The following is a 547496-nucleotide window of genomic DNA, read 5'->3' as shown; positions in this document are numbered from 1 at the left end:
GCGGTCCTCTTTTTCTCCAAACTGTAGTAAACAGCTCAGAGATCCAAGTGGGGCTTCTGACAGGGGAGACTGCCGTATTATGGTCTGGGGTCTCTGATGGCTGCCTGACGCCTGGCTCCCTACCACCTCCTCTGAGAAGGGGGTCCTACCCCCTCCATCCCCCGATCTTAGGACAGGGCATGGCTCCCCATGGTTCTCCCTTGAGCAGAGCCAGTTGGGACCCCCGGTGCCCACCCTGACAGTCCTCGGGGCACAAACTGCCCGCTACTCAGGAAACCTTTGGGCTCCTGGCATGGGGAGCAAGGAACCCTGGCTTGGCAGGCCCAGCCCTGGTCTCTGGGTGGAACTTAAGGTGTGGATTTCGATTTATAAAGCTTTTCATGGTTCGGTGCCCAAATATCTCCAGAACCAGCCTGGACAATCAGGTGAACAAGGGGAAACAGCTGGGGACATTTGGGGGGGGCTGAACTGGGCAGGCACTGCTTTCCTGTTGGAGCACCAGCCCCCCCCCCAGGGAAACAGCTTGGCCCACGTTTTGAAAACTTTTCTTCCAGAGTCTCCTTTAAGCTTTTATTGTTCATTTCTTGGTGGGTCTTTTGTTGTCATTCATGACATGTGGGGATATTTTTAGGAGCCACCATGGATGGTTTAATTATCTTTTTGACTTCTCCGTCAGCTGCCTGACTGTGACGCAGAAGAGATGGATGCATTTGATAAATGGGTGAATTAATAACCCCCATTCCACCTTTATTTCTCCGCCCTCTTTTTAAAAAAAAAAACAAAACATCTGGTTAGTGGGATTGTCTAGGGTCTGGTGGTCCTTTCCTGCCCTCTGTGAGCAGGCCGTCCCTGGCTGAGGCCTCTTGCAAACTGTCACAGGCGGGTACACAACACGGGATGCCACTTTAAATGTTGTGCTGTTGTTGATTGCTAAGACTTGTTCACTGGGGTCTTTGCGGGCTTTAGCAGCTTGATTTGTTATTGTGGTTTTTTTGTGTTTTGTTTCACAGTACAGGTATTCCTCGACTTTACAGCTGTTCTTTTACTGACCGTTCAAAGTTACATCATCACTGAAAAAGTGACGTACGACCATTTTTCACACTTACGACGGTTGCAGCATCCCCTGTGGTCACGTGATCAAATTTCAGACGCTTGGCCACTGTCTCATACTTATGACGGTCACAGCATCCCAGGGGGGGGTCACCTGATCCACTTTTGCGACCTTCTGATAAGCAAAGTCAAGGTGAGGGGAGCCAGATTCACTTAACGACCGGGTTACTAAATTAACGGCTGCAGGGATTGGTTTAACGACTGTGGCAAGGAAGGTCGTAAAATGGGGCAAAGCTCACTTAACAAATGTTTCACTTAGCAACAGAAATTTTTGGGCCCGTTGCGGTCGTATGTCCAGGACTGCCTGCCGCATGCAAAAGCCTGTGATATAAATACTGTACATAAATAAATCATTTCGAAGTGCAGAAACACGAGTCCGGGGTGTGTGTGCTGGCATTTTCAAAATGCCCAGGCCGAGGGCCACAAATGCCAGCGCTCGCTGAGCCATTGGGCTGCCAACGTTGCCTGACGGGCGTCCTGCCAAGACCAGGCTGTGCAACATGGAACGTGGCTCTTCAGCTCGGTCAGAACTTGTGGCGGGGCTGCAGTGAAGTTCCCACCCTCAAAAGGGCCCCCCTTCAAGGCACAGGATTCTGGGGGGAGGGTGTGTTTTCCCTCCCAAGAAGGGAAAAAATGCCTCCCACCCCAGCCCCGGTGCCCCCCCCCCCGGTTTCTTCAGGGGGGGCCCTCAGGCCTTTGCCAGTTGCTCAGCTCAGGGCTGGGAAGGCCTGCAGTCACCCCCTCCCCCCAGTTGCCAGTTGTGCAGCAGAGGGGGGCCTGGGTGAAAGAGCCCCAAGGCCCCACCCCAGGGCTGGGTTCACCCCAGCCTTCCTCCAGGGCCCCAAAGAGCTTCTGCAAAGGCTGCAACTTTTGATAGGATCAGGGGGGAAAGCATCAGCTGTATGGACCGCAAGTGTGTCAGTTGCATTTAATTAAAGCCGGGGGGGGGGCTCTTTCTCGGCTGTTCTTGGAACGGAAAATGTTGAAGAAAGATGAAGTTCTGCGAAAAGGGCCAGGATGGCAGCCCCTGATCTGCTCCTTTAAGCAGACCACTCTGTCGTCATCATCATCGCCATCACGCAGGCCCCCACTGGACCCCAACATTTAAACAAAAATCAGTGTAAATAAAATAGTAGCAGCAATTTCCAGATTTCAGCAACCTGCCCCTGCAATGCCCAAAGGAACCACTAGAGAACCCCAGAGCACAGGGAAAGACTGACCCCTGCTGGGCACAAGTGGCCATCCAGAACCGCAGCTGGCTGTTTCTAGCATGAGAGATGGAGGTCCCAGAAAGGACCCCGGAGATTCCTGAGACACCCAAATAGGGGAAAATGGGGGGACTTTCTGGGCCTCAAGAAAGAGAGGCAGGAGAGAGGCCTGCTGGCGAAGGATGGGAAGGAAAGAAAGACGGGACCCTGGGCGGGGAAGGAAGCAGGAAGCTGGGCCAGATCCGAGGAGTGGAGGGCTTCCCCGGCTGCCTTCACACATGACTCTTTTGCAGCCGCAGGCATCTGGAGGGCGGAAGGGTGAGGAAGGCTGTCCCTGGGTTTTGGGGGGGGACTGGAACAGCTGTGACCCCTCCCAGCCCCTCTTTGGCCCAGGGCCGCCCAGGAGAAGCTTCCGGAGCAAGCCCGCCCTCCCCTCCAAGGATGTGGGGCATGGGAAGGATGCTTAACAGGGCAGGGTCTTAGGGGACCTTCCCCACATCTGATTTCTTTGGGACCCTCCACGCAACCCCTCCATCAGGGCAGGCAGACTCACCGCCCCTCCCCCAGCTCTTTCCCAGGCTCCCAATTGAGCTTCCCTCCCTGCTCCTGTCTCCTCCCCACTGCTGACCCCTGGTAGGCATCTCCCAGCTGCTCTCTGACATCTCTGAGACCCACAGGGCAGGTGCCAGGGGGCACCCAGGGCCGGTGCCTTGAGGTCGGGCCAGCCGTGCTGCCAGCAGAGCAGCGTTTGTGGCACGGCTGCTCGTGGCTGACAAAGGCCGGGTTGGCGTAGGTGGGGCCTGGCCCTTCGAGCGGGATGGCCGTGGAGCTCGAGACATCCGTCCTGTCGCTGGGGGGCCAGGCCGAGTCCTCCTGCAGGGCCCGGCGGAGCTGCTTGTAGCGACTGCTGGACTGGTACCCCACGGCCCTCTTGATCCGCTTCCAGAGCGCCCGGTTCTCTATCAGCCATTCCTGCAGGGGGAGGAAGGCAGGGTGCCCTGAAGGCAGCTGAGATGCAAGTCCTGTGAGTGTGCGCACGCACAGACGCACACGCACACACACATACACCCTCACACAGAGATGATTGAAGATTGGGGGGCATCACTGCCTTTTTAAAATTAAAACAAAAGTTTTAAAAGTTTTGAGTAAACCACCCCATTGTTCCCATAACTGGGACCCTTCATTTTATTCATTTATGTTCATTTTCTAAATGGGGGGTCAGTCTCACTGCAGGTGTCCCCCCCCCAGAGCACAGGTTCCAATCTGACCCTGGATGCAAAGGTGGGGGGGAGCCCAGGTGGGAGGGAGGAGGGGTCAGTGAATTCCAAATTGCAGAAACGCCCGTCCGGCCCTTCTACCCTTCCTGCCGTGGGGCACGAGGGGGGGCCACCCAGCCAACAGGCCCGGAAGGGGGCAGCCCTCCTTCCACTTCCAGGCCATGGGGGGGGAGCTTGTTTCCAGCTGCTGAAAGGCAGGAAGGCAGAAACGGAGCCGCCCAAAGGGAGCGAAAAACCCCTCCAGCCTCAGGGCAGATGCCAGCCGTGCCACCCGCTGCCCACAGGTGAGCTGCCACGGGCGGGGAGGGGGCCCTGCAGGCAGCAGGGACTGTGGCTAAGCCCTCGTGTAATCCTGAGGGGGGGAGTTTTCGGCTGGGGGGCAAAGCAGGACCCCACTCACCTCCACGGTGAAGGAGGCGATGAAGGCAACCAGCAGCAGCCCAAGGAGCCAGACCCTCCAGAGGGTGGGGGTGCACACCAGCTGTGGGGGGTGGAGATGGCAGGGAGGGGTGAGAGAGGGGGGCTCTGCATCTTGCTCCTACCCACCACCCACACCTGGGTGCCCCTCCCCTCCCAGCAACGCACCCTTCTGGCCAAAGACTCTCTGCCTCCCCTGGCAAGCAACTGTCCGGCTCTCTGCAAACGCCCCCCCGCCCCACCCCCTTCTTGGGGTCCATCTGTCCCAACCTGGAGCCCCCCCCTCAAGAAGGCTGGACTAATTCCCATCATGCACTGCAAGCGCAACCCTGGATCCTGGATTGCAGGCATGCTTGAGACTCCCAGGTTCTGGGGTGGGAGGGGGGTCCTAGAGGGGATCTTCACCCCCCCCACACTGCTTTGGTCACAGGGAAAGTCCTGCTCCTGGGGGTATAAGCATGGGCAGGACCAGATGCCAAGAGGGCAAGCTTGGCTGCAGGCCAGGGGCCAAGCCTGGGAGACAACAGACAGCAGGCTGCTGAAATTTAGCAGACAGAGAAAGAGAGAGAGAGAGAGAGAGAGAGAGAGAGAGAGAGAGAGAGAGAGAGAGAGAGAGAGAGAGACAGAGAGACAGAGAGACAGAGACAGAGACAGAGACAGAGACAGAGAGAGAGAGACAGAGACAGAGACAGAGACAGAGAGAGAGAGAGACAGACAGAGAGAAAGAGAGACAGAGAGACAGAGAAAGAGAGACAGAGAGACAGAGAAAGAGAGAGAGAGAGACAGAGAGAGAGAAAAAGAGAGACAGAGAGAGAGAGAGAGAGAGAGAGAGAGAGAGACAGAGAGAGAGAGAGACAGAGACAGAGACAGAGACAGAGAGACAGAGAGAGAGAGAGAGAGAGAGAGAGAGAGAGAGAGAGAGACCCACTTTCTTTCTTTGCTGATGAAAGCTGAGCCACACAAGTGACTGACTGCTGCTCTAAGCCTTCACATCAACTCTGCCGCCCCACCTGGAGGCAGCCCGAGAGGATTTGCCCCTCCGCCCACCCCACCTTTCCAGGCTGTTGGCTGAGCCTCCTGCCAAGCTCAGGAGCCCGGAAGGGGCTCACCTGAGGCTCTACCAGCCCCATCTTGGCCAGGCTGAGAAGTGGGTCTCTGGGATGGGCACCCTCCGGACCCCTGTGGCCAGCCCTGCCCCCCCCACCCCTCCGTCCTGCTTACGTCCATCTGGGCATAGAGTCCCTCGAAGTTGGCAAAGAGGAAGAAGAGGCAGACAGCCAGCTGCACCGTCAGGACCGCCATGAAGACGTCTGGAGGAAGAAAAGGGTTGGGGGGGGTGAGGAGAGGGCGGCCCGGGAAGAGGCCAAAGGAGGCGCCAAGGGCTGGTGCCAGCAAGGAAAGGGCCCCAGGGGTGGAGGCTGCAAGCTCCCGGGGTCGCTCCCCGCCTGGCCTCCGGCGGGGACTGGTGGCCGCTCAGCCCCCAGCAAGACCCCTCCCGGCCTCTGCTCGGGGGCTCTCACAGTTTTTGTAGACGGGCTCCCGGAAGGGCTTCCCCTTGGAGAAGACCAGGGCCACCGTCAGGCAGTTGAAGGTGCAAAGGAGCCACACGCTGGTGTTCTCGTAGCTCTGGAAGCCGTGGCTGGGGGGCAGGGGGGCTCCGGGCCCAGGGCCGGGGCCGTGAGTGGCGTTCTCGGGGGAGCAGGCACTGGAAAGAAATGAGGGGGACCTACCTCATCAAATGGCTGTCCAATCTATGAATAGAATAGAATAGAATAGAATAGAATAGAATAGAATAGAATAGAATAGAATAGAATAGAATAGAATAGAATAGAATAGAATAGAATAGAATAGAATAGAATGGAGTGGAGTGGAGTGGAGTGGAGTGGAGTGGAGTGGAGTGGAGTGGAGTGGAGTGGAGTGGAAGGGAATAGGGATAGGGATAGGGATAGGGATAGGGATAGGGATAGGGATAGGGATAGGGATAGGGATAGAACAGAAATAGAGCAGAGCTTGAAGGGACCTTGGAGGTCTTCTAGTCCAGCCCCCTCTTCAAGCAGGAGAACCTATAACCTATCAACAAAAGTCCACTCCCGTACTGTCTCACCATGTTCTTGGTGTTAATTTTAATGCTGCCGTATTTATGCTTTTATGCCTTTGAAAGCTCCTCAGAGTCTCTCCAGATAGTGAGGCGGGGGTGGCACATGAATTAAAATAAATTGGGACCGCAGAGTTCAACAGAAGCAGCCCTTTTAGCCGATGCACCTGGGTCTGTGCCTCGGCCCTCCTGGGCTCCCCACGCTCTATTGGGGGGGTCTCCATGCCATGGGATGGGGGGGGTCTGGCCTACCTGTGGATGTCGCCGGGGGAGTACCACAGCTGCTGCTGCACCATCAGGAAGCCGCAGAGCTGCACGGCCAGGCTGAAGAGCAGGTTCAGCACCACGGAGAGCAGCAGCGGAGGGGCCAGCAGCTGCGTGGGGGGCCGATAGGGCACCAGCCTGGGGTGGGGCCCGTTCAGGCTCACTGCAAGAGGGGGGGGTAGAAAGTGGGGCAGCTGCTACACACACACACACACACACACACACACACACACACACACCCCTGGCCAGAGCAGCTCCAAGGGGGCCAAGCACCACCCCGGGCTTTGGGAAGGCAGGTCCCAGCCTGGAGACTTTGCCCAGCAGGCGTGGAGAGGGGGCTTCAGGGCCCCTGAAGGAACCCCCAATTTTTCACACCTGCAGGGTCCCCCTTGGCAAGGAGGGCATCGTTTCGCACAGGAGAAAAAGGTGGAGCCGCTGCCAGCTTTCCTCTTGGCACACGAGCGCGCTGGCGGGTGGAAGGAAGCAGGATCTGTCCCTAAAGGAGGCTTCCCCCCCCCCCCGCACCAAGCCAGCTTTGCCCGCCCAGAGTGGAGCCTCTGCCAGGCCCAAAGGGGACCAGCCTGTTCCTTGGCAGAGCAGAGGTGACCCGCCCAGGCAGAACCAGGCCTTCTTGCCGTCCCCAGCTCTGTGTAGGGTGTGTGGGGGGAGGGGGGGGGGTCCTTCCTGGGTCTTAGCAAGGCCCTGGCAAGCTTTCCAAACAGGAAGTCCCGCCTCTCCTCCTGGCGTGGTGCTGGGGGGGGACTTACTTGTCATCCCAATGACGGTGGTGATGGCCAGGTCTAGGAAGAGGAACTGGTAATTTGCAAAGGAGTTGAGTTGCTGAAAGCGGGAAGCACAATTGGAGGTCTTGAGCCCCAGAAGGGGTCTCTCCTTCCAGCCCCAGACCTTCTGACTGGAGGGGAGGGAAAGGGGTGGGGGCTTCGGCTTCCCACCATCTCCTTGCAGGGGCTTCCTGGAGCAGAACCCTGGGCTTGGCCAGCCACCCTCCCTTGCTGCAACTGTGGTTTTGCTGCTGGTTGGCAAAAGCTCAGTCTGAACTGCCAGCCCTTAAGCCCCCCACCCCCACCCCGTGGCTGTTGGGACAGAGGTGCAGCGCCCAGGGGGCAAAGGGCCTCCCTTGGCAGGAAAGACAGCCCGTTCAGAAGAGCCCTCTGACCCAGGTCTGGTGGTCCAGAGGGCAGCAACTTCCCAAGGCTGGTCCTTGCCTGGTTCCTGGCGGGACCAACCCCTGCAGTGCCCCCTCCCCAGTTCTGGAAGAGGAGAAGGCAGCCACGGCAACCCACCGTACCCAATAGAGCAAGAGGACGCCAATGTAGCTGGCCAGGCTGAAGAGGGCCATGTACTTGAACATGCAGAAGGAGGTGACCAGGGCAGCCCGGCCGTGCCTGGGGGGGGCAGCAGGAGGAGGAGCGTTAGTGCGGAGAATGGGGGAGGGAGGGGCTCTTTAGAGACCTCAAGACCAGGCCGGTGGGGGGAGGGAGATGGGGGGAGATGGAACTGCTGCAAGGAAATCACGTGGAGCTTTGGGGAGCTTTTCAGCTCCCCCTGGGGGGGGCTTGACCCCCGCTGGAGGAGCAAAGCAGGGCCTTCCTGCCCCGGGCTTCTCCTCCCCGCTCAGGGCTCTTTGCAGGCGCCTGGCTGGAGGCTCCTTTCCCACATGCAACAAGTAGAACCTTCAGCGTCTTCTGCTCCCGTGAGAGAAAGCCCAGCCTGCCCTGGGTGAAGGAGCCGCAGCCCCTCCCCTGAATCGGGGTGTGTGTGTGTGTGTGTGTGTGTGTGTGTGTGTGTGTGTGTTCATAGGCAGCCCAGCTCCGCCAAAGGAGCCCCTCCCAGTATTGAAGCTCCACCTCTCTGCAAAAGCGCCCCCTCCCTGCTCAGATCCTCTGCCCCAAGACTCCTCTCCTTCGAGGGCGTGAGAGTGGGCACCGCCTGGTGCAGAACCTCAACTCAGGGCCCCCCTCGGCACCCCCGCCCACCTCTTCTCGGCGCTCTGCCTGCGGCCCACCTGATCAGCTCCGGCACGCACTGGATGGTGGGCACCTTGGAGGTGAAGGAGGAAGCCACCGAGGCGTCCTGCTGGGAGAGGGAGATCCCTGCGTGGGCTTCCTTCAGCGCCTGGAAGGGAAGGAGAAGCCGCACTCGGCACCAGGCCAGCCGGGAGGATCCAAGAGGCCGTTCCTCACCGGGTGCCGCTCAGGTGAATTAACCCCAAAGGAGACTGGAAAAGCCACAAGTCCTGTAATCTATCAAGAGGTGGGGGAGGGGAGAGCGGGGGGGGGAAGAGCGGGAGGGAGGACAGAGGGGAGATGGGGGAGGGGAAGGAGTACAGGGCCTCCCCAATCAAGGAAAAGATGGAATGGACTGGAGAGCTTTTCCAAAGAGGGGCAGAGGCTCCTGGACGGAACAGCCAAGATTCAAGTGAGAATTAACTGGTGGTTTCACCCAGCGGCCTCTCATTGTTTTGTGAAGATGCCCAGCCTGCTTGCCTTCGCCCCCACCCCGAGCGTGGCCGGGGAGAGCCAGCCCTGTCGGCCCAGTGATCCCCAAAGGGTGCCACCATTCAAGGGGGCGAGTCTGCTCTGCCCCTGCCCGTCGGCCAGGCAGACTCGTGCCGCCCTGCTTGGCAGCGGTGGAAGACTCACCCCACAGTCGTTGGCTCCGTCTCCACACATGCCCACGTAGTAGCTGGAAGACAGGAGAAAGCCCCCCCCCTTCCATCAGTCCCGGCGAGCCCGGCAGCTGCTCCCCTTTCTGCCCAATTCCCTTTCAGGGGCCCCCAGGGCCCCCCACTCACTCCAGCTGCTGGAACTGTTGCACCAGGTGGGCCTTCTGAGCAGGAGACATCCGGGCAAAGACGGTCCCGTTCAGGAGCAGCTGCGGGAGAGAGCCGTGGCTTCACAGGGGGCCACAGGGAGGAGCAAGGGGGCCGGGCAAGCCCTTTCCCCTCCGGGCTGGGGTCTCCGCACTCACCTGCGGGAGGAGCTGCCCAAAGTGCTGGCTGAAGACCTCGTAGGAGCCGCCACTGAGGCAGAAGTGGAAGCCACGGTCCCCGGCGGGCGGAGGGTCCACAACCACCACCTGCAAAGGAGGAAGGGGGAAGCGTGGGGGGAGCATCAGACAAACGGGACCGTTCAGTAAGCAAGGAAGGTGGCCCTGCAGCGCAGGACGGGGGCTGTGGCTACCTCTCCTCAGAGCAGCTGCTTGTTCCCAGAGCCTTCTTCTCTGCAGACGACCGAAAGGCAGGAAGCAGGCTGAGATCTGAGTTTCTGCTTATGCATGTGTCATTTTCCCTCTTGGCCGAAATGTACAAATACCTCTTTGGTTGCAGGGGGTGTCTCCCGCTCCTCCAGCACTGCTCTCTCGATCATAAACCCTGCAGGTTGTTCCCTCTGGGCCCTGTCTTTTGATGCCCAGAGGGTGCATCCCAACCGAGTCTGGAGGGCACGGGGGGGGGGCAACCACTGAGAGGTTTGCCCAGCTGCTCCTGCCCCTCCCTCTCTCCTGCCCCTCCCTCTCACCTCTGGTCTGCTGCTGCCTTCCTGGCTGGGCTCCTCCAGCTCTTGCCAGCTGACGGAGGCCGAGGGCTGGCCCAGCTGGGCACCGGCTTCCACCAGGATCACCCGGCTGCCCTGGGGGATCATGCCCGCGTTTCTGGCCACGGTGATCGCAGTCTGGAGGTTGTCACCTGGGAAGTCAAGAAGCGGCATCGCCAACCGGTCCTGGAGCTTGGGGGGAGGGGGGAGTCCAGGGCCCAACCCCAAGCCTCGTCTTCAGCAGTTGGGCCAGCAACGCTGGGCAGAAGGGCACCCCTTGGGTGCCAGAGGGAGGCCCGCCACCCCTTTCCTCGCACAGAAGGCGATGCCTCTGCCAGCACCAGAGTTTTGCTACCCCAAAGTTCCCATCAGTCATTGCAACATCCCCCATGGGACTCCCTTGGTCCTCAGGCAGTCGCGAAGGAAGGGAAGCATGGGATATGTGGTGGTAAAGAAAGAAAACCCTCTAGGAAGAGATGTGAAGGGGATCCTGGCAGAGGTATCCCTGCTCAGGGGGTCTGGTTTTGAGACTCACTGGAAGCCCCTCCCCCCCAGACGTACCCCAGCATCCCGGAATCACAAACCAGGATCCTGCGAAGGATGCTGGGTGGACGGTCTCCCCGGCAACAGAGCCAGGGGCTGCTCCGGCTTCCGGCTGCCTGGCCCAGAAGGCGGACTCACCCGTGACCATCACGCTCCGGATGCGGGCCTGGCTGAGCTCCTGCAGGGCTGGCCTGCTCTCGCTCTTCAGGCGGTTCTCTATGACCAGCAGGCCCAGGAAGGTCAGGCCGGACTCCACCTCCTCCCTGGACAGAGGAGAGGGAGGGGGGAGGGGTGACAGGAGGGTCCTCCCCCCCCAGAAAGCTCCTGTCCCCCCAAGCAACCGAGCGAGGTGGCCTGAGGTCAGGGTCTCTCCTCAGGGCTGGCCGTCCTCCCCGGCGGAAGATGGGGCAGCCACACTCCGGCAATGCTTGGGAAGCCAGGCAGGGCTGGGCTGCCTCGAGGGCCCGCTCCCCGGCCGCCCCTGTGCCGCCTGCTGGGCCCCCCAGCCCCTTACCTGCTCAGGGAGGCAACCGGCCTTCCCTCCTGCAGAGGCTTGTGGGCCAGTGCAATGACTCGGAAGCCCTGGGAAGTGCAGCCCTGGAGCTGGCGGCCAAAGCTGGGGGGCACTGGGGAAGGGGGAGACAGTCAGGCCCGGGAAGAGCAAGCAAGGACCCCACCCCCATGCAATTGTAAGGAAGACCCCGTGTCCCAGCCAAGACCAGGGGCAGGCCTTGAACCCTCTGCACCGCTCCCTCTGGACCCTCGCACAAACTGGGGGTCCCACCAAGAAAGCCCCTCCCCACCACCGCTCAGACCCTCCAGAGCTCAGAGCCCCCCTCCGCCCCAACTGCTAGCCGGAGCACAGCCTCAGAAGAACAGAGTTGGAAGGGACCTTGGAGGTCTTCTAGTCCAGCCCCTTGCTCAAGCAGGAGATCCTATACTAATTTCAGACAACTGGCAGTCCGGTCTCTCCTTGAAAGCCTCCAGTGATGGAGCACCCACAACTTCTGGTGTCAAGCAGTTCCACCGGTTAATTGTTCTGTCAGGAAGTTTCTCCTTAATTCCAGGTTGCTTCTTTCCTTGGTGAGTTCCCATCCGTTGCTTCTTGTCCTGCCCTCTGGTGCTTTGGAGAACAGATTGACACCCCCTCCCCTGCTTTTCTTTGTGGCAGCCCCTCAGATACTGGAAGACGGCTATTCTGGCTCCCTCTGCAGCCCCCATTGCTGTCCAGCCCAACCGGGCACAGTGGGCAGAAGGTGGGGCAGGGCAATGCCAGCTGAGGACTCACCTGTCTCTGGCTGGCAGAAACTGGCCACCATCTCTGGAGCGCCCTTCATGAAGACCTGGCCGTCCCCGGGGACCTCCTGGGCCACCACGGTCATCCGTTGCAGGGTTGAAGAGAAGGGGAACTGCCGAAGGACCGCCAGGCCCTTCACGGGCACCTAGGAGAAAGGCAGAAGCTGAGCCGGCCGCCCAAACCCAAGAAGGAGAGAGGGAGGCCTTGCCCTGCACGCGCGGCCATTCCTGGCCTGTCCGAATAACGCAGAATGGGATGGTGGGACATTGACAGGTCAGTGGTTATGGCAGGGGTCTTCCAACGTGGCCCTTTGAGGACTTGTGGACTTCAACTCCCAGAATTCCTCAGCCAGGCACGTTGGGGGGGGGCTTTCTTGGTGCGAGGGTCCAGAGGGAGCGGTGCAGAGGGTTCAAGGCCTGCCCCTGGTCTTGGCTGGGACACGGGGTCTTCCTTACAATTGCATGGGGGTGGGGTCCTTGCTTGCTCTTCCCGGGGCCTGACTGTCTCCCCCTCCCCCAGTGCCCCCCAGCTTTGACCGTGAGCTCCAGGCCACATTGGAAGACCCCTGGGTTATGGGGACCCTAACCTTTTTAGTAGACTGGCCAAGAATGGGGTTTACTGGATGGCCCCAAGTCATGTGACCCAGCCCCAAATCAGCTGTTGGCATCCCAGCTCCCCAGTTCTGCTCTCCCTCTGCCCACTGGGTAACAACTCTGCCTGGTCAGAGGTGGGAACCAGACGGAGGCTTTGGCCCCCTCCCCTTGCTCAAAGGAGACCCCATCGGTCTGGCAGGGGATTTGGCCAAAGCTTTGGGTAGATACCCAAGTGGCAGAAGATCCACGCTGGTGTCCCTGAGCACCAAGAGTGGATCCACTGAAGGCCCCAAAATCGCTCGCTCAACCGCTTGGACCGTAAGCGTCAAGCAGACACAGCTGGCACCCATTGCCCACCTTGACAGAGCCAAGAGAAAGCCGTTCAGGACTTCCTGTTCTCAACCACTCCCAGGCGGTGGGCAAGATCAGACCGAATGGCGCCCAGGCTTGGTCCCTGGGTGCCGCCAGAGGCCCCTCGGATCCCTGCTTGCGTGCAGGCCCCCCTCTCTGGGCCGGGACATGGGCAAAATGCCAGGTAGATGCCAGTTTGAACAGATTTATAAGTAAAGGCACCAAGGGAGAGAAGAGATTCTTTTCTCTGCTCAGGGCTGACCAAAGGTGCCGGGCAGTTACCTCCGCAGCTTCAGGTCCTGGTCTGACCATCAGAACACTCGCTGGTCCTCCTTCCCACCCAACGGAGTCCACCAGTTCCTGTGGTTTTAAGCGGAAGGAAAGGTTACATCGGAGCAGGAGGGGTGGGCCTTACGCTCTTCTGAAAGGTGGACGGGGGTTGTGTCGACAAGAGGAGCCACAGAGCTTCAAGAAATAGGCTGTTCCGGTAAGGTCAGACGTGGGGAAAAGAAACCTGTGCCTGTCGGTAGCCATAGGGCAGGGGTGGGCAACTATGGCCCCTTTATGACCGGTGGACTTCAACTCCCAGAATTCCCGAGCCAGCCAAAGGAGGTACATCGCGACATCATCAACATCCAATGAGGCAATGATGTCATTCATGTCATCTGAGTGGTGGCATCCCCACCTAGGTGGCCTCCCTGGGGCTTCAGCCAGATCCCCCCTGTGGGTCTTGAACTAATGGGGAAGCCAACAGCATGGACTCGGGGAAGAGACACGGTGGCTGCACAGGGGTGAAAGGGGTAAATTGGCATTGAGTTTGGCCGGAGGAAAGGGGGCGCCCCAAGGATGTCACCGGGAAGCAGCCCGCAGACCGGGCTCCCCTCTCAGTTCACACACCCAGACTTCCTCCAACAGGACCAATCCCAGATTTAGTCTAATTCCAAAAGAACAACATGGAGCTTCACCCAGTGAGTTGCCTCAAACATCTTGAGGTCCAGCGGATCCCCCTGAATCTTCCCGTCCAGGACCATCAAGGAATGGCAGCAGGCCATGGCTGCGTACGCCGGGCCCCAGGACATCGGCGGGCCAGAAGAGAAGCGATGGACCTCCTGGAAGCTGGGGTGGAGACAATCAGTCACACACTTTTACACAAGCTGCCTTAGATGACCCACAGAGGCAAGAAACTGACCACCATTGAAGGCATGCTTAGTTGCCTTGAGTTTTGAGCCTCTGAGTCTCCCTAGAAATTGTGTTTCAGCTCTTGCTATTTTTCTACAAGACCTGTGCCCCTCCACACACACACACCCCAGTGCTTTGCAAGCATTGTTGTGCCCTCATTCTGAAATGGAAAACCCTGGGTGGCGAGTCTAGCTGCTTGGAGAACCCTCCAGGAGGCAAGGAGATCTTGTGAACATCTGATGGAACACAGCAAAAACCCTCCTGGATTTAGCAAGGTGAAGCGGTTCTGGAACCTACCTGGAGCTCCTGAGGAAGAGGAGCAAGATCCACCTTCTGGGGAGATGAAGACCTTATGATGGGGTTTCACACAAGTGAATTTCTGAGGTGCAAGGTAGATGCCCTCAACTGAACCTTGGCTTCATGGACATCTCGGTCCACGATTTGGGCAGTAACACTGTGGTTGCTTTTCACTGCCTTCTTCTGGGTGATTTTGGACTTTCTAGTCTAGCATCAGCAGATGGCAGCCCCGTCACCCATTCAAGTGCTAACCAGGCCTGAGCCTGCTTAGCTTCCATCTCAGATAAGATTGCTCAGAAGTTGCCCTCTGCAGAGACTCTGGATTTCAGAGAGACGTCAAGTGGGTAGCAGGTTCAGGACATTTATAGTTACCCAGGTTCCAACATTGGCTAGAGTCCCAGGGGTAGGCAACCTTGGCTCTTTTATGACTGGTGGACTTCAACTCCCAGAATTCCTGAGCCAGCATGGGGAAACTATGGCCCCCTCATGACTCGTGGACTTCAACTCTCAGAATTTCTGAACCAGCATGGCTCAGCTTGGAAACCTCTCCCTTTCCCCTCAGCATGGCTGGCTCAGGAATTCTGGGAGTTGAAGTCCATGAGTCATAAAAGAGCCAAGGTTGCCTACCCCTGGACTAGACAAGTTTACTGCTTATGACCATTTGTTTACCAACTTTGTGAACTTATGGCAGCACTGAAAAAGGCCGTTTGCCTATGACTTCGGCTGTAGCATCCCCAGGGTCACATGATCTCAGTTTGAGGATATGGCACTCAGGATGCATTCATGTTGGCTGCAGCATCCCCGGGGTCACGTGACCTCCACTTGTAACCTTCCTGGCGGGTTTCCAACAAACCAAGCCAATGGGGAAATCTTGATTCACTTAACAACCGCTGCAAAAACAGTTTTATAATTGGGCGTGACTCAACTGGGGATAATCTGAACAATGGGAGCCAATATTTCCATTCCTGAGCAATGTGATTGTTCCACTGCATCGCTTAGCAATGGAAATTCTTATGACCCCGTTGTGGTACGTTCCACTTCTCAAATATATCAACCGATTTTTTTAAATAAAAAAAGAAATGCGGGAGAGCAGAAATCCAGAGCTGGGTACCTCTTTCCTTCAGCCAAGACGATGCCCCAGAGGTCCAACCCGTCTTCCGTGAGGGTGCCCGTCTGCCAGGGGGGCCGCCAGGTGCCCGGGTCAAGGCAAGGAGGAAACAGGAAGGCAGAGTCAGGGAACAGGGCAAAGGTGCTTCGTGTGCCCTCCAGCCCTCCTGAGCTTTCCAACCTAATATTTGCACCACGTGGATGGGCGACCTTGCGGGAGGCTCTGGAAGCTGTTAGCGCAACAGGTGCAGAAGAAGCAGGCGCAAAGGCCAGGGGTGGGAGAGCACGGGAAAAGCACTCAGAGTGGCTCCCCCCTACTCAGGTCAAGGGGTAGAAAAGGGAGGGGAGACTTGCAAGGTGACTGGAGACTGCCTCCATAAAGATGGCTCTCCTCTTCCTGTGGAGTTGGTTTCCTGCTCTGCCTCCTTTGAACGGCTGGCAGGTCTTACGGGTTGGCTGTGATGGGAAATGTAGTTTGACAGCCCTGACTGTCCTTTGGAAGGACGGACTCTGAAGCTGAAGCTCAAATACTTTGGCTACCAAATGAGGACATGTGGGAGAAGACCCCGATGTTGGGAAAGACGGAAGGCCAAAGGAGGGCAGAGGTGAGATGGCTAGGTAGGGTCATCGACCCAACAAAGGTGAATTTGGGGAAACTCCAAGAGAGAGTGAAGGAAGGACAGGGGTCCCGGCATGCTGTGATCCATGGGGTCACAAAAAGTCTGGCATGACTTAGTGACTGAACAACCACCTGGAGGACAGCACTGATCGAAGCCTTCCAGATCAAAATCGGCACCCCAAGGGCCCATTGGGACCCCTTGGTAATTATACTGTGCCGCATAACGTGTGCTCTCCCCCAGTTTAACAAACTCCAAACAGTTCTCATGAAATCTTAAAACATAATTCCCTAAAAGTGTCCAATTTAAGTGGTTAGATTATTTTTAAAAAGTCTTGGGCAATTCCTTAAGCAGAAAGCTCTGGTCTTCTTTTTGACTTCAACTCTTCACAGGGTGTGGAGAGAATTGGTGTGTAATCTGGGGGGCCTCCTGGGGCCCTGAGCTGCTCCCCAAAGACAGTAGCCAGCTATGGCCAGGGGGGGGTCTTTGCGCAGACTGCCCTCATGCACCAATTGGGTCTGTTCCTAGCCTGGGGTCTCTGCTCACCAACAATCACACTTCAGTGCAATGCATTCTACATGGGGCTGCCCTTGAAGACTGCTCAGAAGCTGTGGCAAAACATGGCAATTTGTGCAATCTTGAGTGTAATTGCGTAGTTTGGCATGCATCGGCATTAGTGTTCTTGTGGAGCAATTCAAGATGAGGGTTACCATCTACTATATAAAGCACTTCAGGGCAGGGGAGCAGGTGACCTCATGTCACCAGGCTGCCTCAGCCACCAGCTCAGGTTCTGCACATGAGCAGTTTGGTCAGCAAAATGAGTTGACAACACATCTCAGCAGCCTCAAAAGGCATCACCCCTCTCGTCTTTCCTAAATGGTTACTCTCCTTCTCTGAAAGATAGGAAATCAGGAGTGTGTCCAGTCAGTTCAAATGAATATAGGTTTATTGTATACTAAAGTTCTCTACAAGAGTCTGAACTACTAATGGTCAAAGCAAGTGGGCGGCAGAGAAGAGTCCAGAGAATTCAAGGAGGGCTGGACTTAGATCTCCTGTGACCCCGAAGGGACTCAAGAGTGATGACGCGTTTGACACTTCCCTCCCTCGGGCTCAGCCTGGTCATCTCCTCCTTAGACAGGGCCACTGGGTGACAAAGAGTCTTCCCGACCAGTTCGCCATCCTTCCTACCACTAAGCCAAGGATTGAAGAACTTTGACTCACAAGCCTTCAGAATTGTTGATACCCAGCATCCTGTTGTCATCCACTGCATTTGTCTCCCAGCACCGTCAAGCTGAAATTCGTAGCTCCCTTGAGAATGAAAACACTCACCTTGTCGAAGCAGATGAGGTTCAGCTGGCCACATACGTTAATCCTCTGGGGACTGATGCAAAAAATCCCCTTTTTCTTCAGCCTCCTCTGGGTGTAGATGATCCCCGTGGTCAGAGCAGCAGGCAGAGCTGGCGGCACGGCGATGGTGATGACGTCCAGGGCTTTCTTCACCACCTCGCCTGCCTCTTGCTAAGGGACAGGTGGAAGTAAGGAGGGTGGCAGTCAGCAAGGTCAGGCAGAGAAGCCGTGCCTAGATGCCAGTGGAGGTGGGTGCTCAAGCAGCTTTCATCCCCCTGCCAGGGAAATCCTTGACAAGTCATCTTGCAGGGAAGACCAAGGAGGCAACCAGCTGCCTTCCAGATGTTTTGGACTATAACTTTCCTCTGCCCAAGCCAGCCTGGCCAATAACATGCAATTGTGGGAATGGTCGTTTGAAACATCCAAAGGTCACAGGTGAATTGGCCGAGAGAACCAAAAACGGATGGATCCAATCAATGTCTCACACTAGAATCAGGATGGATGGATGGTTGGATGGATGGATGTGTTTGTTTATTTATTATGGGTGCCTTTGGGTCGATTCCTGGTGTCGTGGAAAAACCAGCCCTGCAATTTTCCTGGCAAATTTGAAAGTGGAACACAGCTCTGGGTCACTAATAACAATAATAAAATCAATAAAAAATAATAAAAAATCAAGATGAATCAGGCACCTTACACCCATTCATCTGTACAGTTCCTCAGGCATCAACTTGACTGGAAGGCTTTGATGGCTTTCTAGAAGATTTAAGAGGGCCTAGCAGATCTCAAGGGGAAAATGGCTCCAGTGGGCGGGGGCTACTATGGAAAGGGCCCCCTTCTCAGGTCCCACTAGATGGCAAATTTAAGGGAAGGGGTCTGCAGTGCCTCCTCTTTATCCAATCTGGTGGATAGACCTTAGCCTTTATCTAGATCCTTCTAGACCAGGGGTGCCCAAGCTTGTCCACTTTTAAGACTTGTGGACTTCAACTCCCAGAATTTCCCAGCCAACTTCAACTTCCTGGGAGTTGAAGTCTACAACTCTTAAAATAGCCAAGGTTGGATACCCCTGTTCTAGACTAAAGCTATGATAACTGCAGCACTTATGGATTCTGAACCGTTGCTTGAACCGTGGATTTGTATGTAGAGCCACCAGCAGGATTAACCGAGCAAGGAAGGGGCTTCCACATATGCCCCCTCCAGAAGCCCCGGGGCAGCCTCTGCCATGCCCCCTGTTGCTCACCCCATTGATTACAAAGACACAGACAGCGTAGACCATTCCGATGCCAGCCATCACGACGAGACACAAGAGAAACTGCATGGCATCTCGGTAGAGGCGGAAGTTCATCGGCTTGGGATACAGGATGGACCTCACCAGGTCTCCCTTGGCTGTGTTGAAACCTGAGGTGGTGAAGAAGAGAGAGGAGCAGCTACGGTTAGATACCTCCCAAGGATGGGGGAGGGGTAAGGGAAGACAGGTTGGGCTTACAGGTTTATTGCTCGGTTCCTGCAGAGCCTAGCGGGGAGACAAGGTGGAGGAAGAGGAAGGTAGCAGATCAGAGACCAGACTGAAGGACAGATTTTCCCAGCCTTTTACAGGTGCTGGACATGACTCATAGCTACCTCACGAGTTTGAAACTTCCCAAGCCACTGCAGGGTCACTCTGGACATCTGTGGCTGAAGGCCACTTCAGAAGACACCTGGAGGAGGGTTGGATGTCCAGAGCAAGACCCTGAATGCCCCCCACATCCTGACCGAATGGATGCCAGAATCAGGCCGTTTAATGAAGGGAGTGAAGAGGGGATCCCTTCCAGAAGAGTCCAGGTTTTGGGGGGGAGGGGAGCTTTCTGTCCACCTTCCACTGTCCACCGTACACCTTTCTCAGAATACCCCATGCCTGTTCACCCACCGGTCCGCAGCACGACAGCCCTTGCAGGTCCACCATCGTCTCCCCTCGCCTGGATGACGCCCGTCCCGCAGAACAGGAGGTGCCTCTTGCTGTCCTCGGAGGAGCTGAGATGCCACGGCTGGGCGCTCTTGCAGTCACGGCTCAGGCTGGTCTTGGTGACGGGAAGGCTTTCCCCTGGAGGAGGCAGGAGACGGAGGGTCAGCCCTGCCCCCCCCCACACACACACCCACGACCCCAGGGCAGACAGGCGCGGGAGGAGCCGTCCTCTGTGTGCACGTGTGTGCAGTCATGACATTTTTTTAAATAAAAGTTGGGTTCTCAGGTTGCCCTGCTCTTGACCCACACTCGTGTGTTGAAAGTGGGAAAGCAGAATTATGCAGCAGTGTTTCTGTTGCGACTTTACAGAAACCATGACAGACATGCCTGAGACAGCCAAGCTGAGTGGAGGCAAAAACGGGCCAAATTCACCACCCAGCTGAGGGCCACGTTCTCCTCCTCCAGGAAGCACTTGGGCCTGCTTCCACGTTCAGCCTTTCAGCCCGTAAATCGGTGGACTATTGTCGGGGAGAGTTTGGTGAGTCTTTGGAAGCCAAGGACAGAGAGGCCTTCTCCTCTCCAGGCTCCCCGCCAGCCCGTCAAGGCAGAGGCTGCCCTGGGGAAGACCATGCAAGGCTGCCCTTGCCTGCTCCTGGGCAAACCTGAAGATGATTCCTTGGGATCCTTGGTGCTCTCTGAGCTTGGTGGCTTTCTTGCAGAAATTGCAGTGCACTGATGAGGTTCCCTAGCTGAGTCATGAAACGTCTGCAAGAAAACCACCAAACTCACAATGCAACAAGGATCCTACAGTCCTCCTCCTCCTCCTCCTCCCCACAAACCCCTCTCCCTTCTAGCACTGATGATATTGCCTTGTTGGGTGATGAAACGTCTGCAAGAAAACCACCCAGCTCAGGGAGCAACAAGGACCCCACAGTTCAACCCTGAGCTACAGAGATTCTGTAATGCAAGTTTCCTTCTTTCTATCCAGCAGGTCAGAATTGAGGATCCACTTTTCCTGACCCACATTTTGTTGGTGTTGCTGCTTTTGCTGCTGTGCTTCCTGTCTCCGTACTGTACCAGAATATTTATTTATTTTTTTTACTTTAATTCCATTTATATCCCGCCCTTCTCCGAAGACTCAGGGCGGCTTACAAGCTTAGCAGTAGCCTTCATTCTATGTATATGCCTGCTTATTAGGGCTTTCACACACACACCCAAGCGGCATTATTACAAAGTCAGCTTAATTGCCCCCAACAATCTGGGTCCTCATTTTACCTACCTCGAAAGGATGGAAGGCTGAGTCAACCTTGAGCCTGGTGGGATGCGAACCTGCACTAATTGCAGGCAGCTGGTGTTACTTAAGGAGCCATTAGCCCACTGCTCCACCAAGGCTCATATGTCCACTTTGCCTGATTGCATTTTTATTGTGATTTTGGGGTTATCTACTAAGAATGTTAATAGCATAGGTTCATTCATACGGGTCACCTATAATACATTGTATACTAAAATGACAAAAAGAGTAAAGGACGTGACCATATTCCTGTAGGGGAAGGAGTGGCAGAACCTGGCCGGGGGAAGGGGGTGGAGTTAAAAGAGGGGTCCGCCTAGCATCCCTACGTAGCCACAAGCGGACAAAGTCCAACCTCCCTTGACTGCCATTGACCCTTATCTAACTCCTAGCAGGTGCAAATTGTGAGTTGAGAAGATTTCTAGAACATAGAATAATAGATTTGGAAGGGACCCTGGAGGTCTTCTAGTCCAGCCCCCTCCTCAAGTAGGAGGCCCCATATCATTTCTGTTGGAATAACCATGATCTCTGTTCCTATACATGAAGCTGGCTAGTACTTTTCTGGCTAGTTCTTTTCTACCATGGAAAGTCTTCAGTGAACCATGTGTAAGGAAGTAAGCCATAAACCCAGAAAACAAAGAAACCTAGGAGAGAGGCCATTTGGCTACAGCCAGATAAGGGCATAATCACAGTATTCCTTCACACCATTGGCTATTCCATTTAAGGCAAATTCTGACGCCTCCTGCAAATGATTGGTCATTACTGTATTTGAATCTACCTCTAACACCTATGTCCATTTAGGATAGTTTAGAAGAACACATGTGTAACCATGATTGGTCTATTTGAATAACAATAAAATGTGATTGGTTGCTTTTGCTATAAATAAACAAGGTCCACTGCTCCTCGTGGTTGAGTGTCCAGCATCCAGGGTGCATCCCAGGAGCAGCGGGGCCCTTCCCCCGAGAGATCTCTGTGTCCTTCTTTCATGGGCGCCAACCCTGGGCAGGAGCAGCCTCTGCCCAGCTTCACCAGCAGCTAATTTCTCAACCCGGCTGCAGCAGCAAGCAGCAGGTTCCCAGCACATTTCAGACAAAAGTTTGTCTTGTCTCTTTTGGAAAGCCTCCAGTCATGGAGCACCCAAAAAGTCTGGTTAATTAGGCAGAGGCTTTTAACAATAAACCCCCTCAACTGAACTTTCACTTGTGGACCTGTTCTTGGGGGACGGGGAGAGCCATCCAACTGGCACCGCTCACCCGTCAGCATGCCTTCATCCACAATGCACTGGCCACTGAGCAGGAGGGCATCGCAGGGCAGCAGGCTTTTGCCCTCGTCCAGGATCAGGGTGTCTCCGGGCACCAAATGGCGGGATTCCACCTCCTGGGTGCCTGTCAGAAAAAAAGAGGGTCTTTGGGGGGGGGCCTCTGCAGTCTTGCTGCAACGGCAGGCAGCATTCGTGTTGTGGCCTTTCGGGTCTCCCCCAACTGGGGCTAAGCCCAAGGAAGGCCGTGCTTTGCCTCCTTCGCCGGCTCTACCAGGCCGTCTGTGGTCCCATTCTAGCTGGACAGCTTAGCTCCTGCCTTTGAGGTGCTGCTCCTCACGCAGGAATGGGGCCCCCCGAAGCTGCTGCCTCTTCCGGGTAGGCCACTCGCCCGCAGCTCTGCAGCTGATGAGGGGTCTAGAAAGTTCCGGTTCTTGCCCCATGCCTCCTTGTTACACATTGCATGTTATGTGCTACGAATGTATAACAAATACGATACACAATGTATAGTACGTTAGAATAATGCATGAGCACAGGATACAAGCATATCTAGCCGTTTCATGAACCCACCGGGAAACCCACATCGCTGGAATGTTTGTATCGCTGATGCTGGATGTGTGTTATGAGTGAATTGTTGCTGATGATACCAAGTGGGACCTTAGTGGGTGCAAGGAATGCAATGGACGGCATTTTTTCACGGAGTCACGGAACAGGGAGTGAGAATGTGCAGTCCCTGACGTGACCGGGTCAAGATACACACGAATTCTGAGTAACCAAGCTGGGTATGGAGAGAAGCCTGGAATGAACCCAGAACTCCGAAGTGGGAGACGACACTTGTTGGCGCAGGGCATGCCCTGAGAGTGTATGTGAGTATTGTGTGAATGTGTAGCTGTCAACCGTCCCATTGGCATATGCAGAAGAAGAAACTCCTGGGACATAATTTTACAAGCGTGTAACTTTACTGATAGGCACAGAAGCAGCAAAGACGATTCTAAAGGTTCCCATGGGAAGCGCCGTAAGTGAATTCCCCTTTTACCCATTAGCCCCCCCACACACACACACACACTGTCCATTGTCCACCCATCCAACACATCCTTTGTGTTTTGAGAAACAGTCTGCGCTGTTCAAAAAGTTCTCATCACATAATATTGAAGTGTAGGAACTTTTTCAGGCTGGGCCGGCTGGCTTGGATCCCTCGGCCCCTCCCAACCGCCCCCCCCCGGGAATTCCACACCCCCCCCCTTCTGTTTTGGTTGTCAAGCTGCAAGAAGAATTGCAAAATCTGAGTCAGCCTTGACAGTACCCTAGTTGGACAACAATACTTACAGCAGCTTGAGTAGCCTCGTTGGGCATCGTTATTTGTATAGCCTCGTTGGGTACAGCTGATTATAGTAAGCTAACTTTGAAATTAGACAAGCAATACATATATGCTGTATGTGTATAAATATAAAGGAACTGATTAAGCTTAATTGCACGCTTACCTTGCTCTTTATCTGAACAAGGCAAGAATAAACTCTATTTTGGGAAACTCTACTTTGAGTGGTTTGAACTCAATTTTGTAACACCCTCAGGGCTCTCCCTGGTCCCTGGCTCAGACACAGACAAAGTGGACAACGGAGTCCTCTTGGGCTGCCTTACCTGTCTCTTTGCTGAACACCTTGACCAGGACACTATTATGGGATTCCACCAGCTGGTGCAACTTCACAGATTGCTGCATGGAAGGAAAGGGAGAATCGGATCAGGAAAGAGGGGGACTTGCCAACCGGTGGGCAGGTGGGCAAGGTGCTAGAAAGGTGCCAGCAGCTAACATGGAATGGTCTATTGGAATATCCTGGAGAGATCAGAGAGTAAATGAAAACAATAATGTTTTTATTATTAAGACTTTTTAGATAAACAATGTTTGCATTTTGTTTGATCTGTCTCATTTATCAGAACCATGACACAGAGGAGGAAGAGGTGCAGCCATATAAGAGACACCCCAGCCCACAGAAGGAATGGCATGTGGGAAGCATCTGCGAAGGGATCTTCCTGAGTTCCTGGAAAATAAAGGCAAGGAAAGTGGGGGTAGGGGTAGGGATAAAGGTAGGGGAAAGGGGAGGAGGGAGGAGGGAGGAGGGAGGAGGGAGGAGGGAGGAGGGAGGAGGGAGGAGGGAGGGAGGAGAAGAAGAAGGGAGGAGAGAAGAGGGAGGAGGGAGGAGGGAGGAGGGAGGAGGGAGGAGGGAGGGAGGAGAAGAAGAAGGGAGGAGAGAAGAGGGAGGAGGGAGGAGGGAGGAGGGAGGAGGGAGGAGGGAGGAGGGAGGAGGGAGGAGGGAGGAGGGAGGAGGGAGGAGGGAGGAGGGAGGAGGGAGGAGGGAGGAGGGGGAGAAGGAGGAGGAAGAGGAGGAAGGAGGAGGGGGAGGGGGGAGGGGGAGGGGGAGGGGGAGGGGGAGGAGGAGGAGGAGAAGGAGAAGGAGAAGGAGAAGGAGAAGGAGAAGGAGGAGAAGAGGAAGAAGAAGAAGAAGAAGAAGAAGAAGAAGAAGAAGAAGAAGAAGAAGAAGAAGAAGAAGAAGAAGAAGAAGAAGAAGAAGAAGAAGAAGAAGAAGAAGAAGAAGAAGAAGGAGGAGGAGGCAGCCTTGAATTGGCTTTCAACCTCCAGGTCTGGTGAAGTTCACACCTTGCCTTCTTCAAGGTTCACTCGTGCTGCTTTGTCTCTTAGAATTTCCTGGTAAACCCAGGGTCTCTCCAGGATCTTTGGAGCAATTTTGTTCAACCCAGGTCACCTCCTGTTCGCAGTAGCCCACCAGGAACTGCCCCACAAATGCCGGGGAACCCCTGGAGCAGCTGGCAACATTCATCCCGAACCAGGAAGCACCTGGCTGCTTCCCCCAAGGCTCCAACCCCACCAGATGATCCGTGCATTTCAGCTGTTGTAAGGCCGGGCAAATCCTGGGCAGCGGCAGCATCAGGGCAGGGCTTGCCAGGAAGATGAGACAGAATGAACCAATTAGCTGCCAATCAATGCCTCAGGCGGGTGATGAGAAGACATTTGGGTGACCAGGGAGGGACCGGGAGGTGCTCACCTTTCTGAGGTCATACACAGTGAGTGAAATGGAAAGGAGGGACATGACGATTATGGCCACAGCATACTCAGTGTAATTCTCTGCAAACCACAGGCAGACGCTGAAGGCTTGGAAGATGTAAAATGGATGGAGCACCTGGGGAAGGGAAGAAGGCACCAGGGGGTTAGGCTAGGTCACCACAAAGCAAAAAAGAGGCTGAGGCTCTGGAAAGAGTGCAGAGAAGAGCAACAAAGATGATTAGGGGGCTGGAGGATAAAACATACGAAGAACCGTTGCAGGAATTGGGTCTGTCTAGAGCAGGGGTCAGCAACCTGAAACAGTGAAAGAGCCACTCGGAACCGGTTCCCTCACAAAAAGAAAAACTGGGAGCCGCAAAAAATGTGTGCGCATGCGCGTACATGCAGAACAGGGTTTGACTGAAGAGTGGAGCCAAGGGGAGATATGCACCTACCCTGCATATTTGAATTGATTGGTTGAACTTTTTTAGTCCCACTTTTTTTTTTTGGACTGCACATGGCAGAGGACTGGGAGCCGCAGGAGATGGCTGAAAGAGCCGCATGTGGCTCCGGAGCCGCGGGTTGCAGACCTGTGGTCTAGAGAAAAGAAGGACTGGGGGTGACATGATAGCTTTCTTCTTATATTTGAGGGTCAGCCACAAAGAAGGGGGAGGGTCAATCTATCCTCCAAAGCATGAGAAGGAAAGACAACGGATGGAAACTCATCAAGGAGAGAAGCAACCTGGAACTAAGGAGGAATTTCCTGACAGTGAGGACAATCAACCAGTGGAACAGAAGTTGCCTCCAGACCTTGTGGATGCTCTGACGGAGCACAATGCTTGACCCCGTGCCTGGCCAAAGGGCAGAGCATCATTTCCCAGGAGGGACAGCCTCCTGTTGCCCCTGCAGCTGTGCCAAAGCCACGTGGACCTCCGACAGCCCCGCCAGCATGGCTGAGTAGAGGGGCTGCGTCCCTCACTTCACATCCTCCCTGTGGCTCAAAGGAGAGGAATTAATTTGGAATCTCTTGGGGCCTTTTTGCAAGCAGAATTTTAATTAAGATTAAATGGCTTGACCGCCTTCAGAAAATCTTCATAGGAATTGCCCAGGGCGGCAGAAACAGGAATTGCTACTCCAGAAAAGACAGAATGTTCTGGCTGAATAAATCCTTTGTTGACTGAGCTGCTAATCTGGCTCTCAAAAAGCGGCAGGAAACGTAGCTTTGCCGTGATTATGCCAGGGATCCTCCGCCTGGCTGCTCAGCCGGCTTGGCACCTATGGAGGCTGTCCCCAGAAGGGAACCTTCTCTGGCTGAGCTGAATTGGTAGGAGCCCCCCTTCTCCCCCCCCCCCCGCCATTACCCACCCAACTTCTCTCGTTCTTTCTCTGGCAATGAGCAGAAAGGTGGCTGGGAGGCCTCAGTGCAGAGATCATCTGAGCCGCTTCAGGGAAGGCGCATCAATCCACAGGGCTGAAAATTCTTTGGCCCCGGTGGTGAGGATGACCACCGCCCAGAAGACTGAGGGTCAACCTATTCCCCAAGGCGCCAGAGGGCAGGACAAGAAGCAGCAGATGGAAACTCATCAAGGAGAGAAGCAACCCAGAATTAGGGAGAAACTTCCTGACGGTGAGAACGATAAACCGGGGGAACGGCTTCTCTCCAGACGTTGTGGGTGCCTCCATCACGGGAGGTTTTTAAGAAGAGACCGGACAGCCACCTGTCTGGAATGGTAGAGGATCTCCTGTTTGGGCAAGGGGTTGGACTAGAAAACCTCCAAGGTCCCTTTCAACTCTGTTATTCTGTTATTCTGACTTGTGTGTCCATTTTGAGAAGCGGAGGAGCAACGAGCCGTGAGCTCATAAAGTGAACACGATCAGAAGATGCCCCGGGATGTCAGGAACCTCACAGTCTGGAACAGCTGGGCAGGCTAGATCTGGACATTTTAACAGGTCAGGAGCAAAGCTGGTGAAGACAGCAGTCAAATAAACCCTTAGAAATGGGCCATGCTGCAGAAAAACTGCAGGTTGCCCTCTCTAAAGCCGCAAGAGGAGGAAAAAGCTGCTGGTGTGGAGACTTCAAGAAGGCCTCCCCTTGGCAGTTCTAGCAGGCTCCCAGTACTTCCGGCAGCCAAAGGGCGGCTGGGGACGAGGAAGACAAAGTGTTTGCCTGCTGCCAGGTGGACAGTGAACAAAGCCAGACAGGAGACTGTCTCCAAGGAGGAAGCAGCTGCCATTATTTCCTGCCCTCTGAAGAAGGTCCACCGAGGGCCGGTGTGCAGAACCACCAAGGAATGCCTAGGAGGCGTGGGGATGAAAGGGAAGCCCAAGACACGCTCGCAGAACGTGCCAGAGAAGCTCATCCACAGAAAGGGAAGTACCTCCTTGACCAGCAGCTTCCAGATGGGCGTGACGTCAATGTCGATGGCGTTGGGGCCACAGATTTCTCTCCTGTGGACAGGGAAGGGAGAGATGACCTCAGGGTCCCCCTCCAAGGCCAGCACCGAAGCCCTTTCGGACTTTGCAGAGCCCCGGTGCTTGTTTTGCTCCGGGAAGAGGAGACCTGATTTTCCCCAACAGCTCTTCCCCATGCCTGGAGTTGGGCTCGGGGTGGCCTCTGCTGCCAGGTGTGCCTTTGTCTCCTGAAGCAGAGCCCGTCCTTGGAGGGCCTGGAAGGTATCGCCAGGTCCTCCCCAAATGAGAAGTGCCCCCCACCTCTGGGAGCAAGGAGCTGCCCCATAACTTCCTTGATCTACCTGTGTTTTTATACCCCAGCTCTGATTCAAAATGCTGTCCAAGGGGCTGTCAGCAGGTCCCACCTCAAACCTGGTGCTCTCTGAGCTTGGGTGTTTTCTCGCAGATGTTTCATGACCCAAGTAGGTAATATTTCTGGTGAAGTTTCTAGCACTGATGATGTTACTTAACTTGGGTCATGAAACATCTGCAAGAAAACACCCAAGCTCAGAGAGCACCCAGGACCCCACAATTCAACCCTGAGCTACAGAGATTATCTTCTCTTGGTAACGCCTCAGATTACAACACTTCAGTATGAACCTTCAGATTAAAACGCATCAACACAAATAAATAAGTGGAAGGAGCAACTGCAAACCAGCGGAGGCCTGCCGAAGCTGAGCAAGAGGCTCGACACAGGTAGTAGAGAAGGGCCCCCGTGTCTGGAAAAGGCCTTGGCCTGTGAGGGGCACTTGCCTGGGGGGGTGGGGAGATGCTGAGGGGGCTGGGCAGCCAGGCATGGCCATACCACCTCCACAAGCGAGAAACCCACCAGGACACGTCTATGTGGATTCTCGGTGGAGAAACTTCAGGGGGACTGTACTCCCATAAAGGCAACGGCAGACACCCTCCGCCTTGTGGGTGAAGGTGGCCTGGTGGTCCTCATGTGCAAAGAGATTCTCCACACATCGAGCCACAAAAGACCCGTGAACACAAACACGGCTTTCTGCCCAATCAGGCGTGTGCTGGCCCTGCTGAACGGGAATACCTCAGCTCTTGCTCGGGGCTTGTCAGCCCTGCTCCAAACTTGGCATGGATCTCCAGGCAACTGTGGTGGTCCTCCAGGACTCTGAAAAGGAAGAGGGTCCAGCTGGTGGTACACAAGGGAGGGCGGTGTCCTTCGGCCGCGCCTCCTTCCCCAGCGGTCAAAACCGGACTCACCCGACTTTCCGAAACTCTCGAGCAGAGAAGTCCCAGGCGAAACGGATCTTCTGCACCTGGAGGGACCGCACCTGTGGTGGCAAGCAAGGACAGCAGGCATGGTGAGGGGACGGGGGTCACCGCTGCTGCCAGGCCTGGAAGGGGCACCACGCCACGTGCCGAGCCTTAGGCTTAAGGAAAAGGCGAACCGGCTGGGTGAGGGGACAGCCCCGGAGAGCTTGAGGGAGGGGAAGAAAAACCATTACAGGTATTCCTCACTTAATGACCACTCAGTTACAATGGACCTCCCCCTTAATGACCGTTCAAAGTTACAACAGACTTGTGGGCATCAGAACCTCAAAAAAAAAAAAAGAAATTCTGATGCCCACAAGTCACGTGATCACATTTGGGCAGATGGCAACCAGCTTGCATTTGTGGCTGATTGCAACTTTCGCCGGTCGTATGAATGAAAAATCTGAAGGGTTATTTTTTTTGTGTCAGTTTCCAGCATTTACTTCCAGTTTCGGGGGGGTGGGGGTGTGTGACCCATTGGGGAAGAAGACAGACTCGTTTAATGCAAAGGTGCTTTTTCCAAAAGGCAACTGGATTTTCTTGGGGTTTTTCTCCTTGAAACCGCTTTGCTTCTCATCCAAGAAGCTTCTTTTCAAGGCATCCAGACACAATAAAGTCACCGCGTAACCCTGAGAAGCAAGGCGGGAGTTTTCCAGCTGGCAGTGGGGCCAGGTGGGGACCCCTTCTCCAACCTGGAGCCCCACCGAGGCGTGGAATGCACCTGCATCTCCCTCCCAACCAGCATGGCTGTGTATTATGGGAGCTGGGGCTTCTAGGGAGAGTATCCGGGGAGTCTCTGCTCTGCTGTGCCAGCAAGAGTCGTGTCCTGGTTTCACCTCCCAGCAGCTCACGGGAGAAGCCTGGCAGTGCCCCCCTCCTCGGCTGAGCCCGGTAAGAGGATTAAAGACTTGTCTCTGGCCAGCTCCAGCCTTTTCTGCTGGGCCTGAAGGTCAGGACCCCTAGCCGTTCTCCAAGCCTAGGTGAATGGCTGAGTGGTAAAAGCAGTCCACCCGCCTTGCATCTGCTCTCCCGGCCCTTCGGTCCCTTTTGAAGGCTTCTGGAGCTCCACGAGATGGTGGGATTCCATCTTTACCTTGAAGTCTGGTTTCGCAACGACCCTGTTCAGGAGGGACTCCTCGTCGTCCATGGCAAGAGAGCTGGGTTTCACGTGGGCAGACAGAGGGATCCAGGTCACCTTTCTCTGGGTGCAAATCTGAAATTCATCCTGGGGAAAGAGAGCAGAAGTTGTGGAGGGACTACAACACAGGCCAGAGGAAGAGGAGAAACACAGCCAGGTTCTTTTCTGAAAGCCACCTGCAGTGACCAGCTGCCCAATCCACCCAAAGACGGCCTGGAGTTGGTCCCAGGGTGAGTCTTACAGACCACCAGCTGGCCATCCTCCTGCCCACCAGAGCGACTTCTTCATAGGAGCCCCTTCTGGTTGGCATGAACGTTCATCGAGACCAGGGGTCCCCAAACTTGGCAAATGTAAGAGTTTTTCTGGGAGTTGAAGTCCACAAGTCTTAAAGTTGCCAAGTTTGGGGACCTCTGGTCTAGGTCAATGCTTCCTAGCCTTCTCCATTTTAAGATGCGTGGACTTCAACTCCCAGAATACCCCAACTGGCTGGCAGGGGTATTCTGGGAGTTGAAGTCCACACATCTTAAAATGGAGAAGGTTGGGGAAACAACGTTCTAGGATTTTAACTCAAGACAGCTATGAAACCTTCCCTGTCCAAATCAAATACTAACACACAAATTATCATGGCCCTTGATCCTTCAGCTCTTACAGGTTCCTTCGGTTCTTTGTATCTTCTCCCCCACCGGACCCATTTTTGCTGGAAACCCTTCACGGGGTCTGCCCTGGCCAGCCCACCGTTTTAGAGTCGGGTGAGGAGAGGAGACTGACTCAAGGACCAAGGAGGTTCCAGATCAAAAGCAAGATCTACCCAGTCTCTGAAACCTCAATAATTTCCCAGGAATGTAAAACTGTAATTCCTTCCTCTCTTTTTCCTTCATTCCTCACCCTCTTTGGCAGTTAAGCATGATTAGCACTGACGGCATTACCTCCTTTGCATTATGAAAGGTCTGCAAGAAAACAACCAAGCTCAGAGAGCACCAGGAGCCCTCACCGCACCCACCACCCCCACCCCCACCCCCAAGGTAGAAATATTCTCCTTTGGACACCAAGCTCCCGTGAGGGGGAGGAAAGGAGGGAGGGACCTACTGTGGTTCTGAGCAGCACCACGTCGGCCTCCTCCAAGCTGCAGGGCTGGCCGTTGGCCCAGACGCCCCACTCGGGTTTCCAGTGGAAGAGAAGCAGGAGGCCTCCGCAGGACAGGACGTAGCCAACCAGGCACAGGGCCCTCCGGAAGCCCTGGGTCTTGTAGCCAAATACCTCCTGGAAGGAAAGAGTTTGCCGTGAAGAGAACCTTCCCACTCAGTCTGCGTGAAGGCTCAGTCCTGGTAAAGTCTCTTTCAAAATAATCGACCTGGAGGAGAACAGATGGCAGAACCTGGGCCGGAGTCAACAGAGGTGCTGAAAGAAAAGTCTTCTTCGGCGTCCTGTCCAAGCCGGGAATAAGCAAAATGAAGATTGCTTTAGAAAGGTGGTTGTGGTTTATCGAAGAGCAGAGACAGACAAAAATGTGACTCTGGGAAAGCTGACCCCATGTAGCTGGGAGTGGTGGGTTTTTATACCTTCCTGGGCTTTTGTGTTTGAGGTTGTTTCCTGTTCCTGTGGCATGAACTTTGACCTGAGCGTTTGAGCATGTCCAGCTCTGCTCTTCAATAAATTATAACCTTCTTCCTAAAGCAGTCTCCGTTTGGTTTATTCCCGGCTTGGACTGGACCCCGAAGAAGAGTTTTCTTTCAACAGAGGAATCAACCTAGCATCCCTATGTAGCCAGAAGCAAACAAAGTCCAACTTCCCTTGAATTCCCTTGACTCTTGTCTATCTCTAACCAGTGATGATGATAATAATAATAATAATAATAATAATAATAATAATAATAATAATAATAATAATAATAATAATAATAATAAGTTGGAAGGGACCTTGGAGGTCATCTAGTCCAACCCCCTGCTAAGGCAGGAAACCCTATACCATTTCAGGCAAATGGCTGTCCAGTCTCTTCTTAAAAACCTCCAGTGTTGGAGCATTCACAACTTCTGGAGGCAGGTTGTTCCACTGGTTAATTGTTCTAACTGTCAGGAGGTTTCTCCTTAGTTCTAGGTTGCTTCTCTCCTTGACTAGTTTCCATCCGTTGCTTCTTGTCCGGCCTTCTGGTGCTTTGGAGAAGAGCTTGGCTCCCTCTTCTTTGTGGCAGCCCCTGAGATATTGGAACACTGCTATCATGTCACCCCTAGTCCTTCTGTTCATTAAACTAGACATACCCAATTCCAGCAACCGTTCCCTATATGTTTTAGCCTCCAGCCCCCTAATCATCTTGGTTGCTCTTCTCTGTACCCTTTCTAGAGTCTGGCCATTAGTTGAGAAGATTCCTCTGCGTAGGCTTTTAGCAGTAAATCAGCTTAATTGAACCTTCACGTGTGGACTGGCCTTTCGTGCTTGACACAACCATCCGTATATTCAACAAACAGGTTTCCCAACCGCATAAAATATATCTGGGAAGTCACTGAGTCTTGCATACTGTATTGAATTTTGGACTTTATTCTGAAACAGGAAACTTTCCAAGACACTCTGTAAAAAGATGAAGAATGTTCACATGGATTTCACAGACATCTTGAATGGATGCTGTGGGACCCCGGAGCTCAAAAGAGCAATAAGATCGTGGCACAATGTTTCATCCTCCTAGGATTCCCCCCCCCCAAACTTCAAGGTATCTGTGCTGGAAATGACACATGGTAGATCCCAGATCCAACATTGGCATCCTCGAGTCAGATGGAAACGTGGCTGCTGCACAAGACTCAGAAGTTCCTGTTCCTACCCAAGGGGGAAGGAGGTCTGGCTCTGGAGCTACCAGAGGTATTTCTCAAGCATCACAGCAGCAGGAGGAGGAGGAGGAGGAGGAGGAGAATGGGGGAGGAAGAGAAGGAGGAGGGGGGAAGGGGAAGGGGGGTGGAGGAGGAGGAGGAGGAAAATGGAGGGAGGAGGAGTATGGGGTCCTCGGCCGTGTCTCTGAACTTCGCTGTTTTCTTGCAGATGTTTCATGACTGAACTAAGTAGCATCATCAGTGCTGGAAAGGAGGAGGAGGAGGAGGGCTATTCCTATCAATCAAGGAAGTATTTATGATGCTTCCTCTTGGAGATGGTGATCCAGAGCAGCTTCTGTAGAAACCCATTGGCTCACTTTTCAGCCGCAACGCCTGCCAATTTGCCACACAGGAGACGAACAGGACTACTTCTCTGGAAATCCAGCCAGGCAGCGTCCGCAAAGGCGGGGAGCAAATGGGTTTTTGGGTGGAGAAAGCGAGTTTGGGCTCAGGCTGCTTGTGTGGATGGGTTGCCTTCTCCAGAGGCCTCCCAGGCCAGCTGGCTGAACCCTCCCAGTCCTCTTCAGCCTCTTTCCCCTGACCTGCATCTGGCTGAATTCCTTGGTCAGCCTGCAAGCCGCCGGGGTGACACCTCCAAAATAAGGCAAGCTCTGCTGTGGGCGCAATTACTTTGGGCAGCCGGGCAGCGAGCCAGGCGCTTTGCCATCCAGAGGACTCCCTGCGGTTCCATTTCAGGGCCGTTTGGCGCTGCATGCCGGGGGGGGGGACGGACGCCAGGGTTCTTCCTGGGCTCCATCAAGCCAGCCAATTTCATCCCCTGGGGGGGGGGAAACTTGAGCAAAGCAGCGGGCGAGAGGCCTGCTGCCTTTACAGGCTGTGGGATTCAGAGACCAGTCAATGCAGGGTGTCCCAAATATGTCTGTCTGCCTACGCAGAGTTTATTGTATTTATACAGTTTTAACAAGCAGGAAATACGCACAGCAAAAGCATTGTTTATTGGTGTACTCCCCAGTCAATCTTAGAGAACATCCGAACATCCCATGCCAGGGCAGACTCTTCCTTATCTAGCTGGTTCCTTGCAGTCCTTGGCAGTGCCAATTGGAATGAGCTCATAGACATGTGGATAACAGGATACTAAGGCAGGCAGTTTGCTGCACACGGTCCCTTCGTATCCTTGACCTCCATCTCTACAACAGGCGGTCCTCAACTTAGGACAAGGATTGAGCCTCAAATTTATGTTGCCAAGCGACACAGTTGTCAAGTGAGTTTTGCCCCATTTAATGACTTTCCTTGCTACCGTTGTTAAGTAAATCACTGCAGTTGTTAAGTGAACTTGCCTTCCCCACTGACTTTGCTGGTTGGAAGGTCGCAAAAGGGGATCACGTGACACACACACACACACACACACACACAGGACACAGTGACCGTCCTAACTACGAACCAGTTGCCAAGCATCTGAGTTTTGATCACGTGACCACAGAGATGCTGTGACGGTCGTAAGTGTGAAAAAACGGACACGTCACTTTTTCCAACACGGTTGCAACTTCGGTCACTAAACGAACTGCTGTAAGTCAAGGACCCCGTCGCCTTGTGGTCCCAGCTTCACCCAAGTGGTCTGCTCCAGAAAAGCTGCGGGTCATCGGCCAGCCTCTCCCTCCCAGTCGGTGCCACTGGCCTAGGATTATGGGAACTGAAGTCCAGTATTGCCAAAGGGACGCAGTGCAGCTCTGGGGAGCCAGAGAGAGCTGAGTGCGAGGAATTTGGCACCGAGCGCCACTCGGCCCCGTCCCGGCAGACGGGGAAGGTCCCTCCCAGCCGAGGCAAGGCAGGCAATGACCGGTTCTTCAGGGTGGGGCTTCCTTCCAGGATCTCTCCCCGGTTTTTGAACTCTGGGGTTTAATTGCTTTAATCTACGCTGTGATTGCCACTCCTGTGTTTCCTTTAATAGCCTCCTTTTCATTCTGCTTGGGGTTGTCCTGAGTCTGGCCTATTTTTTGCCAGGCGTCCCTGAAGAACGCCCGACCAAAACACCAGCACAGCCTCGGGTGTGCAGGGCCTGGCACTGTCTCCAGCTGCCAAGTGACCGGGCTGAGGGGGGCAGAAGGTGGCAGAGCCCGCCTGGGGTGCTGCCGGGCAGGAACTGCCGCCTTCTGCCCCCATCGGCTCCTGCAGGCTGGCCTCCCTCGTCTCCAGCCCTGGCTCCTCTGAACTCGTGGGGTCTGGCCCGAGAGAGAGAGAGAGAGGGGGGGGGGACAGCTGTTTCCTGGTTGTTTTGGAGAAACTCTTCTCCCAAGTCTGGGCATGCACGCCCCTCCTAAGACATCCACGGGGAGCAGCTGGATCCGAGGATTCTGGTGCCTGCAGGGGAGGTCCCAGTGGGTCTTGGGACGGTCCCTGCCCCCACCTCTGCCTCAAAGGAAGAAGCCGAAGGCCCTCAGCAGCAAAGCCTCAGCACCCAGGCTCGGCCGAGGAACAGCCCCCCCCCCCCCGAGGAAGAACGGGTTAGCCAGAGCTAAGCCCTGCATGGAAGGAGGATGGTCTAGGGCCTGGGAGGGGCCGAAGAGCAGGAGCTGAGGAGCCCCCCCCCATTCCTATGGCAGCCTGGGACCCCTTGCCCAACCCTTCAGTGGGGCCCTGGGCGACTGACCCCAGGTGGCCTCGACATATGGAGAGGGTTGTACTAGATGACCTACAAGGTCCCTTCCAACTCTGCAATTCTAATTCTAATTCTAATTCTAATTCTACTCTTCTCCTGGACTGTCACTAACCCACCTGCCTGCTACTTTCTCCTGCTCGGCTGCTAGCCAGACAATGTACTGCCAACTCATCATGGCAACTTGCCACAACCAGCTCACCTAACATCAAAGAAATGGTGGGACAGAATCATCAAAGAAAGGATGAGAAAGGAGAGACAAAATGAAACCTGGATGACAAATTAAAATACTGTAATTTTAAAATGATTTTAAATAATTAAATTGAATGGCTGGATTGTCCCGCAGAGAGCTGTCCCCGTTGAGTTGGCCGCAGAGAATGGGCCTTTACATCCAAGGAGGAAAGCGAAGGGAGGGGAGGGCTGTGCCAAAGAGGGAAGGCCAGAAGGGGGCAGGCGACCCTTCCAGGCCGGGCACCCGGCTGGGCACGGAGTCCAAATTTCAGCACTGAGAAAATGACTCTCAAGCCGGGGAGTCCGCAGGAACGGTCAACGCTACATGTGTCAGTCAAACATAGTGGCAGCTGTCTTTTGATCCCACCCTGCAGACACCTTCCCTCCGGGCTTCATACCCGCCCCTCCCCTGGATGCCCGTACAGAGGTTGTAAGCTGCCCACAGTAACTTGGCAGCAAGATTAAGGTTAATTAAATTAGTTTCGATTAACCTTGATGAACCTTATCTATCATATATTAATTAATTTTGATAGTTATTATATGTTAATTTAACATACAATTTGTTCCCTGGCCTTGCTAAGTGCTGAAAATGAAAGTTAAAGGCATAACTTTGAAAACGTGCATCTCCTACGGAGTATAGGTAGAGATGGGGGCCCTTCGCCACCTCCGCCCCTCCAGAAAAGATGCCAGGGAGAGCCGCCTTGTGCCTGCGCTGCCCCCGCGCCCCCCAACTCTGCCCAGCCTCTCCGGGGCCTGAAAGAGCCCCTGGGCCGCTTCCAAAGAGCCGCGGGGCGGGCTGCCTCGCAGGCGGAGCGAAGGCGAGGCGACGAGAGGCTGCAGCCGGGCTTCGGGGCGCCGCTTCCCGCGCGCGGGGCGCCCTCGCTCGGCCCCAGCGGAGGAGACGGAGGCCGGCGGAGGAGCGCAGCCAGGCCCGGGGAAGCGGGGCTGAGCTCGGGGTTTCCAAAGGACGCCAGCCGACCCTTTGCCACCGCTCCCGCAGAGGGGCCCCCGGGCAGACGAGGCCGGAGGAAGCCCCCCGACCACCCCCTGCACAGGCGCTGGGGCCGGGCGGAACCCGCTCTCCCAAGCCCACCCCCCCTGCCCCGCGGAGCTCCGGACCCTCCCGCGGGGCTCCAGTTATAGAAGAGAAACGCTGCTCGCCATGGGGAAGGGGGGGCACTGCGGGGAGATTTTAATCCGGGGGGGCAGAGCAGAGAGGAAGATTGCGGGGGGGGATGGGGAGCAGCGGTTTGGGGCAGAAAGCGCCTCGGAGCGCGGACTGGCGAAGGGGAACCGGCGGGGGGGGAGGGAACTCCCGCAAACCAGCCGCCGAAGACCCGGCAGGGACAGCGGAGCCGGCAGCCTCCCCGCTCTGGGAAGGACGCCGGCGGGCAGCGGCTGGACGGCGCCCCCTTCCCCTTCCCGAGAGCCCCAGCCGGCGGGCAGAGCCGGCGCTTCGGAACAGCAGCCGCGGCCGCGCGGGCTCCGAAGCTTCAGCCCGGATCTGGTTACAGCTCAGTTAGCAAAGTGGGGGAAACGAAACACCCACACACACACACACGCGCACACACACTGTTTATTTGGGGGGGGGGGCTTGCGCCTTCAGCCCACTCTTAGCTCCGGGCCACGTCCTGAGCGCAGGTGGTGAGGAATGCCCAATTGGCGGCGAAACAACTACAATCCTTTGTGCGATAAAACCCGGGAAGAAGACACCTCCCCCACTTTTGCTCCGCTGGTTGGGGGGCCTGTGCGCTTTCCAGCGAGCCCCCCCCCCCAGTAAGAGTCGGCGACTGCCAAGTTCCACCGAGGACGGCTTCGTAGCGCAGAGAGCCGCCGCCGCCGCCGCCGCCGCCGCCGCGCTCTCGGCACAAAAGCCGGTTTCCTTGGAGAGGCTTTCGCTCCCTTCCGCCAGCCCGTCCTGTCTGCCCCGTTGCCGGAGCCTCGGGGCCAGCCCTGCAGGGACGCTTTTCCTCGGAGCTAGAGGCTGCCTCCGCGGCGACGGTGGGGAAGAGCGAGCAATGGGGGGGGGGGCGGACTCACCACTTCATCCTCCTCTCCCTTGTTGAGCAGGGCCCTGTGGCTCCCTCCATGCTTCTCCCCCATGGGCAGCGCTCCAAGCCTGCTAGCGCAACTGCCCTTCCTGGGGCACCAGGGATGGGGCAGCTTATATACGGGGCTGACCTGCAGGGCCACACCTTCCTCCTGCCAGGCTCCTGCTGCTGGAGGACGGCTCCTCCCTGCAGCTCCAGGTGAACAACACCTTTCCTCGCCCTCCTTCCTCCAGCGCTGAAGAGACCAGGGCCACAAGAGTTCCACCTGCCCAGGCAGGCTCCAAGCCAGGCAAAAGGAGGGGGCTTCCTGCAGAGATCAGGAGATGTATTCGCAGGGGGGGGTACTCCTGACAAAGGCAGGTATTGTGTGAGTGCCACCACCTGGTTGTGGGAGAGAGGCCGCCTGAATCCGAGGCCTGGAGGTGCTTCCTCCCCTCTTCGTGCTCCTGGGGGGCCCTCCCCAAATCCCTTGCTCTTCTGCTCCACATCCTGAATGGGCAGAGGAAACCCTGCAGGGGGGACAAGCTAATCCTCAAAGTAGGAACCCTGAGTCCCACGATACAGGACCAAATAAAATTCTTCTGGGCCATTCTTATTTCATTCTTTGACAAAGTGACTAAACCAGCAGACCAGCGAAATGCTGTGGACGTAGTATACTTAGATATCAGTAAGGCATTCGACAAAGTAGACTACTGCTCAGTAAGCTAGAAAAAGGTGGAATAGACAACACCACCACCAGATGGATCTGTAGCTGGCTGGCAAACCGTACTCAGCGAGTAGTCCTCAACGGCACCACGTCCACACGGAGGGAAGTGAGCAGTGGGGCACCACAAGGCTCCGTCTTAGGCCCAGTAAACTCTTCAACATCTTCACCCATGACTTAGAGGGAGGAGTAGAAGGGGGAACTCGTCAAATTTGCAGATGACACGAAACTGGCAGGAACTGTCAACACCCCAGAAGACAAACTCAGGATCCAAAAAGTTCTTGACCAACTTGAACAACGGGCCCTGTCCAACAAAATGTGTTTCAAGGTGGAGAAAAGCAAAGTTTTACATTTAGGCAGGAAAAACCAAAGGCACAGGTACAGATTAGGTGACACCTGGCTCAAAAACAGTAACTGTGAGAGGGACCTCGGAGTCCTAGTGGACGATCCCTTAAACATGAGCCAGCCGTGTGCGGCAGCAGCCAAAAAAGCTAATACAATCCTGGTTTAAATAAACAGAGGCACAGAATCAAGATCACGCGAAGTATTAGTACCACTTTATAAAACCCTAGTAAGAGCCACACCTGGAATACCGCAACCAGTTTTGGTTACCATACTACAAAAAAGATGTTAAGACCTTGGAAAAAGTTCAGAGAAGAGCAACTAAGATGATCCGAGGCCTGGAGACTAAAACATAGGAAGAACGGCTGCGGGACTCGGGTTTGGCTGGTCTAAAGAAAAGAAGAAACAGGGGCGATATGATAGCAGTCATTCCAGTATCTGAGGGGCTGCCACAAAGAAGAGTGTAGCATTATTCTCCAAAGCACCAGAGGGAAGGACAAGAAACAACGGTTGGAAACTGACCAAAGAGAGAAGCAACTTGGAATTAGGAAGAAAGTTCCTAACAGTGAGAACAATTAACCAGTGGAACAGAAGTTGCCTTCAGAAGCTGCGGGTGCTCTATCAGTGGAGGCTTTTAAGAAGAGACTGGACAGTCACTTGTGAGAGATGATATAGGTTCTCCTGCTTGAGCAGGGGGCTGGACGAGAAGACCTCCAAGGTCCCTTTCAAGCTATTCTATTCTATTCTATTCTGTTCTATTCTATTCCATTCCATTCCATATTTTCTATTCTATTCTATTCTATTCTGTTCTATTCTATTCCATTCCATTCCATTCCATTCCATTCCATATTTTCTATTCTATTCTATTCTATTCTGTTCTATTCTATTCCATTCCATTCCATTTTTTCTATTCTATTCTATTCCTTTTCTATATTCTATTCTATTCTATTCGATTCTATTCTATTCTTTTCTCTATTCTATTCTATTGTATTCTATTCTGTTCTGTTCTATTCCATTCCATTCCATTCTATTCCATTCCATATTTTCTATTCTATTCTATTCCATCCCATTCCATATTTTCTATTCTATTCTATTCCATTCCATTCTATTCCATTCCATATTTTCTATTCTATTCTATTCTATTCTATTCTATTCTATTCTATTCTATTCTATTCTATTCTTTCTCTATTCTATTCTATTCCATTCCTTTTCTATATTCTATTCTATTCTATTCTATTCTATTCTATTCTATTCTATTCTATTCTATTCTATTCCATTCCTTTTCTATATTCTATTCTATTCTATTCTATTCTATTCTATTCTTTTTCTCTATTCTATTCTATTCCATTCCATATTTTCTATTCTATTCCATTCCATTCCATTCCATTCCATGTTTTCTATTCTATTCTATTCCATTCCATTCCATATTTTCTATTCTATTCTATTCCATTCCATTCTATTCCATTCCATATTTTCTATTCTATTCTATTCTATTCTATTCCATTCCATTCTATTCCATTCCATATTTTCTATTCTATTCTATTCTATTCTATTCTATTCTATTCTATTCTATTCTATTCATTTTCTATATTCTATTCTATTTCTCTATTCTATTCCTTTTCTATATTCTATTCTATTCTATTCTATTCTATTCCATTCCATATTTTCTATTCTATTCTATTCCATTCCATTCCATATTTTCTATTCTATTCCATTCCATTCCATATTTTCTATTCTATTCTATTCCATTCCATTCCATTCCATATTTTCTATTCTATTCCATTCCATTCCATATTTTCTATTCTATTCCATTCCATTCCATATTTTCTATTCTATTCCATTCCACATTTTCTATTCTATTCCATTCTATTCCATTCCATATTTTCTATTCCATTCCATTCAATTCCATTCCATATTTTCTATTCTATTCCATTCCATTCCATTCCACATTTTCTATTCTATTCCATTCCATTCCATTCCACATTTTCTATTCTATTCCATTCCATTCCATTCCATATTTTCTATTCTATTCCATTCCATTCTTTGTTTTCTGGCTCTTTGGAATTCCCTGGGCCCTTTCTTTTATTTTATTTATTTATTTATTTTATTAGATTTATATACCGCCCTTTCCCGAAGGACTCAGGGCGGTTTACAGGGTATTTAAAACAAGAAATACAAAAGTTAAAAACAATTTTAAAAAATTACATCAATCCCTGAAAAAATAGTAAAACCCCCAATTAAAATTAAAATTAAAATTAAAATTAAAATTAAAATTAAAATTAAAATTAAAATTAAAATTAAAATTAAAATTAAAATTAAAATTAAAATTAAAATTAAAATTAAAATTAAAATTAAAATTAAAATTAAAATTCTCAGCCTGGGCCAGAGAGCTCGAAGAGCCAGGTCTTCAGGTCCCGGCAGAATGAAGGAAGGTCGGGGGCGGTCCTAAGCTCCACGGGCAGCTGGTTCCAGAGGGCAGGCGCACCCACAGAAAAGGCCCTCCCCCTGGGTGTTACCCGCCGGCAATCTTTTACCGGTGGCACTCTGAGCAGACCCTCCCTGTGGGAGCGCACTGGACGAAGGGAACTTGATGCTGGCAGCAGGTGTTCCCTCAAATATCCCGGACCCAAGCCATTCAGGGCTTTATAGGTCATCACCAGCACCTTGAATCTCACCCGGAGGGAGACCGGGAGCCAATGCAGCTCGCGGAGCAGAGGTGTTACGTGGGAGTATCGGGAAACCCCCATCACAACTCGCGCGGCCGCATTCTGCACCAGCTGAAGCCTCCGAGTGGTCCTCAAGGGCAGCCCCATGTAGAGAGCGTTGCAGTAGTCTGAACGGGAGGTCACGAGCGCATGAGTGACTGTGCGTAGGGCATCTTGGTCCAGGTAGGGTCGCAACTGGCGAGAAATTGAAACTGAGAGAAATTCCACCACAAATTTAGCTGGGCTTCTGGGGCACCGCAGGAAGGTCTCCAGAAATCTGGAGTTGCTGCAACCAGAAGCCCCTTTCCCCAAGAACAGGGCAGAAGCAGCCGACGATGCTTTACAATCCTGAAGAGCCCCTCTCAGCTGGTTCAGCTGGGGATGCTCAACCGATCTGGGGTCCCTCTCTCTCTAGTCATAGGCAGGTGGAGGGAAGGGGGGACCCAGCCCTCCCCAACACGGGCTTTCTTTCCATGCCCCCAAGTGAGTCAGGCCACCAGTGACAGCTGCGCTGCCCAAACTGTGTGCTGTTTCTCCCTGGTCTTTTTAATGGAGCCGCTCCTTTTAACATTTAAACATTCATTTTGACAGCCACTCCTAAAACTCTGCAAAAAAAACCCACCCTTCCCTCCTCCTCCTCCACCACCTCCTTAGGAAGAGGGAGCCAGGCAAGGATGGGGCCTCCTGTGCCTGCAACTAGCACTGGAGGCTCTCCTTAAAGGGGGGGGCACTTCATAGACAAAAGAAAGCCGCAGATCCTGGGCTTTCCTGGAGAGCAGGAAACTAGGAAGGACAGCAGATGCTTCCACGGGTGTGTAATCCCAATCCCAGCGATATGCAAAATTACCAATATTGAGGGGGAGGGGATTGTTTACTCTTTGTGGGTACCTTTCTGATCGCTTGGAGTTCAGGTGATGCACCCCACAGAAGAAAGGAAGAAAAAAACCGCATGAGCCACAGAACCGAGATAAAATAAGTACCAGTGTCCCAACCACCCAAAGATCTGCTGGAACAAACTGTCTTCAGGTCCTTTTGCAAGGAGAAGGAAGTCGGGAGAAGGCTCCCTGGGGCATCTGCAGCCCCCAGGAGGCCCTCCCTCCCTCCCTGCAGGGACGCCACACAGCAACTGGATTTCCATGGGGAGAAGCAAGAAACAAGCACAAGGGCTGGCCTACCCAAGTGGTGGGTGCGCCATCAGTGGAGGGTTTTAATTGGACAGTCTGACTTGGTGCAGAGTCTCCTGCTTGAGCAGGGGATTGGACTAGAAGACCTCCAAGGTCCCTTCCAACTCTGCTGTTCTGTTAATTTGGAGTACAAATGCAAGGCCAGGGGCAAAACTGAAGGGGGCAGACCGGAACAAGTGTTCGGACCAAGTATGAACAGGCGGCTCCACTTTTCAGGCCAGATGGAGGCTGTGACACGGGTTCACAACCACACGTACACTAACACACAAGGTGTCTCATAGGCCTCCCTCCGTGGGGCTGGCTGAGAAAGCACCCCCAGCGGCCACCTGCCCTTCGGCTCTGCAGTTGGCGCTCGGACCTCTAGACGGAGGCGGTGGGGGTCTCGGAGACAGCCCAGCCTTTCCAATCTCACATTCTGAGCGGCTGAATTGGGCTCTTTGGGACCAGGGAATGAGTAAAAGCAGCATTCTGGGAGTCCGAGTCCCTGAACAACAGCTGGCAGGAGCTGGGAACTGGAGATGATACGGGCTGGCAGGGGATTCTGGGACTTGGGAGTCCCCGCACATCAGCTAAGGGCTTCCGGGAGTCTGGAGCCCATGGGTGCCAGTTGGGGGATTCTGGAAGTTGGAGTCCATGGAGGGCTGGGAACTGGATATGATACGGGCTGGCAGGGGATTCTAGGAGTTGGAGTCCACCCATGCCAGAGTTGCTGAGCTTGAGCCCGGTCAATCTGCGGTTTCGGGGCTGCCCGGGCTCGGGCCTGGCGGGGGCCCCGAGGAAGGTCCTCCGGGGATCCACCTGCCCCGTCTCCGTCCGGGCAGAGGAGCGCAGCTCCAGCGCCGGGGCCTTCCGGGCAGCCGCCGAGAGCGGCGGGAACCAACCTGGGCAGCCCAGGGACCCGAGGCCGGGCCGGAGTGGCTCGGCGCGACCCTTCTGCGCTTTCGTGAGTCTACAGCACCGCGCGTCCGTCCAATCGCGTTCCAGCCCTGGGCCTGGCGCGCAGGCGCAGCGCTCCGGCGGACGGCCCGGAAGCGGAAGCGGCTGAAGGGCGAGGAGGAGGCGGCGGCGGCGGGGAAGCACCGGCCGGGCCGGGCGGCGCAGGATGTGGCGGGCTCGCTCGGCGGCGGCGGCGGCCTGGTTAGTGCGGGGCGCCTCCCCCCCCAAGACCCGGGCCCGCGATTGCCGGCTCCCGCCGGGGGTGGCGGCGGCGGCGGCGGGGAAGGAGGGCCGAGGCGGGGAAGTTGCGCTTCGGGTGGGGAGCGGGGTCCGCGTCGCTCCGGGAGCCGATCCTCCCGCCTGCAGGAGCCGAGGCCGGGGCTGCCGTGGCCGGCAGGGAGGCGGCCTCCCCGGGCCTGCCCAGCGCCCCGCCCGCCTCTTCCCCGGGGCCCGGCGGAGGCCCGGCGGCGCATGAGCGCCCAGCCCAGACGGACAGGGCGGGGGAAGGCTCCGCGAGCCGGCCGGTCCTCCACCCCCCCGCATCCCGCGGAGGACCGTAGCGATGTCTCCGGGATGCCCGGCTGAACAGAGGCCCCGAAGGTGCTTCCTCCGAAAGGCCTCCCCCGAAACAGGGGAAGCTCCTTGGATGGGAAGCGAAACGTTTTCCAGGGGAGAAGAAAACCAACAACAACGAAGAAAGTCCAGTTTCCTTTTGGGAAAAGCAGCTCTGGGGCCCCGGAGGGCGGGAGGGGCTTCCCCCCCCCCTTGAATACATTTTGCTTCTCATGCAGGCTTCCCCAGGATGGGAAGCGAAACGCTTTCATGGAAAAGCCCAAGAAAATCCAGTTACCTTTTGGAAAAAGCGGCTTCAGGACAAGCGGGACCTGGAGGACGGAGCTATAAACGTCGGTTCGGTCTCCCTTCAAGGGAGATGCTTCTGTTCGCCCCCTTGTCTGTGGAGATGCTCCAGGTCCTGGTTGTCCCAGAGCTGCTTCTTCCAAAAGGGACTTTCTCGGGCTTTCCCTTGAAAAATCTTTCGCTTCTCATCCCGAACTGAAGAAGCTTTTTCCATGAGAAGCAAAATGTTTTCAAGGGGGAAAAAGTCCAGTTGCCTTTTGGAAAAGCGTCTTTGGGACAACCAGGGCCTGGAGGATGGAGAATCTCCATAGACCAGGAGAATAGAAGCCTCTCCCTTTGAAAGGATACCGATCCAGTGGTAAACGCAGAGAGAGAGACGGTGTGATGTTGTGGTTAAGGCACCAGGCTGGAAACCCAAGAGACCCGGGAGTTAAGACTGGAACTCCTAATGTTGGAGCCTCTGGATAGAGACTTAATAGGCAATCTTATGCGAGACAATTCTGTCCGATGAAAGCAAAATAAATAAAACTGACCGAATCCAGAAGAGTGGGTGGCTATGTTAAATTGAATCAATATTACTACTGGTAGCAATAACAACCTGCTACAATCCCAACCACTGCACTGCACGCTAAACGATCGTACCCTTTACCTTTGCTGGCCTCCTTTCTAGCCTACCCCAAGATCTTCACCACAGTTTTGAAGGCCGAAAATAGGGGGTTGCCCAAAGGTTGCCTTGAATGCGTAACTCTACTTTGTATAGGTATCATAATTAGCAACACTGTAAACCTGCACTACGTTTATAAACATGAGAATAAGAAGTTATTTCACTGTCTCTGCGCAGCTATCATACGATGCTGGGCATTTGGGAAATGTAGCGTGCCGTGTTCCTGACTCCCTCGTGTGACTTGTGCAAGCCAGATTCCTTTGAGATTTGTTAGGCTACATCTCCACGGAGAAATTTCAGAGGGCTGCATCCCAAAGGTGCTTTTCAAAAGGCAACTGGACTTCTTTTGAAAAGCACCTTTGGGACAGTCGTGACACGGATGATTGAAAATCTCAACAGGCCCAGAGGGCTCCATGTTGTGGAAGGCCAAAAGGGCCTAAAGGTTGAATCATTACAAAACAAATGTGGTTTTTATTCACCATTTGTTTAGGAGTGGTGCTTTTTGCACTGAAGCCAATGTTCTCCTTGTAGGATGGTTTTATGAGACCTCTAACCATAAATTTTGTGCTCCCAAAAAGGCAGCACAGGTTGCAACACAGATGTGGTGCTTTTCAAAAGAAAGTCTCTCAGTGACTCTTCATATGCTGCCTGCAGCAACTTTTTTGAACCAGCCTCAAAGTGCACCCCCAGATCCTCTCCTCAAGGTGGCCCACTGTGTCTAGGAAAGTAGCAGATGATGTGTGGGGGTAACTGTAGAAACTCAGCGTGAAACCTTGTTGACCTGTGACTTTGAACTGCTTGCGTTCAAGACTCTGAGAAAATAAGAATAATCCAGGATCCGCGTTTCCTCCCCTTTAGCGCTGCCTGTCAGAATTTGGCCAGTGGGACCTACAGAGCGAGTGGGAAGCTACCGCTGCAGAAGCTGCATCTTATTTCGCGAAAAACTCATCATTCCTGCCATCCCACTTCCAAGTTACCAAGGCTTCGGTTAAAGACCGCAGCACAGCAGTACTCCACCCTCAGTCGCCTTCCCTTGCGCAGCTCCAGGCTGCTTGTCAAGTACGGCCTCCAGCCCTCCAGGAACTTCTGGCTCGCTCGGGTGGCCTCCAGGCTGCTGCGGCTGCGCTACATCGTGCTGGGCTCTGCGGTGGGCGGCGGCTACACGGTCCAGAAGGTACCAGCTCTCTGTCCTTGAGGGTGGCTTGTGGTTGGCATGCAGGAGGTCCACGTATCCTGTCAGATAATAGAACGTGGAAGTAGAGCAGGGGTCTTCCAACCTGGCCCTTTGACGACTTGTGGACTTCGTCTACAAGTCGTCCAAGGGCCAGGTTGGAAGACCCCTGAGGTAGAACATCCACAAATGGTTACCTAATTCAGGAGGACATTTGGACCTGTTTGTAAGGTAGGCGTTAGGCTTATCTTTTGCAAACAAAAGGATTCTAAAGAATTAAACCTTTTCTCTTCGGGAATAGAATCTCTTCCCTAACGAGTAACATTGATTCCATACGGATAGTCCTCAACTTTACAGCGCTTCGTTTAGTGACCATTGAAAATTACAGCGGCACTGAAAAAGGTGATTTATGACCGTTTTTCACTCTTAATGACCGTTGCAGCATCCCCACAGTCGCGTGATCAAAATTCAGATGCTTGGCGACTGGTTCATATTTATGACAGTCGCAGCGTCCCTGGGGGGGGTGTCACGCGATCCCCTTTTGCCACTTCTGACCAGCAAAGTCAACAGGGGAAAGCCAGATTCACTTAACAACCGTGCGACTAATTTAACGGCTGCATGGATCACTTAACAACTGCAGCAAGTAAGGTTGTAAAAATGGGGCAAAACTCACGCAACCAGTGTGTCAACAACAGAAGCGTTGGGGTCAGTTGTGGTCGTAAGTTGAGGACTACCTATGTAAATAAATCATTTCCTGGCATTAAAAAAAACCGAAACGGAGTCCTTACCAGTTTACGTCAAACAGTGAAAATCTGCCTCTGTTTGGCAGCTCTTCATTCTGATCTGCCAGCTAAGCCCCACCTTGTTAGTTGAGTCGGTGCCAATTTTTTTTTCTCTCCGGATACCTTCAGTTCATAAGTTTGCAATGTAAAAGAAATTCATCGTGAGTCTTGCTGAACTTGGTTTGTGTTTTGTTTTTTTCACGCCTGTAAGATCCGTGGAAAAAATGAACGCTTTCTAAAGCGAGCACCAGCAAAAGTCTTTCTTCCTTGGTAGCATTTTTAAATAATTGTTCATTTTTTTTCCTGAAATAACATGCAATATTAGATTATCTGCAGGGTCCATTCCAATCCCACGATTCCTTGTTCCCACTTCGGTGTGAGTCTGTGTGAATATTATCATATTCTGCCCCCCTCCTCCTTCCCCCCCCCCCCCAGTCTTCTGTTCTCAGAGCTAAACACATCCAGGTCCTTTAATCTCTGCTCACGGGGCTTAATTGGCAAGCATTGGTTGGGAAATAATTTTTTTATTACCACTGAGTTTGTGGATGGTCACTGAGCGAGGCGGTTGCTAACCCAGGAGTTTGATTTTCTAAATGATGAACTTGGCTGCTGCCTCTGTTATATTTCACCCCGTTAAAGATAAGTTAAGCCTGGCATAGCCTGAGCTCCTTAGAGAAGACCTTTCAGCTATAATAAGCATTTTCCCCCTTCTGAATGGCTGCTGTAATTCGATTTAATGCAGCTTTGAAGTCTGCCAGGTGGAGCCCGGTGGGAGAGTGAAGGATGGGTCCTCGGATGGGGAAGTCAGTGCGAAAGTCCCCAGCCGGCCTTTGGAAGGTTTGGGGGCCACAGACGAAGCTCTTTCTATGGAGGTGGTGGCTTCACACAGGGCAGGTAGTCCTTGCTGAACAACCGGTCGCTTAGCGACCGCTTGAAATTAATGACAGGCCCACCCAAAGCTACGTATGACCTGGTTTCAGAGTTTCCACATCCACACGGACATATCCTCTGGGGGCCCTTGCAGCCTCCCTGCGGTCACCTGACTGCCATTCACAACAGGGTTTTGCTGCTTCCTGGCAGAAAAAACGCCCACAGGAATAATGCATGTAATGCATAATGACCACAGCATTCACTTAACAACCACACTGTTCACTTAATAACCCTTGCAGCAAAAGTCATAAAATGGTGTCCGGTCACAGGAGTGCCTGGACTTAGGGCCATCATCAATTACGATGGAAATTCCGGACTCCTTTATGGTCATAAGTTGAGGGGTACCAGGATAGGGGCCTGATCCTCGACCGAATGTATTAGCCCTTTGTCCAAAACACAGTTTTGCTTGGTTGGTTATAAGCTGCCATCTAGATCCGCCTCTTGGCAAGACGGGCAATATATACGCTTTAAAGAATAATAAAACCTGACTTTTGTCTTCCACCCTATGCCCATTTCTCAGTAAACTGATTGGGCTGTTTTGTGGCCGTGGTCTATGGGGGGGGCGGCTTGATGGACAGCCGGACGTCTGGGACGCTTCCTGCCCGCCAGCTCTGCCTGCCTCTGTCCCTCCTCTAAAGACGCATTCCGATATGAGCTTAAATCCGCAGGTTTATGCGCACGTCGGAACCAGTTGATCAGGGCTGGGTTTTCTGGGGGGCTTTTTTAAGACTTTCTCTTACAAATGCAAAAACTTTATGATCTTTTTCCCGACTTCCTTTAGACCTACAACCAATGGAAGGATTCGCTGCCTGACCTCAGCGAATATAAATGGATTGTCCCTGACTTCCTGTGGGAAATCGATGAGCACATTGACTTTGGTAGGTGCTTCGTGTTCCCTGTCGCCCCTCAGAGACTTCTGACCGAGGGACCCCCTCATCAAATCCACCTTTTGGGGGGGGTGTTCATGGGTGTTATTCTGCTAATCTGAGGTACATAGCATTGCAGTATTTCTGTTGTTAAGCCAGACGTTTGTTAAGTGAGCTTTGCTCCAATTTGCGACCTTTCTTGCCACGGTTGTTAAGCGAATCACTGCACTTGTTAAATTAGTCACAAGGTCGTTAAGTGAATCTGGCTTCCCCCCATTGACTTTGCTTGTCAGAGGGTCACCAAGGGGGATCGCGTGACCTTGGGGCACGGCGACCGTCATAAATGCGAGCCACTTGCCACGCGTCTGAATTTTGATCACGTGATGACCGTGGAGATGCTGCAACAGTTGTAACTGCGAAAAATGGCCATAAGCCACATTTTTCAGTGCCATGGTAACTTTGAATGGTCACTAAATAAATGGTTGTAAGTTGTATTTGTATTATTTATTTATTATTAAATTTGTATACCGCCCATCTCGGTGTTGGGCTGACTCTTAGAGAGAGAGAGACGGAGGGAGAGAGAGAGAGAGAGAGAGAGAGAGAGAGAGAGAGAGAAGAAAGATAGATAAGATAGATAGATAAGATAGATAGATAGACAGACCCTTTATTGTTATTTTTTACTGTGAGCAGAATGGCACACATTAAAAATGAAATTTAGTTGCTCTCAAAGTTTACACGTGCATAACACACATTTAAGCATGCTATATACAACATACGTATAGACCTGCATCCTTACATATAAGTAACATACAAACGTTAATCACTGTCCATCTTGAATACGTAACGGAAGGAATAGGTTGTGTATAACAAAAATGCGATGAGTAAAACATGCCCTTTCCACTTTGGGGCTGGGAAACGGGTTTTGTCAAACTTGCCCTCCCCCACTTCTCATCATAAAAGAGGGGGCTACTCTCAGCCTCTCTCCTAGGAGCAGGATCTCCACAGTTGGCCCCGGAATCGAATCCTTCCAGGGCCTCAGCTGCCCCGTTTTCAAGAACTCCGAATCTGCCTGGTTTCAGCTGGTCTTTGGTTTGGGGTTTGGGGTTTCTTCTCTCCAGCTGGAGACTGGGCAGTCAGATGCCCCCACTCCCCCCCCAGCAGTGATCTTGTGGGAAAGCGCAAGAGTTGTCCTCCCCCCCCCCCCCGTAGAAGTCTTTATTTTTGGCCTTCTGTGAGCTTGGACCGGCTGGTCCTGGGAGCCCCGGAGGGTGGAGATTGCAAACGAGGGGACACGATCCTTCGGCTGAGAGGTGAAGATCCAGCCACATTTTATAGCGCCACTGCCTGACAGGCTGTGCAGAATGCAAGAATTGAACCAAGGCAACACTTTATTTTTTTAATTAAAAATCTGGAGCCGACTCATTTTCCCGTCTTCTTTGTTCCTAGAGAAGCTTAAAAAGGCTCTTCCCGATTCCGAAGACCTGGCCAAGCTCGTGCCGGACTTCCACAAGATCAGCGAGACCTTCAGTTCCTTGTCCGGTTTCTTCACACCCGGTAAGGGAATAGTTTTCTCCAAAAGGGGAGGGAAATGTGAGGAGGTTGATCCGGAGAAGCTGGGAAGGAGTAGTTTTGTTATTTCTTGGCCCTTTGAATCTGAAACTCTCGGGAAGAGGATGAAGGCCTGCGCGAGCATCCTAGGCCTTCTGCTCTCCCTGGCTTTCCCCGGCAACCCACCAGACCTCCGGGGCACACACACACCCCGGGCCTCTTTAGACCTGGGCAGCCTAGGAAGCGGGACCCGCCTGGAAGAGGCCACTTTTCCAGAAAAGGTGAGTCTCCAGGAGGAGGTGACGGGCATCTTTTGGCAATGGCCGTAGCACTTAGAACTATATACCGCTCCATAGTGCTTTACTGCACTCCCTGGGCAGTTTACAACGTTTCGCATCCTGCCCCCGACAGTCTGGGTTTTACCAACCTGGGCGAGCCCCGTCAGGATCGAACCCCAGGCTGTGGTCAGTGAGTCAGCCTGCAACGCTGTGCTGCAACCACTTGGGCCACCGGGGCTCTCTTAGTCACAGGCCCAGATGTCGGAGAGTTGGTGTTTGCTGCGAGGCCGTGGCCTGGCGAGCCTGGTGCTTCTCCTGGGTCCTGGCCGGAGCGTCAGTCCCTGGCCTGGGCTGGTTCTCCTCTTGGGCAGCGAGGACCTTCTCGGGGGGGGGGCTGAATTGAGCCTTGGCCTAGGAACATCTGTCTCCAGATGGGAGCTGGGAAGGGGTGCGTGGAATGGGAGATGGCAGCTGCTGCAGCAGCAACTGGGGTGGGAGGGAGGGAAAGAAAGGCAGCTGCCTCTTCTGGAAACCTCCGGTGCCCTGGCCTTGCCTGGGGGGGAAGGGGGCTATTTAGGGTGGGAGACCAGATGAGTGGTGAGGAAACCTGTTTTTTGAAATCTCAAGTTCTGAAACGAAGTTCAGATATTCAGGACCGGTACATGAGACCCTCCTATGCACTTTTATATTTTGGAAATTGGACCCCCGCCCCGCCCCCCCTTCCCTTCGTGGCAATTCATTTTTGACCCTTCCCCTTGTCGATACCTCTTGGTGTGCCACCTCTGAGAAAGTTGTGTCTGTGTGACCCTGGCTGTCAATCCTCCCCCGTGGCGTTGCCTTTCCTTTGCCATTTGTAATGTTTTATAATTTTCTTCCCCTCCTTATGCTGGTTTCTCGCAGGTTACAATTTGGTTAATGAAGTCATAGGAGCTTCTGATCTACTGTTGTTAGGTGTGTAAAATGCGCTTTACTCGTTTGATACTCCTCCCTTTTTCAAAAACTGTAATGATAAAATGCTTGCAGGAATCGGAGACGATGCCTCGGTTCAGGTGGAATGTTTTTGTTTTTCTAATTCTTAAGACTTGGAAATTCTGGAGCTAGTCTTTCAGCTCAAGTCAGGCGAATGGAATTGTCTTTCCTCCATGGTATAAATTCAGTTTCTCGGTTTTAGAAAACAATTTTTTTAAGAAAAAGTGAAAAATCAATGCATGAAAATTCAGGGCCTTTTGAAAAAAGTTATTTCATTGATTTTAATTTGCCCCAGTAATCACTAAAAATGACTGGTGAAGCAGAAGGGGAAGGTCAATAAATTTTATATTGAAATAATATACAAAACCTGGTGATGAGTCCCAGATGCTCTTTCCATTCAGATAAACAGGAACAAGCAGAGCAGTTTTGGTGAGATGTAAATTGCAAGACTGCAATTGCTAAAAGCATTTATTATATAAAATGCCCTATTAATCACTGAGAATCCGGGCAAATACTATATAATTTAAAATATGTAGGTGTTCACTGTTACTGTCTCTAATACTCATACTTTCCAGATGTGGCTGTAGGCTTACATTACAATATTGCAGCAATTACTGTTTTGTCATTTCGTTATTGGAATATTGGATATCATTATCAAATCATCCAATTTCTAATTAAAGTTAACCATCTTAAAACACAATATAATGTTTAATCACCTTGTTCACTAACGGAGGAGTGAATTAATTTCTGATTATAATAATAATAATAATAATAATAATAATAATAATAATAATAATAATAATAATAATAATAATAATAATAATAATAATAATAATAATTATTATTATTATTATTATTTATTTATTTGATTTATATACCGCCTTTCTCCTGAAGGACTCAGGGCGGTGTACAGGGCAATAAAATAAGAATACATTAGTTAAATAATTTTAAAACCCAAATCCATCAGGCCAGGCCGGCTTGTTCGAATAGATACGTTTTTAGATCACGCCGAAAGGAGCGGAGGTCGGGGGCCATCCGGAGTTCAGCTGGTAAGCGGTTCCAAAGGATTGGTGCACCCACCGAGAATGCTCTCCCCCTGGGGGTCACCAGCCGACATTCTCTGACCGGTGGTACCCTGAGGAGGCCCTCTCTGTGGGAACGTACAGGACGGAGGGACGTTGACGCCGGCAGTAGGTGCTCCCGTAGGTAATCCGGACCCATGCCATGTAGGGCTTTGTATGTCATCACCAGCACCTTGAATTTCACTCGGAAGGCAACTGGAAGCCAGTGCAGCTCACGGAGCAGAGGTGTAATATGGGAGTATCGGGAGACCCCCAAAAGAACTCGTGCAGCTGCACTCTGTACCAGCTGAAGCTTCCGAGTGGTTCTCAAGGGCAGCCCCATGTAAAGAGCATTGCAGTAGTCTAGACGAGAGGTCACAAGTGCATGGGTGACTGTACGCAAGGCATCCAGGTCCAGATAGGGTCGCAACTGGCGCACCAGACGAACCTGGGTGAAGGCCCCTCTAGTCACAGCTCCTATATGATCTTCTAAGGAGAGCTGTGAATCTAAGAGGACACCCAGATTGCGAGCCTTATCTATGGGGGGTAATAACTCGCCCCCAATATTAAGAGATGGAATAATCTGAATTTCCTGACATGCCGGTATGTACAGCCATTCAGTCTTGTCCGGGTTGAGTTGAAGCCTGTTTCTCCCCATCCAGACCCGGACCGCTTCCAGGCAACGGGACATCACGTTGAGGGCATCACTGGTGTGGTTTGGGGTCGAGATGAAAAGCTGGGTGTCATCAGCATACTGATGATATCCCACTCCAAAACCACGGATGATCTCACCTAGCGGCTTCATATAGATGTTAAACAGGAGAGGTGAGAGGACCGACCCCTGAGGAACTCCATAAATGAGAGGTCTCAGGGTCGATCTCTGCCCACCCGCCAACACCCACTGTGAACGTTCCAGAAGGTAGGAGGAGAACCACTGAAGAACAGTGCCTCCCATTCCCAATCTCCTGAGACGCCGCAGTAAGATACCATGGTCGATGGTATCAAAAGCCGCAGAGAGGTCTAATAGGACCAGGACAGAGGAATAACCCCTGTCCCGAGCTCGCCAGAGATCATTCATCAGAGCGACCAATGCCGTCTCCGTGCTGTGTCCGGGCCTGAAACCCGATTGGTACGGGTCTAGATAATCAGTATCTTCAAGGAACAGAGGAAGCTGATGCGCCACTACGCTCTCAACAACCTTCGCAAGAAAGCGAAGGTTGGAGACCGGGCGAAAGTTGTTTAAAACAGCTGGGTCCAGGGAAGGCTTTTTGAGGAGGGGTCTCACCACCGCTTCTTTCAAGGCTGCGGGGAAACTGCCCTCTTTCAATGAAGCAGTTACCACTGCATGGATCCAGCCTCGTGTCCCATCCCGAGCCGCATAAACCAGCCAGGAGGGGCATGGGTCCAATAAGGATGTAGTGGAGCTCAGCTTCCTCATGATCTTGTCTACCTCGTCCAGAGTCACAGGATCGAACTCTTCCCAGATAACATCAACAAGACTGTCCATGTTCTCATCGTCAGATTCTGCCCAGTCGGAATCCAGACTGGTCCGGATCCGAGCGATTTTGTCCAGCAGATGTTGGCTAAATTCCTTGGCACGACCCTGTAAGGGATCCTCCTTCACCTCTAGATTAAGGAGGGAGCGGGTCACCCTAAACAGGGCGGTCGGGCGATTATCTGCGGACGCGATAAGGGTAGCAAAGTAATTAGACCTTGCCCTCCTCAGCGCCGCGAGATAAGATCTCGTAAAGGACCTTAGTCGCGATCGGTCGGATTCAGATCGGCTGGATCTCCAACAGCTCTCTAGGCCCCGTCTCCGACGTTTCATCTCCCGGAGCTCCGTAGAAAACCATGGAGCCCACTGGGATCTGCACCGGGTCAGGGGCCGCATGGGTACAACTCGGTCGAGTGCTTCTGTGGCTGCCTTTTCCCAGGCTTCCACCATGGCATCGGTCGAGCTATGAGCAAAGGAGGCAGGTGGGGGCCCAAGCGCTGTTTGGAACCGCCCAGGGTCCATTAGCCGTCTGGGGCGGTACCATTTCGTTGGTTCAGTAACCCCACAACGGGGTGTGGCAAAGCGGAAGGTCAGCTGCAGGAGATGACGATCTGTCCATGACAGGGGTGTAACAATTGGGGAACCCCCACCCAGATCATCTAACCACTGTCCAGATAGGAAAATCAAATCGAGCATGTGACCTCCTACATGAGTCGGGCCCTGGATTACCTGCGTCAGGTCCATGGCCGTCATGGAAGCCATGAACTCCCGAGCCAACTCAGATGATCCCCCCAGGGATGGTAGGTTGAAGTCACCCAAGATCATAATTTTGGGGAACTCAATCACCAGCCCCGAGAGGATGACAAGAAGCTCGGGCAGGGCTGCCGCTACGCGACTAGGTGAAAGGTACACTAGCAGCAAGCCCAACTGAGCCTTAGGGCCACATCTTTGGAGGAGAGACTCACACCCGGCTATTTGGACAACAGTGGCCTCTCGCGGATATAGGTTCTCCCTCACCGCTACCGCCACTCCCCCGCCTCTTCCCTGAGCCCGAGGCCTGTGTAGCACCCGGAAACCTGGTGGGCAAAGATCCACCAAAGGGACACCACCCTCTGGTCCTAACCAGGTCTCCGTAATGCAAGCCAGATCCGCATGTTCTCTCTCAACCAAATCTCGGATGAGAGGCGCTTTATTGACTATGGATCTGGCGTTAAGATATACAAGCCTGAGCTCAGGTGGTTGTTTATCTTCGCTCCCGGAACCACGGGCCGAAACCAGAGGGTCGGAGCGCATCACCGCTTGAAGATAGCGGGGACTCACTCCCGGATGTTGATGCGGCCCTCTGTTCGTACACCTACTGCCATTCCCTACCGTCGTTGGAATAGGAAATCCCACACTCCGCTTCGGGGCCCTGGGGGTAGCTAGTCCAAGCTCCCTCTCAGCGTGATCAATCTCGGGCCTGGCCTGAGTAGTGGTTGGTGGACACCTCCCAGTATCTGACCGAAACTCTAATCCCTCCCCTCTCCCTAACCCCACAAAAAATTTAGTTAAGAAATAAACCAGGGATCTCTTTTTGGCTTTATATCGGAGGTCCCTGTCCCTGCCCAAAGATCTCTCGGGGTCCCAATGATTGGGTCCGTCTTCAAGAGGAGAAGTAGAGAAAGAGGCGGGTCGCACCCAGGAAGAGGGGGTACCCCTGAGAGCGTATAAGGCTGTGTTAGTATAGCAAAGGCGAGCCATAATTGTTCATAAGGTCCAGCAGTAGGCGATTCCATGTTTGATCAGGAGGATTTAAAGTCAGAAAGTGGGCAGAAATCCAGACCGTCAAACCAGCTCTACTGCCACTCAAGCTGGTTAAATCTTTGGAGCAGGTCAGTCACCGTCCTCTCACGACGGTTATAGGCCTGATCCGGTAAGCGGCTTGGAATATACGCCCAGGGTAAGGCATACCCCCATAGGTCTCTCACCTCTAGGGGGGTAGCCGATGGAAAGTCTAAGCCACTCTCTCACAGTGACTTTATACCCGGGTCTTTCTGAGTCCTTTGGGGGAATGGCAGACAGAGGGATTGAGCAGCTATTGGTCAAAGGCAGAGCAGTCAGTTGAATAATAAAATGGAAAGGTCTTCCGGCTGCACATATTGTTTTCCGTATCAGGAGAGGGCTGGGTGATAAGTGTAACCAAAATCGGCTGGCTGAGCACCAACAGCTTCGAGTCCAGCATGCCCCATCGTGATAAAGGAGCCATAAAATCAGAGCCCCCAGGAGTAGTTGGTAGGACAGTGCTAGTTTAGATAGATTAAGTGGACTAAACAGGTCCACATTCAGCTTGCCAAATTCTGTGACTATGGATTTATTGGGGCAAGTAGGGGAAAAAATTAAAATCCCCGTAGATCTTCCATTTGGTCTTGCTGGCCTCACGGAGCGCGAACGATGGAGAGATGAGCTGTGTCGCCCAACGGTCTGCGGCTCAAACTGCCTGCATTCCATCACTGGGCTGTGGGTCTTCATGTCGGAGTGGCCGGGGTATTTCAGTTCTCCTCCCTGCCAGCCGGTCCAGACGTTGTTCTTATTTTTCGGATATTTCTGTGTTTCAAGTGCTGTTTAAGCTGCAGCTGCGTCGGCTCCGAAAATCAGCTGATCGGCGCTATGTAAATTGCAGCTCTTCCGGGCCTTCCAGGCTCTTCCAGGCTCTTTAGAGGCCGTTCCGAAGGTCGCCGTAAATCTCGGAGCTGATTTTAGATACGGAGGGCTCTGCCGCTGCTGAAAAAGCGACAGCATTAAAGATCTTCTGTCTGCATGTTTTAACCCCAATACAGAAGGTTGAAACCTCTGTAGGGCTCCTAGGATCGCCTAAATAGCTGGAGCTCTTCGCGGAGCTCAGCCAAGTACGTCCGCCATCTTGGTGCTAGGAATAATAATAATAATAATAATAATAATAATAATAATAATAATAATAATAATAATAATAATAATAATAATAATAATAATAATAATAAAGTTGGAAGGGACCTTGGAGGTCATCTAGTCCAACCCCCTGCTCAGGCAGGAAACCCTATACCATTTCGGACAAATGGCTGTCCAGTCTCTTCTTAAAAACTTCCAGTGTTGGAGCATTCATAGCTTCTGGAGGCAGGTTGTTCCACTGGTTAATTGTTCTAACTGTCAGGAAGTTTCTCCTTAGTTCTAGATTGCTTCTCTCCTTGTTTGGTTTCCATCCGTTGCTTCTTGTTCTGCTTTCAGGTGCTTTGGAGAATAGCTTGGCTCCCTCTTCTTTGGGGCAGCCCCTCAGATACTGGAAGACTGCTATCATGTCCCCCCTCACCCTTCTCTTCGTTAAACTACACATACCCAATTCCAGCAACCGTTCCCTGTGTGTTTTAGCCTCCAGTCCCCCAGTCATCTTCGTTGCTCTTCTCTGCACTCTTTCCAGAGTCTCCGCATCTTTTTCACATCGTGGTGACCAAAACTGGATGCAGTATTCCAGGTGTGGCCTTACCAAGGCCTTGTAAAGTGGTATTAATACATCACGTGATCTTGATTCCGTCCCTCTATTAATGCAGCCTAGCACCGTGTGTTGGCTTTTTTGGTGTCTAAACCAAATCCCAGCCATCCACTACCTGATTCTGTCAAACTGTCTTTTCCAGTTGTGCCCAGTTTTACACCCCTTCCTGTCCTAAAAGTGCCCCCCCCCGTCCTGTGACTGAAGCCGAGCAGCATTTTCCTGCCTCTTCTCTTTATGGATTCTTCCCCCGTCTGATGCTGAGGCTTATTTCTGCCCTGGTGAGTAGCCACCGGCACTGCGAATGGCCCTTCAGGATCTGCTGAAGATTAATTTGTGTTTAAAATGCCGTCACCTCAAATCCTCTGCCCGGTTTCATTTCATTTCTCTGCAGCTCGGTACCCTTCCAGTGATAACACTTCGAATTTCTGAAGTCCCAGTGGTAATCCTTCCTATTCCTCATTTTGCTCCCCTTCTGTTTGCTTTTTTGTTCATTTGATTTCATTATGGAAACTGCCCTGCCTAGTTGTTATGCCAACAGCGAGACAGGCTACAGCAGTTAAAACGGAGCACAAAAGACAATTGAAATCCAAATTCAAATACATATAATGTAACCGCCAAAAGCTTGGCGAAGGAGAGGGGCTTCCTCGCGGGAGCCAAGCGCACCCCTTAACGCAGCGCCTGCCCGGAGGCAGCCTGGTGCCCTCTCCCTCCCGAAGGTGATCTGAGTCACTGGCGAGGTGGTGGGGAAGGCAGTTGGGCCCTGAGCCCTGTGGGGTTTCAGCAGGAGAATGGCAGGAGCCTGAATTGCGCCAATCAAGGCGGCCGCAGGGGAAGACTTTGCGACAGGAGCAGAAAGTCTCGGCCGTGGCTCCATCTTGGTTGCCCCATCGTCTTCCTCTGAAGACAGTCAGTCCAGGGCAGGCAGAGCCGTGCCAGGAGGGCACCTTGGCCTAGGCCAGGGGTAGGCAACCTCGGCTCTTTAATGACTCGTGGACTTCAACTCCCAGAATTCCTGAGCCAGCCACGCTGAGGGGAAAGGGAAAGGCTTCCAAGCTGAGCCCTGGCTGGCTGAGGAATTCTGGGAGTTGAAGTCCACGACTCTTAAAGTTGCCAAGTTTGAAGGCCCTTGATCTAGACCAGCGGTAGGCAACCTTGGCTCTTTTATGACTCGTGGACTTCAACTCCCAGAATTCCTGAGCCAGCTGCTCGGTTCTGAGGATCAACCATGCAGGGAGGGCTCCCTCCAATTTGCCTGGGTTATATTTGGGGGTGGGGTCTCCAGTGAATCCCAAGGCCTGGTGTCTTAGCTGGCCTGCAGACCTCTAGCCAAAATCCATCAGGTGCTTTAAGGCAGGAGTCTCCAAACTTGGCAACTTTAAGACTTGTGGACTTCAGCTCCCAGAATTCCTCAGCCAGCCATGCTGACAAGGGAATTCTGGGAGTTGAAGTCCACAAGTCTTAAAATTGCCAAGTTTGGAGATCCGTGCAATAAGGGAACCCAGCATGGCTGGCAGGAGACTTTTTTCTCCAGGCAGAGATTAAGCGGGGGGGGGAGCAGGGAGGAAAGCGGGCAGCCGTCTTTCGATCTGGAGGGGCAGCCTCAGGCCATTTCTCTAAGCGAGCCGTGGGAGACTGTTAGGAAGGGTCTATTTGTGGGCCTGGTGATGTCCAGTTGCCGGACCAAGGCTCTTCTGTCGCTACTTTCAGGAAGCCGTTCCTCCTACATCAACACAGCAAGGGTCCAGGAACCCCCGGGCTAATCCAATTCTGCTCCAATAAAATCAAGTCTCCTTGTTCGAGAACGTGCAAAGGATTTCACCATTTCCACCAATAAATCTGTCCCGAATGACAGACCACCATGTCCGGGGGGGGGGGGGGGAAGCAAAGCAGGGCCCATCAGCCTGGGTCCCCAGGAGACGGCATCTCGTGCGCGTTTGCGTTGCCAGACGGCGCAGGTAACTTGACAGCCCGACTCACGCAGAAGCTCTGTTGCTGCTCACCCACGTGACAAGAATCTCGCCAGACTGTCCACCTGCCCCCTGGGGGACGGTCGGAGGAGGCTTCGGGGGGCCTGGGGGAGGCCGGGCCTCTGCTGCCTTCTGCACTGCAAGGAGTCCAGGCTCGGCCCCCTCTTAGCGCCTCCCGGAGATTCCCCCACATCCGCAAAGACAAGCTGCGGTGCGTGTGCTGCTGCGGCGGTGGCTGGCGAGGTTTCCTCAAGGCCTCCTTTCCATCTGCCCACTGAGCCCAGTGATGCTTATACATTAGATGACAGACATATAATTACACCCAATTGTAGCTGATATTTTGCCCCTCGGATCTGTAGGGCAGCAGTCCCCAATCTTTCCGTCTCTGTGGACCAGTTAAAGTTAAAGAGCAGCTTCTGTTCATTTTGACAGAGGTTATCATTGCATTTATATTTTACTCTCTAAAATTGCATAAGTTCCTTCTTTCGTAAACTGCTCTTTCTAGCCGTCAGAGCCAGAAATCACAAATTCCTGTTCTTCCTTTTTTAGCAAAAAGTCCGTAAGGGGTTCCTAGTCACTAATAAATGTAACAAATTGCTTTTGCTGTCTTCTTGTTCCATCCTCAGTCTTTCCATTTCTGGGCATATAATTGTCTCATAGCAGGAATCGTATATAAAAATAGCCGTGCGTGGCTCTTTTCTGGCTCTCTGTCCGTGAATCCCAACAAGAAAAGCTGTGGATTCAGTTCAGTCTAACTCTTTGAAATTTTCGTATCGGCATATGTGTTTTGATCCAGAATGTTCTGGCTTTTTCACAGGTCTGTCCGGCATGATAAAATTATGTTTCCCACATAAAATTGAAGTATTTTTATGCGCTCTAATAATTTCTCTGAGTTGTATAGAAAGGAACGTTTTAGAATCGTTTAAGTCTTCAATGCACATACTGCAGTGACTCCGTGGGTTACCAGTTTTAAGCATTGCAATAAAATCATGTAATTAAAAGAAAGAAAATTGGAAAGGGGAATCTTGTCTATGGGGATTCTCTAATCACCCAGATCATGATTGGCCCAAAGCTTTTTTTGAAAAGGCAAGTGGACTTTTTTTTTTTTGGGGGGGGGGGGGGTTCCCCTGAAAACGTTTCACTCCTCATCTGGAACTGAAGAAGCTTCTTGGTTAAGAAGCGAAACATTTTCAAAGGGAAGAAACCAAGAAAAGTCCAGTTGCCTTTTTTTTTGGGGGGGGGAAAGGAATTTTGTGGTAAGATCTCACCCTCTCTTTCCATTCAAGCTGCAAGAAACAAAACAATTGCAGGTAAGTAAAACGTGCATTGCTGGCGCATTGGTCATTAAAAGGCCCCACAGATGTTAATGCAACAGGGCCCCTCCTGAGAGTTGTAAATGGGGCGGGGGGGGCGAGGGTATATGCCTATGTAAAAAAAATCCAGTTCTTTTTAGGAGTGAGGTTCAGCTTCTTCTCCAAAATGCTGCTGCCTAGATCAGGGCTTGGTGGACTCTTGGGTTTCATTCCTGCCAACGCCCGTCTGGTCAGCAAGGCCGGAGCGTCATAACTCCTCTTGAAGAAGCTGAGAGGCGGCTGAGCTTTCCTGCTCCTTTGGGCTCCTTCCGGTCCCTTGGAGGCCAGGGGGAAAAGCCAGCTCCCCTTTCCAAGGAAGGCCCGGACGGCCATTTGTCCCAGGAGGCCTCGGTTCCCCTGCTTGAGCCCTGGGCTGGACTAGAAGACCTCCCAGGGCCCCTTCAGCTCTGTTCTGTTCTCTATTCTACTCTGAATTTTATTCTATTCTGAATTGTGTTCTGTTCTGTTCTCTATTCTCTTCTGAATATTCTCTTTTCTGTTCTCTGTTCTATTCTCTGCTATTCTATTCTCTATTCTATTCTACTCTAAATTTTATTCTGTTCTATTCGTATTCTATTCTATTCTTTCTCTATTCTGTTCTATTCTTGCACCATCCCGCGAGGGTTTTGCTCTTGTCCTTAGAATCGGAATCCGAGGGCTGGGAGGGACCTCAGAGGTCTCCTAGTCCAACCCCCAGCCCGAGGCAGGAGTCCTTATGCCACCTGGGACAAAAGGTTGTCCCAGCTTTCCTTGAAAACCTCCAGCAACGGAGCACCCCCCCCCTCTGGGAGGCAGGCTCGTAGCCCATCGGATCATTGCTTCCGTTAACCGATGGGCCAGGGCATCAGTTGTGCCCAGAGTCTCCCCTCTCCCCACACCAATAGCCCAGGGGGGGAGGGGGGATCCATCCACTGGCACGAAGAGACTTTCTGGCCTTTAAAGCCTTTCCAGCCTCAGCCGGCTCTGAAATAAAATGCAGACTCGAGGCGGCCTTGGGGGCTAAGCAAGTCTTCCTGCCTGCGTCTCTCCCCCCTCCGCAAAGCCTTTCCTAGCTCTCTCAGGCGCTTTGCAGAGCTCACCTGCCGAATTGGGCCTTCCCAGCCTCCCTCCGGCTTCCTCGTCTCCTCCCGAGCGTCCCCCCTTTTCTCCCTCTGCCCCAAGAGGAGAGAAATCGGGAAACTGTAGGTGGAATAAATGTCTCTGGAGGTTCTCGGTCATCCTTGCCTGAACGGTGCTTTTTCAAAAGGCAGCTGGACTCATTTTTCCCTCCAAAAAGAAGAAGAAGACTTTTCGCTCCTTATCCAAGAAGCTTCATCAGTTCTGATAGCAGGGATCCTTCCACCCCTCCCGCCATCAGAACTGATGAAGCTTCTTGGGTGAGGAGTGAAAATTCTTCTTCTCTTTCTCCTTCTTCTTCTGCTTCTCCTTCTTCGAAAAAAAACAGTCCAGCTGCCTTTTGAAAAGGCACCTTGCAGACATGTATGTGGAATAAGAAGTATAAGGGAGGTTTGAGGGAGCGGGAGGTTCAAAAATGTGATCTATAAAAATGAATGAGTGAGTGAATGAATGAATCAGTCAATCAATGAAACAATCAAATGTAATTTTCCTCCATGCCATCAAACTGGAATGGCTTAAGGCAGGCCTGCTCCTTCACAACAAAGTCTGTTCCCTACCTTTAAGCTAGCAGTGGAAAAAGATAAACCAGGCTTGGTTAATAAATTTCTAGAATATTAATCAGAGTTTTGCAAGAGCTGCTAATTGTTTTATTATTGCTCTTAAGCAACTGCTCTTTCCACATAGCTGCATGAGAGAAATGGCCATCCACACTGCAACGGCCTTTTGTGCAACAGCTACGAACCTGGTTCAGTTCTGATAAAATCAAAAATTGTGCCCTTCCCGGCTGTTCAAAGGTGCCTTTTTCCCAATTCCCCTTTGGAAGTCCAGCTTCCCCATTCCGTCGTTGTTTCAGGAGCCCTTGAACTTGTTCCCGTTTTATTTTTATTCTATTTTATTTATTACATTTATATGCTTCCCCTCCTGCTCTCAAGCGACTCTTCACGTTGCCCCAGGACTTGGAAACGGTCTCCAAAGGTGTCCAGACTTTTAAGGGTCCACCCAGAGAAACCCAATTGACTGAGGGGGGCCAGTGGCCCCCACAAACCAGCAGTGGCATCTCCGCAGCCTCTGCCAGGCCCAGCCGCCTCCTTGGCACGAGGGTGAGTCCAAGGACAGCAGACACGGCTGTACTGTAGTGCCCTGTTCCTTACCGACTACTTGGAGAAATTTTGCATTAGAGTTTGCCCCCTGGGTGCCCTTTAAAACAGGGCTTTTCAACCTTTTCACCCGTTGCACCACTTTTAGGATATGGCGACATCCGAGGACCATCAGTCGCCTAGCAAGGGGTCAAAAACATGATGACCAAAAAAAAAAAGGAAAAAAGTGATGAAGTACAGGTAGTCCTCGACTTACAACAGTTTGCTTAGTGACTGTTCGAAGTTACAGTGGCACTGGAAAAAGTGCCCCCCGAGCCACAGCCGAGCAAGACACCTGCCTGCCCGCCCAGCGGCGCTCTTCCTCCTGTCCGAGGTTTTCATTGTTGTGACCATTTCTGTTGAGGATAGGCAGCGGGGGTGGGGGTGTTTGGTTTTTATTTCTCCCCCCCCCCCCCGCTGGGTGGTTGCAGCAGGTTTTGGTCACTTCACATGACCCTGGGACACTGTGACCGTCATAAATAGGAATTGGTTGCCAAGGATCTGAATGTAAGTCACAAGACCCTGAAAGATGCTGCAACATTCCAGCTGGATCCTGGCGCTGATCCTGGCGCTTCCGCTGAGCCCCGACAGCCCTGCAGCTCCAGCCGTCTCTCGCTCAGGCTTGTGCGGTGCTTCCACCGGTTCAGCTCATTCCCCTCCCCCGCTGCCACTTTTCTAGGATGGCCGCGTACCACCTGCCAGGTGCCAATGTACCACAGGTGGTACCCGCACCACTGGTTATTATTATTATTATTATTATTTATTGAATTTTTATACCGCCCTTCTCCCGAAGGAGAGAAAAGCCCTGCTTTAAAACAAATAAATAAAGCAAATAACCCATGAGAGAACTTCCAGTGTCCTGTGGACAGACTCATAAAAGAAAACTGCCAGGTTTGCCTTTCTCAAGGGAACTCCCTCCCTGCAGAACATTCCCCCCCCCCCCGTAAGGTTTGGTCAGCCACCACCACCCCAACCACCCCCTTGGTGCTCTGGAGGAGTCTTGTCTGGCAGAGCACTTGGAGAGCAAGATAAGAGGGACGCCAGAGTAGATGGGGCTGAATGCATGGGCTTGGTGGTGGTGACGGTCTTGTAGGCCTTCTGCAGTCCGGTGAGCAGGGCCCATACAGGTTGCTGGCCCCTAAATGAATGAATCGAATCAATCAATCGATGAACGAATGAACGAACAGTGAGCAGATTGTTTCTGAAAGAGTGTGGCTTATCTGGGCTCTGCTGGAATTGGGTGCCACCTGATGGGAACCCTCCTTCCTTCTTTCCCCCTCCCAGGTTCTTCCGGGGATTCGGCCTTCAGAGCCACCGACCACGGAAGCGAAAGCGACAAGCAGCACAAGAAGGTGAGCCGGGAAGGAGCAGAGCAAGCTCCGGGGCAGACAGACTCAGCAGAGGCCCAGTGTGGAAGGCCGGCTTTCTGCCTCCGAGCACAGGCGCTTTCTCAACCCCGCCTTGGGTTGCCAAAATGAGCCCGCCCAAGTCCAGAAAAATATTGCCGATGAGTCACCCCTGGCCAGGAGACAGACGCACCGACCTGCCTATTTTGAGTTTCCAAAATGTTTTGCTTTCAAATGGGTATCCAGACTTCAAAATGTAATGGGGGGGGGAACACAATTCTCTCTTAAGGATGGCTCAGGAAAGGAAAAGAGGCCCAGATTCTCTGGGGATTAATCAGCACTTTGAACTGAGCCCAGAGGATAAGGAAATAAGTGGGGGGGTGGATGAACTTCCATGCAGTTTACATCCAGCGTTTTTACTTAAGATGGCAGCTTAAGGGAAGTGTCAGGACCCACCCCAAACCACGTCTTAGGAAGACAAAACTCTTGGAGCCAAATCTTAGTCCAAAAGGAATCTTTACTATGACATGCTTGGTTGTAGGAATACAAGACAGGACTTAATATTGTTCTACAAACTAAACCCTTATAAAGAGTTCCCGGTTCAACCCCCCCTTAACCCCATTTGGTCAGTCCCCCATCATTTACCTCTACCATCCCTCTCGTGGGAAAAAGGAACTTACGACCTTTTATATTTATTGCTCTCTTCCGTGACACAAGCCAAATGCTCCTACCCTAACCCCCCCCCCTTTTGTTCCCCCAGTTCAAAAGGCTTTCCTTTGAAATGCCTAATACAGGCTCAATACACATCCGTTCCCTCCTCCTCGGGAGATGGCAGGATCCCTGGAATAATGTTTTAAACATGCATTTATGAATATGATATAAATGGATTCTGACAGTAAGCCCAGAAACGTCTGCTGGAAGTCAGAGGGGAGGGGGTTAGCCCCTCACTCGGGGGCTCCAAGACGCGGCAGGTTAACACTTTGCAATCAGTAAAGGAGAATATTCGTAGCTCAGGGTTGAAAGGAGGGGTCTTTGGTGCCCTCTGAGCTGGGCTCTTGTAAACCTTTCACTACCCAACTGAGTAACATCATCAGTGCTAGGAAGCGGAGGGTTGCAAATGAGCACTGATGACGTCACCTAGTTTGGGCCGTGAGACGTCTGCAAGGAAACAGCCCAGCTCAGAGAGCACCACGGGCCCCTCCGCCCTTTGCACGTTGGACATCACGTGCAGGCCAAGGAGGAGTTGTGGCCATCGCGAAGGGTCTGCCAGACACACACACACACACACACACCGCTGAGGCCAGGAGGGCACGCTGCTCTGATGGTGCTTTCAGCAGAGGGAAGCTCCCGTTGCAAAGTGGCTGCCTCGGTTGGTTTTTCTTCGCTCCGGCTTTTGGCAAGGAAGACCCAGGCGAGGCAGTTCCTGCCCTCGTCCTCCGATCCGATGGTTAGGATGCCGCCTGGTGGGGTAACGTGGGAGACAGGATCCTCCCACCCCCCTGCCAGGCGGCAAGAGGGCCTGCTGTAGCCCTGGGCAGAGGCTCCATGCCAGCTTGGCAAGGAAGCTGGTGCCCAACGGTGGTGCTGGAGGGGGCGGGAGGACACCCCCCCTCTCTCCCAGGGTTGTTGGCAGGCGGTGGTGGCCCCAGGATTCTGTGGGGTAAGTTGGGGAGCCCCTCTTGGACACCCCCCCTCCCCAAGCTGTACTGCTGCCCCACCATCTTCCCTTCTGGCTTGGCTGAAAGGAAAACTCATCATCCATAATTCCACCCTCCTCCGGTAGATGCTTCGCCATGTCCCCTGCTTGTCTGCTCCAGCTCTTCCGCAGCCCTTTGCTCCGATAAAGGAGAATCTTTGTCGCCCGGGGCTGAGAGGAGGGGGGCCCGGGGCTCTCTGAGCTGCGCTGGGGGGGCCTCGTTCTTTTCCGGCAGGGCCAGAGCTGATGCTCTCCGGAGGAGACCCTTGAAGGGGGCAGAAAGGCTAAGGCTGGCTTGTGCTGTCAGCCCCCCCCAGAACCAAAGAAGGCCCCAATTCCATTTCTCCCCCCTCCCGGGACACAGACCGTGTTGCACAAGGGAGAAATGGTGTTTCCTCTCCATTCGGGTGGGCTGGCAGGACCCTCGTCTCTCCCTTCGGCTGGCCCCAGGGTTTCCTTCCCACGAAGGGCCTTCCTCCTCCTCCTCCTGCAGGAGGGGCCTGGGAGCCTCGCCCCCCCCCCATCTCAGGTTTTTTCTCTGTGTGTTGCACTGGGGGGGGGCGGCTGGGCCTGAGGTTTCCTACCCGGGTGGCAGCCGAAGAGGGGAGGGGGGGGGTCCTTTGGGCTCCGCAGGGGAGGGGGAGGAGCCAGGAAGGAAGCGCCACGAGGTGGGCCACCTCACTTCTAGGGCTCTGTTCTTGTCATGCTCTGCGCTGTGCTGTGCTCGGGCCCGATTTGAGAGCATTCAGACGCCGGGGGTATGTTTCTGACCCCGGCAGTCCCCCCCCCAGATAAGCAGGGCTGGGAGACCCCGTGGAGCTCCTTGGCTGATAGGATGAAAAACTCCACAGACAGGAACTTGCTGGTTGGGGGGGGAAGAGAGACTCAGCGGAAGGAGACCTGGCTTTAGAGCAGGGTGGCTTCCCTGCAGCGAGACCCCCCCCTCCTCCTCCCCTCCCTCCCTCCCTCCTTGGAGCAGTGAGCCTGGTTGGGATGGCAAAGGGAGGGAGGGCTCTGCCTGACTGTCCTGGTGGTGCCAACTCTGCCTGCCTCCGCCTGCCCTATGCCGGATCCCTTTCTGTTGCTGGCCTGGGGAGGGGGGGAGGCCTTCCTGGCCCTCCCCTAATTAACCCACCTCTCCCACCCGCGGTTTTATCGGCCTTCCACCGGCAAGAGAGGCTCCTGAACGATTTTGGGAGCACCAAGGACGGGTAAAAAGTTCCATTTATCAGCCACCCGCTTCCATCTCCTCTGCCTGACCGGGTGCGTTCACACCGCCCCCGTTGCTGCTCCCGGGAGCCTCGGTTCGAAAGTGGTTTGCCAGCCGTCTGGCTAGAGAAGGGCGCTGAAAGAAGTGAAAGCTGCCCCTGTTTGCAGAGATGGTATCTGTCGGTTGTGCAGGTGTTCCACGTACCTCTGTGGCACGACAGGGAGACGGTCGTGACTGGATATTATTTTCTCCTGTTCAGCGCCAGCTGCGATTGTCCGGACAGTCCCAAGTTACTCCCAAGAGGAGGAATTTCGTACTTGGGCTCCTCTTCGGAGGGTCCCAGTTTTCCTGTTTTGTGCTGGGGGGGGGGGAAACCCTGAAGGCGCCTCGTCCCCTCTTCTCTCTCGACCCTCCCTGAGGACGAGGCGGGTCTTTCTTCCGTCCCTCGACATTCATCTCCTCTTCCATCGGTTCTGTTGGCGTCTGTGTGCGTGTTTGTGTTGTACCTTTTGGTTTGACATTATTGCCCCCCTCACCTCCATTTTTTTTCCTTCTCCCCCTTCTCACCCCCCCATGTGCGGCAGGGACTCCTGGGCGAGCTCATTCTCTTGCAGCAGCAAATCCAGCAGCACGAAGAGGATGTCCGCAGAGCTGCTGACCAATTTGGGCCAGCCGCCGCCTCCTCCTCCTCTTCTTCCTCCTCCCAGCAGAAGCGCAAGGTGATGCCTCTCACAGACCAGGCAGGCCTGGGGAGGGGGGGGCTCCTGCTCTCCTCCCCCCTCCCTCCCTCCTCTTTCTCCCAATCAGACCCTTGGCAGTGATCGAACTGTGGTGGCTGGGCTTTCCGCTCTCCCGGCCTTCCTCTTGCGAAGGCCCCGATCCGTTGGCTCCCGGTTGTTCGTCCCGGGGCTGTCTTTCCAACACGTAGATTCCCGCCTCTTTAATTCTCACAAAAGGGGGTGCTGATTCCCCTGGGAAATTCCCGGTTCCTCCTCGCTTTTTCTGTCCCCTTTCGAGACCGTCGGACGCCGATGGAGACTGAGACAGTCGTGTTGGTGGCTGCCTGGTCTTTGACAGCCGGGCTCGGTAAAGGTCAGCGGTTGGGAAGGCAAAGCCTCTCTTGGAGGCCGTCCCTGGAGGTCAGATTCCGGCCATTTCGAGAAAGGTTCTTCCAGGCCAGGGAATCTCTGAAGAACATCCGGCCAGGATGAGGGAACCCGGGGCGGGGGAGAGTGTCAGGGGGAGCTGAGAGCTGAGGAAAGAGGCCAGACAGCCAGGGAGGTCCCAAGTGAGGCTGTAGCCCAGCGTGTTCTGGTCTCCCATGGACCCCCTGTTGGAGCTCAGCCTGCCCCCCTACCCTCCATGCCCTCAAGGCATGGAGTGAGCAGCCACAGCGTGGAAGGAAGGGCTGCCAGGCCCACCTGGAGGAGACCTGGAGGCATTTTGATGAAAGCTGCTTTTAATGTTTTAACGCTTCCAGTGCTTTTAATGACTGCATAGTCACCAGAGATAAGCTTGATGGGTTTTTGTTTCTTTTTTTTAATTTGCACTTTAGTCCTGGGAGGTGATTATTGCCTTAATCTGCTTTCGGTGAGCCAAGGAACAGGATCTGACGGGATCTTCTATTCCACATACGGGGGGGGGGGGGGGGGTGTCAGCGTTATCTTGGGTTTCTTTTTAGCCCAGAAATCTCCTCTTCCGGTGGAGGAATGGATTAACCCACCGGCAAAACCATCCCGTTCTTTTTCATCCCTCCAACCTGTTCCCTGCTCTCCTGAAGGCTGGGGGGCTGTCGGCTGCTTCGCTCCACTCTGCTTTCTTTCCCTTCCGGAGAAGAAGCAGGAAACGGTACCAGTGCAGAAGCTGTGAATGCTCCATCGTTGGAGGTTATAAGAAGAGATTGGACAATCATTTGTCTGGAATGGCATAGGGCTACCTGCCTGAGCAGGGGGTTGGACTAGAAGACCTCCAAGGTCCCTTCCAACTCTTGTCCTGTTACTGCTGAATTAGACTCCTTCAGCTGGAGGTGACTAATAGCCATAAGATTCAGTCACCTCCATTCAGTGCCTCACACGGTAGTGCAGGGGTCTTCCAACTTGGCCCTTTGATGACTTGTGGACTTCAACTCCCAGAATTCCTCAGCCAGCATGCGCTGGCTGGGGAATTCTGGAAGTTGAAGTCCACAGGAAAGTTGCCACGTTTGGAGACCTCGGCTCTAAACCAATGATTCTCAGCCTTAGCAAATTGAAGATACGTGGGCTTCAGCTCCCAGAAGTCTGCGTAGCTGGCTGGGGAATTCTGGGAGTTGAAGTCCACAAGTCTTAAAAGTTGACAAAGTTGGACACCTCTGCCATAGGCCAAAGTGTTGCTGCTCGACAAAGCTGAACATTTTTAGTCGCAAAAAGAAAAGCCTCTTTTTTCCTGATTTCTCGCACGTTGACCACTTGTTCGCACAGCTGGGCGACTATTCTGGGTGCTTCCCAGGTGCGCTGAAGCAGCTTCCCGTCAAGCTGGAGTATAAGAAGCTCAGAGGAGAACAGACCAGCTTTGTCCTTCCCCCAACTCTCCCTCATGGGTCATCACTCCTTTCTCAGCTGGCAGCCCAGGGCTGCTCTTGGCTCAAGGGATGGCAGTTGAAAGCTGTCCGATGGAGGGGCTCTCCCTGTTGAATGGCTGAGGAATGTCTGTCCTTGATCGAGAACATCATTCTGATGTGGAAAGAAAGAAAGACCAACTTTATGTTCTTCAGTTTGGACAGCTTGTTATTTTGAACATTAGAATAGCTCCTGCTAACACCCGGTGGAGCTCCGTCTACTTCAGGGCTGTTTTATGACTGGTGGACTTCAACTCCCAGAATTCCTGAGCCAGCATGGCTCAGCTTGGAAGCCTTTCCCTTTCCCCTCAGCGTGGTTGGCTCAGGAATTCTGGGAGTTGAAGTCCACCAGTCATAAAAGCCACGTTTGCCTACCCCTGGTCTAGCTGAAACTTTTTGAAGCACAACAAATGGCATGAGGCAAGAGGCATTAATGAATGTAAAGCAAATATTTCCCCTAAATTGTAAAACCAAAGGCTAGTGAGTATCTGTGTGCACATTTTTAAAAACCTTTTATTAACAGCACAGGAGATTTATTTTTTTTGAGCAGAGATGGATGGAATTGGAGAAATCAGCTCTGTTATTAGTGCATACAGAAAAGGTCTCTTCATTTAGAACAGGGGTGTCAAACTCAATTTCACTGAGGGCCACATCAGCATTGTGGTTGCCCTTGAGGGGCCGGGTGGGTGTGGCCTGGGTGGGCGTGGCCTACTTGGTGGGCGTGGCTAAAGTGCGTATAGCCTACTGGGTGGGCATGGCCAGCTCTACATCATTGGCATCAAGGGTGCCTATGGGGGCCTGGGCAGGAGTGGGACAGATCTGGGGGTCTCTGGCAGAAGGAGGGTCTCTGGACCAGGGCCAAGGCAGTGGGGACCGTTCCCTCACTGTTTCCAGGATGGCTTCAGGGGCCACATGAAACCACTTTGCGGGCCGGATCTGGCCCCCGGGCCTTGTGTTTGACATGTCTGATTTAGAAGAACATGGTCCTCAAGCGCACTGCTAATAAATCTATAGCTTCTTCTTTTAGAAATAAGGTATCTTGAGTAAGTGTAGCAGCCATTATAGCAAAATGCGTTTAGGAATGAGTTTGATTTCGGGTCCAAGTTGTCAGATTTGACCAAATTGTTCTTGTAAAATAATGGCTCTTAAAGCTTATGATCTCCTGCATCTGAAATACTTTGGTGTTGTTGTTTTTTAATTTATAATTTCAGCTTGTATGGCCACCCAATCCTACGGGACTCATCAGTCTAACCACGATTAAAACAATAAATGGCTAAATGAATTTTTATCTCACCCTATAGATGTTGGTAACATCCGAAATGCCCACCGTGTGCTTCTGTGTCCCTTTTGCTACTGCAGGTTTCTGATAAAGAAAAGATCGATCAGCTGCAGGAAGAATTACTGCGGACGCAGGTATGGGAACTTGGCGGTTGTGGAGGCCAGATTCTTCATTGGCCAGGTGGGTTGAGAAAAAAGCAAGGCAGGATCTGTGTAGCCCCACTGAACGTTTGATCCCCGGTGAGCGTGCTGCCTACCGGTGAGATTCCTCTTGCCCTGTAGAATCAGATCCAGATGCGAGTCAGGGATTTAGGGTGACCCCAAGCACCTCTTAAAAATACCATTATTGAAGACCTATTTTACCTTTCCTGGGAGGAAAACACAATGTTCTGAAGGAATCTGAGATCTTTTGGACACGAAGCAATAGAAACTAATCCAGGAGAGAAGCAACCTAGAACTAAGGAGGAATTTCCTAACAGTGAGAACAATTAACCAGCGGAACTACCTGCCTCCAGAAGTTGTAGGGGCTCTATCAGTAGAGGCTTTCAAAAAGAGATTGGACTGACATTTGTCTGGAATGGTGCAGGGGTAGGCAACCTTGGCTCTTTTATGACTCGTGGACTTCAACTCCCAGAATTCCTGAGCCAGCCACGCTGAGGGGAAAGGCAGAGGTTTCCAAGCTGAGCCGTGCTGGCTCAGGAATTCTGGGAGTTGAAGTCCACGAGTCATAAAAGAGCCAAGGTTGCCTACCCCTAGTATAGGGTCTCCTCCTTCAGCAGGGGGTTGGACTAGAAGACCTCCAAGGTCCCTTCCAACTCTGTTATTCTATTTTTGTTGCTACATTATTGTTAGTTATTGGGTAAGAGAGAGCTGCAAACTGGGCAGTCTGTTTTATCTCCTGCACTTCTCCTCTCCAGTCTTGACATTAACCACTTCCATCTTTTTTGCAGCTGAAATATCAGCGGATGCTGGAGCGTTTAGAGAAGGAGAACAAAGAGCTGAGGAAGATTGTCTTGCAGAAGGACGAGAAAGGCATTCATCAGAGGAAGGTGAAGGTAAGGGATGCAGGAGGTCTCCCCTGCTGCTGCGTTATTTCCAGGAGCGGTTTTCGCTTCCTGAAAGCCCAGCCTCCCGTGGATGGCAGCGGCAGTGAAGCCCCCTCTCCCCAGGCCCCACCAGCCCGAGTTCCTTGGCTAACGGGGTCCACAACATCCCTGCCTGCCTTCCTGGGCGGGAAACCTTCCCACTCCAGTCCCTCGACTGGCGTTCCGCACCACCGTGGCTCTCCCTCTTTGCCTGTAATTACAGGAAGGGATTAAGAGATTAGACGATGAGAGTGGTAACCTTTCCTTCTTCCCCGTGCTTTGGCTCCGGCCCCACTCACCAAGTTCATCGTTTCCTTCCCTAGAAGTCTTTGATTGACATGTACTCCGAAGTTCTGGATACCCTGTCAGACTACGACGCCAGCTACAACACCCATGATCACTTGCCTCGGGTGAGTTGGCGATGAGCCTCTGCATTCACACGTTTCTCTATTCCTGTCAGAAGCACCTAGGCGTGCAGACATACGTCGTTCAACCCCGGGTGTCTCTCTGGAGATTCTCCACCCATCCAGGTCATGGTTGTCTCAAGGGGGCTTTTTCCAGGAGGGGCCGGGACTTTCTTGGGGTTTCTTTCCCCCTTGAAGACGTTTCACTCCTCAGAACCAAAGAAGCTTCTTGGATGAGAAGCAAAATGTCTTCCAGGAAAAAAAACGCCAAGAAAGTCCTGTCGCCTCTTAGAAAAGCATGGAATTGGAATTGGAATTCGTCACTGAGGATATAAAACAGGAAATATGACACGTGTCACGGTTCGGACAGATGAAACTTTTCAAAGAACTTCAAGGCATTGTTTACCTTAAAGAATCTTTATTTGAGTAGCCTATCGTGGGCACTCACTGAATTCCCCTCCCCTGAGTACATAGTATCAAAGCACAATTGCCTCTTCCAATTAACAGTCATAAATCACGTTCCCCAATTAGCTTGAAGCGCCGGCTGCTCTCCAGCCCGCCAATTCCTTATCATCTCTTATTTCAATGACCTTGGTTCTCACACTAGGTTCAGTGTTCTGTCTGTCTGGACTCTCATTCACATCCCCCCTTCCCCAGCATCCTCTAACTCTAAAAGCGAAAAGAAGAAAATGACTACATTTCCATCTGTTGTCAATGCAAAAACATCCGATGTTAGCAGCGTTGACAACATGTGCAAAAATTATGTAGAAAAAACACGATTAAAACTAAAAAGACGTTTGCCCGGTCCCGTCGCCAGCATGTTCTCTCGCCAGCAGGAGCTCTTCCTCCGGACGTAGTGAAGAGCCTCCTGCACAGCGCAGCCTGGGTGAGACGGTTTGTTCTTCTCCACGTTCTCACAAAGCGTCTTCTGTGGGGAAGCCCCATTTTCTTAAGAGGGACCTTTGATCTTCCTACTGGGGACTGCAGCCTTTTTTAGCGCTTTCCGTACAGGCCAGGGTTGTTCTTGACCAGGCAGTAGACCGTCATGTGGCTCGCATTCTGCATTCAGACTGAAAAAGGGCAGTGGAGCTGTGAGGAAGAGGAAGGCTGCCATAGTGGGAAAGGCCTCAGTTGTTAGGGTAGCAGGCAATAGCCGGCTTGCTTTGGGGGCATCCCAGGAAGACTGTATCCAGATGGAATTGATCTCTCTCGGATCTTCTGTAGAGCAACTTTTGAAAAGCTTGGTTTGGAATTCGGGAAGCCGCCTCGTAGTCAGGAAGCAGAATCCTGGAGCGGTGGGCAGAAACGCCGCCGGCCCGACCTCGGGAGAAAGCCTTCGTCCCTTTGAAGAGACGGCCTTTGCCTTCCAGGTGGTGGTGGTGGGAGACCAGAGCGCCGGCAAAACCAGCGTGCTGGAAATGATCGCTCAAGCCCGGATCTTCCCTCGGGGCTCGGGAGAAATGATGACGCGCTCGCCCGTCAAGGTAGGAGCCCTGGGCCCTCCGGCGGAGACCCGATCCCGGTGGGATCTGCTCTGAGGTTTAACGCGGTCCCTTTTCTCGAATCCACTTGGGGCCTCAGGTGACTCTCAGCGAAGGTCCTCACCACGTGGCCATCTTCAAGGACAGCTCCCGGGAGTTTGACCTGAACAAGGAGGAAGATGTAAGTTCCAAGTTGCAGACCGCTCTCGGAGGGCTTGCTTTTTAAAAAAAAAAATGTACCCCCAGGATGAATTACCTGCCAGTGGTAGCAAGGGATTTCAGTAAGGGTGGGTGGAGAGAGGTCAGCTTATTCAGAGGTGGGCCCGGCTGGATGCTTCCTCGTCCATGTCGCTGAAAGAGGTGGTGGTGCCCCCTCTTCTAGGGGCTTCTGGGAAATTCTGGCTGTGTCTCCCAGTTTCCTCTTCTGGGGAGAAGGTGGCTGGAGAGGGGAGGGGATCACGGGGTTTGGGTTCAGGCCGCAGCCTGGGTGTCGGGCGACAAGGATCAGCTCCGCACAGGAAGAGATTCATTGCTGCGCAGCCTCTGCGCAGGAATCTTCCCGGTGAGCGGATGCCGCTGCTGCTGAGGGACTCTGCCTGTCTGGGGTCATGGTGGGGAAAAGGGGGGCAGGACTGAGCCTTTTCTGTCGTGCCTGACAGAGGACTGCTAGGCCTGTCCGTTTATCTCCCAGATCCACATAAAAACTCCAGGGTGAGCACCCTGGAGGCCTCTCCTCTCTACCCAGGGAGTCCCCGACTTAACAACCTCACTTGGGATCGGAACTTCCACAGCTAAGCAGCAACGGTCGTTCAGTGAATCACGCCCAACTTTATGGCCATTTCTGCCCCCGGGGTCGAGGGAGTCACGCAAGCGAATCCGGCTTCCCCCACTGGCTTTGCTTACGGGGAGGTTGCAAGCGGCAATCCCAGCTGGCGCTGTGGCTTTCAGAAGCCCGGGGCCTGGACTTCGATCGTGTGACCACGGGTGCCAGTCGTAAATCGCCTTTTCCAGCCCCGTCGTAACTTTGAAAGGTCACTAAATGCAGGGTCGTTAATGCAAGGACTGCCTGCAGCCTGACTGCGTTCTTCTCTGTGGCTGTTCCCGAGGATGCCTCTCCCAGGCAGGGCCAGGCTCTGTGCGCCTCGGGCCTCTTCCGGTTTCTCCAGGGGGGGGGCTCAGGGTTTACGCTTCGCCCCCCACCCTGACTCTGCCCCCCCATCTGCTTGTGCCGAGACAGCTGGCAGCCTTGCGACACGAGATCGAGATCCGGATGAAGAAGAGCGTGGGCAGCGGCTGCACCGTCAGCTCGGAGGTGAGCCCCCCCGTGCCCCTCCCCACTTCCCCCATCCGTTCCCCCCTCCCATTTTTCTCTCCCTCAAGTTGCGGTGCTGTTTCCCTTGCAGACCATCTCGCTCAGCGTGAAGGGGCCCGGCCTGCAGAGGATGGTGCTGGTCGATTTGCCCGGCGTCATCAGCGTGAGTCTCCTGTGCTGGGCAGGGAGGGTTGCGGCCGAGGAGGCGGGGCCTCGCTCCACCCGGCTGGGTCTCTCGGCTGCAAAACGGGGGTGCTGCTGTCCGTCTGGGCCCCGGTTAAAGGGGCACACACACCCCTCGGGTTCTTTGCAAAGAAATCAGAGCAATGACACGGCCACAGATTTAACATCCAATCTTGGATCCCAGCTCAGCCACAAAAGTCCAGGGACGATTGTGGGCTGAGCCTTTTCAACCCAATGCCGCCCCCCCCCCCCCCGTTCCTGCTAGACGAAGGGAGTGTTGCCTACACCGGAGGCCCCCAACCTTTGGGGCACCAGGGGTCGGGTCCTTGGAAAGAGGTTTTTCCACGGACCGGAGAGTGCGTGGTTTCGTGTGCTGCCTGCATCCCACGGTTGGGGCTTTCCTTGTTTGTGCAGACATGCCACGGACCGGTACCGGTCCACGGACCGGGGGGTTGGGGATCCCTGGTCTGCACCAAGGACAGGTGGCCTTTTCCAGGTTGGGGCACTGCTGCAGCATTTAAAGTACGTTTTAAGTTTCTAGCGTTAAAGAAATGTGCGTTTTCAGTTAAAAGGGCCCAGATCTGACGCAGAGTCCTGCCTTTTGCTTAGCGCTCGAGGTTCTAGCTAGAAGGTCGCTGAGGACATCCAGGGACAGATCAGGGTTTACAAAAGGCCAGCCCAGGGCTGACCCCACTGAAGGGATGGAAAGTTCCCAGGGGCCTTAAACCTCCCCCAGCCTCTTTGGCCCTGGCAGGGTGAAATTAAAGCCAGATTTTCCCCCATTCAGAGGGAGCAGTTCACTCCTAAATGCAGCTGCCTACAGAATGTTGCATTCTGCATCCAGTTTTGGTCGTCACAATATAAAAAAAAGGATGTTGAGACTCTGGAAAGAGCGCAGAGAAGAGCAGTGAGGAAGATTAGGGGACCAGAGGCTAAAACACATGAAGAACGATTGCTGGAATTGGGTATGTCTAGTTTAATGAAGAGAAGAACTAGGGAGGACACAATACCGTGGCAGTGTCTCAATATTTGGGGACTGCCACAGAGAAGGGGGCGGGAGTCCGCCTACCCTCCAGAGCGCCTGAAGGGCAGGACAAGAAGCAACGGATGGAAACCGATCAAGGAGAGGAGCAACCTGGAACTAAGGAGAAACTTCCTGACAGGGAGAACAATTAACCCGTGGAACTACTTGCCTCCAGAAGTTGTGGGTGCTCCAACACTGGAGGCTTTTAAGATGAGATTAGACAGCTGTTTGTCGAGTGGTACAGGGTCTCCTGCTTGAACGGGGGGCTGGACTAGAAGACCCCCAAGGTCCCTTCCAGCTCTTGTTATTCTGTTAAGCGGCAGATTGAAACCTCAAATACGGAGACCTGAGAGTCAGCCTCTGTTTCCCCAGACGGTGACCTCGGGGATGGCGGCAAACACCAAAGACCTCATCTTCAGCATCAGCAAAGCCTACATGCAGAACCCCAACGCCATCATCCTCTGCATCCAAGGTGAGGAAGCCGGGAGCCTTGCTGGCCGCGCAGGAGGTTTTGCTGGTGGGAGGGGGAACCCCCCCCCGCCTGCCTTTGACCCACTGGGCTCCGAGTGGGAGTGGCAGGGCAGGGCACGCCTGCCTCCGTGCTGTGGGTAGACAGCCGACCTCCTTGACCATCGGATGTTCAACGGCTCCCAGGGTTGAATAAGAACGATGCCCCTCTTTCTTTCTTTCTTTCTTTCTTTCTTTCTTTCTTTCTTTCTTTCTTTCTTTCTTTCTTTCCTTCCTTCCTTCCTTCCTTCCTTCCTTCCTTCCTTCCTTCCTTCCTTCCTTCCTTCCCTCCCTCCAGATGGCTCCGTGGATGCCGAGCGCAGCATCGTCACTGACCTGGTCAGCCAAATGGACCCTCAGGGCAAGAGGACCATCTTTGTCTTAACCAAAGTGGATCTGGCAGAGAAAAACGTGGCCAGTCCCAGCAGGGTGAGGAGGGGAGGGGAAGGTTTTCAGCTCATTCTGCAAGCAGAATTTTTTTAAAAAAGAAAAAAACCCACACTATCTTCCCATATGAAGCTCTTACCTGTTAACCGTTAGGAATAACCAGGGGGTTCTGGTGCGATTTGTCAGGAAGATTCCGTAATTTGGGATCCGTCATTGTGCCTCCTTGTCTATGAGATTTTTCTTCCACGGAAGGCTTGTTCCTCCGCTGAGGTTGGCAATGGTTTTTTACGTCTCCTGGGTCTGTATATAACTCCGAAGCGACAGGAAAGAACTATGCTTCGTGACTGGTGTGCCCGTTGGAAGCTTATGGGGAAATGCCTCTGGAGCAGAGGTCTCCCAACTCGGCCACTTTAAGACTGGTGGACTTCAACTCCCAGAATTCCCCCGCCAGCCATGCATTCTGGGTTGAAGTCCACCAGTCTTAAAGGGTTTGTAGGCCCGTGCGCTAGACAAGAGACCCTGGGCAGGCAAGTGGCTTCCGGGGGGGGGGGGGAAACCCTGGCGCCTTGGACGCAGCCAGGTGGTGCAGAGCCGAGCCTCGGGACCCCCCTCCCCCGCTTGCTGTGCTGGGGGGACGGTCACCGTCACCATTCCCAGCTGCAGGGTGTGACTTGAAGCATCCCGAAATCCCCTCTGCCCCGTGGACTGTAGGAGCCCTCCTGCTCTGTGCCTGGGGGGGGAGTTGAAAGGGGGGTGTGGGGAGGCAAGGCTGTCTTCCCTGAAAAACCAGGGACAGCAAAGCCACCGGTCAGGATGCATTTACAGGCAGTCCTCTTTTTATAGCCTTCTCTTTAATGACCAGTCAAATGGCACGCTGGACCCCTCCAAAAGCCACTTCTGACCCATTTTTTAAATGACGCAAACACACACTCACACGTCACATGGTTGCATTTGGGGCACTTGACAAGTGGCTCCCTTTATGCCTCTTAGCAGCATCCCCCTCAATCACGTGACTGCAGTGTCCTTTGCCGGTTTCTGGCCAAAAAAAACTGCCCATTTGGGAAAAACTCATTCACTAAACGATGCAAAAATGTCCAAACTAACAACGCAAAAAGGTCGTCAAATAGATCACGTCCACTCATGTGATGCCTCCGTTGTAAGTCGAGGTACTTTTGATTCCTGTCCTGGGCGGGGGGACACGATGCCCGCCTCGTGATGGTGGAGGGTTTTGCCAAAAGTCAGGGACCCCCCACCCCATCCCGGTGGGGCTGAGCCGCTGCTTTCCTCTCCTCGCAGATTCAGCAGATCATCGAAGGCAAACTCTTCCCCATGAAGGCTCTGGGCTATTTTGCCGTGGTTACCGGAAAAGGTACGTCAAATGGACATTTGTCCAGCTTGCAGCCCCTTCCTTCCCTCGTGGCCCGGTTTCGAATGCGTTCTTCTTTCTTTCTTTCTCTCTCTAGGAAACAGCAGTGAAGGTATTGAATCTATTAGAGACTACGAAGAGGAATTTTTCCAAAACTCCAAACTATTAAAGTAAGCTAATTCTCGGTTTCTAAAGCATGTCTTTCTGTTCTAAAGCTACTTTTGCTGTTGTTAGCTGCGAAGTCGTGTCCAACCCCTCGCGACCCCATGGACGATGTTCCTCCAGGCCTTCCTGTCCTCTACCATCTTCTGGAGTCCATTTAGGCTCACGCCTCCTGCTTCAGTGACTCCATCCAGCCACCTCCTTCTCTGTCGTCCCCTTCTTCTATTGCCCTCGATCTTTCCCAGCATCAGGCTCTTCTCCAGGGAGTCCTTCCTTCTCATTAGGTGGCCAAAGTATTTGAGTTTTAGCTTCAGGATCTGGCCTTCTAAAGAGCAGTCAGGATTGATCTCCTCTAGGACTGACCGGTTTGATCGCCTTGCGGTCCAAGGGACTCGCAGGAGTCTTCTCCAGCACCATAGTTCAAAAGCTTCAATTCTTACTTACTCAGGCATATTTCAGAATTGTTCAGGCTGTGAAGCGTTTTGGTTGGCCAGGCAACAGCCTTCTGAGCAGGGCCTGGGAAGGCGGCCTTCAGGCCCTCGGCCACAGGACAACCCCGGGCTCTGAGCTCTGGAAGACAGAAGGTCAAAGGAGAAGGGGACGGCAGAGGCGAAGAGGGCTAGATAGCATCTTTGACACAAGAAACACGAATTTGGGCAAACCCCAGGGGACGGGGGAGGATGGGGGGCCTGGTGAATCGTGGTATCACAAAGAGTCTGACGCGACTTAGCTGAACAAGAGCAACAACAAAAGCCTCAGTCTACCCTGCTTCTTCTGCTCTCTTCCAAATAATGATGCCCAGAAACACTCAGTCGCCCTCGGGCTTCTCTGTTTTTTTGCACAGCCTTCTCAGGCTGGGGGGCGGGGGGGGGAGGTGTTTCTTGGTTTTGTTACACATTCAAATCAAAGGAAGGGGGGAATATCAGCTCCACGGATGCCCCAGGAAGAAAGCAAAGTGCCGCAAGGAAACGCTGACTCCTTTCTTGTCGCGGCTCTCTCCAGGACTGAGGCCTTCCTTGAATGAGCTTAAATTTCCAAAGCCGAGAAGTTTGGCCTCTGGGACGCGGAAGGGACCGATGGTTTGGCTAGCCCAGGGGTCTGCAACCTTGACAACTTTAAGACTTGTGGACTTCAGCTCCCAGAATTCCTCAGCCAGCTCCAGGGGTGTGCAACCTTGACAACTTGTAAGACTTGTGGACTTCAGCTCCCAGAATTCCTCAGCCAGCTGGAATTGTAGGAGCTGAAGTCCACAAGTCTTAAAGTTGTCGAGGTTGCACACCCCCTGGGCTAGCCAAATTCTTGCACATCTTGTGTTTGAGTAATCTTGGAGAACTGGGGAAGGGCCAGGCGATTGCCTCAGAAATAGGGGAAAGACTATCAAGGAAGATATATTACTCTATGACCGCTCTGGCATTGAGACTGGGGGAGATTCTGGAGGAAATGATAAAGAAATTGATTTGTGAGCACATTGAATCCATGCAGGAGTTAACCAGAAGCCGGTGTGGATGGGCTAATCTTATCTCCTTTTTGGACTGGCTAATTGCCTTAAGAGATTGTGGAAATGCTGCACACATTATGTACCTTGTGCAGAGCACAGAACAACATATGGCTGTGTATACCGGCATCTCAGACTAACCAATCTTTTCCATCCTTAACTATGGGGGGGTGAGGTGTTACCCCCCCCCCCCCGTTGATAGGGCCCGCAACTTGGGTGTCCTCCTGGATTCACGGCTCAGTTTGGAAGATCATATAGGAGCCGTGGCCAGGGGAGCTTTTGCCCAGGTTCGCCTGGTGCGCCAGTTACGGCCCTATCTGGACCGAGATGCCCTACGCACAGTCACCCATGCGCTCGTGACCTCCCGGCTAGACTACTGCAATGCTCTCTACATGGGGCTGCCCCTGAGGACCACTCGGAGGCTTCAACTGGTGCAGAATGCAGCCGCGCGAGTTGTAATGGGAGTCTCCCGATACTCCCATGTAACACCTCTTCTCCGCGAGCTGCATTGGCTTCCAGTTGCCCTCCGGGTGAGATTCAAGGTGCTGGTGATGACCTATAAAGCCCTAAATGGCATGGGCCCGGATTATCTAAGGGAGCACCTGCTGCCAGCGTCAATTTCCCATCGTCCTGTGCGCTCCCACAGGGAGGGCCTCCTCAGGGTACCACCAGTCAAGGATTGCCGACGGGCGATCCACAGGGGGAGGGCGTTCTCTGTGGGCGCGCCTGCCCTATGGAATCAACTGCCAATGGAACTCCGGACTGCCCCCGACCTTCATTCATTTCGCCAGGACCTAAAAACCTGGCTCTTTGAACTATCTGGTCTGGACTGAGGGGTTTAATGTTTTTAAATTGTGATTTAATTTTTGTGGCTAGACTTAATTTAATTTATTTTAATTTTATATTGGATTGTTTTAAAATTTTGCCTTGTAAACCGCCCTGAGTCCTTTGGGAATAGGGCGGTATATAAACCGAATAAATAAATAAATAAATAAATATTCTGCAACCTCCTGATTAGCAGGCTGGTTAAATGTGGGCCATGTGACAGAAAAATGAACCTCACCTAGTCCTCAGCTTACGGCCATTTGTTTAGTGACTGTTTGAAGTTACGACGATGCAGAAAAAAGGGATTGGTGACCGTTTTTCACACGACCGCTGCAGCATCCCCAGGGTCACGTGATCAAAATTCAAACCCTTGGCCGACTCGTATTTATGACGGTTGCTGTGTCCGTGGGGCACGTGATCCCCTTTGGCGGCCTTCTGACAAGCAAAGACAGTGGGGGAGCCAGGTTCACTTAGCGGCTGTGTTACTAAGTTAACCGCAGTGATTCACTGAGCAACTGGGGCAAGGAAGGTCGTAAAACGGAGCAAAACTCAACCATCTGGGCAACAAAACCCTTTGACTCGGTTGTGGCCGTACGTTGAGGACTCCCCGTATGTTCAGTCGCCATCGGATCCCGTCAGGGACTGACCAAGATGCCCCTTCTGAGCGCCCCGTTCCTCCGTCCCTCAGCCACGACTCGGGGGAAGAGGTGGAAGGAGACAGACGTCGTGGTTGCTGATGCTGTAAAATTGGGGGGAATTAAAAGTGGCCTTAATGGGTTACTAGAGGAGAAGTGGGCAACTAGAGCAGCTTTAGGGCCCGTGGACTTCAACTCCCAGAACCCCTCAGCCAGCCTGGAATTCTGGGAGTTGGAGTCCACAGGCTCTAAAGCCGCTCTAGTTGCCCAGCCGTGAACTGCAGCAATGGGCTTCCAGAGCCCCCCCAGCCCTGCAGAGCCTGTGTCTCTTCTCCCCAGGAACTGCATGCTGAAGCCCCACCAGGTGACCACGCGCAACCTCAGCCTGGCTGTGTCCGACTGCTTCTGGAAGATGGTGCGCGAGTCGGTGGAGCAGCAGGCGGACGCTTTCAAAGGTAGGCGGGCACCTCGGGCAGGGGGCAGTCTGGGGCAGAGGGGAGTCTGGAGCTCTGCACGGAGGGGCCCCCAGGCCAGGCCTGTTGCTCCTGGGTCTTTTGGAGGCAGGAAAGTGGCACTCGCCATCTCGGGGGGCTCTCGGGTAGCGCAGATTCCGCACTCGGGGCTGGGCCGAGCTCCTTTAGGGCTCTCTCGGGGCTGCAGTGGAGCTGGGGACGCGTCTCGGGGGTGGACCCAGAGGGTGAGCAGAGGAGTGAGCGACCCCACCCAGACCAAACGCTCTGGAGACCGAAGGCAGGAGATGCCTTGCAAGCCAGGCCTGCCCTCTTTCTGGGGCGCCCGGAGGTTTGGGGCATTCCCCGGGTAGGGTGAGCAGGATCTGGGGGTCTCGGGGGAGGCAACAACGTTGGCTCTAGGGCAGGGGTAGGCAACTTTGGCTCTTTTATGACTGGTGGACTTCAACTCCCAGAATTCCTGAGCCAGCCAGGCTGAAGGGAAAGGTAGAGGTTTATTTATTTATTTTATTAGACTTATATACCGCCCTTCTCCCATAGGACTCAGGGTTGTTCACAAGGTTTTTTAAAAACAATACAGCAAATTACAAAAATTAAAAACAATTAAAATGATTACATTAACCTTGAAATAAAAACCCCAAATTCTGGGAGTTGAAGTCCACCAGTCATTAAAAGAGCCAAGGCTGCCTACCCCTGTGTCTAGGGCAGACATGTCAAACACGAGGCCCGGGGGCCGGATGCGGCCCGCGAAGTGGTTTCATGTGGCCTGCGAAGCCACCTCGGAAACAGTGAGGGACCGGCCCCCACTGCCTTGGCCCTGGCCCAGAGACCCTCCTTCTGCCAGAGACCCTCAGATCTCTCCCACTCCTGCCCAGGCCCCCATAGGCACCCTTGATGCCAACGATGTAGAGCTGGCCACGCCCACCCAGTAGGCCATACGCACTCTAGCCACGCCCACCCAGTAGGCCACGCCCACCCAGGCGACACCCACCCGGCCCCTTGAGGGCAACCACAATGCTGATGCGGCCCTCAATGAAATTGAGTTTGACACCCCTGGTCTAGGGGGAAGGACCTCGAAGCTTGGGGGAAGGAGGGAGATCTTTTCCCTCAGGTCCTTGGGCCATTCCCGGGCAGGGGGGGGAGGGGGGCAGGAGAAAGGGAGGTCCGCAACCCTTGGATGAAAAACTGACCCTGGCGGTGTTTGGAAAGCAGGCTGGACTCCCCCTCGGCCACCCCAGACCTGGCAGGGCAGCTGCCCGAGGGAGCCTCTCCGGCCACGGGGGTGGGGGGTTGGCTTCGTGGCTCTCTGACCCCCGCGGGGCCAGGAAGGGCTGCTCACCATTAAAAGTGCCTGTCTCTGCTGGCTAATTAACGGTCGTGGCTTTTCAGTTCCAGTTTAACATCACGTTCGATTTTTGCCCCGCACCCTAGAGGCGTTATTTTCCCATTATTATTCTTAGTAGGTGATTTGATTTTAAGGATGCCGGCGAGGGAGGCTTTAATGGGTTGGACGTTCTGATCAGGCTGCCTCAAAGCGCCCCCCGGGGGGTCCGTTGATTGGGTTAGGGTACCCGAAATAAGCAAAATAAACACACGGGCGGCTTTTGAAGAGAGAGACGATCTTTCCGGGCCGCGTCCCGCAGCCGAAGGGCTGGATCGGAGCAGGGCCTGAGCGTTGCGGGGAGAGGTTTTGGGGTGCGGAAAGGGCCCCCTCCGGAAAAGCCAGCACGAATAACCTTTTCCTTCCCAGCAACCCGCTTTAATTTGGAAACGGAGTGGAAGAACAACTACCCCCGCCTGCGAGAGCTGGACCGGGTGAGTTCCTGCCTGCCTCAGAGCCTTTTGAGCGTCCACCGGGCCTCAGGGCCAGCTTCCTTACAGCATCCTTACGTGTGGAGGCCTGTCAGTGGCTTCCCTGTAGAGCAGGGGGTGGCCAACTGTGGCCACTCGAAGACCTGTGGATCTCAACTCCCAGAATCCCTCAGCCAGGTGGGAGTTGAAGTCCACAGGTCTTCGAGTGTCCACGGTTGAGAAATGTTGGGCTAGGGGATTCTGGGACTTGAGGTCCTTGTGCCTTCAAGTGGCCACGGTTGGATACCTCTGCTGTAGAACTTCCACAATTACGGGTAATTCTCGACTTATGTCCAGTTGTTTAATGACGGTTTAAGTTATGATGGACCTCGCCAGAGCTACTTGAGGGATCTGTGCTGAGGAAGGGCTGGGATCCTATTGTGCAGAGCCTCTGGAGCCAGATTCTGGGGTGGGGGGCTGCCTGGCTCCCTCTTTCTCTTGGGGCCCCTCCCTGCAAAGCTAAGACTTACGGATGAGTTCGTTGAATTCACTTGCCAATTAGAGCATGCATGATATAGCACAAATTAATCAAACTTGGGGGGGTCCTTGATGCTCTGCGAGTTTGGTTCTTTTCCTGCAGGCATTTTGTTATCCAACTAGGTAACTTCATCGGAGGATTGGGGTTTGGCTTAGGGGCCTGACACGTCCGCAAGGAAAGGGCCAATCTCAGAGAGCCCCTGGGGCCCCCGGTTTCAACCCTGAGCTACAAAGGTTCTTCTTCATTAATCAAACTTGCACAGAAAGTTGAAAGGCAGATCAGCATCAGCCTCTCCCTCCCCCATAATAGCCCAGAAGGAGGGTCTTGACCCCACCTGCCTCAGGACCACCCGAAGGTGTTGAAGGTTGTACAAGTCGCCCATTGGCCTTTTCCACCACACACACACACCCTGTAGAAGAGGCCCTGCTGAGTGCAGGCATGGAGGCGTCTGCTTTGAAAGGCGCAGGTGCCAGGCAAGGCCAGGTGGAGGGGCAGGGCTGTGGCCTGTGCCCTGCCTAAAGGAGGCACCTGAAGTGGGGAGAGGCCGGCCAGGGACCCATTCGGGGTCCTCAGGGGAGGACCGAAGTCCCCAAGAGAGGCTGGTGTCACCCATCACTCCTTTCCAGAGCATGTCCTCCTTGCCGTGCAATCTCAGTCGGCAGAAATCCACCGGGCCTCTTTCTAACACCTGATTCGTCCCACCTCCCATGCTCAACAGCTCTCCTTCTTTCTCTCTCTTCCTCCCTCTCCCTCTCCCTCTCTCCCTCTCTCTCCTTCTGCAGAACGAGCTGTTTGAAAAAGCCAAGAACGAGATCCTGGACGAAGTCATAAGCTTGAGCCAGGTGACCCCCAAGCACTGGTACCGTCCTTCATTTCTTCCGCTTGTCTTAGGAGCGTGGGGGGGGGGGCGGGGATGCTGAGCTTAGGAAAGGCTGCTTTGAATGCTCCGCCGGGACTGTCGAGTGTGGATGGGCCCCCTCCGGGTTTGTAGGGAGCCCCCTCCTCCCCCCCCGCCGTTCTGCTGAGGCTTTGCGGTTTTTGCAGCTCCCCCTCCCCATGAGAAAACACGTGGTGTGTGGATTGTTCTTGCTCCAAGAGTGATTGAAAACAGCCCCAGGGGTGGTGGGGGGGTGCAACTTGGGCAGCGAAGGAGAAGCAGTTGTGCAAAGTTGTAAATATTCCAAATAGAATCCAGGTTTGTCTGGCCACCCAAAGAATGAGGTCGGTCAGCCTGCCGAGGCTTACGAAGTGCCAGGGCCTCCCACGCCCCCCCCCTTTGGTGCCGTATGTAAGCGAGAGGCTGGATTAAGAACCGTGAGAGGGCTTGGCATGATTCTCCTCGTCTGGGGTCTTGGGAATCCCTGCCCTGGGCTGCTGAGATGTCAGGAGGATATCTGGGTGATTCGGGGGCGGGGGGGGGCTTGCTTTGGCTGTTTGGGCTCTGTGGAAGGGACCTCGGAGGTCTTCTAGTCCAGCCCTCTGCTTGAGCAGCAGACCCTGTGCCATTTCAGACAAACGGCTGTCCAGTTTCTTCTTAAAAGCCTCCAGGGGTGGAGTGCCCACAACTTCTGTTCCCTTGACGAGTTTCCATCTGTTGCTTCTTGTCCTGCCTTCAGGTGTTTTGGAGAATAGGTGGGGACCCCCCCCTCTTTTGGGGGCAGCCCCTCAAATATTGGAAGATGCTATCCCATCTCCCCTGGTCTTTCTTTTCACTGAAATGTTTCCTTTCGCCCCGGAGCGTTTTGTTCCTGCCCTTATCGTTTGAAAACTTCACCAAAGAGCAAAGACGCCCGGCACACTTTTGATTTGCCTCTTGCAAGGTAGATCAAGAGCCCCCCCCCCACCAACAGCAAGCGGAAATTGTGTTTGTGTGCCTGTGTGTATTTGCGGAGCTGTTTTTGAGCAAATGAGTCTGGTTTGGCAAGAAGACTTTTTGGCTCAAGACAAGTGAAACACGTCTGTTTCCAAGCCTTTCCAACTTTTATTCTTTAAACGCTTGGTATCCTTTTAAGTTCTCGTAAATAACTTTGCTAAAGCCAGTTGGAGACCATATGGGCCTGCTTGCCACCCCTCCCACCCGCTTCCCCTTGGCCTGACTGCCGCAGGATCCCAAAGCTTTTCCCTTCTTTGCTTGACTCGCCACCCTTTTCCTTTCGCAGGAAGGAACCATCCGGGCTCGTCAATTATTGCCATTTTTTACCCTTTGCACGATTGACCTGCCGTATTAACCACCATATTAACTTCCTGTCTCATAGCCCTAGAATTCTTCCTCGTTAATTCTGCCTTTTTGCCTTGCTTTGTGTTTTCTTGTGACCAACAAGAAACCTCTCGGACTGGGGTTAGAACTTACTCCAAGTTGAGGTATCCCAGCCTTGTCAGTTTTAAGACTTCTGGACTTCAACTCCCAGAATTCCCCAGCTGGCTGGGGAATTCTGGGAGTTGAAGTCCACAAGTCTTAAAGCGGACAAGATCGGACACCCCGGTTCTAAATCCTCACCCACAGTGAACAAACACCACTGCTGTGTTCGTAGAACGTGTGCGGCATCTACACAAACTGCCTCAGTGCTTCCCGTGACAGCTTAGTTCACGCAGCAAAGAGAAAGGTTGGATTCTCGCAACGTGTGTAGTCACACGCAAAGGCACGCCCGCACGTCCCGGTTTCTTTAATCTGCTTTTCACAGAAAGCGCGTGAAGTTGCAACGACAGCTTTTGTGTTTGTGAGTCACTCATACACCCCTGCCCGTTCCCCCAAAGGGCTTTTGGAGTCCATGTGATAATTGTGCTTACGTTACAGTCATGTTAATTTTGTTCACTCCTGTGGCCGTTTAAATGGAAACGTGTGTTTGTACAAGGGGAGGAGGAGTTTGGTGTATCAGTTGAGATGTACTTTTTCCGAGTTTCACTTGGTAGTTGTGCCAAATGACAGATTCTCGGGAAACGGAGGAAAATTGCCTTTCAGATCTTTTAACATCAGGTTTTCCGTTTTTAAGCCGATTTTGTTATTTCGTCCAAAAGGCGAAAATACAAAATCAGAAAAGGAAAAATGAACAGAGAGAACACAAAGCTAGACAAGAACATTTTAAAAAGTAAATTAAAAAGGAAGACAACATTATTGCAACAATAATACAGGAAGTCGGATTGCCTTTCAGATCTCTTCCCCTCGTGCTTTCTGGAGTAGATATTACGAAGTATTATTGAGACACGTCAGTCTGTCTTTTTGAGCTGCCGTGGAGTTTCTTTCGTAAGCGGAAGATGCAGCTATGCAGGGTGTCCTCCTCTTACAATGCTTCATTTAGCGACTGCTCAGAGTTACAACGGCCCTGAAAAAAAATGGCTTCTGACTATTTTTCCACCCTTATGACCGTTTGCAGCATCCCCGTGGTCACGTGATCGAAATTCAGACGCTTGGCAACCGGCTCGAATTTACGACGGTCACAGTATCCCAGAGGGGGTCACACGATCCCCTTTTGCCAGCTTCTGACAAGCAAAGTCCACAGGGCAGGGGGAGGCCACCTTGGCTCTTTCATGACTGGTGGACTTCGACTCCCAGAATTCCTGAGCCAGGCACGCTGAGGGGAAAGGGAGAGGTTCCCAAGCTGAGCCGGGCTGGCTGAGGAATTCTGGGAGTTGAAGTCCAGCAGTCATAAAAGAGCCCAGGTGGCCTCCCCCTGGCCTAGGCAGCCGAGGGGACGCTTCCTCCCCTGTCCGTGACCCCCGTCTCCTCTCTTCCTGCCCTCCCAGGGAGGAGATCCTGCAGAAGACCTTGTGGGACAGGGTCTCCACCCACGTGATAGAGAACATCTACCTCCCAGCAGCCCAGTCTCTGAACGCCGGGACCTTCAACACCACCGTGGACATCCGGCTCAAGCAGTGGACGGACAAGCAGCTGCCCAACAAGGCCGTGGAGGTGAGTGGCAGCCGGGGAGGACAGAGGAGCCCTCGGCTGCTTCTCTCGGGACAGGTAGACTTCGACTGAAGCCGAGGGGTGACCCAGCCGGAGAAGGCAGATTCTGAAGCTGCCTACTTACCTTTTCCCTTTTCTCCCAGGTCCTTTCTCCCCCTCCCCCTCGCCCTCCCCCCCCCATGGTTCATGGCAGTCTGGCATCAGCAGAGCAGCGGAGGGGCGAAGCAGGAGGGCAGCGCTCTCTCTCTCTCACACACACACACCCCTTCTGCCTCCCTGCCTCGCCTCTTCCTTCCTTTCTGGGAGAGGCAGGGCCAGTCCCGCTCTCCCCTCCAGACCCCCTCCATCCGCCCCAGGTGCTGGGCGGCCTCCCCTGCCAGCCGGGCTCTCTTTGAAGCCCCCTTTCCTTTCATTAAAGGCCATTCAAGTTCACCTGAAATGGGACCACCACCGGATTTGGTGGCTGAAATAGCTTCCGCCAGTGCAGGCTGTCTCTCGGCCCGAATGTGGGCATGGCAGCGGGGGTGAGGGGTCTGCCGCCCCCTCTCCCAGAAGCCCTCTCGGGGGCTCCCACCGCCCGCCCCCCCCCTGCATTTGCCAGAGAGAAGCCCTCAGCCAGGAGATTTGCTTAAGGCTCTTCTTGCAGGTTAGGACAACCTAACTAGAAGAGCCGCAGGGTCCCTCCCAAGATTGTTGTTGTTGTTGTTGTTGTTGTTTGCTGCTGCTGTTATCGGTGCTAATGGAGCCTGCCCATCAGGGTCACAGCTTGTGACAGCCATAAAAGTCAGTCAGGCCACAGACCCAATTTTTTGTGCTGGTCATTAAGCTAACACTGCAGTTGTCAAGCTAATCGTGAACCAAACCATTTGCCAAAACCCAGAAGTAAATGCTGCTTTTTTTTTTCTCCTTTGGGGGGGGGGGACTCCGGCCTGGAGAATCCCTCCTGCAGCTGGGCGGGGGGGGGATAAATCCCAGTGCCCCGTCAAACTCCCACCCAGAGGCTTCGGCTGGGAGGAGGCCTGGTGCTCCATGCCTGGAGAGGCGCCGGGCCCTGCCGTCTGTTGTGTGGGGCTGGCCGGCAGGGCGCAAGAGGGCACGGGGGGGGGCTGCCTGCCATGTGCTGAGGCGCCCCTCCCGCCCCTTGTCAGGTGGCCTGGGAGACGCTGCAGGAGGAGTTTTCCCGCTTCATGACGGAGCAGAAGGGCAAGGAGCACGACGACATCTTTGACAAGCTGAAGCAGGCCGTGAAGGAGGAGAGCATCAAGAGGCACAAGTGGAACGAGCGGGCGGAGGACAGCCTGGTAGGGCCAGCCCACCCCCACCCCCCACTCCCTCCCTTGGGACGGGTGGGGCGGGGGCAGAGGGGCCCTCCTGACCTCGGTGCTCTGCCCGGGCAGAGGGTGATCCAGCACAACGCCCTGGAGGACCGCTCCATTTCGGACAAGCAGCAGTGGGACGCCGCCATTCAGTTCATGGAGGAGACCCTGCAGAGTCGCCTGAAGGACAGTAAGTGCCCCTCCCTCCCTCCCTCCCTCCCTCCCTCCCTCCCTCCCTCCCTTCCTTCCTCCCTCCCTTCCTTCCGGCAACCTCACAGCCGCTGCTCTGAAGGCCCAGCCTCCCCCCCCCAAAAGCGGGGAGGGCTTCCTAGGCCAGAGGCCCGGTGGATGGATCCTTGGCAGCCCCCCCCCCCGGATGTGGTGGCTGGGTGCCTCTTCTCTCCCTGCTTCCGGCGAGGGTCTTGCGGGACTCAGGGGGGCTCTCTCTCGCTTCTGTCTAGCGGAATCGGTCATCGAAGACATGGTGGGGCCGGATTGGAGGAAAAGGTGGCTGTATTGGGTGAAGCGCACCAAAGAGCAGGTAAAGGGTGCGCAGGCGTCACCCCGGGGTCGGCCCTTCCCTCTCCTCTGCCTGGCCGGCTGCACAGCCTCGCGGGAGACCCCCGTGCGAGTCCCGCTTCTCCGCTCTGGACCTCCTCCCGCTTCTTCCCCTGGGCCCTCGGGGAGCCTGCCGGTTCTCGCTCTTTCCCAGGTGGGGGCGGGTCTTCCCCGGCGGTGCCCCCTCTTGACGTTCCTCAGAACTCAGTGTATTTGGGGAGGTCTTTGGGGCCCCTCGGCGGCACTCACGTTCCTCCCTCGGCTCAGAGGCCGTTGCTGCAGGGTGAGCCTTTCCCTCTGCCTTGTACAGGCAGTCCTCTACTTACGACCACAATCGAGTCCAAAATTTCTGCTGCAAAGTGAGACGGGTGGAGTGAGTTTTGCCCCATTTTGTGACCTTTCTTGCCACAATTGTTAAGTGAATCACTGCAGTTGTTAGGTTAGTAACACACTTGTTAAGTGACTTTTCATGTGTGGTCGCAAAGGGGGATCACGTGACCCTGGGACACTGCGACCGTCATAAATACGAAGCAGTTGCCAAGCGTCTGAATTCTGATCACGTGACCCTGGGGAGGCTGCAACGGTCGTTAAGTGTGAAAGACGGGCATAGGTCACGTTTCCCAGTGCCGTTGTAACTTTGATCGGTCACTAAATGGTGTAAGCCGAGGACTACCTGGATTCAGTCTGGGGAATCTTTAATAGGTCAGGTGTGGCCGTGCTTTCTTCCGCTTCCTTCTAGTTCCAAGCAGAGGCACAATGAGCATTATTCATTCAGCCAATTTATATGGCTGCCCAAATCACAGGGAATGGACCAATGTCGGCTTAAAACCAAACCTTAAACCAGCAGGGTAAAAACAACCCCAGTAGAAACACAGCGTGAACTGAGGGCGCGCACACACACACACACACACACACACACACACACAGAGGCCCAAACCCAGGGCGGGGGGGGCATCCCGTAACAGCTGAAATGTTCCCCCACGCCCCTTACGAGGGGCTGACGGGGGGGCCGTTCCGCCTCTCCCACACCAGACGACCCGCAACGAAACCAAGAATGAACTGGAGAAGATGATCAGGTGCAACGAGGAGCACCCGGCTTACCTGGCCAACGACGAGGTCACCACCGTCCGGAAGAACCTGGAGGCCCGGGGGGTGGCGGTGGACCCCTGCTTGGTGAGGCGCCTGGCTTCGGACTCTGTGGGGGGGTGGGGAAGGTAGGGTTTCAGTAAGACCTCCCCCTCCTCTAAATCCACCCACTCTCGTCCCCTGGAGGGTCTCTTCTTGTGCTTGCTGGCGGCCGAGTGTTGGCCAGGGAGGACCCCCCCCCCCAGGATTTGTGGAGGTGTGCTGGGCGGGAGCAGCGGTGACCACAACTCCAGCTGGCTTCCTCCGTCCAGGGTTAGCCGTTCCCAGGATGGCCAGTGGATCAGGCCACGGAGGGAAGTGGGGACTAAAACCAAGCCCCCCGGGAGGGGCTCTGGGTTAGCAGAAGCACTTAGACTTGTGTACACTGCCCCACCGTGCTTCACAGCCCTCTCTCAGCAGTTTACAGAGTCAGCCTCTTGCCCCCCAACAATCTGGGTCCTTGTTTTACCCACCTGGGGAGGACGGAAGGCTGAGTCGACCGTGAGCTGGTGAGACTCGAACTGCTGGCTGCGGGCAGAGTCAGCCTGCAGTGCTGCACCCTGACCCCTTCGCCACCAGGGTTCCATAGTTCAGTCCACTGCTCCATCACTGGAGGCTTTTAAGAAGAGACTGTTGTGATTCAGGGTCAGTCTGTGGGTTCGGCGGTTGGGTCGGACGACTCAGAGGAGGAGGAGGGGGGTGTTGAAGAGCTTGCTGATGATGGCCTTGAGGCTCCGCAGAGCCCTCAGCCAGGCCCCTCCCACCTGGTCACGACGCAGACCCAGCTGTGTGAGCCTGACAGCGTGGATGAAGATGACCCACAGCTGGCCCTGTTCAAGGACGCCCGACGCAGGAGGCAGTCAATCAGGAGTAAACAGAGGAAGGCAATGGGGCTCCTCAGAAGGAGGCAGAGAGAAGCCACACCCTGAACTGTATAAAAGGGGAATGCGTGGGAGGGCTGGTTTGCTGAAGGCAACCGCTTGAATAGCTCCTGTTTCTTGGTTCATGTCTTGTTCTGTTTGTTTTTGTATTCATAAATTTGGCAGGCTTAATTCCAGCCTCTCTTGCCTTCTTGTAAAAGGGGTTGTCCCTGCCTTTTCTGCAGGGCCGGTAGCAGGCTGGTACAGAACAGAGACTGGGCAACGTTATAGGGTCTCCTGTTGGAGCAGGGGGTTGGACTGGAAGACCTCCAAGGTCCCTTCCAGCTCTGGTATTCTGCTGTACTTCATTCTATTTTTTTATTATTATTATTTGCCATTGGAAGCCCTGATTCTTCCTCCCTCTCGTTCTCTGCTCAGTGTCAGCATTTCTCCCTGGGGCTCACGGCCATCAGTGGTCCCCAGGACCACCCCAGCCCTGAAGATATCTCCCCCCCCCAACCACTTTGTCTCCAAGGACATACAATTAAATCCTGGGCCTCCGGGGCAGATGACAGCCGGTGGGCCTCTTATTTCCTCCTGGGCGTGGGGCATTCCACACGGGGGTCAGCAGCTCTCCGCCCACACAGTAGGGAAGGCAGTCTGCCTTTTGCTCACCAGCCTGCTTAGCCTCAGTTTGCTTGCCCGGCCGTTTGAGTGACCAGGCCTGTCCCTCTGCTCCCAGATCAAGGACACCTGGCACCAGGTTTACAGGCAGCACTTCCTGAAGAAAGCCCTGGGCCACTGCAACCTCTGCCGGAGGGGCTTCTACTACTACCAGAGGCACTTTGTGGACTCGGAGGTGAGCAGAGAAGCCACGGGGGGGGGGGATGGGGGGGCTGTCCCGCCCAGCCGGGATCCGCGTGCTCCAAGAGGATGGTGCTCCTGCAGTGTTCCACTAGGTGGCAGCCTTGCAGTGAACATCTGGTTCCAGCTGCTTTGTCTGGGCAACGCACTGGGCTCCCCAGGGACCCTGGTGTAGGATCGCTCCCCCTTCTCTGCCTTCACTTGCGTTCTGGATTCGTGCACTATACGCTCACCTGCTGGGCTGGGCTGGATTTGCACAGCCGCCCCCCCAAAAAAATGCGATGAGCAGATTTTGGGACTCACCGCTGTGTCCTCCTGCTCTTCTAGCTGGAGTGCAACGACGTGGTGCTCTTCTGGCGCATCCAGCGCATGCTGGCCATCACCGCCAACACCCTGAGGCAGCAGCTGGCCAACACCGAAGGTAGGAGCCCTGCTTTGGGTGGGCTTCTGGGGGGGGGGGGCAGAGGCCCGCCCTCCGGGCCACGGGTGGGAGAGAAGGGGCAGGCCCAGCAGCCGCCACGTGATCTCGGAGGCCCCTCCAGGATCTGGGAACCGTGCCCTTCCCGGGAGCTGCTTGGCATCTGTGCCTCCGTTGCTGCCAGGGTGCATGGTCTCCTTTGGCCCTGGATGCCCCGGGAGGTGCCCTCCGTCTCCCCTGGGTTTTGAGCCTCCCTTTCCAGCACTTTTGCCCTCCTGCAGAGACGTCTGGGGAGGTCCTGGGTGATCCAGCTCAGGGTTGTCCCAGAAGGGCTTTTTTCAAAAGGCAGCTGGACTCGTTTTTTCCTTGAAGACGTTTCCCTTCTCCTCCAAGACGCTTCCTCAGTTCTGAAGCGAGAAGCGGAAAGCCTTCAAGGGAAAAGCAAAGAGGTCCAGCTGCCTTTGGCAAAAGCCCCTCCGGGACGCCCCGCAGAGACACTTTGGCTAACCCCGAGGCCCCCTCCGCAGTGAGGCGTCTGGAGAAGAACGTCAAGGAGGTGCTGGAGGACTTCGCCGAAGACTGCGGGAAGAAGATGACGCTGCTGACGGGGAAGCGGGTGCAGCTGGCGGAGGACCTCAGTGAGTATTCCCGGCTGGAGCCACGGGGCCCTTCCTGCGCCGGCGGGACGCTCTGCCACTTGAGAGGTGTTGGGCGCTGCACGGTGAAGAAGCCCAGGAAGCGCCTGGCCAGACCGTCTTGGCTGCCTCGAGGTCTTCATGTCTGAACCTCCCCGGGGTCCCCGCTTGGTCTGCGCCACAGTCCACGAGAGGCGTTGCGCTGTGGGGGCCTCCCCTGGGAGCCTTCCGGACTGTGTGGCTCAGCCGGTAGGAGAGAATCGCTGAAGCTGCGGGGTGCCTGGTGCCCTTGCGGGCGTTTCAGGACCCAACTAGGGAACATCGTCAGTGTTGGGAGGAGGAGGAGGAGGAAGGGCTGTGGGGTCCCTGGTGCCCTCTGGGCCTGGCGGTTTCCTTGCAGGCGTTTCGTGGCCCGACTGGGGAACGTCATCAGGGCTAGAAGTGGGGGGGGGGTTGTTGCTCTCTGTCCGTGGGAAGTGGCTTGCCCTGCTCAGAGTGGGTGAGAGTCTCCTTGGTGGGTCCCTGGATCCCTGCTTCCCCTCCCTCGGAAATATCCAAGCCCAGAACACGCAGCACCGTCTTCACGGCACGGAAAGCCTTCGAACCAGTTTTCAGCAAGGAGGGAGAGTCCTCCCCCTGGTCCTCTCCTGCAGGCAGGAAGAAAGGGGGGTGAAGAGTCCACGGGCTGGGGGTGGGCCTCCTTTGCCCAGCTGTCGGAGGGGCTGCTATGTTTGCCCCCCAAAAGAGAGGCAGATACTGGGGGGGAGCAAGGGGGGCAGCCCTGGGGGCTTCCCTCCCGCTGGCAGCCGCTGAGCAGAGCTCCCGTGGGTGTTTGTGCTGGCTGATCTCCGGCTGAATTCCTGCAGGAGGAGCATTTCCTGGCCCACCAAGGCCCTCCTGCCCGGGCTTGTCCCCCGGAGGGAGGCCGAGGGAGCCGTTGGCAGCGTCAGGCAGCCCAGCCTCTCTCGCCTGGAGGCCTTGCCACAGGGAATTCCCCCGGAGGCCCCTCTGCTCCTAAGAGGCTGCCCTGAAAGGGGGGTGTCATTCCCCCCCCTCGAGAAGGCAGGCCTTTGTGCTGGTCTCTCCCCACCCCTGCCATCCCCCCCACCACCTTTCCTGAGGGTCGTGATTAAGCTCTTGGCAAAGCAGTCTGAACTACTACATGTTTATGCCGTTGGTAAATAAACTCGGCCTTTTGAATTTCGGTGCTACCAATAAGAATAGAACAGACCAGAATAGAATATTCTTTATTTGGCCAAGTGCGATTAGACACACTGGGAGGCTGGCGTCCAGTAGTGGCTGCGTGGCTCAAGGGCTTCGCGTGGCACACAAATGGGCAGGTGGGACGGATGCCGTCCCCCAGAGCAGAGCAAAAGGCCAGATTTGGGCTCCGGATGGTGGCAAAGGGGGGGGGGCAGCTGGGCCCCCTTGGGGTGATGGGATACCAGATCATCCAGTTTGTGCCCCAAATGCCGCCTGCAGCTCCCTCTCCGGGCTGCTCCTGCTCTGGAGTCCCAGGTTCCTCTGGGAGATGATCCCGGGACTGCAACTGGCAGTGAGGTTTCAGTTGCTTCTTTGGCCCACGCGCGCACACACACACACACACACACACACACACACACAAACCACACCCCTCCCTCCTTCCAGGGAAGGTGAGGGGGCTGATCTCCTTTCACCAGGAATTCCCCCCTCCCGCATCTTCCGACTTGTTGAAACTGATCTCTTCCCACCGCAGGGATGAGGGAAGCTCCGGAGGGGGGAGGGAGGGGGAGGAAAGGGGCTGGTTGCAGCCCCCCAGCAGAAGCCCCCACCCCTCCAGAAGCTGCTGGGGAAAGGGGTCTGGTTGACCCTGGAGTCCCCCTCCTTTCCGGCACGGGGGCCAGGGGGAGGCGTGCAGGCAGTCCTCGCCTCACGACCGCAACCGAGCCCAACGTTTCTGTTGCTAGGTGCAAGACAGGTGTTAAGTGAGTCACGCCCCATTTTACTACCTTTCTTGCCACGGTGGTTAAGTGAATCACTGCAGCTGTTAAGTCAGTCACACAGTCGTTAAGTGAATCCGGCTTCCCCCTTGACTTTGCTGGTCGGAAGGTCGCCAAAGGGAATCACGCGTCCCCGGGGTACCGCAACGTCATAGATGTGAGTCGGTTGTCAAGCCTCCGAATGTAGATCACGTGACCACGGGGAGGCCGCAATGGTCATAAAACGTGGGGAAAAAATTCCCGGTCCCGTTGTAACTTTGAACAGTCACGAAGCGAACTGTGGTGAGTCGAGGACTGCCTGTATTTGGAGTGTTCTTGTGAAAAAGCCCCACTCGTGTTTATTCAGGGCATTGCTTGACAAGACTGCCGCCCCTCCCCACCTGTGGGACCCCCCCATGTTTTCTCTCTTCCCCCCCCCCCCCCGCAACCTGGGCAACGGAGGGGCCTTTTGGTCACCATCTGGCCTGGTGATTCCTTCCTTCCTTCGGCCGCTGGCTTCAAGGCCAGGAGGGACCCCCCCTTCCCTTCCCCCCTGCCTCTGGGGGGGCCACGGGTGCTGCCCTTCTGCTCTTTCGGGGCAGGGCCCTTGGCCCCTTCGCTGGCTGGGGAATTCTGGGAGCTGAAGTCTTAAGGTTGCCAAGATTGGAGAGCCCGGCTTCGTGGTAAGCGCCGTGCGACGGCCACTGTTTTTTTAAGGGGCAGCTTTGCGCCCTCCCCCCTGGTTGAGGGCGTAGAGGGGGTGGGCATTGAGGGGGCTTCCTTGGCCATCTCCAGAGCTTCCCCTCCAGGGCCGGGGGTCAGGCCTCTCGGTCCTGGCCGAGGCCCTCTTCCTTCCGATTTTAACCGGGTCCCCGGAAGGCAGCAGCGGGAGCGATGGGCCCACTGACACCGGCCCCTCTCACGGGTGTTGCCGTGCGGGGCGGGGGGGAGCCCAGGCAGCCTTCGCTTCAGCTTGGCAGGCAGGAGCCGCTTTCCCTGCCTGGCAGTGACGGATGCCAGTCAGCGCCAGCGGTGTGGGCTTTCCCTGGGCGCCCCCCCCTCCTGATTCCTGGGGGGGGGTTGACTTCCTGAGCTGCTCACGTCCCACTCAGAGGGCTTCTCTTTGGCTGGTTTTGTCTTGGGGCTTCCTGGGGCCAATGAGCTAATGGGGGAAGAATCCCCCGGCCTCGTCTGCCCGTCTCGGCCTCTCAGGGAAGCCGCGGCAGCCCGGGACGAGCCCCCCTTTCGCCCGGGACGAGCCCCCCTTTCTCCCACCCGGCAGTGGGATGGGGAACAGGGCCGGCCTTTGTGGCTGAGCCGAGGAAGGGCCTCCCAGCCACCCGCCGGCCGCCCCATTTCCGTCTTGACCCGCTTTCTCTGCTGCCCCCAATGGGCGGACCCCCCCTGCCTTGCCATGAAACCCCCCCCCACCCATTCTCTGCCCATCTGGTTTCCAGCCTTGAGGGTGGGGGGGCTTCCCCTCCATCTGTCTTGGCCAGTGATGGATGGGGTTGTGTCTCGGCCTGGGCGACCTGGGTGGCTTCCCTCCCGGTTTGGCCTTTTCCTCTGTTCGCACAAGGGGGACCCGCTCAAAAGTGGGGGACCTTCGTGTCAAGCAGTCTGGCCAAAAGACCCCAGCCATTCAGTGGGGCCTGACCCCCGGCTCAGATCACTTCATTCTAGCAGCTTTTAGCCACAATGGGCCGGAAGAGGGAGGGTCACGGAAGGCCTGCAGCCAGCTCAGAGTCCCGGAGGGGGGAGGGGGAGGCAGGGAAGGTCTCGGCTGGGGGTCTTTGGCGGTTTAGGCCCCACCCCCTCCCCAGCTCCCTTTAACTGGGAGCTCCCTGGGTGCCACAGGAAGAAGAAAGGCCCGTCTCCCTGGAGGCCGTTTTCAGCTCTAACAGAGCAACAGAGTCGGACGGGGCCTTGGAGGTCTTCTAGTCCAACCCCTATGCCATTTCAGACAAGTGGCTGTCCAGTCTCTTCTTAGAAACCTCTGGAGGCAGGTTGTTCCACTGATCCATTCTTCTCCCTGTCAAGAGGCTGCTTCTCTCCTTGATGAGTTCCCTTCTCTTACTTCTTCTTCTGCCTTCCGGTGCTTTGGAGAACAAGTTGACAAACACACACACCCCTCTTTGTGGCAGCCCCTCAGATATCAGATTTTCTGGTTAAAGGGAGAACCTAGTGAAAGAAATGCACACACACACACACACACACACACACACACACTGTGTTGGAAGGGCCGTCGAAGCCCTCAGCCCAAGCGTTCCCCACCCCAGACCTCCCCCAGCCTTTCCTGGAAGTCCAGAGCTCTTCCCTCTCCTGTCGGCTGGGAAGACCATCGGCAGGACCTGCGCGGTGACTTGATCAGATCCTGCAGCTTCGCCGTTGCTCGGCTGTGTGGTAGCTGTGGCATCGCAGGGGGCGGCCCTGGCCTGGGAGGCCCCGTGCTGATCCGGAAGAGAATCCGGAGGGAGTGGTCAGTGGTAGAAGCAGCTCACGAGTGCCACGTTAATGGCAGGAGAAGCGACTTTAACAAACCCAGCCCATCAGTCGCAGCCCGTTCCCAGGTGTGCCCGTCACGTCTTCCCACCACAGCCACGGGTGACCGCACTCTGCCTTGAGAGGCCTCTGTTCAGGGCTTGCGATGCTCCGGACTTTAGAGTGATGCGGCCTTCGGTGCCTTCGCCGTTCCTGGGTTGGTGCAGAAGCCGCAGAGACGACGGTCCGGACGGCCCACCGAGGACCACGGAAAAGGCAGCAACGTGCTCCAGGGCGGCTTCAGGAAGTTTAGTCTTTAGTTATCATTTATCTGCCACCCGTCTAGTCCCGTTGCCGGTGTCAGCCCTCTTCCCCGGGCAGATGTCCCCCCCCAAGAGCAGATACGGGCACACCTGCATCCAGAAACCCCTGTACAGGTGGTCCTCCACTTACCACTCCAACGGAGCCCAAAATTTCTGTTGCTAAGCGAGAAGTTTGTTCGGGGAACCCTGCCCTGTTTTAGGACTTTTCTTGCCACGTTTGTTAAGTGAATCGCTGCAGTTGTTAAATTAGGAACACGCTCGTTAGTCTGGCCTCCCCGTTGGCTGCGCTTGTCCAAAGGTCGCAAAAGGGGATAGCGTGACCCCGGGACGCTGCGACCGTCGTAAATACGAATTCAGTCGGTTAAGCATATGAATGTATTTTGATCACCTGTCTGCAAACTTCCCGAGTGTGGAAAAATGAGCCCGAGTCACTTTTTCAGTGCCATTGTAACTTTGAACGGTCACTAAGCGAGCTGAGTTGTATGTCGAGGACTAGCCGTTCTGGAAGTCTCCTTGCCAGATCCAGGCATCCACAGCTCAGCTGGAACAAGCAGCACAGCCCTTTTTCGGCCATTCGGTTCAGAGTGGCCTCAGTTTCCCCTCTTGGGCACCCCCTGACATTTCCCAGAGGGGCAGATCAGCCGCTTCTCTGGTGCTGCCAACCTCCGGGTGGCATTTGCGGCTCAGCCCTGCTGATAAACCACAGGCTGTGGGGCAGCTGCAGCCCCCACATTTTGCCACCCTTGCCGTGTGGTGAGCTGGCTCTGAATCCTGCCTGGCCTGAATCGAAGAATGGTGGTTTAGGAAGAGGGGCTCCAGGGGCAGGGCCAGCTTCACCGGGGGGGGCATCTAGAGTTGGGGAGCATTTTGAGGCCAAGTTGTACCGGAACTTGCATCCAAGAGTTCTTATTTCCTAAGATGTGGATTGAGGTGGGTCCTGACACCTGGCTCCCTTCTGCCAAGCTGATTCTTCGGGGAAAGGGATGCACAGATGGGAGGGGGCTTCCTGGGGCGCCCCTGGGTCCCTCCGGCAAGAGAGGTTTGGGGCAGCCCAATCAGTTGCAGGAAACGGGGGCATCCCCTTCGTAACCACCCCCACCCCTGGAGAGCAGGAGGGGGCCCGGCCTTGGGCATCGAAATGCCCCCTGGCACTCCCTCCACCAGACTGGGCCCCCAGTCTGCTTTTCTGCACTTTTTGGGGGAAAAATGCAGAGAAGAGCAACTAAGATAATTTAGGGGACTGGAGGCTAAAGCATACGAAGAACGGCTGCAGGAATTGGGCTCGGCTAATCTGGAGGAAAGAAGGACTAAGGGTGACACGATAGCAGTCCTCCAGTATTTGAGGGGCTGCCCCAAAGAAGAGGGGAGGGTCCGCCTGTTCCCCAAAGCCCCTGAAGGTGGGAGAAGAAGCAACGGATGGAAACTGACCAAGGAGAGAAGCGACCTGGAATTGAGAAACTTCCTGACTGAGGTCAATCAACCAGTAGAACAGAAGCTGCCTAAAGAGGTGGTGGGTGCTTCAACCCTGGGGGGTTTTCAAGAAGAGACCGGACAGCCGTCTGTCTGGAATGGCGTACGGTCTCCCGCTTGAGCAGGAGGTTGGGCTAGAAGACCTCCGAGGTCCCTTGCAGCTCTATCCTGATTTTAGGGCTGAGATGCCCACGGCTGCCTTTTGTGAGGCCCGAGTGGTGCCCCCCCCCCGGCTGATCCTGGGCGGTTGTGCTTCAAGGCTCCCTCCCCTCTTGAGCCGAGGCCCCCCCTCCCCGCCTGGGTCTTCCCGTGTTCTCCCTGTGTATTCAGACCCTAATTACGGATCAATTAGTCTGTTTTTGAGCCCCGGATCAGAGGATTAATGCCAGGGAGCCGAGTGGCCCACGGATGTTGTTTCATGTGGGGACAAAGAGGCTGCAAAGATGAAGGGGTCTCTTGAAGCCGCTGAATAGCTGGGGCATTCTTCCTTCTGTGTCCGGCCGAGTTGACGGGATGTTGGGAGAAAGGATTATGAGAATATTCATGACCAGATGAGGGGCTGGGAAGAAGGGGGCCCGGGACGGCTCATCTTTTGAGCAAACACCCGGTCAATGGCAGGAGCAGGGGATTCAGTGCTCCCGGCCCGGCTTCAGCTGCGGAGTCATGCTCCTTGCGGCTGGGACGGGGGCTTTGTGCCTTGGGCTGGGAGGGGGCTGTTTAACAGGTGTTGGGAGACCAAGGGTGTTCCTCTCTCGCCCTCCCCAAGGGGCATTCTCTGGCCGCCTTCCTCGACATCTGGAGCAAGGGGGGTGGGGTGAGTTGCCTTGTGGCAAGATGGGCAGCAAACAGATTTAATAATAATTGTGGTGGGCAGGCTCGAATGACTGGCAAAGCAGGAGAAGGGGCGCAGGGTCGGCACAGAATCCAGACCGGCAGATATCCAGGTGCCCCGGAGGAAATAAGGCCCAGGGGCAGGGGGTGCATCTTGCCAGTTGGGCATCTCCTTGTTTTGCGGTTGGCTGGGGAATTCTGGGAGATAAAGTCAGCCAGTCTTAAAAGTAGTCAGGTTTGGAGGCCCCTTGACCTAGAAAGAACCGAGTTGGGGGAAACAGGTCAGGGAGCACATCTGGATGAGCCACCTTGCCTGCCGTTTGCCTTCTGACCGTGGATGGGGCAGAAGATGAACCGGAGACCACGTGTGGCCTCCCTGGGCTTCCTTCTCCGTGCCTGAAGGCAGGGACTTGATTTTTTCCAGAAAAAGTTCGGGAGATCCAGGAGAAGCTTGAAGTCTTCATTGAAGCCCTTCATCGAGAGGAGAAGTGACGGCTTCGTTGGGTAAGGCTGCTGAGCTTCTTTGATGGACCTTCAGTTGGTCTCCTCAAGAGTTGGGTGTTCTCATCTCCAGCCAGGACCTCCTTGGCTGGTGGTGTGGGTGTGTCTGAAATTGATCACACTCAGGATGGGGGTTAGGGTGCTCCTAGGCTGCGGTCCTGGTGGAGGGATTCCCTCCCGAGTGGATCCTTGGCAAACCAGAGGCCCTCTTACTGAGGCCCATGGCCTGATCCCAAGAGTTCTCTTATTTATTTGCTGGTTTGTTTATTAAATTTGCATACTGCCCAACTCCCAACAGCTGGGGTCAAAATAGCTCTGGGGGATCATCCAGTTGTTCTTGGTGCTTCTTCTTGGAGACCCTGCCTCATTTTGTTTTCATTAAACCAGACATATTCTCAAATTGGGTATGACTGGTTTAATGAAGAGAAGGAGTAGGGGGGACACGATGGCAGTCTTCCAATATTTGAGGGGCTGCCCCAAAGAAGAAGGGGGGGTCAACCTTATTCTCCAAAGCCCCTGAAGGGCAGAACAAGAAGCCACGGATGGAAACTAATCAAGGAGAGAAGCAACCTGGCAGGAATTTCCTGACTGTGAGAACAATCCAGCAGTGGGATGGCTTCCCTTCAGAAGTTGTGGGCGCTGCAACACCGGAGGCTTTTGAGAAGAATCTGGACAGCCTAGAGTCTCCTACCTGACCAGGGGGTTGGACTAGAAGACCTCCAAAGTCCCTTCTAACTTGGTTATTGCCTCAAACCGGACTGTTTTTTCTCCGAACAAGAAGGAAGACATTTCGCTTCTCATCCGAGAAGCTTCATCTTGGATGAGAAGAGGAAGGCCAGACGCCAGGACCAATGAAGCTGCTTCTTCTTCCACAAGGACAAAACAGTCCGGCTGCCTTTTGAAAAAAGCACCCGGGAGATGGCCGTGACCTGCATGGCTGGGAATCTCCGCAGGCACTCGGCTGTTCGATTTATTCTCGGGGCACCCCCAACGTTGGGCCTGCTAGTCCGAGCTGCCACTGGGGCCTCCTGACTCCGGCACAATTTGTTCCAAGGCCTTCCCAGCCCCTGCCTGTAAAATCCTTGGGGGGTGGGGGGGAGGCTCTGCCACGGGGCTGCCCTCCAGGCTCCGCTGCTTCAGGGGAGCTGAGCAGGTGAGGGCGCTGAGTCTGGGCAGAAGCTTTGAGGCTTGAGACAGCCGGGAGCGGAGGACAGCTGCCTGTTTTCTCCACAAATTCATTTGCAGGCTTCTGTCTTTCAGTAAAAAAGGGCCACAGGGAGGCAAAGCCCTGCTGAACTTTTTGGGCTCTGCCAGAACGTCCCAGAAGGAAATGCTGCTCTTGGAAGGAGACGGTCACTTCATCGATGCTCATCGGAAGGAGAAGCAAACCAAGGAGGTCCCAGAAGCCGGGACTTTACGGCATCCTCGAAGTGGCCTCTCGCAGATGCTGTCCCGATTGTGCGATTCTGTTTTTATTTTGGAGATGGGATAAACGGGAGGGAGGAATGTTCTTCTCTCCCTTCCTCTCCATTACGTGTAAGAGCCGAGGAGCTTAAAATAAAAATTTGGCATCTTGTGCAGTCGGTCGAGATGTTCCTGCCCCATCTCCTCTTCCTCCTCCTCCTCTTCCCACCCCCACCCCAGAGTAATGGTCTGGCAAAGTCATTCCAGGCTTGCCTGCAGCCCTTGAGAGGGCCTGAGGAAGGCAGGCAGGCGGGGGCAGCCCTTGAGAGGGTGCCCCCCTCCCCCATGAGCAGAGGGCTCTTCCTGCAAGGCTGGTGGGCAGGACGGCCTCCCTTGGCTTTGCTGATGCCCTTCGGCCACCCACCTTCCCGGTCAGTCGGCCTTTCTGGAAATCTGATCCCGATGGTGTGTGGAAAGAAGAACCCCGGCCAGGCGGCAGCAGGTGAAGGCCATCCGCCCACGGGCTCCTCTTCCCTGACGAAGCTTTTGATCTTTCTCCGGCTTGCAAATTCCTTGGGTTTCCCGGCCTCCTTTTCTCCTCTCCTTGCCTGCCTGGCCGGGGGAGGCTCCTCCTGAAGGCCCTGCAGATCGTTTCAGCTTCTGGGCCGGGCCCAGCCTCGGATCTCCTGGACTGCAGCGCCTCTTCTTCCGGGGGGGGGGGACACACGCACACACACCCCGCCAAGATGGTCGCTGGGCAGGGAGTCGGCCGGGCTGCCTCTGCGGCTCTTTCCCTTCTCCGTTCTTCCAAAATGCAGATGGTGCCTTTTGTGGGCCAGCGTGACCGACGGCTGAGCCTCCGTCCACGAGGCTTCCTTCTTTTCTTTCGGGGGGGGAGGCGGAGTGTGCGCTTCTTGGGGGTGAATAAGCTTGGGGGCTGGTTCAGGCCCTGTAGGGTGCTATTTTTGTTTCTGAGGGGTCTCGGATCAAAAGAGAAGGGGGTGGAGAGGTTGGACTAGAAGACCTCTAAGGTCCCTTCCAGCTCTTGTGATTCTAGGATTCGGTAAGGGTCTCCTGCTGGAGCAGGGGGTTGGGCTAGATGACCTCCAAGGTCCTTTCTAGCTTTGTTACCCTAGGATTCCAGAAAGTCAAGAGTTTCGGCCTTGAAAATATGAACGAGGAGAAATCTGTTAAAAGAACCAAACGGAGAAGAGGCTGAATTGCGCCCAGGAGACGGGTTTGGTTTGGCTGTCCTGTAAGGAGCAGCACCCCTTTTACGGCCTGTGGGGCTTTTTCTGGTTCTCATCACCTGTTTTGAGTGTAAACCTTCACTGCTGATCCTGGTCTTCAGGCAACCTCCCTCCGAAAGCGGTGTGAGGCATGCAGGTGTCACGAGAAGAACAATAAATGCAGGGGGCTGGACTAGAAGACCTCCAACGCCCCGTCTAGTCTAGTCTAGTCTAGTCTATTTTCTATTCTATTTCTATTCTATTTCTGTTCAGTTCTGTTCTGTTCTATATTTTATTCTATTCCATTTCCATTCTATTCACTTTCTATTCTGTCCTGTCCTGTCCCGTTAATTTCTGAGCTTTTCCTAACCGTGTCCCAGGTGTCTCTGGGCGGCAGGGCTGCCTCTCCGGACCCAGAGAGGACTCGGGGGGGGGGGGGGCTGGTCAGCAGGAGAGGTTGGACGGGGCCCTTTTAGCCGATTGAGCGCTGCCCCTCCCCCGCAACTAGAGCTGAATGTGGCCGGGTTTCATCCTGGCTGCCGGTTTAAGGCCCAGCTTGCTCCAACTCCTTCCTGCGTCTCCCCGGAGGGCCCCGATCCCAGACCCCTAATTCTCCTGCCGCCTTTGCTTGCTGGTAAAATTTACTCCCCCTCCGTCCCACAGGGTAATTGCAACATTGATGACCACAGGGAGTCCTCATCTTGCATGCACAATTGGGCCCAAAATGTGTGAGAAATTTGTTAAGCCGGTTTTGCCCCGTTTTACGATTTCTCTTGCCACATTTGCTAAGTGAGTGGCTGCCGTTGTTAAGTTAGTAACACAGTTGTTAAGTGAATCTGGTTTCCCCATCGATCTCAAAAGGGGATCCCGTGACCCCTGGGTGCTGCGACCGTCGTAAATAGGGAGTCGGTTGCCAAATATCTGGATGTAAATCATGTGACCCTGAGGATGCGGCCTTGGTCATAATGTGAAAAATGGTCATAAGTCACTTTTTTCTGCGCCGTTGTAAGTTTGAACGGTCACTAAGAAAACCGTTGTAAATTGAGAACTCGCTGTATACAAAACCTACAGATGATACAAATAAAATACTGTAAAGAACCAGATACTCAGACCTACCTAAAAGATGCGGAGGGATGGAGGAGGATGAGAAGGGGGGGATTAATAGATTAATAACAGACCCCACCTCCCCCCCCCCCCCCCGCTTCTCATCCTATTCCCTCCCTCAACCTCCCCCAGTGGAAACCCCTCGGTGCAAGTTGCTCCCTCCCCCTGGAGAAGCCAGAGTTAGTCAGAACCAGGGCTTTTTCCCTCATAGAACGCTCAGAACGGAGTTCCGGCACCTTTTTTGGATGGAACCTTGTAGGGTAGGCAAGGCGGGTTGTCTGACATGTGTGAGTTCCGGCACCTTTTTCTTTTACAAAAAAAGCCCTGGTCAGAACTAATCCTTCCATTCCCCCACCCCCACCCCGGGACCATCCAGTCAGAACTGAAGAAGTGTCTTGGATGAGAAGCGAAACATTTTCAAGGAAAAACCAAGGAGTCCAGTTGCCTTTTGGGGAAAAAAAACACCTTTGGGACAAACCTGACTTGGATGACCGAGAATCACGGACACCCTTATAACACTGACAACGATGGAGAGCCAAAAAATGTGAATGCAATCCTGGGTTGCATTAACAGAGGGAGAGAATCAAGATCACGTGAAGTGTTGATACCACTTTACAAGGGCTTGGTAAGGCCACACTAGGAATACAGCGTCCAGTTTTGCTCACCACGATGTAAAAAAGATGTCGAGACTCTAGAAAGGGTACAGAGAAGAGCAACAAAGATGATTAGGGACTGGAGGCTAAAACATATAGGGAACGGTTGCTGGAATTGGGTATGTCTATATAAACCTTTATTGTCAAAGTACAACATGTGTACATTGAGATTAGCTGAGCCTCCCCCCGTGCTCTCTCCCCCCAACACACAGTGACAACAAACCCTCCCTCCTACCACACCATGTGAACCAACAACACCACACACCGGCCTCCCAAGTCAATCCTGCATAAGATTATGTCCCATTCAAAAGCCTAACAGCCCACGGATAAAAGCTATTTTTCAGCCTGTTGGTACGGCTGGCTATATTCTTATATCTCCTACCGGATGGTAGGAGAGTAAAGAGATACCGTCCAGGGTGTGAGTCGTCCCTGAGAATCTTCCTCACTCTTCCAAGGCAGCGAGCCCTGGCGATGTCATCCAGTGGTGTCAGGGGACAGCCCACAATGTCTTGTGCTGTGCTCACTACCCTCTGTAATACTTTCCTATCCGCGGCTGTCAGACCAGCATACCAAACCACAATACCGTACGAGAGGACGCTCTCTATAGTAGACCGGTAAAAGAGGGTCATTAGCTGTTGTTTAACGAAGAGAAGGATTAGGGCTAATATGATAGCAATGTTCCAATATCTCAGGGGCTGCCCCAAAGAAGAGGGAGTCAAGCTATTCTCCAAAACACAGGAGAAGGCAGGACAAGAAGCAACGGATGGAAACCGGTCAAGGAGAGGAGCAACCTAGAACTAAGGAGAAACTTCCTGACAGGGAGAGCAATTGATCAGTGGAACTCCTTGCCTCCAGAAGCGGTGAATGCTCCATCACTGGACGTTTTGAAGAAAAGACTGGACAAACATTTGTCTGGAATAGTATAGGGTCTCCTGCTTGAGTAGGGGGCTGGACTAGAAGACCTCCAGGGTCCCTTCCAGCTGTATTACTCCATGTTCTCTGGCTGAGAATCTCCCTAGACTCTCTCATATCACAGAGAAGGATGGCGATCCAGGCTGACGCGAGGAGGGTCTGGCTCTTCTCAATGGGTTTCTTTTCCAGTGTTCGCAGAATGGGCTGCTGCCCCACAGGGCTGGAAGGGGGCAAAGTGAAGAAAATGGGAAGAAATAAGCCTGTCGGAGGAGGAGCTATTCGCTGCTCCCTCATAGGGAGAGGAAGAGGTTTTATTCTAAAAACGCCAGTTTAAACCTCTTCGTTCTGCCTTTCTTTGCAGTGCTAACCCTCCCCCTTCTTTAATTAGCTGCGGTGGATGGATTAGGTTGGGCAAAACATTGAGCCCCGGGGGATTTTGTAGCAGACCCCAAGTGCAAAGAAAATTGATTTTTCTTTCAATTACTCAAGCCCGCATCCTGAGAGAGGGTGGCCGGCTGTGTGTTACTTAAAAGGGAATTAAAATTATCCTCATATATTCCACACTTCCTTTTAATACAGAAACGGCAGTGTGTTCCTGAGTGCTCTGTCGATTAACCCATCCCATAAATTTGCCAAGAGGATATTTAGGCAGGAATTTTCCTTGGAGAGAGAGGGATGGAAATCGGGAAGTTAAAAGGTGCCAGGTCGAAGATGAAGAAAAAGGTCTGAGTGCTCCTTCCGTGGATTTATGCCCACCAAGGAGGAGCTGGTGGGGCACTGCCAACGCGGCAAACCCGAAAGTGGAAGGGATGCCTAAACAAATAAAAATGCAGAGATGTTGTGCTTGTGGTCCTCTTCCATTGAACTCAGGCCCTCCCCTTTGCCTGCCATGGAGAGGGGGGGAAATAAACTCAGCTCTTTTTAGGGCTGGCCAAGGAGGGGGACACCTACAAAGGCCCCTTTTTCTTCCAGGCTTCCAGACCAAGCCTGGCCAGCCCTAGGAGGCCCATGGACCTGCGTGCGGATCTCTGCAGCCGCAGGTTGCTCACAGGGGAGGAACCTGTCCCAAGGGGCACCAGGTCCAGGGCTTGAGCAGAATAGAATGGAACGGAACGGAATAGAATACGGAATGGAATACGGAATGGAATAAGAATGGAATAGGAATGGAATAGGAATAGGAATAGGAATAGGAATAGAATAGAATAGAATAGAATAGAATAGAATAGAATAGAATAGAATAGAATAGAATAGAATAGAATAGAATAGAATAGAATAGAATAGAATTACAGGTAGAACAGAATGGAATAGAATAGAACGGAACGGAACGGAACAATGGAATGGAATGGAATGGAATACAGAATGGAATGAAATGGAATAGAATGGAATGGAATGGAACGGAACGAACAGAACAGAACAGAACAGAACAACAGAACAGAACAATGGAATGGAATAGAATAGAATAGAATAGGAATAGAGCTGGAAGGAGCCTTGGAGGTCTTCTAGTCCAGCCCCCTGCTCTAGCAGGAGAACCTATACCATTTCAGACAAGTGAGTGTCCGGTCTCTTCTTAAAAACCACTGTCTTCTTGGGGGAAGAGCAACAGTGGGTTTGAGAGAGACAGAGACACATGTGTCAACCTCCTCCCCTCCCCCAGCCCCAATTCCTCTCTCTCCCCCGCCAGCATCAGCCATCAACAAGCTAGGAAGGCGTTTTGCATTTGCAAAGGCTCAACTCCATCCTGCTGCACTGGAGGTGGGGTTCTTCCCCCCCCCAGCAGGCCCTCCTTTTTATGCCTATTCCTCCCCCCACACACACATCATGCCCCCTCCTTTTTATGCCTTTTATGCAGCAACAAAGGGCGGGCGGGCCTGCCAGGGCGGAGGCCAGTCCAATCTTGCATTGTAACAGGCGACCCCCAAAGCGACATTTCCCCCCCCCCGCCCCGCCCCTGACTCTCCTTGAATGGGCTCTGAGGTAGGTAAATTAATTCAGGGAGGGGGGAGCCCTTTGTGCCGGGGTTCCTGCCCCATTTGTTGGCAGCCTTGTCCGGGGCCCAGAGACATCTCCGGCCTTTTGTTTCTAATGATTTTTGCATGAGGGAAGTTAATGCCCACCTTGTCTGCGCCCACCGGAGCAGAAAGAGCTCGAGGTGTTGACACCTCCCCCCAGCCCTCCCCCCTCTTGCAAGGAAAGGCCAGGGGAGTGGGGAGCTCGGGCAGCCCCCAGCGGCAGCTCAGGTCGAGACTAGCGCATCCGTGCACTGTCTCTCTCTCTCTCTCTCTCTCTCTCTCTCTGTCGCACACCTACCCCGCAGCAGAGCCCTCGGGCAAGGGGGCCAGTGAGCAAGGAAGGGATGTCTGTGCCCCACACACGGCCCCTTCCAAGGGTGCCCCAGGCTGGCAGCAGTGGAGGGAGCCCAAATCCCAGAGCAGGTGGGACCTGGACCTCCCTGCACTGGGAGCCAGGCCAAAGCCCCCCAAGACAGGCCAGGCCCCGGGGAATTGGGTGGAGGGGGATGGTCCTGCAAGCAAAGCAGGGCATCAGTCCAGCAAATCCCATCAATAAATAAACTTCAAGGTTCTGGTAATGGTCTTTAAGTCCCTACATGGCATGGGTCCGGAGTACCTCGGGGACCACCTTCTGCCGGCGTCAACTTCCCTCCGCCCTGTGCGTTCCCACAGAGAGGGCCTCCTCAGGGTGCCTCCAGTCAGAGAATGTCGGCTGGCGGCCCCCAGGGGGAGGGCCTTCTCTGTGGGCGCTCTGGCTCTATGGAACCAGTTGCCGGTCGAGCTCCGGATGGCACCGGACCTTCGCTCCTTCCGACGCGGTCTGAAGACCCATTTATTTGAACAAGCTGGCCTGGCCTGATGGGGGATGTTAGGGTTTTTAATGGGTTTTTATATTGTTATTGTTTTATCTGGGCGATTATTTAATTCTTTTTTAATTTTTGTATTCTCTATTTGTATGTGCCCTGTTCACCGCCCTGAGTCCCTCGGGAGAAGGGCGGTATACAAATTTAATAATTATAATTATTATTATAACTTAATAAATGATGGCAGCGTCCCCTCATGGCCGGACTCCAGCAGCCCTTACCCTATTATCCATCCATGCACTTGGATTACTTCCACAGGTTCCAGATGGGGCTTCCCTTGAAGACAGTCTGGAAGCTGCCACCAGCGCTGAAGGGCTTAGGGGGAGACCCCCTTGCAAGGATCCTCTTGTCCTGCCCCCCCTCCTTGCTCTGCTTCTGCCCTGGGGGTCGCCAGCTGTGCAGAGGGAGGCCTGGTGGGCAGGAGGAAGCACCCACTGCCTCTTTCCTCAGGCCAAGCCTTGGGGGAACCCCCCCCCCTTCAGATATTTTTGATATCCGCACTTTTTAGGATGGGAGACATTCCTGCCTTTGGGCTGATTTTGTTTGCTCCCTCTGGAGAAGAATCGATCAAAGAAAGGAGGGAGCAATGTGGTGGGGGTGGGTGTCCATCCTCTTCGGGTCCACCGAAACTCCTCAACGTATAACCACTTAGTGACCATTCAAAGTTACGACCTACCTGAAAAGGGCGACTTTTGGAGACAGATCCAAAGTTCCGATGCTGGGATTCTCCCCCACCCCACCGTTCAGTGACTGCACTTTTACAGCCACCCTTACAGCCCTGTGCTCATTTGATCGTGATTTATGATGGTTTTGCCAAAAACATGCACTTACTTCTGATTTTGGGCAAAACCAAAATGCCATAGCAAATGAGTTTGCTTAGCGACCACAACGTTAACTTAAAGACTGCAGTGTTCCCACTTAAAACTGTCTTACGTTTGGGAAAATTTACAGCGGAGCTACCAGCTGGGCTGCAAAACCCTTGATGTTCACTAGATGGCAGCCAAGTGTTTCAGTTCCTGAACCTCTCAGTGCCCCCTAGTGGCTGGGCGGGGCCCTGCAGCCCAGATTCAGTGGCCCTTCCCAAAGCTGTTGGGTAAGTTTAGGCTTGCCTTTGGGGTGCTGAGCTGTGCCCAGAGGGTGCAAGGGGGGCAGGGGGGAACCCGGGAAATGCCCGCGCTGCTTCCTCCCTCCTTCTCCAGCAAGCATGGCTGGCACCCCAAGCAAGCAGGCCAGCCTGGACAGCCAGATGGACCACACTCACTCCAGGCTCTCTGAGGGAAGGCAAGGGAGGGAATAATTCCTCCTGCCTGAGGCCGGCTCTTCCTCCAGGCAAATGTTGGACTAACATCTTGAGTTCAAGGGCCCTATCTAGCCCCACGGCCTCCTTTTGTTCCCCTGAAGTGCAACTGGATGAGGGACTCTGGAATTACGTCTCTGTGTAAACAGCCCAGCCGGCTGCGGAGTTCCCGGTATGCTCTCCCTCTGGAGCGCTCAGCCTGCTGCCCCAAAGCCAAGACCGCCCCAAAGCAGGGCGCTGGAGCCCCTGGGGTGCTGGCATCTCCCCCTCCCGGGTGAGGGGGTCCTCCCCACTGAACGGAGGAGCCCTCATCCAGAGCAATGGGCCGGCCAGCCTCTACGGCAGAGGTCCCCAACCTTGGCCACTTTATGACTTGTGGACTTCAACTCCCAGAATTCCTCAGCCAGCATGCTCTACGGGACTGAAAAGAGGGTGGGTGTCTGGGGAGGTCCGGGCCAGCGGGTGGGACGGGGCCCCTGGCGCTCCAGGCCAGGCACCGAATGGGGCCAGGGAGGGGCTACTGTTGTGGCAGACCCTCTTCAGATGGGCGGGCACTTTGGGAAGTTTGTGGGCAAGGACGGCCCCGGGGATCTCGCAAGGTGGGCGAAGGGAGCAAAGCAGCCTTGTTCAGGTGAAGCCACCTGGAATCTATTCCCAGGGATTCGTATTTCCTGGCTCTGCTTCCGTCCCCGTCCCCCCCCCCCCCCACACACACACACAGAGAGAGAGAGAGAGAGAGAGAGAGAGAGAGAGAGAGAGAGACGTCTTGTACTGTTGGAACAGATCAGCAGTTCTCCGGGCTTGGCAAGTGTCTGTGGTAGGAGCAGCAAACAGGTCTGGGGAGGGGGCTGCACCCCACCAGGCCTTCCCCCCAAAACCCCTTCCCCGCAGCCCTCCGGAACGACGGCGAGGGGTAGCCCCTCTTTCCGGGCTGGGCGGCCGTTGGCTGGTGGAGGCGGGACCGTCTCCGGCTGCAGGAGTCGGACGGCCGCGAAGAGGCAAGCCGGCCAGCTCTCCCACCCTTGACGGCCCAGCGGCTGGAGGCGAGCCGGCCGAGGGCTGCGGCTAGCGGCGGCCAAGGAAGGTGCGGCCTCGTCCTTCGCGGAGCCCCGGCCGGTCCGGTCCGGCTGCGGGGAGCCCGAGCCCCGGCCGCCCGCAGAGGGCGCGCGTGACCCGCCGGAGCCCCCGCCGAGCTGAGCCGGACCGCCGAGCGGCGGCCCTCGTACACGTGCTGTGGGTTATGCCTGCCCCGGTCCCGCGTCCAGACGGCTGGCTGACCTCTCCGCGGGTTAATCCGTCGTCTGGATTCTCATAATCAGAAACATAAACTCTCGCGCTGGCTTTAATGGCTGAATGGTAACAAGAGATTAACGCGAAGCCGGTTCCACGCACGGCGGGAACCCAAAAGGTCCGCTAGTCTGTTCCGCAGCCGCCCCTCTCTTGCAGCGGAGCAGCCCCTCCCCTTTCCGCGCTCAGCGCTCCCAAAGCGGCCATTTCCCGTTTTCGCTCCTCAGGGAAAAAGCCGCCAGCCCCCCAGGCGAGCCCCCCCCCGCCTCTAGAGCGCCGCCCCGCCGGGATTCTCCTGCGGCTCCCACGAGCCCTCCCCGGCGATGCTTCTCCCCCCCCCCCCGCTTCGCTCCTTGGAAGCCCCGAGAAGTGCGCAGCTCGGCCTGGGCGCGACCTTGCGCGGAGTCGGACGGCAGAGAAGCCTGCCCTTCGCTCCCCCGCCCGAAGCTTCCGCCCCACCGCAGCCCAGGCGCCCCCCCCCTCCGCTCCCCAGGTGCACGGCTGGCCCTACCTGGCGGGGGAGGGGGTAGCTAGGGAGAAAAGTGCAGACGGCGGCGCCCCTGGGAAACCACGAGACGTTCCCACGAACAGGGAGAATGCGGGATTTTAAAGGCAGGGGGCTAAAGAATTGCTCACTTCCGAAATGAACAGGTGGATGGAAACGAGTAGAGACGAGCTGGGGGAGGCTTTACTTGCCCCCTCCCAGTCGCATCTGTGGGCCGGGCAGCTCTTCTGCAGGGTCCTGCCCTGCCTGACCAGAGGAGGTTTCTGGGGACGCAGCCACGAGGGACCCTCCCCTGCTCCCCGCCCTCCCCAGGTGGGCTTGCGAGGGATCTCCTTGCAAGACACACGTTGCTGGCCTGCAGAAAAGGCCCCGAACGAACACATCGCTTGTGGTCTTGTTTAGAAGACGCCTCACCCGGCCCTGCACCAGCCTGACCTCCTGGGGGTGGGGGCTATCTGGCTCAGACTTCACAGGATCCTTCACAAAAGGGGCTGGACCCGGGTCAAAACTTTCCTGGGCTTGCTGAGGGCAGAGCAGAACCCCAAAGTGCCATCCTATGCCAGGATGCTGCCCACGTCTCAACAAAACCCAGCTGTTGAAGCCAGAGGTGGGGACACTGCAAAGCTGCTGCCTCCCTGATTCCCTGCCTGCAGAGCGGGGCACCCCTCTTCCGTGGGCAACCCACAGGCGCTGGAAGGTTGGCAGGAACCCAACGGGGGAGGGGGGAAGCGGGAGGGGCTGCTGTGTTCTCTCTCCAAGTGGTCCATTTTCAAAAGCCCCAGAGGTGCCCATCTGGCAAAGTTCCCAGGGGGGCTGGGGGGATCTCCATGGAGAATGGGTGCATGCCAGAGGAGCAGACTGGCCTTCCTACAGGGGAGGTGCAGAGCTGGGGTGGGGGTCCGTGCCCAGCAAGGCAGGGGCTGATTAACCCGACCCAGAGGGAGCCCCTTGGGCTGGTGGGGGTCCCCTTGCTTCTCCTCCTTTAGGCACTGCTTGCATGCCTTTACAGCCTCATTCTGGTTGGTTGGGTGGGGGGGCAGGGGGGGAGACTCTGCTGCCTGCAAGCCCCAATCAATCAAGCAACCCCCTTGGAGTCCCTTCCTCAGAGGCAAAGCCAGCTGGCGGTCACTACTTGGCAGCAGCTGATGTGAGTCACCCGGGAGAGGGGGCAGTGTGAAGTGGTGCCTCTTCTCCCCCAGAGAGAGCACCAGGGGATCCTCCTCTTGATGGGATCCAGGCAGATGGGATGCCAGGGGGGCCAAACCCCTGAGGATAAGTGAACCCCCATGAGAGTGCCTCTCCCCGGGGCAAAAACAGCCTTTCCAGGCTCTCTGGAATCCAGATGTTTAGCTAATGAAGGGGAGGGGTCTCCATCTGCCTCCAGGGGAGGACAGGGCCCTCTTGCCACACTCCCTCCTCCAAACAATGAAGGGCCACAGAGCAAACAACTCCCAGGGCTCTGCAATGTGGCTGGGGAAGCACAGCTGCTTGGGGGGGGGGAGTAAGAGGCAAAGTTGGGGCTCCTTCCCAGTCTGAAAGCTTCTGCTCTGGTTAAGGTTTTTATTTATTTTATAATTAAGAAATACTGCTGCCGGAAGCCTCTCCTTGTCAGAAGGGAGGGGGGGGATCCCAAAATAATATTTGTCTGTGGGTGAGATTCCAGAGCTGCTTGGAGAGTCTGTCCTGGCCAGGGAAGGGCCACCACCACTCCTGCTGCGCAAAGACCCCCAGGCCTTTCGGTCGCTCGTTCCTCCCTTCCTTTCTCCGGCTTTCTGACACCCGAGCGGGGCACTGCCTCTCTTCCTCCGCATAAGATGGGTGGATAAAAGCCAAGTAAAAGCACAGCACAGATGCCGCAAAGGGCCTTTGGGAGATGCTCACTCCTGCAGGAAGAAACGATGGAAACGGGAGGATACAGAGCTGCTAATTCAGTGATTTAGTCCCTCGGACCTTCCCTTCGAATGCTGGGTTCGCTCAGAGGGAAAGCAGCCGTGCTGGTCTTTGGCCACCAGCCGAAGCTTCTGGGGCTCCCCCTTTAGGGTGGGTCTTTAAGGCGCTTCAAGCCTGTCCACGCCAGCCAATCCCATAATCCCCTGGGGTTAGATTCTGGTTCTCCTTTGTCCTTTAAAGAGATTCTCCTGCCTGCACAAACACAGACACAACTAACACAGGACAGTGCGTGTTTTGGGGGGAGGGGCATCGAGACAATGAAAACGGAGGCAACGTTATTATTTTCCTAACAGTGAGGACAATCAAGCAGTGGAACAGAAGTTGCCTCCAGAAGTTGTGGGTGCTACATCGCTGGAGGTTGATAAGAGGACACTGAACAGCCATTTGTCTGGAACGGGGGAGGCCGGTCTCCTGCTTGAGCAGCGGGTTGGACTAGAAGACCTCCAAGGTCCCTTCCCGCTTTATTCTGATTAATGATTTCTGAGGGGTCCTTGCACGGAACCACCCGTGGCGTTTCTGCTGCAAAGGTGCCAGGTGCAAATCTTCCCAGAAGCTTGTCCTGTCCTATGCCACCCTGGGGAGGGTCTTTTGGCCTAGCAGGAGGTGGTCTGGGGGGGGCTTCATGGAAGAGAACTCCCCCTCCCCCATCTGCATATGATGCAAAAGAAAGAAGGGAGGAGAGCCAACTGTTGCCTCTACGGTCTGGCCTTCTGGAGGTCCAGGGCAGGGCCCCCCTTTAGCTCAACAGCAATTCCCCCCCCCCTTAACGCTGGAAGGGAAGGCCGGCTTCAGGGGAGGGTGCGGGAGTGGAGAGTGGCCACTCCTGTTCACTCTGCCCCCCCTTCCTTCCTGGGGAGGCCCATCCTGGCTGCTTGGATGGGGAGGGGCCGGTCAATATTGACTTTCAGAAGGGGCCTGGGCATGGGGAGGGGGCAGCAACAGTACCCTGCTGGGCTTGGTTTGTTGGCAGGGGCTGCTGCACAAGCATTGAAATGGGGGGGGGGGAAGAGTGTGGCTCCGGGCGGTTTCTCTTTGGAAAGCAGAACTGACCCAAGGCAGACTTTCCTGCTGCCTGCAAGGGGGAGGGGGGGCTGGCTGAAATGGCGCACCCTGAAAGTTCAACACACACACACACACCAGCTGCAGGCGCCCTGCCCTGGTCCCTTCCTAAGGAGGAACTGTTGCTGGCTCCCCCAGCTCCAGGGTCGCTTGGCAGCGCGAAGGGCAAGGCTGGCGACCCCAGTAGGGCTGTTGGAGGGGCTCCTGAGTGGCCCCCGGCTTCTCCCGTGCCAAAGGGACAGATCGGTCCTGGGGATCGGACTGAGGGGGATCGAGTCAGACCTCTGCCAAGGAGGACGGCTGGGTGGCCGGACACCCGCGGTGGGCCACGAGTGGGGAGGCTGAGGGGAGCCGGTCAGCTTCCCGGCCAGCCACGCCTTGGCCCTCCCTCGCGGCACACGAGCTCCGTGTGAACCACTCCGCCCCCGCGAGGTGTCCGGCAGCCCGCCGGTTGGTGACCAGCCGCTGCTGGAGCCCGCCGAGCCGGAGGGGCAGGAAAGGGGAGTTTCCCCCCTCCGCCGGGATGCCGCCGGCTAGCTGGCCTCGCCCTCCCTGCCCAAGGCCCCGGCAGGAGAGGGTCCCCCGCGCCCCTCCGAGGATGGCCGTCGCGCACCCGGCGCTGCCGGGGCTCCTCCTGGCCCGGCCCGGGAAAGCCGCCCCCCGACCGGCGCCCCCCTGCCGGTGGAAGCGCCGGGGGAGCCCGGGGAGGGATCCGGGGGGACCCGCGTTGTCAGGGTCCTGGGCCTCCTGGAAGGGGCGGGGGGAGGCCGCGGGACTCGATCCCCCTCAGTCCGATCCCCAGGACCGATCTGTCCCTTTGGCACGGTCTGTGCCCAAGGCCAGCCCAGGGCGCGTGGGAAGAGGGCGAGGGTCCCCGCCGCTCTCCGCTGTGAAGAGAGGCGCTGGGGGCTCTCCCAGTTCCCACAAGGGGGGGCGGGGGGCAGGACTTCCCCCGCCCTCCGCCGCCGGGAGATCAAAGCGGGAAGCGCACCTTCCGGCTGGCTCCTTGCCTTTCCCGCCGAATCCGTCGCTTTTTCCCTTCCTTTCGCTGCTCCGCTTTTTCTTAACTCTTTTGCCAGACTCCGAGGCTTCGGGCTCCTTTGTTCCTATTCAGCCGGAGATCAAACGGGCCAAACATCTGCTGGGTTTCTGTCATTATTTCATTCCTGGCTGGGCCGGAGGGCGGGGAAGTGGGCCCGCTTCCTTCCAGCCGTCCAGGGAAGCCCCCTCCCCCGCTCGCCGTCCCTGCCCAAGGTGGCCTCTGCGGGGTGGAAGGAGGGGGAGAGCGGCCGTCCTCTGGCCAGGGACGCCCAGGGGGGAGGACGGGAGCCGGTTTTTCTGTGCATCACCCATAAAAGCGGAAGGAGCTTCCCTCGCAACTTTGCGGCCGCCATCTTGACTTTTTTGACCACTCCGAGGCTGATCTCCTCCGAGGAAGGACGCAGAGGACAGTGGGGTGGAATCCACAGACCCTCCCTGCATTTTTACTTGAAGTGACTAAAGTTAGGGCTCCCCCTTCTGTGGTGCCTGCCAGATTCGGGGGGGGGGGGGGAAGGGGGGGTTTACTGCCACTGGGCTGGCTCTCCGCAGACAGAAAGAGCCCAGCCTTTCTCAGTTGTGTTGGGGGGGGGGGAGACCCAAGGCTGTCCCTCCTCCTTTGATGTCCCTCCCACCCCTCCATTTACCTCTTTTGGGCACTGGAAATAATCCCTGAATGATCCAGAGGTGCTAATCTCAACATCCCTCACAACCCCCACTTGGCACAGTGCCCTAAAATCTGGATGAAAAATAAAGGAAGGCACACTCCGTCCTTCATTCCTTCCTTTGGGCCTTTCTCCATGGGGGGGGCAAATGAAGCCCCCTGGCTCCTGCCCGGGGTCCCCTCAACCATCCACAGGTCTGCAAAGCATCATCTGGGCTTGTCCAAGGGGACACACACACACACACACACACACACACACACACACACACCGACTGAACGGTGGAACGAAGGAAGCCAGACCCTGGTATTTGGGGGGGGGGGTGTCTCCTCCCCAGTTTGGACCTGATGCATAGGGCAGTCCCAGGGGCGGGTGGGGTGCGTCTTCAGTGGGGCAGTGGGTGCCGTGGCCCAGGAAAATCTATTGGAGACTCAATCAGCAGCCAGGCCTGGGAAGGGGCTGGGGGACCCTCCTCCATCTCTGTCTCTCCCCGGCTTCGGCTGCTGTTCCTTCACCTGCAGGAACCGGAACAGATGTGCAGCCTCCTTGACTGACGGGTCTCTTGACCTGCAAACAAAACTCAAAGAATCAGGTTCTTCTACTGAGCCGGACAAAGGCTCTTTGGACTCCTGGCTGCTGCTTTTGAGCTGACGGAAACCGAATTACAAGCTTCCTGAACTCCAGTTGCAAATGGTTTATTTATGGGCTTGCAGGCTGCTTTTCTGGAAAGAGGGGAGCGTGCCAGGAGTCCAGTTCAGGTAATCCTCAACTTTCTTTAGTGACCATTTGAAGTTATGAGGGGGCTGGAAAAAGTGACCTATGAGCGTTTTTCACACCCGTGGCTGCTGCAGCATCTCTGGGATCACCTGATCAAAATCCAGACCCTGGGCCCCCTGGCCCGTATCGATGAAGGAGACGGGGAGTGAAACATCTGCCAGAAAACCACCAAGCTCAGAAAGCGCCCAGGGCCCCTACTCAGACTCAGGACGGTCGCAGCGTCCCAGGGTGACAGGATCACCTTTGCCAGCTTCCCACAAGCGAAGCCAATGGGGGTGCCAGACTCACTGGAGAACTGTGTCCCTAACTTAACAACCGTAGTGACTCGCTAAACAAGTGTGCCAAGAAAGGTCGTGAAATGGGGCAAGGCTCACTTAACTGCCTCACTTAACAACAGTAAGTTTGGGTTCAATTGTGGTCATAAGTTGAGAACTACCTGTACATGAAGGCCTAAGAGGGAGGATGAGGAACCCCAACTGGCAACCCCTCAATTGCCCACCAAGGTGGTCTCTCTCTCTCTCTCTGGGGCACACCCCCCTTTCCTGGGCTGTTCAGGCCACACCGTCCAGCCTCCCTTCCCCTCTTCAGCAGGGACCGACCAACCAGGAGGACAGGAAGCCAGATCCGGCTGGATACACACACACACACACACACACACACACACACACACAGAGGGAGAAAGAGAGAGACACACACAGAGAGAGAGAGAGAGACAGCAGGGCCAAGAGCCAAGTTGATTTATGTTTTTTTCTGGAGTCCAGAGCCTAGAGGACAGCCGTTTCACATCATCTCACCAGATGTTCCTCACCTCCCTGCAAACCCTGGGAACATCTGGCTGCAAAGTTTTCCTAGCTCGGTTGGGAGGAGGGTTTGAGGTTTCCTGAGATCAGAGCTAGTCTCATTCTTCAGATTTCCAGCTGTTTCCTTGGAGCAAGGTAGAAGCAGGAAAAATGAGACAGAGGCCCAGGGAGGACAGGAAGAAAAGGGGAGGGGGTCTTGGAGGGCTCTTATCTGCCCCTGGGGACTCTCTCTAAGGTTTGGAAGGGATTGTCCCCCAGACTGCATCACTCCAGGGTGTCTCGTTCAAAGCCGTTCAGACGAGAGCCTGGAGCCCGGCTTTTAGCAGCAGGCCCTCCATCCCTGAGGGAGCACTTCTGGGCCACCATGGACCCCAGGAGGGAGAGGAGAGGGGGGCCTGGACTGTTCCTGTCAAGGAAGGCTGCGGGTCTCTGGGGCAGGGGCAATCTGGGCACTGCCCCCTGCTGGGGGCATGCAGCAGAGCCATGCCTGATTTCTCCCCCTGCCCCACAGAGAGACCCACCCCAGCCCTCCTTGCCGATCCGAGGGTTTCCTTTCGGATCTTTTTCGTGGGCGGCTGCAGGCCCGCTTAGGACCTCCTGGGGCATTCTCATGCCTGAGGATCCAGATCAGGGGGTCTCCGGACTTGGCAGCTTTAAGACTTGTGGACTTCAATTCCCAGAATTCCCCAGCCAGTTTTGGTGTGGAGTTGAAGTTGCCAAGTTTGGAGAGCCCTCATCCAGCAAACACCTGCCAGGTGCCTTCACACAAGCTGACCACATTTTGAATCACGGTTAAGACTTTTTTTGTTCCTCACTGTGCTGTGTGAACCCCTCTCCCTCACGCCGTCTGTTGTACAAAGAGAGAGGAAGGCGGTCACTAAGAACCCAGGGTTGGGGCAGGGGAGTGGGCATTGGGGGGGCTCATTCCTGCGTAGCTGGCAGGCTGGGCTGACAACCAAGGCAGGGCAGGTGGCAGAGCGAGGGCCGTGCCCCTTTGGTTGTGCCGGTCCTTCTCCTTCCTCACCAGCCTGCTGAGGCGCCACAACCCCAGGCCCACTCAGGACCAGCCCCCGGATTATGAATCACCCCCAGCCATCTCCTCAGGCTCCCCATCCCTCCCCCTCCTGCTGGGCCCCAGACTCATTTCTCTGAAAAACAGTCCAGCCCCCCTTTTTTATTTAAATTAAATTAAATTAAATAAATAAATAAAGTTTATCATCCTGGGGAATCCGTGGTGGCCCAGAGGGAGTCACTCACGACTCAGCCTTCTCTCCCAAGGAGACCCTCTTCTGCTCTTTGGTGCAAATGGGGTGAGGGTCCTCTCTCTGCACCCCCACCCCCAGGTCCCTAGCCGAGCATAAAGGCTCTTTGCTCCAAACATGTTTTCCATCCTGCTGAAAAGCGGGTCGGGGTGCCTTGTCCGGAGCAGCAGGCAGTGGGGGAGGAGAGGGGGCTGACCAGCCGACCGGCACAAAGCCTTCCAGGCCTCCACGTGCTCCTCCGATGGGCAGCTTCAGCCGAAGGGCAGCCCCTTCCCTTGCTTCGGCTGCCCCAAAGGAGCCGTCAGATTATGATCCCTGACGTCCACCAGGATCCCTTCAGCTCCTGACCAAAAGTCCCCCCTGCCCAGCCCCTCCGGGACCCTCCCTCTTTTTGAGCCTCAGTAGCATCCAGTGCCAAGGAGGGCAGATGGCTGGGGAGTTGCCCTTCCTTCTTCTGCTTGCGCCCACTGCCAGGGCAACGTTTTTACCCGGGCAACCGCTGGACAGGAGCCAGAACTGGACCAGGATGGCTGTCCCTAGTCCTCGACCTCTCGACTGCCACTGGATCTGGGTCCTCCCAGCCTGCTTTGGGCCCAGGCCCCCTCCCTTGGACTAAGCCAATGACCGGTGCCCTCTCTGCTCGCCCTCTTTCCCAAGAAGGGGGGCAGGCATTAGATTCAGCCCTTGAGTTGGTCTAGGGCTTCCCAGCTTCTCTCCTTGGCTGAGAGTTGTTCCCTGCTGCTGGGTGCCCCTTGTCACTTGCAGGGGGGGCAGTGCCCAGTGCCTGAAGGAGGACCCCCCCCCCGGTAGAACAGAACAGAACAGAGCTTTAAACACTTCCAGGGATGGAGCGCCCACGATTTCTGGGGTTGAGCAAAGAGAAGGGGCCAGCCCAGAGCTGCTTGATCACCTCAAAGATCCTCAGAGTCTCAGAAATGAGGGCAGGACTGGCCAGCCCAGGCTGGCGGCAAGACAGGGCGCTCCACCCCTGACCCCCCTTGGCCTCTGGACCCAGAGGGGGCACCTTGGCCCCTCTCCGCCCCACAGCGACCTGAGCTCCAGGCCTGTTGACACAGCCGCTTCCTTTGTCTCAGCAGGCAGGTTGACACAGTTGCACCCTTGGCAAACAGATTCTGGAGGGGGGGGCTTTGCCCACACTGATCTTCAGATTAGCCTGGGGGAGGCAGAATGGGACAAGCCAAGATTACTAAGTGGCAGAAGAAAGGCTGGAGCTGTTTGCCGGCACTCCTGGCCCCCGGAGTAGGTGCCCCCCCAATTCATTCCAAGAGCGGCACCATCAATACCCTGAGCCCTGCAGTCAATGAGTGCCCAGGAGAAGGAGGGGGAGGAGGAGAAGAAGAAAGAAGAGGAAGAGGAAGAAGAGCAATGAGGGCCTTTCAGCAGGGAAGGGAAGGACTTGCCCAACCTGGGTTCTCCCCCCCCCCCCCCGAGGATTCTGGCCCAAGGGAGGGAAAGGCCCATTGAGCGCCAAAGGCTGTTTGACCTTGCAAAGCCTTCAAGGGAGGCCTCTGTGAGGAGAGGGCGGGGAGAGCAGGGAATAAAGACCCCCCCCTCCCGTCCCCTTCCCCAGTGGGTGGTGGGCAGTAAGAACCGCTCCTACTACGGCCCCTCCCAAGGAAGGGCTCCCTTCCCTCCGGGGTCCCCATCGTTCAGTGGGGTCAGCCTGACTTAGAGAACCGGGAGGTCCTGGCTGCTCGCTGGGCTGGGCTGTTTTCCCGCAGGCGTTTCATGACCCAAACTAGGGATGTTCCTGTCAAGGACGCCAAGGAAGTGAATAGACCATTTAGATCTCTTAAGGCAAAACTTGATTGGGCACAGCATAGCGGCACTAAAGAGTTGAAAAGCAGCTCTGGCGGGAAACAGATAATTGAAGGAGCAAAACTCCTCCTCCCCTCTCTGACAGTTCAGGTCACGTCGTCTGATTGATCCTCAGGCAGTTGTTATGAGAAGAGCGTCTCTGTCCGCCCCAACATCCCCCCTGTGACCTCGGTTCCCCCCATAGAATCCCCCTGCCCGTTCCAAAGCCCCCTCCCCCTTCAGGACTGCAGGCAAGCTGGAAGCAGCAGGGCAGTCCTAGCAGAAGCCGACTGACTTGGTGGCTTGACAGTTCCCTAGTTGAAACCTCTGCCAGAAAACAGCCAAGCTCAGAGAGCAGCGAGGACCCTCATTCCTCTCCTCCTCCCCCTCCTCCTCCTCCTCCCCCTCTCCTCCTCCTAACCCCCCCCCCTTCTAGCACTGATGATGTTCCCTAGTTGGGTCATGAAACATCTGCCAAGCTCAGAGAGCAGCGAGGACCCTCATTCCTCTCCTCCTCCTCCTCTCCAAAAACCCCACACTTGAGGTTCCTAGTTGGGTCACGAGATGTCTGCCAGAAAACAGCCAAGCTCAGAGACCCCCAAGGACCCCTCGTGTCCACCCTGAGCTGCAGAGATTCTCCTTTAGGGGTTCAGCCTGCGTCCTGAGGGACCCCCTTGCGGGTGGCCTCTCTCTCATGCTCCAGGCAGTGGAAGTGACCCTGGCCCAGGTTCAGGACTTCTGTGGGAGTGTTTTTAAGCCCGGAAGAGAGGGTGAGGGTCTCCTGGTGGCCTCCCCCTCTTCTTTAAGCTCTTGGCCTGAATTGTAGGCTGCAGGGCCAGAAGCCCCTCCCTCCTGGCTGCCTTTGGATCGCCTGGCTTCCTGGGGGCTCCGGAGAGCCTCCCCTGGCCCTCCTTCTTCCTTCCAGCCTTCCTCGGAACGTCGGCTTCACGTTTCCAGTCGTCAAGCAGAGGAAATAATGGGGAAAACATCCGGATTTGATTATAGCCTGGAAGAGGCCTTGAAGCCCGAAGTTGTGAGGAGTGGTTGACTTGCTCTTAGGACACATCTGGGAGACATATTTCCAGGGGCAAGACAGATGTGCGGCTGTTCCACTCTTGAATTCCTAACCTGCAGTGTGTGGGAGTTTCTTTAGGGCTCCCCCCCCAAAAAAAAAATTCTGCTTGAAAATGCCAGGGAGAACTCAAGGATCCTCTGGTCATCCTCTCCCAAGAGTAGCCACGGGACCCCCCCTCCCCTTCCTTTCCACTCACCGAAGTTTGGAAACTGTTTCCGTGAAGAGGCAGTAGGGAGAGGGGGGTCCCCAATCTGAGGGGACTGAGCAAGGAGGGGCCCCCACCCGCTGCCTTTGGCATCACAGCTGCTCGTGACAGGAGCAAAGGCTCCGGGGGGGGGGGCTCTCTCCTGGCTAGGAACATGGTGGGCCTTCCTGTGAAGAACAGCAGCTGGGGGGATCCAGAGCTCATGAACCCAGGAGGGGCCGGGCAGCGCGATTCAAGGTGGAAGCGTTGAAGAACTGAAGCCTGCTTGCTCAGAGACCCCCGCCCTGGCTCAGAAGTGCCAGCTCCTCTCCTTGTCTGGGGGGGGATTCAACCGCACCGTAAGATGGTTTCCTTCAAACCTATGCAGGAGTCAGTGGAGATGCGCAACCTGGCTGCTAAATTCACACAAGGCTTTTCAAGTAGAAAGAGAGCAAAGGGGCTGGATTCACTGAGCTTGACCAAAGCAAATGACACACACACACCCCAAGCCTCTGGGCTAAAGCTGACTGGGCAAAGAAGGGGGGGCTGGCCTGAGGTGTGTGGGGCTGGATTCCAAGCACCACCCCACTGACTACCCTAGTCCTTTGCAGAACCCGCCCGGCCTGGCAGGGGGGCAGAGAGGAGCAAACTGGGGGACGTAAACAAGGCAGCCATGGGCCAGCTTTAAGACGCGGTGTGTGTGTGTGTGTGTGTGTGTGTGTGTGTGTGTGTGTGAAAGCCTTCATGCTGTGGGGCTGCTGGACATGCAGAAGGCTCCCTTTGAAGCCCAGGGCGGCCAGTAGGTCTGAGGCAATGGTTCCCCCCCTCTTTTTGGCATGAGGAAGTGGTTCCAAATAATCCTGGCATTGTTAGGGGGACAAAATGGCTTTTCATAGCAGCAAACAAGCTGTCCCTTCTTGGCCTTTGATGTTTATTGTCTCGATGGCCTGGAAAATGTGACTGGGGCGTCTCTCCCCACAAAGCGGCAACTTCCTCTGCGGCTGAGTTCATCTGCGGATCCCGAATCCATCCCCCCCTCTCCCCCTCTGGGGTCTTTCCAAGGAGAGGATGCCTGGCCTGACACCACCACCACCACCCCGACCACCCTGGGGGGGGGCATCACAGAGGCCCTAGACGCTGGCCAGAGCCAGGGCGGGGCAGTTCCCGGCCAAGGAGAGCCCAAGGGAGGGGGAGGGGTGACCACCTCCTCAGCCATCCCCAGAGCTGCAGTGAGGAGTCCCAGAGGGGAACCCCCTAGGTTTGCTCCTGAGCTGCATTGAACCCCTCAATTTTTGTGCATCTGGAAGTGGGTGCAGGAGGAGCCCCCTCCCCCCATTTTCTAAGATTTCTGGGCTGGCTTTCAAGAGAAGAAGGGAAGGGGGCTTCCCCCACACCCCAGGCATGAATGGGGGTTGCACCCACCCAGCCTCAGCTCACACACTATCAGAGTTGTTCCGGGAACAAAATCCTTCACCAATTTCCACAGAGCTGCAGGAAACTCGCACCTTTGGAAGGGGAGGCCTATGCGTGAACGGGGGGGGGGGGGGGAGGGTGTTTGGTGGGGTTTTAAAGGAAAGAGTTACTGTTATGGACTCCGGCCTCTCTGGCCTGGGGCTGCTGTCCCTCTGCTGGTATGACCACAATGGATCCCAAAATTGCCACAGCTAAGCATGACACTTAACAAATGTTTTGTACCATTTTTGTCCCATTTTACGACCATCCTTGCCACGGCCGGTAAGTGAATCACTGCAGTTAAGTTGGTAACCCGGTTGTTAAGTGAATCTTTGCTTGTCAGAAGGTCGCCAAAGGGGATCACGAGACCCCTGGGACGCTGCGACTGTTGTAGGTATGAGCCAGTCGCCAAGAGTCTGAATTTTGATCACGTGACCCTGGGGATGCCGCAAAGGTCGTAAGTGTGAAAAAGGGTCATAAGTCACTTTTTTCAACGTAGTCAGAACTTTGAACGGTCACTAAACAAACTAGCTGTATTCACCTCCCACCCGCAGTAGACCCGGAGCCCGCCAGAGGGGCAACTGCTCCCTGATGCCAGCCTGGGCATCTGCCACCAGCCTTGGAGGCCCCAGACCCTAGCCGTGGACCCCGGTGGACCAGCCGGGGGCCCCTGTGGCTGGGGAGGCTGGGATTCCCTGCTGCCCTCCAGACCGATGGCCCCTCCTGTGCCAAGGAAGAAACGGAAGGACTCTTTCCAGCCGCCCCGGGGCTTGTCTGCACAGAGCCCCTCCGGGGTCATGGGGTGTGTGTGTGTGACTTTTACCCCTGGCACTGGCTGTCCTCCAGCCTTGCTCCATCTCGTCTGTCACGATCCTCCGGCCTGTAATCAAGCAAGGGAAGCCACTGGCCATTCGTGCTCCTTTTCCAAACTCTGCTTTTTATCACATTTACCTCCCTGCCCATCTCCCAAATGTGTAAGGGTTAGGGTTAGGTCACCGTGAACTCATAGAGCAAAATGGACATTGCCAACAAATTCGGAGTGCTCGGGTATGGTTAGGAGGGCACTGACTTTTGTAGCCTGCCCTATCTATGTTTCCTGGTAAAATACATGGGAAGATCCCATTGGAGGAACATTCCAGTTGTAAGGCATAACTCAACAGTTGCCAAATGAACGAGACATCTTTTGATATTTGAGCTTAATCCTGGTTAACTTATCACAAAATTTATACTGTGTTATTTATTGGTTGGTTTGTTTATATTGCTGATTCTAAATGTTGCAAAGGAGAAAACATCCAGCCAGGAGAAGGGAAGAATGAAGCCGAGTTCCCCACCGGCCAGGGTAGATGGCTGGCCTTATGGGGGGGGAGTGTTGCTCCCTGGGGGAGCGGTGGGCTAGCATGGCTGAGGGGAGGCCAGGCTGCACTGCCCCCCCAATCATCTCGAAGCAGGGGGAGAGGTGAGCCAGTAACCACTTGCTCAGCTCAGCTCAGCTCACCCTTTTGCTTGGGGTCCTTGCCAGAAGCCCCTTCCTGCAAATTGGACTGGATTGATGGGGGGCAGCCGCTGACCCCCCCACCACCCCTTTGCCAGCCTCCCCCTCCCTTTTTCCAGAGTCAGTGTCCCTGGGCCTAGCACTGCCCCAATTCCGCATTGCTCCGGGGAGGGTCCTGCACAGAAGCGTTTCCTGGCCTGGAGGCTGATGCCTTTTTACCCCTCCTTAACTGTTTCCCCACGGTGGGCTTATTGTAGAGACCCTGAGCCTTTTTTTTCTCTCCCCTGAGAAAGCAGGTCGGGGCCTGCCTGCAAGATGAATTGATGGCTGCTGACAGGGCAGTTTGGGGTTTGCAGAGCTTCGCAGCCTGCGAGGGGCCTGTGAAAAGAAGAAAGGACCCCCCCCCCTTCAGAGGGAAAAAAGCAGCAAGGCAGATGTGACACATGCAGACATGCAGAAAACACACACACACACACACACACAGTCTCTCCCCAATGCTTTTTGCAAATGGGGGGAGTGGAAGGGAGGGAAACGGTTTCACACCCTCCTAAGTTTTGCATTTATGGACAGAGTTGACACTTAACACATTTAGGGGAAGACAGATGCAAAAAAGAATCAGTATTTGCCAATAAAGAAGAATCTTTGTAGCTCAGGGCTGAAATCAAAGGCCTTTGGTGCACTCTGAGCTGGGTGGTTTTCTTGCAGGCATTTGCACCTTCTAGCCCGGATGATGTAACTTAGTTGGGCAATGAAATGTCAGCAAGAAAACCACCCAGCTCAGAGAGCACCAAGGACTCCACGGTCATTGGCCTCCTCCTCCTCTTCCTCCTCCTCCTCCTCCTCTCTGCAACCCCCCCCCCCCCGCCCTTCTAGCAGGGATGATGATGCCTCCTGTGGGTCAGGAAGCATCCAAAGAAAAGAACAAAATTCAGCCAGAAGGCAGCAAAGACGACTCAGACCAGCCTTTCCAAGTATCAGAGGTTAAGCTGCTAAATACAAACTTTGGGAAAAGTGCCCCCCCCCCCGATTCTTGTGACTGGAGAGATGAGAGATGATGGGGGGGGGTCATCTTTGGTTCCAGATTACTGCTCTCTCTTCTCTCCCCCACCCAGGAAGGCCAACCCCCCTCCCTCCCCCACCGCTTCCCTGCCTTCTTCCAGGCTGGCTTCCTTAATGGGGAGGTCTGGGGATGGGGGGGCGAGTGCTTTGGGAGCAGAGGTGACCTGACTGGCCACCATTGGGGGTCTCCCTCCCAAATGCTCTTCCAATCTGTCCCTCCAGTGCCTGGCGAGGCGCCTTCACCTATAGATTGGGGGGGGCTGCTTAGCTTCCCAGAGACCCAGGCCAAGCCTCGCCTGGGATCACCACCTAGGCGGGGGCTGCAGGTGCCCCCTCCCCCCTTTGCTGCCACCCAGGCCAGACCAGCCAAACCACTCGGCAATGAATGCCAGTGGCCAGAGTGCTCGGACACAGCCTAGTCCAGTGTGGCCCTGGCCCTCAGCTGGCCTGTCGCTGCCCTCCTCAAGGCACGGGGAGCGCGCGGGCACAGCCTGGCAGGGGCACCTCGCAGCTCAGCCCATGATTGTGATGGCAGGGAGGGGGGACGGTTCTGGCTCGGGCCACGTGCATCGGGCGAAGGTAGCCGGGCGTCCACAGGCGTTCCTGGGCTCCTCCTGCGGACGGACGAAAGGTCTCTACACTGCAGGGGTGCAGATGCAGCCCTCTGCACCGCCCCTCCCCCATGCCGGGCTCCCGCACACCCAAAGAAGCCGGCAGAGCCAGAAATGCCAGTTTTATTTGCACACCGAAATTGGCTTCGACCTGCCCGGGCATAAATTCTCTAACCGCCCTGTCAGACGGAGAAGAGGGAGCCGTCCCGGGGACGAGGTATTTCGACCTGAGCGCCCGTCCATTGTTCTCTCCCCTCCTATTGTGCTGGAAGCGGCTCCGCGGCCTTTGATGTGGGGCCAGGACCCCACCCCCCCACCCCACCCCCCGCCTGACCTGCCAAGCGCAGGCAAGGGCAGGCAAGGGGAGCCGGCCGGGCACCCGGGGAGAGGCAGCCCCCCTCCCCTTCCGCAAAGGGGCTTTGGAAAACCTGCTGCTGGATCCGGATGAAGAGGGCCAGGAGCAGTGCTGGCTCTCTGCGAGGCTGCTGTGGGGGGGGGAGGCAGGAGAGGGGGTGGGGGAGCTGATCTTCCAGGGGTCAAAGGGCAGAAGCAGTTTTGTTTGCCTCACTCGGTTCCTGAGAGGTCCTGGGAGGTTGCAGGATTTGATGCTGTCCAGAAGTGGAGAAGACTTTTCCCCAAATGCTGGGCCGGCAGGACTTTTGCCCCCCCCCCAAAAAAAGTGTTGGGCTGCAACTCCCAGCAGCTTTTATGGTGATTAGGCTGTTTCTCAGATTCTGATGCCTCCCGGCTGTTTTATCTGGGGATGCATTTAAAAGATCCACAAATCTCCCCAGCTCAGTGGACGCCCGAGGCCGTCTGGGCTGCACAGGAGCAGGCATGGAAATACAGGCGGTCCCCCATTTATGACCACAGCGGAGACAGTTGTTAAGTGAATCCGGCTTCCTCCGTTGACTTTGTCAGGCCGCAAAAGGGGATCACCTGACCCCCTCCGGGACACTGTGTGACCGTCACACCGTCATAAGAATGAGTCAGTTGCCAAGTGTCCGAATTGGGATCCCGTGACCGTGGGGATGCTGCAACAGTCGTAAGTGTGAAAAACGGTCACAAGTCACTTTTTTCAGTGATGTTGTAACTAAATGAACTGTTAGGCTGAGGACTAGCAGTACTCAAAGGAGGTGTGAGAGTCCGTCTAGGGGGGAAGGACCCGGCCACCGCGAGAGAGAGAGAGAGAGAGAGAGAGAGAGAGAGAGAGAGAGAGAGAGAGAGAGAGAGAGAGAGAGAGAGAGAGAGAGAGAGAGAGAGAGAGAGAGAGAGAGAGAGAGAGAGAGAGAGAGAGAGAGAGAGAGAGAGAGAGAGAGAGAGAGAGAGAGAGAGAGGAGCCTTGGCCGGCCAGCCGAGTGCCCCCTCTCCCTAGTAGGAGCAGCCCACCCGAGGGGCTTCTCCTGGCAGGGCCCTGCAGAGGGCCGGCATCAGGGGCCGGCGCGGGGCTGGACCGGATTCAGGCACCGGTATCAGGAGGCTGGGCGGGGGACACGGCCGGCCTGCCAGGAGAAGAGCGCGGCCGGGCACTTTCTCCCTTATCAACAGCCCCGAAGGTAGTGGAACCTGCAGGATCTGGGGAGGGGGGCGATCACAGGCCAAAACATTCGGGGGGGGGGGCTCCCTGGGGGCAGGCCAGTGCGGCCCAGGAGAGCTTTGGAGCTAACCGGACAGCAGCGTCCCATAACACGGGTCTCCTGTAGGGGGCGCCTGTGCAGAGCACATTGTAGGGAAATGCACCACCCAGGAGCCCTGCTGGCCGTTTTCTGGCCTTAGGATAGAATACCTGAAGGTGTTCAGGGCTGGTCTCTCTCCCTCCCTTTCTCTCCATTCCTCCCTCCCTCTGCCTCTCTCCCCCTCCCCACCCTCTCTTTCCCTCCCTCCCTCTCCCTCCTTCTTTCCCCCTTCCCTCTCTCCCTCTCTCCTCCTCTCCCTCCCTTCTTCTCTCCCTCCCTCCCCCTCCCTCCCTCCCTCCCTCCCTCTCTCAGCTGAAGAGGGAGGGAAATGGGAAGGGGACCTCTGCTGCCACAGGACGCCCAGGAAATTCCTGGGAGAATCTGGCAGTCCCGTGTCCAGCAAAGCCTCCCTCATCTGGGTCTTCCTAGGGAAATGAGAGATACTTGGGGGGGGCTGCAGCCTCCGCAGGATTCTTCTTGAAGGGCTTGCTTCTCCATCCCCCCATAGATGGTCAGAAGTGGGGAGGGGGTTGCCAGTCTGAGAGCCGTTCGGGCCCTTCCTGAGGCCAGGGGCCCCGGTGGAGACAGCCTCCCAGGACAGACGGAAGGCCACCTGGGCACCATGTTGCTGGGGGGCCTCGGGCAGAGAAGAGCATGCCCACCCTCTACAGATGCTGGGGGAGTGGCTTCAAAGACCCCCTCCACGGGGGGGGGGAAAGAAGTAAGTCAAGATGGCAGCTCTGGGGCAAGGTGGCCCCTGGCAAAATCCTGGATGGGGCGGCCAAGGCTGCCTCCCTCTTCAAGGAGGGGGGGGGGCGGAGGGGGGTGCACCACAGGGCTTTCCCAGCTCCACCCTGGTCTGCTCCCTGCCTGCCCCCTGTAGGCCACGGCCCCATGTCCGTGCAGGCACCCCCAGCAGTGGGGGAGGGGGGGGAGTCCTGGACACACCTCTGGGCAGCCTCCAAGTAGCCTTTTCTGCCCCTGCCCTAATTAAGAAGGTTTGGGGTTCGAGTCAAGAGCTTCAAGAGGCCATCTTGCACAGCTCCGGTTTCCTGAAGGTGGGGGAGGGGGGGGAGGAGGAGACTGGCTGCTGCTTAAGGCGAATCCACATCTGGCCCTTCCTTCCGCCTGGAACAGCTGGAGCTGCCTGCCTCTGGGCTCCCTTCTGGATTCCTGGGATGGGGAAGGGGGGGGGAATGCAGGGTGTGCAGCTCCTGAGAAAGGGGGCCCTTCCTGAATCATCACCTTCTGCCCCCTCCCCCCCTGGGCTGCCCGGCTGGTGGGGGCCGTGGGCCTCTCCTGGATGCTCCTGCTCTGGCAGAGGCCTTCCTGCCCCCTCCTCTGAAGGGGTTGCCCTGCTGTGGGGGGGAAAGAACACCCCATTGCCCTGCACATGGGCACCCGCCCCTTCTGCTTCCTGGTCTGCCCTTGCCACGTACCCCAAAACAAAGAGTGGGGGGAGGAGGCCCGGGCTTTCTGCTCAGCGGGCGGGGGGAGGTGGATGGGGGCCCCCTTGCAAAGCCCGGCAGACAGAGTCCTTAGCAAACAACCTATCATGCTTTTTGTTAATTGCTGTTTTATCTAACAATTAACTCCACCCAGAATTGTTTTCAATTGAGCAGCCTTAGAAACCCAATAAGATTAAATTAAGCTGAAGGCTGGAGAGGGGGTCTGATGCTCTTTGCATACATACGCCCCTTCCGATCCTACACACACACACACACACACACACACACACACACACACACACCTTCCCCTCCCCCACCTCCACTTCTCTGATAAGGAAGGGCTGGCAGGGGGAATGTTAATGGGTGGGTGGGCAGGAGGCCCAGCAGCGCCTTGAGCTGCACAAACAAAGCATCTGATAAGCAGCCCCCTCTTATCTCCCCTGAGCTGAGCTGGCATGGGGGCCCAGACAGAGCAGCCACCCTGCCCCACCCCCACCCCAGGCCTGGGTTGCATCCCTGTCTTGAGAATAGTCCTCCCCCCTCCAGCTCCTGAGGCCTTCGTGGAGGGAGAGAGGGAAGAGGCTGATCTGGTCCAGGATCAACTCAGATCCCAACTGGGCTTCCCTTCCAGTCGAAACTGAGGCTGCCTCCCGGCTCCCACCAAGCAAGGGCGCCTGCTTTGCAGCGGGATGCAAGTTAGGGGCTGCTTCCAGCCAGCAGCACCGTGTAGCTACTGCGCTAGTCCACAGTCTGGTTCACACGACCTGCTGAACCAGGAAAAGAACCAAGTGGAGCGTGTTGTAGGACCCGCCCTTCCTCCTCTGCCCGCCCTACTCAAGCTTATGGTACGGACACCACCCCTCCCTGCACATTCCCTGTGTCTGAAAGCTCTCCGCACTTCATCCAAGAAGCGAGGCTGAGGCAGACGAGTCCCCCAGACCAGGCACGGTTCTGCCCCAGCCCAGCTTGTCTGTTTGGGAATCAGCCCTGTGGATGCACAGATCAGCCAGTGCCCACTTGACTGGGCTCGGTCACCCCGTCTTCAGGCACCTCTGATGCTCGGCAGCACCGGGATTGCCTGCAGGCCTCAGTCCGCCAGAAGCCAATAGGCCTTCCAGATTTTGGGGGGGGCTTCTGGGTCCGATAGTGCACCCCTGCTACAGATGTAAACCAAGTTAAGGCAAGTAAGAAAATTCACTGGCACGCTTGAGCTCTGGGCCATTCGCCTCCCACCTCCAAGTATGGGGGAGGCGGGGGGGCTCTTGGTTCCTGTCCCTGAGCACCCACCCTGTGAGTCCAGGAGGCTGCACAGGTTGGCAGGGTTAGACCAGGAATGCCCACTGGCCGCTAGAACTGAGAGGGGAGGGTCTGGCTGTGGGCACCTCTCCTCCCCATTCCTCCCCTCACATCTTGCAAAGTCTCCCTCCTGGAGAGTAAAAGGGACTTTCCAGGCAAGGCTGACCGGTTGTGATTCACCCAGCTCCCACACTGCTTTGCAAGTCTCTCCTCCCTTGGCCCACCGGTTGGCAAGGTGCTGGTGGCTGCCTTGCTGTCCTTGCCCTCGGGCGCAGGTGATGGACACATCCCATCTACCCGCGGGAGGGCATCCATTTAGCTGCTGTCTGTGCAGAGGGCGTAACCGCTGCCTTCCAGGGTCCCTCCGAAGAAACCCCTTCCTTCAGCAGAGGCGGCGGCAAGCCAGAGGGTGGAGGAGACGCCACAACAGGGGGCCAGCTGGGCAGAAACAGCCCCCATTCACACCAGAGGGTTGGCGTTCCTGCCCTGCTGGCTCAGCCGATAAGAACTGGGGGGATTAAAGGTCTCCTCAGAGTTCAGATGACTTGAAGGCCTGGGAAGTTGGCCTGTGGGTTTGAGATCCTGCCAGGGGCCCAGCTCTGCAGCAGGATTGGTAGAACCCGCACAAGGGAGGAAGCTGGCAAGGGGACGCCCTGCCCGTCCAGTGCCAGAGACCAGGCAGAGGGGAAGAAGAGCTGGATCCTCGGCTCTCCCCACTCCCTCCCCGCCGCCTCAAGCCGTGCCAGGGCACCCACGGCGAGGGCAGCGGAGCAGCGCTTTCCCACCGTCTGCGGCGCGGCGGAGGGGCTGTGCTGGCCGGGGTCCCGCTGCCCGGCCTGGCTCCTCGCACGCTCAGCAGCAGCAGCAGGAGCAGGAGCGGCCGTTTGGGTCGCAGCCAGGCAGGAGGCAGAGCGAGGCCGGCGAGGGAGGAAAGACGGCTGGGCGGCAGAGCTCGGCCTTCCGCAGCCCCGCCCCCAGGGCCCCTCTGCCACCCCATCCCCCCCTCCATTTTGCTCTTCAAGTGCCCCCCCCCGCGCAACAGCTGGCAGCCTCACAGCCCCCCCCCCCCGGGCTGGCCCTTAACCAACTTCCCGACTGCTGGCCTTTGGGGCCCTCCTATTGGTTTGGGGGCCCAGGACAGCATAGTCCTCTGTGTTTCCCCGACCCCTCCCCAGGTCAGGCCCACCCTGGGAGGAGCTTCCGGTCATCTGCCCCAAGGATAGTGATGGATGGGCGAGAGGAGAGCTTCTGCAATTGCCTGTTGGACTACCATTCCCATCATCCCCAATCAGTGGCACTGGGTGGCCATATTTTCTGCAGAACGTTTGAAGCCTTTTTCTCACCTGCTCAGACAGTGGGGACTGAGGGCCACTGCTTGTGTGTGTGTGTGTGTGTGTGTGTGTGTGCGTGTGTGTGTGTGTGTGTGTGTGTGTGTGAGAGAGAGAGAGAGAGAGAGAGAGAGAGAGAGAGAGAGAGTGCTTGCCCGGGGGTGGGCAAACAGCCCAGTGCCTGCGGAGGCCCCTTCCCACATTCCTCACCATTTGCCTTGTCTGGGCGTGGACTCCTTTGAGGGTAAATTGTTCCCCAGTCACCAAGTTGTTCACCCTTCTGGGAGGCTGTGCTGAGGAGGGGGCAGAAATGGAATGAAGCTCTGAGGGACCCCAGGAGCAGCTTCCTGGCAGCCCTTGCAAGCTGACACCTGCAGCATCGGTGGCCCGCCTGAGATCACCAGGCCCCCCCCCACCACACACACCTGGTCCTCCCTGGCTGGGCCAGGCAGGGCTCAGGGGGAGGGGCTGCAGAAGGCCCTGGTGCAGGGCACATGGTTCTCTCAAGGGCCCTGTGGGCAAAGAGGGTCGTGTGCCCCCCAAGGACTATAGTGGGTGGGCAGGAGGTAGGAAGCTGCCTGGAAAAGGACGGGGTGGGGGGAGGTCTTGAGGGAGGCAGAGGGGAGGTCTCTCCCGGAACAGGAGGGCAGCTCTGACCCCCACAGCACTCATGGGGGAGGGGCCTCTGGAAGACGGAGCCTTTGGCTCTGACGGCCCCCCCTTGGAAAGGTCTGGAGGAGCCCTTCCAGGTTTTCCCAGCCCAGCTGGCCACGGGTATCAGGAAGGGGGGGCTGTGCCCTCCAGGTGGGCAAAGGAGAACCAGCAAGATACCAGGACGTGGCCGTGGTTCCCCCAGTTCTGCCAGCAGCCTGGCTGTTGGCCTACACAGGAACCCCTGCTACCGACCAAACTGGAAGCTGGACGCTTGGGCTGGATTGTTGGCCTCACAAAACTCACCATCTGCTGCTCTTAGGGGGTTGGACAGATGCGCTGCCAGGCCTTGAGCAGAGGTGGTTTGTGGGTGGGTGTGACCCCAGTCTTGCAGTCAGAGGGTGGGGCGGGAGGCAGGAGCTGAGCCGGGTCCCCTGGCAGCGAGAGCGCTGGTTGCAGGAAGGCCCTGGTTTCCCCTTAGGAGACCACCCCTTTCCCCCCCCCCCACAAGGCAAGGCAGCAGCTGAGATTCACAGCAGGGTTGCTGCTGCTTGGGCAATATGGCCCCTCCCCCGACAGCAGTGGCAGAAAGCAGGAAGGCAGGCAGCCTATTCCCCTCGCCTCCCCCCAATGACTGGGGCCTCTCCTCTCAGGAGGCTAATCCTCTCTGCTTCAAAGGGCCACTCCAGACCTCAGGAAGGCAGGCAGAGCAGAGCAGAGCAGAGCAGGGGGTCTCCCTCTCCTGGGAAACCTGCCCAGCCCTCACCCCATCCCAACAGCCTCAGCAGCCCCCGGGCAGGGCAACTGGGACAGAGAACTGCTGACCACAGGGGCCTGCTAAGCAAGTAGGGTGCCCTTGTTGCTCCAAGGAGCTTGGGGGAGGGGGGGCTCAGCCAGGTGACTGATTCAGAAGGATTCCTGACCCGCTGGTCCCATCTAGCTGCAGGTCTAACACGGCTGTCTCCCCCTCCCCCTCCCCTTTCTCCTCAAGTAATAAAGGTGTTTGTGAGCAATCAGTTGCTACTTCCCTCCCCGCAGGTTTGGCCAAGGTAAAGGGCTCCTGACCAACTGCAAAACCCGGTTTGCTTGGCCCTGGGAGGGAGGGAGGGAGGGAGGAAAAGCTCAATCCCGGTCTGTGCTGCTCTGGAGGGGGAGGGGGGCCTAGTCATCTCCCTGGAATATGGAATGTATAGGATACATAATTCCAGAAAAGATGCACAGACTTTGGCCATAATTATTGTGCTTTCACAAGTCAGGGAGTTGTCAGCTCGGCTGTGAGATTTAGGGTGCCTTCTGAGCAGAGGCTGCTAAAGTGGGAGCTCGCTTGGAAAATGTATGTGGGATCCTTGTAGGTATCCCTGAAACGTCTTTGAACTGGATTCCCCCCCCCCCCGGGCATCCATCGGCACACCTCCCAGGAGGAAACCAACAGGGCCGAGGCCCAGTTGCTTTTGCAGAGACCAAGGCTCCCCCCGCTTCGTCTCTCCGGGGAAGTATCTCCGACAGCCTCTAAGCCAGGGGTCCCCAACCTTTTGGGCACCAGGGACCAGTTCTGTGGAGAGACGCTTTTCCACGGACCGGCAGTGTGTGCTTTTGTGTGCTGCCTGCATCCCGTGGATGGGAATTTGCTTATTTGTGCGGACTGGTACCGGTTCACGGACCGGGGGTTGAAGACCCCTGTTCTAAGAGACCGAAGGGGGCAGTGGCGTAGCGTGGGTTGTCAGCACCCAGGGAAAGGCAAGTAATTTGTGCCCCCTAACCCGTGAAAATACTGATGTAATTAAAGTAAAATGCATCTAATGCGCCCCCCCCAGATGTTGCGCCCGGTGCGGCCGGCCCCCCCTGCACCCCCCACGCTACGCCACTGGAAGGGGGGACAGGATAGCAGCCTTTCAGTATCTGAGGGGCTGCCCCAAAGGAAAGGAGGGGGTCCACCTATTCTCCAAAGCAACCAAAGGCAGGACAAGAAGCGACCGATGGAAACCCACCAAGGAGAGAAGCAACCTGGAACTAAGGAGAAACTTCCTGACAGTGAGGACAATTAACCAGTGGAACTCCTTGCCACCAGAAGTTGTGAATGCTCCAACACGGGAGGTTTTTAAGAAGAGACTGGACAGCCACTTGCCTGAAATGATATAGAATCTCCCGCTTGAGCAGAGGGCTGGACTAGAAGACCTCCAAGGGCCCTTCTAGCTCCAGTCTGACAAATCTCCTAACCCTCAGCCTAACCTTGGATGGCATTTTTTGATGGACAATATATCTAACCCCTGGATTGAAAGAGGGACAATTCAATTTACAAAGAAGTTGTCCAAAAGAATGGGGTTTATTTTTTTTAAAAAAACCACACTAGCATAGGAAACAACAGATTTACAGGTTTACAGTCTACTCTATCTGTGCTAGAAATGGCCGCAGAAATAAGTTCAGCCATAACTTTACCTGAGAGAATGAACAACATAACAGCAGTAAAAATATTCTGTGCCAAAGTTGTTCCAGAAAGAAAAATCCAACATATTGTGTGCATTTAGAGCAAACTGAAAGCTTGACAGGGACATTTAGATTTGGCCCTGACTTCCCGTGAAAAGCACAACCGCAGAAGGAAAACCCACAGCAACATTGCCGGTGGTCCCTAAGGCAGGGGGGCTTCTCAGACCCTGAAGAGGCGCTTCCTTCACCTGTCTGCCTCCCCACTTCTGTCTCCCTCCCCTGCAAGCCCACAGCCCCCCCCCCAAGAAACGTCAGGAATGGAGCCTGCCTCGGCCAGGCACTCTCCGGTCTGTGTGCTGAAAGAACACAGAACACATCTGGAAACTCCCTTGGCACACAGCGCCAAACATGTGGGGTTTGTTCCAAGTCTGAGCTCAGAAAGGATTGCACCTCCTCGAGTTCGCCTCCTGCTCAATTCCTCCCTGCTCCCAAGGCAGGAATACTGGAGTTACTCTCCTCGACTGCTTCTGGGGTGGATGGATGCCTCCGCTTTCCCCTCTAACCTACAACGTGGATCCTCCCAACTCCCAAGCCTGGCGGGAGAAGGGCAGGAAAGTGGACAACCGGCCGTCCGGCAAAGGTCCAGCTCCGGGCCTGCCTATCCTTATTTCCGGGGCAGGCGCCGAGGTCCTGGCCGGCCCCACCCTCAGGGCATCCCGCGGGCGCTCCCCGCCGGCCCCTCCGCCTTGGGCACTGGCGGGACGGAGGGGTCCCCTCCCCCGCCCTTTCTCCCACGGCCTGGGCAGGGGCGGTCAGGTGAGGCGGGGGGCCGCGCTGAGCCTCGCCGAGGAGGAGGGGGCCGGGGGCGCTCCGCACTCGAGCAAGGCGGCGCTTGGCAGGCGGCGGGCTGAGGCTAAGCTGGCGGAGCGGCGGTGGGAACGCGAGTGTGAGAAAGTCAGTCAAGCGAAGGAAGGGAGGAGAAAGGCCGCCAGGGCCGCCGGCAAAACGGCCCCCCTCCTCGCCCCCTCGAACTCAGCAGCGCGGGAGCCGGAGCCGGCCGAGGGAGGGAAGGGAGCTGGCCGCTTCCCCGCCGGGCAGCAGCCTCTGTCAGCACAGAATCGGCCACAAAGACGACGGCGGCGGCTGCGAAGGGAGCCGGTGGGCCCGGGCGAGGACCCGGACCGGGCCTGCCGCCCTCGAATCTCGGCTGAGCTGACCAGGAAGGCTCCTCTCCTGCCCAGGCCTCGTAGGCCGGGACAGGTTGCCACGGAGAACCGGGGCTGGCGGCGGGCAGCCCTTCTCCCAAGGCTAGCCCAGGCAGCGCCGCCCCGCCCAGCGCGCCCTGCCCTCTGGCTGCGTCCTGGAGCTCAAATCTAAGCCCCCCCTTTCTGGGCTCCACTCAGCAGGGAGGGGACCACAGACCCGAATTCCTGCGGTCAGCCGCCTTCTCACAGACCTCCAAGCAACCGCAGTTGGGGGTCTCAGGCTCCGCAGCACCTTTGTGCCACACTCTTGACCAGCCCCGAGGCTTTTCACATCTCTCTCCCAGCTGCAGGACTTGCCGCTCTCTCCTTCCCAGGGGTTTGCTTCCCCCCCCCCCCACCAGTAGCCAAAAGGCAGTTTTCCCTCTTCGGGAGAAAGGCCGCCCTCTTCTCCACCCAACCGAACGGGGGGGGGGGCTTCAGCCTGGCTGACCTGTAGCTCCCTTTCAGCCGGCTGGGGGTCTCCAGGGGCGTTTCAACCAGATGCCCCCAGGACTGGCTCCAAAGCAAAGCAAATTCAGTCCCATGCGTGTTTATGGCAAAGGGGGCTCAGACTCCTGCTTGCCCGTTAACTGGGGTGAAAGGCAGAGCAGGAAAGAGCAAGGCCTCCATTCTCCCCCAAATCTCATGAAGGTCAGGCCAATTAACTGGAAGGGGGCTGATGGGATGAGAGCCGGTGAGATTCCAAGGCCGCCTTTGCCCCCCCAACCCCCTCAGAAGGCCAAGCAACCCTGCCAGAGAAGGGGGGGTGGCAGATCCTGCGAGCTCCAGTGGGTCCGCCCTTACAGCTTGGGGGGAGGGGGAAGGAAACCAGGGGGAATTCAGTCTGTGGGAAGGAACCATGGCTGCTGCCTTGACTTCCTCTCCAGAACCTCAACAGGAAGACTGAGCCACCACAGAGCAGCCCCCTCCGCACATTATGACTTTAGCCCCCAGGTGAGCAGGAGGGCTGCATCTCGGAGAGCCAAAACCTTCCAGGAGGCAGATCCCAGATCGAGTGCCCTGTGGCGGCTCCTCATTGGTCCTGCAGGAAGCGGCAATGAGGGGGGTGGATTCGAACAGGATCAGACCCATGGTCCCTGTTTTGAGCACCTTGCAGTCTGTTGCAGATGGGAATCGGGTTGCTGCTGGCACACCAGGCTGGCTGTAGGGCAGTTTCAGGGAGGAGCAGACCCCTCTCAGGAAGTGCAAGGTGCTGATTCAGCCCCACCCCCACCGGCAGCCCCTCCTTTGGACCTGGACTGAGGAGGAGCCACGACTGTGCCACGTGCCACGACTGGAGCCGAGAGTTCTGGAGTTTTTCAAAAGAAGGTTGGACAGCCATTTGTCCAGGATGGTGCAAGGCTCCTTCCTCGGCAGGGGGGGAGGGTGGACTAGAAGACCTCCGAGGACCCTTCCAGGCCTAGAATCCTACGCTTCCATTTTGCTTACCAGGCTTGATTAGGACTGAACTCCCCAGCCCCGAAGCTTTCTGCTTTGCTGGCTGCCCCTCCGCTGGTTTTTGTCCACTGAAATCAACAGCTCAGTAATTACACGTGAAGCTCGGCATATTATTTTAATTAGCTTTGCTGCCTTGAATGAAAAACATTCATCCGTTTGATCGCTTCGAGGGGAGACGTCCCCCTTGTGAAAGGCCTTGTCAACTTAACTTTCTCAAGCCTTCGCGGGCCGCATTCCCACGATGGCGGTTCGGAAGCCACGGCCGAGAGCCCGCTAGGACCGAGCGGCCCAGAAGCCGGAGGCTTGCCATTTCGGGGGGGGGGGGCGTTACTTTGTGCCCTCTCCCCTTCCTGGGGACTCCAGCGCCGCCGCCGAAAGGGGAGGCCGCTGCCCCGCTGCCCTCTCCCGCCCGAGAGGCCGCATTCCTCGCTTCCCTCCCCGGAAGGCGGGGTTTTCCCAGGCTCTGGCGGCGGTTGGGGCGACGTGCCCGGCTTCTCTCCCCGGCTGCCGAGCCCCACAGCTCCCGCCCGGCCGCCTCGCCCTTGGTGGCGGCTGCGGCTGCAGGAGACCTTCCGGCACGCGCTTCAGGGCAGCGCCTGCGGGCAGCCAGGCGGCTGGAGCCGAGGAGGGAGGCCCGAGGCCGGCATCCCCCTGCATTGCAGGAAAGCCCCCTCCCCGCCGCTCTGCCCACGGCCTCCCACGCGTGGCCCCCGGGTCGGGCTGCCGGGGCCGGACAGGGGCTCCCCTGGACGGGAGCCGGGGGGGGCCTGGGGGGGGGCTGGGATCCTCGCGTGCCGGGCGCCGCCGACCGCCGAGGGCAGCGACCTGCGCGCCCTCCTGGGCCGGGCGGGGCGGCAGCGCCGCGAGGGTTAAGGCGGGCGCGTGATTGACAGCGCGGCTCCTGCTGCCCGGGGGCCAGGCGTGCGCCATTGGCCGCCGGTCGCTGCGCCGAGCAGCCAATGAGTGGGCACCGTCCACGAGCGGGGCCGCGTGTCTCCCGCTCCCATTGGCTGAAAGTCACTGTGGGAAAGAAAGTTTGGCGAGTTTCACACGAGCCGTTCGCGTGCAGGGCAGTTTATAAATAGCGGCCGCCAGGCAGGGAGCCGGCCGGGGTTGCGCGGGGCTGGGGGCGGCTGGCTAGCGCGGCAGCTCCGGCCGCAGGGAAGCGCGGAGGGCGCGCGACGTGCTGGGAAGGGCGACCCGGCCACATCCACGCCCCGCCCGCTGGGCTCGCCGCGGAGGACGCCGCGCCGGATCCCGAGTCGCGCCGGCTCTCTCGCGGCCGCGGCGGGGCCACGATGCCCGCCGACCCAATGGAGAAATGCTCCTCGTCTCCCGCGGCGGCCACCCCGGCCAGCGCGCACGCCACCCCGGACAAGCCCCGCACCGCCGCCGAGCAGCGGAAGGTAAAAGGGGGCCGGGCGGAGGGAGAGGGACGGGGGCGCGGGGCGGGGGCGCCTGTGGGCGGCTCGGCCCACCGCTGCGCTCGCCTTCTCCCCGCAGTCGTCCAAGCCCATCATGGAGAAGCGGCGGCGCGCCCGGATCAACGAGAGCCTGGGGCAGCTGAAGACGCTCATCCTGGACGCCCTCAAGAAGGACGTGAGTGGCGGGCAGCCCACGGGGGGGAGGGGGAGGAAGGGGGCACGAAAGGGCTCGGCGAAGCAAAGGAAGCCCCCCCCCCGGCTCTAGACTCCTTTTCCACGGGGGGAGGGCAGCCTGGGGCGCTGCAGTGCGTGATCCGCAGATGGGCGGTTGGGGCTGGGAGGGCGCAGCGAGGGGTTTCCCTGGTCCTCCCCCCACCCCCACCCCCCAACATCCCCCGGGCGGGATTCCTTGTTTTGAGGGTGGGGCGTGTCATTTCTTCCCCCCCCCCCCACGTCTCATGTCCCTCCTGCCTCCTTTTTGTCCCCAGAGCTCCCGACACTCCAAGCTGGAGAAGGCTGACATTCTGGAAATGACGGTGAAGCACTTGCGGAGCCTGCAGCGGGCCCAGATGACCGGTGAGTGGCCGGGCGGGTGCCCCCCCAACCCCCCTCCCAACCCCCCTCCCTGACTCCTTCCAGACTTCCGCCTGTGGTTTTGAATGCCATCCAAGCTGCCTTTTACTGACTTGGCTCAGGCACGCGTTCCCACGGTCTGCCTCTCGCAGTATTTATAGCCGCAGCTCCAAGTCGCTCCAGTTCCGGAAAGGAGGCGGCGGCGGGGAGGGGGGCTTTCGCAGCCCGGGGGAGGGGGGCAGCCTCCTGCCGCTCGTGAGTGTCCGGCTCGCAGAGGCCCAGATGCCCGCAGCCTGGCCGGCTTCAGACCTTCCTCCTTGGTGGGGTGGGAGCAGTTGCCCGTCAGAGGGGCCCAGTGCTTAGCAGCCTGGGGGGCGGGGGGAGGGGTCCGGAACTGCTGCTGCTGCTGCCTACAAGGCCGCCGGCCCCTCCCCTGATTGCAGCCGCTTCTTTTCCTCCCGGCAGCTGCGCTCAACACGGATCCCTCCGTCTTGTGCAAGTACCGAGCAGGTTTCAACGAATGCATGAACGAGGTGACTCGCTTCCTCTCCTCCTGCGAGGGGGTGAAGACGGAGGTCCGCAACCGGCTGCTTGGACACCTGGCCGGCTGCCTGAGTCAGATCAGCGCCTTGAACTACCCGGCCCCGCAGTCTGCAGCGCTGCCCCCGACTCCCGGCGCCCAGCCCGGAGCCTCTTTGGGGCAGCCTCTGGTACAGATGCCCGCCGGCACAGCGCCCCCTTCTGGCAGCGTGGCTTCCTGCAAGCTCAGCAACTCGGCGGGCGAGAGCGGCCAGGCGTTCGGCGGCTTCCAGCTGGTGCCGGCGTCTGACGGGCAGTTTGCCTTCCTCATCCCCAACGCGGCCTTTGCCCCGCACGGCACCGCGGTCGTCCCACTCTGCGCTGGCGGGAGTCTGAGTTCAGGCCCTCCCCCTGCCGGCATCTCGTCAGGATCGGTTGCCCCATCGCTCCCAGCAGACTCGCTCTGGAGACCCTGGTGAGCCGCCTTGGCCCTGGACTCAGTGAGCAGGCCGGTCGGAGGCCACCCAGTGACTGCCCGGTTGGCTTCTTCTCCCCACCCCCACCTGTAAATAGGACCTACGCTCGTCTTGGATTGAGCCTCCGTGTCTTTCCACCTTTTTATTTCTAAGCAATACCAAAGATTGATTTGTTCATATAAAAAAGCCTTCCCTTCCTTTTTTTGGAAGCCTTGATAGAAATAAAGATTTTGACCATCACTCGGGCTGTGTGGGGGGAGGGGGAGGAGAGATGCTGCTGCAGGGGCTACAGGCAGGGTCTGGGTGGGGGAGGGGGCTCATCTGCAGATCCCGGCCTTCCCCTAAACGTTGGCAAGAGCTGCATCTTCCCAGGAGTGCTGGGGGGGCAGGGGAGGTCCAGGCTGCCCCCCCTCCGGGCTTTTTCTCACAGGAACCTCTGACTCCTGCCCAGGCCCAGGAAGAGGGGGCCTGGGGGGCAGCTGAGCTGGGAGGGGGAATCTCCTTTAACTGAGCAGGGCCCCAGGGATCGCCCCGCATGGCATCCTTGGCAAGGCTTTCGTGGCATTCCCACGGCCACTCAGATCTCTCCAGACACTCCGCAGGCTGACTGTCCAGACGAGAGGGACCATCAGCAGCAATTGGGTTAGGAGAAGCAGCAGGTGGAGGGTTCAGGACAGGACATCTGCCCCCCCCTGGAAGAGACACCCCCCCTTTCCACACCTGCCAGGTTGGGAAAGCAGCTCAGGGCTCCCGAGGAAGAAGAGCAGCTTCAAGTGGGCAGCTCTTGATGCACCGGGAAAGTCCAGCAGGGCCTCTTCTCCTGAGGGTGAACTGAGTCTCCACGATTGGACCAAAGCCTCTCTTGAACCATGCTTGCTTTCCTGCCGTGTGAATCCAGCCTACTTGAGAGAAAGGTCAGAGGAAGAGGTTTTCTGGGCAGCTGTTGCATGGCTTCTGCCACGTGAAAAAGGGTGGCCCAAATCCTGTCGCCGGTGGCCCAACTGGGAGCTTCTGACGTTCCTCGGATCGCAAAGCTGCCAGTAGCTGAGCAGTCACTACAGGAAAGAACAGGGTGGGTGGGGTGGGGTGGGGTGTCACTGAGAGGAAGACAGTGCCAAGGTGGGGCTCTTTCAACACTGAGCAAACAGCTTGTAAGTTCCTTGGGAGGGGGAAGGCCCTTGGCAGGAAAGGGCAGAGTTTGGGCTCAGCTGGAAGGTGGAGCAGCTGGCAGCTCTTCCCGGGATGAGGACCCCGGGCCCAGCCTGCTCTCCCTTGGCCTGGCAACCGCACAGACGGACTTCTTGGGCTTCCCTGAGCACAAAAGTTAACCCACATCCAGGCTAAGATTAACTGAGATTACTTGCACACACGCGGCCTGCTGAAGCCTGTGGTCTGAGCAGGGCAGGGGCCAGGCTGGCTGCTGGAGGCCTCCCAGGCGGAGGCAGAGGCCCACCATGTGAGCTACCCGACAGAGCCCTGAGGGTCCCTCCCCTCCTGCAAGGGTTGCTTTCTGCCCGGGGCGAGGGCCGTGCACTACAGCCCCCCCCCCCCGCCGGGCCTGGCGTGGCTTGATCTGGCCTGTTTTCCTGGCCCGGTGCGTCTCTGGGAAGCGGGGAAATCCGGGCCCCGCTCCTTGGCCGGCGCGCTTCCTCCACGCCCGTCCTGGCCCTGCTGTGATGATTTAACACCCGCCCCATCTGGTTGTGATCAGCCCCCGCCTTTCCTCTCTCTGCCTGCTAACTGAGAAAAGATGTGGCTGCGGAAGCGCGGGGGGCAGCCGGCACTCGCCGCTCGCTCGCCGCGTCTCCCCGGGAGCCGCTCCGCCTGGCCCCTGCCCTGCTGGTCACGGCCCATTTGCGGAGGAGATGGGCAGCCCGATAAAGGGCCGGCTCGGCTTTCCGATCCCGGGGCCTCCCCCGCCCTCCAAGGTTTGAAGAGCGGTTTTTCAAATTCCCGCCCTCGCCGGGCCTGCGGAGCCGGCCAGGTGCCTGCCGGCGTTCAGGTGTTGGCAGAGGAATGCTGAGGAGGGGGCGAGCGGAAGGGGCTCCGGCCCTGTCTGCACAAGCCCACGCCTCCCGGGGCCTCCACTGGCGGGGGCTGCTTAGGGGAGCCTTCCCGGCCCGGCCCGCTCGCTTTCCTCTCCCCGGCAGAGCGAGCCTCCCTCCCCGCCCCCACAAACCGCTGCACTCCGTCAATCATTGTCAGAGGAGCGGAGGGGAGCGCTGGAGACTCTCCCCCTTTACCTCGCGGGGATTCGAGCTCGTTCCGCCCGACGCTCCCCAACTCCCCTCCCCGCTTAGCGTTCGTGGGGCCGGGGGCTGCTGGCGGCTCGGGAAAGCAGGTTGCCGCTCTCCTCGTCCCTGGGGGGGGCGCCGATTCCAAAGGGCGGGGGGGGGAATCCAATTCTACAGTCTTGGAATAAGCTGTTCCCGCCCAAAGGGGGGGAACATGAAGAAGGCTCGTTCTTTTCTCCCCCACCCAGCACAGCCTCCCCCACCCCCACTCTGACCTCCGGAAGAATTAGCCCCAATCACCACGATGTAGAAACAGGTCCAGATCCCAGAGGAATCCAGCCCCCCCCCTCCACCCCGCTGCTGCTTGAGCACAAGACCGCTTGGCTGGAAGGAGGGCAGGGCCTTTCCTGCCGTCTGGCATGCCACCCTCTCTTCCCCCCCCCCCCCGCTCTCTGGCACACGCATGCACGTGCACACACGCACCCAGGTGAGGGGCAGAGGGGGCCCTTTGAGGGCAGTTCCCTGGCCACAGTGCCAGCTGGCTCCCTCTGGGCCCTGGCCCTGCCTGCAGTTCCCACGGGCTGGGCAGCCCCTCTGCTCTGGACAGGCCGGACCTTTGCCTCTCCCCCACAGCCGACCTCTTGGCAGGCAACAAGGACGCCGGGTGACCTCCGGAAGAGGCGAGGTCATGAGAAAGGGGCTGTGGGCAGCCTGCCAAGCAAAGGGTGCCTCTCGGAGAGACACACACACACCCATGAATGGGAAGGGCTGTGGAAAGAGGAAGGCAAGAGGAGACCCTCTCTTTCCCAGCCGGCCTCTGGGAGGAAGAAAGGGGGTCTTCCCTGGCAAAGGCCCTTCCCAGCCCCACTTCTGAGGACCCCGGTCAGCCGGTGGGTTCCTCCCTCCGTCTGAACACAGGGAGCCCTCGAGGCACAAGAGTTTACTTAGTGACTGTTCAAAGTTACAACAACAGTGAAAAAGTAACTTATGACCATTTTTCAGACTTACGACCGTTGCAGCATCCCCAGAGTCAGGAGATTTACCTTCGGATCCTTAACTGACTCACATATATGAAGGTCGCATGTCCCGCCAAGGTCACGTGATCCCCTTTTGTGACCTTCTCACAAGCGAAGTCAATGGGGGGGGGGAGTCGGATTCACTTAACAACCGGGTTAGTAATTTAAGAATCCAGTGAATTCACTTAGCAATTCTGGCAAGAAAAGTCATTAAAAGGGGCAAAACTCACTTAACTGTCTTGCTTAGTAACAGAAATTTTGGGCTCAGTTGTGATCATAAGTCGAGGACCAGCTATTAATCCATTTCCCAAGGAAGGACTTTTCCAAGAAGGCTGAAGGCAATCTCAGCTGCCCTCTTTCTTTCTTTCTTTCTTTCTTTCTTTCTTTCTTTCTTTCTTTCTTTCTTTCTTTCTTTCTTTCTTTCTTTCTTTCTTTCTTTCTTTCTTTCTTTCTTTCTTTCCTTCCATGGGGAAGAGTCCTCTCCCACTGCCCAGTTAAAGCCCATTTAACGGGAAGCCTCTCCCTCCCTTGGGAATGCTCCTCTTTTCCTTGTTGGGGCCAGAAACCCCCCCACACACACACACACACTGTCCCCCAGTGCAGGACAAAGCTGGCACCCTCGCCAGGGGCTGCCCCGGGAGCCCCCTCTGTCCTTGCCAGCCTGGCAGGGCGATCCCCCTTTCGCACCTTCCATCAGCCAGCAGGGTTATCTGGTTGGCAATCTGCCAGAGCCCCCCCTTCTCCCCCCACCACATTGGCAGGATGTTTACAGAAGGAGGCTCAGGTTATCTGGAGAGGAGGGGGGAGGGGGAGGAGAGGGGGAGGACAAGGAAGAGGAGGGGGAGGAGGAGGAGAAGGCAGCATTGTGGTTTCTACACAACGGAGGGAATGGAGTCTTGTGTGACCCAAATTTCTCTCACATGCAAAACTCTCCCTGGACCCAAAACTGATCCAGGAAACACAAACAGAAAACCTGGACTCACAAATTCCGACTCACACACACACACACAGCTTGCTGTGATCTCCAAAGCACCCGGAAGGCAGGGAAAGAAGCAGCTGATGAGCAAGGAGAGAAGCAACCCGGAATGAAGGAGAACAACAGAAGTTGCCTTCAGAAGTTGTGGGTGCTGCAACATTGGGGGCTTTTAAGGAGAGAGTGGGCAGCCACTTGTCTGAGATGGTACAGGGTCTCCTGCGTGAGCAGGGGGCTGGACTAGAAGACCTCCGAGGTCCCTTCCAGCTCTGTCATTCTGCTATCAGAAAGGACAAGAGCAGCACCTTAATGGGATGGATGAAATCAGGCAGCCGCTTGGGATCAGCACAACCGCTAGGCTCATTCTTGCAACCCTGTCCCTCCCCTCCCCTCCCCTCCCCTCCCCTCCCGTCTTTCCTTTCCTTTTTTTGCGGCTCAGTACATTCAGCACCTAGCCTCCATCACACACATTCAGACCTCCATCACACAGAGACACACACAAACATACACTGAGGATATGGTGCTGAGTGGGGTCCCCAGGGGCTCCAAGACAAAGGGCATCTGCACCTTTCTAAGGGGGGGGGAGATGATTGGAGGGGGCTGCACTGCTTTCAAGGTGTGTTTTCTCAGCCCCAGACCTGGGAGTGCTGCTGCTACTGCAGCCTTTGATCCCAGGAGGGGCTCAGCCCAGCTCTGGAATCCAAAAAAGCAGAAAGCCACAGCTCCGGGGGAGGGGCTCAGGAGGAGGGAAGGGGGGCTGCCTCCGAAGCCCACCAGCACATGCGGATGCAGGGGGGGTGGGACTCAGGAGGCTGCAGTTTGTTTAGTGTATTTGCACAGGGTTGTGTTAAGTGGAGTTTATTACAGACCCATGAATGGCAACGGATTAAAACAGCTCATGGGGGAAGGGGGGGACAAGAGGAACCCCCCCCTGGAAGCTGCACAATTCGCTGAGGGGTTTGTTTACTACAATCATTTAGGAACTTTGGCTCTGCTCATCTGCAAGGGATGGACTGCAGCCTGTGGACAACAGCAGCCACAGTCTCAGATGGTGCATAATTAAGGCCACCCAACATGGACTTTGCAGGAGACTTCTTAGTATTGTTGGACCTGATAAGTAGCATGGGTTTTCCTGTATTTGCAATGGATTCATTTTTAAATGACGTTAATAGTTTATCCAATCACTGGGGACTGGCACGGAGAAAGCGCTAACCCCAAAGCTGGGTGGGCCCAGCTGGGCAGAGAAGCAGCCATCTCTGGCCCGGGCCAGGCTCCATTTGAGGCACACCAGCCCAGCACCTTTGTCCATGAGAGCATCGCAGCCCGATTACGGACTGAGCAGGCCAGGCAGGAGTCAGTAATCCCTGGAGGCCTGAGGGTGAAGACTGAGGGCCAAGCAGGGGGGCCACTTGCAAACACTGGGGCCCCGCCCTCCAAGCCCACAATGCCTCCCTTCGCAGCCCAAGTGGCCTGGGGTGAGGCTGGGGAGGGGGAGGGCTCAAATGCCCCCAAGGCCCCTTCTGGGCTGCTTGGGGAGGGGCTGGTTTCCTTGGGTAGCAGACTGCAAAACTGGACTCTCCTAGGGGAGACCCTTGTGCAAGGATTGGGCCCTGCTGGGCACAGAGTCCCCTTTCCCCCTCCCTTTCCATAACGGGAAAGCAGTAAATATCTCCTCATCCTCCGCTCCCTGGAGTTTTATCTGCCAGTTGTCAGGTTGTATTTTAGGCTGATAATAGCCGGGAAGACTCCGCCTGCCCTTCTGAACTGCCGCCTGCCAGATCATTTTTCAGGCTGCCTGGTTCAGCCCTCCATGTCGACTGCCCGGCTCCTCCTCCTCCTCCTCCTCCTCCTCCTCCTCCTCCTCCTCCTCCTCCCAGGCACCCAAGGAGAGTCCCTGCCACACCCAAGCCCAGAGAAGGCAGCCAAGGGCAGGAGAGGAACATCCCACACTACCTAAGGAACATTGTCTGGGGGTTTTGCCCATTGCTTGAATGAGCCGAGATGGGCACTCCCAGGGCACCTTCAGATGCCAGGGCACAAGCGGCCGGGCGACTTTCTACAGAGGTGCCTGCAAGGTTTTAGAGAGGTGTGAAACTTTGCCCAGGACAAACGGGGCCCGAGGTGGGGATAAGGCTGAGTTATTGATACCAGGACAGGCAGGCAGACGGGATCCGGCGGGCGACTGACCTCTTCGAGGGGTTCTCAAGAACTCTCAAGCCAGCAATGAGCCAACCAGGTTTAACACTAACCAGGCTTCTCAAGTGCAGGAATGCAGCTGTGTGGTCCAGCTGACCTGATTCAGCACATTGTGGGGATTCAGCGGCTGAAGCTGCGGACAAGACGGACCTTCACGTTCCTTATAACAATAGTTACTCGCCTCAGGAAACCTGAGCTCTCTTCCTTTGTGGGGCAGCTATTGGGTTTTGTTCCAGGTGGGAGAACTGGAGGAGGCCCCCCAGGGCTGACCCCTGACCAAAGAGCCTGCTGCTCTTAATCCTCTTCCTGACTGCATTCACACAACCCTCTTGACCTGCAGCCGGTTTAATTCTCATTCTGGGTTGCATAATGCAGATAAATGGACTCAACAGGCTGGGTTGAACAGAAGGCTAAGCCATAAAAAACCTCTTCTAAGAATTAACCAAGTTTAGCAGGGGGTGGGAATGCCTCTGCCAGCTCTGCAAGGCCAGGCCGAGGGCTGGGTGAGCGCAGCCGACGGTCTCCAGGATCCCAAAGTCTGGGTCACCTCGAGCCTCTGACCTCCTTCCCCAGGGGCAGCAGGTGGCACCTAATTTAGTGGCACCCGGGTGGCACGGTGCTGCTCCTGGGACCGGAGGCTTTTCTTTGCCTGGAGGAGGGGGCACACAGAGGCTGCTCTGGGAGGGGGCACATCACTTATTCTTGGCGGATCAAATGGCCCCTTCTTAACACGGCCCATCTTCTCATTGTCTCCGGCCTCTCTCTCTTCACATCTTCGCCGCGCAAGCCTTGGCCTCCATTGTGGCAGAGCAGCAGGTAGCCCTGGCAGGCAAAATCCCTTCCCGTCCAGCGGCCGGCTCCCTCTGTGCAGCTGCTTGTGGTAGGCTTTCTCTCCGCCTGCGCGTAAAGGTCACTCCCTGCCAGCACGCCATACCTGGCCCTTTGTGGCCGAGGGCCGGCCAGAGTGACCTTTACTTCCAGATTAGCAGTGTGTGCTTTTTGTAGCAAGAGCCCTTTGGCGGTGGAGGCTCAGAAGATGGGGTGGGCAACGCCTTTATTAGCCGGCGGAGGGGAAGCGGACGGAGGGCCAGGCTCTGTGGGGACTGGGGCGAGGGGAGGAGGGCTTCTCCATTCAGAGCAAATAATGCAAGGGGCCTCCTTTGCAGATCTAGCTGCGAGGAGCACAGATTAATTTCCAGGGGATCAGCCACGCTCTGGGGCTACTCGGCCTCCCAAATCCTGATGCCCCTGAAGGACCAAAGAAGGTCACCCCGGGATTTTCTGCACAGGCCAGAGCTTTCCTTCCCTCCCTCCCTCCCTCCCTCCTTCTTTCCTTCTCTCCTTCCTTCCTTTGCCTCCCTCCCTCCCTTCTTCTTAACTCTCCTTCCTTCCTCCCTCCCTCCCTCCCTCCCCCTGATGATGATGCTGGCCATGGCCAAGGGCTCTTGGGGAGGCTGAAGAGAGGGACCAGGGCCTGGTCACTCAGGTGCTTAAGAGGAGGTCCTGGAGGAGGAAGCAAAGGCCCCGGAACTGGCCTTGGTCCTGCAGACCATTTCAGATTTCCTGGCTTGCTGTACCTGCCCCTCAGGTGGTGGCTTTCTGATCCGGCTTCTGGAGGAGGGGAGAGCTTTGAGAGAAATCCATTTGCTGGGCAGTTCACACAACGACCCAACCCAGGTTAACCAAAGAGCACGACTGTGTTCACCCAGCTTTTGCCTTGCAGAAACCACCCCGACTTAACGGGCACGTCACAGCATCTGCTCTGCCAAGGACTGAGGCCCACATCCCACCAGCCCCTTTTGAGCCTAGACTGGCATTCTGGGTGAACTGACTCCAACCCCTCCCCCCCCCGCGTGAACTCCTCTGGGGTGGGGGACAGGATGGGGCATCTCTGTGCACTTTGCCTGGGATATTAGGGCAGAAATTTCTGAAGAAAACCTTGAACAGGCAGTGAATGTACTTAAGGAGGGACCAGCAACCCGGCCAAAGGCCCCTCTGCCCCAGTCTGCCCACCCACCCCCAGGCTGGCCAGAGGTCTCCAGGGGAAGCCCAAGGACTCCTCGGCCCGGGGGAACGGAGGAAGCTCCTCCTGCACCCAGCTGGGAAGAAAAAACAGCCCCCATTCAGAGTCTTCCGGATCAGGAGGGAGGAAGTGATGGCTGACTGGGGGGGGGCTGCTCTCTCTCCGCTAAGCCGGGACCCTCCAGGAGGAAGCAGCGGACAACGGGGGGCGCTTCCTACGGCGCGCTCGGCGCCCCCTCAGCCTTCCACCCCGCGCCTGGCCGGGCGGCCGCCCTGCCCCGAGCCACGCCGGGCCGTCCCTGGCCGCCTGGCCCCGAAAGCCGCGCCGCCCAGCGTGGGGCAGCCCCGAGGCCGCGCGGAGGCGGCAGGTGCCTTTCGGGGCGGCCGGCAGGGAAGCGCCCGCGCTCCGCGGCTCCGCATTTGTCAGCCCATTCTGGCCTTGACAAGCGCCGCCCGGCCAGACGGCCCAGACGCCGCCGCAGAGCCTGATCAGCGCCGCGGCCTTCCCAGCCTCGGGAGAGCGCCAATTATGGGGCAACGGGGAAGCCCCCCCGCCCCCCTCCTTCTGGGGAAGGCGCCTGCGCACGTGGGCCTCGTGCTGGGCGGGGGGGGGGCATTCGGCTTCCCCGGCCACGTGGATCCCGCCTGGGCTGCGCCTTGCAGGGCGACCCGACCCGGCTGCTCTGGGTCCCGAAGAACGAGGGGGCAGGAAAAGGGGAAGGCTCCAGGCTTGCCTGGAGGGCCATCCTGGGTGCACCACGAGCCCCCCCCCCAGTTTCGGCGTTGTGTTTTCCTCCCAGAGTGACCCTCCACAGAAAAGACCTCGAGGAAAGTGGGCTGCGCTTCCCCTCCTTTGAGGGACGCCGGCCCGGCTGCCAGCAGCATCTGCACGGCAAACGCGGTTGCCCTCCCTCTCGGCGGCTGCCTGCCCGTTAGCTGAAGCCACCCAGGGCCGTCCTCGGCCAAGGGAGGGGGCGTGGGGGTCGAGCTGCTGAGTAGGAGGGCTCTGTCTCGCCTAAGACCACCATTCCCACGAACGCTTCTGCCCGAAGCCTTTCTCAGGTCAGGTGGGGAAGGCGCTCCCACGTGTCTGCTCGCTGGGCAGGAAAGGTTGGGAAAGCAGCAAAAAAAAACCCTCTGAGCTAGGCCCCCTTTGCACATGCGCATTGCTCCCCCCTGCTGTCTTTGCCCACGCTGCCCCACCCAGTCCCAGGAGCTCAGGCCCCGCCCCCAAGGCCAGGGGGGAGCTTTGTGGAGGAGTCTGGCCGGGAATGGAGCCAATTAAGGTGGCCTTTCTGTCTTGACCAAAAGCCCCCCTCCTGAGCCCCCCCCCCGCAAGGGTGCCAGGTCAGCCCCCCTCCCCTCCCTGGAGCGGGAGACCCTTTTGAAGGTTCAGATGGGCAGCAGACAAAAGGAGCCACTGCAGCTTCTTCCCTCTCCGCCATTGTTCCCTCCAAGTGTGCTAAAGTGTGGGGGTGCAGAGCTTTTAATTGTTCCCCGGAAGCAGTGGGGCTTCATGGGGGCCTGGCTCATTCCAGGAAAGGCTCCCAGGGATTCCAGAGCCCAGACAGAGGAATGCCCTTCGGACATGGAGCCGTCACTGGTATCACTGCCTAGGGTTGGTGGGGTGGAATTCCCCATGCCCCACCCCCCAGGATATCTAGACATCCCTGTCTGGAGTGCTGGAACCCCAATTCACCTTGAGGCCATGTGGGGTGGGGCAAGGACAGGGGAGGCTTCCCGCCCCCAAAATCCAGCCCTTCTCTCAAAAGACAGTGCCTCCCCCACCCCCCACCCCGCATGGGGAAGTCAGGAGCTGGGAGGAGATTAAGGGAGATTAACATCTCCAGCTTCTTCACCCAGCCTGACTGTGCTCCCTGCCTGCCTGCCTGCCTGGGCAACTGCAGGCATCCTGGAAAAGCCAGGGGGGGGGCTCAGCTGCTCAAGAGGCCCCCTCCCAGATGAGGGCAGGAACCCCTCCCTCGGAGCTTCAGTAGGCAGCTTGCTCCCATGGGCAGCAACCCGGCTCTGCCCCTCCCACAGTCCTCCTGCCCATCACCTGGCCAGGCTGGCGAGAAAGGAAGGTCATTTCTCCTGGGTCAACCCACCCACCCTCTGTGGGGAACCTGGTGGTCACCGCGGAAGGGGGCCAGGCGTGTGGGGGGAGCTGCCTGGGCCTTGGTGCTGCCCAGCTAGAAGAGGAGGGTCCTGGCAAAGGCCCTGCAAACTGGGGCTTCTGGGACAAGCCAGGATGGTCTTGTGGCTGAGACGGTGTCACTGCAAGCGCAGAGGACAGAATCCATCGCCTCCTGCATCTGATGACTGACGCTCACGATACCTTGGTCCTCGCAGCCCGAGGAAGCATTCCTTTCGCTTTCATGCTGAAGCCAAGTGACTTCTCACCCTGGGGCAGGACTGTCCCCACATGGGTCTCTGCCCCGGTGGAATTGCATAGGATGGGCTCACACAACCCTACAGCCCCCCCCCCTGAGAAAGCAAACCAGCTGAGCAGCAGCCAAGGAGAGATCGGTAACTGAAGTGCAGAGGGGTTTCCAGACCCCAGCCCAGATTTCCCCACCTCCAGCCAGCAAAAGAGGCCAATGGCCACTTCTCCTTCCCAGAAGCCCCTCCTGGGACTTCAGTGGGTGAGAGGGAGAAGAGGTGCAGCTGGAAGATCTTCAGAGGCCCCCAAGCCAGCAGATAGCAGCCACATGGTATCACGCTTAACAACACAGATCTGTTTTAAGAATGGCAATCAGGAGTGATTGGACCAAGAACAATAAGAGGAGATTAGACAGCCGTTTGTCTGAAATGGCCTAGGGTCTCCTGGCTGGGCAGGGGGTTAGACTAGAAGACCTCTAAGGTCCCTTCCAACTCTTATTCTGTTGATGGCAGACAGCTGTTGTCAAGCAGCACAACTTTAATGATGACAGAAAATTACTATAGGTCATTGTATGTCCTGAGTTAAGAAACGTAAAGCCTTAAAACAACCACCGTATTTGTCAAAATCCTCCAAGGTAGTCCGAGACTTTTGGTCTGTAATCTATGTGAGCTTGGCCGTCTGTGATGCTGGTCTCCTTTCTTTGTTCAAAACTGGCAACTGTGAGACTCGCAAAGAGGAACTCGGAATGACTTTGTCCTTCTTCTGAGTCTGGATGTCAAAACAGTGCCAGTGGACTAACTGGCTGCCCCAAACCAACGTCTCTCCTCCGCCGTGTCCCAGCTGTTCTTTGGGATCTCCTTCATGTACACCTTAGTTGTGAGAAACTCTTGCTAATCAAAGCCAGGACTGGCGGAGCAGAGCAAAGGGCTCAGAGCATTGCCCCAGTCCCTGGACAAATGGCCGGATGTTTTATCCGTGGATACCCGGCTGGCGGGAGGCCTGCACCGGCCAAGCTTTGGAGGGAAGGGCCCAACTCAGTTCGGGATTCCTGGAGTCAGCGAAGAACTGCTGTGCCTGTGAGGAGGGTGAGGCTGGTGCTTTCCTTTCGTCTAGACGAGGGCTGAGAAAAACGAGGAAGTGGAATAAAAAGGAGGATGAGTGATGCAAACTGTCTTCATGTTTTTGTAAGCAACTCGGGGCGTCTGACAAGGCATCTCAGGGCAGGCTGAGTAGCAAACCAGTTAATAATAGAACAGAACAAAACAGAATAGAGCTGGAAGGCGGCCTGGAGGTCTTCTAGTCCACCCCCCCCTGCTCAAGCAGGAGAACTTATACTGTCTCAGACAGGTGAATGTCCAGTCTCTTCTTAAAAAACTTCCAGCCCACGATTTCTGGTGGCAACTTCTGTTCCACTGGTTGATGGTCCTCCCTGTCAGGAAGTTTCTGCTTAATTCCAGGTTGCTTCTCTCTTTGGTCAGTTTCCAACCGTTGTTTCTCGTCCTGCCCTCTGGTGCTTTGGAGAATAACGTGAAAACCCCCCCCCCTTCTTTGTGGCAGCCCCTCAGAGACTGGAACGCTGCTATTTCTTCTTTTCTTTAGACCAGCCAACATTGCAGCACCCCACAGTCCCGTGGCTGTGACTCAGGCGCTGCTGTCCGGATCGGGTCCCCCGGTCACGTGATCACCATCTGCGACCCCCCTCGCCCCCCTCATATGGAAACCGGCTGGCTGAGCAGCCCCAAGGTCGTCTCGGAAGAAACTGTCCCCCCAAACTGACCAACCTCCGGAAGCGTTCCGGGCTTTTTCCTTTCCGAGTCCTGCTCCGGACCAGGCTTCCGTTGCGCTTCCATTCGAGGCCCCCAAGGGGGTCCCTAAGCGGATTAGGCTCCTTGGCAGCCTCTTTGCCCAACAATGGGAAAGGTCAGAGGCAGCCCAGGGCCCCATACCTGGGCCTTTGTGCCTGGACCTGGACCTCCCTACGGCCAGAATTGGCTGCCAAGGGGCTGCTGGGCCCGGGTGCAGGGCACAAAAGAGGGGTGGCAACGTCTGCATGGCAACAGAGGGAAGGGGGATCTGGCTGATGCTTCCCTGTGGGAAAGAGGCGGGGAGGGTCCTCTGCTCATCCCAAAGATGCTTTTTCACAAGGCCACTGGACTTTCTTGTTCCTCTTTGAAGATGTTTCCCTTCTCATCCAAGAAGCTTTTCAGCTCTGGCTGGATGGTGGGGGAAATGGAAAGATTTATACCCCCTGCAGATAGCTGTTCATTTGCATTCTTTTAGCGAGTTGTTAATGCTACCTGGAGGCTTATCTGTGCCTTCAGGGTCACCTGAGTAGTGCAAATGTGCGTGGAGCCTTCTTGGAACTGACTGTGTTGTAGACTGGAGATAGATGATTTTGTATTCCGCCCCCCCCCCCCCCGTTGAGAGAGGGCTGTTCAGTTTTGACCTAGATGGCCTCTTTGACCCCCCCTTTCAAACCAGCGGTCTGCTCAGTCCCCAGGATGCCCAACTGGCTGGGATCGTGGACCATGGCAGATCAGGCCCTTCCCCAGGTGGAGGCAGGCCCGCACAAGGGTCTTCTTGGAGATGGAGCGTCCCCCCACCCTTTTTCTCTGGAGATTCCATCTGGGAGGGCATCGTCAAAGGGGTTTCCTCTGATGGAGTTTGAAGGGTGCTTTTCAAAAGGCAACCGGAGTTTCTTCTGCCTTTTTTTCCCCTTGAAGACTTTTTCACTTCTCATCCAAGAAGCTGGCTGGATGGTGGAGAATGGAAGGATTATATTCCTTAGCAGTCACCTGGTGGTTAGCACTCCCTCTGAGAGTCGTTGATGCCATTTGGGGGGTTATCTCTACTCTCGGGGTCCCCTGAATCAGAGTGCAAGAGGGCCGTCCAATTTTGACCCAGATGGCCTCTTTGACCCCGCTTTCAAACCCCACCATTCAGCCTGAACCAAAGAAGCTTTTTGGAAGAAAACAAGACAGTCCAGTTGCCCTTTGAAAAGCCCCTTTGGGGCGACCGGGACCTGGGTGGCTGAGATAGACACGTTGGTGTTGCCCAGCACCGTGTTTTTCTGGGCAGGTCAGGATGCGGCCTGGCTTTTCCATCTCTGGATTCTGGACTTCGTCTTCTGGAGCAGGACTTTGTGTGAAGCCCCAGACCTGTTTTCTTGTTTTTTGATTTGGAGCCAAGCTCCCTGGCAGAAATCCAGGATGACAGCCTCCTGTTTTGTGGATTAAGCTTGGACAGGTGAATCTGGGAGATTTAGAATTTTAGAATAGAATAGAGCTGGAAGGGACCTTGGAGGTCGTCTAGCCCAGCCCCTTGCTCAAGCAGGAGAACCTTTACCATTTCAGATAAATGACTGTCTAGTTTCTTCTTACAAACCTCCAGTGACGGAGCGCCCACAATTTCTGGAGGCAACTTCTGTTCCACTGGTTAATTGTCCTCACTATCAGGAAGTTTCTCCTTAATTCCAGGTTGCTTCTCTCTTTGATCAGTTTCCAACTGTTGTTTCTCGTCCTGCCCTCTGGTGCTCTGGAGAATAATGTGACCCCCTCCTCTTCTTTGTGACAGCCCCTCAAATGCTGGAATGCTGCTATCGTGTCTCCCCTATTTCTTCTTTTTCTTCAGACTAGCCAAACCCAAGTTCTGCAGCCGTTCTTCGTACGTTTTAGTCTCCAGGCCTTCGATCACTTTAGTTGCTCTTCTCTGACCTTTTTCCAAGGTCTCAAGTCTTTAATAGCAACCAGAGATGGAGGGGGGGAGGCCTTGAGTCTTTTGCTCTGCACGGGGTGGGAATCCATTTAAGGCACCCATGAGAGATGAGAGGTTCAGGCAGACCCCCAGCCAGATCCTTCATTGATTGATTAATCGCATGTCCATCTCAGCTTCCCTCCAAGGAAACCACCTGAATCCTTCTGCTCCTTCCCATCTCGGCCAGGGTTATTTTTGCAACTGGGGGGGGGGGGAGGTGGGGCTCCGAAGAGGTCTCAGCATGGGAGAAGAGCTGGAGCAGATCATCAGAGGGCTTCAGAGTTCAACGGGAGGGAGCTAAAGACTGGTTTCCCCACCATCGACAAATCATGTAATTCAGCTTCTCCATAACTGCCCTCTTCCTCAACAATCCTTCCCATTTTCAGAACATTTTGCTCCCCTCGGCCACCAGTCCACAAGTCGGAAGGGAGGAGGGGACCAAACCCCCTTTGATCTCAGCAGGTTTCCTTTCTGTCAGAAAAGAGAGAGAGAAAGATCTCTCTGGAGTTTCTGCCTTAGGGGCTCTTTCTTCTCCCCTTCCTCGGGAGGCAGCACCCCCACCCCCCCACCCCGCTTCTCAAGGCAAAGGAGAATATTGGAGAATGAGCTGAAAAAGGATTCCCCTTGTAATTATTTCCGAGACTCTTTTCAGTGCAACCTTCTGTGTAAACATCCAGGCATTCTTGTCCAAAACTCACTCGCAGATTACACTCCAGGGGGGAAGGAGGGGAGGGCGGTTCTTCTCCTGACAACCTGGCTTGAGTCCAGGAGGTGTTGCCTGGAGGAAGAGCCTCCCCACGGCTATTAATCAGGGCCACGTCCTCCAGGGGCCTCCCCATTTAGGGAGAATAGAGCTGGAAGGGACCTTGGAGGTCTTCTAGTCCAGCCCCCTGCTCAAGCAGGAGAACCTGTACCATCTCAGACAAATTGACTGTCCAGTCTCTTCTTTAAAACCTCCAGTGGCAAGCTGTTACACTGGTTAAGTTCCAAGACAGGCAGCCAAGGGGGCAATCAAAACCCGCCTCCTGCGATCTTTGCCCTCTCTTGAGGGGGGGGGTCTTGCCTCTGCAGCCTCCTCTCTGGGCCAGTACTGAGCGTCTCCTTGCCCTGCGGGAGGACAGGGAGGTCAAGCAAGGGCAGAGGCCCAGGAGAAGAGGAGAGCAGGACCATGGACAGTTCCAGGGAGGCCTCCGGGAGGGAGCTTCTTCCGTGTGAGATGACCAAAAGAGGATGGATGAGCTGTGTCCACACAGAACACAAAACCAGAATCAAGTCAGTCGCGGGTTCTTGAACTGGCCAGTGGCCGGGTCTGCACATCAGGCTAAGCCAGAGGTTTGGGACTCCAGGCCCAGGGTGACCCCCTTCCCCGGCTGAGGCCGGCGGCCCTCAGCTCTGCTGGAGAAGCATCAGGAAAGAGCCAGCCGTCTCTGGGGAGGTGGGAAGGTTGGCTCCAGTGGGGGGAGGGTCTCCTGCCCTGTCCCAAACAGGGGAGTCCTGCCCCTCCCCCACAGGCCACAGAGTCCGTGGCTGGAGGGGGACACGGCAGGCTCTCTGCCTCTGCAGCCAGCACAGAGATTTGCTGGAGCCGGGACTGAGCTCTTTCCCAGCGGGAGGGACACCAGGGCTACAGGTACCTTTCAGCCCCCACACGGGGGGGGGAGCCCCCCTGCCCCTCCCCCATCCTGCTGCTTGGAATTTGTCTGGGCATTTTCCCTGCTGATCCAGATGCCTCCCACGGGATGACTCAATTACAACTCTGTGCTCCGGGCCCTTAACCTTTCCTATGGAGCTTGCAAATTGATGTCCCTGCTTGCCCTTTGACCTCCTCCCCTCCCGGATGGTCCCCACACCCAGCCCTGCTCAGAGACCGGAGACTCTGGATGGCTCCGCAGGGATTCAGCATTCCGGCAAATTCCAACCGGTAAAAACATTGACACGGTAATTGTAAATGCAGACTCCAAGGAGAGCTTGTCTCCAGGTTTTTCCATATTTGTCATCTGGAAAGCATTTTGCTCTGAAATGATATTTTGAACCATTTAGAACAATAGTTTCTATCTGCCGCCGGACTACAGAAGATCCCTGGAAGCTGCTTCAACATGGAAACAATCATCCTGGTGAAAAGGGGGCGAGTGCTTTGCCCTCGTTTGAAGCACATCTTCTGGAGGGTCCTGACAGACCAGCTGAAAACGAAGCCTCTCAAGTCCTCTGCGGCAGCTCTCAGCTGGAAGGCAGAGGAGCCCCGGAGAGCAAACCCTGCAGTGGGCAGGCGGTCCTCCAACACCCTGATCCGTGGCAATATACCCAGCTGAAGCCAGAGACTCTGATTGCTCCTCCGCTGCCATCCGTGGCATCATCTTGAACTGCCAGGCGAGTTAACTGTCCGTTCCAAAGGGGTGAGAAGTCGAAGGAATCAAAGGCTGGTCTACCAGGGGGAGCCAGAGAAGAAAGTTTGAATGGGCCCCACATCCTAGGACCGTGGGTGGCCCCACACTGCCAAGAGGCATCCTTGGAAGTCAAGCAGCCACTCAGTGGCCGTCTTGCAGGCAACGCCCAGCTCTGCCATGTGGCACTCCCACCCACAGGTGGCCATTACAGTCCCATAGGGCGTATTGGGACCCAGTTCCAGGGGTTCCCCCATTCATGGACTGGGGATCCTTCCAAGCTCTCCTCTTTTCTCTTGCAGTCCTCCACGGTCTGCAGAAGGTCCCCAGGCCCACTCTGAAACCCCCGTCGCCCAGGCCAGAGGGCTCATAGCCTATCCTGGGCTGCTGAGCACCCTGCAGCTCCATCCTGGCCAACTGCCCCCCCTTCCCTGGAGACCGTTCCCAGAGGCTGCAGAGCAATGCAAAATTCAGGCCGCAGAGTGGCTGCATTCACACAAGATGCTTAACCCAGATATGGGAATTGCCTGTTTTCAGAGCCACAGAGTGCCTTCCTCCAAGCAGGGCTGAGTTTGCACAAAGCATGCTAAGCTGCAATGCACTAGCCAGGGTGAACGTTAGCCAGGAATGGCCGATCTTGTGCCTCAATGGCTGGGTCTTTACCTGGCCTGCTTAAGCCACATGTGAACAGGGCCAAGCCACAGCCATTGCCTGGGGAACAGATTCACGTGAAGCAAGGGGTTTGGGACAAGCCATTCACAAGGGGGGCTGTTTCTCCAGCTTCTCTGGCACCCTAGCCTAAGGTCTGGAAGACCACCCATGACTTCCCAGAGCCCCCCCCCCCCGCCCGTTCACCCAGAAATGGCTTCTTTTAAAGGTGAAAAAATAGCTCTTAAACTCTGGCTGCCAAAAAGAAAATAAAAGCCCCCACTAAAAAGGAAAACATCTTGACAGGCGGCATTTTGCAAAAAGCAGAGCTGAAACATCAGGGAGGATTTCCTGGTCTGTCTCCATGGCAACCTTCTCCCCCCAAGGAGACTGCAAGAGAGAGGTGTGGGTGGTGGCGAGCTGATTCCTCCTCCTCCTCCTCCTCCACTCATGTCAGAATTGCTGAGGACTTGAACCCGTCTGGGAAGGTTCTGGGCAAAGGACAAGATGCCAGCTGCAGCTCTGCCCTGTGAGGTAGGCCACTTCAGGGAGCAGGAAAGAGGTACCCTTTTGGCTGCATTGTTACAAAGTAGGTATAACAGTAGAATCCTAACAAGCTTCTCCCTCCCTCCCTCTCATGCCCAAGGCAACCAAGGCGGGGGGGGGGCCCTCCGGAGTCCCTCCCTCACCCTTTCCGGTCTCTCTGGGCTAAGCCGAGGCTTTCTTAGTGGGCATTTCCTTCAAGGCTCTCTCTGTACTCCTCTGCTGGGAGAGCCAGCCTGGCCCTCCTGGACACACACACACACACACGCACACACACACACACAGACACACCATGATGCCCGCCTCTCCTGCCAGCAGCATCCAGCCTGCCTCATGACGCCCTCATTGAGGAGAAGCCCTAAGGACGCAGGAGAGGTGATGGTGCAGAGCTGCCCGTGGGGGTGGGGAGGTACACAGGCATGGGGGGGGGGAAAGCCCGGGGAAGGCTAAGGCCTCCATCACGCTGTCTTTAAAGACCTGAGTGTGTCTTGCAAAAGGCCAAGACCTTTTCTTAGCATTCCAATATCTGGGTTTCCGCAACACGCCAACCTACAAGGAAGAACAAGACTCAAAAGTCCAGGCCTGAGTTGAGCAAACCAACCCGTTTCTTTCAGAAACCTCCGAAGAAGCAGATCTCCAGCTCAGAAAGAGCCCCTACCCCTTGAAACGTGACTCCCCCCCCTCCAGGCTCCTCTGTGGCCACAGCTTGGAGGAGCATCCTGGGTGCTGAAGCAGGAGGGAGGGAAGCAGCGGCTCCTCTGGCAGAGCCGGGGGAAGCCCAGCAGTAGCTGGAGAATGCCAGGCTTGGCCTCCAGGGGGCGCCTCCTGGGATGGGTGTCCCTTCTTCCCGCCCCACCAGAGGGCCTGCTTAGCCCAGGGAAGGCAGGCAGCAGCCAGTCGGGGGCTCAGAAGCCGCGGGGCCCTCCGGTTCTTGGGGACCCCAGACCAGATCCTGCAGGAGGGGAACCCAGAGCTTGTCCTCCCTTAAAGCGCAGAGGGCCTCCTGTTCCCTGTTCACGTGGGCTTCGCAAGCCTCCTGACAATACAGTCACGGACCCCACTATCACTAAAGGAGGACGTTCGCACTTTGGGGTAATGAAAGGTCTGCAAGGACACAAGCAAGCTCAGAGAGCACCAGCCCCCCCCATTAGCCCCAGGCAGACCAAACCCCCGGTGGGACCAGCGCTTTCGGGAGAGGAGGCGGGAGGGGGGGCTTCTCCTTTTCTCGCGGATCCGAGCGACCCCCGCCGCTGCCCTCTTCTGGTCCGCATTACCCGAAGCTGCCATGATTTAGCGCGGATCCCCTTCTGCAGAAAACAGCAGGGCCGCATCCAGCCCGGGGGGGGGGGAGCAGGCATCATCTGGCCTGGCGCCAAAGCCTCCGACACCCTCGCCCTGGGGGGGGTCGCCTCCCCGCCCCCACCGCGCCCTCCAGCGGCCATCGGAGTTGCACTCTGGCGCCCTCTGCCGGCTGCTTGCAAGAGGAGCTGGCCCGAGGAGCCTCGGCCCCTTTAGGCTAGCTCGGGGGACTCCAGCTCTCACCGCTGCGGGAGTTGAAGCCCGCATATGACAAGGGGGGCACGGGGGAGAAAGACACGGATCAAGGCGCCCCAGTCTTCGGGCACATCCCGCGGTTTGCTGAAGAGCTGACGTGCGGCGCCGGTGTCCTCCCGGCGGCCCTTCGCGCCTCCGCGGAGAAGGGTTCGGGTTTCGGCTCAGACTGTCCACGGTTGGCGGCGGCCCCTCGGTCTCCCCAGGTCAGACCTGTCCGGAGAAGGAGCGGCTGCCCCCCCAATCGCTTTCGGGGCAGGCGAGCGCTCCGTCTGAAGACTGGGAGGGTGTCCGTCCCGACGCCGCCGCAGCTGGAGGAGTAGCAAGCGAGCCCGGGGCGGGCGCTTCAGTGAGCAGCCAGAGGGAGGCGCTGTTGCCGCGCGGCCCAAGGCTCAGCCGCGAGTTCTGCTCGAAGGGAAGGGAAGGCTGGAGGGAAGCCTTTCCGTGGCTCAGGTCGCCTCTCCCGGGCTGAAGGCGGGGGAGGGGGAGGACGTGGGAATTGCGCATAGAATCAAGATCACCAGAAGTGCTAGCACCGCTTTAAAACCCTAGTAAGACCACAGCTGGAATTCTGCAACCTTACTACAAAAAAGATGTTGAGACTTTGGAAAAAGTTCAGAGAAGAGCAGCTAAGATGATCAAAGGCCTGGAGACTAAAGCATATGAAGAACGGCTGCAGGACTTGGGTTTGGCTAGTGCTAGTCTGAAGAAAAGAACAAACGGGGGAGACGTGATAGCAGAGTTCTAGTATCTGAGGGGCTGCCCCAAAGATCAAATTATTCTCCAAAGCACCAGACGGAAGGACGAGAAACAAGGGATGGAAACTGGCCAAAGAGAGAAGCAACCTGGAATTAAGGAGGAACTTCCCCGACAGTGAGGACAATCAACCAGTGGAACAGAAGTTGCCTCCAGAAATTGTGGGTGCTCCATCAATGGAGGTTTTTGAGAAGGGACTTTACAGTCACTTGTCTGAGTTGGTATAGGACGGTTCTCCTGCTTCAGCAGGGGGCTGGACTAGAAGACCTCCAAGGTCCCTTCCAGCTCTATTCTCTTCTCTTCTAGTCTAATCTAGTCTACTCTAGTCTTTTTCCTACTCTGTTCTGTTATGTTCTGTTGTCTCTCCTCTCTGTTCTGTTCTGCTCTGTTCTAATTTCAGCCTTTCAGAACAGCTTCAGGGTGGGAACCACACGCAGCTGTAGGGCCAACTCTAGAGTGTTGGGCCAAGCTGAATGTATGGATTCATTCAGTAAGCCAATTAAGGCTTGTCCCCGAGGTTTCCTGCCACCAAAGAGCAGCGGAAAACACCCGGGTAGGATTTATCCCATAAAGTGGCTTGCTTCTTTATCAGGTTTCTACACTCTCAGTGGTTTCCAGCAATAAAATGCAGGAAACAAAACACCAAAGGTAAATTTAAAAAATAGCAACGCAGAGAAAGCATAAAAGCGTACAGCGCAAAGGAGAGGGTCGCCTTGAAGGTGCTGCGTCTCAACCCACACAGGTGACCACCAGCACCTGGAACTGCCCTCCCTTGGAGCCCAGTGGGGGCTCCGGGCACAGGCGTCACATGTTTGGCTTGGCCAATAATTAGGCCGATGCATCTTGGACCTAGCAAAGCTTTTGAGTGGTCTTCAATCACATCCCCACAGTCGGTGGGTTCTGGCAAAACCTTGGCTGACCTATAAATGAATGAACCTTTATTGTCAAAGTACAACCATGTATACGCTGAGACTGGCTGAGCCAAATCACTTTAAAGATACAACAAGACCTTTATGAGCCTGCCCGCAGTACATCCTGGGCACTCAACCAGGCTTTGGCGCTGGCTGAGAGCCTTGATCCAAAGGGGAACCAGAGCTTGTTGGTCTTTGGCCTGCTGGGCTGCACTGCAAAGGAACAGGCAGAGCCAGTGGAACGGCAGCCTGGGCTGGGCCCTTTAAGACAAACCCACCCGTGGGACCTCATTACTACTTACCCCTCCCTAGGAAGTCTCCGACATACGGCAGGCCAGTGGATAGAAGCCACCATTTCTGGCTGGCTGTAAAGGCTTCCTGACCATTTTCAGCAGTTGATAGGTAGTGTGGGGGGGGCCATCTCAGAGGTTGCCTGTCTGCAGTATGGGAGATCTTGTAGCACCCCGAGTGCATGATCACAGCCCCACCACATGGTACCAGGTAGGGCTACAGCTGGGGGACTGGGTTCCCCCCCCCGGCCCTCTCCCTTGCGGTCCAGGAGGTGGCACTGTTAGCAAGAAGCAGCCCGGCCCAGGGCACTCTGCGCTGGGTCTCAGCAGGCGTGCCACAGGGCACGGGGCCCCTGTGGGAGAGATGGCAGGGCTGCCTTTCTGCCCCCCGGACTTCACTTCCCCCCTTGCCTGCCCCTGAGGTGCACCAGCCTTACTGGCCTGGAAGGCAGCTGGACCGGCTCCGTGGCTTTGTGGAGGGCGTATGCCAGGCGCACCAAGACGGCTGCACAGAAGATGCTCACGGAGAGCATGGAGAGATACAGCAGTAGGAACACTTTGCAATAGCGGTAGTCGGAGCTCAGCAGGAGACCCCAGGCCCGGTGCTGGGGCAGAAGGGCAGGCCGGCTGGGGGAGAGGGGGCTGCCAACACTCCGGGGCGAAGGGGGGAGGGAGGAGGGAGAGCAAAAGGGGTGCTCTGCTGCAGATGGCAGTGCTGGGGCTGAGCATGCAATGGGCGTCTGTGCCAGCGTGGCCCCAGGGGCTGTGGTGCTGGGCACTCTCATGGCTTGCCTGGTCAGGGGGTCTGGAGCCGGGGGTCTGGAGCTACACATGGGTGACGTGGTGATCACAAGACGGTGGGTGCGTGGATGCTGGTTTTCTGTGGATCTCTTGGGGACTGTAAACTGTTCATAGAGCGTTGCTGAGCTGACATTAGTCAGAGGCGTCGGGGGAGCCCTGGTGGGCATGCCACGGGGTGCAGTGGCTTCCGAGCTTGTGGCTGGGGTATTTGTGGATGTTGTTTCGTGGGCTGTGGAAGAAATCTCAGAGACAGTTGTGGCCTCTTCGGCTGTGGTTAGAGAACTCGTGAAAGTTGTGTCTTGAAGGGTTGTGGAAGGCAGTTCAGGGACGGTTGTGGCTTCCGTGCTTGTGGCTGGAGTATTTGTGGAAGTCATTTCATGGGTTGTGGAAGAAATCTCAGAGGCAGTTGTGGCCTCTTCAGCTGTGGTTAGAGAACTCGTGGAAGTTGTGTCTTGAAGGGTTGTGGAAGGCAGTTCAGGGACGGTTGTGGCTTCCGTGCTTCTGGCTGGAGTATTTGTGGAAGTCATTTCATGGGTTGTGGAAGAAATCTCAGAGGCAGTTGTGGCCTCTTCAGCTGTGGTTAGAGAACTCGTGGAAGTTGTGTCTTGAAGGGTTGTGGAAGGCAGTTCAGGGACAGTTGTGGCTTCCGAGCTTGTGGCTGGGGTATTTGTGGATGTTGTTTCGTGGACTGTGGAAGAAATCTCAGAGACAGTTGTGGCCTCTTCGGCTGTGGTTAGAGAACTCGTGAAAGTTGTGTCTTGAAGGGTTGTGGAAGGCAGTTCAGGGACAGTTGTGGCTTCCGTGCTTGTGGCTGGAGTATTTGTGGAAGTCGTTTCATGGGTTGTGGAAGAAATCTCAGAGGCAGTTGTGGCCTCTTCGGTTGTGGTTAGAGAGGCCGTGGAAGTTGTGTCTTGAAGGGTTGTGGAAGGCAGTTCAGGGACAGTTGTGGCTTCCGTGCTTGTGGCTGGAGTATTTGTGGAAGTTGTTTCATGGGTTGTGGAAGAAATCTCAGAGGCAGTTGTGGCCTCTTCGGTTGTGGTTAGAGAAGCCATGGAAGTTGTGTCTTGAAGGGTTGTGGAAGGCAGTTCAGGGACGGTTGTGGCTTCCGTACTTGTGGCTGGAGTATTTGTGGACGTCGTTTCATGGGTTGTGGAAGAAATCTCAGAGGCAGTTGTGGCCTCTTCGGTTGTGGTTAGAGAACCCGTGGAAGTTGTGTCTTGAGGGGTTGTGATGTCAGGACTTGTCCTGGCAGAGGTGGATGTATGGGTGGGGGCCAGGGAGGAGCTGGGAGGTGGGGGCTGGGTGCTCGTGGGGGCGGCTGTGGGCCACGTCCTGCTGGTACTCCTGAATTGTGTGCTCTTAGCAGGCAGCCTGGTGGAGGGAGCAAAGGCTGTGCTTCCCCAGGTGGGGGCGGCAGATGGGGAAGCAGATGTGGGCGAGGGGGCGGCTTTGGCTACAGTGGGTGCGGTTGTTAAGCAGAGCAGCTGGTCTTGCGACAGTGAGCTCACTGCTTTCCCAGCCAGGTCTCCGGGGCTCCTACAGATGATCTTCCTGGCGTCCTTTATTCTTTGGCCGTTATTGTTCATCCACTGATGCAGGTAGAGGAGGCGGCAGTCACACCTCCACGGGTTGTCTCCGAGATGCAGGTCCCTGAGCTTCCCCAAGTGGTCGAACTGGCCCGTGGGGATGGTCTCCAGAAGGTTCCCTTGAAGCTTGAGCGTGGTCAGGGACGGGAGGGAAGCGGCTGCCCAATTCTCCAGGGAGGAGATCTTGTTCCTGCTGAGGTCCAGCTCGGTGAGCTGCCGCATGGGCCCCAAGGGCGGGAAGGCCTTCAGGTGGTTGGAGGCCATCTTCAGCAGCTTCACGTTTCTCAGTCCAAGGAAGATCTCATCCGGGAGAACTTCGATGGAGTTCTTGTCCAGGAAAATCTTCTTCAGATTGACCAGCCGTCTCAGCAAGTTGGGCGGGAGAGACTGGATCCTGTTGCTCTCGAGATTGAGCTCCACCAGATCCTGCAGGCTGTCCAGGGTCCCCTCCCGCAGACTCCCGATCTGGTTGTTCTGCAGCCGGAGAGTCTTCAGCTGGGTCAGTGACTTGAAGAGGTCCAGAGGGATGTCGGAGATCTGGTTGTGGCCCAGATGTAACAGGGACAGTTTAGGGAGCCCGTCAAAAACTCCCTCCGGGAGAGAGGCGATTTCGTTCCAATGCAGATAAGCCTCCTCCAAATCCCCAAGACCGTCAAACAGCCCTTTTTCGATCCTTCTCACCTGGGAGTCCCTCAGATTCACTCTCCGCAGGTGATCCAGGGATCGGAAGGTGCCCACGGGGAGATCCTCTAGCTCGGCCCCAGTGATTTCCAAATCCACCAGTTTCTCCAAGTTATCAAAAGCTCCCGCTTCAATTCTTTCCACCTTGCTGTTTATGAATTCAATCTTCACTAGGTGAGGCATGTTTACGAAGGCCCCCCGCCCGATCTCCACAATGCTGGTCTCAATAAAGTACATTTCAGTGACGATGGGAGAAACCGACTTGGGGATCTCTGTGACGCCTCTGCCCCTGTGGACGTCTTGAAAGGGGCAGCTCTCGTTCGGAGTGCCACTGCAATCCTGGTTCCCTCGGCCGGCCCTGAAGAGGAGGAGGACCAGGATGGGGGTCCTGAGCCACATGCTGGAAGAGACCAAGAGCCCTGAGTCTTTTTCGGGGTAACCTCTGCCCCTGCCCCCGCCCTCTGCAATTTCTCAGACTCGGTTGACTCAACAGGTCGACCCTCCTGACGCTCTCCCGCTGCTGCTTTAATCCTTGCAAGTCGTTGCTCAATGGGTTGGCCCAGGGGGCGCCGTATGCGCTTCCTTCCGGGCACCTGTGTGAAGGCCAGCAAGTCGGTCACTCTCCTGTGCCCAGCCCCCACCCCCATCCTCCCTCTTGCTCTCTGCTGCTGCTGCAGCCACCGTCAGGCCACAAGGGAGCACCTGGCCCTGCACAGGCGACACGGGCTACCCACCCTTCCCTCCAGGGCCTCCCCCGGCCTCCCCACACTCTCCGATGTGGCGGCTAAGGGGACCCACCTGTTGCCTCAGCAGCCCCTGGAACTCCTTGCCGGCTTTCCAGGCCCAGGAGAAGCAGGAGGCCCTCACCTCACCAGAGAATCTGCCCCTGACCCAGACGGGCTGCCGAGGGATAGGTGGCGCTTATCTCCCAGGAGACGTCTGGGAAGGGTGGAGGAGATCTGGGCGCAACCCAAGGCCCCTTTCGCTCCCTGGCTTGGTCTGATAAGCTGCGAGAGTCACTGCTGGCGGCTCTGCTCTCTTCTGCCCGAGGGGCACATCAGGGCTCAGCTGCCCCTCCCTCGGCAGAGGAAGTGCCCTTCCCTCGGCACCCCCTCTCTCTCCACCGTGCGGAGAGCAGTCAAAGCCCTCCTGAGCTGGCAGGAGCCTGGTGCTGCCGAGGCTGAGCAGAAGGAAGAGTAAGAAGCCCCCTGGCTGAGGGAGCCCCCACCCCCCCAGAAGCAGGGCCAGGATCCCTGCACATTCCCTCCCCCACCCCCCAACTCCAGAAGGTGGTGCCTGCAGGAACAGGGGCTCCTTCTTCTGGCAACGTTAGGGGGTTCCTCGTTGGGTGACCTCAGCACCCAAGTGGGGCCAAATTGGAGGGAGCCGCCCTTTGGGGGGAACCAGTGAGCAGGACTAGCGCTAAGAGAAAAGCCACCTCCGGCACCCCCCCCAAGAGGGACATAAGGCAAGGGAGACCAAGGGCAGGTCCACCCCCTGCGCAAGGCCAGCCCCTCGGCCAGTCTAAGAGGGATAGGAGGAGGGGGAGCTCTGGGGTTTGGGAAGGAGGGGGAGGGGCAGGAGGTTAAGGGAGAAGGAAGGAGAAATTAAGCCGCTCAAGTAAGAACTGACTATAGTGATTTATTGATTTAGGCAAAACACGTTGGGTGAACTTTGGCTTGATTGATACTCAGTTGGGTTCCAGCCTCTGCAAAATGTACACAACAATCATACAAATCTGAAAGTCTTGAAACATCATACTGCCAATTATAATAATAGCAACTTATAAATATGTGTGAAATCTGCAAAACTCCAAAAGAAATGTCAATGGAAGGAGGGAAACATATTTACAGCAACACAATTATTAAGCCTAGCGAGAGTCCAAAGGTCTTCAGAGCTGTCCCAAAAGAAACGGGGCAAACATGGGGGGGGGGTGATTGTGTTGTTGCAGAAAGGGGCACAGGAGCCCCAAGTATCTTCTCTAACAGCCCCCACCGATGATGAGGGAGGAGAATCCTAGCGGGGGGGGGAGGGGCACAGAAGCCAGCAGATCCAGCGATCTGCTCTTTGGCAGAAGCCGCCAAGATCGCGGCCTGACGGGGGAGGGGCGGGGCTGCCTGGCCCAGGATGGGGAGCCGCCGGGACGAGCAACCTCAGGGCTCCTGGGCGGGCTCCAGGACTTGCGTCTCGCCGCACTTGGGAAGGGCGCCGCCTGGTGGGAGATCCGCGGCCCCTCGCCCCTCCTCCTCTTGCCAGCTGAGGGGGGGGGGGGTCATTGTCGGAATGTGTCCGGCTGCCCAGTGAAAGACCAGCAGACGGGGTTCATCCCCCAGCCCGCCCCCTCCTGGCCTTCCTCTCCCCAGAGGGTGCCCCGGGGGCTGCCGGAAGGGCTGCCCTGAACGATGCCGGCAGCCTCTAAGCCTCCCGGCCCAGGGCGCCTCTCTCTTCCGGGGCCCCCGGCGCTTCCCCTCGGCAACGGGCACCGCCAGGCCGGCAGGGGCAGAGGAGCTGCTCCTCCCTCGCGGCCAGCAGAGTCCTGCCCTCCAGGGGGGCGGGAGCCCGGCAGAGGACCCGGGCGCCGAGCGGCGGGTCCAGGGCGCTCAGCCACTCGGCCAGGGGCTCCAGACGGCAGTCGCAGCGCCAGGGGTTGCCCTCCAGCGCCAGGCTGGCCAGGACCTCGTTGGCGTCGAAGAGTCCCTCGGGCAGGCTCTCCAGCCGGTTGTGGGCCAGGTCCAGGGCCTCCAGGCTGCTGAGGTTGGCGAAGACCGCCCCGGGCAGGGCGGAGAGGCAGTTGTAACCGAGCTGCAGCCGGCCCAGCCCGGCCAAGCCCCGGAAGGCGCCGGCAGCCAGGCGGCCGAGCCGGTTGCGGGCGAGGCTGAGGACGGAGAGCTCGGGCAGGTCGCCGAAGAGCCCCTCGGGCAGCTCCCGGAGCCGGTTGCCGGCCAGCGAGAGCTCCGCCAGGCGGGGCGTCCCCCGGAAGAGCCCGGCGGGCAGCGCCGCCAGCCGGTTGCTCTGCAGGAGCAGGAAGGCCAGGTCGGGCAGCCCCGCGAAGGGGCCCGGCGGCTCCAGGCGGGCCAGGGCGTTGTGCTGCAGGTGCAGCCGCCGCAGCCGCGCCAGCCCCGCGAAGAGCCCCCGCGGCAGCTCGGCCAGCCGGTTCCCGTCCAGGAAGAGCTCGCGCAGCGCCCGCAGCGGACGGAAGAGCCGCGGCGGGAGGCGCTCCAGCCGGTTGTCGCTCAGGCGCAGCTGGCGCAGTTGCGGGAGCGGCTGGAAGGCGCGGGCGGGCAGCGCGGCCAGGCGGTTCTGGGCCAGCGAGAGGGAGCGGAGGGCGGGCAGCGGGCGGAAGAGGCGCGGGGGCAGCGCGGCCAGCCGGTTCCCCTGCAGGTGCAGCGCCTCCAGCGCCGGGGTGCCGTCGAAGAGCCCCTCCTCCAGGGCCTCCAGCCGGCTGAAGCGGACGGCCAGCTTGCTCAGGCCGCCCAAGCCCCGCAGGGCCCCGCGCGGGAGGCCGGCCAGCGGGGCCAGGGCGACGTCCAGCTCCCGCAGCCGGGGCAGCCCGGCCCAGGCGCAGCCGGGGAGCGTCCGCAGGGGGCAGCCCAGGAAGGCGAGCTTGCGCAGGGCGCTGCTGCCGTTGCCGCGCGGGGCGAAGGCGCCGCAGGGCAGGACGCTCAGCGAGGCGTCCGCGAAGAGCAGCTGGCCGGCCTCGGGAGGCAGCTCCTCCGGGACGCCCGAAACGTTTCGCCCAGAGCAGAAGACGGTGGCGCCGCCGCCGAAGCACTGGCACGGGGCCAGGCGGGCGCAGGCGGCGCTCCCCGGCGGGGCCGGCACCGAGAAGGCCAGCAGCAGCAGCAAGAGGCCAGGCCGGACGGGCATCGTCTCCGCCTGCGGAGGAAACGCAGAAGCGCCGCCGTGAGACGGGGGGGGGCGAGTGGGCGAGGGGTCTTCAGCGAGACTCTGCCGCCGCTCTTCCCCAGCCTTGGCGGCCTCCAGGTGTGCCCGGCCAGGAGTCCGCGCAGCTCCGAGCGGCCCCGCTAAGAAACACTTCCTTAGACGCAGAGGGGCGAAGGGGGTGCAAGGAGGCACGGGGGCAGGGAAGGGCGGTGGGGAGATCCGGCAGTCGTGGCAGAGGTGCCACCCTCGCCCAGAAGAGTCTCCGGTCAGCCAAGTCACCCAGACGTCCACAGCCTGAGTGGAAACAGGAAGCGTACAAAAATCAGATAAAGATCCAAAAATCACCCTGAAAAAGGCGCTCCCAGAGAGGAAAGCCAAGGTGGCGACTCAGATAAAAGCGTGGCGGGGGGGGGGGGGCTTGCAGGGACTGGCTCCGTTCCAGGAAAGCAGAAAGTGCCTCAGACCACCCACCCTCTTCCCAGAATGGGGAGCCCCCAGCTGTGCTTCCTGCCGGGAGAGGTTGGCCCAACGTGGGCAGGCACGCTGGCTGAGGAATTCTGGGAGTTGAAGTCCACAAGTCACAAGAGGGCCACGTTTGAAGGCCCCTACTCTAGAGGCAGCCACCCGGAGCGTGTTGGGTGTGGTGGGGAGGTGCCTGGAAACGTGGAGACCGGGAGTTCTAGGTCTCCCCTTGGCACGGAAGCCAACTGGCTTACTTGGGGCTAGTCCCTCTCTCTCTGCTCAACCCACCTCACAGGGTTGTTGTAGAAAAAAATTGAAGGCGGGAGGATTAGGCTTGTTCTCCCCTTTCAATTATATACAAAAAATAATATTGTGAGCGTTGAGAAAGGCATGAGATGATGTGGGCAGGTCCAGGTAGGTAGGACGCCCCCCCCCTCAGCTGCACCAGCCCCAGCACCCAGGTGTGATTCCATCTCCCCCTTCCAAAGTTGGGGGCCATGCTTCCTCAATAAGAGACACAGTGGAACTGGCCAAGTATGTCCTATCCAGACCCCCACAGTCTCTGGACCCCCAACGAGATCTCAACCACTTCACTGGCCCAGACCAAGGTGGGGAGCATCAGCTGCTGAACCCACAACTGACCCCCAACCTCTCCCAGCAGTTTCATGGGGACGTTAAGCAGGAGAGCCAAGGGGAACCGGGTGTGTGTGTGAGGAGGGGTTGGTTCTGTGCTACGATGGGCAGCTGCACTGGTCAAGGGTCAAATCATCCTAGAATTGCTGTCATTGGGGACCAAGCAGGAACCCCACTCTCACCCTGACATCCCCACCCCGCCCCCACCCCGGCGGAGGCTGCTTCTTCCTAGGGAGGGGTGAGCGTTCAACTTATCAAACAGGCGCTGCCTGTCCATCCCCCCCCCCCACATACACACACATCTAAAGGGACCTCTAGACAAGGAATCTGCTGGAAGTGCCCTAAGGCTCAGCAGGAGAGAGCAGTGGGGCTGGGCCCACTGAGAATGCTGTAGGGGATGCAGCCCCCCAAGGAGGCACCCCCCAAGGGAGGAGGGCAAGGAGGTCCCTTCTCTCCCATCTTCCAAAGACAGGGGGCAAACAAGGGATCTTAACTGAGGGTCCCAAAGGCTGGAATGGGGCAACTGGCCGCGGGCATCTGCCTGCGGCCAATTAGCTGCTGCCAGTTCGTCCTAGCACACGCACACAGACACACAGACAGACAGACACACACACACACGCACACACACGGTGCTGCCCCTCTGCCCACACCTCCCAAACTGAAAGAGCAGCTGGAGCAAACTGAGCCTGTTGGGAAGCCAATGCGTGAGGAGCCACCGTTCCCCAATGCCCTGGCCCTGCTTGGCATACAGGTTCAGTTCTGGGCACCACAGCCTGGGCATAGGGCACCAGCCAACTGGTGCCTGTTTAGAGGAGGTCTACTGAGATGAGGTAAGGGTTAGGATGCTGAGCTTGTCGATCAGAAGGTCGGCAGTTTGGTGGGTCGAAACCCGAGTGCCGTGTAGCAGAGTGAGCGCCTGTTACTCGTCCCAGCTTCTGCCAACCTAGCAGTTCGAAAGCACGTAAAAATGCAAGTAGAAAAATAGGGACCACTACGGTGGGAAGGTAACAGCCTTCTGTGCGCCTTTGGCGTCTAGTCATGCCGGCCACATGACCACGGAGACGTCCTTGGACAAGCGCTGTCTCTTCGGCTTTGAAAATGAAATGAGCACCGGCCCCTAGAGTCGGAAATGACTAGCACGCATGTGCGGGGGAACCTTTACCTTTACTGAGATAAGGAGAGAACCACAGGCCAAGCTCTGCATGGATCTGGGAACACTCAGCCCAGGCAAGGTGGGTGGGTGGGTGGGGAGATGCCACCCGGGCCTGGAGGGGATGGACGGACTCCCAGTGGCTACAGAGCCAGAACTAGCAGATCAAAGGGAGCTCAGAGGCATCGCCTGACTCTTCCGGCCAGGAGCCAGTGGAACAGGCTGCCCCAGGACTGGGCTCTCTGCTGGAGGACTTCAGGGGCTGGAGAGCCCCTGTCATAGCTGCACAGAGCTGGCAGTTGGTCTACGTGGCTTTTAAAGTCCCCTCCAGTTCATTCATTTAGGCACATAATGAAGCCGATTCATTCATTAAGCCCTTGACCATAATCTTGCCTTGTTGCCTCCAGAGTAACGGGGTCCTTTCTCCTTTGGTTGGTCCTAAGACCGAAGCTCCTCGTTGCAGCCCTTCCTCACTACGGAGAGCAGAGAGGGAGCCTCAGAGACCCCACCCCACCCACACCCTTCCCCATATCCAGACAGGCATTCCTGGCCCAGGCTGGATTTTCCCTGGAAACAGATGGGGTTTGGGGCTGGGTCCCCTGCAGAGTCTTAGGGCCTTGGGAAAGGGGGGGGAATGACAGGGGTGACTGGAAATTGCATTGAATGCCGGACAAGGGGCGGCAGCCCAACCCCCAGCGAGGCAGAGAGGCACAAGGAGTGTGGCTGAAAGGCACACAGGGGACCGCCTGGGATGGTTTCCCAGGTTGTGTGTGTGTGGGGGGGGTGTTTCATTTTCTTTCTGCTTTGCTAATGCTGCACTTTGGGGGGCTTTCCTGCATTTTCCTGTCTCAGAATTCCAGAAATTTTATACAGTTTTCAGTAGTAGGGGACAGAGGTACCATCACTCCCCAGCCCAGCATGGAAGGTGGGAGAAGACACCCCCCCCAATGCACAGCCCAGGCCCCTTGCCCTGCCCAGGCCCTGCTCCCCGGCTGCCCACTTACCTTCCGTGCGACCGGGTGCTTAAGGAAGCCGCCCCCGCTGCCCTTGACCTCCGCAAGCAGCGCTGGGTCCGCAGGGTGGCCGAGTCAGTGACCTGCTGGGCAGAGGCAGCTGCAGGACTTTGCTTTCCAGAGAGGGGGGCAAAGGCTGGCAGCCTCGGGAGGGGGGCAGGCAGGCCTCAGTCAACAGCTGCAGCAGCCAGGGCGCCTCCCCTCGGGGGAGGGCAAGAGGCCCCGGGGTGGGAGGGGGAGAGGCGCTAAGCACTTTGGGGGCAGCTGCATGGCCTTTGGGCACCCCTCCCTGGAAAGAAGCCCCACAGAGCCCCAGCAGTGGGCTTCTGGGAGCCCTAGAGGGGCAGGTGGGGCCTGGCCCCCTGAGCCCAGGAAGGGAACAGGACGGCTTCCTCTGCTGAGAGCCAACCCACTTCCAGGCCCCCTGCCTGGCCTGCTTCTTGGGGGGGGCGAGGCTCTCGCTGGCTGTGTTCATACAACCGGGTCATGTCACAAGGAGCAGGCACCTGTCCTGCAGCTTTGCACATGCTGGGAGCCGGCCCTCTCCCTTGGGGTCCAGGAGGTGGCAGTGTTAGCAAGAAGCAGCCTGGGCCCGGAGCACTCTGCGCCTGGTCTCAGCAGGCGTGCCACAGGGCACGGGGCCCCTGTGGGAGAGATGGCAGGGCTGCCTTTCTGCCCCCCGGACTTCACTTCCCCCCTTGCCTGCCCCTGAGGTGCACCAGCCTTACTGGCTTGGAAGGCAGCTGGACCGGCTCCGTGGCTTTGTGGAGGGCGTATGCCAGGCGCACCAAGACGGCTGCACAGAAGATGCTCACGGAGAGCATGGAGAGATACAGCAGCAGGAACGCTTTGCAATAGCGGTAGTCGGAGCTCAGCAGGAGACCCCAGGCCTGGTGCTGGGGCAGAAGGGCAGGCCGGCTGGGGCAAAGGGGGCTGCCAACACTCCGGGGCAAAGGGGGGAGGGAGGAGGAAGGGCAAAAGGGGTGCTCTGCTGCAGATGGCAGTGCCGGGGCTGAGCCTGCAATGGGCGTCTGTGCCAGCGTGGCCCCAGGGGCTGTGGTGCTGGGCACTCTCGTGGCTTGCCTGGTCAGGGGTGTCCGGGGAGCCCTGGTGGGCATGCCGCGGTTGTGGCTTCCGTGCTTGTGGCTGGAGTATTTGTGGAAGTCGTTTCATGGGTTGTGGAAGAAATCTCAGAGGCAGTTGTGGCCTCTTCGGTTGTGGTTAGAGAACCCGTGGAAGTTGTGTCTTGAGGGGTTGTGATGTCAGGACTTGTCCTGGCAGAGGTGGACGTCTGGGTGGGGGCCAGGGAGGAGCTGGGAGGTGGGGGCTGGGTGCTCGTGGGGGCGGCTGTGGGCCACGTCCTGCTGGTACTCCTGAATTGTGTGCTCTTAGCAGGCAGCCTGGTGGAGGGAGCAAAGGCTGTGCTTCCCCAGGTGGGGGCGGCAGATGGGGAAGCAGATGTGGGCGAGGGGGCGGCTTTGGCTACAGTGGGTGCGGTTGTTAAGCAGAGCAGCTGGTCTTGCGACAGTGAGCTCACTGCTTTCCCAGCCAGGTCTCCGGGGCTCCTACAGATGATCTTCCTGGCGTCCTTTATTCTTTGGCCGTTATTGTTCATCCACTGATGCAGGTAGAGGAGGCGGCAGTCACACCTCCACGGGTTGTCTCCGAGATGCAGGTCCCTGAGCTTCCCCAAGTGGTCGAACTGGCCCGTGGGGATGGTCTCCAGAAGGTTCCCTTGAAGCTTGAGCGTGGTCAGGGACGGGAGGGAAGCGGCTGCCCAATTCTCCAGGGAGGAGATCTTGTTCCTGCTGAGGTCCAGCTCGGTGAGCTGCCGCATGGGCCCCAAGGGCGGGAAGGCCTTCAGGTGGTTGGAGGCCATCTTCAGCAGCTTCACGTTTCTCAGTCCAAGGAAGATCTCATCCGGGAGAACTTCGATGGAGTTCTTGTCCAGGAAAATCTTCTTCAGATTGACCAGCCGTCTCAGCAAGTTGGGCGGGAGAGACTGGATCCTGTTGCTCTCGAGATTGAGCTCCACCAGATCCTGCAGGCTGTCCAGGGTCCCCTCCCGCAGACTCCCGATCTGGTTGTTCTGCAGCCGGAGAGTCTTCAGCTGGGTCAGTGACTTGAAGAGGTCCAGAGGGATGTCGGAGATCTGGTTGTGGCCCAGATGTAACAGGGACAGTTTAGGGAGCCCGTCAAAAACTCCCTCCGGGAGAGAGGCGATTTCGTTCCAATGCAGATAAGCCTCCTCCAAATCCCCAAGACCGTCAAACAGCCCTTTTTCGATCCTTCTCACCTGGGAGTCCCTCAGATTCACTCTCCGCAGGTGATCCAGGGATCGGAAGGTGCCCACGGGGAGATCCTCTAGCTCGGCCCCAGTGATTTCCAAATCCACCAGTTTCTCCAAGTTATCAAAAGCTCCCGCTTCAATTCTTTCCACCTTGCTGTTTATGAATTCAATCTTCACTAGGTGAGGCATGTTTACGAAGGCCCCCCGCCCGATCTCCACAATGCTGGTCTCAATAAAGTACATTTCAGTGACGATGGGAGAAACCGACTTGGGGATCTCTGTGACGCCTCTGCCCCTGTGGACGTCTTGAAAGGGGCAGCTCTCGTTCGGAGTGCCACTGCAATCCTGGTTCCCTCGGCCGGCCCTGAAGAGGAGGAGGACCAGGATGGGGGTCCTGAGCCACATGCTGGAAGAGACCAAGAGCCCTGAGTCTTTTTCGGGGTAACCTCTGCCCCTGCCCCCGCCCTCTGCAATTTCTCAGACTCGGTTGACTCAACAGGTCGACCCTCCTGACGCTCTCCTGCTGCTGCTTTAATCCTTGCAAGTCGTTGCTCAATCAATGGGTTGGCCCAGAGTGTCTCTGTGTGTGTGGGGGGGGGGGGTGTTTCATTTTCTTTCTGCTTTGCTAATGCTGCACTTTGGGGGGCTTTCCTGCGTTTTCCTGTCTCAGAATTCCAGAAATTTTATACAGTTTTCAGTAGTAGGGGACAGAGGTACCATCACTCCCCAGCCCAGCATGGAAGGTGGGAGAAGACACCCCCCCCCAATGCACAGCCCAGGCCCCTTGCCCTGCCCAGGCCCTGCTCCCCGGCTGCTCACTTACCTTCCGTGCGACTGGGTGCTTAAGGAAGCCGCCCCCGCTGCCCTTGACCTCCGCAAGCAGCGCTGGGTCCGCAGGGTGGCCGAGTCAGTGACCTGCTGGGCAGAGGCAGCTGCAGGACTTTGCTTTCCAGAGAGGGGGGCAAAGGCTGGCAGCCTCGGGAGGGGGGCAGGCAGGCCTCAGTCAACAGCTGCAGCAGCCAGGGCGCCTCCCCTCGGGGGAGGGCGAGAGGCCCCGGGGTGGGAGGGGGAGAGGCGCTAAGCACTTTGGGGGCAGCTGCATGGCCTTTGGGCACCCCTCCCTGGAAAGAAGCCCCACAGAGCCCCAGCAGTGGGCTTCTGGGAGCCCCAGGGGGGCGGGGGGCCTGGCCCCCTGAGCCCAGGTGTTGGAATAACCATGATCTCTGTTCCTATACATGTAGCTGGCTAGTACTTTTCTGGCTAGTACTTTTCTACCATGGAAAGTCTTCAGTGAACCATGTGTAAGGAAGTAAGCCATAAACCCAGAAAACAAAGAAACCTAGGAGAGAGGCCATTTGGCTACAGCCAGATAAGGGCATAATCACAGTATTCCTTCACACCATTGGCTATTCCATTTAAGGCAAATTCTGACGCCTCCTGCAAATGATTGGTCATTACTGTATTTGAATCTACCTCTAACACCTATGTCCATTTAGAATAGTTTAGAAGAACACATGTGTAACCATGATTGGTCTATTTGAATAACAATAAAATGTGATTGGTTGCTTTTGCTATAAATAAACAAGGTCCACTGCTCCTCGGGGTTCAGTGTTCAAGGTCCAGTGTTCAGTGTGCATCCCAGGAGCAGCGGGGCCCTTCCCCCGAGAGATCTCTGTGTCCTTCTTTCATGGGCGCCAACCCTGGGTAGGAGCAGCCTCTGCCCAGCAGCATCAGCAGCTAATTTCTCAACCCGGCTGTTCTCAAGCAGCAGGTTCCCAGCATCTCAACCCGGATGCAGCAGCAGCAGCATCCCAGCAACAGCAGCTTCCCAGCATCCCTGCACCCAGGAAGGGAACAGGACGGCTTCCTCTGCTGAGAGCCAACCCACTTCCAGGCCCCCTGCCTGGCCTGGTTCTTGGGGGGGGGCTCTCTCTGGCTGTGTTCATACAACCGGGTCATGTCACAAGGAGCAAGCACCTGTTCTGATGGCTGAATCTTGCACAGAAGATTTCTCCTGCAGCTTTGCACATCCTGGGAGCGGCTCCTGAATTTGGTTCCTTGATTTTTTTCCCAATGAAATGGAGTCAGGTTAAATATGTTGTGTGGATGCCATTATGCCTGCCCAACTCTGTTAACATCAACCAAGGATTGCCCTTGCTTCTATGGAAGGGAGGAGGAGTGGTCTTGGGCCACCTCCCCACCACCACCTGTGACGCCCATGCCTGGGTTGCAACCCCCTGGCTGCCTTCCCCTGATCCACGGGGGCCTCAGGGTGGTTACGCATCCCACCATCCTCGGGCACACCAGAATCCCACCACTAGCCTTGGGGTGGGGTGGGTTTCCCCTTCTGCGTCAGTAGTCGGAACGCTTCTCTTGCTTTGCTAAATGCAACCTTGGGCTGGGACGGGAATTGGGGTGGGGGGTGTCTTTTGGTGGGTGTAGTTGCTTCCATGTTTTGCTTCTTGCTGGAAGAGTGGCAAAATGGGCGGGTGGTTCAGGAAATTCTCCGGAACCACCCGTTGGCCCTCCCTCCTCCCCTGGCCCTGCAACTCCCGTCTTTATCTCCTGGGATCTGTGGGTTGTTCCGATGCTCATCCCAGTCTGGGGGGGCAACACGTGTACACAGGGCTTCCAGACACAGCTCCCTCCCTCCCTCCCTCCGTTGCTTCCTGCTCTGCAGAGGAAAGCGCCTCTTCTTCCACTGGCAACAAAGGAAGACACATACACACAGACACACACCCGCACACAAACGATTCTTTCTGGGTTTGGAACTCTGGCTGGGGGGGGGGTCGCCCCTCTCTGGGACTGTTCTCGCCCCCCAGCCTCTCGGAGAGAGGACAGCCGCAGAGCCACGGGGCGGGTGGGCGAGTGGACTCTCCCAGGGATTCCCCCGCTGCAGAGGCCCGCCCCTCCCCCGCTCTGCCCAGTGGCCACTCTGGATGGGAGCCTTCGCGCGGGGCGGCGCTGCTCTCTTTCCCAGGGGAAGCCGCAGCTGCTGGGTACTTGCTTGAGCGAGCTTGTATGACGTGTGAACCTGGCGAAGCAGCAGCTGAGATTCAGATTTGGCGGGGGGGGGGGCGGGGGTGTACACACCAAGAGCTTTGAGGCTGAACTCCCAGCCGGGCTTGGCAACTCGATGTGTAAGCCTTGGGAGGGGGAGCATAAGTGCTATCTCACACACCTCCCTCCCCCGCAGCCCAAGCGGACGCTGCGCTGAGCCAGACCTCCTTGCTTCCTCTCGTTGCCTTGGGCCAGTTCTGCAACCCCCATGTCCCCCTCCCCCACACCCCCATTCGGGGCCAGGCCAGGGAGGGCAATGCAGAAAAGGGCGGGGGGGGGCGTGAGATGAAGCGAGAACAGCAGCTTTAATAGGCCCGGGCTCCCGTCCACAGCCGCGTCCACGAGGCTCGTCTGCTACCTCCCAGAGCTGCCCCCACCCCTACCCGAACCGTCTCCTCTGCCGCGAAGGCGCTGCCGTCGTTGCGGGCCGCTCTTTGCCGGCGGAGCTGCCACCCTGGGGCGCCGGAGAAGGCGCGCTCGGCCTGTCCCTGCGTCTCCGGGCTCGCTCTCCGGCGGAAGCTGTCCCGTCTCTGCTCGATCCCGGTTTGCCCGGGAGATGCAAACCCCATTCCGGCGTCACACACCCCCGCCCGGCAAACTCCCCGCGCCCCCGTCCCAGCCCTCGTCGCCCCAGCAGCGCCCGCGGTTCTTTCCCTCCTCGGCTCCCGCAGAAGCAGGCTGCCCTAGTCGCCAAACGGGCGCCTCGCCTTCCGCAAGATCCAGTCGCTTGGGCGTTGTCGGCTCGTCCGGTGGATGCCAGGTGCGCCTAGAGCTCCAGCCTCGTCCGAGAAGGCAGCGGGAGGCCCTCGGGCCTTTCCCGCCCGGGACGGGACTGCTAATAGCCATGCCAGCGCGCGACTTTCCCGGCCACGGGGCTTCCGGGGCCGGGGTGGGGAGGGTTTTCCTCCCTAGATCGAATCTGCCGACCTGTGCGCCTCTCTGGGGACCATGCGAGCCCCGCCACCCCCGGGGAACTCCGGCCCTCCCCAGAAGCCCCGGCCTTTGGTCGGCGGTGAGCAGCGTAAGCTCCCACCGCGTGGGATCGACGGTCCCGGAGTCGAGCGCCTTTTTGGAGACTGGAGGGCTTGCAGGGGGGGGGGGTGTCTTTGGACAGCCTGACTCGCGGCCGGCGTGAGGAAAGTGCGGGCCCGGGTTGGGCCTCTTCCCCAGTACCTGGAGCTGCCCCCGACTTCCCGGTGTGGGGACCAGGCAGCGCCCGGCCTTGCTAGCCGTCCTGCTGGGAAGGCGCTCCTGGGCGTCCCTCCGCCGAAGGTGGGCAACCTGCCCTGAAGAAGCGCCGAGCGAAGGAGCGCGAGGGTCCGTCTGGGCTCAGTTGCGCAGGACAAAAGTCGTCCGAGCTGTAGCGCGCCGGTCGCTGCTGAGCCCGTGCCGGGGCCGGCGGGGTGGAGCGGTGGACGGCGAGTGCTGGAGGAAGAGCCCCATGGCGGACTTAGGCTTTAGCCCGGACGGAGCGCTTCCGCCTGGAGCCGTAGACGCCCACCGCCAGCACCATCCCCAGGAGCAAGGCGGAGGCCACCACGAGGCAGGTGACCACGACCCCCGTCTGGGTGCGAGTCAGGCCCCAAATCCCGCCTCCCCCTCGGCCCGCTTCGGGGAGCTCCTCCGCCAACTCGCGCACGATCTCTGCGATCTCTGCGCTGCCCGGCTCGCTATCCGGTGGCGGCTGCCAGCGTCGGGGCGACAGCGTCTCCGACGTTGGCTGATGCTCCGGACTGGCCTCCTTGCGGCTCCAGACGGTCCCCCAGCCCTCCGGCAGTGCGGAGGTCCCGGGACCGAAGGTGGTGGTTTCCGGCTCCAGCAGGGACCGGCCCAACTGCCAAGGCGGCGCGGCGCAGCGGGGATGGCGGCTCTCTCCGCCGAGGCTGGCCCTGTTCTCCCGCAGCCAGCGCCGGAGCGACCGCAGGGCGGGTTCGCAGCGCCAGGGGTTGTCCTGCAGTTGGAGGTCGCGCAGCTCCGGCAGCCCGTCGAAGATGCCTGCGGGAAGCTCCTCCAGCGAGTTGTTCTGCAGCTGCAGTCCACGCAGGCCGGGGCTCCCCTGGAAGACGTGCGCGGGCAAGGCGGCGAGCCGGTTGCTGTGCACGGAGAGGTTCCGCAGCGAGGTCAGGCCGCGCAAGAGCTCCCCGTCCAGCGTGGCCAGCCGGTTGGAGTGCAGGGCGAGTTCCTCGAGGCCCTCCAGACCGGCGAAGGCGGTGGGCGCCAGCGAACCGAGACGGTTCCTGCTCAGGACCAGCACCTGCAGTGCGGTGAGGTTGGCCAGGGCGCGGCCGGGCAGTGAGGCCAGCTGGTTGTCGGCCAGCCGGAGCTCTCGCAATTGCGGCATCGGGCCGAAGGTGCCCGGGCGCAGCTGGCGCAGGGCGTTTCCGAAGAGCGAGAGCCGCGAGAGCTCGGGCAGGCCCAACAGGAGCCCCTCGGGCAGCGCCTCCAGGAGGTTGCCGGACAGCAGCAGCTTCTGCAGCCTGCGCGGGCCGGCGAAGAGGCCGGCGGGGAGCTGGCGGAGCCGGTTCTGGTAGAGGGCGAGTTCCTGCAGCTCGCCCAGGCCGTGGAAGGCGCGCGGCGCCAGCTCGGCCAGCTGGTTCTCGTAGAGGCGCAGCACCTGCAGGCGCGCCAGAGGCGTGAAGAGGCGGGGCGGCAGGCGCACCAGCTGGTTGCGGGCTAGATTGAGGCGGGCCAGGTTGGGCAGCTGGTCGAAGGCGCCCGGGGGCACGGCCTGCAGGCGGTTGCCGTGCAGCTGCAGCTCCTTGAGGGCGCTCAGCCCGGCAAAGTGGGCAGGCTGGATGCGGCGCAGCTGGTTCCCCGACAGCAGCAGTGCCTCCAGGCGGGCCAGTGGCCGGAAGACGTCGGGCGGCAGCTCTTGCAGCCGGTTGCTGGCCAGGCTCAGGTAGCGCAGCGCCGCCAGGGGCCGGAAAGCGCGCGGACTGAGCCGCTCCAGCAGGTTCTTCTCCATCCGCAGGGCGAGCAGCTGCGAGGCGTTGCCGAAGGCCACGGGGCCCAGAGCGGCCAGGCGCGTGTTGACCACCTGCAGGCTCATGGCATGGCCGGGCAGCGGCGCGGGCATCTCCGTGACCTTGGCGCCCGAGCACTCCACCTGGGCCGTCCGGGAGCAGGAACACTCGCGGGGGCAGCTGCCGCCCGCCAAGACCGACGGCAGGAAGCTCAGGAGCAGGGCGGCGCGGAGGGCCATGTTGCCTGCGAAGAAAGAGACACCCATGAGACCGACTCTGGGGCTGCCCCGCACCGAGCGCGTGCCCTCTCCTCTCCTGCCCTCCTGACAGGGCGGCAGTCTGGAGCCCTCCAGAGGGGCTCGGGCCTCTGGCGGGGGCGGCTTGGCCAGCAAACCACGGGAATTTGAGCAAACCCGCCAAGCAGGTCGGGGCATCGGGCTTGCAAGCCCAGTTCCGGGCTGCCCCCCCCCCACCGGACCGCTGTGAAATGGAAGCAAAGTACAGGGTTAGGGTTGCCTGTGTGGTTCTGCTGCGCCCCTCCCCCATCCTAGCTCAGTTTCAGAGCACTCAGCCTTCATCCCCCCCCCTGCCTGTATACCCCCCACCTGTCTGCCCCTCACTACGGAAGACTCCGGGTTAGTCCGGCTGGCTGAGCTGGGGAAGGAGAGCGGATGTCAGGCGAGCGAGGCTGGTTTGTTGAACACGGTATGGTTGGCGAAGCCTTTTGCTACCCCTTGCTTGGGGTGGGGGGTGGAATCCATTAAGGGCAGCAGCTGGACAAGATCCACAACCCTCCTCGGTGGGCAGGAGATTTCTGCCCATCAAAGCTGAAAGGATAAAAAGTGGGGCCATCGCAGAGGAGAGCCAACCTTGGGTACGAATGGAGGACCACCAGCAGCTCCTCCATCGCTGATGCGACCACCTTTTGGGCCCAAAACAAGATGGCAGAGCCGCAGGAGACGGTCTGTGGCCTGGGAGAACCACGGTCGGTGGCAGACCAGGGCCAAGGATGCTCCCGTGGGCGGCGATTGCACGAACCCAAAGTTTCTGGTTATTTACTGCCCCGTCAGCAGAACCGAGCAATGAAGACAACGTGGGAGGTAAATTCGTAACGGCCATAGGGAATATAGAGAGAGAACAGTGACGATTTAGGGTGTCCACTGTGCCTGCGGAACACCCTCCTTGAAAAGCAGTACAAATAAATTACCGTTATTTTCTCTTGGAAGTTTTGGTTGGTAATCGTTTATTTTAACTAGACAACAAATCCCACAAGAAGGTAAGGGCACTCCCCGCGTCTCAGCATGTAATCCTGCTGGGAATGTCTTCCGGGACAACGCCGGCTCCCTCGGCCAAGACACGGAGATGAGCAGCGCCCCCTAGAGTCAGATACGCCTGGCCAGGAGAAACCTTCATCTTCCCAGCCGAATAGGGGCTGTTCGAAAATCAGACCTTTGCAGCCAGCATAGAGACAGGAAGGCCTGGAGGAACGTTGTCCATGGGGTTCTGATGGGTCGGACACGACTTCACAACTAACTAACAAGGAAAGAGGAGGGAGCAGCAAAGGCTTTAGAGGTGGGATTCAACATTCAGACGGAATCAGACAAGCTGGAACCACAGCAGAAATCGGTAAGAGGATTTCAGCAAAGACCCCTATGAAGTCCTAGACTATGCTGGGGAAAAAGCCATGTTGTCGGGGGGGGGCAAGGGGGGCATATTTGGCAGCAGAGAAGAGAGGCTGGATGGGCATCCATCAGGGATGTCATAGAAAAATAAAAAAGACGTTGAGACTTTGGGAAAAGTGCAAAGAGGAGCAACTAAGATGATTAAAGGCCTGGAGACGGTTGCGGGAGCTGGGTTTGGCTCGTCTGGAGAAAAGGACTAGGGGGTACATAATGGCAGTTTTCCAGTATCTCAGGGGCTGCCCCAAAGAAGAGGAGGGCGTCAAGCTGTTCTCCAAAGCACCAGAGGGCAGGACGAGAAACAATGGTTGGAAATTTACCAAGGAGAAAGGCAACCTGGAATTAAGGAGAAAGTTCCTAACAGTGAGGACAATTAACCAGTGGAACAGCTTGCCACCAGAAATTGTGGGCGCTCTGTCACTGGAGGTTTTTAAGAAAAGTCTGAGCAGCTGTATCTGAAATGGGACGCGGTCTCCTGCTTGAGGAGGGGGTTGGACCAGCCCTCCTCTCTGCCGCAGGGAGGGGCTCCTGAGCTTTGGGCAAAGGAGGGGGGCCCTTTTCTCTCTGGGAGACGGTCAATCTCTGCGCCCCCCTCGAGTCACTCGAGGCTGCTTGGCCGAAACTTCTCAGACAGGAGCTGTCCTCGCCCTGCGTTGCATCGGTCTGGCGGGAGAACCGGGATGGAGGACCCGCTGCGGAACTCTGGCCGGTGCCGCTGAGAGTCGCCGGCTGCCTCGTTCCGGAGCGCAGAAGAGGAGAGGGGGCGACGGAGACAGAAGACCACATCCCAGAAGTCTTTTCCTCGCCGGGGGCCGCGCCCGCCTTCCCCGCCAGCCAACACTCGCCTCCGCCTGGAAACTCGGAGCGAGGCCTTTGCGGCCACCATAATTACACCCCATTAGGCCGAACTTGGCTAGCCTCTAGTCCGGAGAGGGGGGCAAGCGGACGGGGGAGGCATCGGAGCAGCCCGCCCCCCCCCCCCGCATACACACACACACACACACACACACACGACGCCGGCGGCAGCAGGAGCGCATTCGCGACCGGTGAGTCATGGGAACTGCCGAGCGCAGAGCCAGCGCGCAAGAGCGGCAGAGCCCCCGGGGCGGCGTGTGGTGCAGACGCTCGGCTCGCGATGCCCGGTCGGCCGGCAGGGAGGGAGAGGCAGGTCACCCCGCCTGGACCCGCCCAGCCGCTCCGTCGCGTTTGCCCGCGACGCTCCAGGGTCGCTGTCCTTTGCCTGCCTTCGCAAGACCCGCTTTATTAGGTTCCTGAATTCGCTCACTCTCCGGGTACACAAACATCTTGAACGCGAATGGATCCAAACTAAGTTTCGCACCGCAGACCCCTAATCCGTTGTGCGAATCCCAGTTGCGAAGTCTATGTGATCAGGGAGTGTGTTGTGCGAACACAGCCAGCGCGTCTCTAAACTTGCAGAGTCCTTTCCCTGAGCCGAGGGTCGGACCCCAATCAACCCCGCAGCCCACCTCCCGCTCTCTGTGTGTGCGTGCGCGCGCGCGTGCAGAATCGAGTGTTAGGGAGAATCTTCCCCATCTGGGAACTGCGAAGCGGACGTCGGCCGAGGGGCGGGAGACGCTCAGCTCCCCCGGGCGCCGAGACCCCTGGCGGCTGTTTGTGCTCTCGGCCAGGGCATTCCCGCACGCCCCTCTCCCGGAGAGTTCCGCGGAAGGGGCGTTTCCAAGCCGCGCTCTCGAGAGGGATCCCTCTGGGAGGGATTCCGCGCTGCCCCTCCCCGCCCCGTGGGCTCCGGACGTGCGCGCATCCTCCAAGGCAGAACTTTTTGCCTGCGGCGGCAGCTGAATCAAATCAGCCCCCCCCCGCCGGCTCCCCGAGGAAGGAATCTGGCCACGCCGCAGCCTCGCCCCGGCCATATGGAAGCAGTTCGCGGCGCGGGACGAGCTCGTCTACGGCGCAGTGCCTGCTCGGCGTCCACGCCCCCCCCCACACACAAGCACTTCAAAAGAGCTTCGGAAAGGCATCGTGCAGAGGAGCGCTTGGCGGGGGGTCTCGTTTACAGAAGGAATTTAGCGTCTGCCTCCCTCTCTCCCACGCCCACTCCGCAACTCGCGGGGGGGGGACCTCCGATCACTTTTCTCTTTGTTTGAGCCGCTTTCTCCGTTTGGCGTCTGGATTGCAGTCTCACGGTTCGATTCCCCGCGAGCGGCGAAGTGAAGGGAAAGGCGAAAGAAAGAAACCCCCCCACACACACACACACGTCCCGTCCCGTCCCGTCCCATCCCGCTCCGCCGCCCTGGAAAGAGGCCGCGTTCGCTGCAGACACACCGGGAGGCACTTACCGAGGAAAGAGCGAGGAAAGGCGGCGGCGCCGTGCCGAAGGCTGCCGCGCTTTGGCTCCGCTGCCACCCTCCGCCTTCCTCCGCCCTCTATTTAAAGCACCAGCGAGGCGAAGCGTCACAGGTTGCTGCAACCGAGCAAGGAGCGGGAGGAGCGGGGAAAGAGACCCGCCCGAGAGCCAGCCTCCCTCCCTCCCTCCCTCCCTCCTGGGGTCTCTTAAAGTGCTGACCTGGGACTTGGATTCACACGACCGGCAGTAAGGAAGGGAAGCTGCAGCGATGACTCACACGGTGCACCAGGGTCGGAGGGAATGTAGGCAGCCCAGGTGGGGAGAGTCTTAGTTAGTTCCTCCTAAAGTAATAGGTCTCCTTAGAGATCATCTAGTCTGATGCTCTGCTCTCTGGCCTCAGTGTGAAGATGTCAACATTTCACGCAGCTGCAGCTGCTTCCTCTTTCCCCCCCCCCCTGCAGCTCCAGCAGTGGAGATTATTCTCCTGACCCTCCTTCCTTGTAGTTTTAACCCTTTCACACGAGATGACAAGGAAGCTGCAACAGGCATCACCTGGACAATGAAAGGACCAATTTTCTGGGTTTGCATCCTGCAGCGGCTGGGCCAGACGGTCGGTTCACACATGCTGTTATCCAAAGTTAATACTAACCAAGGATAGCATTATAGAAAGGCAATACAGGAATGTAGGATAGACAACATCACCACCAGATGGATTTGTAACTGGCTGACCAACCGCATGCAACGAGTCATTCTTAACGGTACATGGAGGGAAGAAAGCAGTGGGGTGCCACGGGGCCCCGTCTTAGGCCCGGTGCTCTTCAATATCTTCATAAATGACTTATTGTTGATGAGGGAACAGGAGGGGAACTCATCAAATTTGCAGATGATACTAAGGAGCAGCCAACACCCCAGAAGACAAGCTCAGCATCCAAAAAGATCTTGACAGACTTGAACAATGGCCCCTATCCAACAACATGACATTGAATGTGGCGAAAAGCGAGGTTTTAAACTAGGCAAGAAAAACCAAGGGTATGTACGGATACAGATTGGGCAAAACCTGGCTCAAAAACAGTGACTGTGAGAAGGACCTTGGAGTCCTAATGGACTATGAGCCAGCCATGTGCAGCAGCAGCCAAAAAAGCTAATACAATCCTTGGTTGCATAAACAGAGGCATAGAATCAAAAATCACATGAAGTATTAGTACCACTTTATAAACCCTTATTAAGGCCACACCTGCAATACGGCATCCAGTTCTGGTCCAGCTCTGTTCTGACTGAATGGGATCTGAGCTGCCCAGAAAAGCAGGGCCTCCGACGGCCTTCTCCCTCCTGACTCTAGTCCTCCGCAGCCTCAGGGCTTCAGTGCCGGATGCAATGTCACTTGTGAAGCTTCCCAGGTGCAGCACTTGGGCCCAGGTGAGCCGGCCACTGCCCTGCCTGGGAGGCCTGGGGCTCCTGGGAGAGCCCAGCAAGCCAGCCGCTAAATGGCAGGGCATTCCAGGAGGAAGAGAGGGTGCCAAGGGCGGCCACAAGTTGACAAGAGGCTCCAAGCTGGAGAGCTTCCAGAGCACTCCAACAGCTCACTGGAGCAGCTGGGGGAATCGGAGGCTGCTTCTCAGTGGCTTCCTCTGCAGGAGCAGCCCCTGCGCCCTTCGGCCCTGCCCAGCTTTAGGACCTCCCATGCATCTCCCCCCCTCTCTCTCCCCTTTAATGTGACAAAACTGAAAGTCTGTTCAGCACAGGTGGCCTATTTGTATCTCTTTCCCACTGTTTCTTCTGGTTCTGCCCTCTGAGCTGTCTTGGCAGAGGGCCAACGGAAAGGGTTGCTCGCCTCTGCTGGAGGGAGACCCTGGACAGTTCAGGCCAAAGATCTCGAGCTGTGGCTGGGGTGCCTTTGCAGTCCCCCTATCCTCTCCCCCCAATAATCCCCAGTCCAGCCTCTGGGCCACTTTTGCCTAAGCGTCCCAGTGAAGCTCCGGGGCTGCCTCTGTTCAACTGGTGGTGCTTGAGTAGTTTTCACCTTGGTTTGATTTTATCGCCCAATAGGGTAGCCCGTTTCTGGGCCCTTTGCTAGTGAGGATCCTGCTGAATCCCTGGGAGAGCTGCGTCCTCTGGGAAAGCGACTTCCTTTGGGGCATTCTGGATGTCCCACCGGCGCACCCTTTTCCTGGGGGCTGTGCTGCGTGGCCTGCCAGAGCCCCTCCCTAAGAAAGCCATTTCTCTTCTGCCCACCTTTGCCCCCTCCCCCTCCCGGAGACTGTCCCTGGAATCCATGCTCTGGTTCCACCTGGCTGAAGCCCCAGCTGGCCCCCTCTGTCCGGGTGCTCCGCTCTGCAGATAGTTTTCCCCCCCCCGCCAGGAAGAGGAGGGGCGCCTCCAGACACTCCAGTGTGGAAGCGTCCCCCAAGCAGAGCTTCTCTCTGCCCCACGGAAGGCAGGATCCCTTGGGGTGCCCCAGGCATGCTGAAGCCACCTGGGAGGGCGGGGGTAGCTAGTCCTGTAGGGGGGAAAAGCGGCAGCAGGAGGAGACGCCTTCATGGGCGCCATCAGGCCCTTCCCGGCTTCTCCGGCCGCCTTCCAGAGGGGAGGCTGCAGACTGCTTGCAGTGTCAGCGTTTCCTCGGAGGCTCCTCCAGGCCTCCGAAAATTAGTCCACAGGCAGCTTCTTGACCAAACTCCTGGGATCAGCAGTTCCCGTGTCAGAGCCCGCAGTGGGGGAGCCGGGGGAGGCTAACAGCGTCCCAGGACTGGCTCAAAGCCTGGCAGCCCCCAACGCTTCCTGGGAATGGCTTCCAAGCCCCATTCGTCACTTGCAGCCAATAGCGCTCAAAGGGGCCTGCCGTCTTCAGCCAAATCCACAAACAGCCAGTCAGAATCAACACTATAAAGCCAGAGATGAAAGAAAGCAGCATTAACTTGACACAGAGCGAACAGCAACAACAGGATGTCTGAAAGAGTCCAAAATGAGAACAAAGCAACAGGAAGATGCGGGGGATTAAAAAGTCCGAGAGAGGAAAAGGCATCTTGTGTGACTCCCAGGCGTGGCAGAGTCCCCCAACTGCTCCTCTTTGGGACGATTTTCTGGGGGGACCAAAGGCAAAAGAGCCCCTCCCCCCTTCCACGGGCACAGCCCCCAAAGGGCATTTTGGACGCAGCCTAGAAGCGACCTTTCCCCGGTTTCCATAAATTGGCCAGATCAGCTGGGCCGGCGCGACGGCCTCCCCAGCAAAACCAGCCATGTGCTGGGCAGCTGGTTGATCTGCGTCTGGCCGGTGCCCGATGCCCCCAGTCCGGAGCCGGAGCCAGGTTTTCAGCAGCCTTCCCACGGGTAGGGCCAGCAGCAGGAGGCAGACGGGGCCACTGAGGTGGGCTCTGTCCCCCCCCCAGGCCCCGTTTCATGCAGGCACGCAGGGAGACGGACGGCCGCCCTGTGGATGAGGTGGAGCCCTCTGCCTCTCCTCTGGAAAGAGTTGAGGGCTGGGTCTTCCGCCACACCACACACACGCGCACGCACGGCTCTCACTGCCTGATCTCCCTGAGGAGCCCCCAAGGGGTCTCTGGCCCATTCATCTCTCCGGGAGAGTGGCAAAGCCCCAGGCGGAAAAGGGGACCTTCCTGCCAGGGGAGGAGAACAGGAGCAGCTGCCCGCCCCTTTGGGGGTCCTGCAGGCTCCCCCTGGCTGGGACAGAGGCCGCTCGGCACCCTCCCCGCCCCCCTCGGCGGGAGAAGCAGCGCCCTGGGCCATGTGTTAAATATAAGTTTAATAAATATAAATATATATGTGTTCCCTGGCGGAGAAACTGCTGCGGTTGGGCTGCTGCTGTTCGGTCCTCCTCCACTGGCTTCCTCCCCGGGCGGGCGCTGCTGCTGCTGCTTCTGTTGTGGCCTGGAGCATCTCCCTCCTCCCCCTTCCTGCCCCTCAGCTAGCCCCCACAGGGAACCCTTCCAGGCAGGGATCCTTCTGGAAGCTCCACGTCACCACTTCCGCACTCCCATTTCCAGGCCCCACCGGGAAAGCGCCTGTCCACATCACCAGGCTGGACTCCTCTTGCCACGGGAGGCTGCTTCTTGCCTCTGGCTTGGCTGCCCTTTCTGCAGCGGCCAGCTGGGGTCAGCAGGAAAGGGGGCATCGGGGAGGGTCTCTGTTGGACTCTGCCGGAGCTGCTCTAGGCCAATTAGACCCCCCCCCACCTCACCCACCGGGCATCTCCAAGTGGAAATGAACACAGCCATGCATGCAGACCCTCCCCAAAATAGTAACCTCGGGAACTGGAGACAGGAAATAAGGAAATCGCAGGGAGGCCCCAGCCAGACAGCCGAATGAAGCAGACTCCACCCCAAACATCCCAGTCCTGCCATCCAGCTACAGACTTGTAATTCTTCATCTTTCCTGTTAAATATAACTCTGAAGCCTATCCTATATAGCTTTATATAACATATATAATTATATAATCCTATATAACTTTGAATTCCCATCCGTTCTCCTTATTGCCTATTTGCTGCAGATTATCTGACTTCTGGAGGCAACTTCTGTTCCACCGGTTAATTGTCCTCACTGTTAGGAAGTTTCTCCTTAATTCCAGGTTGCTTCTCTCTTTGGCCAGTTTCCATCCGTTGCTTCTCGTCCTGCCTTCTGGTGCTAGTTGATCCCCTCTTCTTTATGGCAGCCCCTCAAATACTGGAAGATTGCTATCACGTCACCTTAGTTTTTCTTTTCTCTAGACTGGCAATACCCAATTCCTGCAACCCTCGCTTTTATGTTTTTATCTCCAGGCCCTTCATCAACTTACTGGTAATTACCCTTCTTTGCACTTTTTCCAACTCTCAGCATCTTTTTTTGTAATGTGGTGACCAAAACTGAACGCAGTATTCCAGGGATGGTCTTACTAAGGGTTTATAAAGTGGTACTAATACTTCATGTGATTTTGATTCTATGCCTCTGTTTATACAACCAAGAATTGTGTTAGCTTTTTGGGCTGCTGCCGCACACGGCTGGCTCATTTTTAAGTGATTGTCCACTAGGACTCCGAGGTCCTTTTCACAGTTATTGTTTTTTGAGCCAGGTTTTGCCAAATCTGTACTTATATCTTTGATTTTTCCTGCCTAAGTATAAACTTTGTTTTTCTCCGCATTAAAGTTCATTTTGTTGGATAGGGCCCATTGTTCAGGTCTGTCGAGAGCTTTTTGGATCCTGAGCTTGTCTTCTGGGGTGTTGGCTATTCCTGCCAGCTTAGTGTCATCAGCAAATTTGATGAGTTCCCCTTCTATTCCCTCACCTAAGTCATTTATGAAGATATTGAAGAGTCCTGGGCCTAAGACAGAACCTTGTGGTACCCCACTTACTTCCCTCCACGTAGACGTTGAGTACAGTTTGTCAACCAGTTACTAAGCCATCTGGTGGTGATGCCGTCTATCCCATATTTTTCTAGTTTACCAAAAAGCAGGTTGTGGTCTACTTTGTCGAATGCCTTGCTGAAGACTAAGTATACTATGTCCCACAGCATTTCGCTGACCTAGTAATTTAGTTACTTGGTCAAAGAATGAAATGATTGGTTTGTCATGATCTATTTCTAACAAACCTGTGCTGGCTTTTAGTTATAACTTTTATTTGTTTTAAGATGTTCACAGACCTATTTTTTAGATTATTTTTTCCAGTATCTTCCCAGGTATTCATGTTAGGCTGATTACTCTGTAGTTTCCTGGGTCTGTTTGTTTGTTTTTTTTTCCTTTTTGGAAGATGGAAACCACATCAGCCCTTTTCCAATCCTCAGGTATTTCCCCGGTGCTCCAGGATTTTTAAAGGATGTGGTGCAATGGTTCTGAGATAAAATCTGCCAGCTCCTTCAGAACTCTGGGATCCAATCCGTCGGTCCGTCAAGGTCAAGTAGGTGTTCTCTTACCATTTTCTTGCTTATTTTAATTTTTATTTCTAGTCTGTCTTTTAAAGTTATGCTTTTGGTAAGTTTTGCATGAAGACTAATGCAAAGAATGAGTTAAGCAGCTCTGCTTTCTCTCTACTCTGCCTGTTACTTCCTTTCCATCTTCTCCCTTTAGTGGACCGACTGTTTCCTTGATTTTTTTCTTGTTATTTTTATGTTAAAAGAAACCTTTTAAAATTATCTTTGACTTTTGTTGCAAGTCTTAATTCATTCTGACCCTTTGCTTTCCTGGCTTCACCTTTGCAGATTCGGACCATCTGCTGTTAGGTGTGTGTCCTTCTTTCCACTTTTCTACTTGTCGTTTTTGTCTTTCAGTTTATCAGAGAGATCTTTGTGCAGCCATGTGGTCTCTTCTTGAATTTCTTGTTGATTTTTTTTCTTTTTCGGTGGTATTGTGCTGGACTGAGCTTTTGTGATCATATTTTTTTCAGCGTTTCCCACACTTCTTGAGTTGTTTTCCCCTTTAGGATTTTTATCCGTGGAACTTTTCTTAGGCTCTTTTTGTTTGTTAAAATCAGCTCTTTTGAAGTTTAAGAGACTGGTTGGATTATATTCCATTGCTTGTGTTTGCATTATATTGAATTCCAGTATGACGTGGTCTCTCTTGCCCAAAGCTCCCGCAACTTCAACTCCATCACTTCTTCTCTCTTAGTAAGAATTAGAGCTTTTCATCTAGTTCCCTCCTCTGCGAGTTTCCTTACAACTTTTTAAATGACGGGCCAGATTTGGCTGGATCCTGCACAGTTAGACTAGTCTAATTCTCCTAGTCCTTTTTCCTAAACAATCCAATAAATCATGTTTTTGGACTGTATGCATTCCTCCCCCGCTTTCTGTCTGTGAGTGTGTGTGTGAGAGAGAGAAAGCGAGCGTGAGAGAGAGAGCGTAGCCTGTGGGAAGTTTCCAGAGCAGGAACAGCCCTCCAGATGAGGGAACAGGGCCTGCCAGTTTGGCTCGACTCATTGATGCCTATAGAGTAGGGGGACAATTGAAGTCGACCAGCTGCTGGGCAACCCCTTGGAGGGGGGCAAGGGGATGGGGGGATACCGAAACTGACAAACTCAGCAAAACTGGCTGGCTAACAATAAACACTTATTCAGCCTTTTTGACAGAGTTGAAAGGGATCTTGGAGGTCTTCCAGTCCAACCCCCAGCACAGGCAGGAGACCCTATATTATTTTGTCCAATTTCTTCTTAAAAACCTCCAGCAATGGAGCACCCATAACTTCTGGGGGCAATCTGTTCCACTGGTTAATTGTTCTAACTGTCAGGAAGTGTCTCCGTAGTTCTAGGTTGCTTCTCTCCTTGGTTAGTTTCCATCCTTTGCTTCTTGTCCTGCTTCAGGGGCTTTGCAGAAGAGGTGGACTTCCTCCTCTCCAATCTTGGAAGTCAGCTGTCATGTCACCCCTAGTCCTATGCCGACCAGGTGGTTCCACCCCAGGCGCCTGATGGACCCTGAGAGGTTCCAGATGGAGCTTGGAACATTTCCTGCTTCCCTTGCCCACGACTCTGCCAAGGACCTAGTAGAAGCCTGGGAGAAGGCGGCTGCTGGGGCCATGGATCGAGTTGTGCCTTTGCGGCCTCTGACCCGGCGCAGACCCCGGGTGGCCCCCTGGTTTACCGAGGAGCTCTGGGAGATGAACTGCGGGAAAAGACGCCTAGAGAGCTGTTGGAGGTCCAGCGGATCCAAATCTGATCGAACACGGCTAAGAACTTATCTTAAGTCTTACCTAGTGGCGATGGAAGCGGCAAAGCGTGTTTACTTTTCCGCTCTCATTGCGTCCGCAGATAACCGCCCAGCCGCCTTGTTTAGAGTGACCCGCTCCCTGTTTAATCAGGGACCGAGGGATGACCCCTTGCAGGGTAGGGCTGAGGAATTTGTACAGTATCTGCAGGAGAAAATCGCTCAGATCCGGACTGGCTTGGACTCCGACTGGACGGAATCCGGCGGAGTGGAGAGGGCAGGTCTTGATCATACCATTTGGGGTGAGTTTGACCCTGTGACTCTGGCTGATGTGGACAGGATCATGCGTAGACTGAGCGCTACAACTTATTTACTGGACCCATGTCCCTCCTGGCTGGTTTCGGCGGCCGCCTGGGAGGTGACAGGGGGCTGGCTCTGCAGGAAGCGAGGCTTCGGGCCAGGGCTGCTTGTTGCGCCCGAAAGCGTCGCCCATCCCAGCCCTTCTCTCGCCCTGCTGGCCAGGTGGGGGTCGCGGAGAGGCGGAAATGGAGGCAGCGGCCCGGAGGGAAGAGATGCGCCTCGGAGCGTCGCGCAAAGCAGCGGGGAAAGCCTCCTGGGGGCCCCCGGGCAGGCGGAGGGGCTTCCCGAAGCATCTGGGCGAGGAGGGCGCTGCCAGCCCCGGCAGAGGATGGGATAAGGTGCCTCCGGGGCGAGCATACACGACCCTCCTCCCTTCTCTTATTTTCCTGCGCAACGACAACCCTGTGAGGTGGGTCGGGCTGAGAGGAGTGACCCGCCCAAAGTGACCCAGCTGGCTTTCATGCCTAAGGCGGGATTTTTCTAAAATCCCCTTCCCCCCCAGCCCGACGCCCCTTCAGCCCTGGTGGCCTCGGCTCTTCCAGCCAAGCAGGTTCTGGAAGATCCGTCTGACTCACAACTGGATCACGTCGGATTTCGCCCCAATTGGGCGACTGTGAATAAACCCGGATGCCTGATCCCCAGGAAACGTTGCCCTTCCTGCGGGGGGGGGGATCTGCCTCAAGAGCCGCCTCCCTCGACAGGCCGGGCGAGGTGGGCCTCCCTCGGCTTCCCTGCTGAGGCTTCAGCGCGGCCGGCCGCCTTCCCTGGCGCCCTCTGGCCGGAGCGGGGAGGGCAGCGCAGTCCAGGCGAGCGGGCCTCCACGGCCGGGCTCTCTTGGCCGCGGGACAGCCGGGGGCCTGACTTTAGCCAGCACCTCCGGCGGGCCTCTCTCCGAAGGGGCCGGAGCCGGGACCGCCGGGGCTCCCGACTGCCGTCGCCTCCTCTGCACGAAGAAGTCCCCCCGGGGGGGCTGCTTGTCAGAGCCTGGCAGGCTCCCCCCCCGACGCCCGGCTTCTGCCCCTCCTTCCCCCTGCTTGCCCGGGCCCCTGGCGCGGGCGGTCCCTGCAAGGTGCCTGCTGCCGGGCGCTTGGAAGCCGGGGCGGCGTCCCCAGTCGGCTCCGGCCCGCCCCGTCCGAGCGAGCGAGGGAGGGAGGGAGGCGCGGAGGGCGCCCTCGGGGCAACTTTGGCCGCTACTGCGATTTATTTCCAGGGCCTGGGAAATGAGCGCCCAAGAGGGCGCCTGGGAAAGCGGGTGAAGGCTCCCCCAGGGCAGCGGTGGGGAGGCAGCCGACGGCACCCCCCCCCGCCCCACTTCGGAGGCGCCTCCGCCCTGGGCCTCTGCCGCCTCCTCAGTGGAGAGGGGAGAGCGGAGCAGCCTGGGTGGGGAGGGGGGACAGAGCCTCGGGCGTGGAAACCCCCCCAACCCACCCGAGGCTGGATCTTTTGCGTCTCCTCCGCGCCTGGCTGAATCTTCCACCCTGCGAGGCGACCCCCCCTTGTCGCGGCTCACGGGGGGGGGGGTTGTGTCGCGATGCTCTCCCCTTCCACAGAATTTCCCTGCCATTCCCTCCCTCTGTGCAGTTACGGTCTGTGGCTTTTCAGGGCGGGGGGGGGGGGAGAAGAGTCTTGCCGGCCCTCGGCGGGACGACCTCCTGACCCAGCCCGCCGAGAGGCGGCCAGCGGGGGAACGAACGCGGTCGGACACGGGCAGCCCAGGAACGTGAGAAGGGAAGGGCGGGCGCACCAGACTTTACAAGGCTGTTTACTACAATTACAATTAGATAAAATGTCTTTATTACAACTGGGTGGGTACCATTATAAAAAACAGCAAAATAATTTTTTATGCGGAGCCACTTAAACCAAAGTATTTTTCAAACAGTTTAAGATGAGGGGAGGGGGGTGTGTCTTGCCAATCACGGCCTGAGGTGCTGGTGGCAGAGAATACGTAATTTATCGAAATGTTTGCATATTTATACAAACCTTTTTTTAAAAAACTGGACATTTCTATGCTCTAAAATGATCACATCTGAACCTTTAAATCAACTTTTCCATCATATATACAAACATTTGATTTTAGAATTTAATCCTTGCAAGCTAAAAACACGAAGCCCTTTTAAGCCTGTGACGGTCAAGGAAAGCTTTTGAGAGTAAGATCATTTGCAGCATTAAGAATTATTCTTCACCTCGTAACTACTGATTTGCAGCCATAATATACTACAGCAGATAAAATCACCCAGCGAAGGAAAATCGTTTCCCCACCGGAAAAATAAATAAAAATGAAGAAGAGTGCAAGTTCGTAAAATTGCCAATTGAGGGAATGGGTGGTCCTTGCCCACCTGAGGCAGCTGTCTTTCCAGCAGAACACGAGGACCCCAATATTGCAGCGGATTCCTGTCCCCTCTCCATTCCCTCTGGAGCCGGGAGGGGAGCTGCCCCCGTGGGTGGGTTGCCATGTGTGGGCTGAGAAGCGCTGGGTGGGCACAAGCAACCTCGGCGGGGGGGGGGGGTTGCCCACGTGTGCAGGGCGGAGGGATGCACGTGTGCCATGAAACCCAGCAGTCCTATAGAGTTATTTGGGAAGAAATAAAAGCATTAATAAAAAAATAACCCTGAGGGATGGAGGTGTGTGTGTCTGTGCGTATATATTATTTTAAAATCTGGATACTTTAAAAAGTATAATTTAAGAGTTTCTTTTCTCAAGCAAGCAAATCCTCTAGAGATATGCATAAATAATAAAATAATATTTAATTGGCCATATATACAATCCTAACTTACAGCTTTTAGGGGTAAGTCTGTCTCAAGTAATTTATGAACCCCTCTGAATCCAAGTTAGCAAAGTGATCTTGTTCACCTGAATTCACAAGGAAGTGTAAGAAAATAATTATTTAAAAACGCCAACTTCGGAACTTTAAGTGTCACTGGAACAGAGTGAAGATGCACCCCATCTGGAGGGGGGACCAGCTTTCTTTGAGGGGTCACCCCACCTGCTCCCCAAAGGGCAGGTTCAACACAATATTGCTTTTAGCCCGACGACCCTGTGCAAACGCTTTGCAGACCATCTCTACCAGTCCCCCAAAGTCTGCTGATGAGCCCCCTTTCCTTTGCCTGGCTGGGGGGACGGGGAAGAGCTGGAAGGCGCAGCGGCCACTTTTCAAAACCCCAAGGGGAGCCCCCCCCCCCGGTCCTCTGACAGCCGCCGCTTCCCGGCAGTGAGAGGCGCTCGCAAGCCACACTTCCAGGGTCCAAGGAGGGATGCACAGCCTCACAGATTCTCCCGTTACTACCACCACCAACCGCAGAAGTAAAATACTTGTGAATTTCAAATGCAGAAGGGAAAAAGGCTGCAGCGGGCCGACTTCCTTCCCACACGGCACGGGTGTGAAGGCCTGACCGCAGCTAGTTTCTCCAGCAGCTTTTCCTGGTTGTTGCAGCTGTCCAACTCTTAGCACCGTGGTGGTGCAGTTGCCATCTTGGCACAACCACCGTCTCAACCGTTTGCAGCGCAGATGGGAGAACAGCGCTGCAGCCGAGCAGCCATGTTTTCCACAGCCCGATGCTCGAGCTTCAGAGTAGCCTTCCCAAGTTCCTGTCCAGTCGGGGGTTGCTGACCACCTGCTGAGGCCTTCCCCTCTCGCTTTTGGGGCGCCTGGTCGTGCTCCAAGCGATGCTCTCCTACGGCTGCTCTGAGCCAGGATTCTGCCAAGCGCTCCCATCGGTTACGGCAGCCCTACTCCGGCCGGCAACGGACTACCGGATGGGGCCTTGTGGGGGGGGAGCCCAGAGTGGTTCCAGGGGGAAGAAGGCCGCCTGCCTGCACCTGCATAGAGCTCTTGCGGAGGTAAGGAAGGAAGACGAGAGTGGGAAGCCACCAGCTCCTCCTGCTTCCTGGCACCGGCCCCTGGGCCTCCCAAGCACCTTGAGGTCCAGATAGGGGAGGGGGCTGCATGTGGTGAGATGTTCGGGGGAGGGTCAGGAGGAAGGAGGGGACACCGGCTGGCAACTCCCACTCTGAAAACCCCCAAACAGCTCCAGCCCCTTTCCTGGAGGCCAGGGCGAGTGGCAGAGAGAGGCCCATGCAGCCGGGTAGGGAGGGGGAGAGCTAGTCCTCCCAGGATCAGGGGGAGGGCGGAGGGAGCAATCCTCCCCTCCCCCAGAGACCAGCCAGAAAGTCCCCCGTCTTTCCGAAGGGGCCGAGTGCCCGTTTCCGTGCATAGTTTCAGAGGCCAAGGCAGGTGGTCCTTTGCGGGGGGCCGAGAGCAGCCAGGAGCCCCATCCCAGGCAGGCCTGGAGAGGAAAGATGTCCTGCCAGGTGCTCGCCCCGGGTGGCCGAGGGGAGGAAGATGGGCATCGGCAGGGAGGGAGGGGAGCCCAGCCAGCCGTCTGGTCAGCAGCAGAGAGGCCAGGCCGTGGGCAGCCCCGGCTTGCGCCAGGGGGCCTCTGCTACGTCACGGTGACCACTTGGCAGGAGCCGTTTCGGCAGGAGGGGCCGGGGGCCTCGGTGGTGGTGCGGCCCTTGGGCGGCCACTCCGGGTCCACCAGCAGCTCCTGGGCCAGGTGCATGTAGCGGGCCTTGGGCGGCCTCTTCTTCAGGCCCAGCAGCCCCGTCAGGGCGCATCCACAGCAGCGGTCCAGCCCCTCCTGGAACGAGACAGAGGGTGGGAAGCTGACCTCTGGGGCCTCCCGCAAGGCGCAGAGGGGAGGCTTCCCAACGCTGCCCCCCCCTTCCCCAGGGTGCCCCAATTCAGCTGCAGACCAACTGAGCGCCGTCCCCTGCCTGCACGGGGGCCGAGGGAGGGACGCTGTCGCCAAGCCTAAGTGCCAGCCCTCTAAGCTGACGGCCCAGCGCCAAGGCCCACTCGCCCGCTCCCCACGTTCTCTATCCCCCCCCCCGGAGCTTCTGTGAGGGGTGGAGGGGTGTGCAGCAAACCCCAGACCCTCCTGCCCTGCCCTCCCCAACCTATCAGACCCCCTGCTCTCTGACAAACACCCCACAGGCGAGCCCCAGGCCTTCTCCTCCGGCAGCCGAGCCCCCCACCCCCACCAACCGCCTTCCAAGGGGAGCCTCTGCATGCTTGACGAGGGAGGAAACGTGCACAGTTCCAACCTGAGCCGGGTGGGAGGAGGAGGAAGAGGAGGAGGAGGAGGAGGAGGAAGCTAGACGGTCCTCCCCTGGCTTGTCTCGACTGAAGAGGACCTTCCAAAGGACCAAGTCAAGGAGAAAGTTCTGTGGTTTGATCCGAGAGGCAGGGAGAATCCAGAAGGCACAATCAGGAGGGCCCCAGAACCAGAGAGAAGTCAGGGCGATCAAGTCAGTGCAGAGAAGGACAGGTGGGGAGGGGGCTCCCAGGAGGAGGAGGGGGGGCTGGCAGACAAGCGCATGCAGAGGGCAACCGTTCCTGCCCGGCACATCTGGTGCCGGACTGTCCCTTCCTCCCCCGACGCCGGGGTGGTGGTGGTGGTGATGATCTCAGGAGCACCTGAGCTCTATCAGTCAGCGTCAACTACCGCAAGACCCGGTAATTGCTGGCCCGTTTATGGCCAAGGGGAGCCCCCCACCCTGGCAGGGCTTCCTGCAGCTTGGCCCCCAGCTAAAAGCCCAGAAGGCACCTCTGTGGCCGTCAGAAAGAGCGGCTCCCCACGGCTCACCTCCACCAGCATGGACACCACGGCGTTGGCGATGACGATGAAGAGGACCGTGACCCGCCACGCGTAAGGCACGCAGACCAGCTGTGGAGCAACAACACTCTCAGGTGATGGGGGAAGGGCTGGCTGGAAGCCTCTCTTCCTGGGGCCCCCAGGGGCCACCCTGGGACCGGGGAGAAGCTCACCTGGGTGTCTCCACCCTCCTTGCCCGGCCTCTCCCCCAGATGGGTGCCAAGGGGGCTCAGTGAAAGTGCCCGGCGGCTGGGAAGGGGGCCGATGCTGCGGCCGGGGGCAAGACCCCCCTCTTACCTCCAAGAACGATTCGATGGCTGCCACCGGGTGGAGCAGGATGGTCAGAGCGAAGGCGTAAAGGGCAACCACGGAGACCACGAACAGATCTGGGGAGGGAAGAGGGGTCAGCTGCCTTCACCGCAACTCCCAGCAGAGAGAAGCCTAACCCTAGCCCCCCCCCAGGGCCGGACGTGGTGCCTTTTGGACGCCAAGACCTCCGACCCATCAGTCTTTGCTCAGCTCTGTGTGTGCGTGTGAGACTCCCTCCCCCCTCCCCGGGCTGGGCCACGTACAGTTCCTGTAGCAAGGCTGGCGGAAGGGCCTGCCCTTGGAGAAGACCACGGCCACAATGAGGTACTGGAAGCAGGAGACGAAGAAGAGGGTGGTGTTCTCGTAGTTCCGGATGTTGTGCTCGTCGTGGTCGTGGTGGGAGACGTTGGCCGGCTGGGAGGCGCTGGCCGCGGCCGAGAGGTTGCAGGCGCTGGAAGGCAAGCGGAAGGCAGGACTGGCCACGCAGCAGAGGCCGGCCTCTGCCACCGGCTTCCTCTGCGGGCATCCAGCCAGGCCCCGGACGGCAGCCACTCCAGTCTAAACAAGCCTTTGGGAAAAACTAAAATGCCGCGCGCACACACACACACACACACACACACACCCTTCCTGGGCTTTCTGCAGGCACAGCAGGGAAGCATCATCTTCCTTTGGGAGGGGGAACATACCCAACCCTCCCCCCCTTCCCGCCAGCTGCCCAAAGGCCTTTCAGCAGCAGCCAATCTCTTGCCCCCCCTGCTTTCCACGTCCCCCTCCCAGCCCCCCTGAGACCAATGGGGACCCCGCAGCACCCCAGAATCTGGTCTGCTTCCACGCTGGGCCTTCTGCTGGGTCCCAGCCCACCTGCAGGGTCCCCGAGTCCCCCCGCCCTCAGCAGCCTCCCCTCTCTCACGGCAGGCAGCGCAGGCGGCCCGAGTCCCCGCTCTTGGCTCCAGAGCCTGGGCCCGCCAAGAACCCTCCGGGGACTCGCTTCAAACCGCACCCAGGACTGGCTGGGCTACCTGGGGCCGCCCTGAGAGCAGAAACTCAGGAGAAGACCTGGGCTCCCATTGGAGGCAGTCCTGAACGAGAAACGGCTGAACTCGCGTGAAGCGCCTCAGGCCAGCTCAGCGGCTGTCCGCAAGGAGTTCAGTACGACTGTTAACTGACCGGGCAATCCTCTCGCGTGTGACCTGCCCACCCACCTTCCCTTCCCTTCCAGCCCAATTTACGGGCTGCCCCCACCCGGCTTCCAGTGAATGAGGTGCAGCTTCTGCCTCGTAATGAAATTGGTTGGAAAAGGGATGTTAAGACTCCTTATTTTTGCAAATAGCATTTTTTTTGGTGCAAATTTTGCAAATAATTAGGAACCCTTGGGACAAAAGCACAACGCGATGACGAACAAAAGAAGAAAATACTATTTAAACCGTACACCGGCCTAGCCACGCCACGGCAACTGATGTGTTGAGGTGCGGATTGTGAAAATGTTGTCTGCCTTTGGGAAAAAAAACTAGGCAGAAAGGCTGCTCCCGATTTTTTGGCCACCGCAGAACTGGCGCAGCCTCTTCCGTCCAGGGGCCCAGCCTTCCCCTGGAGGAAGAGGGGGAAACCGGCAGGGGTCCTTCGCTCTTCTCTGGGAAGGGGAGAAGCCCACTTGGGGTTGGGGGGGAGGAGGAGGAGGACTTTGGCTGCTCTTGGACGGTGCCGAGAGCAGCAGCCCCCCTGCCCCCGCCTCCTGCTGCTGCTGTCTCGTCCGGAATGCCCCTCCCGCCTCCCACCCGGCCGCGGTCTGCGGTCTCTGGCTGGACCTGCAGTTCCTCGGGAGAACACTTGGCGGCAGAGCCGCCATCCGACCTAGCGGGACCCTTTGAGGGGCGAGGAAGGAGCATCGGCTCCCAGCTCCGCAGCCCTCTTTCAGAGCAGCTCCCCTCCACGTCTCCGGGCAGAGCCAGACGGCCGGCCTTCTCTGGAGCTGGGGAACGGGGAGAACAAACACTTCCCCTGGCAGGCAGGGAGTTCGGGCCGCCGGGTGACTGCTGGGCCGAACAGCAACGCCTCAGGCCCCGGGGCTTTTCGCTCCGGTGAGTCCGCTGGAGACAAGGTAAGAACCGTTCTGCTGGATCGGGTCAAGGCCGGCCTTAGCCGAAAACCTTGGTTTTCCCGGGGGTCCAACCAGGCGCCTCTCCTCTGCAACTGGGGTGGGAGTCAGGTGCCGCCACCCTGGAGGGAATGAGCCCGTCTGGGGTTCCGTCAATACTCAAAGCAGAAAAATGTTGAGAAAAGGGTCCTGTCACGGCCACTAGGTGACAGCAAAACGCTCAACTGTCTATAACTCCCTGCAGCCATCTAGTGGGGGAAGGCTCAGAATGCAGATTTCCTGAATCCTGGCTCAGCAGTTCATGCTCCGTGGCCTCTCGGCATGCACGCTCTCTCTGCCCCACGGCCTGGGAACAGCGATCAGCTCCCGAAGTCGCAGCAACCGAAACGGCTTCTGAAAAGCCACGGAAGCAGCTGGGAGGGGCTTTCTAATAATCGGCCACGATTCTCCGCAGTGACTTCAACTGGGCCGGATTGCCAAGCTGGCCACTTACTCTGAGGAGGGGGTCCACGTCATGTACCAGGGCTGCTGCTTGACCCACAGGAAGGCCAGGAGCTGGAAGCCCAGGCAGATGAGGATCTGGGAGAGGACAGAGAAGAGGAGGGCCCCCGAGATGAGGCCGGAGGGCGGCCGCTGAGCCACAAGCTCCTTCCAGGCAGGATTCAGGCTCACTGCAGGGAGAGGAGAGGCCGTCAGGCAGGTCTGCCCACACCGCACGAAGGAGAGCAAAAGCCTCGGGACGGACACAAACGTGACTCCTCAAAAGAGGCTGGCTTAGTTCATACGCAAGGATGGATTAGTGGGGATTGCAAAGGATAAGGTTAAGCCTGTCGGGGGGGGGCTTCCTCTCCTGTCCCCCCACCCGGCAAAATGGCCCAGGAACCTTTGGGATGGAATGCAAAACTGGGCCTGGGCCTCTCAAGGAAGCCACCGTGCTCCCTCATCTGTCTGCAGGCAGGAAGGGACCCCAGCGCCCCAGAGGCTCCTCCCGTGGGGGAGGGGAGCCCGAGCGCCAACCCAGAGCTCCCAGCCTGTCCGACTCACTGGTGAAGACCAGCACCAAAATGATGGCCAGGTCGATGAAGAGGAACTGGAAGTCTCCCAGGTTGCTCTGCACCTGCCGAGGAGAGTTTGCGTTTCCATCGGGGGGGGCAGCTGCTCCCCCCTGCCCCCCCCCCGAGGCTGAGCTTCATGGTCTCCCTTCACAGCCCTTCCCGCACTCCCCCCCCGAGGAGGGGCCAGTCCCGGGAGCCCCAGCCAGGCAGCCGCTAGGGAAGGCATTCAGGGGGCAGGGATGGAGAGGAGCCCCCTCCCCTGAATGCCTGGCCGGGGCAGCCCCTTCCCTGCTTCTCCCCAGACCAAGAAGGGTGGGACTGAAGCCACCAGACGGGCGAGGCTTTCGCTGCCAGCGGGAGGGGGCGTCCCGCCTGCCCTGCCCTCTCAGTGTGCGGGGGGGGGGGGGAGGACCTCTGTCCTCCTCCTCCTCCTCCCAGCAACCCTCACTGGCTTGTCAGGGATCTTCCTTAAGGCCAATAGTAGCGGCAGACGTTGTAAATAGCTTGAGTACAGGTAGTCCTCGACTTACGACGACAACTGAGCCCAACATTGATGTTGTTAAGTGAGAAATCTGTTAAGTGAGTTTTGCCCCATTTTACGACTTTTCTTGCAACATTTGCTAAGGGAATCACGGCAGTTGCTAAGTTAGTTACAACGGTCGTTAAGTGAATCTGGCTTCCCCGTTGACTCTGCTTGTCAGAATGTCGCCAAAGGGGATCACGTGACATGGGGTCACTGCGGCCATCCTATCTATGAGCCAGTTCCAAGCGTCTGACTTTTCATCATGTGACCACGGGGATGCCGCAATGGTCATTAAGTGTGAAAAACGGTCACCAGTCTCTTTTTTTGGTGCCATTGTAACTTTGGTCACTAAATGAAGTGTCGTAAGTGGAGGACTGCCTGTATCCTGACTCCTAAATCCAGAACAGAGAGAGGGACGCTTTACTCCTGAACTCCTAAGCCTCCTCCCTCTGAAACGCCCCCCCCCGACCTACATCCTCCCCCTCTGCTGATCGTCCCGGGCCTGCCCTTCCCCACCTCCCCTCCGGAGCCCTGGGCAGCCCCCCTCCCCCCTGCCTCTGGCCCCGGCCATCCTCCCAGAGAGAGGGGGTGCGTGTGTGGGGGGGGCATCCTGGGCCCCGAAGAAGCACCCGGTTCCCTCCTTCCTCCAAGACAGAGGCTGGCCCCCGGCTTCACTCGCTGGGCAACCCAGGCCCCGATTCCCCCTCCTGCCCTATCAAAGCCGCTTGGGCTCCATGGCAGATTCTGCTTCCCCGGGTGGGCTTCGAGCGGGTCTGGGGCCCACCTTAAGCAGCGAGCGCAGCATACAGAGAACGCGCTCCCGAGGCCCCCGCCACCCCCAGCATCATCACGGCCGCCCCACGGGACAGGCCGGATGCCTGGGGAAGGTGCCCGGCGCCCTCCCTCCGAGGGAGGCCTCCCCCGAGGCAGCCAGAGACTTACAGAGTAGAGCAGAGTCACGCTGAGGTACTGGATGAGGCTGTACAAAGCCATGAATTTGAACACGCAGAAGGAGGTCATTAGGGCAGCCCGGCCTTCCCTGCGGAGGCAAAGCAGCAGCCATGGAGACGAACACGATCCCATTCCGTCTCCAGGTTTCCTCGGGGGGGGGGGAGAATTCCTGCTCAACCCCATCCAGGAAGGGAGGGGGCTTGTGTGGCCGGGGAGAGCCACCCGCTGTCCGCCTGCACACGTCTGGTGCACAAGAGAAGCACCGCGTCTCGGGAGAGCCCAGAACTCCAAAATGCAAGGCCCACCTGGGAACCGGTTCCGGTTCTTGCAACGTGGAGGCAGAAACGGGAGGCAGGATGGGTGTTTCCGTGACCCCCCCCAACCCTCCTGGGAAAGGAAGCTGTGGCTAACCCACCAGCAGTGCCTGTCCTTCAGGTGGCATGAGGCCCGCTTGGGCGGTAGAGCCCTGGGCCTGCGGTCTGGGCACCACGTCCAGAGGGGCTTAGCCGGTGGCCTTCTCCGTTCTCCCCTCCAAGCGGGGCCTCCGCATGCCCACAGTCTACACTGCATAGCCAGGCGCTTGGCCCGAGGCAGGAGGCCCTCCGGCTACGCGATGCCCAAACCCTTTACCTGATCAGGTTCGGCACGCAGGAGATGCTGGCTGCCCTGGAGGTGAAGGGAGAAGCGACGGACGCTTCCAGCTCGGAGAGTGAAATGCCGCCATGGGCCCTCTTCAGAGCCTGGGGGGGGGGGAAAGAGGTGTGAGAAGGGTGCCCTTTGGCCCCCACCGAGCAGCTGGAGGGAGGGGGAGGGAGGGGGGCATACTCACGCCACAGTCATTTGCTCCGTCTCCGCACATCCCCACGTGGTAGCTGCGAGAGAGAGCGGGGAGGGTGAGGGTCCCCCTGCGCACCAGAAGCTCCTTCTGCAGAGTGACCGTGGGCGGGAGGGGAGAGTTGTCCAGCAAAGGCTCCCACAAACCGCTTCCCTGGATCTACTTGACCAGCCCCCTTGGACTGGCCTTCAGGGAGTCAACGAAAGCAAAAGCCCCCCCCACCATCTGCCAGACCTGGAAAATGAGATCCTGGATCCTGGGGGGGGAGCTGGGCAGAAGGGGGCGTCCTCGGTGCTGGGAAAGAGGGAATATTTGCCCAGGGGACCGGGTTTGGCAGCGGCTGAGCGGTCAGGAGGCCGTGGGGTGCCAACCGCTTAATTTACGCCCGTCTGCTGAAGCAGCCCAGCGGAGGCACCGTCTCCTTTGCAGCTGGCTGAACCCCAGCAATTGGCAGGGCGGATCGGGAGGCAAAGCAGGGAGGACAAGGCTGGCAGCCGGAAGCCTTTCCTGCCCCTTACGTTCTCCCCCTGCCCTGAGACCCCCAGCGGCAGAGCCCGAGGGGGCAGGGGGCAGCCGGCTCCCTCCGAGTTCCAGTCTCGTGCCTGGTGACCTCAGGGCAGGGACACTGCTTGGCCCTTTCAGAGGCCGGCTGCTGAGCAGCGAGGCTTGCCTACTCTTTGAGGGGGGGCGGGCAGGCCCCCCCCCCGCAATTTTGTACTTACTCCACGTTTTGCAGGGCCTCCACCAGTTGTGTCTTTTGGTCGGGGGCCATGCGGGCGAAGACCGTGCCGTGCAGCACAAGCTGGAAGGCAAGGGGGGGGGGTGGTTGGTTCTCTCAGCATCCCGGGGGCAGGCGGGTGGGAAGGTGGAAGGGACAACAATTGCTGGGTTTTGTCTGTGTGTGTGTGTGTGTGTGTGTGTGTGTGTGTGTGTGTGTGTTTGGCAATATGGGCAAAAGTTTAACGCATCGCTCTTTTCATGCAGGAAATGTACCTTTCATTGTGTGGAAGCATTCTGCAGGGATTCTCAGAAGGAGGGGGCCTTTCTAGAACTGCTGCCAGCCCCCCCTTCCCCCCTCCCAATGGGAAAGCCTCAGAAAGGCCACAGGAAGTGCAGGCTCAGTTCTGGCTCTTTCAAGGCTGGGGAAGCCCCCCTCCTCTTTGGGGGAGGGTGAACGCAGGCAAGTGGAGGGGCCCAGAGGAGGACGCAGGTGTGGGCCGGCGGGCTCTTGGGAAGGAGACCCTCCCCACAGGGCTGCACAGACCCTCCCAGGAGGCGCACGCAGCATGGGCAGAGCTGACCCACGGGCAGAGCGAGACCCCAACACCACCGGGCTGGGACTGACCTTGGGCACCAGGTCCTGGAAATGCTCCTGGATGACGGCAAAGGACTTCCCGTTCATAGCAAAATGGAATTTGGTTTTGTGGAAGTCCTCAAAGTTCTGCTGGGCAAGTTTAATGGGAATGTCCTGTAACAAGAGAGAAACAACACACACACCCCCTTTCAATTTAACCATCTTTGGGCACGAACTCTAAACTCCACGTAAACAGTGAAGCACAGCTGCTAAAAGCAGCACTTTCTGATCAGATATTTGAAGTATAAAGTCAACAAAATCGGTCACTGCCGCCTAGACCTGGCAAAGGCGCGGGAGGGGGGGGAACGCTGACTCAAAATTGCCAAAGATTAAATATCTGATCTGAAATAAACCACCGCCAAATTTAGCACTCAATTAGACTTCCTATCCAAGGGAGAGTAGTTTATTTATTTTATTTATTAAAAGTTTATGCCGCCAATCTCCCCTACTTGGCGATTCTGGGTGGCTTGCAAGTTATAAAGCAAGCAAAAAGTAATTAAAACATTGAAAACCACACAGATTAAAATGTTATTGAAACACAGAAGTGAGAGTGCTCGGCCAAGGAGCAGCCAGCTTTGGCAAAAGAAAAGTGTGAACGGCCACGTCTTCCAGGCACAGACGCCCACCGACCTTCAAATCAGGGCAGTCCACTCCCCTCAATAGTATTAATTACATGAAACCGCAGCCAAATGGCTTTGAGGGCGGAAGGTCCCAGGGCACCCAGGCAAAGAGGCTCATTTCTGACAAAGGTGTGGTGAGAAGTGCATCCTGGGGGGGGGGGGGGAAGAGCTTTGCTCCTGTGCCTTCCTCCCCCCAAGGCCACCTTTCCTCCCACGGCACCCCTTCCTCCCCAGCCGGAAGCGCAGATTGGGGGAAAGTGTGGGGAGGCTCCCCCTTGAAGTGGGCTTCAGAGGGGCTCCTCTCCCTGCCCTCTGGAGGCCCCCCTTACCTCTGAGTTTATGGTGGGCGTGGCCTCGGGAGCCCTCTCGAGGGCATCAGCGTGGTGCCACTTGATCCTGGCGGGGTGCCCATCCTTGGGAGGTAGTGCTTCAGCCACAATGACCTTGTCCTGAGGTAGAATCATGCCACAGTCCCGGGCCACAGAGATGGCGGTCAGCATGTTGTCCCCTGTGAAACGAGCACAAGCGCGTGTGTGGCCAGGGCTCAGCCGCCCCTGGGCCATCCCACGCCAGCGGCAGTTCACACGGACACACCGGTATACGCGAGCAAAGGTGGGGATGTGGAACTGGAAGCCAAGTTAGGGTTGGATCTGATCTAAGAATCTGCCCCTCCTGAGCCCGCAGGATGTCCCCACAAGAGGAGACTGCAGAAAAACTGGAGACCAGCTGGAAAGGAAGTCCTCCGGGCAGCGAGGAGCCCCCGGTTCACAGCAAGGATACCCGACGGTGCTCAGCACCCGAATCCGGATCATCTCAGCCACAAGTGGGGGACCGGCTGGGCCGGGGGAAGGGAAAGTCCCCCCCCAGGCTCCGGGTGAGAGAGAAGGGGCAGGCCTTAAGCACGGCTAAACAAGCACCCTGGTGGGCGGCCCGGGGAGGACCCCGTCTCTTCCGGAGGAAGCCTCCCCTCGCTTAATGACGGCTACTTCAGGGAAAGCGTGAAAGGAAAGACGGACGGCCCCTCACACACACCTGTGACCATGACCGTGCGGATGTTGGCTTTGTGCAAGTCGTGAAGTACGGCTGGAGTTTCCGGCTTGAGTTTATTCTGCATGATGATGAGCCCCATGAAGTCCATGTTGGCCTCGATGGCGTCTCTGTGGCGGGAGAGGTGATTCCATGAAAACCAGGGCGGGATTCGCAAAGGGATCGAGGCCGGGAAGCTGCCGTGACTCCCAAGCGCGAATTCACACTGGAGTTCAAACTCTTCCCTTGGCACGAGAGGGGCTCAGGATTCGGATCCACCACGGGCACCCAGGCAGAACCTCGCCCGCTTCAGCTCTTTACTGCGCTGCCTCTGGTGCCGGGAGCCACGTGGGGCAACGAGGAAGTGCCCCACCCAGACTTGGCCGGCAGGGGGGCAGGAGGGGGGATGGGTCAGCCTCAGGCCTGCTGGGCACAGGCCGGAGGCCGCCTGTCAGAGCCAGGAGAGCTGGCAGCAAGGAGGCTTCTAGGAGATGCTGCTCGGGTTCAGAGGGTGTGTGTGTGTGTGTGTGTGTGTGTGTGTGCGCGCGCATGCGTGCGTCAGAACCTAGGCCTGCTGAGCAGAGAAGGCTGCTTCAGGCTGGGATCCAAGAAGAGTGTGGGGCGCGAGCCCAGGAAAGTCTTCCGGGGCTCCATCGGGCTGCCTGGACTACACCACCTCCCCCCCCACCCCCGAGCCCAGCCCCATCCACTCACCGGGCAGCGTTCTGAACCTTGTGCCAGGTGAGCCGGGACTCCAGCTTCCGGTGTGCCAGGGCGATCACGCGGAAGCCCTGCCGGGTGAAGTCCTCCAGCACCCGCTCGAAGTCAGCCGGCACTGGGGAAGGAAGAGAGGCCACCGGCTGAGGGCCAGGCCAGCAGGATCCCCGCCACCCTCCCTCCCTCCCCCCCTGGGAGCCAGGGGGGGCCCTTACCCGTGGCTGGCTTGCACAGCCCCGCAACCACCTCCGGGGCCCCTTTCACAAAGGCGTCCATCTTCTTCTCGCCCAGGATCCGGGCCACCACGCACATCCGCTGCAGAGCGGAAGAGAAGGGGAACTGCCGCACGATCCCGATTTCATAGCTGGCCTGGTCAAGAAAGGGCAGGTGAAGGGAGGCGCCTGGTGACCAGCTGGCGGGCGAGGGTGGGCACAGCCGCCCAGGGGGTGGAGGGCAAGCACTCACCGAGAGCTGAAACAGCTCCTGCAAGGGAAGGAGAGAAGAGAGTTTTGGGCAGGACCGCCTGGCCCGGAATTCTTCCCAGCAGCAGAGGCAGCCCAGGGGGTCTTGAGCCACGCAGTGTCCCCCCCCACCCCAAGAGGCCATGGTAGGAACACTCGTCGTGCGCACGCACACACACACATGCACGCAGAGGCACCTTCGGCTGTCCCGCAGCCAGCCAGAGCCTCGGCTCTCGCAAGGCGGCCCCCAGGGCGGCTCCCGGATGGTGCAGGAGCAGCCGAAGCAGAGAGCGGGAAGGAAAGAGAGGGCCAGGGGACCCACCATTTCCTTGTTGTTTCCAGCATGGAAGTCTGGAAGAAGCTGCTTAGCCGGCCGGACAACCGTGGGCATAATCCGGTTGTGAAGGGCCGTTTCCTCCTCCGTTGCCTCCTCCAGCACCTGAAGGAGACAGAGGCCCCGAGACGCCCGTCAGCCCAAATCCCGGAGCCTAAGAGGGTCTGCCGCCTCCAGAGCTGTGGGGAACCTCTGCCCCCCTCCCCCCACCAGACAGCCCCTTCCCCTCCCAGAGGGGACGTCTCCTCACCCATCCGGTGGCTTCAAACATCTTCAGATCGAGCGGATCTCCGGAGAGCACCCCTTCGATCTTGGTGAGGGAATGGCAGGTGGCCATGCAGGCAACGAAGGGCGAGCGCACCAGGCTCTCCTTGCAGGCGCTCTCCTCGGGCAGCTGGAAGCTGGGCGGAGGGCGGAGGCTGAGCAAGGCGCCCCTCGCCAGGACCCTCTGGAGGCTGCAGCCGCCGCCAGGTCTGCCTTCCCTTCCGGGCAGAAGGCCATCCAAGCACTGCCCGCCCCAAACCCTGGCCAGGTAGGGTGGCGAAGGGGGCCCTGGGGGCCCGCCTCCCGGTGGCTGAGGAGCAGGAGGACCACCGAGGATTGGACTCGCCTCTCTTACTTACCAGGCGCTTTCTACCCTTTGGATGCCCCAGAGGTCCAGGCCATCCTCCGTCAGGGTCCCTGTCTAGGGGGGAGAGAAAAGGGCAGTGGTGGCTGTGGGGCCGAGAGGGCTCGCCAACTGCTTGGCAGCCTTTGGGGGCCACAGCCAGAAAGACCTGACCGCAGACCGTAGACAAGCCGGCCCTCAAACCGAAGCAGAGCTGTCGGTCGTTGCCTCCATTGGGGGATGGAGAGAAGCTCCTGCCTTCCAGCGCCTGAGACGGCATGGGGGGGGGGTGCTGGGCGGGGGGGGGGTGCAGAGCTGAGGGAGGGGCAGCCAGAGGCCCCCTCCCCCTCCCTCCAGGGTAGGCCCAAGCGGCAGGAATGGGGTTACAACCCTGGAGGAGAAGAGAGACGTCCACCCCACCCGGGAAGGAAGGCCGTGCCGAGCAAAGGAAGCCCCCTCCCTCCCCGACCCACGCAGGAGCCCCCTGGCTCTCCCTGCCCCTCAGCCTTCTTTCCTCAGGGTGGCATCCAAGGATATCTGCCATGAAGGCTGCGCAGAACAAGAGGAGCCCGGGGGGGGGGCTGGCTAGTGGGCTCAAGGAGGGGGCTCCCCACAACTGCCTGGGAGCAAGCAAAGAGGCCTGCTGGGCTCCCCTTCCCTCCCTCCCTCCTCCCCAGATCCCCTCCACAGGGCCGCTGGGGCTGAATTCCTTGCTGGGTCAGCCCCCCCCCCCCAATCTCCTCCCTTCCAAGGTTGCTCCTTCCCTTGGCTTTTCCAAGCAAAATTGGGAGGGATGTTTGGCTGGACAGGCCCTCCAACGACAGCTCTGTGTGTGTGTGTGTGTGTGTGTGTGTGTGTGTGTGTGACTGAGCATTTCCAAAGCAAGGCCGGCTTCTTAACTGCGTGGGGAGGGGGCTGCATACAGGTTGTCTCTGAACCGGTCGGTTCCCAGTTACGAGGGGCCTCCCCAGAGCTACTTATAAACTGGTTTCAAAATTCCAACAGCTGCCCCCCCTCCGGTCACGTGACTGCCTTTTGGGCGCTTGGCAACCGGCCTGCATTTACAACCATTTGCAGAAGCCCGCAGTCGGGTCACCACAATTTCCAGTGATTTTTTTGTTTTTTGCTGGAAACTCACCTTTACTTCTGGTTTCTGGCAAAAAATGATGCGATAGATTCATCTAACCAGGAGTGTTTGCTTAGGGACTACCACAAAAAAGGTCGTGCAGGTGGTGACCCGCTTAATGGCCACCCCGACTTACGACTGTATTTCTGGGCTCAATTATGGCCAGGTCGAGGGCTGCCTGTCACATGGGGAGGGGCCAAGCTGCCCCTCGGGGACAGGATTGGGGGCCAGGCCTCTGCCCAGCGGCCCCTCCGAGGGATTCAGGGGCCGAGTGACCCACCTGGCAGGCCCAGGCCAGAGAGGGTGGCAGCACCTGAGCCGGGGGGGGCACTCTTTCAGGTCCCGCTGTCCCCCCCTTCCCTCTTCTTAGGTGGGGGCCTTGGGGCAGCAAAAGAGGGCCAGGGCCGGGGGCTCCCCCCTGAGTCCACCCAGCCCCCCAGGGCAGGAGAGCGGCCAGAGGCCTGACCTTGTCGAAGCACACGAGGTTCAGCTGCCCACAGATGTTGATCCTCTGGGGGCTGATGCAGAAGATCCCGACCTTCTTAAGCCGCCGCTGCGCGTAGACGATCCCGGCCGTCATGGCAGCAGGCAGGGCCGGAGGGACCGTGATGGTGATGATGTCCAGAGACTCAATGATGATAATGCGAGCGGGAACCTGCGAGGAGGGGCGGGCGTCAGCCGCCAGCCACGCTGCCCCTTGCCAGAGCTGCCGGGAGAGGGCAGCCCCAGTGCGGGCGCTTCCCTTGGCCCAGGAGGTGGCTCTGTGGCCAGCAGAGGCGTCGCCCAAGCCGGCACCTCGCCTTAAGGGCAGACCCTGACAACCGGCCCAGCCCTGGCGCTGTCGGGTCTGCCGGGGGGGGGGACTTCGTCAGTCAGCCCTCGACTGCGCCCAGAGAGCTCCCCACCTGGTGAAGGATGCTGATGACGATGGTGTAGAGGAAGCCGATGCCGGCCACGCCCACCAGGCAGAGCAGGAACAGGTAGGCCTCGCGGTAGAGCTGAAAGTCGGTGGGCTTTGGGTACAGGATGGAGCGCACCAGCTGCCCTTTCGAAGTGCTGAACCCTGCAGCCGGGAGGATCCCCAAAAAGCGGGTCAGAAGGGAGGCCCGCCCCTCCGCCACAGCCTGGTCCCAAAGCTGCCGAGGGGGCTTGGAGGCTGCCGCGCACCCAGAAGAGCCGGAGCCCCAGGCGGGAAGGTGAAGCTGGTGACCCAGGACAGCTCCCTCCGGTGGGGGGAAAAGGGTCTTGCGGAAAGCTCTCCCCAAAGAGAGGATCTGAGTCCCAGTGTTCCAGGGGGATCTCAAAGCACGGGACCGAAAGGATCTACGAGGAGGCAGGGTCAGTCTGGGGCCATTCCTTTCTTGGGGCGGTGGGAGGGGGGTGTTGCGAAGGGGAGGGTCAGAGGCTGTCTCTCCTGTGCCGGGACCCTCCGGAGCGGCACAGAGCGCCAGGGATGTGGCGCAGGTGACTCAGGCCCAGAGAGGCTGCCATGTTGGCATTCAGCGATCTCCCCAGAGGGATTCTGGGGGCCCCCACCTAGGGAGCCCAGAGGCGCATACAAGTCTGTGGCAGAGAAGGTCCTGACCCCAAAGGGGGCACCCAGGCAGCCACTCAAAGGGGCCTTGCTGTGGGGTAAGCAGTGGACTGGCACCGAGGGACCTGAACATCCCGGCAGAGGCTGGCAGGAATAGCCAACAGCCCGGAAGACAAGCGCAGGATGCAAAAAGATCCTGACTGTCCAACAAAATGAAATTTAATGTGGAGAACAGCAAGGTTTTACACCTAAGCAGGAAAAACCAAGGTACAAGTACAGACTAGGTGAATCCTGGCTCAAAAACAGTAACCGTGAGAGGGACCTTGGAGTCCTAGTGGACGATCACTTAAACATGAGCCAGCCGTGTGCGGCAGCAGCCAAAAAAGCTAATACAATCCTGGGTCACGCGAGGTATTAGTACCGCTTTTATAAAACCCTAGTGAGGCCACACCTGGAATCCTGCATCCAGTTTTGATCACCATATTACAAAAAAGATGTTCAGACTTTGGAAAAAGTGCAAAGAAGAGCAACTAAGATGAGTGAAGGCCTGGAGGCAAAAACACGTGAAGAACGGTTGCAGGAATTGGGTATGTCTAGTTTAATGAAAAGAAGAGCAGTGTTCCAGTATTTGAGGGGCTGCCCCAAAGAAGCGGCAGTCAAGCTCTTCTCCAAAGCACCTGAAGGCAGGACAAGAAGCAACGGATGGAGAGAAGCAACCTGGGACTAAGGAGGAATTTCCTTTACAGTGAGAACAATTAACCTGTGGAACAGAAGTTGCCACCAGAAATCGTGGGTGCTCCATCACTGGAGGCTTTTAAGAAGAGACCGGACAGTCCCTTGTCTGAGATGGTGCAGGGCCTCCCGCTTGAGCAGGGGGCTGGACTAGAAGACCTCCAAGGTGCCTTCCGGCTCTATTCTGATTGACATTGGGGCTGTGATGGGGGAAAGAGTTGGGGAAGGATCCGAAGCAGCCTTTCCTAAACACGCCCCTGAATCCAACACCTGGATCGTTTGGAGACCCCGGCCCTCCTTTCCGCCCAGCGCTGGCGTACCTGTTCTGACGACCACAGCCTTGACCAGCTCCCCAGTGTAGAAGCGGGTCTGAATGACCGTCGTGCCACAGAAGAGGGTGTGCCTCCGGTGCCCGTCCGGGTCGTACACTTCGCCCTCCAGGGCCTGCGAGTCCTTGGACGGGTTGGGCAGGTTGGTCTTGGTGACCGGGACGCTCTCCCCTGAGGGAAGAAGAGGCTTTCTCGCTGCCCGTGCCACCTGCGGCGTTGCGGCCCGGCCACTGGCACAGAGCAAGCACCCCCGACTCACCTGTCAACATGCTTTCGTTGACGATGCAGGTCCCGCTGAGAAGCACTGCGTCGCAGGGCATGATCATTCCCCGAAGCGGGACCACGATGACGTCCCCAGGCACCAGGTCCGTGGACAGGACCTCTTCCACCCCTACAGGGCAGACGAGAGGGTTGCAAGTGGAAAAAGCCCTGACCCACTCCTGCCTCCTCCGAACCGAGGCCGACGGTGCGCAGAGCAGCTGGCAAGGACTCTGGGTGCGGCACGAGGCTGGCAGAGGGATCTGCCAGTCCTGCACACGCTTGGCAGCAACGGGCAGTGGCCTCTCGGCACGTCCGCGAGCCAAGGACCAAGTCCAGGTGGGCAGCTGTAAAACGCTCCCCCACCCCCACAGCTGCTTGCACCCCAGGAGGAGCTTAAGCAGGAACCCCCAAAGGTGCCCCTCTCGCCCTCGCCCCTCCTGCCGGCTGAACTGCCCGTGCCCAGCCCATCCTACCGTGGTTGGCTCTGTTGACGGACACCCTGATGATGCTGTGAGCTGCCACCATGTCGTGCAGCATCGTGTATTGCTGAAGGGAGGAGAGGAGAGCGTTGCTAGCCAGACGCCCCAAGCCTGAGCGAGCCGTCCCGGCCACCCCACGAACCAAAGGGGGAGGCGGAAGGGGGAGCTGGCCGGCCTGCCTTGGGTGGCGTCCCCCTCTCTTGGAGCCACAAGGTCCCACGGATGCGGACAAGGCCAGCGTAGCTGGAAGACCCTCTTTCCGAACTGCCCCCCAGCTTTCTCAGAGTCCAGCCTGCATGACCCTCGTGCCTCTGGTGAAATCCCCAGCAGAGCAGGGAGGCCTCCCAGGAGGGGCTTCCCTATTTGGCCCAAGCGGAGCACCCCTGCCCCACGTCCTCCGGCCCAGCCAGCCGAAGCCTCCAGGAACAGCCACTGGAGCTGACGTGCCTAATTTGCTCCTGAAGCCAAAATTCAGGGATGCGCTGAGGAGCACCTGGAAGACTCAAAGTCTTCAGAGGAAGCCAGAACCCTGATCTGCCCTTTCAAAGGATGCTCACCCCACCCCTGCTCGGAGCTTCGCCCACACCTGGCACCCCCAGCAGGATGTGGCACCAATTCCAAGACCCCAGGCAGAATCCTGAGGCACCAAATTTGGGGGGGAGGGGGGAATGAGAAAACACATTATTCTGAAATAAGTATTTAATTAATTCTCTACAGCAGTGCCCCTCCCCTGGAATGGGGCCCTCCCATTGGCCCCCACCCTGCTTTGTCTAGAAGGGGTGGGAAGACTTGGCTCATCGCCCAGGCCTTTGGCAAGACTATCTGCTTCATCATGCTCGCCATCTTTTATCTTAATCGCCTATTGATTTTATTGCAATTTGTTTGCTTGATTGTTGTGAGCTAACAATAATCCTCGAGGAACGTCAGTGGAACAAGTCCTTCGGATTCCCTCGTCAGCTACTTTGGGGGGGGTTCCTGAAGACCATCCGGGGGGGTCCAACACGGTCCTTCTGTCCAGTTCTCTACGAATACCGCTGGTGATGGGGACCCAAACAGACCAGGGACAGGCAGAAACAGGTCACCACAGTCCACTTCGATCTGCACATTTTGTCTTCAGAGCTACAGGGACGCTTAAATATCTGGGAACTCTTTTGAATTTTCAATATTTCTGCATAAATATGACCTAAACTGGGCTCTCTTCACATAAGTCCTAAAACTGGATAAAGTGAATCCAAAATTAGTCAAAAACATTATATGTGTTAATCTATTTATTGAAGAAAGTGATCCAAAACTATACATATTTGTTTCTGACTCATTGAAGCAGAAATGTTGAAAATTCAAAATGGTTCATAAGCCTTTAAGCACCACAGCCCGAAGTGAGTGGCCAGATGAGGGCAGAATCTGGGACTCTTTCAGACAAACCGATGCCAAGAATGGACATCTGGGGTTTAGGGCAGCTCAGCACAGCGCGATGGGAACACAAAGGCCACGTTGCACAAAAACAGACTTAACTTGGGTAGTGACTGACTTGTGTTTGCTCCAGGCACTGGATCCTAAACTAACCAACCTGGCTGGATTCCTGTGACTCTCTCTGCCAATCGGAACGGGATCAGCTAAACAAACCTCACCAAGTCCGGCCTGCTGCACCCAGACCAGCCAGCTTATTGTGCAAAGCAGCAGTGAAAGGGCTCAAGTCTGCCACCCCCCGCAAGGCTTCTCACACCCACCTTTCGGATGCTGTACAGAGAGCTGGCGATGGAGATCAGAGACATGATCACAATGGCGATTGCATAGTAGTAATATTCGTCTGTGCACCACAGGATCACACTGAACAGCTGGAAAATGTAGAAAGGATTGAGGACCTGCCAGGAACAAGAGAGAGAGAGAAAACCAGAAACCAGCGTTAGATCACGACCTCTCCTTCACCTGGACCCTCCAATTCTGAATTCCCTACTCAGGGTGAACGTCCAGAGTCCCCCTGATCGGCTAGGGCGGAAAGGGGAAGGGCTCAGCACGCAGAGGGGGCCCTAGAAGCAGGAGGCCCACAAAAGGCTCTGCTCACCCTTGTAAAAGGCTCCGGAAGGCTGAAAGCCGAGTGCCCACCCCCCGCCCCACTTGCAAGTGGACAAGGAGAGGACTCCCTTCCACCTCAGGGTGAGGCTTCGCATGGGGGCAAAGCCTTTGCTGGGGCCCAGCCAGAGGTCACCCGTGTTGGACCGGAAGCGTTTGGTCTTCCAGAAGACGTAGGTGGGCAGAAAGGAAGAAAGCGCCACCGACTTTCCCTTCGGATGGATGCGGGAGGCTGTCCTTTGCACAAACAGGCAGCAGAAGAGGTTCCCTTGGCTGGTCAGGCTGATTTTATTAAAAGTCACAGGGATCGGACCCTACGGAAATGTTACTGAAACCCTTGTGTCAAACTTCACGTCCACGGTGCAGGCAACAGGGGTGCGTGACATGCCAATGGCATGTATTACTTGTGTCCGCTGTCAGTAAGCGAAGTGAGTTTGGGGAGAAAGCAGGACATCCCGTTAACTGGGGCATCTGAGGTTAAAAGGTTAAAAGCCATTCAACGACACAGTAACTTACTTCTTGGGAGTTCTTTGCTGAGTGAAATTTTGCAGTGTGAATAACATGTCTGAGAAGAGCTCACTGGATTACGATAGAGGGCAGTTTTAAAAATCAACCCTTGGGGTAAGGTTAATATTCTTAAAATAAACATGCAATATTGTAGACCCAGCGTGGAATTCATACAAACACACAAACATATCTACAAAGTATTTTCCAACATATAGTACATCATTTCCTAAATGGCTGTGGGGGAATGACCTTGGAAATACGTGCAGCTGTCTGTCAGAGGGGAGAATCTGGCTTTCCGTATCTTGAATTAGGCCTCTGGCATGTTTTATAGCGCCAAATTGTGGATGAACGAACAAAGATTTGCAACAGAAATCAAGGCTAATAAAGTTTCTTCCAACATATTAACAACAAGAAAAAAGTTAAGGAAACTGTAGGTTTCCTTAAAGAGAGAGGATGGCAAGGAATAACAGACAACAGGGAGAAAGCAGAGCTGCTTAACTCGTTCTTTGCATCAGTCTTCACACAAAAAGAAACTACAGCCCAACATAACCAAAAAAACCACTGCAAAAGACAAACTAGAAAAAAAATTAAAATAAGCAGGAAAATGGTAAGAGAACACCTATCCAACCTTGACGGATATAAATCACCAGGCCCCGACGGATTACATCCCAGAGTTCTGAAGGAACTGACAGATGTTATCTCAGAACCACTGCACCATATCTATCAAAAATCCTGGAGCATCGGGGAAATTCCTGAGGATTGGAAAAGGGCTGATGCGGCTCCCATCTTCAAGAAAGAGGGGGAAAACGGACCCAGGAAACTACAGACCAGTCAGTTTAACATCAATACCTGGGAAGATCCTAGAAAAGATAATCAAAAAACGGATCTGCGAACAACTAGAAGCAAATAAAGTCATAACTAGTAGCCAGCACAGGTTTGTTGAAAACAGATCGTGCCAAACCAGTCTTCTCTCGTTCTTTGATAAAGTGACTAAACTAGATGACCAGCGAAATGCTGTGGACGTAGTATACTTAGATTTCAGTAAAGCATTTGATAAAGTAGACCACAACCTACTCCTTGGTAAGCTAGGAAAAGGTGGAATAGACAAGATCACCACCAGATGGATCTGCAGCTGGCTGGCAAACCGTACTCAACGAGTAGTCCTCAATGCTACTACATCCACACGGAGAGAAGTTAGCAGTGGGGCACCACAAGACTCCGTCTTAGGCCCAGTACTTCATCTTCACCAGTGACTTAGAATTACATGAGGGAATTGAACAGGAACTCATCAAATTTGCAGATGACGCTAAACTGGTAGGTAAAGGTAAAGGTTCCCCCGCACATGTGTGCTAGTCGTTTCCGACTCTAGGGGCCGGTGCTCATCTCCGTTTCAAAGCCGAAGAGCCAGCGCTTGTCTGAGGACGTCTCCGTGGTCATGTGGCCGGCATGACTGGATGCCAAAGGCGCACGGAACGCTGTTACCTTCCCACCGTAGTGGTCCCTATTTTTCTACTTGCATTTTTACGTGCTTTCGAACTGCTAGGTTGGCAGAAGCTGGGACGAGTAGCAGGCGCTCACTCTGCTATGCGGCACTCGGGATTCGACCCGCCAAACTGCCGACCTTCTGATCGACAAGCTCAGCGTCTTAACCCACTGAGCTCAGAAGACAAACTCAGGATCCAGAAAGATCTTGATAAACTTGAACAATGGACCCTATTCAACAAAATGAGTTTCAATGTGGAGAAAGGCAAGGTTTTATACTAGGCAGGAAAAAATCAAAGGTACAAGTACAGATTAGGTGAGACCTGGCTTAAAACAGAAACTGTAAGAGGGACCTTGGAGTCCCAGTGGACGATCAGTTGACCATGAGCCAACTGTGTGCAGCAGCCAAAAAAGCGAATACAATCCTGGGTTGTATAAACAGAGACGCAGAATCAAGATCACGCGAAGTATTAGTACCACTTTATAAAACCCTAGTAAGAGCCACACCTGGAATACCGCAACCAATTTTGGTCACCATATCACAAAAAAGATGTTGAGAGTTTGGAAAAAAATCAGAGAAGAGCAACTAAGATGATCCAAGGCCTGGAGATTAAAACATAGGAAGAACGGCTGCAGGACTTGGGTTTCCACCCTAGAAAGCTGAGAGCAACTATTAAATACTAAGTCTCTTTCTCACACACACACACAGACACACACACTCTCACACACATCCAGTTGCACTTTATACATTTGTGTGGTAATGAATCGGTCGGAAAGGCAAGCTTTAAAGTTACAAGAATTCCAGTTGTCTTCAGCCATTTCCCTGGGAAGATGCTATCATCAGTACCAAAAGTCTCAACAGAAACTACGCAGTGCTTCATTCAACAAAAAATTATGTACAGTATTTTGGACTTATTGGAATCCATTGTGGCTATGTGGAAAAACCTGAATAAATATCCATTTAACCAACCCCTAGGCTGCCTGAATGTCGTAAGGGCAACTCTTGGTGGCTTACAACATGTTGACGGTGCAATAAGATAAATCTTTCATTTAAATGCTGCGTGTCCCAAAAGCTTTAAAACTCAATTTGAGACAAGATTTAATATCAGAGTCTTTTGAGCTATATTCTTTATTGTGTGAAAATTGGCACCTGGACAAGGAAATCGAATCCTGTGTGTCCTACTTAAAATATTTTCCAGCACAGGAAAGATAAATTCAGGGCCTCAGCTATTCAAAAGCTGGCAGAGCTGATGTCATTAGCAGTTTAGGACTGAGTCAGTTATTGAAGTAGATAGACGATTGCAAAGAAAGACAGCCTCCACTGAAATGCCTTTGTATATATTCTAGTTTTGAATTTTAATTTAGTTTTCCTTTTTTCTTTATCATTATTTTTCCTTCCCTTTTCTTTTGTTTTTAACTCATCCAACAGAAGCAAAAAGAAATCAGGCGTTGCAGAGTGGTTCAAAAAGTGAAGAAGAACTAAAGAGCCTCTTGTTGCGGGTGAAGAAGGAGAGTGCAAAACTTGGGTTGAAACTTAACATTAAGAAAACCAAGATCATGGCATCTGGCCCTCTCAATTCCTGGCAAATAGATGGGGAAGAAATGGAAGTAGTGACAGATTTTATTTTCCTGGGCTCCAAGATCACTGCAGATGGGGACTGTAGCCAAGAAATTAAAAGACGCTTGCTCCTGGGGAGGAAAGCCATGGCAAATCTAGACAGCACACTAAAAAGCAGAGACATCACCCTGTCAACAAAAGTGCGTATAGTCAAGGCTATGGTCTTCCCAGTTGCAATGTATGGCAGTGAAAGTTGGACCATAAGAAAGGCTGAGCGCCAAAAAATTGAGGCCTTTGAACTTTGGTGCTGGAGAAGACTCCTGCGAGTCCCTTGGACTGCAAGGCGATCAAACCGGTCAGTCCTAGAGGAGATCAATCCTGACTGCTCTTTAGAAGGCCAGATCCTGAAGCTAAAACTCAAATACTTTGGCCACCTAATGAGAAGGAAGGACTCACTGGAGAAGAGCCTAATGCTGGGAAAGATCGAGGGCAATAGAAGAAGGGGACGACAGAGAATGAGGTGGCTGGATGGAGTCACTGAAGCAGTAGGCGTGAGCTTAAATGGTCTCCAGAAGATGGTAGAGGACAGGAAGGCCTGGAGGAATGTTGTCCATAGGGTCGCGATGGGTCAGACACGACTTCGCAGCTAACAACAACAAGAGTGGTTCAAGCTGGCTGGGGAATTCTGGGAGCCCACAGGTCTCAAACTTGCACTGGACGGACACCCCCGCAAAGACACCACCCCCCCAGGGCGATGGCCCAGCCTGCTCCCCTCCATCCCTTTCTGTCCTTGCCTGGCCCCCTCCCACCCGAGGGTCCCGGAAGGCTGAAGCAGAGCAACCGGGCTCTGTTTAACGAGCAGGAATCTTTTTTAAGACGATGTGGCAGGTTAAAAACAGGCAGGCCAAAGATTCTGGAGCGTCCTTGTGGACAACCCAACCCTCTACCTGCGTTTTGAGATAAAAGCCAACCGATTCTCACAGAAACTCACCTAGGCAGCAGCAGTGTGAGACAGAGGAACTGAAGGGCTGCTAGTTTCTCCCCCCCACCCCCGCTAACGCTTTCTCAAGACTCAGAGGGCCAATAATAGCAGTTCCCCACCTCCCTTTCACAGCAAAAGACTCACCTCTTTAATCAACAGTTTAAAAATGGAAGGCACTTTGACCGCAATTTCATTCGGTCCGTAGAAAATCTTCCTGCATCCAAAAGGGATAAAAAATGAAAGTGCGTGAATTTAGCTCACCGCTGCCGCCCAACAGCCACCCAGCACCAAGAGGGCCAGCCTGGAGGAGGAAGAGCTGGCGGATGGGAAGGAGAGGAAGGCAGGGAGGGTTCCTGGGCACCCCTGGGCCCTCTCCGGATGGCCACGAGCGGTGGAAGCCGAGTGGGGAGAGTGGTGGACGAGGGGCAGGGAAGCAGCCGGAGCGGAGGGAGGCTGGCGGGGAGCCCTGCGCCGAACCCCGTGCCCCTCGCAGGGGCTCACCGGTAGTCCTGCATCTCCTTCGTCAGCCCCGTGCTGTGTTCCCGGTGGATGGAAGCGCAGGAGGTGGAGTCATCCAAACCCCTGCAGGAGAGGGAGAGGCGCAGGCGGGTTAGTCGGGAGGAGCCCTCCTGCTGCCAGGGCCTCTCTCTGGGCATGGAAGGCGCCGTCCATCTCTTACTTTATGGAAATGAAGTTCTGCACCGCGTCATCCCAGAAATACTTCACGCTGTGGTGGGTGAAATAGCGCAGCTGGAAGGCAAGAAATGCAGAGCGCGTTGCTGCTTCAGGCAGAGACTCAGCAGGTGCTGCTCATAAAGGCGGACTGAGTTTTGGCGGCCGTACACCCCACGCTTCCGCCCGCTGCCCTCCCTCCACCCACCCCGCCTTCCCTGGGTCACTTTACCCGCAGGAGAGGCCAACGGAGCGTGGAGCGCCCTTGTTTTTCTCCCCACTGCTGTGGCCCCATCAGGCAAAGCCCCCCCCTCGGGAAATGAGGCCTAAGCAGGCTGCCCTTGGGGAGGGAGGGGGGAGGGCAGCCTTCTGGCGGTGCTGGGTACCTGGAGGAGCTGTGGGGCCTGGGAGAGGCCGTTCAAGGCGCTGCTGCCCTTCTCTTCCGAGGAAGGGAGGCAGAGAGGGGTGCTGGAGCCATTGGCCACCTTGTCCGAGGCCATCTCTGCCGGGGCCTGCAAGGGGTGGCGCCCCGGGGACAAGACGGTGCGGACCTTTGCGCAGAACCAGGTCTGGAATTCATCCTTTGGAGAAAGGGGGGGAAGAAAGGATGGTTTTGAGGAGGAGTTCCTGGAACCACAGGAGACCAAACAGGTCCAGCTGCCAACCCTTGTGCCGGCTTGGCAGATCCCTCTTCCTTCCCTCAGAGCGGCCTGGCCACGCCATAGGGCAGACTCTCTGGGGCCAAGGCGGCAAAGGTGGAGCCACCTAGGACAGGGGTGGCAGGGGCTCAGAGGCCAGCCCAGAGAGCCTCCCCTAGGGGCAGCTGCCAGCGGACACACCTGGCCTGAGAAGGCCCACCGCGGGATCAGGCCAAAAGGGCCAGTTCTGAAGCTAAGCCAGGGCTAATTCTGAAGAGCTTCTGCCCTAACCCGAAGCCTCTTGTCCCCCCCCTTCTCCACGGCAGCCGATCTCTCTGAATTCTCCACCTGGGTACTTGCTAAGCCTTCCTTTCCCGAGCTTCAAATGATCCTCCTGGCCGCCGTTTCTCTCCACAACCCTCCTGTTGCTCGATGCACAAAATGGCTGCCAGTTTCAAAAAGCCATAAAAACACAACTTCTCCTTCTCCTTCCTCTTACCTTGAATCTCTCAGCTCTCTTGCGGCTCAAACAGTCCTCAGCTCTTTGACTAGGTGGGAACCGCTAGCGACTGTCTTAGCATGTTGAGCATTAAGCTGATTAACTTACGTGGCCCCACAAACTGCATTTTGTTAACCCAGTTTTAGGTGCTAGCATGTTGGCTGAACCTAACCTCGATTTTCTTTCAGGTTTTCTGCTTTTTATTATTATTACTGAGAAGGATGAAAGACAAGCAAGTCCAACTGCTTGGCGTTAAGAACAATTCTGGGATCCAGAGGAGCAGACGGGCCTTTCGAGATGCCCCCGAGGTGACCCCCACAGCCCCCCCCAGGCCACGGACTTACGGTGGTTCTCAGCAGGGCCACCTGGCAGCGTCTCAGCGAAGCCCTTTGGCAGGTGGCCTTCACTCGCCACTCCGGCATCCAGTAGAGGAGGAGGAGGAGGAGGCCGCCCGAGCACAGCACCCCTCCGGCCACAAAGACCAGCTTCCACCGGCAAAAGTTGTACCCGTAGATTTTCTGCACAGAAAGAGAGCAGGCGGAGCGTGGCAGTTCCAGCAGGGTATCTGTGGGGGGGGGCTGGGTGCAAGTGCCCCCCTGCCCCACAGTCTGGCTGTGGGTGGCTCACAGCTACCATGGGACCAAAAGACTTTCGTGGGCCTGGTGCAGGAGGAGTGATCTTATGTCAACGCAGCTAAAAACGAATGTTATTGCTTGACAAGAGATGAAGTAGTAGCCATTTCGTACGTTAAACTTGTGTATTGCTTTAAAAGATTGAGTTTAAGGTTGGGAGGGGGGACCAGTAGGATTGCACCTTCAAGGCCATCTCTCTAAAGCAGATAAGACCTTGGCGGTATTGGAGAATATGATTAATGACAAAACTAGAAAGATGGAGAAATGTGTTTTAATATATTGCGCAAGGGGCAGAGATTTCATATTCCAGCTTCCTTTGAGAAAGCATTTGCAGGTGTATTAGGCTAATAAAGGACTTTTAAAGTAAACAGTCACTTGAAAAGCCCTTAGGTCGGAAACTTGACATCTTACTGGCCTCCCCCTCAGCATCCTTTTGGGAAAAATCACGCAAGAGGCCTAAGGAATCCCACCCACAATACTGCAAAGAGCAATAAGCTGACTTTGTAATAATGCCGCTGGGGGGGGGCGAAAGACCTAATAAGCAGGCATATACATAGAATGAAGGCTATTGCTAAGCACATTGGTTTGTGCTTAAATTGTAAGCCGCCCTGAGTCTTCGGAGAAGGGCGGGATATAAATGGGATTAAAATAAAAAATAAAAAATAAAGAGCGACTAGCTCAAAGGGGCTAAATTTAAGTGGGCCAAAGTGAGAACAGGACAAAGAGGTCCACATTGAGTCACCCAATGACGCCCCTTTTGATCTACGGGGCTGCTCCTGCCTCAGCCGAAGGGCGTCAAGGACCTCCCAGGCTTCCCTCTGAGAGCCTGCAAGCAGACCCTGCCTTTGTTGGGGGGGGGAGCCGGGGGGGGAGGAGAGGGGCAATTTCCCTACAGATGGTGTCGGCAGCTGGCTGGAGGGAATAAAGTCACCTGTGGGAACCAGGCCCTCCACACCTCCCCAGGAAAGAGGAAGGAAGGAAGGGAGGGAGGGAGGGAGGGAGGGAAAGGGAGGGACTGCTTGAGGCATTAGATTCTGTCTCACGATTTTCCAGGTCTAGGTGGTCTCTATGGGCATTTATCTCCCCCAAACAGCCCTGTGAGGTAGACTGGGTTGAGAGAGAGAGAGGAACTTCCATGGCTGAGCAGGGCCTGTTGAATCCTTTGCTCTCCCAGGGTAGGATCAGAATGGCTGCAGCAAACCTTTAACCTCTGCTCAACGATTCCCTGCACCTTGGTGTGTGTGTGTGTGTGTGTGTGGGAGGGTGTCCATGCCATGCAGTGGGGGAGGGAGGGAGGGAGGGAGGAGAGGAGAGGGAGAGAGATGAGGATTAAGGAACTACCAGCTCCTCCTCTTCGCCTTCCTGGAGCAGGCTTTCTTCGTTCTCCATGATGTCGAACTCTCAGTCCCAGGGAACCTAGGATGGGGAGAGACGAGGGAAGAAGCCTTGAAAACAGCCTTTCTCATCCTTGCGGACTTCAACTCCCAGCATTCCCCAGCCAGCTGCAGCCCAGACCTCTTAAAGGGCCAAGGTTGGGAAATGCTGTTCTTAAACCACGTTTACAAAGAGCGGCTCTGCCTTGGCTTCCTTCAAACGTAGCACCCTAGACGCGCTCCAGGTGGGGAATACGGGGGAAACACCGCCCCAACTCTCCCCCCTCTCAATGTCCCCCCCAACGTCACCCACTGAGAAACAAGCCTGGGGGGGGGCAATAGCTTAGGGCAACAGCCTGGAAGAAACTCAACTACGGAGCTCTTAAAAGCACGCAAACGTTTTGCTCCTTGTCACCCTTCTGCTACAAAAGGTGGTAAACCCTTCGTTTAGTGACCGTCCGAAGTTGTAACTGCATAACTGCATGACCATTTTTCACACTTACCAACCGCTGCAGCATCCCCGTTTGGGCACTTGGCATGTATGCATGAGGGCTGCAACGTCCGGGGGAGGGGAGGAAAGGTTTCACTTTTTTGCAACCTTCCCAGCCAGCTTCCAAGAAGCAAAGTGAATGGGGGAAGCCAGATTCGCTTCACGACCACATGTTCCACTTAACAACGGCAGCGATTCACTTGAACCATGGCCAAAAACAGATCGCTTAGCAGCTGTCCTGCCTAGCAAGGGAAGTTCAGGTTCACTCCAGGGTTACCTGCACATAAATCCTGTCCACCAAAGAAACAGAAACCAAACCACCCAGCAATGGAAGGCAGCTCAGCCTGAAGAGTCGCACCCGGCCTTGTCTTTCCTCCTCCTCCTCCTCCTCCTCCTCGGCATTTTCTCTGCCACTTAAATCCCCCACACCACCCCGGTCTCTGTCCCTCCGCTGAAGACACGAAGGGGATGCTTCCAGGCGTGCTGAGCCCATTCTTTCGCCGTGCCGGGAAATAATGTGATATTGCCATCGACGCCTCTGATAAGGGGTTTGATTAGTTTTGATTACAGATCTCAAACGAACCCAGAGTTTTACCACCGTGCATCGGAAGCCCTCGGCCACGTGTAGCGCCCACCTGAAGCCCTGGGCGTTTTCCCCTTGGGAAATGGCAGAAGGACGACTTTTTTTTTTTACCACAAATCCTGAGTGGACGTTCGCTCTCACCCCTCCCTGCCAAGGGGCTCCACCTAACTTCCACGTCTCTTGGAGGAAAAAGACCACTTCCCAGACGGCAAACGCAGAATAACAGAGTTGGAAGGGGCCTTGGAGGTCCTCTAGTCTAGGGCTCCTCAACCATGGCCACTTTAAGACTTGTGGACTTCACCTCCCAGAATTCCTCAGCCAGCTTTGCTCGCTGGGGAATTCTGGGAGTTGAAGTCCACAAGTCTTAAACTGGCCAAGGTTGAGGAGCCCTGCTCTAGTCCAAGTCCCTGCCCAAGGCAAGAGACCCTATACTGCCCTGGTCAAATGGTTGTCCAGTGTCTTCTTGAAAGCCTCCAGTGATGAAGCAACCACAACTTCTGGAGGCCACTCCCGTTCCACCGGCTGATTGTTCTCAGGAAATTCCTTCCTAGTTCTAGGTTGGGTCTCTCTTCAATGGTCTTCCACCCGTTACTTCCAGTCCTGCCACCCGGTGCTTTGGAGAAGTGATCAAACCCCTCTCCCCTGGGACAGCAGCCCCTCCAGTACTGGAAGACAGGCTACCCCTAATCCTTCTCTTCCAACAGGCTAAACCTGCCTAGCCCCCTTAGCCGTTTCTCATACAATTTAGCCTCCAGTCCCCCAATCATCTTTGCTGCTCTTCTCTGCACTCTGCACTCTTTCTAGAGTCTCAACATCTTTTTCACATCGTGGCGTATTCCAGGTGTGGCCTTAACAAGGCCTTGTAAAGCGGTATTAACACTTCACGTGATCTTGATTCTATCCCTCTGTTCATGCAGCCCAGCACCGTGTTGGCTTTTTTGGCTGCCGCCGGACACGGCTGGCTCACACTTAGGCGATTGTCCCTTAGGACTGAGGACTCCAATCTTTCTCACGTGATGCAAATGGGCCGGTGCTACCACCCACGTGACACTCGCTAGCACCGCCACGTTTTTGCCGTGTGGCGCCCGTTTTCACTGCACGGTGCCGTTTGTGTAGCGGCTGCAGCAGCACAAATGGGGGTGAGTGCGCACACACACACATGCGCACACTGGCCAGCCTGTTCCGCAGCCCAGTGTCCAGTAGGCCATGGCCCGGTAGTGCCCTGCAGCCCACAGGCTGGGGACTGCTGCCTTAGGACTCCATAATCCCTCTCACATTCACCGGTGCTACTGTTGAGCCTATTCTGCACCTGTGGATTTGGTTTTCCTTACCTGTTTTGGCCTGCATTCCTATTCTGTCTTTTACAGTGCTGGTTTTCATAGATTGGCCTTCCTCCCCCCCCCCCCTTTTGTCTAAAGACAAATGCAAATAATGAATTAAGCAGTTCTGCTTTCTCCCTGAAACCTGTCACCTCCTTGCCATCTCCTCTTATTACTGGGTCAATCATTTCCTTGACTTTTTTTCTGGTTTTTTTACATGGTGAAACTTTTTAAATTACTATTTTTGACATTTGTTGCATGTCTTAGTTCATTCTGAGCTTTCCTGACTTCGTCTTTGCAGATTCAGGCTATTTCGTTTTACTTACGTCTCCTTCTTTTCATTTTTTGCACTTGTCCTTTTTCTGTTTCAGTTTATCTGAGAGTTCTTCAGCAACCATGCTAATTTCTTCTATGATCTCTTATTTTTCTTTTTCAGTGGTATTGTTTTGGACTGGACTTTTCTATAATCTCATTTTTCAGATTTCCCCAAGCTTCCCGAGTTGTTTTCCCTTTAGGTTTTTCACCCATGGAATATTTCCCAAGCTCTATGTTTGTTGGAATCAGCCCTCTTAAAGTCTAAGACACTAGTTTGATTTTTTCCCATTGCTTGTGTCTACATTATATTGAATTCCAATATGAGATGGTCACTCAGCCCCAAAGTTCCCACAACTTCAACCCCATCTATAATTTCAGTTCTGTTGATAAGAATTAAGTCCAGTATAACTGACCTTTTAATCTCCTTCTTTACCTTTTGGGAGACAAAGCTGTCAGCTAGGTTCATCAGGAATCTGTTTGATCTCCCACTAGGTGCAAAGTTTGTCTCCCAAGGAGGCTATGGGGCAACTGCTCTTTCCCACAAGCAAAGCCCCAGGCCCTGGGACAGCCTCACTGGGTAGGAGAAGTTGAGAAGCTCTTAAAACTCCTTGGAACACCCATTTTTTACTCGACTAGTAAAGCCAAGTTAGGAGCTGGAGTTAGAGTTAGAGGTCTGCCATTTAGATCTGGACCCCAGGACGAAGCCCCTTCCTCCCATCTGCCGATTTAGAATCTATGCCGCTGTCTGAGCAGATCTCAGAATGTCTCCTTGGGAAAAGCGAAAACAGAAACAACAAAAAAAACCTCCACTCTGCGATCACCTGTTCTGGGTGGGAAGGAGGAGGAGGAAGAGGAGGACACCTACATACAGACCACCTGGGCATCCTTCAAACTGACCACGTCAAGCACACTGAAGCCAAGGAGAAGGTTAGAAACGAAGGTATCAGGGGAGTGGAAGAAGATCTGAAGGTCCAAACTCAGAGGGGGAAATGCCGCCAAGGCCACCAACGCCTGGGCAGTTCGAGTCGCTGCGTACACAGAGGGAACAGTGAGCTGGACTCAAGCAGAACTGAAAGCCCCGGATAGGAAGGCCAGCAAAATAAGGACAATGAATCCACACAGCCATGCTGACAGGCTCTACTTACCAAGGAAAACAGATGGGCGGGGAATGCTGCAAGCAGGTCAGAAACTTGAAGAAGGGTCACTGGAAGAACATCTGAAGGACAGAGAAGAAGATGCACTGAAGCTAGTACACCAGGAAGGCTTACTGACCACTGGAGAGGCCAAACTGGCCTACAAGAAAGACCAAATGGAGAACAGGAAAAGACGCGGGAAGACAAAGTAGCACACGCGGCCACTACATTAAAAAAAAAAAACAGCAGGCAAAGCAGGTAACCACAAGACCTGGCCATGGCCAAGAGCAGGGAAGTCGAAGAGAGAGACCGAGAGGCTAATATTGGCCGCACAAGACCCAGCCTTGAGGACCAGTGCACTGAGAAGGCCACAACAAAGAGCAAATGCCACCTCTGCAAAGAAGCTGAAGAAAGAGCGGGCCGCTTAATTCGCTCCTGCAAGAAGATCACTAGGGCCGACCACAAGCAACAGCATGACAAGGTAGCAGCAATGGCGCCTTGGAATAGAGGCAAGAAACCGGTGGTGCAAGCAAGAACCGGTGGTGTCATAAAACAGAGACAGTCATAAAAAATGAAGATGCTCTAAAGAGCTCGGGGACTTTAAAATGCAAATCAACAGAGACCAGCCACGTAACATTCCAGACTTTGCAATTTTTGATAAGACAGGCAAAAAAAATCTGAATAATGGATGTTGCAATACCTGGAGACACAGAATAGAAAAACTGGAGAAAATCCAACATACGAAGAGCTGCAAATGGAAGTTGAATGACTGGCAAAAGAAACCAAGGCTCACACCAACAGTAACAGACGCTCTGGGTGCGATCGAAAAACGCCTGAAGCACCCCCTGAACACCAGCAGCATTGACAAAATCGCCATCGGTCAACTGCCAAAAGCAGCCTGCCTCAGGAAGGCTGACCTTCTGATACCATCAAGTGACACCACCTGCCTATCCCAGGTTCCTCCGAGTGGATAAAAATGCCAAAGTCCCTCTAAACATCTGGCTGATAAACCCTAATCAATAATAATAATGTTGCCGCTCTCCATGTGTTGTCCCACGGAAGGGCTGGCTCTGCCCCTCGGAAAGGGCAAATGGCACCAACCGCTTTGCCAAATCGGAAGTCGTAAGAAATGATAAATGGGCACAGGGCTTATTTTATAAACAATAACGCCGTGCTTGGTTCTCAAAACTATTTTGCCCTTGCAAGCAATGCACCTTCGCTGCGGGGCACCTTTGGCAGCCGAAGGGAGAAAAGCATCCCAGCCGACCTCAGAAAGCCGGAGAGCGTCAACTCCAGCAGAAAGCAGCCCCCCTGCCCTGCCCCCTCTGCCGGTCCCCTCCTGCCCCGCTCTCTTCTGCTCCTGCCTCCCTGCCCATCGTCTCCTGGCCCCCAAAGCGACTCGCTCACCGGCTGGCTGGCGAGGTAGCCAGCGTCAGAAGGGCGAGCCGGCCGCTGGAGAGAGTTAGACGGACTTGGACCGACGGCCCAGCTCCCTCAGCGCCAGCAGCTCCCCTCCATCCTCTCCGCTGCCTGGCCGGCTTTTATCGCCGCGGCCGGTTCTTAATGGCCATCTTGCTATCTCGGAGGAAGTCCTGCCAATGAACTGTTTTGTCAAAACCTTTAAAAAACAAAAGTCTCCAAAGTGCTTAAGCTCTTTTATCAAGAAAGCTCTTGGCACAGCTTGCCCTGGAGCGCAACCACCAGAAAAACCCAACAATGGCTCGCCTGAATGGGGGGGCCGGGCCGGAGGATGTGCCGGCAGCCCCCAGACAGAGGGTGCAGCGCACTCTATTCAAAGCACACAAACGGCCTGCTCGGGGCCGAGGGCCCGTGCGGCAGGAGTCCTGATGTTATCTGCAGGGCTGAAGCACGGAGGATATGATGCCTCAGACCAAACCCTTCCTCGCTCCCACAATGGGTGGCTTTGTGCTCAATGCTGGGGAGAGCACAAGACCCCAAAACGGGGGAACAGGCGCCGGCGCTCTGGCCCTGGACATAGGGCGGTTGCCACTGGCCCTGGGGAATAAACCTTGCAGGGGGACCCAGCAGGGACGGCCGCCCAGATGTGCCACCCAAAGACACCGGGCCCACAAAGAAGCACCCGGCACTCACAAGGCTTGGGGGCTGCCGGGGAGGGAGGGAGGCAGGTTGGGCCCAGGCTCGCAAACTGCCCGCATGACGGGTCCATCCAAGAAAGAGGACATACCTGCCCACCCCCATCCCACTCTTCCCTTTCGGAGAAAACAGCAGATGAGTAAGAAAGGGAAGAAAAAGGAAGGGGGCCCCCTCAACCCCAGCCCCGTTCATTAACAGAATTACAGAGTTGGAAGGGACCTTGGAGGTCTTCTAGTCCAACCCCCTGCTCACGCTAAAGACCGTGGTTGTCAATCTCTTCTTAAAAACTTCCAATGTTGGAGCATTCACTTCAACACTGGAAGTTTTTAAGAAGAGATTGGACCACCTTTGTCTGGAACGGGATAGGACTTCCTGCCTGAGCATTAACTCTCCATACCTTTATGCAGCCTCCTGCACTCCCGTACCTCTTCTTTAAGGGTCTCAGAAAAGCCAGTGGGACCCCGTCTCCACCTCCCTCCAGCTTCTTTGCCGTTGCCGTGCCTGCCCTGCCACAGGGGCTCCCCCGAGACTCGGCTGGCTGCCTCTGAAAGGGCCTTGAAGACCCCCGGGTCAGAGCTGGTGGGCCAGCGGCTTCAATTGCCGGTGTGCACGAACTGTCCTTGGCACAGCACACTATGTATTTTTGGTGGATTTTTCCCTGTTTTTGTTAGCCAAAATGAATCACATGGTAAGTGGGTAGTCATAGAAATGGGTCAATCTCTTCCTTCTTCCTGTATTTATTACTAGTAAAAATAACGTCTGTATTAAGCTGCATGCTTTGAACTGGCTTTTGTTTATTTCCACATAATAAAATAGGCAGATGCATCTGAGCTCCTGCCTCCGGGGTGGACAGCTCCCAGGAAGTTGCTGGGCTGGCTAGCAAGTTCATCTTTAGCTTCTGTAGCACAGAAAGAGAATTTGGGGGAAGCTGGGCTTTGGCCGGACGTGTGGCAGCAACGAGGGATCTTGTCCGCTCCCCATCAGCAGAGAAGTCTGCATGCCGCTTGGGCCGGCCTCTCACCATTAATGCAAAGCGTTCCCTCTCCTCTGCTCTTTTAGCAGGCTGGAAAGCTCAGGACAGTGTTTCTCAACCTGGCTGGGGAATTCTGGGAATTGAAGTCCACATGACTTAAGAGTTGGCAAGGTTGAGAAACACTGGCACAGAAGACACCCCTGCCCAGGATTCAAACTTGACACGCCCGGAAAGGCTTCCCCAAGAAGATATTTCCTGGTTCACGGAACGACTTCCTACACGGAAGGAACGGAAGGGCCGAGGACCAGGTGCGGCTCAAACAGGGCAGCCGGCCTCGGAGGCATCAGGTCCGGCCCCCAACCTCCATTTCACGTCTTCTTGCGAGAAAAGCTGTAACAAGCGCACAAATCCAGAAACGCTGCCAGCGCAGAAAGCATGCACAGAATCCATCCACCTTGCGTCCTTTTATGACGCAATCATTTATTTACTCATTCATTCTATTTGTATGGCTGCTTGCCGAGGAAGCAGCTCTGGGCCACTGACAACACGAAAAGCAACAATTCAATCACCGCGGTCAACCAAAACAAGACACAAAAGCTGCAAACAAGCACAGCTTTGGGATCAAAATTCACCCCATGCCTATCCTGGCAGCTCATCCAAGGAGGGAAAAGCCAAGCCTTCAGGGCATTCCAGACCTGGGGGGGGCCCTGCAAGGGGGGGGGCGGAATCCCTAGGCAGGAACAGCAGCAGCAGCCCTCGCTAGGGAATTCCGAAGGAAGTGTGTAACTTTGTACAGGGCTACGTGGGCCTTCTTAGAAGAGGCAGAGCTGTGACAGTGAGACAAGAACATCTGCATGCAGATGTTGTGGGATCCTCACGTGGGCATCACACCGACCCTCAGGTAGAAGTGACCGTCTGCCTGGATTTCAGAACGACCCGATGCTCGTCCAGCCTGTTTCTGAAGCAGAGAATGGTCCATTTTCTTTGGGGCTCCCCGTCTTCTGAAGAGAGGGTGAAGCTGGACCAGGGAAGCAGCTCCCCCCAGATCCCCTGGGCTCTCTGCCTCTCCGTCCCCCCCCCCCGCAGCAACCGGCCCAGGAAAGGCACCGCCTACCGCCGGGGGGGGGGGGGGGTTTGTTTCGTGCCTCCAGGCCTCAGGACGGCAGCAGCCGCGGAGCGTCCAAGCGCATTCCGAGAAGGGCACCTCCCAGAGCGGCCCGAATGACCCAGCGCTCAGCAGAGAGAGGGCAGGCCAGATGAAATCACAGAGGAAGTTGGCAAGAGCTACTCAGAGGCACCTAAAAATAGGGTATATTTTGCTTAAACAATACCTGAACTATGTCACGCAGCAGCAGCAGCAGCCGCCCTGTCTGTCCTTGTTCCTATCTTCTGAGCGATAACATTTCCAAGGGGCACATTATGGAGGCTGCAGGGGGGGGGGGAGAAGGCCCGGCCATCCCTGCCATGAGGAGAACCAACCGCCCGGCCCTGCCGCCCCCACCGAGCGAGATTCCCACCCCTGCCACTCGCTTGTGTCAGAGGCTCCTCTGCGACCCCCGCCTCCCCACTCTGCGCTTGGCTCAAGGGAAAATGAAAGCCCCCCCCCCGGTAGGAGACGAGAAGGATGGCGATGTTTCCCTTTCCCCGCCCAGCAAGAACGTGCCAGAGCGCACCCCGTCACGGCCCCAAGGGACCAGGGCACCGGTCTGGGCAAGCGCTGGACAAGGGTGGCCGCAGGCACGACGTCTGCCGCCCCTGGTTGGTGTGAGAGGGCGCACAACTGTAAGGCAGAGATGGAGAGGCTCCTCCTGCCGCGAAGTGGACAATGGCTCCCTCACATCTGCCACCCCTGAGGTGTTCTCCTCAGGCAGAGGCCTTTTTTTCCTTCCCCCCCCCCTTTTTTTTTCCTCCTGCCTCTTTGCACCCACTCCTGGGCAGCCCTTGCAGGAGCCCGCCTAGGAGCTTCTATGTGGCCAGAGGGACTCCTCCGCCACTGGACGGCCACTCGAGCCGCCCCCTGCAAGCTGCTTGGAAATCTGCATGACATCATCGCTGGATGAATACCTGGAAATTTTACAAATATGCCAGCAGCTTTTTAACAAAGCTCTCTTCTCAATGTGGCTTTTTATCGTTTCCCATCTTGGGATTTGTAGCATAATGTAAGCTTTTGTTTCAGAGTTTAGGCCTAAGGAAGACCATTGTATCTGGCACCCATCAAACTAAAACAATGTTTACATTGCTAAAAAGCACATTCTTTACAGAAATATGGGCTTTGCTGTCTGTAAAAAAATGTGTTTAATTTGGACAGTGAGACTTAAGGCCAAAGGTATGTTATGATAACAAAGCCTTACATCACAGTTATGGTACAATGTACAGCTATGGTACAATGTACGGAGGCTGTTGCGTTCCCTCTAGGTATGCCCAGGTGGAGCGCTGCCTTCTTTCGCAACAGGGCAGGTGTGGAGAGCCGATCTGCTGTGTCAGGACATTCTGACCTGCATCCCAATTAAGATAGGGATTTGCATCAACAGCACAAGGTATGATTCAGGTCCAACCTGGCGGTTCAATTCTAACCATTTTAACTGGCTGCCAGACTAAACTCTAGGCCTGAGTCAGAAATGAAATCCCCACTTATCAGAGTCCTGACTAAAGCAACAGGCAAAGAAGTTTAATGAACCCTGCTATTAAAGGGCAGGGGTGTGTTTTTTTCTCAAATCTGGTCCTTTATTCTTGCCTGTACTAACCAAGATTACTGCTGTCCCTTCTAACAAAATTCTATGAATATTTAATATGTAACTTCAACTATGGGCCTCTCTCCTTAAGACTGCCTAGGTTTAGGTAATGTAAGTACGATAGCACACACACACACCTTTCTGTTCCTTTTAAAAAGCTCTGACTTTTTTAGTACCACATTAAACAAAGAAGGAATGCAAATTGATTAAAACAACAAGTGTCATTGCCCTTTCAGAGACATCCCCCCCCCAAAAAAAATAGCTGTTAAGTTTTATTTTCTGAATGGACTGAACTCAGCAGGGGCAGCCTAGGCTTTCAGAGAAAATGCTGCCTTATGTCACAAGGACAAGTGGCTTGCACTGGCTTCTGGTTCTTCTTTTTTTAAGGTAGGGGAAAATCTACATTATTTTCTGCTTTTTTTACCCCGAGACTCTCCTAAATGGTAAACATAAAGCATTAAAAACAAGTAAAATATCCAAAATAAGGATTTTTGGAAGGATATAACCACAGGCTTTTTTTGTGTGTGAAGAAATTAAGAATAATTTTAAAAGATGTGTCAGTTCTCCTTGTTCTTGGGTGAACAATGACGTGGAAAAGGTTTCTCTTGATAGGGAATCCATCAGACTACAAAACCAGATGCAGTGTCTGGAGTTAAGATGCTTTTCATCTATACGCTAATAAAAACCCGATTCCTGTAACCTGGCAAAATGGTACATGTAGGGCAAAACTTTTTGAACCACGTTACCTCAAATGGGCTAACTTATAGAATGCATCCAAAACCCAGGATGTGGGATTCCTACGGAACTGAGATTTGGCAAGATATTTATCATAAAGTGACCTACATAATGCAAAATGTCACTAAACATTTCCTGTGCCAATGCTTGACAATGCCGTACAGTTCGACGTGGGCGACTTTTAAGGCATGGCTGGAGGCATCCCATCTTTCCCAGCAAAGGCAGAGAAGCGCCTTTGACAGACACTCTGGAGAAACCTCTCGGGAAGGATAACCCAGCGGGGCCCCAGCTGTCCGGGTTTCTTAAAAGTGAGATGCGGCGTTTGCTTTCTCTGAGGATTTGTGGCCTCCCATTTCGCCCCCATCAGCACCACCACCGGGACTGGGCCTCCCTTCACTGGGCCTCCCTTCCCCTGGGGCTCCCAGGGGCTCTGGGAAGAGCCAATTCGCCAAAATGCCCAGCCAGCAACACTTCCTAAAGTGCCCAAGGGCGTCTTTCGGCAATATTTTCTCAGGCAGGCAGGCGTTAATTATTGCACCGTGCCCACATCTCTCGCCCGGGGAGGGAAACTTTGAAAAGTTTGTTTAATCCCGACTTGACAAATCCCAAAGCTCTTTTTTTACGAAGATGGAAGCCTACACCTCGGTTTACTCCGAAAATCACACCTGGCACGTTACAGTTTAGATGACCGCCGGTTCATAATGGGCGATCCGACCACGAAGTCCCGGCCAGGAAGAGCCCAGGGGAGAGAAGCCGGCGACGGGAGGGCCTCTCTCGAACCCGGAGCCTCCACTGGCTCTAAGACTGGGGGGGGGGGCTTCCTGCCCCGAGGGGAGCGGAGGGCGCTGCTTCCAGCCGAAGCCCCGGAAGGGCCAGCCCCGCCTCGCCTCGCCTCGCCTCGCCTGGCCGGCAGCACCCACGCCCGGCCCCGCAGAGCCTCCGCGTCCCTCTCCCTCCCGCCCGCCCCCCCCAGGGGCTCCCCAGACACGAGCCAGGGCCCCCCACCCCCGCCCCGCCCCGAAGGCCGCCCCTGGCCCGGGGGGGAGGGAGAGAGACCGGGGGGGCAGCAACGCCGAGAGGGTGAAACGGACGGCGCCCCCCCTCCCCTTCCCGCGGGGCCGGCCCCCTGCCGGAGGGACCCCCCCCCGCACGGAAGGGGCTCCGGAGACCCGCCGCCGCCCCCGCCCGCCCGCCCGCCCCGGCCTCGCCCCCCGGAGCGGCGCCTGGGAGGGCCGGGCGCGGAGGCCCCGCGGAGGGTCCCGAGCGAGGCCGATCCCTCCCGCGCCCCCCCCGCCCCGTCTCGGCCACGCGGCTCCCCGTGCGGAGGGCCGCCCCCGACTCACCTGCCGAGGCCGCCCCGCCCGCCCGGCCAGGCTGCACGCGCCTCCAACCGGCTCCGCGGCCCCCTCCGCGCCGGCGACGGGAAGTGACGTCACGCCCCGCGCCGGCCGGGCCACCCGACGGGCCCACGTGCCTCTGCGGGAGGGGCTTCCGGGCGCCGCCCCCGCCCCGCCCCCGCTGGAAGGGGCGGCGGGCGACCTCGCCCCTGCCGGGAAGGGGTCCCGCGCGGGCCGCTTCCTGTCCGCCTCCGAAGGACCCGGGCCCCGTCGGTCGGACCCCCGGCTCGGACCCCCGCGGCCGCAGCCCCGGTTCCAGACACGCGCCACCCGAAAGGGGGCTGGCCCTCCGGCCATCCCTTCGGGGCCCCTTCGGCCGGCAGGGCTCGGAGGGGCCGGTCGGGGCAGCCCTCGGATGGACCGGGGCGGCGGTCGGACGGCCCGAGGATGCTCCCCGCCCATCCGCCCATCTGAAGCTGCAGGGAAAGCGGAGGATGGGGCGCAACCTCGTCCTCCCCCCCCCCCGCCGGCTTTCCTCCTGGACGTGGCCCCGGAGCAGCCCCCCTCCCGCCCCAAAGGGCAGAGAGCGGGAGGGGTGTCGTCGGGGTGGGGGGCGCTTGTCAGTTGGGAAGCGCAGCCCAAGCAGACTCCCGGGGTGCGAGGCCACCGGCCCTGAGGGTGCGGTGGGTAGAGGGAGGGGCGGGCTCTTCCCCCCCTTTTGTCTTGGACCAGGCAAGGCTTGGGGACAGGGCTTTCGTTGTGGGGCTGATGGCACAGCTGCTGCAGGAGAGGTTTTCTCTCCTCTGGCACCCGGGGTAGCTGCAGAGTCCCCGAGGGCCACCAAAGGGCCACCCAGAAGCCCCCCCCATCCAACATTCCAGGCGAGGCAGAGCTGCCCACTGGCTGGGCAGCTTCTTTTTTGGCCAGGGAAGCAACCCCCAGCCCCCCCCCCCAACCAGTGCTGGAGGAGGCCTGGGGCTGCTCCACAGCTCTGGACAAAAGAGCAGGAATGGAGCAGGCCCAGCAAGGCAGCGGTTTCGGCTGAGTCCTCTGGGGCCCCCTTGCGAGAGGTTCTGGGGGGGCTGGGAGGAAATATGTGGAATGTGCGGCTGCAAAAGGAATCCAGAGGAATTGCCAGAAAACACCCATCTTTTACTGGAAGAGAGTCAAGAGCATTTACGCAAAATTGTCTGAATTACACGAACAGTGAAGGCCAGCGAAGCCAGAGAGCCCTCGACCGCTTTCTGTACAAGCACAGCAGGGGGCCCTCCAATCCCCCCACCCCACAAAAGCTGGTGATGTCATTGGTACGTTCCTTCCACCCACTCTGCTGCTTTCAAAATAATATTAAAAAGCTCTTGCTGATCTGCCATCCGGCTCAGAGCAGCTCACAGAAAAACATGAACAAGAAGGGTGTATTTTTAAAAAATAAGGGGGAAAAACATCCAAAGGCCCCAGTGCAGAAGTCTGCTTTAGCCCCCTCCTCAGCTGTAGTGAGCAGAGCAGCCTTTTGGGGCCAATGGTTCCACTTTGGGGCAGCCTGCTCCAGGTCAGCTAAGTTGGTTCGTTCAAGCCTTTGCGGTTTCGTTCTTCTGCCATCCTGGGTCATTTTGCTGGTTCGGGAATTGCTGTGAACCCAGAAGGTGGTCAGTTCAATAGCCAAGTTATATATCTGGTGTGGATGCAGCTAAGTGTCTGCATTGGTTGTCTAGCAACTTCAAAGCTGGATTTGTGCAATGGGGTCGATTTTAGAACTGCACCACCTGCTAAGCCACACAGGAATGGAACCAAAGCTTACATAACCAAGTTTATCGTTTCTGGTTGCAGCGCTGGAATGGAATGGGTGGGTGCCCTGGGGAAAGGGGGGAAGAGATGCTGCCAGGAATGGGAAGGAGGACAGGAGCCCCCCCCCCCCCCCCCGGTTGTCTTAAGGTCAGGGGAAGAAACTTAGGGAGGACCATCCCTACCTTATCAGGCTCTAAAGGAGAGGGGGGGGGGAAATTGCACTTTCAGACTTGCCAGGTTCTGTGTAATCAGCTTACAGTGAAGTAGAATTGATTCATCTAGTTGTGTTTCCTTGTCTGATTTATCTTGGAAGGCCAAGAAGTCCCTAGATTTTAACCCAGTTAAGTGTGTTCTGTGAAACTGGTTAAGATATTGGGTGGGACGGGGTGGGGTAATTGAAGGGCCAGAATGAAAAAAAAACTATAGGACACAAAACAGAAAGGGTCTTAGAATACCTATCCATCATTATTCAATTAATTATTAATCCCTTTAATAAATTCCAATTAACTAGCTTCGTGGGTTTGGCAAGTTAAAGATGAGGGAAGGCGAGGCTTGGCAAGACGGCTGCGAGTGGGAACTGTTTTAAGCAGCAAAGGGAGAAAGCTGCCCGTCGGGCAGGCAAGGCCATCTGCAGACGGGGGATGTCTCAGTTCAGTGACACACTGGGGAACCGCCCAAACGTTAGGAAGCAGCTTCGACTCCAGGTTTAATTTTGCTATTAGTCACTTTGGCTTCTCCTGGGCTGAAACCAACAGCAAATAAATTGAAAAATTGCTGCCAGTTTTGAGTGGCAAGCAGGAGTGAGCCCCAGGGCCACCCGGGATGGGCAGGAGCGCACGCAGCCCCCTGGGGTGAGAGCAGCCCTTGTCAGCACCAGGGAGCATGGCCCTGCCCCCGAATGGGTTAGCTCATGTGAGGTGTTCTCATCTAACAGCTCAGGCACAGCCTAATGGCCTGGTTCACTTGTGCTGCAAGAGGAGCCAGGCTCATCCGTAACTCCCAGCTGTGCTGAGCTGCCACCACAGCCTAATAAGCCCAGAGGGCACCACTGGGCGTGTAGTGTAGGCAGCCCCTGGAAAGCTGCACCAGAGAAGCGGATCCGGAGGTGAGTGGGAGCCGGTCCTCTCCCAGGGCTCCTGGCTTCTCGTGGTCTTCCAGCTCAGATGGGGCTGGGCAACTGGCCTGCTCAGGTCTGTGGGCAGCTGGCAGGGCTTGCAGAGGTCTTTGCACCTCCAGCAGAGCGGCTCTGCCTATCACAGCCAGCAAGAGGCTATTCAAAGGAGCTCTCTGAGGCCGTCAGGAAGAAGACTGCAGAGGCCTGTGAGACTGGGAAGGGATTTTAAAAGGGGGACGAACAACTGGATGTCTATCCACTGTCCAGAAGAAATTGACAAGTGGAGATGTCATGCCACCGCATCTTTGCCCAGGCCATCCCAGCCAATTTAGCCCAGGAGCAGAAGACGGGATAATGAAAGTCTCCAAAATTTCATCACGAGGCCTGTGAGTAGTTCTCACCACTACTTCACTCTGCCGTTAGAAAGAAGCTGCACAGATCTGCAAGGGTGCGTGTGTGCACCAGGAGACGTCAGGGCAAGACTAACATCTGCTCACAGACACCTGGGCACCGAGACCCAAGGCTCCCTGCTCTGGCAGACGAGACGACAGAGGACAGGTTGGGCCCAAACCAAAGTCACCCTTTCACCAGAAGAACCGGACACCAATTCTAAAGCACAGGGAGAGTTAAAAGTTACGGTCTGGAAATTCTTCAAGGCATTGGGGCCTGCGTGGCTCACCATCCCAGCAGGCACCACGAAGCCTTCCTAGTGCCAGGGGATCCTTGAGGGCAGTAGGAGACCCATCTCTTTGTCCCATCAAGGTGCCGGGGGATGAGTTGGGCCACGTACACAACGCCTCAACTGTTGCTCAGCTAAAAAACAGGTCACGTGGAGGTGAGGGGGAAAATCCCCCCCCTCTGTTGGATGTCAAGAGTTCCAAGAAATGCCCCTCTGAGGTTGCTTCTGCCAAAAGGGGAAACGACGTGTGTGTGTGTGTGTGTGTGCTAATTTTTCCACAGAAGGGAACATGCATCTGTTAATTACTTGTTAAATACAAAAAAATGTCAATTGCAGTCAATTTTTCAGATTTCTTTTGTTCAATTGCATCACCCTTATACTATATATTGCTAGAATAAAGATAAAATATTAATATGTCCACATATGTAAAAAAAAATAAAGCCTTACATGGGGATGTTTTGTTAATGACTTTCCCAGGCTGCTCCACATGGGCTGCTGTCCTTCCCCAGCCCCCTAAGGGGAAACAGGCTGGTTTCTGGCTGGAATTCCCTGCTGCTAAACCAGGGGGAAGAGCGCCCCCGTGTGGGAGAGAGAGGGAAAGCCCCAGGACAGCCTGCCATCTGCTGAGAATCCCTGCAAGGACCAGGCAGTCCTCACCCCCCACCCCCACCCCACCAGGGCGGGGAAGAGGGGCAGCCGTCGTGCCCACAGAGCCAGGCCCCCCCTGGGGAGCCTAAAAGCAGCCTTGTCGGATCAGAGGGAGTCCAGCATTGTCTTCTATGGAGACCAACCAGCTGCCTTTGAAAGGGTAGTCTTCAGCAGGAAACGGAGACACCCCCTTCCCCCCCCCCGCCCTGCAAGTGGATCTGGAGGTAACATGGAGCCTTCAGAGCAAGACCCCTGCAGCATGAGAAGCAATGACAGGCTTAAGGTGCTGCTAAGGTCATCGTGGCTTCTACTACCGACTCGGTTACCACGATAGCCCCACCAGGCCGGAGCGGGAAGTGAACCGGGTCAGGGCTTGAAAAAGGCCTCGTGGAGACCAGCAGCTCCAGGACTGAGAAAGGAAAAGACACCACTTGGGGAGTAGTTTCTGCTGGCAGGAACTCCTCAAGTTTTTATTTATTTAAACAAACTTATATTATATTTCAGAGGTGACTCCTGGCAGCTTACATCATTTATAAATCCAGTGCATAATAAAAAAAACCCATAAAAAATCCAACCCCCACCCCCACACCGGCAGAACCACACCATCCCGTCAGCCGGCCGATCGGCTCCGTCTCCATTCGTGATGATTCGGGGGACAAGGAAGCCCACGCGACCAGGAGACGCCACGGAGAAAGGTCCTTTATTTCGGAGGGCACCCCCTCCCCTCGGGAGCCTCTGCTTCCCTCCCGGCCTTCAGGCCTTCAGGCCTCCAGGTGCCTGGTGAGGCGGCGCAGCTTCTCCTTCTTGTTCCGGTTTCCGTGTCTCTTCCACGGCTTCCCGGCTCCATCGGCCAAGCCAGGTCCGGAAGGGAGGTGGGCAGCCGTCTCCGCTGGGTAGCCCACTCTGGCCCGGTTGCCTCTGGTCAGGGCCCGGACATTCTCCTGGAAGACAGGCGAAGCCCTGAGGCCCCGTACGGGCAGAGGCCCAGCCCAATGCCGCACCAGAAGGGGCTGCTGGCCGGGTGGACACCGGACGGAGGGCAAACCCTCCCCTCCCCGTGAAGCAGCAGTGCGAGAGGCCTTCAGCAGGGCAGGAGGGGACCCCGGGCAGGCGAGGCTCATGAGGGCAGCTCCAGGAAAAAGCTCTCTGGGCACTTTGCCCACCCACCCTCTGCTCAGCCCCAGTAAAAACACGCAACCGCTTTAGAAGTCTGTCTGCTCCTGTTGGTGTTGAGACCTTGTGAATTTTATTGCGTTGCCGTGGCTGGGTTTATTGTAAAGGCTTAAGTCTGTCAGAGCTAGGTTGTGTTTGCACATGTTAACTTGGTTAGCGTTAACCCTGTTTAATTTAGGCTTCCTGCAATCTGCAAAGTTAGTTCCTCTGAAGTGAGCTTCTGGGTCAACGTGTTGGGGAAGCCAGACAAGGGTGTGTGTGTGTGTGTGTGTAGGGGGGTTGTTTCCTGAGAATGAGGAAGGAGAGGTGGGACTGGGTGGGGGACGGAGGCACGTAGGAAAGGCAAATGCCAGTGCAGCAGGTTCATCTGGGTAATTCCAGCAACCCTCGCCCTCTTTTTAAATTCTGGAGACCGATTCTGTCTGAGGGGGCACCGGGCACATCAGTGCTCACTGAAAGCTGCTCTGTTCGCGGATGCCCCCCCCCCCGCAGCCTGGAGTGGCAAGACCAGGACCAGCGCCCCCCCCCCCCGCCTCACCTGGTGGAAGAAGGCCAAGTCCACTGGGTTCTCCATCTGCTTCGCCCTGGGGCCCCTGCCGGACGGCGGCTGCCCGTTGCACTGTGCTGCTGCTGCTGCTGCTGCTGCCCCTTTGCTGGGCCGAAGCCTCTCCAGCCCCGCCTGGAAGAGCTTGGCATCCACGCCCGGAGGCGGGTGGCAGTAGAGCAGCTTGCCCTGCGAGGAAGGCCAGGAGGAGAAGCGTTCAGAAGGAGCCGTCTGCCCCCCCGGGGGAGCAAGGCCGTGTCCCCATTCCCGGGTATTCCTTGCTTTCTGCCTGGGTTCACACATCGGGTTAGACCAGTGCAGTTCGGCTTGGGCTTGGGGTAACATGAGAACCCAGAAGTGTGGTTTCCACAACAGCCCAGAGTAAAACCAGCCAAGCCAGAGCCGAAGGCAATGCCTGTGTCCGACCTGTGGGCTACACCAACAGTTTTTCTGGGCAGTTGCTGCATACATCCAGCTTCTTTCTCTGTTCTCGGAAATATCTTCCAATCTGGATCAGAAATAGCACCAGCCATAGCAGACATATACCGCTTCGTAGTGCTGAACAGCCCTCTCGGTCTAAGCGGTTTACGGAGTCAGCCTCTTGCCCCCAACAATCTGGGCCCTCATTTTACCGACCTCGGAAGGATGGAAGGCTGAGTCAACCTTGAGCTGGTCAGGATCGAACTGCCCAAATGCTGGCAGTCGGCAGTCAGCAGAATTAGCCTGCAGTACTGCATTCTAACCACTGCGCCACCACCGCTCTTATCCTGGAGTACCGTAAAAGAGGTTTCTCCTTCCTTAGAAGTATTCCTTACTGAGTAGTGGGGGGGGGCTCTCGGGGGGGGGTTGGCTTTGCCTCCTGCCAGGCCGAAGAGGTGGTGCAGAGACCTCCCACTCAAGCAGAACTGCCAGCCCCTGTGTCAAAAGGAGGCACCCTGCACTTTTGAAAAGTTAGGGGCCAGCACCAGGGCTCAGGTGCCCCAAAACGCACCGTGACGTAGTCCTTCAGCACGAGACGGGCTGAGCGCGGCTGGTCTGGCTGTCCATGATCCGTCATGAAGCCCCTCATGCCTGTGTGGAGGGGAGGGAGAAAGTGAGAGGCCGGGGGTCACCACACCTGCAGGACAAGCATCTTGGCCCCAGAGCCTTTGCTGGGGAGACAAGGGGGGCAGCACAGAGCTCAGTCTATCCCAGGGTCTGGGCCCTAGCAAGGCTTTGTACTGGCATGGCAATTAGACGCTCCCCATTTCCCCTTCCAAGGAGACCTGGGTCGGAGGATCAGATGAACTGCTGAGGAGGAGGAGGAGGAGGAGGAGGAGGCGGCAGAGGCTGCATCATTCCCCGTTTAAGAGGTTCCCAGAATCTGCCCCTGGGGAGTGACAATCCCCTTCCTCCCCTTTGTTGTGATTCAGGGTCAGCCTGTGGGTTCGGCAGTTGGGTCGGACGACTCAGAGGAGGAGGAGGGGGGTGTTGAAGAGCTTGCTGAGGGGATTGGACAGCTTGATGAGAGCCCCCAGCCAGGCCCCTCTCATCTGGTCACGACGCAGACCCAGCTGTGTGAGCCTGACAGCATGGATGAAGATGACCCACAGCTGGCCCTGTTCAAGCACGCCCAACGCAGGAGGCAGTCAATCAGGAGTAAACAGAGGAAGGCAATGGGACACCTGGGAAGGAGGCAGAGAGAGACCACGCCCTGAACTGTATTTAAGGGGAATGTGTGGGAGGGCTGGTTTGCTGAAGGCAACCGCTTGGATAGTTCCTGTTTCTTAGCTCGTGTTTCATGGTTGGTGTCTTGTCTTGCTCTGTTTTATGTGAATAAATTTGGCAGGCTTTATTCCAGCCTCTTGCTGTTTGTAAAGGGGTTGTCCCTGCTTTTGCTGCAAGGCCGGTAGCAGGCTGGTACAGAACACCCTTTCTGTGTCCTCAGCCAGAAAGCTGTCTGTTCTCAGCCCAGGGGGGTTTCCGCTAAGTGGGTTTCTCTGACCTGAGTTCTACTTCACCGCCCCCAAGCCTCACTTGTCCCGCCTCACCCCCCTTGCCCCCCCTCCAACCCCCGAGGTCACCCTCCAGACGAGCGGTCCAAGCTGCAGTCCCTGGCCTCGTCTCCCTGGAGCTTGTGGACTCAGCACATTCAGATCCCCCCCACACACACACCCCACGCACGCTCTCAGGCCCACCCAAGGGGGTGTTTACTCACAGCCCAGGGCCGAGAGAAGCTCCTCTGAGGTTGGCGTCCGGTCAGGGTCCTCATCCTCACGTGGCCGAAGGATGCTGATCCCATAGGTGGCCTCCAAGACTGGCCGAGGGATCCGTTGGCAGACGTGGGGGAGTGAAGGAACCACCTTTGGGGCAAAGGCCTCTTTCCCTCTTTTTTTTTTTAATTCCATTTATATCCCGCCCTTCTCCGAAGACTCAGGGCGGCTTACAAGCTTAGCAGTAGCCTTCATTCTGTGTATATGCCTGCTTATTAGGGCTTTCACACACACACCCAGCGGCATTATTACAAAGTCAGCTTAATTGCCCCCAACAATCTGGGTCGTCATTTTACCTACCTCGGAAGGATGGAAGGCTGAGTCAACCTTGAGCCTGGTGGGATGCGAACCTGCACTAATTGCAGGCAGCTGGTGTTACTTAAGGAGGCATTAGCCTGCTGCTCCACCAAGGCTCTTGAGAGACCCCCACCACCTCCCCTCCCCTCCTCACTCTAGGACAGCTGAGCTCCGTCTGGATGAGGCCAGCACCTTCCCCTCTGCCTCCCATCGGGGACTCTCCGGCCAGAGGTCCAGAGACGGCCCCCTGCCTCCCTTAGTCAGGAAACTTTTACACCCAACACCAGTTCTCCGAGGGAAAGACCAGCCCCCCCCCATGTGAAGGCTATGAAGAACGTTGGCAGCGTCATTCACAAGCCCCTTCCCCCCTTCCCCGCCCAACGGGCTTCTCCCTTGCCTGCCCCCCCTCAGTACACCTCCCCTGCCATGCTGCCCCCCCGAGAAAGGATATGAGGGTGATGGGGGGGACGTGGTCCCGCAGCTGATCGATGGGCAAGATGCCGCTGCAAACCATTTCGGCTTTGGTGGAGACGAAGGAGGGCATCACCAGCCCTGGGCAGTCGCAAAGGCACAGGGAGGGCTCCACGAACAGCGTCTGCCAAGGCCCCTCCCCAGCTTAGAACAAGCCTCTCCCTCCTGCGGGGGAGGAGGGGGCGGGCCGGCCCCACAGGCCTTCCCACCCCGGGGCTCCTGGGGCAGCGGCAAGGGCCCCTCCCCAAAGAGGAGGACAAGGCAGCCAACGGGGAGCAAGAAGGGAAGCCGCAGACCAGGGCACACCTGCGCCGGGGCAGGTGCCAGGCCTTTCCCGGATGGAGATTGGAGGGGGCTGCTTACTGCCGTGGGGTGACCAAGCAGGAGGAGGCAGGAAGGGGTCTCCAGCCATCAGCCCAGAGAGCTCCTGGCAGTACCTGGAAGTGCTTTGTGCGTCCTGGCGTGGCAGAGACGGACACCTTCTTCTTCCCGAGGATGGCGTTGATGGTCGAGCTCTTCCCTACATTGGGGTAGCCCACCTGGGAAGGAAGGGGGGCGGGGAGGGAGGGAGGGGGGTCACTCCAACGAGCTCAGCCAGGTCGTCTTTGTGTCAGCTGTGACAAAGCAGACGGCGGCCTGCTTTTATTTCAGCTCGATCGGGGCTATTTTGGGGGAAGACCGAGGCTGCTCAGGTGGGCTTCTTCCAGTTGCAGAGCGAGGGGAGTGTGTGTGTGTGTGTGTGTGTGTGTGTGTGTGTGTGTGTGTATGTGTGTAAGCTACAGGAAAGCAGCCCCCCCCCCGAAGGAAAACCTCCCGGTGCCCGAGAAGCTCCCGGTGACCCAGAGGGGCGAAGGGTCCCTTTCAACGGGGGGAGGCCTGGAGTGGGGTTTCTGCCCCGAGCAGGAGCCTGGGCTGAAGACCCTCTTTGGGCTCTAAGATTCCAGGGATTTAAGGGTACAGAGCAGGCGTATTTTTTTTCAACAGGCTGTGAGGGAAGCTTAGGGGTGCAGAATGTTAAAAAAAACTGTGGAAGTGAAAAGGGTAGACGAGCCCGCAAGGCCCAGCAGCCCAGCCCCCTCTGGGCCTCCCGTCCTCAGTCCGGTCACCGTAACTTAGCCAAGAGGAAAAGTGCTCGGTCTCCCCCCTGCCCCCCCGGGCAGAAGCCTTTTCCAGGCCCGTGACAGAGTCCAAACTTCCCCCCAGGACAGCCTTTGGCCGAGTCCATCTGGGACCAGGAAGGGGCCCCACCTGGTCTCTCCTGGCAGCAGCACTGGGGGAGGGGCTCCCTTGGAGGCCTTGCCCACCTCAGCCCCCCGCCTGGCCTGCTCTGTGCCCCCACCTGGAGGGAGGGAGGGAGGCTCGGACAGGCACCCCCCAGCCTGTCCCCAGCGCAACCATCAACTCACCAGGCCAACGGTGAGCTGCCCCTCTCTGACCTTCTTCCTCCCAGCGTGAACGGTTTCAAACATCTCCAGGAGCTCCTCTCTTTGTACCAGACGACTGCTGTTTCTGACGGGGGGATCACGGGGGGGTGCTGGTTGTGAGAGCTCAGCCCTGCTTCTCCCCAAGGGCACAACTGGGGTCTCTTGCTCCCCATCTTCAGAGCAAGTCAGCCAGGCCTCCTCCTCCTCCTCCTCACAGTCCTCATACACGTCACCGTCTTCCTCCACGTCGCTATCCCGCTGGGTGCCGGGGGGGCTTTCTGCTTCTCCGTTGGTGCTCAGCTGCTCCCCTGGGCCGGCACCCTGGCCAGCCGGGCCTGCCACGTCCCTGGTTTCCAGCTCCTGAGCAGGAGGAGGGAGGACCCCTGTGATCAACAGCTGCAGAAGGCTGCGAGAGGCCCTCCTAGGACCAGCTTTCCCCCCAGACAGACTCGGTTTCCGCTCAATACGTTCCCTTGCGGGGGGGGGGGGTTGGCTCGAAAGGCCTCAATCACCCAGGTGGCACAGCTGCCAGAGGACACAGGCTGCTTCCCCCAACAAGCCTGGGGGAGGGGGACCACATCGGTCAACTCAGGTCAGGCAAGGAGCTCGCAGGGCAGGAGGTTTAAGGCCAGCACCTGAAGGTAACCCTCTGATCTCTGGGAAGCCGAGCAGGGCTTCTTCGACCGGCTTCCTCCCAGCACACACACACACACACACACACACACACACCGCTTACCTCAGGGTCGGCCCCCAGCCGGTTCCCCTCTGCCAAGGCCGACCAGAAGACCACGCGGACCCCTTCCTTCTCAAAGAAGCGGGCCCAGGCCGAGCGCTGCTCCTCCGCCAGCAGGTCGGCTTTGTTGAGCAGGACGAGGTTCTCCTTCTCCGGGCTGATTTCTTTAGCGTAGCATTCCTGCAAGATCCCAAGCGGCAGGAGAATGAAGGGCGGGGATCCCCTCCCTTTACAAGACAGCTGCCAGTTGCCCTTCACGAGGGGTGCCCCCTGGGACTGTTTTCCTGCAAATGTTTCACGACCCTAACTAGGTGACATTGTCAGTGCCAGACGTTACCTAGTTAGGGACATGAAACGTTTGCAAGAAAACAAGCCAGCTCAGAGGGCACCAAGGACCCCTCATTTCAACCCTGAGCGACAAATACTCTCCTTCGTTGGAGTTGCACTTGCGAGGAGGAGCAAGCGCCCGGGGCGTGGAGGCCCGAGAAGGTGAACGTGGGAATCCGGCCGAGAACATTCGGGCAGGCAGGAAACAAAGCAAATACTGGCCAGGCGTGCCCTCGACTGGCAGAAGAACCGGAGGGCGCCCTCCTGGGCCTGACTTATTCTTCAGGGAGGAGAGGCCAAGTAAAAACCCACTCGGCCAGGACAGCGACGTCCCCAAACTTCCTCAGAAACGTCCAGAGTTTTGGAGAGACCATCAAAAGCAGCTCAGAGAATCGCCAGCCGAGTTCTCGCGGCCAGAAACCACCAAGTCAAAGGAAGCACAGGAGAGCCGGGAGCCATTCAACAACACAGCGGCGCAAGGGCAGGTGCCACACAAAAAGGACACGGGCCTGGAAGGGCAACTAAGAGCCACACTGAGGGCTTGCTGGCCCTCTCCGTGGAGGGAAAGGATGGGACGGACCCACCGCTAGGATGGCAACAGGCGAGGGTGGCAGTGCTCATCTGCAGCTTCGTTTCCATTTATTCCTTAAAGGGGAACTGTGTTTGAGTGGACATAACAAGAACCCAAAAAAAGGACAAGAGAAAGGAATGCCAACCCAACATGGCTGCCCAGGGAACACACGCCAGTGATTTGGGTCAAGCTGAAAAGAAGCGCCCCAAAGCAGAGCACGCGGCTCCCACCTGGACTCCGTTGAAACGCTGGAAGACGATCAACCCTGGCAGGACGCCACGGGACACTCCTGAGGCTTGGGAGGGCCTGACAAGCCACACTCCCCAGCAGAGACCCACAAGCTGAGCCTCAACGGGAACAAACGCAGAGTGCCGCATCATCTGGGGGGGGGGGGAAATCCCCCGGATGGGAACATTCTGGGCCACAAAGGATCCGTGGAAAGATCTCGGTGCTTCGGAGGGGGGGGGGAGGTCAACACCCTACCGTGAACCAAGGGTGTCATGCAGACACAGCCACGAGAGAATGTGGCCGTGTTAGCGTCCCTCTCTAACCTGCATTGCTTGGATTGCACCCAGAAGCCAGTCCTAGGAAAGACATCCAAAATCAAGCAGAAATCAAGGACAAAATCAAGGGGGCCAAACTGACAGGAGGGAAGTTCAAAAGTCACTTTAGAAAGAACGACTTCACAGAAAGAGTCGTGGAAGCTGGGAACCAAGTTCCAGCGGAGCTAGTGGGTCTCATGGTCAGAAACGGAGTTTAAACATGCCTGGGAGAAACACGCCTCCATCGTCCAACATAAATTTAAAAATAATTTTAAAATGGTAAATAAATAACAGCAACAACAAAAGTCAGGCTCAGCGACCTACTCTCTTCTGCCGTCGCTTTTCTGTGTTTCTATGTTGTCCATCTGGGGCAGGTCCCAAGCAGAGCAGCCAAAACGGGCCCTGAAGGGAAAATTTATGGGGGGCAATGGGAGATGGGGGGGCTTGTTCGGTCTGGAGAAGAGAAGGCTGCAGAGGCAAGAAAGCTGCCCTTAAATATTGGAAGGGCCATGATGGAGAAGACGGGGCAGAATGGTCCAGAGCTGTCCCAGAAGACAGAACAAGCATCCGTGGGTTTCAGCTACAAGGAAGTTGATTTTGGCTGGGGCTCAGGAAATGTTTTCTATTGGTAACAGCTGTTCAGCCACGGAAGAGAAACTTCGGGAGGTTTGAAAGGCCGTCTGCTGGGGATGCAACGGGAGGGGGGGGAGAGTCCTGCAGTGGGCAAAGTGTTGGGCCAGAATTCAGGGCTCTCTAACGTTGGCAACTTCACGACTTGTGGACTTCAACTCCCAGAATGCTGCCTGAGGAATTCTGGGAGTTGAAGGCCACAAGTTGTAAAACTGCCAAGGTTGGAGACTACGCCCGGACTAAGCTATCTCCAGAATCGGGTGGTTCTGTAGTCAGGGTCATGAAAGGATAAGTGGCCTTCAGCGGGAAGTATCAGCCACAAAAACATCCTTCTTCTTTCCGAGGGAGGAGCTGCCTCTGCTCAGTCACATGAAGTGATGCCAGCTTGTATTTATAAACTCTGTCACCCTGCGACATCAGACGGATGATGCACGGTCCTCCGAGGGGAACTCCTAAGCCGTTTGCTGAGAATTTTCTCCTTCAAGTGACAGGAGGTTGTCAGCTATCCCATAGTAACCGACAGGAAAAATTTAGCGAAAGGACTGGAATAGTGGAAAGATTGGAGGAATGGGTCTCTCTAGCACTGGATTTATTGACCAAATTGCATGCAACCGAAAGTGTATCTTGGCCTTAATTCCAGCGCTAGAGTGTCCAACTGACACACACACACACACCCGATGCCCAGGACTGCAGCTTGCAAGATCCCCCCTAAGTCTTAAGAGTATCCCTATGCCCTAACCCTCCAGATTGGATAATCCTCCATCCTCTTACGGAGTCCATGTTGGACCCTTTGCTTCTGGGCACTTTTCAAAGGACTGAGCTATGTTCCCTGGGCAGCCAAATTTCTTTTCTCCATTTTTTTTGTTACGTCCACTTAAACACAGTTCCCCTTTTAAGGAATAAATGGAAGTGAAGTTGGAGATGAGCGCGGTCCCCCCCCCCACCTGTCACTGTGCTAGCAGTGATTAGCAGGCTCTCTTGGTCAGAGGGGAAAGCCAGAAACCCAGGAGGAAGACAAGCACAGGTCTGGCCACCAAGACGAGTGTCGGAGCTACAAAACCCGAGAGAGGAAAACGAAACTCAGAACGAGGGTGGCGGAGGATTTATTTACTTATCAAATCTGTAGGCCACCCGTCTGGGCGGAGGTGACTCTAAGGATAAAAAAGGGTTTCCGCAGAGCTGCCCAAGAGAAAAGGATCTGCACACCAACTCTGCTCCATGGGGAAGTCCAAACACCAACAGGTAACAAAGAAAAGGCAGACCTGTTCAAGGCCTATTTTGATTCAGCCTTCACTAAAAAAAGAGGGGGAAAATGCCAGTGGGAGCTGGGCTGAAGGCTGAGAGAAGCGGAGGTCCGGGAACGCCTGCCTCAACCTCCAGGGGCCTGAGGAACTGACCGTCAAAGGAATGAGGCGAAGGATCGGACGGTCCTCTCTGGACTGGGAAAGCCTTTGGAACTGAAGGGGGGCAAAGAGCTGGAGAAAAGCAAAGCCTTTGTGCGGGCACCTCAGTTGCTTTACCTACCAGATCTCGGCACCTGAACAGGAGGGGGTTCCTGGCATCCACAATCTGAACCACAACATCACTGCAAAAGAGAAGGCAAGGGAGGCTATTTCCCCAGCTGAAAGCACATCTCACTCTCACCGAGGACGGAGGGCTCAGGGCAGCCCTGGCCTATGGGATCCCAGTGGTGGGGCCCCAGGCAGCCCTCAGCTGCCACACACACAAAGCCTGCAGGGAGGCAAGGGCAGCCCCCCCCCCCCGCGTGCTTGTTCCCAAGGCTGCTTCTTCGTGGCAGGGGCTCCTCGCCGGGGCCACCATAATCAGGCATCCTGTCCACAAGGAGGCCCCTTTTCAGAGCGGTCACCGTCCCACCTGCTCCAACAGGCCGCCTGAGCCACCCAGCAGAGAGAGCAGGCCTCACCCCAGGAGCTGACTGGACCAGCACAATCAAAGAGCAGAGTTACCTTCTCTCAAGGACCCTCCAGAGCTGACGCCAGAAATCCAAATTTCGCTCAAATGGAGTCAGCAGGAGGTTCTCCTCTTCCTCCATCCTGTAAGAATGCAGGGGAAGAAAGAGTCCCGGGGATTTTAAGGAAGCACACTCAAGAGATGGCTTTCTAGTTAACAACCACTTTATTTAATAAACGATACCATGAGTTGAGGGCATAAATCCTGCAAAATAAAACACAGATCTGAAAGAGCAATTATGTGATGTCCATCGTCACAGACCCAATGAGATGGCTGGCCCTAAAGCGAAATTTCTTTTCCCGATTCTGGCTTCTGCCAGTTTCCCCTGGAGGTGCAACTAGGAGCACCCCCCAGAGATTTTTTTTTGGGGGGGGTCTTTTCCTTTGCAGAAGCAATCTTCTTTGTTTGCTAACTTTGTCCTCAGGGCTGTTTCTACCACTTTATAAAAGCTTTGCTGTTATCTGACTGTTATGTAATGCTATGCTTTTCAGTTGATCTCACTTTAAGGCTGGGCCATGACAAAACAAGCAGCAGCACAAGGACAATTTTTTTATTGCTTCATTTTGGATACTCTTGTTCAACGAGCGAACTTCCTCCTCGTCTTCGATGTTCATTATGTTGAAAACTTCTTGACATCAGTTGAAAAACCATCTCAAAGAAGCTGCCAACATGCCCCGTCAGTTTCTCTCTCTCTCTCTCTCTCTCTCTCTCTCTCTCTCTCTCTCTCTCTCTCCCTCCACAAAGAGAGAAAAAGCCTCTCAAACTTATTCATGGGCTCTTAACTCGTGACTTGCCTCACTGGAAGTCTCCCATTTTTTACTTTTGTAAACTGCTGACAATTGTTGCCTGAAGACGTAACTTAAAAAGAGAAAAAAAAAGATCACGAAAAGCCATGGCTGCAAACCAGTATCTGTTAGAGCAGGGGTGTCAAACTGCTGGTCCGCGGGCCAGATGCATCAAAGCAAAACCGCGCCCACCCCATTGCCGGCAACGGCAAAAAAGTCACGATACGTCACGACACGTCACATGACATTGCAAGTTTGACACCCCTGCATTAGAGCAAAACACCAAGGGGCATCAGCTGCTACAGAGACATGAAAGCCAGCTGGGTGACCTCGACCCAGTCTTTCTCTCAACCCAGCCCCACTCGTAGCTGTTGTGGGGGAAATAGGAGGAGGAAAAAGCATTAACTGCCTTGGGATGGCCAAATACATATTTAAAAATTGACTGGATAGGATTTTGAGACTTTTTCTGACCTCACATTAAATCTGGCTAGAGATTAAGGATGACCTCAGCCTTTATGATTGGGGCCTCCTACAGCAGTCATGAGGACACTTGTTGAAACAAAGCATTTGCCCACTGAGAACGTTATCTGAGCATAATTTCTGATGCTGATTATATTTTTCTTTTCTGTAATGCTTGGGGACAGAGGACCTGAGGCCCTTTTGCCCAGCTAGAAGTCAGCCTTGGTTTTAAGACAGTCCCTTCCAAAAGGATTGGATAATGAAGAACTTCAACTGCCTCCATTTCTGTCTCTCCAACAGATATGAGAGAACCTTCCCAACCAAAATAAATTAACAGAACATTTCATCTATTTTTCATTAAACAGACCACTTCCCAGGAGAATTTCAGTAATGGGTGGGTTCTTTTCACATTTTCATCACCAAGCTCAAACTGTTCCCGCAGTGCTAAGAGACTGACAGACCAGGGATCCATGAGTGCTGGGCATCCCTCCACCCTTCAGGACTGCGTCATCTTTGAGGGAGAATAGCCACGGAGGGCCAATCCAGGCTGCAAAAGTTGACACGAGAACAGCCCCGAGTGCAAGATGTGTCTCGTTTGCTCCGCTCCCTCTCCCACTCTCCTCCACAGACAGAACGTCCCCGCTTAGGCTGGTCGGGGGCTCTCTGCTGACTCCAGGGCACTCACCACGCAAGCTGCCTCCTCCACCTCAGGAAGCTGTCTCTTTCAGCCTGCTCCAATGCCGCCGGGCTTGTTTGTTCGTCCCATGGTGGCCTGGAAAAACCAAACACAAAATAAAAAAAGAAGGTCGTTAGCCTGCTGAATGCACCACAAAAAACACTTGCTTCAGTGCACAAAATGATCCTGGGAGAGAGACTGTTTTGGTAACAGAAACCAAAAGGCATTTGGCAGAGCAGTGTTCCCCAACCTTTCTGGGTTGGCAGCCTGGTGCTGGGGGGGGGGAGCGGGGGAAGAGGGGATGGTTTTGTGCAAGGGGCAGGGGTGCACATGTGCACAGCTTCGTTTGTGTGAGCCGCTTACATGAGTTGTGTGCACGTGCACACTGGCCACTGCTCATGCAGCCCTGTTGAGAATAGGCCACAGCCCTGTGGTTGTGTGGGGACCCCTGTGCTAGAGGAAGGCTGAAGTCCGCCCCAAACAGAAGAGAGAGCTGGACAGGCTGGGAAGTGACTTTCTGGTTGGTGGGCCTTTCAGGCAGTTCTTCCTGCCCCTCAGGGAAGATGGGGACCAACTTTTTGCAGGCAGCTCCTGTGCCGGAGAATGAATAGTTGAACAGGAGGAAAAGAGAAACTGAACTCAAACATTTTGTATCTATCCAAAATTCATGGGAGGATAGATTTCATAGGACATGCGAAAGAGCTGGAAAGCAAAACAAGTGGTGGAAATTAAGCTTGAAGAGAGCTATCTATGAGCTGCCTACAGGAGATGCAGAATCATACAGTCTTAGAATTGGAAGGGACCCTGGAGGGCATCTAGCCCGACCACTTGCCCTGCATAAAGTCCTTCCTTGGTGGCCTAGAAAAAAGGCAGGGCAAGTATAAGAACACGTCCAACCTTGTTTTCCCCAAGGGCAAAGATCTCACCAAAAGGATTCCCTTCCTATCATTAATGCTATCATTAATGCTACAGCTAATAGGTTTTCACCAAAGCAACAATCCATACTAACACACGTTCCCTACATCAGCTCAAGAACACAAAACATCGCAAACTGTCGAGTTCTTAAAAATATTTCTCCAGAGAAAATTATTTTTCAAAAACTCAGAAGAGGCAGGAGAAAGACGTCTTGCCTGTCATTATTTGAAACCAGAGGGGGAACAGTGCACAGGCATGCGGGATTTCAAGGCTTGCAGAGAGAGTTCACAGGCCCTCATTCCCACAACTGTTGCAGTAGAAATATAGTATCTACGTCTACGCTCAAAATATTCTTCACGATGAAGCAAAGCTCACAAAGACCTTGATAAGGTTAAAACAAACAAAACGAGGCACTTTTTGACAGAGTCGCCTATAATTTTAGCAAGCTCACATTGAGCTGAGCGATAAAGATGCAATTGTCACCGTAGGGAGTTGGATCCAATTTGCAAACCATCACAGCGCTGGAAAGAGGACCGGAGGCTTCAGGGGGAAGAGAGGAGCAGCGGAGGGGGAAGGGAAGGGGCGGGTTGAAGCCGGCAGGACGAGGCCTGGCAGGGAGGAGCGGGGACTCCCGCATCTGGACCGGAGGGAGGGGCCGGGCCCGAGGCCAGGATCCGGCAGGGCCCGGCAGCAGCTTCAGCCGCCCCCCCCCCGGCCTTCCCCGGCCAGCCCACCCAGCCCCGTCCGGGAGCGGCGCAGCCAGACGCACCTTCGGGGGACGCGCAGCACCCGCCGCTCCTGCTCCTCCCGCGGGCGGCCGGCCTCCTCCGCAGCCCCGCCGGGGGGCACCAGGCGCACGTCCAGCTTCTCTGCGGGCGGAAAGCGGCGGCGGCGGCGGCGTCAGCCGGGCAGAGGCGCCCCCTCCCCCCGCCGACCCCCCTCCCCTCCCCGGCCCTCACCTGCCGCGAAGGCGGCGCCCGCCAGCTCCGCCGCCGCCAGGAAGGCCTCCAGCGGGCTCTGCTCCGTCACCGACTGCGGCGGGGGGGGCCGGCCCTGCCCGCTCAGCTCGCTCGTGTGGCGCTGCGGGGGGGGGGAGGGAGGGAGACGCGCCGTTAACCGGGGCCCCCGGAGCGCCCCGCCCCCGCCCCGCCCGGGGAGGGAGGGAGGGAGGGGGAGGCTCACCCATCCGGGCCCCCCCGCGCGGACCCCGCGGCGGAGCGAGCGCCCCAGCGCCCCAGCCTGCTTCTTGCCCATCGCCCGCCCGCCGCTTCCGGGCACGTGGCGAGGCGCAGCCAATGAGCGGGCGCGGCCGGGAGCGCCGCCGCGAAGGCTCCGGGAGGAAACCGCGCTCCTCGGATCTGCAGTTCCGGCGGCCGCGGCCTCACGGGGGCGCTGCAGGGCCGCCGCTCCTGCCCCTCGGTGGAGGACGAGCGGGACTAGAAACCTGAGCCTGAAGCAGCGGGGGAGCGAAGAGCCCACGGAGTGGGACACGCGCGATCCCTTCGGGCGCCTCTCCTGCGCTCGCAGCGGCCGAGGGGCCAGGCTGGCCCCACTCCGGTCCCTTCGCCGAAAACGCCCGCGGGCCGACTAGATGCCCTTCCCTTCCGGCTCTGTTACTCCAGCACCTGGCCCTCTGCAGCGGTGGGGGGCGAAGTGCCCGTCCCTACTCGGGCAGCGGCGAGGAGGGGATGCTCCGTCCGGCCCTGCACCATTGGGGGGGAGGGGGGGATTGTGTGGACGGCGGAGAGCTGCCTGTTGCCGGCATAAGGCTCCCGGCACGCTCCGCACCAGCGCCGAGAGGCCCGGAGTCCGACGGAGCCCCCGCCGTGGGGATGAGGCCAGGGAGCGCGAGGGGAAGAGGGTCCGCCGGAGGGAAGGAGAGTTGTGGGCTAGTTTCTCGGGGGGGGGAGGGAGGCTTTTAAGATGAGAATGACAACTTGGGTGAAAAGCCGCTTTAGCCTGCCTTAAGTGACCTTAAGGTACTTCTGGGCTCAGGGCAAAGCCTCCGAGCCGAGCCGCCCAAGCAGCACGTTTTGGCCTCCTCCGTTGCAAGGGCTGGGTTGGGGCAGCACCAACAGCAGCTGAGGAAAGAGCACCAGCGCCCTCTTTCTGCTTACTGGGACCTGCCTGAGACCCCCCACCCCCAACGCTCAGATCCTGCCGCTGAAGAATCTTTTCACTGGCCTGCAACTAACCCCACCCCGACCTCCATTTTCTCTCGCAAGGGGTAGCTATGGTGTGTTTGTGTGGCACTGCTTCTCCTCCTCCTTGCCCTCCCCCCCAATAGCAGACTCCACCCAGCAGAAATGGAGAAATGATCTACTCTGATTTATTTCTTAGATTTGATTCCCACCTTCTGTTTGGCAGCTCATGCTTCCTCTTCCTGCTTTCCCCCACGACAGCCCTATGAGGTAGGGCAGACAGCATGTCTTGCTTAGGGCAGGGCTTTTCAACCAGTGGTACGGGTACCACCTGTGGTACGTTTAAACCTGGCAGGTGGTACGCGACCATCCTAGAAAAGTGGTAGCGGGGGAGGGGAATGAGCTGAACCGGTGGCAGCACCGCACAAGCCTAAGCGAGAGATGGCTGAAGCTAGGCAACTGGTGGTATTCGGATGTTGCCGTATCCTACAAGTGGTACAATGGGTGAAAAGGTTGAAAAGCCCTGGCTTAGGGGGCTGATTAGACAATAGAATAGAATAACTACTTTATTGTCACTTGGAATGTACGCTAATCGGCATACCTTAAAGTGAAATGTTGTTGCACACAGAGCTCTCAAAGGGTCACCACCTCCAATATACATTACATAAATAAATAAATACAGAATTATGCATATACCTACATATATTATAAGACACAGAGAAACAACACAGTCTAGTTCGGGTTATGTACACGTGTGCATGGCGAGAAAAACGAAACTTGCGAGTTTACCAGATGGATGGCAGAGGGTTGGAGGCCAAAACATAGGACAGTTGCATGAAATTGGGTGTGCCTAGTCTAGTGAAAAGGAAGATGGAAGGGACAGGATAACAGGGTTCCAATATTTGAGGGGCTGCCCCAAAGAAGAGGGGATCAACCTATTTTCCAAAACAAAGGACAAGAAGCAATGGGGGAAAGATCATTAAAGAGAGAAGCAACCTAGAATTAAAGAGACATAAGAACGACTAATCAGTGAAACGGAAGTTGCCTCCAGAAGTTGGTGCTCCAAGAAGAGACTGGACAGCCACCTGTCTGAAATGGTCTAGGTGGGTCTCCTGCTTGAGCAGGGGGATAGAGTAGAAGACCTCCAATGTCCCTTCCAGCTCTGTTATTCTGAGTTCCACAACTATGGGGAACTTGGGTCTGCCCAGGGCCAGTGCAACACCTTACCTACGGTCCATGGGATAGCTCATGGCTAGCCAGCTTGAAAGTGGGCTTGAAACTCAACATCAATGAAACCAGGATCATGGCATCCGGCCCTCTCAATTCCTGGCAAATAGATGGGGAAGAAATGGAGGTAGGGACAGATTTTATTTTCCTGGGCTCCAAGATCACCGCAGACTGCAGCCAAGCAATTAAAAGACGCTTGCTCCTGGGGAGGAAAGCCATGGCAAATCTAGACAGCACACTAAAAAGCAGAGACATCACCCTGTCAACAAAAGTGTGTATAGTCAAGGCTGTGGTCTTCCCAGTTGCAATGTATGGCTGTGAAAGTTGGACTGTAAGAAAGGCCGAGCACCAAAGAATTGAGGCCTTTGAACGATGGTGCCGGAGAAGACTCCTGCGAGTCCCTTGGACTGCAAGGCGATCAAACCGGTCAGTCCTAGAGGAGATCAACCCTGACTGCTCTTTAGAAGGCCAGATCCTGAAGCTGAAACTCAAATCCTTTGGCCACCTAATGAGAAGGAAGGACTCACTGGAGAAGAGCCTAATGCTGGGAAAGATTGAGGGCAAGAGAAGAAGGGGATGACAGAGAAGGAGGTGGCTGGATGGAGTCACTGAAGCAGGAGGCGTGAGCTTAAATGGACTCCAGAAGATGGTAGAGGACAGGAAGGCCTGGAGGAACATGGTCCATGGGGTCGTGATGGGTCGGACATGACTTTGCAACTAACAACAACAACAAGCCAGGTTAAGGTTTATTAAAGGTTTATTGATTTTATATGCTGCCCTTCTCCCAGCACCTTTGGGGAAAGCCCCCAATGCCACGGCACTTCCTGCTCAGAAGAGTCAGCTGGAACAGGTTCATACAACTTTAGGATGAAATTGGTCATCCTGTTTGTCTCTTCACTGAGACCCCAAAGCTGAGTGAACAGGTGAACCTGAGGAAGTCACAGGCTCACATTAAAATCTGGTTTGCCAGTTCTTCCATTCATTGTGGTTTGGTGCTGTAGCAAACCCAGCTTTGTCCATTAGTCAATCAATATATCGGTTAATTCAGTAACCACATTAAATGCACAGTCATACACTTTCTGAGATGGTCAGTCAGTTTACCTCTGAAAATCTTATCCCTTTAAACCTAGAAGTGTAAGATTCTCCTTAACTCCAGCCAGAGAAGAAAAACAGATCTCAAAAGGAGGGACAAAAAAGGCCTTTTCGGAAACAACTTAATCTTGAATCGCCCCAAACCCTGAAAGCATCAGAAGCGCTTCTCCTGGCATCGACAGCTGCCCCTCCTGCTGCGTAACACCTGGCCTGACAGGCTGAGCAGGGCTGAGGCCGGAGGCGCTGCGGGTCAGGAAACGGCCCGAGGAGAACGTCTTGCGGGGGGGGGGGGGGCGCCGGTGGGACGGCTGGGACCCAGAGCCAGCAGACGCGGAGGCGACCCGAGTGCGGCTCCGCGGCTGGGCGCCCGCTCGCAGCCCCTCCGGAAGGTCTCCCAAGGCGAGATGGCGCTCCGCTTCGTCCCGGGGGGAAGGGGGGGCGAGGCCAGGCTCCCTCGCCCGCCATTCCCGGGCTGGTGGCGCGGGGACTTCCGACCGGCCCCGGGGGCAGCGGGAGAGGGCAGGGCGGAGGGCCGCGGCTGAGCCCCCCGACCCAACGCCCACAGCCTCGGCCCCTCCCGCGCCGGCTGCTTCGGCCCTCCCCTTCGGCTCGCTGCCGGCATCGCGGGCGCCGCCTCCCGGCGCAGCGGCCTCCCTCGCCCGGCCTATATGTAGCGGCGCGGCCAGCCAGCGCCAGCAGAGGCGCGGCAGCGGCGGCGGCGCGATCCTAGGCCAGCATGTAACGCGCGCGCGGCGGCGGCGGCGGCGGCGGCGGCGATGGCGACGGAGTGGCGGCGGGCGCGCGCGCGGCGGCGGCAGGCGGCGGGGCCCAGGCCGGCGGTCCCTCGGGATGCGCGGGCGGCCGGGGCGACGACGGGCGCCTCCAGCTGAGGACCGGGAGCAGCAGCCGCAGCGCCCCGGACTGGCTGCGCCGGCGGGCGGCGGCGGGGGCGCCGCGATGCTGCCCTGGAAGAGGCACAAATTCGAGCTGCTGGCCGCGGACGAGGGGCGCCAGGCACAGTCGCAGCGGCCGGCGCAGCCGGGCCGGCGGCGAGAGCGGCCGCCGCAGCAGCAGCAGCCGGCGGGCCCGCGCGACGCCTCCCCTCCGCCGTCGGGGAAGGCCAAGGACTACTGCCAGGCGGGCGCCGGGAGCCTGCCCTGCTCCGCCGCCCTGGGCTCGCTGGCCCGCGCCTGCCCGGCCGAGAGCGCCCTCTCCAGGATGGGCAGCCTGTTCCGTTCCAAGCGCAAGAAGTTCCGCGTGAGCAGCGAGGCGCCCACCTACACGGCGCTCTACCTGGGCAACGCCACCACGCTGCAGGCCAAGGGCGAGGGCTGCACCGACGCGGCGGTGGCCAAGATCTGGGCCAAGAGCGAGGCCGGCCGCCACGGCACCAAGATGAAGCTGACCATCGGGCCGCAGGGCATCCGCCTGGCGCCCGCGGTGCCGGCCGAGGCCGCCTCCCGCCCGGGCCACCTCTACCTGCTGCACCGCGTCACCTACTGCGTGGCGGACCCGCGCCTCCCGCGCCTCTTCGCCTGGATCTACCGCCACGAGGTGAAGCACAAGGCGGTGCTGCTCCGTTGCCACGCCGTGCTGGTCTCCAAGGCGGAGAAGGCCCGCGCCATGGCGCTGCTGCTGTACCAGACGTCGGCGGAGGCGCTGGCCGAGTTCCGCCGCCTCAAGAAGCGCGCCGACGCGCGGCACCAGCAGCTGCAGCAGGTGGGCCCCGGGGCCGACGGCGCCATCCCGCTGGTGCCGCTCCGCAAGCTGCTCCTGCACGGGCCGGGCGGCTGCTACAAGCCGCCGGTCGAGCGAAGCCGCAGCGCGCCCAAACTGGGCTCCATCACCGAGGACTCGCTGGGCGAGGAACTGGAGGAGCGCGCCGCCGGGCCGGGCTGCGCCAACGGCGGCCGGGACGAGGACTGCGACGGCGGCGACGACGACGAGGAGCTGCTGGCCCCGCTGGAGGAGGACGGGGACGGGGACGGGGAGGGCGCGGCGCCCGCGGCGGCGTCCAGCCTGGGGCAGCTCATCTGCGGACTGGGCGAGCTGGCCATCGGCAACGACGTGGCGCTTCTCCGCGCCGACCTGCGCGTCACCCGCCTGCTCTCCGGGGAGAGCACGGGCAGCGAGTCCTCCATCGAGAGCAACGGACACGAGGGCGGCGGCGGCGGCTCCTCCCCCCCGCCGCCCTTGCGATCCTGCCACAGCCCGGAGCCCGACTGCGGCTGACCAGCCCCGCTTCCTCCCGCTGCTCTGCGGGGCCCCCAGACGGCGCCAGGAAAGAGGGCGGCCCGGCGGAGAAGGGCCCGGGATGTGCGCCGGAGGCCGATCTGCCTGCCGCCCCTCCCCCCACCCGAGCTGCGGCCAAATGTCGGACGGTCCTCGGGGTGGGGGAGGGGCGCATTTGTTTACAGCCGTGGAATTTGGCGTCTGAAAGGGCGGGGCTCCCTCGTGGCTCCCGCTCTGCGGAAGCTTCTCCCGGAAAGCTGAGAAGGGGGCTTTTCTTCCCCGCCCCTTCCCCGCCCCCCCTTCTCCGGATCTTTTGCTGTGCAAAAAGAAACTGGACCGCGTGGATCTTCACTTGAGCCCGAGGAGTCGCTGCTCCCTTTGTGGGGGGGGGGTTTCCCTGGATTTTGGCTGTCTTGGTTTGTCTTGCACACAATAAAAGAAGGCAGCAGACGAGCGGTGCCGCTGTGCTTCCCGGGCAGGCAGAGTCCTGCTCTGGCCCCTCCCACAGTCCAGCTGGCTTTCGGGGGGGGGGCGGTTCTGGTGGGGCCTTGGATTGGGAAGGGGCTGGCGCTGCCTGTTCAGCCTGATTCCTGCAGCCTTATTGTTTTTGTGTTTTTGAATCAATAAGAGGATGGCAGGACTGGATCCTGCCACCTTTTCTGGGCAAGGAGGCAGCTGGTGACATTACCCCTCCCCCTCCCTGCCTTCGTTTGATGGGGCAGCCCGCACCCAGCCCTGGCACCTCCCTGCTGGTGGAAGTGTGGGGAGAAGGTCCCTCAGCCCTCCTTGCCGTAGGTGGGCTTGCTGGAGGCTCCCCCCTGTCTGTCACCTCACAGCCTCCCCCTTCCTGCTCCTTCCTGGGCTGCCTCAGCCTCTCCCAGTCCTGCTCCATCTCACCTGCAGGCCAGGGAGCCTCACCTGTATTGCTCTGGGGCCAGTTTCATTCCAAGACCTGGTTTGGGCGACCTCGGCTTCTCGGTGGCTTCTCAGTCAAGCTTCTGTCTGACCCAGGGCCCAAATCACTGGAGCCCCAGGAGCCCTTGTCTGAAGGAGCCATTCCCAGGGGGCCGTGAAGGGGCCTTGGGTGCTGCTCTGAGGAACGTGGCTGCTGGGCTGGGCCTTCTTGGACGTTGCCCCCCCCCCCGAGGCCCACGGCCAGACGGGTGGCCTGCTGCCGGTGTGTGCTGGACTGAGCAGCATGGGAGCGGAGAGCTCCATTCTCTGGGACGCCTGTCTGGCTGTCGTTTGAGCTATAATTGATTCAGGCTCCTGGTCGGCTTGGTTTCGGTCTTCCTTGAAGCGGTTGGGTGACTGGCCTGGGAGGGGCTGCTGGAGGTGGGGAGCTTGCAGCAGGAACACCAGCAGGGTCCTCCGATGGGCAGAGACCACCTTTGGCCCTTTCGGCCCAGGTGGGCCAGAACCTGGCTGTGGCTTGTGGGGCTTTGCTCGCTCTATCCAGACGGATCTCTGCTGGCAAGGAGATTCTCTGGGCCTTCAGGCAGGAAAGCAGTACCATCATCCCCAGCCACCCTGTATCCCTCCTACTAGGGCCCCAGTGCACCTCTGCCCAGAAAGGGTCTCTCAGCCTTGGGAGGGGGCTGAGTTGCTAGGAAGAAGGAAACCTGGCCCCTGAAGCGTGAGGAGGACCCTTTCCTTCCCCTTTGCCCTCCCGCCTTTCGCCACAGCCCACCCCCTTGGGCTCAATAGGCAGCAAAGGCCGTTGTTGCTCCCTGGCTGGGCTCCGAAGGGGTCGCTGCCACTACTGGCCTCCCCATGTATATTCTGCCTATCCATCAGCCACAGCGGCTCTCCATCACTTGGAAGGGGGGGCTGGTTTTCCATGCCGGCAGCTGGTTTAATTAATTAGCCCACTGGGGGAACCCTGACCCCAAGCTACCCAAGGAAGCTGAGATTGCACAAAATACTTTTTGGTTGGATAAAAATGTGGCACCTGCAATCACCTAACATGCTAAGCCAGTGAAAGAAGGTCAAAAGCCGGGCCTAGTTTATTGTGTGAATGTAGCCAAGAGGTTTCTAACCTGAGTTGCTAAGTGTGAATCAAACCATGGTCCCGGGAGAGGCAGCCATGTTTGTTCTGATAGGAAGGTTGTGGGCAGCGCGGTTTGGTCCTGAGATGCCTGTGAAATCCTTTTCCCAGTGTTTGGAAATGCCTCTGGAGTGGTTAAAGGATTTTAATGTATTTTAATGAAGGCCCACAGCCCCTACTCAGTCTAGCTATGCCCCCCCCCCATTGTCCCCTTGCTCTGCAGGAATTATGGCAGTTCTCCTGCCGCCTCCAGACAACACGCTGCGTGGGGCGCTGGATCAACCAATTCTTCTGGGTTCACACAATACCTTGGGGCAAAATCCAAACGTATTAGAACCCTCTAACCAAGGTTAGCAAAATATTGTGTGAACAACTCTAGCAGCCAAGGCCTTTGGGTGGAAAACTGGCAGGAGGAGACACAGGGCACCAGTTGCCCCTTCCAGTGATCTGCTCTAGGCGGCAAAGGAAGCATTTGCCCCATAACTTGTGGGGGAAATGGTACAGCCCACCTTCTGGGCATCGCCCTTGCCCAATGGGGGAGTGAGCTGCCAAGGAAAGAAAGAGGGCGTTGGGGGTGGGTGGGAATGGGCAATGCCCAGGGTAGAAGGGTGGGGAGCAGGAAAGGGGGCCTCGCGTGGCAAAAGGGTTGAGAGCCCCAAGGGTCCCAGGCCTGCCAGCCAGAGGAAAAGGACGGGCAGCAGTCGAGAGGCCTTCCATGCTCCACCCAGTAATGCCGGATGGGTCTCTAGCACTTATGAAAAAATTATCTTTTCATGTTGCCTTTCATTTGTCATTAATTCCACTAATATTTCCCTTTGGGGTTGAATAGATGGTTTTAATTCAAATTTTAATCTAGTTTTTGTTTAAGGGTATTTTTTTGTAAATATTATTGATGCCTTCAGGATTTTTAAGCAAAGGAACGGTATAGAAATGTTTTTAATAAACAGATAATGAGGCATCTATACCGGACGGGGGCGGGGCGGGGGCCGCGGCGTTGGGTCTCCCGCAGCCAGAAGGGCTTTCAGGACCCTCGAGCGGAGCGGTGACTCCCGGCGCGCGTCGCCCACGGATCCCGCCCTGACCGAGGCAGGAGCCAGGCCGGCCTCCCTCCTGCGAGCCAAGGGGGCTCGGGAAGACTTCGGCTGCTCCCCGCAAGCCGGCCATTCGCCTGCCTCGAGTGACGCCTTGCGCAACCGGAGCGGCCGAGGGGCCCGTCGCGCTCGAGCCCCGAGAAGGCGGCCGGAGGGTCGGTGGCCCAGCGGGGGGCTGCCTGGCTCCCGGAGGGCAAATGCCGGCGCTCCGGCCCGGCCTCGGCCGCAGCCCCTCCCTGGAAGAAGTGGGGCCGGGATGGGGCGGCCAGGGACAGCCACCGCCCGCAGGCGTCCCCGGACGCGGCTCCTTCCAAGCCCGCCCTGGATGAGCGGCGGGAAGCTGGACGTTTGTGCCCGTCCGGGCTTGCAGTTAGAAGGGCGGCTTCTATTTTCAGGGGACTCGCGTTCCATCCGCGAGGGCTCCGCACGACCCTCCCTCGCGCAGCTTCGGGGTCCAGACGGAGGAGTCAATCCCGCTTCCCTGTGAAGCGCCACCGGACACACACACACCCCACCTTTTGCGGGCCAACTACGGACCCCGCCGCAGGCGAAGGAGGCGGACGCCTCTCCTGGAGGGAGGAGCCCTCGCCCGGGAACAGCCCCCTCCCCCCTTCAGCCCCGGCAGGGGCTGCCTTGCAAGACCCTCAAAGCCCCAGTCCAGCCTGAGGCGGGCAGAAGCCCCTGAGCTAAAAGGCTGGGCCAGGAAGCGCCAGCAAGCTCTGCTGGCAAGGGAGGAGCAGCAGGAGGAGCAGGATGCGGGGGGGGGGGCGTTCTGGGCACAGGCCCTCCAACCCAGTTGGGAGAGGCTGGGCAGCTGCTGCCATCTGATCAGCCCAGGAGACCCCTGGCAGACGCTGCCTGGAAAACTCTGCCCAGCAGAGCATCTGTGGGAAAGCAGCCGGGCACGTGTGCCAGATTGCACCGTCCGCAAAACAAAGGCCCAGCGGTCCTCAGCCCAACCTGCTCTGGCAGAGGTGGCAGCCATGACCGAAGCAGCTGGCCCAGCCGGAACGGGCGCTGAAGACGCCAGAGGACCAGCCCGGATTGGCTCCGAGGGGAAGCCCTGCCACCGTCGCCACCTGGCATGAAGAAGCACCTCTGAGGAGAGGCAAGGAAGGAAGCCGCCCCTCCTGGCAATGGCAAAACCACCCTGCCCAGTGAGGGCTGGAGCACCCAAAGTCGCCGTAGGGTCTGAATGGCCTGTGAACTCTGGCCAGAAGAGCCCCCGGCAGGAGGTCCCAAAGCCCCCAAAGGAGGTCCCACCAGCTTTCCAAGGCCAGCGAAAGCGCAAGCCGTGCTTGGCGGTCCTGGAGGCAGGTGCTCTTTAAAGGCCGCCTTCCTTGCCTGGCACAGCCAGTGCCCTGGAGCAATCCGAGGGCCTGCACGGGCCGGAAGGCCAATCCTGGCAATCCCCAGGCAGGGCCCAAGTGGGACCCCAGAGAAGCCCAACGTGGAGGCTAATGGAGTGGAGTGATTTTGCCTGGCAAAGGAGACCAGGGCAATCAGGGCGGCAAGCCCCCACTGAGGGGGAAGGGGGGTGAAACCCACAAAGTTGCCAAGGCTGGACACCCCTACTCTGGGGGAGGGGGTGTCAAGCACCTAGATGAGACAAAAGGAGGAGGAGGTTATCTAGTTGGCCGCAGAGCAGGGAGGTGTTGGCAAGAGTGAGTAGGAAGAGCGGGCTTGTCTAGGCAGCCTCTCTTCTGGGTGCTCATGAAAACACCCAGGTCGGTCACGGGGCACTCGCTGGCCGGCTGGACTTGGGGCTCTCCTGCCAGCTTCTGCCGAGGACCGAGGGGGAGAGCAGCAGGCCGTCCTTTGTCCTGCGGAGACCTCAAGAAGGACGGAGGGAGTGGCCCCCTTCCCTCTCCTCTGCTCCGGGCCTCCCTGGACGGTCTTTGCAAGGAAGCAGCTGCAGGCAGCCTCGCCCTCCCCCTGCCCAGCCCAGCAAATTCTTTCCCTTTCCTGGCTTAAACAATGGACGTTGGGCAGCTGCAGAGCAACTGTGCAGAATTGGAGGGCTCCATTTTTTCTGCTTCATCGGCTTCCGGTCTGCTGCTTTCCGAAAATCTTATGCTTTTTGCTCCCAATGGTTTACAGGACAAACTGGAAATGGGAACGTAAAAGGGCTGATTTCGTCGTCAGTGGGTTGACCTGGGAGTTTCAGCCAGGAGGTGTCAGGCACAGGCAACCAGATCCACAGGCGAAAGTGCGAGCTGACTACTTTATTGTACTCTGCCTACATTACAGGAATCTCCCCGGACTGCTCGCCTCCTCTTGGTAGCAAACAGATAAGGCCCCACTGAACTTGGGGAGGGGGGCAGCCCAAGGTCTCTTGCGGCTGTACAATGACTCAAGCCTGCCTGCCTGCTTGATTCCTCCGCCCTGCCTGGCTGGCAGCTTCCTAGTTGGAGGAGAGGGGGGCTTGTTCTGGAAATGGTCCTGGATACAAAGAACAGACTGGGGATTTTCCTCCCTCCCTCAGGGGGTTCAAAGGCCGGGCCAGATGAAATAACAACATGTTTGGCAGCACCTTCAAGGCCTGAGCATTCCTGGATGAGATGCCAGGGACACTGCTGTGAAAACGGGCAGCTCTGCCCGAGGAGACTGTGGTACGCGGGCAGTGTGTGTGTGTGTGTGTGACCTGCACCCTCTTTGGCAGCTGCGGAGTAAAACCACTCAGTTGGCAAGCAATGCCACATTAGGGGCTAAGTAAAGGCAGCTCCACAGCTGCTTGCTTGCAGTGGGGCTGGGGGGGTGTCCAGGGTGGCATCTGTGTGTGTGGGGGGGGGGTTAATGCTAGTTGTCTTCTGGGAAGAACTTCCTGTTGAGCCTTGAGCTGGCTGCCCCAGAGACTAGCTTTCAGCAGCTCCTCTGACGGGGTGGGGGGTGGATGCCTGGGCACTGCCTTGTTTGTGAATCTGCCCCCCCCCCAGCCATTCCCCCCCCTCGCTGCAGCACCCCTAGCGAAGCCCAGCAGGTCTGCGGCATAGAAGCTATTCTTGTTGGAGGCAATTGCCAGGCTGGGTAATTATGGGTTGCTGTTGTTCCAGAACGGAGACAGCAGCTGGCCCGCTGAAGGGGATGATTGCAGCCTGCCTCCCGGGAGGACTCACCCGCCCCCAGCTGTGCCTTGCAGCCCCCTCCCCCCCTTTCTGCTCTGGCCTTCAGCTATGAAGCAGCAGCTTTGCTCAGCCCTCTGCAGCTTCTTCTGCACGGCCTCTGGCAGGCCTGGGGGGGGTCATGTTTTAGGACCCTGCCACCCACCCACCCTGCCCTACTGTGTGCCAGTGGCTCTGCCCCAAAGATTGGCACCTGTGCCCACCCTGTGCCCACAGACAGGGGCGCCTGGAGCTCTGCTCCTCCAAAAGGCTCAGCAGATCTTTGCTTAAAGGCCCTTGCCGCTCCCTGCCGCCCCCCTTCCTCCCCCCCATCCGCTTGCCTTCCATAGCAGAGCCAGGCCAGCCGCTTTAAGGGGTGGGGGCTGCACTGCCCTTCTCCTGCGCCTCCCTTGTTGGGCTTCTTTTCCTGCAGGCCCCCCAGTGTTCATCCAGCAGGGATGAAGCTTGTCCTTGACCTTGGTAATCTGAGGTAGACTGCCCCTACTAGTGGAGGCTCTATAGAACCCTTCTTTCCTCTCTGGACTTGCCTATCCCCTTTCAGAACCCAGAAAGGGAGAATGGATCGATTGGTTTCTTATGATTTGCTCTTGAGGAGCCCTGCTGGCCTTTCCCAAATAACTGCTTCATTAACTTCCTCCCCCTCCCCCCCCACCCCACCCCATAACATCTCTGCCTCTCCCCCTCCCGAGGCCTCAGCCTGGATCTGGATGTACTGCCTCCTCCCAGCCCCCCCATCTGTCTCTCCCCCCCCACCAGCCCCACTTGGCTTCCTGCCTGCAGGCTTCCCCAGGCCTTCCTGTTTTCTCCCCTTACTGAGAACTGGAATCCGTGGGTCATCCGTGGGGATGAAGATGGTTGGGCTGCCTTGACGTCAGACTTCCGATGCAGTCAGGCGCTTTTCCAGCTGCCAGACCTGCGGGCCCAGCAGACCTGCGGAAGCAAGAAAATGGTCCAAAGCAAACACCTATCTGCCCCTGACAAATATAAGTCACCAGGACCGCCTGATGGACCGGACCGCCTTCTGAAGAAACGGCAGATATTATCTCAGAACCACTGCACCATATCTTTAGAGAAACCGTGGAGCACCAGGAAACTGTCAGAGGATCGGGAAAGAGCTGATGTGGTTCCCATCCTTTAAAAAGGGGGAAAAAGAGAGCCAGGAAACTACAGACCAATCAGCCTAACATCAATAAATGGGAAGATATTGGGGAAAAAATCAAAAACAGATCTGCAAGTATCTAGAAATAAAGTTATAACTAGTAGCCAGCATGGATTTGTTAAAAACAGATCATGCCAAACCAATCTTATTTCATTCTTTGACAAAGTGACTAAATTATTATAGTACACCAACAAAATGCTGTGGACATAGTATACTTACACTTCAGCAAGACATTCGACAAAGTAGACCACAACCTGCCGCTTAGTAAGCTAGAAAAAGGTGGGATAGACAACATCACCACCAGATGGATTAGTAACTGGCTGACAAACTGCACTCACACGAGTTGTCGCTAATGGCACCACATCCACATGGAGAGAAGTAAGCAGCGGGGTACCACAAGTCCCGGTCTTAGGCTCAGGACTCTTCAATATCTTCATCCATGACTTAGAGGAGGGAGTAGAAGGGGAACTTATCAAATCTGCAGATGACACTAAGCTGGCAGGAGTAGCCAACACCCCAGAAGACAAACTGGGGATCCAAAAAGATCTTGGTAGACTTGAAAAATGGACCCTATCCAACAACAAGAAATTTAATGTGGAGAAAAGCAAGATTTTAAACTTAGGCAGGAAAAACCAAAGCTACAAGTACAGACTGGGTGAAACCTGGCTCAAAAACAATAACCGTGAGAGGGACTTTGGAGTCCTAGCGGACGATCCCTTAAACATGAGCCAAGCCGTGTGCGGCAGCCGCCAAAAAAGCGAATACAATCCTGGGTTGTATAAACAGGCATAGAATCAAAATCACGTGAAGAATTAATTGCAACCTGAATAGGAGCTGGCAATGTGGTGCAGCTGCCATAGAGGCTGGTCCATTGTCTGTGGAGATTCTCCGTCCTCCAGGTCAGGTTGTCCCAAAGGGACTTCTTCCAGGAGGCCACTGGACTTCCCTGGGGTCTTTTGGAGGTGTTTCTCATCCAAGAAGCTCCTTCAGTTCAGAACTGATGAAGTTGCTAGGATGAGAAGGGAAGGGAAAAACCAAGGTCCAGTTGCCTTGGAGAAAGCACCTTTCAGAGGCTGCTTCAGCTGCAGGCTGCCCTAGCTGGGATTCCTTTTTCCACCCTCTTCTGCTTTGGCCAGTCTTCCGCCCGAGTCCCGCCTGCAGCTCAGGGCTCCACACTCTAAAAAGGCCAAGGGGAACCGGGAGAAATTCCCGGAAAGGCCCCAAAGACGATCAAGGGATCGAAAGCTGAAGTCTGCAAATGTTTGGCCTCAAAGAGGGCCGGGAACGCGGACCGTGGGAGCTGCCTTCCGAAGCCTGATGTCACAGGGCAGAAGGCCAAGAGTTTCCCCTTCCAGACTGCAGCACAAGGAATAATGGATCCCAGGGAGTCGAGCCTCACACACACATCGCCGGCATGAAGACGCACCAATTGCTTCCCATGGAGGCCACCTGCCCCCCCCACACACACACTGCCTCTTCTCCGCTTCATCCTGGAAGCAGTTTTGGCTGTTCCGGGGAGCACGATGGTCGGGGTCTGCAATCTCTCTGCAAAATTGACCCAGCGGGTGTGCTGAGGGACCCTAACCCTTCCCACCTGGTGGCTGAGCTTGGCGCCTGTTTGTCGCTGGCCTCTGGCTGCAAGGGAGGCGTATGTGTTGTGTGCGCAGATCAACCACGGTCCTGCTGTCTGCAGCGCATGGGCCACGCTGCAGGCCTTTGTCCATCTGAGGGCTGTGGGGTAGAGGCAGGAAGCCTTCTGCTCAGCTGACCCTCCTCCTGGCACCTTGTCTGATCAAGGCAGCTCAACCTCCACCGTAACCGAGCAAGGAAACGGAGCAGCTGCCGGGGGGAGCTCAGCATACATTTGTGGACCCTTATCCTGCACACAGTGCACACTGCCGGGTGTCTCTGGAAGGGTGCACCTTCCGTCCCCAGAGTCTCCACCCAACACAGTCCAAGGGTGGTCCAGCCTGTCTGGAGGGCAGAGGGGGCCACAGAGGGGGCCACCATTCCCGGAAGAGGCCCGGCTGGCTTGAGGCTGGAAGCAATGCCCAAGGAAAAAGCCGAGGAGGGCTGCGGGCAGAGCGGGCTCTCCCCCAAGGGAGCATGAGGGCAGAATCCGGGCCCAGCGCAGGGTGGAGGTGCTGAGCCTGGAGTGCCTGGCAAGTCCAGGAATCCGGAGCCGCCTGGATTTCTGGAAAGACCTTCATGGTGTCGCTAGGAGGACGACGTGAGGGGGATCCCCAGGCGCCGCTTCTGCCCACCACAATTGAGGGGGGTGGTCCAGGGCCTCTCCTGCATCAGGGTCTCTCCTCAAGAGGTCCTTCCTGGCTCTCAGCTGCCCAGCCAACGAGTTCACAGGAGGGAAAAGGCTGGGGGAGGGGGAGAGGGAGGCAGACAATTTCCTTTGGGGTGAATGGGGGAAACAACCCCTCCCAAATCTGGGACCTCGGAAGAGCTGCCCCACCTCCGGTTGGAGGAGAGGGTGCTGCCCCCCCCAGCAGAGAGGGCTGGTGCAAGAGGTGCTCCTTGCCTCTCGGGCATCATCGGGGAGCAGTGAAGGGGGTAGGCAAGGAGGGAGGAGCAAAGCTGAGCTTAAGGAAGAGAGAAATGGGGGGGGGGTTCTCGGTTCTCAGCCTCCCCAGCAGAGCAGAAGGCCCAGTGGCTGCTCTCTCTGCTCTGCCTTCCCTGGGCAAAGCTTCTGGAGGGCCCCAAAGCGCTTTCTCCCCTCCCCTCCTTGCCTGGAAATGAGGCTTCCGGCCCCCAGCAGGAAGTCACTCCAGGCCGGAGAGGAAGGGATGGGACGGGCTCTCCCACGGCCAAGGCCTCCGGGTGGACCTGGGAGAAGCGGAGGGCTCCAAAGCACATCTGAGGTCCACTTTCAGGGGTTCTCTTGAGACAGGAAGCTCCCATGAAAGAGGCCTTCCGGCTGACTCTGTGCCCTTTGCTGGGCCGAGCCCCTTGCCCAGGGGACCCTCTCAGCCCTGACGCAGAGCCCACCTGCAGCTTCACGGGAGGAAGGCTTGCCCTGCCACCCAGGAAGCCCTCCCCCCGGGGCCTTTCCCCCCAAGGGCCCCCAAGGGCCCCTTCTATCCTGGGGGTGGCATGTGCCCTTCATGCTGGTGCTGCTGCCCTGGTGGCTGTCCTCGCTCCGGGCTGGGAGCAGGCTGGCCCCGGCCGCATTTTGTGTCTTCTAGTCTAAAGGCAGCTGCATCCCAGCAGCACAGCCTCCCTTTCAGCCCCACTGATTTCCAGGCCCCACTTTGCATGCAGGCCTTCACCAAAAGTCTGCCTTGTGATCCACACCCCCTCCTTGAAGGGCATGACTGACAGCACAGCCTGAGCATCCCCTCCCCCCGCCCCTGGCCTTGGGAAGACTCTCTTGCCAGGACAGCTCAGTGGCCGCCAAAAGCAGCACAGCTCCCCAAAGCTCGACCCCCAATCCGTGGCCCCAGCACCCCGACGGCTCCCAAGTGCCCCAGATCAAAAAGGGAAGCAGAACGGGGCCAATCCAGCCTTGGGAAGCTGTTCCACGGAAACCCAGCTGTGGCCTTCCTGCCCAGACCGCCCCAGAAGAAGGGGTTCTCCTTGGGTGGGCTCCACGGCTCCAGGAAGTGGTGCTGGAGAGACACTGGGCAGGCAGGGCAGTGCGGCCTTCTGCAACTCTGGGGCTCCTGCCGGCCGCCATTGAGCAGCTGCTCTCTGGCCCAGGAGGTTCTGGATGGCCCTCCAAGCCAGTCTAGGCAGGGGGCGTGGCCATAGAGATGGTGGGGCGGGGGGCAGGCGGGAGCCCCTCTCACAAAGGACAGACCCGAAAGAGGGGCATGGACGGACCTATTTCTCTGCAAGAGGGCTGGAGCTACCCAGCCCTCAAAGGCAGAGGCCGTGAAAAGGGAACCCTGCTTGGGGCTCCGCTCCTGGGCCTGCTCCCTGGAGACCACAGAGGTGGAAGCAGCAGCCCGCTTAAACTGCTAACCACACTCGGCACTGAAGATGCGACCCAGTGATGTAAGGCAACAACCGCAAGGAAACAGCCACGCACAGAGATCACCCAGGACCCCACAGTAACCCTCATGGACTCATTCTCTGCACTGGCAGGAGACTTTGAACCTCCAGCTGGGTTCACACAACACGGGAAGCCTCCCCACAAAAATCTAACCCAGGCTAACAGTAACGAAGTGCTGCTTCTCGTACGAATGTGACCGTTAAGTCACTGGAGGCTTTCAAGAAGAGACCGGACAGCCACCTGTCTGAAATGGTACAGGGGCACCTGCTCGAGCAGGGGGTTGGACTGGATGACCTCCAAGGTCCCTTCCAACCCTGTTATTCCATGTTCTTCAGATGATCTGTTGCGTGAACCGAGCGTCAGTTGTAGTTTTTAGTCAAATATGTTTTTGTGGGCGTCCCTCAGATTTGACCGCTTGGCCCAAGCCTGTGGCCTTCCTTCCTCCGGGCTGCTGGAAGGATCAGGGTGCGAAGGGGAGGGCTGGAAGTGGAACAGAAACGCTCGGAGAAAACAGGGAGGAGAAAGAGAGCCGGCTGGAAGACTCCGTCTGCTTTCCTGGATCTTTGCTTTGCGTGGCCTCGGGGCCAGCAGAGGGTCTGCTGAACCCCCAGAGAAGAGGGGGGGAGCCCCTGGCAGACCTGTGGGGCACTCCGTCCCTTTCCCGGCCCTGGGATTTTCCATATTTGGAAAAGCCAACGCAAAACAGTGATTCCTTTTGAATGCACGCACTTTGGGGAACTCCGGCCTGGGGGAGCCTCCGAGGGCAGCTGAGCTTCTCCAGATCCAGCCAGGCTTGCTTGCCTTCAGCGCCCCCAAAGAGCTGGGCAGCCCAGACCGGCAGCCACCCCTGCCCTGAGGTGGGCTTGCTGGCCCTTCTGAAGAGGCGGGGGGGGGGGCGAATGGGAGATGCGCAGAGGGGGCCTCCCTGTCTTTCCCCAGCTAGAGGAGCAGGTGGGGAGGGGAGCGGGGGAGCCTCCTTGCCTGTTCTTTCTTCCCTGCCAAGGCTGCAATTTTCTTGCCATGAACCTCCACCAATGATGGTTCTGCTGGCAGCCCTTTCCGCACTCCCCCCCCCCCGCAGAGCAGAGATTTCACTGTCACCTTTGCAGGAAACAGCTGCTTCCTACCCCCCCCAGCCCCCCCCATCTCCCACTTGGGCCCCAAAGGAGCCACCAGCTTTCCAAGGGAGATGCTTCCTTTCCCTCTGGCCTCTTTCCTGGGTCAATCTTGCCAGCTGCCCCCTGCCTGGAGGGCATAGCAGGAGAAGCCCGTTCAGCTGGGCACCTTGGCCAGGATTCTATTCTATTCTATTCTATTCTATTCTGTTCTGTTCTGTTCTGTTATTCTATTCTATTCTATTCTATTCTATTCTATTCTATTCTGCTCTGCTCTGCTCTGCTCTGCTCTGCTCTGCTCTGCTCTGCTCTGCTCTGCTCTGCTCTACTCTACTCTACTCTGCTCTGCTCTGCTCTGCTCTGCTCTGCTCTGCTCTGCTCTGCTCTGCTCTGCTCTGCTCTGCTCTACTCTACTCTACTCTGCTCTACTCTGCCTCTCAGGGGAAAGAGCCCCTAGTTGGGTGTAGTGGGGAGGGTGGCTGGCTAGAGGCCAGGAGATGGTGAGTTATAGTTCGCCTTAGCCATGAAAGCCAGCTGAGTGTCTTTGGACCTCCCCTCTCTCAACCCAAGGCACCTCACAGGGTTGTTGTTGTGGGAAAAACAGGAGGAGGAAGGAGCACTGTGTGTGTGTTTGCTGCTTTCCATCCTTGGGAGCATCTCAGATGTGGGCCCCAGTCCACCCCCCCCAGGCGTTTCAAGTGGGGAAACGGCCCTGAACCACCCTGAAGAAGGGCAGAGTCTGCCAGCTGCAGCCTGCTTGGCGTTAGTGCTGAGGTTCCCACATTTTTGGATTGCTGATTTCATGGACATTTTATCACAGTGTCTTGTGCAGCTTCCTGTTATGTAACACCCCCCCTCCCAAGTCTGATTTGTCAGCTCTAGCTATTTATCTCTGGATTGGAAAAGTTAAGCAGGGCTCCTTAGGAAGAAGAGGCCTCCAATTAAGGCAGCCTCATGCAGAACAGCCTGTTCTGCCCCCCCCTCGCCTCCCCCAAAGGGGGACACACAAACACACACACACACACGTTTGATCTGTTCTGGCTGGTTAAGGCTGCCCGGGAGGAACCCCGGGATGGGTCTGGCCGATGGCGGCGGCGGCTTCCTCGGAGGAAGGAAATCTGCAGAGCCGCTTTGATTCGAGGGAGCCTTTCTGTCCTGGGGCGGCCGCAGCCCCCGCTCCCCCCATGCAGGAGGCGTCCTCTGCCTGCAACTCTTCCAGGCGGAGCTGCTGCCATCTTCCGGAGGGAAAAGGCTTCCCGTCCGGAAAGAGGCAGCTCGGCGCTGGCAGACGAAGCCAGCCAGACGGCCCGACTCGGAAGGAGGGCAGGGGCGACCGGCGAGGCGCTCGGTGCTCGTGGCGGGCGACGGTTCGCTTGCCCTGCTTTCCGCGGAGGTCTCTCCTTTGCCGCTCCCCTCGGAGAACCACCTGCGTGGGCCCCACCCCACCCCACCCCCGGCTGGTTGGAAAAGAAGCGGCGTCTTCACCCCGGAGGGTTTTGCCCGCTTTAACGGGTTCGTCGTCTGAAGAGGCGCTGGCCGGACTTGACTCTGCAGAAGTGTGCATGCCACACCTAAGCACGCACGCGGTTTCTGGGCAGAGCCAGTTAGCCAAGCCAGGCTCCCCTGCCGGAGTGGCTTTGCCAGCTGACTCTGCCCGGGGGGGGGGGTGGAACACCCCCAGCAGAGAGCGACTGTGCAAACAAGTCGCTGTGCCACCCATCATCCTGGGCAGATTGTCTCGTGGCCCTGCTGTGCCTCCCCAGCCCATCCATTCGGCCCCCCGGGTTGTGCCGCCCACGGGAGCGCTGGCCACAGGCAGGGGTTCCTGGGCAGGGCGGCGGGGGCCTCTGCGGGGGCTGCTACGCTTCAGCCATAATTACTGGCTTCCGTCGCCCGTTGGATGCAGGAGCCGGTAGGTGAAGCTGGAAGCCAGGAGCAGCCTTTCCCCACGGCGGAAGCTCGCTCTGTGCTTCTCCCGGGAACGGACGGGAGCCGCAGCAGCTCAGCAGGCCCAGCCAGCGAGCGAGCGAGCGAAGAAGCGGTTAACGCGGCCGTTCCTTATCAGGGGAAACACGCCCTCCTGGCCGGGCTCTCTGGCAGCTGCCCTCAGTCCGGGGAGACTTCCTTCCAGCGCACGCAAATGGTTTTTTCTTGGTGATCTGCAGAGAGAGAAAAAAGCCACTTCCAAATCTCGGGGCGAGTTCCAATGTTTTATTTAAATAGCAAACACTTCCAGGAGGAGGCAGAAGGTCGCGTCTGCGCTTGTATTTTTGTAGCCAAAAGTCTCGATGCTGGGAATGTGAGTTTCATTCGATGGGCGCGCAGAAGTTTGCCCGATGCAGCTTCCCGCAGTCTGGGTGACTGAGTCTTTCTGAAGGGGGGGGGCTTCAAGAGAGGCTATGCCCTGATGCCCAGCCCCTCCCCCCGCCTTCTCCCTGGCAGACCGAGGACTAATTCAGCAAGGAGCTTCGGTGTGTTGTGTGAATGCAAGAAGGAAACGAGACTGCAAGCGCTGAAGTGTGAGAAATGGCGATTCAGGGCCGCTACGTGACTATAAAACCTCTGAAACCATCAAAGATCCTGCGCTGCTTTCTGGCGTACGAGAGAAGACCGGGGGGGGGAGGCAGGCGGGGGACGCTCCCTCCTCAGCTAAGCGGCTTCCTTGCTCGGCCTGCTGCTGCTGCTGCTGCTGCTGACGGGTTCGCGTGCCGGGAACAGGATCGGGGGCGCGGGGGGAGGACTGGGAGCGTCTTCACAGTTAAGCTGCAGAGGAAGCTGCCTCCCCCCCCCCATCGCAACGGAAGGAAGGCCGCTGTGCCGGGAGGGGGGGCTCTTCCCACCCAGCCAAACGGTCTCTAGATGCGGTTAACCTCGGAAGTGAAGGCCGGCCCTTCTCTCACACGTTTCGCTTTGTTTTGGTTTCGCCTTGGTCGGACTTCAGGCTCCCAAGACTGCACACAGCCAAGCTCAGATGGGAGGGGGGAGAGGCTGGGGGATATCCTGCGAAGGGGGGAGGTGACAGTGAGTAACTCTCTGGCTGTCTAAGCCCTGGGCCGCCCAGGTCTTGAGCAGACCCCCCCCCCAGCCCTCCCGCAAAGTCCCAGCTGTGCCAGCCCACTGGGAGGAAGAGGCTCAGTGCCCCCCTTGCTCATCCCTGGTGGCTGGGGGGTCCCCGGGACCCTGGGGGTGCCAGCGGTGGGCCCTGCTGTCCTTGGGAGACTCTGCAGGGACTCCACCTCTTAAGGACCCTTCCCAATCAAAGAGGGGGGAGGGGCAGGGCTTCTCTTGCCAGGTGTCCCCTGCTTGGGGTTGTGGGGCCCAGTTGCACTGGGACTCCTGACTGCCCCCTCCAGTTTGTTGCAGGCATTGACCCTCCAAAGGAAGCACGTGGGGTGTGGGGATGGGGGACGTACCTCCAGAAGAACGGGTTAAGTTGGCATCTGGGTGAAGTAGGTTTCCAACGTGGAGCCAAGACTTCCACCTTTTCTTCCCTGTAATAAGAGCTCAGTGTGGCCTCTTCATAACAACAGCCCTGTGAGGTAGGTTTAGGCTGGCCCCAAGTCAGGTAGCTTTCCAGGGTCTCTCTGGTTCTAGCTGAACACTTCTCTGAACAAAGTTGTTATGTCACAGGGGACAGACTGTATCTGCCCTCAGTGTGGAAGGGACCGCCACTCTCAAACTGGCCTTTTTAGCCACACCAGACGCTGCTTTAGGACCTCTTTCCAGAGCACGACACCATAGTCTCTCGAGACTGAAGGATGCCAATGATGGCACCAAGAGTTGGGGGGGGAGGGGAAGGCCACAAGTCTCCACCACACCTCCTCCTCCTCCTCCTCCGTGCCTGACCTACATGGCGGAAGAGGCAAGAGAAGGCCAAGAATTTAATCTGGCATTTGAGATTAAGGTCAGCTGAGCCGTCTTCGTTCTCGCTGCCGCCTCCCAGGTCGCTTTCCTGCCACTGCTGAGAGCTGCCCGGGCGGGGCCTTTGGCTTCCACAGACAGGCAGGGCTGCCGTATCGTCCCCGCTGGGAGGCAGGGCCAGAGAGGGGCTCTTGGACGTCGGCTCCTCTGCAGGGCTTCAGCTTAATGTTCTCGTGACACCCCCGACTGCTCCAGGCAGCGTTTCCTGGTCCAGACGCTCAGCGCCTTCAGGGCGGGATGGGAGCTGCAAGGCCCAGATCAGGCCTGGGTGGGTGATGCTCCTGGGGGTGGGGGAGTGGGGGACACTTAAAGGCCCCCTCTCCACCAAGTAGCCCTTGGCAGTCAGGCCTGGCTACAATCAGCCAGGATGGGAGCCGGGCCCTCTGGGTTGTTGGCCCTGAGCGCAGGCTTGCGCTGGCCCTGCAGAAAGTAGGCACGCCAGCAAGGCCAAGGCAAGAGCCCAGGGCAGCCACGGAGAAGGGCCGGTCTGTGGCAGCCCTTCCAGGTAGAAGCTCAGATGTGAGTGCCACCTCTGTCTTTATGGTAAGGTTACAATGGCAGAATCTCACAGGTCTGAAAGTCCCCACCCAGCCCTCACTTTCACTCTCTGGAGAATTCCTTCTGGGTCACCCCCTCCTTCTCCTCCGGAATCCCTTTTCCGGGTCTTCCTCCTGCCTCCCTTTGTGTAGTAGACCTCCAGTGTCTCTCCTGGAGGCCCTCTGGATCTCCTGAAGTACCATGGACAGCACCACCCAGGTCAGGGCCTCCCCCCCCCCCCCCCCCCGCAAGGAGTGGGCCTGCCCTCCTTCACCCCTAAGCCTGCCCATCCTCTGTGGGAGCCAAGCCTGGGGAGTGGCTGGGGTGGCAATGGAGAGCCAAGCCCGACTTGGCAGGGGCTCCAGAGGGAACCTGGGCTGGAGCCCCTCCCAGCAGGAGCCAAAGGGCTGCCTGGGATACGGAAAGCTGCTCCCGCCGGCTAAGAGGATGAAGGTTTGCTCCTTGGTCCCTGCTGGCCTCGGCCCAAGCCGAAGAAAGGGAAACCTGACCTGGTTGCAGTGTGAATGGAGGACCAGAGAACCCTCTTTCTTAAAGGCTGCCTCTTTGTTGTGCAATCAAGGCAACCAGACACTGGCTTAAGTCTGACATCCTGGCTTGCCTGGAAGAGCAGGAATACGCTCTCTGGGACAAAGCAGGGCTTGGGTGAGGCCAAAATGTGCCCCACTCAGCCATTAGCAAGGACCACTGCCCTGGAGCTGCCAGAAAGCCGAGCGGTAGCAGAGGCTGCCCATCACAGGGAGAGGGCATAGGTCAGGACCCTGAGGAATGGGGGTTCCAAGCGTCCCCCCGCACAGAACCTCTATGAGGCTTTTCCCACTGCCCTGGAAGACCTTGGCATGCCCTGTGGGGCAGCTCTGCAGTTCCAGGCCTTTTCACTAGACACTGCCGCAGGGGAGGGAGGTGTCCAGGTTCAACCAGGCCCCAGTTGCCCTGGCACAGCTTTGCACCAAACTGCCCATCTTCCCCCAGTGCCAGCCAGCCTGGCAGGTTCACACTCTGTGCAGGGCGCTTAAAGCGATCCTGTTAAATGTAGACTCTAAACTGGATGCTGGCGAGGCGCTGCTCCCACAATGCGCTTAAGTAGGAGCTTAAAACCTTTCAGAAGCATCACTGGGCACAACTTGCAGCGGCCTGGGGACTCAGGGCACGCTGGGTCTATTTGTGTAGTGCCAACAGTGCAGGAGCTGCACTGGCCACCAATCGGCCCCCTTGTAAAACTCCTGGTGTTGGGGGCCAGCAGCGAAGCTCTTCCTAGCCCAGTCTGCTCCTTCCCAAGAGCGTCCGCTCTGAATCAAAGACAGCTGCAGGGGAGGGGAAGGAGAGGGGGCCTGCTGTCTCCCCCAGTGGTCCAGTCCCCACTGGAAGTGAACCAGTTCCCCCCCCCCAATTATGTTTCCAGGGATTCCAGCACTGCACCCAAATGGGGATGAGGAAGTACCATGGTGCTCCTCGGTAAAGCTGCCCTGGGTTGATTATTAGCTGGTCTTTCATTGTTTTTATTCTTGTTCAATTCAGTTTATTGCCTTGATTTGCTCTAAGCCCCTCTGGGAATAAAGCCTATCGTCACTGCTCACTGCAGGGCCATAATATTGGTGGCTGTTTTCCAACTTTCCAGCCCGGAGCCAAGAGAGGCGGCTGAGCCTCAGGGAGGAAGTGCTATGTGCCGTGGGACAGACCTTGGAGAGGGGAGGCAGAGTGGGCAGTTGGTCAGGGAAGGGGCAGCCGAGTCCACAGAAAGGTTGGGGCCGTAGGAGGCCTCCCCAGTTTCTCCTAATTTCTTGGGATGTAAAAGGAAAGGTGGGGGGAGAGATGTATTTCCAGAGTTGTGAGAGTTTGTTAATGTAACCTTGCAATCAAGATAGACTTGTACTTCTGGGCAAGTACCTTTTTGTCTGGACCACCCGGCACGGCCATTTGTTCCTACCCCGGCACTGTCACTGCCTCCCCACCAGCAGATTGGCAGCAAAACTCATAAGTGATGGCCTTGAAATTAACAGGTGTGTCATCATCAAAGCTGTTTTGGATTCCTTGAACTCTGGACACGCCTGCTGCTAGTTAAGAGGGGTGCAACCACAACAACAGCAAAGCCTTCAAAGCAGGTCATATAACACGTCTGCTCTCCACTTTTGGGGGACTATCTGAGGTGCACAGGAATCTTTCTGGAAGCCTGGAAGCAACTGACCAGGCACCAAAGAAGCAGAGGCCCTCCGTGCTCTCCTGCTGAGGCTGGGCAGCCAGACCAGAGACCACCGGCAAGACCCCCTCCGGCCAGGGGGAGACACCCGGCAGCCTTCCCTGCCCCGGCCCAGAAGGGCTCCTCCCAGGGACTTGGATTTGGGAAAGACCGGGCAAGCCAGACCACAGAGGCCGCACAAGCAGCCGCCCATCCCAGCAGAACGGGCTGGCCGAGTTCTCCATCGGAAGGTCTCCCGAGACGCAGCTGCCACCCACTTCATTTTCTGCCACTTGACAGCAGCCAGGAGGAAGCGAAACGAGGCTGCCCCACCTTCCGCCCACGGCCCAGGCCTGCGGTTGGCGTCTGCACCAGCCCGGAACTGGCATGGCCACCTTGGGTGTCAGAGGCGGGGCCAGATGGGGGAATCAGAGCTACCAGCCCTTGGCAAAGAGTCTGTGGGGGCCTGGTCCAGATGCAGTTATTGCCACCCGGCCCTGCCCAAGCGTAGCTGGGCGGGGAGGACCTGGGAGGCTGCGGGTTCAAGCTGCAGAGCTCCGTCAGGCACAGAAAACAAGCCAGCTGGATCAGGCCAAGGCCCACCTGTCCAGCTTTCCGAAGTTGGCACCCGGGGCCTTTCACCAGCCTGCCACCCACTCCAGACCTTCTCCCCCTCCACCGTTTTCCTGTCACTGATATTTGGGGCAGGTAACCCTGCCGAGTCTTCTTGACTGACAGCCCTGGACAGGCCAGCCTTTTGAGGCTTTAGCCTAACCCTTCTGAAATCACCCAGGTTAGAAGCCATCGCCTCACCTTGTAAGGACATGATTGGAATTTTCTAGCTCTCTGGACTCGTCTGTGGGAGCTTCTGCCGTAACTCAGCATGCTCAAGTCCCCCGTTGCTCAGACGGCTGCTGGCTCCCGACTCCCTGAGAAAGACCGGGCAGAGCCTGGCATCTGGTTGGAGGGGTAGACGCTGACCGTCACCCAGCTGCAGGACAAAGGTCCACACACGCACACCCCCATTAGCCAAGGGGTCTCTACAACCAGGAGGGCCACACCCAATGGCTCCCCCCAAGAAACGCTTATCACTCAGCTCAGTCTCTCAGGCCCACGTGTGTCACGCACCATCACTGCCCCCGTCCCACCATCTTTTCTGCCATCAGGGTTTCTCTGACGCTGGCCAGCTCTTCCAGCATGGCGCCACACATGCAGCCTCACCTCAGATGCAGCGGGCATTTTTCAGCAGGAGATTCAGGCCCAGCTAGGACTGCTGGATGCCAGGCGGAGCAGCAAAGGAGAGGGCACCCGTGCCAACCTCAGAGGGCGGTGGAGATGCAATGGAATTGGGGAAGCCGGGGCACAAACTAGGCCCAGGGTGGCTGAGGGCTGGAACACCTCGGCCACCAATAAGGAGTGTCCCTGAAAGGAGGTCGATTTCTGCCAGCACTCAGCTGCCTTCCCCCCCCCCCCCGGACTCTAGTGACTAGCAACCCAACGCCCCCCCATCAGTGCAGGTATGTCTAGTTCAAACCACCCCGCCCCCTCCTTTTTGGCCAGAGAACTTAGGTCCTGCAAAGCCCCCACCCCACATTAACTTCCACAGGCCAATTGAACGAAGGTCAAGCATTGATAAGGGGGGGGGGGTTGTCCCACAATTCCAGACCAGGGGCCGGAGGACGGCTCTGAGTTGTAGCTTCTGGACACCCACTGGCAGTTTGTTTCCCAGAGCTGATGCTGCCCGTTCATTGTGCTGCCCAGAACGGCTACATCCGAGCAGGGGAAGGCCTCGGATGATGCCGGGAACAGCTGGGCAAAATTGACAGCCAGGTCCCCTCTTTGCCAGCCCAGGGGCTTCACCCTTTTCTGCCAGCAATAATCCGTTCTGGACCTTAAATGTAAGAACTGCACTTGTTACCAGAAGCCTCCAGAAGAGGCTGCAAATGGCCAAACCTGGAATTTGGCTGGAGGGTGTGGCGTTTGCGACCTGACCCCCTGTATGCCCTCTCTGCTTGCTGCAGCGCTCTAGGCGGCCTAATTTAAAGGATGCGCAAGAGCCTCTTTGTGGGCAGCAGCAGGGCCACAGAGACCCCGCCTGGGGACAACATCCCAGGGGCTCTTCCTGGTCCATGAGCGAAGCTGGTCAAGGGGCACTCGGCTGTTCCAAGGACACCCAGGGCTCCTTCACTGACCGCTGGGACAGCTTCTGCCAGTTCTTCCGGAAGGAGGAGGTACAGAGCATGAACAGCAGCCGGCCGTGGCTGGTCCTCGTTCCGTGGCCCTCGCTCTCCCGACTATCTTGACTTGGACAAGCAAGTGGGTGCAGGCAGAGGGTGGTGTTGGTCCTCACATTTTTATTGCAAAAGGGGAGAGAAACCGCCGCAGCCCCCTCCCCCTTGTGGGGGCGATAGCTCACCAGAGACCCCCTCCACGCACCCAGCCCAGGAACCCAGCGGCAGCTCCAGCCAGGAATTCAGGCCGGGACTGGCAGGTGACGGAGGAGATGGAATGGCGGCTTGGGGTCCCCTCAGACACACGCTCTGAGCATGGAGCCCAGCGGCCTCCAGGCCCAAGAAGCCCTACACACTTGACTGTCCCACCGACAGGACACACCACCGCACAGGCCCTTCTGCCCAACACCCCCCCTCCCCCTGGTCTGAGGGCCAGGAGTGGTTGCAGGTCCAGGCAATGGATCTTTCCCAGAGAGTGCGCACGGCCCACCCAGGGCAGACGGCTTGGGCTACTGCTGGACTGTTTCTCAGAAGGCCCCAGAGGTCACCCCCAATCCCCTCCCTTGCTGCTGGCCCTCGGGTCCGACCTGCAGCAGCCTCCCCGCCCCCTCCTGAGCAGCCACTACTCCGCCGGGATGGGCGTGTTGCAGTTCCCGTGGTAGATGCGGACGTGGCCATCGCAGCGGAAGTAGCGCTCAAAGACGTCGCTGTAGCCGTGATCACGCCACCAGGTGCACAGCTGGCGGTTCCAGGTGCAATCCAAAACATAGAACAGCTCGGGGTGTTCCATGCCCACCAGGGTGAAGAAGTCCTGGTCCCCCAGGTGGCCCTTGAAGTGGAACTTGCTGGCCAGCTGCTGCACCATCGCCGGCTCCAGCAGACGGTTGTACTGCTCCGACTGGCGCATGGCCTCCAGGTCCAGCAGCAGCACCCCACTGTTGAAGCCGGGCAGCCCGTCCGGGGGCGGGTCCCCCACCTTGGTCCCAGGGTGTTCCTGCCTATACTGCCAGAAGATGTGCCTGGGGAGGGAAGGGGGAAGGCCCAGGAGAGGTCACTCCTGCCCACAAACAAAACTATGGCTCGAGGAGCCTCTGGTCTATTTACAGCTGCAGTTTCCTTGTGGTTGAAGCAGCGCACCTCTCTGCCCCTCAGCAGTGATGAGATACATCGCCATGAGGACCAGGAGCTTTAGATGGCTTCTTTTCCAAGACTCCAAGGCTTTTTCTCTGGCTGGCCCCCTCCTCCATCCCAACCGTGCCTTGGAGGGGGTGGGGCAGGTCATTTGAGCACCCAGTGAATTCCGGTGTGCACTAACAGGCCTGGGTGCGTAACGGGGCCAGTCAAGGCTTTCCCCCAAGGGCGCAACAAGACCTTGCTCAGCCTGGGGAGGCAAGTGACCAACTGGGGCTGCCACAGTAGCCGGTCTTTACCCGGCTAGCTGCCTTGGCCTGAGCCTGGCCGCACATTCACCCTTCCATCGCCTGGCCCTGACGCCGTGCAGGCTCTTCACCCACCCTAGTCTGAAGGCTGCGAGGCAACCTCCGCTTGTTGGGCAGGGGGGCTGACCGAAACCCTCGTGCCCTACCAGCGCCCAGTAAGACCGCCCACAGCTCAACCTGTGGCTGTCACACTGACTGCTTTCCTGCCCCACCAGGGTCCCTTCTGCCCGGTGGGCTTCGTCTGACATCCAGCCGCTCACACAGGGCCAGAGTTGGCCTGCTCAGCAAACCCCCCCCATCCTCCGGGGGACCGGCAGGGAAGGGCCCAGGGAGTGGCACCGTGCCTGGCATGGCTACGTACCGATAGACCGGCTGCATTTCTTGGGCGATGCCGATTACTGCTCCTTCTGGGAAGTTGTCAAATTCCTGAAAGAGTTCCCGAATGTTGGCACGGTACTCCACATCCAGGTCCACCTGTATGACCCGCGAAACCTCTGGAAGGGCAAAGCAGAGGACAGCTGGCAAGACGGGGCCTCCGCTGCCTTCAGCGCTCCCCCAGCCGCTAAGCAGTGCAGCCCCCCAGAAGACGGAGCCAGAAGGGAGGGGGCCTCCAGATGTCCTTTCAGAGCCAGGCCAGGACTTCTGGGGGGGCAACTTCAAAGCACCTGGAGGGGTGCCGACTGGGTTGACAATTGGTCTTTCAGAGGAAGGGTCCTGCCTTTTCTCCCCCAGCCCCCGTGAAGGCCTGTCCTGCCCAAACCCAAACCCCACAGCTGCTTCAGCCATTTGGCGGCAGGCGCATTTTCTCCACCCACAGAACCCCAGAAGAGGCTGGGCTGAGGCCGCGTCCAGCCTTGAGCTCTGCGGAAAGAGGAAACACTCCGACTGTGGACCTTGAATGTCCAGTACACCCCTGGCTGGGTCCCCTGAAGGGGGCAAGGGGGGCTCTGTGGCCCTTCACCAGCTGCTCCTGCCCTGGCTGGTCTCTCCTTGGAAGAATGACCAACAAAGTAGAAAGTACAGTGGGAGGTCAAGCACGCAAGCAACTCCTCTCTGCAGAAAATGAACGGTCAATGTGAGCGTTAAACATTCAAGAGGAGAGGAGGCCGATTCAGACACAGGCGGATGGAAAAAGCCCCCAGGCTCCCAACGGCCGAGAAGACCTGAACAGGCACATCTTGAGACGCCTCTATTCAGCTCCAGCACCTCACAGTCCTGCAGGTCCTTTTTAGAGGTGGGGGGGGGGATCCAGACTCAGCTGGGATGTTATAAATATTATTATCCTTTACAACCGGTTAGTCCACAAAGCTCCTCCCGGGGTGGCTCTGAAGGAGGGTCTGAAGAACCGAGGCAGCGGCCCAGGAGGGCTGCAGGCCGAAGAGGGGCACCGATGCCCCCCCCAGTTGCCCACTCACCTCTGGGCATGATGTGGTGCATGGCGACCGAGAGGAAGAAAAGCGAGTCCCCGTAGTAGCTGCCAGCCCCCGCACTGAAGAGCTTCTGCATGGCCTCCACCGTGGGCTGGAGCTTCTGGGCCAGCACCTCCAGGTCATGGAAGACCACCTGCCGGGAAAAGGGGCTGTCAGGGCAAAGGGGGGTGTCTGCCCCCCGACAGGGCAAGAAAGGCAACCCCCACCTCCCCCCCTCAGTCCCCAGTGGGTGCTGTCCGGATGTCAGTTAAACTACAAGTAACAAGGGACTGAAACGGGGAGAGAGCTGCGGGAGGGGGGGGGAAGAGTTAGGCGACCGGCAGAGGGAGGGCGGGCAGAGGAGGGGGACATCCACGCCGGAAGGCGGCCAAGCTCGCCCACTCCCAAGCCCGGGAAAGGTTGCCTCTGCCCGGTTCACAGGCTCCCCGCCTGGCCGGCGGAGGGGAGGGGAGGGGAGGGGAGGGGCGGGGGGCGCCCACCTTGTACTTGAAGGCGGCCGGGCGCAGCGCCTGGTGCAGCAGCTGCCGGGCGGGCGCCCTGCTGGGCCCGTCGCAGAGCAGATGCAGCGCCAGCGCCTCCCGCGGGCCCAGCTTGCCGAAGCGCACCAGCGAGCGCAGCGCCGCCGCCGCCTTGGCCAGCAGCGCCTCGTTGCGCTCCGCCTTGGCCAGCACCGCCAGCACGTGCAGCTCCGCCCGGCCCGCCGCCCCGCCGCCCCGCAGCAGCGGCAGCTCCTCCTCGCCCGCCTTGGCCTTGCCCTCCGGGGCCGGCGGGGACGCGGGCGGCGGCGGCGGGGCGGGCGGGGCGGGCTGCGCGGGGCCCGAGCCCGCGTAGTAGAGCGCGCAGGCCAGCGCCATCGCCGCCGCCGCCGCCAGGGCGCAGGGCTGGGCGCGCAGCATTGCCGGACGACGCGCCATGGCCGCCGCCGCCTCGCCCCGCCCCGCCCCGCCGGGGGAGGGCGGCCCGGAGGGGGCGGGGTCCGCTGCCTGGACCGGGAGCCGCTGCGGAGGCAGCCCAGAGTCAGGTCGCCGCCGCCGCCGCCGCCGCCCTTGCGGCTCTTTAGGCGTCCGCGGAGGAGGCGAGGCGAGGCGAGGGCGGAGTAAAGGAGCGGTCCGCGGCAAGGCGCCTTCCTCGCCCCGCGCTTCGCCTCCGAGGGCCCCGGGGGATGCTCTCCTAGTCCCCCGAGTGGAAACCGAGCCCGGCACCGGGAAAGGGGGAGGCGGCGGCGAGGAAGAAGCGCCAGACCTTGAAAGGAAGCCAGACGACGGCGGGCCCCGGAGGCTCTTTGGGAAGCGGGCATCTCTGGGCAGTCCCGGTGGGTGCAAAGGCCCGGGCTGCCTCACCCCCTCCTCACACAGGAGGAGATCGAGAGACCCTGGGGAGGGCCGTCGAGCTTCGCCCCCCCCATTTCTAGAGGCTGCTCCTTTTCAGGCTCTGGGAGCCCCAAAATGCAAAGATCCGGCAGATCAGCTGGGAAACGTGGCCCTGAAGGCCCAGGGGTGACCGGGAGGAAGCAGCTGCTGCAGGAGCCCCAAGGAGGAGGCCTCGGGAGGGGGCAGGCTGTCCCGGGATCCCCTGATGTCTTTGCTGGAGGGCCCAGAGACGCCCCGGGGTCCCCCTCCCAATTCCGGGATGCCAGGCATGCCCTGTGGCGCAGGAAGCCTCCCCCTTTCTGGCAGAGGGCCCCTCCCCTCCCCAGCTGCCCAGTCTTTGGGGGGCAACCTGTGAAGGGCCCCCACCCGCCCAATCTCCTCCACCCAGCCCAATCACAAAGTAATTGCAAGTAGCAAGTGAAGCAGATTTATGTATAAAAAGGGGGGGAGATAAGGGTACACGGTGGGGTGGAAGTCTCATTCGTTGCCAACTCTTGGGCCTTTCAGGGCTCCGGTGTGTCAGGTGGCTGGAAGCGTTTCAGCTTTTCTGGATTATTGGAGGCCATCTGGGAGAAGTCCCGAAAAATGTCCTGGTAGGTTTCATCGCCTGTGAAAGAAGGGAAGACATAACAGTGTTGAAGAGACACTGCTGCTGCTGCTGCTAGCTCCTCCTCCTCCTGATTGGACACCCCACCCACCCCCGGCCTGCCCTGGGGAGTCTGTTTGCTCAGCCATCCGGTCATGCTCCTGGCCAGCTCCTTATCCAGGCCCCCAAAGTGCTCTCTGCAGCCGCCTGCAAGCAACCTCCGGGCCGCTGAGTACTTGCCACCAACCTCAGGCAGGAGCCCCGCGGCTCCCCCTCCCTGGGCGCTGCGGCACCCAAACTGCAGGGCTTGGAGATTATTTTGGGAAATCCAGCTTGGGCAAAGAGGAGCCGCAGCAGCAGCAGCCAAGGCCAGAGGCGGCCCCCCAGGGGCTGGAGAGTTGCAGACCTTCCCGTTCCCGGCTGACCTCCTCCAACCCACCCACTCTGAGCAGAGCCGCCCCCCCCTTTGATTTCAGGGCGATCCCTCCTTCACCCCCTGCTCCAGCAGCAGACCCTACGCCATTCCAGGCAGACGGCTGCCCAGTCTCCCCTTAAAAGCTTCCAGGGTTGGAGCACCCCCCTCTTCCCTTCCCCTGGTTGATGGTCCTCACTGCCAGGAAGTTTCTCCTTAATTCCGGGTTGCTTCTCTCCTTGGTGAGTTTCCATCCGTTGCTCCCTCCTTCATGCACCCCCAACTGGCCCCAGAAGCCCCTGGGCGAGCGTGGACCTGGCAATGCCCAATCCCTTGGCAGAGCTGGGATCAGTCCCAGGGCACGCAAGGGGGGGACGACACGTGTTTGCTGCTTCGAGAATGGCCTTCTGTCCTCAGCCCTTCAACCCGGGCAGCTTTTATTTTGGGTCCCCAGCCTCCCCTCTCATGGGCAAGACAGGCAGAGAAAGCACCGCCCAGTGGAGGAGGCCAAGGGGAGGAGAAGCCTGGAGGGAGGAGCCGTGGCAGCGGGAGGGAGGGAGGCTGATGGAAAGAGAACCAAGGAGGACTGCAGAGGAAGAGGCAGCACAGACGCCCCCCCCCCAACAGCCCAGATTGCCAGGAATCCCGGACAAGGAGGCCGGAGAGGGAAGAGCATGAGGTGCAGCTGGACAGAGGCTCCAACAGCCAGTGTGTAGGGGGGGGAGGGCTCCCTCCTAACCCGGTACAGGTTGGCGGTCCCTCTGTTGGGAAGGCTTGGATTCCTGCACCTCCAGGGACCCCCCAGCTCCAAGACTCTGTCCTGCACCTTGCTCTGTGCACTGAGGCCACGGCAGACCCAGCCCGGGTGATGCAGTTCCACCTATGGCGCTCCTCCCCCAAGGGAGACGCAGCCAGGTCCAAGCGGCTGCTGGCCAAGACCTGCGGTGCCCACGGTTGGCAGAAGCGATGCAGCCACCAAGAGTTTTTTTGGGGGGGAGACAGAGGGTCTGTGGGAGCTGGTCTTTCAAAGGCTTCCCTGTGCTGCCCCCCTCCCCCCAATTCTGCTGGCATTTATGGCAGGCAGGGGGGACCTGGGGAAAGCGGCCCTGAGCATCTCCTGTGGCCAACAGCAGGGAGAGGGTCCTCCCAAACCCCGGAGACCCCTCGGCAGTGGGAGCTGCCCCTTGGCAGGCAGACCTGGCTGGCCGAACTCCGACTCTCGCATCTCCTCGTTCATCCTGGCCAAGCGCAGCCTGCGGAGAAAGGAAAAAGAGCCTCAGGCCTCCTCAACGAGCGCCTGGCGCACCGTCCCCACCTCTCCCCACCAGCCCTGCTCCCCTCACGGAAGGGCCGGGTTGGCTTCCAGGCGCAGAGTCCAGGCCACGTCCCTGCGAGCCCGGCCTTTCCCCGGGGGCCTGCCCGGAGAAGACGAAGCTCCGTCCTTACAGGGTCACGATGTCGGCGTTGGCGGCTTCTATGGCGACGCTCAGGGGGTCCTTCCCGTCCTCGTCCCTGGCGTGCTGGTTTGCCCCCCTTTTCAGGAAGAGGCACACCTGCCTGTTCAAAGGGAACCGGCACAGCGGTCAATTTCCTCCAGGAAAGAACCTTGCCGAGATCGGCAGGTGCCTGCGGAGAAGCCTTCCAAGGAATCCGACAGGACCCCCGAGGCCAGAAGACCTACCCAGTGTGCCCCAAAATGGTGGCGTGGTGGAGCGGCCCTCTGCCCTGGGCGTCTCTCAGGTTCACGTTGGCCCCGTTCTGGAGGAGGAACTCACAAGTGACCAGGGAGCCCTGAGGGGGAGACGAGGGAGATCCAGGCTAAGCTGTCGGCCGGCAGCGGGCCTCACCCTTCCCTTCCCCAAACTTGCAGGGTTCAACCCGAATCCTGGGCCCTTGGATCTGGCTGCCAACCGGGACAGTGGACAGGGCAGGGCAGGCAAAGCTCACCCCACGAACCGCCTGGATCAGCGGAGTGTAGCCGCTCTTCTGGTTGCGCCAGTTGACCTCTGCCCCCTGCGCCAGGGCTTCGGCCATGTGGGGAAGACTCTTCTGGTAGGCCGCCTGGTAGAGCTGCAGCCCTGCGACCCACAGCTTGGCATCCTGGGCGGTGGCGGAGGAGGCCTCCCCCTGGCTTTCTCCCTCTGGAGGAGGAGAGGCACTTCCTGTCTTGCCGCTCTGCCCTCGGCCCGCCCGACAGCGGCTTCCCCACCCTGCGCTTGGCTGGAGAGGGCCAGGCGGCCGAGGGGCCTCCCTCCTGCAGACCAGGCTCAGAGGCAGAGGCAGAAGGGGCTGCTGGACATCTTAAGACTTCTTACTTTAACTGGACATTTAAACACCCCCACCCCGTCCAAAACACGTTCCTGCTGATGCTCTCAGGCAAAACCTGGGGGGACGGGGGGACGGGGGGGCGGGGGGACGGGGGGGATCCCACCCAAGCAAAGAAGGTGAGGGTCCCCCCACACAAACAGCGCTCCCAGCAGCAGCTCCTACCTGGTTCGTGCAAGATGCTGCCTGGGGCAACGGCTGCCAAACGCTCTTTGCTCTCCTCCCCGCCGGCCTGGGCGCTGCCTGGGACTGGTTTAAGAAAAGGCCGTCCTTAGCAGGGCCAGCAGCCGTGGGCGTGGGGCATCCGCCTCGGCACACTGGCGGATGCTGGGCCTGCAGCACGGCACTGGCCCTCAGCTCGCCTGCCCCCAGAGCCCGGAGGGGGCCCAGGGAGGCCTCAGAGCCGGCTCTCCCTCCCCAACACACCCAGAGCAGTCTTACTACTACGCGGATTTGAGGAGGAATCAAAGCAGAACGAGAGCAAATCCAATTCACTGAGATGGAAGAGAGCCTTTTCTCCCCTCACCGGTGGCTGGGGCCATGCAAGCTGGCCTGGCTCAGCGCAGGCAGCAGACAGGAAGGGGGAGGAGGAGGGCGGCTTTGGCAAGCATGAATGGGAGCATCTCCTGCAGTTGCAAGGAGGGGAGTTTTGCCCACCCTCTCCCCCACTTTACAAGACGCAGGGTGGGGGGGGTCTCTGCAACCAGCCTGGGTACCTTTTAGAGGGGCTGCTGTGCTTTCAGGGCTGCCCCGCTTCTTCGCCTCCTGGTTGGGGGTCAGGGCTGGCTTTCCCCCTGGGTCAGCGGGGGACACAAACCGCCGCTCCACGTACTTGGCTCTGATGTACTCTTCCTTCTCCTGCCTGCGTGTAGAAAACAAGCCAGGTGAGCTTCCGGGGGCAGGCCCAACGCCCCCCCCCCCCAGGTGAGCCAGCCACCCTCTCCTGTGGGCACTCGGGGGGGGCGGCTGCAGGGGCTGGCGGCTGGGGCGTGGGGGTCCTGCCTCTTGCCCCAGAAGCAACGCAGGGCAGTGGGATGTGCATCTCAGCCCTTCCACCCACAAGGTAGGAAGCCGCCGGCATCAGGATGACTCCTCCCACAGACACACAGCAGCCCTTCCCTGCCCTAAGGTGAGCAGGAGGTGGGGGGACCTGGAGGAGCAAGAAGGAAACCTTACACAGGGGGGAGGGGACGCCTAACAGAAGGCGCTGGGGAAGAATCCAAAAACGCCTGAGACACAGCCCCCCCCCCCACCATCTAGGAAAGGCTCCGGGGCAGAGGTGTCCAGCCTTGGCAGCTGAAGTCCACAGGCCTTGAAGTGGCCGAGTTTGGACACATCTGCCCCAATGCCAGGAAAGGGGGAAGGAGCGAGGAGGAGAAGAGCGCCAGGGGCAAGACGGAGGGACTCGGTGACCGTGGCCAGGAGCAAACCAGTGGGTGGCCGAAAGGACCAGGTCAGGGGTGGACTGTCCCAGAGAAGAATCCATCTATGTCGCTTAAGAATCAAGAACGCGATGGCGTACAGTCCATCAGCTTGACGTCACTGTTATGCAAGGTCTCCAAGAAGATTGACAGCGTGTTTGTGAGCACTTGGGTAGGAAAGCAAAGCCAGTATTTATTTATGGATCAAATTTGCACAGCTGCCCATCTCACCAAAAGCAACTCTGGGCCGTGTACAACAAACATTACTTTGTCATGACAGATTAATGTTATTACTGGTTTAGTAGATAGGGAGAACATACTAGGACTACAGTAAAGTAGTAAAAAGGTTTTCCATGCTATTCCTATTTTAAAAAATGATAAATCTGAAGTAGATGATAGAAGTGCTAAATGGATTCCCAACTGGCCCAAGAACAATATCCAGGGAGTGATCATAAATAGCTTTCCATCAATTGGGGGGGAGGCACCAAGCAAAGCGCCCCACAGTGTGTTCATTATTGACCCCCTGTGTTCTGTACCAGCCTGCTACCGGCCCTGCAGAAAAGGCAGGGACAACCCCTTTTACAAGAAGGCAAGAGGCTGGAATTACGCCTGCCAAATTTATTACTACAAAAACAAACGGAACAAGACAAACCAAGAAACAGGAACTATCCAAGCAGTTGCCTTCAGCAAACCAGCCCTCCCACACATTCCCCTTATATAGAGTTCAGGGCGTGGCTTCTCTCTGCCTCCTTCCTACGTGCCCCATTGCCTTCCTCTGTTTACTCCTAATTGACTGCCTCCTGCGTCGGGCGTCCTTGAACAGGGCCAGCTGTGGGTCATCTTCATCCACGCTGTCAGGCTCACACAGCTGGGTCTCCGTGGTGACCAAGTGGGAGGGGCCTGGCTGAGGGCTCTCATCAGCAAGATCTTCAACCCCCTCAGCAAGGTCTTCAACACCCCCCTCCCCCTCCTCTGAGTCGTCCGACCCAACTGCCAAACCCACAGGCTGACCCTGAATCACAACACCCTGGGCAGAGAGGCTAAGGAGCGAATCTGGGGCCAACGTCACGCCAGGGCTGGCAGGGAGCGCCGCAGGTGGCTTCATGGAGGGCCTCAGCCGGGCTAAATGGGCATCAGCCAGAAGCAGGTCTTGCACTAACCAGTCATTGGACTAGATGCTCTCTGAGGTCCCTTCAGTTTTATGGGAATGAAGCACATAATCTAACGGGGACCGTGGCGGGTTTGAGGGAGAGGGAAAAGAAACTTGACACCCCCCCCCAAATGCAGGACGATTCCCCCCCCTGCGCTAAGTACCTTTGGCTTCCAGGATGGGGCTTCTTGGCTCCCATTTTTTCTCTGTTTGCTTCGTACACCCTGTTTATGACATTGTTCCCCAATTCACACATCAGCTGCAGGAAAATCAGGAAACATCAAGACCTAAGAGGGGGGGCCTCCCTGCGCTGCCCCTGAGGCAAGGGGGGGGATCAAGGATGCCGACTCAGCTGTCCCTTCCCTGCTCCCTTCAAGAGCTCCATTGGCAGCATCCGAAAGTGCCCAGGGCTGATCTGGGCAGACGCCCTGCCCTGGCTGGACCCCAGCCCCCCTTCCCCAGCCAAGAGCCTGGGACTCCCCCTCCCGGACAGCCTCTGCCACCCCCCTCCCCACGGGCGGTACCTTCAAAAGCTCCGGCTCCCACGAATCCAGCGTCAGGGACCGGACCTTGGAGAAATGGACACCCAGACTCCTGCAGGGCAGATGGGAGGCACTAACTCAGGAAGAGGGCAGGCAGGCCGGGAGGGAGGGAGGGGGCCCCCAATGGCCGCTGCTTCTCGGAGAGCACAGGGGGAGGGGGCTGTGCCTGCTTGCCCACCTGTGAATGCCCGAGCACTCGATGCACAGCGTGATGCCAAGGTTGATGCTGGCCCAGCGAGGGTCCGCCTGGCCACAGTCGCAGCACCCCTCGTTGCCGGCAATGGCCTGGACCCTCTGGAGGGAGCCTTCCCCCTTCAGCGACTTCTCTCTGGACTCCTGGCTGGACTCGGGGCTCCCTGTGGAGGGGGGGCGCCTCCTCTCCACCTGCGGAAGGGGCAGGAGGAAGACTCTGGGGCTGGCCCTCCTCGGCCCCCAGGCCCCCTCCCGGCCCTCAATGGCCTGGCTTGCCTCATGCCAGGCCAGAGCCGGTGCTGACCGCTGCGCCCGTGAGCCCCCCGGCCGCAGCAGGAGCAGGAGCAGGAGCTAAGGGCGCTCCTCCCGCCCTTGAGGCCTCCAGACTGGGGTAGGGCTGAGACTGGAAAAGGCGGGGGGGGGGGCACCCACCTCAGCCTCCTCCCCTTTCTCCCTGTAGGCACTGGCGATGCTGGTCTGCACAGCCTGGATCCACGCTTGCCGCAGCTTCTCTGAATCGGCCTGCAGGATGCAGCTCCTGCAGGAGAGAGCCCGGCCGGCTTTTAGCAGCAACTGCCCCCCCAACAATAAGGGTGTAAACGGGAAATCAGTTCATACCTTCCAGCCTTAATGTCGTCCCCCCCGCCCCACGGGCCCCCAATTCATGCTGCTGAAGTTCAAGCCTTTTCCCAACACAATCCTGGCATTTGGGGGGGGGGTTGCTGACATTAAGATAAAGTGGGAACAGCAGCAGCTTCCTGTCCGTAAAATCCTCCCACCAATTTTTTTCTTTTGGGGGGGAGCTAAACAACCGCATGTGGGAGGGGGCTTCTTGCAGAGTTAAGAGGTTCCCGCTCAGAGGAGACTGAGCGGAGGTCTCCCTGGCCCAGAAGCGAGAGGGGGGGGAGCCGGGCTCAGTTCTCCTTGGGCCGACGGAGGAAAGAAAAGCAGAGCGTTGAGGCTTCCTCCCAAAGCCAATATTCGCACCGGACACATTTCTACTCTTGCTGAGCGTGGCCAAGTCCAGTCTTGCTTGGGAAGGTCCTTTCTGCCTTAGCATACTGTGCAGATTCCAACTGGCCAATTTGTGCTTTCAAAAATTGCACCAGCTGAGAAAGGGTTTAATTCAGGAAGCAACGGGTGAGGAGCCGAGTTCCACTCCAATTCACCAGGAAATTAAGGGCGGGGTGACCCCGTCTCCCATCCTTCCCTTCCGGCATCAGATGGCCGGAGGGAGGGGCCTCCTTGCTCCCCCTGGGGACCCCCGGCTGCCCCCAGGACAGGCCCCGGAGCCCTCCCACTCACTTGGTTGGAGACACCACTTCGAAGCAGAAGCGCCTCTCCAGGTCCTCGCAGGGCTTCACCGAGCACAGCCGCAAGTCTTCCACCACCACGGTGGGCACATCCTGGGGAAGGCAGGGAAGGCCGGAAGCTGAGCTCCCGCCGCACAGCCGGGCCCCGCCTGGAGCCGCCTCGAGAGGGGAGACGCTCGCAGCGGCAGCACAAGCCAGGGGGCAACTTCCTGGGCAGCTGGGCGGGAGGCTCCTCGGGACCCGCGTGGGCCCAACTGGGCGGCCGAGCGCTGGGCTCGAGTGAGCGCGAGGAGGAGGGAGGGAAAGGCCAGGGGAGGCCCAACGTGCCCGGCCAGGCGAGGGAGGGCTCCTCCTGAGCCAGGCCAGCCTTGCGCTTGCCATGTGCCCACCCGGCCCCACCCGTCCTGGGCGGAGAGGGTGCCGGCTTTCCAGAATCATTACCGAAAATAACCAAGCCAATGCAAGCCACCCCTCCAGACGGGGGGCCCAGCCCCTCCCCGGGCAGGTTCCCCAGCGCCCCTGGCGACGGAGGCCCTCTGGGACTCACCCGGAACTTCTTCTGGTAGACCAGCTGGTTGTTCTGGATGGAGAACCAGCGCCTGCACCAGGGAAAGAGGCAGAGTCAGGAACGCCCTTCGGACCGGGAGACGGAGGCCGACTCCTCCGGACCCCCTCCAGCTGACTCTGAGAGGCTCGGCAGCCCCCTCCAGGAGCCCTCACGGGGGGGGGGTTGCGTGTGTGTGTGAGAGACACTCAAACCCAGAGAAGGGCTGCTCAAAGCAGCCAGAGGGGGGCGCTGCTCCAACAGCCAGAGGTCTGTGTGTGTCTGGGAGCAGCTTCTGGGCTTTCCCTCGAGACACCCCCCACCCCCTTGAACTGCTTTTCGGACTCTCTTTAACTTCAGCCCCAAAAGGAGACTGGCTGGCTGCAAATCTCTGGCACCTGGTTTATTCCCAGTGACGCCACGATGGGCGGCCGGGACCCAGAGGCTGCTTGGAAAAAGGGCCGAAGGGGGGGGGGAACCAAAGGAGCAGAGAGCACAGGGGGGGGAGGGAGAGCTAATGGGGGGAGCTGCACCCCTTTACCTTTGGGTTCTTTTCTGAACGCCCCCCTCCCCCGTGACAAATGCTGGTAACTCCAGAGACACACCCTTCCCCCTCCAAGTGACCATCCCCAACGCAGACTTGAGCCGCAGCTGCAGGGGTCCCCCCACTGCCGGCCCCGGACCGACCGGAGGATTTCTTCCTCAGACACAGCGACGTGACTGGCAGCCATGCTGGGCCCTGCTGCCCAGCTCAGCTGGCACTGGGGTGGCCACTGCTTCCCACCGTGCCAGGCAGATGCTGCTCTTCTGGGATGAGGTCCCTGGAGCGTCTGCAGGCAGAGCAGGGCTGGGCTGGGGCCCCAGAGACCCTCGCGTGGCAATCCCTGGCAAGCACGGGCACCGGGCTCTCCCCCGCCTACGGAGGGCAAGGGTGGCCTTCAACCCCACACACTGCATCTCAGCTGGGAAATCTGGCATCTGTCCGGCAGGAGAGGCCACCACGCAAGCCGAGAGCCTCCTCTATCGAGGGCGGCTCTGCCAGGAAACAAACCCCGATCCAGCCGGGGGCTCTTGCTGCATTTTAAGAGGCACCAGACCCCCACTCAAAAACAGAGGAGGGGGGAATCGGGCACCTTCAGCCCCCCAAGAGAGAGAAATGGCGGAGGCAGAAGCAGAACAAATGAAATGAGGGGAGCCCACAAAACCGGCAGGCAACGTGCGCAACAACAACGGGGAAGGTGCTGCTACCACTGGGGGGGGGGGAGGCAAGCAGAGGAAGCACCACCTAGTCTGGGGATGGGGGAGCACAGCTGCCATTTTGGTTCAGCTTGGAGGCAGAGGACCCCCCTTCCCATCATCCTCAGGAGGGGGGAGTGTTCCCTGAACGGGCCGGAAGGGCTAAGCTGTCCTTGACCCCGACCGTGGGCAGCGCCCCTCCCCTCCGGTGCAACCCCCCCCAGCCACTTTCTTTGTTTTTGTCATATTCATGTGGCCACCCCTGTCAAAAAAGGGGTGACTCTGGGAGGCATACAACAAAGCTAAAAGCAGTAAAGATATTCAAACAGGTATTAGTATTATTATCACGAAAAAACTCTATAACAGCCATAAGCTGAAAGGAAAAGGAAGAAAGAGCCACTGGGGGAGAGCGAGGTTAATGATCCTGGAGACACCCGGAGAGGTAGAAGGGACGGAGCCAGCCTCCCCTCGCCTGGGAAGGGAAGTGGGCAACACACACACACACACACGGGGGGGGGGGGGAGAATAGAGGCAGCTGCTCCTGCATCCCCTTCAGCTATGCAGGGGGGGGGGGTGGAGCCGAGCGAGGCGGAGGAGGAAGAGGAGGAGGAGGAGGAGGAGGAGGAGGAGGAGGCAGGCCGGGCTCAGGGCCACGGCTGGCATGCTTGGCCACACAACCAGGGAGGAAGCACCGAGGAGGCAGAAGCCGAGCGGTACCTGATGCCACTGGGGGGTTTCCTGTCGTGTGGAGAAAATGGAGGGAGGGTCAAAACAGAAGCAGGAGAAAGACGGACGGAGAAACCAAAGTGAAAACAACCAGGCAGGAAACAAGCCGAGCAGAGCTGAGAGGAGGAGGAGGAGGAGGAGGAAGAAAGAGCCCATCTAAGGGGCTCTTGGGCACGGCCCCCCTCCCCCCACGGCCGGGCGAGAGGGGGCAGCGGCTGCAGCCCCTGCCCGCGTGACTCAGCCCCACACCTGGACGAGAGAGCGGTGGCCGTGGCCCCACGCAAGCTCAGGAGAACACACAGCAACAAGGGTTGGAAGGGACCCTGGAGGTCTTCTAGTCCAGCCTCCTGCTCAGGCAGAGGACCCCGGACCCTTTCAGAGAGGGGGCTGCCCGATCCCTTCTGAGAAAACTCCAGTGACGGAGCGCCCACTCATTCTGGTGGCAAGCAGTTCCACCGGTGACTGTGAGGAACGGCTTCTCCTTAGCTCCAGGTGGCTTCTCTCCTTGACTGGTTCCGACCTTTTTGCCCTGCCTTCAGGTGCTCTGGAGAAAAGGTTGAGGCCGTTCTCTCTAAGCCCCCCCCCCAAATACTGGAGCGCTGCTGTCATGTCCCCCCCTGGCCCTTCTCTTCATTAAACTAGACAGACCCAATCCCTGCAACGGTTCTTTGTATGTTTTAGCCTCCACCACCCCCACCCCCGCCCATCGTCTTTGTTGCTCTTCTCTGCCCTCTTTCCAGAGCCTCATCACCTTCTCTACATCGTGGTGACCACCACTGGATGCCCTATTGCAAGTGGGGTCTCACCAAGGCCTCACAAAGCGGTACTAGAGCGAAGGGACCCTTCCTCACGTGCTTCTGCCAAGTGAGGAAGACCCCTCCCAGGAAACGGGCCAGCATCCCTGCCTCGGGCAAACAAATCCAAGGGCTCTGGAAACACAAGCCCGGTGCTTTGCCTTTAGAAACAGGCCCAGCCCCAGAGCATCCCTTGGCAGCTCCCGGCGGCCTCCCTCTGCCCCTCTGCTCCTGGGAGATGGTTCGGGCCAAACGCAGCCCCCCCTCCCTGGCCTCCTCCTCCTCCTCCTGCGGCTGCTCTGGTGCCTTGACCTTTGCCCCCTCCCCCTCCCCAGGGGCTCCTAACTAGCATCGCCCTGCTCTTCCCCTGCCAGGGGACTGTGCTGGGAGGGAGGGGAGCAAAGAGGCAGAGGGGCCTGGCATCTCCGGTGGGCAGAAAGAGGGCCAAGGCGGGCCCTTCCCTGGCAGTTCGCAGGGTGGATCTAATCGTTATGCAGGCAAGGGCCTCAGCCTGGCCAGCAGCCATAAACAAACTGCTCCGAGGGAAACTCTCTCGGCTCCTCGGGCCTGGCACGGACGGTGACGGGGGCGCCCCAAAGACGCAGCGCTCTGAGAGGCCGAGGCAGTTGGCCTGCAAGCCGGGCAAGGGAGAGCCCCTGGGTGCTGGGGAGGAGGGGGCTTGGGGCTGGCGGTCAGTGAGTCACGAGGCAAAGAGAGGCTCCCCCACGTGGCGCCTGCCCTCAGGGCTCCCTCTGAGGGACCGGCCTCACCTGTTCCAGGTCTTGAAAGCGTTGCTGGCTCGCTTGAAGAGGTAGCCCTCCATGACGATGCCGTTCACCGCATCGACGTTGTACTCGAGCTTCAGGTCGTCGCTGGAGAAGCCCTGGCACAAAGAGAGGAGCCCCGTCAGCCTCTGCAGGGCAGCCCGGAGATGCTTCTCGGCTCACCTGGCAGGGCGGGAGGGAGCTGGGCCGAGTGCTGCTCCTCGGGTCCCCCAGGACTGTCCCTGGCCTCCTGCAGTAGCCTGAGGAAAGGGCCGGGAGGACTCCGGGCCTAGGACAGGGCCGGGTGCCCAGGAGCCGCGGCTGGCTGCCAGGGGTCTCCTCCGGAACTCCTCCTGAAGGAGAAGTTGCCTGGTCAGGCAACAAAGTCTGCAGGCAGACCACCACACTCGGCAACACCGAGGACTCGTGCGCTGCGGAGGCTCCCCTCTGTTGGCACAAGGAGACTTGCAAGTGGGGGGGGAGCCCCCTCCCGGCCATTGCCTCGGCTGGCCCGACAGCTAGAAAAGCACCCAGAGGCTTCAATGGGTCCGGAACAGGGCAGCAGCAGCCACGGCACCGATGGATGCACCTCCTCACGCCCACGTAGCCCTTGCAAGCTGCGCTGGCTCAGTGGGCCTCCGGGTGTGACTGAAGCTGATGGGGGGCCACGTTTAAAGCCCCACCTAGGGGCCACTTTCTCCCAAGAAGGTCTGCCCGTCCCGCAGGGAGGGCACGCGACTGGTTCCTCCTTCAAGACTTGTGCCTTTTCTGTGGCTGCCCCTGTTCTCTGCAACGACCTCCGACAGAGGCAAGCCAGGACTCTCCCCACCTCTAGGAAAGCCGGGAAGAAGAGCCGGCTCTTCTCCCAGGAATTACGGCCACCTGGGCGGGAGTCCTCAGGCCAGTCCCTCGGGTGCCACTCTGCATCTGAGCTCTGCGCATCTATCACCTACGAAAGGTCTCTCCCTCCCTCCCCTCTCTCTTTGCCATCTACTCATCTGTCTGTCTGTCTGTCTTGCTCTGAAGCAACTCTGGGCGGCTTGTACTGTATTTTCCCCAAAACGAGACCTAACCGGAAAATAACCCTGAGGCGTCTTTTGGAGCAAAAACTACAGAAGACCCGGTCTTATTTTCAGGGAAGCACGGCAGCATTAAAAGCAGCAAAAGCATAAAATGTTCCAGTGCTGCTTTTTCAAAAGGCAGCTGGAGTTTTCCTTGAAGATGTTTCGCTTCTCATAAAAGAGGCGAAACGTCTTCAGGGAAAAACAAGGCCCAGCTGCCTTTCGGAAAAGCAGCACTGGGACAACCATGACCTGAATCTCCAAACATAAAACTATCAAAAAATTAATATTTCTAAAAACAACAAAAATGGAATTGCAGTCCAAAGTAAAGTTACGGTCAACAGATGGGGAGGGAGGGAGCAGGAAGCATTTAACAGCCAGGTTGGTCAGCTGCAATGATTCGCTTGGCAGCCGTGGCGAGACAATTCATAATATGGGGCAAAACTCACTTCACAAACTTCTCACTTAGCCACATAAATTCTGGACTCCATTGTGTGTTCATAAGACGAGGACTACCTGTATAGCTTAGAATACAACATATGAAAAACGGTTGCAGGAACTGGGTATGTCCCGTCTAACGTAGAGGACCAGGGGTGACACGACAGCAGTATCACAGTACTTGCGGGGCTGCCACAAAGATGAGGAGGGGGTCTACCTTTTTTCCAAAGTACCGGAAAGCGAGATGAGAATCAATGGATGCAAACTGGCCAAAGAGAGAAGCAACCTGGAATTAAGGAGAAACTCCCCGACAGCGAGGACAATTAACCAGTGGAACAGAAGTTGCGTCCAGATGTTGTGGGTGCTCCATCACTGGAGGCTTTTAAGAAGAGACCAGCCACTTGTCTGAAATGGTATAAGGTCTCTTGCTCGAGCAGGGGGTTGGACTAGATGACCTCCAGGGTCCCTTCCAATTCTGTCATTCTCTCTTAGGGTGCAAGGTGTGTGTGTGTGTAGAGGTGGTATTTTTTCTTAATCCATCAACCACCTCCACTCTGACGCTCCCCCGTTGGGGCTGCAGGGCAGCCAGCTGTGCCAGCTCTTCCAGCCCTTGTGGAAGAGCCCACCTCACCTCACCTATTTTATTTTTGTATTGATATTTTAAGCACCTTGTAAACCGCCCTGAGTCCTACGGGAAAGGGCGGTATATAAATTTAATAATAATAATAACAACAATAATCATAATAATAATGTTCCAAAGGGCAGGAGCCACAGCGGAGAAGGCCCTTCTCTGGGACCCCGCCAGCTGAAATTCCCCGACTGGGTGGGCCGCAGCATGCCTCCTCTGCAGCCGCATGGGCCATTCCCACTGGGGGTGAGATGGTCCATCAAGGAGCCTGGGCCCATCTGCTGGGGGGGGGGCTTTCAAGGGGATCACCAACGCCCTGAATTGCACCTGGAAGCAGACCGGCAGTCGATGCAGCTGGCAGAGTAGTGGTGTAACAGGAGCCATTCTTGGGGCCCCCAAACTGCCTGTTGCAAGACAGCTATCTTTTTGGTAGAATAGAATAGAATAGAATAGAATAGAATAGAATAGAATAGAATAGAATAGAATAGAATAGAATAGAATAGAATAGAATAGAATAGAATAGAATAGAATAGAATAGAATAGAATAGAATAGAATAGAAGCTGGAAGGGACATTGGAGGTCTTCTAGTCCAGCCCCCTGCTCAAGCAGGAGAACCTATACCATCTCAGACAAGTGACTGTCCAGTCCCTTCTTAAAACTCTCCAGTGATGGAGTGCCCACGACTTCTGGTGGCAAGCTGTTCCACTGGTTGAATATCATGTCAGGAACTTTCTCCTTAGTTCCAGGTTGCTTCTCTCTCTGATCAGTTTCCAACCATTGTTTCTCGTCCTTCCCTCTGGTGCTCTGGTGAACGTGACCTCCTTCTTCCTTGTGGCAGCCCCTCAGATACTGGAATGCTGCTATCATGTCACCCCTATTTCTTCTTTTCTTTAGACCAGCCAAACCCAAGTCCCGCAGCCGTTCTTCGTATGTTTTGGCCTCCAGGCCTTTGATCATCTTAGCTGCTCTTCTCTGAATTTTTTCCAAACTCTCAACATCTTTTTTGTGATATGGTGACCAAAATTGGTTGCAGTATTCCAGGTGTGGCCTCACTGGGGTTTTATAAAGTGGTACTAATACCTCACGTGATCTTGATTCTATGCCTGTTTATACAACCCAGGATTGTATTAGCTTTTTTCCACTAGGACTCTAACCCTAACCCTCTCCCAGTTACTGTTTTTAAGCCAGGTCTCCTTACATTTCCTGCCTAAATGTAAAACTTTGCTTTTCTCCACACTGAAACTCATTTTGTTGGATAGGGCCCATTGTTCAAGTCTGTCAAGATCTTTTTGGATCTTCAGTTTGTCTTCTGGGGTGTTGGCTACTCCTGACAGTTTGGTGTCATCTGCAAATTTAAGTTCTCTTTCAATTCCCTCCTTTATGTCATTTATGAAGATAATGAACAGTACTGGGCCTAAGATGGAACCTTGTGGTATCCCACTGCTAACTTCTCTCCATATGGATGTAGTAGCATTGAGGACTACTCGCTGAGTATGGCTTGTCAGCCAGCTACAGACCCATCTGGTGGGGATGTTGTCTATTCCACCTTTTCCTAGCTTACCAAGGAGTAGGTTGTGGTCTACTTTGTCAAATGCCTTACTGAAATCTAAGTATACTACGTCCACAGCATTTCGCTGGTCTACTAGTTTAGTCACTTTATCAACGAATGAGATAAGACTGGTTTGGCATGATCTGTTTTTAACAAACCCGTGCTGGCTACTAGTTATGACTTTGTTTGCTTCTAGTTGTTCTATATTCTAGTTGTTCTACTGTATGTCTAGACGTTGTGCACTGCCCAAAGTCACACAGTCCGAGTGGGGTGACCTTGTAGGTCTTGAAACCAAGCACCCTTCTTTCTTGCAGAGAGGACGGCAGGCCCCTAGCGGTCTCTATCCAGATTACTTTGCATGGTGCTCAGAACAATTCCGGGGATCAAGGCTTTGCTCTGGGCATGCCAGTTTTTCATGAAAAAGGAAAAGAAAATAAAAATCAGAAGAGAGGCAGAGAGAGGCTAGGCGTGGGCACTACGGTGCCCGTTCCTTTCCTGCCCACAAAGTGCCGGATCCATCCCTGCTCTTCCCAAAACCTCACGGCAGAACTGACCACACCGTTTCTCCTTCACGAAAACCAGGAATGGGGCAGCTGGGAGCGGAGCCAGGGGAAACCATTCATGATCCGGCTGGCCCTGAATCGAATCCAGCAAATATGGACAATTAAAATGTTCTGTTTCTCCTTAAGGTTAAACCTTTATAACCATCCCAAATTACATTTTCATTCCTTTAGCACACTCTGAAGGATTATTCTGTTCCTCTTCCCGTTTTCAATGTTTTATTGATCCCTGCATAAGTACTTTAAACTGCCAGCGAGGTATCAGCCGTTACTTCTGTTTTACCCAGCATGGCAGGAAAAGAGCGGAGGATTTACCAGAAGCCCCTGCTTCAAGGTGGGGGCCCAGGACCCTCCCTGGAGAACACGCAACCCCCCAGGGCAGAGGGCTGGGAGGCTGAGCCCCTGAACCAGGCCGGGGACACTTTTCCCTGGGTGTCAAAGCAGCGCTTGGCCAAAAGCCACGGAAATGCCCATTCCTGCTGCTCGGCGCTTGAGACACCCGGAGAGCAGGTGCTCTGCCTCTCCAGAGGGACATCCAGGCTCCAAAGGGCAATGGCACCTGGCACCGAGGGGGCGGGCCTGGGGGGCAGGTAACTTGGGTGATGACAGAGGCCTCCCCAGGCCACCCTGGCCCCACCTGCAGTGGAGGAGGCAAGGCTCCCTCCCCGCCTTTCCTCCAAACAGCGGCTGCCCTGGCCCCGCCAGCCCCACCGAGAGCCATCTCTGACAGGGCCAGACGGAGATCTGCTCCGCGGCCACCCAAGGCAAGGGTGGGTGGGTGGGTGGGTGGGTTTCCCCAGCCAAGGCTGCTCTTCCATGGATCTCCCGCAGGCAGGTGCCCTGACCCGCAAGAGCCCACGCGCGGGGCAGGCGCTCTCGGCTGGCACTCCCTCCGGTACCTTCTGCTGAATGGTGGAGTGCTTCTGCTCCATCTCCTTCTTCTCCCTGGCTGCGTCCAGAGCCAACTGGTCCAGCTGCGGAAAGGACAAGGAGGAAGGCCACAGAGCCTTGGTTTTCATGCACCTGCGCCCGAGGGGAGCTGCCCTTCCCCGGGTTTACCTGGACAGGTGAGGAGGCCCTGCCCCTCTCCCACCGCGCTGGGTCAAGCTCTGCCTCTCCCCCTGCCTTTCTCAGGGGGGGCTGCTGGAGTCCAGGGAGCCCTGGGGTGCCGAGCACATGCGGCTGGACTGGCGCATCGCTTCGGGCTGGAGAAAAGGATGACTCATGCAGCCTTCGCAGCCTCGGCTGCTTGGCCAGAGCCGCTGGGAGAGCAGCAGCAGCAGCAGCAGCGGAGGCAGCACTGCTGGGCTCTTGCCACGCTGCAGGAGGGAGAGCTTTGCTCAGCGCCTGGCGCGAAGCTCCTGCCTGGCAGCTGAGGGTCCGGGGACTTCTGGACCGACCTCAACCCCACCCGAGGTTGCCAGGAGCAGTCGCAGGAAAATCCTCTGAGCCTGGGAGAGCAGGGGGGGGCCCTTGGCCTCCCCCACTGGAGGCAAGAAAGGGGAGGTGCTCCGGCCGCAGAAACACGCTGTCCTTGGGTCAGTCTTTGTCCCCTCATCGGCTGACTTTCCCCCCTCGGGGCTCCCCCCCACAGCCCTGCCTCCTCCTTCCTGCAGCAGCCCCGTCCCTCCCTCGTTACCTGAGTGCCCAAGTCCTTCATGTAGGGGCCCAGTTCACTGAAGAGGTCATAGCCTTGGTGGAAGAAGGCCAGGTGGGCACACATGAAGGACAGCATCTGCGGGCGGGGGGGGGGAGGCAGGTGAGGCGGGCTGGGACAGGGGGACCTTCCCCTTTCCAGAGCCAGGAGGGCGGCAGGCGCTTGAAACACCTGCGAAAGCCACCTCCGTCTGCACTGAACCCCAGTTTAAGCACTTCGGGGATAATGGGCTAGGTAGTTCCTCTGCAGGTCGTAGAGGCCGTGTATCGGATCACCCACCCACCCAACCCAATTTTGCGACCTCATTTATGGCACTTGTTAAGCGACTGCCAGCTTTTCCTAACACGAACCAATGGGTCGCTATGGGTGGTTTTGCCAAAAAACAGAAGTAAATGCCAGGTTTCGGCAAAACCACTGTAAACCAGAGTCGTGTGACTGTGGGACACTGCAAACCACGAATGTGATCACAAGGAAGTGTGGGGGGGAGGGGGTTGTCCAGCAGAACCTCAGAAGAGGGTTGTAGGTGCCACCCTCGGGGAGACCTGTGGGACCCCCAGTCCTTTCCCCTGCGCAGTGAAGCCCCCTACCGATTTCAGGATCTCCGACCGCCTCTTCGATTGGAGGACGTTGATCTGGGAGAGAGAGAAAGGCCCGTTTGCTTCACTTGGTGAGGAGAGAAGAGGGCGGGGGGGGGGGGCTGCAGTGGACGGCAGGCAGCCCCTGCCCTGGGGGGGAGGGGGGTCTGGGAAAAGTTCCCCATTGCTCCCAAGGGAAGCTCAGCGGGAACTTCAGGCTCAGGAGGAAAGCAGGAAGGCAAGGTGGCGGTCAAGCCTCGCCAGGGAACTGACCAGTCAGCAGGGCTGCCCTCTCGCCTCTCAGGACCCCTCGTGGCAAAGACCCCACTTCCACCGCTCTTCGCCAAGCCCCCTCTTCCCCCCTCCCCCCCGGAGGCCTCTTCATCCAAATGAGACCCTCCTCCTCCTCCTCCCCTCCCCTCCCCAGCCAAATCGAGCAAGACCCCCAGGAGCCCCTGCTCTGTCCCCGCCGGCCGGCCGCCCTGACCCGGGGCTCCCCAGCCCTCCCAGGGCGGATGGGGCCGGCGCCAGGCTCACCTGCAGCACGTAGTCCAGAGCGATGTGCCGGAAGCACTTCCGGGTGGCGGTGAGGACGTTGGTGGCCTCCTCGACTTCGTGCTGCTTGTTCCGGGGCGCCTGGGCGTTCTTGGCCAAGGCGTTCTCCTTCTCCTCGCTCACTTTCTCAAACTGCTTCTTGGCATCTTTGAACTTCCGTATGTCTCTGGTGCACGTGGAGGAAATGAAGCGGCCAGGTTCCCACAGGCCTTCCCCACCACACAGCCCTGCCCTGAGCGGGATTCAAGGGGGGGGGAACCCACTCCTCTCCCCGACGGGGGCCTCTGTCTGCACAGAAAAGGGATTTCTGGTGCAAGCAGGGCCACGAGAGGGCGCCTTCCGGACCCTCCAGAACGGGCTGAGCAACGGACGGGTGGCTGGGCTTCTGGATGTGGGCCGCCTGAGCTCCTGGAGGAAAATATCAAACTGCCTCCCACCTCTGAACCCCCCTCACCCCCCCCGCCCGCCCACCAGGATGACCTGGAAGACTCCCGGCAAAGCCGCACCCTGCACAAAAGGGGTCCCAAACGAGGTGCTGCTTTCGGCCTTGCACCGACACCGGAGCGGGACACACGTTCACGGACACACACACACACACACAGCACTTTTGGCGTCCTTAAGTCTGCCCTGCGCTCTCCTCTCCCCCCTCGTGCACAACATCTCCCTTGGCCTCAGCACAGGCAAAACCGAGCCCTGCCGGAGCCCCTTGGAGCCCCGGGAACGGGAGCAGCCTTGCTTCTCTCCAAGCCAAACAGGCTACACCTGCACCACAGCCTCAGGGAGGTAAGGCCAAACTCAATGCTCCCCCCGCCCCAGGAGTGTTCGTTTCGGGGGGGGGGGTGCGTGTGTGGAGACAGGGCACCGTCCGCACTTCCAGCCTTCGGCCAGCCCAGCGTGAGGGCCTGCCACCCGCTTTGAGCCAGGCTCCCATCACACCTCCGTCTTGGCAAAAACGAAAGTTCACGTACTCTTTAACGAACATCTGAAGCTGTGCTTTAATGGACCTTTGGGTCTGGTCAAAGAGGATCTGAAAGGGGAAAAAGAGCCTTGGTGGAGCAGTGGGCTAATGCCTCCTTAAGTAACACCAGCTGCCTGCAATTAGTGCAGGTTCTCATCCCACCAGGCTCAAGGTTGACTCAGCCTTCCATCCTTCCGAGGTAGGTAAAATGACGACCCAGATTGTTGGGGGCAATTAAGCTGACTTTGTAATAATGCCGCTGGGTGTGTGTGTGAAAGCCCTAATAAGCAGGCATATACATAGAATGAAGGCTACTGCTAAGCTTGTAAGCCGCCCTGAGTCTTTGGAGAAGGGCGGGATATAAATGGAATTTAAAAAAAAAAAAAGCTCAGGCCGAGAGAAGCACAGCCAGCCTCACCTCCTGGTCTTAGGCAGAAGCTTCTGATACTCTCCACGTGGGCAACAGCGCAATTTAAAAACAAAAACAACAAAACTTGCCTGCTACAATTTGCCTTGGTTAAAAAAAATTGTCATCATATATTGCAACATCTTATTTATTTATTTACTTTTACACAACTTTCATTTTAGCAGACTGTGCAATAAACTGAGTCCAAACTACGGATGTAACGTGCTGAAATCGGCCAAGAGCAGAAGGTGCCTCTTCAGCCATTTCGCAGCCCTTCCTCCTGGCTCGCTAGGACCACCTCAGGCCACAAGGGGTTACTCCCCCCCCCACGCACACGAGCCTGAAGCCCTGAAGGGCAACGGAGGAGACTCCGTAAAGCAGAGCCCTCCGTGGGGCGGGGGGGGACACGTCCTGGGGCCCCCTTCCCAGCCAGCAGCCTGGCGGACTCCGAGCTGCTCTGCTTTGCCAAAGAGGGAGAGAAGAGCCACCAGCTTAACTAAGGGGACTCGCTCTGAAGCAGCCCAAGATGGCTTCAACCAAAGGGGGGGCCTCGCAAGCAAAACCCCACCACGCGGGCTCAACACCCTCCCCGCCCCCCAGCCTCAGCTCTCTCTCCAAGCAGCTCCGCCCTTCAGGGAACCTTGTTGGCTCCACTTGGGAGAGTTGCAGAAGGATATTTGCCACTAATGGAGGCTCAGCTGGGATTTAAGAGCCACCCCCACCCCCACTCGAAGCGTGGCCCTCTTGGGCTCTGCTCCTGCCCACATCAAGACGTCCTTTCCCACAAGCCTGCATAATGAAGGAAACATTTCAAAACTCCGTCTGCCCCCCCTCTGCATTTTGGAGGGAGGGGCAGGGCGGTATTCCAAACGGGAGGCCACAGCAGCAGGGGCCCCGTGCCAAGAGCAGAGTTCCAGGAAGTCTGCTGGAAGAACTGAGTCACCGCTTGCCGTGCGAGTTCACAAGTAACTTTAAAAAGAGGCACCCAAAGGCCACGAAGGGCATCCAGACGCGGCTACAACCAACCACTCACTTATCAGATACGTTTCACCTTCTGCCTCAAGGAGTTTTGCTTCCAAAACTTACCGTGTGGTAACTGATCATCTCCTGGAGGCTGTCGGAGAACTTTGACAAGCTGCCCTAGAAGGGGAAAAAGGAGGGATGAAAAGCAGCCCCCAACGGAAGAGGCCCAGCATTTCCTTCTGAAGACCCAAGAGGCTCCCTCCCACACACACCCCAGCATCCAGGCTGACGGCTGCACTCGGGACCAGGGACTCGCCAGGCGGCTGGAGGCCTCCAGGGACACGGAGGGATGAAGGAGCAGCCAGGCCTTGCCGGAGCCTCTGAGGAGGCAACTCCGGGAAAGAGAGGCTGGCCTGACCTGGCCGCCCTGGAGCTCAGCTCTTTGCCCCTCCCGGGCCCAGATCTGGACGGGAGCCTCCCGCCGCCGCCACCACCACTTACCTCCACCAGGCCATCCCTGCTGGAGTAATGGGCCAGATCCCGGAGGCCATGGATGAACTGCTTGTTTGCCACACAAAAGGCCTTCCCAGTGTCAATCATGGCAATGCAGAGCTTCACCAGCTGGAAGAAGAGCAAACGCCCTCAGGCCCAGGGCTGGGGGGGGCAGGCCTCCCCCAACAAGACCTGGATGGAAGTGGGAGGCCCGTGTCCCTCTCTGCTAAACTGGGGGCCGCTTCCCCCCTTTCTTGCCCTCCCGCCACGCTCTCCTTTCTCGGTGGGCATCTTGTGGCTCCTGCTGGGTCTCTTTTATCCTCCCGGTAAAATCCCAAGACCCCTCAGCCCCGCCCTGGAAAGCCAGGCTGAACTCAGCCCCTCCATCTATCCCCCCCCCCCCGGTATCTCTGTCTCCCCAGAGAGGGAGGCGACCGAGGGACATGGAGGTCCAGCGTACCCACCTGTGCAGGCAGGCTCCCACTCTCGGCTGCTCTGGAGAACCCAGGCCAGCCCATGGGACCCTCCCCAAGGACACCCCCCCAGGGGCTAAGCCTGGGCTTCTGCTCGTTCTGGGCTCCAAAAGCCCCTCCCCAGGGAGAACTTCCCCTCTCCTGCCAGTTCCTTTACTCCAGGGCAATGTGGCTCATCCATCTGCCACCGAGGGGAAGCCCAGGCCGAACTAAGGTTCCTTCGCAAGAGAACCGCAGGCAGAGAGCGCCTCGGTCCCCCCCCGCCCGACGTCTGTCTCTGTCCTCAACTTACAGCAGTTCAGGTAATGACTGTTTAAAGTTACAACAGCTCTGAAAAAAGTAAGTTATGACAATTTTTCACACTGTTGCAGCATCCCCATGGTCAAGTGATGAAAATTCAGACGCTTGGCAACCGACTCATATTTATGACGTTTGGATCGACATATCTAACACATAACCAATTGATCTGTGGCCACTGAGCTTCATCCAGTGGGACCGGCCACCCACCCTCTCATGGCCAGCCAATCTGGGGGTTCCCAGCCCCCCCAAAGAAAGTCTTGACACATTTCGCTCTGCTAGTAGAGGAACATCCGTTCGCCCCTCCCCGTCCCTAGCCTTCCAGTTCATTCTTTTGTGGGTCTTAAAGTCTAATTACTTCCCTCTCCAACTTTAAGTGTTTGCTTTTTTTAAAAAAAATCAGTGTTTTATTACAGCCCTTTTCAACGTTTAGATTGACTACATCCACTTGCTGTGCCAGACAGCAGCTTCCAAAGCTGCTGGGGGTTGTGACCCTGCCTGCCCTGGTCCCAGAGTCCCTCTCCCACCCAGCCAGCAGAAGCAGCCCGGATGAGTCCCTCACTTATCCAGCAGCCACCAGCCGTCCTGCCGCAGAGAAGCCCAGCAGAGCTCCAGAGCTGGATAAAGGGGAGAAGCCGAGATGACAACTGGCTGCTCGCCACGGAAACTCCACGCCTCGGGTGCTCTTCTGGCTAGCCGTCCAGTGTCTTACTGTTGGACTGCAACAATGCAATTCGCTTATCCTGAACGGCCCAAGCTCGGCCACAAACCCTTCATGCTGGCAGAGGAACGGCAAGGCGGGGAGAGAGGAACAAGCCAGGGGCCGAGGCCAGTCAGGGGCCGACAAGTCTCCTAAGCAGCACCTCAGCCCAGGCCACAAAAGGCCATTTCAAATCCAGGAGAGGGTACCCCAATTAACCCCCTCTGAATCAGGGTGGGGAACCCGTCAGAATACCCACGATTCTGCATTTGCGCCAGACAAACACGGACGGCCTCTGGCCACAATTGGGACGGCGCTTGCTTGCTAGCGCTCCCCCAGCTGTGCGGGCTCAATATCCCTCTTGGAAACTGTACACGGTAGCTCAGCACCTCAAGGGTTCACTGTGGCAGATGCAGCCTAGAGGCTTCAGTAAGGGGAGGCAGATGAAAATCTTGACCATGGCCGCCCCCCCTCCCTCCGTGGAGGAAACTGAGCCAAGTGGGGGTCAGGATTCCACCCCTGGATGGATTCGCCAGCGGTGAACAGCCTCCTCGAGAGCGGTCCATAAGGATCCGCACTGGGGGAGGCGGCAGCAGCGGGGAAACAGAGCTCTCTCCTGGGCCCGGTGCCCTTTGGCAGGTTTATAAACGGGGGACAAAACCCCGACTTCCCTGGCGTCCCTACCGGCTCGTCTCTCAACCGGGGCCGACCCCTCCTCTCCCCACACTCCCCCCCTCAGCTGAGCGCAGCAGCGCAGTCCCTGGAAGAGCCCCACCCACCCCAGCAAAGCCTCTCCAGACCGGCTCCAGGGGCCAGAAGGAAGGAAGAAGCTGCCTGCGTTTCTGAATGCCTTCCCCAGAGAGCAAAGTGGGGCAGGACTCTCGCCAGTCCCTTCTAAGCTTCCCAGAGATTAAGGATGGACCTTTTGGCAGTACGACTGGCAGCCTGCCAGCTCACCTACTTCTGGGCAAGTGTGAATGGTGGGGCCTGCAAGCCCTGTCACCACTGAGGGAAAGAACTGCTTATCCAAGACTTGTGAGCAGCACGGAAAGCAGAAGTGGGGAGAAACTCCCTTGGAGGCTGCACTTCCATGGGCCACAGGGGGAGCGTTTACCTCCAATCCTCAGACCTCCAGCTGGCCTGTAGGAAGCCCGTAGGCGGGGGGGGGGGGAGAGACTTCCCAGAACTGAAAAGACGAAGCTCAGAGCTCCAGAGCCTCAGCCAAAGCTGCACCTCCTCCACCCCTGCGGTCCTCACACCTCTTTCCCCTGCACACAGGAGAGCAGCGGCTCCCAAGGGGCAGAGCAGCTGCTGGAGAGCAGATCTCACAAGTCGGAGGGAGGCGTAATCAACATGGAGAAGACAACAAACGTTACTCAGTGTCTCCACCCTGCGCCAGCCTGGAAATGCAGAAGTTTTGAGCGGCTGCTCACCAGCTGAACAGGCTCAGGCTAAACCCGAGTGGAGTGGAGAGCAGTCCACAGGTTGGCTGATTCTGAGGCGCTCCCCTTGTTGGTTCTCGAGGACCCTGTCTTCCCTGGGAAAGAGTGGTTTGTACTGGCAGCTCCTGCAAGGCCAGCAAGGTGGAAATTGTGGCCAGAAGGCCTTTGCCTGGCTGCAGCTGGTATATTTCACTTGTGTTAAGTGCTGCTTTGCTATTGCTAATCAAAATGCCATAGTGATTATGATCATCAATAAGCCAGGCCCCTTCTACCCATTATTTAACTGGATGTGCACCGTTTTATGGAGGAAGGTCTTCATTTTCAAATACTTCCCACAAACGGCACCCCAGCTTCAGCAGCAAAAAGAAGGCAAGCTTTGAACATATGTTGAGAATAGGATAGGAGGGCCGCGTCCAATTCTAAAGCTAGGCATGCAAATTGCTGCCCTCGTGCAAATTGCCAGACGGGGTTCCATCCATCTCATGGCAAACGGGACTGCCAACCAGGCCAGCTATTTCGTGAGGCTTCCTCTGAGCCAAACTTCCTTCCAGAAGAGGATTCACAGAGGGAAACACAAGCGGTGTGTGCCAAAGGGAGCGGAGGAGCCCAGCAAATAGCCCATCCACGTGAGGACAGAAGTCCCAGAATTGAACAGAAGAGTTACAAAACGCAGAAGGAAAATCCAAGGCGGGTGGGCGATCCGGAAGGGCTCCGTTGCTCCCAGTGGGGAAGGGGGAGACCCTCGACTCGGTCCCAGAGCCGGGTTTGCTCACCTTGTCCAGCCTCAGCTCCAGCTCAGTGACGTCTCCTTCGACGTCCTCCAGGGCAGCCCTGCAAGACGTGAGATTTCATCAGCACTGATCTGCGCTGCCTTCAGTCCGGAAAAGTCCCAATGGTTAACTACCCAAGTAAATTTTTCACAAAGGGGAATCAGAGCTGCACCGATGTCCTAAGCAGAGGGAAGCCGCCGTCCGGCCTGAGACCGAGAGCCTTGGGGGACCCCCGGAGAGGCCTCCAGCAGCTCGAGTCACTTCCTCGTCCGACGGAAGGCTTTCAGAATCCCTCTCCGGAGGATTCTCCTCCTGCTGCTTAAGCCGGGCCTTTCGGCAGCGAAGGAGTCGGATGCTCAGCAGCGGCCGCTCCTCCTCCTCTCCGCGGCTCCCTTGCGCGGCACGGGTGCATCAGCCCCGCTCCAACCCGGCCACCCTCCCCGGGGTGGCGGGGCAAGGAAGGGCGCTCCTGCCGGGCCGAGGCCAAGGGAGAAGCCCGGAGCAGGACCGCTTCTCCACCGCCCGATGAACGCACCGGGAGCGGGACCCTCCTGGGGGGGCACTCGGGGCTCCCCCCCTTTGGAGATGCCCCTCCCCAATTCGGGGGGCGCGGCGGGGCCCGACCCGCGCTGGGCCAGGGAGCCTTTGCGGCCCGGCGCAGATGCGGTCTGGGCGCCGGCCTTGGCGGCCACCCCTGCCGGGACCCCCGGGGCTTTCCGCAGCGGCGACGGGAGAGCGCGGGCGGACCGGGGCCGGGGGACGCCGAGGGGGCCTCCTCCAAGAGGCGCCTCCACAGGAAGCGGGCCCGGGGAAGCGGAGGGGCCTACCGGAAGCGGGGCGAGTCCTTCAGGCACTCCTCGAAGTCGACGGCCACCCGCATCCCGAACGCCGCGTCCGCGCTTCCGGCTCCGCGGGACTGGACGCGGGGGGGAGGGGGCAGAGGCGGCCCCGCCCACCCCGGGAGAGGGGCGGGCGCTTCCCCAAAGCCAATCCGGGCCGCTGAGCGCAGGGCTTCCGCACGCCGCCCTCTCCAGCCGTGACGGGCGCCGCCGGCACCCAACCGCGGGAGGCCTCCGTCCCTCCGCGCCAATCGCGGGCCGCCAGGGACGACCGCCCAATCGGATCTGTCCAAAGCGCCGCCAATCCGCGAGGAGCGTCGTCCACGGCGAGGAGGCGGGGCCGGCAGCTGGGACTTCAATTCCCGTCGGCCCCCTCCAGCAGCGCCTCGTTAGCGCAGGCGGGGATCCCGAGCGGCGGGCTGCGCGGCTGCGGCCCCCTCCGCGAGCTCCTCCTCCGCCGGGGCCCCCGCCAAGAGCGCCAAGCGGGAAGCGCTCCGGCCCCCGCCCCTTCCCAGCCGGCGCTTCCCTCTGCTGCTCTGGCGGGCTCCGGCGACCAGGCTGGCCTTTGGGTGTCCCAGCCGAGCCCCCTTGCGGTCAGCCGGAGCGCGCGCCCAAGGTCGGCTGCGTGAGCTCAGAGTCGCCTCGCAGCAGCGGGGGCGGCGGAGGGGCGAAGGCTGGGACAGCTAAATCCGGAGACCCCCCCCCGCCAGAAAAGCCCGGTTCCTCCTCGCAGGGGGGGGCTCGCCTCCAGGGGTGCTGGGGAGGGGGGGGAGTAGGAGCCTGCAGGTTGACCCAGATCCCCACCCTGACTGGCCAGGGCCGCAGGGGCCAGAAGTAAATCGGCAGGGCTGGTGGAAGCCGGCCGGCCAGGGCTACTGCGGGGGGCCTCCGTTCGGGCCCAGGCCTGGCGAGGCGCTACAGACTCCCTGGAGAGGTTTTTCCGCAGACCGGAGGGGGCTTCGCTCGTTTGCACCGCCCAGCAGGTGCCTGTCCGTGGAGCGGGGGTTGGGGGCCCTGATCTAAGACGAGAAGAGTAGAGCAGAGTCCGGCCGGGACTCCGGGAACACGGTCCGTTGGTGCCGGGCATCAGAGCGAGGTCACCCGCCTACGGGGATTTTGCCACCGTTTCAGTCTCAAGTCATTTTGTCCCAAGGAGGGGATATTCTGCTTGTTGAAAAATACGCTCGGTGGTTTCTTTACTTTTAATAAAACAGTTACATGGAGGAAACAAGCCAGTGAAATGGAATCCAGAAGTGAAGGAGCAACTTCAGTAGCACAACCTGGGTATTTTCTAGGCAATTTCGGCATGCTAGAACATTCGAAATAATTTTATAAACATTAGCTGACCAACAGATGCCCCTCCCTCTTCCCAGGCTTAAAAAGCCCAAATCTTAAGAAAATCACAAAGGCAAACTACAAAACAACTGTTTGATTCAGTTTCATTTATGACATAGGGAGCGTGGAGAGGTTACCGAAAAAAGATCACAGGATACCAGAGGGCTGTGGGACTGCTGCCTCTTCTAGTTAAGAAACAAAAGCAGGTGGCTGCGCATTCTGTCTGTGCCACACCGGTGTCTCAAGAGGCAAGCTCTGGCTGCCGGGCGCTATCATTTAACTTTATTTTCTAGAGGCTGGCAGTCTTCGACCACCTTGGGAAGGCACCCTGAGAAGCAGAGAGGCTCTGATGGTGGAAAGAGCCCCCCACGTGGGGTGTTCCCAATCCTGGCCAACTCGAACAAAAAAAGGTACAGCAGCTACTGAGACAGGCTGATCCACTCCCACCTCCGAGCAGGCAGCTGGGAAAGCCACATCCAACTGCTCTTTCTCTCTTGGCGGCTGCGGCAAGGACCGCCTGCCCCTCCGGACCGGCTAAAGTCTGCAGGAGGGGAAGGGGAAAGGCTATAAAAAGACCCTCTCCCGCTAACCCCTTTTTGCAAAAGGCCTCGTCAGTTGCCAAGAGGCTCGTTCTTTTCCTGGCTGCAATATGGCACGTTAACATCAAGCCCTTATGGGGATTTTTGTGTGTACTCAAATACTACAGCACGATAAAAGAGGTATTTGTCCAGAGGTTCAAACCAAGGAAAGGGGTGACACCAAAGGGTCTGGCTGACTGGCGCTCCCCGACGCTGTGTTCTTCGGCAGATGAGCAACGAAACCCTCTTCTGTGACCACCAGAACCGGCCACATCAGCAACATTTTCACCGCCAAACAGAAAACCTTGAGATCACCACCATTTTTGTCAAATATCAAAGTGCAAGCCAACCTGTTGAAACAGACCTGCAGAAGGGTGATGTGGCAAGGAATACAAAAGGGTGACTTTGGGAGCTATTACAGTCCTGAGCAGACTTCTTCTAGGCTGTGTGCCATGTTCTCAAGCGGGTCACTAGGAGCAGGTACTGTGGGGGGAAAAAGAGAAGAGCAGACGTGGGTGGTCACAGCAGGCAACACGAGGCACCCCAGCGGCGGGACAGCCCTTTGTGGTCTCTGAGGAAGACCAAGAGGCTTGCTAGTGGAAGGGAACCCTGCTGGGCTGTTTAAAAATACACACGTTAAGTTTCAACAGCACATTCCTAGTTTTTGAACTCTTAATACTTCTTGTGGAAATCAAGAAATCCACATTTATTTATTTTTTATTTATTTAATTAGTTTTTTATACCGCCCTAGTCCCGAAGGACTCAGGGCGGTTTACAGGGCAACATATAAAAGACAATATAAAATTAAGATAAAATAGAATTAAAATGAATTAAATTAATTATAGCCCAAACAATTAAAACAATGTTTAAAAAAGCTTAAAACCCCTTCAGTCTTATTCAGACTTATTAGTTCTTCACGTGCCAATTCCTGAAATGAGGTGGAATATCTGGTTTTCCTGAGCAAATCCACACAGCAAACTGAGCATCCCTAAAGGCACACGCTGCTACCCTTCACCACCACATCCCCATTCGGGACTTCTGGGCTCCCAGTGGGGTTAAAATGGTCTTTCCATTGCCGAAATCTGCCTGTTGGACGTGGCTGTAGGGGATCAAATGATCTGCTATTGCCCGACCGCAGCATCTACCTCCAACTGCTACTCCGGACAACCCTAAGGGGCAGAAAGCATACAACCCACCACCAGTGTCTGCTGTTGCCGATCCCACAAGCCTGACCCCCGCACGGACAAACGCTGCGCTGGGAAGAAAAGGCCTGCCTACCCAGACTCTGATTTACTGACTCCCCTGAAGCACAACGGAAGCGGCACGGCTCCTGCAAGCGGAGCAAAGGGGGTGGCGGGATCACCCTCAGCGCCCCACTGCGGGAAACACAGAGTGGGTCAGACTCAAGAGGCCCCCTCAGAGACTGTGATATACGGCAGGCTGATCAGGAGACGAGAGACGCCTCCGCTTTAGTATTCTTTCTTGAACGTTTTTTAATCCAAAATTCAAGACTACATGTGGACTATTTACCTCTGTGCCATGTCACCTCGAGTCACCCACAATTACCCCAAGGAAGAGGAAGATAAAGGCTTCGATTCCAGAAGGGAAAAAGGCTTTTAAAAGCGTCACCAAAGGTGCGCTGGGCGTTGTATCCCCGAGCTCTACCTGCAGGAGCGTTCAGAGGCAGCAGAGGAGAGCCGAGGCCCAGGGCGCTTGCCCGACTCACAGCAGAAGCCTCTGACATCCAGAGAGGCGGGACCCCAAGTTTTGGACTAGCCAGTAGCCTGCCAGCACCTGTGAAGAGGCTGCAAGGGTTCACCTCCTGCCCTGGTCATCTCCGAGGGGCTTCTTGCATTTTACATGAGACCACCCCTGAAAAGCAACTGGAGGCTTTAGTGGGATCGGCCCAGAACCAGGCGGGCGGTTGTGAGTACACCTTGGTACGCCCATGTTGCACCTCTATTCTGCGAGCTGCACTGACTGCCCAGGTGCTTAAGGCGGCAATTCACGATGATGGTTGTCGTGAACAAAGCCCTTCACAGTACAAGGGTGAGCTATTAATCCGATTGTTTCTACCAGCCCCACCACTTTCGACATAGGGGCCTCCTCCAGCAGGGGAATATCATCCAGCAGTCCTTCAAGACCCGTCTCTGCTGGCATTTTGGAAAGTCTCAATCACACGGCTGTTTTCCTTGGAAGGTTAGTGAAGCCCGAAATGGAGGCTGCTTGTCTTTGGCTGCTGCGTTATCATTGCTATTGATTGATTTCACGGAGTTTGACTCCCATGTTAGTAACCCAGAGTTGCTGTTTCAAGATAGACAGCTGTATCTTTTTACTGAAATAGTTTGGCAGCTTTTGGACAGTCCCTGATAAGCTGGTCCCTTAAGACCACAAAGAAAACCTCTAGCCCCTTCCCCACTCTTGGATGAAAGGTAAAGCAAAGATCTTGTCCAGATCAAGACTGACTAGGAATGTTTCAGAAAGACATCACAGTGCTAAGACTCAGGAAAAGTTAAGAACTTTGGATTCTAAGGTAGATTTTTCTATTCTTGTTAGAGCAGCTGAATTCTATGATATATCTGTGGCCCACAGCCAGATATTAAACATTTAAACATATGTAAACACCAAAAAATCCAAGAAGCCGTTTCTGGCAGACTCGTAACAAGCGTAGTAGCCTTTAGCTCACACGGCCACCTGAGAAAATCAACCGTTATTGATCCAAAAAAGCCCACCGAGAGACAAAAAAGTAAAACTGGATCTTTCTGCCCGTCTGGAAGAGGCGGTGTGTGTGTGTGTGGGGTGTTTCCCCGCTTCTACTGAGAAGCAGGAGGGAGGAGGAAGACCCCAACTTTTCCCTACTGCTTACTCAGACCGTTTCCACCTTTGGTCTTGCGTCCTCCCTAAGGTGCGGCTGAGTTGTGCACGCAGGCCGCTGCCGAAGGCCACCCAAGAAGTAGCTGGGAGTGCTTCCCCAGCACTACCTTGGCTTCCCAACAGGCCAGCATTGCCTTGTCTTCCCTTGGCAAAGAAGGGAAGAGGACTGCCCCACTCTCCTCTCGTTCCCTACCTGCTGTCTCTGAGGATGCTCTTCTACTTTTTCTTACACCCTTGTGGTTCGAGGACGCTTCTAGCCCAATTTGCAACAACGCTGACAGCAAAGGAGAAGTTTAGCTGACAGACTCTGGGTGCAAATTATTCCACTAGAGGCGGCTGACACAGGGCACCCCAGGTTTCCTTTTGAATCCCTCCCGACATTCACCATTCTTGGAACTTCAAAGAGAAGCGGTCAATTTATTCAGGCAAAGAACACCCCAGCCAAGGAAGGGTCTTGAAGGAGAAAGCACTTTCCCTCTCCAAAAGGGACCCCCGGGGAGGAAGGGATTCCCCCTCCCCCGGGAGACACCAACAGGCTCAAAGGAAGCTGATGCAGAAGGAGACGCCCTGTTTCTGGCGTGCTGCTGCAGCTGGAATGCAAATACAAAGGGGAAGGCTTTGCATTCAGAAGGCAAGCCCACCAGCAGCCTACAGCTAAGGGTCCGTCCGCACCACCTCAGCCTGCTTCCTGGCACAAATGGAGGCTCCCCTGCAAACCGAGAGACGAGGAGGAAAAAAAGCGAGAATAGCTGACTGTCTCCACCTTGCCCTCCACTGTTCCCTCTCAGCTGAGAAAGACGGCCCCATGGAAGGGACAAAGCAGGGGGCCATTTAGAAGACATGGGACGTGCCGGCAAGCAGACATTAAACCAAGGCTTCTAACACTCGGCCTGGCACAAGCCAAGAGACTCTTCCACATGGCACAGAATCTGGGCACACGGCGAGAGGCTCCAGGGCGGCAGCAGCAGGGAGGGAGGGAGGGGTGACCAGCCCAGCCATCGTGGGATCCAAGCTAAAAGGATTTTGCCCGCAAGTCCCAGGCCTCACCTGATTCTGTGCTTGTTTTACACTCATCCTGCATCTCATCCTCATCGTCTTCCTCCTCCTCCTCACAATCTTCCTCCTCCTCCACCTCGGCAGCCTCACCGTGCATTTCCTTTGCGATCAGCTGTCTGGCTAGCTTGATGTTCTGCGCTTCGTTGTAATGCATCTTCCTCTTCATTTCAAACTGCCTCTTTTTCTCTGTACCAGGAGAAACAGAATATGCGACTCAACATGGCACCAGCCACAAATCTCATTCCACTGAAGTTATGCAAGTTGCAATCCAGTGCAATCAGACTGACGGGGGGAATCTCTGTATCATTGCAGGAATGACTACAAGCCAGGTTAGGGGATGCTCAGCAGGGACGCCTGCCTTTTCTGACAGCTGAAAAGCTCCCGGGGGGGCAGGAGGGGGGGACGGAGGGAGCAGAAGAGCCCTTCATCAAATGCAAAACGTAATTACTTATGCAGAGGCCAGCCAGACCAGTTGGCCTTGCAACACTGACGTGCAGCCACCTGAAGAAAAAATGCCTCAGGCCTGGAAAGAAGGCAGAGGAGGAGTGTCAGAAGCCACTGGACCCTCCGTGTTGCTTTGTGTGTGCAAGAGTCGCAGAGCCCTTTTGGAGGAACAAGGGGAACACCAGAGAGAAGCACTGCACTGCACCCACCCTCCCCTGCAACGAGCAAGACTGGGGGTGGGGGGTGGGGGGTGGGGACACACATGGGAGCTGGGACCAGGCACAACCATCGCAGGTGGGGAGGCCAGAAAGAGGGCCTGCCCTATTCTTAGACTCTGCCACGCCCAGTGGGCCATTTCTATGGCTATCTGGGGACTGTGATAAAAATGCAATGCGCCCCAGCCCGTCCTTCCCGGGAGAGCCCTTGCTGAGGGACGTCACGGCATTGGGGTCTAGTGCAGGGATGGGCGACTGGTTTTCCCCAAAGGGCCACCTGACAAACTGGGACCGTGCGGAGCACTGCACCGACGTCACTCCCTCAGCTGCTGCTGCCCTCCCCCCTCACCCAGGCTGGACTGGGACCACCTACGGGCTGGGTGTGACCCGCAAAGCCCCACCTACCCAATTCTTCCGGAGTCAGGTCTACCTCGTCGTCCTCCTCCTCCTCCTCACTGCTGTCCTCCTGCCTTGCAAAGATTTTGGGGCCCTGTCCTTCTGCTGCGGCTGCCAACCTGCATTGAGAAAAAGGGGAGTGCTGAGCTGAGGCCGCCTGCCCACAACCCGGGAGGGACGGGGAGCCGGCCTCCCCGGACGATGCCTTCAGGGGCCTCCTGGCCGATACGGGCAATGAAGTCACCACGAAATGAGCGGCATGGCTCCTTGAAACAGGAAGAGCCGCCAAGGGGATGAGCAAATGCAATTTCAGCCGCGGATTTAGTTCAAGACAGAATGCACTAAAAGGAAATTGGGGAACTCCGGAGAGGAACCTGTGGTTAATGGCCCGGGAGGCCGGCCTGGCAGCTGAGCTGAAGGGGAAACCCACTCGAAAAAGCTTCAGTTCCTCCCCGCTGCTCCCAGGCACACTCCAGTCTGACAAGTTAAAATAGAAAGTCGCTCTTGAATTAAAAATAAAAAAGACCTTATGCATTTTTTTGTTTAGAATAATATTGAGGGGTGTTGGTCATGCAAACAGCACTGTACATAGGATTTTATTTGTTCAGAATTAGAAAGTGCTCTTTGCTGGTCAATCAAGAAATCCTGCAAAAGGTAATGAAGGTAATGCAGCAAGTGATTCATAGTGATCAAACTGGATTCATAAGTGGTAGACAAATGAAGAATAATGTGAGACATATTGTAGATTTATTGGAATTCTTGGATAGAAATAACCAGGTCTCTGCAGCGCTGATCTTTTTGGATGCTGAAAAAGCCTTTGATCAATTGGATTGGCAATTTTTAGTTAAAGCATTGGAGAAAATGGAATTTGGGGAAAATTTTTTACAACCTATTAGAGCAATATATCAGAAGCAAACAGCTCGAATAATAGTTAATACTAGTTTGACAGAAACATGTAATATTGAAAAGGGTACAAGACAGGGGTGTCCGTTGTCACCTTTGCTGTTTGTTCTAACACTGGAAATATTATTGATTAAAATACGAGACTCAAATAAAATTAAGGGAATTAAAATAAGAGATCAGGATTATAGACTGAGAGCGTTTGACCTGGTTATTACAGTAAGTCAACCGACTTACTCAGTTGTATAGTTGATGGAGATAATAACGTCATATGGGAAAGTTTCTGGATTTAAGATAAATATACAAAAAACTAAAATATTGTCTAAAAATATGACTATAGAACAAAAGGTTGTTTTAGAAGAGTTAACGGGATTTGAAATAGTTAAAAAGACTAAATATTTGGGGGTTTACCTTTCAGCTTCAAATGTTAAGTTATATAAGAATAATTATGAATTGTTATGGTCAAAAACACAAAAAGAGTTAGATGGTTGGAAAAAATTACAACTATCCTTATTGGGAAGAATTGCAGCAGTAAAAATGAATGTATTGCCAAAATTTTAATTTTTGTTTCAAATGATACCTATACTTAAAAAGGATTCAAACAAGAGACCTCACACAAAACCACACTGTTTGTTTACGATTAAAGCTCACAAGACGCACCACGCCACGTCCCTGGGCATTAGTTTTATTCTATTCTGTGGGAACCCCATCTGTCTCCTTATTAGCAGTGCTTCTTTTTTAAGAGAACTGGAAACAGAAGCAGACCTTAAGAATCATCGGGAAGGCAAATGGATTAGGCATTGAAAGCCTGGTGGTGTTCAGCCTGGGTAAGAGCATTCAGACGTGGTCCAGTCTCCAGAAGATCTGAAAGAACTGCATCCAGGAAGAGGAGAGCATTCTGCACTGGAGAGTCTAACCAGAGCAAGGAAATGAACTTCAAATAAGGAGGGTTTTTTTCCCCTTAATTGCCCCACAGAAGAAGACAGACATGCCTAAATGAAGGCAATCGCGGACATCCCCACATAGGTGCTCAGGGAGTTCCATATACATTAGGAGAAAGGACAAGGCTTTTTAAAGATACCCGTAGCAGTGGAGACCTATAAAAGCGGATTTACAGAAACGAGAGACAAAAGAGTTAATCAAAGCCACGGAGAACTTTCTTACAAGCATTAAATTGCCTTCAGTAAGATGGGTAGCTGTTTAAATTTGATTAGTAAATTTATTTTATTTAAATTTTATATTTCTTTACTGCTCATCTCCCTCCCTTCATCCATGAAGTTGATAAATAAAATTGTTTCTTTTGAAGAAGAAGGGATAAAATACTCTTCTGGTCAGGGGAGGATCAAGGTGAGAGTTTTTCATCAGAGTTTTGGATCAAGAAGGGAGGAAGAAGGTACGACCAAGAGGCCAAAACCGCAAGTGACCTTTTGGGTGAGCCAATCAGGGCTGCCTTGCTTCACGTCCTTCACAAAAATCACTTCCGGGTCCTTGGCCTGCAGAGGCAGCAAGAAAGCCCTCCCCTCTCCTGCCCCAAACCAGCCGGACCCAGAGCTGCCATCGGGCCACCACGCCGGGTTGGAGACAGCTCTCCTTCCCGCAGCACCCTCAAGCGGCAGGAGACCCCGGGCCCACCCTCAGCGGGGGAGAGCGGGGCCGGGGGGCCGCCTCGCGCCCCGCAATAAGACCCCTCCAGGAGGGGAAATCCGGCGGGGGCCCTAGGCCAAGCCTCCTGCTCTCCCCCACAGGGCCCGGGGCTGCGGCGGTTGCCCTCCCGACCAGAGCCACCCTCGGGCCAGGGTCCCGCGCCGGCCCACACCTACTTCTTGGCCAGGAGGTCCGCTGTGGGCACCTGGCTATCCTCGGCGTCGCTGCCGGCGTCCTCCTCCTCCTTCAGGCTGCGGGGAGAAGGGGGGAAGCTCGTCAGGCCGCCGCCTTCCCCAGCCACCGCCAGCACCGGGGGGGGGAGGGGAGGGGAGGGGGCGCACCTGTGGTAGGGCGTGCTGGGCTCGTCGATCTTCATCAGCCCGTAGTCCTTCCCGGGCGGGTGGTAGGTGGCCAGGATGTTCATCTCGTCCCACTTCTGCGTCTTCCTCCTGGCCGGGGAGAGGGGGGGAGGGGAGGGGGGGTTACCGGGGCCTTGAGTGCGTGGGGGGAGGGGGAGATGGGCCCGCTCCCGCCCCGCCCCCTCCTCCCCCCCCCCCGCGGCCCACCCTTGCTCCTCGCCGCGGGTCTCGCAGCTGGGCTGCGCTTGCAGGCGTCCCCCGGCGGGCGGCAGCGGCGGGGCCTGCGGGAGCGCCTCGGGGTCCGCGAGGCCCCGCCCGCTGCCGCTGCCCGAGCGGTTCTTCAGGATGCCCTTAACGGGCCGCCCGCCGCCCGCCGAACCCCGAGCCTCCATCGCCGCCTCCGCCCGGGCCCTACGCGCGGCCTGCGCATGCGCGGCCCGGGCGCAGGACTCTGTCGTCACAAGGGCGGGGCGGGGCGGGGCCGAGAGAGGAGGGGGTCACGTGCGCTTGCGGAACGCGCCTCTGCCGGCCGGGTTCGGGCGAGGCGCTGTCTGCGCCGTTGCCGGGAGACCCGGCCCCGCCTCCGCCGCCCCTCGGCGCCTCCTCCAGCGACGCCTGGGTGGCCCCTCCCCCTCTCGCCCCGCCCCCCCCGCGACCCCCGGAGACGCCGCCGGCCAGGCGGGAGGGAGGGGGGAGGGGGCTTCCCGGGCTCCGCCAAAGGGGGAAGCGGCTCAGCGCCCCGGAATTCCCCGTCGCAGGCGCTGCCGGGGGGGGGCTCCGAAGGCCGCCCAGGGGGAGCCCGTGTGGGGCAGAGGGGAGGGGGCGGGGATCGGGGGCCTTGGTGGGGGGGCGGCGAAGTCGGGGGAGGTGGATCACGTGAAGCGCTAATGCCGCTTTACACGGCCTTGGTGAGGCCCCTCCTGGAATCCGGCATCCAGTTTCGGTCACCGCGATGTGAAAAAGATGCGGAGACTCCGGAAAGAGGGCAGAGAAGCGCAACGAAGACGATCCGGGGGGGGGGCGGCTGGAGGCTGAAACATACAGGGAACGATTGCTGGAATTGGGGATGTCCAGTTTAACGAAGAGAAGGACGAGGGGTGACGTGATAGCAGCCTTCCAACATCTCAGGGGCTGCCCCAAAGAAGAGGGGGGTCGATCTCTTCTCCAAAGCACCTGAAGGCAGGACAGGAAGCAAGGCATGGAAACTAATCAAAGAGAGAAGCAACCTGGAACTAAGAAATTTCCTGACAGAACAATTAACCAGTGGAAAAACCTGCCTCCAGAAGGTGTGGATGCTCCAACACTGGAAGTTTTTTAAGAAGAGATTGTATTAATCACTGTCCATCTTGAATTCATAGTGGAAAGAGGAAGCTTGAGAGTTCACAAAGTTTACGCTGTAAGGAACAAAACTGCGGCTGAATCTGGATGTTCTGCTTCGGGTGCCACGAAGCCCTCTCTTCCCAGTGGGGAACAAGGAAAACAGGCCTGACATGTGGCGTCCCAGACAATCCTGCAGATCCGCCTGAAACAACGTTATATACCATGTCCTGGATGGAAGGGAACTGCCAATCACCCTTTATGTCGTCCTCACCACTCTGCACCTGAAGCAGGGATGCTTCCAAACCAGACAATAATTCAGTGTGATAAGATGCTCTCGATCCTTCCTCTGTAGAAAGCGGAGACGGGAAGATGTGCTTTTTCCATGCGACTCAGAAAATTTTACCAGTGTCTCAGTGTTGAATGACCAAGACAGCCTACTCGTTACCTGCACACCCAGAAACCTGATGCTAGAAACCGTCTCCACAGGTGAACCATTAATACACAGAGGAGTATTAATTCCGCTCTGTGCTTGGCACGGCCTTCCAAGGCTCTGCCTGACTAGACAGGCTTTTCCCCTTGCTGAAGAGCTTCGGGATGCTCAGCAGCCACAGACCTGCCTGAGATGAACAGTCCAGCATACAAAAGTCTGTTGCGCGGGCTGAACCCAACTAAGCCAGCTGGACTGGACTGGATTCAACCTGCAGGCAGTTAATGGCCCCTGCCTCACTCGGCCTCTTTCAGGGAAATTGCTGGTGGATGTTAAACTGGAGGAACCGGCCCGACTCGTGGGGGGGGTCACCGAGCTGGCTGTTTGCCTTCTGAACATTTTGGCATCAGGCTAAACATCATCAGTGGAACTTCAGTTAAAGCATCTTGTTTCAGTCCTCTGCTTTTAAATGGTCTTGTGTGATATGTGGTCGGTTGGCCCTGACGTTGACAGGTCACATGGTGCAAAGATTGCGTGGGGGAGAGGTGACCCTGTTTGGGGGTCACATGAGACAGCTGGGTGAGGTGGCCGGCTGTCAGTGATGTGGTCGGTCCCTCAATTGATCTGACTCTTTACAAGCTTATAGGCTGCTTCTAAGTCAATACGCTTTGTTGAATGGACTGATTGTCCTGGAGAAAATCTACCCGTCTGGTTGCTAAGAGTTGTCACCAACTTGATAGCACATAATCCAAAAAGTGTCCAGCAGGAGCTGCAGGCTTTTCTCCAGTATGTGCTGCTTTGCATTTGGGGCAGGACTGGGACTTTGGGGGGCGTTGAGCAAGGGAACTGACTTCCTTCATCTTGAACGCCAGTCAGTCAGTTCTCCAGATGTGAAGAGCTGCCCACACACAACGACAAGAGCACAGAGACACCAGCAAATCATGTGAAGACCGCTTTAGTAGAAGGATCATATAAGCATTTATTTGGTTCCATGCTAAATAAAACCCAGTTTTAAAAGCCCAGAGGGTGGGGAGCCACGGTGCTCCTGTGCTGCACCAAGGCGTCCGAGATCAGCTTCATGCTGGTGAAGACCTCTTCCCAGCTGGCAGATTTGGCTTCCTGCAGAGATGCCTGCACTCGCTGGAAGGCCTATGCAGAGAGAGAGAAGCCTGGATCAGTCCACCTACGCCGGGGAGAAAGCCTCCCCCAAATGGAAGACAGGTTGTGCAGTGTTTTTGTAGGAGGGTCTCACCACATTCCCTTCTGGCAACAGGGTGCAAGCCACGCTATTATCCCCGTGAATAACAGAGGTGGAAGGGACCTAGTCCAACCCCCTTATGCTACCGCAGACACATGGCTGCCCAAACTCTTCTTAAAAACCTCCAGTGTTGGAGTACGCACAACTTCTGGAGGCAGGTTATTCCACTGATTGATTGTTCTCACTGTCAGAAAATTTCTCCTTGGTTCCAGGTTGCTTCTCTCCTTGATTAGTTTCCATCTGTTGCCTCTTGTCCTGCCTTCAGGGGCTTTGGAGAAGAGGTGGACACCCCCCTTCTTTTTGGCAGCCCCTCAAATATTGGAACACTGTCACCCCCAACTCCTCCTTTTGAAGACCCTCTTCTCAGAGGTGCTGAATCAAGGGGGAAGGAGTCTGGGCATAAACTGGCGCAGCGCACCTTCAGGCCAGCCAGAGGAGTTGTGATCCGTGGTGAGGGGGCTGCCCCTTCAAGCCTAGCACAAGGCAAGGGTCCCTGATGTGGCTTCTGCGCTGATCTGTCTGGGCTCTAAGAAGGCCCTCAGCTGAGGTCAGAGCCAGACAGCTGACAGGAAGCTGTGGCTACTGCCAGGTGTTTTGCCGAAGCCTAACCCCTCCATTGGTAGGAGGGAAGCAGGGGCTGTCATGCTACACCTTGCCTCGTGCCCCATAGCTTGGGAGGAGACGGCCAGCAGGCTGCAAGCGGGAAGGGGCAGCAGATAGGGGGTCAAAGCCGGCAGGGCCCCGAGCAGGCCCCCCCCAAACTAGGAACCCACCAGGCAAGCAGCGCTGCCCAAGAGCAATCGGAGCCCGGGAACTGCCCCTGTCTGTGTTACCTGCAGACACCACGTCTGGCACAAAAGCTTCTCGTGCTGAGCGGTGGGCTGGCCCAGGGAGAGGGCGCGGCTGGCCCTGGAAGGGGAGATAGATGAGGCTCCTTTCACAGGCACCTGCTTCCCATCCCATCCCCCCTCCTTCCTCCTACCTGGATAAAGCCACGGCCATGGCATAGGTGTCTATGGCAGCATCTGCCACGCGCCTCAGGTGGAACTGCTTGTCTGGGGAGAATCCCGGAAGGGCAATCAGGCCCCTGGGCAGCTCTCACCTTGCACCTCCCTCCGGGTGACGTCCAGCTTCTTTTGCAGCCACCCCCAATGTTGCTGTGGGTCCTGCAGAGCAGCCCCCCCCCACACACATTTCCACAGTGGAAACATCTGTCACTTTGGCTGGTCTGGGGCTGTGAATTCCACCTTCCACCACCCCCACCCCACCCCCGAGAGAATCAGCCTTGCTTCTGGAAGAGTCCAGCGGGGGGAGCCTCTGGGCCCCAGGAGGGAGTGGGGACGATGGGTGCCCAGGATGCCTGGCAGAGCCGCTCCCCTCAGGGCTTGTACCTGTCACTGCTGTGCCGTACTTCAGGAGCAGACTCTCGATGGCCTCTCCAAACAGCTCCACGGCTCTGGTGACCTTGCAGGGGAGGAGAGACATGGGGGGCCCTCAGCTGAATGTGGCCCCATGATCCCCAAGGCAAGGGCCCTCTCCTCCAGATGTTCCCCACCCCCCTCATGTCTTGCTCAGCTCTTCTTCTCGCGCCAGTGGCTGAGCCTGAGGCACCAGTGTGGGGCGTCTGTGGGGAAGGGGCTTGGGCATCGCCTGCTTGCCCCCAGAGGAAGAGGAGGCGTGTAGGAAAGCCATCTTGGCTTCTTTCCTGGGGACACCCAGGAGCCACCCCTGGAGGAGGGCAGCCGCTCTTGGAAGCCCCTCAGGGCATCTTCTAGCCCTGGAAGGGGGTCCAGAGAGGAAAGGGTTTGAGCAGAGCTCCGTCCAGAAGGGCCCTTGGACGAGGCCCCCGGCAACTTGGAAGGGTCCCAGCTGCATGGAAGGCTCCTTCGGACAGGAGCTCGGGCGCCCGGAGCAGAGAAAGCTACTGGGCTGCCAACTATGCCCAGAGGAAGCTGCCTGCCGTGCTGAGCCTCCCCTGGCTCTCTCACCAGAGCAGCGCAGTCCTCCAGTTCTGGGTGGACGAGACCCTGCAGCGTCTGGCCAGTGGGGACCCCAACTTTGCTGCAGGAGAGAAAGTGGGGATCTGCTGAATAGGAATGTGGCACGGGGGGGGGGAATCAGAGCGGCACCTTGGAAGCCCTGGGAGGGCCACGGGGGGGGGGGGTTTCTTCAGTGCAGCTGTTGCGGAATGGGAGAGCCTCCTCAGCCCCAGATCCCCCCCCAGGGAGGGAGCCTCACCGTTTCGCTCGTATCACCACCTCCTTGTAGATGGATCCCATGTGCACCAGGGGGTCGGAGAGGTTCTTGCGCAGGCCGCTCAGGGCCTGCCCAGCATACTGAGAGCAGAGAGCAGGTTCTGTCCTGGGGCAGCCTCCCCAAGCGGTCGGAACTCCTCCCCCCCACACACACACACTTTAGGGCGCCAGGGTGGGATGGCTGAGCTCCAGGGAAAGGGATGCTCTGGCCCGGCAAGTGTGCAGGGACCAGAGCGTGCTTCGGCCGGGCACCCAGGCAAGGAAGGGGTGGGCGCTCTGCCAGGGCTTTAAGGGGGAGGCCGCTGCTTGAGTGCCGGGGGGGGGGCAAGAGGGTGGCTGCACAAGCTGGAGCAGCAAAGGAGCGGAAAGGTTTCATGCTCAGCCTTGGGGAGGGCAAAGAGCCAGGTTGACTCTGAAGGGGGCTCTCTCCGAAAGCCCCCCCGAGAAGTGGCTTCTCAAGGTGGGGAGGGGATCCCAGCGCTTCGGGCACTGCTTGTCCTGGACGGGCTGCCCGAGAGGACCACACTGGCCGCCCGAGATGGCCTGACTTGCCTCCATGCCTGACAGAGCCACGAACAAGCGCAGAATGTCGTTGGTGCCCTCAAAAATGCGAAAGATCCTCAGGTCACGCATGACTTTCTCCACGCCGGTCTCCTGCCCAGGGAAACCAGCAGCCTGCAGGGGGTCCTGCTGGGCCCCGACCCAGCCTGGGAGGAGTCCGTTCATCTCCCGACCCAGGAGACCCCGCCCAGCCTAGCGGGACTTACCTTCATGTACCCCATCCCACCCAGGATCTGGATGCCTTCGTCGGTCACAGTCCAGGCCGCCTCCTGGGGACACGAACAGCAAGGCTGACTGGCCCAGCCCCCCACCCCCACCCCATGGCCAGGAAGGGTCAGCAGCTCCGGCTCCAAGAGGCTCTGGAGCTGCGGCCAAATGCCAGCAGGCCAGGCACGGACACTTGCCCAGAGCCAGTTGGAGCCTCCCGGCCCAGAGGGTGCTCCACTTAAACTGCAGGGTGCCAGTGGCCAGCCGCCTAGCCCCCCTGCCCCCCACCCACCGGGGACCAGGGCAAGCCTCCACAGCTGCTGCTCACCCTCCTGGAAAGCAGGGCTGCCCCCCTCCCAAGCCACTCACGGAGGCAAAGATCTTGCTGATGGCCGCCTCCAGCTTGTAGTCGGGCGCCTTCATGTCCATGTTGGCACTCAGCACGTAGGCCATGGCCTGCAAGGGGCAGGGCACTGCTGGGCAGCCTCACACCTGGGCCCTGCCCCCCCAGGCTCTGCCCCCCCCACAATGGGGAGTCTGTGGCAGCCGCCTGAAGCCCATCTTGCAGGCGATTTTATACTGGCCGAAAGTCCAGGAGGGGGGCACCCAGGGCCGAGGGGGGGGACCCAAGGGGGGGCTGGCCGGCCACACTCACCTCAGTCACATAGAGCAACAAGGCCATGTGTGCCAGTTTCTCCTGAATGCCCCCAAAGCGGCTGATGGGTTTTCCAAACTGCTGCCGGTCTGCCGCGTGGTTCACCTGCACAGAGCCAGAGTAAGCAACCTCGGGGGGGGGGGGCTTGGCCCAGGGGAGGGGCCCCCTACCGCAGGCACGGTGGCCTCCTTGCCAGCATACCGCCTTGAGGAGGACACCACGCATGGTGCCGGCCAGTGCTGAAGCCATGCCGAAGCGGCCGTTGTTGAGGATGTGCATGGCTACCTGGAAGCCTCTGCCGAGCCCCCCCAGCAGGTTCTCCACGGGCACCTTCACATCCTGAAAGTGCACCTCGGCCGTGTTGGAGCACGTGATGCCCATCTTCTGCTCCGGAGGGCCGCTGCAGGGCACAGAGGGACCAGGGCAGATCAGAGCCAGCTCAGCTGGGCGATCCTCCCTCTCTCCCTTAGATGGGTAGGGGGGCTTGCAGGGGCAGCAGCCTCTTCCCACACCCGAGGGGACAGTGATGAGTCTCAGAACAGATGAGGGAGGGGAAGGAAGGCCCAGGGCTGCAGCACCTTCCCCCGCTCTCGCAGGGGCCCCTCGACTCACCTGCTCACCCCCCCAAAGGCTCGCTCCACAATGAAGGCCGAGATCGTCTCCCTTTCCTCCCCCGTGGTGACATTTTTGATGCGAGTCTTGGCAAACACCGTGAAAATCTCTGCCGTGCCCCCATTGCTGGAAGGGAGGTGAGGAGGACCAGGCTAGTGGCTGGCCACAAGCCATGGAGCCCAGCGACCAGCCTGGTAGCCCCCTGCCCAACTCAGCGCCCCCCCTCCCTCCTCCTCACCTAATCCAGATCTTGCTCCCATTGAGCGTGTAGAAGCCCCCGCAGGGGCTCAGCTCGGCCACCGTCTGGATGGAGGCTGCGTCCGAGCCGCTCGACGGTTCGGTCAGGCAGAAGGCCGCGTACACCTCGCCTGGGACGAGAAAGAGGGGAGCCCGGTCTTTCTGGGAGACGAGGGCAGCCCTGCCAAGGGCCCGCCAAGGACCCCCCTCCCCGCCCTCCTTCCACCTGGAGCTCTCTGGCCTTCGGAAATGGTGCCAAGAGGCTAACTCTTGCTTCCAACCATGTTTTTTTTGGGGGGGGGCAAGAGTCCAGACCTAGCAGATATTCACACATACAGGCACATTGTGTGTTGAGATCTGGGCCCGCTCCTGCCCCTCCCTGGCTCAGCTCACGCCGGGTACAGCCGTCCCTCCACCTTGTTCCTTCGGTATGGGAGGCCCCTCACCCAGCCAATGTGCTTTTTTTTAGGGGGGGGCTCAGCCTACCAGATGCCAGCCTGGGGAGGTATTTTTCCTTTTGGCTCTGGTTTCCGAAGAGGAGGATGCCCTTGAAGCCAATAGACTGGTGGGCACCAAGGGTGACGCCCACGCCGAGATCGTGCATCCCAACCACCTCCACCATGCGAGCGTACTGCCACGGAGGAGGAGGAGGAGGAGGAGGAGGAGGAGGAGGAGGAGGAGGAAAGACAGCGTCAGGGGGCTGCGAGGCGGCTCAGCCACCCCCACCCCCCTATCCTTGGCCTCGGGGCTCTCTAAGCTTGGCTGTCTCTGACCAGGGAACATGTGCTCAGGTGGAGAAGCCTTCTTTGCGCTCTGTTTGCACACAGTGGCTGCCCCGCCAGCGTTGGTGGGAATGCGGTTTTCTCCTGGCTTGTTCCTCGGTTGGGCCGTTCCTTGCTTGATTCTTTCTGGGTTGTTAAGCAGGGTGCAGCAGCAGCAGGCAATCAAGCAGCACCCAGATCAAGGCGCTACCAAACCTACAGGCAGTCCTTGGCTTACAACCATTCGGAGTTACAACAGCAATGAAAAAAGTGACATGATCGTTTTTCACTCTTACGACCGTTGCAGCATCCCCATGGACAAGTGATTAGAATTCGGGCGCTTGGCCTGTATTTATGATGGTTGCAGCATCCCAGGGTGTCGTGATCCCCTTTTGCGGCCTTCTGACCAGGAAGGTCAATGGGAAGTCAGGTTCACTTAACAACCATGTGATTAACTTAATAGCTGCAATGATTTAACATTTAATAATAATAATAATAATAATAATAATAATAATAATAGCAATAATAATAATAGTAGTAGTAATAGTAGTAGTAAATTTGGTGCGCCAGTTGCGGCCCTATCTGGACCGAGATGCCTTGCGCACGGTCACTCATGCGCTCGTGACCTCTCGGTTAGACTACTGCAATGCTCTCTACATGGGGCTGTCCTTGAGGACCACTTGGAGGCTTCAACTGGTGCAGAATGCAGCCGCGCGAGTTGTGATGGGGGCCTCCCGATACTCCCATATAACACCTCCGTGAGCTGCATTGGCTCCCGGTTGCCCTCCGGGTGAGATTCAAGGTGCTGGTGATGACCTACAAAGCCCTAAATGGCTTGGGTCCAGGATATCTGAGGGAACACCTGCTGCCGGCATCAAGTTCCCTTCGTCTTGTGGGGAAGGGGAGGGCCTTCTCAGGGTGCCGCCGGCAAAGGATTGCCGGCGGGCAACACCCAGGAGGAGGGCCTTCTCTGTGGGCGCGCCTGCCCTCTGGAACCAGCTACCCGTAGAGCTTAGGACTGCCCCTGATTTCCGTTCGTTCCACCGGGACCTGAAGACCTGGCTCTTTGAGCTTTCCGGCCAGGACTGAGGATTTTTTAATTTTTTAACTTATTGTAATTGGGTTTTTAATCAGAGATATAGGGGTTTTAGATTTTAATCAAGGAAAATTTAATCTATTTTAATTGCTATTAATTTTTGTATTGTAATGTTGTTTTAATTGCCTTGTGAACCGCCCTGGGTCCTACGGGAGAAGGGCGGTATATAAGTTTAATAAATATAAATATAAATATATAAATATAGATTTGGAAGGGACCTTGGAGGTCATCTAGTCCAACCCCCTGCTCAAGCAGGAAACCCTATGGCTGTCCAGTCTCTTCTTAAAAACTTCCATTGTTGGAGCATTCACCGCTTCTGGAGGCAAGGAGTTGCTTCTCTCCTTGATTAGTCTCCATCCGTTGCTTCTTGTCCTGCCTTCTCCTGTGCTTTGGAGAATAGCTTTGTGGCAATAGATTTGTGGCAATGTTAGATGTTTTGTGCCAGCCATTGGCAGTAACCCAAAAAGGTCATCAGATGGGAGCAAAGAGGCTTCTTTGCTTTCACTGATGAGTCAGGGGTCTCAGACCCCTGCAGCCCCATTGGAGAGAGTGTTTTATCGTTAGGGAGGGGCCGAGACCCCCCATAAATACCTCTGCTCAGGGGTTGCTCTTTGTTCTAGCCCTTCTCATCTTTCTCTCTTGCATGCATTCTCTCTCTATCATACAAGCATGGATGCCTCCATGCCATATAGCTCTTTTTATATAACCTATCGATGAATAAAGCTTCATAATGACTGCATCTCTGCATCCTGCCTTTTTTACTTGGAAGCACCTTAACGACCCATCAATCTCTCGTGAGAGCTGCTTACAGGCAAGAAAGGTTGTAAAATGGGGCAAAACTCACTTAACAACTATCTTGCTTGGCTACAGAAACTCTGGGCTGAATTGTGGTCGTAAGCCTGGGACCACCTGTTCTGTTTATAAACAGAGCCCAAGCCCGCCCGTCCCCCCTTCTAGTGCTAGTTCCCTAGTTGGGTCGTGAAAGTCTGCAAGGAAACAGCCAGGCCCAGAGAGCACCCGGGACCCCCCAGGACAGCCCAGAGCTGCAAAGAATCTTTCCTCTTAGTCCCTTTGTCTCCCCCCCCCCCCGGCCAGCAGCAATGAGGAAGAGGGCCCTGGCCAGCCTTTCCGCCCTCCTCCCTTGGATGCTGGCCCAGGGAGCAACGGGGGAGGAGGGAGCTTGCCTCTTCTGCATCGCAGACGGGTGGGGGTGCTCCCAACCCCCAGCGGTGGGGGAGGACAGACCAGGAGGACCACCTGCTTCCCTCCAGGAGTCTCCCAAGGGCCTCACCTGGGTGTTGGTCAGCCCGATGCCCCCCAGCTCCTCGGGCACCTGCAGCCCGTAGCAGCCCATTGACTTGAGGCCTGCCACGGTGTCCTCTTCGATGCTGCCCAGCGCTTCATTCGCAGCCGCATCGTTGACTTCCTGCAGGTGTTCGGACAGAAAGGGAGCCAGCACAGCCCTCCAGCCAGGACGTTCTCTCGGGGGGGCTCGGGCGGAGGAAAACCTCAGTTGGCCTTACCTCAAAGAATCGGGCGCAGGGGTCCACCATGGCTTGCAAGACCTGGGCCTGCTCCGGCGAGAGAGCTGAGGGCAACGGAGAGGCTGCCAGGACAGGAGGCTCACGGCCAGCCCCGAACACCCGGGGTCTGGTCAGCTGTCCTGCCTCGCAGCACCCTCGAATCCCTTCTCTCTGCCCCGACCCCCTTACCTGAGGGGAAAGGAAGGAGGTTTTTCGTCTCCAAGTGTCCGTTGAATAGGTTTTCCACAAACGATGTTGATTCCTGGCGGAAAATACTCCTATTTAGTCTGGTCCTGCCTTCTCTGCCATTCTCACAGACAGACACACGTGTTGAAGGTCAGAAAGCGGAGTTGGTGGGGAGCACAGAGCATGCCCCCTCCCCCTCTGGGAGATGCCACCCTGCATCACTCGCCCCAGTCTCTCTTCAGGTGGGGTCTCTGTCTCCAGGGTGCCCCCGGACCAGGAGCCACAGAGGTTTCCCCATCCCGGTCTAGATGGTCAAAGCCGCTTCTAGAGGAGATGCAGCCATCTCGTTGGCTGGTCTTCCTTACCTTCTTGATGAGTTTAGAATATCTTACTTTCTGGTTGGTCACAAAATAGGAAGGAGACAGCAGCCTGCAAAAGGAGACGCCATCCAATTGGAAGGCGCGAATGGGCCTCTGCCAACCCCTCGAACTGCCGAGAGCTTAGGATTTCGATCTGGAGCAGAGATTCAAACTTCCCCAGCCCTCCTGGGGCTCTTCGCCCAGGCTTTGGCCAGGATGCCAGACGCCCTCCGTTGCTCCCCACTGGCTTTTTCACGGGCATCTTTGGGGAGATTCATTTAGGCCCCCATCTTCTTTGGTTTTATTCATATGGAGCCCCAAATAAGCCAGGCACAGATGTTGTGTGAACCTGGGCTCCTGTGTGTTTTACAGCGTGTGTAGCCTTGGAACAAATTTCAGGGCAGAAATCGTTGGGCTGTGGCTGCTTCTGTAAGCCTGACTCCGTCTTCCCTCCCAGGTCGATGAAAGGGGCTTCCACCAGCAACCCTCTTCCCACCATCTGGCTCACGTCCCCCACCCCCGCTTTTGCTGCTGACCATACCAAGCAAAGCCTGTCAGTCTACGGTGGCCTCTTTCTGACCAACAGGTGTGCTAAATGCACCTGGTGACCAGATATCGGGCTGGTCCACTGCGGCTGAGCCAAAGTACCTGTGCCTGGACTTGGCCAATGACTTGCTGCACAGCTGCCTCCACCTGGCCAGGGTCGCCCTGCCCTCCATCAGCCGGATCATCCTCTCTGTCCTGCTTGGAGAAGCCCAGGCCGGTCGCTGCAGGAAGGAAGGAAGGAAGGAAGAGGCTCCAGGGCAGTGGGTCTCCCTGCAAAGCTGACTCCAGCCTCCCCTTCCCCGTTATCTTCTGCAGCCCTGAAGGGGGCAGCTGAGGTGACCTGACCCCGTGCCCCATGCTCTCTCCTGCAGCAGCAGAAGCCTCTGTGAGGCCGCCGACTGTCAGCCCTTCTCGAGGCAGACCGGATAGGGAACGGGACACTGCAGGATAACGGAAAGACACCTTATTGGGAGGGTCTGCCCACGCTTCCCTTCTTCTTCTGGGTGTGTTTCCCTAACAGCCCCAGTGCCCCTTTTCTGAGGTCATCAGCCTCTTCCCCATAGCAACAAGGCCTGAACTCACGAGGAAGAGCGACACCCGTGGGCTCCAAGGTGCCCCGTGGAACAGGCTGCCTTCCGCAGTGTGATGTCACTGGGCTCCGCAGGATGACGTTCTGTGACATCATCCAGAACCGGGCCTGGAACTTCCCTGGCCGGACGAGGCTTTTTTAAAAGAAGAAGTCGCTACTGAGGGCCCCAAAGGAGAGAGGGGGTGAGGTGGCGAGAGGGGCTCCCAGGAGGAGGCCAGGCGGGGATACACCTCTCCGAGTCGCCCAGAGGTTCTTGCCTTCTTTCAAGGTGAAACCCTTCCACCCTGCAACTGCCCCTTCTCTCTGTGGGGCCAACGAGCTCACCATGCTGGACGTCCTCAGCTCAGTCTCCCCCACTGGGCAGGAGAGCAGACGGGCAGGTGACCTGCAGGCTGAATTGTGGCTTTGGCAGTTTAAGGTCCCTTCCGACTCTATGTTGTTGTTATTAATCATCGCAGTCAGCCAGATGTTCAGACTGGATTTGGCATTTTTGTCTACCTATCAAATCCTTACCGAAGACCTGGGATAGGCAGATGTGGATGTTTGGTGGAATTACAGATATCATCGTAGGATGGAAGCAGTTCCTAGTAAGGCTGCCTTTTGCAATTGAGTAATGGGGATTTTGTCAATGCCGATGATGGTTTCAAGTGGTGCTCCAGTTGTTTTGGGATTGCACCCAAGGCGCCTATTACTATTGGTACCACCCTTGCTTGCCTTTGCCACAGTCGTTCTGTTTCTATTTGTTAGTCTTTGCATTTTGTTATCTTCTCCAGGCACTGTCACGTCCACTATGCAGACTTTTTTGTCTTTCTTATCGACAGTTGTTAAGTCTGGGGTGTTACGTTGCAGATGCTTGTCTGTTTGAATTCTGAAGTCCCAGAGCAGTTTAACTTTATCATTTTCTATGACTTTCTGTTTTATGATCCCACCAGTTCTTGCTTATAGGCAAATTTTATTTATTTATTATTTATTTATTTATTTATTTATTTTATTTTATTACATTTATATACCGCCCTTTCCCGAAGGACTCAGGGCAGTTTACAGGGTGATTAAAAACAAAAATACAAAAGTTAAAAAAAAATTAAAAAAAATTATATCCGTCCCTGAATAAATAAAACCCCAGTTAAAATTAAAATTAAAATTAAAATTCTCAGCCTGGGCCAGAGCGCTCGAAGAGCCAGGTCTTCAGGTCCCGGCGGAATGAACGGAGGTCGGGGGCAGTCCTCAGCTCCACTGGCAGCTGGTTCCAAAGGGCAGGCGCACCCACTGAGAAGGCCCTATCCCTGGGTGTCATCCGCCGGCAATCTCAATATTTCTTGCAGATCTTCCAATGCACCATTGTTGCTACTTTGTCATGCCGCTGCTTGTAGTCAGTCTGTGCGATCTTCTGGCAGCAGCTCACCAGGTGGTCCACTGTTCCTTCAGCTTCTTTGCACTTACTGTCTGTTGCTGTCTTCTCAATTTTGACTTTGTATGCATTTATTGTTATATAAAACTTTTATTCATAAAGCATGAAACTCAGTCAACTGAACACTCAAATTGACTGGCACTAATGGTTGGCACGGGTTGCTGCCAGCATCCTAGGTATCAGCCAGGTACCTCCTTAAAATGTAAGATGTTCCGAGTAGTGCAGTTTTTTGTAGCTTTGCTGGAGCTATTGCAGGAAGCTGCAGTTTCTTGATGTATTTTGCAAAATTTTTGGACATAGTTCCCAGTGCCCCGATGACAATGGGTATCACGGTTACACATTTCATCCATAATCTCGCAGTTTTGATGGCCAGGTTGATGCATTTTGTAATTTTTCCAGTTCTTGAAAAAATGCAGGATTTTGCCTTCTCTCAGCGTGGTGGTCTTCTTTGAGAGCAGAGCCCGTCTCCGTTCTCCCCCAGCCCAGCTCTTCCTCCCTTCCACCTGGCTTGGCGTCCCCCCAGCTGCAGGGAGGACCTGCAGGAGTGCTAGGCCCGGCAGGATCGCTGGTAGAGCGACCCCAGTTAAGTAACTTTAAGTAAATGGTCAGCCTGAACTCCGTTTTGTTTCCCATCCACCCAGCTGGGCTGATGTCCAGGCAACACAAATCTCCTCCCTGGGAGCCTTTAGCAGTCTCTCTCTCTCTCTACCTGCACAGCATCCATCATCCACCGACTGCCTTTTCCTGGCCTGCCTGCAAATTAACCCAGCCTTCCCTGTGCTTCTCCTGCCACCCCTCCCCGAAATCAGTGTGGCAGCCAGAACAGAGCAGGCCGATGGGTGATGGGAACACTAAGAAGGGGCAGACATAACGGAGAGCCAGGAATGTTGATCGGCTCCTTTAAGGTAGAAAGGTCTGGAACAAAACCAAAGGGAGCTGCACGGATGGACTGGCTGACGGCTGCACCTACCTGTCCAGCCCTCGGTCAGCCCTCATCTTCTGCCCCCCCCATTTTGAGGAGGATGATGGCCTTTGGCAGGAGGGAGGGCAACAAAGGCAGGGAAATTCACCCACCTGCCCTTCACACGCCCTGCCTGTGGCAAGGAAGGACCTCCTCCCAGGGGAGGGATGGGCGCAAAGCAGCAAAGGCCATGCCAGGATAGGTAAAGGCCTAAGTGGGGCGCTGGAACCTGCCGTGAACTGAAACGGGCTGGGCTGTGCCCTGAGCGCCCACCAAAGTCTTGGGCCAAAGTGGCAGCTGCAGAGATCGAGAAGGGGGGGCAGCTCAGCACACGACCCTCCACTCTCTGAAATGTTCCTGCCAAGGAGGGACTCAATCTGCAATGGCGGCCAGTTGCCCCCCACCCGGACAGGAGGCCAGCGAGGGTCTCCAGCCGGCCCCTCCCTCCAGCTGCAGGAAGGAGGGGGCGGCAGCAGCAGGGAAGGCCGGCCTCTGCCCAAAACCTCCAGCAAGGACACTGCAGGGACAGTCCGGCAGTTGTGGCAGTGCAGCCTTGGCTCCCTTCCTAGGCCCGGCCTGGCTGCTGGCCCTTTCCAGATCCCCTCTGCAGATGGCCCCAGGGAGGCAGCCCTGGGTCCCCTCGGCCAGTGTGGCGGGAGGCCCAGCAAGGCTTTTAGGGCCCCAGCAGACGCCTCTCCCTCCCCAGGGAAGAGGGGGGGCATTGCTGCCCAAGGGAAGCAGACTTTGGCCTTGGGGGCTATATGGCCCTTCCTTGGCAGCGACTGGACCGGGTCTCCTAGCAACAGCACAGCCGGGGTCACCATGGGCAGGGGGGGGGATGACGCAGACCCCAGGGCTGTTATGAAGGGGAGGACCCCCCCTCCGCCCCCTGAGCTGGTGAGGAGAGGCCCAGTCTGACTCAGGGGAGGCTGAGGACCGTTGTGAGGAGAGTTATGCTTGCCTCCCTGCATAAGAGCCTTGGTGGAGCAGTGGGCTAATGCCTCCTTAAGTAACACCAGCTGCCTGCAATTAGTGCAGGTTCGCATCCCACCAGGCTCAAGGTTGACTCAGCCTTCCATCCTTCCGAGGTAGGTAAAATGAGGACCCAGATTGTTGGGGGCAATTAAGCTGACTTTGTAATAATGCCGCTTGGGGTGTGTGTGAAAGCCCTAACAAGCAGGCATATACATAGAATGAAGGCTACTGCTAAGCTTGTAAGCCGCCCTGAGTCTTCGGAGAAGGGCGGGATATAAATGGAATTATTTTTTTTTTAAAAAAAGGAGGATGCCAAACAGGCACAAGGCTGGGCCATTCACACAACACGTTTCACCTAACTGAAGTAACCCTCTTCAACTACCCTCCCCTAACTCTCCATGCATGTAACATCCCCATGTGGCCTGCACCACAAAAGAGTAACCAATATCCATCAGAATAGAGCTGGAAGGGACCTGGGAGGTATTCTAGTCCAGCCCCCTGCTCAAGCAGGATTGAGCCTATACCATTTCAGACAGGTGGATGTCCAGTCTCTTCTTATAAGCCTCCAGGGATGAAGCACCCACGTCTGAAGGCAACGTCCGTTCCATTGGTTAATTAATTAATTTTCTCCTTAATTCCAGGTTGCTTCTCTCCTTGATTATTGTCGTATTAGATCAATAGAGCCCCCAGCTACGTCTGGTTATGTCTCCCTCCCCCCCCATGCAAACAGAGCACAGACCCCCCCCCCAGGGAGGCGCAAGAGGGTGGGGGCTCCCCAGCCCTCCAGCTGGCTCTGCTTGGGGTGGTTGGCTGCATGAAAAGTGGTCCCCAAGAGCGCCCCCTGGTGGGAAAGGGAAGCTGGGTTTCATCCTCAACCAGGTTTGGGCCTTTCTTGGGTCTCGTCTTTCCCCAGCAGGCCTAGCCAGGCCAGAATGCCAGGCTGCTCAGGTGGTGCCGATCCTGGCCAGGCTACGGTTCGGGGTTGCGGCCCCAGCAAGGAGGCAGGCAGGGCAAACATTAAGCCAAGTGTACTTAAATCTAAAAATTTAATTAAAGTCGGTTGAAATTACATAGTTTGGACCACGTACGAAAACCTCATTCCCGCTTCCAGGCATGTTGTCTGCAGGCGACTCGGGTCCCACTGCGGCTCCCCCTCACCGTGGCTCCAGCCGGGTGGACTCGGCGGGAGGGTTGGGGATTCAAGGGCGCACCAGACAAATGAGGGTTTGCACCATCTTCTAAAAATTTCCTGCCTGAGTGGGATGCGGGTGGGGAGTGGGGCTGGACTAGAAGACCTCCAAGGTCCCTGCTAACTCTTGTTATTCTGTTAAAATGGGCTCCCCACCCCAAGCATCTTGCACTAGCGGGGAGTTGCGCCTATTTTGTGACCCTTTCAGCTGTGCTGATTAAGAGATTGTCTATAAGGATTTGGGATTTTTTCCCTCACCTGGCTAACTTGGCTACTATGATTGCTTTTTATTCACCTGGACATGACTCCGCAACACCCCCTCGGAGTTGGCAGCGAGGGACGGCTTCTCCGCTTGACCCGGGGCAGCCTAGCTGACAAAGAGCCAGTCGGCCAGGGCGGTGGGCAGGTGGGTTGCAGCCTGCAGACGGAGCCACCAGGAGGCTTCCATGGGGGTGTAGCGGCTGTAGGGGTGACGTGCGGCGAGGGCTTCGGTCAGGGCATCCAAGACCGGGGAGATGTCCCGCAGGCCGCTGTGCGCAAAGCCCTTCATCCGAGAGAGCTTCTCCTGGAAGTCGGCCTCTCCGTAATCTGTCCGGACGGCCTCGCTGGCCCCACGCCACATGCGCTCGCCCTCGCCCTCGATGCCCTCGGGGGTCAGGATCCCTGTGGCTGCGACGAAGTTGCTCGGCTCGATGGCCACCACCGAGACGCCCCAGCGATACATCTCCTGCCGTAGGCAGTCGCTGAAGGCCTCCACCCCGAACTTGGAGACGCAGTAGGAGGAGCGCATCGGCCTGGCCATCCGGCCCAGCATGCTGCTCATGTTGACGATCCGCCCTGGAGGGGAGCAGAGACCAGAACTGCTCTGGGGAGGGGGTGACGTCAGTGGGAGAGAACAGCACGGAGGGAGGGGAGCCGAGAACCAGGCAGGTCACCCAGCTCAGGGTCTGGCCTTGGAAAGAACTCCCCAGAGGCTCCACCAGTTGTTCTCTAGAAGGCCCCCTTCCTACTGGGAGGTAGCCAGGCCACAGAGGTAACTGCTTGGGCAGAGTCTCAGTCACTTTTGGGATCTCATTATCCCAAAATGGGAGACCTAAGTGTGGTTGGCTTCTTGCCCTGGGGGGGGGGTAGAACATGCAAGTCCCTGGCAGGCCTCTGCTTTCCCCTCCCTCTTCCTTCTTCCTCCATGCCTGGGGATCTTTCCTCTGCCCACCCCCTAGCCCACCCCTGCTAATTCTTGCACAAGGCACTGCTGGAATGCCAGTGTTACACGGAGGATGCAAACTCTTGCAGACCTGCTCTGTATGTTAACTCTGCCACTGACTCCCCGGGCATTGGAAGTCTGAGTGTACATGTGAACAGAGCCACCCAGCACATCGGCTAATCTTTGCTGGACAGGGCAGGTGCAGGCGGAGCTCTGCTGCCCGTCCACTCCTGTGCAAGGTGCTGTGCCCAGAGGCCAAAGGGCCTTCAGAAGTGTGTCCTGGTGGCCCCCAATCCCTGTAGACCCTCTTTCTTACCTCTGGCCCTGCGAATTAGGGGCAGAAAAGCTTTTGTCACACGGATGGTCCCCCATAAGTTGATGTCAGCCACCCTCTGGTACTTCTCCACGCTGGTGAATTCCACGTCTCCAAAAGAGGCGATTCCAGCATTGTTCACCAAGCCCCACAGACCTGCCCCGCAAGAGAGGAGACCCTCCTTGAGGATTTGTGAGTGCAGGGCAGCTTCCTCCTCCTCCTCCCAAGGAAGCCCATCTCACCAGCCGCCTGAAATGACCTGTCCAGAGAGGCGAGAGACTCGGCAGCACAGGCGGCCAAAGAGTTGGGTGCAGCCAAACAGAGCTGGGGAAAACCAAGGGACCCACACATGGAGCCCAGTTTGGCCCCTGCCCGCTGGGAAGCCCGGCGAGATGCGCTTGTCTGCCAGGTGCAGCCGGCCCCTGGGCAGGTGGGAGGAAGGGCCTGGGGCGATTACCTTGGGCAGGATCCTCCAGCCGCGCCTCCACGTATCGGAAGGCAACGGCCACCTGCTCTTCGCAGCACACGTCCAGCTGGAGGACGTGCATCCGCTCAGGGCCCAGGCGGCGCAGCTGCTGGGCGCCATCTCCTCCTTGGTCCTGTCGGACAGGCAGGGAGAAAAACCATTAAGGGGAGGTCCGCTGAGGGCAAGCCCAGCCCTGTTGGGGCTGATGGGAGCTGTACTGTTGCCTTCCTCCCTGCCCACCTCCCGCAGAGGGCCAAAACTAAGGAGGAGGCATTAGGTGAGTCCCCCTCCCTCCCCCACCCGACTCCTGGAGGAAACCTGAAAGCCTCGCCCAGGTGATGCCAGCCCAGGGTTCCTCACCAGGAGCAAACAGCCGGCAAAGACGGTGAACCCTCTCCCGTGGAGGTGCCTGGCCAAGGCGTGGCCAAAGCCCTTGTCACAGCCTGTGATCAGCACCGCCTTCCCCTCAGCCTGCAGGAGGGGAAGAAGGAGGAACGCCAGAGTGGCATGGATCAGGCCCAAGACTGCCCAGCCACATAGCAGCCGAGGGTCAGAGGAAGAAAACCAGGCAGGAGCCAAGAAGCGAAGACGGCAGCAGCTTCTGCTCCCCCCCCAATGAAAGAGGCTGAGAGGGTGGGGTGAACAGGAGGCAGGGGACACAGCTGTGCCTTGTGAGAGAAGCATGGAAACCCCCGCCCTACGAGGAGGAATTGAGGTAAACACACGCCAGACAGCCACGGTCCAGCCTGCCAGAGCTTTGGCCAAGGACACGACAGGACAAGGAGTTGGACTTATCACCTCCTCCGCTCCGATCTTGCCAGGAATCTCATTCATCACTGCTATGACTCCAAGAATTTCTTAACAGCCTGGCCGGCAGGGGATTTGACCCTTGGCACAGAAAAATGCAAATCTGCTCAGCCACAAAAGCCGCTTCAGACGGCGCTGCTCTCGGATTGCTTCAGAGGAGCAGACGGTCCAATGGCCAGAGAAGACCCAGGGGACCAGGGTCAGCTGCTGCTGCTGCCCCTGCCTGCCCCCCCCCAGGGAGCGGCCTTCTCTCTGGAAGTGCTGCCCTCCGAGATCTGCACCCCATTCCAATAACTCTTCCCGCAAATGGGGAGACTTGTGGGGCTGTTCTTCCACAGGCTTCTTTCGTATTCTCTCTATAGTACGGTACTTCTTAATTCTTTCTTACTGTATAGACTTGGGCAGCCCGTATATGAATAAACTAGACCAAAATCACCTCTCCTGGCGTCACCCAATGTGTCAGAAATGAACCAGCCGGAGAGATGCCGGGAGGGACAGTGACGCAAGGTGCTATCCAGCAAAGGCTTGGGCTTCCGGTCAGCCACGGCTGCCCTCTGCTCTGCGAGCAGGAGCCGAGAGGCCAAGACAACCTCCAGGTGACACACCGGGTCTGTCTGGGAGGTAGTGCCACCCCCCACCCGAGACCAAAGGTGAAAATTTAATTTAATTTAATTTAATATTTGCATTTGTATACCGCCCTTTCCCTGAGGACTCAGGGCGGTTTACAGGGAATTAAAAATCAAAACATACAAAAGTTAAAACCAATTAAAAAGCATTAAATTCACCCTGTACATTAAAACCCCAGTTAAAATTTTCTCCTCAGCCTGGGCCCGAGAGCTCAAAGAGCCAGGTCTTCAGGCCCCGGCGGAATGATCGGAGGTCGGGAGCAGTCCTCAGCTCTACCGGCAGCTGGTTCCAGAGGGCAGGCGCTCCCACTGAGAAGGCCCTATCCCTGGGTGTCACCCGCCGGCAATCTCTCACCGGCGGAACCCTGAGCAGACCCTCCCTGTGGGAGCGCACTGGGCGAAGGGCGTTTGATGCCGGCAGCAGGTGTTCCCTCAAATAACCCGGACCCAGGCCATGTAGGGCTTTATAGGTGATAACCAGCACCTTGAATTTCACCCGGAGGGCAACCGGAAGCCAATGCAGCTCGCGGAGTAGAGGTGTTACATGGGAGTATCGGGAAACCCCCATTACAACTCGCGCGGCCGCATTCTGCACCAGTTGAAGCCTCCGAGTGGTCTTCAAGGGCAGCCCCATGTAGAGAGCGTTACAGTAGTCCAAACGGGAGGTCACAAGCGCATGAGTGACTGTGCGTAGGGCGTCTCGGTCCAGATAGGGACGCAACTGGCGCACCAGGCGAACCTGTGCAAAAGCCCCCCTGGTCACGGCTCCTATGTGATCTTCAAAATTGAGCCGTGAATCCAGGAGGACGCCCAAGTTGCGAGCCCTATCAACGGGGGGTAACACCTCACCCCCCCAACGTTAGAGGTGGAATAACTTGGTTAACCCGAGACGCCGATATGCACAGCCACTCAGTCTTGGCGGGATTGAGACGAAGCCTGTTTCTCCCCATCCAGACCTGAACCGCCTCCAGGCACCGGGACATCACGGAGAGGGCATCACTGGGTTGGTTCGGGGTGGAAAGAAAAAGTTGGGTATCATCAGCGTACTGGTGATACCCCACCCCAAAACCACGAATGATCTCGCCCAGCGGCTTCATGTAGATGTTGAACAGGAGGGGCGAGAGAACCGACCCCTGAGGGACTCCACAAATGAGAGACCTCGGGGCGGATCTCTGCCCTCCTGTCAACACCGACTGCGAGCGGCCCTGGAGGTAGGAGGAGAACCACCGTAGGACGGTGCCTCCCACTCCCAACCCCCTGAGACGCCGCAGCAGGATACCATGGTCGATGGTATCGAAAGCCGCTGAGAGATCTAATAGGACCAGGACAGAGGAGCAACCCCTGTCCCTAGCCCTCCAGAGATCATTCACCAGCGCGACCAATGCCGTCTCCGTGCTGTGTCCGGGCCTGAAGCCCGATTGGTACGGGTCCAGATAATCAGCTCCTGGATCCAGAGGGGTCCAGCCACTCCGTGCTACTAGGGTTCAGCTGAAGCCTCTTGTTCTCCAGCCAGGCCCCCGCAGCCTCCGGGCACCGTGAACGAACGTCACCTCACCTGGGATGGAGATGGGATAACTGGGTAACTCACCCTGCGGTGACGGATGATCTCACCCGGTGGTTTCATGCAGGAGGTTCAAAAGGGGGCGAGAAAGAGGTGATCCCTGCGGCACCCCAAAGAGAAGGGGCCGTAGGCTGGACCCCTCTCTCCCTATCAATGCCAATTGGGACTGACCTTGGAGAAATGAGGTGGACCAGCACGGAATTGTGGCGCACACACACACACACACACACACAGCTCCCCAAGTTGACAAGAAATTAATAGTGTGGCTGATGCTTTCAGCAGCTGCTGAGAGACCAAGAGGAGGAGCAAGGGCGGACGCACAGCCTCCAACCTGCTCACACCAGAGGTCATCCGTGAATGTGACCAGCGCCATCTCCGTCCCTTATTTGGGCCCGAAACCCGACTGAAAGGGATCCAGATGATCCGTTTCCTACAGGATTGTCCGGAGTCGCAGCGCCACACCCCCTCAACCCCCTTCCTTAAAAAGGAGCAGGGGCTGGGCATGTAGTTGACCTGAGGGCACTGCAGGCACGCCAGCTTGCTTTTTTGCCAGTCCGGCCCCAACTGGTGTTCAGGCTGAAAAGCAGGTTCTCTGAGCAAGCTCAGCGGGCACACGGCCTCTCAAGGTCAAGCGGGGAGGCAGATGGTGTGCCAAGAGCAAGGAGCGCAGGCAAGGGAAAGAGTGAGTCAGCAGGGACGCCCCCCCCCAGTGATTGTCCTCCAGGTACAGCCAGGTGGGGGGGGGTCTCCCCTTCTCAGGAGCCACAGAAGGGACCTTGGGGAGGAGAGCCATCACTCCTCGTCCTCTCCTGCCGGTGGCAAACAGAGCAGCTTGGCAGAGAAAGGGGCACGGCTGGGTGTCCGCCTGGCACTTGTTCATCTGGCCCCACCCTGGGATGCAAAGCTGCCTCAGCTGACCCAGGCGCTGCCCAGGACAGGCGCTCGCTGTGCGGTAAGGACGCGACCTTGGCAAGACGGGGCTCCACGAGGACTTTGGCCCCAGTCCTGGAGACCGTCGGAGTCCGGATGGGGAGAAGCTGGCCGAGAGCCAGTGTCTGATGGGAACTATCGAGTGACCGAAGCCGCCCAGAAGCCGCCCAGAGTGCCCGTCTCCTCTCTCAAGAGCCAGCTGCCTCGGCCTGGGGGGGGGGCACTGCAGGCCACGCCTCCTCCTCTTCCTCCTTCCCTCACACAGCCCTTCACAGCAGCAGCCCCTCCTGTAAAATGCCCCCACCAAATAGAAGGTCTGGGGGGGGAAGCTTTGAGAAGGGCCGGCCTTTCCAGGGGGGGGACTTGGGTGAGAACGGGAGAGCCTCCTGATCAGAGGGGAGCAAGACCCCCGGTTGCCTTGCGAAAAAGCAACTTCTGCTCCTGGGGTTCCTTGGGGAGGGGCCCTCGAGGCAGGCATCCCCTCCCCCTTTGCCAAGCTGCCTCACCTTGACCGGCAGCAGCCCCAGACGCCCCCGCCCCCACCCCGTGCAACGATGCAATACGGGGGGGGGGGCGGAGGTTTGAAGGTTTATTGAGCGAAAGCCGCCTCTGCCCGATGGGGGGGGCACGGAAGTTTAATAATAAAAAAACCCCACGTCTCCCGGCTGTGCGTGACGGTTCGCCCGCTCCCCTCCAGCAGCAGTTCCCAGGAGCCCAGGCCGGACCCCCCCCCCGAGGAAGGGTCTCCCTCAAGGAAGCCGGGGGTCCCCGGGAGGGCTCAGGCCCGGAGGGGGAGGGGGGCACCCCCACCCGGCCCCGGGGCCCCCTTCGCGCCGCCGCCAAAGACCCCAGCCAGGCGCCTCTGCGCTGCTTCTCCCGGCGGAGTCCCGCGGTTGGGACCGCGCCCTCGGGGCTCCGGCTCGCCCGCCCGCCTCCCCCCGCCCCGGGGCGCCCCCCCGCCTCCTCACCGGCCACTCACCGGCAGGCGGCGGCGGCGGCGGCAGCCCAGCAGCAGCAGCAGGAGCAGCGGGAGCAGCGGCGGGAGCAGGGCGGCGAGGGCGCCGCAGGGCCAGGCCGGGAGCGGCGGCGGCGGCGGCCACATGGCGCGCGAGGGGCGGGGCGGGGGCGTGGCCGGGGCGGCAGTGACGTCACTTCCTCGGCCGGCCGGACGAGCGGAGGGGACGCGCGGCGGTCAGCCGGACGGGCGGGCGGGCGCAGCGCGCGGTAAGCAGCCGGGAGGGGAGGGCAGGTGGGCCGCGGGGCCGAGCTCCGGCCGCTTCCCTCCGCCGGCGGCCCCGCGGGGGGCGGGCGGGCCTCTCCGCGCGGCTCGGGCCGTGGAGGGGCCGGAAGTGCCCGCGCCCGCCCTCCGCTTCCCCCGCCAGCCTCCCCGGAAGGCTCCCCTGGCCAGGAGGCTCCTTCGCTCAGGCAGCCGGTAGGCGAAGCCCCCGGCCGGTCTCCCCTCCCGGCCGCTCGCTGCCCGCACTCCCCCGAGGGACCAGGCAGGCTGGCTGTGCCTTTGCCCGGCGGGCTGGGCTCCCTCACCCCCCTCCCTGCAGCGGAGGGCGAAGGGAGGCGCCTCTGCTGCGCTCTGAGTCGCCCTGTTTCCTGAATTCAGAGCAGACCGTCTCCCGGGGAGGCTGCTGGGGTCACCAAGGCAGCCAGGAAGCCAAACCAAGGTGAGTAGGCGGGGCAAAGGCATCTGGCCGTCTGTGAGGGCCGGGAGTTGCCGCCGGACCCGCGCTCTGGTGGGGGGAGCCTCCGCGGGGCCCGCCCTCACGCCGGGCCATAAAGGTGGGAGGGGGTGCAGGTAGCACAGAGCGGCCTCTCTCCTCTTTGGCAGAGTCCGGAGCAGCAGAGACGCCCCCCATGGCGATCCTCTTGGCCGCCACCCGCATCGCTCGGCCTCTTGCCCGGCTGGCCCTGAAGACTCCGCACTGCGAGGATGTCGCGGCCGCTGGCCTGCGGTAAGTACGGAGGGCAGGGCGCCGGGCTGGAGGTCCGCTTCTGTCTTCTCCAAAGAAAGTCCACGGCCGACCACCGACCATTTAGCGACCGTGTTGAGCGTCGACGGCACCGGGGAAAAAAGTGACTTCTGACTTACGGCTGGCGCTCCGTCCTCGGTGATCGCCTGATCTGAGTCCGGGTCCCCGCCTGTATTCAGGAGGGTTGCCGCATCACGGGGCCGAGCGATCGCCATCTGCGACCGTCCCAGGTGGCATCCGACAAGCAGAGCCAATGGGGGGGATCCGGGTTTGCTTAATGACCGCATGATTTACTTAGTAACTGCAGCATCTGCTTAACCACCGTGGCAAGAATGTTGTAAAACCTGACACGACTGATTTAACAAATATCTTGCTTAGCAACCGAAATTCTGGCCCTAATTGTGGTTGTATGTTGAGGCCACCTGTTCGCTTGGGGGCCCTGAATGCTCCACCACACCCTGGTTTGCTTAGGAGGAAGAGGAAGAAGCTGCTGCTGCCGCTGCTGCAGCCACCCGGGTGGGGGTGGGCGGGGGTCCAAGCCAGCAGAATCGGCCCCTTTATGAACCTCTTAAGTGCTGCTTGGCCTCCAACAGGGCTGCAGAACAGAGTCCGAAAAGATCTCCTTGTTCCAAAGTCCCCCCCAGATAACGCCAAAGGGGGCTGTGCTCACTTGAGCCCCCATCCCTGGGGCAGCTGTTAGGATTCTGGGTGTGTGTGTGTGTGTGACTGAATTCCCCAAACAGGAAGGCCACGGGTGCAAAGGTGAAACCCTCCCTTTCCTGGGTTTGTGCAGACGCGTGCGTAAAGAGGAAGGGTCCTGCCCAGAATGGGTGGGGCGGGGGCGGAACCTTCTTGCTGCTTCTCAAGAGCCCCCCAACCTTTGGAGGCCTGGCCAGCTGTCCTCTCAGTTTGGCTGTTTGAGGGTCCTGCCCACAAGTCAACACAGCTCTTGTGGCTGCGTGGTGGGGGGTGAGCATGGCCATCAGCCGAGGGGCCAGGGGCTTTGGCCGAGAGGCCCTCGCATGCTCCCCAGAGCCAGGCAGCACCTGGGCGTGCCAGTGAATCATGGGGTCAGCAGGCCAGATGTGTTTCAGTCGCTTGGAGGGAAGAGTTCTGCAGACGGGCCGCGGCCCCTCCGGAGGGTCTGGCTGCTGGTTAGAGGTCAGGAGGCATGCCCGGCTTGCACTGCTTGCCCAGGCACCCACTTTTGAACTCGGAGGTCCCGGAGGTGCCCATGCTGGCTTAGCAAACACTCTGGGAGAGTCGGGGCAGGAGGGGCCCAGAGATCCGATCCATTTCGGCTGAAGCAAGCGGACCCAGCCTGTCTCTTCTGCACCGGGCTGTGGTTCCCAATGGCAGCCGTGTCCTCTCTCTTTCAGCCTGCTTCCCGAGGCTCAGGCCACGGCCCACGGCTGGAGGAGCCAGCGCTGCTACGCCACTGAGGTGGAAGAGGTGAGAGGGGAGAATTCACCAGCTGGGCGGAGGAGAGGACAGCCTCACTTGGGAGGCCACATGCCCGTGGCGGGCTGCCTTCGTCTGCGGGGCCCCTGCGTTGGGCCCCAGGGCCAGGGCTGCCTCCGGAAGACAGGCAGGCCTCGTCCCTCTCTTGTCTGCTGCTCCTCAAGGGCCACGTTGAGGCCTGGAGACCTCCCCAGCCGGGCAGGGCAACACTTAGTTCGCAAAGCACCTAAGGCCGGCCAGTGTCCGTGCGGCTGCCCTGGGGAGAAGGGCCTGGGGAGCCCGGCCGAGGCGGAGGGCAGGGGAACGTCTTTGGCCCTGTTGAACCTCATGAGGGGCAGGTGGGAGGCTCCATGGCGGAGGGTCCCATGTCCCTTTGGGATTCTTCTCCGGGCCCTTCAGCACTGGCTCTTGTGCACCCCCTTCAGATCGGCCAGCGCCCTGTCCTTATCACGGGCTGCGACTCGGGCTTTGGCTTCTCCTTGGCCAAATTCCTCCACGAGAAAGGCTTCATCATCTACGCTGGGTGCCTGCTGAAGGTAAGGCCAGAGGGGGCCATGGAGTGACTGCAGACACAGTTTAATATCATTGTTTCTCCCCCCCCCAAAGGATTTGGGACACTCTAGATCAGGGGTGTTAAACTGCCGGCCTGCAGGCCGCTTGCATCCCACCCCAGCTCCAGCAATGCAAAAAGACCTGCGATATGTCATGACATGTGACGCGGCGAGTTTGACACCCGTGCTCTAGATGGTGCAGCTGGCTGAGATTGTGCCGCTGCCCCAGGGGACAATGGGCTCTTCTGCTCCCATCACCACCATCGTGCTGCCGTCTCTGACCTTGCTGCTCGTCCCCCACCGGCCTCGCTCCAGGCATCTCCCTACCTGCTTTGCTTCCCGAGCCCCTCCGAAAACCCGAAAGCTGGTTGGGTTCAGCGTGCCGCAGGCCTTGCTCCAGAGAAATCACCCGGGTGGCCTCTGGCTTCTCCAAATCTGTCCTCCAGGTCCAAAGTGGAGGCTCCCCCAGAGACATCAGACGGCTGGGTGGGATGTCTTCCTTATGGCTGACCGAGCCCTCGGGAGGAAGTGATCTTTGCACACAAGGGGAGGGTAGAAAAGTCCTCCAGGGTCAGAGGTTGCTGCCCACCGTGGCTGGATCCTCCCAGAAAATGGATGGGCAGCAGCAGGAGCCCTGGGGTGGGGGCTCGACCAACAGACCGGCTTCTTACAGAGGGCCGTGGAGGGCGCCTCTCCTGGCGAGAGAAGCCAGAAGTCCAGCCAGCTTGAAGACCCCCCCCCTCCCCTCAAGCAAAACTCTGCCGGTGTGCTCTTGTCTCTGAGCTGGATTGGGGCCTGTGTTTGGAAGGGTGTTGGCTTCTTACGACGCAGTAGTCCCTGTGGGCAATATACGTTTTGATAATTCCTATTGGGTAAAGAGAATGGTTATTGTATTTGCAGAGGACGTAGCATTGAATGGTTAGTTAATAGGCTCTGAAATTAAAATAGCATTCAAAATCGCCTTGATAGCTTGTGGAAATGGGCCAAGGGGAAAGAGAGTGAAGTTCAACAGGTGCAGCTTTCTTCACTCGGGATGCACAAATATTGAAACTCACAGAGGATCTGATTGCAAAAAAAGCAAATGCAGATTGAAGCTTTTGCAACAGAAGTTTCCCATCCAGATCATAAGGGACCCCTGTTCCCCACATTCTGCTCCAGTCAGGCCAGCCTGAAGGACTCTGCCGCTCTGCCCCCCCCCCCCCCCGCTTCTTTTTCCTTTGAGAAAAAGCAGTGGAGCAGTTTGGAAAATAGCTCCTCCTGGAAACGGTGTCAAGGCCTGTGGGCCCTCATTCCAGGGGCCCAGGACACAGAACTCAGTTGGATGCAGTAACGCAGCAGCGGCAGCAGCAAGGGCCCCGAGAATGCGCAGCCTCCCCTAGGCTGGAGGTGGGCCCCAATCCTCCCGGCTCCTCCTGCCCTGAACCAAGACTGGACTACTGAGCCTTTCGGGGCGGCCCTGGACGTTTGCTCTCCAGCATGGGGGCTGGAGAAGAGCCGCTGTGTCTGCCAGTCCCCGAAGGACCTGCAGGTCTGCACTGGGCTGACTCTGAAGGCTGTGGGGAGCAGGGGGGGGGGCTTTAGGAGGAGAGCCTGCCCTGGTGGGCAAAGGGCTTTGCTCCCCCTGCTGGCCATGGCTTGGAAGTGCAATTCCCCTTGCAATTTCTCTTAGGAAAGGGTTGAGAATATTCTCAGCTGGGGTTGCGGGTTTTTGCAGTGGTGTCTGTTCTCCAAGGTTGCTGTTTGTAACTACCCAGCCCTGGATTCACCCGATGGGCCTTGGAAGAAGCACCATGGCTGCGGTGGTGTGTGAGACTTCAGAGTGGCAAATTCTCCAAACCCCGATTCGCTCTGGCCAGACACGCATCTCCCAGTCATGGGAAACGATGACTTTGAGCCCTTTGCCCAAAGCGGGTGGGAAAAGTGCCCGGATTGGCAGGGCAACCCCTTGTGCGGAGCTGCTGTGTCTGTTGACGGGGCGTTGCAAGCTGGCGCGAGACAGACCCCTCGCAATTGCATGACGCCCTCCCACGGGGCGGTGGACGTCTCCTGTTGTGGGGCAGCAGAGGCCCACCCTGCTTCTGCCGCTTTTCACCAGGAGCAAGGCCGGGGGGGCTCAAAGGAACTGGACAACATGAAGAGTGACCGAATGAGGACCGTCCAGCTCAACGTCTGTGACAGCGAGGAGGTGGGGCGTGCCGTGGACTACGTGACCAGCAGCCTGAAGGATCCGGAGACCGGAGGTGAAAGAGAAAGGGCATGGGGCTGGAGCAGGAAACACACAAGGGAGGGAAGAGCCGTTTCCCTGCCCTCCGAGCCAGTCCCCGTCCCCACGCGAGGCCAGCGCTTGGCCCGAGTCCTCCCAGCTTGAGCGCAGCTACCCCTGCGCTTGCCGCCTCCATTCCAGCAGACGCCTCAGGCAGGCAGGGAGGGTGTCTAGATCAGTGATTAGGGAGTTGCCAAATGTTGTATTGTGGCTCCTTGATCCCACGGTGATTTTCTAGCGTGGAAAAGACAGCAAAGTCCCCACGGAAGGCAGCAAATAAACCAGGAAGCTGCAGGAAGCTTTGATGCTTTTGATGCACCCGGAGCTTCTCCTGCTTCATAGTCCAAAACGTTAGTTTTCCTCCATCCGGTCGAAGGCTTTGGTGACGGTTCAGGAGGCCGCATAGGGAGGGGTCTCCCTGCTCTTGAGTAGCTTCGCGAGGTCTGGGCCGGCTTTTGCTCCTTTTCCCCATGGGTCATCCTTTGACCTCTTCCCCCCCCACCCCCGATCTTTGCACAGGATTGTCTTAGAGCAGCCCGACACCCTGAGGGCCAGAGCGAGACGTGTGGCCCATGCAGCTGCTGCTCCTGACTCACAAAAGAGGGTGGGAAGTAGGCTTGTCTCTGAACTAAGGGGTGCACCAAATGGAAGATATGGGTGGCCTTGAACCCAGACAGGTCCTCATGATCCAAATGTTTTGGGTCAGGGAGCCCAGAATGTTTTCCTGTTACGGCAGCTTTGGCCAACATCCCCTCAGTCTGGACTCCCTCCCCCGCCCTTGTTCCCCTGGGGGAGCGGTGGAGGATTCTGAGGGTCTTTGGGATTACTGGAGGAGGCAATCTCTGTAGCTCTGGGTGTCCCTGGGGCGTCCCTTGGTGGCGTCAGGGAGTGTGGGGCGCGTTCCCTGTTCTCAAGCAGTCGCTTGCCCTCGTGGGTGTGGCCAGACAACAGCATCCTCATCGGGGACCCAGGTAGGACGAGACAGCCCCCTCCCCTCCCAACGCTGGTTATCGGGGAAGTGCCCGATAACCCCAGCTCCCCTCCTGAGCCAGCTTTACGGAACAGGCCGTTCTGTTCGGAGGAGTCTGTCTTGGAAGTATCCTTGCAGTAGCAGAAACCTTTTCCGAGCAGTCAGTGCAGCGCCTGTAGGCGTCATCCTGCTAAGCCAGTTTTTCCTCCCCAATCGGCATGCAAGCGGCTGTGTTTTGCACCAGTTGCAGGTTCTGCTAGTCTTGGAGGTTGTCCCAGCCACGGCAAGACTGGTCTGGGAAGGAGCCACAGGAGAGCTGCTGCTGCTGGGGTGGCTCCGGTCTCTGCCTGCTGCTGGGTTGGGAGCCACAAATCCTTTGGAGGAACCAGCAGCCTGATGCTTCCTCAGATCTCCTCCTCTTCCTCCTCCTCCATCATAGGAGCCCCTGGATCTGAACCAGGGGATCCAGATAATCCATGTCACCCCAGGCTCCAGCAACTGTTCTGGAGAACTGGAGGACCCTTCCCTAAAAAATGAAAGATTGAAGAGTGGGCAGAAGTGGCTTCTTTTCAGAAAAAGAGAGGGAGGGAGAGAGAGAGAGAGAGAGAGAGAGAGCAGCGGTCATTTGTTGGGCCTCTGGAGTTTTCAACTAAGGTTAGGGTTACTGACCTTTGGCCTTCCTAGAAGTGGAAATCCTCTTCCCAGATAGAAGTACTGGCAGAGATGGCTAAGATGATTGCTTCGTTTGCCTCCTCTCAGGTCTCTGGGGACTGGTCAACAATGCTGGGATTTCCACCTTTGGGGAGGTGGAATTCACCAGCATGGACACCTACAAAGAAGTGGCCGAAGTGAATCTCTGGGGCACCATCCGGACCACCAAGGCCTTCCTGCCCCTGATACGGAGAGCCAAAGGTAAGCAGAGTCCCTCCCTGGACAGGTGGGCGCAGAGCCCCAGCGCAGCCAGAGGGTGGTGGAGCTCCTCCCGGTGGGAGGGGTGACGGTCGCAGAAGGAGGGCTGGTGGGGGGGTCCCTCCTTCGCCCCGGCAGGGCCGCATCCTCCGAGCCTGGCTGGGTGGCCACTTCCAGAGGTGGCTCGCAATTGCGGGATCTCTGTGGGGGGCCGCTCCCTTCACGGCGCCTTTGCCCCTCCCCCCGGCAGGCCGCGTGGTCAACATCAGCAGCATGATGGGCCGGATGGCCAACCCCGCCCGCTCCCCTTACTGCATCACCAAGTTTGGGGTGGAGGCCTTCTCCGACTGCCTGCGCTACGAGATGCGTCCGCACGACGTGAAGGTCTGCATCGTGGAGCCAGGCAATTTCATTGCCGGTACCAGCCTTTACAGCCCCGAGCGCATCCAGGCCATCGCCGACAAGATGTGGGACGAGCTGCCGGAGATCGTGCGCCGCGACTACGGGCGGAAGTACTTCGACGAGCAGATCGCCAAGATGGAGTCGTACTGCAGCAGCGGCTCCTCCGACACTTCGCCGGTCGTGGAGAGCATCGGCCACGCTCTCACCTCCACCACGCCCTACACCCGCTACCACCCCATGGACTACTACTGGTGGCTGCGCATGCAGGTCATGACCCACATGCCCGCAGCCATTTCCGACCGCCTCTACATCTACTGAGGGGTGGGGAGGGGTCCTGCGGGAGCCGGACCGGCGAGGGACGCTCGCGCTAAAGGTTAAGGTGTACGATTCTCCGGCAGCCGCTGGGTTATTTGGTTTTAAAGTCTGTATTTTAGGCCTGTTATTAATTTAAACGTTGGGACGTAATTTAACCCCTTGCATGGTGTGTCTGGTAGGCAGGAGGACCTCGTGTCTTTCAGAGGGACCCAGATGATTTATTTCAAGTATTCCCTTCTTTGCCTGGCTTGCATTAGGGGAATTTGGTCACCTCCTCCCCTCCTTGAGAAAGGCTGCCCACCCAGTCCTGGACAGCCTGGGGCTCATCCTTGCTGGGAGGCAGCTGGCCTTGGTTGATTGGGGATGGGAGGGGGTAATCGCAGCAGCAGCCAGGGGCCACTTGTCTACCCCTGCCTTTGCACACTCCTTTTCAAGGCTGCCACGGACCAAGCGCTGCCGTGTCCCTCTGCCGCCAGAGGAGCTGTGTCCGTGGGCTCCACCCCCCTGGGGGGTTCTGCCAGTGCACAGAGTCCCTCCTGCAGGGGGGCGGGGCAGCCTGGCCTTAGTCAGGGGCTGCTGATCAGGCTCCAGGCTGAGTTCTTTGCACTAGGGTCCCGGTGCCGATGGGTGGGGGGGAATCGCAGGGCAGGAGGGAGGCCGCCTTCCACCTGCCCCAGCGGCATGAGCCACCCACAGCCCGGGAGCCACCATGGATCACTCCGTCTTGACCGTGAAGGTCATTTTTCTCCTGGCACTTAAAATCCTCCCCCCCCCGGCAGGTCAGGCCTAGCAGGGTGCCTGCCCCCCAATCCTAACCCGTGAAGTCTGTGTGACTCGTGGCTGTCAATCCCTGGCCGGCGGCAGAGATCTGGCACCCCTCGTCTGTCGCCAGGGAAGGGGTGCCTCGTGGGGGCCCAGGCCTGTGGCCGGCAGCGAAGGGGGACGGGGGAGCATCACCTCCAACTAGCAAGCGGGAGGGGCTGTGATCGGATGTCTTCTTTCGATGAACATTAAACCATGTGACAAACCTGCCTGAATCATTGGCCTTTTTCATTGACCAGAGACCAGGCGCTTCTGGCCGCTGAGAGGGAGGGGAGGGCAAGAGGTGCCCTCCTCCTCCTCCTCCTCCCCCCCCTGGGGTCGGCCCTGCCCTCCTGCCCAGGTGACTAAGCAGGAAGGTGGCCGGGCACCAGGACCCAGAGGACCATCTTGGGCCAGTCTCTGTCCTAGTAACGGGCCGGCCAGGGTGGGGGGCTTTCGTACAGCAGACCCAAGAGCTGAGGTGGGCTTTTCTCTCCCCACTACAGCACTTTCTCGGGGCAACACCCCCCCACCTCGCACACCCACGAAAGGGCATAGATTTTCCTTTGTTTTTTGGCTGTGCCCCTCCCTCTGTGGAAGATTCCCCCCTCCCCCCAAAAAAGAGACTGTGCAGCCTCAGAAGCCCATGAAAACATTCATTTGGCCCCCAATTATGTGACCCCGTTTATGCGTTATGCTGCATTTTAATATTGCATTGCTGCACGGCCTGTGAGGAGGGCGATAGATGGGCCTGTGGGGGCCAGGAGGAAAAGGAGACCCCTGCCCCTTCCAGGCTAACCTGTGGTGCAGCTGCCCAGGCCCTTTCTGAAATAAAACACGCACAAGCATTTTGGTCTAATTAAGAGCCTCGTCCTGAAATTGAATGAGCTTGGAGGTCTTTCAGCAGAGCAGGCGGGAATTCGTCCCCTCCCCTCACTGCCCCCCTCGCAGCCGGCACTTCTTGGAGTTGCAACCTCTGCAGGGAATGGCTGTCCTCCCCCCCACACACACAGGTCCTTCCCTCAGCTGCAAGCACCGCGCTCCCCAAGGGTCTCTGCCCCACCAGAGGTGGGGGTGGGGGTGAGAAAGAGCGCAGGGGAGAGGGGGAGATCCGAGGTCCCTCTGCCTTTTCAGGGGGGAAAGCTCCTTTCCTGTCTCTTCTCCAGGAAAAGGGCCTGCAGGAAAGAGCGGCTTGAGAATTCTCTCCCTGCCTGAAGAGGGGGGGATGCTGGCCATGGGTGGGTGGTGGGCTTCTCCCCCTGGCTCACTGCAGTGTGTGTGGGGGGAAGAGGCTATTGCACTGCCCTGGGCCAAATGAACTGTCTCGGTGGGGCCCCCAAGGGGTTCTTGGACAATGGGAGACTGACCCCCCACCCCCCTGCCCTCCCCCCCATGGGCCTGCAGCTGCATGCTGAGCAGACCCCCTCCCCCAGGATTGAGCAGCTCTGTGTGGCAGGAGGGGAGGGGAGGGAAGCGAGGCAGGGGAACTGCAGCTTAGGGGTCCCAGCTGTGTCTGTACCCCCTTCGCTTTCTGGTTGTCTTCTGATAGGGACAGAGGCGGCAGTGGTGGTGCCCTCCCGTGCCGTTGACCCCCGTGTGCTGTTCCCACCTGCTGACCCCTAGCTTGATGGTAAAATACTTGCCTGAGCTGGTGAGTCAGGGTGGTGTGGCTGAAGGATGAAGCCTGGGGGGTGGCCTTCCTGGGTGCAGGATTGCCCTGCCTCCACACACCCCCCCCCCCCCGGGAATGGCTTCTCTCTTTCCAGCTGTGTGGGGAAGACTTCCCTGACTGAAGGTGCAAGGGATTCCAGCTGCTTTGGGAAAGGTCACTTCCTAGCCAGGCTACAACACTGGGTTGCGCCCCAGTCTTGTGTTTTTTCTCCCCTGTTCTTTGGGGTAACAAGCTGCTTGCCAATGCCTGGCAATATTGCATACTGGCTGAGTTCACACATGATGCCTAAGCAGGAAAAGACCCGGCATCTGCGCTCAGTGGACAGGCTAAGACAGACTAATGTTAATCTCCCTTAGACTGGTTTCACTCGGCGCAAATCCTAGCTTTTCCTTTTTTTTTTTATTGAAAAGTTTTAAAATACAATTTTCCTTTAAGAATCCCCCTTCCCCCTCCCTCCTCCCCCCTCCCTACCTCCCCCCCTCCCCCCCTCCCCCCCCCCCCCGCTTCCCAGAGCTAAATACAAGGTATATATATAAAAAGCAATCATAAACAATCATATACTAACAATTATAAACTCTAAAATCCATCACTCTCTAGCTTATATAGGATAAAACAAACCTTAATAATATTGAATATGTATAAAAAGAAACTAAGATAAGAAAAGAAAAAAAAAACGAAAGAAGACTTATTCAAATGCTACATAAAACTTCTTAACCCTGTACTTGTTCTGGATAAAATCAATCCATTTTCTCCATTCCATAATATAGCGTTCTTGCGAATGATCTTTCAAATAGGCCGAAATCTTCGCCATCTCTGCCAGGCCTAGCTTTTCCTTTATGTTCTGCTGGATTGTGAAACCCCAGAAAAAGGGTTAATTGTGAGAATGCGTCTTGTGATGTGCACGTTTCCAGGGTTGTAGTAAATTGGGGGTGGACTCGCGGGCGGGGGGGGGTCTGACCCCACACCCAGATCCCTCTGAATTCTGATTTTTGCTCTAGGCAACCTTGGCTCTTTTATGACTTGTGGACTTCAATATCCAGAGTTCCTGAGCCAGCCATGCTGATTCAGGAATTCTGGGAGTTGAAGTCCACAAGTCATAAAAGAGCCGAGGTTGCCCACCCCTGCTCTAGGCAGAGCTAAGAGGATGAGTGGCATTTAGAATAACAAGTAAATTTAAGATTGTACATTAACTGCTGTAAAGAAGATGGAAAGCCATTTCTTCGTACCCTTTTTTCTATTTTTCTTTTACTTTCTCCCCCCTTTCTTGTGTGCTTAGCTTTCTCTCTGGTTTCTTTTTTTTCCTCATTTTATATTAGTTTATATTAGTTTTTTATTTTCCTTCTTAAACTTTTAATAAAATTACAAAGTTTGTGCACCAGCTACAGCCTTTCCTGGATCATGACTTTCTGTACTCAGTTTATTTTATTTATTTATTTTATTTTAATTCCATTTATATCCCGCCCTTCTCCGAAGACTCAGGGCGGCTTACAAGCTTAGCAGTAGCCTTCATTCTATGCACATGCCTGCTTATTAGGGCTTTTGGCCCCCCCCATGCGGCATTATTACAAAGTCAGCTTAATTGCCCCCAACAATCTGGGTCCTCATTTTACCTACCTCGGAAGGATGGAAGGCTGAGTCAACCTTGAGCCTGGTGGGACTCGAACCTGCACTAATTGCAGGCAGCTGGTGTTACTTAAGGAGGCATTAGCCCACTGCTCCACCAAGGCTCTGGTGCTCAAGCCCTGGTCATCTCTCATCTGGACTACTGCAATGCGCTCTATGTGGTCCTACCCTTGAAATTCATTCGGAAGCTTCGCTGTTGCAGAAGGGAGGCTGCAGCGAGAGCAGTCTCTGGGGCCACCAGGACGGCTCCTGTCATACCCCGGCTCTGCTAACCTCGTTGGCTGCCGGTCTGCTTCGGAGCGCAGCTCCAGAGGGCTTGCTTCTGACCTTTAGAGCCCTCAGTGGCACATAGGTCCAGGCTAGCTGATGCACCACTTCGTCCCGCTAGGACAGACATGTCAAACCCGCGACGCCTCGGAACTTTTCCCCCATTGCCGGCCATGGGGTGGGCGCAGTTTCATCGTGACGTGTCCTGCAGGCCGGCAGTTTGAGCACCCCCTTGCGCTAGGACATGCCTGTGCTGCTTGTGCCAGCAGAGAGGCTTCTACTAGGGATCCCCTCGGTCAGACAACTCCAGGAGAGCCTTCTCTGTCACAGTGCCTGCCCTTTGTGACCCCCACCCTCCAGACTAAGATATGCCCCCCTCTGGCTGGCCTGTGGAGCCCAAGGGAGAATTTTCCCCTCTGGAGGGGGCTGCTGAATTGATGCTGACTCCCCCTCCCCCTCCTCACTCGCTCTCTGCTCCACCTGTCCACTTCAGAGAAGGCCGATTACTGTGAGGGGGAAGGGGTTTGTCAGAACAGTCTCTCTGAAGTATCTCAGTATCTGGGCTGGTTCCAGACAATGCTAGGGCATTTCCTGAGTGATCCACTGAGTGCCCGGCAAACTCTGGCCATAGCTCACGTTCCTGATCTGGTTGCCCCTAGTCCTCCCGGGTAACGGATCCAGAGGTCGCCTTAGTTCATCCAAATGCTTCTGAAATGAACGTGGTGGATCCCAGCAAAACTCCGATCTTCCTCTGGTCACCCACATGATGAGCAGCAGCAGAGCCGCCCTTTCATCCACCTCGGCTGCCCGGAGAGGGGGAGGCAGGCAGGCAACCTGGGGGGGGGCGGGTTGGTAAAGTCTGAATGGAAGTTTTCTTTCCCATTTTTCCTTTGCGTGTCATGATCAGGAGATTCATTCCGGGGGGGGGCGCTTCTGGATGTTTAATGGGAGAAAGATGGGGGCTCCTTGGAGAGGGGGGCTGCTGCTTTCTGCACCTTGCAGGTGCCTCCCCGCCCCTCCCCGCACGAGGCAGCCAGGCTTTTCCTACCGGAGGAAGGGGGGGGATGTCTTGCAGTGAGCTTTCTTCACAGGCAGCAAAGAGGCTCCTGTGCCTTGGAGACTGTGGCTGCCTTGGTCTGGTGCACCCTTGGGGCTGGATTGCTACGCTCTAGGGACTCTGGGGTGCTCCTTGGCTGCAGCTGGGAGGAGCCAACCAGCTGCTGTTCTGAGAAAGGCCTGCCACGACAGGGCAAAGGCTGGATGGGGCATCTCCACATCCCTGGCAGACGGGGGGGGGGGCTCCCACACAAAAGCTGATTGTTCCTGGTGCCTGCGGGGCCCACGTGGCGGAGCTTGGGGCCTCCAAGCCCTGCAGACACCGCCAGATGAATCGGGCTTTGTGAGATGCCAGCAAGCCCATCACGGCTGGGAGGTGCTGTCTCCACCCCCCCCACCCGGAGGTGGCCAGGAGGTCCTCCCTGCCCTCCTGTTCCCTGGATGGCCAGTGCGACAGGGCCAGGAGCTGCCTCCCCCCTCCATCAGCCTGCGGCCTCCAGCACCAGCAGCCTGAGCCCTGGGAGTGTTGCCCCCTTAACTCCCCTCCCTCTGCGGCTGCTCCTTGAAACGCAGCATTTCTCTCGTTCATCCTCAGCCCCAAAGGGCCAAATCTTTTGCGGTGGGAAAAATGCAAGGTGGCAAGAGGGAAGGAGCGTGTTGAGTGCCAGCAAGTACCCAACACAGCCACCGCCTCTGCCACTGCCCAGGAGGAATTCCCCTTCAAGGCAACCGGGAGCAGCACATATGGGGCTTAAGGAAAGGTGGGGACTAGGAGCTTGAGATTGGCTGTTTGCACATCTTCAACGGGGCGGGGGAGCTCCCCTCCCCCCTCCTTCAGGTGATGTTATGATAGTCAATCCTAGCCAAAGGATTCCCCCCACCCCTCCCCCCATGCCCTAAACCTCAGCCCTGACAATTCCCCCAGGTGCATTTCTGTAGCTTGCAGTGCTACCCCACTCCTCTGCCCCCTTCATGAGCCCCCTCCTCCTTTTCCCCTCACCCAGCATAGCTCTTTTTCACCACAGATGCCGCCAGCCCCAGTTTTTGTTTGGGGGGGATTCTTGCATTCTGTCTTCATCTCCACTAGTCCTGAACGGCTGGTTCCCTCGGAATGGGGAGCCACTTCTCTGGCCAGCCACGGAGCCCCTCTTCGCCCCATCCATCCTTCCCAGATACCCCTCCCAGCAGGGAAACCGCTGGGCTCAGCCTGGGTCTTGGCAGGAAGGCCACCCTGAGTTTGCAGAGGCATTTAGGCAAGGTGTGTGGCTGGAGGTAAAGCTCTTTCATGTGATGTATAAAATTAAACTTTATTAAAAAGATAAAATCGCAAAAAAACCATTGGCTGTCTCTGAAGAATACAACACAGCACCGTGGGAAAACTCAGGGGCAGCAATGCCACCTCCAGATGCCTGGCTGCAAGAGGAGCCGTGCAGGTTCTCCCCCCCTCCCCCATGGCCCGAGGAGGTTGGTGGGGCTGGGGCACGTTGTCCTTGCGGTTTCCTCCTGGGAGATGCCTCCAACAGCAGTCACGGTTCTTTGCAAATTTAGAAGAGCCACATTAGTCCACAGTGGCAGCAACTCAGGAACCTGGTAGCAGCTCTTCCAATTGGCAAATTTCATTAAAAGCCATAAACTTTTGTGAGCCGCAGCTTAATACATCAGATGCATGAGAAATTATCCCTTTGTGAAATGTGTTAGTTGGAAAAGCTGCTCCCAGATTCCTCCTGCGCCCTTAGGTAGCCTTCGGTCTCTGGGCCCTGACTGAGCCCGCTTCTTCTGCAGGGAGCAGAGCCTGGGAATCAGCGCTCACAGCTCCCCCCCCTCTCTTAATAGCGAAGGCTGTTGGCCCTGCCAGCCTGTGATTTCTACCCTGCCTTGGATATCTGACTGATCATGTGGAAAAGGCCAACCAGATGGTGTATGGATGACGTGCTCTGGTGGGGCACAGACATTTGCCCCTTCCAGAAGACCCCCCCTCCCCTGGGGCTACAGCCGCAGAGCTTTCCCTTGCTTCCTATTCAGGCAAATGGGGCAGCATCAAAGTGCCAAAACATCTGAGCAAACATTTCCACAGCGGGGGGGGGGGGGGGAAACGAGGCAGCTCTATTTATTTACCGGGGCTGTGGAGGAAAGTCCATCTAAAACCGCCAACTCGCTCGACGAGTTTCTGCGGCTTGGACCGAGCCTCTTCGGGGCCAGAGCCGCGGCTGCGGAGCCAGCCTTTCACGCGTCCCCTGCCCCGCCTCGGTCGCCCGCGCCTTTCGCTACGGGGCTCGAACCGGGCCTGGAAAGCGCGGGGCCCACGCCGGGCTCCCCGTTACCCAAAGGCAGAGCAGAGGCGCCGGGCTGGAAAGCGCCGGCAGGCCCGAGGGCAGCGGGCTCCGTCTGCGGCTCTGCTCCCCCCGGCCCCCCCCACGCCCCCCCTGCACGCGCTCTGCTCCGGCAGGCTCGATGCCCCCCCCCCCGCTTTGGACCATGAAACCTCTGCAGGAAAAGACCCTTCCCCTCCCACGACCCCCCGCTCCCAGGGCCCTCCAAGCGGGCGCCGCCTCCCCCCTCGGGCGCCGGGGGCTCCCGGGTGGTGGTGGGCGCGGAGCAGGGGCAGCCGAGATCCCTCGCGGGCGGGGGGAAGGAGCAGGAGGGGGGGTCGAGGGGCCCTCCGGCGGGGCTGCCCCTAGGACGGGACTCCCGGGCGCGCTCCGCTCAAGACCGCGGTGGGCGGGGCGGGGGTTGGGACGGGCGAGTGGGGGGCGGGCCCAGGCGGCGGCGGTTAACCAATGGGCGGATACCGCGCGCGGGCTCTGCCCGAAACTTTCTGGGCGGAGCCGAGGCCTGGCGCTCACCTGGCCCGCCCCGCCGGGTAGGTAGGGGGCGGGCCGTCCGGCGGGGATTGGCGGCCGGCCGGGAGGCGTGGCCAGGCGCCCGCCTGCGCCGCCATCTTGCCTGAAAAGTTTCGGGCTCCCGGCGCCGCCCGCCCGCCCGCAGCCAGGAGGGTCGCTGGAACAGCCGCGGGGGGGGGGGGGGAGCGGCGCTCGCCATGCCGGTCAGGAGGCAAGGTGGGCCCGGGGGCCGCGGGGCCGGGGGGGGCTGCGCCGTGCCTCTGGGCGCGTGCAGAGGGCGGCGGCGGGAGGAAAGGCTCCGGCTCGGTTCCGACGGTCCTCTCCCCCCCCTCCCCGGCCCGCAGACACGCAGCGCGCCCTGCGGCTCCTGGAGGACTACCGCGCCCAGCTGAGCCCGCGGGAGGACCGGCAGCTGCGCAGCTCGGTGGAGCGGGTCATCGGCATCTTCCGCAGCAGCCTCTTCCAGGCCCTGCTCGGTAGGCGGGGGCCCCGGGCGGGTGGAGGAGGAGGAGGAGGAGGAGCGGCTCGCGGGACCCCCCCCCCTCCCTCCCTCCCTCCCGCCTCCCGCTCCGCCGCCGAAGCCCCCTTGCCAGGCGGGGGGCGCGGGGCCCGCGTCGGTCGGGGGCGGCCTCTGTTCCCCCGGCCCTCCCCGGCCGCAGCCCCCTTCCCCGGCGCCCCGGGAGGCGGTGGCGTGGCGGGTCCCCGGGAGCGGCGTCCTCCCTCCGCGGAAGGGCCGGGGGGGGCAGGAGAGGCCCCGGAGGAAGGCCGGGCGGGGGCGGGGAGAGTTCCTCCCGAACAGCCGGCGCCCCTTCCTGCCCTCCAGACATCCAGGAGTTCTACGAGGCGGCCCTCCTGGAGAGCCCCCAAAGCGCGGAGCCTCCTCCGAAGCCGGCTGAAGCTGCCCAGCCCGGGAGCGCCTGGGACGTCCCCCGCCCGCCCAGCACCGGCCCGACCTCGGAGACCTCGCCCAGTAGCCGGACTGCCGACACCCAGGTGGGTGCAACTCCGGCCTCCTTGGGAGAGCGGCGCCTCCTGGGGATGGCAAATGGGCCGCTGGGGGAAGGACCGGCCCCGCCCTCCACTGGGGGGGCTGGCCTCTCGGAGAAGGGCCTATTTTGCCTTGCCTGCCTCTCTGTCCGGGTAGCTCGGCCGAAAAGACTTCGCTTTGCTGTGCAACACTTGCAAACAAGCCTTAGAGTAACGATCATCATCTACTCCAGAATCACCTTTGCAAATTGCACCTAAGTTATAGTTTCCCCAAACAGCCGTGTAAAAAAAGATGTATCAGATTGGAAGCTCTGGGGTGCAGGTGCCCCTTGGAAGAAGGGGTGCTCGGGATGGGGCTGCTGGTAGGGCAGCTTGAGCTCTGCCAGAAATGCCCCCTGCTTTGGGTTACTCTGTCATAGTGGGCACACGGGCTGTGGACTGGGGGGCGGGGTTCTATTAAGAGTCCTTGCATTGGTCTGGGGGAGGGGAAGGAGATGTGGGGGGGGGGCAGAGGAAATCACCCGCCCCGCCGAAATACGAAATATGTTGCTAGCCAGCGGCAGTCACTTCTGAGGGCAGAGAGGCCCTTGCTGTGCCCCCCCTTCCAAAGAAACCCTCCTTTGGTTGGCCACCTGAGAGGAGACCCCCACTGCCAGGCCAGGCTCCCCCCAAAGGGCCCGGGTGGTGGGATATATTCATTTGGCTTCTTCGTCCTGCCTTTGGATGCTGCCTTCTGCCTCCAAACGCCCCACCGCGCTGAACTGCCGGCGGCCTGGCCTTGGGCAGGACTAGTGTGCGCATGGAGGAGCAGTGGGGAGGCCCGACGGTTTTGAAATGCCCATTGAGAGAAATGTAGCTGGTCCTCATTGGATTTCTTTTGTTGGACTAGGAGAACCAAAGGATGGTTCTTTGGGATGTGCCCTTTCACCACTGCACGTTTGGGGAGAAATGCCAGTCCACCCACCTACCTACCTGTGCGTGATTTAAATGAGCTTTTGAACAGTTTCCTTGTGCGCTGGCACGGATCATGGTTAGCGATAGGAAAGCATTTTCCTCAAGCCCAAGCTGAATTCTACAAACTTCGTTTGCTTTAATTGTTATGGACAGAGAGGATGGAAAAACTTTCTCCCACTGAAAACACGGAAACCCACAGCAGAATAGTGTAAATTTTGTTCTTTTTGGCAAAGTTAACGGTTTTTGTTCAGCCAGCCTTTGAGCAGGGATGCAAGGAAGTTATTGTTACTTAAAGCTCAGGAAGAGGGAGATGGGTCCTCGGTGTTCTGGCGAGGAATCCTTGGAACTGGAGGCTCTTTCAACCTGACAGGAGGGAAGTTCAGAAGTCACATTAGGAAGTAAGACTTCGCAGGATGCTGGAAGCTTAGAACCAACTTCCATTGGAAGTAGCGGATCAGTCGTCAGTAACCGACTTTCCAGCTGCTTGGGAGAAGCACGTGTCCATCATCTGACAAAATTTAAAAAAAAGAACCTTAAGCGCAGACTCGATGGACCACTAGGCCTTTCTCTGCCATCAGTTCTCTGTGGGGTTTCTGCCCCCCCCATTTCTGTGTTTCTGATATTCTGGCAAGAATAGGCTGCCCTTGGGGCTGAATCCTCTGGAATACCATGAAATGCTTCTGGTAGGGATTAACTTCTGACAAATTGCCAGACCATCCCAAACTTGACAACATTCCCCACAATGTTCTCTTGCTGATAAGGCAAATTCTTATACGCCTACCAAAAACACATTTTTCATATTTCCAATTTCTCTGATTACAGCATAGTTCTCTTACTGTTCACGTCCCTTTTGACATCGTAAGGTTCAAGGCACGTCCCTTTTCTGTATGCGGATACGTGCATACAAAAATGCACAATCAAAATAAGGTGCATTATTTTGGGGGACTTTTAAGTCTGGTTACAGTAACACAACGCCTCTCCTAGCTATCCACAGCTGCTAAATGCTATTTAAGAGCGAAGGGATGGAAATTTCAAGGGGGGGATGAATTGAGACTTCCAGCTGTCCACCCCTCCTGTTAGCCATGGGGAGGGGGGGGGGAGGATTGTTCTTCGCTGTCCATGGCCTGTGATTCTTCCTCCTCTGGGTGATGCTGAAAAAAGCCTCCATCCCGGGCAAGGGGGGCCAGGTGTGAGCTCTTTGGAGCCCAGAAAGTCTCTTGATCTCCCTCCATTCTGTGTCTTGTCTTGGGGTTCTGATCTTCTGCACCCCTTTTCTGGAGCCTGTTTGGTATGCACAGCCCTATTTTGTGCAAAAACCTTGCCGCCTGAAGGAATTGGCCTAGTGGCTTGGTGGCCAGTCTCTCTCTGTAACTCCTCAGATTCTTTTTTCACAACCCACTAAATATCTTTCTTGTTTACAGTGATTTTGTACGATGACTATATGTTCTCCACTCATTGCAGTGGCAGATGTCTTCTCCTTAATTTTCTGACACTAAAGGTAGACTGAGGGGCCCTTCTCCATCTCTTCCTGGCTCCTAGAAGATTCTGAACTGGCGAGTCGGGCAGGCGATGCTGCGGGCACAGTTGCCTTCCGGTTCCTTGGAGCCTCTGTAGCTTGCAAAGGAAGACTCTGCAAAGCCCCCTCCGCCTCTTTCTGCACTGGGGGGGGGGTTGATCCCACTCGGATCTCCAGGGGATTCTACGTTTCTCCCTCCTGATTGCCCATTGGCAGCGCTGCCTCCTTTCTGGACTGGGTGCCAATTTGTCCCAGAATTCCTTGGGGTCTTCCTCTATTACGTCTTTGCCTCATATTTACTGAGCATCTGTTAGTTCTGTGTTTATGATTTTTTTGCTTTGGCTGTATATTTTTGTGTATCATTGCTGTGCCATTTTTTCATATAGATATAACACATCATGTATTTTTCGAGTTAGTGAGCCATTAGAATTTATTTGTGCATTCATTCATCCTGGACATATTTCACTTTGGCAATTTCATGTTTTCCTTGAGAGGGAAGATTCTCTGTGCCCTCTTTGGAAGCGTGGGTCCGACCACTTGCAAAGGAACATGGGGGAGTGTGAGTGGGGCACCCCCAAGCCAGCCTCTGAGGAATGGGACAATAAGGTGGGTCTGTTTAGGGTGTAAGTTTGACTATGTCTACAAATGCAGGTAGCCCTGTGCTTAGGACCATCTGCTTACTGAAGGGCGTTGGGAAAAGAGATTTGCAGCTGGTCTTCAGACTTAGCGACTGTTGGCGGCTTCTCTGCGGCCCCTTGGCAACCAGCAGGGTGGTTATCCCTGGGTGGCTGCCCTTTGCCACCTTCCCCACTGACAGGAAAGGTCAGTGGGGTAAACTGCACATGTTTAATGACTGTAATTCACTTAAGGACCACGGCAAAAAGGTGGTAGAATCGAGTGTGACTCACTGCCCACCTTGCTCAGCAACGGGGCTTCCGCATCAGTGGAGGACCTTCCCTGCCTAGAAGGTGGGTCCTTTTCTCCTGAAAGGGCAGATGGGACAAGGGCCCACCTAGGGGGTCTAAAGAAAGCAGATTGTGTTTGTGTGTGTGTGTGTGTGTGTGTGTGAGCTCTTTCAGCTATGAGAGCAGTTAAGCAGCGTTCCCCTCCCCCCTCCCAGGCTGTTCTTTGCAGGCAGTTTAGTGGATTCCTATGCCACTGAGTGGGAAGGATCGGGTCAGAGATCCCTTTGCAGACAAGGGAAAATCATGTGTAACCTTCTGTTTCTGCGGGGACGGACACACACACACACACACACACCCTGGCCCTTTGTTATCTGGAAACGAAAGCTGAGTCTGCCATAGATGTAGACTAACAGAATAAATAACTAAGAACTCGATCGCTAAAACTCTGGTTGGGTTTCACGAGCCTGGCATTTGTGGGGAAGCGCTGGCATCAGGAGGGCCTGGCAGCACTGGGGCCTGAATCCATCCGGATTGACCAGTGGGGGAAAAGAGGGGGGGAAGGAGTGGGTTCTATGGGGAGAAGGACTGCCCTGCAAGAGAGGGAGTGAGGATGGGGGTGAGCAAGAGGGGGTTATTTGCAGGGACAAAAAGGTGGGGTCGCAGTTGTTTAGGGAAGGGTGTTACTATAGGCTGGGTCCCCTTTCCTGTTGCCTGTCTTTGCTGACATGTATTCCGCACTTTGTGTAATGTGAGTTATTCCCGGTGTGTGTGTGATGGGGATGTTTGTATGTTTCTGGGCTCATGGTTGTGGCGAGATGGAAGTTCCGATGGGTCATTTAGTGCCAACATAAACAATTTCTTCGTTTGGTAGGTCTGAAATATATTTTTTTTTGATCATCTGAAATAAAATGCCAAGCTCTTGAATATTTCAGATGCTGGCTTCCTTTTTTTTTCTTTTTCTTTTTTTTTTTGCAAGGGTGCGTTTCAGGCACCAGTTTTACAGCTCTTTGTTTCTTTTAATTGCTATCTTGGAGAAAGAAGTCTTGGAGGGAACATTTTTAAAACTATGAGACACAAAGCTATTCGCAAAGACAGTGGCGTTCTTGGTGTGCTTCTGCTGTGTTCCGCTTTGCGGCGGTCGCCCCCCCCCTCCGCTCTCGTGCTTGGCCCCGCCAGGGTCCTGCTCTGTGGAAGGGGAAGTGGCCTCAGAGAGGGCTGGCTTGGGCTTAAGACAGTTCTGCCAATCTCTCTCTGTCCCTCTAATTTGGTACGTTTCCTCAGCAGGACCTCCTGGTTGCTTCCCACAGATGTGAGATGGACGGCTATATAAAATGAATAAATAAACAAGTGAAAGAGGGACCGAGAGGCAAATGGAAATTATGCATTCATTGTTGGTCTCTGAAAGTAAAACCTTGATTTTTACACCTCATTTGAAGAGAAAGTCCGCCTGTTAAAGCCAAATATCTTAAAACTGTATGAAATGTGTATTTTATATAAAATATTTATGGAAAAATTAGCATAGTAGTGGAAAGTGTAGTCTGAACTGATTCCAGAACATGATTATCCTGAATTCAAATTTTGTTTGTAGCTTCCGGAGTCTGCTGAATGGAGGTTTTTAAAATCAAGGCTTTACTGTAAAAGATCTGATGGATTCGTGCAAGAAAGTAAAGGTCTGAGTTTAATCCTGAGTGATTAAGCCTGGGACTTGGGTCCCTCAAAAGGGCTTCATTAATTTAATTTTACTTTTAACTTTTGTAACAGTGCTTTTATAGCCCTGTACACCGCCCTGAGTCCTTCGGGAGAAGGGCGGTATAGAAATTCAATTATAAATTAATTATTAATTAATTAATGAGACAAGAAGGTGAAGGAGCAAAATGGGGGGGGCTTTGAATGTGGGGCGAGCGGGGCCCATTTGCAAGGGTGGGACAGTCTGGCCCACAGGCTCTCTTCGTTTGTGATTCAGAAATTTGTTTATTAAGAGATCGTCGGTTTCTTTTGCATGCCCAGGATAACGTTTTGCACGTCATTCTTGTAGGATGTCATTTCCAAATCAGTCCTACTTGTTTCTCTTGCAAGGCATCTTTTAGCACAGTCTGTCCATGGAGGCAAGCACCTCTGGGTCTCTGGTTCAGAAATTTCCTTCAAATACGTCCAGTGTTAAAATATTTTGCTTTGTTCTGTGCTAGTAAGTTGAGTTTGAATGTTCTCCTACTCCAATTGTCATTTTTTCCGGCTCCTATTGTCCATTCCCTTTAGCTTCCTTTCCTTAGTCTTTGACTTCTGTGGTTTACAGGGTTGGGTGGTTGTTTTTTTACTCCTTTTGAGTGTTTTCTAGAATTTTGGTTACTCCTGATAGGGATAACCACGTTTGGTGCGTCATACTTGACATGCCGTAACAGGTGATGTATAAATATCCGAAGAAGATTTCTGAATTAAGCTGTTTTGAATGCGGGCTTGCAAAAAAGCATGACCCGAATAACATAAAGAAGCGAAAAGCATCGGTCAGGGGTGGCCAGGAAGGCCCACGAAAAGCATCTTGACCTGCCCTGTGGGAGGTTTTGGAGGCCGTGCAGATGCCTCCCCTGCCCTGGGCAGAAGACGCACGTGGCTGTTGATTTCAGTGTGGTTGTAAAAATCGCCTCTCTGTGCACCTTGCAGAAGTTGGGCTCCCAAGATGAAGACTCCTTCCCCTCAGAGCCCAGCAGCGTCCCTCCGGGCCCAGCCATGCCGGCTCTGGAGCTGGTGCACGTGTCCCAGAAGAGTGTCTCGCAGCTGGAGAGCGTCCGTGGTTTCGTGGGCCACTCGCACATTTCGCCAGCCAAGGTGAGAGCGAAGAAGCTGCGGGAACCAGTCGGAGCCCCAGAGGTGGCCGGCGGCCCGTTCGGGTCTGGCCAAAAGTCCTTGGCGGTTGGTGGGAGACTCTGGGCAGCCACAGCCACTGGGACCGTGGCCGGTGGGAAGCAGTGCTGGAGCTGCCTCACACCCAGGTGTCTCGTCTCCTACCTCTCTGATCTTTGCTTCACCGTCAAAGTTTGAAGTTCTGATTTTTAAAAATTAATTGCCCATTTCCTAGTATAGACAGTCCTCAGCCTATGGCCATAACTGAGTCTGTTGGCCGTAAGGGTGGGCACAGTGCCACGTGCCCAGTTTTCATCATGCGACCACGTGGGGCACTGTGACAGCCATAGCTTCAGACATGGGTCATAGGTGTCTTGTGTCAACAATTTTGAATGGTCTCTGAACGAACGGTCATAAATCAAGGACTCGCTGTATCAGCAGAAGAATCCAGTCAATCTGTGAGCCTTAGTGGTGCAAAAAGGCCGGGCCTTGGGGGGGCTTCCGGGATTCTAGGCCGGCTTCTGGCTGTCATGAAAATTGCATCGTCCCTCTTTCTTGGAATCGGGTGGGTATCACGGAGCCTAAAATAATAAAAATCGTTCCTCTTCTCTGCCATGTTTACAGGGCGGTTATTTAGAGGGGGGATGTGGTGGGCTCCCCTCCCTCTCGGCTACTCCCCAAAGGGCTTCCTAAAACAGAGACCCTCCCAGGGGGGAGAAGTGGTGGGTTTTGTAGTTGCGGTGGGCGGCCAGGGAAAGAAAGGGCTGGGAGGCCCAGGGAAGCGCGCAGGCCGAGCGGCCTTCTGGTTCCGGAACAGCTGTGCGCCCGTCGGTTGGCCTTTGGCCGGGCAAGACAGAGCAGCCTGGCTTTGCCGAGACACCGGGAGGTTTTCGCCTACAAGGTCCGTCGATGTGTTTAGTGGGGATAGGTGAATTTTTCGGGAGCTGACAGTTGAGTCGCCTGGAGGACGACGAGGCTTCCTCAGCCGAACGCTTGCAACGGAGAGGGAGATTTGGGAGAGCTGCTTCCCCGCCTCCCTCAACGTCCTCCAAAGGACTTCCACAGCCCCCCCTTCGTAGGACGGCCTGAGCCTGAGGCGTAGCGGAGACCGGACGAGTCTGAGGTCATCTCCAAAGACCCTGGAGGGTTTGGAGGACATGAAATAACAGAAGAGGATTATTTCATGGCCTTAAACGTCTTCTGATGCTCTCTGGCCACCTCAGAAATGCTCCCATCATCTCTCTCCATTTCGGAATATTGAGTTACTGTAAAAAAAAAAAGCTGGACCTCCTGAATAAATCATAAGTATGCAAAGCGGCCACCTGATAGTACTCAGGAAGTTGCTTCGAGGGGCCGCCTGCTCCCCCCCTCGGACACGGGCGAGTCTCCCAGCACGGAGAACACGGCGGTTCGGGGGGGGGGTGGAAGCAGGATTCTGACCAGCCTGGCATTGATGGGGGGGAAGTTGGGGGGAGAGATTCTGAGCGCCACTCGTATACCCCATGAAAGAGAGAATGGCAGCCAATGAGAGCCAGCAGGGACAGTCACGAAGTCCTGCTAGGTAGGCTTATTCTTGCAACTGCGGCTGACCAGCCTTCAGAAGTGGGCACCTGTCGTCCCTCCGGTGCCTGTGCTCGTAAATGGCTCCCCTCCCCCCCCCCAGTGGAAGGTGGCAGGGCCGGTGAGCCCCTGGGGCAGCACCCAGGGAGGACACAGGAGGCTCCAGGTGGGCCTCAGAGGGGGGGGAGCCGGGGATCAAGGAGTTGGCCTGCAGGAGGAGGAGCCGCCCCCCATTGATGGGGGGGAAGGTCAGGGCGGCAGGCGAGAGGGGCAGAAGCAAGGCAGAAGAGCCCCTCCTTGGTTGGGGGGGCTCAGCTCCTGGGGCCTGGCCCCATCAGGGTTTGGGTTGCTGAGGTGTCCCATAGGAAGGGTCGGATTGGGGGGGGGATTCCCCGCTGGATTTGCTTCGTTGCTTGTGGAAGGACTGGATTTTTTTTTTAACCCTCCGTCTCTTCTCCCCTGCCGAGACCCAGAAATCTACCCCACTCTGGGAACCTTTCTGAGTAATCTTCTCTGGTCCTGATCCCGGAGGCAGTTCGGGTAGGATTGAGCCAGAGAGCCCAGGAAACGGGGAGGATAATCCAAAGGTGTCGCTCCAGCCGTTGGACTCGGAATAATAGATCCCAGCGTTAGGTAAAGCCGCTCGCCAGGCAGAGCAGTTTGAGACTGCAGAACTACCAGCCCAGAGAGTCCTCTTCCCTCCTCCCCCCCAATCTCTCTGGGGCATGTTGGATGTTCGGCTTGAACCGGCTTTGCTTTCCGCTCTTCTAGGCTTTATGGGGCTCCGGCTCTTTATGGAAAGCCATGGCAAAGCTGGTCTCCGGCCAGAGTCCGCCCCGGGTTTTGTCCCTCGCCTGTCTCATTGGCTCAAGGTGGACTCGGCCGTCCATCCTTCCGAGGTCGGTAAAAGGAGGACCCAGGTTGTTGGGGCAAATAATGCTGACTCTTGTTAACCGCTCAGACTGAGAGGGGTGTAAAGCACTGCGAGTCGGTGCGTGAGTCTAAGTGCTGTTGCGGTTGCCTTGCCTGCACGCACCTCGGACTTTCACCAGCCAGATCGGGAGCAAAGCCCACGGTGAGCTTTGTGCATCCCTTTAAAAAACACTCACAGCTCCCTGGGCCTCCCTTTGGGAATCCCAGATCTGTGTTCTTTCTGAAAAGGTGGAACGGCCGTGCGTTCAGGGTGGGCTCTCTGTGGGACGATGACATTTGCCGTAACTTCCTAAATACAGCTGTTCTGCCAGCTGCAAATCCACCGTGGGTCACACACCAAGGAATTGATGCTGCTTTTTCCGGCTTCTAGAGTGCTTCTCGGATGCTGTTCTGAATATCCTGCCAAGGGCTAATGGACTTTCTCGGGCACTTAGATTTTAAGACTTCACGTTGTTTGCTTTGTGCAAAAGCGTGACAAACCTTCTCTTCCACCAGGCTTTTGAGCTGAGCTCTGGAAATTTCTAACTTGAAGAATCCAGGAAGGAGTTTCTGCATCCCAAGTCAGTCCTTTTGGGTGTCATGGCTGCTGAGCGATGGCAGAAAGACCTTAGAGGACTTCAGAGCGATTCTGGGTGTCTCTGGCGCAGTCCTTTTCTCTCGGCCCAACTCACCTCGCAGGGTTGTTGTTGAGGGAGGATTAGGAGGAAGGAGGATTAGGTGTGTTTGCCACCTTGAGTGGTTTATAAAATTAATAAAGGCAGGGGAGAAAGAAAGAAAATGCCAGAAGTGACTGTGGATTTGTCAAGATTTTAGTCTTGCTACATTAGCTTTTATCAATTTTTTTGGTTTGGAATCTTCCTTTGCAGATTGTGGGAATTCTGAAGATGTGATATCGTCATTTTAGCAAAGCTGTAAACATCCTTTATGTCATTCCCATTAAGCAACTGAGCCAAAATGGGGTGGGCTTGGAAAGACGCTTGTCAGCCGGCACAGGAATATTGAAGGGAGGATGGTAGAGATTGGTGCTGGGTTTTCAGCCCGTTCTGTGGGTAATTCAGGAAGATGGCGGAGGAGGGGGGGCGCTGGCCCCAGGTAAGCATGCCGAGGCCCTGGTTGGGGCTCTTTGCAAAGGCTTTGCCTCGCATCCCAGGGGGGAGTCTTCAGTGCAGCGGTTCAGAGCCGGGGGAGAGTTTGCAATAAAAGCCAGTCCTCACTTACCGGCAACAATGGCGACCAGTGACTCTGTTACTAAGCTCCACGGTTGCCAAGCCAAAAAAAATATCACGTGATCACGCTGGACTTAAACAACGTCGCTTCCGCTTCTGTTAAGCAAATTCCTGCGGTCGTTAAGCAAGGTATCACACGGCCATAAGTGGTGATGTCATTTCCCCATTAATTCCACTTGTTGGAAGGCGGTTGTGAAGATCGGGAATGGCAGTCACGTGATAGTCGCTAAACAAGGCGGTTGGTAAGCGAGGACCAAGTGTAGCCTGTGTTAATATTTCTTGAAGCCGGGGGTGCTGATGATTCCCTTGTGGGTGTAACTCCTCCATCGGTTTTCGGGGGTGCTTCTGCCACCTCCATCTGGATGGGGGGGGCCCCTTGCCCGCTGGCTGCGCCTGGCCAGAATCGGCTGCTGGCTGGCCGATTGTGCCCAGCTCTGTTGATCTGTTGCTGGCTATTCCTTTGAGAGCCTCTAGGGGGCCTCAGCTTCCCCTGCTCTTCCTCCTGGTCAAGTGGGTAGTTTGTGTGGAGTGGCCACTCCAGCCTTGTGACCCTGGCTCTTTATTGAGATGGTCTCTGTGTGTGTGTGTGTGTGTGTGTGTGTGTGTGTGTGTGTGTGTGTGTGTGTGTGTGTTCTTTCGTCTTTGTCTCTGTTTTGCTGGTTGCAATCCTTGCGGTTAACTTTTTGTTTAACTTTGCTTTCCCCAGATTTTTTGAGCGTTGTGGGCCACTGTGATACCTGGTGGCTGACGTAGCCTGGTGTTGTATTTTTTTATGTTTGGGAACGTTATTGTGCCCACTGGCTCCTGGGGTATTTTTCTCTTGTTTTGTTTCCTACTGCCTCTCTGAATGATTGGGGGGAGGGGGGAGGCGGGAGTTCCTCTTGAATACATTTTGGATGTCCTGTGGTTAATTTTTGCTTTTGGAGTGTTGTGGCTGATAAGATCCGAATTGGCCTCATTTTGTGGGGCTGCTCTTTTAAAGGGGCCAGTGGGCTTCGCGTCTCTTGGATTGGGACGGACCGTCTCTTGATAACAGAGGCACCAAGTTGAGCTCTCGCAGGGCCAAAAGCGTTTAAACCACCCGAGAGCAGATCAAAATGCCGAAGCATCGTAGACAAAAGAAAGCTGTTTCTTGTCAGCCCATTTCACTTCTAGCACTTTACGTACAGAAGAGGGAAGAGAAAGCTGTAAAGATTTTGAACCTTGGTGTGCTACAGACAGAACTCTGCATTTAATAGCCGTCGCTGGGACTCCTGCAGAAGGCTTGCGGCCGTGTCAGAAATCCTTGCATTCCTGTTGCGTTTGGATCTCTCCCAATCCAGCTGTCGAGGCAGAAGCATCCCCTCCTTTCAGCGTACTCATTTTATTTCTTCAAAGCATTTTGTTCCCTGATTTCTAAAAGTCACACGGGTGACTTCAGTGATCGGCCTCGCCTGCTTGATGCCCCCAGTGGCCCTTCCCCTCTCCCCTCGGGCAAACGGAGGAGGAGTCGGGAGCGAAATGTATGGGAGGCCCTGATCAAAGCCACACTCGAGCTGCAGGGTTGGTGCACCAGCCGTCAGATCTGTCAGATCTTGCATGTCCGAGAACTCTGCTCGCTAAGGAAGATGGTGGGAAAGAGAAGGGGCTTCAGAAGATCAGGAGGGCTCCGGCGGGAGGAGGAGGAAGGGGAGGCAGCTCTGAAAGCTGCTCTGCCAACAGCCAGGTGGTCCCCGGGCAGCAGCAGAGGCAGCGTCTGTCGGGCTGTTTTCCAAGACCGGCTGGAAGCAGCTGCGAGGCCCTCCCTGAGATGGCAGTTCCCTGCTTCCCGGGCATCCCCAGAGGCCGCCTTCCCTCCGTGGATCTCCTGCTCAGTGCTCGCAGCAGCAGGAGGAGATCCTAATGGGGGCGAGGGCAGGAGCGGCCAGACAGCTCCCAGGGGGGCCGCAGGGAGTCGTGTGTAGGCTGCCCGGGAAGGAGCCTCCGGGGCCAATGAGCTGGCTGCCTTCCTGCCTCTGCTCACGGATGCAGCCGTCACTCCGCCTGTGCTCGGCTGCTGCTGCTCCCTCCCTCCCTCCCCGCTGGGTGGGCGGCAGGGAGCCAGCCGGGCACTCCTCGCAGCCACCTGCCGCACTGGTGCAGGGATGAACTTCATCTTTGGAAACAGCTCCCTGCTCCACTCGCGGGCCGGCCGGAGCGGCACCCCAGGGCCCAGCCAGGGCTCAGCAAGACCCAAACTGAGATTCTGGGCCAGGAAGGGCTCTGCGGAGGAGGATCTGCCTGGGCACCAGGAGCCCTGGCGCTGGCCGCCCCTCCCGCCCTTCTTGGCTTGCCTGCAACCCTTCCTGGACTGCCTGGCGGTCGCCCCCGGCCCCTCCAGCCAGGTAATGCCCCCCCTCCTTTTGAGCTTTGTTGGTTTGGAGAGCAGGACTGGTGGGAGGCCGGGGGGTCTGGGGGAGCCTTTTTCCGGGCTTGGGATTCTCTCCCTCCGTGTGGCGAGCGCGGGGGGCCAGACTGGCTGTGGGGGGCTCACAGGTGCCACCAAGGGGCTTGTTTTAGACTCGGCTGGGCCTTAAGGCCAGGGGCGCTATCCCACTGCGGGGGGGGGGGGAGGGAGCTGGAACATTGCATAGGAGTGAAGCAGCGGAGCTGGCTGGTCTTGGGCTGATTGGCAGTGCCAGCCTGCCAGGATGGGCTTCTGGGTGTGTCCTGCCAGAGGGCGGACTCCAGGCCCCTTCAGAAGCTTGTGGGGATGAAGATCATACCCCCTTCTGAATAGAAAAGGGTCTGCACCGGGAATGAGCCTGGCGGCAGCTTGACTCTCACCAGAGGCAGCTGCTGAGAAGGGCTTTTGTTCACTTGCTTCTAGCCCCCCCCCCCCGGGCTGCTTTCTTGGAAGGAAAGAGCCCATTGCTCCCTCTCGACCTGAGTTTACTTCCCATCTTTAGTTATGCCGCTCACAGGGTGAGACCAGCGCTTGGGTCCTCCATCAGTTCCCTGACTGACCTCCCAACCCCCCCCCCCCCCGGTCACCACGGCTTGGCCTCGGCTGGAATGTTTTGGTCACATTTTGCAAGCCTCTGTCCTCGGTGGGCCTTGGGCCGTTCCGCCGCTGGCAAAGCCTCTGGCTTTGGCGTTTCTCCTCCAGCGTTTGGCTGCCCCTCTGTGGTCTTGCTGCGTGGTTGTGCGATAGCCGTGGCTTCAGCCTTCTGCCAAGAGGTTCAGAGGATATTGAATTCGGCTGGACCCTCGGAGGCCCCTTGGGGGCGTCTTGGTCAAACCTTGGGGTGCAGTGGGCTGCGGTGCCTTCTGGTTAGAGGCCCCAGGGCCCAGGCAGGATGTACCGCTATATTTCTGGCATGACTTCTGGCCTAAGAAACAACCTATGAATCACCCATGGTAAATGAAGGTTTAGTAGCCAGTTCAGACTGTTAGCCCTGCTGTGCTAATAGCAGATCAGATACTGGGCGCCTCCTGTGCTAGCCAGAGGCGGCCTCGACCAGCCCAGAAAGTGCTCTGGGAGAGCATCGTCCTCGCCAGCTCAGGCCAGAGCGAGACGTGACGAGGCAAGACGCTTTCCAGAGAGACCTTCAGTGCAGTGGGGCCACAGCAGAGAAGACCTCCTGGTTTTGGTCCACACAAAGATGGAGACACCAAAAGTTTCCTCCGTAATGAATGTGTTGGGTGGGTTGATTCCGGCTGGAACTTTCTAGAATTGGAAATAAGGGCCTCTCTGAATGGCACTGAAATCCTTTTGGCCATCAATGCAGGGTGTGCAGCAATGAACGTTCTTGGCAACCAGCGCTAGCTGAGCGAAGGGGAGCGCCAGTCCGTGCCGGTTGCGGTTCCAATGGTCTTGTAAGGGACTTGAACCTGGAGGCATCCCCTTAACCCCAGTGATCCTGAGGGGGTCAGTTGCAGTTGTGAGATCCCATAGTCCCTGGCAGGGCCACAGCAGGTGCACCGGCAAAGGTGCAGTCCCAAAGGCTGTTATGGCCATGGGCAAATGCTGCCCATCCCGCAGCAACTGTGAATTCCGGAGGGCCCCCCATCACTGCTCCCCATTTCCTCTTTGGGTAATAAAAGCTCTGCAGGCAAAAAGAGGGCACCGAGGACTGCCATACGCAAGAGAGCTGGGCGAGAGCTTATTCGCATCCTGGCGCTGGTCTTCTTTCTCTGCCGGAAGGGTTCAGGGTAGAAGTTACGGCATCCGTATTTTGGGGGAGAGACCGGTCTACAGGACAGGTGCCGTGACGGAGGAGGCGTGGTTCCTGGCCCATCGGGGAGCCATGGGAGCAAAGGAAACTTCTCGTCCCTCTGACATTATCCCAGTTGGGCAGAGAGAGGGTGTTACAGACCTTGTCGATCAAAGAACTTTGACTGGAGGTTCCAGGTAGAGGCCTTCCCTGCCGTTGCCCTTCTCGCCCTCTGGAGGTGAGGACGCCCCTCCTGGCCGCCTGCAGGATTTTGAAGACCTGGCTCTGCCAACTGGCAGGGGACTCACTGAGTAGTGGGCAACCCTTGATGGCCCTCCCCCAGCCTTGGATCTTTATCCAGCCCTCCTGGTTGATGCACGGTATTTTTATATGGTTTTTTAGACCTTTATGTTTTTAACTGTGCCCTACCCAGAGTCCCTCTGTCTAAATTGGAAGGAAGGAAGGCGGCCTTCAGAGAGCTAAAAGATGGGGGCTCCTTTGTGTTGAGAGTGGGGAGGGTCTTCGTTGCCCTGGGGGGGGGCGGTTAGGCCTAAGGCCACTCAGGTGACAGTGCAGGTCGGATACTAGGAAGATTTTCTTCTTGGTGAAGACTGCCAACCAGATTGCCTCTTGGGTGGGAGGTCTCCAATATCTGTTCTCCCCCCTCGCCCCCCCCCGGGTGAGATGGTGGACCATCCGCCCCAGACCCTGACCGATGCTGCCTGGAGCAGGAGGGGGTCTGTGGGGGGGTCATTTCAACTCTGTCACTCAAGGGGGGGGGTCGCTGCGATACTGTGTAGCAAAAGCCAGAAGGGGCCATTCCTGTCTGAGCTGGGCTGCTCTGGGGGCTGGGTCTTTCCCCAAAGGGGCAATCAGAGCCCCATCTTGGGCCAGCGAGGCTCCCCTCGCCCGTTTCTTGGGCACGAGGAGTCGGGCTGCTTTTGGGTGACGGAGGGGGCACCCCCGGCAGCTGGCGTCTGGGGTGCCTGCCGTGGCTCCCGCCCTTGACTCCTTTTCATTGCTGCTTTTAGACGCCAGAAGCTGCTCCTCCTCCTCCTCCTCCTGTCTCTGCTCTGCCAGTTCCTGCCGAGGCTTCACTCATCCCATCTTCCATCTCTCAGGTTTTTATTCCTCTCATGCCATTTGCACGCTGGTCGGTGACGGCTGCGTCATCTGTGTGGCCGCAGCTCAGCTCAGAGGTTGCCGCCTTCCCCTCCTGCGCTAGAAGAGGGGCCCTGCGGGAGGGGGGAGGAAAGGGTGAGGGAAGGGGGGGGGTTGTGTGTGTGTGGTCTGGTTCACCCCAAGAATCTACTGTACAGGTAGTCCTCAGCTTATGACCATAATTGAGACCAGAATGTCTGTGGTTAAGCAAGGAGGCTGTTAAGTGAGTCACACGTGACGGTCAGGTGACTCTGATTTCCCCCGGTGACTTGGCTCTCCGGAAGCCGGGATGCGGCAATGGTGGTAAACACACATGCCGGTTGCCCGAATGTGGCCGTGGAGTTGCCGCAACGGTTGTGATGCAAGGAACGGTTTGTAAGTCCCTTTTTTCCAGTGACTTTGAATGGTCGCTAAAAGGAATGGTGGTAAGTGGAGGACTGCCCGTACTTCAACTGCTGAAAGGGGTGGCATTAGAGATTTGAGGATGGCCACTGGCCCTCCCTGCTTCCCGGGTGGCATTAAAACAGCTGGATCCCCAGATCCCTCTGGATCACCCACAGTCCAATCCCCCAGCTGCCTGGGTCCCTGTTTTGCGTCTGTGCCGTCGTGCTGGGAACCTTCAGCCTTTGGGGGGGGCAATTCTGGCCCAGTGGTCCCTGTCTAGGTCCATTCTGGCCCTCCTGCCCCGCCACCCTCCCTCCCCCGCGGCCGCCCAGGGGCTTCGCCAGCTCCGTCCTCACATGGGCCCCGAGTGCTCTCCATGCTGTTGCTCAGGCTGGTCCGCATTAAAACAATGGCGTCTAAAATGCTGCTTGGGACGGTGGTTTGATTGACCGGATGGAGCGTACATTTTGTTGTTGTTTCTAAGCACAGCCCAGTGTGTCGTTGATGAAGGCTGTGAACCATCTAAGATAATTTTGGGTTGCTTTAGGCAGAGATCGGTGGGCGGAAGGCTCACCTTGTGTTGGTCACCGGGGCTCGGCCTTCCTGGCCAGCTGGGCAGGTAGGCAGGGCCTCAGCTTTTCTTGCCCCCGTGCCAGAAAGACACCCCGACGCAGCCTTCAGGGGCCCCACCGGGAGTGGCAGAGACGGGGCCCTCCAGGCTCTCCTCTGGAAGGATGGCCCTCTGCTCGGAGGACCTCGGTCCTCACCGGCATCCAAAGCTGCAGGTGACGCAACCTTAGCCGAGGCAGCCGGTGCCTTGCATGAAAGCGAGACGGTTCAGGAAGGTTTCCATGGGCAGAACAGGAGGCCCGGCTGCGCTTGGGTAGGCCCTGCAAGGAGTCATATCCCGTGGGGTGGGGTGGGGTGGGGGGCACGGGGCTCTGGCCGTCTCCCCTCTGCCTCCAGGCGCAGAGCCGGCTGAGAGAAAGGCCGGGGCCTCTCTAGAGGGCTTGGGAGGATGCTCTAGTCCGTGGAGGAACCGGTGGGTTGGAGAAAGGAGTCGAAGGTGCAACACCTGCTTTAATCATGCCCCTCCCCCCCCGCCCCAAGGACTGTCTGCAGTTTGGCCCTTGAAGAGAGGGAGAGGAACCTGGGTGTGCTTAGCCTTGAGAAAAGATGGGCTGAAAGCCTGCCTGGTTGGTCCTGGGGGGGGGTCTCCTTCAGAGCAGATGGCTCAGAATCATGGGGCCCAGGCCAGATGCCAGGCAGAGTCGGATGGAGGCTTCAGCAGGGGGGAGGATGCTCAAAGGAGGCTTCCTCCATGAGGATTCTGGGAAGAGCCCGGCCGGGGGCCTTGGGGGCCAGTTAGCCACACCTGCTGGGGCTGGAAGGGGGCTGATCTGGGGGGCAATGGCAGGAGGCCTTGTTGGGTTTGACCTGAACCTGGCTGGGTTTTCTGACCTTCAGCCCCCCAAATAAAAGGTGAAGTTGGTGAAGCTTTGTGACGTGGCAAACTCTGAGATCTTTGAAGTTCTTTTTTATTTTACTTTAGGCAGAGATTTGGGGGTGGGGGGGCGGGCGAGGAGGGCAGTGGGGGGGGCTGCATGGCTGACCAGTCCAAGAGCTTGAAATGGAAGAGCTGCTGCAGCAGCAGCAGCAGCAGGGAAAAGGCCCAGGAATAAGGGGGATGTAAATTGTGGGGGGGAGTGTCATACTTCTTTTAATCTGGCTTTTCATTTTTTTTTATTTCCAGGCAAATCCCCCTCCAGTTTTGGTAAACACAGAAACACTGGAGACGCCAACTTACGTAAGTTTCTCTCACTGAAGCTTAGAACTAGCCCTGTGTTTGTGTCCCACTTAATGTCTTGCTCCTCTCTTAATCTGGAGTCTTCCTGTTGCTGCAAGATTGTCCCATTCTCTGCATGTCTTGTGTGTTCCTGTGTAGGTCAATGGCACAGACACAGAGTATGAATATGAAGAAATTATGCTGGAAAGGGTAAATATTTGCTCCTTAGTCCATCGAGTGAGTTCATTCATTCTGCTGTTAGAATTCTGCACACACACACACACACACACACACACACACACGGTTTCCGCTCCTCAGTGGCTCCTGGGGCTCCGTTCTGCTGGTTCCAGGCTCAGGTTTTCTGCCTTCCTTTAACCCAGTTAATCTGGCCGTGCCAAAGCCAGGGTGGGTTATTTGATTGCCTCTTGGCATAGACTAACTGGCTGTTGACCAGCTCTTCTGAAATGGTCAGTTCAAACCGGCATGTGGGATCTGATTGCCAAGGGAAGCCGTGCGCCCCATTTCCTGGCCGGCAAATCGACCCCCCCCCTTTTTAAGCAACATGCACAGGGCTTTATCAACTGAGGTTGGAGCAACCCTGGTGGTCACCTCTCCAGCCATGTTTCCACAGGTTCAGCCCACCCAGCCGTGCGCTTGTGAGTTCCTGGGGAGGGGGGAGGGAGGCCCTTTGATGAGAAGGCAGGCAGCAGGTGGGTTTCCATGCTGGGGAGGCAAGGAGAGAAGAGCCGGCAGGACAAGGCTGGTGTGGGTGCCAGTTCTCTTGCCAGCCGCGGGCGGCTCCTGAGCTGCGTGCTTCCCCCTCCCCGCTCTCTCCCGCGGGGACAGGGCCTTCCTTCCACCCTTCCCTCAGGCCCTCCCGGACCGTCCCCCTTCCGGGCGCTCCAGCGTGGTAACCAGAGGCTGCCGTTACAGGGCAATTCTGGACTGGGCTTCAGCATCGCAGGCGGTACCGACAACCCGCACGTGGAGGACGACTCGGGTGTGTTCATCACAAAGATCATCCCAGGAGGGGCAGCTGCCCAAGACGGGAGGCTGCGGTAGGTCTCTCCTCCTCCAAGCCCTCCCTGCAGCTGCGGCTTCTGGTCGGGTGTGCAAGGAGCAGCTGGGGGCGGTGGTGGCTCCCCTTGCCTCAGGGGAGCCTCTCTCCGACGGGTGGCGTTCATACAACACATTGAACCTGGTTATTGAACTAATCAGCTTGTCTGGATTTGCACAGTAATGACACTGCTGCATTCACCACCGAGCGTCACAGAATGATGCGTCACTTGGGCCGCAGACATCAGAATCCGCTAGACCAACTCGGGGGGGGGGGGGAAGGGTATCCAGTTTGGTTTTGAAAAAATTCAGCAGCTCTTCTAGCCAGACTGTGCTGCGGCTTCACGGCTGTTATATAGTCAGGAAGTTCCCTGAGAGCCTTTTTAGAAGTTGAGTCCCTTGGGCTGCTGTCGGTCTCAGGGGAACCGCTGCAGCCTCGTTTCCCCAGAGGGCTGCTGTCGCCCGTCTGTCTCTCTCTCTCCCTCTCTCTCCCTCTCCCCCCCCCTCTCTCCCTTTGTGCCCAGCTCAACCTGTGCAGGAAGCCAGAGGCTTTCGTTGTTCTGCCCGAGGAGTCCGGAAACCGTCCCAGCTGAGCCTGCTCCGAGCCTGCTCCGGTTTCCGTGCCTTTCCCAGCACGGAGCCCAGAAACACCCCCCCCCCCGGCAGCAGGCTCTCCCTGGGAGTCTGCATGCGGTTCTCCTGCGAAGGCAGACCCCACCCATCTGGAATTGGCCCCAGGGTGGCTCTGCTCTGACCAGATTTCCTTTAGCTGTCATTTGCCTCCTTTCTGCCCCATTTCGGACCGTGTTGAGTAACACTAGGCTGAGAGAGTGAGGGGGCCCCTGGTACAGCCCCCCAGGAGAGGGCAGAAGAACTGACGATCTTTGGCTGCTCGCTTGCAGAAAGAAAGCAGTTACCAGCCCTTGTGTATCTGTCTTGGGGGTGGGGGTGGGGAACAGCTAAGTTTTCCAGCTGAAGAAGCCAGAAATCTTCCCATTGAATATACAAAATGCTTTCTTTACCAGAGTCTGTTTTCCAATGCCCATGCTGGTTCCATCCTAGGAAAAATTCTTTCTACGTAGCCTAGTGAAACCAAGTAGAATATAGCGGATGGGGAGGAGATAGCGTATATTCAGAGCGGATGCAGAAATCGCCTGATGAAGAGGCCACGCAGTTTGTCTCTGAACTAAACCTGCCTTCTTGCTGTTCTCGATTCGTTTTCTTCCTTTTCGGAAATGGGAGTCCTCCAGCACAGAGGAGCCCGGCTCCCTTCGAAAGGCTGCCTCCGCGGCTCTTGCAAACCGTGATTACTGGGGGGGGGGGGAGAGAAAGGGCACAGAGGGCAGGCTAAGAGCGGGGGGGGGGGGGAAGGAGGCAATGGTGGGTCCCAGAAAAGAGGAGGAGGCCGAGAGGAGCTCCTCCCCTGGGCCAGCGGCAGGTGGCGGAGGGAGGCTGGACCTTCGCCAGAGGCCCTCGGAGGTCCTTCCCAGCTCTCTGGGCCTTCTTTAGAAATTCCAGCGGCCCTTCAGAGACTCGAGCAGCGCTTGGCAGTCGTTCCAGTGGCGCAGGCTTCCTTCCCCCTTGGCCAGGTTGGGCTGGCTCAGGTGTGTCTGTGCAAGCAGAGCCTCTCTTCCCCCCCCCCCCAAATTCATTTTATCCAGTTACTGGGGAGGGGGCTTGTTTGACGTATGCAGAGAATTCCTTGCCCGGAGCCCTGAGTTCACACCCAGGTCCTGGGGGGGGGCGGGGGGAGCGTCATGATTGCTGTGCTGCAGAAGGGAAAAGAAGCAATTGCCAGAATATGGTGTGTGTGTGTGTGTGTGTGTGTGTTTCATTTGGCAAGATTGTGATGGGAGGGGTGTGAACATAGCTTCGTTGTGTGCTGGGGAAAGAAGCGTCTTGCAGGGGCCCCCTTTCCCATTCGGTGGGTCACGGAGGAGTGCCTGGGTGCCGCTGGGGAACCCACCCACAAACAAACGCACAGAAGGTGGTGTCACTGTGGGATAATAAGTTTATTGTGCGTTTTGGGATTTAGAAAAATGGTTCGATGAAGCAGGTGGGATGGAAGTAGGGCAGCTTTTCGTGAGTGTGGCACGAAGGGGTCTTTCTAGGCTCACAACTCCTGCCTCGGGGGGCGGGGGGGCCCTGGCATGGCTGCCGGGGCCTTTTTTCTTTTAATCCCATTTATATCCCGCCCTTCTCCGAAGACTCAGGGCGGCTTACAATCTAAAGCACAAATCAATGTGCTTAGCAGTAGCCTTCATTCTATGTATATGCCTGCTTATTAGGGCTTTCACCCCCCCCCCCAAGCAGCATTATTACAAAGTCAGCTTATTGTCCCCAACAATCTGGGTCCTCATTTTACCTACCTCGGAAGGATGGAAGGCTGAGTCAACCTTGAGCCTGGTGGGATGAGAACCTGCAATAATTGCAGGCAGCTGGTGTTACTTAAGGAGGCATTAGCCCACTGCTCCACCAAGCTTCGTCCGAGTTCTTCGGCCATTCCTGGCTGGCCTTCCATTGGCTGGCTGCAGCCAAGCATTGCAGCGGCCTTTTGTCCTTTGCCTTCCAACTTCCCCATTGATTGCGGGGGGGGAGCCCCAAAGGGGAGACTGAACTAGAACTCACCATCTCCGGGTGACTGGCACAAATTCACCCGGACAAAGGAAGCACTAGCAGAGCAGGGAGGGAGGGATGAGGGTGGTCCTGGGTGGAGGCAGACAGAGGCCACTCCGGCTGGACATACAGCAAGCAGCTTGGACGGCCGTCCTCCAAAGAAAGGGGGGGGGAATGCCTCTTGTGTTGACCAGAGTGCTGCTTTGCTCCGTGTTTGATCGTCCTCCAGTCAGTCAAGCACGCAGATCTGCGCCTGGGAGATTTGTGCTCCCCTCCACACATGCAGGCACAAGGCACAGGCGCACGTGCTGAGTCTGGGAAACCCCTCCCCTCCCCGCGCAGGGTGAATGACTGCATTTTACGTGTGAACGAGGTAGACGTCCGCGATGTGACCCACGGCAGAGCGGTGGAGGCCTTGAAGGAGGCGGGCTCCGTGGTCCGTCTGTACGTCAAGAGGAGGAGGCAGGCCACGGAAAGGGTGGTGGACATAAAACTGGTGAAGGGGCCCAAAGGTTTGTGAGCGGCCCCTGCCGGGCGATGCCCCAGCAAAGAGGGTGTTTTGCGCGGGTTCTCCCCTTTCCCGCCCTGCGCGCAAGAGGTGCCCTTTCCTGGAGGTGGCGGAGGGGCGTCCAAGAGAGGAGCCCAGGCCGGGTCCCAGCGGGCGCCTCACCAGCGTGGCAGAGCTGCTGGGGTCCCACCCTGCAGTTCCCCCTGGGGAGCCTCTGGGCAGATTCCCTTCTGTCCCAGGGGAGGGTCCTGGTTCCCTGCCAGGGAGCGGAAGCCCGTGTGCGGGGGGGGGGCGGTGCTGATGGCCTTTGCTCTCCTGAAGCAGGTCTCGGGTTCAGCATCGCCGGGGGTGTTGGCAACCAGCACATCCCCGGGGACAACAGCATCTACGTCACCAAAATCATCGAAGGCGGAGCTGCACATAAGGACGGACGGCTCCAGATCGGAGACAAGTTGATGGCTGTGAGTTTATATTCATTTTGGCTTTTTCCACTGTTCCCTTGGGCAGTTCTGTCTTCTTTTAGCTTTGCTAGGGACGCTCTGGGGCCCGTCCGACAACCTCAGAAGACTCAGGCGCAGCGTAAGGGGTGCCCTGGAGCAGGAAGGAGTCTGGAGTAAGTTTTACAGGAAAGAAAATCTGCCTTAAATCTTGTGTATCCCATTGGAAGTCGCCCAGAGCCACTTTGCAGGGGAGATAGGTGGCATAAAAATTTAATAAATAAATAAAATAAATAAACCAGTATTGAAACTGGGCCATACCAATTATATTCACTGAATAAGTCTGGAATTGTGTGCTGCAGCTGCCAAAAAAGCCAACACGGTGCTGGGCTGCATGAACAGAGGGATAGAATCAAGGTCACGTGAAGTTCTAGTACCACTTTGCAAGGTCTTGGTGAGGCCACACTTGGAATACTGCATCCAGTTTTGGTCACCACGATGTAAAAAAGATGTTGAGACTAGAAAGAGTACAGAAAAGCAACAGGGGGACTGGAGGCTAAAACATACAAGGAACGGATGCTGGAATTGGTTAAGTAGTTTAACGAAGAGAAGGACGAGGAGGGACATGATAGCAGCCTTCCAGTATCTCAGGGGCTGATACAAAGAGGAGGCAGTCAAGCTGTTTTCCAAAGACAGTGAGGACAACCAGTGGAACTCCTTGCCTCCAGAAGTGGTGAATGCTCCAACACTGGAAGTTTTTAAGAAGAGACTGGACAACCATTTGCCTGAAGTGGTATAGGGTTTCCTGCCTGAGCAGGGGGTTGGACTAGATGATCTCCAAGGTCCCTTCCAACATTATTATTATTATTGTTGTTGTTATTAATGAGATTAGCCGGTTGGAGTACCAAGTAGAGCTGGTCAAAAGCACCCTCTGCCAGTAACCAAGGCGTCCCCAGTTAATGCCAAATCTAAAAACTCCAAATTCCATGTTTCACCTCCCTCCCCTGATATTATTTTCCTTCCTTCCTTCCTGTTCTGTGTTCTGCCTTGCCCCCCCCCCCTCTGTTCCTGAATCTCTTCCCAGCTCCATTTGAGGACTTGGAAGCCTCCCCCCCCCCCCCCGAGCCTGGCACAAGCCATCCTAGATGAGGGGCAGAGCTGAGCATAACCTGCCTATTGATGCTCCATTGTCTATATAGTTTTCTCCGACGGTTTCATAGGAGGATTATAGAGCTGGACGGGGTGTTTTAGACTGTTAAGTCTAATAACCCCTTGCGCTCATACGTGAATCCGCACGCTGATCCCCTGGGCTGCCCTTCTCATCGCTGCTTCAAATTGATACCATGCACTCTACTTGAGATGAATGCGACCAAGACAAAATAAAGTGGGATAATTACTTTCTATAGTTTGGAAATCATGCCTCTGTTTTTGCATTCTAAACCTGCATTTGCCTTTCCAGCAGCTTCATCACACGGCTCACTCATTCAGTTCCCAGGCAACTGCTGTGCACCAACAATTTTTTCACAAGTTTGTTGCCCTAGCTACAACCTATATTTATGCATTTGATTTTGTTTGCTGGGAAACTTTGCATTTGTCTCTTACACCCACTCCTCTGCGCAAGAATCATAATCAGAATAGAGCTGGAAGGGACCTTGGAGGTCTTCTTATCTGACTCCCCCCCCCTCTCAAGCAGGAGACCCTATGCTATTTCAGACAGGTGACTGTCCAGTCTCCTCTTAAAAACCTCCAGTGATGGAGCACCAAGAACTTCTGGTGGCAAGCTGTTCCACGGGTTAATTGTCCTCACTGTTAGGAAATTTCTCCTTAGTTCCAGGTTGCTTCTCTCTCTGATTAGTTTCCATCCATTATTTCTTGTCCTGCCCTCTGGTGCTTTGGAAAATAAATTGACCCCCTCTTCTTCTTTGGGGCAGCCCCTCAAATACTGGGAAACTGCTATCATGTGCCCCCTGGTCCTTCTTTTCTCTAGACTAGCCAAACCCAAATCCTGCAACCGTTCTTCATATGTTTTTGTCTCCAGGCCTTTAATCGTCTTAGTTGCTCTCCTTTGCACTTTTTCCAAAATCTCAACATCTATTTTGTAATGTGGTGACCAAAACTGGATGCTGTATTCCAGGTGTGGCCTTAGAAAGGCTTTATGAAGCAGTACTAATACTTTACGTGATTTTGATTCTATGCCTCTGTTTATGCACCTAAGGATTGTATTAGCTTTTTTGGTTGCTGCCGCACACTGCTAGCTTATATTTAAGTGATTGTCCACTAGGACTCCAAGGTCCCTCTCACAGTTAATTGTTTTTGAGCCAGGTTTTGCCTAATCTGTACTTGTACCTTGGTTTTTCCTGCCTAGTTGTAAAACTTTGCTTTTCTCCACATTGAAACTCATTTTGTTGGATATGGCCCATTGTTCAAGTCTGCCAAGATCTTTTTGGATCCTGAGCTTGTCTTCTGGGGTGTTGGCTATTCCTGCCAGTTTAGTGTCATCTGCAAATTTGATAGGTTCCCCTTTTATTCCCTCATCTAAGTCATTAATGAAGATATTGAAGAGTCCTGGGCCTAATACAGATCCATCTGGTGGTGATGCTGTCTATCCCAGAAGTCTCCAACCTTTTGGGCACCAAGGAACGGTTCCGTGGAGAGAGGTTTTTCCATGGACTTCAGAGTGCGTGGTTTTGTGTGCTGCCTGCATCCCACGGATGGGGCTTTGCTTGTTTATGCGGACCGGTTGGTGGCATGCCATGGCCCAGTACCAGTCCATGGACTGGGGGTTGGGGACCCCTGGTCTATCCCACATTTTTCAACCTTACCAAGAAGTAGGTTGTGGTCAACTGTGTCGAGTGCCTTGCTGAAGTCTAAGTATACTATGTCCACAGCATTTCGCTGGTCTACTTTATCAAAGAATGAAATAAGATTGGTTTGGCATGATCTATTTTTAAGAAACCCATGCTGGATTTTAGTTATAACTTTTATTTGTTTCAAGATGTTCACAGACCTGTTTTTTGATTATTTTTTCCAGTATCTTCCCAGGTATTGATGTTAGACTGATGTTGGGCAGATGTTAGGTGTGTAGTTTCTTGGGTCTGTTTTTTCCCCTTTTTTGAAGATGGGAAGCACACCAGCTCTTCTCCAATCCTGATGTTCCAGGATTTTTGAAACATATGGTACAATGGTTCTGCCACCTCCTTCAGAAATCTGGGATGTAATCCATCAGGTCCAGTTGATTTATATTCATCAAGATCAGATTGTTGTTGTTAGTTGCAAAGTCGTGTCTGACCCATCGCGGCCCCATGGACAACGTTCCTCCAGGCCTTCCTGTCCTCTACCATCTTCTGGAGTCCATTTAAGCTCACGCCTACTGCTTCAGTGACTCCATCCAGCCACCTCATTCTCTGTCGTCCCCTTCTTCTCTTGCCCTCCACCTTTCCCAGCATTAGGCTCTTCTCCAGTGAGTCCTTCCTTCTCATTAGGTGGCCAAAGTATTTGAGTTTTAGCTTCAGGATCTGGCCTTCTAAAGAGCAGTCAGGGTTGATCTCCTGTAGGACTGACCGGTTTGATCGCCTTGCAGTCCAAGGGACTTGCAGGAGTCTTCTCCAGCACCATAGTTCAAAGGCCTCAATTCTTTGGCGCTCAGCCTTTCTTATGGTCCAACTTTCACAGCCATACATTGCAACTGGGAAGACCATAGCCTTGACTATGCACACTTTTGTTGGCAGGGTGATGTCTCTGCTTTTTAGTGTGCTGTCTGGATTTGCCATGGCTTTCGTCCCAAGGAGCAAGCGTCTTTTAATTTCTTGGCTGCAGTCCCCATCTGCGGTGATCTTGGAGCACAGGAAAATAAAATCTGTCCCTACCTCCATTTCTTCCCCATCTATTTGCCAGGAATTGAGAGGGCCGGATGCCATGATCTTGGTTTTCTTAATGTTAAGTTTCAACCCAACTTTTGCACTCTGCTTCTTCACCCACAACAAGAGGCTCTTTAGTTCCTCTTCACTTTCTGCCATTAGAGTGGTATCATCTGCATATCTTAGGTTGTTGATGTTTCTCCCGGCAATCTTAATTCCAATTTTTGATTCATCTAGCCTTGCCTTTCTCAAGATCAGATAGGTGTTCTCTAATCATTTTCTTGCTTATTGTAATTTTTATTTCTAGTCTGTCTTTTACTGTTAGGTTTTTGGTAGGTTGGGCTATAGTTTCTTTTTGCGTGAAGTCTCATGCAAAGAATGAATTAAGCAGCTCTGCTTTCTCTCTGCTACCTGTTACTTCCTTGCCATCTTCTCTCTTAAGCGGACCTACTGTTTCCTTGACTTTTTTCTTGTAATTTATATGTTGAAATAAACTTTTTTTTTATTATCTTTGACTTTTGTTGCAAGTCTTAATTCATTCTGAGCCTTTGCATTCCTGACTTCATCTTTGCAGATTCGGGCTGTGCTGATATTCTGCCTTGGTTATGTATCCCTCTTTCCATTTTTTGTAATTGTCCTTTTTGTCTTGCGGTTTATCAGAGAGATCTTTGTGCAACCGTACTGGTCTCTTCTTGGATTTCTTGTTTTTTTTTCCAGTGGTATTGTGCTGGACTAGGCTTTTATGATCATATTTTTCAGAGTTTCCCATGCTTCTTGAGTTGTTTTCCCCTTTAGGATTTTTATCCATGGAATTTTCCTAGACTCTCTTTGAGTTTGTTAGAACTCTTTTGAAGTTTAAGACGCTGGTTAGACTATATTCTATGGTTTCTGTTTGCATTATATTGAAAATTACCCAAAGTTCTGGCAATTTCAACTCCCTCTATTACTTCTCGATTAGTAAGAATTAGGTCTAATAGCTTTTCCTCTAGTTCCCTCCTTTACCTTTTCGATGACAGTTGTCAGCTAGGTTGGTTAGGAATCTGTTTGATCTCCCACTTGCTGCAAAGTTTGTCTCCCTGTTGATAGGGTAGTTAAAGTCTCCCATTACTACTTTGGTATGTTTCCTACATAGATTTGTTAATTGATTAGCAAAGAGTTCATCTATTTCTTCTGCTTGGTTGGGTGGCCTTTAGTATACGCCTATAACAATGTTGCTGGGCCAGGTCAGGGCCCGTCTTAATCCAGACAAGGTTTGTTTTTCTGCCAGGAGCCATAGATGTACCCCTCCCCCACCTTTCCTCTACAAGGGGTGTCCGGAGGCTTCCAGCTCCCTGTCTAGGGGTAACAGTGAACCCTGAAAATCATGGCATTCGAAAGAGCCTTTTGAGTCCCCTTCTTAAGCCACCCAAGTTAGTCACTATCACTGTGTCTTTTGCGTTGTATTTAAACATAGTCCTCGTTTATTGACCACTTGTTCAACGACCAAAGTTACAGCGGTGCTGAAAAAAATGACTTTATGGCCAATTTACATCCAGTTGCATGGTCGCTGTTAGCATTGTCTTGTGCCTAACCTGTGTTGTTTTTATCCTCCCCCTCCTTGCAAAACAGAGATTGGAGAGGAAGGGAGTGCAAGAGAATAAGTAGTTTGGGGCTAGATACTATGGGCACATAACACAAACAGCTTGCATTGCTGTCTTGAAATCTCTCCAATCTTTGCTCTGTGAGGTGGGGAAAAGGGAAAAAAAAGCAATCGGTTTCTGTAGGCAGTTCCTCCTTTGCTACTGCCGGCATGATCACATTGCTTTTGATGTGTAGGCTCTGGATATCCCCTCCTCTCCAATCTCCTTGCTCTGCTGAGGGGGGAGAGGGAGAAGGGTCCGGGACAAGTCACCGTGGCCAGTTCGCCACGGGACAACAGTCAAAGAAGGAACAAAATGAAATGTGAATGACGAAAATTAAAACAGTTTTTAAAAATTTATTTTGAATTGTTGAATTGCCCTGTGGCGAGTTGTCCCATGGCGGGTTGGCTGTGGCAAGTATACAAGGCAGCAAGACACCAATTCCAGAGGGCAGAGAAGTCTTTAGGAGGCAAACGAAAGCTAAATGTGTGAAACTGAATAGTCTTGTGTCTCCAGCTGTGTCTGTGTGTGTGTGTAAATTTTTTAATAAAGAATTTTGATTGTAATAGTAAAATTTAATACAAACTAAATTTAAAAGAGAATAGAGACAAGAAGTAAAAAGTGCAAGGAAGAAGAAAAAGAAAAGAATGTAATAAAAATATGTGAAGAAGCAACTTCATCGCAAGAAGTATAAATAAATTTAGTATCTCTTCACCTTTAAATTTATAAATATTTATCTCCTCATCCCATATCCCATTTCTTATCTATAAGCAAATCCATAAAACATTTTTTCAGTCTTGATGTCAACAGAAAGTGTATAAAGATAGCAAGAGGTAGTAACGTATGTTGTTTTAACTTTGATCAAATAAACCAATTTTATATTATTTCATTTTATTGCCTTCCTTGAAATATAGTCATAGGAGTTGATTTCACTTCACTTTGTGGTCCCATTACGCACACTTTTTTTCTAGACTTTAATAAGTCTCTCCTGTAAATCCAATAGGGAAAAAATGAACTAGGCCACTCTCTTGGTTTGTCTGAGCAGCTGTCAGTTGGATCCTAGGAAGTGGCAGATGCTTCTCTCTCTGGGTGCAAAGAGAAAATATCTGCTGTGAGCTCTGAAGGTGTCAGGAAGGGCATTCAGCCAGTAAACTCTCAGCTCCATTCAGTTGCTGCGATTCCACCCCGACGCAAGGGATTACAGGGTCGTTAAAAAGAAAAAAAAACCTTTCTTGGTTTGTCATTTGTTTTCCTCTCTCAAATTTTGAAGCATCAGCCAGTTTCTTTTCTAGGCCCAGTGAAATACCCTTTTCTAAATCATTCTCTTGGTCTCTCAATTATAAATCCACTTTTTTCTTGTCAGATAAAACTTGTTTTACTGTTGAGATTTCTTCAATAACTTCTTTTGGGCACAGTCTATTCATAGAAATGGACATCGTTACTGACATCGTTGATAGGGTGGCTGTTTCTGCTTCCACTCTTCAAAAGCCACTTTCTGTATTTTTATTGTCATAGTGTTTTGCATCAGTCACCGCAGCAATCTGGGGGGACTTCCTGGGCAAAAGCCCGACTTCTGCCTGCGCCAGCGTCTCATGATACGGAACACAAGGAGTGATTCTCAGGGAAGGTCTGTTTCCTTCCAGGGCTACGTTTATTTTGCATTTTCCCTCCTCCAGGTGAACAGTGTTTGCTTAGAAGAAGTGACCCACGAAGAAGCGGTGGCTGCTTTAAAGAACACGTCTGATTTTGTCTATCTGAAACTTGCAAAGCCCACCAGCATGTTCATAAACGATGCTTACGGACCTCCTGAGATCACTGGCTGTAAGTCTGAGTTTGGGATGGCTGTTCTTTATTAGAGAAGAATTAACTAAAAGCATCTTTTCTCTCCTTTTCCTTTGCTGACCTTTTGTTATGTGTGCCAACAATTTTCGTGTAAAAATAAATAGCGTTTTTATTTCTTGATGCCCCAGTGTAGCAGAACCGTGCATAATGTTGGTAAGATACAGTAAGTGAAGAGAAAGGGGGGGGGAAAGATCTGCATGGGTGCTTGAGCCAAAGGATGGCAAACGGACGGAGGAGGAGGAGGAGGAGTCTGGCCACTTGCAAACCTGCGGGAAAATGCCGGAAGGGAAGAAGAGCCTCTCTGCAAAGGGTGGGAGACATCTAACACTTCACTCCCAAAATGGCGTCATTACCATGTGTAATTTTCTGAGTTAAATAATTTGTTTGCTTAACATAATTCAAAACTTTCCCCATTCCTAAGAGCTCCGAGTGATCAACAATAAAGAACAAAAAGTTATGTAACAAAAATGAGTGCAGAGGCCACGTTCATCTTAGGGCAAAGGCATGGAAATAAGATTTTTGACTTGTTTGCAGGACGCACGTAGGGTATCGCTGGTGGGAGAGGCCTCCAAAGGGTGGGGCCACATACCCCATGAGGGGGTGCACAAAGGGGACCCCCGGGGGGCCCTCTCTAAACACGGACAAGGGGCTCCAGTTCTGACGGGGTTTGTTCCTGCTGTGCGTCGGTTCTGGGTGAGGCCTTCGAGGTCACAATCAGGACTTTGAATTGCACTTGGATGCCAGGTGCTAACCACTACAATATGGGCAGTCCTCACTTACTGACTGCTCGTTCAGTGATTGTTTGAAGTTACAACAGTGCTAAATAAGCATATCTATGGCCAGTCTTTGAAGTTGTGGGTGTTGCAGCCTCCCTGCAGTCACATCGTAGCAATTCGGGCCCCTGGCAACCAGGGTGCCTTTAAAATAGTCACAATCCTGCCACTCGTGATTGAGATTTGTGACCTTCGCAGCCGCTTTCCGACAACCAAAGTCAATGAAGAGGCTGTCAGGAAGTTGCAGGTCGCAATCACGTGATCATGGGTAGTTCATTAAAGGACTGCAGCCGCAACTGCCATCGTAAGTTGGGTGCTGTTGCATGATTGTTCCATTTACAACCACTTTGCTTAACGAGAGTTGCCAGTTCTAGTCGCAGTCGGAAAGTGAGGACTACCTGGAACTTTAAAATTGGCGTTATTTTCTACGGGTGAGATTGTGCCGGCTGTAATTTTGGGGTCATTCTCAAAGGCAGCCCCAGGTAAAGCTCATTACCATTAACTGAGTGGTGGTCGAGACGTGAATGAACATTGCCAAGGCATCCTGGGTTGACCTGCCAGCGTAACACCTGGCACACCAGCTGAAGCTGCCCACCTGCTGCTTGAGCAGGAGGCAAGGACCCAGCACATCTGGACCCACAAAGCGTCTCCTTTGTGGGGAGCAGGGCCCAATGCAGGGTGACTGCTGCTGGGGTCAAGGTTCTGGCTGATGATCCCAACGAAGTAAGCACACCTGAGACCTTCCAGTCTCTAATGCAAAACTTTATTGAGCACAGCATACCGGCACTAATGAATAGAAAACCAGCTCTGGCAATTTGGCGCCAGAAAGATAATTAAAAGAGTAAAACCTTCCCTCCCCTCTCTGACGGTTCAGGGCACAATGTCCAATTAGTTCTTCAGGCAGATGTTACGAGAAAAGGGTCTCTCCTGCGCCCTTGCTTCCCATGCAGATAGAAACCAGCTGTGCATTCCATGCTTTCCCCTCCCCCCTCGGAACTGTTGGCAAGCTAGGAGCGGCGTGGCTGTCCTAGCGCAAGCAACCTTCGTAGCTTGGCAAGTGGAACCGAAGGAGCCTCGTTGAGCCTCGTTGCTCTGCTCTCCTCTCCACCCTGTCCGAGCCTTGGAGGGAGCAGCCCATCACCTGACCGCTTCGACCAGCTTCAAGGTGTCTCCCAAGGCTGACGTTCCACCGGTTCAGCTTCAGCGGCTTCTCTGAACCCAGAACCGTCTGAGTGCTGGAGCTGGCTTCGCTTTATCTGTGGCCTCCAGATCCTCGCTCAGCCAGAGTTTCATTCCTTGGTCATTTGACAGTCCAATTACTTCCCCTGGGTGTTTTTTTCCCCTCCCCCTTCTTCCATCTTTGGGTGGCTTTGGCCACCCACGAGCTCCTTGCACCCATGGCCTGGTCCAAGAGCATTTTCTGAAAGAGTGTCATCCTTTTGAATTAGATGCTGTCCAGCACTTGTTATCTTTCTCCTGTGGGCCTCTTTAAAAAGTGCTCTGCCCCCATTTTGAGATTCTTCACCAGGATCTGCCTCATCTGCAGGTTCAGCTTTTTTCCCAAAGTTTCCCACACCAAACAAACGAAGCTATCACCGTTGGGGGGGCGGGGAGGAGGGCGGAGCTTGATTTCTGCAGTCGGCACTGTAGGTAGATGAATTTTTTCTCGTCGAGCACTGCGGTGACTTTTAGGATTCAGTGGTCAGCGCCTTCCTGAGCACTGAGGTCTGTTGCCCTACCTGGCCCCAAGGAGGGCAGGGACTCCTAGACCCAGTGGAGTCTCCGCTCGGCACTCTGTGGTCGGACAGTCTGGCTCCCGGTATTGGATCAGGCGGCCAGTGCCTGGCTTCCTTCGTGGCCGCCTCAGTGCCGAAGGCGAAAGGGCCAAGGAATGGCAGCCGACTGGGGCTGGGAGAGGGAACCAGCTCTCCCCCCTTTCATTCCGCCCTCCCCCCTCCCATCTGGGTGGGAGCCCCTCCTTTGAGTCAGGCGGCAGCAGGTGGGCCTGGGGACATGCCCCGGCGTTAAGGGAGACACGGCAGGTCAGACCTTAGCCGTCTGGGCACTTCGCAGTGGCTCCTCTTTGGGGCTCCTCTCCCACAAGGCTCGTTCTTGGGCCCTCCAGTTTTCAGCCGTGACTGGCCTGGAGGGAGCATCAGAGCCGAGATGGCAGCAGACGGCACCTTCTTCTGACTGACCTGCCTCTCTTCCTCCTCCTCCTCCTCAGCTTACTCTCAGCCTGCGGAGAACCACGTCAGCCCGTCAGGCTACCTGGGCCAGCCTTTGCCACCAGCCTCCACAGGGAGATACTCGCCTGCTCCTAAGGCAGTGCTGGGAGAAGACAAGACCGCCAGGTAGGAGGAAGCTGCGTCTCTGCAGCCACTGATGCAACATCTTACTGGGGGGGGTGCTGAGCACTTGCGGGGGAGGGATGGAGGGAAGTGGACAAGCTCCTGGAAGAGAAGGGCCAGCAGAGCAGCGCACCCCAAAGGGGACGATGGGCGCCTGGCTGAGAGCGGCTGTCAGTGCACCGAAGAAAGGCCCTCGTTGGGCCAAGCAAAGCTTCGCAGGTAGTCCTTGACGTACGACCGTAAGTGCCCGGCAGGGATGCTTCACGGCTGGTACAGCACTTCCAGCTGTCACAAAATCTGCCTTCCCCCACAGCCACACAACTGCATTTCCCACGTTTGACAGCTGGCTCATATTTACGACTTGTTGCGGTGTGGTGTGGGCTTGTGCGATTTGCAATATTTTTTGCCAGTTTCCAGAGAACCATTTCAGTTTTAGAACTGTATGATTTGTCTAAGTGTTGCACGATTCGGACTTAAAACTATGTGATTCATTTAAAGACTGCCACCAAATAGTCATAAATCACATCTGGTTCCATGGGTGCCTTGACTTAACGACTGTCACGATTTAATGACTGAAGCATTGGCCCCCGGTGTGGCCATAACTTGAGAACTACCTGTAATAAAGTACAGCTCCGGTGGGGACTTTTTTTTCCTCCCTCACGGCCCACACTCTTCCTCCTCCTCAACTGTGGTGTGGAAATGACCGCAAGGAAGCCCGGAGGCGGCACCTGCTAATGGTTGGGTGGCAGGAGGGTTTGTGCTGGGCATCCTGGCAGCTTCTTCCAAGGTTGGCTGTAGAACGTCTCCCTCTGCCCCCCCCACCGTTGACCCCTCCCCCACCATTGCCCCCTTCGGCTTTGACGGAAGAAGAACAATGGGGGGGGGCTGACCAGCGAGAGTGGGAAGGGAGATCCAGGATCAGCAGCCCGGATGTGAGAGCTGGGCAGCTGGGCAGAGTTGTCCGCAGTTGGACGGGGGTCTAACGCGTCTAGTTGAATCGGATAAGCAGGAGCGTAGATCGGGTCCAAGGGATAACCTGGAAAGAAGCCAGAAAAAGCCTGGCCAGAATACCTGCAATAGGAGCCGTGTGGCGTGTGATGGATCCAGCCAAAAGATACACTTTCTGCTCGGGGGGGGGGGGTGTCGTGGTGGAAGTCTCGTTCATACGTTTTTTTAATGCTTTTTATATATATATATATATATATATATATATATATATATATATATATATATATATATATATATATATATATATATATATATATATATATATATATATATATATATATATATATATATATATATATATATATATATATATATATATATATATTTCTCAGGAGAATCTTGCTAGTACCAAATTGTGGATGACTTCTCTTAGTGGAAACTCTTCTTCTTGGGTCCCTTCTAGGATACTCTAGAATATTCCTATAATGCAACTTAGTGGGTTGACATCAAAATGAAGGGCAGGTGGTCCTCGCTTACTGTCAAGCACAAGCCCCAGACAGGACGCAGTGGGAGCCACTCGAGTTCAGATCTTTATTGCCTTACCCTTTGTGGACAGATCCTGGCTGTAACCTTCTGATCTAACAGATCTACCCTGGGAGATTCTAGGCTGGGGTTACCCTAAACCTCTTCTTCCCTCCCCGTCCAGGCCAGGACCGGGCAGCCTCTCGGCTTGGGCCCCTCTGTGGAAGGGGCTGCCTCCTCCCCACTCCTCCTCCAGCTGCACTTTCCATCACACTCTGTCCCTGAGTGGCCCCGGTCGTAAGGAGCGAGGTCGCAGGGCCGTGCCATCTTACGAAGGCATTTGCGGCGGTTCCAGGTGCTGCCGTTGGACAAATCTTGGCCCGGTCGCAGCACCCGGCAGCCGCGTGGTCCCCATTGGGGATCTCCCATGGCTTCCTCACTAGCTTTGCTCGTCAGAAGCCGACGGTGAAGGTCGCCAAGGGTGATCCGTGGGACTCTGCGATATCACAACTGCGAGGCAGAGGCCGGGTGCCCAGATCAGGATCCCCTGCCGCAGTGGCTCCAATTTGTTTCTCCTTTTAGGGAGCCACGGAAGCTGGTGCTGCATCGGGGCTCCACGGGGCTTGGCTTCAACATCGTGGGGGGAGAGGACGGGGAGGGGATTTTCGTCTCCTTCATCCTTGCTGGTGGGCCTGCAGACCTCAGCGGGGAGCTCAGGAAAGGAGACCGCATCATTTCGGTAAGACCCTGCCGAGGTGAGCAGCCGTTGGGTCTCCTTGGGCCACGTGGGGTCTTCTTGGCAAGAGCCCCCCCCCGGGCCGTGTGGGCCTCTGCCTGGCAAGGAGAGCAGCAGGGACAGGGGAGGGAGGGAGGCCTTTGTGATCCACCGGCAGGCAGCCCGGTCAGGTTCCAGGCTGGTCAGTTTGGTGTGTCCTGATGTGAGCGACGGTTCATTTGTGTTGCTTTTCAGGTAAATGGTGTGGACCTCAAAGCCGCAACCCACGAAGAGGCAGCTGCTGCCCTGAAAAACGCCGGTCAGTCGGTCACTATCGTAGCTCAGTATCGTCCCGAAGGCAAGTGAAGCCCCTTTTCTCTGGGGAAGCCCCTTCTTAGAATGGAAGCCGAGAGGCTGAGAGTGTCTGGGTTGCCTGCCGTGATGATGGCGATGCTGAAGATACGAATTACACCTTTGTTTCACCGATGACTTTGTCAAGGCACAGTACGGTGCTCCCCCCACGAGTACAAAGGGTAGGGAGTACACAATAGTAGAATAAGAGTTGGAAGGGGCCTCGGAGGTCTTCTAGTCCAACTCCCCTGCTCAGGCAGGAAACCCTATACCGTTCCGGACAGACGGCTGTCCCGTCTCCTCTTCAAAGCCTCCAGTGATGGAGCAGCCACAACTTCTGGAGGCAACTTCCGTTCCACTGGTTGATTGACCTCACTGTCAGGCAGTTTCTCCTTAGTACCAGGTTGCTTCTCTCCCTGGTCAGTTTCCATCCGTCGTTTCTTCTCTTGCCTTTTTGTTTAACACTTTATACAATTAAATTTTAAATGAATTGTGGCCACACAGAACCCCCAAGCAGCACAAATACTGTCCTGGTCCCTTTTCAAACCTGCACCTGAGCAGGTGGAAGGTGCCCTCCAGTCCCCCAGCATCGGTGCAGTTGATGCAAGACGCCAGGAAGAGGTCACACTGGGGGGGAGTGGGGGTGGGGAGGCTGCCCCCTCTGAAGCAGCGCCATCTGGGGGGACCTGAGGTGGTCCCCGCCTGCGTCCCCCCCCCCAGGGGCATTCTGCAATTGTGATGGCTCTGAGCCTCTTAGTCCTTTTGGCAGACCTGGCTCCCCCCTCCCCCCCACCTGTGGGCCCAGATGCGCCTCTGCGTTATCCCCAACCTCAAACGGACTTTCCTTACCTCTTGCCTTTTGCTTCCTTGTGTTGATTTCCTTCTCTTCCTTTTTTAAAAAAATGTAGACCCCTACCCAGGGTCACAAATTGAGATGGCCTAGTTTGTAACGTTTTAAAAACAAAATGCCTAATAACCTGTTATGGCTTCATTCTGGGATACTCTTCAGAATGGGAATCTGGCTCTGTGGGAAATGACTCTGCATTCCCTAGTCTAATCCTCAGTTAATGACCGTGAACGGAACCAGAATTTATGTCAGAGGTTGTTAAGACCTGATGTCATTTGACCACGTTTCTGAACGATGGCAGTCCGGACTGCCGTTGTTAAGTGAGAACCACAGGTCATTAAACCAGTTCCCGGAGGTGGGGCATATGAGGCAAGCCGGGAGCGCCGGGGGGACAGGTGGCTGCTGCGGGGTGGGGGAGGGTGCAAGGGACTGACCAGAGCAACTGGCCACCTTCCCTGCCAGCTTCCCCTGCTCGGTGGGAGAGGTGGCGGATGGCTGTCAGATGACCCTGGGACACTGCGGCTGTCGTAAGTGCGAACCAGTCATCAGATGCCCACATCACGATCACCTGAGCGCCGGGTAGCTGGGACAGGCAGAAATTGGAGGACCAGTTATAAGTATCACTTGTTCAGCACTGTTGTATCTTTGAATGCTAAACCAGTGGTCATTAAGCAAGGACCTTGGTCAAAATTCCTCAGCTGGTGGGGTCCACGGCGTACCCTTTCTGGTCGAGCAAGGGGGACAGGCCAGTCTCACGGGGTGAGGTGCTTCCTCGGATAGCCTGGGACCTCTCCCGTCGAGGGCTTCAAAGGTAACGACCCACCCCTTGGGCTGGGCCTTGGAGCAGACTGGCAGCCGGTGCAGTTTGCACAGTTGCGGTGCCCGTGGGCCATCCGGAGGGCCCCTAAAACTGACCCTGCCAGCATTAGCTTCCGACCACTCTTCAAGGGCAGCCCCACGGAGAGTGCATTGCAGTAGTCCAAACGCAAGATGACCGAACGCAGGGCCTCACAATCCAGCAGGAGGTGTGTGTGGGGGGGGGAGGCCCATGCTCTCTCCCAGCCCTGGACAAGACAGATTGTTTTGGCACTGGCTTTGTTGTTAATTGAATCTGTTAATCTCTTGTTTAATTGCTTTTATCAATTTATGATTTTTTCTACGGAGATTCTCAGTCATCCAGGTCATAGGCGGTAGGGAATGGCAGCAGGCGTACGAACGGGGCCATATCTATATCCGGGAGTGCGTCCCCGCTGTCTCCGTGCGGTGATGCGCTCCGACCCCCTGATTTCAGCCTATGGTTCCGGGAGCGAGGATGAGCAGCCTCCTGAGCTCAGGCTCGTGTATTTTAATGCCAGGTCCGTAGCCAATAAGGCTCCTCTTATACGTGATTTGATCGAGGAGGAGCATGCAGACCTGGCTTGCATCACGGAGACCTGGTTGGGCCCAGAGGGCGGTGTCCCTCTGGTTGATCTTTGTCCATTGGGTTTCCGGGTGCTGCACCAGCCTCGAGCTCAGGGTAGGGGTGGTGGAGTGGCGGTAGTTGTGAGGGAGACCTTATGTCCGCGGGAGGCCACCGTTGTCCAAATAGACAGGTGTGAGTCTCTCCTCCTGAGATGTGGCCCTAGAGCTCAGGTGGGCCTGCTGCTGGTGTACTTTTCGTCTAGTCGCGCGGCAGCAGCCCTGCCTGAGCTTCTCGATATCCTCTCAGGGTTGGTGATTGAGTTCCCCAAACTTATGGTTTTGGGTGAATTTAATCTACCATCCCTGGGGGGATCATCTGAGTTAGCTCGGGAGTTCATGGCTTCCATGACGGCCATGGACCTGACGCAAGTTATTTAGGGTCCAACTCATGGGGGGGGCCACACGCTCGATTTGGTTTTCCTATCTGGACGGTGGTTAGATGATCTTGGTGGAGGTTCTCCAATTGTTATGCCCCTGTCGTGGACCGATCATCACCTCCTGCGGTTGGTCTTCCGTTTTGCCACTCCCCGTCGTGGGGTGGTTGAACCAACGAGATGGTTCCGCCCTAGGCGCTTAATGGACCCTGAGCGGTTCCAGGCGGTGCTTGGATCCCCCCGGCGCAGATCCCAATGGGCACCATGGTTTTCCATGGAGCTCCGGGAGATGAAGCGTCGGAGACGGGGCCTAGAGAGCTGTTGGAGATCCAGCCGATCTGAATCTGACCGGTTGCGACTAAGGTCTTTCACGAGATCTTACCTCGCGGCGATGAGGACGGCAAGGTCTAATCACTTTGCCGCCCTCATCGCGTCCGCAGATAATCGCCCGGCCGCCCTGTTTAGGGTAACTCGCTCCCTCCTTAATCAGGAGGTGAGGGAGGAGCCCTTGCAGGGTCGTGCCGAGGAGTTTAGTCAACAGCTGTCGGACAAAATCGCTCGGATTCAGACCGGTTTGGACTCTGACTGGGCAGAGTCTGACGGTGAGGATGAGGGCAGTCTTGTTGATATTATCTGGGAGGAGTTTGATCCTGTGACTCCCAAAGATGTGGACAGGATCATGGGGAAGCTGAGCTCCACCACGTGTTTGTTGGACCCGTGCCCCTCCTGGCTGGTTTATGCAGCCCGGGATGGGACACAAGGCTGGCTCCAGGCAGTGATAACTGCTTCTTTGAGGGAGGGTAGTTTTCCCACCGCCTTGAAGGAGGCGGTGGTGAGACCCCTCCTCAAGAAGCCTGCCCTGGACCCAGCTGTATTAAATAACTTTCGTCCGGTCTCCAACCTTCGCTTTCTTGCGAAGGTTGTTGAGAGCGTGGTGGCGCATCAGCTCCCTTTGTTCTTGGAGGAAGCTGATTATCTAGACCCGTACCAATCGGGTTTCAGGCCCGGGTACACCACAGAGACGGCATTGGTCACGCTGGTGAATGATCTCTGGCGGGCTTGGGACGGGTTGTTCCTCTGTCCTAGTCCTGTTAGACCTCTCAGCGGCTTTTGATACCATCGACCATGGTATCTTGCTGCGGCGCCTCAGGGGGTTGGGAGTGGGAGGCACAAGTTCTTCAGTGGTTCTCCTCCTACCTTCTGGGGCGTTCGAAGTCGGTGTTGGCAGGAGGGCAGAGGTCAACCTTGAGGCCCCTTGTTTGTGGAGTTCCTCAGGGATCGGTCCTCTCGCCTCTCCTGTTCAACATCTACATGAAGCCTCTGGGTGAGATCATTCGTGGTTTTGGAGTTGGTTATCATCAGTACGCTGATGATACTCAGCTTTTTATTTCAACCCCAAACCACCCCAGTGATGCCCTCGACATGATGTCCCGTTGCCTGGAGGCGGTCCGGGTCTGGATGGGGAGGAACAGGCTTCAGCTCAACCCTGACAAGACTGAGTGGCTGTGCGTGTTGGCATCTCGGGAAACGCAGAATATTCCATCTCTTAATATGGGGGGTGAGCTATTACCCCCCGCAGATCGGGCTCGCAACTTGGGGGTCCTTCTAGATTCACAGCTCTCCTTAGAAGATCATATAGGAGCTGTGACTAGGGGGGCCTTCGCCCAGGTTCGCCTGGTGCGCCAGTTGCGGCCCTATCTAGACCGGGATGCCTTGCGTACAGTCACTCATGCGCTCGTGACCTCTCGTTTGGACTACTGCAACGCTCTCTACATGGGGCTGCCCTTGAGGACCACTCGGAGGCTTCAACTGGTGCAGAATGCAGCCGCGCAAGTGGTGTTGGGAGTCTCCCAATACTCCCATGTTACACCTCTGCTCCGCGAGCTGCATTGGCTGCCAGTTGCCCTCCGGGTGAGATTCAAGGTGCTGGTAATGACCCATAAAGCCCTACATGGCATGGGTCCGGATTACCTACGGCAGCACCTGCTGCCGGCATCAACCTCCCTCCGTCCACTGCGCTCTCACAGAGAGGGTCTCCTCAGGGTGCCTCCGATCAGAGAATGTCGACTGGTGGCCCCCAGGGGGAGAGCGTTCTCTGTGGGTGCGCCAGACCTATGGAACCGCTGGCCGGTTGAGCTCCGGACGTCCCCCGACCTTCGCTCCTTCCGGCGTGATTTAAAAACTTATCTATTTGAACAATCTGGCCTGGTCTGATGGGTTTAGGGTTGGATCTAATTTTAACATAGTTTTAATTATTGTATTATATTGGGCATAATTATTTAATTCTTTTTAACCTCTTTTTTAACTTTTGTATTTATATTCTGATATTTATTGCCCTGTACACCGCCCTGAGTCCTTCGGGAGAAGGGCGGTATAAAAATTTAATAAATAATAATAATAATAATAGTTATTCCGAAGATGCTTTTTCAGGAGGCAACTGGACTTCCTTGTTTTTCTTTGAAGACGTTTCACTTCTCCTCCAGGAAGCTTCTTCTTCAGCCCCACCCTCCAGTCAGAGCTGAAGAAGCTTCTTGGAGGAGAAGCCAAACGTCTTCAAAGAAACACAAGAAAGTCCACTTGCCTCCTGAAAAAGCATCTTTGCGATAATTTATGATTTTGTTTTCAAATTTTCTTAATTGAATGCTCACCAGAGTAGGAGTAGACATAGATCAAACAGATCCAATTTCTAGAGCAAATTTGTGTAGCCTTGCAGTGTCCCTCTGTGTGTGTCTGTGTGTGTGTGTTTGCATGAGCAAGAGAGAGTGCAAATGAGTTGTTCCACATTGTTTTTGAAATATTAGGAGGTTGAAAGGATAATGTGTTTCAAAGGAGCACCGGGGGTTAATGGCAGAGTTGTTCCAAAAGTCTAAGATTTGGGGCGCTCCGGAACCTGATACTCTGCAGTGACAGCATTTGTGGAGCTGACCCGCCATTTCCCCTTTCCTCAGAATACGGCCGTTTTGAAGCCAAAATACACGACTTGAGAGAGCAGATGATGAGCAGCAGTGTCAGCTCGGGGTCTGGCTCTCTGCGGACCAGCCAGAAGCGCTCCCTCTACGTCAGGTGAGGCTGCTGTGGGGCCTGGCTTCGTTGCTGGTGCCCAAGATGGGAAGACTGGAGACTTGCTGTCAGTTCTCCCGTTTCGGGGGTTCAGCGATGGCTTTATGAGAAGGGGACCTAGTGCTGCACTTAACTGGTTTTCTCCTGGGGACGCAAAGGCCCTTCTCTGATCCTGTCCTCGCCCCCCAGGATTGCTGGCTTCTTCCTCCAGATTCTGTTCCCTAGTCACACGTTCCGCTTTCCTCCCCTTTGTCTGCAGGGCCCTCTTTGACTACGACAAAACGAAAGACAGTGGTCTCCCCAGCCAAGGACTGAACTTCCGCTTTGGCAACATTCTCCACGTCATTAACGCGTCGGACGATGAATGGTGGCAGGCACGGCTGGTGATGCCAGGCGGGGAGAGTGACCAGGTTGGCGTCATTCCCAGCAAACGCAGGTAGCCGCCTTGCACCTGGGCGTGAGCCTGTGTGTGCCTGCCAGGGGAGGGGTTGTGGGGGTGGGGAGGCCATTTGAGACTGACCGAGAGCCAAGCTGGCAGACTCTGGGACATCCCAGCAGGGCTTGGAATGGGCTGGACTAAAAGACGGCCCCGAGGCACCGATCCTAGCAGAGAAGAACAGGCACTGAGCGCCAGGTCCATAGAAGGGTGTGGGGTGGCTCTGCCAGTTCAGAGAGGGCCCACGGTGCAGACTGTCGAGAGGGGCCTCGGAGACATCCCCACACCAGCCCCTGGAGGCAGCGTGCAAGAGGCAGGCAGGGGCAGCATATGCCGAGTGGTGTGCCAGCGGGGCGTACAGAACACGGGCCCTCCCGAGTCCAGGTGGGAGATTCCACAGAAGACCGTGGAAATAAGGGCAGGGGTCCCGTGGGACCTCCAGAGGCAGACGGACAGGCAGCTGCCAGCCAATCAACCAGACGTGGTGGCAGTAGAGAAAGACCAGAAGGCAGCTGGTGATGGTGGTGGCAGAGGTGGCGTTGCCAAGTGACAGCAGCATCAGGAAGGAGGAGGATGAGAAGCTGGAGAAGGACCAAGGCCTGAAGGAGGAGGAGATGGAGAGTATGTTGTTGTTGTTGAATTTTTTATGCCACCCATCTCCCCTGTTAAGTGACTCTGGGCACTTTACAGGTCATAAGCCAAGGTCATAAGCATGTGGAAAGTCAAGGCCAGAGCGGTCCCAATGGAGCCCTTGGGGCTGGGACTCCCTAAGATGGGCAGGGGGCTCCAGCAGATCCCAGGAAGGATGTTGGGGAATGTCTGGATGCAGAAGAGAGCAGGGCTAGGAACAGCGGAGGCCTCTGGCGGAGGAACCGGGAGTGAGGCAGAGAGATGAGAAAGGATTTTTTAAAAACCAACACTTTAATGAAATCTTCCATTGGTTACGGTGGGAGCCAGGACTTGACTGAAGGTTCCTCGGATGCCTGGGAGAGGGAGGGCTTAAGTCAGCCACTGCCCAGAACCACAGCCGCATTGTGACTGTTCGCTTCAGAGGCCCAAAGGTTGTGGCTGGCAACCTCGGCCTCAGGCAGTTCACTAGGAAGCTTGGAGGGAGAGAAGCCAGGATTGATGTGATTTGTTTCGCTTGGAGGAGCCCAGAAGTAGCAGGGTTCCCTTCCCCCCCCCCCAGGCTACAAGGAGGGCCGCAGTCTGCAGGTGGAGAGGTGGGCCTTGCAGAAGGCTTGGGGCTTCTCTTCCGTCTACCTACAAGGTATATGGCTGCCCTGCTTGTTCTCTGAGGGTCCCCGAGGGCTTTGGGTGGCTAACAGCCTAGCAACCAACGCCAACCCCTTGCCGGAGCCCATTCGAAATGTCTCTCTGCCAAGCTGTGCAGGCCTGGCTCATGTACCATCCCTGTCCCAGCACCTGGGAAAGAGTCGTGGTTTTTAGGGCCTCCTCAAGGGATGAGCAGGGCTGGTGGGCCTCTGACTCTCGGGGTGAGTCCCCTTTTGGAGGGCAGCACCAGCAGGGACCTCTTCCGGCCTAGAGGAGCACGTTCGCTCTGCTGAAGCTGCCAGCACCAGCACACACAGTCGGGGAGAGGAATTTCCCCAAACCCTTGTAGCCATGCTAGAGTTTCAGCCCCTGAAATGTGCCCAGGAGCCTCCTGGGAGCCGGTGCCCAGAGCAGAGGTGTTACGTGGCTCTTCTTGACCGTGCCCGGGAGCACCTGTGCCGCCATATTTTGGGCCTGCTGCAATTTCAGAATGCCTTCGAGGACAGCCTTATGCAGAGTGCATTGCAAAACTAAGGTGTGTGTGAGTCTGAGCAGGGTCTCTAGGTCTAACAATGTGGGCAGTTGACGCACAAGTTGGATTTTGTGCCAAGGTCCTCTTAGCCACAGGTACCGCCTGCTCTTTCAGCAGAGCTATGGGTTCAAAATGGCCTCCGAATTGCCTAATGGTCCAGGTTCAGGGAGGCAGAAAACGCTTCGTACTCCGTCTGGGTTGAAATGAGGACGGCTGCTCCTCATCCAGACGCCAGAGAACCTGAGGGGCCAAACTCGATGGGCCCAGGGTGGAAATGTAGAATTGAGTATCATCAGCATCTGACGGTACTTCACCGCATGTGGACAGATGATCTCGCCCAGGGGTTTCCTATAGATGTTGAATGCAGTGGGGAGAGCAGGGCCTGGAGGCACCTCACCAAGTAGGGGTCTCCCCAATACAAATTTGAATCAGTCTCTGAAGAACCCTCACAGGATTTGGGGGAGGTCTCTTCCCCAACACCCAAGTCTTGTCTGAAAGGTTACCAGCGTCAGGGGTGTCAGAAATGGCTGAGAGGCCGAGGAGGGCCAGGTGGACGTGCCACCCAATTTTGGACCTGCTAAAAGTCATCAGTGTGACCAGAGTTGTCCCAATGCTGTAAGCAGGTCTGAATCCTGATTGAAAAGGATTAGTTAAGTGTAATGTTTTTACAAACCCGAAATGTCCTGCTGATTTTGTATCATGGCACAGTTGCAAGAAATTGGTCCTCTGGGTGGCAGCTATGTATAGCTTCTCACCCACCCAAGGTAACCCATCTTTAATAGTGCATACATGCCTATTTTTCTGGAACCATTCGTCCCCTTCCAAGGACTTTCGGAATTCTATTCCGGTTTGGCTATCCACTTCCGGCTTCATTTTTACCTGTGCCCTGGTGGTGACTGGTGCTGCCAGTTGTTGTTCTGGTACGAGTGGTTTAAAGTCAGTTACCCGTGTGCTATTATATTGGGGCATGCGAGGTAATGCGTCTGCCAGGAAGTTCTTCCCCCCTGGCAAGTGTTTGAGAGTGAAATTGAATCGGTGAAAGTGTTGGGACCAGCGGGCTTGCTTAGGAGTGGGTTTCCTGGGTGTTTTTAGTGCTTCTAAATTTTTGTGGTCAGTCCAGACCTGGAAAGGTATTTTATTTCCTTCCAAAAATTGACGCCAAGTTAATAATGACCACCTTAATGAGAATGCTTCCTTCTCCCATATTGGCCATCGTTGTTCAGTTTCTGTAAGTTTCCTGGATGTATATGCGCAAGGTTGCAACGCCCCCTCATCATTTTCCTGTAGTAATACTGCTCCGACTGCTGCGTTGCTCGCATCTGCCTGTATTACAAAAGGTTTGTTGGGATCTGGGTGTTTAAGTACAGGTTCCGCAGAAAAGAGTCTCTTTAGCCTCGCAAATGCTGCTTGACATTCCATTGACCATTTTAGAGGCTGGCTGGGTTTCACGGGTGACCCCCCCTTCGTTTTCAACAAATTTGTGAGGGGCATGGCTATTTGGCCAAATGCGGGGATGAATTGGCAGTAGAAGTTTGCAAACCCCAGGAAACTTTGCAATTGCTTCCATGTGCGGGGGGGTGCCCACTCTAGTACTGCCCTGACCTTCTCAGGGTCCATTTTGATGCCCTCTGGAGATATGCGATATCCCAGGTAGTCGATTTTTTCCTGATGGAATTCACACTTTGATAATTTAGCATATAAATGGGCAGCTCGCAACTTCTTCAAGACTGCTCTGACTAGTTTGATATGTTCCTCTTTGGTTTCTGTGAAGATAAGGATGTCATCGAGGTAAACCAGGACCCCCTTATATAGGTGCTCTCTCAGCACGTCATTAATTAATTGCATAAAGACTGCGGGGGCCCCTTGCAGTCCGAATGGCAATACTTTGAATTGATAGCACCCCATTGGGCAGTTGAATGCAGTCTTCCATTCGTCTCCTTCCTTAATCCTAATACGGTAGTATGCTTCCCTCAGGTCTAGTTTGGTAAAAATCTTTCCTTTCGATAGGTGGGATAGCATATCCTTCATTAGGGGAAGGGGGTACAGATTACATTCACTAATTGTATTCAGGTTCTGGTAATCCATGCACAAGCAGAAAGAACCATCTTCTCCCTAAACAGAACCGGGGCGGCCACTTTGGGTTTGGCAGGCTCAATAAATCCTCTTTCTAAGTTTTTCTTTTTTTTTTTTTTTTTTTTTTTTTATTGAAAAGTTTTAAAAATACAGTTTTCCTTTAAAAAACCCCCTTCCCCCTCCCTACCTCCCCTCCCTACCTCCCCCCTTCCCCCCCCTCCCCCCCTCCCTCCTCCCCCCCCACCTCCCCCTAACCCCCCTCCCCCCCCCGGACTTCCCAGAGCTAAATACAAGGTATATATATATAAAAAGGCAATCATAAACAACCATATACTAACAACTATAAATTCTAAAATCCATCACTCTCTAACTTATATAGGATCAAACAAAACTTAGCATTATTAAATATATATAGAAGACAAAATAAAAAAAGAAAAAAGAAAACGAAAGAAGACTTATTCAAATGCTAGATAAAACTTCTTGACCCTATACTTATTCTGGATAAACTCAATCCATTTTCTCCATTCCATAATATAATGTTCTTGCGAGTAATCTTTCAAATAGGCCGAAATCTTCGCCATCTCTGCCAAGTCGGAAACCTTTAAAATCCACTCTTGTATAGTCGGCAGTTCCTCTTTCTTCCAATATTGACCTATCAAAAGTCTTGCTGCCGTAACTAAATTCAGCATCAACTTAGAGTCCACAACTGTAGCGTCAACAATTATTCCCAACAAAAAAAATTGCGGACAAAACTTTATCCTCCGTTTAAAAATCTTCTGCATATTCCACCAGACTTTTATCCAAAAAGCCTTGACCTTTTTACATGTCCACCATATGTGAAAATATGTTGCCTCTTCATCACCACACCTCCAACATTTAGGCTGATAATTCGGATACATACTTGCAAGCTTTTTAGGATCTAGATGCCATCTATAAAACATTTTGTAAAAGTTCTCTCTTAAACTTTGAGCTTGAGTGAATTTTACATTCCTCACCCAGATCTTTTCCCACGTGTCCATTGTAATAACTTCCTGAATGTTTTGGGCCCATTTTATCATACAATCCTTAACAAGCTCTGTTTCTGAATCGATCTCTATCAATGCAAGATATATCCGTTTAATATGTGCTGGTCCTTTCTAAGTTTTTCTTTATGAATCTTTCCATTTCTGCCATTTCTCTTGGGCTCATGGCATACATCCTGGGTTTTGGGAGTTTTCCCCCAGGTTTGAATTCTATGGTGCAGTCTGTGGGGCGGTGGGGGGGAAGCTCATGTGCTCTTTCCTCACTGAAAACCTCAGCCAGGTCCCTGTATTCCTCCGGTATCTCTGGTAACCCCTTCTCTTTCCCCACTGCTGCTGTCTCCTCCCTCTGGGTTGGGGGGGGGTGTTTGGGGGTTTTATGTTTTCCTGTTCCCCTTTTGGGAAGTTGAGTTCTGCTGTCCTCCAGTTTATCCCGGGGTTCCATTTCTTCAGCCATTCCAGTCCTAAAATCATTGGGCATTCCATGCCTGGGGCCACTATAAACGTTATGTCCTCATGGGGCCCCAGGGACATGTGGATTGGTAGAGTGGCTAGGGTAGCTGGTTCCCCCCCCCCTGCTATAGACCCATCTAATTGACTGAAGGAGATTGGTTGTTTTAGCCTCCTCACTGGGATGCTCAGTTCCTCCACCAGCGTTGGGCTGATGAGGCAGTGGATGCAGCCAGAGTCTATCAGAGCTTTTATTTCATTGGCTTTTGGTGCAGAGGAAGCTAATATAGTCACTGTCTTAAGTATGGGTGGAAGAGGTCCACTTACCAAAGGTTCTCCCTCTGAGCTGTCTTCCGAGGTGTCCACCGCCCCTGCGGTGTAGGCCGGAGTCCAATCCCAGGTTTTGGCAGGAATTGTGGACTCTACAGCCTCTGTCCCCTTCATGGAAGATTCTTTTGGGTTGCCTTGAGACTTCCCCAGCTTTTTGGAAGATGGTGCCTCTGTTTTGCGTGGAGGGGCTTTCGAACGACATTCTGCAGCACGGTGGCCCTCTCTCCCGCAATTGAAACATCCCTTTGATTTTTTAGCCGTGGCCGGTGGGTTTTCCCCCTCACGTGTTTGCTCGAGTGGCAGGCGGCCCCATGGTTTTCCTCTGCGTTGTCTCTTCAATAGGTCTATTTCCACTTCCTCTGGCAGGACATACCAGTCGTCGAGATGGTAGGGGTCTCCCTGAGGCAGGCAAGCGTCATACAGGTCGTAGTTTAGACCGTCTTTGAAATGGCTGAGGAGGATGTCTTCTGGCCAGTTCAGCTTGCTGGCGATGGCTCGGAATTCTTGGGTATATTCGGCCACTGTTCTCCCGCCCTGCCTCACCGTTTTGATTCTCTCCTGGGCTTTCCGGTCAGCCAAAGGGTCCTCGAATCGTCGCCTCAAGGATGACATGAATCGGTTGAAGTCATTGAGTTCTGGGGCGTTGGAGTCATGCAGGTTCACCACCCAGTCTGCAGCCGTCCCATCCAGGGCAGATTGCACAATTCGGATGCGTGTTTTGTCACTGGGGATGTCCCGTCCGTACTCTTCCATGTAGCTGAGGACTTGGGTTAGGAAAAATCCCAGTCGTGATGGCTCCCCCTTGAACTTTGCTTCCAGGGGTGGGAATCTTTGGCTGGAGCGTTGTCTGCGCCATGGCTGGTATCGCTCCTCATCTCGATCCCCGTCTGTGGGTCTGGGTGGGTGGGTACCGCTGAGTCAGCGGCTCCTGTTCCATTGGACGGCCCTGGGGTTTTAGGTGTTGGATCCCTTCCGTTACCCCTCCAGTTGCGACCCCAGGTGTTGTGTCGGTTGCGGTTTTCAGCTCTCTCCTCCCTTAGTGAGCTCAGGGTTGCTTTCATCAGATCAATGGCCTTTTCCAGAATCCGCTCTTCCTCGCTGGCGTGCAGGGAGTTCTCCATCTCTTGTTTCCATTCCGGTTGGTGGTCGCTCCGTCTCAGGGTCACTTCTCCCGAAGCCTTTTCCCACTCACTTTTCCTTCCAATGCCCATCGACCACCGGGGTTTTCGTTCGTGCTGCTCCGCCGTTTCCTCCCAGGAGGAATATGACGCTTCAGCTTCCCAATGTTTCTGGGAATTCGGCTGGGAGGAAGGCTCCTTCGTGGGGTTTCCCTCCCTTCTTGCTTCATCGTCAGACATCATATTTATTTGCAAAGTCCCCCGGTAAGGTTCCTCTTCCCAGGTTGACTTTCAGTGCAAGTCCTGTCTAATGTCAGGACCCACCCCAAACCACATCTTAGGAAGACAAAATTCTTGGAGTCAAATCTATTCCAAAAAGAATCTTTACTATGACATGCTTGGTTGTAGGAACGAGACAGGACTTAATATTATCCCACGAAGTAAACCCTTATAAAGAGTTCTCGGTTTAACCCCCCTTAACCCCATTTGGTCAGTCCCCCATCCTTTATCTCGTATCATCCATCTCGTGGGAAAAAGGAACTTAGGACCTTTCATGTTTATTGCTCTCTTCCATGACAAAAACCAGATACTAGCCCTCCCTTTTGTTTCCCCAGTTCAAAAGGCTTCTCCTTTCCTTTGAAATGCCTATTGCCGGTTCAATACACATCCATTCTCTTCTCTTCGGGAGATGGCAGAATCCATGGAATAATGTTTGAAACATTCCATTTATGAATATGATATAAATGGATTCTGACATCCAGTTTCCTCCGGGATTCAAGGCAGCTGAAGACTGACAGCCTTCTTGGCCAGCTTCCCTAAAAAAGGGAAGTTTGGAGACAAATGCAAATTGTACAGTTGTGATGGATCCAGCAATGGCTTCTTGCAGGCTCTTTCCCTCAAAGACACAATCACCATGGCACGGCTCCAGCCCCCCCCCCCCCCGGTAACCCCTGTGGGGCTTGGACCAGCCAGAAGGGGCGCTGGTGGCCAAGCTTTGGCTCCCAGGGACCCTTTGAGGCGAACGGATTGGACTCTCTACCACTAACCAAGCAAAGCCATGTTTCCGTGGGGTGTAAAGCTGAGGGGCCTCCCCTTCTGACCGGGCCCTGGGAGGCCTTAAAGGCCTGCCTGTCCTCCCTGGCCTTGATCTGGCAGGGATTGAGCCCCTCGTTGGATGGGCTTGGCTGGGTTTCCCCTTTGCCTCACCATCTATTGTGTGTTGTGTTTCTTGCCTTCTGCTGCTGCTTTGGGAGCAGCCCAGAGTCAGATGAAATGCGTACATTTTGCCACTCCTGGTGCACTAGGGGATGCTTTCAACAGGTGGATTTGTGAACAGCTCCTTGATTCTCCCCATTATTTTGTGGCCCGTTAGGCAAGTGCTGAGCGGGGAGAGCAACCCCCCTCAGCAGTCTCTCTCTGCCCAACTCCAGTGGCCTTTGCTGACCCCCATCCTATCAGCCGACCTGGTGGAGAGAGAGAGAGAGACGCACAGCGGTTCTGGGAAGGAAAGGTTCAGAGCCGCAGACCCTCGTACGTTTTTCTCCTGCGTTTTCCTTGCAGAGTGGAGAAGAAAGAACGCGCTCGGTTGAAGACGGTGAAGTTTAATTCTAAAGCAAGAGGCGACAAAGGGGTGAGTTTGGATTAATGGTTGCCATTTTAGTGCCTGGCCACTGCAGAGTCACTGCTGGGGCAACCGGGAGAGAGAGAAGGGAGGAAAGACAGAAGTCTTCGCTTAGGCTGATTGATGCAAATTTGGATATTCTGAGTAGTTTTTCCAACACTAAAAACCAAAAGGACATTTGAAGGAAGAAAAAGACCCCAGATAATCAGAGGTTGGTGAAGGATGGAAGCATTGAGGAATTTCTAAATATTCCTTCTTGTTAAATTCGAGAGGTACATTGTCTACCCTAACCCTAAAGCCCAGCCTTTAGCCTCCTCACAGCAGCGTAAAGAGGAGGCCGTTCTGAGGTTTGGGCAAGAGTCCCGGATGCTAAAGCTCCTGCGCTGGAGAAGAGTCCCAGGGCAGGTCCTCATAGGCACTTCTGAAACCAGGTGGCCTCAAAAAGCACTTGCAGGTTTTTGTGAGGGCAGCAGCAGGTAGGCGTTGCAAACACAGAAGCAAGAGTTCTCCTAAGGGGAAGAAGAATGGGACGTAAGGGTGTGGAAAGGGATCTTACCTCGTCTGATCCTCTTCCGGAGCAGAACTCCACTGCTACAGCATCCGGGAGAGATGGCTGCCCAATCTTTGCTTATACAAATCTGGCGAAGGAAAGTCTCCACCTCCTGAGTAAACACTGTTGAAGCAGCCCTTATGGTTAGGAAATGTTTCCTGCTCTCCAAAGACAACTAATTGGAAGGGAGGCTCAGCCCATCTCACTGTACACATGTTGTACTTCGATAATAAAGGTTCGTTCATTCCTTAAACCCAGAGTTTTCTTGCCCTATCGTTAGAATAGTTGGACAATTCTGTCACTTATACTACATAACTACCTTCGGTTATTTAGAACCATGGGGCTGGAAGGGACCTTGGAGGTATCTAGAATAGAAAAGAGCTGGAAGGGACTTTGGAGGACATCTAGTCCAACCCTCTGCTCAAGGCAGGAGACCTTATTCCATTCTGGACAAATGGATATCCAGTCTCTTCTTTAAAGCCTCAGTGATGGAGCCCCCACAACTCCAGGAGTTCAAGCTGCTGCATAGATTCATTATTCCCACGGGCAGGAAATTTCTCCTTAGTTCCAGGTTGGTTCTCCTCTCCGCCTGGTGAGCTTCCCCCCTTTGCTGTTGTATTCGTTGGCACTTCTCTATACTCTTTCTGAGTTGTGACCCTTCTGGGTTGCCATAATGAGGCACGGAAGACCAAATAAAACCCTTACGGCATCTTGGAAATCATATCTAGATTATGTAGAATCTAGGAATCCAGGCCTCTGTCTCTGTGCCTGTAGGTCAGCCCCCTTCCCCCCCCCCCAGGGTTCAGGCTCCCCTAATTCTCCTCTCGCCCTTTTGTGTCCATCACTTCTCCAGCCAGGCATGCAGCTGGCTCCGTGTTTCTATCCTGATATATCCCGGTCCGGCCATTGCCAGTTACCAGGACAGTGCTCATCCGTCTCCTATTATAAAGTACTGGGAAATATATTTTTTGTGCATTTTTTGGTCAGGTGATTCGTGGTTTCATTTTGGAGCACTGAGGATCGAGGAAGGCAAAGCGGGTAGCTGACTGTACCCAAAGCATCAGCCGAGGCTCAGCTGCAGGGATCCCTGGGCCTCTTGGGCCTGGCGTGGTTCGGCCACTTGGGAAGAGCGAATGTGCTGGCCTGGCCCTCTTGGTCGCCCCCCCCCAAGTGGGGAACGTGGCTTGGCTGACCTGTGACGGTGCAGCCAGAGGGACGAAGAAGAAGAGCACGTGGATCTGTAACTGCTCTCTACAAGTTCTCTCACAGTCCTTATCCACTCTTCCATTTGGTCCTTCCTGCCTTCCTCACTGAAGACTTGGGGTGAAAAAATAAACACCAGAAGTGAAGTGTGACGGGCTTGATCGCCCACACTAGGAGGCGTGTGTGGCTGCAGTCGAAAGCCCTTTGGAGGCCAGCATCCCTGGGCATTGGGGGGCTAGCAAGAGCTGTCTGGCTTGCTTGCCCCCCCCCCTGAGATTTGCTGATGGATCCAGCAGCCACACCCGGCAATTCCTTGCCCAGGCACCCACACTTGGAGAAATCCTCAGGGCTTGGCCAAGCAGTTGTCAAATCGGGGTGGTGGGTGGTGGCATAATTGCAGGACAGTTTATTTGTATTGATTGCAGGGCAGTTTATTGATTGCAGGACAGTTTATTTTTATTGATTGGTTGGTTTGATCTATGTAGCTGCCCATCTCAAGAAGGGCAGGGTGCATCAATTATGCTGCAGTAATCTCCCCCCTGCCCCCCCTCCTGAGGCAGCCCTCCGTTTGGCAAACCGGTTGTTTACGGGACCCCTCGGAGTCCGGAGTTACGTTTTCTTTTAGGGAAGCATGAACCGCTCTCTGGTTGCTGTGCAGCCTCCTTGCAGCTGAGCTGCCCGCGGCTCTTGTACCTTAACCCTGCACCAGACCCATGCATGGAAACCGGAGGAGGAGACCCTCAAGTACGCTTGCCATTGAGAGACCGCTGCCTGCCTGCCTTCCATGCCTCGCTTTGATGTGGGCTTTCCCGTAGGGAGCCTGTCTCTTCTCCCCCCCCCCGCCTGGCATCTTCCTGGAAACGCTGAGCATGCTTGCCGTTGCTGATTGCCGCTTAGTACCCCCTTGCCCTCTTTGATCAGGAGCACATGACGGGCTGATCTTTGGGAGAACTAACCAGGCGCAGCAGAGAGACGGAAACGTCGTGCCAAATCGACTGACCCCTTGGTGGCGGCGGTGGCGGGGAGTTCCCTCTTCTGCAGTGTGATCAGAATGCCCCGGTTAGGGCTCACCCCGGCTGGGTGCTGAAGGGGCTGGCTTCTTTGCTCACTCAGTGTCCGCTTCTGCTCCGTCACCTGCTGGGACAGACGGGGCTGGCCGGCTGTGGCCTTTCCTTCCTGCTGCCTGTCCCTGCCCTCCCCTTGCTAATAACGGTGCTCCAGAAAGGGGCCAGCAGAGCTTCTAGCCCACATGCCTAACACTCCTGCGAGCTCTCCCGCCCAGTGAAAGCCTCGCGGCTGACGGCTTTCACGAGTCCACAGGCAAAGAGATTTCTAGGCACATTTTATTTCATTTTATTTTGCTATCGGAGCCGACTTCTAATCGTTCTCCATGCAGCGAAGGAGCCCAGTCCGTTTCTGCAAGTGGGGGAGGCAGGACGGGAGTTTTCGTTCCACCCCGTCCTCTATTCTATCCGGGGGGAAAAAATCCATGAAAAGTTGCCCGAACCCCTGGCACAAACCCTCCTGCACCTGGTAGGGTGTGTGTGTCCCTCCCCCTCCCTCCCTCCCTCCCTCCCTCCCGGCTTTATGCTGGAGCTGTGCCGTAACAGGTTGGGAGGGCTCAGCCCCCCCCCGGATACCAATTCACCGATTTATGAATTTGCACAATTAATTAAACTATTGCCTAAGAGTTAACACCCCCCATACCCAAATGGAAGGTCAAGGTTAACCAGCTGAGCGTATTTTAGCTGAGCCAAGTCTGCCATGTTGGTGAAGCTGTGGGGCCCAACAGGCTTTCAGCAGCATTCCTGCTTAGTGTTTCCAGCCCTTCCCATAACCCTGACCCTGACCCACAGTTGATGACTTTGGTCCCCAGTGAGCCTCAGGGAAAGGTCCGCTGGCTTGCGCCCCCCCATGCCCGCCCAGAGTGTTGGGGGTCTGATGCGGACTTTCAGTCGCTGGGACCCCAAGAGTTGCAGCTCGCCCTGGGCTCCTCGGTGCCAGCAACCTTGCCCAGCCACTCCCGAGGATCCCTGGGGCTGGAGTCAGTTAGGCCGGGGGTCTGGAAACCCACAAGCTCCTCAGACTAAAAGGCAGGCCTGGTTTCCTCCCGCTTCCTTTCGGCCAGGGGACCAGAAGGCCCAATGCAGAGACAGACATCCAGCGACTCGCTCTTGGAAGAGAGGGCATCGTAGGGGCTGGCCTTATTTCTGGGCACAAGAGCCCAGAAGGCAGAGCCCCTCGACCATTTCCCCCCCCCCCGTCTGAAGACAGCCCCGGTTCTCCCCCCCCCCATCCTCCTCCTCCCGTCTTGGGCGGAAGCGGTCTGCATGCTGGAGGGTAGAAGTCGGTCTCCCAGAGCGGCTGCTGCTGCTGGCCCTGGGCCTTTCCGACCTGCCGGGCCTCCGACACCCACCCTCTATTTGCCCCTCTTTCCTTCTCTTCTTCAGCAGTCATTCAATGACAAGCGTAAAAAGAACCTCTTTTCCCGAAAATTCCCCTTCTACAAGAACAAGGACCCGAGCGAGGCAGAGGCCAGTGATGTTGACCGTAAGTATGGGGGGTGCGGTGTGGCCTGGAAAAGGGTCCCAAGAGCATCCGTGGGGAGCCAAGCCGTGGGTCGAGCGGAGGGGGGCAGCTGGCAGGCAACAACTCTCCTTTCACGGCCGATTGGGGGGGGTTCCTCTCACCCCACTTTGAGACGGGGCTTCAGGGGAATTGTGCTTTTGAATGGGGGGCTGGCGGGCTGGCTCCCCACGGATGCTGCTGGGACCGTCCTGGAGCAGCCTCCGGAGGATGCCCTACTGACCGGATGTTTTCTCTGTGATTGCCTCCTCCTTGCTTGCCCTCGGGGAACTACTCCACAGGAGATCCCTGGAGACATGGGATCAAAAGGCCTGAGTAAGTGACCCCCCCCTCCCTCCCCCCCTTCCCTGCTGCAGGCTGCCTTGTTGGGGAGCTTCCCGGCCCCTCATTCCTTTGATCCGGGGCAGAGAGGACCAGAGGGAGGAGCCTTTGCGGAGGCTCAGAAATGGGGAGCCGGTGCGTTTTTAGGGGTTTCTTTCCTGGCAAACCTAAAAGTGGCATTGAAGAAGGCGGCACTGTTGGTAGAGAAATGACACCGGTTGGATAAAGACTGCCGGGCCAAGCCTCTCCACAGCCATGAGCGGGCCTCTCTCCAGGCCTTCCTGCCCCACACGCTCTTCCCCAGACCTGGTTGCTGTTGCTGGGCAGGGGGCTTTCCCGCCGCAGCCCCTCCCTCCCTTCTCATAGGGCAGCTTAGCCCCTGGGTTAAATCGGGAGCAGATTTTCTCTCAGATACGCCCAGGTCTGCTGCAACCTGGCGATGGTCTTCCCTCAACTATGAGGTTGACCTGTGCCACCACCCTCGCCACGCTCCCCCTCCCCTCAGAGCAGCCCCTCTCCCTGGAGGGGTCCCGAGGCTGCTCGGCCCGCGGAGCCACCGGGGGCCACTTTCCGGGGCTTTGGCCCTTGGCGGGGACCCTGCCCTCTGGTTAGCCTGCCTTGCCTTGAGGGCGATTCTTTGGGCAGGCAAAAATCCCCAGGAAGGGAGAATGGGGAGGGTCTGCCTGCAGTGGACCTGCCTCCAGTTGAGTGCGGGCTCCGCTCCTTTGTCCAGCTCGGTCAGTGGGAGGCCAGCTTCATTTGGCCAAGCCGCTTAAGGCCTCTTCTCTAACAAGCCATCGTGGCAGGAGGGTCTCCCGGCCGGGTGGCTGGGAGGGTGTGCGGGCCTTGGCAAAAAGGCTTGAAGGTGGGCTGCAGCTTGGAGAGGGGTGAAGGGATGGAGGACGGGCCTCTTCTGGGCCCTTCCCGAGGAGTCTGGCTTCATCTGTTTTAGAACTTGATTCCAACTGTTTTAATATGGGCAATTATTTAATCTTGTTTTAACGTTTGTATTTAGTATTTTATTCTGCCCTGTGAACCGCCCTGAGTCCTCAGGGAGAAGGGCGGTATATAAATATTATTAAATTAAATTAAAATTAAATTAAATCTTCTCAAGCTGGCGGCTCTGGGCCTCCTTTTCGCTGCAGGCAGCTCGGCCGGCACGCAGCCCCCGGTGCTGACCATGTAGCCCCTCTTCCCCGCCCGTGTTCGGACTCGTTCCCCCTCCTCGTCCCGTGAAGATGAAAGGTTGCAGAGCCCCCCGGACCCCAGAGGCTCCCTCTGGGCTGGGCTGCAAAGCTTCCCTTTTCCCTTTCAGCCGACTCTGGACGGCTTCCAGTCAGAAGTTAAAAGACGTACGAAATCATTTTAAAATTATAAAAAACAACCGGTTGAAACATTAGAGCAACAGGCACCTGGTGCCAGTCCATATTGGCCGGCCATCCACTCGTTCTCTCCCCACGCTTGGAGGGAAGGAGAAGTGGCCTGGGAAGGCGCTTTGGCAGGCAGGGCGCCCGGGGGCTGCCCCGTCTTCCGGGGATGCCCACCCTTGCTGCGCTTCCCTTCCCCCCGCAAGGAGTCCCGTGGAGGGAGCCTCAGGCCTCGGGCTCTTCCTGGACCCTCCCCTTGGCCCCACCGCCTGCAGGCCAGGCTTTCCTTCTTCCAGGTGGAGACGCCCAGCCCCCTTTGGGCCCTACGGCTGTGTTTTTGGGGTGGGCGGCTGCTCCCCCATCGTAGCCGGGTTCTGATGAGGGTCTTCTCTGAACCCGCCTCCTCCAGGTTGTGCCCACTCCTCTTTTGTGGAAATGAATTTCGATGGGCTGGGTCCTGGTCCCGATCCCTGGAAGCGGGCAGAGGGCCGCCTGTGTAACCTCCTGTCTCTGGAAGTGTGTTGTGAATTGTGGGTTTCTCTTTCGGCTTTAGGGATGTTGGCCACGGAGCAGGAGAGCCCTGATGTGTGTCGAGAGAGGCTCGTCAGGCACTTTATTACCCTAAGTTGCCCCCGGAGGCCTTCTTCTTCAGCCTTTGAAGGCCCTTCGGGTTTCTTGGCACGGCTCCTAATCTCTGCTTTCTGCTTCTTTTTAGAGCACGTGACTTCCAACGCCAGCGACAGTGAAAGCAGTTACCGTAAGTGTATGGAATTGTGTTCCTTTTTGCTGTTTTTTTCTGGGAGCTTACGGAAATCCAGGCTTACCTTTAAGGGCAGCTGGATAATGGGGCTGTTAGATGTTTTGTGCCAGCCATGGCAGTTCCCCAAAAAGGTCATCAGATGGGAGCAAAGAAGCCTCTTTGCTCCCACTGGTGGGTCAGGGGTCCCCGGCCCCTGCAGCCCCATTGGCGAGAGTTTTATGGTAAGGGAGGGGCTGAGACCCCCCATAAAAACCTCTGCTCAGGGGCTGCTCTCTCTCTCTGTTCTCTTTTGTTCTTTCTTCTGCTTGCTTGCTAACTGAGCTCAACCCAGGCATGGATGCCTCCATGCCAGGGAACTCTTTCTATTTACTTTATCGTTAAATAAAGCTTTTGAACGATTGCATTCCTGCGTGATGCTTTTTACTTGGAAGCACCTTAACGAAAGATCGACCTCGTGAGACCATCTCACAAATTGGAAGCAAGAGGATGGTTTAAGGCTACGCTTCCAAGCCAAGCAACTACTGCAAGATGCCTGGACGTTCCAGCAAGAACCCATTTGAAACGGATGGCAGGAGGTCCCCGATTGTGACAAGGAGTCTTCAATCAAAGATGGCTGCCCTGCATCCAGCCCGACGCAAGCTCTGCGCCAGGGACCCCTTTGCATGCCTCCCTACAGCTGCAAGCCATAGAGGAAAGCATGGAAGGCTTGCAGTCCTCCCAAGACTGCCCAGACACCGGGGAAGCGGCCAGGGACCAGGCCACCCCCAACGTGGACCAGATGACTGAACGGGAATGCAGGGAGCTGCTCTGAATGCTTCTTGCAGCACAAAGGACGCCACAAGCCTCTCCACGGGGGATGCCAGCGCAGGAGGCCTCTGGACGCCGGGTAAGTCCTTCCCCAGCGCCCACGAGGCCCCTAACATGGCGCCGGCCACCCTGAGTGACCCTGGGAGTTTTTGGTGCGAAATTTCCCGCCAAACTGTGACCTACAGCTTCCGGGGGCAACCGGAAGCAAGATGGCGGCCCCCAGGACACCCACATGGCCTGATATTGATAGGCCTCAGCCAAGCCTCGAGGCCCAGCAATCGGTGGCATCCAGCCGAACCAGCATGGAAACCCCCTGGTCCTCCCCACCAGAAAGCCTCAAGGCCTATGATAGCCTCAAAGCCTGCCCAGCCGTGCCTACTGCAGCAGAGATTGGAGCAACTATCCGGACCCTGGTTGCAGCTCTGGAGGCAAAAACGACCGCAGCCTCAACATCGGGGGTAGCCAGCCTCCCTTGCCAACCCCAGGGGGCTCCCGGAAGAGTTCCAAGGCCTCCAATCCTCTTGCCGGGGCCTAACTGCCGGGAGGCGTCCGGCCTGGAGTCTCCCAGCTGTGTCCTGCAACCCCAAAGGGCCCCCAGTGAACCCCCGGGCCCTCTAGCCTACTTTTTGCTGCCGCCCAGACGCCCTGCTTGCCAGATGGTCTTCAGGGAGGCTCCGGATGAGGCCCCCTCCTCCAGCACCGTTTTCAGCCGCCTCCAGGGTCTTCAGGACCAGCGATGGGCTCCTCTGGGCAATCCGAGCAATCCAGGCAATCCATGTGCCATCCAGCCCCCATCCTGCGATCTTCGCCCCCCGGTGAGTGTTCCAGTGCCGGGGGGGTTTCAGGAGGAATCTTCGGGGCTTCTGCGGCCTTCAGCCCCTCTTCAAGCCCAAATTCCAGCCTACAGGCCCAGGACTGGGCCTAGTCCAGGGGCAGAGAGACAGACATCCACTCTCTCCGCCTCCCAGGCCCAAATGAGCTCTGAGCATGCCCAGTCGGGGCCATCCAAAAATCAGAGTAAAATACCACCATCTACCAGCAGAGGGGTCCCTCTTCCATTCACCTCAATGGAAAATTCACAGATCTATGTAAATGGATTTAGAGCCAAGGAGAATTCTTCTTCATCTGCTCCTGCATTCTTAAATAAATTTGAAAAACTGCAACTTGGGGGGGAAAATTTCAGCAGATGGAGTAAAGAAGTGCAGATGTATCTATTAGAGCAAGGGACTCTAGAGATGGTTCTGGACCCCCCACCTCTTCCCTGGGGACCCCAAGAAGAGTGGTATCATAGGAAAGCATATACCACTCTACTGAGTTCACTGGATACTAACTTGTACTCCAGCATTCCAGATGGGCTCACAGCTGGTGAAGTTTGGCGGTTATTATACAATTTATTCAACAGCGACAGCATCGGTTCGCTCACCAGACTCACAACTGAGTTTTACACCACTAGACTCAGATTTGGAGCTAACATGGCCGAGCACCTGGGAAAATTGAAAGCACTCAGGGCAGAACTGATGTCCAGAGACTACCTTGTACCTGAGGCTAACATGGTCGCTGTCATTCTGGCTTCCCTGGACAAAAATTGGAGCAGCTTCATTGTTTCACTGGAAGGGACAACGAAGGAAGTCATGACTCTGTCCTACCTCACAGGGAGGCTCATTGAGGAAGATAGAAGGCGAAGAGATGCAGGAGAATACGCCAGTCACCACCCAGCGAGCCAGCGGGAGGCGCCACAGCTCAGAGCAGGTTAATGCTCTACTTAAGTGCTTCATCTGTGGTTCTGAGGGGCACCTGAAGAAGGACTGCCCCCATCACCAACAAGGCCCCAAGCGTGGTCCCAATCAAGGAAGGGGCAAGGGGCAAGGTAGGGGGTGTGGCGGGGGCAAAGGTAGTGCCAAGGGCAATTTTGTGCATACTTGTCCTCTCACCCCCACCACAAAGGCTGATAGCCCCACTGACTTATGGTTACTGGACTCTGGAGCTTCATCTCACATTACCAATATGAAACAAGGGTTTAAAAGGTTAAAGAAAATTAACTCATCTGTCAAGGTGGCCAATGGTGATAAGGCTTTGGTTGTTGGGGAGGGCACTGTCTCTGTACCCGGACTAGGAAAAGTTGAAGGGGTATTGCATGCTCCCTCCATTGCCAACAACCTATTAAGCATTATCAAATTATGTGACTATGACAGGGTGGAAGTTTTATTTCGCAAAGGGGGAGGTCATGTCACCCGGAACCAGAGGGTCATTGGAAGTATTGCCATCATAAATGGTTTGCCATACTTCTCCCCTGAGAACCCAGCCACAGAGGACAGTCCACAGGGTGCCACCTCAGAAGGGGCCTGCACACGGAAAAAGAGAAAGCCCCCACAGCCAGCCCCAAGGCTGTCTAAGGAGCGCAAGGCCGAAGCGGTTGCACCCAAGCCAACTCAGCCAGCCCCACAGCTTTCCAAGGGCAGTGTGGACAAGAAACCCGAATCTCAGCAGGCACCTACAGCACCGCTCAAGGCAACCAGAGCCAAGAGGGTGTCAGTGGGGAAGCCGCTCCACGATAAGTGTGCCCATCTCTTACACCGAAGATTAGGTCATGCGAGCTTCCCTGTGGTTAAAAAGATGGGAGACTTTGCTGAGGGAGTCCAGCTCAAGGATTGTGACGTGTTCCTGGACTGTGCCTTCTGTAAGAGGACAAAGAAGAAGGCTGCCCCCATCCCTAAGGTGTCACTGCGTAAGACCCAATACCCGTACCAACTAGTGCATGTTGATTTGGTTGGGCCTTTCACACCATCCCTAGGGAAAAGACAGTATTTTCTCACTGCTTTTGACAATTTTTCACGATACGGCCATGTGTATACCCTCACAGAAAAATCCGAAGCCTTTGACGCCATTAAATCACTGTATGACTTTGTAGAGACCCAGTATAAGACCAAGATCGCACAACTGCAGAGCGACCGCAGGGCAGAGTTCATGTCCCGAAAATTCCAGGACTGCGTAAGGCGTAAGGGCATCCGCCATTTTCTTACCGCGCCCTTCACTCCCGCTCAAAATGGCGTGGCTGAGAAAAGAAATGGAATCTTGCAAACTATGATGCGTAGTCTGATTGCGGACGCTGGGGTCGCAGAATCATACTGGGCAGAGGCGGTGCACTACGCCAATTACACCTTAAACCGCACCTGGAGCAGTGTTGTGGACCAGACCCCATATTTCCTGGTCCACGGTAGGAAACCAAGTCTGGGACACTTGCGTGTGTTTGGCTCCTACGCTTGGGTGCACATCCCCAAGCAGCTGCGGAAGAAGGGGAGATCTGTCTCCCAGAGACTGAGGTTCTTGGGCTATGCTCCTGGCTCCAAGGCCTATCGTTTCCTGGGAGAAGGGGGCAGGACTGTGACTTCCCAATCTGCCTCCTTCGAAGAGGACTCCAATTGGACCCAGATCCACTCAAATGATCTGAGCCCATATGTCAACCGACCCAGCAAGGACACACCGACCACGACATCACCTGAGATGACCACATACCCTGCCACCGACGAAAGTGAGGAACATGACAAAGATCTCATCCTACCTGGTTCAGGTGGGGAGGATGAGCCGTCCAGTCCAAAGGCGGAAGACACGCCGTCTTCACCCCCAGCGACGCCTCAGAGACCCGCGGAAGAAAAGAGCGGTGAGTGGCAGAAGGTCAGGAGATCAAAGCGGTCCAACAAAGGGATCCCGCCAAAGAGAATCGACATTGGGCACATCGCGTCTGTCAACAGCGTTGTGGTCACCCCAAAATCCTTCTCTGACATCCAGGAGCTGCCCATCGAAGAACAGGAGAAATGGCAGCTCGCGATGGAGAAGGAAATGGAGAGCCTGAAAAAAAACTCAAGGTCTTCACCCCCCAGCAACCACCAAAGGAGAGGAAAGTCATTGGCACAAGGTGGGTTTACAAGGCCAAACCACTTGCCAATGGCCTCTACCTGTATAAGGCCCGTTTGGTAGCTCGGGTTCGCTCAGCGCTACATGGAGGACTACTGGGAGACCTACTCTCCAACCGTCCGGGCAGAGAGCGTCAAGGCCACCCTCGTAACTGCAGCCGCTCTGCGGGAGGAAGTCTTCCAATTCGACATCCAGACGGCTTACCTCCACGCCAACTTGGACCGGCAGATTTATGTGAGGGCCCCTCCTGGCTACCAGCAGGAAGGGGGAAATACATGGTTGCTCCACAAAGGGTTATATGGCCTCAAACAGTCAGGGAAACTATGGTACGACTGCCTTAGAAAAAGTTTAGAACGAGTTGGTTTCACTGCATCCCATGCAGATGAATGTGTTTTCACACGCAACTCCAAGGGTACCACAGAACGGGTGTTAGTTTATGTGGACGACCTCCTATATGTAGGGCCTGACAAGGAAGGGTGTGACGAATTTGCCAAGGCCCTGGGGGAAACGTTTACCCTGAAATCTTTGGGGCGGGTTGACAAGTACTTGGGTGTGCACATCTTGGCCACTAAGGGGGGGTTCGCCCTATCTCAGAAAGAAAAGATAGAGGAGTTATTGGCCAAATGCAAAATGGCAGAATCTAACCCAACGCGTAGCCCGATACAAAGTGACTATTACAATCACACTCACAAGGACGGTCCTGAGTTCACAGATAATATGCTTTACAGATCTGTGATCGGCTCCTTGCTATATATCAGCAATTGGAACAGGCCTGACATAGCTTTAGCTGTGAATCTACTGTCCAGGCATGTGGAACACCCAAAAGAATTCCACTGGACTGCCGTTAAAAGGGTACTTAGGTACCTCAGGGGCACAACCGATGCTCTCCTTGTGCTGGAACCAGAGAAGAGGAAGACGGCCCAGCTCTCCGCTTACTCAGACGCAGACTGGGCCGGCGACACTAAGAGTAGACGGAGCACCTCTGGTTTCCTCATATTGCTAAATGGCTGTCCTATCCATTGGCATGTTAGGCAGCAAAAATTTGTTTCTTGCTCCACGGCCGAGGCTGAATATGCCAGCCTGTCAGACACGGCCAATGATTTGATTTGGTTCGATGCTCTGATAACGAGCATCTGGGCACCTCCTTCTCTGCCCATCCAAGTTCAAGAGGATAATACGGCTGCAATTTGCAATCTCGGGGGCATATGCAGTGGGCTCTAGGTCCCGCCACATAGACATACGCTATAAAAATCTCAGGCAGCTTGCCAAAGAGGGGTTTATACATGTTGAGCATTGTAACACAACTGACCAGATAGCTGATCTGTTCACCAAACCTGTTCCCATTGACCGGCACAACCTTCTGTGCAAGCGTTTGTGTTTGGTCTTCTGAACGTGTATATGCATGTCTATGACACCTGCTCGCCCCTCACATACATTCACTGGTCCCTGTCATTGGCTGGCAAGAAGGGGAATTGTTAGATGTTTTGTGCCAGCCATGGCAGTTCCCCAAAAAGGTCATCAGATGGGAGCAAAGAGGCTTCTTTGCTCCCACTGGTGGGTCAGGGGTCCCCGGCCCCTGCAGCCCCATTGGCGAGAGTTTTATGGTAAGGGAGGGGCTGAGACCCCCCCATAAAAACCTCTGCTCAGGGGCTGCTCTCTCTCTGTTCTCTTTTGTTCTTTCTTCTGCTTGCTTGCTAACTGAGCTCAACCCAGGCATGGATGCCTCCATGCCAGGGAACTCTTTCTATTTACTTTATCGTTAAATAAAGCTTTTGAACGATTGCATTCCTGCGTGATGCTTTTTACTTGGAAGCACCTTAACGAAACATCGACCTCGTGAGACCATCTCAAAGGGGCTGTCCTTGACGCTTCAGCTGGTACAAAAGACGGTGGCTGCCAGCTGGCTTGTGGGGGGCAATTCAAGGCGCTGGTAAAACCCACCGTGGCCGAGGGCTGGGTGACCTGGGGGTTTGCCTCTCCCCAGCTGCGTCTGCCCACCCCATCAGACCTGGCAGGAGGGGCGTGCGTGGGCCCCGTTGAGCGAGGGAGGTTGCCTGGCACCACCCAGGAGGAGGAGGAGGAGAGCCTTTTGTGCCTCAGTGGCCGTCCTGCGGCCGCTCATCCCGCCGGAGCCTCCTCTTGCCTTGGGCTTCCCAAAGGCTGTAAAGACGTGGCTGGTCAAGGGTTCGGTGGATCTGGCGGAGGTTCGGAGGCTGCCGGGTGGCTGTGCTGGTTGACCCATCCCTTGCCCTTGCCGGCCTTTTATGGTTTCTGGTTTTTGTTTTGCTTTTAGTGGAGTTTTAAATCGGTTTCAAGGGGGTCTTTTTTGCCCCCCGCCCTGGGCCTTTGAAGAAAAGTGAAAGGGGCCTTTGTGGTGTTTCTGTTGCAAAGTTCATTTCAGCAGTCTGAAAAATAAAACCCTTTCACTGAAACATTATTGACCTCATTAAGGATTCTGTAAGCAACAGGTGCAAAAGAAAGAGAAAATTAAAAACCTGATTATGAAACTGAAAGAAGCGTTGGTCTTCTCCCCTTCCCAGTGTCTCTGTTGTTCTCCAGCGTTAACCTGCAACCCCCCTGGCAGGCTGGGGTGGGCCAAGGGCTCCTGGGGAGCTGAGGGTTTTGTGTCGCGCTGGCAGGAGGCCTGGCTGGACAGGGGCTGAGGGGAAGGAGGGCGCCCTATAAACGTGTGTGTTACATCCCAGTCTCTCTCTGACTTTGTAGGTGGCCAGGAAGAGTACGTCTTCTCTTACGAACCTGTCACACAGCAGGAAGGTTTGTACCGTTTGGCTGGGGACTCACCCGGCGGAGAGAGTTTGCCTGGCGAAGGCCTTGTCTGCTGGCCGGGATGTAGCTCTCCCTGGCCGTCAGATCTCGCCTTCCTGCCCTGCTGCGCGGCTGCTGAGCGTGTCCTCTTCCACCTCACGTGGCCAGACCAATCAAAAGTACCTTGTGGTTTTCAAGTGTGTGGAGGACAGAAAAAAGTGGAAGGGTCTTCAAGAAAAGGTTGCCCATCCATGCTTCTGGTCCTCAGGGTTGGGTTGCTGAAGAATGTCTTTGAGGGACTGACTCAAACTGGAGTGTCAGTGGCCCTCCGACCTTCTCCCACATCCTCAGGCGTCTTCCAGGAAAGGGGGTGTTGCTACTGCTAGGGAGATGTGGCTCTTTCGCCCCCCCCCCACCAGAACCCCCTAACCGGAGGCCCGCGCTCTGTCTTTCAGTCGGCTACACGCGTCCTGTGATTGTCTTGGGTCCCATGAAAGACCGCATCAACGACGACCTCATCTCAGAATTTCCTGACAAGTTCGGCTCTTGCGTCCCACGTATGTATGCCGCGTGGGAGTGGGGGGTGACGAGGGGATGTGGGTGAGCACTGTGGCTGTGGCTGTTCCCCTCCTCGGGGTGGTTGAAAATTGTACGTCTTTTCAACGCGGCCACTTGCAACCTGCCTGGCTTTTGTGAGCGATGGCTGGAGTAGCCCCAGAGCGTGTGCGGGCACAGCAGCCCCTGGAAGCCTTCAGCCAAAATTTCAGGTGGGTGACAGAACTGACGCAGCAGGAGCAGCCGCCCCCCCCTCACCCCTCCCGGTCCCAGGAGTGACCGTTGGTGGGTCCAAGACCAGCAAGGTCTCCCTCCTGCTAGGATCTGGCCAGGTTCCTCCGGGAAGTCGGCTGCTCCCGGATGAGGCAAGAGGGGTGATTCTGAGAGGCTTTGAACTAAGAAAAAGCGGTGTGTGCCCCCCCCGTGTCAGCCCTTTGAGGTAGACCAGACAGGTAAAACCCCCACCCTCCCCCTTTCCTTTTGTAGAAGGCTGCAGTCACAGAAGCCGGCCAGTCTGGGCAGGGAGGGCTGAGAGGCGCTCTCCTGCGGGTCTTCCTGCCGTGTCTCAATCGGATGACAAGCCGTCTTCCTGGCCCTGCCAAATGGGGTCGGAGCCCGTCTGGTTTCCGCTGGCGTGGTTGCGTGTGAGGTTCCCCTGGGCAGGTGCAACCCCAGGACGGGCTCTCTTCCCCAGTCCTTCCCGAATTGGCGCCTGGGCCCACCGCGGCCTCCTCTAGGGGCGGAGATGACAGAGCAGGCCCAGGACCCGCTCACAGGCGCACTTACCCTGATCAAATCTGTCTGAAAGGAGGGGGCAGGAGCGCCTTTGGACTCCCTAAAATGGCTCTGCCAGAAAGCTCTGGTTCTTTTCTTTCTGGTGACATACGAGGTTTGCAAGATGTCAAAGGTGGCTTTTAAATCTGGCGATATGCCGGCACTCAGAAAAGCCGGAGCCAGTTTGAAAAGCGCCACAAAAAAGAGCAGAGCAAGCCTATTGCCAGAAAATTCAGAACTTTTTCAGGACCCAACAAACACCAGGTGTTTATGGCAAGGCATCCAGGCCGTTACAGACTAAAAGGTGATTCCGTCTTGTAATAAAGGCGATACAGACTTTTTAAATGAGCTGAACCCATTTTTTGGAAGATTTCAGGCTTCCGCAAGGAAAGCTGCACCCCATCCTGAGGAGCAAGCGCTTAGCTTTGACGTTACCTCTGGAGAACACTGCGGAAAGTTAACACTCGGGAAGCAGCAGGCCCAGATAGCCTCCCTGGGCGGGTCCGTAGGGAATGTGCAGATGGGCTGGCTTGTGTTCTTACGGATATTTTCAGTCTTTCACTGCAGCAGGCAGTGGTCCCAACGTGTTTTAAGACGGCCATTATTTTGCCATTGCTAAAAATGTCTGCAGTTACGAGTCTCGGTGACTACCGTCCAGTTGCACTTCAGCCATCGTTACGAAAGGTTTTGAGAGGCTGATGAAGGACATTATTGTATCCAGCCCCCCTCTGGCATTTCACTTGCTTCAGTTCACTTACCGTCCAAATTGCTCTACAGGGGATGCTATTTCTTCTGTTCTCCATCTGAGCTTGGCACACTTAGAGGAAAGAAACACTCATGTGTGAATGTTGTTTGTCAACTTCAGTTTGGTATTCAATACAATCATTCCTCAGCATGTAGTAGTAGACAAACTGGGCCTTTTAGGATTCAACACTCCTTTGTGGATTCTTGATTTTCTTACTGACAGGTCCCAGTATGTGTAATATTTCTAACACCATTTTCTTGAGCATAGCTTCTCCTCAGGGCTGTGTCCTAAGTCTGCTGTTGTTCACCCTTTTGACCCATGACTGTTGTGCCAGGTTTGCCACCAAACATATTGTGAAGTATGTGAATGATAACAACATTAGTGGGCAAGATGACAATGAGAGTGCTTACTGAAAAGAAGTAGAGGGTTTGGTGAACTGGCGTAACAAAAACAGCCTCATTTTAAATATAGGAAAAACTAAAGAGATCATTGTCGATTTCAGAAAAGGCAGGCACAGCCACACACCTCGTTTCTGGGTGTGCAGCTAAGGAGTAGACTAGCTTGGTTGCTCAACAGTGAGACACTGGTAAAGCAGGCAAAGCAGCGCCTGCATTTTCTGAGTCGCATGGGAAAAGCACCTCTTCCTTCCCCCGTCCTCACCACTTTCTACAGAGGGACAATCGAGAGCATCCTGTCACACTGAATTACTCTCAAGTTTGGAAGCATCCCTGCTTCAGACAGGAAGGCAGTGCAGAGAGTGGTGAGGACGGCAGAAAAGATCATTGGCAGTTCCCTCCCTTCTATCCGGGATATGGCATATAAGCAATGCCTGAGCAGGATTGTCTGGGATGCTACACATCCTCTTCGCGACCTGTTTTCCTTGTTCCCTTCTGGGAGGAGGGGGCTCCGTGGTACCCAAAGCAGAACATCCAGATTCAGTCCCAGTGTTGTTCCTTACGACATCAACCTTGTGAACTCTCAAGTTTCCTCTTTCCGCTATATATTCAAAATGGAGAATGATTTGTGTGTGTGTGTGTGTATGTATAAACGTATATGGGTATAGATATATGTATACAGCATGTGTATATGTGCATATATACTTTCTCTTGAGAGCAGGCAACAGATTTTTATTTTTAATGTGGCCCAGTGTGTTCATAGTAACAAGGACAATAAAAGTTGTCTTATCTTTCTGAAGGGCCTCTGGCTGTCCCACCAGAGCCATGATGATTGTGAAGGATCATCCTACCTACACACACACACACACACACACACACACACACACACACCCTTCTGTCAGCCGTGCTTCTGGGCCCAGACGTGTGTTGTGCGCACATCTCTCCTCGCTGGGCCTCGTGTCCAGCTGCTTTGCAGCATCAGTAGAAGACCTCGTTGCCAGTGGATGTCCGCTCAGCCTCTGCTTCCTCCCCCCCCTCGCTCTCTCTCTCAAAAGATACGACCCGGCCGAAACGAGATTACGAGGTGGATGGGCGAGATTACCACTTTGTGATGTCGCGAGAACAAATGGAGAAAGACATCCAGGATCACCGATTCATTGAAGCCGGCCAGTACAACCACCACCTCTACGGGACGAGCGTCCGGTCCGTGAGGGAGGTGGCCGAGAAGGTAAAGGTGCTTCTCCCCCACCCTGCGTCGAGGCCCTGCGGCAGGTGGCGCTGAGCGGCCCCTCAGGCAGTTTCTCTTTCCCTGCCAGGGCAAGCACTGCATCCTTGACGTTTCTGGGAACGCCATCAAGAGGCTCCAGAGCACCCAGCTGCACCCGGTCTCCATCTTCGTCAAGCCCAAGTCCGTGGAGAACATCATGTGAGTGCTTGCCCCTTTCTGCCCATCTGGCTTCTGCTGGAGCTCTTTTGGGACACCCCCCCCCCGGAGTCTTCCGAGGGAACAGAGTCCTGGCTGGCTGGCTGCCCTCTTCCCCGCCCTCCTCCCCTGAGCTGAAAAGGCGACTCCCTCCGTTTTCCCTTATGCTCCTCATGCCTATGACATAGTTCCACAAAGTTATTAAAGTGGGGAGGGAGGGCAACTCGGGGAAGTCGAGATTGGAGGAAAAACCCCACCGCCACCCACCCCATTCCCCACCCCCTAACCAAGGAAAACCCTGTCTAGCCTCGCCCCCCTCCGACTTAACTAAATCTGGTAAATCTGTTTTTTTGATAACGCTAATAAGTTTGAAATATCTGCAAATTCAGGGAAATGAATAAACGATTAACAGATGAGCAAGCTCGAAAAACCTTTGAACGGGCCATGAAGCTGGAGCAAGAATTTACAGAACATTTCACAGGTGGGGGCCTCTTCCTCCGTTCCACGTGTGCCCCCAACGCTGTCGCTGCTCCCTTCTTTTGGCTGTCGGGTATGGGGGGGCATCTGAAATGGCCCAGGAGCAGCCGGAACGTTCCCTGTCTTGGGGACGATGGGAGGAATCGGTTGTCTATGTGGCCCTGGAGCCGGCCTCCGTGGTGCCTGGCCTCTGGAGTCTGCACCAGGCTCTCCTCTGGTTCCCGAGTGCGAGAGATGCTCCCGAGCTTGGCTCTGTCCATGGAAGGCCCAGTTAGTGGAGTTTGGGGGCTGGCTGCTCCCCATTTGCAGTGTGTGGTTTTGCACCCGCCATCTTTGGGGGGATTCGGCCCAGGGCTCCCCAACAGTCATCTAGGGATCTGGAAGGAGAAGGTCCTAAATAGACCCCACCCCACTCCCACTTTCTGAGCATCTTTACGGGAAGCAACTGAGCCACAGAGAATCGAGGCGGACCAAGCCTCGCAACAGAGTGGGGGGAGGACCAGAATGGGGGTGGGACTGCAAGAACTCTGCAGAAGCAAGGGAAAGAGCAGAATGGGGTCCTCAGCAGCTGTCTTGCTTGTGTCCCTACAGCCATTGTGCAAGGCGACACATTGGAAGAGATTTACAATCATGTCAAGCAAGTCATTGAGGATCACTCCAGCCCTGTCATTTGGGTGCTGGCCAAGGAGAAGCTCTGAGGGTCCCCCAACTCCAGGGGTCGGCCTTCTCTGCCTCCTCCTCTGCCGCTGCCAGCCAGCCAGCCTGCCTGCCTGCCTGCCTGCCTGCCTGCCGGCACTCGCTCCTCAGGGCTCCCCTGCGACGTACAAAGCCTCTCTTTGGTTTCAGCGTTTTGCAAGCTGCTTCTTCGAGGGCTCTTTTCTCGAGAATCAGGAGACTCTTTCCACTCCTGTGGATAGAAATGGAGAATAATGTGGTTAAAATTCCTTAATGTTTAAGGGAAAGTATCCTTCAGAGACTTTGAGAAAACAAAGCTTTTTATGCAGCCTTTTAACGATTTTGTAATAAGATGAAAGAAAAGTGGTCTTAATGTAAATTGTGAGCAGTTTTGCACGTTTGAATTTGCTAGCATGGTTTCCTTCAAGAGATTTGGGTTCAAATTATAGTTTCACAGTTTCTGCCACAAATATATATTTTTTCTCTTAGTTTAATAAAAACCTTTTTCAAAATCAAAGCTAATGTATTCTTAAATGGCATTATTTGAAAAGGAAAAACTAATTTTCATAATTTCATAAGAAAATCTTTATAGCTTCATTATTATTTTTCTTGTTGCTCTTACAGGGTGAAATGTCCTCCTGTTTTTAAACTAGATCCTACAAAACTATTTGGAATGTCTTCAGATCATAATAGATAACTGCATTTTTAAATTTTAGGTGCTTAAAAACCTTGGACTTTGCTTAAGAATTATGGATTTTGCTTTGAAAATATTATAAAGGCAATTATAATGGTTATAAATTCTCAATATCTAAAAATATAAATATATTGTTAGCCAGATTTTAATGAATATTTTACTCATAATAATTGCTTATTTTGTTATAATGAAACTATATATATATATATATATATATATATATATACACACACTTATATATACATGTATTAAACTTTCCTTAACTAAAATCTAAGCGTGAGAACTGTTTTTCTTAAAAACGCTCCACAAAATACATAATTTTCACATCTAGTTTTGAGAATAGAAGATTGATTTATAAGCAAGTCGGGTTTTGCTGTTATGTGTTTGCCAGGTTCCTGTCCCATATGGGCTTCTGAACCCAGAGCAGCGCACCCTGGTGTCCCACCCCACGCCCCAGGCAAGGGGAGACCTGTCTCCAGCGGTTTCCCTTTATCGAGGCCAGAGTTCAAATGCTTCTGAAGCCAAGTTGGTGCAGCTTCCTTCCCTTCAGCTTCCCTCAGGCTTCCCCTGTGCTTCTGAGTCCAGCTCAAGGTGTTAAGCCCTGCATGGCAGGGATCCAGGCTTCCTGGGAAACTGGCTCAACCCAATGGATTGGCCTTTATTTATTGTTTTAATGTTTTATTTTTCATTTTATTCAATGTCTGTAAGCCACCTAGAGCAGGGGTCTTCAAACTTGGCCCTTTTATGACTTGTGGACTTCAACTCCCAGAATTCCTCAGCCAGGCATGCCTGGCTGAGGAATTCCGGGAGTTGAAGTCCACAAATCATAAAAGGGCCAAGTTTGAAAACCCCTGGCCTAGAGTCACCTTTGGCGCCATGGGCGGCATACAAATTTGATAGATAAATAAAACTATAAACAGCCCTTATCAGTTCTTCAGAAAAAGAGCTACTAAACTGTGTGAATTGCAGAGTGTATTGCTGTTACATCACAGAGAAAAGATTAAGAATTGGGTTTTCAGACAGAACTCTGGAAATAAAGATGAAACCTGCCAGGAGCAACTAGTAGAGTTTATCCTGGTGTAAAAGAGGTGGCTGTAGGTAGTTTCATGATGATGTGTGTTTCTAATTTGCCATCACTAGCCTGGAGTTGTTTTCTTCATCCCTTGTGAATTTTATTCCTTGGAAGATGATGTTGGTAGTTCTCCTGTGTTTTCTATAGTTTGTCCTTTTTCAATATGACAAAGGTGTCGTCTCCATGCTGAATCCATATTTTGGGTTGTATGTGTGGGAGTACTATAGAGCAGACATGTCAAACACAAGGCCCGGGGGCGAAGTGGTTTCATGTGGCCCCCGAAGCCATCCTGGAAACAGAACGGCCCCCGCTGCCTTGGCCCTGGCCCAGAGACCCTCCTTCTGCCAGAGACCCCCAGATCTGTCCCACTCCTGCCCAGGCCCCCATAGGCACCCTTGATGCCAATGATGTAGAGCTGGCCATGCCCACCCAGGAGGCCATACGCACTCCAGCCACGCCCACCCAGTAGGCTGCACCCACCCTGGCCATAGCCACCTGGCCCCCCCGAGGGCAACCACAATACTGATGCGGCCCTCAATAAAGTTGAGTTTGACACCCCTGCTATAGAGTGGGTTCTACAGTGAGGGAAAAATTATTTGATCCCCTGCTGATTTTGTACGTTTTCCCACTGACACAAAAACGATCAGTCTATAATGATAATGGCAGGTTTATTTTAAAAGTGAGAGACAGAATAAGAACAAAAAAAATCCAGAAAAACGCATTTCAATAAAGTTATAACTTGATTTGCATTTTAATGAGTGAAATAAGTATTTGAGTAGAGTTAGTCGAAGCCAGACTGACATCAACCAAAGGAAGCAAGCCTTTGAAACAAGCCCACAGTAAGCTGCCTGGCCAGCATAGCTGAGCTGAGCGCCTGGGTCAAGGCTGCCTGAAGCCAAACTGCTGGGGACAATCACCGGGTGATGTATGTATCCAAGGCCTCTAGCTGCCCATCTCACATAGCAAGGGATTCTTGAGTGGCGTACAACAACCTTAAAACAATAAATGCATTAAAAGCTTAAAAACAAAGTTAAGGCAAGTAGTGGGTGAAGAGATGTTGATAATAACTCACCAGTCCCCCTGCTCCGAGGTGCCCAGGCTTGATGGCACAGGTGGATCTTGAGGGACCTTCGGAAGGTCAGACCAAACAGAGCCAACTTCGGCTCAGCTGGCATGGGGGTATTCCACAAGGGAGGCACCCCAGCAGACCCCCACACCCCGTGGGGTCAGCCAAAGGTTACACGGAACCCAGAGATCCTGCCCTCTGCTGAGTCTGGTGGGATGCACAGATGTGATGGGAGCGGTGCTGCCTCACATAATCGGTTCCCTGCCATCTGAGGCTGTGAAGATTAACATCAGCACTGTGAATTGGATCTGGAAATAAACTGGGAACCAGTGCAACTCACAAAGCAGAGGTGTGTTCTATCAGAAACACACATAACTGCTTATGTCACTGCATTTTGTATCAGCTGAAATTTCTGAACAGTCTTCAAGGCAGCCCCATGCAGAGTGCATTACAGTAGGCCAGCCAGGAGGTGACCAGGGCATGAGTGACTGTGAGAAGGGTCTCTCAGTCTAGGAACAGGGCACAACAGGCACACAATGGAGAATTGTGCATTTCTCATTTCAGCGAATAATGTTTTTAGTTTGTTCTGGTGTGTTTCATATTGTAGAGGTAGTTTTCAACTTACAAGTGCAGTTAGGCCCAAAATTTCTGTTGCTAAGTGAGACATTTGTTCAGTGAATTTTACAACCTTTTTTGCCACAGTCGTTAAATGAATCACTGCAGTTGTTAAGTTAGTAACATGGTTGTTAAGCAAATCTGGCTTCCCCATTGACTCTTCTTGTCAGAAAGTCACACAAGGGGGTCACGTGACCCTGGCGGGACACTCGGCAAGCAGCATGAAAACAAGTCACTCGGCAATGAATTTTGTTCACATGACCATGGGTGTCATACAACGGTCATGAGTGTGAAAAACAGTTATAAGTTACTTTTTTCAGTGCTACTGTAACTTTGAATGGTCACTAAATGAACGGTTGTAAGTGAAGGACTGCCAGTATCTTGGGTTGTTGCCTTTGTTCCTGTTATAGTTCCTTCTTCATTTTGGGAGTGGGGGAGTCGATTTGCTGGTCCCCAAGTGGTGAAAACATGGTGGGTGGCCAAATGGGTTACGTCATAAAAATAGATGAATTCCCCTGAGGTCAGCTGCTTCTAATCGGGACTCAGGCCTGCTCTGCTGCTTCTAGGAGGGCCCGGCCTGACCTCAGCAGCTGGACTTCTGTCCAGTTCCCCCCCACCCCCTTTTCCACGCCCCCTTCCCTGCGAGAACACAAGGTGGGCTTTTGTGCTCTGGTCCTCCTTGCTGAGAGAGCCTCTATTCCATCCAGGTGGCGGTGCTGGGCGGGCCACAGTCCTCCTTTTCCAGGCTGGAGGACACATTTATGAACCTTGGCAGTTATTAACTTCCCCACCCGAGGGCCCAGCCTGTGTCCTGAGGGGGAGGGGCCGGGAGGAGGAGGACCAGGGCTGCAGAAGGGGCCAGAGTCCTCCCTTGGCTGGCAGGGCCAGAGAGAGAGGAGACAAGACGCAGGGCTCCCACCATGAAGCCCCCGGCGGGCTTCCTTGCCCTTCTGCTTTGCTTCCCCACAGGTAGGAGGAGGGTGCTTTTCTTGGCCAGGGTGGATTCAGGAGATGCTTCCGGTGCAGCCTCTAGAGAAATCCCAGCCATCTAATTTTCCTCATGTGCAGAGATGTTCCCCTTCCAGCTTGCAACAGCACCAGTTATTCTTGTATTGGTGGGATTTTTGTGGGCTCGTGCATTACTGATTGCTAACCCTTGTTATAATTTGAAGAAGGGGGAAAATATTTGCAAAACTATATTCCAGTAGGTTCAGGACTTTTCTAGACCTACAGACTTTCTTTCCTTTGCTTTCTGGACAATACAGTGATGTAGACCAAGACAAAATTGCGGGCTTGTTTAATAAGAACTGCTTTGCTGCCTCCTGTCGCCCTCCGGATCATTGCAAGCGCTTGTGGGAAACTGTCTTCTCCCACCACCAGGGCTGCTCCGAATGTGAACTGGGCTTGTTCCTTACAGTGTGGCTGAAACCTTATAAATTTGGGAGGAGGAGGAGGAGGAGGCAGCCTGTCCAAAGAGCAAAAACTGCCCCTGCTTTGGCAAAGACGCAGATTGCAATCTGCGCCTTTTCTTGGGCACAATGAGCAGAACTGCGGAGAAGGGGCCTCTGGTGGAAAGAGGAGATCAAAGTCTCCCCTCTGGCCGCCACAGCCGATGGGCACCGGAACCTGCCTTGGGTGGGAAAATAGGCCACCCAGAGCAAGGCTTGGGCAGGTTTTGACTTCTTCCTCTGGCCGCCAAGCGTAGCCAAGGGGGTTTCTTGGTGTTTACTGAGACGGTTAACACACCAGGTGTTGCTCTCCCTTTATGCCTCTGCTCAGGCTGGTCTTCCAGCGATTCTGTTAGCCAGACAAGCTTTAATCCAACCCAGGTAACTAAACAAAAAAAACACCTTGCCTGTCCAAGAATCCAGTGAGGTGAGTCTAGTCCGAACTCATCGTTAGGAGGCTCACGACAGTGTTTCTGCTATCTTGCTGGTCTGAGTTTTGGCCACCCAGAGAGAGTTTGGATCTGGGCAGTGCCCAAATCCAATCAAAATCCAATCAATAAATAAGTCAGCTAATGGGAAAGACTAGTGCACAATCCAGTGGGATGGTTATGATGCCTTTCAGTAGGTATTTTCGGCATAGATCTATTCACTGTAGTGACTTTAGTTTATATTTGGAAAAGTTATTTTTCCCTTTATTTATCCAATGTATATGGCCTCAACAAGTGACTCAGAGCAGCAAACAAAGTTACAGTTAGGGTTATAAAAGCAATTATACAGACTGCAAAAGTTAAACTGCACAGTGGCCGAGCGGCTTCCACCCGAATCGCTAGCGTAACTAAGAAGCGGGTCCCTGGGGAACCCTGGGGCCCCAAGCCCAGGCCAGAACCAGGTCTCCAGGGCCTTACGGAAGACCAGCAGGGTCAGGCCACCCTGATGTCCAGGAGCAGAATCTTCCAGAAGCTCCTCAAGGCCCTGCCAACTGCCCTTTTGCATGCCCTTCCTTCCTGACTGGATCGGATGGGTAGAAACAACTGGAGACAGTTGGTCCCTGAAATCTGCAAACGGTTTATGGGAGCCCCTCGATTCTGGGCCGCCTGCTATTTCAGCCAGGAACTCTGAACCGCTCTTTGCACGGGTGTGCATGTGGGCATGTGTTCTTTTCAGCTGCCGCATTGAGCCTGCTGCGCTGGTGTGCGGTCTCTGACCAAGAGTTGGCCAAGTGTAGCGACATGAGCAGGGCCTTCTCCAGAGCAAACATCTCCCCTGAACTGGCCTGTGTCAATGGTGGCTCAGTAACCGACTGCATCTCTAGGATTAATGTAAGTGGGAAATATTTGCTTCTGGATCTGTCAGAGGCAGGGAGGGCAGTGTGAACGGAGTATTGCAGAGGCCCCCAACCTGTGGGCTGTGGCCCACTGCCAGGCTGTGGCCTAATTGCCACTGGGCTGAGCGAGTGGCTGGCTGGTGCTTGCGCATCTAGGACCCGACTTGCGCAAGCAGTGCTGTGAATGTCAGTGGCCTTTGTGGCCCACGTGTGAGCATCGTTGCAGGCACTCGTGGTCCCATTCGTGTGAGCCTCATCGCCGGAGTCCTCTGTCCCACTTGCACGAGCCTCATTGCGGGCACTTGTGCCCCCACTCACACATTGCTGTGAACGTTGTGGGTGCTCATGCACGCACATGCATGCACACACGCATGTGCCTGCCCCTCCCACAAAGTCATTCCCTCTTTCCCCCCTCCCCAGGCCGCCAACCTGGAAAGGTTGGGGAACTCTGGTGTATTGGACCTGCACATTAAGCAGGGCAAAGCTTTTGGGAAATGGCCTGGCCACACCACTGCTTCACTCAGTCCGTCTCCTGAGAAGGCTTCTTGTGGCCGCTGCCAGGCAGCCTCCGTTCTTACCAGGAAGTTCTCTTTTTGCATGCAGCGGAATTTGGCCGATGCAGCCACTGTGGACGGGGGCATCCTTTACCAGGCTGGGAAGGAGCACGGTCTGAAACCAGTCGTGGCTGAGGCCTATGGCCAAGGTAAGTGGGCGAGAGGAGCAGCAGAGCAGGCTCCATAGCTGCCTATTAAATAGCCGTCATAAAGCTTCTCCTTTGGACCAAAGAAGAGGCCATAAGACCAGTGACCACCTCTTTGTCTTCTGCCTCTCATGGATTTTGTAGAATTACTGATACTATTTTGCACTTGAGGAACCAGAGGTGAAAGAAAAGACACTGTTCCAGATCTGCCCAGCGGAGGAAACAAGTGTCACTAGCGCACTGCACGTGTTGAGGGCAAAAGGCTCAGCCGGAATGCAGTGTGCAAAGCACTGATAAATCTGCGTCTGTTTTTATTGTCTGCAAAGTACTTAACAAACGCCTTATTTGCCTCTCGTTCTCCTTTGATGCTCTTTGGACTGAGCAATGAAATTTGACGCAGCTCTTTGGATTTTAGAGCAGTTGGGTTCATTGCGGCATCAGCCACTCCAATAATAATAATAACAACAACAACAACATCTTACATTTTAAGGAGGTACCTGGTTGATACCTAGGATGCTGGCAGCAACCCATGTCAACAATTAGCGCCAACTGAGGTTCATGTTTAATGAATAAAAGTTTTATAATAATAACAACAATTTCTTCTCCTCTTCCTCCTCCTCCATCGTAAAAAAACAAAATATTTCATTCTGCTGTATGTGATAAAAGTGTATTATTTCCCAGACCAAGGAGGGCCGAGTGCCTTGTCTCCCTGCTATGGGTAGAATGCTCTCGCTGCATTTGGAGGGTTTGCCTTCACGCGGCACTTCTCCCCGTTCACTCCACTCCTTGTGAATGCAGCAGAGAGAAGCTGGAGTAAGTGGCCTTCCCGTTGCCTCTCTAGACCTTGGCACCTCCTACTACGCAGTGGCAGTGGTGAAGGCCAGCTCCAGCCTGACCATCGACCACCTGAGAGGGGCCAAGACCTGTCATACAGGGATCAACCGAACAGCTGGCTGGAACATCCCGGTGGGCCTCCTCCTTGATAGCGGCCGAATGCCCATGATGGGTTGCAGTGTCACCCAAGGTAAGTCCTGCCCGGGTCGTGGGAGGCCTGCTGGGCCCCACAAAAGGGCTTTATCCCCCGTGGTCCTTTTCCTTGGGGCGAGCAGGGAGGCTGGATGGAGGAGGATGTTGCAACTGAAGATGCAGCCCCTCTTCTCTTTCTCCCCCCCTCCTCCTCCTCTTTCAGCCGTCAGTGACTATTTCAATGCCAGCTGTGTCCCTGGGGCAACTGCTGTTGGGGACCCTCCCTCCCTCTGTGAACTCTGCAGAGGAGACTCTGCTGGGCAGAACAAGTGTGAGATGAGCCCCAAAGAGGGATTTTATGACTACTTGGGTGCCTTCAGGTATCTGTGGGGGGGGAGGATGCTCTTTTCCTTGGAAAAGCCACAGTAGGAGGGGGGTGGATGTCCTGCCACAGGCCAAGATGCCTCTTGGGGGTCCTCTGGGTGGGAAGTGCCGAGGGTCTGTGGCCAACGACTGCTGGTGCTCCCCACAGGTGCCTGGCGGAAGGGCCAGGAGAGGTTGCCTTCGTCAAGCATACCACGGTGACCGAAGCCATGGACGGTGAGCCATTCCACGTGGGGAAGAATTCCCTGATCCGAGTTGGGCTGCCCTCTCGTCCCGCTTCACCCCCTCCCTGCCTTTGGCCCAAAAAAGACCAAATTGAGTGGGTCTGTTTTCCTGTTACCTCTTAGCATTTTGCCTTCTTCAGCGAACTCCTAGTATACTGATTCTTTTTCTTTTGAGCATATTTCTATAATACCCATTCCTTCTGTTGTGGTGGTTGTTTTAAGTGTCTTTCCCCTCCTGCAGCTTAGTCCGAGTGTTCGTGTGCCTGACATCATCACCAGCCTAGTACGGCTGCTTCTCCTCCTTTCCACTCCCCATATCCGTCTTCGCTTTGCTTTCACGTCTCCTATGCAAAAGCATCTTCTCCTACCTTTCCTTCTCCCTTACTCAGATTGTGTCCTAATTGTGCTTTTAGTATCTCCTTCTTTAGGAAGTCCTGCTCATTGGCTTCTCTTGCTGCGAAATGTTATGTACCAGCATCCCACATTTATAAAATTCTGCTTTTCTAATGTCAAAGGTTTGCTTTTGGCCAAATTTTCTTTTTTAGGTACATTCCACAATCCCGTCAATTCTCAGTCAAGCCTTCCCTGCCCAGAAAAGGCTCTCTCCAATCCTCTCTGCCTTAATCAGAGGGGAAAGTGGTCAGAAATTTGCAGGAGGCAAGAAGAATTTGGGCAGAGCGTGTCTCCCATCCTCCTCCTCAGTTCAGAGGGTCCAAAGTATGGCTGGATGGGTGGGTGGGTGGGAGGCGAGAGGAGTCCAGCCAGGGCAGGCCTGGGTCACACTCTTATGCTCCCAGTTGGTGGGGGGGGAGGGGCGTGAGGGCAAACCGCTTTCCCAGAAATTTACCCCTAACTGCAGGTTGGGTTAGGTGGGCGCATGTTTGAACGCGTCAATTATCAGAACAGACACAGCATCCTCTGGATAATTCTTGGGTAGGTGATATAGCATGTTAGCAGGATGTGAACCCAGGAATTATGGCTTCTAAACCTGGGTTTAGCAAGTTAGTGTGAAACCAGATTGGAATGTAAAAGTTCAGCTATTTTGTCAGTCATAAGAAGCTTCCTAAAATTATAAATTAAAAATGGAACAGCCATTTTTAAATGGCACATATTTACTTTTCTTACTGTTTCACCAATTTATGTTCTGGGCCCACTTGGAATGACCCATCTCTGCCCAGATGCTTCACAGTGTCGGCAGCCCCTCCCAAGTGCCCAGCCTAGAGCTCAGCTCTGGGGTCCACCTGGGGTGGGGGAGGAAGGCAGAAGGAGAGGCCAATGCTCTCCTTTCAGGCCAATGCTCTTCTTCCAGGCCAAGCTCAGCCTTCCTGGACCTTGGAGGACTTCCAGCTGCTCTGCCAGGATGGGAGCCGGGCGGCAGTCAGCGAGTGGCGGACCTGTCACCTGGCACGGGTCCCTGCTCATGCCGTGATCACCCGGCAGGACGTGGAAGGCAGCCTCATCTTTGAAGTGCTGGATCAAGGACAGGTGAGCTTCCCAGTCTTTGTAGAGGATGGTCTTGTCTTTGCGCGTTGCTGCTTGCGAGCCCAGTAGAGTTGAGCGACTGAAGCAACAGGCCTGTGTGTTTCATGATATTGTCTTACTGAGCGCCCATCTCCTTGAAGCAAATTCAGGAGGAGGTGGTGGTCTCGGTTCCTCTGCCACAGCTGTGCCTCTCACAGCTACATGGCTGCCCGACGTCCACGGGCTGAGCAGGGCCCTCGTGCCAGGGCAGTTGGAGCTCAGGGCTGGCAGAGGGGAGACACTGCCAAGTGGGCAGGACCCATTAATGGCACCACACAGGGCCACGATGAGGGAGGCTCCCAGCTGGGTTTTTAAAGGAGAAAGGCCTCCTTTGCCTTTTTCAGTCTAGTCAGCATATGTGTGCTCTTGGCAGAAAACTCCAAGGACCCTTCGGAGGGTTTGCCCTCTCCTTGCCAGGGCCCCATGTAAGCAGCTCAAGGCTCCTGCCAGAGCACCAGAGGGAGGCCGTGGCCACCAAAGCTTTTGGCCGGCTGTACTCTTCCTCCTGCCCTGGCTGTCCTCTGGTTAAGGCCTCTCCAAGGGCTCTAGGTAGACTCTCCCTGGAGGTGGCCCTGAAAGCCCTGCTGGCCGCAGCACAGGAAGCAATAGCCCGACTGCTCTTTAGAAGAGTCCAGTCTCTGCTGTGGGCCTGTCCTGGTGCCAGTAGAGCACAAGCGAAGATCCTGGTGACCGTAAAGCCCTCTAACCGGGGCATCCCGGGACATTCAAAATGTTCCATCTCTTTCTATGGGGGGTGAGCTCTTACCCCCCGTGGATAGGGCTCGCAACTTGGGAGTCCTCCTAGATTCACGGCTTACCTTGGAAGATCATATAGTGGCCGTGACTAGGGGGGCTTTCGCCCAGGTTCGCCTGGTGCGCCAGTTGCGGCCCTATCTGAACCGGGATGCCCTGTGTACGGTCACTCATGCGCTCGTGACCTCTCGCCTTGACTACTGTAATGCTCTCTACATGGGGCTTCCCTTGAAAACCACTCGGAGGCTCCAACTGGTACAGAATGCAGCCGCGAGAGTTGTCTTGGGAGTTTCCCGGTACTCCCATGTTACACCTTTGCTCCGCGAACTGCATTGGTTACCAGTTGTCTTTCGGGTGAGGTTCAAGGTTTTGGTTACGATCTTTAAGTCCCTACATGGCATGGGTCCGGGATACCTCAGGGACCACCTGCTGCCGGCATCAACTCCCCTCCGCCCTGTGCGTTCCCACAGAGAGGGCCTCCTCAGGGTGCCGCCAGTCAAGGAATGCCGACTGGTGGCCCCCAGGGGGAGGGCCTTCTCTGTGGGCGCTCCGGCATTATGGAACCAACTGCCGGTAGAGCTCCGGACGGCATCAGACCTCCGAACTTTCCGTCGTGGCCTGAAGACCCACCTATTTGAAATGGCTGGTCTGGCCTGACGGGGGATTATGGGTTTTAATTTGTTGTTTTAGATTTGTATTACTGTTTTAATTGGGCATGAGTTTAATCTTTTTTAATTTTTGTATTGTCTTTTTATATATGCCCTGTGAACCGCCCTGAGTCCCTACCAAGGAGAAGGGCGGTATACAAATTAAATAAAACTTAAAACTTAAAAAACTTAACCGGGCTTGGCTCCTGGTTCCCTTTTGGTCTGCCCAGCCAGGAGTGGAGGGGGATGCAGGTTCCCACCCCGGGAGAGGCAGAGCATGGCCTCCCCATGAAATAGTTTGCTCTCCACATGGTATGAATGATTTAGGAAGGTGGTGAACATCGGTGCTCAAGTAGGCAGGCAGAGGTTTATGGTATCCTGATTTATAGTTGTTTAATGGGTTGTTGTTCTTATGTATAATGTTAAGCAATGAAAATTTACTTTCAAATGCTTAGAAATAAATAACATGTCATGAAACCATGTGCTGCCAGAAGTTCCACAATGTGATCGGGTGGGAGCTTGGAGGCAGTAAGTGGCCCATCCTTTAAGTTAAGTAGGTCCCTCTGTGAGGGAGATGGGCAGTTTCTAAATGTGATAAATAAATAAAATAAAAATAAATAAAGGACCTTCTCCTTAGGCATTTCTAGGCTGGAGTCTTATCCCACGTTTCCCCCAAGAGATCAAGCTGACTTCTGTGGGGATTTTCCTCCATTACATCCCCACACAGATCAGTGTGTCTGGTCCAAAGTTACCCAGGAAGTTTCAGGCTGAGTCTGGGTTGGACCCGGATCACGATGGTCCCAGTCCAGCAGCTGCATCCCTGCAGCCTCCTGGCTTCTCCTCCCGTGCTTTGTGTGCTGCCACCACGTGGCTGTTCTTGGGAAATTATAATATGTTAATTGGGTCTGCCAGTACCTTTCCCCTTTGTGATGTATTTCCTATCCTGCTCATGATGCTGTACTAGGATCCACCCCTACTCGGTTGGACTTCCCCCTTCTCCTTGTTCCTCTGTGTTCCATCCTCCATTGTAACATCTGAACACAAGCCATGCGGACAGTAATCCTGTTACTGTCTTTTGACCTTAAAGTACCGTCCAGACTTCACCTGACCACACCTTCTCTGCTGTAATCTTCTTCTACATGCAAAATAAAGGTATTTCAGATGAACCAGGTGCTTTATGAGTTCACTGTCTGAAAAGGGCCGTTAATTGTGACTAAATTCGCTTAAACATACTAGTGCAAGTGTCTTAACAAGGAATTAAATCACTAGCACAACGAGCTTCGATCCAGAACAGTCAAAAGACATTTATTAATTTTTACTGCCAGCAATCCATTGTGTATGCATGTTATCTGCAAAAAAGCTTAAGTTAAATAACAGCAATCAATTTTACTGGCTGCACTGTGTGTGTTGTCTGCAAGTAAGAAGTCAAAGACAGCAATTAATTCTTACTGCGTGCGTGTGTGTTTTCTGCAATCAAGCAATAGTTAGAAAATGTGTTTTAATTCCTAAAATCTGCAATTTAAAGTCTGTAATGTTTCTACAATCAGGTTTAAACAGTCAGGAAATGTAATCTGAATTCCTTCTCTCTGCATCCTACATGTGCATGTTGTTTACGAGCAAGGCAGAGGTAAAAAAAAGGCTTCGGAAGGTGCATGCCTCCAATAACATTCTGTGAACTCTTGTTTCAAAAGGTAGTAAACATCTTATTGCCTCTCTGCCAGCTCTTGCCTGCAATTTAGAATGGCTGTAATGTACCTTCAATGTTCCATGTTTTAATTGCAAAGAGGCTGTTTGTTTACAACCTTCAAGTTTGTGAAACCAAAAGAAAGTTTTAGAATTTTCCTGCCTGTCTTCCCAAAATTGCCTTTCTCTCGAATTTCACTAGAAGGCTTAGAGATTTACCTTTGAAAACAAATCTTCCTCTCTGGCTCAAAACTTTGGCTTACTCAGCCCCCATCCCCCACCCCCACCCCCCACACATAGGGCCGCATCCTCTTGGCTTTGGCTCTTCAGCCAAGCTCTGAGGAAAGAAAGTGCTGCCACTTGGCTCTCAGAGGAGGAGGAGGAGGAGGAGGGAGAGAGGGCAGCTGCTAGAGCTGGCCTGGGCAGGTAAAGCTTTTGGGTTTCAGCTGACATTCAGGTCAGGCCCTTTTCAACTTATCAGAGAATGGCAGATCTGAAGCTCCATGGTGGGTTTGTCCTCAGGAATCCAGAGGTTTTCCCCAGGCAGATGTGCTTTTTTCTGTCCATGCTACAGCGAAGTTTGAGTGGTGGAAACTCCAGCTTCCAGATGTTTGACTCTACAGCCTATGGAGGGAAAAATCTTCTCTTTAAAGACTCTACCGTAGAGCTGGTTCCCATTATGGAACAGACCTACCAGGCTTGGTTGGGAGATGAATACCTGCGTGCCATGCGAGGCTTGGATTGTGATCCTAAAAGTACGTCTTGCAAGTTGCCTTTATAACAAAAAAAAGTCTTCTTGGTTCCGCTGTCCTGAGGCGAGAGTTCTGGTGGAAGAGCAAGAGGCAATGTGGGTTGGCAATGTGGGCAACATGTGGGGCAACAGAAAATATGACTACCGTACAGAATACTTGGGTGGGGGGTTGGACTAGATGACCTCCAAGGTCCCTTCCTACTCTGTTATTCTGATTCAGAGTTGGAAGAGACCTTGGAGGTCTTCTAGTCCAACCTTTCTCAAGCAGGAAACCCTCTATTGTTTCAGATAAATGGCTGCCCATCCTCTTCTTGAAAACCTCCAGTGGAGCATCCACAACTTCTGGAGGGAAGCCATAAAGGTCCCGAAAGGGAGATTTGTCTCTTATTCGCTAAGAAAGTATTCTAAGACCTTTTCCAGGGACTTTCCCATGAGGGTCTCCTAGTTCTCTTTTCTGGATGCCCCGAAGCTGTTTTTACATCATCAGGATATTTGGGGATTTCGGATTTTGGACCTTCCTAAATATCTCTCAGTTTGCCAGGCAGAGAACTTGGTTTTCTTGGTTACCACAGTATCCTGGTAACTTATGGGGCCTTAAACTGTTTAATGGTTTTAACATTTGTATTGTTTGTACGGCTGTTGGGTTTCTTTATTGTTTGGTCCGGCTTATGAGTTAATTGGAAGCTCTCCTGAGTCACAAATGTGAGATGGATAGCTATATAAATTGAATAAATAAATAAATAAAATGCTAGACCAGTCTTGTCCAGGGATAGAATTCAGGGTTTGTCTCCATTGGCTTGGAAAACCGATGGGAGCCGTTGTTTCTGCATTGAAAGAAGCCCGCGTGGGACTCTGGTGAGGCTCTTCCTCTTCCGATGCAGGGCTGCCAGGATTTCTGCGCTGGTGCGTCTTCTCAACGGAGGAAATTTGGAAATGCAGCAAGATGGCCGCCGCCTTTAAGAGCCAGAATCTGAAGCCAGAAATCCAGTGTGTTTCAGCCCAGAGTCCAGAGCAGTGCATGGAACGCATTCAGGTGAGAGTTATTTATTTTATTTATCTTTCAAATTTATTGGCCACCCATCTTACTACAGGGTGGCTTACAATATTAAAAATGAAACTATATAAATAGAATGGTACAAAACTGTAGAAATCCAAAATACAATAGCTAAAAGATGGGGAGGGAGGGAGTAAGATGAATTGGGGGGGGGAGTTCGACCTTATAAGCCAGCTTCAATGGGAAGCCCCCCTCTCCCCCATTGCAGCCCCAAGCCAACTGGCAGAGCAGGAGGTCTTTGGGCTCTTGTGGAAGGTCAGGGGGGGTTGGGGGCCAGCCTCACTCCGGGAGGTGGGGAGATGTTCCAGAGGGCAGAGGCAACAGATACTGAGTGGAAGGTTGTGCAAGGACACCTGGCCTCTGTCTCTGTCTGTCTGTCTGTCTCTCTCTTTGTGTGTGTGTGATGTGTGTGTGTGTGCGCGCACGCGCGCAAGCAAGCAGGCTCCAAGGAGCCTTGGCTCACACTCACCGTGTGCAAGCCTTGGGGAATGTGCCTCCTCAGAGCAAGGATGGGGCACTCAGCCCTCCAACAAGAAATGGGAGCCACTTCCGTGAGAGCAAGTGGTGGGATTTAAAGGCATGTGGCTCTGGCCTTGAGAAGGGCCCAAAATAATGAGCTTTTAATGGAGGAGGGGAGACTTTTCAGAAAAGAGTGTTAGGAAGCACGAGAAAGAAAGGCAATATGAGCCCACTAGGGCAGACTTTCTAGATGGCTATTCTGTCCTGCATATGGGTAAAGCTGCCTTGCTGAAGCTATTATGGTCCTGCCACAGCTGCTTCTTGGTCTGACCTCCCTCCAAAGACTGGCACGGGAAGGGTGGCTGTGGGGGAGTAAAGTTTCTCCAGGCCTCTCCAGGCTCTCTGCTGGCAGGACTCTTTGCCCTCCTCCACTCCCAACAAAGCTTAGCCCCTTCGGAGGGTGAGGCTGGCTGGGGAATCGGAAGGCTTGGCTGGGTAGCCCCTTCCGTCTCCCTTGGGGCCAGAGAGGCTGACAGCCCCGTCTCCTGCCGGGAATGGGATGACTATGTACAGCCAACTTGCCGCAGGACAACTCTCTGGGGAACAATTTAACAATTCTATTTAATTATTTAGAATAAATAAAAAAATATTTTAATTTTTGTCAATCACATTTCATTCTGTCCCTCCTTTTGCATCCTTTCTTTAATGTTTCTATTCCACGATTTCTTTGTTATTAGTGTAATTTTTGTCCAGCAACGAGTTGTCCTGTGGTGAGTTGGCTGTGGCGAGTTGGTCATGATGAGTTGGCCGTGGCGAGTTGGTCATGGCCAGCTGGCCATGGTGAATTATCACAGACCCCTCCTGCCTGCCCAGTGGGAGGCTCGGGCTGGTCCTTTGGCACTGCAGTGGCACACGGGAATGACCCTGGGAGGAAGTCCTGCAGACTGGAGAACCGTCAGGACTCACAGTTTGTGCTACTTGTCTAGACTACCTGGCGGGGCTAACAGCCAGAACAACTTTCTTCTGGCCCTCACCGGCTGGCTGGCCACAGTGGCCAGATTGAATGGGCTGCCTGGAGGAGGGGGAAGGGGCCCTCAGGAGGCAGCCAGGCCTCGAAGGGGAGCATTCCAATCTCTCTGAACTTCCTTTCAGAAAAGAGACATTGACGCTGTGGTTCTGGCTGGAAAGGATGTTTACGTAGCCGGGAAGACCTACGGCCTGGTGCCAGCTGCTGCAGAACACTACGCAGGTAAGAACACACAGAGGCTTTGTGTGCCAGCCATTCTGCAGCTGTCTGTGGACTCAGCACCCGCCAGGAAGTGGAAATATTGCAGAAAGTCTTGGACAGAAGCGATCCTCTTAGGCTGAACATCGCCTAGTTTACGGTACCTTCCAGACCCCACCATATTTGACCAAGATGACAAGGAATAGTACAGCTCGTCCCATTTTCCCCAGGCACGAATGGTGGAGATCCTGTGTTCTTTTACTGAGCTTGGAGCCTTCCGCTATGTGCAAAAGATACCCAGTGAGTGGGCCTAGAGCAGCCCTCTCAAGCCTTCATTGAGGCACCCTTGGAGGCAGGGTCGTAGAATGGGACCCCTTGAGGCTTGCTTGACTCTCTCCTTCTCCTCCCTATACGCAGATGGGGATACCGTGAGCACCTACTATGCGGTGGCAGTGGTGAAGCGAGCAACGTCTGACGCCTTCACCATCCATGATCTACAGCAGAAAAGGTCCTGCCACACCGGCTATGGGCGGATGGCCGGCTGGAACATACCCATCGGCCTGCTATTGCAAAAGGGGCTCATTCAGCCCCAGGAATGCAACCTTCTCAAAGGTAAAGGGGGAGGGGTGACTGACGACTGATAGGGCCCAAGCAGAAGCTCACAAGAACTGAGACAATCCTGGCAAAATGAGGCTTTTCAGATCGGGAGCAACTGAATAAGGAACAATCCAAACTTAGGCAACAAATTTTGTGAACTAACAGCTGTTGTGTGTGTGTGTGTCTGTGTCTGTGTGGAGTTGTCATTTATGTGACGAAGGGCATGAAAAGCAACACTAATTCAGAAAACTCACAGTGTATTTGTGAAGCCATCTCGGTGGCAACTATTCTCTACGTGAGACACACCGTTTGCAAAAGCAAAAGAAAGAGAAACTCTTTCTGGTTCACAGCAGATGCTGCTAAAGTGCAGAAAGTGCAGAAAGAGGACGAATTGGCTAAATCTATTAAAAAGGGGGATAAAAGGGGGGACTTTTAAAAGGTACATTAGTGACAAAAGGAGAGAAAAAAAGCAATCACCAATATCAAAAATGAAAACAATTCTTATGTTAAGGGAGACCTGGCTTTAACCAACCCTCTTCTCAGGAGCGGATGATGCCAGTAACAAACACGGGCTGGGGTGGTGGTGTGTGTGTCATATACCAGCCCTAGCAGTGCGGGTTCTTTCCCAGGGTCTTCAGAGGTGGAGGGGGCAGGTGAGCTAGCCTGCTTAAAGCTTGAGAAACCCGTGGGGTCCGAGGGGACTTCTAGGTGTGCTCGTTGGGCCCTTAATTGGCCTGTTCAGCCATCTCTTCTAACAAGTGAAGTTCCCCAGGATTGCCGAACAGCTAATGTTGTTTTGAAGAAGGGGGTTAGGGAAGAAGCGGGAAACTATAGGCCATTGCGCTTAATATCTGCAGTAAAAGTTAGTTCTCAACTTACAACTACAATCAAGCCCCAAATTTCTATTGCTAAGCGAGACAGTTGTTAAGTGAGTTTTGCCCCATTTTATGACCTTGCTTGCCACAGTTGTTAAGTGAATCACTGAAGCTGTTAAGTAAGTAGCGTGGTTGTTTAGTGAATCAGGCTTCCCCATTGACTTTGTTTGTCAGAAGATCACAAAAGGGGATCACGTGACCCCAGGATGCTACGACCGTCATAAAGCTGTGAAGGCAAACAAAATTCTGGGATGCAACCCGAGAGGGGATCCCGAGCAAGGAAGAAGGAGGTCCTAATCCCTCCAGGGAGGAATTTAGTCAGGCCTCATTTGGAACACTGTGTCTCCACTTCTGGGGACATCACTGAAGATCACCGATAAGGCAAAGCGAGTCCAGAGACGGGCAACAAAAATGGCGCACGGTCTGAGCGGCAAAACGTTATGAGGAGAGATGGGAGGAATTGAACTTGCACAGCCTGGAGGATAGAAAGAAAAGGACCGGGGGGGGGCATGATTGAAACATTTAAATATATTAAGGCTGTGAATAAGATTCTAGAAGGCAGCATATTCAATACTGAGCAGAAATCAAGAATATAGAGGTATAACCTCAGACTGACAGGAGGGAAGTTCAAAGGTCATGTGAGAAAGGATAACTTCAGAAAAGGAGTCGTGGAAGCTGGGAACCAACGTCCAGCGGTGCTTGTGGGTCGATCCTGGGTGGTTCTCCCCGCAGTCGCCCTCACGGGCTCTCCCTGGCTCTGCTCTTCTGGTTTCAGCGGTGAGTGGCTTCTTCTCCGCCAGCTGCATTCCGACAGCCGAGAAGGAGGGCTACCCTGCCAACCTCTGCGAGCTCTGCATTGGGGACAGCCAGGGAAATTTCAGGTGCAACGCCAGCAGCCGGGAGACGTATTACGGCTACACAGGAGCCTTCAGGTAACCAGGCAGGCGGCTTCATCCCAGTTTTAGGAAGGAGCAAGCTTCACGCCTTAAGTCTGGACTAAGTCACTCATGTCTGTCTGTCTGAGTGGTATACTTCAGCATGGCCAGTACCAGAATGAAGAAGCGCTGACTTTTATCTGCATTTGGGTGTCAAAAATATGTAGATGTTGCCTATTAAAAAATAGGGAGGAGACAAAACATTCTCAGCACCAGCTAGCTTTGTCTAGGGCTTACTTTTTCAGCTGTGGGAGCAGTGCCTCTTGTACTCTGGCTACCATCTCCCCCCCCCAGCACACAGCCCCCCCCCAGCTATCACCAGGCACCATGGCTGGGAGAGAGGAGGGAGCCAGCTTCCTTCTTCCCTGGGATAAACAGAAGCATTATTTTGCAGAGAGGAGAGAAGCAGGGTGCAGGGGCTGCTCTTGGGGCCCCTGGTTGCTCTTCAAGGTGCCTTTCCGTGGAGGCCCAGCCTAGCAACACACTTGCCTCCCCACACCAGAATGGCTAACAGGATCAATGTCTTCTCTGCAGATGCTTAGCAGAGGGTCGTGGCGACGTGGCTTTTGTCAAGCACAGTTCAGTCTTCGAAAACACCGATGGTAGGTGGGCTCTTTTCTCACATGGCTGTGTTGATTGTCATGTCCGGAATGCTTCAGCCTCTCTTTCCTTCTCTCAGGGCACAATACTGATACCTGGGCCTCAAGGCTTCGGTCTGCCGATTTCCAGCTCTTGTGCCCAAACGGTGCCCGTGCTGAAGTTCCCCAGTTTACTCACTGTCACTGGGGCCAAGTGCCTCCTCGTGCCATCATGGTCCACCCAGACACCAGTGCCCTGGTAGTGTATGGACTTCTGCGTAAGGCTCAGGTAGGCTTAGTCCGAGATGTGGGGGGAAGCCTGCTGCCTTTGAGCTGTTCCTCGTTTGCATGATGGGGCGATTAGCTTTTCTCCATTACTTTTTAGGGTTAGGGTTCCAGTCTGGTTGGGTGAGTGTGCCATCACTAAAGCAGTCTAGTGGGACTTTACCACTAGATTTCTATTGTTATTTTAATATTATTTAACATAATATTTAATATAATGTATTGTAATAAATAAAAAGCTAATGATATTATCATTATTACCTCTAGCTTTTTATTTATTATTATGCTGTAGTTTATAGACAGATGACATACTGTAGGAAATAAAAACGAATAGGCTGGATATGCTAACAAAACAAGGACACAAATATTGAAACAACCTAGCTGTGCTTCCTGTGCGAATGCAGCCAGCACTTTAGCAGACCCAGTTAAGCATGTTGAGTAAACTCAAAGAGGCAACTGTATAATGGCAAACTGAACTGTAGCTGTGGCGATGTCATTTTCAAACGATCAGGTGGAATAGTGCCTCTATTCTGAACCGTTCAATTCCCTCTAGAGTGTTTTGTCTAGATGTAATCCTGAGATGCAGAAAAAAAATAGAATACTGTAAAAAAGAGTAAAGAGAATTCAAGGGATTTGAATTAAGTCAAATCCATGGAAGTGGATGTTTGAGCAGACTAAGAGAGGAGATCAGAACCTATTCTTCGCCATGACATGTGGAACACCAGCGGTGTGTTGGGATTACGGGGCTGGACACCCTGTTCAAGGGCACTCTGGGACTAGCATGGCTCTCTTGCAGCTCAACCTGCTTCCTAAGATTGCTGCTATACGAATAAAGGAAGATCCATGTGTAAGTTGTTGCCTTGAGCCCCTGGAGAAATGGCAAGATAGAAGTGCACATACAATAGTCTTAGAGTGCAGGATACAGAACAATGGACTTAAGCCACAGGTTACTTGTTAGGATGAAAAGTTAGATCAAAGTCTTAAAAGTGAGCAAAAGAAGAACAATTACTTTCCTCCCCCATTATGTAAAACACGTTTGTTGAACCAAAGTCCGTAACATAGGCAACACAGATATACCTCTTGGGCAAGGGCTGTAAAAAAATGGATTCTGTGCTCTTGATACACACAGCATTTATATGGGGAAGTGCAGGAACATGAAGGATGTAGTTCAGCTGTTCCAGAAAGCCAGCCACGTCACTGAGGCGGCCAGGCGGCCAGTCCCAGGGAGGGCCAGAGGGTAACTCCTGCAGAGTCTGGAAGGAACCGGTTAGTGGACAGACAGGCTGCCTCCTCCTTTATCCAAGATGTTGGGTTTATCACACCTGAGTAGCCATCTTGTTAATGGAAATTTCTTTCCCCACATACCATTGCAGCAACAGAATCAGATGAGACAAAAAACACGGGGTATTTATTTGTACATTGTACACAATGTGGATACTGAATTTTCTGAGCCCAGTTTAGGGTTTGACATGCTTGGATGCTTGTGCTCCCGGATGGCTGAAGCTGCCTGGGATCTGGACTAGCCTGGCTGCTCCGTTTCCTCCGAAGGGAACAGGGCCTCGCAGCGTCCCCAGCAGCTCCTGGCAGAGAATGACCCTGGGCAGAGGGCTGTCAAAAAAACTCTTGGCCTTAACTTTCAGGATTTCTTTGGCAATGACAACAACCCGGATGGATTTAAAATGTTCAGTTCATCAGAATTCCAAAAGCAGGATTTAATCTTCAAGGATTCCACAATTGAAATTGTGCCAGTGGGAGAGAGAAGAACATTCGAGTCCTGGCTGGGGCAGCCGTTCCTGGACTCTTTAGAAGGCCTGGAATCCTCCCAGTGCTCAAGAGCTGGTGAGACCATTGTGCTGTGGGACACCCCCTCCCCCGGCTCCATTTCCCATTGATAAGGAAAAAGAAATTCTTTAAGTAACAACTGCTAGGAAGACCCTTAAGTGTCTGGGCTGGTAATTGTAGAGGACCTCCGTTCCATTTATGGAAAGCCACTCTACAGATGAAAAATGACCCACACGCCTCCTTGAATGATTCAGGCTAGTCTCTTATTTCTTTCACCTTTTAAGGACTGAATGTGTGGGGTATACATGAGTTACACACATAGGTAGTAAATGGTAGGGCTTACGTTTCACATGCAGCCAGTATTCCGTTCTGTTGCAACCATCTGCAATTAGCAGATGCAGCAGAAACAAAGCCATGTAAACGCCCAACTGCTTTCAATGTGGAAACTCACTTAGTCAAATCAGAACCAACCATCCCGGGGTGAACTTCATAAATTCAGTCTAGATTGCTAATAATGCTTGCATGTCTTTATTATTGTTACACTGCAGCATCCAAGCCTCCGAATGTGATTTTCCTCCTGATGACAATTCTGACTCTTGCAACCATTTCCACTTTGTGAGCCACAGCTCAGGAGCAACAGTACAAAACACAACCACAAGACTTAAAAATCTAGGCAATCCTCAAGTAATCAGTCAAGGATTGTGGAATATTTAATTTTCCTCTCTAAATACTGTGGCATTCTAAGGGTGAATTGATAAGCCAGCTTTTTAAACATGACGTATTGAGCAAATCATAGTGACCTTCTTTGCCCAAAATGCTAAGTAAGACATCATGGATGGACTTGGACATCATGTCAAATGAAGAGCACTGAAGCCAGATTATGTGCTAGCGGGTGTGAATCGGGGCCTTCTCTAAACTGCCTTTTCGTAACAACCGTCTCATTTGGGGGTCTGGGGGCTGCCCCTTTTCTTGGCTGTGCTAATCCGGAACTCATTACGGTATGCAATTCTCTTTGCTCTGGAACACGATAATTAATGTGCATGTCAGCTGACAGGACATTCTTGTTGTGGACCAGAAAGCATGAAGAGCACAAAGAGCAGATAACCAGTGGAGAAGAGCAGACAGACCAGCACGGACGATCTTCCTGCCAACGCTGCTTTGGCAATACCTGTGGAGACAAAAAGGCTGGAAACGCTTCCCCTGCGGCCGTAGGATCCGACCTCAACAGATAAAACGGGCTGATTGCAGGACTGATTGTTCTCCACCGAGACAGACTCTGTTTTTGATCTGGCCTGTTCAATAGCCTTACTTGCTCACAGGAGCTGTAAAAGCCTCAAGTGTGTTTTGTAGATGCAAGACAGAAATATTTTTAAATTAAAAAAATACTACCTTTAAGTATAACAAAAAAAAGAACAACAACCAATAGGAAATTAAATAGTAAGGGAACTAAAAAAGGTAGGGTTAAAAAATAAACAGAAAAAAGAAAAGCTATGCATTTGTATTTGTATCGTGGAGCTGAGTCAATTGGAGTCAGGCTGTATCCAAGTAAAATAAAATAAATACATAAATAAATTTTTAATTAAATTAAACAATCGCATAAAATTGTATCAATCAGTTTTCTACCTCTCTGGTAGAAGCTCAATTCATGAACAGAAAGGGTATGCATGTCTTTCGTTCTGCTATTAAATTGCATGTACTACGGAAGTTTTTCTACCGGAATAAAACAATTTTCCTAACTTCCAACTGCACACGCTCCATTCTCCATTTCATAGTTTCCAAATTTTCAGATTATTTAGCATCATATTCCACCTTTGAGCCCTCTTTTCTTTCTCGACGCCTGTTTTCAATGTTCCAAATTATGTCCCTTCTGTTACGTTTCCAACAAAGGCTGAAATTTCAGCTTTGCTCCATGTGCTCAAGAACACCCAGCAGACTGAAAATGTGTGGAACTGGATCACTCTCGTTATTTCAAACGACTTGCAAGTTTCCCTTGTCAATAGTAAATAAAAACTGACTCTCTAACAATAGTCATAATGTACAAGGTTGAGAAGCAATTAATACATCACATCCAAGTAACAGAGTAACAGTTAGAGGGGAACTGGAGGTCTTCTAGTCCAATCCTTCTGCTCAGGCAGGAATCCCTATACCGTTCCAGACAAGTGACGGTCCAGTCTCTTCTTTAAAATCTCGTGATGGAGTGCCCACAACTGCTGGAGGCAACTGGTTGATTGTTCTTACTGTGAGGAAATTTCTCCTTAGTTCTAGGTTGCTTCTTTTCTTGGTTAGTTTCCATCCGTTGCTTCTTGTCCTGCCCTCGTGTGCTTTGGGGAATAGATTGTCCCTCTCTTCTTTGGGGCAGTCCCTTAGATATTGGAATATTGCTGTCATTATGTCGCTTCCAGTCCTTCTTTTCAGTAGACTAGACAGACCCAATTCCTGAAACTGTTCTTTGTAGGCTTTAGCTTCCACTTCCCTAATCTTCTCTGCCCTTTCTAGTCTCAATCCCCATTAAGTTCCCCATTTATCTACTGGGCTTTTGAACGGCTGAGTTGGCAGGAGCTGGAGGATGCGATGAGAGCCCACCCCATCCAGCAGCAGCAACTGGGTCTCGGACACAAGCCTGCCTGACATCCTATCAGCATCCTAACCTCATGGATCTCCACGCCCCTGCAGATTTAGCTTACCCAGCACAATCCACCCAATTTTAAACTACAATATTATAGGTGTCCGGTAAAAACCACGACAGTGGCACCACCGGTCAAGTAAGATCTACTGTATAATAGGCATCAAGACTTGCAGAACATAATTTTATATTGTGGATGGCGACAGGTGCATACGACGCCCACACCCAGATGCTGCCCTATGCCTCCTTAGCGATCCATTCATTGTTCCTTCTGACTCAGCGGACACATTTGCTTAACAGACACGACTGGGCCAATTAATTATCTAGCACACGCTTAGGCACAATGGCGTCGGGGTCTTTTTTAATGGTTTAATATCTTCATCAAATTCTGTCTAGTCAAGTCCCACTTTATTATTAAAGTAACAATCATTAAAAACATCGTACGAACAGAGGCGATTAGACTTCCAATTCAGGCAATTTTCAGGCAAACTTTCACGGGCCTCCCGGGTGCCTAATTCCTCCCAGCCTTTAGGGCTTCCTCTCTTCCGCTCTCCGGAGAATCTTGCTGGCTTTACGCTTCTATCCATCAAACGTCGCTTATCGCATCTCTCGTGGAAACGCTGCCGGCTGCGATCGGAAAGCAAACCGGCTTCGCACCCCCCCCGCTCCCTTCCCCGGTTCCACCGCGGCCACGGCGTTTCTGCAGCGCTTCCAGTCCGCTCGAGCAGCCCGAGGAGCTCGCGGGCGCTTTTTGGATCCAGCTCCGCTCCGGGCTCAGGATCGCGTCCCCACCCGGAGAAAAGGGAAGGGGGGAGCCGCCCGGTCTCCCTAGCAGCAACCTCGCCGGGCCTGCCGCGGGGGGACGCCGGGGCCCGCACGGGGGAGGGGCGCTCCCCCCTCCGCAACGGTCCTGCCCCGCGCCCTCTCCCACGCGCGGGGGGGGAGGAGGAGGGAGGAGGAGAGGCCCGGCTCCGGAGGGGAGCAAACGGCGCCGACTCCGGCAGCCCCGCCTCTCCAGAGTTTCTACAGGAAGCGGGGGGGGGGCTCACGGGCTCCGCCCCTTCTTCGACCAGGGGGCGCGAGGGGGCCACCCGGCGTCCTTGGCGCGCGCCGCCTCCTCCTTCAGCTCGCGCAGGAAGGTTTTGCGCAGGCGCAGTCCGCGCGTGAGGGCCGCAGCCGTGAGGCGCGCCGCCATCCGTATTGGCCGCGCCTCGGCCAGCCGGTCCAGGAACCGAGGGTCGTTCAGCAGAGCGAAGAGCAGCCGGCGCAGCACCATCGTCGCCCGCGGGGCCGCCTTCCGCGCCGCCGCCCGCAAGCTTTTCTCGTTGGCGGCGTCCCGCCGGCAGGCCGTGCGCGCTGCTGTGTCCCCGGGCTGCGGGGCTGGCGCGGGCGGAGTAGCAGAAGCAAAGACCGCCCCGCCCCGTTCTCTAAGTGTGACCTTCCCTGTTTGGACGACTTCCTGTCTGCCGCTTCCCGTTGTGGCCGACTTCCTGTCTCCGTAAGTCAGCGACAGAGCACCGGTGGTGGTGATGATTACGCCCCCCAGCGGTTGGGAGGCCGGATCTTTTTGCACTCTTCGATTTCGGCTTTGGGAAAACGAGGGACGAGGAACATAAAGTTCATTTGTGTCAATTTCAGAGAGGCCCTCGCTCAATGAGAGTTGAAGGGATACAACACCCTTTATCTCCGTTCTACAACACAGTCCTTTCAACAGATCCAAGAAGGCTCCACATCCATTTGCACCACTGAGTCCTTCGGGAGATAGGGCGGGATATAAGTCCAATCAATCAATCAATCAATCAATCAATCAATCAATCAATAATAAAATAATAAATAAGATATACCAGCGACAAGGGCCCCAAATTTGGATATGCTGATAATTTGGCCATAGAAGGTGCAAGGAAAACAGACGGAAGTGGCAAATATTTTACTGTGGTTTTAATCTAGGTGAAATGTTAATACAGGTAGTCCTTGACTTGTTTAGTGACCATTTAAAGTTACAGTAGCAGTGAAAAATATGACTTCTTCATGATCATGTGATCAAAATTCAGATCGCTTGGCAACTGGTTCATATTTATGACTGTTACTGTGTCCCTCCTGAAAAAGCACCTTTAGTTCAACAACTTGGTTCTTCCCTGCCACCTTTGTCCAAAGCGAGACAGGATTAGGAAGGGCAGATTTCTTCCCTCTCTCCCCAGATTGTCGGAAACCGCCTGCCCTCTGCCCAGGTATGCAAGAAGGAAAAGTGGGTTTCTCAGGCAACACGAGACTTGAGTCTTTGCAGTCTGGCTTGCAATTTTGATAACTTTCCCCTTTCACAGCCGCATTCACTGATGTAGTAGCCCTGTGGGCCAGGCAGAAGGGCAGGACCAATGCTATAAAAGTTTCAGACTCTTGGACAAAGGAGGTTCTGCTCCCTGTATTTCCAGCCTATAGCACCCCACCCCCGGGTGACCTGCACTGCTGTGGCTGTTAAGAAGGAACTCGGAAAAACAGGTAAGTTGTCCTTGGTTGTTTTTTTTTGCCAGTTTCTGTGAGGTTCAGGCTTTTCCTTTTAAAGAGATGCAGATGGAAATTGAGTAAGGTTGGGAGCCAACTAAAAGCCGTAAGAGGCAGCGGGAAACACAGTGGGAGGTTGTGATTTGCCACCGCTCTAAATATTGCAGTTTTGCTGGGAAATAGCTGGAGGGCCCTTTCAAGAGCCTTCCCAGGAGTCTACTGGAAAGGGCCCTTTCTGGTGCGTCTGCCAGGCTGTGCGGCAGAATCTTCGGTGATGCTCGTGGCCCCTTTCCAGGCACTTAGGGACAAGGTAAGAAAATGCACACTTTTGCCAAGCTTTTGATTTCTGAACAATTCTCTTGTGTAATTTTAAGACTGATTTTAATTGCATTAATGTTTATAGATTATGTGTTGGGTCTCCACGCAGGTGCCAGGAGGAAAAAGAGAAGGACATTGTGCATCGTAAGCATGCCTTTAAGATGGAAGAAATAAGTGACGCCAGTAGACATAACACATTTTAATAAATGTATCAATTTCAAAACTAGCAGCGAAGGTAAAATCTAACCGCACTAACTCACTATTTATTGGTATTAACCATAGCAATACATTTGTGTACGTTTGGTGAGGTATATCTTTTAAGTTAGCATCCATCAAAGTAACCTTAATTTCTGTTTGTTCCATCAAGGCAGCTTAAATCTGTATAAAAAGGATTGAAAAATCTAAGCTGTTAAGGTACGGTTGCAATCGATATCAACACGGGAATAAATTAAAAATGAAAATCTTGGCAAAGGCCGAAGTTTTAGCATCCGGTTAAACACCGCGGAAGGAGGGGGTCTCTGTAAAGATCAGCTCCCACCCTCCAGCGAGAAAGCCGAAGGCCACTCTCACCCAGCCGGTTCAGTTTAGACGGTAGTGGTGGTGGGAGGCAGCGGTGGAATAATTGCCAAGGTGTTCAAGGTTCCAAAGGACAAAGGCCCAGGAGGTTTAATTTTTCCCAGAAGGTAAATCGGACAGCCTATTCAAAGTTAGGCTCCATTGCTTTTTGATTATAGAAACCCGGCCCGCTGGATTATTTTTTTTAAAAAAAGAGAAAAACAGATCGCACAGGTAGTCTAGTTACAGCAGAGATCAGAATATGCACAGTAAGCGATCCCATTTGTAAGTCGAGGCTTCAGATCAGCAGAATAGTATTTACAACCACAGGATTTCCACCCATCTACGGAAAGGGAGCGAGGTATAGCATCTTTGTTTCTCACGCTAAATAGCAACACACTCCTCCCGCTTCTCCATATCTGTCTTCCGCTTCAAGTTCTTTCTTCTATCTTTCCACTTCTCCTTTTGCTCTTATCTTCTGCTTCTTTTTTATCTATCTGCTTCTGCTCCCGCTTTTGTCATTTTATGCTTCCATCTGTGTTCTTTTGCTTTTATCGTTCTATCTTTTGCTCCAGTTTTCTGTTTGGCTGGATGTCGGCAGTCACTTCTAAGGGAGAAAACCCCAATTTTAACCAGTCTTAACATAAACCCAAAGTAAATTCAGTAAAATGTATAATATCCCTGCTCCTAAGAGGCTGCAGAATCAGGAGCCCAGGTTTCTCGTCTTTAGGTTGGCATCATGGCAAGGCCAGGGCAAGGGGCCTACAAATTTAGCCAATATGAAATTATAATTACAGCCCAATACAGAATTTTGGGAACCAAAGAGATTCCAACAGGGCGTTAGAATGTTATTGTCGTGGTTCCGATTAAAGAGACACATCAAACAATACCACATGATTGTTTATTCTAAAAAGTCTATTAATGAGAACGGAGCAGCATTGAGTTATTTTTCATGGAAGCTTTCCGTCCCAGCTGTTCTCCAAGCAACACAAGACATCCTCCTTCGCTAGCGACATAGGATGGGAGGCCACCTTTTTCAATAAGCAGTCCTAGAGTGAGAGTCTGAGTCCTACGGTTAAAGAATAGCAGCCACAAAAGGAAATAAACCCTTTTAATTTTAAGATTATTATTCTGTATCTATTGAAACTCAAATACTTTGGCCACCTAATGAGAAGGAAGGACTCACTGGAGAAGAGCCTAATGCTGGGAAAGAATGCTGGCAATAGAAGAATGGGATGACAAAGAATGAGGTGGATGGGATGGAGTCACTGAAGCAGTAGGCATGAGCTTAAATGGACTCCAGAAGATGATAGAGGACAGGAAGGCCTGGAGGAACGTTGTCCATGGGGTTGCGATGGGTCGGACAGGACTCTGCAGCTAACAACAATCTATTGAAACTATTGAATGCTGTTAAGGATCAGAAAATAGTGCCATCCTGTGGTCCAAGCAGGTATAGCAGCCACAAAAAGAAACCTTTTCAATGGCGTTTTAAGATTATTTATTATTTAAACCTTACTAATATTAATAGGGCATCATAGTCCTCCTTAACTCGTTTTAAGGCTGTTGAAGCAGGATGGAGGAGCAGGCCACCAAAATTGCAGTCCCTTGGTGTGCTGGCAAATGGCAGGGTCTGCAGCTCTTAGGTAATCCGGCCCTCTTGAATTATTTCAGAGGAAGATTTCTCCCGTAAGCAGTTTAAGTCATCCAAAGGTTCCCCAATATCTGTACATTTATCACCTGGGAACCCAGCACTGCCCAAACTCCCCAAAGAGCCCCCATTCTCTCCACCCCCAAACTGCAGTTTCAACCAATGCACCCATGAACCCATGTGGGAGGGCAGGAAACCCCCTCCCCAGCTCAGAAAAGAACGGGGGGAAAACAGAACAGCTGTAACTCAGCACTCACACAAATATACACAACTTTTTAAAAAGAGGAAGCATCTTAGAAGAGCAGCCTTTCCTTTGGTCCCCCAGACTCGTGATGGTGGGGGTGAGGAAGGGGGTGTCCACAGACCAGGATGTTACATGTTTTGTGCCAGCCCATGGCAGTTCCCCAAGTAGGTCATCAGATGGAGCAAAGAGGCTTCTTTGCTCCCCTGCAGCAGCCCCATTGGCGAGAGAGTTTTATGGCTAGGGAGGGGCCGAGACCCCCCATAAATACCTCTGCCCAGGGGCTGCTTCTTTGTTCTGCTTCTCATTTCTATTTTCTCTCTTGCATGCATTCTCTACCATACAAGCATGGATGCTTCCATGCCATATAGCTCTTTTTATATAATCTATCGATGAATAAAGCTTCATAATGACTGCATCTCTGCATTCTGCCTATTTTACTTGGAAGCACCTTAACGTCCCATCGATCTCTTATGAGAGCTGCTTCACAAGTTGGTAGCAGAGAGGATGGTTTAAGGCAAAGCTTCCAAGCTTGCAGATAGCAGTAAGATCCTTAGATTTGAAACTGAAATGGATAGCCGGAGATCCAGATTGTGACCAGAAGTCTTCAATCAAGATCAACAGCTCTAGCCCCTGAAGCAAGCTCCGCTCCAGGTGAGAGCACAGATGGCTTCCTTCTGCACGCCACAGAGGGGAGCTTGGAAGTTTTACAGTCCGCCCAAGACTGTCCAGATGCAGCAGAAGCGCTCCGGGCCCAACGCAAGCAACGCGTGGATCAAATGTCTACACTGGAATGCAAGGAACTGCTTCTAAAACTCCTTGCAGTACAGGAGACCCCACAAGCCTCTCCATGAAGGACATCAGTGCAGAAGGACTGTGGATGCCGGGTAAGCCCCCCCTCAGCGACCACGAGGCCCCTCAATATGGCGCCTGCCACCCTGAGTAACCCCGGGACCCCAGGGCTTTCAGCGCGAAATCCCCTGCCTAACTGTGACCTACAGCTTCCTGGGGCAACAGGAAACAAGATGGCTGCGCCCAGGGAGACCGCATGGCCCGGCACAGGAAACAAGATGGCAGCCCCCTGTGCGCCCACATTTTCTAACAAAGAAAGGCCTCAGTTAAGTCTGGAGGCCCAGCAATCCCTGGCATCCAGCCGTAGCAACATGCAAACTCCTGGGCTCTCTCCACCAGAAACCCTCGTGACCTATGATGGCAATAAGACTGCTCATTACCCTCCAAGGCCCCCGACCCTCTCTCCGGGGCCCCCAGTCTTCCTTTTGCCCCCGCCCAGACTCTCTCCTTACCAAATGGCCTTCAGGGGGGGTTGGCCCCCTCCTCCAGCATCGGCTTTAGCCATCCCCAAGGTTTTCAGGACCAGCGATGGGCTTCTCAAGGCAACCAACAGCATCTTTGGGGCAATCCAGGGCCGGGGGGGGCTCCAGGAAGGTTTTCCAGAGCTTTTTCAAAACCAAATGCTGGCCGGCAATCTTGGGCAACGCCCACCCCCTGATCACATGTTTTCCGGACATGCCCAGTACGGGCTTTTTAACCCTGAAGGGGGGCCATCTAAAAATCAGAGAAAAATACCACCAACGCCCACTAGAGGGGTACCTTTACCTTTTTTTTCAATGCAAACCTCTCAGATGCTCCAGGAACTGGACAAAACGTTTCTCCCTGCGTCCACGTTGCCACTCAACTTTGAAAAACTGAAAATTGGGGGGGGGAGAACTACCACAGTTGGAATAGAAATGTGCAGGTATGTCTATTAAAGGATGGGACTCTTGAAATGGTCCTGAACCCATCACCTTTCCCGTGGGGATCACGAGAAGAGTGGCTCCATAGACAGGCTTTTTCTACTCTGATGGGTTCTATGGATGATAATTTGTTCCCAAGCATTCCAGATGGACTCACAGCTTGCGCAGTTTGGCGGTTATTATACAATTTATTCAATAGCAAGAGCATGGGTTCCCTCACCAGACTCACAACTGAGTTTTACAACACAAGACTCAGGTTTGGTGCCAGCATGGCAGAACATCTCGGAAAATTAAAATCCCTCAGGGCGCAACTGATGTCCAAAAATTACCGTGTACCTGAAGAGAACTTGGTCGCAGTTATCGTGGCTTCCCTGGACAAAAGTTGGAACAATTTTATTATTTCCCTGGAAGGGGGCAGGGATGAAGCCATGCCTCTGTCCTATCTCGAGGGCAGACTCATTGATGAAGATAGGAGACGACGAGATACGGGAGAATACAACAGAGTCACCAGCCAGCCAGCCAGCAGACGACACCGCAACTCAGAGCAGGTTAATGCTCTACTCAAGTGTTTCACCTGTGGCTCTGAGGGGCACCTCAAGAAGGACTGCCCCCATTTTCAACAAGGCCCCAAGCGTGGTCCCAATCAAGGTAGGGGCAAGGGACAAGGAAGGGGCCGTGCCGGGGCCAAAAGTACTAACAATTTTGTGTCTACCTGTGCCCCCACCACAAAGGCTGATAGCCCCACTGACTTATGGTTACTGGACTCTGGAGCTTCTTCTCACATTACCAATATGAGTCAAGGGTTTAAAAGGTTAAAGAAAATTAACTCATCTGTCAAAGTCGCAAATGGTGATAAGGCTTTAGTTATTGGGGAGGGCACGGTTTCTGTACCTGGACTTGGAAAAGTTGAAGGGGTTTTACATGCTCCCTCCATTGCCAACAACCTATTAAGCATTATCAAATTATGTGACAATGACAAGGTGGAAGTTCTATTTCGCAAAGGGGGAGGTCATGTCACCCGGGACCAGAAGGTCATCGGAAATATTGCCATCATAAATGATTTGCCATATTTTCCCTCACAACCAACCCCAAGGCTGCTTAACCAGCGCAAGGCCGAAGCGGTTGCATCCAAGCCCCCACAGCAAGGCAGTGCGGATAAGAAATCCGAACCTCAGCTGTCACCTGAAGCACCGCTCAAGGCAACCAATGCCAAGAGGGTGTCAGTGGGGAAGCCACTCCACGATAAGTGTGCCCACATCTTACACCGAAGATTAGGTCATGCAAGCTTCCCTGTGGTTAAAAAGATGGGAGAGTTTGCTGAGGGAGTCCAGATCAAAGATTGTGAGGTATTCCTGGACTGTGCAATCTGTAAGAGGTCAAAGAGGAAGGCTGCGCCCATTCCAAAAACATCACTGCGTAAGACCCAATACCCATACCAACTAGTTCATGTTGATTTGGTCGGGCCTTTCACACCATCCCTAGGGAAAAGTCAGTATTTTCTCACTGCAGTTGATGATTTTTCACGGTACGGCCACGTGTATATCCTCACAGAAAAATCTGAAGCCTTTGACGCCATAAAATCACTCTACAACTTTATAGAGACCCAGTATAAAACCAAGATCGCACAACTGCAGAGCGACCGCGGGGCTGAGTTCGTGTCCCGAAAATTCCAGGACTGGGTAAAGCGTAAGGGCATCCGCCATTTTCTTACCGCGCCTTTCACCCCAGCTCAGAATGGTGTGGCAGAGAAAAGAAATGGAGTCCTACAAACTATGATGCGTAGTCTGATTGCAGACGCAGGGGTCGCAGAATCATACTGGGCAGAAGCGGTAAAATACGCCAATTACACCTTAAACCGCACCTGGAGCAGTGTTGTGAACCAGACCCCATATTTCCTAGTTCATGGTAGGAAACCAAATCTTGGACATTTACGTGTGTTTGGGTCCTACGCATGGGTTCACATCCCCAAGCAGCTGCGGAAGAAGGGGAGATCTGTCTCCCAGAGACTGAGGTTCTTGGGCTACGCTCCTGGCTCCAAGGCCTACCGTTTCCTGGGAGAAGGGGGCAGGATTGTGACTTCTCAATCTGCCTCCTTCGAAGAGGACTCCAATTGGGTCCAGATTCACTCCAATGATCTGAGCCCATATATCAACCATCCCAGCAAGGGCACACCGACTACGACATCACCTGAGACGTCCACATACCCTGCCACCGACGAAAGTGTGGAACAAGACGAAGATGTCATCCCACCTGGTTCAGATGGGGAGGATGAGCCGTCCAGTTCCCCAGCAACGCCTCAGAAACCCGCGGAAGAAAAAGGCGGTGAGTGGCAGAAGGTAAGGAGGTCAAAGCGGTCCAACAAAGGCATCCCGCCAAAGAGAATTGACATTGGGCACATCGCGTCTGTTAACAGCGTTGTGGTCACCCCAAAATCCTTCTCTGACATCCAGGAGCTGCCCATCGAAGAACAGGAGAAATGGCAGCTCGCGATGGAGAAGGAAATGCAGAGCTTAAAACAACTCAAGGTCTTCACCCCCCAGCAACCTCCAAAGGAGAGGAAAGTCATTGGCACAAGGTGGGTTTACAAGGCAAAACCACTTGCCAATGGCCTCTACCTGTATAAGGCCCATTTGGTAGCTCAGGGATTCGCCCAACGCTATATGGAAGACTATGGGGAGACATACTCTCCAACTGTCCGGGCAGAGAGCGTGACTGCAGCCGCTCTGGGGGAGGAAGTCTTCCAATTCGACATCCAGACGGCTTACCTCCACGCCAACTTGGACCGGCAGATCTACGTGAAGGCCCCTCCTGGCTACCAGCAAGAAGGGGAAAATACATGGTTACTCCACAAAGGGTTATATGGTCTCAAGCAGTCAGGGAAACTATGGTATGACTGCCTTAGAAAAAGTTTAGAACGAGTTGGTTTCACCGCATCCCGTGCAGATGAATGTGTTTTCACACGCAAGTCCAAGGGTACCACAGAAAGGGTGTTAGTTTATGTGGACAACCTACTATATGTAGGACCTGACAAGGAAGGGTGTGATGAATTTGCCAAGGCCCTGGAAGAAAAGTTCACTTTGAAATCTTTGGGGCGGGTTGATAAGTACTTGGGTGTGCATATTTTGGCCACTAAGGGGGGGTTCGCTCTATCTCAAAAAGAAAAGATAGAGGAGTTATTGGCCAAATGCAAAATGGCAGAATCTAATCCCACGCACAGCCCAATGCAAAGTGACTACTTCAACCACACCCACAAGGACGGTCCTGAGTTCACAGATAATACGCTTTACAGATCTGTGATTGGCTCCTTGCTATATATCAGCAATTGGAGCAGGCCTGACATAGCTTTAGCTGTAAATCTATTGTCCAGGCATGTGGAACACCCAAAGGAATTCCACTGGACTGCTGTTAAGAGGGTACTTAGGTACCTCAGGGGCACGACCGATGCCCTCCTTGTGCTGGAACCAGAGAAGGGGAAGACGGCCCAGCTCTCCGCTTACTCAGACGCAGACTGGGCTGGCGACACCAAAAGTAGACGGAGCACCTCTGGTTTCCTCATATTGCTAAATGGCTGCCCAATACATTGGCATGTTAGGCAGCAAAAATTTGTTTCTTGCTCCACAGCCGAGGCTGAATATGCCAGCCTGTCAGACACGGCCAATGATTTGACTTGGTTCAATGATCTGATAACAAGCATCTGGGCATCTCCTCCTCTGCCCATCCAAATTCTAGAGGACAACACAGCCGCAATTGCAATCTCGGAGGCTTATGCAGTAGGCTCTAGATCTCGCCACATAGGCATACGCTATAAAAATGTCAGGCAGCTTGCCAAAGAGGGTTTTATACGTGTAGAGCACTGTAATACAGCTGACCAGATAGCTGATCTGTTCAACAAACCTGTCCCCATTGACCGGCACAGCCTTCTGTGTAAGCGTTTGTGTTTGGTCTTCTGAACGTTTTTATACATGTCTATGACACCTGCTCACCCCCTCACACACATTCACTGGTCCCTGTCATTGGCTGGCAAGAAGGGGAATTGTTACATGTTTTGTGCCAGCCCATGGCAGTTCCCCAAATAGGTCATCAGATGGAGCAAAGAGGCTTCTTTGCTCCCCTGCAGCAGCCCCATTGGCGAGAGAGTTTTATGGCTAGGGAGGGGCCGAGACCCCCCATAAATACCTCTGCCCAGGGGCTGCTTCTTTGTTCTGCTTCTCATTTCTATTTTCTCTCTTGCATGCATTCTCTATCATACAAGCATGGATGCTTCCATGCCATATAGCTCTTTTTATATAACCTATCGATGAATAAAGCTTCATAATGACTGCATCTCTGCATTCTGCCTATTTTACTTGGAAGCACCTTAACGTCCCATCGATCTCTTGTGAGAGCTGCTTCACACAGGATTTCCACAACAAGCAGCCTCACCGCTCATCAGAGTCCTGGCAAAGATAGCCACGCGAGAGGCAAGCAAGCAGAAGACTTAATCAAGGCTGCGTTCCTGTCCAGAGTGGCCGAAGAAAGCTTCCTCCAGTGGAAATGACCAGCCTCCACAGAGAGAGAGAGGGAAGACTGGACTGCACTCTCGTCACCATCTCCTTCAAGAACCTGTTCTTAAAGAACTGTTTTTATTCCACGACAGAGTCTGCGCTGAGGCTCAGAGACCTATTTTTAAAAGGTATGTATTTTACCTCTTGGAACTGACATTTTAGAAGAAGGAAGTGAACTCAAGGGCCTGCAGACCGTTGTTATTTATGTACCATAAATAACAAGGAGCGTCTTTGAAAAAGGGCCCATTGGAGTGAATCTAGATGCAGATTAGTACGAGCTTGTGTCTACACAAAGAAAAGTGAAGATCAGTCAATGTTACATTTCTAGCAGGTAGAAATAATTTTGGAAAACAGATAATGGTCATATTGTATGCATCTAAATACATAATTAAATGTAATTTTAATACATAATTGTAAAAGCCCCTAACCCCCTTATTTCATGTAATTATTTTTTTTTCAAGATCACTTGCTTAGTGCTTTGAAGGGATCAAACACCTGCCAGCGATGCCCTCTTTCCCTCATACCGATTTATTGCTACGGCCACCGTCGCTCCGCTCGTAAAATTTGCAACACACCCGCCTTGGGGGGGGCACTGGGCTCATGCGTCGAGAAGGGCTGATCGCAGCGGCGTTTATGCCGGACTCATTTTTTCTCAGCGCCCGCCGGTCTCTCCCCTCCCCCCCCCGAGAGGCCTGGACCGCGGGAAGGTCCCCCCACCCTGGGGCCTCGGCTCGCCTTCCAGCCCAAGCGGTCTCGCAGCCTTCCAGCCCATCACAGCGGAGCCCCCGCGGGGCTCTTCCCGGGACGCCTCCCCCGCTCCCTCTGAAAGAAAGATGACTTGGTTCAATCTCTCCCGGCCCCTCCGGTCGCCGTCTTGGCCGCGGCAGCCCGGAAGCGGCATCGGCGCCAGGCAAGAAGAAGCCCCGCCCCGTCTCACGCCGGCCCCGCGAGGACGGACGGCGCCGGTGAGTCCCCTGCGGCTGAGCGAGAGGGGGAGCGACTGGGGGGAAAGGAGACCCCCCGCAAGGCCCGATTCCTTCTCCTCCGCCCCCTGAGCTCGGCCCGGCCCACCTCGCGGGGTTGTTGTGGGGCAGGACGCCTCCTTACACGGTGGGGGCAGCGCTTGCCCCACACTCCCCTCTTTCCCCCCCCGCGAGGGCTTCCCCTGCGAGGGATGCCCCCCTCCTCCTTTCCCCGCGTTTCTCTTCCTCGGCGGCTTCCCTCCCCTCCTCTCTCTTCCCTTCGTTCCTTCCTTTCTCCTCTTCCTGCCTTCCCTTCCTCCTCCCGAGTTGGGGTCCTTTTGGAGCCTCCACTGCTCCCGCCTCTCAGGTCCTCTTTCTTTGGATTTATTAGCATTTGATACATTTGGGTTGATGCATTTGATACGTTTGTATCCCTTTCATTGGTGAAGGATGGATCCGTGTTTATTTCTATCTCGCCTTTATTGTTCTTATAAATAACACAGGGCATAACCCGACACTCCTCCCTCCTCCTCTTTTCCCCACCACGACAACAACCCTGTGAGGCAGGCCAGGCTCAGAGAGAGGGACTGGCCCAGAGTCACCTAGCCGGCTTTCCTTCCTGAGGCGGGACTCCCCGTCTCCTTTCCTGCTTTTTCAGACGGGAGCCTGTTTGCCCCTTCTCCCATTTCCCACCCTGGCAGAGAGGTCAGTCTCACCGACCTGTCGTCTGGGGAGGGGGGGAGCAAGAGGGGGGGAGGGAGGGTCTCCTTGCTCTTTGTCCAGGACCTTCACTTCTCTTGGGGGGGGGGCCGGCCAGGGTTCCCCAGGAGCTTCCTTGGTTGGGGCAAATCCCGGCCCTCCTTGCTTCTTGTCCAGCCTCCCCATCGCTAGAGGCTCCCCACCCCCCCGGTCTCAAAGGGTGTCGCGGTTGTCACCGGAGGAGCCATCGGTGGGGCTGATCTCAGTCTGTCCTCTGTTTGGGCCAGTCAGGGTTTCCATGCAGTTTGTCAGCCTCAGAAAGAGAGTTACCAGCCGCCTTAATCTGCTCCTGCCGTGCTCAGATTAGGCCAGTCTTCTGCCGGTGCAGCCAAGCGCCTGTTTTGCCCAAAGCTTGTTCTTTCCTTTTGCAAATCGGTATTTCTAGTTCAGCGTTGTGCATCCTGCATCTCCACCAACTAGGCGGCACTTAGGATGCAGTTCTGCATTTATGACATTCTGGAGGAATTTGCGTTGAACTGGAGGAGAGGAACTACTAGACCAAAGCCAGACCAGGCAGGAAGGAGGTGTCCCCTCTTAGGCTGCTGACAGCTGCATCCTCAGGGAGGGGAGGGACCGTCTCCCTCCCAGAGGATGAAATAGAGTGAAGGAACTGAAGCGGGAAGAACACACCCAAGTGCCTCAAAAATATGTTTCTGAATAGAGTGGGAGATAACAGGAAACATTCCTCTCTGCAATTTGAGTCAAAGCCCGGAGCGCAGTTCCAAGGCTGCCAGATGGCGACTCTCCTATTTACCATTCCCCTGTGCTGCATCATTACGTCCAGATCCCCATCTTTCTTTCAGTGGGAGCTCTGCTCCTCCTCCCCCCCCCCCCCACTTTCTCCCCCCAGCAAGGACTGCCCCTGCCAAGGGTGCTTATCCTGGCTGCAGGACAAATCCATTTTCCTGGCATGCCCAGAAGGTTCAGCCTTTGGGTAATTGGGAAGAGAGGATTCACACACGCTGTGTATAATCACCCCACTCGGGTTAATGCCAAGGAGATTTCTCAGGGCGAGGCGGCCAGATGTACGCCCGTGGGAAGCAGAAGGTTCGGCACAACGGGTGGGTCCCTTGGGTTCCTGCAAGGACATCTGCCCCATAAGAAATTCTGCTGATTAAACTGAACTTGAAACTGAATCAAGACAGAGCCGAGCAGAAAAGCAGTGAAAATTTGGAACAGAGGCAACTTTTCCCTAAACCTGGCTGCTTTTAAGTCAGTGTCTCAAATGGACAATGATAAAACTGACCAAAATGACGTTTGGCATTTTTTCCACCTGCATTAAGCAAGGGGTTTGACTAGAGGACCTCTAATGCCCTTTTAATATCTTTCTCTTCCAAGAAGAATCATTTCCCCCATTGCTTCTATTGAGACATAGAAATGAACCTGAAGGTGGTGTCTTGTCACTTGTTCCGTCATCTCAGGCGTTTCTGTATCTTCCTGATCCCCAAAGTAGCTGGGGGGGGGGAAGGGGGCTGCCTCAGGACTGCTGAGTCCCACCAGGAGGGAAGTGGGGCAGAGCCTGCTGAGACAGGAGCTGTGGGGGCGGGGGGGGAAGGGGTAGGAGGCAGGCCCAGCCCTCTTCATCCAGGCTTTAAGCGAACAATCCCACCTCTCTCTAATGGCTAAGAAAGAAAACAGCACTGTCCTCCTATTTTACTACAGGTTTTATTTCCAAAATTTTGCTCTTTCAATAATAAAAGAGCCTTGGTGGAGCAGTGGGCTAATGCCTCCTTAAGTAACACCAGCTGCCTGCAATTAGTGCAGGTTCGCATCCCACCAGGCTCAAGGTTGACTCAGCCTTCCATCCTTCCGAGGTAGGTAAAATGAGGACCCAGATTGTTGGGGGCAATTAAGCTGACTTTGTAATAATGCCGCTTGGGAGGTGTGTGAAAGCCCTAATAAGCAGGCATATGCATAGAATGAAGGCTGCTGCTAAGCTTGTAAGCCGCCCTGAGTCTTCGGAGAAGGGCGGGATATAAATGGAATTAAAAAATAAAAATAAACAGCCCAAAACTGAGCCTTTTGGGGGGGAGGGGGAGCTGTCGTTACAAAAGGTGCACCCCTGCTGCCCCAGATCTTCAGCACTCGTTCCATGCAGTTGACTGGGCTTTAGGTGGGAGGGGAAATAGGAAGGAACCGCATCCTCTCTCTCTCTCTCTCTCTCTCTCTCTCTCTCTCTCTCTCTCTCTCTCTCACACACACACACACACACACACACACACACACACACACACACACAAGAAGGCAGCCAAGGAGCGCTGGGCTGCTGTCTGCACTTTTGACAGGCAGTTTGCAATCTGGCTAAACATATTTGAGATTTTCTGCTAGTTGCTGTCTGCTGATTGGCTCATTAAATTTTCATGGATGTGCAACAGCAGCAGCCTCTTTGTCCGACCGAGGTGGCATACTGGTGGGCATGCTTGTGGCGGCCTCCGCTTATTAGAGCATTTCTACAAAGTGAGAGGGGGGGGGCAGATTACACACAGTGCCAGAATCATCCACGTTTCTAAAGGGGAAAAATCCGAAGGAGGCAGAGTTGAGGGTTGCACGCCGGAGGGAGGGGGCTCCCTATTTCCCCCACAACCCTGTGTCTCATTGGGATCTTCCAGATACCCCTGCCCACTTCTAATTAATGTGATCGGGAAGGTGGCAAGGGGTGCTTGGATTGCACCAGGCCTCCCCAGCAGAAAGGAGGCCGTGAGGAGTTTTTTTTGTCCATCTCCAGGGCTGGGGAAGCAGAATGTGCTTAAGGCAGCCGTAACGTCTGGCGCTTGCCAGCTCACTAACCGGCCAGCCCTGATCCTTTGCAATCAAGAGGAAAGCCGTCTCTCTAGGCAAGACGTCCCTGAGATGGAGTCAAGGGCCACACTTGCACTGTTGTTGTGTCTTTTTGGGTTTGGAATTCTGGAAGGGTGGGATGTCCGCGTGGCTGAAGTGTGTGCCGGTTGTGTACGAGAGGCGCTCCGATCTCTTGCCCAAACAGCAGCACACACGGTTGAAGAGCAACTCGAGAACCCGGGGAAGGGAAGGCAGCGTGTGGGTGGCCACCTCGCTCCAGGACTCCCGCAGTGGGTCGCTAGGGTCCTGCGTTATCTGCAGACGGGACCCCAAAGATAAACAGTGGGCTTTTCTTTTGTTGCTGTTGTTGAAAAGACATTTCTCGGTCCTTGGCAATGCGCCTGACCGTGCAAAGTTCTTCCTTGTGAGGAAACACTGAGGAATCTCTAACAGGCTAATTCAAATATCCAGTCTGTCTCTTCCCCCCCCCCCCGCCCTTAACGGGAGTCCAGGGCTAAGGCAAGAAGAGTTTTCCCCTGAAATCAGAAAGTGGCTTTACGAAGCCAAGGTTCCCCCTCCTCCGCGAGGTTTAGGGCCTGGAAAAAAAAGAAGGGAAGAAGAGAATGGGCTGCACTTAAGAGCTTTACTTCCAGGAGCTCAGGATTGCCTATACAGCACTTGGTCCTCCCTCTTTTTCCCGTGACACCCCTGTGAGGTAGGTCTGGCTGGGAGGAAAGGATCAGGGGGCTCACAAATGGCAGCCCAGGAAATCTAAGTCGCCCTGGCCCCGCTTTGCAAGGGGAAGATAAATGGGGGGGGAAGAGAGTCCAGGGTTTCAGAGAGGAGATTTCTGCTTACAAAACACATGGCTGCTTGTTTCCACCCCAGGTGGCTGAGGGAACTGGGAAGGAAGGAGAGCCACAGGGGCCCTGAGAAGGAGGGAAGAAGATGGGCCTTCCACGCCACAGAGACGGTTAACTTGAAATCATCCGAGCTGCTTCTCAGACGAAAACTCCCCCTCCCCTGCCTCGCCTCGTGAGTTCGGCCACCCGATCCCCGCCCAGTCGAGTACTTACGAGTACCTGCCCGACATTTTCTTGGCAAGGACGATCACGATCCCTGTGGCCACTCCGATAGCTGCAATGGTGCCAAGGATGATGCCAACCAAGGTGACCGTTTCCAGATGGTCTGAGGGGGGAAGCAGAGAGACGAGCATTGTCCCCCGGAATAAGAGTGGCTACTGTACAGGCCGAGGCCGGGTCTACTCGGAAGTAAGACTTGTGGGTTGAATACGACTCCCGCACAGAAGAGAGGGCACATCAGCCCGTGGCGGAGGGTGGATCTCATCGTCCTCTGCCGGCCAGGTTCGGGGTACAGTGGCAGCTGGAACTCAGCAACCACCGGCTAAGACTTATGGCTGGTCTCAGGCTTCGGAGCTCCCGGCCCCCAGCACAACGGGCAGCCCTGCCCAGATCAGGGAAGGAGACCATCGCCTGGTAGGCCACAAGGTAAGCTACCGCTGCTGTTGCTTTTTAAAGGTTCCTGTGGGAATGTTAATGCGGGCGGAGGGCGAGGGGCTTTTTCTGAAGAAAAACGGGGACTTTCTGCAGGTGTGGGCAACATTGTGCTGGAGGTCTTGCTGCTTAGGTGCCTGCCTGTCCTCCTGCAGTCTGTATTTGAGTTAATTCAGTTTACTTAATACAGTAAACTTCACAGTTAGCTTGCTGAGTTTGGCGGGGGAGCCCTCCGCCCCTGCTCCCGGGCCTCACGGAGGTCAGGATTCAGACTTCCCGAGGTCTGAAAGGTCAGAGTTCGTGTGAACTCAGCAGGCCACCCTCAGGGGCATTCTGTTGTTGTTGTTGTCCCCTCCCCATGTGTGCCTGTGCGTGGTGCCCTTGCCCTTCTGGACTTGATGCCCTTGCCCTTCTGGCATTGTTCGTCCCCCTTTGCGCTCCGGGTGTCACAGGCTGCTGGACCTGCTATGCTTTGGGGGTGGGGGTGCAGGCGCAATGCTGAGAGGCTATCGCTTGTGGCTGGCAGAGTGGCATGTTTGCCTGTGTTGCCTTCCGACCCGTTTGCTGCAATTTGTCTTTCGCGTGTCAAGATTTTAAAAAAACCTGAATTTGCTGGGGGGGGCTGTTCTGTGGGGGATCCCTCTCTAACCTTTCCATATGTATTCCCCCCCCCCCGAATTGCACAGTGTGACGTGTGGGCCAGTGAGCGGGGCTTCTGGGTAGGGGCTCCCAGACCCTGAGACCTCTTGTGTCCACTCCCTTCCCATCCCTTAGGAGCCCGAAAACCATCCTGTCAGGGCCTTTCCTGACAGAGGGGGACCTGGGAAAGGAGGAGGGGAAAACGGTGCCTTGGCCCTCCTGCTCTGTGGGGCGCAGCCAAGAGAGAGGGGAGAGGGGCTGGAAACCAGGGGAAGCCACGACTCCAGGGAGGAAGGAGCCTTGTTGGGCTCGGCCTGGGCCTGTTCACAAGTCAGCTTGTTAAACCCTCCACAGGTAACTTCTCCCAGCAGCCCTGTGTGACTAAATTCCCTGAAATATGGAAGATTATTTAATTTCATCAATTGTTGTGGCCCTCTGCCAGGGTCATCAGAGCAAGTGTTTGCTGACTCAGTGCCCTGCTCACTGATCGTGTATCGGGCGTCCCAGCTAACCGTAATTGTCCCGCATCTCCTCCCTGCCACTTTCTTTCCTCCCATTGCTCCTTTCTTTCCCTTTGCAAAAATACAACTTTAATCAATTTAAATAAATAACCAAGGCCAGCTTTTCTCAATTTCCTCTCAAATTCAGACCCAGACAATCCATCCTAAAACAATTCAGGATGCTTGCTTATTAAGTGAGTTCCTGTGATGGGAGGGGTTGCTCCGATTTTCTTTCAATGGCAGTGGGGCCCTGCCTTGCTCTGTGGGCTGCCCCCTCTTTAATCAACAGCCCCCCTTGTTTGGTCACAGCCTTCCAGAATCGGGGAGAAGCAGCAGCTGGCTTTGCCCAGCCTCTCAGTCAGGAGGAGGGATTGGAGGGGGGGCCGTGCTTCATCAGGAAACCAGAGAAGACCCCGCTGTTTTCAGTTACTGAGGAGGAGGAGGGGGGGGCAGCAGGTTCACGTAAGGATTGCGGTAATCCAAGAAAGCAACTTGATCGTCTCTGATCTCACTCCTTGAGATTCAGTGCATGACCGCAACCTGTTTTCTGTAGGCCTTTTGACCTGGGTGCCAGGGCTGGCATGGGCCAGCTTACCCCAAGGAGGGGACGGAGGAAGGCCAGCTAATCTGGGCGTTACCTGATCTGGCCTGTTCGTTATGTAACCCTTAACCTAGGTTGGCTTGTCAACAGGATTTCACAGAGCATCAGCAAGAGAGGCTGACACCGGTGACAGGTGGTGGGTTTTTTTTAAAGAAAAATAATGTTTTCATGCTTACGAATCCCCACAATGACCCCACATGCAGATCCACACCATACCCTGCGAGGTTTTGGGCAGCTCTGCGTCCGTGGCGTTCTCCCCAAGGTCGCTGGAAGACGAGATGCTGTCTGTGGTCATCAGTGCCTGGAAGAGACAGTTGTCTGTTAATGCAACCCCACTGGAGGTGGGGGTGGCCTCGACGGCTTGTTTCTTTTACGGCCTGCCCAAATCAAGAGGGCTGCAGCAGATTAAAATTATCGGCAGCAGCGATCATGAATCAGCCTTCCCCCAGGACGGACACCAGTGGCAGATGTGGGGATCTTGGCATTGCCAAGCACCTGGACTTTCCCCACATGACCCAGGGGGACGGTGCAGTGGCCTTAAGTGTGAAAAACGGTCGCAAGTCCCTTTTTGGGGGGCCCTTGAAGCTAAATGGATGGGCGGCCTTTCACCGAGTGGCCTGAGGCGGCGCCTTGACTGACCACAAGGCCGCCCCAGTGTGCACAGCTGCCCCTTTGCGTGGAGAGAGGGACCCCCACGAAGAGCCAGGAGGGGAGGGAGGGGCGTGGTGTCCAGGCGTGGAAGCTCCATGGGAGTCTGTGCCCACCTCACCCGCTGCTGCTGCTGCTGCCGCCACCAAGTGAGCAAGCAGGCCCAGGCTGTACCAAAGGGGAGGGCACTCACCAGAGTGGGCACTTCAGAGTAGTCTGGGCCCTCGCTGGCTCCCAAAGGGGCTGTGCCTGGGTCCTCCTCCTCCTCCGCTGGCGCTGTCCTTGCTGAAGGGGAGACAAGAGCAGTAGCCAGGATGGGTGGGCAGCGGGTCAGGCATGCGGACCTTTCTGCCCCAGGGCATGGAGGGGTCGCGGGAAACCTCCCCACAGTGTGATTTTCCTCCCTAGTGCAGCTGTGTGTCTGGGGGCGGAATGGGGGGGGTTAGGGCTATCGTGAGCACAAGGCCCCATGCAACCTGAAAGCCAAGATTTGGGAAGAGGCTTCCTTGCAGCAGCCCTGCCTCTTTTCACACTGGAAAGCTCCCCAGTGCTTGGCAGGGAGAGGCTGTGCCAGGCAGCCCCTCCCCATCGTTTCCCCCCCCCCCCCGATGGCCACCCCCCCTTCTCCCCCCCTTCCCCGTTTGGCTCTCGCCTCCTTCCTGGCCGTTTTTGCAGGAGGGGGGAGGAACGGGCCTGCCTGCCTTTTGTGGGAGTGGGCATTTCTGAGGGAAGACCTGGAAGGAACTGGCTACTTTTTTTGACGGGCTTTGCATTTTAATAAGTAGCTAATTGGCAGTTTGATATTACATGGTTTTCTGCCCCTGCTCAGCTGTTTTGGAGCCTGGTTTCTGGTAAAGGTGCATGACAGGCAGCCCCCCTCAGGCCCTTTAGCCACTGCAGCAGGGGGGGGGGAGGTTTTAAAAGATGGACGCAGCCAGAGGAAGGAACGGGCTTTTAAAATAACGATGGGCGACCGGATTTCAGGGGAGCCCCAGGCTTGGTGAGGAAGCTTTCCACTGGGTGATTGGGAGAACTTTCAGACCCATTAGGCACCGCCACCCCCAGCCCCTCACCCGGCGCGATTTGGTTGCCACATTTCCCAGCTGGATCCCGGAGGGCCTCTGCTGATGTGCTGCAGCTTCGTTTCTGTTGCAAGCCTAATTCTTTTCCTGTGGAAAGCAGACCTGGAGGTGGGTTACTCACTGCCCTCCACAGTGCCAGGAACTGACGAAGCACATTCCCTCCTCTCCCAGCCTCCGGCCAAGGGGCTCCCGTCCAGTCGGGGACTAGGCTGCAGCTAATGACCTGACCTTTAACAAGGACGTAGGTACGTTGGGCGTTAGGCACAGAGCTGAGTCAAAGCTTGTCTCAGAACTGGGATGGGGGCGGGGAAGACAAAGTTCACACATTAAAAATCACAACACTTTTCAGGGTCAGGATAGCAGCAGCGACTGAGCCTCCCCTCCCTTCCCCCCTGATCTGGTTGCGTAAGGATAACACACCTCGGTGCCTGGGACCTAATGGGAGGAAAAGCACTGTTTTCTACAATCAGCAAAGCATCCAGTTGCTGGGCTTGGAGGTTCGCCGTAATTAATTAGCCCGGTTTTCTGGACTTGCCAAATCACTGCGGTAGAAGCTGACGGCCTCAGGTTGGCACAAGGTCTGCAAACACAGCAGTCCAAAAACTCCAGAAGTGACCAGCCACCACCGGGCAGTTTTCTGAACCCAAAGCCTGAATCGGCAGCATCTACAACATTTGGTGACAACATGGGGATGTGGAGCCATTTACTGATGGAGCACTTAGGGTGATTTGCGGGGGGGGGGGCTCTCTGCAATGTCCCTCTGCAACAGCTTCCCTGGGAGGTGGGCGAGTCTGGGGGGGGAGAAAGAGATAGAGCGCACCAGCCAGAGGTTTCAGTGGCCAAGGGTGGGCCTGAACCTGGGGGAGCTGCCCCCTCCTGCCAAGCAGAACCCTTGCTGGGGTGATGGAGCGGCCGAGAGCCCGGCCCACTTTCTCCTTTGGTGGCCCCTGGGGCATGCCCCAGGGATCTCCTGGCCCCGATGGGCTGCTTTGTTCGCAGAGCCAGCCTGCTTGCAGAATGAGCTCCTTTCACACAGCCCATAGTGTTGTAAACAAACCCACAAAGTGGTACATCATGAATCCAGGACAAACGCCCCCCCCCCAGAGCCAAGGCTCGCCCGCTGGTCTTCCAGCACATCTGAAGGGGGAAGCGGCCAGGTCCCCTTGGGGTGTGTGTGTGCCGGAGCTCAGCCTGTCCCTTGGGCGGAAGAAGCCCTGGTGGCCTCAGTCACCTCTTGCACAAGGCCTCAGGCAGGCTTAGAAGCCCCAGCCTCTGCGTTCACACCTCAGGAATCATTTAAAAAATCATAACACCACAACAGGCCAGCTACATTGCGCCTCAGGGCAACGTGTGAACTCCACCAAAACGTGGGGTGGACAAATCATTGTGATTATTTAGGCGAAAATCTTTTTGAGTCATGGAGATTGCGCGTTTGTGTGTCTCTGTGTGTAGCATTTCTGCAGGCATCTGATGAAAAGCTCGGCTAATGCCAGAGGCACCTGACTGGCATGGGCAGCATTATCGGTTTGGTGTCCTTCCCCCAGCCCTCGCTGCCCCCTGGCAGGAGTGCCCATCTGCGAGAGCTTCTCTGGCCTTCCCTTCCCTCAGCTGAGTCAAACCTGGCTGGCACTTGGAAGGGGGACCACATGGAAAAACCACAGCCCTGCAGAGTAGACTGGGAAGTTAAGAAACGAATAGCTCGGAGGAAGGCTAGGGCAGGCCACTTGCACACCTGGATCAGGGGTTTCCTTCTTCACACACACACCCTGGGTCCCCCAGGAATGTTTGGGCCTCAGCCTGCAGCCCAGAGGCTCCAGAGTCTTTTTCAAGGTCCTGGAGGGTCTCTGTGGGGGCTCCACGCTGCCCCCTCCTTCTGGCCACTCAGGGCCTCATCTCAGTGTTAAGTATGTAGGTTGGCTCCTGGAGGATCTATCCCTGTCAATCTGTGTGTCTGTCTCTGTGTAGCTGGTGGTTCCAGTCCTGCCTTAGGCATGAAAGCCCACTTTGCCGGGCTGTTGTTGTAGGGAAAATAGGAGGAAGGAGGAGGAAGTATGTTTGCTGCCTTGAGGTATTTATAAAAATAATAAAGGGATTTTTTAAAAAAATGCAGCAGCATCAGAAGAAAAAAGGCATCTGTGGTCTGCAACCCCCCCCCCCGCTGGAGAAGGGAGGAGAAGAGGGGTGCGCACAGATCAACCAACCGCCGGGGCCCCTCCCGAACCCACGCCAGCCCCCACAGCGGAGGGGGCTTGGAGGCTCTTCGGCAGCCGTGAGCCCCGCCAGGGAGGAGCCCCGTTCTTGGCGCCCACTTCCGGCCCGGTCTCCCGACTGAGTCGCTGCTGCTGAGGCTCTTCTGCAAGGGAGCTTAAAAGGGGCTTCCCTTCTCTGGGTGCCGCTGCTCCTGCGTTTTACGGGCATCGCCCCGTGGAAAATGCGAGGGGGGGAGCCGTAATCTGGGGGAGCGTAGCCACGGCAACAGCGGTCTCTGTTTTGCCCTGAAATGGCCAGGCGGCTGAGTCCGTTCCTCTGCCCCCGCTTGAGGTTTCCAGAAAATGGCTCTTTTATGGGGGAATGAAGGCAACGCTTGTTTTTCCTCCGCTTCATAGAAACGTTCCTCTCTGCTTGCCTGCCCAGTTTCCCTCCCTCCTCCACCCCTCCCCCTCCTCTGGGGTCTTTAGAGGGGGAAGAACTTTAGGGGCCGCTGCAGAAAAGTGGGAGCAGGGCCCCCGAGGGGGCGGTCACGAAAGGAAACTTCTGCCTGCAACTGTTCCACTGACAAAGTCCAGGGCGTTATTCCGTTTTGGCTTCTTTATACTTTTAAAACTTGCGTTTATGAATTGATTCTATAATGCTTAGCAGCCCTGAGCATTCCAGGCGGGTGAACTAAAACACATACACAGTTTGCCAAAAATACTGAATTTCCCCGGCGAGAACCGCGCCTTGCACCGTGCTTACCTTCCTTGGCAAAGATGCAGATGGTCACTCCGGCCACGAGGAAAATGAGGAGCCGTATTTTAATGGACATTTTTGAATTCTTGTTCCAAAAGAAGCAGAGAAATCGGCCCAGAGGAATCCCAGCCCGGCTTAATTTGGTTCCCCCACAGGCTTCGTGGTCTGGCCAAAGTTTTTTTGGGCTTGACCGTCCCCCGGAAGGCTGCCGCTCTTCTGCTTTGACCGAGTGATGGACGCAGCCGAGAAGGGATCCGCCTTACCCCTTGCCCTGCGACTGGGTGGGGTTCAGAGGGGCCCTCCCCACCTCTCGGGTTTAATGTTACAGGAAATTCAGAAGATCCTCTGTGATGAGGCAGGGGTGAAGATGGGGCAAGCAGAGGGGGTGGTGAAAGGAGACCCCTCCCTCCCTCCCAGGCAGGACTGCTGGGGGTTTTCGGGGATAGAAAGCAGCCCCAAAGCAACCTCTTTGCAGCAGCTTCATGGCAATTCCCTCTTTCTGGCAAGAGAGAAAGGGCTCCGCAATGGAGCAGCATGGAATATTTGGGTACTTATCCTGACCCTCCCTCCCCCCACCCAGCAAAAGGAGGGGAGCCCCTAGATCAGCAGGTTCTTCACTGTAAACTCAAGGAAACCTGGGGGGGGGAAGAGGCAGAAGCGAAGCTGCCTTGTGAACCGGGAATAAGGCCAGATTTTAACTATTTGTAAGGGATAAGTAGGGAGGAGGGATTGTAATCTGGGGAACCTTGGCCAGATAACCAGACTTTGTCATTTTTGCACCCAGAAATCTCTGGTTCTAGAGCAGCCCCCCCACCCGCATACTCTTCAGCTCTCTGACCTCTTCCCCAAGTTTCAGATTGGTCATTCACCCCTAAGCATTTATTTATTAGGTGAAAATAGCTTCATAAGTATTACTTTTATAATAACATAATGGATAGCCCCATTGACTCCTGGGGGGGGGGGGAAATCAGTGTAGGCCTCTTTGGAGAGAGCCCCTCTGAAAGCCCCCGTGGACCCCTCCTCCGCACAGGACTCCCCCACGGTCTGTTTCCATGTGCCCAGAGGGGAAAACCATTGTCCCCGGGAAGTGACCGGTAGGACTGTCTGAATCTGCCAGATGAGGAGAACTCGGGCTGTCCTGCTCTCCCGCCCCGCTCCTCTCCTGCAGGGCAGGTCCTTAGGAAAGAGCGGAGAGGGCCAGATCCGGATCTTCAGCCTTGGAGCAAGATCTCCCTGACTGAAGCGGATAGAATACCGGAAGGAGGACCGACAGCATCTTGATCCGTTTAGCTTAGAAAGGCAGCGGGGCTCTTGGCTCAGCCGTGGACCCGGCAGCCCTTTTCCCGCAGGGCTTAAGCCCAGGCTCTCTGCGCCGCTCCTCAGGATTCGGTGCGCGGTGCTGGAGCAAAAAATGGGTCAGTTTAATAAACGCAGCCATGGAGTCAGGCGAGACCTGACAAACGTGAACAACTTACGTGAGATTTGAGGAAATGCTCCTCTCTCCCTGAGGCTGTGGAGGCCAGCAACAGGATGGGGTGGGGGCTGCTCTGTAAAACGCCTCGCGGAACTTGGGGGCTCTGCCAGTTTCCAGGTTTGAGAAAGGCTCGAAGAGGCGTCCCTATAGTTGCCAGTAGAGGGCACCCGGGCTTCACCAGCCCTCGCAGCGCAGCTATAGAAGTCAGAAGAAGAAAGACGAGGGGAACAGCGGGACCATCCCCCCTCCTTCTCTCTCCCTCCCCACCCGTGCCTCCCCAGCCCTTGTTGGGGGTTTTGGTTCCTCCAAGCAGAAGGTCGGAAGGATTTTGAGCCAACCACAAGGCTTCCCCAGTGCAGGACGGCTTTCCTTCGTGTCTCCTGCGCCCTTCTGTCTTGGAAGAGGCATCGGCTTTTCTGTCTTGCACTTCAGGAGCCTGAGAAATTATTCTCTTGAATCTAGTTTTCTGCCAAAGCAGCAGGAGTGAGTGTGTGTCTCTCTGTATGTGTAGGCAAAGTGATTATCTCTCTGCACCTCCCTCCCCTTCTTTCTCTTCTCTTCTCTTCCCTTCTCTTTCCCCTCCCTCCCACTTGGATTGCATTCCATTGTGCAGAGCAGCCCCTCTGTGGGGAAATCAGAGGAAGCTGCAGCCTCTCTCCCTCTCCCTCTCTCTCTCCCTCTCCCTTTCTCTCTCTCTCTCTCTGCAATGGGATCCCTGAACAGAAGCCTGAATTGAATGAATCTGGGCTACCTCCTTTGAAAGGTCTGAAAAGTAATTTTCTTTCTGTATTGTTTTGCAAAAGTTGGGCCATAAGAAAGGCTGAGCGCCAAAGAATTGAGTCCTATGAACTCTGGTGCTGGAGAAGACTCCTGAGAGTCCCTTGGACTGCAAGGCGATCAAACCGGGTTGGTCCTAGAGGAGATCAACCCTGACTGCTCTTTAGAAGGCCAGATCCTGAAGTGGAAACTCAAATACTTTGGCCACCTAATGAGAAGGAAGGACTCACTGGAGAAGAGCCTAATGCTGGGAAAGATTGAGGGCAAGAGAAGAAGGGGACGACAGAGAATGAGGTGGCTGGATGGAGTCTCTGAAGCAGTAGGTGTGAGCTTAAAGGGACTCCAGAAGATGGTGGAGGACAGGAAGGCCTGGAGGAACGTCATCCATGGGGTCGCGATGGGTCGGACACGACTTCGCAACTAACAACAGTTGTTCTGAAGCGCTCTCCCACCTTTCACTCCATTAGCTTGCACGCTTACAAGCAGAACAGATGGGCAGTCTGGAGTTCACCTTTCTGGGGAGAAGGGCAGAGAAGTACCCCAGTCAGGCTCTAGGGCAGAAATGGGGAGAAGGGCTGGACTCAGAGATGGGGCTTGAAGTTGTCTCCTAGAAGCCCAGACACAACAGTCAGCCTGGACTCTCTCACCGATCAAAAGGGGCAGATTTAAAAAGCAGAGCGCAAATAGCTTTGTACTGTTTTCCAAAGAATGTGCTTCCCTCTAGTGGACACTTTGGTGTGTACAGCTTTCAAAATGCATCCCTTTTTTTTGCATGCAATTTGGAATCAAGGGAAGGGAAGGGAAGGATGGCAGTTGGCTCACAAGGACTGTGTCTAAGTCTCAAGGCCAGGCTCCTCCCCCTCCTCCCCCTCCCCCTCCTTCCCACACAGTCCAGGGAGTTGTTTGGAACATGCAGAGACCACCACAGGGTCTAAGGAAAGCCAGTTGAGGTCCCGCTGCCTTCCAAGGGGTCTCCTGGTCTGGGGAAGCCAATAGCCCCTTCTGACTTAGAGTCCAGGTAGTTTCCAAGCACAGACCTATTGACAGTGGCAACTGCAGTGGTCAGGCTCAATATTTCCAGAAAAGACGAAGCAGCCCTTCGTAGGAAACATGGCCATCTGGGGGACGTTCCTCGGCTTAGGGATCCCCAGTGATCACCCACTCGGCACAAAGGCTGCCTTCCCACCACACATTCTTCAACTGGGCTAAACAGGGTTGAATGGATGGTGACTTGGTGCGATGCGGGATCCTCAGCCATTGTCTCGGCTCCTGTTTCATCCAGCCGGCTTCCTTGAAACCAGCATGATTAGTGTATTTGCTTGCACTTGCTTGTCCTGTAAACGCAGCCCTTGGGTTTGGCTGACCTCAGTTTAAGGTTTACTTCTGTTGTGCGAATTCAGACGAAAGGAGTGTAAAGATTGTGTTTGCCACTCTGGCCCCAGCATGAGATGCACTTCCTTTTATTTCCTGAACCCAGGGCGTTCCTGGGCGGTAGCCACCCTGCGCCTGGCACGGCTTTCAGGTGCAGCCTCAGCGAGCCCCCTTCTCCCTCCTTCTTCCCCTGGGCTCTCCCCCTCCCTCCCCCCCTTGCACGGGCTGCCTTCCCGCCTCTTGAGCGGCTGCTATCTGATCCAGGATACGTGATCTGCCGGCTCGACCACACGCTTCCAACCACACTCCACTTGGCTGCCTCACACGCCAACAACGGGGCTGCCACCCTGCCGAGATGCTGACGGCTTCTCTGCCGGTGGTGACAGCTCTCCCGCAGCCTCACTGAGCTGCCAGGATGCTGCCAGGCGTGCCGCCCTTGGTCTTGCTCTGCCTGGCCTTCTCCTTGGGGCACCCCTGCCCGGCCACCTGCAGCTGCCCAGACTCTCATACGGTCGACTGCCGGGGCCAGGGGCTGCCTGGCGTGCCCACCCCGTTCCCCCTGGACGTACGGAAGCTCCTGATGGGCAACAACAGCATCCAGAGGGTCCCAGAGGACTTCTTCATCTTCCACAGCGACCTGGTCTACTTGGAGCTCAGGAACAACGCCATCGCTGCCCTGCCAGACGGGACCTTCAGCAGCTCCGGCAAGCTGGTCTACTTAGATCTGAGCTACAACAACTTGAGCCAGCTGGGCGCTGGCCTCTTCCGGTCAGCAGAGCAACTGGTCAAGCTCTGCCTGGGGAACAACCGCCTGGCCGAGGTGGACGAGGTGGCTTTTGCCAGCCTAGAGCAGCTCCAGGTGCTGGAACTGAACCACAACCGCCTGCAGAGGCTGAGCGTGGCGGCCCTGTCCGCCCTGCCCAACCTCCGGGCCCTGCGCCTGGACGGCAACCCCTGGTTGTGTGACTGCGACTTTGCCGGCCTTTTCAGCTGGCTGCAAGAGAACGCCTTCCGGCTGCCCCAAGGTAAGTCTGGCCCTCCCTCCCTCCCTGCCTCTCTTCTCCCCACCCCCTGCTCTTCTCTGCAGAGTCTTCCCCCCCCCCCGTCAGTCCCACCTTGCCTTGGCCTGGGGGAGTCTCTCTGTGATTGCTCATTTCTGGATTTATAAGGCTGCCCAACTCAAGAGAGGGTGGCTCCTGGCACCCTGCCCTTTTCCTTGGGTGGTCCCTGAGAAGCCCCTGTGGAAAGGACGGCCCAGCCTGGGCTCCCTTACGCCAGGTGGGGTAAGACGGAGAAGAGAAGGGAGGCCCTCGGGGGGGGGGCTGAGCTGCCTTCAACAGGGGTCTCTTTGGGGCCCTTGGGGTTGGGGCAGGTGAGGCCCTCTAGGTGGGTTGGGGGACTTTTGCAGCTGCTTCCCAGCAGATGGATTGCTGGGAGGGGTCGGGGGAGGGGTCCTCCTGCGTGTGGGGGTCTTGATAGGAATGGGGTCTCCCCTGGGAGGTAGAAGCTGATTCCATCCAATCCAAGGCACAGCTTGCACGTGCGTGCAAGGTGCCTGAATTGGGCCCTCCTGTGCCAGGGGGTCAGCTGAGACCCCCTCCGGCCCAGGGATTTTCCGAGGGGCAGATCTGAGCCGAGCATCTCTCCCTCTCTCCGTTTCCTCAGGCAAAAGGCCCTTGGCCTCCGGCTTCCTTTCAGCATTTCTGAAGCCAGTGCGCCCCCCGCCAATGACCTGCCTGCTCTGGTCACTGGCCGGAGTGGCCAGGCTCGGTCAAGCTGGCAAATGGGCTTCCTTGTCCTTGCCTCAGTATCCCTGCTATCGAAGGCTGCCAACGTATTTGGCGTGTGTGTTTGGGGGGGGGGGGCGGCTGGGGGGCTGGCTGCAGATCCGTTCCTCTGGACGGGCAGTTCTGTGAAGCTGAGTGCCAGCCGGATGCCAGGCAGAACGGAAAGTGCCAGCAATCTGGCTCAGGCAGCCACTTTGCGGGGGACTTCCTTCTCCCCTCCTGTCTCTTCTACACACACACACACACACACACACACACACACACACACACACACACACACATACAACCAGTGATGAGGATGCCAGCTGGCAGACTGGAACCCAGGGAGCCACCGCTGCTCTCCTGCCAGGTAGCACAATTTCCCAGGGTTGTGAGTCTGTCTAGGCAGCCTTGCGTTGAAGCAGATGGGAAAAGCCACAGTCGCTAATGCTCACGTGACGACATTCTAGGGCCCTCGTGCTGACTCTGCTAAGAGAAAAAGAGGCAAGAAGAAAAAGGCCTTGCCTGGAGACTCTGCCAAATTCCCATCGGAGGCGGAATCTCACAGCTGCCCCTTCTCCCCACAGGAGATCAGGCCTAAGTAGGGATTTCTTTTGTTTGTTGCTTCATCTGCATCTCAACATTTGCCAGAAGCTCAGAGAACTGGATTGCAATGCTGAATAATTTGAGAAAGACAGAGGAAAAGAGTGTTTTTATCCAGTTTTGGGCTCAGCTGAGCGGTATTTTGGGCAGGGGAGCTGTGAATTCTACTCCTAAGAGTAAAACCACCTTACTCTGTGCCCCTCCTTCCCCCTCCCCCTCTGTGCTGCAGGTCTGGGTGAGATCCGGTGCACCCTCCCCACGGAGGAGAGCTCTGTGCTGCTCAGCGAACTCACGGAAGCCAGTTTCCGGGACTGCAAGTTCAGGCTGTCCCTGGTGGACCTCCTGATCATCGTCTTCTCCGGGGCAGCCGTCTCCGTCGCAGCCATCGTCGCTAGCTTTGTTCTGGCACTGCTGGTGAACTGTTTCCAGCGATGCACGCCCAGCAAAAACAACGAGGAAGAGGAGGAAGGCTGAGCGCCCTTCCCTTTCCCTGCACCCTTGTTTGAAGGAGGCAAAGGGCAGCTCAGCCCCGTAGCTGAGGGCCGAACAGTCCCGCTCCCCCAGACTGACCAGGAGTTTCCCAATGGGGTTGACACGCTTTGGGTCCGCCCCAGCGACCCTCTCTCAGAAGGGGAGAAGCAGGAGGCCGCCGAGTGGCGCTTTCAGCAGCACTTCATTTAAAATCTTCTCTCCAGGCACAGCTGCAAGCCAGCAGGAAATCCATCTGGATAAAACTCCTTTGATTCCAAGGAGCGGCCCCATGTGGCTCCGGATGCAGACCTCCTATCCGCAGCTGCCTTCACTTCTGCAGCTCCCCTCAGTGGCCGTTGCCACTTGGCTGGCCCCCTCCATGCCCAAGGCTCCAAGCTGTCCCAGAGTAGCCCCCAGCCCCATTCCTCCCTTGTGGATTCCTCTACCCCCCATAAGTACCATCTGCACAACCTCCTCCTGTCCCTGCCTGAGGTCCCCCCCCCACGCGCACCAGAGGGAGGGTCTGGCCGGGCTCCCTTGGAGGGATTCCTGGTGTGCTGCAAACCAGGGAATGGGGGGGGGGGGTTTGAGAAGTGGGGGGGTGGATATTCCAGCCCCTCCCTCTGCTTTTAGCAGCAGCCGGTGTGAGAGCATCCTGGGGCTCAGGCCGGGCAGAACCAGCTCCAGAGGGAACCGCCTGGCTCAAGGAAGGCCGTCTCTCCCCCACTGACTCTCCCATTGTGAGATGGTCTCACGAGGTCGATGTATCGTTAAGGTGCTTCCAAGTAAAAGGCATCACGCAGAGATGCAATCATATGAAGTTTATTCAATGATAGATTAAAGATAAAGAATTACTTGGCATGAAGGCATTCGTGCCTGCATGTGAGAGAGAACAAAAGAAAAGAAAGAAAGCTAGCATAGCATAACTGGAACAGAAGAAGAACAAAACTGAAGAGAGAGCAGCCCCCTTGAGCAGAGGTATTTATGGGGGGTCTCAGTCCCTCCCTAACCATAAAACACTCTGCCAATGGGGCTGTAGGGGTCTGAGACCCCTGACTCATCAGTGGAAGCAAAGAAGCCTCTTTGCTTCCATCTGATGACCCTTTTGGGTAACTGCCATGGCTGGCACTAAACATCTAACAATTCCCCTTCTTGCCAGCCAATGACAGGGACCAGTGAATGTGTGTGAGGGGGCGAGCAGGTGTCATAGACATGCATAAAAACATTCAGAAGGCCAAACACAAACGCTTACACAGAAGGTTGTGCCGGTCAATGGGAACAGGTTTGGTGAACAGATCAGCTATCTGGTCAGTTGTGTTACAATGCTCAACATGTATGAAACCCTCTTTGGCAAGCTGCCTGACATTTTTATAGCGTATGTCTATGTGGCGAGACCTAGAGCCTACTGCATAAGCGCCCGAGATTGCAATTGCGGCTGTGTTATCCTCTAGAATTTGGATGGGCAGAGGAGGAGATGCCCAGATGCTTGTTATCAGATCATTGAACCAAATCAAATCATTGGCCGTGTCTGACAGGCTGGCATATTCAGCCTCGGCCGTGGAGCAAGAAATAAATTTTTGCTGCCTAACATGCCAATGTATTGGACAGCCATTTAGCAATATGAGGAAACCAGAGGTGCTCCGTCTACTTTTGGTGTCGCCAGCCCAGTCTGCGTCTGAGTAAGCGGAGAGCTGGGCCGTCTTCCCCTTCTCTGGTTCTAGCACAAGGAGAGCATCAGCCGTGCCCCTAAGGTATCTAAGTACCCTTTTAACAGCAGTCCAGTGGAATTCCTTTGGGTGTTCCACGTGCCTGGACAATGATAGATTCACAGCTAAAGCTACGTCAGGCCTGCTCCAATTGCTGATGTATAGCAAGGAGCCAATCACAGATCTGTAAAGCGTGTTATCTGTGAACTCAGGACCGTCCTTGTGAGTGTGGTTGTAAAAGTCACTTTGCATTGGACTATGCGTAGGGTTAGATTCTGCCATTTTGCATTTGGCCAATAACTCCTCTATCTTTTCTTTTTGAGATAGAGCGAACCCCCCCCTTAGTGGCCAAAATATGCACACCCAAGTACTTGTCAACCCGCCCCAAAGACTTCAGAGTAAACTTTTCTTCCAGGGCCTTGGCAAATTCATCACACCCTTCCTTGTCAGGCCCTACATATAGTAGGTCGTCCACATAAACTAACACCCGTTCTGTGGTACCCTTGGAGTTGCGTGTGAAAACACATTCATCTGCATGGGATGCAGTGAAACCAACTCGTTCTAAACTCTTTCTAAGACAGTCATACCATAATTTCCCTGACTGCTTGAGGCCATATAACCCTTTGTGGAGCAACCATGTATTTCCCCCTTCTTGCTGGTAGCCAGGAGGAGCCCTCACGTAGATCTGCCGGTCTAAGTTGGCGTGGAGGTAAGCCATCTGGATGTCGAATTGGAAGACTTCCTCTCCCAGAGCGGTTGGAGAGTAGGTCTCCGAGTAGTCCTCCATGTAGCGCTGAGCGAAGCCCTGAGCTACCAAACGGGCCTTATACAGGTAGAGGCCATTGGCAAGTGGTTTGGCTTTGTAAACCCACCTTGTGCCAATGACTTTTCTTTCCTTTGGTGGTTGCTGGGGGGTGAAGACCTTGAGTTTCTTTAAGCTCTGCATCTCCTTCTCCATCGCGAGCTGCCATTTCTCCTGCTCTTCGATGGGCAGCTCCTGGATGTCAGAGAAGGATTTTGGGGTGACCACAACGCTGTTGACAGACGCGATGTGGCCAATGTCAATTCTCTTTGGCGGGATTCCTTTGTTGGACCGCTTTGACCTCCTTACCTTCTGCCACTCACCGCCCTTTTCTTCCGTGGGTCTCTGAGGCGTCGCTGGGGGTGAAGACGGCGTGTCTTCCTCCATGGGACTGGACGCATCTTCGTCTTGTTCCTCACTTTCGTCGGTGGCAGGGTATGTGGTCGTCTCAGGTGATGTCGTGGTCGGTGTGTCCTTGCTGGGTCGGTTGGCATATGGGCTCAGATCATTCGAGTGGATCTGGGTCCAATTGGAGTCCTCTTCGAAAGAGGCAGATTGGGAAGTCACAGGCCTGCCCCCTTCTCCCAGGAAACGATAGGCCTTGGAGCCAGGAGCATAGCCCAAGAACCTTAGTCTCTGGGAGACAGATCTCCCCTTCTTCCGCAGCTGCTTGGGGATGTGCACCCATGCGTAGGAACCAAACACACGTAAATGTCCCAGATTTGGTTTCCTACTGTGAACCAGGAAATATGGGGTCTGGTTCACAACACTGCTCCAGGTGCGGTTTAAGGTGTAATTGGCGTAGTGGACTGCCTCTGCCCAGTATGATTCTGCGACTCCAGCGTCTGCAATCAGACTACGCATCATGGTTTGCAGGATTCCATTTCTTTTCTCAGCTACGCCATTCTGAGAGGGGGTGAATGGTGCAGTAAGAAAATGGCGGCTGCCCTTACGCCTTACCCAGTCCTGGAACTTTCGGGACATGAACTCAGCCCCGCGATCGCTCTGCAATTGTGCGATCTTGGTCTTATACTGGGTCTCTACAAAGTTGTACAGTGACTTTATGGCGTCAAAGGCTTTGGATTTTTCTGTGAGGGTATACACGTGGCCGTATCGTGAAAAATCATCAACGGCAGTGAGAAAATACTGTCTTTTCCCTAGGGATGGTGTGAAAGGCCCAACCAAATCAACATGTACTAGTTGGTACGGGTACTGGTCCTTGCGCAGTGACATTTTAGGAATGGGGGCAGCCTTCCTCTTTGTCTTCTTGCAAATGGCACAGTCCAGGAACACGTCACAATCCTTGAGCTGGACTCCCTCAGCAAATTCTCCCATCTTTTTAACTACAGGGAAGCTCGCATGACCTAATCTTCTGTGTAAGAGATGGGCACGCTTATCATGGAGCGGCTTCCCCACTGACACCCTCTTGGCTCTAGTTGCTTTGAGTGGTGCTGTTGGTGCCTGCTGAGATTCAGGTTTCTTGCCCGCACTGCCTTTGGAAAGCCTTGGGGCTGGCTGTGGGGCCCCTTCTGAGGTGGGTGGGCTCTCAGGGGAGAAATATGGCAAACCATTTATGATGGCAATATTTCCAATGACCCTCTGGTTCCGGGTGACATGACCTCCCCCCTTGCGAAATAAAACTTCTACCTCGTCATCGTCACATAATTTGATAATACTTAATAGGTTGTTGGCAATGGAGGGAGTATGTAACACCCCTTCAACTTTTCCAAGTCCGGGTACAGAAACAGTGCCCTCACCAACAACTAAAGCTTTATCACCGTTGGCCACTTTGACCGATGAGTTAATTTTCTTTAACCTTTTAAAACCTTGACTCATATTGGTAATGTGAGAAGAAGCTCCAGAGTCCAATAACCATAAGTCAGTGGAGCTATCAGCCTTTGTTGTGGGGGTGAGGGAACAAGTATGCAGAAAATTTCCCTTGGTATTTCCTTTGCCCCAGCCACGCCCCCTTCCTTGCCCCTTGCCCCTTACTTGATTGGGACCACGTTTAGGGGCTTGTTGTTGATGGGGGCAGTCTTTCTTGAGGTGCTCCTCAGAGCCACAGATGAAACACTTAAGTAGAGCATTAATTTGCTCTGAGTTGTGGCGCCCCCTTCTGGCTAGCTGAGTGGTGACTCTGGCGTATTTTCCTGCATCTCTTCTCCTCCTATCTTCTTTGATGAGTCTCCCTGTGAGGTAGGACAGTGTTATGTCTTCCCTCCTGGCCCCTTCCAGTGAAACAATGAAATTGCTCCAACTCCTGTCCAGGGAAGCCAGAATGACAGCGACCATGTTCACATCAGTTACAGGGTAGTCTCTGGACATCAGTTCTGCCCTGAGTGCCTTTAATTTTGCAAGATGTTCAGGCATGCTGGCACCAAACCTCAGTCTGGTTGTGTAAAACTCAGTTGTGTGTCTGGTGATCGAACCAATGGTGTCACTGTTGAATAAATTGTATAATAACTGCCAAACTTCACCAGCTGTGAGTCCTTCTGGAATGCTGGAGAACAAGTTGCTATCCAGCGAACTCAGCAGAGTTGTATAGGCCTGCCTGTGCCGCCACTCTTCTCGGGGTCCCCAGGGGAGAGGAGGCGGTTTCTGCACCATTTCTAGAGCCCCATCCTTTAATAGACATACCTGCACATCTCTACTCCAACTGTTGTAATTCTCCCCCCCAAGTTGTAGTTTTTTAAAGTCATTCGGAAGATTAGATGTTGGGGAAAATGAATTCTTGTCAGTGGCACTTTCAAACATTTGAGAGGTGTCCATTGAGATAAAAGGTAAAGGTATCCCTCTAGTGGTTGTGGGGGGAATTTTTCTTTGATTATTTGGTAAATCCGTCTGGGCATGCTCGGGATTCTTCTCTTCCCATGAGGATAGGGGGGGGCGGAGCCCAGATTTGCCAGCCGGCTGGAGCTCCAAAGATTTTTCCTGAGGATTGTAAGATGCCTCCCGGCAGGATTGCCTGGATTGCCTGATTTGCCTTGAGAAGCCCATCGCTGGTCCTGAAGACCTGAAGAGAAGGTGGGAGGCCACGGGGGTTGATTGTTGGGAGGCTCCAGGCTGGACCCCTCCCGGCAGTTAGGCCCTGGGGAGAGGGTAGGAGGCCTTGGAGGGGGGCTGGCTATCCCCGACGCTAGAGCTGCTGTCCTTTTGGCCTCTAGGGTTGCAACCAGGACCTGGATGGCTGTCTCAAGTCCTGCTGTATCAGCCTCGGCTGGACAGTCTTTATTGCTATCATAGGACTTTAGGCTTTGTGGTGGGGAGGATCCAGGAGATTGCATGCTACTTCGGCTGGATGCCAGGGATTGCATGCTACTTCGGCTGGATGCCAGGGATTGCTGGGCCTCCAGGCTTAGTTGAGGCCTGTCTTTATTAGACCATGTGGGGTTACTGGGGGCCGCCATCTTGTTTCCTGTGCCAGGCCATGTGGGCGCTCTGGGGGGAGCCATCTTGTTTCCAGTTGCCCCAGGAAGCTGTAGCTCACATTTGGGCGGGGAACTTCGCGCCAAAAGCCCTGGGGTCCCGGGGTCACTAAGGGTGGCGGGCGCCATATTTGGGGGCCTTGTGGTCGCTTGGGAAAGACTCACCAGGTGTTCAGAGGTTTCCTTGGCTGGGGTCCCCCTCTTTTGCGTTGTAAGGAGCTTTAGAAGCAGCTCTTCACGTTCCTGTGCAGTCATCTTGCTCACGCGGCGTTTGGCTTCAGCCAGGTCTGTTTCTGCAGCATCTGAGCAGTCTTGGGCAGTCTGCAAGCCTTCCATGCTTTCCTCTGTGGCGTTCAGTGGTAGGGAGGCATGCGAAGGACTCCCAGATGCTCTGCTGGATCCTCTGAGGGAATGGAGGTCATCTGTGCTCTCACCTGCAGCGGAGTTTGCTTCAGGGGCTGGGGGCTGGGCTGTTGTCTTTGATTGAAGACTCCTGGTCACAATCGAAGATTTCCTGCCATTCGTTTTAAATGGGTTTGTGCTGGATCTTCCAGACATCTTGTAGTATAGCCGCTGGCTGGCTTGGAAGCGTTCCCTTAAACCATCCTCTTGCTTCCAACTTGTGAGATGGTCTCACGAGGTTGATGTATCGTTAAGGTGCTTCCAAGTAAAAGGCATCACGCAGAGATGCAATCATATGAAGTTTATTCAATGATAGATTAAAGATAAAGAATTACTTGGCATGAAGGCATTCGTGCCTGCATGTGAGAGAGAACAAAAGAAAAGAAAGCAAGCTAGCATAGCATAACTGGAACAGAAGAAGAACAAAACTGAAGAGAGAGCAGCCTCCTTGAGCAGAGGTATTTATGGGGGGTCTCAGTCCCTCCCTAACCATAAAACACTCTGCCAATGGGGCTGTAGGGGCCTGAGACCCCTGACTCATCAGTGGAAGCAAAGAAGCCTCTTTGCTTCCATCTGATGACCCTTTTGGGTAACTGCCATGGCTGGCACTAAACATCTAACACCCATGGGGGGGGGAGGCTGTCCATCCCTACCTCACGGCAGCTGAGGGTCCCCCCTGGAGGAAAGCTGGGTCAAGTCCTGGCGAGGTTGAGGGCGAACTCTGGCAGCTTGGACTCCAAAAGAGCATTTTTCCCTGAAGCTAAAATTTTCCTCCGCCCCCCCCCCAAATGTAGTGCCACAATGGTGACCAATCCAGTACTTGTCACACCTGTGCAAAGTTGCGTCCTGTGATCTTTTGGCAACTGGTGTGATGTTGTGATTATTAATTAGGTATGTGGGGGGGAGGCACTGAAGTCAAATTCTGGGGGTTGGGGGAAATCTTTGTTCCACCTATTTATTTTTCCCTGCCCTGGTCCCCCCCATGCAAAATATTTCGAGCATCCTCTCCCACATCGGGGCAGCCCTCCCTCTCCGTCCTAATCCAACTGCTGTGCGCCCCCCTCTGGAAAGAGAACAATCACGTCTCCTGGGTGCCCCGGCAACTTTATTTGGGCTGGGGGGGGCCTTGCGGCTCTGTTCCAGGATGCGCCTGGTGCGGGAGGCTTGGGGTAGGAGGTGTGGTAAACGGTCTGGGCCACTTCCGTCTCTTTGCGATGCCAGGCTTTCATCAGGTGCTCCACAAGCCCATCGTTGGTTGGGGGCTCTGAGGAGGAGGAGGAGGAGGAGGGAGGGGAAGCAAAACGAAAGGGAAAAGGTGAGGGGTGAGGGAAGACGAAATGGGAGAGGAGGAGGAGAAGCAGGGGCCGTAACTGTTCCCAAATAATTAAGTTAGACCAGGGATCTGAGCACTGATAGAGGAGCTGAGGCAGTGAAGCTTAAGAGCACTGAGGATGAACCAGGGCAGGTGGGTCTTTCCTCCTGCATGCTGGTGGGGGCCCTCGGGATGAGGAGGCAGTCTTTCGGTTCATGGGGGGGAGGCTGATGTGACCATCCCCAGGACTACCATGAGACCACCAGCATCCATTGGATAGCTGCAGTGTCAATCATGTTTGTAGGCAGAGACTTCCAGATCTGGTAGCCCTGACTCTACCCAGCAAGGATCTGGACGCCTCCTCCCCCCTTCCCCCCCCTCTGGAGACCTGCTTTAATTCCTACTTGTCCCATCGCAGCTGGCTACAAACGTCCACCTGACGGTCTTGCAGATTCCACAGGTGTTCCTGCCCAGCCTTCTAGCTCAGGAGCCCACCCTTCACTGTCCTGCCAGGACCTACCACAAAGGGGATAGTCCGATTTCTCTGGCGTCCATGCCAGTTTGTGCCTGTGCCATTTGCGGAGTGGAGGCAGCTGGGGGTTGTGGCCGTGTCTGTTGTATTGATCGTCATACTGCGAGACCAGGTGCTGATGCCTGGCCTCTTCCCAGTGGGTCTAAAAGACAACCTGTGGCCTTTTAAGGTGGTGGGCCTGACCAGGAGCAGGCTGCAAGTGCCCCTCCCATCACGCCCGGGGGTGGGTGGGCTGGCTAGGCTGATGAGGTGAACTGAGACTGGTAGAACTGGACTGGGCAGGGCAGAATGCAGAGTCAGACCTTGGTGACCGTTAGGAAAGGCACGTGGCCAGAATATCATGGCCTGCCTGAATGGAGCCACGGTGGGTCCGGGGGCTGCGAGTGAACTACGAAGCCCCTGCTCAGAGGCAGGGAACTTGGGAGGGAAGAACATCCAGAGGCTGGTCTGGGGGGTGGGGGCGCTCGGGACTAAACGTAAGAGTAGCTTTTGTGTTGCCTGCTGAGTTTGGTTTGCTTTAAACTTGATTGGTTTTTGTTGGGTTTTCTTGGTGTGTAGTTCAGCCCTCGGGTTAGTGTCTGGCTTGGTGTATTGTGCACACCCAGGTAACGTCTCTCTTCTCTGCCGCTGTCAAGTGCAAGGCGTGAAAGCAGCCCGTGTGGGGCTCAGTGTGAAAGGGGGGTAGGAACCGGGGCTCTCCCTCTCAACCCTGGCTGGAATCGCAAAGCCTTCCCAGTCAAGCCAGGACGTGGAACTAAAAGGCCCGGGCAGAGGAGGCCCCAGGCTTGTAACCAGGAGTCCCGTTACTCACTTCCAGCCTCTTCATAAGCCTCTGCATCACGGTTCGGTCCGGGGTCCCAGTGGGGAAAGGGACAAAATCTTGTTTGAAGGTGCTTTGAACGGTCCCCTCATTATCGCAGACAAACTAAAATAAGCCAGATAAACAGTCATCATAGAAACAAGCTGAGATCGGCCACGCTGGGCTCCCCCTTTGGGAACCCACGGATTCTGATTTCCTGTCCCAACTGCCTTGATCCCCCCCCCCCGTCTTGGGGGTCTTTCTTACCCTCCTCCTCTCCTCTCCCCAGTTTCCAATCAGCACTTTGGTCGAGTACTTTGGCCCCACCTTCCAGCTGGGCAGGGTCCATTCCTGGACATCTCTGCATAGGTTCATCATGATTTCCCCCCACTCCTTTCCTCCTCCTGGGGGCTCCTCCTGAGCGGAGAGTTGGGCCTTTGTGGCGTTCCTTCCTCTCACGTTCTCCATTGTTGCCCATCGCCTTGGTTACCCTCCTGTGACACGGTGACGGGGGATTCTGTGGCGATGCAATCCCTGGGCTTGTTCTATGGGCTCCAGGGCTATGGGGCCGGATACGTAGGGGATGCTTCTGGTTGCTTGGAAAGTCTGGCTGAAAATCAGGAGGGTAAACGGAACTAAAGTACATCTGATGTTGGGGAGACTCTTCTATCTGCATGTGGGATGGAGCTCAGTGCTGCCATTAGTGCAGCATTTCATGCGCAGAAGCCGAAAGCAACGTCCTCTGGATTCTTTGTAAAGGTTTCCAGCTTTTTTTGAGCCTGAATCTGGTTAGTTACCTCCTTTGCAAAAGGATTATGTACAAGACTAAGTCACCATGTTAACATAACAGAGCAAGTTAGCTCTATTTTATTCCTGAATTACAGCACACAAATCTGCATGGCCATTTCCATCATGTTGTTTCTAACATTATTTAGTCTCCCAAATAATCTGAGTTTCATGTCAGAGTGCAAATAAAACAAAACAAATGTCATGGAACTCTACATGAAATACCACAATGACCCAGTAATTTGGAATAGCCCATTATAAAGAAGACACCGAATCCAGTACCATAGGACAGTATGATATGGTTGCTTCTCGTGGTCGCCCCCCCTTCCGTTCTGCCCAAGAGGAGGTCACTCCGTTCTCTTCTCCATGATGGGAAGCATGGAGAGCCTCTGCGTCCCACCTCCTTGGCCACTGCTCAAACTCCAGAGCAATTTAGCCTTTTGTGCTCAGGCTGGTCCTAACTGGAGTGAATCTGTGACAAATGTAAGTCTTCTACCAACTCAATATTGTTATATTTGTTATTTCATAAGCCTTTAATGAAGCTGACAATATCATCCACCCCCTTTTTCCCGGATGGGAAACCGAGCCAGCCTCTCTCAAAAAAGTCTATAATCCCATGGAATCCGTTTGCAAGGTGGAGCCAGGTCACCGGGACACGCTGCTCTTCCAGGCGCTTCTTGTAGAGCAGACCGTCGTCCCTGAGGACGTCGTACTCGCAGGTCAGAATGAAGGTCTCGGGAAGCAGCCGGAGGACGGCCTCCTCTGCCAGAAGCGGTGAGCATTCAGGCAGGGTCAGGCTCTCAAGGGCCCCGGAGATGTCCTCTCTGGAGGAAAGGCAGGTGGTGGGCTTGTAGCCCCTGGCCTTAAACCCCTCTGGGAGGAGGTCCCCGCTCAGCCACTTCCTGTACTGCGCTTTCAGTTTCATCGGGACATGCGACCCTTCCAAGACGTCCCCCAGGCGTGAAGCGTCTCCCGTCGAGCGCTGCAGCAGGTAGAAAGCTGCCCGTTCTCGGAACAGAAGCGGCACAGCACGGTTCTGCTGGTAGGAAGGCAGGTTGAAGTCAACCGCTTGGAGAACGGGGCAGAGGAGGATCTGAGCGCGCACCTTGGTGGGGCCTGATCCACTTGCTAAGATTTGGCAGACCCTGGCAGCGAGATTCCCACCCGCCTCATTCCCAGCAAGGATGACCCGGCTGCTGTCCACCCCGTAGTCCTCGGCGACCTTCAGAAAGTGGGTGGAGGCAGCAACGCAGTCATTGAGCTGGGCGGGGTGTCTGTGCTCTGGAGCCAAGCGGTACCTGCAGGGAAGGAGGGCCACATAAACCCGCGGAAGATTTTCATCTTCTCCCTCAAGACGCAGAGAGAGATCCCCGCGGTGGTTCAGTTGAGGCACTACCAGCCTCCTCGGATGCAAAGAGAGACCTCACTTAAGAAGCAGAAAGCCCCGGGTAGTAACGAAGAAGCCACTCCTTCTGCTGCGACGGCTCAGGGGGTTAGGAGTGGGAGGCAGTGTTCTACGGTGGTTCTCCTCCTACCTCTTGAGCCGCTCGCAGTTTGTATTGGCAGGGGGGCAGAGATCTACCTGAGGCCCCTCACTTGTGGGGTGCCTCAGGGGTCGGTTCTCTCCCCTGCAGGGATGCAGGGAAGCTGCTGTTGCTGGGATGCTGCTGGTGAAGCTGGGCAGAGGCTGCTCCTGCCCAGGGTTAGTGCCCATGAAAGAAAGACACAGATCTCTCTCGGGGAAAGGGCCCCGCTGCTCCTGGGATGCACCCTGGATGCTGGACACTCAACCACGAGGAGCAGTGGACCTTGTTTATTTATAGCAAAAGCAACCAATCACATTTTATTGTTATTCAAATAGACCAATCATGGTTACACATGTGTTCTTCTAAACTATCCTAAAGGGACATAGGTGTTAGAGGTAGATTCAAATACAGTAATGACCAATCATTTGCAGGAGACGTCAGAATTTACCTTAAATTGAATAGCCAATGGTGTGGAGGAATACTGTGACCATGCCCTTATCTGGCTGCAGCCAAATGGCCTCTCCTAGGTTCCTTTGTCACTGACCTTATCTGGCTGTAGCCAAATGGCCTCTCTGGGTTTATGGCTTACTTCCTTGCACATGGTTCACTGAAGACTTTCCATGGTAGAAAAGTACTAGCCAGAAAAGTACTAGCCAGCTACATGTATAGGAACAGAGATCATAGTTATTCCAACATCTCCTCCGTTTTTGTTTTAAATGCAGAATCTGTATGTTCCGCCTCAAAGTTGAGGAGGGATGGGTTCTTAGAGACGCACCTTCGGGAGGGTCAAGAGGCAAGCGAGCCCAAAAGGCATTTTTATTTTCCTCTTTTAGGAGACAAAGGAGTCTCTAGTTCCAATTGAGCAATAGGCTCTTCTGAATCCTCCTGGGGAAGGGATTGATACTTACTGTACCATAAAGAATTAATTTGTTTAACAGCTCTCTGTTCAGCTATCAAAGAAATAGTGTTAGTAATACTTTGATAAAGATAGGATACTGTTAGTAATACTTTTGACAAAGATAGGATACTGTTAGTAATACTTTGATAAAGATAGGCAAGACACAAGGTAAAATAGTACATCCTAATACAATCATACTAATAAAAGCTACAATAGCTTGTAAACCAGGTAGTTTGGGAAACCAGGAGCCAAATAATTCCTGAAAGTTGAAACCATTTCAAGTTTGGACAGGAACATGAGCTACAGAGTTCACATTGTCCCTCAGTCTGAGTATTTGTGGCGACATGGATGATGATGGTAGACTCGTTGTTAACAACAGGTTGTTCCTTCTGGGTCCATGCGATGGGGCAAAAACAGTGTGAAAAGAGTCATTTTTGACTGGAAGCAATGTCAAAGGTGTAAAGAACAGGATGGGATAGCTGGTGAAGTGGAGTTGACGTCTGGGGTAAGCTTTCAGATGGAATTGTGTTTTACTGGCATCAGTCAGTGGTGTAAGAACAAAGCTGAAAAAAGTCACAAACCATGCTGTCATCTTTAATGGGTTCTGCAGTTGTGTTTGTGGAGGCATGATATGGACGAACGTGGCGACCTGGGATCCACAGCACTTTGTCTGGCAGCTGGACTGCAGCGTAGCCTCTGCCCCAGGTGAGAAGGTCTGCAGGGCCTTTCCAAGTTAGCTCTGGAAGTTGGCGATACCACACTTTGGGTTTAGGCTGATCTGCAACTAGAGATGAAAAATGCCGCTCTGCGGCTGTGGTTAGGGGATGGCCAGTCAAGTTTGAAAAGTTCAGAGTGTAGAGGCAAAGGTTAAGAGTTTCTTGCAATGCTGGGAGGTTGGGGCTACGTTTTCCCCCGTTCTGATTTTTATAACGATCTAATGCATGTTTCAAGGTTTGGTTAGCCCTTTCCACCAAGGCTTGGCCTTGGCTATTATATGGAATTCCAAATTTGTGTGTTATTTGCCAATGATGACAAAATTCTGCCATGGCTTGACTGCTGTAGGCAGGGCCATTGTCTGTTTTGAGTTCTTTTGGACATCCCAGCACTGCAAAGGTCCGAATACAATGATTAATTACATGTTTAGTGGCTTCACCCCTTTGGGGGGTGGCCATGATGAATCCTGAGAAGGTGTCAATTGAAACATGCAAATACTTCCATGGGGCAAATGGTGCATATTGTGTGACATCCATTTGCCAAATTTGGCAAGGCTCCAATCCCCTTGGATTAACACCCATAGGGATTGCAGTTGCTTGTTTGCTGCATGTAGGGCACTGCTGGCGAATTGCAATTGCTTCTGCAGCGGTGATGCCAAACTGCTTCTGCAAAGCTTTGGAATTTTGATGGAAATATGAATGACTTTCCCAGGGGGTGAGGGGTTGCAAGGAACAGGCCGAGGGTCCGGAGGCAGCCTGATCTGCAACGTTGTTTAGGCTAGTGCTGATTAAGGGAGGGAAATTCTCCCAGATATCACCTTCTATCAATGTGTCCTGCACACAGACACAAAAACATCAAAAACAAAAAAACAACAAAAACAAAAAACAACTCCACAAAAAGATCAGAGTAATTACTTTTGGGTGATGTTTAACTAAAAACTCAAAATTTCCAAAAATTTCTTTTGGGTGATGTTTAACCCCCCTTTCTCAGACTGAAATTCTAAGCAGAGAAAAAAAAATGGTTAAAAGGACCAGCCACCCCCCCTCTTCTGGCTGTCTCTCCCTTTCTCACTCTTAAAGTAACAGAGTGGGGTTGGGGGGGGGGGGTAAAAGAAACTTTACAAAAATCTCACCACTAAAAAAAATAGTTTGCTCTCCTTACATGCATTTTCTCTCACACATCATCCATGGCTTTTACAACAATAAAATCTGCAGTTTACTGTTCCTTTCACAGCCTGGGACGGGGTGGGGGGTGGTAGGTGGGTTTGAGGGCTAACACACTCACATTTACATATCAGCAAATTAACTCATTCACTTCCATTCTGACTGCTTGCATAAACAATTTCACATACAAAAATTTCATTTCATACTTTCTCCAGACAAACCATTCATTGTTAAATAAGGCCTTTTTGTTTGGTGTTATCAGAGAGGATTTTGACCCTCTTCCAAGTCTTGGAAATAACACAGAACAACACAGACAGACATATATACACAGATACTATTAAAACAACATTTATTTAAAACAGAACAAAACACACATATAAAACAACAGAACAAAACACACATATCAATTTGGGGTTTTAGGCCAAAACAATAATCCAAAGAGCTAGATTAAAAGAAAAAGATAGAAGAAAAACTTGATTTTATTTCTTTGATTTTTCTTTTCTTTTCATGGGAAGCTAGATCTCAGACAGGTCCAGGCAGTTGAATTCAACAGGCGCGCCCCTGGACTTTACTGAGAACAGCTCGCCCCAAGAGGCTCTTTCAAGCCCCACATAAGCCAATTTTAACAGGAGTTCATTTCGGGCATATTCATTGTCTATTTGCCTTGTATTTTCTTAGGTGTCCTGCTGAGTTTCTCCAGGCTGAATCCTCATAAGGAGGGGGAGCCGGAGAAACTGAAAAGGCTTAATGAAAAAGAGAATCAGTGAAAAGTTCAGAGGAGTTAGAAGCATTAAGAGGAAAAGAAATGTCAGCCTTTGTTGTCGGGCTGGCTGACTGCCCCCCCTCTAGATTCCCTGCTGGGAACCAGAAGAGGCGTGGCCAAACAGCACGCGATAATCAGCGATGGTCATATGAGTGCCAAGGTAATCAATAGTTTTTGGAGTCAGAGGAGTATAAACAGGTTGTACAAAAGTGACAGGATAGGCAGCACAAGCTTCTAAATCCTCTGGATCTAATATCTCGAAGGCATGAGCTGCAAGCATAGAGTGAACAAAAGGTGCCCCTTGAGTGGGGCTGGGAGGTGGAGGAGGGAGATTTGAAGAAGGAGGAGGGGGGAAGGGAGGAGGTTTAGAAATGGTAATGGCAACAAGCTCAGAGGCTTTTTCCTCTTTGTCAGAGGGAGAGACAGGCACAGCAGGGCAAAGAGAAGAGGTAGGAGGAAGCTTCTCCGGAGGGAGATCTGAGGAAGGAGGAGGAGGGAAAGGGGGAGGAGGGGGTTTAGAAATGGAGGCTTTGGCATTATCAATTAATTCCCTCAACTCCTGCAGATACGCTGTCTGCTGTTGAGAGAATTTTCCACCCATACTCACGAAAATTCCTGCGTCTAGCAACGGACGAGGATGAGTCGCGGCCACCGTCGGGCGAATGAGTATGGATGGCTGAAGACGTATTCCACAGAATCACGTCGGGGTCACCATTTGCAGGGATGCAGGGAAGCTGCTGTTGCTGGGATGCTGCTGGTGAAGCTGGGCAGAGGCTGCTCCTGCCCAGGGTTAGTGCCCATGAAAGAAAGACACAGATCTCTCTCGGGGAAAGGGCCCCGCTGCTCCTGGGATGCACCCTGGATGCTGGACACTCAACCACGAGGAGCAGTGGACCTTGTTTATTTATAGCAAAAGCAACCAATCACATTTTATTGTTATTCAAATAGACCAATCATGGTTACACATGTGTTCTTCTAAACTATCCTAAAGGGACATAGGTGTTAGAGGTAGATTCAAATACAGTAATGACCAATCATTTGCAGGAGACGTCAGAATTTACCTTAAATTGAATAGCCAATGGTGTGGAGGAATACTGTGACCATGCCCTTATCTGGCTGTAGCCAAATGGCCTCTCTGGGTTTATGGCTTACTTCCTTGCACATGGTTCACTGAAGACTTTCCATGGTAGAAAAGTACTAGCCAGAAAAGTACTAGCCAGCTACATGTATAGGAACAGAGATCATAGTTATTCCAACACTCCCCCTTCCTGTTTAACATCTATATGAAGCCGCTGGGTGAGATCATCCGTGGCTTTGGGGTGAGGTATCACCAATATGCGGATGATACCCAGTTCTTCATCTCCACCCTGAGCCAACCCAGTGATGCCCTTGACGTGATGTCCCCAGTGCCTGGAGGCGGTGTGGGTCTGAATGGGAAAGAACAGGCTCAGGCTGAACCCCTCCAAGACTGAGTGACTGTGGATACCGGCATCTCATGCTGTCCAACATGTTCCATCTCTTTTGATGGGGGGGGGAGGTATTGCCCTCCTCAGAAAGGGCCCGCAACTTGGGTGTCCTCCTGGATTCACGGCTTAACTTGGACGATCATCTAACTGCTGTGACCAGGGGGGCCTTCGCACAGGTTCGCCTGGTGCGCCCCTTTTTGGACCGAGATGCCCTATACATGGTCACCCATGCCCTTGTCACTTCTCGCCTGGATTACTGCAATGCTCTCTACATGGGGCTGCCCTTGAAGTGCACCCGGAGGCTTCAGCTGGTGCAGAATGTGGCCGCGTGGGTGCTTATGGGAGTTTCTCGATACTCCCATGTTACACCACTCCTGCACGAGCTGCATTGCCTTCCGGTTGCCCTCTGGGTGCGATTCAAGGTGCTGGTAATTACCTTTAAAGCCCTACATGGCTTAGGCCTGGGGTACTTGCAAGACCACCTGCTGCCATTGTCAACCTCCCATCGCCCGGTTCGCTCCCACAGAGTTGGCCTCCTCAGGGTTCCATCGGCTGGTGACCCCCAGGGGGACAACCTTCTCTGTGGGCGCGCCGACCCTCTGGAATGAGTTGCCTCCGGAGCTGCGGATGGCCCCTGACCTTTGGTCCTTCCGCCGTGACCTGAAGACATGGATGTTCCAACAATCGGGCCTGGACTGACTATAGTTTTAAATTTGGTTTATTGGGTTAATTGTTATTCATTTATTGCATTTATGGTTTAATTCTTTTTTAAATTTTGTATTTTATGTTTTTTAACTTTTTATTGTTGTGAGCCACCCTGAGTCCGTAGGGAGAAGGGCAGCATATAAATTTAATAAATTCAATTCAATTCCTTGTGGGTGGGGCGAGCTTGGTTGACCCCAAATTGTGAGGAGTGCCAGGAAAGACTTTTAACTTCTCCTTGAGGGCAACGGGGCTGCCCCCAAGGGGGAGTCTTGCCCCATTTGCTTGTATCAATGAAGGGAAATGATAGCAACTGCTGCCCTTCTGTTTTGTTGGGGAGCTTCGCCCAAGATTTGTGGGGATGTGGGTGGGGTGGCCTGGCCTCGTAAAGCTGGTGGCTCATTTTCTTGGGCTGCCTCTTCTGAACTCTCAGGATCTGGGGTAAGATTTCAAAACCCATTTGGGATGACTTACGCCACGGATACAACCACCGAGTCGCTTTCTCTGGCGAAATAGCAGCAGAGGTGCTCCTGGCTCCCTGAAAAACAGATTATTTGCATGATTGACTGGAAGTACAGTCAGCGCTTGCCAGCCCTGCATCACACATCTCCTAAATGCTGCCACCACCATGGAAACCACCCAAATTTTTTTATCCAGTTCTCTGAGAAACAAGCCCCAACGGCAAATGGTCATCAGTGCCTTGTGGGCATGAAGGAGGCGGAGAAGTCTCTTTTGGATTCCTTTGTTTGAATCAACTGGTTGCTTCCGAATGGATCCAGTGGTTCAGTAGTCACACATGGAAAACCTTTTTTTCCTGAATCTGACCCATTTTCTGGGTTGGATCAGTTTAGTTTGGCAATTCTGTTCTGAAACTCAAATAGAGTAAATTTGGAGATCTGATCTGAATTATTCAGTACACTCAATATAGCATCACTGCGCCTGAATCAGATCTGGATCAGCAAAGAATTAAAAATATTCTCTCTCTCCCACTCCCTCTCCCCCCCTCCCTCCCTCCCTCTCTCTCTCTCTCCACACTTGTGCAGGAATTGAATAATACAATTTTGGGCTAAATCCTGCCTTCTGTCCTGGAGAGGCATCTAGAGCAGCAACCTTCAGAGCCTCCCTTTTGTGTCCCTCCCCCACCAGTCTTTTCTGGGAACTATGCCGTGGGGTGTGGGTGGAGGAGTGTCCCCAAAGGCAACCTCTCCCTCCTGAAAAGGGCTCCCCCCCAATCTCTTCTCCTAGGCATCAACTTCGTTCCTCTTCCTTTGGAGGAAGCTGATCTCGCGGCGACTGGCTCACCCAAGCTGCCGAAGATCCAGCCCCCTCCGTGGAAGTACACGATGCCCTTCCTCGGGCCGGCGGCCGAGGGCGCTTTGGGCCGATATATCCGGACGGGGATTCCCTCGAAGGCGGCGTCCTGGATGCAGAGGGCGGGGTCTCTCCTCCTCGTCCAGGCGTTGCGCACAAACCGGACGAACTGGATTTGGGTGCAGAGGCGCAGGTTCTCCAGAATCCTTCCCTTTTAGGGGAGCGAAGCAGGTGCTCGAGCGGTTGGCCGCAGGCAAAAGGCAGCCTGCTCCGGGCCTGACTCGGAAGCCCCTCGGACCTCCCTGGAGCAGGGAAGCGCCCAGCCACTGGCGGGAAGCTCGGCTTGGCCGTGCGGGAATCCTCAGCCTCCCCTCACTCCCTTCAGGGGTCCGGGCGGAGCCCTTAAAGCCCGAGGGCGGGGTTCTCTCTCCAGGGTCAGCGGTGCCGCTCGCCCCGGGCTGCCCTTGGAGGCGCCCACCGGGTGCGGCTGTCCTGAGAGAGGCCGGTTTTTGTGCGCGCCCCGGGACGCCCAGCTTGGTTCAGCCGGGCTCCCGAGAGGGGACCCCGTCCGGCTTCGTCAGCCCGAGAGGGGCGTAGGCGGGGTCCTCTCGACGCCCCTCCCCCCGCCCTGCCCGGCTCTGGACCCTCTCCGCGCAGCAGCAGCGCCGCCGCTGCCCTTCGGCAGAGCCTTTACTCCCGTGGGGCACGGCCCACGGCCCGGCACTTGTCTGCCTGCCTGCCTGCCTCCCTCGGGGGCGCCCGCCCCGCGCCGTCAGCTCACCAAGACCGCGGCCCCGATGCGGCAGGCGTGGATGACGCGGAGCTTGGCCGGCTGCTCCAGCCCGGCTGGCACCTCGGAGTTGGTGGCCTCGAAGTAGATGCTGCCCAGCACCAGCAGGATCAGGGCGGCCAGCCCCGCAGCGCCCGCCAGCGCCAGCAGCGCCTGCGGGAAGCCCATCGGGGCGCCGGCCGCGGACGGAGGGAGGGAGCGCCGCCGCAGTGCTCGGCCTCGGGCTTCGCGGTCGGGGCGGAGCGGAGCGCCCTCGGACCACACCTCCCGTCCTGCTCGGCCCCTCGCCGGATTCAGGCGCGGCTTGTTGCCCGTAGGAAGCCGGTCGAGCCCCGCCCTTGCAGCCACACCGGCGACGACCAGGAGGGCCCTGAATCTGACCCCGCCCCGCTCGCCAAGCAGAGGTTCTCGCTGTTACTTGAAGGCAGTTGGGGGCGGAGAGGACCTCCGTTAGGGAGGCAGCGAGGGCGGGCAGCACCCTTAATCGTGCCTGCCGGCCATTGGGGGCCCGTTTCAGACTTCCAGTTCTGCCCCCAAGACGGATTGCGCTGGACAGTGTGAAAAAATTGGGGGGGGGGGCAGAGGCAGGAAACAGCCCTGTTGCCCCCAGTCGTTTTCTTTCTGTTCTTTGTGGTTATGGCTCTTGCATCCTAGGCTGTTCCATCCCCTACTCTGGGTTAGGAGCCAGATGCAGTGAGCAATAATTTTGCCTCCTTTTCGTTCTCTGCTTCCTTCCTCGGCCTTTCTCTTGGGGTTTTCTGGCTGTGGACCAGGAGAGTCCTAGAACTGCATCTTAAAATGCAACGGACTTAAGAGAGGCACTTCCTAGGAAACAGGCTTTCTTTTTTTGAAAGGCGGATATAAAGTGGGGACCGGAAGGAGATTGCAGATCAGTAGAAAATTCAGCCCTTCCGCCCAGGGCCTGTCCAGGCTTACCGGAGGACCCCTTGACCTTCACAGCTCCGTCACCAGGCGGTGAATCACTCCTTAATCTGCGGCAGAGATTTCTTCTCAGGTTCTGACAGGCGCCTGGCACAATACGGGGGCGATGATGCCAGGTGACTCTGTCCAGGAGAGTCTCTCTCCCTTTTCTAGAAGGGTTTTTTGACCCTAAGAGAGACGTGCTGAGCTCCTTCTGGCCCCGGAAGTGCCCAGCGAGAGCTCAGCAGGAGACCTCAGGATCTGTGCAGTGCAAAGAGGAAGGCATGGCTGCCCAAACCCCTCCCATCATTTTCACTCTATCAGAATGATCGGGGTTTATCAGAATCACGGGAGTGAAGGCTGTGCTTTTAGCCACGTATCTTAGCCGAGGCAGCTGTGCCTGCACCTGTGACGGTTGGGATCCGGGATGCAATACGTGGGCGCCCTTGGCATTAGGGAGGGCCACGCTAACGAGCAGCCGGGCCTGGTCTGAATGCACCAGAGCCGAAAGGCGGAAGAAAAAGCCTCCTCGGAGTCTCTGAGGGGACTTTTGTCCTTTCGGGTCAAGTGAAGGATCTCCGGTCTCTGCTTTAGTTCCCTTGCGAGAGAACAGACAGGAACAAACAGAGCAGACACAAAGACTGATAAAAGCCTTTCGCTGTTTGCTTTGCTCTGTCAGGTGGTTTTCCAGCCACCTTGAAGGAGAAGCACGAGAAGAGAAGAGGGCAGAAGGATACAAAATAAGGCAAGACTTTTATTAAACCAGAGCGGGCTTTCCAGAAAGACAAGCTTTTAAGGTTTCAAGGATTTGAGTCAGAACGAGCTGGCCCCGGGCTGCAGTGCTTCTTTCGGCCTCTTGGCTTCCACTCCCACTAGGGCTCCTTGCAGCAAGCGTGGAAAGCAAAAGGCGTCATAATCTAACATTTGCAAGGCTCTACTGACCTTCCTCTCCTCTTATGTTTTGTTGATGCAAAGAAGCGAGTGGGCCTCAATAAACCCTGACCCAAGGGAGTTCATCCAACGAGCACCGGCATAAATGGGAGGAAAAGGGGTATTTCCAACTCCAGCGCACCCCCCAGAGAGCTGCGCAGGCCACTCAGTCCCCGGCGGAATCTCCATCTGGGGCAGGTCATCGTAACCGGCCCGGGCCAAGAGCAGAGCAGGAAGCTCCGTAACAGCCTTGGCTGCCCTGCTGGCATTTGGTCAGCCTTCAGACCCAAACGTCCCCTGGGAGTTTGGAGGTCGAGAGAGCCTCTTTTGTTGACGTGGCTGCGGTTGGCTTCCCCGAGCCATACGGCCCTTTGATATACCCTCGAACAGGCGAGTTGTGAAAACATTGCAGTTTGCCTCCATCCTTTCCTGAAGTGGCCACGATCCAAACATTGGTGCTATCAGGACGCGGCACCTCAGATGCTGGGCTTAGACGTACCGTCTTGGTGGGCAGGGGAGCCGAGCGAGGAGAGGGTGAGGCGAGGAGAGGCGCTGCTGATTAGAGGAGCCCTTTCCTTGTGCGTGGGTTGAACAGGGCGCCTTCCCAGGAGAGCCGAAAGATCCCGTGGAGCTGTTTGTTCACCTCCAAGAGGTCTCGGAGAGGCCGTGCCCTGATCAGCATAATTACAAGGCTCCTGGCTGAAAAGTCAGAGCGAGGCCTCTCGCATTTCTGCAGCTGCCCTCCCTCCCGGAGCCCTGCCTCGATCATCTGGGATGGTCCCCTTGCTCAACACCCCTCGCCCACCATGGGGGGGGGGACTGGAAGCGAGAGGCCACTTTGCCCTGTGGGTCTCTTTGGAGAGCAGCTTTCCACACATCCTCTCCGAAGACACCGCCCCCCCTCCTCCTCCTAAGGATGGGAATTTTCTGACTGAATTGAAGATGCATTTTTTGCCGTTGGGGGCCTGGGCCTCGGGGTTCCACTGAAAGGAGTCAATTCAGATTCCACACACACCCCCCAGAGAGGAGATTCTTTGGTTCTGATTCTGAAATGGATCCTGGGAGGAGTTGGTCTTCCTGCACTTCTTTTGTCAGGAGCAGCCGAAGGACCCAGGTGTGAGGGTCCTGCCTTTCCAGACACAATCCTTCTCTGTCCCTCCCTGGAGTGTGTGCATCTATACACACACACACACACGCACACACACACACTTTTCAGATCGGGGGTGGTGATCATTGGCACAACTTCTGTCACTATTGAGGCCAACTGGCTCGAGAAGCAGCTGGACGACCATCTTTTTCAGGAGCTCTTCTGAGCCGCTTTGATCTTCAGAGCTGCATTCTGGTGGAGAGGACGCGGGTTCGAGGTTCACTGACCAGCACTCAAGCAGTTTTTCCAAAGGGGAGCCCAAGTCTGGTACTCTTAATTCTCTGCATTTCAGGAATAAGGTGAAAAGATGAGGTCCCTCTCTTGGTTTCATTTTAGCCTTACAAGTGTCTGATAAAATCGGTGACATCACGGACAATCCTTTTTGCTGAAGGAAAGGACAGGATGCCGTAGCCAAAAAGGACCATTACTCCATGCATGCCGTTCTCTACGTGGCTCCAGGTTACCGGCACACCGTTGTCTATCAGCCGCTTCATGTACAGCAGCCCATCGTCTCGAAGGACGTCAAACTCGCAGGTCAAAAGGAAGGTCTGAGGGAGCTTGCAGACGACGGCATCCTCGGCCAACAAGGGGGAAAAGGTCTCGGAGAGCATCTCTTTCATTTCTTCGTGGACCTGAGGGTTGAAATTAGACAAAGCGTGGTCTTGTTCTCTATAGCCCCTGACTTTGAACTGTTCGGGGATGTTTTTGGCATTCAACCACTTCTGGTACTTCAGTCGCGTGGCCTTGGGGACGTAGCTGCTCTTCATAATTTCATTTACAAAGGAAGTTGACTTGTTAAGGTAGCGGCAGCAAAAGTAGGCGACCAGTTTTTTCCACAAGAGTGGACTTCTGCAGTTCTGCTGATAGGATGGCAAAGAGAGGTCCAAGCCCTGAAGACCTGGATAGATCAGCACTTGGGCGTGGACCTTGGGAAGGTCTCTGCGGTCCACCAGTAACTGGCAAATGCGTGTGGCAAAATTAGCCCCACAACTGTCTCCGGAAATGATAATACGGGAACTGTCCACACCGTAATCTTCAGAATGTTTCATGAGGTAGACAGCAGCCGTCAGACACTCAGAATATTGGTTTGGGTAAGGATTCTCTGGCCCGAGTCCATACCTAAAAGGGGTAGAAAATAACTTATTATGGGTACATTGATGAATTCAATCCTTGCTTTCTTTTGAAAAGGCCCATAACTTTGGGCAAACCCCTCCCCCCCATGCTGAAAGGCATGGAGGGCTACACTCACCCAACCGCGACCACGGTCGCATCGCCCTCTTTGGCCACGTGGCGCAGGATTCTTTCGTAGAAATCTGAAATGAGCAGCAGAGAGTTGCTGTCAGGACCCACCCCAATCCACGTCTTAGGAAAACAAAAACTCTTGGAGTCAGTTCTAGTCCAAAAGGAGTTTTTAGTAGGACATGCTTGGTTGTGGAAATACAAGACAGGACTTGGTATTGTTTTACAAATTGAAACTTTATAAAGAGTTCCCGGTTCAACCCCCCCCTTCCCTCAACCCCATTTGGTCAGCACCCCATCATTTTACTTCGTGTCATCCCTTTCGTGGGAAAAAGGGAACTTCGAATCTTTACGGTTATTGCCTTCTTCCTCTACAGATTCAAATGGAGACACAGGCCAGATGCCTTCTTCCCTAACCCTCCCTTTTGTTCCCCCAGTTCAAAAGGTTTCCCTTGGCCTTTGAAATAACCTAAGGCAGGCTGAATCCACATCCGCTCCTCCTTCCTCGGGAGATGGCAGAATCCATGGGGGGGGATAATGTTTTAAACATACATTTAGGAATGTGATATAAATGGATTCTGACAGTTGCGCTGGTTGAAAACTCATTCCTGGAAACCATTTTCTTTCCCTGCCTGAAGCCTTGGAGGGAGGTTTGCTGAAGGCAAGCTGTCACCCCAAGGTTGCCCTTGGTCACTGCTCAGCTCTCCTATTTGCTTCTGGGATACTTGTTCAGAGGGCAGATTCTTCCTCACTTTTTCCTATGCTTGTGTTTGTATGTGTCTGTGTGCGAGAGAGACAGAAAGAGAGAGGGAAACAAAGAGGGAGAGTCATTAAGTGGAATACCAGGTGACTTCATGAACATCTCAGTGTTGTGTTTTGGTAGCCAACTGTCCAGAAAGGGCTTCTCTATTACCTTGGGTATTTTTAGGGTTCCAGCTAATATTGGCCTGAGATTGCCTAACCTTCTTGGCTTAGCTCTCCAAGGTTGGCTTGGAATAGACTCTGTGGCCTTACCGACACTTCCAAGAACGCCTGCCCCTCCATGGAAGTAAAGCACAGCTTTTCTTTTCATAGTTGGCGCGGTTCTAGATGAATAGATCCTCACTGGCACCCCATCAAATATCTGGTTCTGAATGACAAGGGACGGATCCCTGCACGGAGGTACTCCATTAGTCCAAAACCGTAAGAGATCAAGGGCGCTGCACAAACCCAGCTCCTCTAAAACAATTCCCTGTTGGCCAAAGCACAGAAGAGGACAATTTAATTTTGGGAGATTACTTTAATCTTTGGCCCAAAAAGTGAGCATGGTACCCACAGCAAGTAGATGTGAATGAAACAGAATGAAACAATGGGCATTGTGGCGTGCCCACCCAGGCTCTGTACATTTCGTACATGGATGCAAGGCGGAGTTTGCATTTCAAGTGCCGTGCTGCATCCTGTTGTTCTCCCTTCAACACATACCTGAAGTGCCTAAATAACAGTGAGTTAGGCTGTAGCAGGTCAAGGCTCTGGCTGAGTATCTGGATCCGTACCAATCGGGTTTCAGGCCCGGGTACAGCACGGAGACGGCATTGGTCACGCTGGTGGATGATCTCTGGTGGGCCCGAGATAGGGGTTATTCCTCTGTCCTGGTCCTATTAGATCTCTCAGCAGCTTTTGATACCATCGACCATGGTATCTTGCTGCGACATCTTAAGGGGTTGGGAGTGGGAGGCACCATTTACGGTGGTTCTCCTCCTACCTCTTGGGCCGTTCGCAGACGGTGTTGGCGGGGGGGCAGAGGTCAGCCCCTAGGCCCCTTAGTTGTGGGGTGCCTCAGGGGTCGGTACTCTCGCCCCTCCTGTTCAACATCTATATGAAGCCGCTGGGCGAGATCATCCATGGTTTCGGGGTGAGGTATCATCAATATGCTGATGATACCCAGCTTTTCATCTCCACCCCGAACCAACCCAGTGATGCCCTCGATGTGATGTCCCGTTGCATGGAAGCGGTACAGATTTGGATGGGGAAGAACAGGCTCCAGCTCAACCCGGCCAAAACGGAGTGGCTTTATGTACCGGCATCTCGTTTAGTCCATGAAGTTCCATCTTTGGTTATGGGAGGAGAGATGTTACCTCCTGTTGATAGGGCACGCAATTTAGGCGTCCGCCTGGATTCACGACTCAGTTTTGAACATCATATTGGAGTCGTGGCCAGGAGGGCATTTGCCCAGGTTCGCCTGGTGTGCCAGTTGCGCCCCTATCTGGACCGAGATGCCCTACGTACAGTCACCCATGCACTCGTTACCTCCCGTATAGATTACTGCAATGCTCTCTACATGGGGCTGCCCTTGAAGATCACCCGGAGGCTTCAACTGGTACAGAATGCAGCCGCGTGGGTAGTGATGGGAGCATCCCGATACTCCCATATTACACCCCTCCCGCGCAAGCTGCATTGGTTACCGGTTGTCCTCTGGGTGAGATTTAAGGTGCTGGTACTTACCTTTAAAGCCCTACATGGCTTAGGCCCGGGATACTTGCAGGACCATCTGCTGCCAGGAATGACTTCCCATCGCCCAGTACGCTCACACAGAGAGGGCCTCCTCAGGGTGCCATCGGCTAGACAATGTCGGCTGGCGACCCCCAGGGGGAGGGCCTTCTCTGTGGGAGCGCCAGTCCTATGGAACCAACTCCCCCTTGAGCTTCGGACAGCCCCAGATCTCCAGTCCTTTTGCCGCGGCCTCAAAACACTCCTTTTCCATCAGGCTGACCTGGACTAACAGGGATTTTAATTTATGTTTTTAATTTTTAACTTAATTTTAATTTTAATTTATTCTACTGGGGCCTTTAATTTAAATTCTTTTTAACTTCTGTATTATTGTATTTTGTTGTTAGCCGCCCTGAGTCCTTCGGGAGATAGGGCGGCATATAAGTCCCAATAATAAATAAATAATAAATAAACAGGGCATTAAACTTTACAAATAGGAGTAATATCCATAAGCCAGAGATTCCCCTGTCATATTGAAGGGAGCTTACTAGGGGTGATGGGACCTGACATCTCACCCAACTGGAGGGCTTCAGGTGGGGGAATACTGCCTTTTACAGAGGGGAAACCCTTCTCCTTTAGGTCTCCAAATCTAACAGACGGGTGAACCAGTCAGTTTCACAGCTTCCATCCCCAAGAAGCCAAGAAACCATTTCTGTTCCATTGATGGAGGTGTCCATGAATTTGGGCCAATTCTAATTTTTAAAGAAAAGGATAAATCAATACAATTCTTCTGTCTCAGTTCATGAAAAAAGGAATGAAGGAAAACCTTACCAAAATTAACCCTGTGATGAACATCGTCTGACAGAAGCGGGCCTTCAGGGGTTGATCGATCCCAGGAGGAAACACAGTTCCTCTGTATTGGATAAGGACTGACAGCAGAAAGACGGCTGGGTAGACAGCACCTCCAACAAGAAGGCAGGCCATGCGCTTCCCGTAGGACACCATTGCACCTCGCCTGGGAGAGGTTCTTCTCCTGCTCTGCCAAGCTGTCTGTGGCAGCTGAGACGAGCCCAGTGGCTGATCCATGGAGAAATAGATGGTCCAGGATTGACAAAGGGAGGCTGATCTTTCCTTCCCCGCCCATTATGGAAACACCTACAGGAAGGACAAGGCAGAGAGGAAGATGTGATGGGAGGCAGCACTGGGTCCATTCTTGTTTTCTATAACAGGCTGTCCAATTAGGAAATGCAGCCAGAAAGAGGGCCAGGTGTCCAGGTAGACCCCTTTGTGCAGGGATTCTACAAGCTTCCCTTTGGACTGTCTTCTCAGCAGTTCTCCTGCCATTGGCAGGGCACCGAAATCCCTGTTGTGATTCAGGGTCAGCCTGTGGGTTCGGCAGTTGGGTCGGACGACTCAGAGGAAGAGGGGGGTGTTGAAGAGCTTGCTGAGGGGGTTGAAGATCTTGCTGATGAGAGCCCTCAGCCAGGCCCCTCCCACCTGGTCACGACGGAGACCCAGCTGTGTGAGCCTGACAGCGTGGATGAAGATGACCCACAGCTGGCCCTGTTCAAGGACGCCCGACGCAGGAGGCAGTCAATCAGGAGTAAACAGAGGAAGGCAATGGGGCACCTCAGAAGGAGGCAGAGAGAAGCCACGCCCTGAACTCTATAAAAGGGGAATGCGTGGGAGGGCTGGTTTGCTGAAGGCAACCACTTGATTAGTTCCTGTTTCATAGCTCCTGTTTCATGGTTGGTGTCTTGTTTTGCTCTGTTTTATCTTAATAAATTTGGCAGGCTTAATTCCAGCCTCTTGCCATTTGTAAAGGGGTTGTCCCTGCCTTTTTTGCAGGGCCGGTAGCAGGCTGGTACAGAACAATCCCACCTGGTTACTATGAGGTTGAATCCCCAACGTTCTGCAGATTTTAAAAATGATCGATGCGTCATCTCTCTCCTTTCCCATAGAGTCTTGCTGTTGCAATTGTGAAATGGTTGTGGTCCTCAATTGGAGAATTTTTTGGCCATGAGCCATGAACATCCGTCCCCACAAGCGATGTGAAGTGTCCCCAGTCCAGGGACAGGTGTGCAGGTGTAACCCCTGAATGGCTCCAGACTGGAACAAAAGTCCCATCCCTTGTAGAAGACAACAGAGCTCAATGCTTGGTTCCTATTTTCTCATCCCTTGGCAAGAATGGAGATCGCACACAGGTGGCCTTGTTGGCAAGATTCAGAAGCAATGAGCAATCGGATGTCATTAGGAGATCAAACAATCTTAATTATGATAATATCATGTTCCAGTAAAGTGGGTAGATGAGAGTAGACTGCTAAGGCCAGTGGTGTGTTTGTTTCTCCCGAGCCTTGTCAGAACCATAAAAAATAATCCGCTCTCTGAGACTGGTTATTCTCTTGCAGACGTTTCAGTACCCAGCTAGGGAACGTCATCCGTGTTTCAAAGGCATTTCCAAGGAAAGCCCATTGGAAATGACCGTTGCCAAGAACGTGGCTCTTGACGGGGGCCATATTTGTGCTGATGTTCCTTAAGCCAGTTGCCCAATGCAGGCCTTGATTGCTCCCGTGTTTTTAACTTGGACTAAGCAGAGTGTTGCCTTGCCTACTAACTTGGAGCGAGTGCCAAAATAAGCATATCAATTGGTTGAAAGCAACATGTTTGTGGCACTGCACATCCTTCTCCAGTCGGTCCGCAGAGAAGCCTGCCACGCCAGAGGAATCAGTGCCCCAGCCCCTATATCTGGTGGAAGAGGCAGGTCTTGACAGCCTTCTGAAGGATGGGAGGGGGAGGCTGTTCAGGTATTGGGGGTGGGGGGGATCGGAGTTGAGATGCATTTCCCAAATTAAAGAGGGCCTGGCCACCAGGATCAGATACAGTGTTCCTTCGCTTCAGGGCCGGAGCAGCAAAAGACGAGAACTGCGAGTGGGGCCCTGGGCAGATTGCTGCCAAGAAGAGGGCAGTGGGTGGCCATCAATTGGGGGAGCTAAGCTCTTTCCCCTGCAGGCAGGTGCGAATTCTGGTGGAAGAGGTGCATCCTTCCTTCACCAGATTGATCCTTGATGGGGGAGGATTTCAAGGATCTCCTGTAGTGAAGGAAATGAGCCACATAGACTCTGCTGAGCCTCTTCTGTCCCAGAGCCACAACAAGCAGACCACCCAAACCAGCAGGCACCCCCTGTGTCAGCCTCAGGCTTTTTAATAATCCGTTCTGATCGGAAGAATAGTGGCTTCCTTGAGCAGTGTGCAATACCTCCTCTATCCACCAGAGGGCTCTCATGTCTAGGAGATCGGGGGGGGTGATTGGCTGCTTCCCTTGTGGGATGAATGTTTGCAGGCAGTTTGTACTGGTGGAGGGGCCCCGTCCTCCGGGCACACCAGGCAAACCCTCGAGTGAAGCCGCTCAACAGCAGGGAAAAAAAATTTTGGTCTAAATAGGGGGTGTCTTAATAAAAGCAGGAGGGAATTAGTAATTTTGTTCCCCTCCCTTAATTCTCTGCATCAGCACCACCCTGCGTGCCGGCCACATCGCGAAAGTGCTCAGTACTCTGTCTCTTCCACCAGGTCCTCAGAGTCTTTTCCATGTCTTGATCTGAGTCAGACGGAGGCCCTTACATTTTGGGCAGGGGGGGAAAGGTCAAAGTCACATGGGTGTTGGGGGGCAAGATGGTGCCTCTGAGATGCCCGGTGAGGAAAGGCCAACACTCACAATATTTTCTGGGCTTTGCTGAATCATAGTTTCAAGCTTTGAGGGTTGCTGTCTAGTGCCGGGTTGAAGGAAACCTATTTGAATGACTCTATCCGTGTCCCCAAAAACTGTACAGGCAGTCCTCCCTTAACAACACCCATTCAGTGGCCGTTTGAGGTTACGATGATGCTGAACGGGTGGTACTTATGATTGATCCCTGAGATTCTAGCCATCCCAGCGCCCCCTGGCCAGGTGCTGTCACCTGGGCCCTGGATGCTCCACAGCCATATGGTCGCCATTTTCAGGCTTCCCTGCCAGCTCGTGATCTCATATCGGTGGGGGAAGTGTGATGGTCATAAGTGAGACTACAGGTTGTAAGTCACTTTTTCGAAGGTTGTCACGACTCCAAATCAACCTTGTTAAATGAATGGCTGTGAGCTGAGGACTGTTGTGTATCTCCTTAGGGTTTGATCTGAACTGAGCATTGCGCCTGTGTTCTGCGCCCTCCTGCCACGTTGCCCCAGTCTGGCCTAGGCACGTGGATCTGCCCAGCTGCTTATTGATGCCTGAAAGATCAGGTGCCGAGTTAAAGCCTGCAGGATTCACATCCTGCCCTTATTGTCTTCGACTTGCAATCACATCCTTAATCTCTGTAATGAAATATTTAAGCCTCCTTCAGAATCTACTGACCTAATTTTGTCAGGGAATTTAATCTGCTGTGCCTCTGCTCCCTGGGCAGAAGGGCAGAGGGTTTTCTGGGAAAGGCGTGGGAGGCAGGTAGGGCCCGAGGTGAGGGGCTGTGGGGAGATGGCCCAGACAGGCCATCTCCAGGCCTGCAATTGGTCAGCTCAGGCGGCAAGCGCAGGTTCAATCTTATTTATTTTTTTAAATTCCATTTATATCCCGCCCTTCTCCGAAGACTCAGGGCGGCTTACAAGCTTAGCAGTAGCCTTCATTCTATGTATATGCCTGCTTATTAGGGCTTTCACACCCCTCCCAAGCGGCATTATTACAAAGTCAGCTTAATTGCCCCCAACAATCTGGGTCCTCATTTTACCTACCTCGGAAGGATGGAAGGCTGAGTCAACCTTGAGCCTGGTGGGATGCGAACCTGCACTAATTGCAGGCAGCTGGTGTTACTTAAGGAGGCATTAGCCCACTGCTCCACCAAGGCTGCTACCATAGGGCTTGGCTATATAGTGGGGCTGGGAGCAGCCCAAGCCCAAGTACAGTTCCATCTAGAAATAATGAGTTTCTCTGCACTCAGCTCTGTGTCTTCATTCCTGCTCATCAGAGCCCACGACATAACAGTGGCAACGAGGATGGGATCCTGCTTCACCATTTAAAAGGGCTGAAGTTATCGAGGGGTTGGAAATACACGCTGGAGGGAAGAGGCATTTCCCCCCCTCTAGGCCAGCTAGTAAAGCCACACTAGCGGCCGCGTTGCCAGTGGACGCATTCCCTGAGCCCAAGAAGCAGGATCCAAGAACGCAGGAATCGAGGAAAGATGCCAAAGGTCGGCAAGCTCAGAGAGTTTGATGTAAAACTTCCAGAATGTTATGTATTGGGCTTGTGGTATCATCACCACGTGTGTTGCTGGAGAGCTAACGGCTCCACAGCTACCTAGACAGGCCATCTCCAGTCCTGCAATTGGTCAGCCCAGGCGGCAAGCGCAGGTTTAATCCTATTGGCTGTTTCCTGTCGGGGCTCCCCGATAGACTATCCAACATATAGTGAGGGAATGCACTAATAATTTTAATTTAATTTAATTTAATAATATTTCTATACCGCCCTTCTCCCTGAGGACTCAGGGCGGTGTACAGGGCAAGAATAAAACACAGAAATTTACAAAAACTAAAAGATAATTAAATGCATGCCCGATTAAAATACAATTGATACATAGTAAAAAGCCCCAATAAAAATAATAAAAAACCCCACCAATCCCCTCTCAGGCCAGGCCGGCTTGCTCGAACAAGTATGTTTTCAGATCGCGGCGAAAGGAGCGCAGATCGGGCGCCGTCCGGAGCTCAACCGGTAACTGGTTCCATAGCTCCGGGGCGCCCACAGAGAAGGATCTCCCCCTGGGGGCCACCAGTCGGCATTCTCTGACCGGTGGCACCCTGAGGAGGCCCTCTCTGTGGGAACGCACAGGGCGCAGGGAGCTTGATGCCGGCAGCAGATGTTCCCTAGAAGATGTTCCCTAGAAGATACCTAGGAGATTTTAAGGACTTCCTCTGCATAACAACGGCAGCTACTGACTAGATCTCTAAACTCGACATTAAACTCTGAAATAGCTGGTCTGGCCTGATGGGGAACGTTAGGGTTTTTAATGGGTTTTTATTGTTATTGTAATTTTTAATTGGGCATTTGTTTAATTCCTTTTTAATTTTTGTATTGTTATTTATATATGCCCTGTTAACCGCCCTGAGTCCTTCGGGAGAAGGGCGGTATACAAATTTAATAAAAGTAAAGTAAAGTAAAGAAATGTTATTTCTGTTTTCCTCTTAGGTTTTATAATTGCTTCTTTTTTCAAAAATTGTTTTAACTGTTCTAACTTGTAAATATGAAGTGCTTTTAATTCTGTGTGTGACCAGCCATATGCTAAATAAATTTCCGTAGGGCTGGGCTATATATATTGTGGCCGGGTGTGGCTCAAGCTCAAGTACAGTTCCAGCGAGAATAAAGAATGAGTTTCTCTGTACTCAGCCTTGTGTCTTCATTCCTGCTCACCAGAGCCCTTGACTTAACAATGGTGACGAAGGTGGGATCCTGCTTCGCTGATTAAAAAAGGGCTGAAGTCAATGAGGGGTCAGCAATACACACTGGAGGGAAGAGGCATTTCCCCCCGCCTCTCTAGGCTGGCTAGTAAAGCCACACTAGCGGCCGCGTGCTCAGTGGACGCATTCCCTGAGCCTAAGAAGCAGGATCCGAGAACGCAGGAATCGAGGAAGGTGCCGAAGGTTGGCAAACTCAGAGAGTTCGATGTAAAACATCCAGAAGACTGGCCGTCTTACCTCTTGCAAGCGGAGAACTATGTACGAGCAAACCAAATTGCAGAGGAAGGCCTAAAAGCCGCCACGTTGCTATGCGTGTGTGGACCAGCAACGTTTGACCTAGCAGAAAACCTTTTCGCACTGACGCCCATTGAAGCAGTATCATTTGCAGATCTTAAGAAGAAGCTGATGGGGCATTTTCAACCCAAAATGTCAGAGATGGCATGGCGTTTTAAATTTGACCAAAGAGTGCAGCTACCTGGAGAGACAGCTTCAGAGTTTATCGCGGGCCTAAGGCAGGCCGCACGCCTTTGCAAGTTCTCAAACTTAGAGGAACAACTGAGAGACCGGCTCGTCTGTGGCCTTCGAGACAGAACCCTTCAGCAGAGACTGTTTGCTAGACCCAACCTCACATTCTCCAAGTCACAGGACGAGGTCATGGCCGACGAAGCCGCCGGGGGTGCAATGCAGACAGTGCAACCTACCAAATCTTCACAAATTGAAGATTCCTTCCATCTCGAGGTTGCCAAATTCATTGGTGAATTGTCAGAAGATGAAGAACCTGAAATCAACAAGCTCCAAAGACAACCAAACGCGCAAAACCACGGAAACCATCAATGAGAGAACGATTACAAGGCAGTTCTCTTACCTAGATGTAAGGGGTGCGGAGGCAATCATCTTCACGCCAATTGCAGATTTCTCTCGGCCACGTGTAGAGCTTGCAGAAGGACCAGCCACATCGCAGTGGTTTGCAGAGCACGCCAGAGAGACAGACCACCCAAGCACCAGTTGGAGGAACTGACTAGGAGAGGTACTGGGGCCCAGAGTCCAGTTAATGTGGGGTTCTTCAGAAGCCGGAGAAGCGTTTGCCGCACCGGGGCTCGTTGCCCCCTCAAGCCTAAACTCAAGTTCGCAGTAGAGCTACAAGGAGTTCCTTGTAAGATGGAGTTGGACTCTGGCTCGGCTGTATCAATCATCTCGCAAGACACATTCAACTGTGTTTGCAGGCACAGCAACAAATGGGTTAAATTAAGGCCCTCTGATATTGTGTTAACAGATTTTCAGAATGCTCAGGTTAAAGTTAAGGGGGAAGCCACATTATCGGTAAAATTTAAAGGGTTTTTGGGGCACCTGGATGTAATAGTAGTAGAGGGCCAAAGAACGAGTCTTATTGGACTTGATTGGTTTGATGCTTTAGGCATTCAAATTACAGGCATTAATTGGACACAAGCAGCAGACCTCATGACTGTTTGCAAGGAATACGCGGAAGTTTTTGAGTCAACCCTGGGGACTTACACTGGCCCACCAATTTCTTTTACGTTAGATCTTAATGTTGTGCCTATTAGAATTAAGCCTCGCAGGGTTCCTTTTGCCCTAAAGCACAAAATTGATTCCAAAATCGATAAGCTAGTAGAACAGGGCGTGTTACAGCCTGTTAATGGGGGGAGTGGGAAACTCCTATTGTCACCCCGCTGAAGTCCAATGGAGAAGTTCGCATTTGCGCAGATTATAAGTGCACATTGAATAAGGCCCTAAATCAACATGCTTACCTGGTTCCTGTACTCAGCCATATTTTAGCCTCATTACAAGGGGGAACCATTTTTGCTAAACTTGATTTAGTGCAGGCGTATCAGCAACTGCCGGTTGACGAGGCTACAGCTGTGGCTCAGACAATAGTAACTCACAGAGGGGCATTCAAAGTCAAACACTTACAGTTTGGAGTCAGTGTTGCACCAGGTATTTTCCAAGGGATTATGGAACGCACTCTTAAGGGTATTCAGGGTGTCTGCCCCTATTTTGATGATGTTCTCATTGCTGGGGAATCCCCAAAAGTGATGGCCAATAGGCTCAGGGCTGTTTTGCAGATGCAAGCCTCAAATTAAAGAAAAACAAATGTAGTATTGGGGTCTCATCAACGGAATTCTTGGGGTTCCGTATCGATGCTAATGGAATTCACCCCGCTGATTCAAAAGTGAAGGCCATCAAAATGGCTCCAAGGCCTAAATCAAAGGGAGAGCTGCAAGCATTTCTGGGCCTCCTAAATTTTTATCACACATTCCTACCTCATAAGGCTGCTATAGCAGAGCCCCTCCACAGGCTGCTTGATAAAAAAGCCCCTTGGAAATGGACTAACTTACACAAAAAAAGTTTCCAGGATCTGAAAGCCCTTCTTTCAGAAAAATCCACTGTAACTCATTAAAAAAGGTAAAGGTAAAGGTTCCCCCGCACATGCGTGCTAGTCGTTTCCGACTCTAAGGGCTGGTGCTCATCTCCGTTTCAAAGCATTACATAGAGTCTAAACCTGTATGTCTTGCATGTGATGCATCTCCCTATGGGGTGGGGGCAGTCTTAAGCCACATAGAGAAAAATGGGAAACAGGTTCCTATTGCGTTTTATTCTAGGACAGGGGTGTCAAACTCAATTTCATTGAGGGCCACATCAGCATTGCAGTTGCCCTCAGGGGGCCGGGTGGGTATGGCCAGGGTGGGCGTGGCCTACTGGGTGGGCGTGGCTAGAGTGCATATGGCCTACTGGGTGGGCGTGGCCAGCTCTACATAGTTCACATCAAGGGTGCCTATATGGGGGCCTGGGCAGGAGTGGGACAGATCTGAGGGTCTTTGGCAGGAGGAGGGTCTCTGGGCCAGGGCCAAGGCAGTGGGGGCCATTCCCTCACTTTTTCCAGGATGGCTTCACGGGCCACATGAAACCACTTTGTGGGCCAGATCCGGCCCCCGGGCTTTGTGTTTGACATGTCTGTTCTAGGACCTTATCTTCTGCTGTGCGCAATTATGCACAGATTGATAAAGAAGCCTTGGCCATAGTGGCTGGAGTTAAGAAATTTCATGATTATTTATATGGCAGGGATTTCACTGTCTACACTGACCACAAACCTCTTTTGGGGTTGTTCACAACAGACAAACAAACTCCCCACATACTATTTCCAAGAATGCTGAGATGGTCTATATTTTTGTCTGCATACAATTTTAAGTTAATTCATAAACCAGGGAAGGAAATGGGCCATGTGGATGGCCTCAGCAGACTACCACTGCCACTAATGGATCCTGATACAGCTCCTGCTGCTAAAATATTGTCCATTCAGGACTTACCTGAGTTTCCCCACCACGCAGGGGATAGTGCTGAATCAAAAGAGATGCATCATGTTTCAGACCTCACAGACATTCAGGGAGCTGAGTGTGCTGATCCTGCTGTAAAACCTAAGCGTACAATAAGACCAACCCAGAAACTCAGGGGAAATTATGAGGCAACTAGAAATGAATTTTCCAGTAATTTGTCAGACTTATGGGACAAAACTGCACACTGCATGTCAATTTTGCAGAGTCTTAATGATAATCTTGCTGAACTAAGAGGCTCTATAAATCGCCTATCTGCAGCTTATGAGCGTTACCAGAGGCTGTCTGCAAAATACACAGGTTTTTTGAATGACTCTAATGTAGATGATTCCTCAGAAGAACTAACCATAATTGATGAACTAAACCAGCAAAGAGATCACAGTACGCTCTGCTAGATCCTCTCATTCCAGAGCTTCAACATTGAGTGACAAGCTAGTAGAGGCCTGGGCACTTGTAGAGGCAAAGAAAGTGCATGTTTCCTTTGCCAGAAAGGAAGCTGAAATAGAAGCTCAGAGCAATCAGAGCAAAGACCGCCAAGCAGAGGAGAAAGACCGCCAAGCAAAGTCAGAATCCAAATTAAAGATTCTGCAAGTGGAAAGGGAGGAGGCAGCTGCCCGAGCAAAGCTGAAGGTCTATGAGCAGGCGATGCAAGAAAGCACCGGTGTAGATTGTTCCATCCCAATAGAAGTGGAAGATCCAATGGAACACACCAGCCAATATGTGCTGAAGAATAATGTTTACAATGATGCAGAGCCATCTTCTGTACTTTCCATGAACAACACTGTCCTGACTCACCACACAGAGACCCCAGAACTGCAAAAGCCTGCACTTCCTCAACACTACAATGCAGGTGTGTCAACTGTACTTCCTACAAATAGCACAGAGGCCTCAAGCCTGCAAAGGCCTGCACCTCTTCAACGCCACAACACAGGTACGCCAACACTTCAAACTGCATCACCTATTCGCAATGACAAGGTAACTTCCGGCAATAAACAATGGTTGAATCGACAGCCAGCACAAGCCTTAGGGACTACACTACAGCCGAATGCTCTTGCAACATCATTCTATCCTGATATACCTCACCCTTATTCACTAGAGAACTTTCACACCCAAGGGGTCCCACAAGTTTCCTTGGCATCAAGGAGTGAGAGATCAGACCATTCTGACTGCGCTAGACATGTGACTCATCGAGAGCTCATCACCACTAGCCTCTCAAAGTTTGATGACTGTCCAGAGAACTACAGATCCTGGAGGTCAACCTTCAAAGCTGTTATTGCTGATCTCAACCTTAACACCAGGGAGGAACTCGATCTAATCATAAAGTGGCTGGGGCCAGAATCTGCAGATCGCGTTAAAAGACTGAGATCAGTGCATGTTGACTCTCCAGACGCAGGTCTTGCCGCTGCGTGGGCAAGACTTGAACAAGCCTTCAGAAGCCTAGAAGCATTAGAGAATGCTCTATTCAAAAGACTACAAAACTTTCCGAATATAGGCAACAAAGACAATCACAAAATCCAGGAACTAAGTGATCTCCTCATGGAGATAGAATTGGCAAAAACAGACCCACGTCTACCTGATCTAAGCTACCTGGACACCTCCTATGGTGTCAATCCAGTTGTGTCAAAACTGCCATACAGCCTGCAGAAGAAATGGACACAGCAAGGCTCAGTCTACAAAGAACGCTATGGTGTTTCTTTCCCCCCATTCTCACATTATGCAGGTTCATCAGCCACCAAGCCTGGAGAAGAAATGATCCCAGCTTCAACTACGGTGAACCCAGTGTGCCTGCTCCATCATCATCAACAAGGTATGTTAACTCAGCAGCTCAACACAGAGACTTACGTAGAGCTGTGTTTGCAAAAAAATGGCCATCTCACCCACTGTACCATCTCCTCCTCAATGGAGTGGTTCAGGTGGTGGAGACGACGATCCTAATCGCCAGTGCCCTATTCACAAGAAACCTCACCCTCTTAGGAAATGTCGTGAGCTTAGAGCTAAGATTATACAAGAACAGAAAGAGGTTCTCCAAAAACTTGGAATATGCTACAGGTGCTGTGCTTCATACGATCATTTTGCTAAAGATTGTAAAGCCTCTGTCAAGTGTACAGAATGCAATAGCGACAAGCACGTTACAGCTATGCATCCTGCTCCACTTCCAGGCAATCCACAGCAACCACTTGCATCCAAACCCGCTTCAAATTATGGCGGGGAGCAACAAAGCCATGCTCCAGTTACAAATATCTCATCTTCATGTACTGAAGTGTGTGGGAGAGATTTCAGTCACAAATGGTGCGCCAAGATATGTCTAGTCAAAGTATATCCAGAGGGTCAGCCTGACAGTGGAAACTTTTCCCATATTGTAAACATGCTGGCTGTCCAACGCAGGAGGATTTATACACATGGTTAAGATAAGTTTATTTAGCTCCTTGAATTCTTTTAATTTCTCTGCTGCATTCATCAGCCTGCAGGACAGAACAGGGGAGTCTGGGCCAAAGGCAATGCAGTGAAATCCAGGTTAATCCAAGCCTTCAGCCGCTTTCCCACAAGGGATGGGGTTTCCCCAGATGAAGCTGCAGCCTTCTAACCTCACAGACCAACCCCGGGAGATCCTAGGGTGGGGCTCCCCTGAACCTCTCCCCGCTGCACACACCCCCAGCCACCTGCACAAACTCTTGGGCCTTTCCCTGGGAGGTGCCTGCTCTCTCAGCAAGGTTGGTGTTCCTGTTGGAGTGGGGTAAAGAAATTCAGACGAAGGGACAGGAATTCAGGCGAAGGAAAAAGAATACAGACCTGAGTCGATAGAGAGCTTTGAACCAGCCAGGCAGCCTCGTCTCCACAGAAAAAAGCCTCCTTGAACCCGCTGAACTTTTATTCACCTCCAACATTACAAAAAACTCCATCAGTCTCATACAAAATAGCATACATAGATAATTGGATACATGGTGAGGACTACTCAGGTACCTATGAGATCATACCAAAACAAGGTACTATATGAGAAAGCTTTATCATAGCGTTTCCCAACCCTCCCACATGCCAGCCTTCCCATGAGCCAGGAGAGTGTGCTCTCACTGTAACCAACAGAGAGGCCCATTGGGGGGTCCGGAAAGGCTGAAGGGTGAGAAACCAAATTCTTGAGAGACCAAATTCTGGCCGCTCCCACATGTCCCCTTTTTTTGTGTAATGACAGAAGCAGAATGTTTGAGATAAGCTTGCATAACGTGTAAATCTTTGGCATTGAAGGTAGAGGTGTGAGATCGTTTAACAAATGGCACAATGCTAGCAAAGAGGGAATACATTGGATACAGTAACACAAACTAATCAATATAACTATAGTTAAAATACCATAAACAAATAAATGTGCAAACGAAGCTAAATCTGGTAGCCATAGAAAAAGCATTTTTCTAAGTCTATAAGTTGGAGAGCCCCAAGAATACATTGTATCATAGGTGGTAAATATATTAAAATTGGCAAAAAGAATATAATTTTGAATAGTAGTAGCTGGAGCACAGACAGGAACAATGCAAGAGGTAATAACTTCATGAGCAAAAGCAGACATTTTTATAAGCAAAAATTACTCTGACCAGAAATGTTGGCCAGTTATAGCCACAAATTGAATTGTCCTCTATTTGCTAAATCTTCATGAATTCCTACAGCTGAAGAATAAAAAAAACCAAAAAAACACAGCAACAGTCCAAGTGCGGAATTGGTGTTAAGTTGCGCGATAAATGCTGACAGGAAAAGTTCTGGGGTCGGCTCTAGCTGTGCAGTAGTAAGGTCACGAAAGGCATCTGCACTGAGTGTTTTTAACATTCCCCATGTCACTGGTGGCTGAGTTCCTGCTGGCCACGAAGGTCTTTTACGCCTTCGTGATGTTTCACCCACCGGGTTCGGGTTCAATGACAGGGTTGGATTAAACTATGGGAGTGGACTGCTCAGCCTCTGGTGCCAGTTCATGTTTGGCTCAGAATGGCTTCACACACCTGGCAGGCACCCACACCGGTCCTGTAGGAATAAGAACAGATGCAAAACCCCTTCCCCAAGTAATCAATTCAGCTGGTCCCTTCCAGGTTGGCTCAGGCAGCTCCTTATATAGCACTTGTGGTCGCTCCAAGGGAAGCTGCTTCCTAGAATGTCTCTCTGAAGAAGTATAAGCTTGATTAGTGATAGTTAAATGATTCAAAGTAAATAGCAATACTGGAATCAAGGATTTAAGATCTGAGGGAGTAATTCCCCTTTCTTTTAAATGTTTAAACAACAAAGCTTGAAATGTACCATGTGCACGTTCCACTATAGCTTGGCCTGAGCTATTGTATGGAATGCCATGTTGGAGAGAAATATCCCAAGTTCTGCAAAATTGAGAAAAAGCATTAGAAGTATACGCAGGAGCGTTGTCAGTCTTTAAGACAAGTGGTCGTCCCATGACAGCCATGGCAGCGAGAAGGTGCTGAATAACATGAGAGGCAGTTTCCCCGCGAATAACCAGAATAAGTATAAGTATAAGTATAACCAGAATAAGTATCTATGCAAACGTGAAGATAGGAAGCTGGAGAAAATTGCAGAATGTGAGTAACATCCATCTGCCAGACAGCATGGGCCTCAGTTCCTCTTGGATTAACAGCACCAAAGGAAAAAGAGAGGGAGGAGGAGGAGCAAGAAGGAGAGGCTGAGATAATATCACAAGCCTGAGAAAGTGGAATGTTAAAGGTAGCACGAAGAGATTCAGCATTCTGGTGAAAATAGGAATGGTTAGTTAAAGGGTAATCCTCCTTAAAAGAGTGGAGAACTGCATCGGCTCTATGGTTGCCATCAGGAATAGTATCAGAAAAACCTGTATGGGAGCGAATCTGAGCAACAAAAAATGGGGCATTACGGTCACACAGGAGAGTTTGAAAAGTAAAGAATAAAGAAAGCAAGTTACAGTCCAAAAGTGGCAATAAGTAAACAAATGCAATGTGGTTAAAAAGATTGTCCACAATAAGATTAAAAGGAATCAAATCATGTAATTTAAAGGCTAAAATCACTGCAGAAAGTTCAGCACGCTGGGCTGAGGTTTGAAAAGCTGTAAACTTAGCTTGCCTTTTTCCATTAGTTTGCCAAACAACCACCTCACGGGTACGAGATCCATCTGTAAATAAAGTAATAGCATGAGGAAGAGAGGAAGAAACCTGTGCAGATTGAAAAACAAAAGGCAATTCCTGTAATAGAATCAAACGTTGGTCCTTGGGGGGGTTAAACAATACAGCTCCCACATAATCTACAAAGGCAATCGCAAAAGCATTAGACATTTGCAGAAAGAAATCTTGCTGATCCTTGGTGCAAGGCAAATGAATGACTAAAGGATCAAAGCCAGAATATAACACCTCAATGGGAAATACATTTTTAGCTGGTGTGTGTGGCAAATACAACCATTCTACAATGTATATAGATTTAAACGTTTCAGGAAAAAATAAGATAGCAGTTGGCTGTAAAGGGGTATGAAAGAAAGCTGCTGATAATCCTAAAAAAGAAGCTCTGTTAACCATAACTTTGCCTGTGGAGACTGGAATCTGCGTGTCAGGGGTTAAATGACCTTGCAAGGCAATAAAAAGTGGACGCAACAAAGCAGTAGTTAACCCTAAAAATGGTCTAGCCCAGTTCAGATGTCCTAAAAGGTTTTGCAATTGTTCCAGAGTGAAATGAGATGGAATGCACAGAGTTGAAACAAAAGGAGAAAAAGAAGATTGAAGCATCCGATGACCTAAATATAGAAAGGGAGGTTTTATTTGAAGCTTCTCAGGGGCAGTGGTGCACGCGCACCTCCTCCCTCCGCCTGTTCCGAGAGGTGCGCGCGCAGCTCTCCAAACCTTTGGAGTGGTGCGTGCATACCGGGCGACCGGGAGCCGCAGGAGACGGCCTAAACAGCCGCATGCGGCTCCGGAGCCACGGGTTGCCGAACTATGTTCTAGACCAATGAGAAGCACATCAGGGACAGGGGCTGGACAGGGGGTATTTTAAATAGTGTTTGTATTCTTGCTGATTAACTGATGAGATGATCGACTGTTCATCCAGGCACCCCCTTGGCCTGCTGCGTCAGAACCTCCCTCAGGCTCAGCCCCTCTTCCCGACTGGTGGTGGTACTCACGGGGGCTCCCAAAGAGGCCCACTCCTCCGTGAATCCAGACCAGACCCTGTCCGGGCTCGGCACCTGCTCTTTTGGGCCAGAAGACCCTCACTGGGACCGTGTCAAAAAGCACCTCCTGGATGGCCAGGTCAGGGGCTCTCCCTGGGGGGATCCCATCGATGAGAATCCTCCATACCACGTACTCGGGGCAGATGCCAAGCTTCTCCAGAATCGCGGCCTGCTCAGGGGGAAAAACACAAGGAAGAATCTGAAACTGGCAATGCATGAAGCACTGTGTTGAGGCCATCCAAAGCGAGAGCTCCTTTTCCTCAGACTGAGAACCTTTGGGGAAGGTAATGAGAGGAATTATTAATTCCACTCACTGTCTGTTCTCCTTGTGCAAGAAATGTCAAAAGCAATTTCTTTTCCATGAAGTACAACAGGAGGGGGAAACCTGCAGGGCCTTGGGGACCTGGGGTGGCCATGGGCCCACCTGCAGCCATCCGTGGCCACCCACAGCGCCCACCCCAGAGAGGCCGCACAAGGTCCTTCCCTCAGCCCTGCTGCTTCTTTACAAGCTGAACCCTTTGAGTGAGCGCATCCAGTCGGCTTCCTTGCGTGGAGGACAGAGGCCTCTTGCCCTGTTTCACCTTGGAGGCCTCTCGGGATTTGATCCAGTGGAATCCCCAAATCCAAGCACAGAAGTGAATGGAAGGATCCTATCAGACGCATCGAACACTTTGGAGGTTTCAGAGTGTTTTCTGATGGTGCAAATGCACTTTGCCCCACAGTTTCAAACTGTGCTACGGAATAGTATCATGGATGCCCAAACCAAATAGACTAATTACACAGTTTGGAACCCTGAAAGATTTCTTTGGCAGTTCCGATTAAATGGATATTTTGTATTGGGTTTACTTTGTTCTGCATAATCCTAATTTACATTCTCTTTACCGATTATATAAAGCAGGATTGTCAAACTGCCAGCCCGTGGGCCGATTGCATCTTGTGGAGGCCACGTCTACCCCAGCTCCAGCAATGCAAAAAACCGTCACGATACATTGCAACACATCATGTGACATGGCGAGTTTGACACCCATGATATAAAGTGTCTCCTCGGACAACATGCAGACCTCTATCCAAGGCCAGCGGTGATAAGCAATGGTTCACCATGGCCTTGATGGCAACTGCCTGTGTAGGCTATCCGCTGGGGTACGCCTGGACAGTTGTTTGGCCACTGTGGAAACAGACCACAGGATCCAATCCAGCAGGGCACGGCTTGTCTTCTTCAATTAGAAAAAGACGTCATTGATGCCCAATGCTGAGGAAACAGGAAACATCTCCAGGCAGCAGTCCAGAGTTCTGTGGGTGGACGGTCTCCCTCAGAGCTCTGCCCTGGCCCCAGTCCTTCGGAGGCCTAGGCAGCCCTGTCAAGAGGGGTTCTGGGGGGGGCTGCGAAGGAACACCCAGCAGGGAGGGAGGCATGGGTGGGATTCCTCGGCTTCGGGTGGGGAAGGCAGCGTTGCAGGTGGACAACCGGATCAGGGCAAGAACTTGGGAAATGGGAGGCGGATTCCAGGCAATCTGCAAAACTCCTTGGGGTTTTCCCACGAGTCCTGCAAATGGCCCCTTGGACCCTCGGGTGCACAGAGCCGAGGCCTGTGCCGGCCAGGCAGACCCACAGAAAGCCAAGCCAGAGCCCAGGGAAGAGGGCTTACCAGTCTGAGAAGAACGTTCATGATCAAATTGATCAGGCGCAGTTTTGCCCCCTGGCTGATCCCCGGTGGGATCCACGTCCTGATGAAGTCATAGTAAAGGGTCCACCGAGGTCACCTCTACCTCCATGCTGGAAGGTCCTGTATCCGGCCAAAGTCCTCCCAGGGCCCAGTCTCCCTCGCTCACTCACGGCCTGCACGGTCTGTGTTTTGCGTCAGTTCTTTTAACAGTGGGAGATGAGTACAGCTTGATGCCCTTTTTTTCACAATTTAAGTTGTGCATTTGGCATGTTTATGCAATTCATGTTGCAAACTGTTAACAAACAAGAAAAGAAGGACTAGGGGTGACATGATAGCAGTGTTCCAATATCTCAGGGGCTGCCACAAAGAAGGGGGGGTCAGCTTATTCTCCAAAGCACCTGAAGGCAGGACAAGAAGCAACAGGTGGAAACTAACCAAAGAGAGAAGCAACCTAGAACTAAGGAGAAACTTCCTGACAGCTAGAACAATTAACCAGGGGAACAACCTGCCTCCAGAAGTGATGAATGCTCCAACACTGGAAGTTTTTAAGAAGAGATTGGACAGCCATTTGTCTGTAATGGTATAGGCCCAGGGTTTTCTGCCTGAGCAGGTGGTTGGACTAGATGACCTCCAAGGTCCCTTCCAACTTTATTATTATTATTATTATTATTATTATTATTATTATTATTATTATTATTATTATTATTATTATTATTATTATTATTATTAAGATCTCTTTTGAAATCCTTCTGTTCCTGATGATCACATGGACCAACATCAGCTTTGTTCTACTTGATGATCACCCTGCAGATTAAATGATGTTTAATTATATCCCTTAACTGTGTACTACAAAGGCAAGTTGTTTCCTAGGTGTGGTTCTGTTAACCACATTTCGTAACAGAAAGTTGGCTTTACACAGATTTTGAGATGAAAACAATTTGGGACTTTTGCTCCAGATGGTCAGAGTAAGATCAGTTCAGTTAAAATGCAGACCCCTGAATGCAGTTCTCTGCCGCTCCTTGATGATGAGACATTTGTAGGGTTTTATAACATGCTTTGGATGGAGAAAGTTTAATCTGATACATGTACACATAGACCTCAATTTACAGCCATTCGTTTAGTGACTGAAGTTACAATGGCACTGAAAAAAGCGACTTTTTCACACTTATGACCATGGTAGCATCCTCGTGGTCATGTGATCAAAAATTGGACATTTGGCAAATGGCCCGTCTTCATGATGGTCGCGGCGTCCCTGGAGGTCCCATGATCCCCTTTCGCGACCTTCTGACAGGCAAAGTTAATGGGGAAGAAGCCTGAGTCACTCAACAACCATGTTACTACCTTACAATTCACTTAACAACTGTGACACAAAAAGTTGTAAAATGGGGTAAAACTCACTTAACAACTGTCTTGCTTAGCAACAAAAATTAAGGACTCCATTGTGGTCATCTGTGAGGAGCTACCTGTGGGCCAATAGAAGATTGCAAAGTGGAAAGGAAAGCCCAGCGAAGGGGAGAGGAAGAGGAGCTGGGGGGTGAGGGGGAGCCCTCTGCTGTCTCTTTCCTCTGCCTGCCTCCTGAGCTGAAGGTTGGGTGCTCTGGCTCTCTCCCGCAGGTTGGCTGAACCATGCCTGAGGAGGATCACGGTTCCCTTGGCTCCCTTCGGCAGTGAGCCTGGGATCACTTCCCGGCTTCTCTGACTGCTGCCCCTGTTGCAAGATGGCCTGCAGGGGAGATCCGGAGAGTCCAAAGTCAGCAGGCAGAGAGAGGAGAGCAGGCAAGCCAGGGGTGAACAGCCCTGCTGGAGTCAGTGAAGGACTTCACTGCAGGAGTGCCAGCCGGCCACACCGACTGCCAGGAGCCCCAGAAATGAAGGTTTTGGCTAATGGCTGAGCTGTGAAGCAGCTTTCACAAGAGATCGATGGAACGTTAAGGTGCTTCCAAGTGAAATAGGCAGAATGCAGAGATGCAGTCATTATGAAGCTTTATTCATCGACAGGTTATATAAAAAGAGCTATATGGCATGGAAGCATCCATGCTTGTAAGATAGAGAATGCATGCGAGAGAATAGAAAGAGCAGCAGAACTAGAAGCATAGAGGCAGCCCCAGAGCAGAGGTATTTATGGGGGGTCTCGGCCCCTCCCTAGCCATAAAACTCTCTCGCCAATGGGGCTGCTGCAGGGGAGCAAAGAAGCCTCTTTGCTCCATCTGATGACCTATTTGGGGAACTGCCATGGCTGGCACAAAACATGTAACAATTCCCCTTCTTGCCAGCCAATGACAGGGACCAGTGAATGTGTGTGAGGGGGCGAGCAGGTGTCATAGACATGTATAAAAACATTCAGAAGGCCAAACACAAACGCTTACACAGAAGGTTGTGCCGGTCAATGGGAACAGGTTTGGTGAACAGATCAGCTATCTGGTCAACTGTATTACAGTGCTCTACACGTATAAAACCCTCTTTGGCAAGCTGTCTGACATTTTTATAGCGTATGTCTATGTGGCGAGATCTAGAGCCTACTGCATAAGCCCCCGAGATTGCAATGGCGGCCGTGTTGTCCTCTAGAATTTGGATGGGCAGAGGAGGAGCTGCCCAGATGCTCGTTATCAGCTCATTGAACCAAGTCAAATCATTGGCCGTGTCTGACAGGCTGGCAAATTCAGCCTCGGCCGTGGAGCAAGAAACAAATTTTTGCTGCCTAACATGCCAATGTATTGGGCAGCCATTTAGCAATATGAGGAAACCAGAAGTGCTCCGCCTACTTTTGGAGTCACCGGCCCAGTCTGCGTCTGAGTAAGCGGAGAGCTGGGCCGTCTTCCCCTTCTCTGGTTCCAGCACAAGGAGGGCATCGGTCGTGCCCCTGAGGTACCTAAGTACCCTCTTAACGGCAGTCCAGTGGAATTCCTTTGGGTGTTCCACATGCCTGGACAATAGATTTACAGCTAAAGCTATGTCAGGCCTGCTCCAATTGCTGATATATAGCAAGGAGCCAATCACAGATCTGTAAAGCGTATTATCTGTGAACTCAGGACCGTCCTTGTGAGTATGGTTGTAAAAGTCGCTTTGCATTGGGCTATGCGTGGGATTAGATTCTGCCATTTTGCATTTGGCCAATAACTCCTCTATCTTTTCTTTTTGAGATAGAGCGAACCCCCCCTTAGTGGCCAAAATATGCACACCCAAGTACTTATCAACCCGCCCCAAAGATTTCAAAGTGAACTTTTCTTCCAGGGCCTTGGCAAATTCATCACACCCTTCCTTGTCAGGTCCTACATATAGTAGGTCATCCACATAAACTAACACCCTTTCTGTGGTACCCTTTGAGTTGCGTGTGAAAACACATTCATCTGCACGGGATGCAGTGAAACCAACTCGTTCTAAACTTTTTCTAAGGCAGTCATACCATAATTTCCCTGACTGCTTGAGACCATATAACCCTTTGTGAAGTAACCATGTATTTTCCCCTTCTTGCTGGTAGCCAGGAGGGGCCTTCACGTAGATCTGCCGGTCCAATTTGGCGTGGAGGTAAGCCGTCTGGATGTCGAATTGGAAGACTTCCTCCCCCAGAGCGGCTGCAGTCACGAGGGCGGTCTTGACGCTCTCTGCCCGGACAGTTGGAGAGTATGTCTCCCCATAGTCTTCCATATAGCGTTGGGCGAATCCCTGAGCTACCAAACGGGCCTTATACAGGTAGAGGCCATTGGCAAGTGGTTTTGCCTTGTAAACCCACCTTGTGCCAATGACTTTCCTCTCCTTTGGAGGTTGCTGGGGGGTGAAGACCTTGAGTTGTTTTAAGCTCTGCATTTCCTTCTCCATCGCGAGCTGCCATTTCTCCTGTTCTTCGATGGGCAGCTCCTGGATGTCAGAGAAGGATTTTGGGGTGACCACAACGCTGTTAACAGACGCGATGTGCCCAATGTCAATTCTCTTTGGCGGGATGCCTTTGTTGGACCGCTTTGACCTCCTTACCTTCTGCCACTCACCGCCTTTTTCTTCCGTGGGTTTCTGAGGCGTTGCTGGGGAACTGGATGGCTCATCCTCCCCATCTGAACCAGGTGGGATGACATCTTCGTCTTGTTCCACACTTTCGTCGGTGGCAGGGTATGTGGACGTCTCAGGTGATGTTGTAGTCGGTGTGCCCTTGTTGGGACGGTTGATATATGGGCTCAGATCATTGGAGTGTATCTGGGCCCAATTGGAGTCCTCTTCGAAGGAGGCAGATTGGGAAGTCACAATCCTGCCCCCTTCTCCCAGGAAACGGTAGGCCTTGGAGCCAGGAGCGTAGCCCAAGAACCTCAGTCTCTGGGAGACAGATCTCCCCTTCTTCCGCAGCTGCTTGGGGATGTGAACCCATGCATAGGACCCAAAAACACGTAAATGTCCCAGATTTGGTTTCCTACCATGAACTAGGAAATATGGGGTCTGGTTCACAACACTGCTCCAAGTGCGGTTTAAGGTATAATTGGCGTATTTTACCGCTTCTGCCCAGTATGATTCTGCAACCCCTGCGTCTGCAATCAGACTACGCATCATAGTTTGTAGGACTCCATTTCTTTTCTCTGCCACACCATTCTGAGCGGGGGTGAAAGGCGCGGTAAGAAAATGGCGGATGCCCTTACGCTTTACCCAGTCCTGGAATTTTCGGGACATGAACTCAGCCCCGCGGTCGCTCTGCAGTTGTGCAATCTTGGTTTTATACTGGGTCTCTACAAAGTTGTAGAGTGATTTTATGGCATCAAAGGCTTCAGATTTTTCTGTGAGGATATACACATGGCCGTACCGTGAAAAATCATCAACTGCAGTGAGAAAATACTGACTCTTCCCTAGGGATGGTATGAAAGGCCCGACCAAATCAACATGGACTAGTTGATATGGGAATTGGGTCTTACGCAGTGATGTTTTTGGAATGGGCGCAGCCTTCCTCTTTGACTTCTTACAGATTGCACAGTCCAGGAATACCTCACAATCTTTGAGCTGGACTCCCTCAGCAAACTCTCCCATCTTTTTAACCACAGGGAAGCTTGCATGACCTAATCTTCGGTGCAAAATATGGGCACACTTATCGTGGAGTGGCTTCCCGACTGACACCCTCTTGGCTTTGGTTGCCTTGAGCGGTGCTTCAGGTGACAGCTGAGGTTGGGATTTCTTATCCACACTGCCTTGCTGTGGGGGCTTGGATGCAACCGCTTCACCCTTGCGGTCGTTAAGCAGCCTTGGGGTTGTCTGTGAGGCCCCTTCTAAGGGGGAGAAATATGGCAAATCATCTATGATGGCTATATTTCCAATGACCCTCTGGTCCCGGGTGACATGACCTCCCCCTTTGCGAAATAAAACTTCCACCCCGACATCGTCGCATAACTTGATAATGCTCAACAGGTTGTTGGCAATAGAGGGCGCGTGTAAGACACCTTCAACTTTTCCAAGCCCGGGTAGAGAAACCGTGCCCTCCCCAATAACCAAAGCTTTATCACCGTTGGCCACCTTGACAGATGAGTTAATTTTCTTTAACCTTTTAAAACCTTGACTCATATTGGTAATGTGAGAAGAAGCTCCAGAGTCCAGTAACCATAAGTCAGTGGAGCTATCAGCTCTTGTGGTGGGGGCACAGGTAGACACAAGATTGTTAGTACTTTTGGCCCCGCCACGGCCCCTTCCTTGTCCCTTGCCCCTACCTTGATTGGGACCACGCTTGGGGCCTTGTTGAAAATGGGGGCAGTCCTTCTTGAGGTGCCCCTCAGAGCCACAGGTGAAACACTTGAGCAGAGCATTAACCCGCTCTGAGTTGCGGTGTCGTGTGCTGGCTGGCTGGCTGGTGGCTCTGTTGTATTCTCCCGTATGTCTACGTCTGCTATCTTCGTCAATGAGTCTGCCCTCGAGATAGGACAGAGGCATGGGTCCATCCCTGCCCCCTTCCAGGGAAATAATAAAATTGTTCCAACTTTTGTCCAGGGAAGCCACAATAACTGCGACCAAGTTCTCTTCAGGTATTCGGTAATTTTTGGACATTAGTTGCGCCCTGAGGGATTTTAATTTTCCAAGATGTTCTGCCATGCTGGCACCAAATCTGAGTCTTGTGTTGTAAAACTCAGTTGTGAGTCTGGTGAGAGAACCCATGCTCTTGCTGTTGAATAAATTGTACAATAAGCGCCAAACTGCGCAAGCTGTGAGTCCATCTGGAATGCTAGGGAACAAATTATCATCGATGGACGCCATCAGAGTGGAAAAAGTCTGTCTATGAAGCCACTCTTCTCGTGAGCTCCACGGGAGAGGTGGTGGGTTCAGGGCCATTTCAAGAATCCCATCCTTTAATAGACATGCCTGCAAATTTCTATTCCAACTGTGGTAGTTTTCACCCCCAATTTTTAGTTTTTCAAAGTTGGGAGGCAACGTGGACGCAGCTAGAAAAGTTTTATCCCATTCCTCTAGCATCTGGGAGGTTGGCATTGAAAAAAATGGTAAAGGTACCCCTCTAGTGGGCGTTGGTGGTATATTTCTCAGATTTTCAGATGGCCCCCCTTCTGGGTTAAAAAGCCCGTACTGGGCATGTCCGGAAAACATGTGATCAGGGGGTGGGCGGAGCCCAAGATTGCCGGCCGGCACTTGGTTTTGAAAATGCTCTGGAAAAACTTCCTGGAGCCTCCCCGGCCCTGGATTGCCTTGAGAAGCCCATCGCTGTTCCTGAAAACCTTGGGGATGGCTAAAGCCGATGCTGGAGGAGGGGGCTAATTCCCCCCCGAAGGTCAAGTAAGGAGAGCGCCTGGGCGGGGGCGAAAGGAAGGCTGGGGGCCCCGGAGAGAGGGTCGGGGGCCTTGGGGGGTAATGAGCAGTCTTATAGCCATCATAGGTCACGAGGGTTTCTGCTGGAGAGAGCCCAGGAGTTTGCATGTTGCTATGGCTGGATGCCAGGGGTTGCTGGGCCTCCAGACTTAGTTGAGGCCTTTCTTTGTTAGAAAATGTGGGCGCACAGGGGGCTGCCATCTTGCTTCCTGTGCCGGGCCATGCGGTCTCCCTGGGCGGAGCCATCTTGTTTCCTGTTGCCCCAGGAAGCTGTAGGTCACAGTTAGGCAGGGGATTTCGCGCCGAAAGCCCTGGGGTCCCGGGGTTACTCAGGGTGGCAGGCGCCATATTGAGGAGCCTCGTGGTGGCTGAGGGGGGGCTTACCCGGCATCCATAGTCCTTCTGCACTGATGTCCTTCGTGGAGAGGCTTGTGGGGTCTCCTGTACTTCAAGGAGTTTTAGGAGCAGTTCCTTGCATTCCGGTGTAGACATTTGATCCACGCGTTGCTTGCGTTGGGCCCGGAGCGCTTCTGCTGCATCTTGACAGTCTTGGGTGGACTGTAAAACTTCCAAGCTTCCCTCTGTGGCGTGCAGAAGGAAGCCATCTGTGCTCTCACCTGGAGTGGGGCTTGCTTCAGGGGCTAGAGCTGTTGATCTTGATTGAAGACTCCTGGTCACAATCTGCGATTTCCGGCCATCCATTTCAGTTTCAAATCTAAGCATTAGCTGCAGGCTTTGGAAGCGTTCCCTTTAACCATCCTCTGCTACCAACTTGTGAAGCAGCTTTCACAAGAGATCGATGGAACGTTAAGGTGCTTCCAAGTGAAATAGGCAGAATGCAGAGATGCAGTCATTATGAAGCTTTATTCATCGACAGGTTATATAAAAAGAGCTATATGGCATGGAAGCATCCATGCTTGTAAGATAGAGAATGCATGCGAGAGAATAGAAAGAGCAGCAGAACTAGAAGCATAGAGGCAGCCCCAGAGCAGAGGTATTTATGGGGGGTCTCGGCCCCTCCCTAGCCATAAAACTCTCTCGCCAATGGGGCTGCTGCAGGGGAGCAAAGAAGCCTCTTTGCTCCATCTGATGACCTATTTGGGGAACTGCCATGGCTGGCACAAAACATGTAACATGAGCTGAAATAGAAACGTAGCTACAGTATCGTAGGCTATTTTCTTGGAAAGAGGACTCATTGGGGAGAGAAATACACTGTCATTTATTTACGCTGTCAGTAAATTTATGCTGCCCAAGCCACTGACCTCTATGTCTTAGGTAGTAAATATCTGCCACTGCGGTGAAATAAAAAGATCAGTGTGGATAAGAGTTTAAAGCAGGCTAGTGAGCTCACCTCTTTTTAGCCACCAAAGCACCAGTCAGAAGAACCGACTAGGAGAGGTACTGGGGCCCAGGGTCCGTTGAATGTGGGATTTTTCAAAAGCCGGAGAAGCATTTGCTGCACTGGGGCTCGTCGCCCACTCAAGCCCAAACTCAAGCTCACAGTAGAGCTACAAGGAGTTCCTTGTAAAATGGAGTTGGACTCTGGCTCGGCTGTATCAATCATCTCGCAAGACACATTCAACTGTGTTTGCAGGCACAGCAACAAATGGGTTAAATTAAGGCCCTCTGATATTGTGTTAACTGACTTCCAGAATGCCAGTGTTAAGGTTTTGGGGGAAGCCTCTGTACTGGTAAAATTTAAAGGGTTTTTGGGGCACCTGTATGTCATAGTAGTAGAGGGCCAAAGAATGAGTCTTATAGGACTCAATTGGTTTGATGCCCTGGGCATTCAAATTTTAGGCATTAACCGAACTCAGACAGCAGACCTCATGTCTGTTTGTGAGGAATTTGCCGATGTGTTTGAGTCAAATCTGGGAACTTATAAAGGGCCGCCAATTTCGTTCAAAATAAATCCTCTAGTTGTACCCATCAAAATTAAACCTAGGAGGGTTTCGTTTGCCCTGAAGCACAAAATCGATTCAGAAATCGATAAACTCGTGGAACAAGGCATTTTAGAGCCTGTAGATGGGGGGAGGGGGAAACCCCTATTGTCACCCCTCTGAAGCCTAACGGGGAGGTTCGTATATGTGCAGACTATAAATGTACATTGAATAAGGCTCTTAGTCAACATGTGTACCCAGTTCCTGTAGTCAGCCATATTTTAGCTTCATTGCAAGGGGGATGTTAGGAATTTGTTGTGCAGAGGTCTCCTTGTGCTACTAAAGAGTTGCACAGACAAGGAAGGGTACTGAGAGCAGTAAGAGTCACACAGTAACCACAAGAGTACACTGAGTTGTGAAAGCAAAAAGTACTTTACTTTTGAGGTGGTGTAAAAACAAAAATGCATGGTCAAAAATAAAACAGTCCAGGTCATACACAATAGCAACAGTCCAAGGAGTAATCCAAAATACAAAGTCTTCTTACTGGTCCAGAGGTCAATACAGTTGTACAGTTGTACAGGTTTATCACAGTAGTAAACCAACAGTACAGCAAAACAGAGCAAAAACAGTAATAGTAGAGAGCAGTGAATTCAGAGAGAGAGAAGCTATGTTCCTAGCTCCCTCTTATGGCCATGAGAACACTTACACACCCATTGGGCAATTAACATCTTAAAGTCACAACATCATGGTTTATATATTTTCAACCCAACATTGTAGGCTATCACCATATGCCTAACGGGAACTGTTTTTGCTAAGCTCGATTTAGCGCAAGCGTATCAGCAATTGCCGGTTGATGAGGCCAGAGCCGCGGCCCAAACAATCATAACTCATAGGGGAGCATTCAAATTCAAGCGGTTACAGTTTGGAGTCAGTGTGGCACCTGGTATTTTCCAAGGGATTATGGAACGCACTCTTAAAGGTGTTCAGGGAGTCTGTCCTTATTTTGATGATGTTCTCATCACTGGAGAATCCACTGAAGTGTTGGCCAATAGGCTTAGGGCTGTTTTACAGAGGCTTCGCATTGCGGGCCTCAAATTAAAGAAAAATAAATGTAGTATTGGGGTCTCATCCATGGAGTTTTTGGGGTTCTGTATTGATGCTAATGGAATACACCCCGCAGATTCAAAAATGAAGGCCATTAAAATGGCTCCAAGGCCAAAGTCAAAAGGGGAGTTGCAGGCGTTTTTGGGCCTCCTCAATTTTTATCACACATTTCTACCACATAAGGCTGCCATAGCAGAGCCCCTACATGTTCTGAACCAGCCTGCTACCGGCCTTGCAATAAGGCAAACCCCTGTTCAAACAGTAGAGACTGGAGAGCGTCTGAGGCTGAAAAGCGTCTGCCAAGATTTATTACTCAAACAACAGAACAAGAAACAAAAACACTGGAACTTGAATCCTCAAACGGAAGGGTTGCTTTCAGCAACCAGCCCTTCCCCAAACACTCCTTTTATTTAGAGATCAGGGCGTGGCCTCCCTGTGCCTCCTCCCGAGGAGCCCCACAGCCTTTCTCTGTTTGTTCCTGCTCGACTGCCTCCTGCGTCGGGCGTCCTTGAACAGGGCCAGCTGTGGGTCATCATCCTCCGCACTATCGGGCTCACGCAGCTGAGAAGAGGGCCCCGGCTGGGGGCTCTGCGAAGCCTCCAAACCATCATCAGCCGGTTCGTCTTCCACACACTCCTCCTCCCCCTCATCTGAGTCATCCGAGACATCTGAGCCGGCTGCCGGACCCACAGGCTGGCCCTGAGTCACAACACTACATAGGCTGCTTGATAAAAAAAAGCCCCTTGGAAGTGGTTACCCTTGCATGAAAAAAGCTTTCAAACCTTGGAAAGTCTATTATCTGAAAAGTCTACTGTCACTCATTACATTGAGTCTAAACCAGTTTGTCTTGCATGTGATTCACTGTCTACACAGACCACAAACCTCTTTTAGGGCTGTTTACAACAGACAGACAAACAAACTCCTCGCATACTTTCAATGTTAAGGTGAATATTTTTCTCTGCATACACTTTTAAGTTACTTCATAAACCAGGGAAGGAAATGGGCCATGTGGATGGCCTAAGCAGACTGCCACTGCCACTAATGGAGCCTGACCCTGCACCGGCTGCTAAAATATTGTCTATTCAGGATTTACCTGAATTTCCTCTTCACGCTGGGAACATTGCTGCTGAAACTGCCTCAGATAAAATTCTGAGCAGGGTTTTGTCATGAGTATATACAGGCTGGCTGGAAAGAAGTCCAGGATAGAATTCCAAAGTTACTTTGTCAGGAGACATGAGTTGTCTGCTCACAAGGGCTGCATTTTATGGGGCAACAGGGTCATAATTCCCACCTCATTGAGGGACAGAGTCTTACAGTCTCTACATGAAGGCCACCCTGGCATTGTAAGGATGAAAGCCTTAGCTAGAAGCTACCTTTGGTGGCCTGGTCTGGATGAGGCTGTGGAGGATCAAGTGCATGGTTGCTATACTTGTCAGCAATCTCAGCCTGAAATGTCTCAGGCCCCAGTTCACAGGTGGGAAGAAACACATACACCATGGTCCAGGGTTCACATTGATTACGCTGGGCCCTTTCAGGGACAGCTTTTCCTAATAGTTGTAGACAGCCATTCCAAATGGTTAGAGGTCACCCCGGTTCCTAATATGACTACTGCTAGGACCATCCAGGTGCTCAGAAAACTTTTTGCAACCCATGGGTTGCCTGACATTCTGGTTTCTGATAATGGGGCTCAATTTACTGCTGCTGAGTTTCAAGCTTTTCTCAGGGCTTACCTCATCAGACACGCTACATCTGCACCATTCCACCCTTTGTCGAACAGACAAGCTGAACGGATGGTGAGGACAACAAAGGAGGCACTCAGGCGTATTATCACAGGTGACTGGCATCACAGATTGGCTGATTTTTTGCTCTGCCAGCACTCCACTCCCTGCACTGCTACAGGTAAAAGTCCTGCTGAGCTTCGTTGGGGGAGACGATTAATTACTAAACTGGACAGATTGCATCCGGACCGAGTGGCAGCAGAAGCCTCCAGGCCGAAACCCCTGAGGGGGTTGCAAATGGGTGATTTGGTTTGGGCCAGAAACTATGGGCCTGGGCACTTGTGGGTTCCTGGTAAGGTAACCAAGGTGTCAGGGCCCGTATCTTATGTAGTGGGGGTAGAGGGGGATCGTCAGATAAGAAGACACATTGACCAACTAAGGAAAAGGTTTCCAGAATGGACATTAAGTAAGGACCGGGGTATGTCCCCCCAGAGGCTCTCACACAGGCACCCAAACCAGCCCACACCAGGACCACCAGGGTTTCCCCCTCTCAGAAGAAATGGATTCTGAGGATGTACCAGGGAGCTTCGATGTGCAACATGGACCCCCTGATCTGGCAGACCAGCTGAACTTTAGCAATCGCTGCCCTTATGCTACAGAACAGACTGACTCTGGGGTGGGCCAACCAGGTGAGGCCAGCCAGAGCATACTACTTCCCCTGGACAATGGAGCACAAGGGGACTTAGGTCTACCCAGCCCGCCGGGTAAGCTGGTAGACCGCAAAGTGGGGGAAACCCCAAGGCGTTCATCCTGGATACACAAACCTCCAGCATATCTATCTGATTATGTTGTAACCCTCATAAATGAGGGTACTATAATGTATGTGACAAGTGTACCACTACCTACAGAAATAGGGGTGGTCTGAACTGTCTGGGTGCAAGCATTTTCGTTTTTTAATCTCATTGTAGTCACGTCTGTAAAGGTCGCGTTATACCTACACTGAATGGAAAATACTAGTAACTATTATTTGTATTTTGTTTATTGTATGTTGGTTATTGGGAGTGAGTAATAAGTCTTGACTGTTGTCAAGTAGTTGGGTAAATTAGTTTTGTCTTGGGGGAAGGAGTGTTATGTACTGAGCCTGTGGTACCACACCACATGAGCCAACGGCTCCCTTGAAACCTAGACAGACCGTCTCCAGCCTTCTGAGGCGACCCGTATGCTCCCTCCGGACCTGGCCCAGGGCAGAGAGGAGCTCATGGCATGGCGGATGGTGGGATTCCCCGGTCACCATCCCTGCTTGTTTTTACGGGGACTGTTATATTCCATTTTAATTGTTCATGCTTCCTGGAATCACATTTAGTGAGCACACACATACATATTCACATGTACACACACAGAGACACAGACACAGACACAGACACAGACACACACACACAAAGAAAGCCCTCAGGGTGTCATTTGGGTGAAAGTTCCATGGATTAAAAACAGCTCCAGGCAACTCCGGGAGGGAAAGGACTGCTTGGCTTCAAATGAAGCCAGGTCACCGGGCAACTCTGCCCGAGGGACTCCATGGTGGGCCCCTCCTGACCGCTCTCCCAGCTGCTGGATACAATCAGTAGCTGGGGTCTAAGGTGGATCTTCTTTACTCACTCTGTCTCCTCCTCCTCCTCCTCCTCCTCCTCCTGCTGTTCTCCCCTGGAGGCAGCCGCTGCCCCCAGTGACAGAGGGGGCCCAGGACAGGGGCTACCCGCTTTGGGCCTCCATAGGGATCTCTGCCCCAAGGGCCTGGCTGTCTTCTGCCCACCAATGGGGCTTGCCAGATGCTTCCCTTCCTGCACACCTGCAGCCGCACCTCAGGCACCTCCTCCTGTCTGCACAGCCATGCCACCCTCCCTGCCCTTTTCCCCCTTTGCCCTTGGCTGGGGGCAGGAATGAAAGCAGCAGGCCAGCACTGGTGGTTTGCGTATTTACTGAAGCTCAGAAGGGGTACACGGCTGCCAGGGTCTCTTCTAGAGGCTCAGCAAACAGGGGAAACCTGTTTCAGAAAAGGAGGCAAGGTAAGAGGGGGACACAAGGAAAGGTCCACAAGGAACGGTCCCCTAAGGTGTCCTTCTGCACCAGTCTTGCCGGAGGGAAAGTCCTCCTGGGGGGCAGAGTGGGAAGAAGGCAGAGTTCAAGGCGAGGTCCTGCCAGGAGAGAGAACGTATGCCAGCGGGTGAAAGAGACTGGCACGAAAGGCCTCCAGAGCCTTTTTTAGGGGCAAACTCCTTTTTCATTCATTTTGGTCTGCCTGTGGGAATAGAGGTTGCCTGAATGCCGCACTGGGTTTTCCGCGAGACTAATACGCCTGCAGACCACCATCCTGTCCATAGGGAGACGGAGACTGCAACCGTTGGTCACCTGGCCACTCTCCCGGCTGTGCCTCTGTGCCCCTTCAATTGCCCACTTGGGAGATCCTCTCTTTGCATAAAGGGGAAAGCCACACTTTCACACCACAACACCTAGTGCTGACACCAGGCTACCCAAGTGGTGGGCTATGAAAGGGAGGGAGAGGGAGGGATGTGTCCTCTTCAAAGGGTTGGTGGGCAGTCTTCAGGCCAGGTAAGCAGGACAACTGGATGAACTCACAGGGTGCCACCTCTTCAGATCAAGATCTGTGGGGCACGGGGAGGAAGAACAAGGCAGAGGAATGGGGTTGGTGGAGGTCTAGAACCGCTCTAGGAACAGGATTATGCTTTTCATGCTCCTCCTCGTACTGGGAAACTCCAGGGGCCCCAAACCGGTCAGCAGGCAGATCCCATGGAATCCATCCTTCAGGTGATGCCAGGTAACTGACACGCCGTTTTCTTCCAGCCGTTTCTTGTACAGCAAGGCATCGTCTCGGAAAATGTCATATTCGCAGCTTAGAAGAAAAGTCTCTGGAAACT

General features: G+C 55.2%; 24 protein-coding genes and 1 long non-coding RNA gene across 59 annotated transcripts in view; 7 read left to right on the top strand and 18 right to left on the bottom strand.

The window, feature by feature from the left end:
* Nucleotides 1–1760: 1760 nt before the first annotated feature.
* Nucleotides 1761–37613, bottom strand: ATP13A4 (ATPase 13A4). 4 transcript variants are annotated; one of them, XM_081329411.1, is made up of 30 exons: nt 37395–37613; nt 30741–30914; nt 29610–29741; nt 28466–28536; nt 28293–28373; nt 27175–27244; nt 24801–24935; nt 23380–23452; nt 21737–21868; nt 19160–19333; nt 18494–18651; nt 17239–17427; nt 15297–15358; nt 13675–13825; nt 12992–13069; nt 11757–11910; nt 10983–11094; nt 10607–10731; nt 9911–10077; nt 9363–9470; nt 9187–9266; nt 9035–9077; nt 8398–8507; nt 7681–7777; nt 7139–7211; nt 6360–6534; nt 5533–5717; nt 5234–5322; nt 3996–4076; nt 1761–3290 (listed from the first exon to the last, which is right to left on the bottom strand). In XM_081329411.1, the coding sequence occupies exons 1-30, from the start codon at nt 37455–37457 to the stop codon at nt 2868–2870; spliced, it is 3765 nt and encodes a 1254-aa protein (XP_081185537.1). In that variant the 5' UTR covers nt 37458–37613; the 3' UTR covers nt 1761–2867. The 4 variants fall into 4 exon arrangements, with proteins under 4 accessions (XP_081185537.1, XP_081185538.1, XP_081185539.1 ...); XM_081329412.1 differs by lacking the exon at nt 6360–6534 and having other exon boundaries at nt 9911–10063; XM_081329413.1 differs by lacking the exons at nt 10607–10731; nt 10983–11094; nt 11757–11910 and having other exon boundaries at nt 1762–3290; nt 9911–10063.
* Nucleotides 37614–43360: 5747 nt separating this feature from the next.
* OPA1 (OPA1 mitochondrial dynamin like GTPase) lies at nt 43361–103578 on the top strand. Of its 8 annotated transcripts, none has more exons than XM_081329426.1 (31): nt 43361–43476; nt 45656–45971; nt 48462–48558; nt 49993–50100; nt 64255–64322; nt 67807–67941; nt 71175–71228; nt 72044–72148; nt 72502–72588; nt 73953–74066; nt 74164–74244; nt 75301–75375; nt 75467–75538; nt 75973–76080; nt 76955–77054; nt 77388–77518; nt 78773–78845; nt 78940–79012; nt 82299–82414; nt 84180–84244; nt 85541–85617; nt 88500–88665; nt 89811–89963; nt 90060–90168; nt 90440–90519; nt 91569–91709; nt 93264–93380; nt 93713–93806; nt 94331–94441; nt 101926–102005; nt 103263–103578. In XM_081329426.1, the coding sequence occupies exons 1-30, from the start codon at nt 43442–43444 to the stop codon at nt 101991–101993; spliced, it is 3129 nt and encodes a 1042-aa protein (XP_081185552.1). In that variant the 5' UTR covers nt 43361–43441; the 3' UTR covers nt 101994–102005; nt 103263–103578. The 8 variants fall into 8 exon arrangements, with proteins under 8 accessions (XP_081185552.1, XP_081185550.1, XP_081185553.1 ...); XM_081329424.1 differs by having other exon boundaries at nt 93713–93807; nt 94197–94441; XM_081329427.1 differs by lacking the exon at nt 67807–67941 and having other exon boundaries at nt 93713–93807; nt 94197–94441.
* A 37553-nt stretch (nt 103579–141131) lies between these two features.
* HES1 (hes family bHLH transcription factor 1) lies at nt 141132–143249 on the top strand. The gene is made up of 4 exons (XM_081330126.1): nt 141132–141435; nt 141533–141628; nt 141942–142029; nt 142492–143249. The coding sequence occupies exons 1-4, from the start codon at nt 141328–141330 to the stop codon at nt 143022–143024; spliced, it is 825 nt and encodes a 274-aa protein (XP_081186252.1). The 5' UTR covers nt 141132–141327; the 3' UTR covers nt 143025–143249.
* Nucleotides 143250–164400: 21151 nt separating this feature from the next.
* On the bottom strand, nt 164401–168624 carry LOC308668864 (uncharacterized protein). Of its 2 annotated transcripts, none has more exons than XM_081329116.1 (2): nt 168545–168624; nt 164401–168146 (listed from the first exon to the last, which is right to left on the bottom strand). In XM_081329116.1, the coding sequence occupies exon 2, from the start codon at nt 168143–168145 to the stop codon at nt 165074–165076; it is 3072 nt and encodes a 1023-aa protein (XP_081185242.1). In that variant the 5' UTR covers nt 168146; nt 168545–168624; the 3' UTR covers nt 164401–165073. The 2 variants fall into 2 exon arrangements, with proteins under 2 accessions (XP_081185242.1, XP_081185241.1); XM_081329115.1 differs by having other exon boundaries at nt 164401–168339; nt 168545–168603.
* Nucleotides 168625–169447: 823 nt separating this feature from the next.
* Nucleotides 169448–171699, bottom strand: LOC308668685 (uncharacterized protein). Its single transcript, XM_081328745.1, has one exon. It carries the CDS (start codon nt 171611–171613, stop codon nt 170162–170164), a length of 1452 nt encoding a protein of 483 aa, XP_081184871.1. The 5' UTR covers nt 171614–171699; the 3' UTR covers nt 169448–170161.
* A 4125-nt stretch (nt 171700–175824) lies between these two features.
* LOC308669434 (uncharacterized protein) lies at nt 175825–178206 on the bottom strand. Its single transcript, XM_081330125.1, has one exon. It carries the CDS (start codon nt 177582–177584, stop codon nt 175977–175979), a length of 1608 nt encoding a protein of 535 aa, XP_081186251.1. The 5' UTR covers nt 177585–178206; the 3' UTR covers nt 175825–175976.
* A 3301-nt stretch (nt 178207–181507) lies between these two features.
* On the bottom strand, nt 181508–183441 carry LOC308669358 (uncharacterized protein; the record flags this gene model as incomplete). Its single annotated transcript, XM_081329994.1, has 1 exon — nt 181508–183441. The coding sequence occupies one exon, from the start codon at nt 183439–183441 to the stop codon at nt 181690–181692; it is 1752 nt and encodes a 583-aa protein (XP_081186120.1). The 3' UTR covers nt 181508–181689.
* Nucleotides 183442–196956: 13515 nt separating this feature from the next.
* Nucleotides 196957–238384, bottom strand: ATP13A3 (ATPase 13A3). Of its 6 annotated transcripts, none has more exons than XR_014026743.1 (34): nt 238340–238384; nt 226570–226644; nt 224941–225114; nt 223846–224040; nt 223467–223537; nt 223289–223369; nt 222932–223001; nt 217916–218050; nt 216183–216255; nt 215708–215839; nt 215440–215619; nt 213759–213916; nt 213320–213508; nt 211744–211805; nt 211371–211521; nt 211109–211225; nt 210791–210808; nt 210541–210694; nt 210323–210443; nt 209615–209739; nt 208912–209090; nt 207954–208076; nt 207331–207410; nt 206603–206645; nt 206404–206513; nt 205765–205861; nt 204289–204361; nt 203738–203915; nt 201413–201600; nt 201138–201226; nt 200832–200912; nt 200290–200409; nt 197961–199823; nt 196957–197746 (listed from the first exon to the last, which is right to left on the bottom strand). XR_014026743.1 is itself a non-coding variant. In XM_081330027.1 (34 exons), the coding sequence occupies exons 3-34, from the start codon at nt 226615–226617 to the stop codon at nt 199626–199628; spliced, it is 3813 nt and encodes a 1270-aa protein (XP_081186153.1). In that variant the 5' UTR covers nt 226618–226644; nt 230454–230524; nt 238340–238384; the 3' UTR covers nt 196957–199625. The 6 variants fall into 6 exon arrangements, 4 of the variants coding, with proteins under 4 accessions (XP_081186153.1, XP_081186152.1, XP_081186154.1 ...); XM_081330027.1 differs by adding an exon at nt 230454–230524 and having other exon boundaries at nt 196957–199823; XM_081330026.1 differs by having other exon boundaries at nt 196957–199823.
* A 4614-nt stretch (nt 238385–242998) lies between these two features.
* LSG1 (large 60S subunit nuclear export GTPase 1) lies at nt 242999–257631 on the bottom strand. Of its 2 annotated transcripts, XM_081328116.1 has the most exons (14): nt 257512–257631; nt 257289–257409; nt 257099–257198; nt 255424–255510; nt 253491–253577; nt 253048–253108; nt 249457–249633; nt 248703–249080; nt 247734–247835; nt 247278–247420; nt 246474–246598; nt 245268–245347; nt 244271–244465; nt 242999–243500 (listed from the first exon to the last, which is right to left on the bottom strand). In XM_081328116.1, the coding sequence occupies exons 1-14, from the start codon at nt 257581–257583 to the stop codon at nt 243321–243323; spliced, it is 1908 nt and encodes a 635-aa protein (XP_081184242.1). In that variant the 5' UTR covers nt 257584–257631; the 3' UTR covers nt 242999–243320. The 2 variants fall into 2 exon arrangements, with proteins under 2 accessions (XP_081184242.1, XP_081184243.1); XM_081328117.1 differs by lacking the exon at nt 257099–257198.
* Nucleotides 257632–261598: 3967 nt separating this feature from the next.
* FAM43A (family with sequence similarity 43 member A) lies at nt 261599–263557 on the top strand. Its single transcript, XM_081329899.1, has one exon. It carries the CDS (start codon nt 261639–261641, stop codon nt 263019–263021), a length of 1383 nt encoding a protein of 460 aa, XP_081186025.1. The 5' UTR covers nt 261599–261638; the 3' UTR covers nt 263022–263557.
* A 14206-nt stretch (nt 263558–277763) lies between these two features.
* On the bottom strand, nt 277764–283679 carry LOC308668941. The gene is made up of 3 exons (XR_014026623.1): nt 283027–283679; nt 278975–279052; nt 277764–278561 (listed from the first exon to the last, which is right to left on the bottom strand). It is a non-coding gene; the product is annotated as an uncharacterized lncRNA (long non-coding RNA).
* Nucleotides 283680–284547: 868 nt separating this feature from the next.
* XXYLT1 (xyloside xylosyltransferase 1) lies at nt 284548–288334 on the bottom strand. The gene is made up of 4 exons (XM_081329258.1): nt 287793–288334; nt 287299–287446; nt 286245–286377; nt 284548–285463 (listed from the first exon to the last, which is right to left on the bottom strand). Exons 1-4 carry the CDS (start codon nt 288225–288227, stop codon nt 285067–285069), a joined length of 1113 nt encoding a protein of 370 aa, XP_081185384.1. The 5' UTR covers nt 288228–288334; the 3' UTR covers nt 284548–285066.
* A 762-nt stretch (nt 288335–289096) lies between these two features.
* On the bottom strand, nt 289097–315148 carry ACAP2 (ArfGAP with coiled-coil, ankyrin repeat and PH domains 2). 2 transcript variants are annotated; one of them, XM_081329256.1, is made up of 23 exons: nt 315040–315148; nt 314216–314273; nt 310540–310659; nt 310162–310215; nt 308680–308738; nt 307694–307877; nt 307169–307213; nt 306564–306659; nt 305824–305898; nt 300695–300807; nt 297172–297223; nt 296617–296717; nt 295744–295849; nt 295298–295503; nt 295102–295171; nt 294742–294836; nt 292723–292868; nt 292172–292255; nt 291629–291822; nt 291363–291472; nt 291128–291238; nt 290879–290934; nt 289097–289290 (listed from the first exon to the last, which is right to left on the bottom strand). In XM_081329256.1, exons 1-23 carry the CDS (start codon nt 315090–315092, stop codon nt 289187–289189), a joined length of 2292 nt encoding a protein of 763 aa, XP_081185382.1. In that variant the 5' UTR covers nt 315093–315148; the 3' UTR covers nt 289097–289186. The 2 variants fall into 2 exon arrangements, with proteins under 2 accessions (XP_081185382.1, XP_081185383.1); XM_081329257.1 differs by lacking the exon at nt 291128–291238.
* Nucleotides 315149–316238: 1090 nt separating this feature from the next.
* PPP1R2 (protein phosphatase 1 regulatory inhibitor subunit 2) lies at nt 316239–325311 on the bottom strand. 3 transcript variants are annotated; one of them, XM_081328772.1, is made up of 6 exons: nt 325060–325311; nt 324835–324942; nt 324670–324744; nt 321959–322068; nt 320886–321080; nt 316239–317447 (listed from the first exon to the last, which is right to left on the bottom strand). In XM_081328772.1, exons 1-6 carry the CDS (start codon nt 325242–325244, stop codon nt 317380–317382), a joined length of 741 nt encoding a protein of 246 aa, XP_081184898.1. In that variant the 5' UTR covers nt 325245–325311; the 3' UTR covers nt 316239–317379. The 3 variants fall into 3 exon arrangements, with proteins under 3 accessions (XP_081184898.1, XP_081184899.1, XP_081184897.1); XM_081328773.1 differs by lacking the exons at nt 324670–324744; nt 324835–324942; nt 325060–325311 and having other exon boundaries at nt 320985–321080; nt 321959–323480; XM_081328771.1 differs by lacking the exons at nt 324670–324744; nt 324835–324942; nt 325060–325311 and having other exon boundaries at nt 321959–323462.
* Nucleotides 325312–327353: 2042 nt separating this feature from the next.
* Nucleotides 327354–344087, bottom strand: LOC308668310 (very long-chain specific acyl-CoA dehydrogenase, mitochondrial-like). 4 transcript variants are annotated; one of them, XM_081328112.1, is made up of 21 exons: nt 343952–344087; nt 343498–343650; nt 342273–342814; nt 336958–337076; nt 335954–336026; nt 335765–335829; nt 335533–335667; nt 332871–333015; nt 332386–332515; nt 332148–332273; nt 331737–331935; nt 331536–331640; nt 331250–331336; nt 330880–330942; nt 330665–330766; nt 330096–330193; nt 329846–329918; nt 329249–329321; nt 328840–328912; nt 328691–328766; nt 327354–327748 (listed from the first exon to the last, which is right to left on the bottom strand). In XM_081328112.1, exons 2-21 carry the CDS (start codon nt 343551–343553, stop codon nt 327611–327613), a joined length of 2478 nt encoding a protein of 825 aa, XP_081184238.1. In that variant the 5' UTR covers nt 343554–343650; nt 343952–344087; the 3' UTR covers nt 327354–327610. The 4 variants fall into 4 exon arrangements, with proteins under 4 accessions (XP_081184238.1, XP_081184240.1, XP_081184239.1 ...); XM_081328114.1 differs by having other exon boundaries at nt 342273–342646; XM_081328113.1 differs by lacking the exon at nt 331250–331336.
* Nucleotides 344088–349045: 4958 nt separating this feature from the next.
* On the top strand, nt 349046–357765 carry BDH1 (3-hydroxybutyrate dehydrogenase 1). Its single transcript, XM_081329255.1, has 8 exons — nt 349046–349108; nt 349500–349560; nt 349725–349848; nt 351246–351318; nt 351753–351863; nt 353974–354118; nt 355871–356023; nt 356271–357765. Exons 3-8 carry the CDS (start codon nt 349751–349753, stop codon nt 356738–356740), a joined length of 1050 nt encoding a protein of 349 aa, XP_081185381.1. The 5' UTR covers nt 349046–349108; nt 349500–349560; nt 349725–349750; the 3' UTR covers nt 356741–357765.
* A 7320-nt stretch (nt 357766–365085) lies between these two features.
* Nucleotides 365086–435885, top strand: DLG1 (discs large MAGUK scaffold protein 1). 11 transcript variants are annotated; one of them, XM_081329327.1, is made up of 25 exons: nt 365086–365212; nt 365341–365472; nt 365820–365989; nt 372017–372181; nt 381122–381211; nt 383389–383442; nt 383581–383631; nt 384355–384479; nt 387436–387605; nt 387926–388062; nt 395191–395335; nt 398357–398483; nt 400533–400689; nt 400921–401023; nt 406647–406761; nt 407018–407194; nt 415552–415621; nt 420233–420266; nt 422355–422396; nt 429843–429893; nt 430340–430441; nt 433409–433581; nt 433670–433779; nt 434166–434257; nt 434845–435885. In XM_081329327.1, the coding sequence occupies exons 1-25, from the start codon at nt 365194–365196 to the stop codon at nt 434949–434951; spliced, it is 2718 nt and encodes a 905-aa protein (XP_081185453.1). In that variant the 5' UTR covers nt 365086–365193; the 3' UTR covers nt 434952–435885. The 11 variants fall into 11 exon arrangements, with proteins under 11 accessions (XP_081185453.1, XP_081185451.1, XP_081185449.1 ...); XM_081329325.1 differs by lacking the exon at nt 420233–420266 and adding an exon at nt 419819–419915; XM_081329323.1 differs by lacking the exon at nt 420233–420266 and adding an exon at nt 419816–419915.
* Nucleotides 435886–439295: 3410 nt separating this feature from the next.
* Nucleotides 439296–457858, top strand: MELTF (melanotransferrin; the record flags this gene model as incomplete). The annotated part of the gene is made up of 16 exons (XM_081329953.1): nt 439296–439344; nt 440988–441142; nt 441751–441850; nt 442689–442871; nt 443037–443193; nt 443346–443413; nt 444731–444906; nt 448600–448780; nt 449658–449809; nt 451442–451538; nt 451932–452126; nt 453762–453918; nt 454456–454523; nt 454601–454788; nt 456422–456620; nt 457112–457858. 16 exons carry the CDS (start codon nt 439296–439298, stop codon nt 457180–457182), a joined length of 2196 nt encoding a protein of 731 aa, XP_081186079.1. The 3' UTR covers nt 457183–457858.
* A 189-nt stretch (nt 457859–458047) lies between these two features.
* On the bottom strand, nt 458048–460681 carry NCBP2AS2 (NCBP2 antisense 2 (head to head)). Its single transcript, XM_081329051.1, has one exon. The coding sequence runs from the start codon at nt 460460–460462 to the stop codon at nt 460232–460234; it is 231 nt and encodes a 76-aa protein (XP_081185177.1). The 5' UTR covers nt 460463–460681; the 3' UTR covers nt 458048–460231.
* A 13785-nt stretch (nt 460682–474466) lies between these two features.
* PDPN (podoplanin) lies at nt 474467–483398 on the bottom strand. 2 transcript variants are annotated; one of them, XM_081329049.1, is made up of 5 exons: nt 483184–483398; nt 479340–479431; nt 478715–478799; nt 476321–476432; nt 474467–475840 (listed from the first exon to the last, which is right to left on the bottom strand). In XM_081329049.1, exons 1-5 carry the CDS (start codon nt 483251–483253, stop codon nt 475834–475836), a joined length of 366 nt encoding a protein of 121 aa, XP_081185175.1. In that variant the 5' UTR covers nt 483254–483398; the 3' UTR covers nt 474467–475833. The 2 variants fall into 2 exon arrangements, with proteins under 2 accessions (XP_081185175.1, XP_081185176.1); XM_081329050.1 differs by having other exon boundaries at nt 476327–476432.
* A 3813-nt stretch (nt 483399–487211) lies between these two features.
* On the top strand, nt 487212–490541 carry LRRC38 (leucine rich repeat containing 38). Its single transcript, XM_081328249.1, has 2 exons — nt 487212–487824; nt 489398–490541. Exons 1-2 carry the CDS (start codon nt 487215–487217, stop codon nt 489640–489642), a joined length of 855 nt encoding a protein of 284 aa, XP_081184375.1. The 5' UTR covers nt 487212–487214; the 3' UTR covers nt 489643–490541.
* Nucleotides 490542–497683: 7142 nt separating this feature from the next.
* On the bottom strand, nt 497684–499127 carry LOC308669316 (cilia- and flagella-associated protein 107-like). Its single transcript, XM_081329952.1, has 3 exons — nt 498885–499127; nt 498630–498743; nt 497684–497960 (listed from the first exon to the last, which is right to left on the bottom strand). The coding sequence occupies exons 1-3, from the start codon at nt 499083–499085 to the stop codon at nt 497709–497711; spliced, it is 567 nt and encodes a 188-aa protein (XP_081186078.1). The 5' UTR covers nt 499086–499127; the 3' UTR covers nt 497684–497708.
* A 344-nt stretch (nt 499128–499471) lies between these two features.
* On the bottom strand, nt 499472–508975 carry LOC308668706 (arylacetamide deacetylase-like 4). The gene is made up of 4 exons (XM_081328769.1): nt 508728–508975; nt 507938–508157; nt 507110–507173; nt 499472–500701 (listed from the first exon to the last, which is right to left on the bottom strand). Exons 1-4 carry the CDS (start codon nt 508902–508904, stop codon nt 499927–499929), a joined length of 1236 nt encoding a protein of 411 aa, XP_081184895.1. The 5' UTR covers nt 508905–508975; the 3' UTR covers nt 499472–499926.
* Nucleotides 508976–512029: 3054 nt separating this feature from the next.
* Nucleotides 512030–516444, bottom strand: LOC308668707 (arylacetamide deacetylase-like 4; the record flags this gene model as incomplete). The annotated part of the gene is made up of 4 exons (XM_081328770.1): nt 512030–512853; nt 512984–513047; nt 513988–514204; nt 516271–516444. The coding sequence occupies 4 exons, from the start codon at nt 516442–516444 to the stop codon at nt 512073–512075; spliced, it is 1236 nt and encodes a 411-aa protein (XP_081184896.1). The 3' UTR covers nt 512030–512072.
* A 30821-nt stretch (nt 516445–547265) lies between these two features.
* LOC308669315 (arylacetamide deacetylase-like 3) overlaps nt 547266–547496 on the bottom strand; it is a gene marked incomplete at its 5' end in the record, with an annotated part of 2609 nt that continues 2378 nt past the window's right edge. The window contains one exon of the mRNA XM_081329951.1: nt 547266–547496. This exon is cut by the window's right edge and continues 554 nt beyond it. Coding sequence (XP_081186077.1) covers nt 547276–547496 — 221 coding nt within the window. The 3' untranslated portion in view covers nt 547266–547275.

The sequence above is a fragment of the Vipera berus genome (genome assembly GCF_964194415.1).
Source record: "Vipera berus genome assembly, chromosome: 5".
NCBI classification, from domain to species: Eukaryota; Metazoa; Chordata; class Lepidosauria; order Squamata; family Viperidae; genus Vipera; species Vipera berus.
The sequence above is the reverse complement of the archived record's forward strand: the minus strand, read 5'-3'. Positions and strand labels throughout refer to the sequence as shown.

What these genes read in the sequence shown, in the direction of transcription:
- ATP13A4 (XM_081329411.1), bottom strand. Translation starts at nt 37,457, where the DNA reads ATGGGGGAGAAGCATGGAGGGAGCCACAGGGCCCTGCTCAACAAGGGA. An exon ending in CGAGAGTTTCGGAAAGTCGG is followed by an intron (nt 28,374 to 28,465) that starts GTGAGTCCGGTT and finishes CTTCCTTTTCAG; the next exon opens with AGTCCTGGAGGACCACCACA. An exon ending in GACTCTATGCCCAGATGGAC is followed by an intron (nt 4,077 to 5,233) that starts GTAAGCAGGACG and finishes CACCCCCCACAG; the next exon opens with CTGGTGTGCACCCCCACCCT.
- OPA1 (XM_081329424.1), top strand. Translation starts at nt 43,442, where the DNA reads ATGTGGCGGGCTCGCTCGGCGGCGGCGGCGGCCTG. An exon ending in ATTTGCCCGGCGTCATCAGC is followed by an intron (nt 75,539 to 75,972) that starts GTGAGTCTCCTG and finishes TTGTTTGTGCAG; the next exon opens with ACATGCCACGGACCGGTACC. An exon ending in TGCCGTGGTTACCGGAAAAG is followed by an intron (nt 78,846 to 78,939) that starts GTACGTCAAATG and finishes TTCTCTCTCTAG; the next exon opens with GAAACAGCAGTGAAGGTATT.
- HES1 (XM_081330126.1), top strand. Translation starts at nt 141,328, where the DNA reads ATGCCCGCCGACCCAATGGAGAAATGCTCCTCGTCTCCCGCGGCGGCC. An exon ending in CCGCCGCCGAGCAGCGGAAG is followed by an intron (nt 141,436 to 141,532) that starts GTAAAAGGGGGC and finishes TTCTCCCCGCAG; the next exon opens with TCGTCCAAGCCCATCATGGA. An exon ending in GCAGCGGGCCCAGATGACCG is followed by an intron (nt 142,030 to 142,491) that starts GTGAGTGGCCGG and finishes TCCTCCCGGCAG; the next exon opens with CTGCGCTCAACACGGATCCC.
- LOC308668864 (XM_081329116.1), bottom strand. Translation starts at nt 168,145, where the DNA reads ATGTGGCTCAGGACCCCCATCCTGGTCCTCCTCCTCTTCAGGGCCGGC.
- LOC308668685 (XM_081328745.1), bottom strand. Translation starts at nt 171,613, where the DNA reads ATGCCCGTCCGGCCTGGCCTCTTGCTGCTGCTGCTGGCCTTCTCGGTG.
- LOC308669434 (XM_081330125.1), bottom strand. Translation starts at nt 177,584, where the DNA reads ATGTGGCTCAGGACCCCCATCCTGGTCCTCCTCCTCTTCAGGGCCGGC.
- ATP13A3 (XM_081330027.1), bottom strand. Translation starts at nt 226,617, where the DNA reads ATGGAGAACGAAGAAAGCCTGCTCCAGGAAGGCGAAGAGGAGGAGCTG. An exon ending in TCATCAGCATCCTTCACCAG is followed by an intron (nt 213,509 to 213,758) that starts GTGGGGAGCTCT and finishes CCCTCCTCGCAG; the next exon opens with GTTCCCGCTCGCATTATCAT. An exon ending in GCTGTGCAAGCCAGCCACGG is followed by an intron (nt 210,444 to 210,540) that starts GTAAGGGCCCCC and finishes TTCCTTCCCCAG; the next exon opens with TGCCGGCTGACTTCGAGCGG.
- LSG1 (XM_081328116.1), bottom strand. Translation starts at nt 257,583, where the DNA reads ATGGGCAAGAAGCAGGCTGGGGCGCTGGGGCGCTCGCTCCGCCGCGGG. An exon ending in GCGCGGGGGGGCCCGGATGG is followed by an intron (nt 257,410 to 257,511) that starts GTGAGCCTCCCC and finishes CCCCCCCCGCAG; the next exon opens with CGCCACACGAGCGAGCTGAG. An exon ending in GACGCACAAAGCACTTCCAG is followed by an intron (nt 247,421 to 247,733) that starts GTACTGCCAGGA and finishes GGGCCTTGGCAG; the next exon opens with ACGCTGTTCGTGGAGCCCTC.
- FAM43A (XM_081329899.1), top strand. Translation starts at nt 261,639, where the DNA reads ATGCGCGGGCGGCCGGGGCGACGACGGGCGCCTCCAGCTGAGGACCGG.
- XXYLT1 (XM_081329258.1), bottom strand. Translation starts at nt 288,227, where the DNA reads ATGGCGCGTCGTCCGGCAATGCTGCGCGCCCAGCCCTGCGCCCTGGCG. An exon ending in GCACCACATCATGCCCAGAG is followed by an intron (nt 286,378 to 287,298) that starts GTGAGTGGGCAA and finishes TTGCCCTTCCAG; the next exon opens with AGGTTTCGCGGGTCATACAG. An exon ending in GAAATGCAGCCGGTCTATCG is followed by an intron (nt 285,464 to 286,244) that starts GTACGTAGCCAT and finishes TTCCCTCCCCAG; the next exon opens with GCACATCTTCTGGCAGTATA.
- ACAP2 (XM_081329256.1), bottom strand. Translation starts at nt 315,092, where the DNA reads ATGCGGGTGGCCGTCGACTTCGAGGAGTGCCTGAAGGACTCGCCCCGC. An exon ending in TGATCCAGGCGGTTCGTGGG is followed by an intron (nt 291,473 to 291,628) that starts GTGAGCTTTGCC and finishes TCTCCCCCTCAG; the next exon opens with GGCTCCCTGGTCACTTGTGA. An exon ending in ACCATTTTGGGGCACACTGG is followed by an intron (nt 291,239 to 291,362) that starts GTAGGTCTTCTG and finishes CCCTTTGAACAG; the next exon opens with GCAGGTGTGCCTCTTCCTGA.
- PPP1R2 (XM_081328771.1), bottom strand. Translation starts at nt 322,484, where the DNA reads ATGCATAAGGTCTTTTTTATTTTTAATTCAAGAGCGACTTTCTATTTT. An exon ending in CCTGACTCCGGAAGAATTGG is followed by an intron (nt 321,081 to 321,958) that starts GTAGGTGGGGCT and finishes CTCCTGGTACAG; the next exon opens with AGAAAAAGAGGCAGTTTGAA. An exon ending in TAAAACAAGCACAGAATCAG is followed by an intron (nt 317,448 to 320,885) that starts GTGAGGCCTGGG and finishes TTCCCCCCACAG; the next exon opens with TACCTGCTCCTAGTGACCCG.
- LOC308668310 (XM_081328112.1), bottom strand. Translation starts at nt 343,553, where the DNA reads ATGGGGGACCATCCGTGTGACAAAAGCTTTTCTGCCCCTAATTCGCAG. An exon ending in TTGGCCAAGTCCAGGCACAG is followed by an intron (nt 336,027 to 336,957) that starts GTACTTTGGCTC and finishes ATTTTCCGCCAG; the next exon opens with GAATCAACATCGTTTGTGGA. An exon ending in GTGGTGATACGAGCGAAACG is followed by an intron (nt 329,919 to 330,095) that starts GTGAGGCTCCCT and finishes TCTCTCCTGCAG; the next exon opens with CAAAGTTGGGGTCCCCACTG.
- BDH1 (XM_081329255.1), top strand. Translation starts at nt 349,751, where the DNA reads ATGGCGATCCTCTTGGCCGCCACCCGCATCGCTCGGCCTCTTGCCCGG. An exon ending in GTCGCGGCCGCTGGCCTGCG is followed by an intron (nt 349,849 to 351,245) that starts GTAAGTACGGAG and finishes TCTCTCTTTCAG; the next exon opens with CCTGCTTCCCGAGGCTCAGG. An exon ending in ACGCCACTGAGGTGGAAGAG is followed by an intron (nt 351,319 to 351,752) that starts GTGAGAGGGGAG and finishes CACCCCCTTCAG; the next exon opens with ATCGGCCAGCGCCCTGTCCT.
- DLG1 (XM_081329320.1), top strand. An exon ending in CCTCTTCCAGGCCCTGCTCG is followed by an intron (nt 365,473 to 365,819) that starts GTAGGCGGGGGC and finishes CCTGCCCTCCAG; the next exon opens with ACATCCAGGAGTTCTACGAG. An exon ending in AAGGAGACCGCATCATTTCG is followed by an intron (nt 400,690 to 400,920) that starts GTAAGACCCTGC and finishes GTTGCTTTTCAG; the next exon opens with GTAAATGGTGTGGACCTCAA.
- NCBP2AS2 (XM_081329051.1), bottom strand. Translation starts at nt 460,462, where the DNA reads ATGGTGCTGCGCCGGCTGCTCTTCGCTCTGCTGAACGACCCTCGGTTC.
- PDPN (XM_081329049.1), bottom strand. Translation starts at nt 483,253, where the DNA reads ATGTCCATTAAAATACGGCTCCTCATTTTCCTCGTGGCCGGAGTGACC. An exon ending in CTGCATCTTTGCCAAGGAAG is followed by an intron (nt 479,432 to 483,183) that starts GTAAGCACGGTG and finishes TCTCCCCTTCAG; the next exon opens with CAAGGACAGCGCCAGCGGAG. An exon ending in ACTCTGAAGTGCCCACTCTG is followed by an intron (nt 478,800 to 479,339) that starts GTGAGTGCCCTC and finishes TGTCTCTTCCAG; the next exon opens with GCACTGATGACCACAGACAG.
- LRRC38 (XM_081328249.1), top strand. Translation starts at nt 487,215, where the DNA reads ATGCTGCCAGGCGTGCCGCCCTTGGTCTTGCTCTGCCTGGCCTTCTCC. An exon ending in CGCCTTCCGGCTGCCCCAAG is followed by an intron (nt 487,825 to 489,397) that starts GTAAGTCTGGCC and finishes TCTGTGCTGCAG; the next exon opens with GTCTGGGTGAGATCCGGTGC.
- LOC308669316 (XM_081329952.1), bottom strand. Translation starts at nt 499,085, where the DNA reads ATGGAGAACGTGAGAGGAAGGAACGCCACAAAGGCCCAACTCTCCGCT. An exon ending in GGGGAGAGGAGAGGAGGAGG is followed by an intron (nt 498,744 to 498,884) that starts GTAAGAAAGACC and finishes GGCTTATTTTAG; the next exon opens with TTTGTCTGCGATAATGAGGG. An exon ending in GGCTTATGAAGAGGCTGGAA is followed by an intron (nt 497,961 to 498,629) that starts GTGAGTAACGGG and finishes GTTGTCTTTTAG; the next exon opens with ACCCACTGGGAAGAGGCCAG.
- LOC308668706 (XM_081328769.1), bottom strand. Translation starts at nt 508,904, where the DNA reads ATGGGCTTCCCGCAGGCGCTGCTGGCGCTGGCGGGCGCTGCGGGGCTG. An exon ending in GCATCGGGGCCGCGGTCTTG is followed by an intron (nt 508,158 to 508,727) that starts GTGAGCTGACGG and finishes CTCCCCTAAAAG; the next exon opens with GGAAGGATTCTGGAGAACCT. An exon ending in TCGGTGGTTGTATCCGTGGC is followed by an intron (nt 500,702 to 507,109) that starts GTAAGTCATCCC and finishes CCTTCCCTGCAG; the next exon opens with GTACCGCTTGGCTCCAGAGC.